Source organism: Diaporthe citri (assembly GCF_014595645.1).
Source record: "Diaporthe citri strain NFHF-8-4 chromosome Unknown scaffold_1, whole genome shotgun sequence".
NCBI classification, from domain to species: domain Eukaryota; kingdom Fungi; phylum Ascomycota; class Sordariomycetes; order Diaporthales; family Diaporthaceae; genus Diaporthe; species Diaporthe citri.
In genome coordinates, this window is record NW_025064846.1 from 6763060 (window position 1) to 7234010 (window position 470951).

At 50.9% G+C, this 470951-nt stretch overlaps 134 protein-coding genes and 2 non-coding genes across 136 annotated transcripts; 67 read left to right on the forward strand and 69 right to left on the reverse strand.

Moving 5' to 3' along the window:
• Positions 1–447: 447 nt before the first annotated feature.
• INS49_001786 (uncharacterized protein) lies at positions 448–5286 on the reverse strand (the record flags this gene model as incomplete). The annotated part of the gene is made up of 1 exon (XM_043162607.1): positions 448–5286. One exon carries the CDS (start codon positions 5284–5286, stop codon positions 448–450), a length of 4839 nt encoding a protein of 1612 aa, XP_043031113.1.
• Positions 5287–7678: 2392 nt separating this feature from the next.
• Positions 7679–9778, reverse strand: INS49_001787 (uncharacterized protein; the record flags this gene model as incomplete). Its single annotated transcript, XM_043162608.1, has 3 exons — positions 7679–8640; positions 8767–8784; positions 8857–9778. The coding sequence occupies 3 exons, from the start codon at positions 9776–9778 to the stop codon at positions 7679–7681; spliced, it is 1902 nt and encodes a 633-aa protein (XP_043031114.1).
• A 2486-nt stretch (positions 9779–12264) lies between these two features.
• INS49_001788 (uncharacterized protein) lies at positions 12265–14423 on the forward strand (the record flags this gene model as incomplete). Its single annotated transcript, XM_043162609.1, has 3 exons — positions 12265–12884; positions 13035–13331; positions 13385–14423. 3 exons carry the CDS (start codon positions 12265–12267, stop codon positions 14421–14423), a joined length of 1956 nt encoding a protein of 651 aa, XP_043031115.1.
• A 988-nt stretch (positions 14424–15411) lies between these two features.
• INS49_001789 (uncharacterized protein) lies at positions 15412–17160 on the reverse strand (the record flags this gene model as incomplete). Its single annotated transcript, XM_043162610.1, has 3 exons — positions 15412–15558; positions 15654–16147; positions 16209–17160. The coding sequence occupies 3 exons, from the start codon at positions 17158–17160 to the stop codon at positions 15412–15414; spliced, it is 1593 nt and encodes a 530-aa protein (XP_043031116.1).
• Positions 17161–17722: 562 nt separating this feature from the next.
• On the reverse strand, positions 17723–18922 carry INS49_001790 (uncharacterized protein; the record flags this gene model as incomplete). Its single annotated transcript, XM_043162611.1, has 1 exon — positions 17723–18922. The coding sequence occupies one exon, from the start codon at positions 18920–18922 to the stop codon at positions 17723–17725; it is 1200 nt and encodes a 399-aa protein (XP_043031117.1).
• A 661-nt stretch (positions 18923–19583) lies between these two features.
• On the forward strand, positions 19584–20921 carry INS49_001791 (uncharacterized protein; the record flags this gene model as incomplete). Its single annotated transcript, XM_043162612.1, has 2 exons — positions 19584–19771; positions 19844–20921. The coding sequence occupies 2 exons, from the start codon at positions 19584–19586 to the stop codon at positions 20919–20921; spliced, it is 1266 nt and encodes a 421-aa protein (XP_043031118.1).
• Positions 20922–21161: 240 nt separating this feature from the next.
• Positions 21162–23982, reverse strand: INS49_001792 (uncharacterized protein; the record flags this gene model as incomplete). Its single annotated transcript, XM_043162613.1, has 2 exons — positions 21162–23847; positions 23924–23982. The coding sequence occupies 2 exons, from the start codon at positions 23980–23982 to the stop codon at positions 21162–21164; spliced, it is 2745 nt and encodes a 914-aa protein (XP_043031119.1).
• A 512-nt stretch (positions 23983–24494) lies between these two features.
• On the forward strand, positions 24495–29536 carry INS49_001793 (uncharacterized protein; the record flags this gene model as incomplete). Its single annotated transcript, XM_043162614.1, has 4 exons — positions 24495–25452; positions 26466–28523; positions 28775–29439; positions 29516–29536. The coding sequence occupies 4 exons, from the start codon at positions 24495–24497 to the stop codon at positions 29534–29536; spliced, it is 3702 nt and encodes a 1233-aa protein (XP_043031120.1).
• Positions 29537–32315: 2779 nt separating this feature from the next.
• Positions 32316–34117, forward strand: INS49_001794 (uncharacterized protein; the record flags this gene model as incomplete). The annotated part of the gene is made up of 2 exons (XM_043162615.1): positions 32316–32696; positions 32876–34117. The coding sequence occupies 2 exons, from the start codon at positions 32316–32318 to the stop codon at positions 34115–34117; spliced, it is 1623 nt and encodes a 540-aa protein (XP_043031121.1).
• A 3410-nt stretch (positions 34118–37527) lies between these two features.
• On the reverse strand, positions 37528–38746 carry INS49_001795 (uncharacterized protein; the record flags this gene model as incomplete). Its single annotated transcript, XM_043162616.1, has 4 exons — positions 37528–37966; positions 38106–38210; positions 38303–38385; positions 38456–38746. The coding sequence occupies 4 exons, from the start codon at positions 38744–38746 to the stop codon at positions 37528–37530; spliced, it is 918 nt and encodes a 305-aa protein (XP_043031122.1).
• Positions 38747–39338: 592 nt separating this feature from the next.
• INS49_001796 (uncharacterized protein) lies at positions 39339–41654 on the reverse strand (the record flags this gene model as incomplete). Its single annotated transcript, XM_043162617.1, has 2 exons — positions 39339–39489; positions 39598–41654. 2 exons carry the CDS (start codon positions 41652–41654, stop codon positions 39339–39341), a joined length of 2208 nt encoding a protein of 735 aa, XP_043031123.1.
• A 764-nt stretch (positions 41655–42418) lies between these two features.
• Positions 42419–43268, forward strand: INS49_001797 (uncharacterized protein; the record flags this gene model as incomplete). Its single annotated transcript, XM_043162618.1, has 2 exons — positions 42419–42526; positions 42621–43268. 2 exons carry the CDS (start codon positions 42419–42421, stop codon positions 43266–43268), a joined length of 756 nt encoding a protein of 251 aa, XP_043031124.1.
• Positions 43269–44279: 1011 nt separating this feature from the next.
• Positions 44280–46211, reverse strand: INS49_001798 (uncharacterized protein; the record flags this gene model as incomplete). Its single annotated transcript, XM_043162619.1, has 4 exons — positions 44280–44343; positions 44411–45648; positions 45717–45883; positions 45953–46211. 4 exons carry the CDS (start codon positions 46209–46211, stop codon positions 44280–44282), a joined length of 1728 nt encoding a protein of 575 aa, XP_043031125.1.
• A 4874-nt stretch (positions 46212–51085) lies between these two features.
• INS49_001799 (uncharacterized protein) lies at positions 51086–53133 on the forward strand (the record flags this gene model as incomplete). The annotated part of the gene is made up of 2 exons (XM_043162620.1): positions 51086–52678; positions 52741–53133. 2 exons carry the CDS (start codon positions 51086–51088, stop codon positions 53131–53133), a joined length of 1986 nt encoding a protein of 661 aa, XP_043031126.1.
• A 1973-nt stretch (positions 53134–55106) lies between these two features.
• Positions 55107–55718, forward strand: INS49_001800 (uncharacterized protein; the record flags this gene model as incomplete). Its single annotated transcript, XM_043162621.1, has 1 exon — positions 55107–55718. One exon carries the CDS (start codon positions 55107–55109, stop codon positions 55716–55718), a length of 612 nt encoding a protein of 203 aa, XP_043031127.1.
• Positions 55719–55882: 164 nt separating this feature from the next.
• INS49_001801 (uncharacterized protein) lies at positions 55883–57418 on the forward strand (the record flags this gene model as incomplete). Its single annotated transcript, XM_043162622.1, has 1 exon — positions 55883–57418. One exon carries the CDS (start codon positions 55883–55885, stop codon positions 57416–57418), a length of 1536 nt encoding a protein of 511 aa, XP_043031128.1.
• A 399-nt stretch (positions 57419–57817) lies between these two features.
• On the reverse strand, positions 57818–58796 carry INS49_001802 (uncharacterized protein; the record flags this gene model as incomplete). Its single annotated transcript, XM_043162623.1, has 5 exons — positions 57818–57917; positions 57997–58385; positions 58413–58469; positions 58546–58636; positions 58708–58796. The coding sequence occupies 5 exons, from the start codon at positions 58794–58796 to the stop codon at positions 57818–57820; spliced, it is 726 nt and encodes a 241-aa protein (XP_043031129.1).
• Positions 58797–62218: 3422 nt separating this feature from the next.
• On the forward strand, positions 62219–66474 carry INS49_001803 (uncharacterized protein; the record flags this gene model as incomplete). Its single annotated transcript, XM_043162624.1, has 8 exons — positions 62219–63349; positions 63426–63896; positions 65334–65441; positions 65487–65502; positions 65610–65735; positions 65797–65867; positions 65930–66071; positions 66464–66474. 8 exons carry the CDS (start codon positions 62219–62221, stop codon positions 66472–66474), a joined length of 2076 nt encoding a protein of 691 aa, XP_043031130.1.
• Positions 66475–66871: 397 nt separating this feature from the next.
• INS49_001804 (uncharacterized protein) lies at positions 66872–68276 on the reverse strand (the record flags this gene model as incomplete). The annotated part of the gene is made up of 2 exons (XM_043162625.1): positions 66872–66968; positions 67054–68276. 2 exons carry the CDS (start codon positions 68274–68276, stop codon positions 66872–66874), a joined length of 1320 nt encoding a protein of 439 aa, XP_043031131.1.
• A 358-nt stretch (positions 68277–68634) lies between these two features.
• INS49_001805 (uncharacterized protein) lies at positions 68635–70586 on the forward strand (the record flags this gene model as incomplete). Its single annotated transcript, XM_043162626.1, has 3 exons — positions 68635–69248; positions 69346–70387; positions 70464–70586. 3 exons carry the CDS (start codon positions 68635–68637, stop codon positions 70584–70586), a joined length of 1779 nt encoding a protein of 592 aa, XP_043031132.1.
• A 1609-nt stretch (positions 70587–72195) lies between these two features.
• Positions 72196–72730, reverse strand: INS49_001806 (uncharacterized protein; the record flags this gene model as incomplete). Its single annotated transcript, XM_043162627.1, has 2 exons — positions 72196–72511; positions 72636–72730. The coding sequence occupies 2 exons, from the start codon at positions 72728–72730 to the stop codon at positions 72196–72198; spliced, it is 411 nt and encodes a 136-aa protein (XP_043031133.1).
• Positions 72731–73800: 1070 nt separating this feature from the next.
• On the reverse strand, positions 73801–75869 carry INS49_001807 (uncharacterized protein; the record flags this gene model as incomplete). Its single annotated transcript, XM_043162628.1, has 5 exons — positions 73801–74796; positions 74857–74921; positions 75085–75315; positions 75382–75460; positions 75579–75869. The coding sequence occupies 5 exons, from the start codon at positions 75867–75869 to the stop codon at positions 73801–73803; spliced, it is 1662 nt and encodes a 553-aa protein (XP_043031134.1).
• A 1438-nt stretch (positions 75870–77307) lies between these two features.
• On the reverse strand, positions 77308–78855 carry INS49_001808 (uncharacterized protein; the record flags this gene model as incomplete). The annotated part of the gene is made up of 1 exon (XM_043162629.1): positions 77308–78855. The coding sequence occupies one exon, from the start codon at positions 78853–78855 to the stop codon at positions 77308–77310; it is 1548 nt and encodes a 515-aa protein (XP_043031135.1).
• A 1361-nt stretch (positions 78856–80216) lies between these two features.
• Positions 80217–80744, reverse strand: INS49_001809 (uncharacterized protein; the record flags this gene model as incomplete). Its single annotated transcript, XM_043162630.1, has 1 exon — positions 80217–80744. The coding sequence occupies one exon, from the start codon at positions 80742–80744 to the stop codon at positions 80217–80219; it is 528 nt and encodes a 175-aa protein (XP_043031136.1).
• A 1214-nt stretch (positions 80745–81958) lies between these two features.
• On the reverse strand, positions 81959–82854 carry INS49_001810 (uncharacterized protein; the record flags this gene model as incomplete). Its single annotated transcript, XM_043162631.1, has 4 exons — positions 81959–82297; positions 82369–82473; positions 82546–82658; positions 82839–82854. 4 exons carry the CDS (start codon positions 82852–82854, stop codon positions 81959–81961), a joined length of 573 nt encoding a protein of 190 aa, XP_043031137.1.
• A 2695-nt stretch (positions 82855–85549) lies between these two features.
• INS49_001811 (uncharacterized protein) lies at positions 85550–86755 on the forward strand (the record flags this gene model as incomplete). Its single annotated transcript, XM_043162632.1, has 1 exon — positions 85550–86755. One exon carries the CDS (start codon positions 85550–85552, stop codon positions 86753–86755), a length of 1206 nt encoding a protein of 401 aa, XP_043031138.1.
• Positions 86756–87994: 1239 nt separating this feature from the next.
• Positions 87995–89278, forward strand: INS49_001812 (uncharacterized protein; the record flags this gene model as incomplete). The annotated part of the gene is made up of 1 exon (XM_043162633.1): positions 87995–89278. One exon carries the CDS (start codon positions 87995–87997, stop codon positions 89276–89278), a length of 1284 nt encoding a protein of 427 aa, XP_043031139.1.
• Positions 89279–90386: 1108 nt separating this feature from the next.
• INS49_001813 (uncharacterized protein) lies at positions 90387–91240 on the reverse strand (the record flags this gene model as incomplete). The annotated part of the gene is made up of 3 exons (XM_043162634.1): positions 90387–90834; positions 90895–91174; positions 91231–91240. The coding sequence occupies 3 exons, from the start codon at positions 91238–91240 to the stop codon at positions 90387–90389; spliced, it is 738 nt and encodes a 245-aa protein (XP_043031140.1).
• A 3365-nt stretch (positions 91241–94605) lies between these two features.
• Positions 94606–95213, forward strand: INS49_001814 (uncharacterized protein; the record flags this gene model as incomplete). The annotated part of the gene is made up of 2 exons (XM_043162635.1): positions 94606–94666; positions 94747–95213. The coding sequence occupies 2 exons, from the start codon at positions 94606–94608 to the stop codon at positions 95211–95213; spliced, it is 528 nt and encodes a 175-aa protein (XP_043031141.1).
• Positions 95214–95681: 468 nt separating this feature from the next.
• INS49_001815 (uncharacterized protein) lies at positions 95682–96034 on the reverse strand (the record flags this gene model as incomplete). Its single annotated transcript, XM_043162636.1, has 2 exons — positions 95682–95686; positions 95764–96034. The coding sequence occupies 2 exons, from the start codon at positions 96032–96034 to the stop codon at positions 95682–95684; spliced, it is 276 nt and encodes a 91-aa protein (XP_043031142.1).
• Positions 96035–98281: 2247 nt separating this feature from the next.
• Positions 98282–99553, reverse strand: INS49_001816 (uncharacterized protein; the record flags this gene model as incomplete). The annotated part of the gene is made up of 1 exon (XM_043162637.1): positions 98282–99553. The coding sequence occupies one exon, from the start codon at positions 99551–99553 to the stop codon at positions 98282–98284; it is 1272 nt and encodes a 423-aa protein (XP_043031143.1).
• A 2038-nt stretch (positions 99554–101591) lies between these two features.
• Positions 101592–104498, reverse strand: INS49_001817 (uncharacterized protein; the record flags this gene model as incomplete). Its single annotated transcript, XM_043162638.1, has 3 exons — positions 101592–102999; positions 103073–103552; positions 103627–104498. The coding sequence occupies 3 exons, from the start codon at positions 104496–104498 to the stop codon at positions 101592–101594; spliced, it is 2760 nt and encodes a 919-aa protein (XP_043031144.1).
• Positions 104499–107085: 2587 nt separating this feature from the next.
• Positions 107086–108946, forward strand: INS49_001818 (uncharacterized protein; the record flags this gene model as incomplete). Its single annotated transcript, XM_043162639.1, has 4 exons — positions 107086–107368; positions 107436–107595; positions 107665–108621; positions 108730–108946. The coding sequence occupies 4 exons, from the start codon at positions 107086–107088 to the stop codon at positions 108944–108946; spliced, it is 1617 nt and encodes a 538-aa protein (XP_043031145.1).
• Positions 108947–109926: 980 nt separating this feature from the next.
• INS49_001819 (uncharacterized protein) lies at positions 109927–110763 on the reverse strand (the record flags this gene model as incomplete). The annotated part of the gene is made up of 3 exons (XM_043162640.1): positions 109927–110214; positions 110271–110331; positions 110684–110763. The coding sequence occupies 3 exons, from the start codon at positions 110761–110763 to the stop codon at positions 109927–109929; spliced, it is 429 nt and encodes a 142-aa protein (XP_043031146.1).
• Positions 110764–120663: 9900 nt separating this feature from the next.
• On the reverse strand, positions 120664–124582 carry INS49_001820 (uncharacterized protein; the record flags this gene model as incomplete). The annotated part of the gene is made up of 3 exons (XM_043162641.1): positions 120664–122353; positions 122431–122953; positions 124387–124582. 3 exons carry the CDS (start codon positions 124580–124582, stop codon positions 120664–120666), a joined length of 2409 nt encoding a protein of 802 aa, XP_043031147.1.
• A 9887-nt stretch (positions 124583–134469) lies between these two features.
• INS49_001821 (uncharacterized protein) lies at positions 134470–135489 on the forward strand (the record flags this gene model as incomplete). The annotated part of the gene is made up of 1 exon (XM_043162642.1): positions 134470–135489. The coding sequence occupies one exon, from the start codon at positions 134470–134472 to the stop codon at positions 135487–135489; it is 1020 nt and encodes a 339-aa protein (XP_043031148.1).
• A 774-nt stretch (positions 135490–136263) lies between these two features.
• Positions 136264–138450, reverse strand: INS49_001822 (uncharacterized protein; the record flags this gene model as incomplete). The annotated part of the gene is made up of 2 exons (XM_043162643.1): positions 136264–137397; positions 137935–138450. 2 exons carry the CDS (start codon positions 138448–138450, stop codon positions 136264–136266), a joined length of 1650 nt encoding a protein of 549 aa, XP_043031149.1.
• Positions 138451–141841: 3391 nt separating this feature from the next.
• INS49_001823 (uncharacterized protein) lies at positions 141842–143849 on the reverse strand (the record flags this gene model as incomplete). Its single annotated transcript, XM_043162644.1, has 4 exons — positions 141842–142617; positions 142696–143248; positions 143332–143403; positions 143472–143849. 4 exons carry the CDS (start codon positions 143847–143849, stop codon positions 141842–141844), a joined length of 1779 nt encoding a protein of 592 aa, XP_043031150.1.
• A 46-nt stretch (positions 143850–143895) lies between these two features.
• INS49_001824 (uncharacterized protein) lies at positions 143896–144942 on the reverse strand (the record flags this gene model as incomplete). The annotated part of the gene is made up of 1 exon (XM_043162645.1): positions 143896–144942. One exon carries the CDS (start codon positions 144940–144942, stop codon positions 143896–143898), a length of 1047 nt encoding a protein of 348 aa, XP_043031151.1.
• Positions 144943–146157: 1215 nt separating this feature from the next.
• On the reverse strand, positions 146158–147603 carry INS49_001825 (uncharacterized protein; the record flags this gene model as incomplete). Its single annotated transcript, XM_043162646.1, has 1 exon — positions 146158–147603. The coding sequence occupies one exon, from the start codon at positions 147601–147603 to the stop codon at positions 146158–146160; it is 1446 nt and encodes a 481-aa protein (XP_043031152.1).
• Positions 147604–149093: 1490 nt separating this feature from the next.
• Positions 149094–149823, reverse strand: INS49_001826 (uncharacterized protein; the record flags this gene model as incomplete). Its single annotated transcript, XM_043162647.1, has 4 exons — positions 149094–149247; positions 149302–149525; positions 149630–149695; positions 149752–149823. The coding sequence occupies 4 exons, from the start codon at positions 149821–149823 to the stop codon at positions 149094–149096; spliced, it is 516 nt and encodes a 171-aa protein (XP_043031153.1).
• Positions 149824–150524: 701 nt separating this feature from the next.
• INS49_001827 (uncharacterized protein) lies at positions 150525–151839 on the reverse strand (the record flags this gene model as incomplete). The annotated part of the gene is made up of 4 exons (XM_043162648.1): positions 150525–151041; positions 151092–151445; positions 151506–151633; positions 151810–151839. The coding sequence occupies 4 exons, from the start codon at positions 151837–151839 to the stop codon at positions 150525–150527; spliced, it is 1029 nt and encodes a 342-aa protein (XP_043031154.1).
• Positions 151840–152183: 344 nt separating this feature from the next.
• INS49_001828 (uncharacterized protein) lies at positions 152184–152958 on the forward strand (the record flags this gene model as incomplete). The annotated part of the gene is made up of 3 exons (XM_043162649.1): positions 152184–152253; positions 152318–152736; positions 152803–152958. The coding sequence occupies 3 exons, from the start codon at positions 152184–152186 to the stop codon at positions 152956–152958; spliced, it is 645 nt and encodes a 214-aa protein (XP_043031155.1).
• A 605-nt stretch (positions 152959–153563) lies between these two features.
• INS49_001829 (uncharacterized protein) lies at positions 153564–155959 on the forward strand (the record flags this gene model as incomplete). The annotated part of the gene is made up of 2 exons (XM_043162650.1): positions 153564–154367; positions 154427–155959. The coding sequence occupies 2 exons, from the start codon at positions 153564–153566 to the stop codon at positions 155957–155959; spliced, it is 2337 nt and encodes a 778-aa protein (XP_043031156.1).
• Positions 155960–158614: 2655 nt separating this feature from the next.
• Positions 158615–160886, reverse strand: INS49_001830 (uncharacterized protein; the record flags this gene model as incomplete). Its single annotated transcript, XM_043162651.1, has 3 exons — positions 158615–159310; positions 159361–159824; positions 159881–160886. 3 exons carry the CDS (start codon positions 160884–160886, stop codon positions 158615–158617), a joined length of 2166 nt encoding a protein of 721 aa, XP_043031157.1.
• Positions 160887–162137: 1251 nt separating this feature from the next.
• Positions 162138–164048, reverse strand: INS49_001831 (uncharacterized protein; the record flags this gene model as incomplete). The annotated part of the gene is made up of 1 exon (XM_043162652.1): positions 162138–164048. The coding sequence occupies one exon, from the start codon at positions 164046–164048 to the stop codon at positions 162138–162140; it is 1911 nt and encodes a 636-aa protein (XP_043031158.1).
• Positions 164049–167291: 3243 nt separating this feature from the next.
• INS49_001832 (uncharacterized protein) lies at positions 167292–168123 on the forward strand (the record flags this gene model as incomplete). Its single annotated transcript, XM_043162653.1, has 3 exons — positions 167292–167347; positions 167431–167673; positions 167754–168123. The coding sequence occupies 3 exons, from the start codon at positions 167292–167294 to the stop codon at positions 168121–168123; spliced, it is 669 nt and encodes a 222-aa protein (XP_043031159.1).
• Positions 168124–170336: 2213 nt separating this feature from the next.
• INS49_001833 (uncharacterized protein) lies at positions 170337–171309 on the forward strand (the record flags this gene model as incomplete). The annotated part of the gene is made up of 3 exons (XM_043162654.1): positions 170337–170571; positions 170677–171060; positions 171128–171309. 3 exons carry the CDS (start codon positions 170337–170339, stop codon positions 171307–171309), a joined length of 801 nt encoding a protein of 266 aa, XP_043031160.1.
• A 260-nt stretch (positions 171310–171569) lies between these two features.
• INS49_001834 (uncharacterized protein) lies at positions 171570–173628 on the reverse strand (the record flags this gene model as incomplete). Its single annotated transcript, XM_043162655.1, has 5 exons — positions 171570–171735; positions 171812–171988; positions 172070–172954; positions 173048–173321; positions 173508–173628. 5 exons carry the CDS (start codon positions 173626–173628, stop codon positions 171570–171572), a joined length of 1623 nt encoding a protein of 540 aa, XP_043031161.1.
• A 2348-nt stretch (positions 173629–175976) lies between these two features.
• Positions 175977–176565, reverse strand: INS49_001835 (uncharacterized protein; the record flags this gene model as incomplete). Its single annotated transcript, XM_043162656.1, has 5 exons — positions 175977–176112; positions 176180–176270; positions 176330–176359; positions 176431–176457; positions 176514–176565. 5 exons carry the CDS (start codon positions 176563–176565, stop codon positions 175977–175979), a joined length of 336 nt encoding a protein of 111 aa, XP_043031162.1.
• Positions 176566–178190: 1625 nt separating this feature from the next.
• On the forward strand, positions 178191–180131 carry INS49_001836 (uncharacterized protein; the record flags this gene model as incomplete). The annotated part of the gene is made up of 2 exons (XM_043162657.1): positions 178191–178907; positions 178965–180131. 2 exons carry the CDS (start codon positions 178191–178193, stop codon positions 180129–180131), a joined length of 1884 nt encoding a protein of 627 aa, XP_043031163.1.
• A 1423-nt stretch (positions 180132–181554) lies between these two features.
• On the forward strand, positions 181555–182703 carry INS49_001837 (uncharacterized protein; the record flags this gene model as incomplete). Its single annotated transcript, XM_043162658.1, has 2 exons — positions 181555–181756; positions 181865–182703. The coding sequence occupies 2 exons, from the start codon at positions 181555–181557 to the stop codon at positions 182701–182703; spliced, it is 1041 nt and encodes a 346-aa protein (XP_043031164.1).
• Positions 182704–187131: 4428 nt separating this feature from the next.
• Positions 187132–187795, forward strand: INS49_001838 (uncharacterized protein; the record flags this gene model as incomplete). Its single annotated transcript, XM_043162659.1, has 2 exons — positions 187132–187466; positions 187675–187795. The coding sequence occupies 2 exons, from the start codon at positions 187132–187134 to the stop codon at positions 187793–187795; spliced, it is 456 nt and encodes a 151-aa protein (XP_043031165.1).
• A 7422-nt stretch (positions 187796–195217) lies between these two features.
• On the reverse strand, positions 195218–197776 carry INS49_001839 (uncharacterized protein; the record flags this gene model as incomplete). Its single annotated transcript, XM_043162660.1, has 4 exons — positions 195218–195839; positions 195912–196627; positions 196765–197437; positions 197499–197776. The coding sequence occupies 4 exons, from the start codon at positions 197774–197776 to the stop codon at positions 195218–195220; spliced, it is 2289 nt and encodes a 762-aa protein (XP_043031166.1).
• A 2319-nt stretch (positions 197777–200095) lies between these two features.
• INS49_001840 (uncharacterized protein) lies at positions 200096–201307 on the forward strand (the record flags this gene model as incomplete). Its single annotated transcript, XM_043162661.1, has 5 exons — positions 200096–200179; positions 200232–200374; positions 200430–200514; positions 200568–200673; positions 200745–201307. The coding sequence occupies 5 exons, from the start codon at positions 200096–200098 to the stop codon at positions 201305–201307; spliced, it is 981 nt and encodes a 326-aa protein (XP_043031167.1).
• A 3486-nt stretch (positions 201308–204793) lies between these two features.
• INS49_001841 (uncharacterized protein) lies at positions 204794–205255 on the forward strand (the record flags this gene model as incomplete). Its single annotated transcript, XM_043162662.1, has 1 exon — positions 204794–205255. The coding sequence occupies one exon, from the start codon at positions 204794–204796 to the stop codon at positions 205253–205255; it is 462 nt and encodes a 153-aa protein (XP_043031168.1).
• Positions 205256–206007: 752 nt separating this feature from the next.
• On the reverse strand, positions 206008–207239 carry INS49_001842 (uncharacterized protein; the record flags this gene model as incomplete). The annotated part of the gene is made up of 2 exons (XM_043162663.1): positions 206008–207033; positions 207096–207239. The coding sequence occupies 2 exons, from the start codon at positions 207237–207239 to the stop codon at positions 206008–206010; spliced, it is 1170 nt and encodes a 389-aa protein (XP_043031169.1).
• Positions 207240–208340: 1101 nt separating this feature from the next.
• Positions 208341–213776, forward strand: INS49_001843 (uncharacterized protein; the record flags this gene model as incomplete). Its single annotated transcript, XM_043162664.1, has 9 exons — positions 208341–208389; positions 208807–209388; positions 209449–209526; positions 209684–210076; positions 210241–210396; positions 210460–210811; positions 210875–211408; positions 212292–212789; positions 212855–213776. The coding sequence occupies 9 exons, from the start codon at positions 208341–208343 to the stop codon at positions 213774–213776; spliced, it is 3564 nt and encodes a 1187-aa protein (XP_043031170.1).
• A 781-nt stretch (positions 213777–214557) lies between these two features.
• On the forward strand, positions 214558–217546 carry INS49_001844 (uncharacterized protein; the record flags this gene model as incomplete). The annotated part of the gene is made up of 3 exons (XM_043162665.1): positions 214558–215106; positions 215164–217224; positions 217358–217546. 3 exons carry the CDS (start codon positions 214558–214560, stop codon positions 217544–217546), a joined length of 2799 nt encoding a protein of 932 aa, XP_043031171.1.
• Positions 217547–218158: 612 nt separating this feature from the next.
• Positions 218159–219161, reverse strand: INS49_001845 (uncharacterized protein; the record flags this gene model as incomplete). Its single annotated transcript, XM_043162666.1, has 4 exons — positions 218159–218425; positions 218508–218635; positions 218698–218787; positions 218876–219161. The coding sequence occupies 4 exons, from the start codon at positions 219159–219161 to the stop codon at positions 218159–218161; spliced, it is 771 nt and encodes a 256-aa protein (XP_043031172.1).
• A 618-nt stretch (positions 219162–219779) lies between these two features.
• INS49_001846 (uncharacterized protein) lies at positions 219780–223226 on the reverse strand (the record flags this gene model as incomplete). Its single annotated transcript, XM_043162667.1, has 3 exons — positions 219780–220081; positions 220140–220534; positions 220600–223226. The coding sequence occupies 3 exons, from the start codon at positions 223224–223226 to the stop codon at positions 219780–219782; spliced, it is 3324 nt and encodes a 1107-aa protein (XP_043031173.1).
• A 1206-nt stretch (positions 223227–224432) lies between these two features.
• Positions 224433–224795, forward strand: INS49_001847 (uncharacterized protein; the record flags this gene model as incomplete). Its single annotated transcript, XM_043162668.1, has 2 exons — positions 224433–224507; positions 224598–224795. The coding sequence occupies 2 exons, from the start codon at positions 224433–224435 to the stop codon at positions 224793–224795; spliced, it is 273 nt and encodes a 90-aa protein (XP_043031174.1).
• Positions 224796–224837: 42 nt separating this feature from the next.
• INS49_001848 (uncharacterized protein) lies at positions 224838–226644 on the forward strand (the record flags this gene model as incomplete). The annotated part of the gene is made up of 2 exons (XM_043162669.1): positions 224838–225374; positions 225442–226644. The coding sequence occupies 2 exons, from the start codon at positions 224838–224840 to the stop codon at positions 226642–226644; spliced, it is 1740 nt and encodes a 579-aa protein (XP_043031175.1).
• A 484-nt stretch (positions 226645–227128) lies between these two features.
• Positions 227129–228105, forward strand: INS49_001849 (uncharacterized protein; the record flags this gene model as incomplete). Its single annotated transcript, XM_043162670.1, has 4 exons — positions 227129–227155; positions 227213–227593; positions 227715–227853; positions 227918–228105. 4 exons carry the CDS (start codon positions 227129–227131, stop codon positions 228103–228105), a joined length of 735 nt encoding a protein of 244 aa, XP_043031176.1.
• A 172-nt stretch (positions 228106–228277) lies between these two features.
• Positions 228278–229084, reverse strand: INS49_001850 (uncharacterized protein; the record flags this gene model as incomplete). The annotated part of the gene is made up of 1 exon (XM_043162671.1): positions 228278–229084. The coding sequence occupies one exon, from the start codon at positions 229082–229084 to the stop codon at positions 228278–228280; it is 807 nt and encodes a 268-aa protein (XP_043031177.1).
• Positions 229085–229728: 644 nt separating this feature from the next.
• INS49_001851 (uncharacterized protein) lies at positions 229729–231424 on the reverse strand (the record flags this gene model as incomplete). Its single annotated transcript, XM_043162672.1, has 2 exons — positions 229729–230267; positions 231220–231424. The coding sequence occupies 2 exons, from the start codon at positions 231422–231424 to the stop codon at positions 229729–229731; spliced, it is 744 nt and encodes a 247-aa protein (XP_043031178.1).
• Positions 231425–233047: 1623 nt separating this feature from the next.
• Positions 233048–234145, reverse strand: INS49_001852 (uncharacterized protein; the record flags this gene model as incomplete). The annotated part of the gene is made up of 1 exon (XM_043162673.1): positions 233048–234145. One exon carries the CDS (start codon positions 234143–234145, stop codon positions 233048–233050), a length of 1098 nt encoding a protein of 365 aa, XP_043031179.1.
• A 1302-nt stretch (positions 234146–235447) lies between these two features.
• Positions 235448–236493, reverse strand: INS49_001853 (uncharacterized protein; the record flags this gene model as incomplete). Its single annotated transcript, XM_043162674.1, has 3 exons — positions 235448–235527; positions 235632–235984; positions 236039–236493. 3 exons carry the CDS (start codon positions 236491–236493, stop codon positions 235448–235450), a joined length of 888 nt encoding a protein of 295 aa, XP_043031180.1.
• A 3205-nt stretch (positions 236494–239698) lies between these two features.
• INS49_001854 (uncharacterized protein) lies at positions 239699–240273 on the forward strand (the record flags this gene model as incomplete). The annotated part of the gene is made up of 2 exons (XM_043162675.1): positions 239699–240197; positions 240257–240273. 2 exons carry the CDS (start codon positions 239699–239701, stop codon positions 240271–240273), a joined length of 516 nt encoding a protein of 171 aa, XP_043031181.1.
• A 3619-nt stretch (positions 240274–243892) lies between these two features.
• INS49_001855 (uncharacterized protein) lies at positions 243893–247291 on the reverse strand (the record flags this gene model as incomplete). Its single annotated transcript, XM_043162676.1, has 3 exons — positions 243893–245697; positions 245754–246715; positions 246804–247291. The coding sequence occupies 3 exons, from the start codon at positions 247289–247291 to the stop codon at positions 243893–243895; spliced, it is 3255 nt and encodes a 1084-aa protein (XP_043031182.1).
• A 1003-nt stretch (positions 247292–248294) lies between these two features.
• Positions 248295–250271, reverse strand: INS49_001856 (uncharacterized protein; the record flags this gene model as incomplete). The annotated part of the gene is made up of 6 exons (XM_043162677.1): positions 248295–249232; positions 249397–249579; positions 249638–249722; positions 249786–249890; positions 249969–249980; positions 250080–250271. 6 exons carry the CDS (start codon positions 250269–250271, stop codon positions 248295–248297), a joined length of 1515 nt encoding a protein of 504 aa, XP_043031183.1.
• A 1939-nt stretch (positions 250272–252210) lies between these two features.
• INS49_001857 (uncharacterized protein) lies at positions 252211–253780 on the forward strand (the record flags this gene model as incomplete). The annotated part of the gene is made up of 4 exons (XM_043162678.1): positions 252211–252294; positions 252358–252414; positions 252484–253116; positions 253178–253780. 4 exons carry the CDS (start codon positions 252211–252213, stop codon positions 253778–253780), a joined length of 1377 nt encoding a protein of 458 aa, XP_043031184.1.
• A 271-nt stretch (positions 253781–254051) lies between these two features.
• INS49_001858 (uncharacterized protein) lies at positions 254052–254558 on the forward strand (the record flags this gene model as incomplete). The annotated part of the gene is made up of 1 exon (XM_043162679.1): positions 254052–254558. The coding sequence occupies one exon, from the start codon at positions 254052–254054 to the stop codon at positions 254556–254558; it is 507 nt and encodes a 168-aa protein (XP_043031185.1).
• Positions 254559–255703: 1145 nt separating this feature from the next.
• INS49_001859 (uncharacterized protein) lies at positions 255704–256667 on the forward strand (the record flags this gene model as incomplete). The annotated part of the gene is made up of 2 exons (XM_043162680.1): positions 255704–255734; positions 255931–256667. 2 exons carry the CDS (start codon positions 255704–255706, stop codon positions 256665–256667), a joined length of 768 nt encoding a protein of 255 aa, XP_043031186.1.
• Positions 256668–257276: 609 nt separating this feature from the next.
• On the reverse strand, positions 257277–257714 carry INS49_001860 (uncharacterized protein; the record flags this gene model as incomplete). The annotated part of the gene is made up of 4 exons (XM_043162681.1): positions 257277–257335; positions 257401–257451; positions 257574–257603; positions 257666–257714. The coding sequence occupies 4 exons, from the start codon at positions 257712–257714 to the stop codon at positions 257277–257279; spliced, it is 189 nt and encodes a 62-aa protein (XP_043031187.1).
• Positions 257715–258655: 941 nt separating this feature from the next.
• Positions 258656–259734, forward strand: INS49_001861 (uncharacterized protein; the record flags this gene model as incomplete). The annotated part of the gene is made up of 2 exons (XM_043162682.1): positions 258656–259184; positions 259250–259734. The coding sequence occupies 2 exons, from the start codon at positions 258656–258658 to the stop codon at positions 259732–259734; spliced, it is 1014 nt and encodes a 337-aa protein (XP_043031188.1).
• Positions 259735–260329: 595 nt separating this feature from the next.
• Positions 260330–261596, reverse strand: INS49_001862 (uncharacterized protein; the record flags this gene model as incomplete). Its single annotated transcript, XM_043162683.1, has 3 exons — positions 260330–261124; positions 261193–261378; positions 261531–261596. The coding sequence occupies 3 exons, from the start codon at positions 261594–261596 to the stop codon at positions 260330–260332; spliced, it is 1047 nt and encodes a 348-aa protein (XP_043031189.1).
• An 870-nt stretch (positions 261597–262466) lies between these two features.
• On the forward strand, positions 262467–263086 carry INS49_001863 (uncharacterized protein; the record flags this gene model as incomplete). The annotated part of the gene is made up of 2 exons (XM_043162684.1): positions 262467–262530; positions 262614–263086. 2 exons carry the CDS (start codon positions 262467–262469, stop codon positions 263084–263086), a joined length of 537 nt encoding a protein of 178 aa, XP_043031190.1.
• Positions 263087–264224: 1138 nt separating this feature from the next.
• On the forward strand, positions 264225–264328 carry INS49_001864. Its single transcript has one exon. It is a non-coding gene; the product is annotated as a tRNA-Ala (tRNA).
• A 1152-nt stretch (positions 264329–265480) lies between these two features.
• On the reverse strand, positions 265481–266169 carry INS49_001865 (uncharacterized protein; the record flags this gene model as incomplete). The annotated part of the gene is made up of 2 exons (XM_043162685.1): positions 265481–265803; positions 265872–266169. 2 exons carry the CDS (start codon positions 266167–266169, stop codon positions 265481–265483), a joined length of 621 nt encoding a protein of 206 aa, XP_043031191.1.
• A 346-nt stretch (positions 266170–266515) lies between these two features.
• On the reverse strand, positions 266516–267943 carry INS49_001866 (uncharacterized protein; the record flags this gene model as incomplete). Its single annotated transcript, XM_043162686.1, has 1 exon — positions 266516–267943. The coding sequence occupies one exon, from the start codon at positions 267941–267943 to the stop codon at positions 266516–266518; it is 1428 nt and encodes a 475-aa protein (XP_043031192.1).
• A 638-nt stretch (positions 267944–268581) lies between these two features.
• INS49_001867 (uncharacterized protein) lies at positions 268582–268826 on the reverse strand (the record flags this gene model as incomplete). The annotated part of the gene is made up of 2 exons (XM_043162687.1): positions 268582–268588; positions 268639–268826. 2 exons carry the CDS (start codon positions 268824–268826, stop codon positions 268582–268584), a joined length of 195 nt encoding a protein of 64 aa, XP_043031193.1.
• A 2408-nt stretch (positions 268827–271234) lies between these two features.
• On the forward strand, positions 271235–271870 carry INS49_001868 (uncharacterized protein; the record flags this gene model as incomplete). The annotated part of the gene is made up of 2 exons (XM_043162688.1): positions 271235–271381; positions 271475–271870. The coding sequence occupies 2 exons, from the start codon at positions 271235–271237 to the stop codon at positions 271868–271870; spliced, it is 543 nt and encodes a 180-aa protein (XP_043031194.1).
• Positions 271871–273339: 1469 nt separating this feature from the next.
• INS49_001869 (uncharacterized protein) lies at positions 273340–274427 on the reverse strand (the record flags this gene model as incomplete). The annotated part of the gene is made up of 3 exons (XM_043162689.1): positions 273340–273849; positions 273907–274191; positions 274335–274427. The coding sequence occupies 3 exons, from the start codon at positions 274425–274427 to the stop codon at positions 273340–273342; spliced, it is 888 nt and encodes a 295-aa protein (XP_043031195.1).
• Positions 274428–279356: 4929 nt separating this feature from the next.
• Positions 279357–280054, reverse strand: INS49_001870 (uncharacterized protein; the record flags this gene model as incomplete). Its single annotated transcript, XM_043162690.1, has 2 exons — positions 279357–279769; positions 279841–280054. The coding sequence occupies 2 exons, from the start codon at positions 280052–280054 to the stop codon at positions 279357–279359; spliced, it is 627 nt and encodes a 208-aa protein (XP_043031196.1).
• Positions 280055–280959: 905 nt separating this feature from the next.
• INS49_001871 (uncharacterized protein) lies at positions 280960–283084 on the forward strand (the record flags this gene model as incomplete). Its single annotated transcript, XM_043162691.1, has 3 exons — positions 280960–281297; positions 281712–282150; positions 282230–283084. The coding sequence occupies 3 exons, from the start codon at positions 280960–280962 to the stop codon at positions 283082–283084; spliced, it is 1632 nt and encodes a 543-aa protein (XP_043031197.1).
• A 1095-nt stretch (positions 283085–284179) lies between these two features.
• INS49_001872 (uncharacterized protein) lies at positions 284180–284682 on the reverse strand (the record flags this gene model as incomplete). The annotated part of the gene is made up of 2 exons (XM_043162692.1): positions 284180–284269; positions 284341–284682. 2 exons carry the CDS (start codon positions 284680–284682, stop codon positions 284180–284182), a joined length of 432 nt encoding a protein of 143 aa, XP_043031198.1.
• A 364-nt stretch (positions 284683–285046) lies between these two features.
• INS49_001873 (uncharacterized protein) lies at positions 285047–286289 on the forward strand (the record flags this gene model as incomplete). The annotated part of the gene is made up of 7 exons (XM_043162693.1): positions 285047–285058; positions 285132–285240; positions 285309–285374; positions 285437–285531; positions 285760–285856; positions 285909–286137; positions 286187–286289. 7 exons carry the CDS (start codon positions 285047–285049, stop codon positions 286287–286289), a joined length of 711 nt encoding a protein of 236 aa, XP_043031199.1.
• A 5489-nt stretch (positions 286290–291778) lies between these two features.
• On the reverse strand, positions 291779–292207 carry INS49_001874 (uncharacterized protein; the record flags this gene model as incomplete). The annotated part of the gene is made up of 1 exon (XM_043162694.1): positions 291779–292207. The coding sequence occupies one exon, from the start codon at positions 292205–292207 to the stop codon at positions 291779–291781; it is 429 nt and encodes a 142-aa protein (XP_043031200.1).
• An 889-nt stretch (positions 292208–293096) lies between these two features.
• On the forward strand, positions 293097–294444 carry INS49_001875 (uncharacterized protein; the record flags this gene model as incomplete). The annotated part of the gene is made up of 2 exons (XM_043162695.1): positions 293097–293462; positions 293521–294444. The coding sequence occupies 2 exons, from the start codon at positions 293097–293099 to the stop codon at positions 294442–294444; spliced, it is 1290 nt and encodes a 429-aa protein (XP_043031201.1).
• A 772-nt stretch (positions 294445–295216) lies between these two features.
• On the forward strand, positions 295217–295825 carry INS49_001876 (uncharacterized protein; the record flags this gene model as incomplete). The annotated part of the gene is made up of 1 exon (XM_043162696.1): positions 295217–295825. One exon carries the CDS (start codon positions 295217–295219, stop codon positions 295823–295825), a length of 609 nt encoding a protein of 202 aa, XP_043031202.1.
• Positions 295826–297302: 1477 nt separating this feature from the next.
• Positions 297303–298046, forward strand: INS49_001877 (uncharacterized protein; the record flags this gene model as incomplete). The annotated part of the gene is made up of 4 exons (XM_043162697.1): positions 297303–297329; positions 297403–297526; positions 297586–297962; positions 298017–298046. The coding sequence occupies 4 exons, from the start codon at positions 297303–297305 to the stop codon at positions 298044–298046; spliced, it is 558 nt and encodes a 185-aa protein (XP_043031203.1).
• A 2564-nt stretch (positions 298047–300610) lies between these two features.
• Positions 300611–300683, reverse strand: INS49_001878. Its single transcript has one exon. It is a non-coding gene; the product is annotated as a tRNA-Arg (tRNA).
• Positions 300684–327902: 27219 nt separating this feature from the next.
• Positions 327903–328992, forward strand: INS49_001879 (uncharacterized protein; the record flags this gene model as incomplete). Its single annotated transcript, XM_043162698.1, has 3 exons — positions 327903–328050; positions 328104–328276; positions 328465–328992. 3 exons carry the CDS (start codon positions 327903–327905, stop codon positions 328990–328992), a joined length of 849 nt encoding a protein of 282 aa, XP_043031204.1.
• A 933-nt stretch (positions 328993–329925) lies between these two features.
• On the reverse strand, positions 329926–330959 carry INS49_001880 (uncharacterized protein; the record flags this gene model as incomplete). Its single annotated transcript, XM_043162699.1, has 4 exons — positions 329926–330227; positions 330323–330441; positions 330516–330742; positions 330801–330959. The coding sequence occupies 4 exons, from the start codon at positions 330957–330959 to the stop codon at positions 329926–329928; spliced, it is 807 nt and encodes a 268-aa protein (XP_043031205.1).
• Positions 330960–331369: 410 nt separating this feature from the next.
• On the forward strand, positions 331370–334330 carry INS49_001881 (uncharacterized protein; the record flags this gene model as incomplete). Its single annotated transcript, XM_043162700.1, has 8 exons — positions 331370–331382; positions 331458–331516; positions 331712–331794; positions 331877–332086; positions 332139–332274; positions 332332–332499; positions 332561–332814; positions 333880–334330. The coding sequence occupies 8 exons, from the start codon at positions 331370–331372 to the stop codon at positions 334328–334330; spliced, it is 1374 nt and encodes a 457-aa protein (XP_043031206.1).
• A 3439-nt stretch (positions 334331–337769) lies between these two features.
• On the forward strand, positions 337770–339176 carry INS49_001882 (uncharacterized protein; the record flags this gene model as incomplete). The annotated part of the gene is made up of 4 exons (XM_043162701.1): positions 337770–337778; positions 337941–338298; positions 338450–338740; positions 338800–339176. 4 exons carry the CDS (start codon positions 337770–337772, stop codon positions 339174–339176), a joined length of 1035 nt encoding a protein of 344 aa, XP_043031207.1.
• A 908-nt stretch (positions 339177–340084) lies between these two features.
• On the forward strand, positions 340085–341192 carry INS49_001883 (uncharacterized protein; the record flags this gene model as incomplete). The annotated part of the gene is made up of 2 exons (XM_043162702.1): positions 340085–340391; positions 340444–341192. The coding sequence occupies 2 exons, from the start codon at positions 340085–340087 to the stop codon at positions 341190–341192; spliced, it is 1056 nt and encodes a 351-aa protein (XP_043031208.1).
• Positions 341193–341937: 745 nt separating this feature from the next.
• On the forward strand, positions 341938–344550 carry INS49_001884 (uncharacterized protein; the record flags this gene model as incomplete). Its single annotated transcript, XM_043162703.1, has 2 exons — positions 341938–343122; positions 343654–344550. The coding sequence occupies 2 exons, from the start codon at positions 341938–341940 to the stop codon at positions 344548–344550; spliced, it is 2082 nt and encodes a 693-aa protein (XP_043031209.1).
• Positions 344551–346449: 1899 nt separating this feature from the next.
• Positions 346450–347805, reverse strand: INS49_001885 (uncharacterized protein; the record flags this gene model as incomplete). Its single annotated transcript, XM_043162704.1, has 1 exon — positions 346450–347805. One exon carries the CDS (start codon positions 347803–347805, stop codon positions 346450–346452), a length of 1356 nt encoding a protein of 451 aa, XP_043031210.1.
• A 1350-nt stretch (positions 347806–349155) lies between these two features.
• INS49_001886 (uncharacterized protein) lies at positions 349156–350104 on the forward strand (the record flags this gene model as incomplete). Its single annotated transcript, XM_043162705.1, has 2 exons — positions 349156–349639; positions 349695–350104. The coding sequence occupies 2 exons, from the start codon at positions 349156–349158 to the stop codon at positions 350102–350104; spliced, it is 894 nt and encodes a 297-aa protein (XP_043031211.1).
• Positions 350105–350669: 565 nt separating this feature from the next.
• Positions 350670–351311, reverse strand: INS49_001887 (uncharacterized protein; the record flags this gene model as incomplete). The annotated part of the gene is made up of 1 exon (XM_043162706.1): positions 350670–351311. The coding sequence occupies one exon, from the start codon at positions 351309–351311 to the stop codon at positions 350670–350672; it is 642 nt and encodes a 213-aa protein (XP_043031212.1).
• Positions 351312–351372: 61 nt separating this feature from the next.
• On the forward strand, positions 351373–352944 carry INS49_001888 (uncharacterized protein; the record flags this gene model as incomplete). The annotated part of the gene is made up of 3 exons (XM_043162707.1): positions 351373–351389; positions 351441–352350; positions 352477–352944. 3 exons carry the CDS (start codon positions 351373–351375, stop codon positions 352942–352944), a joined length of 1395 nt encoding a protein of 464 aa, XP_043031213.1.
• Positions 352945–359784: 6840 nt separating this feature from the next.
• Positions 359785–362764, reverse strand: INS49_001889 (uncharacterized protein; the record flags this gene model as incomplete). Its single annotated transcript, XM_043162708.1, has 3 exons — positions 359785–361451; positions 361517–362176; positions 362236–362764. 3 exons carry the CDS (start codon positions 362762–362764, stop codon positions 359785–359787), a joined length of 2856 nt encoding a protein of 951 aa, XP_043031214.1.
• Positions 362765–376330: 13566 nt separating this feature from the next.
• On the forward strand, positions 376331–378892 carry INS49_001890 (uncharacterized protein; the record flags this gene model as incomplete). The annotated part of the gene is made up of 3 exons (XM_043162709.1): positions 376331–376589; positions 376652–378259; positions 378315–378892. The coding sequence occupies 3 exons, from the start codon at positions 376331–376333 to the stop codon at positions 378890–378892; spliced, it is 2445 nt and encodes an 814-aa protein (XP_043031215.1).
• Positions 378893–379746: 854 nt separating this feature from the next.
• INS49_001891 (uncharacterized protein) lies at positions 379747–380750 on the forward strand (the record flags this gene model as incomplete). Its single annotated transcript, XM_043162710.1, has 3 exons — positions 379747–380215; positions 380292–380451; positions 380531–380750. 3 exons carry the CDS (start codon positions 379747–379749, stop codon positions 380748–380750), a joined length of 849 nt encoding a protein of 282 aa, XP_043031216.1.
• A 479-nt stretch (positions 380751–381229) lies between these two features.
• INS49_001892 (uncharacterized protein) lies at positions 381230–382810 on the forward strand (the record flags this gene model as incomplete). The annotated part of the gene is made up of 1 exon (XM_043162711.1): positions 381230–382810. The coding sequence occupies one exon, from the start codon at positions 381230–381232 to the stop codon at positions 382808–382810; it is 1581 nt and encodes a 526-aa protein (XP_043031217.1).
• Positions 382811–383354: 544 nt separating this feature from the next.
• On the forward strand, positions 383355–383900 carry INS49_001893 (uncharacterized protein; the record flags this gene model as incomplete). The annotated part of the gene is made up of 1 exon (XM_043162712.1): positions 383355–383900. One exon carries the CDS (start codon positions 383355–383357, stop codon positions 383898–383900), a length of 546 nt encoding a protein of 181 aa, XP_043031218.1.
• Positions 383901–385167: 1267 nt separating this feature from the next.
• Positions 385168–385794, forward strand: INS49_001894 (uncharacterized protein; the record flags this gene model as incomplete). The annotated part of the gene is made up of 1 exon (XM_043162713.1): positions 385168–385794. The coding sequence occupies one exon, from the start codon at positions 385168–385170 to the stop codon at positions 385792–385794; it is 627 nt and encodes a 208-aa protein (XP_043031219.1).
• Positions 385795–386683: 889 nt separating this feature from the next.
• Positions 386684–387304, forward strand: INS49_001895 (uncharacterized protein; the record flags this gene model as incomplete). The annotated part of the gene is made up of 2 exons (XM_043162714.1): positions 386684–386765; positions 386841–387304. The coding sequence occupies 2 exons, from the start codon at positions 386684–386686 to the stop codon at positions 387302–387304; spliced, it is 546 nt and encodes a 181-aa protein (XP_043031220.1).
• A 1306-nt stretch (positions 387305–388610) lies between these two features.
• Positions 388611–389135, forward strand: INS49_001896 (uncharacterized protein; the record flags this gene model as incomplete). Its single annotated transcript, XM_043162715.1, has 1 exon — positions 388611–389135. One exon carries the CDS (start codon positions 388611–388613, stop codon positions 389133–389135), a length of 525 nt encoding a protein of 174 aa, XP_043031221.1.
• Positions 389136–389240: 105 nt separating this feature from the next.
• INS49_001897 (uncharacterized protein) lies at positions 389241–392055 on the reverse strand (the record flags this gene model as incomplete). Its single annotated transcript, XM_043162716.1, has 2 exons — positions 389241–389889; positions 389963–392055. 2 exons carry the CDS (start codon positions 392053–392055, stop codon positions 389241–389243), a joined length of 2742 nt encoding a protein of 913 aa, XP_043031222.1.
• Positions 392056–393336: 1281 nt separating this feature from the next.
• On the reverse strand, positions 393337–393900 carry INS49_001898 (uncharacterized protein; the record flags this gene model as incomplete). The annotated part of the gene is made up of 1 exon (XM_043162717.1): positions 393337–393900. One exon carries the CDS (start codon positions 393898–393900, stop codon positions 393337–393339), a length of 564 nt encoding a protein of 187 aa, XP_043031223.1.
• A 2120-nt stretch (positions 393901–396020) lies between these two features.
• Positions 396021–397873, forward strand: INS49_001899 (uncharacterized protein; the record flags this gene model as incomplete). Its single annotated transcript, XM_043162718.1, has 3 exons — positions 396021–396323; positions 396405–397182; positions 397254–397873. The coding sequence occupies 3 exons, from the start codon at positions 396021–396023 to the stop codon at positions 397871–397873; spliced, it is 1701 nt and encodes a 566-aa protein (XP_043031224.1).
• A 318-nt stretch (positions 397874–398191) lies between these two features.
• On the reverse strand, positions 398192–399067 carry INS49_001900 (uncharacterized protein; the record flags this gene model as incomplete). The annotated part of the gene is made up of 2 exons (XM_043162719.1): positions 398192–398938; positions 399011–399067. 2 exons carry the CDS (start codon positions 399065–399067, stop codon positions 398192–398194), a joined length of 804 nt encoding a protein of 267 aa, XP_043031225.1.
• Positions 399068–400205: 1138 nt separating this feature from the next.
• INS49_001901 (uncharacterized protein) lies at positions 400206–400528 on the reverse strand (the record flags this gene model as incomplete). Its single annotated transcript, XM_043162720.1, has 3 exons — positions 400206–400243; positions 400350–400451; positions 400516–400528. The coding sequence occupies 3 exons, from the start codon at positions 400526–400528 to the stop codon at positions 400206–400208; spliced, it is 153 nt and encodes a 50-aa protein (XP_043031226.1).
• A 1388-nt stretch (positions 400529–401916) lies between these two features.
• On the forward strand, positions 401917–404986 carry INS49_001902 (uncharacterized protein; the record flags this gene model as incomplete). Its single annotated transcript, XM_043162721.1, has 2 exons — positions 401917–404803; positions 404916–404986. 2 exons carry the CDS (start codon positions 401917–401919, stop codon positions 404984–404986), a joined length of 2958 nt encoding a protein of 985 aa, XP_043031227.1.
• Positions 404987–408746: 3760 nt separating this feature from the next.
• On the forward strand, positions 408747–410940 carry INS49_001903 (uncharacterized protein; the record flags this gene model as incomplete). The annotated part of the gene is made up of 4 exons (XM_043162722.1): positions 408747–409259; positions 409329–409351; positions 409425–409861; positions 409991–410940. 4 exons carry the CDS (start codon positions 408747–408749, stop codon positions 410938–410940), a joined length of 1923 nt encoding a protein of 640 aa, XP_043031228.1.
• A 2438-nt stretch (positions 410941–413378) lies between these two features.
• On the forward strand, positions 413379–416613 carry INS49_001904 (uncharacterized protein; the record flags this gene model as incomplete). The annotated part of the gene is made up of 8 exons (XM_043162723.1): positions 413379–413836; positions 414013–414181; positions 414295–414401; positions 414465–414518; positions 414565–414595; positions 414658–414674; positions 414744–414921; positions 416248–416613. 8 exons carry the CDS (start codon positions 413379–413381, stop codon positions 416611–416613), a joined length of 1380 nt encoding a protein of 459 aa, XP_043031229.1.
• A 1352-nt stretch (positions 416614–417965) lies between these two features.
• Positions 417966–419887, forward strand: INS49_001905 (uncharacterized protein; the record flags this gene model as incomplete). Its single annotated transcript, XM_043162724.1, has 4 exons — positions 417966–418259; positions 418448–418884; positions 418947–419629; positions 419700–419887. 4 exons carry the CDS (start codon positions 417966–417968, stop codon positions 419885–419887), a joined length of 1602 nt encoding a protein of 533 aa, XP_043031230.1.
• Positions 419888–420474: 587 nt separating this feature from the next.
• Positions 420475–421865, reverse strand: INS49_001906 (uncharacterized protein; the record flags this gene model as incomplete). The annotated part of the gene is made up of 2 exons (XM_043162725.1): positions 420475–420776; positions 420857–421865. 2 exons carry the CDS (start codon positions 421863–421865, stop codon positions 420475–420477), a joined length of 1311 nt encoding a protein of 436 aa, XP_043031231.1.
• A 1042-nt stretch (positions 421866–422907) lies between these two features.
• On the forward strand, positions 422908–424230 carry INS49_001907 (uncharacterized protein; the record flags this gene model as incomplete). The annotated part of the gene is made up of 3 exons (XM_043162726.1): positions 422908–423024; positions 423089–424084; positions 424162–424230. The coding sequence occupies 3 exons, from the start codon at positions 422908–422910 to the stop codon at positions 424228–424230; spliced, it is 1182 nt and encodes a 393-aa protein (XP_043031232.1).
• Positions 424231–424436: 206 nt separating this feature from the next.
• On the reverse strand, positions 424437–426267 carry INS49_001908 (uncharacterized protein; the record flags this gene model as incomplete). The annotated part of the gene is made up of 2 exons (XM_043162727.1): positions 424437–426086; positions 426163–426267. 2 exons carry the CDS (start codon positions 426265–426267, stop codon positions 424437–424439), a joined length of 1755 nt encoding a protein of 584 aa, XP_043031233.1.
• A 1314-nt stretch (positions 426268–427581) lies between these two features.
• INS49_001909 (uncharacterized protein) lies at positions 427582–429564 on the forward strand (the record flags this gene model as incomplete). Its single annotated transcript, XM_043162728.1, has 3 exons — positions 427582–427604; positions 427681–428598; positions 428658–429564. 3 exons carry the CDS (start codon positions 427582–427584, stop codon positions 429562–429564), a joined length of 1848 nt encoding a protein of 615 aa, XP_043031234.1.
• Positions 429565–430417: 853 nt separating this feature from the next.
• Positions 430418–431592, reverse strand: INS49_001910 (uncharacterized protein; the record flags this gene model as incomplete). Its single annotated transcript, XM_043162729.1, has 2 exons — positions 430418–431390; positions 431456–431592. 2 exons carry the CDS (start codon positions 431590–431592, stop codon positions 430418–430420), a joined length of 1110 nt encoding a protein of 369 aa, XP_043031235.1.
• Positions 431593–431941: 349 nt separating this feature from the next.
• Positions 431942–433244, forward strand: INS49_001911 (uncharacterized protein; the record flags this gene model as incomplete). The annotated part of the gene is made up of 3 exons (XM_043162730.1): positions 431942–432007; positions 432074–432430; positions 432777–433244. The coding sequence occupies 3 exons, from the start codon at positions 431942–431944 to the stop codon at positions 433242–433244; spliced, it is 891 nt and encodes a 296-aa protein (XP_043031236.1).
• A 309-nt stretch (positions 433245–433553) lies between these two features.
• INS49_001912 (uncharacterized protein) lies at positions 433554–437146 on the reverse strand (the record flags this gene model as incomplete). Its single annotated transcript, XM_043162731.1, has 8 exons — positions 433554–433960; positions 434031–434343; positions 434403–434686; positions 434758–435066; positions 435119–436323; positions 436388–436784; positions 436868–437032; positions 437101–437146. 8 exons carry the CDS (start codon positions 437144–437146, stop codon positions 433554–433556), a joined length of 3126 nt encoding a protein of 1041 aa, XP_043031237.1.
• Positions 437147–438331: 1185 nt separating this feature from the next.
• INS49_001913 (uncharacterized protein) lies at positions 438332–439099 on the reverse strand (the record flags this gene model as incomplete). The annotated part of the gene is made up of 4 exons (XM_043162732.1): positions 438332–438567; positions 438621–438681; positions 438796–438890; positions 438961–439099. 4 exons carry the CDS (start codon positions 439097–439099, stop codon positions 438332–438334), a joined length of 531 nt encoding a protein of 176 aa, XP_043031238.1.
• A 735-nt stretch (positions 439100–439834) lies between these two features.
• INS49_001914 (uncharacterized protein) lies at positions 439835–443228 on the reverse strand (the record flags this gene model as incomplete). Its single annotated transcript, XM_043162733.1, has 2 exons — positions 439835–443119; positions 443196–443228. The coding sequence occupies 2 exons, from the start codon at positions 443226–443228 to the stop codon at positions 439835–439837; spliced, it is 3318 nt and encodes a 1105-aa protein (XP_043031239.1).
• Positions 443229–444263: 1035 nt separating this feature from the next.
• INS49_001915 (uncharacterized protein) lies at positions 444264–447561 on the forward strand (the record flags this gene model as incomplete). Its single annotated transcript, XM_043162734.1, has 5 exons — positions 444264–444443; positions 445730–446151; positions 446433–446839; positions 446907–447314; positions 447377–447561. The coding sequence occupies 5 exons, from the start codon at positions 444264–444266 to the stop codon at positions 447559–447561; spliced, it is 1602 nt and encodes a 533-aa protein (XP_043031240.1).
• Positions 447562–448949: 1388 nt separating this feature from the next.
• On the reverse strand, positions 448950–451411 carry INS49_001916 (uncharacterized protein; the record flags this gene model as incomplete). The annotated part of the gene is made up of 2 exons (XM_043162735.1): positions 448950–450540; positions 450624–451411. 2 exons carry the CDS (start codon positions 451409–451411, stop codon positions 448950–448952), a joined length of 2379 nt encoding a protein of 792 aa, XP_043031241.1.
• A 1796-nt stretch (positions 451412–453207) lies between these two features.
• INS49_001917 (uncharacterized protein) lies at positions 453208–456722 on the forward strand (the record flags this gene model as incomplete). Its single annotated transcript, XM_043162736.1, has 6 exons — positions 453208–453473; positions 453555–454206; positions 454353–454556; positions 454626–454992; positions 455081–455242; positions 455272–456722. 6 exons carry the CDS (start codon positions 453208–453210, stop codon positions 456720–456722), a joined length of 3102 nt encoding a protein of 1033 aa, XP_043031242.1.
• Positions 456723–457338: 616 nt separating this feature from the next.
• Positions 457339–458154, forward strand: INS49_001918 (uncharacterized protein; the record flags this gene model as incomplete). The annotated part of the gene is made up of 3 exons (XM_043162737.1): positions 457339–457482; positions 457553–458004; positions 458109–458154. The coding sequence occupies 3 exons, from the start codon at positions 457339–457341 to the stop codon at positions 458152–458154; spliced, it is 642 nt and encodes a 213-aa protein (XP_043031243.1).
• Positions 458155–458814: 660 nt separating this feature from the next.
• INS49_001919 (uncharacterized protein) lies at positions 458815–459339 on the reverse strand (the record flags this gene model as incomplete). The annotated part of the gene is made up of 2 exons (XM_043162738.1): positions 458815–459174; positions 459232–459339. The coding sequence occupies 2 exons, from the start codon at positions 459337–459339 to the stop codon at positions 458815–458817; spliced, it is 468 nt and encodes a 155-aa protein (XP_043031244.1).
• Positions 459340–460955: 1616 nt separating this feature from the next.
• Positions 460956–462721, reverse strand: INS49_001920 (uncharacterized protein; the record flags this gene model as incomplete). The annotated part of the gene is made up of 2 exons (XM_043162739.1): positions 460956–461633; positions 461696–462721. 2 exons carry the CDS (start codon positions 462719–462721, stop codon positions 460956–460958), a joined length of 1704 nt encoding a protein of 567 aa, XP_043031245.1.
• A 1409-nt stretch (positions 462722–464130) lies between these two features.
• Positions 464131–468822, reverse strand: INS49_001921 (uncharacterized protein; the record flags this gene model as incomplete). Its single annotated transcript, XM_043162740.1, has 4 exons — positions 464131–464350; positions 464459–465885; positions 465951–468098; positions 468418–468822. The coding sequence occupies 4 exons, from the start codon at positions 468820–468822 to the stop codon at positions 464131–464133; spliced, it is 4200 nt and encodes a 1399-aa protein (XP_043031246.1).
• Between the last annotated feature and the right edge of the window lie 2129 nt (positions 468823–470951).

Below are 470951 nucleotides of genomic sequence, written 5' to 3' on the forward strand. Positions count from 1 at the left end.
GGCTTGACAAAAGGTAAGGCGTAATTAACTTATTATCTTGGACTTGTGTATCCTGAGCTCGTAATTTACGAAAAGCAAGAAAAGAACAACAGCACCATGCTCCCTCTCGTGACGGAGAATCTTCCTTCCGTTGTTTTCTTGGGGTATCCTGTGCCTGCCGTGTATACCTGCCCGCCAGCCCATCCTATGAACAACCATGGCCTTTCCAAAAGCGTCCAAACAAAAGAAATCTGTGCTGCTGTTGTTGCCGCCCCGACGCTCCCTTCCTTTATGCCTCCAAGTTGAATCGCCAACGAGTGTGATGATGTGAGATTCTGTGTATCTGTCGATGCGATTGCCGTTTCGTCTGCTTCGTTTTCTTGGCTTCGTTGCCTCAAGTCGCTGCCGTCGTGAGTTGCTTTACTATAGCAAGCAGTGTCCCTCCCGGGACCCCTCGCTTTCCGACTGCTATTCGTCAAGCTTGAACATCCTCCTCAGGGCCCCAAACTTCTTCTTCTTCCTGCCCCCGGCGTCACTACCGATGATGTCGGTATCGATCGTTCCTTGATGCGACATCGTTCTTCGCTGTAGGAACGAGGGTCTGGACAGTGACGGCTGTGACTTCGAGTGGCCCAAGACACTGGGGCTCCTCTGACCGTTCGTAGCAGTAGCGCCACCGTCCACGACATGTGCGCCCTTGACATCATCTGGTTCGTGGGTCTCCACCTCAACCGGTTCCTGCTCCTCATTCAGTGGCCACGTAGCCCCGCTGTCCGCCCTGTCGCGCAGACTATTGGACCTCAGAGCATTCAGTTCGTCTGGCGACCTCTCCAGATTAGTGTCCGCCCTTGCCGCGCTTTCCCTCCGCTCAGGCCGCGAGATCGCACCATTGCCCTGCTTCTTGTTCCGTCTCAGGACCGACGACATGAAGCTACGGCGCGCGGGGCGTCCCGCTCCGTCGTCAGCTCTGGGTAGGGAACCACGACCAGAACGGCTGCGTTTAATGCCAGGCTCGGTCTGCGCATGTGGTAGCGAAGCCGGGCCAGAGGTGACGCGATGGGATTTGTCGTCTTCATCGGCCCCGACAGGCTCTTGTTCATCGGAAAGCTCTTCCTCTTCCGGAAGCGGCGGACTGGGCAGGGCGTTGCGCGATCTGGTACCACGCATCGTCTTGGGCATGCTCAACGACGGCAGTGGCTCAGGAACGATGTCCTCGTCACTCGAGTCGTCAAAGCGGCTCGAGAATCGGCGCGGCACATCAGCCTCATCTTCGTCACTCGAATCATCACCGAAGCGAGACCCCTTCTTGCTTTTGCCTTTCTGCCCAAAGGAACCAGAGAAGCGCAAATAGCCTTTCCCGGAATCCGATGAGTTTCGGCGCTTGTTGGCGGGTGGACCGCCACGAAGTGTCGTCCGCATCCTGCCATCCATTGTCACCGGAGGATGACCACGGAGGGAGGAGCCGCCGCCACCAGGAGACATAGACCGTAAAGATAAGCGGCTTGGCTGCCTGTCACGAGTATTCTCCTCTACTTCTTGTGATCCATTGCCTGTTCTCATGGTTTTGCGGAAACCGAATCCTTGACTCGCGCGTCTCGACCGCTTGAAGCTGCTGGCACTGGAGTCTGAACCATGACGGCGCAGGCTGGGTTGGGTGATGCTGGGCCTTCCTTCAGGCTCCGAGACAGCTCGCGAGTGCCTCTTCGGCCCTGTGATCTGGGTGGTGATTCCCAAAGCTGGTGGAGGTGACGCAGGCTGCTGTGGAGTTGCAGCTGACCGACCTGGTGTGTCTGGACGTAGAGACTTGCGCATTCGGGCCCCGGTTTCGGTGGGCTGAGCGGGGTGGGAGGGGTTGCCGCCCGGAGAACGCATGGTTTTGCGCAGCTTAGTGCCTGCTTCCACTTTCCCAGAGGCCTGTTTACTACGCGGCTTCGAATGCTCCGCTGGGCTGTAGTCCTCGGCCTTGGATCCCGGCTTGACCATGTAAGTCCGTTCCGGGTCAACGGCCGCTCTCTGTTCCTCAATCACCATCTTCTCAGCGCTTCTCTTTTCGATCGATTTCTTTCTCCTCGGTTTCTTCACCTCCGGTCTCAAGTCCTCGAGGTCACCCTCAGCACCAGCTTCTTCAGCAGCTTCCTTTTCCAGCTGGGCTTTTTTCTCGGCGGTCAAGCTCCTCCAGTACGCCTTGGCAGCTTCCCAGTCGTCGACAGGCCCGGAGACCCCTTCTTGTTGTATCATGGCGATCGCCGCTGTTTCGTGTCCAGGTGCCTTCTGTGGCACGCTTGGTGTCGAAGATTCAGGGACATGCGCCTGCAGTTTCTCGATCCCAGGTGGTGTCTGGCGCGGGGGGCTGACGATGACAGCATCAAGTGACTGAAAACCGTCACCTTCAAGATCCAACGGATCTTCATATGCATCGCTATAAACGCTGTCCCCATCTGACTCGTCCGTGAGCTCCTGAGCGGCTGGCTTGGTGGCTAGAACCGTGCTGGGAGTGTGCACTGTAGCCGTCGCGTCCTCTCTTTGCACCACAGGTTCAAAGGCAACCCGTCGGGTTGGCGCAGACGAGTCGGTCAACGTCGCATCATGAGCCAGAGGCTTACTCTCGGCATCTGACTCGGCATCCGTCTCTGGGAACTCTCCCGGGAAGCGATAGGAGGCTCGATCTTGTTCCGTCTCAATAAGACGTGGGCTGGGTTGGGTGACAGAGATAGCAGGCACCTCCGCAGACACATCAGGTGGGTCGCCGCCAAAGTCCTTAACATCGCTGGCAACCTGCTCGTCTCCTGCTGGCTCATATGCTGAGCCGTTGGAGGGCTTCCAATCAGGCACCAGGGTCGAAGCGTCGCTGACCCGGCTTTCGTCGGCCTGCAGCCTGGGCGTATCTGCCATCAGCGCAGCCTCGCTGTCGTCGCTCGCAGTATCCGAGGCATACCCGCTGCCCTCGACGGATGTCACGACAGGCGGCAAGGGCTCTCGTAACTTGGAAATATTAGCCTCATTCTTAGGTTCCTGCTCGTGGATCATTGCACCCAGAGCATGGTCGCTAGATTGGCCCACAGTTTCAGCGTTTCCCCCAAGAGCCTCCGGGGTAGGGGGCTCCGATTCCTCGTGAACTGGCTCGTGAGGCCTAACAAGCGGGCGCTCCTCGGCCTCCTTAGGTTGCTGTTTCCTGCCTCTCACGCTGCCGAATGTAGGCAGCATTGGTCTCGGCTTCATGCCTTCGTCCTCCTCTAAAGGTATTGCGTCTTTCTTTTTGCCTATCCCGAGGCTGCTGTACCACGGTCGCCTGCTGGCCACTTGCGGACTTGGCGGCAGTGGACTGTCCGTCTCAGCCCTCCCAGCCGCCTCGCCGACGACGACTGTATTCCCATCATCGAAGCTGACACGAACCGCCTTCTTCCGAGGCATTGGTTGCTCATACGAAGGGATACCAGCTTCAGACCCGTCCGAAGCGGCATCTGCGGGAGATGCACCACGAGAAGGACTCTGGTGTTTCAAGGCAGATTTTCGCGGAGATATTGATCTCGGCGGAGGCTCATGCCGCACAGTCAGGCTATCGTGTACCGGCCCAAAGCGGGCACTGCGCACGGGGCTCTTCGAATGGGTTCTGGAGTCGCGTCCGAAATTTTGCACATCTTGAGGTTCAGCGACCACTTCGATCCCATCACGAGTGATGGCCCGTGGCTCCGTCGATGAAGAAGGTGGAGCTGCAGTAAGCTCGGACGGGATCGCAGGAGGCGGTCGGGTTGGCTCAACTGGTACATCCTCTGTAAGGTCACTCCGAGGCGGTGATGGTACGCCATGAACATAGACGTTCTGTCGAGCAGGCACAGAATCTAGAGCAGCAGAGGTTTTTGGTGGCGTTGATACTGGGGCCGGCGCTTCAAGCTCAATCTCAGACTCCAGACCCTCCGATTCCGACTCTTCTCTCACCACAGATGGTCTCCTCTGCAGACCGGTCTCGTGTGAATCGACATCCGGGGACTCTGGCGCAGGAACCACTTCTGGCGCGTTAGACGCAGGCGAATTTGGCGTTTGCGCATATCGATTCTGTGGTGGCGCAGCACCCGCGCTATTCTCTGTCACTGCTTCTCGCGGGGGACTGGGAGCTGCTTCCAGGTGAGCCTGGTCGTCCTCATCTTCTGGATCATGTGCCACGCTTGGTCTCTCCTCTGCCTGGTGTGGTCGCAACGAAGTAGCGGCAGCCACCTGTGCGGCGTTCGTAGAACTCGACGTCACTGCACTACCCTGGGGTCGACTGACAGTACCCTTAGCCAGATGCGAGCCAGTCCGAGCAGGCACCTGTTTCTTCTTCTTTGGCTTGGCTTCAGAAGCTGTCTGAATCCTTTGTTCGAGGGCCGACAGATCGGCCTGGGGCACCATTCTCCTAGAATTGGGGTCATAGACGAGCGTCTGGTCCGAGGTCACAGACGAAGACCGTGCCGACCTGACCGAGCCTCCCCGTTGGGGAGACATGGTCGAGCTCCGTCGCTTGGGTTTCACGCGAGGTTCGAGAGCAGAAGCTGGTGCTTCCTCGGGCCTCACGAATGTCGGGCTGCGGATGCGTGCAGGATAAGAAAAATTGACCGGCGACCCACGGCTGCCCGGCCTCTCCAAGCTTTCGCGTGGTTGCGCCTGTGCCTGTGCCTGTGCCTGCGCCTGTGCCTGTGCCGTCGGCGACGTCGCCATTATCGCATCCGAGGTCCTCACATTCGCCGGGTCACCCGTCTTTGCTGCGCCGAACCAAGTCCCGCCGGCTTTGTTGGCCTTCTGCGACGCCGTCCTCACAGGCGCGGTGACTATGCCAAGGCTCTTGGGCTTCTGCCTCGCCTGAGCCGCCTGCATGTTGACACTCTGTGGTATAGCTGGCACGGGGGGCGCCATATCGTCAGATTGGTACGAGTTCCTCGGTAACCCACTACTACTCAAGGATCTTTTTGCCTGCGCTCCGGGTGACGGCGACCGGAACGTGCGCTCTGTCATGGACCCAGAGCTGCCCTGCCTCCTAAGCTGCCCTCCCGGGCGGGTGTCGGGTGTGCTCCTTCCGGCAGACGAGGATCGCGAGGCACTCCTCCGCGCGTTCCTCTTCGTCTGGACCTCTGCGACGTTGGTGGGAGTCGTGGGACGGGCCTTGAGGGCGGCGGCGGCGGCGGCTGCGCTCAGCGAGGCGGTGCTGGACTCGCGGCGGGTGAAGGCCGAAATGGCAGCAGTGGCTGCGCTGGGGTTTGCGGTAGAAGCATTGAGAGGCTGCGAGGAGAGGGAGGGAGTAGAGTTAGCCCGAGATGCCTGGCTGTGGATGGCCATGGCGGCGAAAGCCTATCTAGATCAAACAGGGGTGGGAAGAGAGCATTGCCCAGCCCGGCCTATAATGGACGGGGAGCGGATGTCACAGGATTCAGGCTGGGGAGGGAGCGGCATGCAGGCAGACGTAGACATGTACTTCTACTCCCAAGGTGTGATTTCTGCTTCTGCTGTCCATGACAAGTCCACCAAACGTTGGAATGTGCGACAAAGGAGAAACGGTGGCGAGCACTCGACGTACCGGATTGGGTGGGCGACGTCGTCTAGACCCGAACATGGCTTCTCGCTGCTTCGCTACCGGGTACGACCGCGCATTGTATGGTATTGTATAGTCGCATGCGCCTATAAGTCTAGCGAGAATCGAGCGAGCGAGCCAGCACCAGACTAATGATTGGAGCTAACGTTGGGGGAGAAGAGAGTGTGTACTCTGGGTAGGGAGAAGGTGACGAGACTTGGACTGGATCAAGTAGATAGTCACTGATGCGGAGGCACACAAGCTTGGGTTGGGTTGGGTTGGGTTGGGGATGGTTGGTGTGAGCTGAGCAGAGGGATCGGGAGAAGGTGGGAGTGAGGGAGCGAAACAGAAACAGAGGCAGCACCGCAAGCCAGAGACAGCATGACGATGGATGATCCTCCAGGCTGGTTGGTCTGGACTGTCAAGCCCCGGGTTCCCGATGCTGGTCGGTGCCAGTGATCGACAAGAGCGACCGAGTTTGGGCTGGGCAGGCCTAAAAAAGCTCGGGCGCTAGGGTTGTTTCTGGGTCGAATTGGGCCCGCCAAGCACTGACACCGCCTGGGGCCAGCTGGGGCCCGGGGCAGGAGGCCTGTCGTCGATCCATTTATGCTCACCGGGGAATCCAAGCCAACTTCAATAAAATTTGAACACAGCCTTCTTCTCCTACCACGACAAAATTACCACACCACAGCAAGTGTGTGACCAGTGGCTCCATTCAGAGAGACCATCTAGCCAGAAAGGGTGTGTAGGGTACCTAGGTGGCCCGAAAAGGGCGAATGGTGACCTGTTTAGCAGAGACTCTGTCCCAGCAACGACGCCCGTCTCCGGCTCCACGAGACTGTGTATCCTACTTAGGTATTGTACTACCTGAGTAGATGCTGCGACACATCGTGGTCCAAGACAGCGAAACACATTGTTTGGGAGTCCCAGGCCCAGGGCGAAGCGGTTGTCTCAATGCCCGCAACTGCGCCCGAGCTCCCCGGTAGACTCGGCCGCTCTCAACCGCTCGATTCCAGCGGCCCGGTAGTAACTCGACCGCCCGGATGCGCCGGTCGACATCCATTTTGACATCCACGAGCGTTATCTAGTCTGGGAGACTGCATAGACCACGCGATGTATATTGTTGTACTTGTTAAGAACGCTTCACATATTCAACCCTCTAGCATGTCTGCCCATCAATACCACCCTTCCCGCCCGATCTTTTTCTGATTCGCAGTTTTAGATTGTCTGACGTCTGGTCAATGGTCAACCAAATTGCTCCCTATGGGCTACTCAGGTTGCTCCGCTGGGGAGAGGGTGACATCGTTGCTACCCCAAGCTGTTTTGGTTTGGAGTGGATGCTTTTCGGCTTACCTCGACTCTTCCGCTCTGCACTGCCTAGACAAGCTTGGAGGGGTCATACGTCATAGCTTGTCACCGATGGACGCCGCCCACATGCTCGGCCGTACTATACGTAAGTTTCGGTAGACTAACACCTGATTACTCATCTGGCCAACGACATGCATCACCCTACAGTGTACCAAGAAAGCAACACCATATCAAACTGCCACAGGGTTCAATCCCTTTTATCCAGATAGTCAGGTTCGGTAGGACGGCACGGCCACTGGCATAGTTGGTTATCTTTCTGAGGCTTCAACTCGTACATTGGTGCTATCCATCATCTGGGTATATTGTAGGTAAGGTGAGGATCGAGCCGCAGTCTCCGGGGTTCCCACCCAGCGCCTCTCGTTCGAGACCTCCCGTTTTCTCACGAGCCCGTCCAGCACTTTCATTCCTGGGGAAGATCGTGCCATGATGTGGATGTTTGAATTTTTGTTGTATCATGTGCAGAAGAGGGGGGTTGTGTAGCATCGTCAGGGCACCGACTTTCAACGCTTCCGTCCCAGGTGACCTCACGTTCGCTCCCTGTCGCCCAAGAACACCTATCCTCAAGAAGGTATACCTGAGGTGGGCGAGATCCTGTCTGATGAGATTGTCTGTCCAGTGAGACACTGTCGGTGGCGTCCGCACAGTAGCACCCAGAGTAGGCTCTGATGGATTCTCCACAGCTTCTGCCTGTTGCGTCTAGTTCTGAATCGCAAACGGAAAGGAGCGACATCGATCCTTCCACGTCCCTGGTTCCTTCGACGGAGCCGTTTGGCGAAGTGAGGACACAAGCTCTTAGATCTTGCCCCGCTCTCCCTCAATTCGTACTCCCTCTGCTCCTGTGCCCCCTCCCCCGCCTGCACCACCGCCGTGATCATGTTCGGCTGTACCGTGATCTGTCTTTTGAGAACGACCAAAGTCGGCCGGTGCTTGGCTTGGATCAAGCTCGTAATTGCCCTCTCCCTCGTACTCCTCGTCATCGAATACGTCGCTCTGCGTATCCTGACTCTGCGTGTGGTTCATCGACGGTGCTGCATGTGCGTCATTCGCGTGACTGTGCACGTTGTTGCCGTTTCCGTTGCCGTTCCCACTGTTGTTGGCGCTGTTCTTGGACGGCGCCTTGCTCTTCTTGCCCTTGCGGCTTCTCGCCTTAGCCTTCTCCCACACCCGACGTCGTTCCTCCTCTTGCTGGCGAATTTTCCTATCCTTGATCTCGTACTGTCGAATCAGAGCTACTGGCGGATAGCCAAAAATGCGCTCGTACTCGCAGAACTCGCAAATCCATTGATCCTCGAGCTTGGGCGGGTTGAGGAAGTTTTGCCTCGCAGTCCCCTCCCGACGCTTCCTGGCTTGGAGATGCAAGTCTCTGGCCGCTCGACGTCGATTCTTCCGTTCCAGAGTTGCCGCAGACTGAGGAGCTTCGCCACGCAAGCTGCTTTCTGAGGGGGCACCTTCTTGGCCGGGAGTGCCCATGGCGCCTACCACCTGGTGGCCCTGAGTAGCACGCGGGTGCGTGTAGCCTCCTGCTGCGGCTTGGTTGTAATCCATTGCAGCCGAATTGGACATCTTGGGGTCGGAGCCTGGCCAGGCTAAAGTTCCCGGGACTTGAGAGTCACATGTGAAAGTGAACTGCGTGGTCGCTGGGGTCGACTTGACCGATTGCTGTTGGTGGAGTAGGCTGGTGTTTTCCTGGCCTTCTAGAGCGGGGAGTTTTTCTGCGTTGGCAATCGCGTTAGAAATAATGCCGGTGCTTTGGACTTGAAGACAAAGACAACGTCAGTTTGACTCCAAAGTTGGCAAACAAAACCACTCGCGTTTCTTGGGGTTGACCAAGACAAGACGGGCGTTTTTCAAAAAGCAGCCCAGACCGCAACTCGACTTACCCGTGGGGGACCAGTGGCCTGGACGATTCTTAGAATTTCGGCCCAACCAATTGCCACTAGCATCTGAGAGAGTTTGCAACGGGCTCCTACCATTTCTCGCCCTCCCAAATCGGCCCCGCCCAGGACCAGAGACGTTTTGGCCGGCAGACACGAAACTTCCCGATCCGTAGTAGGGCACTGAGGTAGAATTCCCATTCTCTCCTGGTCTGTCTGGTATTGCTGCCAAGCCAGGGGACGCGGCGTGGGTGTCGTTTAACCCGTGGTCGCTAAGGCCATGGGCTCCGTTCATCTCTCCCGCCGTCGGAATCTTCCTCTTCTTTTTGTTATTTGTGTTCTCGAAAGAGTCATACCCGTCGGCCGACGAAGATGCCGAGGGTGGAGGCTGTGGCGCATGACCCTGTCGCGCCATATCGGATTTTTGCAGCAGCCGCGGCGAACGACCTAGAGACTCCGTCGGCGGTCGGGCCACCACAGCTCTCCTGGTCGAGACCTCGTCCATCTCACACGCGGCACTGACTCCATTCCTTCGAGGCGTGGGACGGCCTGGGAGATCTGGACGAGGGTCTTTGATGCCCGAGCTCGACTCTTCCTCCAACAGCGCTCCTTTGAGGTTACATGGGTATGAAAACAGAGCAGGCGCCGATTGGCGTGCCGGTGGATATTCGATCGCATCAGCGACCTCGGGCGACAGACGTTCGCGGAGGCGGCGTTTAGGGAGCGGTCGGATGGGTCGATCTGAGCGGTCGTTATGGTAGACTGGAGTAGAAGGTACAGTATCTGAAGCCATATTTTTGTTGAAGCCTACGTGATGAAAAACACAACCACAAAGCATTAGCCCAACGTACAGGCCTGAGAATAGGCATATGAAGGTGAAGGTGATAAGGCAGATGTTGTGGAGGAAGGCGAAAATCCCATATTGGTGGCCCTCCAACAGCCCCTCTGTGATGGATTCGCGCGCTGGGTCGCCCGCGAGAACGCCGATAGCCGTGCCCGGGTTCTGTGAGAGGGGCATAGTGGTGTCTTGATTATGGGTCGCGAAGGAAGGTAGAGTTTGGGGGTGGTAGGTGTTGGGAAGGGACTTGTTCCCCGCGGGACAAGCTTGAAAGGTGCCATGGGAGGGAAAGAATGAACGCGGCGAGGCGATGCAAGGCAGGGCAATGCAGGGCAAGGCAACCAGGTACTGACTGACCGTTGACGGCCTTACAAGACAGAGTCTCCGAGCTTTACTCCAAACAAGCCGCGAAGTCCAGCTCCCAATAAACCGATCTTTTCTTCCCTTCTCCGTCTTGTTCGCAACTGATCGGCAATAGCGAAGCAGCGGACCCGGGGGCAGCTCTAGGGGGTGGAGGAGGCGGTGGTGGGCGGCAGCGTCGTCGCCAGCTCGGTGCACAGTTAGTTGGGTATCGTGGCCGTCTCGCCTGCCCAAAAGACACCGTCATCAGACACAGATTCTAAAAAAGCAACAGAAATGACCGTCCCAAACCGCCCACCAGGTGCTTTCGACTGGCCAACCTTGCTGGAGGGCGAGGGCAACGGGCCAGGAAGCAAGCTCCCCCACTGTCTCCATACTGCTTTTACTCAGCGGTCGCCCCCCGCGGCGGAGTCATCACCCTGCGCAGCGAGAATCCAGACGCGGGCGAACGAAGCTGCCGGCCCTTCCCCGGTCGCAGCAGGTTCGATGGCATTGCCATTGCTGTTTTGAACGGCTGGTATATAACAGAGCAGGATCGGAGTCCACCCACCTTTGTTGGGGCCCGGAACGAGGGTTTGCGTCTCAGGAAGGTCGACTGCCCGCCTGTCGGGGGCCGGGGGCCAAGCGAGAATGACGACTGACAGAGAGTCGCGGCAAGGACAGAAGCAACGGGGACGAACAAGCATGCGGGCAAAGGGTAATGATGCAGCAGGACCAAGGAGGAGACTCGGACAAGGTCGATGCTCTCTCCAACCTCAAGCTGGGCCAGGACTTTGTGTGAAATACAGATTGCTGGATGCAGGATGCAGCACAAGGTGGTCAGTCGGGAATTGGGGGGCTCTCCCTAAAACGCATAGCACACACGGGAATTCTTGATAATGGGATGGGTCAATGATAATCGGGCCTGTGGCACTGGGTGGGAGCCAGGACCGATGAGCGAGCAGGGTTACCTAAGCTGGGGAGGTGGATGCCCCCCATGCCGAGTTGGCGGGCGGCCGCGACAGCTCAACTCGGTCTGGGCAGCAGTCTGGCAGCAGTCTGGATGTCTGAGATTATCAATGGTCAACTGTCCAGACTGCTTGTTGATGACTGCTTGATTGATCTCGAGGGGTTGTGATGAATCCATTCAGTACCATTCTGTACCAGGTGAGCGGCCCGCCCTGGCCGTTGCCGTCAGTCAGGGCCGTTCTCTCTTGAACAAACCCCTGCTCCCCCCCTCCATTCTGTCATCGGCTCACTGACCTCACTCACCTGGCCCATCCCACGGCGCTCCTCAATCCAATCAATCGACCGTTCAATCAATCATCAGCCAACTCGCACTCACCTTCTTTTCCCCCAGACGACGAGATTTCACTCCAGCCAGCTCATCCATCCTCACTCACATCCACACTCCGAGAAACCTGACGTCCATTCACCCAGGCTCATCAGGTCTCGGCCGGACTGCCTGCGCCGACTACAGCGCTTACATATCCATGGATACAGTACTTATCCGTCCCCTTCTCACATCATCATTTTGTGCTTGTTGTTCTTCGCAATGGCCTCCCGTATCGACGAGAGCTCCGGTTTCTCTGGTGAACGGAATGGAGCCTTCCATTTGCTGATGGTGAACAAGCCGTCCCAGAAAACGCCTGTTAGGCTGAGACCTTGATCCTACGCTCTGGCAGCCGGGCGCAGGGAGTCCTGCCTAGCAGACCCCGCCCACAAAACGGAACCAGGCACACACTGTACATGCAGCAAGGGTACCTCCGGCACATTGGCTTTTGGCCCGATGCGAGCTGCTCGGTGCTCTGCTGCGCTGCGCTGCGCTGCGCTGCCCTCTCGCTCAGCATTATTGGGTTTGGATTTTCCCACTCGTCCATCCTCCGCTCCGGTCCTGAACCACCTCACCTTCCAAACCTGCCTCTCTCTCCTCGTCCTGCTGCTCTGTCCAGCCCTACCTGCCGTCGACGCTCTTGGTTCCTCCCTACAGTCTTCTCCCAGTCATGGTTGTCTGCTTGCTCAAGCAGCAAACCTCCTTCGTTCCGTCCTTGCCTCCCTCGAACTAATCTCGACGCCTCTTCCACCTACCACGAAGCTCGACTTCACTCTCTCACCCCTCTCTACTCGACAATTGCCTTCGTCCTCACCGTTCCTACCAAGCTCCAGAACGGTCGCTCCCCTCCCTCGACTCTCTATCCCTCGTTCTCCCGCCACACGGCTGCCAGTCTTTCATTGGAGAGGCTAGGTCCAGCTTTCTGCGCGTCGCACCATTCCTCCTCCCGCTTCCCGCCTCCCGCCTCTCCCCCACACAGCCCTCGTGGCAAGCAATGGCAGGGAACTCTCCACCGAGACGGAGTTCACGTGCAAGAACAGTACAGTCACAATCGCAGTCGCAGCCGCAATCACAGCATTCGTCTACATCCTCGAGTCTCTCGGGTCGACCTGAGCGAAACACCAGATCCGTCAATAAGACCGGTTCCCCTCAGAAGTCCACCCCCAGCCTCTCTGACGAGCCGCCCGACGAGTCTGTCGCGAGCACCGACGATTTGCCCACCAGGCGGCGTCGCACTCGTGCCCAAGGACAAGAAGAGGAACGCGACAAACCACTCCCACATCGCGACACCATTGAGATGGCCGGCGACCCAGACGAACTGCTCGAAGAGGACGACGGCGCTGTCCGTTGCGTCTGTGGCTTCGACGACTATCCCGGCCCGCCACCGGTGGATGATGACAAGAAGCATGGCCCCAAAGATTCAATTGACGTCGAGCCGCTGCTGCCATCCGACATTAACGATGACGTGGCTGGGCTGTTCGTGCAGTGCGACGTTTGTAATGTCTGGCAGCATGGTGCTTGCGTCGGAATTATGAGTGAGGACACGACACCGGATGAGTACTACTGTGAGGAGTGTAGGAAAGACCTCCACAAAGTACACATAGCCAGCAATGGGTAAGCTCTGTTTCTTTCTTCAGCGCTCTTGTGTATCAGGGCGCTGTAGTTTCAACATCGCACCCTCTCATCTACCTCGAGGTGCTCGAGTGTCAATGGCCTGTTTGGTCACTATGATGCTTCCGACAAGACTGACTCCGTGGCTCTCAGACAACGCTACTCGCACTACTTTCCTATCCTTCCTAACCACCGAAAGTCCACCACGCGATCACGATCCCCAAAGGACAAAGACAGCAAAGAGAGGGAGACGAGAAGCGGTCGGCAATCGTCGATCACTCAGGCATCCAAGAGAAGATCTACCATGAACAGTAGAGACGCAGCTTATGATGAGGAGGAGCAGCTTCGCCTCGCCATTGAGGCCAGCAAGGAGGTTGTTGGCCAAGACAGCGCCATTGATAGTGCTAGTGGTAGCAGGAGATCCAAGCGTGGCCGCGACGACAGTGAAGAGTACGTTGCTTCTCTCTGGTAACACAGTGAGCGACTGACAGAGGCGTTTGCAGGAAACAAGACGCTGGCAAAAGGCAACGGACAAAGTCCAAGTCCCCCTCGCCGGCAGAGGACAACAATGAGCAGCCAGATGCCCTCGAAGATTCCGAAGAAGCCCTAAATAACAGAAGCGGATCGAAGAAGTCCCGCAACCTGGTGACTCGCAACCAAGGCCAGCACAAGGAAAAGGAGCGGGAGGAACGTGAGCGCCAAAGGGCTGAAGCAGCAAAAAAGCGTAGCGGTCGAGCAGAACGCCGGCGAGCTGATGGTAGCACACCCGCATCTACGATTCTTGTGAAGGGGCTGGAGGCTCAAGTGGATACAGATTCAGACCCCTCGGAGGAGTTGCCATTGGCAACCCGGACGGTAGCCAGCCGGTCGGCGGGCGAGAAGGCGACGGCGACGGCCACAGCGACGACTACGGCGACAGGAGCGAGCGAGGGCAAGGTGGAGACGACGTTCACAGTCGAGGCACCGCCCTCATCACAACCAACACCCGATACGCCCCCAACCCACGCACCCGCTCAAAGCTCATCGAAGCCCAAACGGGCCCAAGCCAAGAAAGGCAAAGGGAGAAATCAGTACACCAAGGATCGAGACGTGCGCGACGAGACTTCTCCAGCGCGGTCTCAGTCAAGAGACGTACAGGGACACGACACTGGACATGCACATCATTCCAAATCGGGCGAGGCCTCACACAAGCCACACTCACGGACTAAGGGCGGATTTAATAGCAAGGTGTCGATGACTGACATGAAGCGGAAGGCCAGCGCAATGCTAGACTACATATCCAGAACACAGGTCGAGATGGCCGGAGAGGCGACACCGCCGAACACCGACAGTCCCAAGTCTGTCGAAGTCGTCGCTCCACAGACCGGCGGGAACGGTGCCCGATCAGGACAGAAAAAGGCGTCCGAACTTGCTAATGGCGAATTGGGCTCCAGCGCTCGCCCGACAGGAGAGCAGAAAGACTTCAAGGATCTTTCGTCCATGGAGATGATGGCGCGTCTGTCGACCGACCTGGTCAAATGGCAGCAGGAGTTTGCTTCATAAGCTCCACGGTGTCTGGTTCCCAGTTGCTTTCAAAACGCTTGACGGCCCTTTTTTTTTATACCGGGAGCGAGGGCTGCATATTGGACGGCAGCTCAGTGGCGTCTGTTGGTCTCAGACCGAGATGGTCTTGATATACGAATTATTGCATAATGCCGGCGTTCACTCCCGAAGGCTTTCCGCTACGGTCTTTCACGGTTCATAGCAAGACGTGTCCATGCGTCAAAAGAAATCCTTGTACATATCACCAACGAGTGAGATGATGGAGGCCGAGATGTTATATAGCAGGACGATTGCTGATACCCAGAGGTGATAGGATGAAAGCGGGTACTGTTTGATGCAGAGCTGTGCTGGGTGGATGGATCAAGCATTCCATTTCTTGAAGGCTTGAAGTCACAGTTACTTTGGCAGTGTCTCTAAAATATCATTAGTGCCAGAAGAGGTCATTGTAGGTCCCAGGAATCATGGGTTTCAATGTGACACAGGTCAACGCAGCCTTCTAGTGAGGCGACCTCTGGTTAGACTATCTTTGGCGAAATGACCTCTTGTGGATTGAGGTACTGTGGGATGACCTTTAGTGAGAAATCAGCTTCAGGGAAATCTCATGCTTGTAAGATCACCTGAAACCGGATTTCGGGTTGAGGTGGGCTTTCTTAGCCCATACATACTCGTGAAAGATTATGATCAAGTTGTCGGTTATGGCAAGAATTCCTTCAGGAGAATTGTGTTGGGACATGGGAACATGAAAAGACACGACTGCTCTATTTTGACTGGAGCTCATGGGCTTCGACGAGCCCGCTAAGTGTTTTGGTCTATTACAAGTAATGTGAAGTACTCGATCAGCTTCCAGCACACCTACCAGGAACACAAACCGACTAGTCAGGGCAGCTTCAATACGAAGCCGTCTCTTGCGGCTTCTGACCGCTGTTGTGTGTGTGCCATCCAGGCGCACATCCCCTCAGCGTCCCTCCAGCACCGTCGGAGAATCTTGTCACTTCTCCCATTCCATCAGCACCTTCTCGAACTGATCAAACCAGACTCTGTTCAGCTTCCCGCCGCCCGAGCCGTCGCCTACAACCTTCTCATACCCCGCCTCCGAGACTGAGGTCTTCACCAAGCAATGGGATTGATCTAAGTCCTGCGTCATGTGGACCGTAAGTCTTGATCCAGGAAAGCTTCTTCGCCGATTACTCGTCAATTCTTTTGGCGTAGCTTGTCAAAAGTCTCACTGACAAGCCTGATAATCAGCTCCTTGACGGCATCGTAACGGTCGTTGGAGAGCTTGTAAAAGAGCTCCGCCGTTCCTTTCTTGCTGAGCATAAGACTCAGGCCAGGCTCCACCGCAACAGCCACAAGCGCAAGCCTTATCTTTTGGTCCAGTTCCAGGTCCAGTCCCGGATGTCCGGTTCCTCCGCCGGCGGACAACACGTCTTTTTCAAGATTGGCCATGCACTGCTCGAGGCCCCATGCGTCGATCGTTCTGACTTCCTGAATAAAGTGGACGCGATGCTTCGCGTATTCGTCCCAGGGAGCGAGGTGTTCTTGCCAACCGTTCTGGGCGCCAGTGGGATCGAAGGCGAACTTCAAACCCGAGGGCAGGGTAAACCGGATGACTGAGTGGAGACACATGGATGGGAATGTTTGATGGTTGGAGCGATAGGAAACGTGAGCGGTCTTGTGTGCGTTCTTGGACTGAACGCGGACGGCCTCTACGACCGCACAAGCAGCTGAATATTGAGTTAGCGACATTACACGAGCAGGCTTTGTATTCAATAATGGGGCTCTTACGACGCATGATCAGCTCGAACAGATTCCTGCCCTGATCAAGGACAGCCTCGCAAGTTGCCAGCGCCATGCACGCCAGCGCCTGCTCTTCCGACGCGACAAGATGTCGCGGGAATGGGCGGGCCACAGCTTGGACCAGAGACTTAAATCGTTCAATTGGCCGGAGATTTATTTCTATCAGACCGTTGTCTTCGGTAACGGACTCAATGTGGCCAGGATTGGTGACTTGTGAGTATTCAAGCCAGAGCTCAGTGAAGAGTGCCGCGGCGCGCCGCAGGACGCGCACTTCATTGCAAGCAGGCTTGTGGGCCTTCCAGTGGGCTTTCATGCAACCCCGATCGCAGTAGAAAGTGGCGAAGACAATCTTGCCAGACTTCAAGATGCGGCATCCAGAGCACCAATTTGTAGACTGCGCATGACCGCAGTTGGAGCAAGGACCGCGCGTTGTTGTCGATGATGGCAAGAAGTCATGGGAGGCTTCCTGGAAGGCTCCCATGACCTGGGTTGTTGCGGGGACTGAAACTGGAAAAGGAGATGCCTCGTCCTTTGAGCCGTGGAGGCGCCAGAGGTAGTAGGTCAGAAGCTGATCTTTCTTCGTCCCCTGGCTTGACCAACCCCCGTTGCGGCTCTTGTTCAGTGCGAGGGAAGCCATGGACTCTTCAAAAAGCGTCATGGAGTTGAGTGATTGTTGTGATGCTCCTTTGATAAACGAATCGAAGATGAAGTTGAAGTCATGGTCCTTGGAAACCTTGCCGTTGTGACAAACGATGTTGAACGCAGCCAGCATAGTTTCAATACGGCTCTTCATCTTCGTCAGAGCATCTGCATTAGTGACGTCGTGGAGCTCCTCGAGAGTCGGACACAGGTCGAAGAAGATTTCTGCTGGATCATCGTTCGGGCAGATGGTAGTCAACCGGGCGTGCACCTCCCGTTTCGCGCTCGATCCGCCATTCATGATGGCCAACTTCTGGGTCTCTTGCTACTCGAATTTGTCTTGAAAGAAGTAGGTTGCGACGTGAGCGGGAGCGAATGAGATGTGGTCAGGTTAACGGCATACCTGAACGACTGCAAAGGATATGTAGCGTCAGCGTTATCGCTTCAGTGCACAAGACCGACCGAGAGATTGGTTGTGCTGAAAGTCTTGAAAGGAAGAAGCAGCTTGGAAGGGAAGTGGGTCGCGACAAGAAGAGACGCGAGGAGTCAACAAAGGCGAGCCTGAAAGACGGTAGGTAGTATGCGAGGCGAGGGTTGCTCGAGGCAGAAGGTGGTGCAATGAGAGAAGGTAGAAGAGCTCTGCAAGGAACGCCTCGACGCGGCGAAAGTCAACACAGGTAAACAGTTGGCAGCAAAAGCTTGCAAAGCCTTGGTTGGAATGGGGGGGGGGCAGCTCAAGCGTAACATGGGATGAAAACATCTCTAAGAGCACTATCGAGCGCAAGCTTGGAGAGATGCTTCATGAGTGCTGTGGAGCAGGGTATCATTTCTTTCTCACTTCTCAGCGACCGCCTGAGAAGTTCCTATTTCTGGGCATGCTTCGCCAATGCCCTATCCTTCCTCGCCTCCTTCTCTCGCTTCCTCGCCTGGTTCATACTCAACGGCGGCTCCAAGCTCAGCTTCCTTGCCGCCTCGAGGCTGCTCCAGGTAACCTCGTCCAAGACAAATTGTCCAAGCATGCCGTTCCTCCACCTCCTGACCACCCAGTCGGCAGCGCCCTCCAAGAACTCCTCGTCACCCTTCATGAGCTTCCCCGTGCGCCTGGCTACGCCCTTCAGAAACTCATGGACATCGTTCGTGGGCTCTTCGCAGAACTCAGCGTAGACCTTCCCGGTTGGGTCAAATAGGTTGAGATGGAAGAGGAGATAGTCGGCGACGGTGACCCACGAGATAAGCCCATCCTTGACGCAGCCCGCGAGCGTGAGTTTGAGCATCGCCTCGGCGTCCGGCACGTACGGGATGAACACTCCCGGCGTGTCCAGGACAAAGACACCCTCCGAGTTGTCATCCCCGGCGATGATTCGCACCGGCGTGCCGAGCTTCCGCGTGACGCCCGGCTCGGAGCCCGTCTTGGCGACCTTGGAGGCACCACCCCGAGTTGGCTTGCCCTGTGACCGCAGGCGGTTGAGGAGTGATGACTTGCCTGCGTTGGGCATGCCGACCACCAGTGCTCGCAGGCCCGTGATGCTCTCGTCGTCTTTTGCTACGCGCTTGATTTCTTTCAGCAGATCTTTGGTGCCCTTGCTCTCGTTCCCAGCGCCATGGAATAACACGGAGGTGTTGCCTGCCCCATGTTTCTCGTGGAAGGCGGCTAGTGTCTGGGCTATCCTGTGCGCCTCAGCGCCCGGCAGGAGGTCCTTGTGCGTATAAACGATGATGCGTGCGCGGCAGGCCCCGCTGCTGCTACCAGGAACAAAGCCTTTGTCGCCTCCCCGGCCGAAGTTGAGGGAGTTGCCGTACATGAGGGTGGATTCCAAGAGGGGGTTCCAGGAGGTCAGGGGGACCCGCATGTCCCGACACTCGATGACCAGGCCGACGTTAGAAAGAGTGCGGCGCATACGCGACAGAGCGGCATGATGATGTCCGAGAAAGTATGAACGGACTATTGAAGAGGAGACGTCGAAGGTTTTCCGGGGAGTGAAAGGGGCGGCGGATGTGAGGGTGGCGGATGAGAAGGCGGCCTTGGCTGTGTTCGCAGCTGTTTCTGTTAATATTGATGCCATGTTGTATGGACGTGCACCAGTTCCTCCGACCAAGAAGAGTACCCAAGATCGTGTTCACCGAGGCATGTTCCCACGCCCAACGGAGGAACTCGCGAGATACTCCTAGTCTGAACTCAAAGCCGGACAAATCGGGGAGTTTTGACCAGGACTCCTCTGGGAATGAACCCACCAAGTGAAGTCAATGTTACAAGATGAGACTGAAAATCCAAAGTGAGAGAGATGAGATTTAAATTGGTCCAAACAAGTCGTCAGTGATATGATTGATGTAAAGGCGTTGCTTATAATGTATCAATTGAGCCGCTCACTTAGTTTGGAGTCTGTTCTAGCAATAAGTTTTAATGACAGGGTTAGGGCCGACATGAAGCCCGGGGGGCTGCAGGGGTTAGCTGAATCCCCCCGGTACTTGGGTACTTAGGGACTTCGATGCCCGCCGTCTGAGAGCTCCATTGCCCCGAGTCGACGTCATGCTGCCGACATCCCCGGGGCCTCAACGGAGCTCCGTCTGCAGCTGCTAAACAGCTAAGGAAGCTACAGTAGCTACCCGTAGTACTAGCAAGTCACTGTAGCACCCCAACACCCCAGCATCCCACCCGGGTCCCCAATTCCCAACACCAGAGGAACTGGAGCTGCTATCACGAAACAGTCCCCTGAGAGCTTCACGATGGCCACGATAAGACCGGCTCGTTGCCTGAACCTCACATTCTTGCGCCCACGAGCCGCCGCCGCATGCAAGAGCAGTTCCCGACCACTCGGCGCCGCCTCCGTCCGCCACAAATCCGGCCCGTATGGCTACACACAGGCTAAAGCGCTCGTCTTCTCTAAACCGGGCGAGCCCTCCGATGTGCTGAGGTACAGATAGATGCCCAAATCGAGGCCGTCAATCACTCAATCACTCGAAGCACCCGCTGATTTACCGGCCAGGCTACACAATCACTCCATCTCGCCGCAGATCCCCTCCAACTCGGTCCTCGTCCGCACCCTCGCCGCGCCCGTGAACCCGGCCGATGTGAACACCGTCCAGGGCACCTACGGCGCCAAGCCGTCCTACGACACATCCATCGGCACCTCCGAGCCGTCCTCCATCCCCGGCAACGAGGGCTGCCTCGAGGTGCTGTCGGTAGGCTCGGGCGTGACGGGCCTGCAGAAGGGCGACTGGTGCATCCCGGCCTCGACCGGCTTCGGCACGTGGCGCACCCACGCCCTCGTCGAGAACGCCGAAGCGTCGCTGCTCAAGGTCGACAAGAGCGGGCTCGACCCCATCCAGGTGGCCACCGTGTCGGTGAACCCCTGCAGCGCCTACCGCATGCTGCGCGACTACGTCGACCTTATCGGCCAGTCCGTCCGGACCTTCCAGCGGGACTCCTCGGCCGCCGGCGGCGCGTGGTTCATCCAGAACGGCGCCAATAGCGGTGTCGGCCGCGCTGCCATCCAGCTGGGCCGCCTGTGGGGCCTGCGCAGCATCAACGTCATCCGCGAGCGCGAGGACCAGACCGCCACCGAGCAGCTGCGCCGCGAGCTGCTCGACCTGGGCGCGACGGCAGTCGTCACAGAGGCCGAGTTCCTCGACAGGGGTTTCACGGCCCGCCTGCGGGACGAGTTCACCCGCGGCGGCAGGGACCCCGTCACCCTCGGCCTCAACTGCGTCGGCGGCAAGTCCGCCACCGCCATGGCCAAGTGCCTCAGCGAGAGCGGCACCCTCGTCACCTACGGCGCCATGTCCAAGCAGCCCGTCATGCTGCCCACCGGCCTCCTCATCTTCAGAGACCTGCGCTTCCAGGGCTTCTGGCTGAGCCGCTGGGCCAACGCCGACCGCGAAGGCAAGAAGAACACCGTCGACGAGATACTGGGCCTGATCAGGGAGGGCAAATTCAGGGACGCACCTGTGCAGGAGGTTGAGTGGAACTGGCAAACCGAGGAGGCGACGCTTAGGGAGGCTGTCCAGGGCACGCTGCAGGGCTTCAGGGCCGGCAAGGGCGTTTTTGTGTTTGGCGACGCGTGATCTAAATGCAACCCGCATTTTTTGGGAATGAATATTACAGGAAGCGGGCAGGTGCAATCACACAAGGTGCAATCACACAAGCCGAAGAGGCTGCACTGTGTTCTCGCTCGAGTGGGTATCAACGCAGATAAAATTGTACATAGCAGTGGCAAGATAACCCCATAATCCATCGCAACCAGTCCCAGATTCTCTACGCCATTGGCGGTCTGGCCCACAGGCGGACAGCTTGGGAGGTCTGCTTCAGGCTCGGAATGCCTGCGTCATCGCATGCAAACGATCTATCATCACCGGCGCGTACGCATACAAGTTATCGTCAATCACCCTCGCCAGATGCCGCAGGGCATTCTCCTCGTTGAGCTCCAGCTGCAGCCTCTCCTTGACCTTTACAACCGCCTTATCCGGCTCGAGCTTGATGTCTGGGATGTTCGCGTCTACCATCAGACTGAACAAGTTGAGAATCAAATTGCTCGACTTCCGTAGAGCGGCGTACGCCAGGTAGCAGTATTGTGTAAACTGGCGGTACTGCTCGCTGTTCGTGCCCCCCATGGCTTCGACCATCTCCTTGGAGATCTTCATGGCTGGCGCGAAGGGCTTGGGGTCGCGGCCCAGGATGAAGCCGAAATCGGCGTGGAAGAAGTGCCCATCAGGGGCGAGGAGGAGGTTGTCCAGATGTCGGTCACCGACTCCCAGAATATACGTGATGACGCAATATCCGGCGCATGATCTGACAAACGTGTCCAGTGTTTCTTTGCGCAGGCCGAGCGGCGCCTTGTCGTCGGGATTGTTCTGCTTCAGATAGGCGAGCACGGGGGCGTTCTTGTACTTGGTCACGATATTTTGAAACGGCATCGAGGGGACAAACTGGGACAGACCCGCGCTCGTACTCGTGGCGAGGATCTTGTAGGGGGTGAGCTTAAGGTCCAAATTTTCTTTTTGCAGAAGCTGGTCCATGAGCGTGATGATCTGGATCACCAGCTGATCCTGCCGCAAGTCGTCTCCCGTCTTGAAGATGATTGGGTAGTTCTGCCCTGTCGTGGTCTTGAAAGCCACTTTGATAGGGTGAAGGGATGATTTGAAAACAATCGTTTCCTGCGGCGCGACGCCGACGATCTTGACGGAGGGGTCAAGCGGCAATGGTAAGGGTGGGTCAATGGTGATCAGCTCGTTCTTGGGATCAGCCAAGAAGTGTTTCACCCGGTCCGTTCTTCGAGGTATCGACTCATTCGATTCCTTAATCTCGATGGAAATCCTCGATAGGATCGCAATCCACTCGGCTTGCCGCAAGAGCAGCTTCCTCGTCTCCTTGCCGTCCGAACGCTTTTCGAGTTCGGTCATGAAGTCGAAGGCCACCTTCTGGAACATCTTCCGGACTTCAGGTGCTTGGTCGTCGCTAACGTCGTCACATTCGACCATCAGGTACCAGTAAAAGTAATTGCCGAGTATGAAGTTGTTGACTGCTCGGGATATCAGAAATTGGGCCAACGATGAGTCCTGTGTGACTTCTTGACCAGACTCGGGAGAGATGTGCTCGAATTTGAGGGCCTGGCAGAGCTGAAGAAGGTAAAGCAGGAGCTCGTCATCATCTGCCTTGTGCAATCGTCGGACAGCGTAGGCTCGCACAGTGGCATTGTCAAAGGTCGGTCCCAAGAGTTCCAGAGCATCGTCCACATCAATGTCGGTCCACCTGCCGAGAACTTGCACGGCCTGTTTGGCTTCGCTCTGATCTTGCCAGTTGACGGATTTGACAAATTTGGTAAGTGCTCTTTTGTCACGGTTCAGGTGGTACCGGAATTTCCATATGAGATCCTTCTCCTCAGGAGACAAGGGTTGTGTCGGAGAGTACTCCATAATGTTGTTGAGCTCGTCTCGCGTCTTCGCGTTCGGCTTGAGGTCTTTGTCCAGTATCCCATGCCTATGCTGGCTTCGGACGAGCCGCCTGTGCTTACTCTCGGCCGGATTGTCTCTCTGCCCTACCTCGGGGTCATATACGCGGACGAGTCGACTCCCCACGCCATCTGATACACCAACGCCGTCGATACCGGGGCCATACATGACTTCTGGGGGCGGTTTGAGCTGAATGTTAGACTGTGAGGCCGAGAGATGTTGTAACGAGGATATTGGTGGTGGGGCGTATTCGTGATCAGCAAAAACGACTGGAAAGTCGAAACGGGGGAGCTCCACGTTGAGTGTGAACTTGGAGGGTCCAGGACTAGTGTCTCCATTTCGGTCCGTTTCTTGCGTGTTCTCTCCATTGCTGTCTCTGGCGGCGCTTTTGTGCGCACGCTGCCGCTCCAAGTCCTTGACGGATGCTTTCGCAACCTGCAGGTTGCGCTTCTCGAAGCCACGGAAGACCAGTTGGTCTAGCCAGTCCACCTTGGCTATCTCGCCCATCTCGTGTTTCTTGAATAGTATTTCCATTCGGTCCATCTCTTCAGCGTCCTTATCAACAACGACGATCTCGCCTTTCCTTCCCGGCTTCTTTTTCCCTTCAACCGCCGGTGTAGTCGTGTTGTCATTGCCGTCGGCGAGCTTGTGTCTGTGAACATGACATTTTTGGCGTCCCTTGTGGAGCTGGTTATCCTTGTCAAACAAGGGGAGTGTGGTGCCGCCAAAGGGAATCGCATGCCCCTGGGCGTTGTTGCCACCCGTGGGGGAGAGGTCCCATATTGTGACGGCGAGGCACGAGTTGATTGGCAGGTTGGAGTAGTTTATCGGCAGCGTCAGCCACTCGTTCCATTTCCGTTCTGTCCTGAAAGCTTTGTATGCTGTCTGGACAGGAACTGTCAGGGGCTTTGAGCCTGCCCAAACTTGCACCGTGACATAGAGGTCCGAGTGAGGGCTGGTGTTGGACCCGACATGGCGAAGCTCTGCTTTCTCGAGGAGCGTGGAGAACAGGTAAGGGGTTTCGTCGCCTTCCAAGTTGATTCTGAAAAGAGTCAGTACAGTCCAGGCGCATCAGAAGGCACAGACACATGATCTTCCGAGTGCGAAGATATGCTTACATGCGGACCCTGACAGGATATTGGACTGCCTCGGAACTCGCGAAAGAGAATGGCTCCATCGTTTCATATCTTGCCTTGTGTCCAGCCCGATAGCTGCAAAATGGCAGTTCTCAGAAGCCAGATGCTTCGATGTTCAACTGAGGAGCGGGATCATAGCCAAGGTGAGTTGACGAGGAGGTGGTGGAAATGGTCAACTGCGGAATCGCAAAGCATAGATCATTTGGCCTGTTTGCCTGTGAGATCATCACCGCAAGCACGGCTGCGCCCACAGCAAATGGGGCCTCAGCGGCAGGCAGCGCTAACATGAGCTTCCGATAAGCCGTTATCAGAAAGGAGAGCTGCGCTGGAGGACAGGGCAGCCCCTGTATGGCGTCAGCGCCTACCCCACGCTTCACTGTACCCGCCCGCAGCACTTTCACCTGAACGCGTCTCCCATCTAATTAGTCGCGTCAGGGTCCAACATCCTGATCGCTCACGTCTTTCATCTCAACCCGTCGTTTCTGTTCTGTGCACTTTGGTCCTGACTCTCCCAGTTCACTCGTGGCTTCTCTCACTTCCCAGTACACCAATCATGGAGCCCGACGAAGATGCAAGCAAATATGACCCAGAGCAGTCGCTCGAGGAGCGTCGCGAGATCCAGCAGAGCATCCGCAACCTCGAGAGAGACATGCATGAGAATGCAGAGGCCTACATGCAGGTCGGCTCCACAAAAGTCGCCGAGGCACTCGCACGCCTCGAGGAGATCAACAAGAATATTAAACAGACAAACGAGGCTGCCATCGATTCCAAGGCCCTCGTTACGCTGGTCGACCTCCAGAGCCGCAAGCTGCAGAAACTCACCGCCGGGAACCTGGGCAATGGCATTGACACGGACGAGTTCGTCTCCAAGTGCATCACGTACATGCGCCGCGGCGCCGGCATAGCGGACGACGAGGACGAGGAGCTGACGCACACCCAGCGCAACCGTCGGGCCGGTGCGCAACGAGGCGCCATTGGATCCGACGACGACGCTTCGGATGACGAGGAGGGTGGTGATATGATGGACTGGGCGCACCTCGGGCGGTACGCCTGCATTCCCAACGTGAGGAGACCAGCACTTTCGGGTTTCCTGCTTGGGCCGCTGTCGGTACAGAAGAAAGTCCGGAAACTGGTCACAAGGACGGCCCCGCTGCGTGTACGGGACTTACAGGAGGTTCGGCCTGAAGTCTTGAATACTGAGGACCTTGCAAAGAACGAGAACGACCTCACTGCCATTTGCACCAAGATCTTGAAGCAGCTCAAGTCGGTGCGAGACACAGCGATACATGAGCTGCAGAAGATGCAAGACGACGACAGCGTAGATGACGAGCAGATGGAACGGGCAATGGAAATATTGGGCGTCACAGAGACAGGCAACATGGATCTGGTGCGGTTTTGCATCAATCCTAGATCTTTCGGCCAGACAGTGGAGAATATGTTTTACGTGAGCTTCTTAATTCGCGAGGGAATGGTGGAAGTGCACTTCGAGGAGAATGGGCTCCCATCTCTTTGTGAGTCTGGACACTAATGGCTTCTTCGACTGTACATCTTGCTGACATCAATTAGGCCCATCCAGCGCTGGTGAAAAGGGACAGCCGTCAAACTCGGTCTCCAAACATGGGACCATGAAGCGGCAAGCAATTATGTCAATCGACATGCCAACGTGGAGGGATCTTATACAGGCCTTCAGCATCAAAGAGCCCATAATTGAACACAGACAGGAGTCACAAACACAGGGTCCAGGAGCGCGAGGCTGGTACAGCTAGACGAGCAAGAGATCCACATCACTCGTCGCATGTCAAACCTTGCAGAGCGTATAGCTAAAGGGCCACTGGGCTGGGTGCAGCAAAGGGCGTTCGGCGTTTGCGAGGGACCTGGTCATGATCATACTCAGCCAGCCAAAAAAAAGACTTGGGGATTCATTGCGAGAGTATTTCATTCTTGAGGGCCTCTTTCCATGGGGCGCACCGCTTACATACGACATTCGACCAGCGGTAGCGTTTATGAGTACAGGCTGCGCCTGATGACTTATGGGCTCGAGTTCAATGAAATTGCGACGAAGAGATGCCCACACGAGGCTCAATTCAACAGGAGGGAAAGTTTTCCGACGTGCAGTGAGTGGCGCAAGTGATTTTCCGACGAGTTGGTGGGCAGTGACGTCCGGATCCGTTGACAATGGTTTGCCCCGGCTAGGACGCCCCTTTCGCGTTCATGAGCACAACACAAAGCCGCTGGTCTTCACTTCCATCCCCTCACTCGTACGCATCGCCGTTTTCATCAAAATGTCCTCAATTTACTGCTTTTGGAGAGTTTCTTTATCACAAACGTCCGACTTCATGCGTACGGGACAATGGAATGGTGCAGCGGCATAAGAGGGTCTTTAACCAGCGAAGCACCGAGAAGGTGTCGCGCTCGATAGTACCCAGGTTGTTCTGTCTAAAGCTGTTAGAGTTGCCTACGAGCGGATTGTCGTAGAAGACTTGAAGCAACAATCCACTGGCACTTCGAATACCATTGCTGCCAGCCGCGATGTCGAACACGGGCGGTGATGATGGCGACGGAAACAAACCACCATCTCCTGAGCCAACAGCAGATGATCCTTTGGCCGCTCTCCTGGAACCAGAGGACGCAGACTGGGACCAAATTAATGTTGGCGGCGATGCTCAGCCCCCTCAGCCACCGGCCGGCGCCGACCAGAACCCAGACGGAGGAGGCACGCAAGACACAAGTGCCACCGGGCAGCCTCAACAAGGAGCCGTTCAAGGGGCTGACCCAGTGCGTCCAGAACTCCCCGGGCCCTTCAGCCCACAGTCGCAGGATGAGAACTCTGCACAAACACCCTCATCAGCTGGAGCTGTCCCTGCGACACCGTCAAAGGGCGGCTTCCTGTCTGGTTTGACGCGATTGATCGGTGGCCGACGTGCTACCTCGGCCACGCTTGGTAGCGCAGGCAACATTCCCCAGGGGTCCAACCAGTCAGTAACATCTGGGTCTCGACCTGTTTCTCTCGTGGAGGAGCCAGGATCCAAGACTCCTGAACCACAGGTTCCCGAGCTCGTTGGCCCTTCCCGCCGTAGGCTTAACAGCCAAGGCAGCGGTTCGAAGGAGGGCGCGGGATCCCCTCCAGGTAAAGACAATGCCGGCCCCCGTGCGACACGCGCCGATACGGGGCTCTCGATCGATACTGAGGTTGCCGATCTCGAAGCCAGAGGAGAGAACACCCCGACCCCCATCGGAGTACGCAATCGGCCCAGTCCTTTTGTGTCACGGAGCGCAGGTGGTAATCGAGGGGATTTTCTTGCCACGCCCGTAGACCCTGATTGGGTGTCCAACAGACGGAACCGCGCCTTCCTCGGTATATTCGATCAAATGAGGGTTTATGAAGTCACGAATGACTGGGTCAAATGGAAGCAGGAACGTGGCCGCGCCCAGGAGTGGGAATTCCAGCTGGGCGTCAACACTCTGGATGAAATTGCGGCCGAAGGGATGGCGGGCATGAGAGAAGTGCTCGCAGCGGCTGGAGCGAGGGTTCCGGCTGACGTCCAGACTCAAATTATCGAGGAGACGGAGAGAAGAACCCAAGCGGCGAGGGATAGAGTGAATAACGGCCTCGACGACGAGAGGATCTATGTTGAAAACACGGCCAAAATCATAATAGACCTTATGGAAAGAAGTTCACCCACCCTAGGCCGCCGGCGAGGCACGTCCCGCGCCTCTGGCAGATTGTCGCTCGATTCACAAGCATCGCAACCGGAGCTCCCCCCCTTGCACCCTGAAGCGCTGAGGAGAAATTCGAAGGAAGAACTCATAGGCAAGGTCCTGGCCTTAGAACAGGCTCGTCTAGACGCCGTAGAAGCTACGACTGGGCTCGAAGATGAACAGCAAAGAACACAGGAGGCACAACAGGAAGAAAGAAGACAATGGCAAGTCAATACAAACGCAGCACGGAGAGACGACCTAAGACGAATAGAGGAACTTGAATTCGAGGTGGATTATTTCAGGCGGCAGGCTGAGGAGGCAAACTCCCGAGCCGCACCACCAAGACAGGATCCCGAGGGCCAGCCACCAAGTCAGGGCAGCTCCGACGGATCCGCCCCAGCGGCGCCATCCACATCGCCGGCAGGGTCACCCCCTAGATCCCCAGCGCGTGAGCAGACCTTCACGGACCTGACGAACCTTCTGACCAACCTCTGGCGGCATGAGGAACTGGTGCGGCGGCTCCGAGCAAGGGCCGGCCTCAATTCTGAGGGTTTGGATGCCAACACGGCGCCATTCTCGGAAAACGCTCAGTTATCCAGGACCCAGCTCCTGCTCCAGCTCCGCGACGTCACAGAAAGTAGAGAACAACTCAGGCAGGAAGCTGAAGGGCTCTCCACACAGGTCGCGAGACTCGAAGCTACCAGAGTTTCTCCCCCTAGCCGCCCTGGGACTGGCCTGTTTAGCAACCTGTTCGGAGGCAACCGCGACAGAGAGTCGTCAAGTGGCGATTCACGAAGCCGGTCGGGCTCGCGCGCAGACACAGCGAGCCCTCAGAACATCCCGGATGAACTAGAGGCGCAGGGAGGACCATCAGATCCTGGCAGTAGACAATCGCCCAGGTCTCGGGGACAATCAGAGGCCGGGAGCAGGCAGTCGGATCCTCCCGGTAATCGCTCAGCTGGGTCCAGAGGCAGTCGGAGGCTGGCAGTAGGCAATCGGATGGTTCCGGTAGCAACTTAGGTGGAGTTCCGACATCGCCAGAGGCTGGCAGCAGGCAGTCAGCGGCTGGCAGTAGGCAATCCGGTGGTTCCAGCAGGCAGTCCGGCGGTTCCAGTAGGCGCTCAAATGCGTCAGTTGGAGAGCCGGATGCTGTGAATCTCGCGCCTCTCCGCGTGATTCCGGAATGGCTCGCCACGCACCCCAACGGACCATGCGACGACTGCGTGCCCGTTTTCCGCTTCCCACCGGAGCTGGGTGAGTTGCCAACCTGCGGCTGTACTTGCGACCTCGCTCTCGGCAACCCGCCGAGGTCCGCGGGAGGCTCATCAGGGGCAGGATCGTCACGATCTCGGGCTAGCAGCGGCCGTAGTGTGAGGTTTGCGGACGACGGGACGGCGGCAGACGAGGGCAACGGCAGGAGGAGGCCTGCCCCGCTTGATTTGGCCGCACTCGGCATCGTCGAGGAGGCGAATGACGCCGACCGGCCGAACACACCATATCCGGCGGGCGCGGAGGGCGGCCAGCCTGATGCCCCAGCTGATGCCCCAGCCGATGCCCCTGCCGATGCCCCTGCCGATGCCCCTGCCGATGCCCCAGCCCCGGGCGAACAACCTGAGGCCCAAGCCCCAGGCGACCAAGCAGGGACCGTGCCGATACAACCTCCAGAGGAAGAGAGATCGGCAGTGCAAGAGCCGGCAGTGGAAGCCCCCGCGATAGCACCTGGCGGCCGGCGCGGTGGGAGATGCCCCTGCTGTGGCAGGGGCACATATGGCGTTCCCCCGGCGGGTGGATTGCCACAGGTCGCCTACTACACTTGCAGAAACATGGCTGGACTGCCAGCGCCTCCGCGAGCCGCGCCCCCGTTGAGTCTCGCAGAGGGCTTCAGAAATGTGCTAGCGGCAGCAGCAGGTCTCATTCGCCCTAGGGGAGGAGGGGACGCAGACGCTCCCGCTGAGCCAGAACCTGCCGGGCCCGGGAGGAGAGATAGCGGGAGCTCAGAGCCTCCCATCGGGACCGATCCTATCGCCCCCCGGATCCCGGGGGCGGGACGCAGAGAGGGGTCGGCGCCTCCTGCCCTTCACGACCCAACGCCTCCTGCCACTCCCGTCCCAACGCCTGAGGCTGCACCCCGAGATCGAGTCATGACGTTCCTGACACTGCTTTGGGACGTTTACATTCTCGCTTTGTTCGTAAGATTCCGCGAAATCTTGATGTCCCTGTCTCTCTGGGTGGGTGAAATGTTCTGGTACTTGAACTTGCGATACCTGGCCGGGCAGAACGTGAGGCGCCCTGTACTTGCCAGGATTCCGTTTTTCCAGATCGCTCTGTTCATCTTGTTATTGTGGTTCGCTACAATGGTGATAGCTCTGATCGAGGAGAGGAGGATATGGAAGGCTGCCAACGCTCAGCTCTCGGCGGCATACTTTAGAGGGACAGCGCTGCGACGGCCGTATCCGTTTTGGCCGGTTTTCGAGGCTGACAGCGGCTTGATCCGGCCGGCCTTTGGTAGATTCTCCCAGTGGCTCCATAGATGGTACTTTGGTGAATAGATCACGACAGGTTGGTGCTCCGGGCAAACAGAAGGGGGGGAGGGGGGAATATGCCCTGGGTGTTGTGGATGCCTTTGCGCGGTTGCGCTACGATGTTCGGAAGGTTCCATGCATAGACGGCACAATGGACATTTTGGTTCTCAATATGTTTTGTACGGACTTGTGCTCGACGATTGTATACTTGGCAAAAGGCTGTGGTGTAAGAAGGTTCGGACTTGCAGTGTCAATATCTATCTGAACCGGTGACCAAACCGGTCGTCTAGTTGAATGCCAACTCAAAGCAGTCTAGTTTTAGTAAGAGGCTCGCACATCGGCCTGTGTATTCTTACCCTGTCGTCTGGACTCGGTGAGGGAACGACAATCATGATATTGACCGTCCTCCCTCAGGGTGCGGTGTAGAATATGCTTTCATGGCCCGTGTGCTCGTATGGGTTTAGGGGTCCCTTCTTCGCAGCACAGTCCTCCCCTAGAATGGGCGGGGATCGTCAAGAAGGGCGTCATAGGGGGCTTTGCTTCCCGACCGAGATCAATTCTCGAGTCATTCCACAGAGGCATGATGGGCTCCTTTTCGCCTCGCAGTTGACTCAGGGCCAGCATGGTGGTGCGTGTGGGTGGCCGGTTCGGCCTCAGGGCACGTGGTGCCATCTGCGCGTCCATCTGACCTACGTAGGTACCGCGGGATCTGCAAGCCTCCCGTTCCGCTGCTGGAGGAGCTGGAGGAACGGGCAAGGGGGAAGCGAGGATGCTGGGATGACACATAACTTCACTGTGGACTTCGACGGTCAACGTGAGCTCCAGGAGGACCCATCGCAGGGCAAGCCATCAGCTTTGTCGTGGACAGCTCCTGCCAGGTGTGGCGAACGCCGGTCCTTGGAAGTGGTTGCGGATTGAGTCGAGGCGACCATCCATCATCTCAGATAAGGTTCACCCGAGGGTGGCCGGTGGTTGCTGCTGTCCCGCAGGGTCCTCGTCCGCATGATCTCAGCCGCCGTACCTGGTACTCACTTCCTGGACATAGTGCAGTGTCTGTCTCTGGCAGGCTTAGACTGCGTGATCACGGCACTAGATGGTTGTGTGGGGAGGGAGGGTGTTTCACACTGTTCTTGCTTCTGCAATGGATAAACGAGCAGGTCTCGTGCCAACTAGATGTCTGACATCGCATCCGGCCTCAGCTCGAATCCAAACCGTATCTGCGGTGGGTAGATACAGGCGTCTCAGCACAGGAGCTCTTATCAGGGGAGCTTGCCTGCTTCGTGCCGGGGGAGCGAGGGTGTGCAGCTGCCTGCCTCGCAAGTCCGGGGAAAGCTCCTAGCCCCCCCTGGCCGGCCCGCCAGCCCAGCCCAGCCCCCCCTTCCGTTTCCGAACCAAGAGAGGGCCTGACAGGCAGGCAGCTGGCAGGCTGGAGGCAGGCGAGAACAAGAAGACCGCTGGGTGCAGCTTCCTGCTACCAGCGTCCCCCCCGTCTCCTTGTGGGGCGCAAGCTGGCAGGGGAACCGCTTGCACCTAAGGCAAGGCAGCCGTGGGCTACGCACACGGCTTACCTAAGTCTCACCTGGGCGCGCACCCTAGCAGCCTGGGCAGCTTGCCAGCTGGGCTGCTCAGTGCTGGCTCTCGGGACCCTTTGCCTGGCAGGCGCGAGCGGGCGAGACGTACCTGCGACTTGGGGGCCCCACTCGCGCCTGGGATCCCCACTTGGCACGAGGTACGTACTGTCTAGCACTGGTCCATCGTGCCCGTGGTGTCGTCAGTCGTCATCCTTAGTGGGTGATAACGCCGGTCCCGTGCCTTGCCTTCCTCTGATAACGACAGCAGCTGCCCCAACAACGCAACACGGCCGCTGCTGATCGACCTGCTCTACTCCTCGGTCCCTCGTCCATCTTAAACCCTCGTCCTTCCTCTTCCTTCACCATCACCATCAACAACAACATCAACCTGTCCGTCCATCATCGTTTTCTGTATCTTGCGTCCACACGACCTCTGCTCTTCATCTCCTATCCTTGCGCCTATTCTTCGTCATTCTTGATTCCTACTTTATCCGCAACCTTTTGTCGTCGCTGGTAGACATCCACTGACCATCCTCCATTCCTTATCGTTCCTGTCATCTCCGCCCCAGGCTCGCAGTCACCATGAGAGGCTTCGCCGCCCTCTCCTTCGCAGCCTGCGCTGCAGCTGCTGTTGTTCCATCCTTCAGCACCGGCACCATCCACGATGGGGTCGCCCCCATCCTGAGCTCGTCCAACGCCGACGCCATCCCCAACCGCTACATCATCAAGTTCAAGAAGCATGTGACTGACTCACACGCCGCCGACCACCACACCTGGCTGAGCTCGGTCCACTCCGCCAGCCAGGAGTCCCGCGAGCGTGAGCTGCGGAAGCGTGGCCAGTTCCCTCTCGTCGACACTGTCTTCGAGGGTCTTAAGCACACCTACAAGATCGGCGGTGCCTTCATGGGCTACGCCGGTCACTTTGATGATGCCACCATCGAGGAGATCCGAAGACATCCTGACGTAAGTCCAACTCCCAGCTACTCCGTTCATCGGAGAGCACCGCTCTCCTTCAGAACATCGTATGCGGCTTGGCCGGCTGCCTCTGTTGCCAGATGCTACGAGTACCACGATGTTGATTAACAGTAATCCCCTTGCCATCATTTCAATCGTACATTTGCTGATCCGGTATTTGCCGACAGGTTGAGGCCATCGAGCAAGACACCGTCGTCCACACGATGAAGTACGAAGCTCAGGAGTCTTGTGACGGCGAGACCGAGAAGATGGCCCCATGGGGTCTCGCTCGTGTCTCCCATCGCAACTCCCTTTCCTTCGGCACTTTCAACAAATACCTCTATGCCGAGGACGGTGGCGAGGGCGTCGACGCCTATGTCATTGACACCGGCACCAACACTGAGCACGTTGACTTCGAGGGCCGCGCCCACTGGGGCAAGACCATCCCCAACGGTGATGCCGACGAGGATGGCAACGGACACGGCACCCACTGCTCCGGAACCATCGCCGGAAAGAAGTACGGAGTCGCGAAAAAGGCCAACGTCTATGCTGTCAAGGTTCTCCGCTCTAACGGTAGTGGCACAATGGCGGATGTCATTGCTGGCGTCGACTTCGCTGCCACTTCCCACCAGGACGCGGTCAAGGCTGCCAAGAATGGCAAGCGCAAGGGCTTCAAGGGCTCCGTCGCCAACATGTCTCTCGGTGGTGGCAAGACCAACCTGCTCGACCAGGCTGTTAACGCTGCCGTCGACGCTGGTCTTCATTTCGCAGTCGCCGCAGGCAACGACAACGCGGATGCATGCAACTACTCGCCTGCTGCCGCTGACAAGGCCGTCACCGTCGGTGCCTCGGCAATTGACGACAGCCGTGCCTACTTCTCCAACTACGGAAAGTGCACTGACATCTTTGCCCCTGGCCTGAGCATCCAGTCTACTTGGATCGGAAGCAAGACCGCGGTTAACACCATCTCGGGAACTTCCATGGCCTCTCCCCATATCTGCGGTCTTCTGGCCTACTACCTGTCCCTGCAGCCCTCCTCCGACTCTGAGTACTCCGTCGCTGCCATCACACCTAAGGAGCTCAAGAGCCAGCTGATCAGCATTGCCACCGTTGATGCCCTCACTGATATTCCCCGGGACACCCCCAACCTGCTGGCCTGGAACGGCGGCGGTTGCAGCAACTACTCGTCCATCGTCGAGGGCGGTAGCTACGTCGTTAAGCCCGAGGAGAGGAAGTCGAGTGCTGATGAGAAGGTCCTCGAGTCGGTCTCAGAGCTTGAGAAGGCCATCGAGAACGACTTCAAGGTCATCTCTGGCAAGGTTACGTCGGCCGGCGAGTCCTTTGCCAACAAGGCCGAGAAGTTCTCCGAGAAGATCCATGAGCTCGTCGATGAGGAGCTCAAGGAGTTTCTCGGTGAGATCCACGCCTAAAGCGGGGAACATGTGCCATAACCTTCACGTCCTCAGATGATGGACGGGGCAGACCTGAAAGGGGCTCTCTAGACCCACTCCAAAGTGGTTCTCTGGGTGGGACTTGGCTTATCTAGCATAATAGCACCGTCAGTCGTGACACGGGTGCTCCAATTTCACGCATCATAAACGGGTTGGGTTTTCCTTGGGTGTCTTCACGCATGCGAAGTTTGTATCTTTAAAGGGCGGAAGAAGGGCCGAGGCTGCTGTCAGCATGAGGATTAAGTAGTGACACTCCCTGATCCTAGATCACAAATCAAACACCTTTCCTTGTCTGTCACACTGAAGTTTTCATTGTCCCTGGGCCTGGCATTACAGTCCTTGATATGATGTGCAAACAACGGCTTGGTTGCACGGTGAGCACAACGCTTCGTGAAACAGGAACAGACATCAACGTTTGGGACCAGTCACACTCCAACATCCACACGAATTCATCGATATTGGTTATTGGGAACACAATTTAGAAGGCCACTGTCAGCCAAGGCTACTTCTGGGTCTACCCCTTTTCCATTGGAGTTTGCAAGTGTCCTAGACAATGGCGAAGAATGCGACCATGTATGTGTCCTTGGGGCAAACACCTTTGTGGGAATCACCTGTGTCGATGGACTGATGCCCAGTATACCTAACTAGATAGCCTGGGCGGGTATTGGATCCATCTTCCCCTATTCTGCCAACTCATCTGCCAGACGACCGACCTGGGCTGGTTCGTCTCCAGTAGTCGATCTGTCTACCTGGTACCCATTAGGTGCGTACAGTAGGTCCACAGCTGGCGGTCCACACCTGTCAGGTGGGTCCCTCCCGTATGCTTCCCGTCCTCTCTCTCCACCTCTTGTTGCGTGTGTAAGTGCGGCCCCAAAACTCCCAACCCGTCCCTTGTCTCAACACCTAAACCAACGCCGTTGACTCAACAGTCAAAAAATACGCACAACTGTGGTTGCGCACTCATACAGCACCTCTGATGCAGTAGAGCCTCGTCCAGGGAATGAGCCCGCGGTCGTCTACCCCTGGGACCTGAGGCCTCTGCAGTGACCCTCTTAGGGTCGAGTGACGCGCTGTGACGTAGCTACCTGCTGGCTGAATTCCAGACCACCGTTGAGAGGGCACGTTGCCTGACATTTGCCTGGTGATAAGGAGGGGTTGTCATTTTTTTTCTCTCTTTCTTTTCCATGAGTGCTACACAAATCACTTCATGTCAGTCAACTTAATCACAAGAGGTTGACATCTCTTTTCTTGCAAGCCTTCAGTACACTTGAAACGCTGGCCAGCCGAAATCATGGAAAACACCAAAACCCGTACCATTGATACCGCAACGCCCTGTGACAAGGGGCACAGAACTGCAAGTGGGCAACTCGACTCGCTATTTTTCACGATGCTCCCAGCCGAACTGCGCCTCAAGATCTACGGTGAGGCTCTCGAGGGGTCCACGGCCAAGACCACCTCGTTCCCTTGGCACCGTGCCGCCACCTTTGATCAAGGTTGGATGATGCCCGTGAAGAAGTGGATGCTGCGACCCTCGCAGCATCACCAGCTCTTACTCACATGCCAGGCTGTGTATGAGGAAGCCATGCCCGTCTACTGGTCCCGGACTGTCGTTGATATGGAACCTTGCTCTGGCGCTGCGCCGATGTTTGCTGTCTTTCCAAGTCATGCGAGGCAATACGTCCACTTGAGCAGCACATCACAAATGTATCATCTCCAAATGGCGGCGGGAATCAGGGTTATGAAGCATTGTTGTTCGCCCAGACGCTTAGCCATCTGCCCAAACTGAAGACCTGCAGGTTGACTGATCACAATTTGTTGATTGCGATGATGTTCAATGGTTCAACATGGGCCAAATTTTCGACCCTGATCACCTGACACCTAAAGAGAAAGAGAAACGCATCATTTATGATAGTCTCTGTAATATTGGCTTCACGGAGAGTGAGGAGGAACTGTTTCAAGAACCTTTCTATCCGGCCATCATCTTGCAAAAGCATCAGGTGAGGTACCGTCGGCCTCGCGACGGAAAAGATATATACCAAGTAGTTTGAATACAGTTCCTTTCCCTCGGTTGCACGCTAAGCTAGAATTAGGAATGCTTAATCAACCACACCGCAGAGCACATCATGATCTACCATAGGACAGTGGATGGCCGTCTTGCCGACAGCAACGATGACTGGTATGACGAATATGGGTTTCAACGGGCAATCCGTGATGCACCGGCCGTGCCACTACGACCTAGGGTGATGCAGGGAATCTTCAGAAAAGATTTTGATGAAGGCATCAAAGTTTTGGACATGTTAATGGACCGAGTTTGAATTGACGTACCTCGGTTTACTACTGTGTATATGGGCACAGGCACATACAGCAAAACTCAGGTCACGGGACAGAGCCAAGACTATTCGCCATGGGGAGGAGACATATAAAGACGCAGTCTAGCCTTATAATAGTATGTGAAACTAATACAAACCGCAGCTGAATAAGATGCTGCCAGCAGCACACCGTTCCGAGCAATATCCCGTAAACGCTTTTCCCACTGGAGTCCCTAGAGTTGCCATAAGCCACTCTTTTAAGCTACCACCCCTTGCCCACTTCAAGACTGACCAAACGGTACCAATACATTGCAACCTGGTAACGTATACTCTCCAAATGCGTGAATGAGACATGCATAATAGTTGCCTGGACGCCCAGATCTGCGTTGATGCCACTCCACTGAACAGCTGCCTCAAGTAAGCCACCTCATACCTCACAAGGAAGCTTTCGTATATGGTAAATTCTTCAGATCATGGCTTGAAACATGAGACCTCAGCCACTGTTGGGCCAAGAAACTCGCAGAATCGTGGGGTCAGGCTGTCCATATTGTCTTAGTGCAGATTTCTGTCCCGGGCTCAGAGAAGCCCTTTTGGCTGCGGATGGAGCGAGCCCTGATCGATCAACTTGAACTCGGGCCGAAGACCTCTGAATGAGGTGTCTGCCGCAATTGGGTACGGTAAATCTTCTATGCACACATTTACATCAATTACTTCCCTCGACACCACTCTGTTTCCGTACAAAGTTTATTGACGGAACCTTTACAAGTGTCTGATGTTCTAAAGTGGAGGTGGATTTCCCATGTCTGATGTGGGAAATCACATAGCTGTGAGAAGCGCAATGATTGGCATTTTTAATTTCTTGCTTTCAAGACGCAAAGAATCACATGACTTGGTGGACAACGAAATAATGCTGAAGTCCATTTTCTTGACTTTCCTTAAGTTTGCGCGACCTGTTTAATTCCTGTTTCAACTGACAAATTATGACCATCGATGGGGAATTCCACCTGGGCATGCAAGTAGTGTAATACCCTATTCTAGCTTCTAGAAAAAAATACGTCAAATCTAGCACATTCAAGCAGATCAATTCGCCTTGACAGCAACCGGCGCAGTCTTCAGCTCCACCTTCTTGGCCACATACGCGCCCAGCCTGACCCCCCTGTCCTCCTTCGAAGCCGGCGCCGGCGCCTCGGCCGTCAGGGCGTTAGGCGCCTTGATGTGCTTGGTGTAAGGCATGCTCCTCGTCTCCGGGGGCGGCCTGTTCGACGGGTTCCTGGCGGGCGGGCTGTACGGGGCGGGCTCCAGGACGATGAAGCGCGCCTCGATGCTCTGCCGCTGTGGGCAGCCCGGGCGGGCGGCCTCGTTGCGGAACGCGCTGTGGGGCACGTGGTTGAAGTCGTTCCTGAATTGGTCTTGTGGGGGGTGCGAGTCCGACTGCGTGAAGAGGATGAATTCGTCTGGGGTCTGGTTGCTGAGCCAGTACCACTTGCGTTCCGGACTGTATCGAACGTACGACAGCTCACTATTTTGACATCAACTGTTAGCATTGGCCTGAATATAACCCACACGTGAAGGTCTTGCTATTTTCCTATGCCCAAGTCCTTGAGGGAAAATGGAACAAGGCGGAAAGAGCCCTGGGGCACTGCTTTCACAGTACTTACGCCAAGGTCTCAGGCGTGGTGTTATCCAGCATGATGATATCACGGTTTACATCGAGCGTGTTAGGGTCACAGACGGCCAGGGGGAAATCCTCCGCGTGGGTGACCCTAGGGCGCCAGATATTGAAAACTCTCGCGCCTGAGCTTTCCGCTCCGCACGAGGTCTCTCTCGTCTTCGGTCAGGGGCCTCGAGACAGTACCCCCAGACGATATCCTTGTTGGTGTCGGCGTGTGCCTCGATGCTAACCGGCGTGATCTTGTGATCGGGGTTTGTGCTTCGGGCCTAAATAAAGGGAGTTGTGAGTTTTCTTAAGACGGGCGTCAACATTTCTGTGCGGTTGGGCTCATCTTACTCTGGCATTGAAACCCATAACTGTCTCCACACCTAGGAACTTCTTCAGGAATTCTGCCATTTCTTCCACATATGGCGCTGCGTCGTTATCATTATGGACGCCTGCGACAGTCTCGGACTTAAGATCGACGAAGCAAAACCCGTGGGTATCGACCTTGGGCTTGTCCTCCTCGGCGAGGGTCCTCACGTCCGTGAGGTTCAAGGGCTTCTCCTCAAACTTGGCATTGCTGGTAGGAAGCTCTGAGAGCGGCGGCCCTCGCCAGATGTATGGCTTCGCCCTTTTTGTGGGCATCGTCTTCAACCATGTGATTGCTGATAGCCGTCATGTTTGCTATTTGAGTTGTTAAGAGGTAGAGAGTGAGGGTAATTTGTGGGTGCTGCGATGGAATAATGGATTACAGATATGTCCTCTTGTACCTTGAATAGGCAGAGCGCATTGGGTCTTTTATACTTCAATCCCATAGCCCTTACTTTTCGGAGTCTTGTTAGAATCCGCTTGTAAACCCTTGGTTCAATAAAGTCGGGCCGCAGTATTTGGCCCGTGTGGACAATTGGCGAGAGGGTGGTCTCGCCTTCGTAAAGACGAATACGAGAGCGAAATAGTAGTGCCCAGGTCTACAGCCGAATACAGGAATGTCACAGTCAGGGGTCTGGGCAAAAGCCAATTTATCCTCCGAACAACGCTATTTGTTCATAACTTTCTTCTCTCTTACCCGACTTAAGGTCACTTATCACTTCACCTCCGCTGTTTAGTGGGACTCAAATGTCTATAGTCGTATAAGCCCAAGCAGACTATACCATTGTCGGGACCATATAGTAGTCCTCTACATGTATGAATCCAGCAAATACACCTTCTGTTTATTTTCTAGAATCCTGAACCCTCCTTAAGGTGAGGCTTCATCTTTTTCTTCGGCTTCCTCAAACAGAACTAGAACAGTGCCTGCCTTGCAAATATCACCCTCCTTGTGCGCGAGCTTCTTGACTACACCGCTCTGCGGTGACCGGATAACCGTCTCCATCTTCATTGACTCGATTCTGTGGTTTTGAAAGTGTTAGTAAAAGATTCGATCGCTATTTTGTTCTTCTTCGATGTCTAGTGCGACCGTAGGACAAGCGGAAAAGACAAAGTTTATGGGGACTTACACAACCAGCGGTGCTCCCTTCTCCACGCTCTCTCCCTCACTAACCTCATTTCTGAGGATCTTGCACGGCATCGGCGCCACCACCGAGGCGGCGACCTCCTGCAGCCCGAGCGCCTTCTCGTACCATGACGGCTGCTGCAGCAGGAGCTCCGTCTTAACGCCGTGCTGGAAAACACTGAGCTTGTGCGAGTTGGTCGGGTCTGACACAACGGTGGTGTCCAGCCTCTCGCGGGGGAAGAAGGTCCGTACGCCCGTCTTTGACGGATTGGGTAGTGTGGTGGAGGAGGAGATTGGCTCGCAGACGAGATCTTCAAAGACCTGCGGCTGGCCCTGGCCCTTGCGCGATACGGTCGCGCTGAAGAGGTTGTTTCCCAGCTGTGTGATGCTTGCCTGTACGACCTCGCCCTCTTGCGAGCTGTAGCTGTCGATGCTCTTGAAGGAGTAGTTTCGCTCGCCTGATGAAGCGCTCCCTGAGCCGAACCCGAGGACCTCCCCGTGCGCGCCTGACCTTGAGGTGTCGCTCTGTAGCTGTGCTGTGAGCAGTCCGAGGGCAGCCTGCACAAAGACCTCGTTGTCTATGTGCCTGGGCTTGAATAACTCGTCGCCGTGCTTCTTTATAAACCCTGTCTCGACGTCTCCGTCGATGAAGGCTTGACTCCTGCAGAGCCTCTTCAGGAACTCGATGTTCGTGCTAAGGCCAACCACTTCATACTCGCGAAGCGCCAATTCCAGCTTCCGTATCGCCGTCTCACGGTCCTTGCCGCGAACGATGAGTTTGGCAATCATTCCATCGTAGGCTGAGGACACGGTGTCGCCCTCGATGAAGCCAGCGTCTATCCGGACATCCTCGTCCGTCTTGGGAGTGACGAGGTGAACCAGCTTGCCCGAGTCGGGCATGAACTCCTTCTCGGGGCTCTCGGCATATATCCTGGCCTCGATAGCAGCGCCCCTCTCCTCAATCCTCGCCTCAATCTCGTCTTGCGTCAGGGGCAGCGCCTCCCCGCCGGCGACGCGGAACTGCCACTCAACCAGATCGGTGCCGGTGACCATCTCGCTGACGGGGTGCTCGACCTGCAGCCTGGTGTTCATCTCCATGAAGTAGAAGCGGCCGGTGTCCCTGTCCAGGATAAACTCGACAGTGCCGGCGCCAACGTAGCCAACTGCCAGGGCGGCGGTCCTCGCCTTAGCCCAGAGGTCCTTGCGCGTGGCGTCGTCGAGCAGCGGGGCGGGGCTCTCCTCGAGGATCTTCTGGTGGCGCCTCTGCACGGAGCAGTCGCGCTCGCCGAGGGCGACGCAGTTGCCGAGCTTGTCGGCAAAGACCTGGACCTCGACGTGGCGGGGGCGCACGACGTACTTCTCGACCAGCATGACCTCGCCGCCCTCGCCGAAGCTGGCGCGGGCCTCGGCGCGGGCGGAGCGCAGCTGGGCGGGGAAGTCGGCCTCGGAGGCGACGATGCGCATGCCCTTGCCGCCGCCGCCCTTGACACTCTTGAGCAGCACGGGGAAGCCGATGTCGACGGCGTGGGCCTGCAGGGCTTCGACGGCCTGCTCGGAGCCGTGGTAGCCCGGGACGCAGGGCACGCCGGCGGCGGTCATGATCTCCTTGGAGCGGGCCTTGTCGCCCATGTCGGCCATGGCGGAGGCAGGTGGCCCGACGAAGACGATGCCGGCGTCCTGGCACTTCTGGGCAAAGGCGGCGTTCTCGGACAGGAAGCCATAGCCTGGGTGGAGGGCCTGGATGCCATTCTGCTTTGCCAGAGCAATTATGCGGTCGCCATCCAGGTAGTTGGGAAGGGAGTGAGAGTAAGGGGTGGCTGTGGTGTGCTGGGCGTTGCGGTCGACGTCAGTGTAGAGGGTTGTTGTGCGGATGCCGAGCTTGGAGGCGGTGCGCTGGACGCGGAGGGCGATCTCACCGCGGTTTGCTATTATTACGGATGTTATGGGTGTGATGCTTGAAGTAGGAGTTTGAGAGCAAGATGTAGATGTTGATGTGGAAAGTAGGGCCCTCGATGCCGGGCGGAGGGGGAGACGCCGATGGGCGCTCTTGATGGATCTCATGGTGTTTCGTGTGTGGTGGCGTTTGTGGTCTTTGGAGTACGGATTCAGTCAGTCAATTGGGAGGCGAGGCAAGGAAACCTTCACATCACTGGCAGAGAATTTGGCTCCGTCTTGTCTTTCCTGGGGAGACGCGACGTTGATGGTGTCGTCCGTCCCGAGGTGAAGGACAATTGGAGGTCAGCCGTTGATAGCCGTCTTCAAGCCTACAGTGTTGTGCCGAACCTTCCCTCGAAAGCTCCGACTCCCAAGCCACCTGCAGGGGGACAGTACGATATACAGTAGAGGCGGTGGCCGGCAATTGTCATGAAATAGTTGTTCTTTACTATGAAAAATGGCGTGGGGGATACTTGACGACATGGGCACTTACACAGTGTCAAAATACGAATGATGTGGTTCTGGTGCTCGATTGGAATCTGGGGAACTGCCAACACTTATTATCATGTATCTATGTACCTGTGTCTTTCTACCTAGGTACACTATGTACGTCCATTACAGTGTAGACCCCTGCCGACTCCGGGGAATGCCTCCACGTCACTGCGGGTCTGGCTGACAGGGGTTGTAATGGGAAAATGGAAAATCGAGCCCATCCAAGAGCCAGCCCCTCCTTAGCTAAGCGTCTGGCCGTCATCAGAGCTGGCATGTGGGAGAGAGCTCCGTCCGCGAAGTACAAGCCAGTCCCTCCATCCGCCATCAAACACTACCCACGGTAGTCCGCACTACACCAGACCACATCACAGGCTCAGCACACCAAGAGCCACGCTACCATGTCCCAAATACCTCTCAACGCAGCCGCCTCCATTGGCGACAACAACCGCCAGGCCACCTCGTCCCTCCCGCCAGAGGTGATCCAGTGCCTCGAGAATGCCCGCTTCGTACGTGCGCACCACACCATGCCACCCGCCCCAGCATACACACACTCACACACCCTTCGCTCTGCGCGCGACTAACCAATGCCACCACCGCCAGCTCCATCTCGCGACATGCACCGATAACATCCCCAACGTCTCCCTCATGAACTACACCTACCTCCCCTCCTCGCCGTACTCGCCCTCGGAGCCCGTCATCGTCATGACCACCAACCCGGCCTCCAAGAAGATGGCCAACCTCGTCACGAACCCGCACGTCTCGCTGCTCGTGCACGACTGGGTCTCGCACCGCCCGCCCACCACCACCGCCCGCCGCCTCTCCGGCGGCGCCTCCTCCGTCTCGCCCTCGCGCTCCAGCCTCGCCTCGCTGCTGCTCAACCTCAACACGAGCGCCATGTCCAGCATCAGCGCCACCATCAACGGCAGCGCCCGCGTCGCCGACGCCGGCACCGACGAGGAGAGGTTCTACCGCCAGGCACACCTCGACAACAACACCTTTGACGACGACGCCGGCGCCGGATTCAACCCCTTCGGCCAGCCCGGCGGAGCCCGGGCCGGAGGGGACGGGGCTTCCGGCACCGAGGACGGCGGGCGGGAGTGCTTCGTTGCCGGCGAGGAGGTCAGGGTCATCATTGTTGCCGTGAGGGGCGTGAGGATCAGCGACTGGAAGGGCAACGTAAAGGACTGGGAGCTTGTCAGGTCGGCGGCGGGCGACCAGCAGCCTGTTCTGGTGAACGGTGTTAGCTGAAGGGGCGGCTAAGGCTGTGCGAGGCGTTAAAATCCAGGAAGGGTTGCTCCAGTGTTGCAGGGCAGTATGTCAGGATTCCATGTGTGTGAGACGGACCCGCGAGTGTGCGGGCGGGGGACCACGAACGCCTGTGTACAAAATCCTGCAGGGCAGGCTATGGCCAGCAGTCCTGTTGAGTTGTAAATGGCTTGAAAGGCTGGGAGATTTTGCTCGCGGAAAGTCGGATTAGAACCTATTTGGAAGTGGTTGGAATGAGGTTGGATCGCTCTCGATCGATGCTGTCCATCCACCGTGGGCATAAGATTGCGAAGCATCCTGACTTGAAATCACATATCACATCACATACAAATGCTTCTAAGAGCTAGACTTGCAGTTTTGGGCCGTCATACAAAGCTGTTGAAGAATGTAATTGGAAGATGACTAGTTGAGTTCAAAGATGTCATCCAAAACTTGAGGATATAGCTACTAAGCAGTTGTAGATAGTGCCTTCATGATGATGTGGTCTGAAGAAAACACCTCATGTGCTGATATCATACGAACAAGTCTTATATCCTGCTGAAAAAAATCCGAAATACTCCAGTATATACTGCCGCACTTGTATAGAACGTCTCCGATAGCCTCTTTGAGAGTGATATAATCATTTGAGTTGTATTGTACACCAGAGCCTGGCACCAGCCTAGGTAATTCGTTTGATTCTAAGCCTATCCTACAATGCCGTACTGTCAACCGACTACCGGATTTTTTTCCACCGGTGTCATGCCTATTTGCTGTTCAACCCACTCCGCAAAAGTGTCTCGAGACAAAAAGTTCGCGCTGTAAAAGGGGGGTATTGTTTGTTTCCCCTCGGAACCCTATACCCAACCAAAAACGCCGCTGCTAAATACGACCAATCTCAGCCGTCTATGCTTATTTCGCCTGTACCCTGTTTTTTGTTTTGTGTATGGTCACTTGGAAATGATTTAAAAGGAAAAGAGAGCTGATCCAGCTCAGTAGCGAGGGTGCGCCGGTGTCTTATGCAGCCCACTCAACAACCTCAAGCGCGAGCATGACAAGAATGAGGGTTGAGGGCAGGATCCTGCAGTGAAGCGTGTCTGTTAGCAATCGCATAGTAATACAGCACACAGCCGTGGGGTTTGACTTACCAGATAACGTAGCTCTGGAAAAGGATCTTGGACATGACATTCTCGTAGACCGAGTTGATCTGGCAGATCTGCGCCAGCTGCAGCGCGCTCGGCGCGCCGGTGAGGAGGAAGCACACGATGACGAAGATAGGGTCGTCCAGAATGCTCACGGGCACGTACTTGGCGAAGACGGCCAGGATGGGCGCCATGATCAGAGTGGGCAGCAGCATGCGACAGACGAGGCTGGCAACAAGTAGCTTGCTGCCGATAACGGCCTCCTCGGGCTCGCCGTCGCGCTTCTGCGTGTTGCGCGCCAGGTTGGCGCCCAACACGACCAGGATGAGCGGAACGGCCACGCCGGCGCTCGAGCTGACGGCGCTGGTCACGCTGTTCTTGATGAACGAGCCCTCCTCGAAGAACAACCTCTGCAGGTCAGGGATCGACGCAACAATCACCGCTGCGAGCATCGCCCACAGCGGCGGGTTCATGAACTCCCAAAAGAAATTGCTCAGCTTCGCCGCGACCACCTGCTGGAAGTCCACCGTGCGCTTGAGGGGCGGCGGCAGGCGGGCATACGCCTCATGGCGCTTCCTGTTGATGGCGGCCGTCGTCCTCGTCTTCGTCTGCTTGACCCAGCGGTTGCAGCGCTCCGGGTAGCCCTTGATGCCCTCGGGGATCTCGGCCTCGTCGTCGTTGTTACGGATGCGGGGGAAGGATAGGATGCTGTCGTTATGCAGGCTGCCAATGTCCTCGCCAAGGGTGCCCGCAGTACTGGGCCGCGCCGAGTTCGTCTTGTAGTGGTGCTTGCCATTCGCGTTCTTCCTAGGGGTTGTAGTGCCGTCATCGTTGATAAGATCAGCGAGGGATGATCGTGACTGGTTCGCCACTGGAGTACGGCCAGCAGGCTCGTAGGTATCTGATGCGCTGCTCCGGTGATCGTCGGTGTCTTCGTCATCATCGTCAGGCCGGAGGAGGTTGTCCGTCTCCTCGCTACCCATCGCGTCCCTGGCAAATCGGCCCTCTTCGATTCTTTCGTCGTCGTAGTCGTCGTACTTCTCCTTGGGCGCCAGCAGGACGTGATAGCCCCAGCTCCATCGTACCAGTTGGCCCAGCTGCTGGAATATCATCAAGTACAGAATGCCACGGGCGGCGACTTCGTCGTCATTATCGCCGGGTATCTTGTCCCAGTGGAGACCCTTTAGTGTCTGCGAGAGGGATATCACCAGGGAGATTGGGAGCGAGTTCGAATTGCCGAAAACCTAAGTGTCACGAGTCTGTCAGCTAACGCGCGTCTTCGTCGAACGAGGCGCACTAGGTCCCTGCTTACACCCATGGCTGTGACAAAGTTTGACGCCCTCTTGTGAAATCCGAAAAGCCGGGAGACGCCTTGTGCAACCAAGTAAGACACGATAGTCTGTATGACGAATATAATGGGTATGACAGCGAGCTCGATAAGCTTGTCGGCGTTGAGCTGGGAGGCCAATTTCGTGAAGACTGCAGTTTCCCCGTTAGCCGGAATGATCCTTCATGTTTCCACGATGGAAAGATTGTCTGGAGTCGCACTTAGACATGGCGTGAATAGCATCACGTTGAGGTTCGCCAGGAACTTTTGCTTGTCGGCATCGAAATGGCCTAGCCTTGCGATGATGTATCCGGGCAAGCTGACGCACACCACCTCCATCACAGCCTCGAAAACCAGTAGGATAAGATGGTCAAGCGACGGGTGAGAATCGTGGGGCTTCGTGAAGACGACGAATGGTGATGATTGCGCCATCATGAGAGGCGCCGCCTCGGGGTTGGCGAGGCGAAAGGACGAAGCCATTGGTGTTGGTGTACTCTCTTCTCTCTGTCTCTGTTGTTGAGTTCAGGAGGGAGAGATTTCGAATGATGAGAGGCAAATCGAATCTTATATCCGGGACCGATGCGACCGAGGCGCGGCGGCGTGGAGACGTGCGAGGTTTTAATGGGGTTGTGGACTTGGGGGAGCACCTGGTTTCGATGGGACCTGACGTTTAAAGTTTCCGCTGGTTGGGTCCAGGCGCTCGCTCTCTCTCGCTTCGTGTGGGTTCACGCAGCTGCCAAGACGTCACAATCTGACCTGGATGAGCTGTCGTACAGGAGGCGACAATGAGCGAGAAAAGGACAGAGGCGGCGATGATATGCTGCCAAGCAGGGCCTTTGATGGGGGTCGTTGGCCCGGGTCGGGCAGTGCTGGCCTAGAGAAGTGGCCGCCGACTGGGCTGATTGATGGATTAGACAAGCGATGACGGGCCTGGCGTGCGAGCGACTTGTCACCCTCTGGGGCCGCCCAAAAGCTAAATTAAAGAACCTGCAGCAGACCTGCGTCTGGGAGGCCCCTTTGACAGCTCCCAGCAGGGTTCGCCTTCTCCCAGCCTTCCATAGCTCCCCAGCTCCAGCTTCGAAGCGGCCCACGGGCTGAGCAGCCCCACACGCGTAGTTGCAGTTACTGACCTTGCACACGGCCGGAAGACAGTTGGGGGAGCAGCACAGCAGCAGCACATCAGGATCAGCTGGAGGCAAACTCACAAAGCAAGACTTGCCGGGCCTCAGAGGTCATCTTCGGGGGCTTGCGCAATTGAACTCACTAATGCGGTGGCTGATGGGCAGAGCGGCAAAACAGAGGAGACGTGCTAGCAACCTTGAAGTTAGGGTTCCTTGGGGCCAAGAGCGCAAGACTTGAAACTAGCGAAGCATCGGTCCATTCATCGAACATTTCCCCAGATGCATGTGCATGGTTGTAGGGCACATACTGGACGTGCTGGCCTGACCGACGTCCGACCATACACGAGACGAGAGGCCCGCCAGGCCCGCTGGGTCTTTCTCGGTACGCTGCAACACGGTCAGATCACATCGCAGCAAAATCGCACACACGCGCCCGCCGGGCGGTTTGCCAAAAAGTGATTGGTCACTGCTGAGGTGGCATCGCATCGGGGCGTGCCTCTTGTCCCTGGAGCTCTCTCAGGGCAGCCAACCATGCGGCCCCTGATCAGCACGGGATGACAGGCATGATGACGGCTGAAGGTTGGAGTAACCTGGAGGCATCCGAAGTGGCTGACGACTCTCCAACGCCACATTGCCACACCTCTTGCACGCTTTTTTTGCTGCTGGCAGACCGGGACTAACCACCCTGTCGCCCAGGACGTTTACCTCCGCCCGCATTGATAGATAGATCCATGTGTGATGGACAGCAGAGTTTACACGTACCACCCCGCGAAGCACCATCCATGTGTTACCGCCGCTGTTTGGGGTGAACAGATTGACTAAATTACACCTTCGCGAAACACTCGCGAAAACTGTGCAGTGCAACCAGCCGTCGTTCTTCGACGTGGCGGTGCTATGCTGCCAAGCAAGTCATTGTGTTTATTACTCGTGTGTGCAACAAAATCCGCCCGGCGGAACCCACGTCCATCAAAAACGAGTCGTGCCCGTGCTGGGAGAACGGGTGGTCTGCTTCACCACGAACCCGGCCGAGCTGCGGTGATACGACCGGATGGTTGCCCCGGGCTGCGACACGGGTTGACACGTCGACAGCGGAGCGATTCACATCGGGACAGCGACTCGGGGCTTGAGCCGTGGGAGCGGGGAGGCTGTAGACTATGTAGTGTAGTGTCTGGCTGCACAATTCTATAAATTTCTCTCTTGAGGGAATTTAATGACGACCTCTTCGACAAAACTAGGCACTGATATTCTGGGAAAGGCGGTCCACAGAATGGATGAGCGAGTCGCTACCAAAGAAAAGAGTTGAGGAAGTAGTCATCACGAGGTTTTACCAGGAGCAATTCAAGTTCTGGGGTGGATTCTTGTCCAACCTTCTTCACGGTACTTGTCTGAGACGGCGCAAATTCCGCCAATACCTGTGTTATGTACCTCTTCCATTTTGTCGTTTTTCTTTTTCCTTATCACGCCCAAGATCTGGTTCTAAAAGAGATCAAGCAGAAAAACGTCACCTCATCTCAGGGCTGCAGCATTGGTTTCTCCAACCGGGAAGAATGACGTCACCCTGGCTTTTCTTCTCTCCTATCCTGTCAGCTGCCAACGTGAGCAACTGCAGAAAGTTTTCAACCCACGACTTCATGCGCCAAGTTGTTCGTATTGACATTGGCCGAATGCAATGGTGTTGAGGTTTCTGAGAGCCTAGGCAGTTGCTCAAACGCACGTACGTTCGACCGTGGGGTTTCTCTCGGGCCCTCCGCAAAAGTCCCCCATAACAGCCTCGTCCACGATATCCGAGGGAGCCTGCAATTCGAGGGTGGGGCGCAATACAGGAATAGCTGCAGATTTGTTAGCGCCAGCACTCGTTTCTTGGAATGCTCCCTGGCAGTCGACAGCTGCCCCTGCTGTCTGGCAAGCAAGCGATTGGACCCGTGGGTGAAGCTCCGGATTGAGCTCGAGCTAGAGCTATCACGGAGCAGGGAACGTGGGCATGTACTGTGGTATCAATAACGTGGCTGCGTTATTGCCTTGCTGTCATGGTACGTCTGGCGGCGGTGACGATGTTGTAATTTCACACAGCGACCGACATTTCCAGCTTCCAGCTTCCAGGCACGAATGGTGGGACATTGGCGCCAGCGCGTCCTACGTCCCTCGGAGCGTTAGGGGCTGGCAGTGTCAGTCTGGCGATTATGGCAGGATTCTGATGTTGAACCTGTGCACCGCGTCAGCTTCCACACGAGGTTGCAACAGGGCCAATTGGGCTCCTAGCTGCTCTGATGATCTGTTCTGGTCTGAGTGACCTGCCTGCTGTTTCATCTCGGCTGCCATACTTAAACTGCTGACCGTACGTTTCAGGACCTTCGAATAGGAAAAAGGCATGGGCGATCGGCTGGAGGCGAGAAACCTGATTTTCGGGGCCCAATGATACTGCATCCTTTCGCAGAGATGGAATTCAAGATGCCCATCTTTCCCCATGTCCCTCCACCTTTGCTATACTGCGGGCTGGGACATGTACTGTACTGTATGCAGCACTGCACATCCTCCCTCCTTCGCCAGTGCCGGCCCAACCTGGACTGCCGGGCGAAGAAGCATCTCATGTCTGCATTGATAAGTGGAGCAGGCACTGTCAGTTCCGCCTCTTCGCAAGCCACCGCTCCATTACAACGTCATCGCGGGGGTCGTCGTCCTCCCCTCGCCTAGGTGGGCGAAAGGGCACGCGCCGTAATAATGCCGCGCCCGTTGACCGTGAGCGAGCTAGGCCAGCCTGGGCTAAGCTGCTGTCCTTGCGGTCCTGGTGGGCATGGAATTCCGCAGAGCAAGATGAAGCACAGTAGAACGGTATGGCTTAATAAGAGGACCCCTGACGTTATGCCCGACATTCACGGCTCGAGTGAAGCAGCTGCCGTTTTGGAGGAGCGCCTCGCCCTTCCACAATGACGATTTATTGACTCTGCGATTGCGATTGCTGAGCTGCTGCTGCTCATTGGAATGGGATATGCAGCCAGCTACCATCTGTCCGCCAGAGTCAGATCGACGTAATCAGGTACTGCAGAGGTAAGTGGAGGGGTCCGGAGGGTGGAACCCAATTGGATGCTGGCCCGGAGGAAGCGTGCAAGTGTGGAGAGGGGAGCGGACAGTCTGAGCAGTCAAAGTCAGCGAGTCTGACACTTCGAGTTCTGTCAGATAAAGCTAGGCTGCTTTGGAGACTGCGGGGCATACGTTCCCTAGGTTGCGCCTGCTCTCGCGCTGTGTGCTGTAATGAAGTGTACTTACTGCGTGCACATCTTGAGGTACCTGCTCAGGCGGTGCGGAGTACGCCCAGTCGCAGGTACCAAGGTATCAAGGTCGCTTTGAGGGGCCGGGCGACAGGGAGGGACTCAGCGCAGCACGTCTCGAGCCACAGGCCAGACAGGTACCTCGTCGCCCAACCTTTGGCCAGTCTCCCGCCATTGCCTGTAGTGTGCGGTACATTTGTGCAGGCCAGCGGGTACAAAATCGCTGCCATGTACCGTCTCCTCCATGTCCCGCCACTTGCCAATCCAATCAAGACCCATATCTTCCAGACCGTCTGACGCAAGAGATCAGAAGCTCTCGCAGCACCTACCTGGTTGGCGTACGACCTTGACCTCAACCTGGACTTGGACCTGGGACTTGGACCTGGGACTTGGACCTCGACCTGTGCTGCTGCCACCTCGTCGAATATCTGGCTTGGATCTGGCCTCGATTTCTTTTTTATCTCATCTCGTCTTGTCTTGGTCCCGACTAGACGTCCCTTTACCTACTTTTGACTTCACTCGTCCCATGGGCACTTTTGTCAGGCTCAAATCTGCTAGTTTGCCTGTTTGCCAGCCAGACCCGACGCAACTCTACTCAACCTCATTCAACGCTCCTTTGACCTCCGTCGTCGTCTTTAAGGTTCGCGCTTGCCTCGAAGCTGCCGGACCCAAGATTTCGGCCTCACCGCGCCCTGGGCTCCCTCTCCGCCGCCATTGTCGACTCATACGATCCAGCGAGCCAAAGTTTACCCTAGCGTTTCCTATCTTAAATCGCTCGGCACCCCTTCCGGAAGCCTGTCCTAAGTCCAAAGGGCTGAGGGACAAACACATATCCGCAACCTGTAGATCTATCTCGACCCTCCACAGCAGCCGCATGCCGCAGACCACGAGGTAGCCCGTCTCTAAAAAAAAAAAAAAAAATTGTTGCAGACGCACCTGTGTGTTGTTGCCCTCCACTTCGCCCACAATGTCAGACTCTCCAGATTCGTCTGTACCGGCCACTCCGGACGAGCAGGTCGAAAGCAACCCCGCCTCCCCTGGTTCCGACGCCGATGAGTCCTCCGAAGCCAGCACGCCGCTGGATCCCCCTAGTGCGTCTTCCGATGCCGTACCTCAGTTCTCCGCCAAAGAACCACCTCGCCGCGTCCCATCTCTTCGAACCGTCTCGGACCCGCAGGGCCATAGCCCTGGCCTCGGCATCCACCCCAATTCCAGCGTAACCGGCACCCTGAACAACGCTCGCAGGCCTCCACCGGCGGCCAGCAGCTTGCCCATGGATCTCATGGCCAAGGCGCGTGCCTTACAGGCGGAGCGCGCGGGTCTGCCACGGCCTGGCATGAATCCAATGGGCTCTCCCGCACCAGGATCTGGGTCAGCCTCCCCCAGAGGGTTTCCCGGAGGTGCACCGGGCAACTTAAAACTACCAGGCGGCATGGGCGGCCCGTCTAGACCACCGGCCCAGGGTTTTCCGAGGTCCGCTCCGGTCGTGCCTGGTGCGAAGAAGCCTAGCCTGGCGGACCGAAGAGGGGCGATGAAGCTCGGCGGACTCCCGGGTGGGCCCTCGCCGGCCCCAACACCAAAGTTGTCCGATATGAACGGAGGCTCTGACGCGTCCTCGACGGAGGATGGAGGACGGGGAGATTCTAAAATGAACGAGTTCAAGAACTATCTCGACACGCAAAAGGGATGGATCACTTTTGACGGCGCAGCAACCATCACAAGGACTGGTGTGAACTTCGCCAGTGGCGCTGCGTTTTCGATCTCATTAGAAGAAGTCGATATCCTCGACGAGCTGGGAAAGGGAAACTACGGCACAGTGTACAGGGTCCGACATGCAAGGCCAAAGGTACCGAGGTTTGGTCAGGGGCTAAGCGGCTTCAAGTCTGCCTCTAGGCAAAATTCAAGCCTGTCGGAGAAAGATGAATCCTCAGGCAGCGAGGGCTCACCCATGACACTGCGCCCTGGCAGGGCAGACGGCACAACGGGGCGTGTGATGGCAATGAAAGAGATCAGGCTAGAACTCGACGAGGCGAAGTTCACCACTATCCTAAAGGAACTGGTCATCCTCCACGAGTGCTCGTCACCGTACATCATCGACTTTTATGGAGCCTTCTTCCAGGAAGGCGCGGTGTATATGTGCATCGAGTACATGGATGGAGGCTCTATTGATAAACTGTATGATGGCGGGATACCCGAGAACGTGCTCAAGAAAATCACGTACAGCACCATAATGGGTCTGAAATCATTGAAAGACGAGCACAACATCATTCACCGAGACGTAAAACCGACGAACATTCTTGTCAACTCTCGGGGCCAGGTCAAGATTTGCGATTTCGGAGTCAGCGGAAATCTCGTGGCCAGCATTGCGAAGACGAACATCGGCTGCCAGAGCTACATGGCTCCTGAGCGGATATCTGGTGGTGCAATGGCTACGGGCGCGGACGGAACCTACAGCGTCCAAAGCGACATCTGGAGTTTGGGATTGACCATCATCGAGTGTGCAATGGGCAAATACCCTTACCCACCGGAGATTTCTGCTACAATCTTCGGCCAGCTGAACGTGAGTGACGCACCTTCTCCACAATTCAAGAGAGTCTCGGCTAACCAGGCACTCGATCACAGGCGATCGTTGAAGGTGATCCGCCAGATCTCCCCGCGGAAGGCTACTCCGCACAAGCCCGCGACTTTGTCAAGTCGTGTCTCAACAAGAACCCAAAGAAGAGGCATACGTATCCCATGCTTTTGCTACACCCTTGGATCAAGTCTCTTAGCAAGCCCGAGACTATTACCGAAGAAGCAGAGGCCGAGTCGGAAGCCATGGATAACGACCTCGCCGACGCGGCGGCGAAGCAGCTCTCCATCAACGAGGGCTCAGGCGATGCCGAGGTCGCGGAATGGGTGCAGGAGGTCATGGAGCGCAAGAAGCAGGGGCTGCAACCGGCGAGTGCAGAGAAGCCGGCATTGCACGCTGCACCATTTGACAGCGTGAGCCCAGCTGCTAGTCTTGAATCATAGCCGAAGATGTTCGTGCGAATCCGGGGGTACGACTGTCTCGGCCTTACATGAAGAAAACGGTGCATTGTAGCCCGTCCACCGCAGATATCCTCCGTTCCCGTCCCCGTCCCATCTCGGACGAGCTGGTTCGGATTGCTAATGCACAGGCTGGTTCTGGGCGTTCGTCCTTCCACCAGTTGGGTTTCACCCTGCCATCCTCTTGCTCTGCCCAGCCTTCTTCTGATGACCGTGGAGCCCTGTTGGCAAGGAAACAAGCACGGGAGCGGAGCATTTTCCCTTTCTCATATTTTCACATCATCCCGTTTTGAAAGCGAAGCAAAGCAAAGCAGAGTAGGGGAAACACTTTCTGGAAATAAAGAATATTACTTGCACAGAGTGCTCTAAACCTGGATGAGTTTCACAAATGTGAGGATGACGAGGTCGGTTCCCAGAGTGGTGTCGAGAAATACCGTCCCGATCACACGCACCTAACACGCGATGTGGTTGTGCCAAACTACAACATCGCCAATGGAGCACCTCCTCTGCCTTCCCCGCGGTCCGGGCGTCAAATGCTGCGACGAGCAAACCCCCGCCGGCTGGTCATTTGTGCCACGTGAGCCGCAAGTGCCGACGGCGACCACGATAGTTTCTGGCCCGGAAGCCTACCAGCATGCTGGTACGCGGGCGAGATCGACGCGCCTCGGGCACACCGTTTCATATCTGCCAGCAGCTGGCCGTCCTGCCCCAGCCACTTAGACAGCCGGTGCCCCATTGGCAGGCGTAGAACTTGGCCTCATGAAATGTGTGCGGGAGGTAGTGACTTGTGCTGCATGAAACAGGAACCTTTTTCTCCGGTGAGCTTGTCGACAATGCTGGCTGTCATGTGCCTGGCCTCATCGGCACCGGGCGTCATTGACGGCCGAGAACAGCCGCCGTCGCCCCGAGAGGAATCGAAGCAAATTTACTCATCTTAAAAGAGACGCAGCCCAGCCGTCTTCTCGTCGACTGAGAAGCCGGGAAGGATGAGCTTGCCGGGGGGTTTGTCTTTTGGCACAATTCCTGCCTGCTTTACCTGTGCACACGTTGCGGAATCTGGCGATTTGAAGGCATGCGGCCACAAAATCATCTCAGAGCACGTGTGCTCACATTGGGCTACATCCCATTGTGTTATTATAAATTTATGTTCTGTGAGGATGGGGCGTTCGGTCTCATTACCAGGGCGCGGGCGCGACCTGCATTTCAGGGGAATGATATCTGGAGCGGCAGCGGAGCCAAATATAGGGGCATCATCTACCGATAATAAGAGTGGATTTCAAACGGCATGTAACCAAAAAGAGATGATCAGACCCCCTTGCTCTATATTGCAGGATGCTATACGGCTAAAAATGTTGCTGCAATCTTGGCCTCCCATCGCCAGACAGGTCCTGTTGGTGGCACTCAAATGGCATGCAAGCGACTTACATACCTGATAAACATCACCACGTACGAGATTACGGGGCTACCAGCCACTTTCGAATTGTCCATGACATAGAAGATGTGCTACCCTAATTGAACCGTCGTCTCAGGAATTCAATATTTGATTATACGGCCATGTGTCCAGACAGGCCATTTTTGAGGGATGCCTTTGCGCGTGCTCCTTGGGATAACCTCATTCAATAGCCTCCAGAATCACCTCACCCAGGCCAACCTCATAAACCCCCTAAGAACATCCTTATGTAGATGACCAAACTCTGAATATTCAAACAGCTTCAAGTAGGACAGCCAGCTAATCTCGCACAACAAGTGATGTATAATCTCATTTTGGATAATCTCCCCTGAGGCGGGAACCTGCACGGGGATGCCACCCAGCGGGAGGGAAGGGATGGGAGGGTGGCTGTGGGCCCGAGCTTCCAACCCCAACCCCAATTAGCCCCGAACTCGAATCCCGACGGGCGTCTTCCAGCGACCCTTCCAGCAACAACAACACCATCTTCTCCTCCATCACCACCATCACAATGTCCTGCCTGGCGACCAACAAGACCGTCCAGCGCAAACTCGTCCTCCTGGGCGACGGCGCGTGTGGCAAAACATCACTGCTTAACGTCTTCACGAGAGGGTACTTCCCTACCGTCTACGAGCCCACCGTCTTCGAGAACTACGTCCACGACATCTTCGTCGACAACATCCACATCGAGCTGTCGCTCTGGGACACTGCAGGCCAGGAGGAGTTCGACAGGTTACGAAGCCTTTCATATGACGACAGCGACCTGATCATGCTGTGCTACAGCGTCGACAGCCCCGAGAGCTTAGAGAACGTCGAGAGCAAATGGGTCGGCGAGATAACAGAACACTGCCCTAGCGTCAAGGTCGTGCTGATCGCTCTGAAATGCGACCTGCGAGAGGCTCAGGACGAGGACGCGGCGGGCGGCGACAACCCACCAGCGAGCACAAAGCCCACGATCGGGTACGAGCAGGGCCTGGAGGTCGCCAGGAGGATAAATGCGATGCGATACCTCGAGTGCTCGGCGATGCGCAACCGCGGCGTCAACGAGGCCTTCACGGAGGCCGCCCGGGTGGCGATGAGCGTCAAAAAGGATAAGGAGGACAAGAAGTGCATCGTTATGTGAAGCGATCAATGGGCTCGTCGGTCCGGCGGCCGGCTATCGGGATGGCGTCATGCGGCTCAGGACGGACTGATAACGGCATCCAATGTATCTCTAATTCCTAATAAATGGCTACAGAACAGAACAGACGCGGCAACGATACCTCTAGAACACTAGCTGTGCACAAAATGGCAGCCTCATACCACACCTCGCTCCTCACTGCTACAGACTGTCGCTCTCACGTCCACCTCATCATCGGCAGCAATTCACTCGCCGGCAAGCGGTGCGAGCAGTCCATCGCCACCGGCGCAAAACCTATTCTTATCGCGCCCGAGCCCCCACCAACTCAGCCTCTACACTACGGCCTCACCAATCTCATTGAGTCAGGCCACGTCGAGTGGGAACGCAGGCCTTTCACGGAAAATCTTGCCCTCACTCGCGGGCGGGACGAGATAGGCAACGTGGTCGACGCCGTCTTCGTCACGACCACAAACGCCGTTTCCGTGGGCGAAGGCTTATCGGCGCAACTCATCTCAGCCGTTTGCAAACGCAACCGCATCCCTGTGAATGTGGTCGACAATCCCAGCCTCTGCAGCTTCTCCATCCTGTCGACGCACAGCGACGGGCCGCTGCAGATCGGCGTTACCACCAATGGGAGGGGATGCCGCCTCGCCAGCCGCATACGTCGCGAGGTCGCGGCATCGCTCCCGCCTACCCTGGGGACCGCTTGTGCGAAATTGGGGGAAGTGAGACGGAGGATTCAAGAAGAGGACCACCTGCTTCACGAGGCTCTCAACGGCGGTTCCCTTACTGCTGGAGAAGAAGAGGAAGGGCTGGAGCAGACGGCCAATTTCAACAAACTCGTCACCGAGGAAGACCTGGACGCCGTGAAGCACAGGCGCATGCGCTGGCTCGCGCAGGTCTGCGAGTACTGGCCGCTGAAGCGCTTGGCAGCCATCAGCGACGACGACGTCGAGGCAGTTCTGAGATCATACTCTGGCAGCAGCAGCACCTGCAGCGGCGCAACTGCCATTGGAGGATCAGACGATGGCAAGAACAACGGCTCTTCTGCTAGCGCACGCGGCAGGATCATCCTCGCTGGCTCCGGTCCCGGACACCCCGACCTGCTTACCCGCGCAACCTACAAGGCAATCCAGTCTGCCGACCTAATCCTGGCCGACAAGCTTGTACCCGAGGGCGTGCTGGATCTCATTCCCCGGCGCACGCCTGTCTCTATCGCGCGCAAGTTCCCTGGCAACGCCGACAAGGCTCAGGAGGAACTGTTGGAACAGGCTATTGCGGGCGTCAGACAGGGCAAGGTGGTGTTACGACTCAAACAAGGCGACCCCTTCATCTACGGCCGCGGAGGCGAGGAGGTCGAATACTTCCGCCAAAACGGTCTAGGTGGTAGGGTCCTGGTCCTGCCTGGAATCACAAGCTCATTAAGTGCGCCGCTGTTCGCGGGCATACCGCCCACGCAGCGAGATGTTGCAGACCAAGTATTAGTTTGTACTGGGACGGGCAAAAAGGGCAAGCCACCGACGCCACCAGAGTTCATTGGAAGCAGAACGGTCGTATTCCTCATGGCTTTACACCGTATTACTGGTCTTGTGGCCGAGCTCACGCAGCATCTGCCTTCCGATGGAGAGGACAAGCACCCACCACAACAACTGAGACGATACCAGATGGGGCTGGGCCAGCAGAGGACGTGGTTCACCAAATGATAGAGACAAACGATGTTGCACAGCCTGTGAAAGCCACGAGAGTTCTGTGGCCGAGATCGACGCCCTGTGCTGTCATCGAGCGGGCTTCTTGTCCTGATCAGAGAGTCATCCGCACAACACTTGAATTCGTTGCTGAAGCCATTGAGGCAGAGGGGAGCAGGCCGCCGGGACTACTTGTTGTGGGGAGGGCGTGTGAGGCGTTGTACACGCCTGAGAAGGGGAGGTCGTGGATCGTCGAAGAGGGTTTTAAAGAGTTACATCTTGATGAGGTTCGGCTCTAGCATGAAATTAAAGTGACATTTCAACGCCCTGCGACCGATACTTTTGGATTCAACTGCGCTTGGGGGTATTTCAAACAGGTTGCCCCAATTGTACGCTTTTCCCCGAGCGTCAGAGCGTTCACAGCTCGTCGTGCTTACCTCTGCCCTTCTCCTGAACCCTCTTGATAAACGCCGCCACCTTTTCGAGTACCTCTTGGTTGATGCTATGACCGAGGCCACTTCATCGGATGGTGAAACAAGTCAGCAAGCTGCGCGCGAGGCATGATGTCCGAGCAGAGGGTATGGATCACAACGTACGGAACAATACTGGAGTCGACGTGATAACCAAGCTCCTTGACGATATCCCTCGACTTCCCCACCCAATCAAGGTTCATGATCGGGTCCTTCTCCCCGTTGAGCATCAAGACCTCCATGCCCGTCCCCTCCCTCGCGTGGGGGAACTTGCCGGCCCCTCCTCCCCGGCCGCTCTCCCGCACGGCATCCGCCAGCGGCAGGTACCCGCAGAGGCAGAAGACGCCCCCCAGCTGCACGTCCGCCGTGATCCCCGTCAGCAGCGCCATCACGGAGCCCTGCGAGAACCCGCCCATGATGACCTGCGACGCGGGGACGGCGTGGCTCTCGACCTCGTCGCGCACGAGCGAGAGGAAGAAGTCCCGGCTGCGCAGCATGCCCTCCTCGTCGTTGTTCTACTGCGTCAGGGTCTCGAAGGTGACCTGTGGGCCGCGCTCGCCGCGGATGTCGAACCACGCTGGGATGGAGCGCCCGCCGGCCTTGTTGGGGTCTCCTTTGTCAGCGGCACTGGCTGTGTTGATTCTGACGAGGCTTGGTTGGGGGGGGGGCGCTCACCGATGTCACGTTGATTGCTGGGGCGCTTGGAAGGATGAACTTTGTGTCCTGGAAGAGGCCGCTCTCCTGCCAGTTCCGTACGATGGGGACGCTGCGGTACGTGTGAGTACTGTGCACGTGAGAGAAACCTGGGGTGGGTAGGACCCTTGCGCCCTCACTTACTATCCATTTCCACTGTCACCAAATCCATGAGCAATGATCACCGTGGATCTGTGCTGGGTAATGGCTGGGAAAATCAAGGGCTTCGGCATGCTTGCGAGTAAGGCAGTGGCCAGCCTTGCTGTAGTCATCTCGCGCGTGGTGTTCCCTGCTGTGCTTTCCTGAACCTCATGAGCCGGCGAGCTATGTCGAGATTATACTGAATTCTACCCCTTTGCTGCCGTGACGTCTTAAGGTACGGCCCCACCTGATTACAAATATTTGTCATGCTTTACTGTCTTCGGTCGGGGTTACGGGGTGGTGCAAAAAGCGCGAGTGTAAGATTTCCAAACAACATACCTGAGAGAATATTAATACCATTACTCAAATCAATCTCGCAACCAATCAGACTTATCAACTTGAGTCACAGTTTCACGGCCGAGGCTGATCGTGTCAATCTGTCTCCATGACAGACAGCAATAAGTATTCATTTTAACTAGCACACTAAAAGCACGAACCCATTGAATGATCTCGTCATTTACATCCGTGTATGATAGCAAGAAACGGGGACAGAGGTGTGAGAACAACAAGGAAAGGCAAACCAATTATGTAGCGGTGATTCGACGTTCTCACTTAGATTTTAGCCTTGAGGAGGACATCATCCAATTACGTTTCTGTTAAGATGCAATATGCTACGGTGCTGCTAGAGAGCCATAATGATAACTTGTTGTTGCGCAAAGAAGGAAAGCTAGAAGTCTACGAGCCGCAGGCGAAGCTGCGGCGTTTATATAGCGGCCACTGTAGTGGGTATCGTGACACAATACTCTAAATTAGTACATATCTCTCAGAACAGTGTCTAGAGCCTCTGTTTCCTAAACGCTTCCGAAGAGTTTAAAGAACTAGATAAGCTACGGCCGAAGCACTCACGGGAATAGTCTATGGCAGCAGAAAGTATCAGATTCTCACGGTCTTGGGCTGTGCGACTCCCGCACTCTGCCTTTCTACTCATCCGATCAACCCCATTATGCAGCATTTGTTATCTCCTCTGTGACCATCGCCGCACATATGGCTTGAGTGAAGGATCTATTGATGTCCGTATTGTACGTGGCCAAGCACAAGCCCAGCCCGCTCCCGCGTCGCCGAGACGGGATGCACTCGAGACACGAGAAGATGTTTCAGTGTTTCGTAAAAAGTCCCGCAGAGCCGCTGTGAATAGATAGAGAATTTAGAGTAGACCGTGTTGTTGAGTACACATGCTCAGGTCTTTGGGTTAGTGGCTTTGTAGACGGCAAAGAGCTCTAGAGGCAAGTGGTGTGAACGCAGATGTGGATTGGTTCTCAAGCCTCGGAACCTGCCTCTGACACGCAACTCCTCAGGAAGATCCCGTGAAAAATTCTAGTGGCGACATAATTGTTTTCAAGCTCATGCATGAAGCTGGCTTCTAAAGCACAGCAGCCGCGCCGTTGTGTCGTCGGACAATTCGCTTGGAATAAATTTTGCTAGGTCACATTTTCTTTTTCAGGTTTTATTGCATTTTGGCACAGCTGTCGTTGGTAAGGCCTGGGGTGTTCCGTTGTATTCCCAGCACAGTGTTGTAGGCGAATCTCAGCAGAAGACAAAGTCTGAGGTTGGGGAGCGCAAGGCGGAATAGCCCCAACAACAAGTTGAGTTCACCAGGAGAGGAATATTATTTTTGGTCTTCAAGAACAGCAAGGGCGGGATTCTTGTGCCAAGGTTGAATTTCATGCCTAATGTGGCGGTTGCATCCATGGATGACATTGACGAGACGAAATTACTGGCTGTGGCAGTATTGGGTATTATTTTTCCTTACTTAGGTACATTCTTCAACTGCTGGTAACCTTGAGAACAAGACTCGAATTCAGTAAAATATGGTCAGCACATGGAAGTCCTTTCCTGATCTCACTATACTCTCATCTGATATCCACTCCAGCTCCTTCTTTCTTCCATGGCATGCCTACAAGGCTCTACAGGCGACATCAGGTAGCAACTCACATTTCGTGAGCCATTCAGACCTTCTCCCCGCATTATCATAGCGATGTCGCATTAAAAAGAGCGAGGTAGCAATGGATCCAGTGCTTATTGGTCACGTGAAGCAATTCAAGAAGCCTTCCTTCACTACTGGCTTGTAATCTACTTTGGGTTTATCATATAATCCCAGAATTCATCATATACAGGACACACCCCCAGGAGGGAGGCACGAGTATTTTTGCTTTCCGCATTAGGGTCCAAGCTGATTTGATTGAAGAGGCACTACATATAGGCATGCCGTGGATGCATAGGCAGAAAATGGCGCTCTCCGACACTCTGCCTTTGTACGCTTACCCCTAGACGACATCACCTCGACAAGGAAACATCCAGTGAGTGCAATGGTTGAGGTGAACGATTGCAGGGTAAATTTGGAATTACCGTAGCCAGCATAGAGTCCACGGAGGAAGGTCCGAATCTAAAGAAGGCGACGTGACGCCTACAAGTGGAACAATGTCCGAGCCGGGCTTGTGATGAAGGTATGTAAACTCGAAAAATCGAATCTCGGCGTTACATGTTCGCCCCACTGGTTGCCTGTTGCAGGAGAGTGCATCGCAGGTCCAGCGCTTTGGACAATATCATTCCCGAAAGTACGGCATACCGGGGCATTTGGTTCCCTGTACATGTCTGTGTATGTTCGGCATTCTGGAGTAACGATAGCAAGCCCAAGGAAATCGACCTACGCGAGCCCAGGGTTATGAAGACGACGACTATGCTGAAGACTATAGTATCGGAATTAATTGATCGCCGTGTGATCGATCGATTCTCAGCTGACAACCCCTCAAAACCCCCCCCAAGGGAGAAGGAAAAACACGCCTCGGGACAAGCGCGTATTGACTAGGTACGCGACATTTGTTTTTGGCTGCTGTCCCAGCTCTACGGTGATTTCTCACAACTGGTTGCCACCATCTGATGTTGTTGTAGAGATGGTTTACTGTCGTTGGCTGCATCAGGGGTCCTCGCCCAAAGTGTTTCTGCTTAGCATTCGAAACATTTGGCATTTCTTGGCGATGCAACACTCCGATGGCTGGCACTGGGGGACCAGCGAACAACAGTTCCAGAAGCTGTCCGTGCTGGCGTGGTCTGCATCTTGCAACAGTCGGCTGTTTCCTAGTGACCTGGTTCTGATACTGTTCAATCCAGGAGAAAAGCGTCCTAACCCTAATTTTAGACGTTGATCGCTTCCACATACCACCTGTGCCAAGTGAACCCTCACACACCCTTCCCTCGAATCAAGCAACGTCGAGCGCGGCCCAAGACAAGAGACGCCCACAGAGGCGTTTCACTATGATGGACTTGCGTGGAATGGCATTATTCATTGCCGACCATGTCGACTGACCTGCTGCACCGGCTCAAAAGGCCATCTTGTCGTCTCTTTCCTTAGAAACACCTGCTTTCGTCCCAATCTGCTGCATAGTCTTGACAGAGCTGTGCTCCCATACCCCAACTCCAAGACACAACTTGCTTGACCATATTTATGACAAGCACCATGGCAGCAATCTTTGAGAAGCTGCCAACGTCGCTGCCGACGGCAGACCGGCCTGACTCGATGGCAACTGTTGCTTCAATTCTCACCAACGACTCCGTCGCCACAGACGCTACAGAGACTCTGCCTCGAAAACCCTCTTCCGAAGAGTGTCACGATGAGGCAGACGAGGGCGATGATTCGCTCGTTTTTGCCATTAGGGCATTACGCCTGCTCGACAACCCGCAGTCTGCCGCCACGGAAGCAATCCAGGCTTTCGACCCCAAAGCCAACCTGCACCCCGATCTTGTTCGGCTCTTGGTTGCAGCGGCTATGAAGCACCCGGATGTTGCTCAGGGACTGATTGAGCTAGGTCAAAATATTCACGGCGGCCAGCTCGGTCGCTCAGGGGCTCTGCAGCAGCATGGTGATGTTCTCTACCAGCAACCAACCGGAGTATTGGACCAGATTAGCATCTCTTCGCTACTTTCGAGTATCAACGAATCTTCAGCCAGGAGAGCACCGTCTCCCAACAGGGACACCGCTTCTGCTCCATCTTTGAAGCGCCGCCTGAGTGTCTTATCCACCAAGAAGGCACACGACACACAACAGGGCCCACCGAAGAGAAAGGAGAAGATCTCAGTAGACACCATCAGGAAGATTTGCAAGGCGAACCTCAAAGACACCAAGGAGAGCATTGACAAGCTTGAGCAAGCTGATTACGCGGACGAGTTCCTCAGCGCGGATGAGCTGAAGAGGCAGGCAGAGGAGTATCTAGGCCACGAGACTGGGAAATTCGCGCTGTGCCTCGCACTCACTCTGCGCAACGAAGAGCAGCGATGGGAGAGTGTCACTCACCTCATGGGCACCATGGCCGAAAAGCTCAAGATTCTTCTCTCCACAAAGGGGCGATTCAGCCCATCAGGAGACGTTGGACTTCCTGGCCAGGACGGGTTCGGCATCCGTGACTGCTGGGTCGTGCTCTCCGAGGCCGAACAGGAGAGGCTGGCCTTCGACAAGCAGTGGGTGAAGCAGCTCAGGGAGGCAGCACAGGTTGCACCCCGGCACGCGGCCATGGTCTGGGAGATTTTGGATATGTGCGACAAGATCCAGGAGACTGTCGCGCCACCGCGGTCCTCAGAGGAGAAGGCCGGGGTACGACAGCATCGCGGCCCGCCTGGAGGAGAGCTTCGAGCCACCCGAAGCCCCGAAAGCATCGACAGAGAACAAGGTGATCAAGCGGCCGGCCATGACGGCGCGCTCCCCGGAGGAGATCACGGACCGGTGGTGCTTTTTCTTCGACCTCCTCGACGAGGAGGCCGCCAGGCGGTGCTTCCGCGAGCTGAGGCTCCTGCGCCAGCTCTTCAATGCTGCTAACCAGGCACCAACCGACCGCATGGCCAACCTAAAATCGAAGGCGAGGAAGGCTTTTGCCGAGAAGCAGGACGATGACCTGGAGCGCTGGTTGGACACTAAGTGGGCCATGTCGGCGATGAAGGGCTTCATGATGACCAAGGCTGAGCTATACGATGTTGACGGCAGCGCAGACAGCTTGAGCAAACTGGAGAAGCTGGATGACGCGTTCTGCAAATGCTTCTGGGGTTGTCTGGGGTCTGGTGACCACAAACGGCTCGCCCAGGAGGACGGCAAGAAGTGGGTGACAGATATCATGAAGGTTTTCCAGCACAGGAGGAGGTATGAGGTAATGTTTAGGCTGAGAGATATCCTTCATTTTATGCAGGGGAACATGTAATGGGCGAGAAATACTGTAAGATAATTTGTGGTTGGTATCAGGAAACAGGCAGAAAGAAACATGTCAGAATCGGATAAAGAAATGCTATATGGTCATCCACGCGCATCTCATCTCAAACTATATGAAACTTTCTGCAGTAAGAGCCAGTAGATGCTGGTCAACCACCAGTGGTACACCCGGGCACGCATGCAACCTCGTTCAGATGCCGCCATCCCAACTGCGGAAACCGCACATTTGACAACATCATTGCGCAAGACTGAAGAAGATACCTCATCCGGAGTGCGTAATGAACCTTTGGAAGCGGGTATACTGTGTCATGGGACGCATCTCAGCTTTCTCTGTTGGCAGGCTGTACTTAGGTAGGTAGCAGAGTTGCAATGTGGGCACGCTCAATCAGGTGTTCCGCCATACAAGAGTAGTGGAAACACTGTACAAAAAGGAGATACGGTAGAAGTAGTTTAGAAGAGCAAAAGAGGTCCTCGGTAACTCTCTGTCTTCACTTGAAAGCAGTGCGACCGACTCATTTCACCCATGAAGATGAAGGGGCCGTGAACCGTGACCAGAAACCTGCCTTGCGAGTCCTGACCGCGAAGCGAGTGGAATTGCTGAGATTCGTACGTAGTGCAAGGGATGGACTTCATCACATCCTCATGCACAACTACATGTGAATGGCTCAACGGACACCTTCAAGTGGTGGCGCGTCAAGAGTCCCCTGATTGGAGCCCGTCTGGGTCTTTCGCTGTAACACATTGACGACGTTTTGGGAGGATGCACGAGTTGGTTGGGACTCGGAAATAAATTACAAGGTGGAACATCTCTCCTTGTGCGTATTGCACGCACAAAGGCGAGACATGTTGGTGATGCGATGCTGTCGACGGTGCGGCTCAGATGACGAATTCCTGAGATCTGGGGAGTATTTGTGTTCTGGCCGGGTTGTACACGGGTTAAAGTGAGTTTGTGAGTGCACACAGTCGCGCGCACAGCACTAACGGACAACATCCCGAGACCGCTTCGGTGGGCTGGCCAGGACCAAGCGAGAACGAATGAGCGGGAGCACCCTGAAACAGGGATGCCCACTTTTGACGTACTATTTATGGGGTGGGGTGAGGGAAACCCCACTCAGCCTGCCAGCATAGTTGACAAGCTTCTTTCGACGGACTCAACGGCCAGATACCTCCCTTACATACAAGCAGCCTCCGTCTCCTGCATACCTCCCTGAAGCTCCAGCACAGCCTCCTTCTTCCACTTCCGGCAACACACATTAACTAGACTGACCATGGTTGGTGGTGACCCCCCCAGCATAGGCCTCGGCACGCCCTGCCTCTTACCCCGCCTGAGGCTCTGCGCTGGCCCAGCTGCTTGACTGACCACATCGTCCGATCACAGGCCGACCAGGGGCAGCTCTCTGAGGAGCAGATCGAAAGCTTCAAGGAAGCTTTCTTGGTTTTTGTTAGTACCACGCCCAAGTCAACCCCTCTCGCACTTACTGCCAAGGTGTGCTTTTTTACTGACGGTTTGGTTTATCTGTCCTTACTCTAGGACAAGGATGGCAATGGTCAGTCTCTGGCGGCTATCTCAGACCTGGTGGACAACACCAACATATTCTCCGTGTATGCATGCAACGAACGTATTGTACGTGAGCTGACCAGGCGTGTTTCACAGGCGAGATCACCAAGGATGAGCTCGGGACAATCATGCGCTCCCTCGGTCTGAACCCCACCGATGGCGAGCTCCAAGATATGGTCGACGAGGTCGATGTCGACAAGAACGGCACTATTGACTTCAAGGGTATGTAGCCCCATTCCAATGTGAAATACACTCCGGCTATTTACTAACAGATGGTGTGCAGAGTTCTTGGCCCTGATGTCACACAAAGTCCAGGATGTGGACCCAGAGCAGGAGCTCCGAGAGGCGTTCAAGGTGGGCTTTTCATGGCATGGCTGCAAGCCCTGACGGGCAACATGGCTGACCACGAGCTCCAGGTCTTCGATCGCGATAACACCGGCACCATTTCCAAGGATGAGCTCAGACAGGTCATGAAGTCGATCGGCGAGAGCCTTACTGAGGCTGAGATCGACGAGATGCTTCACTTTGCTGACTCGGATGGGAGCGGTACCATAGATTGTAAGTGCAGAAGAATGCTTGTGCAGGCTTGGGACTAACCTGGATATAGTCAACGAGTTTGTCCAAATCATGAACCAAAAGTAAAGAGGTTATTTAGTACTGGAGGCGAGGTTTGACCGGGGGGATTACCGAGCAATAACGGGTGCAGAGCACCACGGTCAGGGCCCATACTCCTGCATCATGCAACAGCCAGTCTCTAGTTCAGAGACGATCCACAAAAACGAGTATCTTTTACGCACAGCAGAGCCTGGGTGATATGGAAAATATGTCGGCGCCAAGCAACCATGCTGGAAGCGGGCACGAACTCGAACCTCTCAAGTGACATTAGGGATTCATTCGACCTTTGACCTCGCCACGAAATCCACGTTGACCGTCACTGAGCTCATAATCAGATGCGCACTAGATGCACTCTTCCGTCTGAATGGGCAGTCCCTCTTGTGGCTTCATGCAACCCTCCCGCATTTACCTTGGCATCAGTCCACCTTGGCCGGCAGAAATATGTTCATGCTGCAGAAGTCAACAATCGCAATAATTATGACAGTATGGATCTGCCGACATAGAGCTGGATTGGGGGAATGTAAAACACCACTGACGATGCTGAGGGGTCATGTATGTCGAGGGTGACCACCTGCTCGGGCAATATCACGTGAAGCCATATTCAGAAAATTGAATGACTGCCTGGGTTTTGATTTCTGGCCGTCACTACACAATAGCCCGAAGGAAACGCAAACCCGCCTAAACGCCGTGCATGCTGATACATGAATCAATTCTTACTTTTACCGCAACCAATACCACGTCACTCACACCGAGTAACTTGCGTACTCCTTGTTGAAAACACGGCCGATGACCATGCGCCTCACCTCAGATGTACCAGCGCCAATCTCGTATAGTTTTGCACTGCGGCATGCAGGTCAGCACGAGCGCTCACAATGGCTGGGAAGGGGGGGGGGGCGTCAGGAAGCGAGCGGTGGGCAACACTTACTCTCTCAGTATCCTGGAGGCCGGCATCTCTTCCACGTAGCCCATACCGCCAAGCACCTGTATGCAATCCAGACCACATTCCGTAGCCCTTTCAGCAGCGTACAGTATCGCACCGGCACAGTCCTGCGTCTTGATAATGCCTTCCTCGTCGACAGCCCTCGCAGTGGCGTACGTGTAAGCCTTGCTGACCTGTAGCTTGGTGTACATGTCGGCCAGCTTGCCGTGGATCGCTTGGAACGTGCCAATGGGCTGGCCGAACTGCTTCCGCGCGTGCGCAAACGGCAGTGCCACGTCGAGCGCCGCTTGCATCAGGCCCAAGGGCCCCGCGCTGAGCACGAGTCTTTCCAGGTCGAGGCCCTCCATCAACACGCGCACGCCGCCGTTGATCTTGCCGAGGACGTTGGCCTCGGGCACAAAGACGTTGTCGAAGACCAGCTCGCCCGTGTTGCTGCCCCTCATGCCCATCTTGTCGAGCTTGCGCGCGCACGCAAAGCCCTCTGCCCCACTCGTCTCGACGATGAAGGCCGTGATGCCCTTGCTCCCCGCATCAGGCTCCGTCTTGGCGTACACGACGATGTAGTCCGCGTCAGGCCCGTTCGTGATCCACATCTTGGAGCCGTTGAGGACATAGCCCCCGTCCACCTTCTTGGCCGTGGTCCGCATGGAGACCACGTCCGAGCCGGCGCTGCTCTCGCTCATGGCCAGCGCGCCGACCTTCTCGCCGGCTATCAGGCCCGGGAGGTACCTGGCCTTCTGGTCCGGCGAGCCGTTCAGCTGCAGCTGGTTGACGCACAGCTGGCTGTGCGCCGCGTAGGACAGCGCGATGGACCCGGAGGCGCGGCTCAGCTCCTCCATGACGATGCAGTGTGCCTGGTATCCCAGTGCCAGCCCGCCGACGTCCTCGTCTGCCGTGATCCCCAGGAACCCTGCCTCGCCCAGCTTCCCCCACATCTCGGGAGGGAAGGCGTTGCTCTGGTCAGTTGCGGCCGCCACCTCGGGGCTGATCTCGCGCCTGGTGAACTCCTGGACGCGCTCGCGCAGCTCCTCGAGGTCGGCTTGCGTGGGGGCGACGAAGCCCTGCGGGTGCTTGGAGGTCGATGCCCATCGTCGGTATTCGGGTACTGCTGCTGCTCTGTTGCGGATAGCTAGGGTTGCTGGCGAGGAAGCCTTGGGAAGGGTTCGCGCTGATCGGGCCAGGCGGCCAAGTACTCTCGTGCTCGACATGGTTGCTTAGGAATGGCAGGTCGACGGAAGAATGAGAAAATCAAGCTGTGTTACGCTCCATGACAAGGAAAGTGTTGCGTGTTCCAAGAGCTCACAGGCGGTTATTGTTGTTGGCCATCGCATTGCTTCGGCCCAAGATCGCAGGTAGTCCCCGGATTCCAATTGCGGTTGAGATCGCTTAAACGCGGGCCGAGGCACCAAGGTCCAGGGAAGGTCGACCTCAACGTCACACTGCAAAGTATCTAGGAATTGTCCCTCGCTTCTCCCTTGCCCATCCCCGTCCTCGATGCTGTTGTAGCGAACGTGATCCCGCCTTCTTTGCAGAGAGATCACCAGCCTGCAGCACCTCTCGAGCACGATGTCGTCAATTCGGAGCTCAGGACCAGGCCTGATCCCTCGATTGGCCCGCCCATCACCCCGGATTCAGATCCAGATCCACCCTCGTCCTCGCCCGGGACTCCCATGCCAGCGCCGACCCGCCGTCCCCATACTCCCCACGGGGAACGGGAGCAAGCGAGGCATCGCCACCTTCACGCCTCCGTATCAGGCACAGGCGATCTCCACGATCCAGTCCGCAATAGACACGAGCAGCGATGAGTTCAAGGAGAACAAGCTGGCCATGGACGAGGCCATGGCGCGCCTGACCGAGCTCACGCGCAAGGTCCAGCAGGGCGGGCCGGAAAAGGCAAGGGAGAAGCATCTGGCGAGGAAGAAGATGCTGCCCCGAGACAGGGTCACGGCGCTGGTGGACCCGGGCACCACGTTCATGGAGCTGGGCGGACTGGCTGGCCATGAGCTGTACCCGGAGGCCGAGGTACCCGCCGCAGGCATCATCACATGCGTGGGTGCCGTGGAGGGTGTCACATGCGTTATTGTTGCCAATGACAGCACTGTGAAGGGTGGTACATACTATCCTATCACCGTGAAAAAGCATCTGAGGGCGCAGGCTGTTGCCCAGGAAAACAAGTTACCGTAAGAGCCTGGCCCTCTCTTCCCATCTGTTCCTTCCGGTGCAGGAAATTCATGCGATTTGATCTCGAGCTCATTCTGACTTTGTGGCGTCACACAGATGTATTTACCTCGTGGACTCCGGTGGTGCAAACCTGCCTCACCAGTCCGATGTCTTCCCAGACCGCGATCATTTCGGCCGCATCTTCTACAACCAGGCACGCATGTCTGCGGCCGGGATCCCGCAAATATCCGTCGTCATGGGACCATGTACAGCAGGAGGCGCCTACGTCCCGGCCATGTCCGACGAGAGCATCATTGTACAGGAGCAGGGACACATCTTCCTCGCAGGCCCGCCCTTGGTCAAAGCCGCCACGGGAGAGTCGGTCAGCGCAGAAGAGTTGGGCGGAGGCAAGATGCACTCGAGCGTCTCGGGTGTGACCGACTACCTGGCAGTGGACGATGCACATGCCATCGTGCTGGCGAGGCGGTGCATAAGGAATCTGAACTGGCCTCATAAGACAGACCTGCCACGACAAAGGGAATCATTTCTCGAGCCTCTCTACTCCCCGACAGAGCTTTTGGGCATAGCATCCACCAATCTCCGGAAGCCCCTGCCAATTCACGAGGTGATAGCCAGGGTTGTCGACGGCTCCGCCTTTGCAGAGTTCAAGCGCGACTACGGGACCACGCTGGTGACAGGGTTCGCGCACATCTACGGTCAACAGGTTGGCATCGTTGCCAACAACGGTATTCTGTTTTCCTCTTCTGCCCTGAAAGGGGCTCACTTTATCGAGCTGTGTAGTCAGCGGGGCATCCCGCTCGTCTTCCTTCAGAACATCAGCGGATTCATGGTCGGCACCGACGCGGAGAGGGAAGGCATCGCGAAGAATGGCGCAAAGCTTGTTACCGCAGTGGCTTGCGCCGACGTACCCAAGTTTACAGTCGTGGTTGGCGGCAGCTATGGTGCTGGCAACTACGGCATGTGTGGGAGGGCATATTCACCGAGGTTCCTGTGGATGTGGCCCAATGCCAGGATTGGTGTCATGGGCGGTGAACAGCTGGCAGCAGTGATGGAGACAGTGGGGAAGACCGTGGATACGGGCCTGAAGGAGAGGATCGAGAAGGAGAGTGACGCTGTCTACTCGAGCGCGAGGTTATGGGTGAGTCACCTCCCAGCTACCAATTGCTGTCCCATATTGCAAATATTCTGACGCTGACCTGAACTTCTATAAACAGGACGATGGTGTCATTCCTCCACAACAGACGAGGCCATATCTAGGACTGGGCTTGCGGGCTGCCATGTCCGGCCGAAACGAAGTTAGAGCTGGCGACACGAAGTTTGGCGTCTTCCGAATGTAGTGGAAAATCAAAATCCTAATTAAGCCAATTCCATGACTTCGCCTCGCGCCTGTCAAGAACAACTTCAATATGCATTTTTCCTCATCAGCCACCAATCTACTCTTTTGCGAAAAATAGGGAATAACGGCATGGGCAGCGTGGAAGCACTTCAATGATGTCAGCATCAGGCCACAGAAGCAGCGCTGCAGACTCCAACGTCAACATGGTATTCTTTTCCACGGATATTGCTTTGCTTGCCAGTGAGCATGCACCTGTCGTTGTCTTTCCGGCGAGGGCAAGTGCGTCTCATCGTTCTGCAAAGAGGCAGGCCATTGGCGGCGAGCAGTAGCGACGCACAATAGTGAAGGAAACAAACCGAGCCAGTAGGGTCTGAGTGAGTAGCTGCCAACAACGCCAGTGGGAAGGTACAAGGAAAACACTGTGTGCCCTGACGATTGGAAGTTGACACACCCCCTGAGGCAACAAACCACAGTCTCGGACAAACAGGTCATCACTCCTTGGAGCTTCAATTCACCATAGATCATTATCATTCAGCATTGACTAGAAATTCCAGAACCACGGCACTGGGTACCTCAAACTCAATAAGAACCTCGCAGCTCGCCAGCCACAATGTGCACTTTCAAATTCGACAAGTTATTTTGCCCCGATTGCCACTTTGATAATGAGCACATGATCTCTATACCATCCGCACCAGAAGGTTCCGTCTGCGGGTGGGCAAAACGTCATCGGGCACGACCAAGTAATTGCCGGTATCGTCGTGAGGAGTGGTCTGGCACATGGGCAGTGAAAGCCGTGCCGTGCCGGCTTTGCAGGCGTGAGCGCGAGGTGTCAAGGAATAAGGTTGAGAGATGGGCCAAAAAAGAGGAAGAATGGCGAGAACAGAACCCCCTGAAGGACAGGATGGACGAGGACATCCCTGAGGCGGACCGTGGGTGGAGGTCGCCTTTGATTCTCGTAGACGACGCCAGCGCCATGACCGAGGAGGAACCTCGCCGCGATGAACCAATTGCTGGATCAGAAATGATACGGACAAAGTTGAAGTTGATAAACATGAGAAGACGGTGGAAGGACTGAGTCCAGCGCTTTTTATCTCCCAGTAAGGGAGCAACTTATTAGCTACAGGTCGACGTCGTCTATTTTGTCAAAAGGAGGCCGCGATTTAGTGGCTAGGACCTGGTTTGTTTGGCTCGAATTGGTGTCCACAAGCGATGTAATTACAAGCAGCTTTCAGATTGCAATCACAGGATATGTCTTTGCCGGAGGATGGCACAACAGTTTGCTAAGCTCATGATGAAATCACTTTGGGAAGAATGCTCAGCTTCAGATCTGCGTCCGCGGACATCTTGCCCTCGTTCTCTCTCTGTCCGCTCTTTCTGATACGCAATGCCTGACCGGGCAGCAAGCTTCACTCGTATACTTGCTGCACTGAAATGCGCTACCGTGAGGGGTTGCTCTCAAAATACGGCGATGTCGCCTCATACTTGTCGTGGTCATGTCAGGAGAAGGGGAAACAAACGGAAAGAGAGGTCTTTGGTCTTCCAGCTTCAACCTCCGTGTCGAGATATTACTCGAAAGAAAGGGGCTTTGAAATTGCTGACATTCCGTGCCGCTAACCACTCTTCGCTCCATATTCCTCCTGACTGACCTCCTCCATCCAAGTGGTCTTTCCAAGACTAATTGCGAGATGCATCATCATACTGCCGTCGTCGGCGCCATGCCAATGAACTGTCTTAGCCGGGCACTGAACGATATCGCCCGCGCTGATGCGCTGAGGCTTCCCGCCTTTATCGCACACCCACCCACTTCCAGCTTTGACCTCGAGTATCTGCCCGTTTTCGTGGTGGTGCCAGTAAGTCCTAGCACCGGGAAGGAAGGTGACATGATTGCACATTATGCCGTCCACGGGGCCCGCGAGCTTGTCCATCCTGAAAGACGCTGGTCAGTACTTGTTTTGCATGTGGCCCAAGAATGATTGTTCGGGGGCGGATAGCCAGATTTGTTTGTTGAGGGGCCTTGACATCATCATGCAACCGCGTTGATTGGACTCACCAGACATCGCCAGTGAAGGTGTTGGCAGCCTTGACTGTGCTCTGAGCCCCATCATTCCCCCCACCGGTCGAGTTACGGACGATCGTACAAGGCATCCTGATCCGTTGAGTACAAGATGATGTTGAATTGAATAGGTTATGAGATCAAAATTTTGGCAGAATCGGAACTCAAACCAGCTTTCCTGAAAACGAATGTCGGAGATATCGAAGATCCGGATTTCGGCTGCGGGGAAGATTGCGCCTCCTTCTCGGGTCGATGCTACCCGCAGTCTCAGAGAGCGACGACGATCTTTCGTAGCAAAGGAAAACAACAGACTGACGTGGTGGCCCTTATCCGCGTGTGCTCGTGTCAAATTGTCCACGGAAAAGGCGTTTCATCATATAGAGCCATAACACGTACGATGCAACGAGTATAACGTCGATAACGAGCATCGTTGCAGCTGCAAAATCCCAGTCCATGCCTGAGTTTGAATAATGCGAGCGTCCGGGGAGAGACAGTCTGGATGGACTTCGAGTATTTGAGTAAGTGAGTATCTGGAGTGTTGAATGCTTGGCTGTAATTTTGCCGTGTCTGATATCATGTCTCTCGGAGCTCGTTGATTACAAAAGCTGATTTATACTTCGGCGTCTGCACTATCCGCAGGGTGAAATTGGCATGAGATGAATAGAAAAAAGAAAACAGATCTGAAATGGGTGACTGACCATTGTGTTGGACAGTCACAATCCAGGTTTACTCACCGCTTGTGCTTCATCCCGTTGGTCATCCCGTTGGTAAAAGTCTGCCTCGTCACTGACTAGACGACGAGGTTGCTAGCGAAGGTGAACATCGTACCTACAAGTCAATACGCTCGCTCTCAATGTCTGCTGTACAAGAACGACAGACTCAGACTTCGCCACCTACGTGAACGAGTCTTCGTTGTGTCTGATAGTCTGCAACAAGAAAGCTGACCATAATTATTCATCGGAGCATATCGATCACTTCGCGAATCTGGCACGTTCAGTGTTGCAACACAAGGTTACGCGAATCAGGATTTATTGCAAGATCTCTGTTGCTGATGAAAGCTAAGTACGAATATGTTGGTTCAATCTATCTGATGTACATGGAGGCTGAGGTCATATTTTGAAGCTTCAAAATCGCTTCTGGCCCGGCATCACCAGTTTGCCGTCTAATGCGCAAAACGGAAATCAAGCCTCTGCTGCCCCTCATCCTTGGTGTTGATGAGATACTGTTCCTGCTCCTCAGTCGACATGGCGTTCCACTTTCGATCGCGGACACGGTTCCGCCAGATGTAAAACGCCTTGACGAGGTACATCAAGACAATGTTGAAACATGTTATGCCCAGAAGAATGCTGTTGCCTCGCTTGTAGAGTGGCTTGTCGTCATCTCTATAGATGTTGGATGCGATGATGTTTCCAGACTGAACGAACATGTTGTACAAAGCTGCAGAAACAGCTCGGGTACGCACAGCGTTGCTGTTCTTCGCGTTCCAACCCACCAAGATGGCGTGGCAGTAAGGATATGAGAGCAGAGCGGTGAGTATACCGTAGCGAACCCATGGCGATGCAGACGCAGGGAGGACCACCAAAGCCAGAATCCAGGGAAAGATCCAGATGTTGGCGAAGGAGGATACGATCGCCCGTTCTTTGAGCCTTTTCGAGACCCAAGTGACGAACAAGAGGTTCAGTGCGAAGACAACCTGCGACGGAATGACAAGCAGGTTGGCCTGGAATACAGAGAAGCCGAGTTGCCGCAGGATAAGAGACAGGTAGTTCTGTGGAGGACTCGGCGGGATGTAGGTCGTGAGGCCTACAAGGTAGAGCGGCCACTGCTCCCAGTCTTGGATAGCCTTCCACAGTAGCTTGGGCCCAACAGCTTGACGGTTGTTCATATCACCTTTGCTCGGGTCGTCCCGGAGCAAGCGGTTGACCATGATCTTCTCTTCTCGCTCGTCGAACCATCCCTTGGAGCCGCGGAACCAGTTGCGAGTTTGACAAGGGCCCGGGGGCATGAGACCGAAAGAGAAGAGGCCCACGATGAGCGTGAGAATACCTTCGAGGAGGAAGAGCCATTGCCAGCCCGACCAGCCGTTGATGCCTCTCATCTGAAGAACGCCTGCTGCAAGCAAAGAGCCCACAACGTTCACAGTACTGAGGGCAGTCCACTTTGGATCATTGGTGTCAGCCTGAGGTTATTAAGAGCAAGGCAAAATCGGAGTACTTACAAACCAAGCCAGACGGGTGGGCAGCTCATTAGATTTGTAGAAATAAGTGAGGTACAACACAATGTCTGTTCAGTGGGCTTCGGTTAGCATTTGCCGGCATTGAAGGAGGCGCACATGGAACACATGTTGACTTCAAATCTATGCCAGCCGAAGCAGGTCTGTCTCGAAAACGAGAGACATGGTAAAGGGACATTTTTAGGAGATGCCAGGGAAAATTTGCCAACTAACCTGGAATAAACCCTCCCATAAGCAAGCCAAGAAGAGCTTTGATGGCATAGAACCCGGCGCGATTTGTGAGGAACGCTTGTGAGCCCGCGACAATAGACCAGCCAATAATGATAGAAGGTATCCATCGGTCAGCACCGAGTTTTTTGCTTATAAGGCCGCTCGGCAGCTCCGCCGAGAGGAAAGACGCGAGGAAGATAGTCTGTCCATAGTTGAAATCATTTGTGTCCATGCCTGTGCGCAGACTATGTTAGCCAAGTGAGGCAAGAATGCAACCTGAGTTGCGCGAGAGCAACTTACCCAGCTCCTCTAACATGTTGTCTGAAATGGCCCTGTTAATGTTTCTCCGATGCATATCGAGAGCACAAAACATGATCCACTTCAATCTTGCAAGTCAGTACACATGCCAAAAGTTTACCTTGGACTGTTCATCCGTTGTCTCAAACACCAAAAAAGGCACTGTATGGTACCCAGGTGGTTGACTGAATGCCACTTACAGCCCATGTCATAATCCTCAGATCAACCTTCCTGACGAGTTTCCGCTCATCTTCGGCAGTCCACGTGAACTCCGGGTCAAAGCGGTGTCTGTTTTCATACCCGGCTTTCTCATAGATGTTGCGCCAGTGCTCCGCAGCGAGCGGATCGGAGAAAACATGGTGTCGCGAGTTGGGCCCGTCGAGGTCGTCAGCACTCTGAGCATCAGTTTCGGCGGCGGGATCAGCCGTCGCATTGATCTTTTCAGGGTCCAATGTGACAGACCGCTCTGCTGCATCTCCGCGGTCCTTCATCGTGGCGGCGGTGCTGGTGTACTGCCGAGATTTGGGTTCGGAAGAATGAATGGTACGACGGGTTGACTCCAATAAAAAGAACGTCGCACCGGCGGCCTAGATGAATGCTACCATTCGACAGAAAAAACTAAGCTCTGCAGGATTTATAGTTCTATGAGATGCATGCTTAGATCATGGTGTGGTGTTGCAAAGAGTACCAAGCCTTGCATCATCGCGCCAAGACAAGGTTATCACTTAGATCCTGTCCTATCGGTGTTGCCATCTCGGAGTGTTTGACCGGTATTGGTACTTGGCGTCGGTATGAATTTTTCGTAGGCGGTACAAAATTATGCCCCTGATAACGGATGAAAGGACAGTACCATGAATGTGTTTGATCATTGCTGCTGTCATGATGTAGTGACGCCTCTGATGACAGCTAGATTCTGCCGGCAATCTGCCAGCACATCGCCTTGGAAGGTGAGCAGTCTTACAGAATTTCGACACTTATATAACACGGCCGGTGTTAGATTTCCGACATGGGGAGGGGTGTGGAGGTCCCGAGGGAATAGACGACTCTCTACCTGGGCAACCATGTGCGGAGCATGATAATGAGCCACCACAACAGCTGAAGGAGGGACTCATTTAAAGAAGCTGTGGGCCCAAAGCAATAAGTTTCGGGCCGAGTACATGAGACGCCAAAAAACAGTCGGGTAGCCTACCCATAGTCAAGGACTGTGGTGCTCGCCGACAGCATTGGGAGTGTCTGATAGGCCGCGTGCATGGAGACCAAGGCAGAAAGTGGCTGGTTTCAGACGAATGCTACCCAGGTGCAGGATAGGCAAGGTCCCCACGTGTCGACCTTGTCCTCGAACATGTTCATCCTGCACGAGTCAGCTGTTATCTTAGAACTCCGGGGACGATCGTGTTCATGAGCTCTGGTCTTACGAGTCGTACGTAGCCTGTTCCAATGCGGGAAGATGGCTGGTTACTAGCGTATTTAACACGGGCCTAAGACTTTTATTTATTTTTCTTGCCTTTGCCTTTGCCTCCTTCCTAAATCAAGGTACTTATTTTGGGGCGGCATTATTTGGCCTTCTCAACCAGCGCCATAGTCCAAACAGCATACAAGAGTGTGGATGAGATGTCTGACGGCCGGAGCTCTCATTTTCAAGACCGGTAGACCCTCAGGTAGTAGCATATTGTTTTAGATCGGAAGCAGTGATGTTAGGTGACCATAACTAGGAGAAATGAACCTAAGCATTAGGAAAATAATAAGTAGTGGGATACAGTAAATAAATGGGTAACCAAACAAGCAATATCTAGGTGGTCCTCGGTGTAATTTGCTTGGAATGTTAACCCTACTAAGGTAAGACAAGTATTGTGTATTTCATATGTATCATCACAGCACACGAGTATCTCATTGGGATTCCAGATGTCAAACAACTAGAACAATATCCGTTCATGCAGGACATAGAGGCGAGTCTGGCCTCTCTATGAACACTTCACTGCCTACACAAGTAGCGCAGTAGAAAGTGTTGTATGGATCATACTTTTTCTTGGTAGCCAGGTGTTCCCCGTACTTATTCCCGTAAAACGTTGTCTTCCAGTCTGGATCATTCCTGTCTCCCTCGTTCATATACCCGCCTGTGTCCGGTGCTAACCTCTTCAAAGCAGCGCCTTTGACAAAGGTCACGTCGTCCATGGCAGAGTAGCGTTCAGCATGAGAAGCATTTAAGGCAACGCCCCGACCGACAGTAACAAAATAGTTGGAGGTGCGCCACGCGGAATGTAGTCCAGAAGTTTCGTCGGCGGCATCCGCGAATACCTGGCCGCCCGAGACAAGATTGATCACGTTGACGGTGAAATCTTCTGGCTTGCCGGCGATAACTTCAACGACCTCGCGAACAGCGGTGTGATTTGCGAGGGCACGGCGGTTAATAAGCCTCGAAGTCAAGATGGCAGAGGATCCTGCAGCGTCGTACAGTCCTGACTCGGCCTCGTAGAATGACCAGTAGTCAGAATAGGAAGCGAAATCGTCGCTGATAGAGAGTGTCTTGTTGAAGGCTTGGAGCCTGCCTCTGACGGGCGCGAAGGCAGCATCTGCTTCAGACTGATTCAAACCGATAGTCCAAAAACCATGCGAATACCCAGAGGTCGCGTTGCCGATGAACGGCCCAGGGTAACTGCTGGACCAAAATCCATAACCTGCGAAACCCGCATCGTTGAGGTCAGGCAGTGACTCTAGTAGAATGGTCACAGCGTCGAGAAGGTCGGAGCTGTTGGAGGTGTTCAGTATCGGCGCCAAGTATAGATGGTGAGCAGTCACAACATCGACATTCCGGTGCGCTTTGACGGTGGTACCTAGAACAATACCATACCCGGGCCCGCCACCCCTGATCGCGGTGAATAGTTCTCTGTGCTCACAGTGATTGGCAGTTACTACCTTCCCATTGGCAAGCAGAACTCGGGCCTCGAGGATCTGGTCTGCTCCCATGCCGTAATTCCGCGTTGCTGGACCGTGGCCGCCGCCGGATGGCCAACCACCGATAGCCCCTGGTGAGATCGCGCCTCCGCCGACGACAATGACATTTTTGGTCTTCGCAAATGCGTATACGTTCTTCCACTGGTACGCGCCGTCTATGACTATAGCACTTCCAGTCCAGTTGGACCTCTGGCAGCCGTTGACAGGGGAGTAGACGTCCTGGAATTCTAGCTTGTTCCTGAAGTACCGGAGCCAGACTTCGAGACTCCCAAAGCCGTCCGAGCGACCAAGCATGTCGTGCCCTGTGCTTGTTACGACCAATCGGAGGTTCTTTTGCTGAGCGAAAAACATGGTCGAATTGATCTGCTCAAGACTGGTTGCGTTGACAGCGTACTGAGGACTTATGCCAAGCGTGCACGTTGTTGGCACATCATTTTTGGCATAATTGACCGGCGCACATGTGATGTTGTAAGGATATGGCCTTCCGATGGGCTTTGTGGTCATGAAATCCTGATCTGGCCACATTTCTGTGACATATCCGCACTGCACCGGATCGAACAGGGCCCCAGGATAACATGATTGAGCAATCGGGGCGGATTTGACCAGGGCTCCCTCGACTGTCACATTGAGAAGATCCCAAGACTGAGAAGACGGCCAACAATCATCACGAGGTCCCTTCCATTCAAATTATTGTGTCAGCTGTAGGAGAATCGTGGTGATAGGCGTGGCATTGGAAACTCACACATCTGCAGGAGGAAACGGGAGAGTTGGTTGGGGCGTTTGTGCCACCCGAGCTTGGTTTCCGAGAAACGACTTTGCTCAGGGAGCACGCCAGCAAGAACAAGATGGCACGCATGTTGCTGAAGAGAGTCGATATGTGCAGTCAGGCTGTTGCCGGTCACCCTGTTCAATACATACACGAGTGGATGTTTTTGAGGGTGATGCGGGGAGCGACAAGCTGAGATGCATCAGCACTTGGTGGGACTCAGCTCAAGAACCCTACATTCCGCCACTTACGTGTCTTAGTGCAAATCTGTGCATGGCGAAGGATTTGAGAAAAAGCATCAACCCCCTCTTAGTCCGGAGTTGCAGGCATCGAACTATCATTCGGCCAATTTGCCGTGCCAGAAAAGCCGTAAAACACAATTGTCAGATGAGTTGGGATTCCAGAAAGTTACAACTGCAGGAACATGAAACTTGAGCTTTTTCATTTGAACACATAGCAGAGTCGGCTCATAATTGCGGAATCACGAAATAGCAGCCCACGGGACAGTATATAAATCCGTTTTACAGCTGAGGACATATCCACAGAAAACAGACATATATACATGGCTGCTTGATTGATTCTAAGCACATTATGAATGCACGTCTTCAATATTGTGCAAACAATATGTGCGGGTGTGCATACAGTGCAGACCTGGCCGCTATATAGAGAGTCATCCAAGGACGACCGCATGTGCGAGCGACAGTAGAACAAGGTGGGCAGGTTACGATTCAAGGTTCCTGATATCTCATTCGAATCCACATTAGCTCGAAATCCATAGTGTGTGATGCTTGAAGTGATGTGTAGAATGTATTGGGTAGTATTGATTAGGGATAGACCTTTCGGCTTTCGTCACTATCCATAATTATGTGCAGGGTGATAACACCAGCTTCCAATCTTCACACCTGTAGTGACTGAACGTGCTGGCGTAGGTATAAGAACCAGTCAACGGCCAGAAACACAAGGGCCATTCATCTGCGGACGTGCTCGCATCTCATCCATGTCGTAAAAGCTCAAAGTGTCCATCAAACTCCAACGGCCAGGTACCCATTTCCACACATGACAGGCAGATTAGACCCGCACAGGGGGGCATGATCCGCCTCGAATTTGCCCTGATCCCTTCTCACATAGCCCCAGCAACAGCAGCAACACCCAGCGCCGCGACACCGGCCACGGCCATGCCGGTGCAGCGCGGGGCGGCGGCGTTCTTGGTGCCGGTGGCCTTGGCCTCGACGCTGGTGAAGACGCTCTCCCACGTGTCGTCGTACTGGGCGACGGCGGTCTGCAGGGCCCCGGGCACGTTGTCGCGGAACCAGCCGTTTGTGGTGACGGCGCCCCAGTTCCAGTAGGAGGCGCTGAGCGACTCGACGACGCTGGAGCCGCCGTCCTGCTCGGCCGCCGACCAGATGGCCTCGACGATGTCGCGGTAGTCTGAGCGCATGGCGAACGAGGTCTGCGCGCTGTAGAGGGCCGAGGCTAGTGTTGTTGCGTACTTGCCCGTGGCCCACGTCGGTGTCGCCTCGCCCTCGTACACCTCCGAGAGGAAGGACGACGCGTCTGTTGATGCTGGGATGGAGGTGTCTGTTGGCGTCGCGTCGGCTGCGACGAGGCTGGCCAGGCCTAGGAAAATGGCGGGGATAAAGGACTTCATTTTCAATTTTACTTGTGTTTGTGGTTGAGCAAATTTCGATGCCGTCCAAGGTTGTAATGATTCACAATGTAAAAAACAAGAAAAAGAGGAGAAGAGAGTGGTGGAAAGGCTCCATTTCGCAAGGGCACGAGGAAATATTTCCATTTCATTTCATTCCTTCGCGTCTTGCCATGTTGCCGCCCAAATTCCTCAACGACCTAGTAGTACCAATTTCCACGTTATCCCATCAAAGGGAGGCGAATCAGGAAGGGTAGTTTCTCGTGTGGAGGGTCCTGCAGGAGGCGCTAGCAGCACGTCATCCCCATGCGGTTACCATCTGCACCACTTCGAGAACTTCTGCCTAGGCTTAAATGATTTCGACGCATGGCTGCGGCACAGAGCCCAGAAAACAAGCAATAGTTCGAGAAGACGTTGATCATTCTAGCCAATGATATTTTATCCTTTTGACGCTAAACAGGGGTTTTCTGTAGGTCCCGACACACCGTCCTCTGCAATGATGAAATGACTCCCGACCGACGACAACGTCGTGCTCTTTGGCATCCACATCCGTGGTGGAGTAGGGCTGCAAGGAGGCCTGTTCAGCGAAGGATCAAGCAAGCACCGACGCTACTCGAGGTCTCCTGCCTGCAATTCGACCCGAGAGAAGCTGGTGCCTAGAATGAGGAATTTAGTGCTTGCCAAGCCGCCAGCTTGCACAAGGCTGACTTAACCATCGCGGCATATAAATGAAAGCTTTGTTTTCCTCCTGACTTTACTTCTGTCGCACCGTCTGTCACACAGATGAGTAATGCTGTGATGAAACTCTATCAACTAAAGGGGGGCGAAAGTGAACAGCACGCGAGGACGTATACCTATCAAAACAAATTCCGCATGTGCGCCAAGCCGTGGCTTAATTGGATATGCATGACCGCGAAGCATTCCAAAGCACCGGCATGCCAAGTAAAACCTGGGGTATGGCAAGAGGCCTGAGAAAGAGCCGTCATACACACCAGCCCTACTTGCGGGCAACCCAGAGAAGGCACAGCTGCGCTAACTTGTGTTGGCCTTGAGAGCCAAAAGAAACTGCATTTGATGCTGCAATGCTCTGCCCGGAGAATCTATCCCCAACCCGCATTTCTCACGCTCGGGAGCTCTGCCACAGCCCGCCAGTCTAAGTCCGCATCTCACAAGTCTATGTACCATTCCGAAGCATCCCAGCCCATAATTCTCAGAGTCTACTCAGAAGATGGGCAAAGATCATAGTAGCCATCAGCGTTGTTGCCCCACCACGTAGGGAACGGCTTGGACGGCCCGCCGGCGCCGAAGACGGCAAACGACAGGATGAAGAGCACGGCGAGACTGGCGCCGTCGAAGGCGCCGGTGACCAGGTACGAGTAGTCCCTGAAGATGCGCGGGCGGTAGTTGCGCAGGTAGAACTGGGTGAAGAAGCCGGCGATGACCTGGCTGAAGATGACGCAGGTCTGGCTGGCGTTATAGGGGATGTAGCCGGCGTACTGGATAAACTGTGGCAGGTTGAGCTCCGAGGTTGAGAAGCCCTTGATCTCGGGGACGAACTGGAGGTTGTATAGAATTAGTTGGTGGATTACAATATTGTGTGATGGAGGGAGTTCCAAGGCAGACTTACAAACATAAAGATGCGATGGACGATAACAAGACCACCGCCAACCGCCAGGCCGACAGGCACCATATAGTACAAGCCACCAGATCCGTAGAGGTAGTTGGCCAGCGCCTACGACGTGGCGTTGGTATTGTATGATTGCATGATAGCATCACTCCAAGAAGAATTACGGTTGCTGTTGACGAGCAGATCGCGGTTTCCATTCACGATGCTGATCATCACTGCGTAATTAATGAAACTACTCATGATAGTGCCGTAAATATAAGTAAGGAACATGACCTGAAGCAGAATTTTAACTATTAGATTTATCAGCGCTGCGAAAGACATGAATGAACGGCATAAATATATATGGTATTTACCTATCTTTAAGTTATTGCAAAGTGTAACTACGTTGGAAATAACGTTATGTAATCCTTATGCATGTTAATAGCTTGCTATAAAGCCTAAACGAGGAACTGTAAAAGGAATAAACTTACAGGTGGCAAAATACATGTTACCAACCGGACAGCCGGGTAGCATCAGGCCCGCCAACATTTTTAACAAGTTTTTTATAGTAATACCGTTGCTATACCAAGAGTAAAAAAGAGTGCTCTATAAAACTAGAGTTAAAAAGTAACTTTATAAGAATATAATATAAGGACCATTAAGTAATAACAGCTTATTAAAAGTGCAATAAATATTTTAAGTAATAGCAAAATAATATATGCCCATGCAAGGAGGGTAATATTCTCCTTAATAATAACAATAAGGCTAATAATAAAGCTAATCACAAGGACAAGAATATACCACCACTATAATATTTCCTTATAATTCTTAGCCATATAAGCATAATGGCAATCATCATAACGGCTCGCTTTTGCACTCTTATATGCTCCAAGGATATCTCCACCCCAGAAAAGGAAGCAGTGCAGGACGAGGGCGCCGATCTACATTGGTACTAGCATACGGAGGTCGCATGCCCAGCAGGTAAAAGGATATCCACTCACAGCCGCACCGTAGCGTATTCACGGTGAATTCACCATCCATTCATAGCTTCCATTAGCGTTACATTTGCCGTAAATACCCCGCACGGAATAGATCCTCCTCCTCACACCGACGATCCTTTGCACATCATGTCTCTTCGAGTGTGGCTCGACTAGGTGTCATTTCGGCCCGTGCTTAAGCGAACATGATGGCGAGCACATTCGTGGATCTGCTCCACAAGCTTGGCGTGAAATAAGACTAGTTCTACATAGGTGGCTTTGGATTACATGGGAAGGATGGAATATAATGAAACCCTTTGGAAGCAATTAGTGGTATATTGCTAATTTATTGAAAGCCTTATGGTAATTTTTAATTTATATAGTATATATATTTATTTATAAGAGGTTATTTTATATTAAGGTAAAGATAATCTTATAAGTAGTTATTTAAGAAAAGAGTATTTTATAAAAGGTTATCTTATAATAAGTTATTATATAAAAGTTTATTATATAATATGTGGTTATGGACGTGCCATAAGGGGACAGCAGCACTATGGGCAATAGGCACTATGGGCAATTGGCACTAGAGCACCGGCAGGCAAGGGTCACGTGCGGCAGCACGTGACCACCCCAGATAGTTTATAGCCAGAGGGAGGTTCTGCAGCCTACGGCCGCAACCCTCCTTCCTTCTATATAGCCGATTCAAATACAACCAGTCTGCTATCAACCAACATACGTTAACCCAACCAACATAATAAGTTATTAGCTATATTATTTATATATTTATATATATAAATGCTTAAATAAAAAGCTTTAGCCCTTATAAGATTGCATTAAGAAAGCTTAAATATAAGTAGTAATAAATATAAGTGAAATATAATATGCTATATTAATTAATTAAGTAATACCTTATAAGTATTTAATAAGCATTTATTATAAAGAGCAATAAGATACTTAAAAAGCCATTATTGCATTTATTTCTTCTTTAATTATTATAAAGCATAAGATATGTTAATAATAAAGAATTAAGGGTGTGGCTTATTTTATAAAAATTTAGCAATAAGTATACTAGATAGCATATATAAGAATGCAAGGCACTACGTTTTATGAAATTAATAATACACTTACTCTTAATGCTATAATTCCATTGCTTTATTCCCGTGTCATTTCTAAGTAGAGGCGCTGACGGCCACGTCCAAAACATACTTAGTCCCTTTAATAAGTCTCAATACTTAAACCTTAGTTTTGAGTATTTCTTTCTGGCTCGTGTCGGAGCTCCAGCCAAGCGCGTAGATTCACTCCAGTTGTGCAGCTGAACTTCACTTACACAGTAGCCAATCTTCCCGGAGCATGCCACACAATCATAATTCCAGCTTTGTCTTGGCGGGAAACGCCGATGGTAATCTAACGAAAATAGGAAAGAGAAAATTGCTCTGCTAGGACACAGTTTCTGCACTTCCTCACCAAACCCAAGTAAAAGAGAACAATGAGATGACCTCATGCAAGCAAACGGTCACTAGGTGGGCAATTAACACGAATGTTGTCGGACCATCATCAATGATATCACTTCAGTCATCCTTTGCAGCTGATATAAGCCGCACTGCTTACTCAAGACAATGACAATATAAGTGTTGCGGCCAGTGAGCACCGCGCTTATGCTGTGCCTGGATGATCCTAGTCCAATGACTATTCGCACACAAACACGCAAATTAAGAGTATTCCAACAAGCCCGGCAATATAGAGGCGAGGATGGTGCTTTTTTTTTTTTTTTTTTTTTTTAAGTTGCAAGGGTGCGAGCTGCTAGCATGCTCTGGATGAATCCTGATGACCTTCGATGACTACAAAGTAGGGTGGACCCGCTATGAGTCGAAATGACCTTGGGCACAGCCCTTACTAGCGGCGGTTAAGGACGCTGCGCAAGCCTGGGGCATATCCATCCAAAGTAACGGGGGCTTGTAGCGTCGTATCCACCGCCCCAAACGGGCAATCGAAGCTGAACGCGCCGAGTTGACAACAATGTAGCTCACGGCCACGATCCCCAGGGTCGAGGGACACCATGAAAATAAAATGGGAGTGCTTCCCACTGCGAAAGGCTTCCTTTCATGTCCACCATCAGACTCCGACCTCAACAAGCCTCCAAAGGTCCTGGATCCTAACGGCAGTTCCCATCAATGACAAACGTCATCACTCATCTCAACCAACACTCAGAAACCACCACCACGAACATGGGGTCCCACCTCTACTCGATGCCCAAAGGGGTGCACGCCATTCCGGAGCATGAGTTGGATCTCAGGCCCGACCCTGAAGTTGACGCCGCCCTGCTGAACCCCCCACCACCCTCATCGTCCTCAGAGAAGAACATCTGGCTGTTCTGGCACTCGGGATACAGCACAATGCACCCGTACACACAGCGCACCGTCCGCACCTACCACCGCCGCTTCTCCCCAAAAGGCTGGACAATACGCGTGGTCGACCGAGCAGAAGGTTCACCATGTAACGTGGCCAACTTCCTCGACATGCAAGACCCAGATACCTTCCCCAAGGCATTCCGTGAGGGGACCATCACAGGGACATACGCCCTGCAACACACATCAGATCTCGTGCGATGGCCTCTGCTCCTCAAGTACGGCGGAGTCTATGTGGATGTAGGCCTGATGCCCATCGGCGACCTGGACCGGCTCTGGAACGTGACGGTGGGCGACCCGGGCTCACGTTGGGAGATCCTCAGCAACAACGCGGGCGGTCCCGATGAATACGACCTGACAAACTACCTGCTGTGCGCGCGAAGGGACAGCCCCGTCTTCCGGCGCTGCCACAAGCTTCTCCTGGCACTCTGGGCAGAGGACGGCGGCAAGACGAGCACGGAGGGGATGTGGGAGAGCCCCTTGCTGCGGGGCCTCCCCTTGCTAGGCCGAAGTTTGTCGGATCAGGACAGTAGGGATCTGACGGACTACATCATTCAGGGCCAGGTAATGCGCATGGTCTTGAGCTCTGTCGATGAGGAGGATAATTGGGATGGGCCGGAGTATGTGACGCGGCACATCTATGCGTTGGAGTACATGGTCGGCTCGCAGCTGATCAACGAGATGACCGCGTGGGACGGCCCCAGGGCTTTCGAACTGATGTCTCTGAAGCTGCCCGAGCCAGGCGAGCCCGAGACCGACGACCAGAAGCTGGCCAGGGAGATTGTCGAGGCGTGCCTCTCGAGGAGTTTCAGCTTCAAGCTGGCTCACGGGATGATCATCCGAGTGCTTGGTGACACGCTGGGTTCGTTGTGGAGGGCGCATCAGGGCTCCGATGATATCGCCGGTACTTACGCCCACTGGCTAAGGCATGGAATGCTGCGTTGGTCTCAGGATGAGTTGCCGGAGCCCATGGAATTTGTGAAGATTACGCCCGTGAAAACAGGGTCATTGCTTAGAGCAGAATAGAATAGAGCATTAGAAACTTAGAATAGCACCAAGCCTCGTAATTTACATTCTTCGCTGGAACGAGTTTAACCACAAGCCGATTCACACATTTCGGGGTTGTCAGCTTCTTCTGATTGTGTTCTTGATGAATTTTTGTAGCTGCAGGAATCAAGCGCTGGATGATCCTTTCCCATGATGTTACCTACGTACGATACAGTATGCGCGGTAGTATATCCAGGACGTCAACGGTCGTTTCCGTACGCGGTCCCAGAAACATACCACTGCACCACACTACCCACGCAGGTCTTTGAGGAATTCACATGTGGCCAAGTCCATTAGTAGTGTCAAATTCGAGGGCATACATTGACAGCACTCGGTACTCAACTCTCATGTTACTTCTGGCTCAGCCGCCGGGTGAGGCAGTGCTACGGGACGTTCTGTCCCTTAGAAAGACAAATGTGGCCACTGCTTTCTCAGCCAGCTGAGGAGAGAGACCCGGATCACTTCGCAGCAAGAACCATATCCCAGATAGTATGGTAGATGTGCCTGCAATACAGCCGATCACGATTCCGGCAACATCTCCGCCACCCAAACTCACCCCGCCGTTTGCTGCTACAGATGTGGATGTCGAGCTTGAGGTCGCTGCGGTCTGCGAGCCAGATAATGAAGTCACTGTACGTACGACTGCAATCTCTTCAGCCCCGCCGACACTGTGTCAGTGTTAGCGAAACAATGCATTGAACCACCGCGATCTAGGTGGTGGTAAAATGGAAGTCAAAGGGTCATCCATTCTCAAGCGTTGGCAGAATTACTCGAGGTGGAGATCCCTTGCCTTCATTTGATAATTTCCACAAATCACCTTTGCTGGCAGAAATCACGTCTCCGGTCATAGTTTACTGCACAATACAATTGTGCCACTTCGTCTCGAGGTCCAGGGCTCTTCGAGACAATCATTCCTAGGTAACTAGGCGTCCAGCTCCTCGTGCCGTCTAGATCATGACGTCACTTCTACTACACATGCTCGTCGCCTTTCTCAGACTCAACCATGCAATCCGTACCTGCAAATGAATCCTAGAAAGTCAACTTACATTGAACGCTACGATACACGTACAACTATTGCAGAGGCCACAACCATATCATGATCATGCACGGCCATGACCGAGCGTAAGCACCATTGTTGATCGTTTGCAAAAGTCATAGCCCAGGTGTCACTTGCGCCGCAGCGTTGAATTTTATGCAAACAGAAGGCGCCTTGGTGTGATGGAGAGGGAAATCAGTCCGCCGCCCACCAAGCGACGAAGACAGGATGAACGAGACAAGGGCGAGGGCTTCAGCCAGTTAGAAGTCACTTCCCCGTCAGGCATGCGTTACATCCGCATTTTCACATGGAACGTCAACGGAGTCCATTCATTTCTCCCCTCGTCGACAACTCCGATCACATCATTCTTCAAGCCAGTTCCGAGGCAGCTGAAGCGGGCTACTGATGGGGAACCACCCGACAAAACCTCGGGGCCCCGCAAAGCCCCTTTAGTTGGAAGCCCCCTCCGCGCGTTTCTGTCCAGGCACGACTGGCCGGAGGTGCTGTTCCTCCAAGAACTCAAGATCAATCGGCAGGACCAGAAGACACCAACAGCTCTGCTGTCGGCCCTCAACACACCTCTCGGCTCAAATGACCAAGGCACGGCAGGCTCGAGGTACACACTCGACGTCAACCTCCCTAGAGACAAGTTCAACGCCCGGGGTTTTGGTGGGAAGCTCTACGGCGTGGGGACCATTTTGCGCGAGGACTTTGCCAGCCAGCATGTTGCCACTGTCCGTCACGCAGAGTGGGACCTGGAAGGGCGAGTTAGCATCGTCGAACTTCAGCGTCCGTCGGATGGCTGCCTCGAAAGGGACACTGAGTCTGATGAGCACAGAGAGAGGGATCAATTACGCACATTGGCACTCATCAACGTGTATGCCGTAAACGGAACATCTGCACCCTACCGCTCGTCGGAGAATGGCCAGACTGTGGGCACACGTCACGAACTCAAGATATCATTTCACTCCAAGCTTCGAGATGAGTGCCTGCAGCTCGAGAAGCGCGGCTTTGATGTTGTGGTCGCGGGAGACCTGAACGTCGCTCGGGGCCAACTGGACGGCCATCCAAACCTACGGACCTGGCCGAAGCAGCATTGCGTAAACAGGGCAGATTTCAACACGAAACTCTTCGGCAAAGACGATAACAGACGCGCCGATGCGTACGTGGGCGGCGATGACGTGAAAAGTGGGGAGATCAGCTTCCAAGGGGTCGATGTCTTCCGAGCTCTCCGTGGCAAGGAGCGGAAGTATACGTACCACCCGAGGGGAGACGACGAATGGGGGTCAAGTTGTGACCGTGTCGATCTGATCATCGCATCAAAGAGTGTCTATGAAAATGGGGGAATTGACGACACGGGCATCCTCGACTCACCGCAAGAGCGGGGGACGAGCGACCACGTCCCGCTGTGGGTAAAAGTGAAGCTCGGTGGAAGCGACGAGCCCGGCGTCAAGAGAAGGAGTTAGCACAGAAATATCCACGATATATCACCTCCCGCTCAAGTAAGACATAATTCACGCATGCCAGATCAGTCTACAAGAAGACTACCTTGAGGGTACCCACCAGAGGGGCTGTGAACATTGGGCAACCATGTATTACACCTCATTGGCCAGTTCCGCCCAGACAAAAGTAGGAATCGCAGCACGAGTGTTAAAGATACAGCCGAGAAACCAGTGCCAGTGATGATGGAACTTTCGGAAGACCATTTTCCTCAATTTTAAGGTCGAAAGTCAGGGAGCCCGTCGAGATTGACACGGAAGGCTTGACGCTCATTCGCGTCGCACCAGAGCTTGCTCTTTGTTAATGGAAAAATGGCAAGCCGTCGAGTCAAGCAGTGGGCCCGATGAGCCAAAAAGAGATTGTGTCACCTCAAAAGGCAAAAAACATACAGCACCAGGTATTCGCTGGTCGTCACCGGCCCAACTACTAATCCAGACCTCAGCGGCTTGACTATGGGAGAGCGGACGGGATCCCGTATTTTCCGCTGGGTATGGTCGTATGTGACAGAAGTTGTTCGTCTGCTGCTTATATTTGCATGTCAAACTACGGTAGGACAAGCACTTTCCACCCAAACAATAAGCACATGGCCCAATGTGCAGAGGTTGAAGCGTGATTGAAGCGAAGTACAGACATTGGTGTCATGATCTTTCAGAAAACTAAGTGCGAGTCGGATTCTGGTGGAGCCAAAACTTTTAGATGTCAAAGGACTGGCCATATTATTTCTTGAGTGCAGGAGGCATCGAAGATGTTGGAGATCGCATGTGACGGACGAAGTGTTGCGCCGAAATCCGTTCCGAACCAGTGTGAGGAGACGATATCTGTGTCGCGTTAACATGCGACGCAATACGCAAGACCAGAGGTTTGGCAATCATTAGCGTGGAATTGAAAGGATTAACTATATGCAAAGCGCTGTCGAGTCTTGAAGCGCAAAAAGAGAACTTGTCTCTATGCCATTCTTCTGATGAGTTTCCGCTAGTCCACGAGGTCTCCTTCCAGGCTATCCTGGTCCCATCACGATTAAGTCCCTATTCGATGAGGACCCTTTTTGGACGCCAATGGGCGGTCGGTCAAACTTTAGGAGTAATCGTCCTTGACTCGCCTGCCGCCGAGGTCATGGGAGCGATGGCTTCTAGTGCTCCGGCTCCTTCCGAAGCGGCGGGAAGAGACGCCATCGCGGTGACGCGTGCCCAGGAAGAACAAGACGGTCCCGATGAACAAGGCAGCCCACGCACCCCAGCTAAACCCGAACGCGTAGCGACCGATGGTGGCGGTGCGGCCGTCAGCCAGGAAGGCGTCTCGAGCCTTGACAAAGGTGGCTGTCATGAGCGAGACGGCGATGGTGTAGAAGAAGAGGGCAACCAATGACACCAGTCCCGAGATCGCGGCACCCAGGCGGCCACAACATGCGAGGAAGCCCGAGAAGAAGGCGAGCACGTCGAAGAACAGCCCGATCAGGTAAAGGACCCAGCCAAAGCGCCACATGTAGAAGTAATACTTGGAGGTCGTGTTGCCCGCGAAGCTCCTGCGGTCCATGTTAGCTACTGCCCGGCGGTGTACTTCGTGGGACGGGAATAGCACTCACCCGCCCAGTCCGTCTGGAATATTATCGGCATCGTCCGCCCAAGCGTGGCCAAATGGCATAGCAGGGCTCGCTCGTGTGCAGTCGACGTTCCCGGGGCTGCAGATATGGAAGTAGGTCCATTGCGAGGTGTCGCGCGCACCGGTGATGCCAGCTGTGTCTGCTCGCAGGAAGTAGGTGTCTTGGAGAGGTGAAGTCGTTGTCACGCCGGAGAGGATGACGAAGAAGATCATTACTATAGAACCGGCGAGGAAGATTAGGGCGACGCCGCCCAGGGATGGATCTGCTCGACAGGTCAGCATGTCACTGGCATCATTGACAGACTGCGAGAGCACCTACGGCCGGCCATGGTTGTGTCGGGCACAGGAATCGCGAGGAGCGCAGAAGAAAGGCTGCTGTGGCCTCGGCGTCCTGAGGGAGTAGATCTTGTCAGCGCGATGGAATGCAGCACCAGTCTACCGTGGGAGGATGGGGTTGCAGAATTCCGGGAGAGCGAGCGGGGGGCAGGTCTTTGCATACCTTGGAAGTGGACCGCGAGATGAATTGTTTCTGGCGCTGAGACAAGGTTCGCGCTGGTGTTCCACCGCTTGGGCCAGGCGACGTCTTTATATTATTCACTGTTGAGGTGAAGAAGAGGTTGGCAGGATTGTGCACGAATCGCAAGACAGTTGGAGTCAAAGTTGAAAGCTCGCCGAGGGTCAATGCAGAACCTTGCAAGGGCTAGTAACTCCGGACGAAGATGGGCCCTTGAAACTTATGGGCGAGTCGCAGGTTCCGTCCGAACGGAAGAGCGGATTGGAAAATGCTTGGATGGGTTGGTTGCGCGTCCCAGGATGACGGGACAAGCAGAGGTCGGCCAGGGAGCGGCGGTGCGAGGGTCACACGGCAGTTAAACATGCGCCTGGGTCCCCGCCATCGCATCGCACGGGAGGGAGCACACAAGCTGGACGCCGTCGCTGTCGCTGTCGCGGTCGTCCCACAAGCAGCTGCTCTGCCCAGGTGGATGACGACAGGGCCCATGAAAACTGGGTTGCCGTCCAACCGTGGGGCCTTAAGACAGCCCTGTCCCAGCCGGCTAAGCTTTTTGAAGCTAGCGCGCTTGCCTAGCTGCTGCACGGATCACAGGGACGACCCTGGGCCTGCGACCGCTCTTGGGCCTTGACGTCACCTGAGGACCAATGGTCAGGAATGTGCTGTGGGCTCAAGTCAGTCACTTGCGTGCGTGCGAGCGAATGCCAGCCGACCGCATGTCTGGGGCTACGCGTACAGGACATACCAGGCCCATCGAAATTCGCAGGCCGAACTCGGTGACGCCGGAGGTATCTGCGCTCTGCAACATCATGAGACGGAAATCCTGACGACACAAGCACATTGGCTCGTCACGAATGTATGCCAGCTCAACACACCCTTCAGCTGCCCGTCCATCTGCATGCACAATCCCTAGTGCGCTGAAACACAGCAATGCGTTGCACGACGTCGCTCTTGTCCCTGGCCCTGCAGCTTCCCGTTCGGCGTCCTGGCATTCCCGATCCTGCCGGCGATGTGGAGCTTTCCCCGGCGGGTAACTGCCGAGTCTCCATCTTCTCCACCGGGTCCCATCGGCATCAACGTCCGTGCTCGTCGTTGTGGATAACTGATTTGACAGCATGCCTTCATGTAGTTTAAATACTTCAGGGGAAGTCTACTCAGAGCATAGCACATCTTCCAGCTCCGCTCAGTAGCTCTCTCAAAAGCTCCATGCGCTAGGAGGACTCTCAATGGTCATGAAATTCCACATGCACATGCTGTTGAAGTACCTATGGTATAAGGCTTGATCCGGCTAACGGATTAAGCGTTCGCTTTTTCCACAGTTATAAGCCCTTGGTTCGTTCATATAGCGCGATTAACCGCTATATTCCCCTAAGCTATACTAAATTAAGCGCCCTGGGTTAAGCCCCTTACATTTAGGTTTCGTAAAGGTTCTGAGTTTAAAGGCCAAAAAGTTCGCAGGTTTAAGAACTACTTGCCGTTTAAATAGCACTGCTTATATAAGTGCATTTAAGGTATATAATCCAGGCAAAGCGTCTTATGTATACAGGGGCTATCATAGCATATACTTTACTTAGTGGGTACCACCTTGCGAACTAGGGGGTGTGTTGAAGTACCTACGGTATAAGGCTTAATCCGGCTGATGGATTAAGCGTTCGCTTTTTCCACACATGCAGAAGGCACAATCATTCAACATCTGTCAGACTAGGCCCCCATTGTAATAAGAAGTGGCCATAGCAAATACTGCAGATCAATGTGGAGAACGAGTTTGTATGTTGCAATCTGAGTCTTAAGAATCTTCTGAATGTTGTCACGTTCACATCCCATGGTCGGTCGTACGTGCAGCTAGAAGATTGTTGTCCTCATCGCTAATCAACTGTTTTTCCTTGGATCGGAGGTCGTGTGTCTTGGACAAACGTGGTACTCGACCGAGAAAATGCCAAAGCCGATGATTTTGTGATCCCAATCGCTTTTCTCATCCTTGGGACGGCGCCGTCTTCTGATCAGCCGCGGTCACCAACATCACGAGCACATAAAAGGGACAAATGCAGCGCCTCCGACAAGAGGTTTGTCTTAGGTAATCGACTGCTTCTTGCAGAAGAGAAAGACAGAATAAATCGAAGGAAGTAGGACGGGGACTCATGCCCGTGGATCTGCCTCATTAATATCACAGCCAGCACACACGCTTGCTTCTTGATACCAGTGGAGCCGTTTTGACGGGAGTAATGTACCTAGGTATATACACTTTTCCTGGTTTTCTTTTTCCATTGACATCAGGCTGCAGCATCATTCGCAAGCAGCAGACGTGTGAGTTGATGGAACTTAAAGGAGCTTAAGGGAATTCGAAGTTGCATATGTGAACAATACATCAATATATCAACTTAGAGCACCTCAACTATAACGACACAGCTCTCAGCCAAGAAATACACGCATCAATTCTGCATTATACACAATTTATCTTAGAAAGGAAACAAAACAAGTAAATCGCTATTCTGTTGTCGTTGTCCGGCAGTTCTTAAATAGTTCTTTGTAAATCTTGTTAAACGAGTTGTCAAAACTCCGTGGTACGCAGCTGTAGAGCGTATTGAGTGTCCATGGCCTATTCTACAAAGTTTTTTGCGGCCTGAGTCATCTGCCCCGTACTAGTAGGCCTGGTTGGTCAGGACGTGTAGTCAGCCAGTGTGCCAGTCAATCCGCCAACCGGATTGGGCAATGTGAGGGGGATTGAAGGATTGTGGCCAGCGGCAGCAGGAAAAAAGTCCGATTCTTCATTCACGAGAAGACCTCGTCCCAACGCCAATTTGAATGATTTGTTCATGGAAACTTCACTCCCGCATTGTGATTCACGCTTCATCCGTGGGACCCAATTATACCTCTATCATGGACGGAGACAACTCAACATCATTGGCAGGCCACCTTGAGCCCAAGCCAGACAACCCATCTTCTTCCACACTCATCACGGAGACATATCACTCAACCATAGAGCTTGGCCAGTTCAACGGGCGGGTCGCAATCATCAAAAGATGCCGAAACCAAAATGATCCACGCACAAAGCCACGTTTTCGCAACGAAGTCGATGCACTGAAACTCGTTTCTTCCCACGTAAGTCGTCTTTCACAGCAAAGAAATCCCTTGCTCGATACTTGCTCAACACCTCGGTACAGGAGCACATTACGCAGCTTTGGGATGCAGATCTCAGTCGCTTTACTCTCACACTACGCGCCGAGCCGGGCCGGAGTCTGGACAAGTACGTGGATAGCCACCGGAAATCGACACTCCCCCAAGGCGACTCAACCACACTATGGAAGCAAATATCCAGTGCTGTAGCTCACTTACACGCAAACTCCATCACGCATGATGATGTCAAGCCCGATAACATTATGTGGGACCAGGTGACCCAGCACAGCGTCTTGATCGACTTCGGCGCCGCGCTGAACCATAAATTGCCACCGGAAAACTGGTTCAACCCATCAGGGACGCCACCCTACGCACCTCCTGAGTTTCTCCAGCGAACCAAGGGCAGTGCCGCCGATGTCTGGGCCTTGGGTGTGACGATGCTATTTGCATTCAAGTACGTCAAGCTGCCGGATGGAGGATGGATCCTGCCGCACGTGTTTGACAATGCACTGGTGCTAGAGGAGATGAGAAGCTGGCTCAGTGAAGTTGAAGGATGGAGGCAGGTGTTGACTGAAGGGGTCCATGGCCTGCTGGCTGATATGCTGGAGCAGGACCCGAATAAGAGGATCCTTGCTGCAGAACTTGAGCTACAGCTCAAAGCCCGGATGACTCAATAAGCCACAGGCCATCAGAACGAAATTTTGATCCAGACTTCTACATCTGTTACAATTCATGTTCTCTGAATTTGTTTACTCACCACGAAGATAGGGCATAAGCTGGTACATGGGATTCCAATCTCGATGGCCCAAGGGTTCGAAGTGAATCAGAGGCCATAACGCAATTTTGCGGGCGGAACCGTCAGAACGGCTGTGATACTAGATGTCTTTGTTGATCGCACTCCAGATGTTCACTCTCATGTATTGCGTATTTTTCGTATCGTAATGGGCTCTAGATTTTATGTTGACATTGGGTCCTGTTGCCACCTATGTTCTAGATTGGTCTGAACTCCTACTTTATGTGCACTGCCTTTGGCTTCATCCAATCCTCGGAAAGCATGTAATATCAAGCCGAATAATAGTACCAGACTTAGAATCAACATACAATTGTCTCTCATAGATCAACACTTTCAAATTAAAACGGGGTATTTACTCTTTCGGCTCAAAAGATGCGCAATTATATTTTCTAGCAGAGATCATGCCAAGGGGGGATAGAAACATACTTACTTACCTCCAAGGACATTGTAACGTAAAGCAATGAGATCAGCTAAAATTTTGCCCGCCTGCTCAACATCCTCCGCCGCTTGCTGTGCTTCATGATGGTTAGCATCCTTTAGCTCGGAAGCAATGGCACTGAGTACCTCCTTCTTCTTTTTAGCGTCTTCAATAGTTTTGTCAACCTCCTGAAGTTTTGCCAGAAGTTCGGGGTCTTCAGGGCTTATCGACTTTGGTTGAATAGGCACAAATGGCTTCAAAGTGGAGGGGGTCCTCGTCCTGGCCATGTTTGGTTGAGTTGTGCGGTAGTCCTTTTTTTGCTAAGTGAGCTGAGTGCCAGCTGATGTGAAAGTGCTCATGAGTATACCACTTCGTTGAGGATATTCTCAATTGTCTCCCATTAGGCTTGTGGAAGTTGGTCTGAGTTCTTATAGGCCTTGAAAGAAACAACAGCATTAAGGATGCGCTTGATTTGTTGTTCCCAAACACACATGGTCATAGTATACCTCGGTAAGCCTTTCAAAGTTACAAATTAATGACAGTATAAGACAAAGGCCTTGAAAAGGGACTAGGGTGTATTCAAAATAAACTTTCAAGTGCTAATTGAAATTTCTTTCAGAAGCACTGGCTTGTATTGTTTGTCACAACTCCGTTGAGTGAGGCACAAAGGCTGGGGAGCTCTCCTCACGTTTTTCATTGTTGTTTAGCATTATGATGGTTGTTTAACAATGGGAATTGAGTGCATGTGCCCAGCCGCTTCTTTACATTAGGGCGTAAAAACAGGAAGAACCTGATAGCAGCATAATTTTAAGGATGCCATTTGTTAATACAACGGTTTACGTGATGCCAGCTTTTATTTTGCGGTCTTCAAGCTACCTGTTCATTTCAGTTCACATTTAAATCAGATTATGGACATTCAAAACCAGCAAACGACGGTAAAATATAGCACAGCGCATATGTAGTTATGCTCTTCTAACCTCCGAATGTCGAAGAGGATGGACAGGCTCTGGGATAACCTGCTGCCTGCTCTAGGATAGCCTCCTCTGGGACTTCCCGCTCTCCCCTGGGCTAGACTTCCTGGGGAATGGCCCTCTGTGTGATGACATGCTGTGAGATGAACTATCTCATACCGATAATGATGACTTGCAGTATCTTCGCCCCCAGCCAAGCATCAGGGACGTTGCTTTAGCTCGAGGCATATTTCCAACTTCAAAACTGCAATGCAGTTCTCCGTTACCTTTGCCATTGACCGCTCTTCTGATATTCACTGAAAATGAAGTCCATAGCTATCAACACGTATCAGGCTGCCATATCACAATATGCAGGTTACCTGATATGATACTTCGCGCTTCCCTGCAGGCTGCAAGCGCCCACATGCGCCCACCCCAACCACATTTCACACTTTGAACATACAGCAGTGGGGCGGAAGAGCAGAAGCAAGTGTGTGGCAATGACCTGCAGGAGTAGAAAAGTTCAGTACATGCTAGTGTAGACGCTTCTACTCGGCATTTGCCTTGTTGCCTTATTCTCGCCTTTTTGCCTGTTTTTGGACCATTGAATACCTCTGACAAAAGCAGAACACACTAGCGAGGCGACATGCGGCAACTTTGCCTTCAAGCTTGTCCAATACTGAGATCCCGGATGCGCATGGCAGCCCGTGTCTGCACAGGAACTGCAAGTCTTGCATTTCCAATATGCATTAGGCAGTGGCATGCGCGACCTCCACATTCAGGATCGAAACCGCATGATCTGTCTCGCTGCGATCTCGGGCGAAAGACTTTCCTTGAATGCCTTGGCAAGCCACAGAGGAGATCCCAGACCTGCATGTTACGATTTGGGGATTCAATTCGTTGTCTTTGTGTGTTCGAATAGCACCTGTAGACCGCCAAACATTGCATCGGAATCTCAAGGATGGTGATTGCGTCGGTTGTTCGGATGACCGTCCGATGAAGCGGGGACTGTTACCCCAGGTAAGCATCTTTGGCTGCAGCATCATTGATGAACAACCCGGGTTTCACCTATGAACTGAGACTGGGCATCTGGATACTTGTTTCCGGCGGTTGGCATTGAGACAAGGTAACTTGATCCTGTGACGCAGCCAGCCCATGCAACTATCTACATAACTCATTGTGTCCTTGATTATTGTCTCCGACACCTCTCGGGTTGACGGTCCCACCAGGACATGATTAATCCACAACTCCTCGTGATAGGCAGACTGGATCAAATACACGAATTATCGTAGAGAAAAATGAATGACAACAAAAGCCGCGCTGCTGGTGATGCAGAAGCCAGTGGCTTCCGGATGTTTCTTCTCCCTAAACCTCACAGTCTCCGAATTCCCCCCGATCGTCGGATGCAGTTGGCGCTTTCAGCGCTGCATGACGGAGGATCCCGGAGACTCCCTACTAAAGCGCCACTCTTTTAGACTCTAGATTGAGGGGACTGCACAGACGGCGTCATCTGGGCTCCAATCCCAGGGCTTACATGGGATGTCGTACGCCAGGAGCCTTCGCCACAGCCCCGCGACTTTTGTTTCAGTCACCAAGACTCCACTTGAGTGGTTCCAAGTGGAAGATTTCGAAATGGTTTTCGAGATCCTCAGGAGACTCATACGCTCTCGGAGTATTGGTGACGCAGGACCCCCAGCCGCAACACAAAGTGTCTCTGGCTTCTTTAGCGTGCACGATGTGGATGTGCTTCTTGAGGGTCTTCAAGTCCTTTAGGCTCGCCTTGCATCCGTTCCACTCACACGAGTATTGGATGAACTTCGGCCGCGTCCTGTTGTAAATTTCTCGAGGCGTAGGCGAGGGCGTCCTAGGCGGCAGGTCCGGGCTCGACGGCGGTTCCGGGCTGCTTTCGAACAATGGTGGTATTCTATAGTCTGGCCGTTTCAAGACTCTCCTTGGTCGGGAAACCGGAACGGGGTCAGGACTTCCCCGTTGGCAAAATTGTGAGTCGGCTTCGGGAACGGGTGGTGAACATGAAGGCAGTCCTACAATTGTTGAGTCGCACGAATCGGAGTCTGGACCAGCCAGGCCCGAGTCGGGGAGATTTGACCGTGACCTCACCCTCATCCGCCGAATCTCGGCCGCAATTTCAGGCCGCATCCTTCCAATAGAAGCGGTGTAGTTGCTCTGCGCGACCAGAGCAGCTGTCTCTATCGATATCGCCCCGGGGCGAAACTGCGTGGTTGACAAAACAGCGTTGAGCTCAAGACTGATGTGGCGCCAAAACTCGTCGGTTTTGCCTTCTTCCTCTGCCATGTCCCTGGCTCGGAGGTATCCATCCCAACCACGGCCAAGGCGGTCCAGCTCTCGCGCCACGGTGATGTCTCTGAATTGCTTGTAGCTAGCTCCCTTGCCCATATTCCTCCTCAATGTGTTGAGCTCTTGATTCGTTAGGCTGAAGAATGGCTGGCTGTTGGAAGGAGCTGCCGCGAAAGGGGCATGGCTAGGACCCAGAGATGAAGAAAGCGGTCCGGATCCATCTTTCAAGGATCTTTCGGGGAGCCTGGGAGCCTTGGATGGTCGTGCTGAATCTAGTTTCTCGCTCGTGGGAGCTTCTTTGCGCTTGGTGAAGGTGGTCAGCTGAAGGTAGTCTGAACTCTGGGCACCGGTGGATGTAGGCTTGGGCAACTTTTGGGATTCGGCCGTGTTCTCGAGTTGTGAAATGTGGGCTTTTGTGGATGACCGGTGCAATCGCGAATCTCCCAAAGGTGTCGGCTTCCCTCGCGAGGTTGCAGGAGGTGGAAATTGACCTGGTCTCAAGGAGGGCAAGGAACGCGCCTCTGACGGAGACCAAGACATGTTGAGTTGTCGCTCCTCTCACAAGCTCTAGGCCCTGCCACACATTTGGCGCTTGCTCTGGACTGTTTGCAGTCCTACACCAGTGCAAACAAATCTGGTTGACAGTTGTGGGATTGTGTTTTCATTTCTGCAGGCTATGGGACGCGATTGCAAACGGAGCTGTTTGCTTGAGGGTGCACGGGCCTTCCTCAGTAAGTAGTTCCTTCCCATTAATGTTTACAGGCTGAGAGAAAAAGGACCAAGGGCGATGCATCATGTCCCCTAGCGTCTGATTTCGCTCAACCATTTTCCTAGTCAATTAATTACAATCTTCAAAGACGAGAGGCCGCTTCATCGCCCCTGCACATTGGGAAAGAAGCGGAACGAAAAACTGGGTTTGGGGGAAGGGGGATAAGAGAAGAGAGGCCTCATACTACAACAGGCACAAAGCTGTTGTTGCCTTGTGGTGATCATCCTCGATTAAGTGGTGTGAATCATCAGCCATGACTAATTGCCCGGGTACCTAGATACAAAGTGCTTGGTCATATATAACCCTTTGTGATCAGCACAAATCGACACAATTGCCCTGTTAACTACACCCCGGGCTGGAAACTCTCGGAGATGTGGTGGGGCTGTTGAAAAGGTTGTGGTACTGAAGTGGTGACTCAAGATGCCAATGAGGAACCAGGGTTTGACCCCCTCCCCTTCACTAGTTGATCTTTAGCAGAACTGTCTCACTGATATCGCCAATCACCTGAGCAATAGTACCTTACTCCGTTCCCGAGGACACCGAGGGCCAAATGTCCAAAGCTTGGCTCTCTGGCGTTGTTCTGGAGTAGACCGTTCCGTGCCCGAGTATGCAATGTCTCGGGTTTCTCGCTTGCCTGGTAATGGAGCCAGCGTCAGCTGACAGTGTACGTATGTTCTTGCTCCCACAACTAATTCTAATACAGACCCAATTATTCAAGCCATTTGAAACAAAGTGCTGGCTACCCTGTTTTCTTGTGTAAGTACAAACTGTTACTTTGCTAGCTTTCGTAAGCTTTTGGCCTTATCACCAGTTGCCCCAGCTGGGGTGAGCTTTAGACTCAAGCCGCAGCTGAGGCTCAGCCCCGGCACCGCGTAATTGAAATCCCCGAATTTAGAGGTCAGATGCACAAGCGGAGTCCGAGTAGAACCCCGAGTCCGATTCAAGGTCTCATCCGTTAAATTTCTATTGCTTTGGGCCACACTGATCGTCCTGGGGGCGTCCGAAAGTAGGAGACGCACCTGACCGGCCGGGACTTTCAACAACTTGGATCGTCAGGTCTTCAAAGGAGGCTTTGCAGATGCCTCGTTGCCTCTGCCTTGGTACAAGGGTCCACGAAAACTGGGGTTTCTAGACTTCTGCTAGGAATTGGTTGCCTTCTTTTCGTATTGCACCAATGCATGCTGAGCCTCTGACCTGAGCGTCATCTCTTTGACCCGACTTGGTATCTACCTCGGTATAGTCTGACCGGCAGTAGGACAGCAGCAAGTTTGCACTGTTGAGTGTTCCCTCAAGCGGCTTTCTCGGGTGGCCTTCAAAAGTCCGGTGGAAACCGGTCTATCTCTTTCACCTGCATCCCGAGCAGTCGGTATGGAATTGGGGCCGGAGTGGCCCGAAATCATGAGGCAACTATGTAATTAGAATTGTAGGCACGACTTGGTGTTCTGTAAGTATGAGAACTACAGTAAGAAATGATGTCTGCCGCAAAGCGAGCAGCGCCACTCAACCGTGCATCTTGTTCAATTCAGACCATTTAACTTCGTGCTGAAGCTCATCACACGTCGAGTAATTACCTGTAGTGGAACTGTGACGATCTCATGTGCACCTAGAAATAGCATGATGAGTGAAAATGTCTCTTCTGCTTGCTGGATAGCCTCGCTATTTTCGTCGCCACGTTGCCTGCCTTATTTCGAATATACTTTTATCGAGTTTGTAGTCGCTCACATCAGGCACAAAGGATATACCAGCTTGCTCTTGTACTTGGGTGATTGAGACCAATTGCAGTCAATTCAATTGTGTCCTTTGAGCTACCTACTCAGCAGCATATCTCACGTTGAATGGGACCGTCTTCACGGTATCCCAATCCTCCGCGCTGCTCGCGTTGCCAAACACCCTCAAACCAGACACGGCAAGCTGGTATGCCCCTTCAGGCAGCACCTTCCCGTCTGCCGTGCGACCTTTGAAAAACGCCGCACGGTTCTCGTTTGGTGCGTATGGGACGGGGTAGCCTGGCAGGGTTCCCACGCTTTCAAACCGGTCAAAGAAGGGGGTAGTCGGGAGGCCGGTGCTGTTAACCGCCGAAGAAAGAGCCAGAATGTCGATCCGCAGCTGTGCTGTGCCCGCAGTCGGCTGGATAGAGACATTGGGCACTGTGGCCTGGTCGCCGCGGTCAGTGTTGATGAAGCCTTCGGGATCGGGCTTCGCAATCGTGTACGTCCTGTTGGCCTCGGCGCGGGTGTTGTAATTCGCAAGGTACACGTTCCTTGATTCAAGCACCGGTGTTGACACCAGGCTGCCCACGACTCCAAGGTAAGGCAGGACGAGTGACTGTTCGTCTGACTTGAGGGTCACGTAGCCGCTGTAAACGGGCAGAAGCGTGCCGTTTAGGCCCTCGGGTGGAGTGACCGTCACCGTGACGTTTTCGGAGCCCCCGGCCGGGACAACGACCTTGTCAGTGCTGAAGGACAACTCGGCCCATGCTTCAGCTGCTGTATTTGAGGCCAGCAACGCTCCGTTGGAACCCTCCCGGAAGGTGTTCATGGTCACTGCCTTGGCGTGTCCCAAAGTGAAAGTGACGTCGCTGGAGCCGGTGTTCTGAATGCTGAACGATTGAGTGCCCACAAAGTTGTCGGTGTCGTTGAGAGCGATGCCGTCTGAGCCAAGGATTATAGTCGAGTGTGCCGCATCATGAGCTTGTACCAGACCTGCGCCCTGCTGTGCAACAGAGGCAAGGAGTCCTGTGGTGTTGTTGGCGCTCCCGATCGGAGCTTGCGGCTTGGCTGTGGACGAGAGAAGGCTACGAATCGTCTTCGGGTCACTGGATCCCCTTGCCTCCTTGATCAGAGCATAAATAGAAGCCACATGTGGAGCGGCCATGGAAGTACCAGACATGATCTTGTATGTGCCCATCACCACAGGGTACAGCCCTGGGATCTGCCCACCTGGCGCGAGATACTGAGGCGACAGGTTGAGCTCCCAAGATGGGCCCCAAGTTGTGAATTCGCTGATTCTACCGCCTTGGACGTTACTCTCCACCTCTTCGTAGTAAAAGGTCGGTGAAGTGGTCTGGTTAACGGCGCTGGTGTTTTTGAGACTTGGCAGCGAGACTGTGATTCTGCTTCCTTGAGCCAGCAGATCATTCCAAGCTGCGCCCCTGTAGGGAGGGACAGTGCCAACACCTCGTATTCCATCGACATAGAGGAACTGTTCATCAACAGTGCTGCGAAGCGATGTCAACTTCACTGTCCGACATTCCGGCTCAGCACTGCGACTGGTGCACGAAGGAGACTTACGTATTGTCCCTTGCATAGTACAAGACATAGCGGCCACCCTTGGCTTGAATGTTAGTGGCCTGGTCGATCGGATAGCATCTAGTCGCCCTAGAGTCAGGAACTTCAAGCAGGACCAATTTCGCAGCCAGGTCCGGCGTGTCGTCAGGCAGAGGGCTGCAGGCGTCGGAACCGAGGTTGTGAAGATCGAGGATCAGGTTGTCTTCGCTGAAAAGCGGTTCACCAGCCACGAAGCCGAATTCCTCAGACTCAGTCGCATTCGACGACGCGTCGCCGACGGTGAAGGATGCGGCCGTCTCGAAGATGGGCTGAACCTGATTCTGGACGGCACCGGTTCCGCCGACGCCGGCACCCACGGCGGGGGTGAGAGCATTGAAGAGGCCTGAACTCCCATCATTTCCTTCAGAGATTAGGACGGGTACGCCTGCCTCGACGATACGGGCGACAGCAACCGAGATCGCTTCCTGTGCCCAACCCGACTGACTGCATCACGTGCATATGGTCAGTAACTTTCTTCCGGGCATGGGAATGGTCGAAAGGATGTCTCAAAAACGTACTAGCCGTTGGAGCAGCTGATGATATCAGCGCCATCCTCATATGCCCTGTTGAAACCCGCAATCATCAACTCGTTGGTACTGCCGCCGCCACAGCCCCAGACTCGGTACGCGAGGAGCTTGACGCCAGGGGCGCCGCCAGAGAAACCGAGCGCGTTGTCTTTGGCCTGCGCAGCGACAATCCCAGCGACGTGGGTCCCGTGGCCCATACAGGGATCGTACGGGTCTTCATCAGGCGTCGCGGGAATGCCAGTCTCCGGGTTAAGCTCATCTCCTGAGAAGTCGTAACCACCCTCGACTAGACACCCGGGGCCGAAACACCCGCCCAGAGCTGGGTGCGTATAATCAACACCGCTGTCGACAATGGCAACGCGAACGCCATTGCCTGTGTACCCCTCTGCGCGTAGCTTGTCGATCTGTGTCTGAATGTGAGGAGCGAACGTGGTTGTGTTGCTGCTCTCATCCACATCTCGAGACTCGTGCCGCCGACCAACAGGGCTGTGCATGCGGGAGGGCTTGGGAACCTCCTGGTTGATGTAGACGGTCCGCACTGGCCAGACATTCTTCACGTTGCGTTTAGCCCTGACCTTCTCCATGAAACCCTCTGCATCGTGGCTGCCATCTGTCGCAGCATCCCGAACCTGGAACGACGCGGCGTTGAAGATGCTGGACCGAAGGTCGCGGCGGTGGTCCACAGCAATTCTGTCGTCGCTGGCTAGGGTCTGGTACAGAGAGTCGGGGCCATCACCATCGTTGTCGAGTTCCACAATATAGGCTCCGCGGACGATGTTTTTCGGAGACTGATCGGCCGAGGTGGACGACACGACGGTCCGGCTTCCGAGAAGCACTGCCCAAATAGCGCGCGACACCCTCATCTTGCAGAACGAACGAGCGGCTCAATAGGGATGAGAAGGAAAGCAAGCGAGCGTGTAATTACATTTCGGCCGGCCGACCTGAGCGCCTTTATAAAGGAAGATTGCTTCCGAGGTCTATTTATGATCTCCTGAACTGACGACCCATTTTCATGCCGATCTCCGTGACCCACAATTCGCATTATTAGAGAAAACATGCGGTTTTGCCGATCGAGGACCAGCCTATGTGGGCAAAGTGGAGGTGACATTCTCGTATTTAAAGCCTTGGCAAACTGTTGGGTATGCAACACGAGGAAATGCAATGTGCAGGAGCATCTCAGGACAAGAAAGAGCATAGGCCTGGGTTGTATTCCATGGGCTATATATACTAAAAATTACACACAATTCATGCGGCTCACCAATTCTCAAAAATGGCGCCTGCTGATAGATCTGTTTTTAGAAGTATACCTGATCCTTGCAGGCTGTTGGACCGAGCGGGTTGAAAGGCAAAAGTTGGAGCCGATCACCCCTTCTGCCCTATTGAGAACCTTAGATTTAAGCTTAATCCGAGCTCTGAGGTCAGAGCTGCAGCGCCAGTGGATAGGTATATGAGGTTCAATTACATGGGCTTCGTCAACTTCTTAGATGACTTGAATAGTTTGGCACACATCTAATTATTCAGCTTTGACATTCTGTTTTCGGCAAGAAATCCCTGTTCTTGGTTGGCCCTTGCAGGTCTGAGGAGCGTTGAGGTAGCTTCTTTGCAGACTTCAGGCACGGGCATTCCCGACGAAATCGCTGGAGAATCTCTTCCACTGTGGTCAACGTACTGATGCTTCAATCCATAGTTGAAACAGACATCCGACCCTGACGAATCTTGGGAAATTATCTTGCCTCGACGGTGAGTCGTGAGGTACGAATTTGGCTCTGCGGACACATCAAAGTTCTTGACTTTGGACGAGAAATCCTCCCTAAAGCTCTACAATTAACGAGGCAGAAAAAGATATCTCACATCATATATATTTTAGGAACACTTTAATTGGAAAAAGACAATGAGGGTGGCATTACTCCTTCTCATTATGTATTTCCTCCTCATTTAGCTGTGCTGAGTTGAAAAAGATGTTGCAGCAAAGACTAAAGCTGGAGCACTAGGGAGCCGGTTTATTATGGGACGGAATTTAAGCTCCTCGTAGATAGCATAATCTCTGGTGCTAGAGTCAACCTGTGAGTTCCCCTTTCTCCCCTACTAGAATTATGGGAACTCAGGGGTGATCATTTTTATTTGAGGATATTGCTATAATCTTAACGAAAGCTTCTGGCATCTTGAATTTTTCAAGATCAACCTTTCTCAAGCATTATATATGTACCTCCTGGCAAGTAGATCACTGTTGTGACCTTGCCCACACCCATAGCGGATGTGACATGTTCTTTGGGCGCTCGACGGATGCGTCTGTTTGCTCCACTGGAAAGAGATCCTAGATCAGCTTGCTCCGCAATGCTATTTGCCATTCGCAGAAGTGCCAGTGGCTATTGTGTCTAGATCACCACCGGTTATATTACCCTTAGATTTTCATCTAGAAAACGGCTATTATTTACCCTTGTGTTGCAATCATCTTGGCTATTTTCATGATGAGTGGTGGATCCTCGGAAAGCACAATCTTGGGTTGGAGGCTCAACAATGAGTTTGAGGCAGAGTTGACTGGTAGCATTGCCCTCAAGTCTAGTCAAACGGTATCATTGACTTCGACATACTAATTTGTGGAGATTGTGCACTAGAGCAGAAATCTGAATCCTTATCAAGGAAGGGCTTTACCGAGGTATCACATCTATACTAGTAGACGCATCTGCTTAATCAGCCCTCGCCCCTTCCCGAAGATCTCTTATAGGAGATAGTTATATCACAATGGCCAGGGACAGGCGCTCCGGCACGCAATTTTCAATTGAGTTCTGTGAAAAATTAGGTACAAAATTCATCAGAACGATGCAAAAGACTTGAATTGTATGTGATACAAGAGGGGGGTGGCAGCAAATTTTCCTAGGACTGCAATGGGCTAATACTTGCAAACAGTCTTTTTTTCACCCCTTTGGACATTACATCGGTCTCACGTACTTATAGCAATGAATGGATGCTATTGCTGGTACAAAGTTTGGACTGGACTTTCTGCTACGGCCTGGGAGAAAGTGAACCTCCAAGTCAAGGAAGACAAGGCCAGATCTGAGATGTCCACTCATACATTTCGCGTTGGCATCCACCTTGTGGAGGCGCTAAAATTTGAGATTGCTGAGCATTGTAGATTGGCCTGGTATCTCTACCCGCCCCGTCCGGAATACCACCGTGCGAACGGCGGTGTGAAGATCAGTCGCCTGTTACAGGCCGTACCAACAGGAGTTAAGGTGGAGGATATCCGCCGTAGCGCATACTACTGACCCACTGGTATGTGAGACTATTTTAAGAGATACCTGGATCCAAGGAAGTTTAGAATCGCCTGTTTGTGACTGAGGGCCTCTGCCAATCCTGCCAGGAAACTTAAAACCACTGTCTTCAGCCGTCAGAATATTCCTCCAACTTGGACACCTCGAGCCTAAAGCCTCTCAACGCCTGCTGGTAAACATGCTTTGGGACTTCATACTCGTTGGGGGCGGACTGTCAGGGTCCGTCTTGTCCAACCAACTGCTTCAGCAGGATCCAACCCGCAGGATCTTGCTTGTTGAAGCGGGCTCAAGTGCCCTCAGTGACCCCAGCGTTATGTATGCCAACTCGACAAATTCGACGAGTGGGATCGGAGGAATATACGACTGGAATATTACATCTGTTCCTCAGGTCTATGCTGATAACCGCACCATTAGTCTGCCGCAGGGTAAAGCCCTTGGTGGGGGGACCGTTATAAACGCCGGTGAGTATCTTGTTTGGGTATGCATTTCCCCGTGTAGAAAAGAAACTTGAGCTGACGATGAACCTAGCTATATGGATCAGAGGTAGTAGGCTCGACTACGATCTCTGGGGAGATGCAGTCAATGACAGTCGCTGGAGTTACGACGGCCTGCTGCCGTACCTTCGAGCTACGGAGAAAATGTGGAATAGCACCCTTGACCCGGATCAACACGGTCAAGATGGCCCTTTGTATATCCAGTCCATTAAATCAACGAACCGAACGTGCCCCTCGTAGCCATACGAGTTAGCCTCATGGAGAGAGCTAGGCTATACCGACCGGCCCGGGCTCGACGGCAACGTGGGCGATCCCAACGGTATTTCCATGCAGCAGGAAAATCACAACGATGGTAAAAGACAGATTGCGGCAGCCGTTTACCCTCTGGATGGAATTACGGTGTTGCTCGAGACAATGGTAGCCAGGCTGGTGATTGAACAACACGGCGACGCGACAGACGAACTCGTCGCCACCGGAATCGAGCTCACCAACGGTACTGTCATGTCCGCCCGGGAAATCATCCTCTCAGCCGGCGGCATCCACTCACCGCAGCTGCTGAAGGTTTCAGGGATCGGTCCGGCGGAGGAGCTTCGTACCCACGGAATCGAGGTACTGGTGGACGCGCCCGACGTCGGCGAGAACTACATCGACCACCCTTCCACCTACTTTTACTACAACTTCCGCAACTCCAGCGCGGGCTGGGCCGTCGGCTCGGACAACCCCGTACTCGACGAACCGCAGTTCGAGCTGGGCATGGACATCCAGCTGCCCGTCTCGGGCGGCGTGCCCCAAGCCGGGCTCATCGAGGCCATCACGGCCGACGAAGGCGGCGTAGCCCCAGACCCGGCGACGCATCCGCTCTTGAGAGCCAACCGTACATTCACAGAATTTGCGCTCCAGCAGGGCGGGGCTGACGACGGCTCGAAGATGATTTTTGGTGCCTTTGCCATGATGCCCACCTCGCGTGGTACGGTCAGGCTTGCTTCCGCAAATATCAGCGATCACCCGCTGGCGGACCCGAACTATCTCGCTACTGAGGTGGATCGATATGTTTTCCGCTCCATGGTGCGAACGCAACTTGAATTTGCCGGCGGAAATGCGACTGTCTTTGGCAGGAACATCCTCAGCGGCGAGGATCCCACCGCATATGGATTCACGGAGCCGATGGAAGTTGGATCTAGTGATGATTATTTGGATGAGCGGATTCGTGCTACGATTGGGTGGGTCTCTCAGTGGGAAAGCCGCTTCCACATTCGATTCCAGTCTCGTCCCTCCTATATTGCAATTTGTTATACAGGACAGCTAACTGATCTACTCAATGTAAATAGGACCACATATCATCCCCATGGAACATGTGCCATGGGCAAGGTAGTTGATACAGATTTCAGGGTCAAAGGTGTGAAGGGGCTCCGTGTTGTGGACGCTTCTGTTTACCCTGTGCCCATTACTGGTCATCTACAGGCTGTAACCTATGCCATGGCCCAGCAGGCCGCAGAAATTATCGGAGGAGAAAACACTAGTGGAACATCCACTAGGAAGGTCTAAAGGGGATGAGATGTGACTTGGGTGTTGAGATGAACCGTACGGAAATCTACGATTCAAAGGGCGAGTATTGGGTGTTACAAGAACAGTATACCCTTCAATTGTACATTATGAATTTAAATAATTCTTAATCTATATTACATGTTATGTTCTCACGTTTCGGAGATTCATCCTAGCAACGCCCTGTGCTGCATGTGGTGCTTGTGTGTAAGACGCATGTAATATTCGCATCTAGCATAGAACAGAACGAAACGCTGGACATGAAAATGCTGTATTACACTGTAGTCTTAACAATGATTCCAAACCATGGAAGATTCTACAGGGTGGCAACAAAGGTGTACAAACAAAAGTCTCCTCGAAGTTTCAAGGTGTGCGTGACTCAGCACAAACTCGTCGCCACGAAATGTAATACCTCGAAATTTTGAGATGAAACTAACGAGACACTGAAACTAATCCTGCAACTCCAATTCATGCATGAGGCCTGTATGACTGCAAGCGTTCTTACCGAGCGTGAAGAAATACTCAGAGGACGGGATGCAAAAGTCTGGGTAACTGTGCGTGAAGACGGCAAGGCAGAGGGAAAACCTCGTCCTCGAGTGAGGAACACGACAGAGTCCTTGTGGCCAACTCAGCTTTTTCTGTCAACGGCACAGAATTTTGTTCGCGGAATGAGCTGCCACAGAAGTCTGCAGTAATGTCGCCGCATCTGTGCCGTGTCTCTCCCATCCTTTCTTGGCTGACAACATTGTATGAACTTGTACATGGGAATAGGATTGTCGAGGATCAGGTTCTGGGCGGTGGGGTGGTTTAAGCCGAGCTCTCTTCTGCTATGCCCTCTCTTAATCCTTTTCCTATTTTCCTGGAACTCCATTAAAACAACACGTTCTTCCACTTTCCCCTTTTCTTTCAGGTTGTGATGCTTTCACGAAAGGAAGTCGGTCTTATGCTTGGCATGTCAAGCGATGGGCCCATCCTATTTCTTGTTATTCTGCCACGCAGGTACGGAGCCGATGATCGGAGTGTATGGGGTGATAGCACAAGCTTAGTGTGTCCTCAATGATCGTCGTTGGATAGGGCATTCGCAGTGCCAGTTCGCTTGGATTCGAGAAGTGGAAAGAGTCGGGAGCGATGTCGAGAGGACCAACAGCAACAAGTGTTCGCGAACTCAGGGTTTCGTCAACTTCGGGCGTCACGTCAACGAATTCGTGGTGATCTCTCGGGCTGTCTTCGATGGGTATTCCATCATTACCACGACTTTTCCCTGCGAACGACTAGACCCCCGGTCAGTATGCGGTCATCTAGCTTGATGTGTCTACGGCCTACGCACCTGATTATCGCCTAGAGTGGATTGGATCTGCTGGGATTGGACTGAGACAGTATTGGAATCCCTTCACTTTGTCAGTCAGCGGTTCTCAGCCTGGGAAGTAGGCTTGTACCTAGACGTCCCAGAATCAGCTGTGGCTGACATTCTGCTAGTTCTGGAACCGCTGGGGACAGCGGGATAGTCGGCTTCTTCCGCTACCCTCCATGCAACAATATAAAGGGGCTGGTGTTCGGTCACATCTGTACGAGTGAAATGGCATTCTTGCTTGAGTCGATCCACTTCAAGCAACGATGGCAGTTGTTGCAATGGAGAAATTGGAGATGATGGGGGCCTATGAAGAGTCAGAGATTGCTGCCGTACTTGAAGGAGCGCACCTGAGTCTCTAGAGGCGGGAATGAGCTGCAGGTCTGACCTACCCCCTCCTGTCAGGTGCGTCTGTGGCGTGCTCGTGGCTACCATTCGGCAGTCTAGGTGCCGTGTTCACGTCGTTCGGCATCTTGAATCTTTCTATTGTCGGACAAAAGGCCTGGAAGTCTTCAGAAGAAACCCAACAGATCGTGTCCCCTCTTGACCTTGTCAATACCCGGCGAAGACCAGAGGTTTATTGAGGTCGGTTGGGAGTTGCTAGGAGGAGGCATCTGCGGCCTTTAACAACAGAAGAAAACGTCCGAGCTCTCAGTCAAAGGTCAAGCCCAGGGGTTGTTGGACCTGGGCTGTGGACTGTGGGGAGGGCCCTCTGCAGGCGAATTCGCCTTCCTCAGCCAGTCACAACGGCATTTCGGCTTAGTGCCATAGTGCGCCTTGCTCCTTCATGAGGCAACTGGGGCTAAGTGTTCGTGTTGCTTTCTGGAAATGTTCTTCGTGGGGATGTGGCCACTCAAACAAATATACCGACCGGTTTCCCATGTCTCAACCTGGCCACGCACGTGGCAGCATTTAGAAGCTCTGTCACATTTGCTTGGTGCGGGAGATTGATCTTCACAGGGGGATCAGCACACTTCGGCGCCTGCCATAGTTTCCAAGGGAGACAGACTGTCGAGAATCTTGACCGACACCATTAGCGCGGCTCACCGCCGTTACCCAGGTGGTCAAGTTCCATAGCACTCAGGTTCCGCGCCAGCCGCCTTTTTCGTCGCAAGAGCACCCAAGGAGGTGCACCACTCAGTCCAGTTTGGTCCAGTCTGTCTATACAAATGGCAGGCATATGTGAGGCAGAGATGGCGCTTGAAATCGCCTGCCTCTTTTTATCGAAGCTGAGAGTGTCATTGCGGGCTGACTTCGCCACACAGTTAAACCACTTCCAGAGTCTGTGGATCATTTCAAGTCAGGCTGTGCAATAAAACAAGCTTTTTGAAGGAAGCAATCGGGCGAAGGCCTGGGACAAGCCCGTCATGGGAGACTGAGATTTGAGTGGAACATCAGCGCAGATGTGGGTGGCGAGACTCGAGTCTTTGACACAGAGTAGTACACCGAAGCTGTCCGCTACCAGTGATAACGCATCTGCAGTCAGTCCTGGTAGTTCTTTGAGAATGCGAGGCGCAAGAGGAGGAGCAGCAACGAGGGTGAGATGCCGAGCGGCTCGGAGGTGTCGTAACATGCTTGCTTTTCTCTTGACCAGGTTTGTGGGCCTAGATGACGAGCATCAAATGACCACATTGTGAAGCTAATATTCACGCCTGAGACTCCTCTGTCCGCCCAGGTGCCAGAGAACAGATTCGTGGCCGTGTACAGGAGACGCTTAAACTAAATATGTATTCCGCGCCTGAAGCGGCACAGGAATACTAAAAAAGCAAGTATGTCAGCTGTCACAGATGAGCGTCGAGGATGATTAGTATTATTAGCAACCGCTGAAAGCGAAAACGAGCAAAAGATGAACGATCGAGCACGATACCAGCATCCTTACCCTTGCTGGCCACTGCTCATGGAGGGAGGTCGACTGGCAGAATCGCCAGTCAAACACCCCGGGCATCATTATGTCCAAGGCAAGGCAGACCAAAGGATTAGTAACCAACATTGCTGCCCGGCACCCTTTCCCGCTCACATTCACTCGGGTGGGAAGGAGCTGGCGTTGGGCATCAGCAGCCTGCTTATCAGTCACAGACCGTCCGTCTCTCCTCCTTTGCCCCCAGAGCCTCACTAGTGAGTGCAAGGGGGTATTGACCTGCTCACCGCTTTATGAGCCGCAAATTGCTCAAGAACCCGTCAGCTTTCCCTGAATTTTACGTTCGTCACCTGTCCCATCCACTCTGTCCGACCGTCCTGTTGCTCTCGGCCACTTCCACGAGCACACCGTCAGCTCCCTAGAAATTGCCATACCAGGACTTCCAGAACCGTGGAAAAGTTGAGCAGATTTCTTTCTTTCTTCCGGAGGCTGATCAAGGAGTTTCATTAGCTGCACGTCTGTCAGATTTTCAAACTCTTCGAGTGTCGAGCATCTTTTGTCACTGCCAGCCTGATCGTGCGAGCGAAGCCTGTCTGACCCACTAAGGCGCTACCACAGTCAGAAGGCACTTTATATGCCTGATTTGAACACGGGCTTGCACCAAGTGAAGGTCTACGACAGAAGATACCGATGGCCGTCAAACTGCGGGCCTAAGCCAGCTGTTAGGAGTGGAGCGCGAAGACAACTTTTTGTGCTGAAGGTTCCTCACTCCGTGCTACAAACATTGCCTTTCAAGAGAAGAGATGATGACAGTGATCAGATACCAAGACCTACCCATCCGCATACTTTCGAAGTCAATCGACGTGTCTTTCACAGTCCGAATTCACAACCAAACACGGCACCCTCGGGCACGCTGTCTAACCTAGGGCAGGGCCGGGGGAGGTGCTTTCAAATCGAGATGTTGAGATATGGTCGCAGTGTACCGAGGAACGAGAGAGATTGCTTTGCTAACGCAACTCTGACTGTTCTCATTGTGGACCCAAGAAACGATCATGGAGTGGGCACGCAAATCAAGAGGAAAGACGAACGAAATGGGAGAAGACACATCCGAGAAAGCGAGACAATCCCTTCCTTTTAAAGAAAAGACGGCACAGGCATGGGGATCAGATCAGAAGTCTCGGCTGAAGGGGCCCGTCACTCACGCGCTTGCCGTACCTAAAACACCGAAACTTCAGCTTGCTCGAGCAGCCGAACACCACCAATATCGAGCGATCCGCATCCACCGAGAGTCTAGTGCCAGCTGCGACAGGACGCCACCCAGGATCTTCGCGCTGACATCACTTCTACACTCCCATCCCATCATTGAACGCTTTGATCTCCAGTCTATGGGCCCCTCGACTCGCTTGGAGCCAGCATCAGCTGTCTTGCCGACTTGAGACAATCGGGCATTATCATGGACAGTGAGGAGCAGGATAATCTGTTGGAATCTACTGGACGAGGGTTCGCTTAATCTTACAGAAAGAATCGCCAAAAGAGACCCCGTGGAGCCAGCAGAGAAGTGGACTCTGGCAGCCGAACCCCTTGCTCCTTGCGTCTTCTGACGCCCAGCTTCGAAGTCAAAACTGTACTCCCGACTCGGTAATGTGAGCGACATCGAAAGGGCAGTGCCGAAGACCAGCCTATCGATGGCACAACAACATCCGGTCAGGTAGCTCCGAACTCGACACATCAAGACCAGGGAAGCACGCGTCATCGTCATGTTGATACATCTCATCCGACCTACGCGCCATTGGGAACCGTCTCGCACACTGCATCCTGCACCCCTCTTCTGAGACAAAAGTGGCTCGATGCTGGCATACATAGGACGTCGAGATTGGTGAAGCAACGCCGAAGATGTGAGTGCAGTGAACGTGATCGGCCCAATAGCTCAAGATGGCGTCAATAGCGCTGCAACTTCGGCTGTTGGGCTACACCTTTCCGCCATTTCCAACCCGAGATAGGAAAACGCCTTCCAAAAACGGTCCGGCTTGCATATGCCGGGCGCCATCGCTCAGATTGCAAGAACCACACTCGGGGTCACCCCCGCGGTGATTCACAGCCGGACGGGCCACGCGTGATCGATCTACGCTCGACATTCCGGCCCAGGTATGGCCTAGACTTTCCGCCACGCTTGCCAAAGCCCCGGCATCGAACGGCCCAGATGAGGGGTTCATGCAAAGCAGATGCAAGATGCCTGCAAGGACAACAGATAACCGAGTAGAGCCAGGTGAAGTTATCAACGGCGGCACTCTACGCAGCGGGCGGGGTTTGCCGTCGATGTCGATGCGGCTCAACAGCCCCGCACGAGCGTCACTCAGCGCACGTCCTCCCGCGTCTAGCGCCCGAGAATTCTATTCATGTGGGCCTGGGGAGCCCTGCAGCTGGCAACAACACCCCTGCATCGAATCGACAACACAGCACACGAGCTCTGGTCGACTTCACGCTCAACTATCACATCGAAAGCTGCCACGAGTGAAGCCACCCAAGTGATATGATCATTCCGGCAACCAATCACATACCATGAGTACCCTGGAATGAAGACTGTTACTCAGCTCTCTGCGGACTCTGGGAAAATGACCAACCCTTGCCGGGCGAAGCCTGAACAGTGCATCACCATTAAGTGCTCGCAACCTTCTTCGGCCACCTGGAGGTCGAAACATTTAAACGTCCAACCCTTCCATGGTTCTATTGGAATTATTCAACGAAATGTCTACTCAGCAATTAAAAGGCCAAATACATCGCGGGAGCGCGAACAATTAGGCATCCTTAGGAGCCAAGATAGATCGTCTGGGACGGTGAGTCGTGGAATTAAAACGCAACAAGACCTGAGCCTGGACATCTGGATGTACTGGCACCCAAAACGTTAAGTATTAAAGACTTATATGCTCGAACATACGGGCAATAAGATATCCAGATAGTGGGCATGTCCAGATACTTAGACGTATACTTTTGATTAAAATTGGCTTTATATCTCAGGCTTTAAGGACTGGAACGTATATCGTTATATAAGGTCCCACGAGCTGAAAGTTTGCTTCCATATTTAGTCAACACGTGTCTGTAGCATGTCTCCATGAATACACAAGAGGCTATCAATATCGGCAAAGCATGCTATCTGAAAATACAATCCGTGAGCTGTGAACATTCTGCACTAGATAAATATCTTGAACATCACCTTTACACAACTAAGGATTGAGTTTCCATCTTCTTTATGGAGTAGTTGGTATATTAGCAATGAAGCGAAGGCTTTCCCTCTCAATGGAGGTATTATCTGCTGTGACTGACATTTAGAAATGACCTGGGCAGTATTGAATGGCGTTTTACAAGTAGAATAGAATGTTGAATGTGTACTTGACGGCGAAAGTTCTTTTGGCCGAGTGACGGACCATTTCTTGGAAGCAGGATTTCGACAGAGATGGTCCGGCTGAATTTGGATGCCAAGCAATCACGTTTACAGATCATTATATTCAGACTTGAAAATAAGGCATCATTTGAGAGCTGAAAGAGATAGTTACTAGCTGTGTCTTTAGGCATTCGATTAAGAAGTTTCTAATAATTATCAAGTTGGTATCGGTGTATAATGAGCATCTGCTGTCTGCAAATATCCCCAGTTTTTTACAGTCAAGAGAGAACTTACATGCGTGCTTTAAAATCACATCCAGTATTATCTCTACTCCGAGAGCTTTTTTCCTCAACACGAACATTACGAGTCCTCTCCGTCCACTGAAGCACAGTATAATCCCACCTCCTCGACGCATTTTTCGACTTCCTCGGCCCAAGGATCCCCCAATAGTTCACCCCCGCGGTGGATCAAGTTATTTGGGGCGTCATTGTAACAGGGCTTTCGAATATATCAACCTGCTGCGTCTCTTCGCAGTGAATCCCGACCTGCTCGTTGAAATGGGCCCTGTCTGCACAGTGAAAATATCGTCTGCCTTTGCGCTCAGACGCAGAAATCGTCGGGTGCTTCAATCAACACGGTTCCCGCCCGGCTTCAGAGGAAATCATAAAATATGGGGGCCGGACCATGGTGTTCCCCCAACCACTCCATGTTGCGAAAAGCTGTCGGAGTGTCCGCCTCGTCATCCTTCCCAGCCCCTCGGACGGGCATCGAATGGTCGCCTTGCCGATTATCCTGGCCCAGGCAATAACCAGCACCAACTTCTGGTCACGATGCTTGTATTTTGTCCGTTTGGCTACCTACAGTTCTATTGGTGACGTGACTAGCCATGCTGTACAATAAGTCAATTTGATCACTCGTTATCGTCTGAGATGGATTTCGGCTGGATGAGGTACTAGACTACATTGTGCCTAGGCAGGCTCACGATCATTGAGATGCTCCTAATAATAGACTCGGCCGCTTGAGGAGGATCTCGTTACCAACCACGAATAATCGGTGATCGTGACTTAAAACGTAAAGTGCGTGCCCCTGCAGGACCTCCGTCGGCGATTGAAACCCCCAAGTTTGTCATTTACTGTGCCCCTAAGCCATGGTCGGCGTTCCCTTCACCTCAGCATTGCATTGGGGCCTGTTGCCTTACACCCTTCAACCTGCATTGACCTAACACGAAACAGACATCGATTCGGATCCTATCTCAGGCATAATACATGGATGCTTATTTTGCCCAAAACTCGTGCTGATTTCAACTTGTGCTTAGCCACTCCTGCCTAGATGCCTTCCTAAAGTTCAGCCGCACATATGGCCGCCACTAAGGCATAGCTTCAGCTAGACGTCAAAAGGTCTATCAAGAAACGAATAGGCAGTTGGTTTGGCATCTTAGACCAGCAAATGAGCAGATGCTGTGCAAAGGGGCGGCATGGTTGCCTTCCAAAGGATCTATCTCCCTGTTCCTTTTCCCACAGAATGGAAGACGTCTCCCTTGTAAAAATCGGAGTCCGAATCACACATGGCTGAGACAAAAACTGAAGCCCTGCTCAGCCATATTTCAAGAGACTTGTATTTATTCTGCACACCGCTACTGTGTCCTTATGCTCGGTGAGCCTCCATGGTGAGCATGACTGGAGGCCTTCATTGAAAAACCCGTCAAGAATGCGACGTTGCCGATTTCCAACCGACAGACCCAATGGGAATCACCTAGAAGGATTCTCAAGGTGAGTGTGTACTGCAGTAGGTGAATGTCAGAATTCGAACGTCGAAGTGCGAACGTCCGAGTGAGCCGTCAGGGGCCCAATTGCCGTTCAGGACCTGCAGCGCCCGCGGAAGGGCGCGAGTCTGCCCTACTGTAGGTGTCTTACTCACCTCACCCCGCCCTACAGCTTGGTCATCCCGTGCAGCCCCGCGTCCACACCGAAAACCCGTTCATGAACATGCAACCCCCATCTTCGCACTCTTCCAAGACATCTTCCAGGACCGTTGGAAATCCTGGTTGGTTGACCGAGCGCTTGGTCAAAATCGCCATGGTAATCAGGAGTGTGGTTGTGCATACTCGGAATGATCACCGCTTCTGGCCCCTTATCTTGACGTCTACGGCGTTGCCATGCCCGTGTTGGAAGCAGGCCCTGTCGCCAATGGCGCCATGCATTTCAAATAGTCAACTGCGGACGGTACAAAATGCTGCTCTTATATCAGAGCTCATGCGTCACTGACTTGACCGGTCTACAGGATCACGATGGTTTTGGCAAGGGTGTTAGCCAGCAAGGCATCGGACGCGTTCCTTCATCTGTGCCAGTTCCCAGGTTGCAACTCCCACCGCTGCCTTCATGCTTGCGCCTGTTGGTCCTTATTGCACAAGTTCTCCCCCTTCGTCTCCAGAGATTCATCCACACCATTCTCGAAGCTGATTCTGCGCCGCAAGTCTGCCTGTGTCAGGGCAAATGGGCAGTTCTCTTCGACGGGAGGATTCCACGACGTAGGCAGCATTGATCGGCCGCCCCCCCCCAGGCTGCGATCTGCCTTCTCCAGACTTTAGCCCCGCTGTGATACTATCATTTCTCATTCTTTTTTCCAGCATTTTGCTTTTATCAGTTTTGCCATTTTTCCATCCTGCCTTCCGGTTTTGTCACGAGGGTATGATAGTACGCAACCACCAGGCCAGCCAGGCGAAATATGCCTCACCTGCACCCCTCACGATGGTGGAGAGAGTTTCTCATTGAATGTGCAATTCGAGGTTGCTGAGAACAATAGTGAAGAAAAAAGTGTGTGTGTTTTACTATTTACGTCCTCAAATGGAAGCTTCATTTGAGCTTTCATCAGTAGTCATTGTGTCGTTATCGAGGTCTGCTGTCCAAGTTGCACCCCCACCATTTTCATGGTTACCCACCATCGACAGCCCTGTTTTCAGATGATTGGCCCTGTGCCGCAGAAATGCAGGATGCGGTGCCACACAGACCGAAGCCTGCAGCTTACAGCCTGCATATTGATTCCATGCATTGGAGAACCGGTGGCAGTCTCCCGTGATGCAGGGATAGCTTCAGGTTAGACCGACTCACGGCCCGTGCAGCCACGAGGCTGAACACAGCTGTGCAAAGCTTCGACCCTTCCCGGCAATAGCTTCGGTTCCCGTGCGAAACCTGTAAGCCACCCGTCGTGGTTGTTTCGGACCACGATCTCTACTCTCCGTTGATCTCATCAACAGGTGGGGAGATGACCGTGTGACTAGGCTTCGGTGTGGTGCTTGTCTCACCTGAGGATAGTATGTTCCAAGGCAAGGCATCGTCTAGGCAGTAAGCCAACCCTTTGTAATTTGAATCAGCTGACTGCCGTGTGCATCAAAGATGCAAGAAGGGCTGGGAATATGTTCCCGAACCATCTCCGTTGTCGAATCTGCTGCTTCCAAGGTTTTGAGACCGGTCCCAGGGGTGCGAAAACTGCTGGTTCGTGGGGGGTTTTGATGAAACGATCATGGTCGACGGCGTGTAGAATCAAGGGCACCATTGGTGATGGTATGTATACAAGGGCATGTCTTGGGGGTCTGGAGATGCCGCCGTGTCAGTTTACCGAGATCCTCTCGATAATGTTCGATTCAGATAGAAGTGGGTAACGCGACAAGAACACGGGTCCCCGCGCCCTCGTACTTTGTGCAACGTGGTGTGCCGAGGGGGCTGGCGTGAAAATCGCCTATTTGCACTTTTCTGGAACCATTGAAAGCAGGTGGTCTAATTGTCTTATGTTATCCTCGGGGAAACCAGTGATATCTCGCGGCCAGCAAAATCACCTTTGTGGCTGGCTGCCTTGATTTGTCCTGATGTAGCCTCAGTTTGGGTACATCGGCGGGGCGGGGGGGACATGTCCGCGAAGAGACGGGGAAGTACTCATGACCTGGGTTCTTGGCGTATGATTGTCGTGCCGTATTCTACTATCACCGAACATGTGCAGTCGTGAATGACGAATCCACGAGCTGAAAATTCAGCAGGATCGTGAGGGGCTGACGTCAGGCAAAAGAGCAGAAACTCCAAGCTCCTGTTTGAAACTCAACAAAGCTATGACGGAATTAATTTTTAAAATTACACAAACGAGGGTAATGTTCACCAGTAGTCTATATGTGTTACCCTCCGATGTCGTCCGTAAATGATAGGATCGCGACGACCTGTAGCGTAAGGTTTGTTCAGTAAACGGCTGAATCGCTTCGTTCCTGTCAGAAGGACAGGATGGCGTATCTGGTAGTCCATTTCGAGGACCAAGATGAAGCCGAACAACGTATGTATAAAAATATTGTGGTACCAGTCTGAGTCCCGGTTGAAGTTGGCCAACGGGATGTTGATGTCCGTCCAATGCTTGAAAGGAATCAATCCGCTCAATCCTGCAACCTGGTGGGATTCCACAGCGGTTGAGTTTGACGATCCTAGGTTGCCCTTGGACTGTGGTGGGAGGATGGGGGGGGGGGGGGGGGTTGAGGGGAGCCCAGGCAGAAAGTAAAAGTAGGAAAGGGGTAAACAGTTCTTAGGAAGCTGCATTACCAACAACCAAGACTCGGGCGAGACTTGTGTCTGATCACACGGCATTGTAGCCAACCAAGTAACCAGGCCGATGGCAGATTTCCAAAGTGGAAGAACGCAGAATGGCGAGCAGTCTTCAGGGTCCGAATTGGTTTCCATTGGTCCGATAATTGGAGCACGGGCTGCTCCTCCCCCAGGTAAGCAAACATGGTCCAGCAATGTGGTCCGGAGAGAAGTCCTTGAGATCCCAGTCCCTGGGAACACGGTGTAACCTTTACGGTAAACCTCCCCAGGTGCGAAACCCGGTGAGGGTCCGGCCCAGAGTTGGGTCCGAGAATGTGTCCGTTTGGAAGGGGCAAAAGAGGCTATGCTGCGGTATTCGGTCTCCCAAAATCAATATCAGTGCCCTTCATAACAGGTCAATGAATCCAACCAATACCTGCAAATATCATCAGTAACACAAAGAGAACCATATTGGGGCCAAAGAAACCTACCAACCCTGACAGCAATAGCCAGCAAATTCATCTCTGGGCTCGCAACTGTGTCACGATGGCGGTGACGCCTATTTTCAAACGTATGAACTCAAGAGCTTGCTTTCTCCGTGATCATGGAGACATCATCGTCCACAGTTGGTGTGTCACCGTCATCTTTCTCGGTTATCGAGCTCTCGGTTCCCTGGTCAAACGTTGTTGTACTGCCGGTGGTTGATGAGTGTGACACAGAGCCTTCCTTCCCACTCAGGGTAGCACCCTCGTTTCCATCATACACCGGGTACTCTTTCTGGAACTCAGGGGTTACACTGAATTGCTTGCTTTGCTTGTCATAGGTCAACCACTTGCCAGAGACGGCAAGGCAGTAGCCCAGCCAAAGGACCCGCTCTTTCCTCTGCTCGGTCATGGAAGCAAGTTCAAAGGTCTTCTCGTCATCATCGACCTTGTCGCTGGTGAACCAGTCAGACGGGAACAGCTTGTCAGTCCAGAGGAGGCCTCGAAGTGACCAGTCCTCCGGTAGGGGTCTGTCGCTTGGCCGGGGAAATTCTTCAGACTCGATGCGTTGATGGTTCTGAAAGTTAATCGACAAGGAGTTAAGCATCAACGCCACCAGCGCCCAAGGGAACCAGTCCTGAGTGTGCTCAATAGCAGCCTCATTGCCAGCGATGAACTTCATGAAAGACAGGCGGACATTGAGATAAGGCAGAACATTGGGGTCTCCGTAACGGCGGGAGATGATCGCATCACACTCTCTGGCAAGCTCAGAGGCTTCGTTGAAGACCTTGGATGGTGTCGGCTTGTCTTCTGCTGAATTTTCCATGAAAGTGTCTCTGTCTGACTCCGGTAGAATGGCCGTCATCAAAACGTTGGCGTTGCCATGTGTATTTGCCTCGGTTTTGCCGTACTCCAGCTGGGCATTGCAATTTGAGATCGCAATCAAAGCGCCGGGCTCCATCCAGCTCCTTGTTGTTCGCGCAATGTGGTTATCCAAAGGTGAAAGAAACTGGCTCTTGGCTTTTTCGTATTCGACCATGAGTTCGTCGCGATTCTTTGGGTGTGCCTTGTCCTTCTCGTCCGTGTTGCTTATGATAAAAAGAATACCGTGTGCCTTGACAAAATTCAGGTCGATGGCTTGAAGCCGAGTCTGGGTTCCGTTGATTATTGGATCGAACAGTGTGAGGATGCTGTCTCTCGCGGACTTGAATGGTATTGCAACACAGAGACTCTTGGTATAGTAAAAAAGCTGTTTGACAGCATTGGGCCTTGCAAGAATTGCTAGGTGATGGTGAAGCCTCCCGGTAGTGGGCGCTTTGTCGCTGGCCTTGGAATACCAGTACCTTGACACCTCTGTCCAAATCTCCCGGTCGCGGATATCCTCATCCTCGATGGCCATCCGGTAGCGGCCGAGGTCGCCCAGACACTCGATCCACGTATCTTCAAAATTTGGGACTGTCTCGTACAGCAATGCCATCATCGAGTACGCGAGGTAGATGAACGTCAGCATGTGTTCCAGAGAAGCAGGAAGCCTGTGGCGTAACAACTCGAGGAACGAATGTATACCATGGCGCCACATCCTCGCCGGCATGGCATACTTTGACGCAAGTCTCCTCAAAGCTGGACTTGCGGATGGGTGCTGTGACGCTAAAAAGAAGTCGTGGTGTTCATGCAAAAGCGTGCGGTGTAGCGCGATCAACGCCTGCCATTGTTCGTTGTTGAGTTTCGGACTTGATTCATTTTGCGCGCTTTGCGAACTGTCGACCTCAATGCACTTAGACTCGACCCTGAAGCGGTTGAGAGTCGGTCAGTAGGACATCGCAAAGAAAGAGACAGTCGCAGCACGAGACAGGAGGTAACATACATGACCAAGCCCGCATAAATGCCCTTTACTTCAGCAACTAATTGCTCCTGACTGATGGGGCGAGTCTCAGGCTGTCCAATCATTTTATTTACGGAAGGATCTTCCTCCTCCACCGTCTGATTACTGGCTTGTCGGCGGCGGGATTGGCGAGGATGTTGTTGAGGAGCGGGTTGGGCTGCCGCCTGGTTGCGGGTCGGTATTGGATCACCCTCATTCCACAAACGGCCCTTTGTTCTAGCTGTTGGCCGCGCAGGGAAGTCGGTTGTAGACCCTTCGGCTGGGGTATTGTGTTTTGTTTTGGAGCGTCTATTGGGAGAGGGCGAGCGAGTGCGGTCCGCATTCACCGAGGTCGTGGGACTCTTCAGCCGTTTTCTAGCTGGCGAGGAATCCTCGGCGCCTTGGTCGCCACTCGGAGCAGGTTCAGAAGGAACTCGTAGGGCAACATCGTCACCTTTGTCGTTGCTGGGACCTTGCCGTGAGGGATCTTTGGCGGAGGGCGAGGGAGGCGGCGGCTCCCTCGTGTCTGTTGGGGCAGCTTGGTCGCTGCAAAAGTGCAAAGTCAGTTGGGCACAGCAAAGTTTGACGATGTCACAACGCACTTTCTTGCTTGTCGACGTAAATGATTTATCCAGCCTTGTGCTAGATTTGCCATTTTCAAGTGACGATTTTGAAGAAAAGATAAAAGCGCAGAGTCCTTGGCGGGACGGGAGAAGGTGCGTTGATGTGGTCGACGACAAATGGTGGGGCATCGGGCCTAGTCTAGGTAGGTACTCCGTACATGTGGTTTGTGTGGTGCAACGAGCAGGACAGCAAAATACAAGCTATGTCAATCACGGCACCACTTTGGATCCGAATCAGATCATGAACACCTCTGTCATTTCAAATAATCTCTGGACGAGATCATATTATATGTCCACACAAATTCTGGAAATTCTGGATTGATGTCCGGTTCGCGAACCATCCGAACCATGCTCAAGCGAAAGTGCATTGGGAAGTGCTGGGGACTTGCCAGGTACTTAAGTACCTGCTCCATGCGCCTACCTAGGTAAGTAACCCGGCAGATACGTACTTTGGTTGCCTGATTGCGAACCGCGGGTCGCCATTGCGGCTCTGCGGAGTTCAGGGTCCCAGGTCACCCCCTCGTTCAGCTCTTCCAGCTCTTCTGGTCGCCCAGGCTCTGTCAGACACTCCTTATGACCAGGCTGCCCCGCTCAAGCCTGATGCTTGAATGTTCGTTCTCGAAGGTTGTCCGCCAACACCACCAAGTTTAGCAGTTGCGAGCAATGACATTGCACCAAGGACAGCTCCAGCCAGGGGCAGCAGACAGACTCACAATGATCTGTTGCAATACATTGCAGCCCCCCTCATGCACTCATTGTAAGATGGGGGCGGATAGGGTAGAAAGAAAAGAGAGACTAGGCCAGGATCCGTGAGGGGCAAAATGATGACAGCCGGGGGGGGGTTTTATAGGTCTAAACAGATGCGGCTGAAATGGAATCTTCAAATGCCTCGCACGCAACGTTGATTTCGACGAAACCAAACCGTCGTCAGATAGTCATGTAGAAGCCCGTCGGTAGCTCTGTTTCAAGGACAACCTCGTGCTCTTGCACCCCCTTGAGCGTTGTCGGCATCGGTTCACCGTGTCGGGTCCGGGAGACACTTCTCTCTGCCTTCCGCTGCTGTAATTGTATCCAGAGCCAATCCGCACGAGTGGTACTGATTGCAACAAGTGGCAATCACCATTTTGGTATGTTACATCCAGCGTAGCCCAACCTCGTGCCATACATCTATCTCGTCCCAGCCACTGCCGGGCGTCTTGTCAGGTCCCCTCGTCCTCCCTTCCAAGCTCTGCCGGCATCTGCTCTGCTGCTCTTCTTTGTGTTGCACTCCTGTGCTTTGCATATCAACATTTGATAGGCTGGCTGGTGTTACAACCACCAGCCACATCCCACTTACTGTAGAGATCGACCACATGGTCGGGCTGAGCCGCCGACCCTTGACTTCTGCCGGTGATTTGCCATTTCCGCTTCTTGCCCCACATCGCCGGTTCCTCTCCAACACGCCCACCAACCTCGTGGCTGCCAGCGTTCTCCTCTCTGGTGGTGAAGATGATGCCTACAGGTTTTGTCGGTCTGGTTTCGCCCCGAGGCATGGTTCAAATCGCTAATTCAAGTCACAGCTTGAGTACAACTATTGATCCCAGTCGTATTGCTGCCAATCGGGCTCGCCGTCTTTGCGATGTGGCTGTGCCGTCTATCACCGCGACATCGGGGTGGCGGGTGGCGCAAAAGACATCGTGAAAACTGACTCCCTCGCCTACACCAACGTCCTTTTTAGAAGCAGGAGCCCTCTTTGTGCTCCAGAGACACCAGTAACGACCATTGCCACTGCACCTCGGGCAAGACCAAGACCATGGCCTGGCCGTCGTCGCACACCTCGGAGGCTTCGACGACACCCCCATCGTGTTATACGACCAGGACCAACACGGACACGGAAAGATCAGTCGACAATCCTTCCCACTTGAAGAGATTGTAGTCTGCATACTGTGGGATCACGAACTCGATTCGTTGGGTAACAGACGCGTCCTGCTCGCGGCCCACGCGATGAGGTCCAACAATCCTGGATGCAGCTGCCTGGCCAAGACACATTCCCTTCAACTCTCTTCCGGAGTTGAGCTCTGATAACGATGCACACATCGCAACGTCTCGCCACGTCTCGCCACTCTTTGTGGCGGTTCACAGATAATCGGACCGATGTGCGCGTGGACTTCGTTCTCGTCACTAGTTGGTAGCTCACTCCTCTGCTACCAGGTAGTCTACTTGATGAGTCAAGGACCACAGTCAGCTGGTAAGCAGGTTTGCTGCCTGTTCAGCCGTGATGCAGGGGGTGTTCTTGTGTGTGAAAATGGGATCCATGGCAACTGCGGTATACCTCACTGGTCGCCTCTGAAGGCCCTTCGTCGCCCAGCAGGGCCCCTCGGTATACAAGGGCGAGCAACGCGATGATTGCTTGCAGCGGTATCACAGCTAATATTCTCTCAAGGCCTTTCCAGGTCTTCATTGGGCAATCTCCTCCCCCTGCTGAGTGATCTAGTGCCTGCTGAAAGGCTGATCAGCTACTTCAGCACCTATAAGGCAGCCGCTCACCCTTTTGCCCTCGCGCTGACTACCCTCCCGTGTTGCTTTTCCTGAAAAGGCAACATAAATCATTGGTGGATGCGGTCTCGGCTTACGTTGAAGGTCTTAAGCCCTCGTGAATCGAGATGTGAGCAGCAAAGCGAGTTTTCGTCATTAGCTGGGCAAAGCGGAGCCTCGTGAGCATTTACGATGATGAGGTGAGAAAACTGCCTAGAACTGCTCGTCGCCTTACGAGAATTCACAGCCGTTGTCAGGCGAGTAGGTGACATTGCCTTGTCATCGTGACGATGGGGCAGTGCTGTACCGGGCTCTGATGCTCGGTGTACCCTAAAAATGTGACGGTCACAAGGCACTAGATATTCGTGAAGGCTAAGTTTCCTTCTACGAGACGAACCTCTTGATTGAAAAAGTCCATGTTGCCTGGAATAAGCGCCAGGGCTGGGCGTACAAAATAGGTAGCCTTTGCAAAGCGAGCCTCGTAAGTGTTTCAGCTGCAAAGCCTTACATGTGATGCTTAGCTGTCTTTCATGAATATCAATACGTTTCTGCTAAGCGTCTAGTTCATGACGTACAGCTTTTGTGGTCTGGCTCTGATTGGGAAGACTGCTGGCCAACATTATGGAAGCAATAGTATGCCTAAAATGTTACATACACAGGAACTCCATATCATTAAGACCAGTATACTAGCAATTGCCACATTCAAATATTTCCTCTGGAGCCAAAGAAAGGACTGCAAACCGATCCGTTATTGAAGTGGCTTCGAATAACATCACATCGCCAGTGGCACAAGAAACATTCAAGTGACTGCATATCTTCAACTTTATCATCATAGGCACATTCCAACCCAACGGAGTGTGGATATACTTTTCATCGCGTCAATAACAAGGCCCAACCAATTGCCTCAACTCAGGCGCCAACGCTAGCAAGATCAAATTGGTGTTGTACCCGACATCGAATTCAGATGTGTTTGGTGACTTGCTCATAGCGCCCTCTCCATCCGCAACGGGAGGACTGCTCTGGACAGCAGGCGGCTGGGAGTGGGCTCCTGCATAATGCGTTGTACACCGTAACGTACTTCATGGAAACAATTGGAAGCTTCGTCGCCTCACACATTCACCAATACCCGCCGTCAGTGCGTCCATGAAGGCAAGCTTCAGCCCAATACTTTTTCCAGAAACAGTCTAGTCGGGTTTGGTGCATTCAAATGAAGGCAGCGACTGTCCCCTTCCAGCCACCAAGATGTCTGTGCGAGTGAAGATCGATAGCCCGAGACGAATTAGGCAAGACTGATGATGCCTGCGCAGTTGGACATAGGTCAATTCTAGACCTGAGTTCTTGCGCAACATCCACAAGCGGTGAACATTTCGAAAGAACATGGGGCGGTCAGCCAGCCATAGGATTTCAGCGACATCGGCTGAACACACAAATCTTGTGCAACCAACCAGCCTCTGGATTTTTTTGGAGTACATTGACAACACAGCATTCCCGGCGGTGAGAGACATTTCGGGGAGTCCGATTGACACACTCCAAAGTCCCGCGCCAGCAACAATTGCCTTCACTAGTACACGGAGCCACTGGTCCAGAATTAATGTTTTGACGAGCGAGAATATACCGAAGGGCAAAGCAAGCGTTCCGTAAGGGTTGGTAAGTGCTTAGTCTCGTGGCAATGCCTGCAGGATTGAGGTATCCTTGCTTGAAGCCGCACGCCTAAACCAGGGTTGGGCTCCAATAGCTTTGCCAAGTATGTAGACCTCCGTTCACTCGGACTATTCATAATTTTAGCCTCAAAATGAGAGAAATGATATGAGGCAATCATTTGGTCCACATGACGAGTGATCCAGTGAGGTCAATCCGCCCGTTGGGGCTGTCTCACGGGGGGCATGGGCCATGATCAACGTCTGTGGGTCGGGCGGTGATGGTGCCTTGCAAAACAAGGGTCCCAGCAGCTAGGTAGCAATGAAAGCCTCATCAATGTTATTGGAGACAGGAATCGGAAAGCGAGAAATGTTATATCATTGTCAATATGTACATTGACGAAGTAACTTGAGTAACAGAAGTCCCGGGATGCTCGTCGAGAATAAAGAATTTCAATTGCAGATTATTACACCCATTTGCTTCTTTGTGACAATACTCGCAACTGATTGCATGAAAGCAGAAGGGGCGGGGCTTGGGCTGTATCGTACAGTTGCCGACCACGAGGAAGGAGTTCAATTGGCATTTAATGGATTGGACATCAGACTGCGTATAGTTATGCAGTAGTCACATATTCTGCGACATGGTGTGGCAAGAGTGAGTAGCATACAGGCCCCATGAGGCATATGAATGCCAGGCACGGATAGAAGAAGACGAATTGCAATGGTTCAGAACGGATGGTACACAGAAAATCTCGCACGTGGCGAGTAAAAAGTGTGTTCTTGTACGATCTCAAGAGGTGACAGTTCCAGGAAGAAAACAACCTCGAAGGATCCACGTAGCTCCCCGATATTTCTAAGGACCCGGCATGATGAGCAGCCGGGAACGCAGAAAGCCAATTGCCTTCATGCTCATACCTCTACCTCCGGTGGGGAACTCGATATTGCTGCTTGTCCAGTCAAAACGGGCAAGTGTAGGCGACGTCCCACCACAGCTCCCTGTCTCGGCATCGTACGTTGAGATGGAAATCGATGCCTTCAATTCAAAGACGAGGCAGAGTTTCTAAAATTCTAGAAAGAAATCGAATTTTTGGTTGCCACACCTGGAGTTTCGCCGCTGTCGCTAAAAGTTCTCTAGGACGGTGACATTTGGACCAGTGTTCTGGTCACACACAGTGGCAAGACGCCCCAGTGGAAGCAACACCATGCGCTAGGGGCGAAAGAAAAATCGGCAAGACACAACCACTGGGTCTTGAGGTCTTTAGAAAATACTTTTCAGGGGTCGCGAGGAACTTTTGCGTGTTGATTGGAAATGCATGAGCGGAGCTCATCCTCCCACGCTCACTGACGATGGCTGGCTGCAAATCATCGACGACGATAGGCACCGCACCACCAGCTCCGCCTGGTCGCCTCAGTTGGGACCAAATCCTCCGCCCGTCCTGGCACGTGTACCACTTGTTGTCCTTTGCATGAAAATAGCGTCTAGCAACCACCACATGGGGGCAAGATACACGAGCGGCCCAGGCATCGACAAGCCTCCACTTGGATGGCACAGGGATACTGGCAACGTTCCTCCATGGATCTTGCGCGAATCAAGAGTCGTCACACTCTCCAGCAGGGCTCGTACGACAACAGAATCCTGATGGATGGCGGTCGACAAGGCAGTGTTGTGGATGCCTTGCTGGTTCCCAGTACTCAGCGAGTACATCCGAAGAATACAATTTGCTCAGTCGGACCGAGACTCGTCGGAGCAGACTTTGCCCCTAGGGAAATTTGCTCCACTCAAAGATCTCCTCCTTCTCACACAAGTCGAGGGATCCATACGCCATGGAGGCCATCGTGCCGTGGTTCGGCAGAGAAAGGAGCTCTGTTCGCCCTGGGCTTCGTCAACTTGGTCGCCTGACGTTGTCGTCGGGCATGGACGCAGACGTCCCATCGCCCTGCATATCTCTGTGCTCAATCAAATGATGGAAAGAGAACGCCTGGATCACTGTCAGCGAATTCTGTGAGCCCACGTTTTGGTTGCCTACAAGAGGCGGTCGTCTCATGACTCGAGGGCGTTGCCCCGACGCAGAGACAGGCATCGAGACACCAGCTGGAGGACGGCCACGAGGCGAGACTGATGAGATTGGGCTCCATTCGAGTGTCAGCCGTGGCTTTTGAGGCTCTCCATGCGGTTCAACGCAGAATCAGGCTCGGATGGATGCTTCTCCCAAAGGGAATGGGCGCTGTGTCTTGTCCTTGCGTCACTTGCCGTCCAACAGAGGGGGAGACGAGGCGATTTCGATTGATGACTGGTTGTGTTGAAACCTTGCTGGTGATCGACTGTTGCCGGATCTGTACTCCACGACCAGAGCTTCTGCTCGAGGCTTACTCGAGCAGACATGAAGCTGGCTGCCCGACGGCTTCGGAATGTCTTTGGTCAAAACGTCGCTTGAGGTCTTGCCTTGCTCGGAGTGAGTCGAGGAGAGGTTTCTGCATCCGGCAGCCCCATTTCGACCAAGGAAGCGCTTATTATGTCGTAGGAACGAGGGTGATGGGTGGCTCACAGTTGCAAGCGAGTTGAACCAAGTCGGTAGCCAACACCGGATGTTGATCAGCACTGATAGGGCCATCGTTGTGGGACCAGTTCGAGCTGCTCGCATGATCGTGGCACGCTAACAATGCAACAAAGATGTAAAGGTAAGGTCGGTGCAAGGTCTCCTTGTCCATCTCTCCCTGACGCCCTATATATGGCTCTGTGGCTCTCGAAATTGTTTGGTACTTTCCTCCGTTCATCTGCAGAGCAGTCCTCCCCGGCATGTTCCGGCCCGCCCGCTATGCCAGGACCCGGATCTTAGCTGCGGTTGTCTAAAATTACTGCCTGGTATTATGGGCGTCATAATATCCCAAAGCTCCTACAAGGGTTCAGTCGATATGTTGGTATGTGTGTGGCCTGAGGTTGAAGGCCACAGCATCTCGTGTCCATCCAGTCAAACCCTCCATGTGCAGGGTATTGTGTCCTAGCCCCAGGGGAAGAACTCCTAACAGCCCTGTATCTCGCTTGAGTGGACTCAAATGCAAGACTTGGCCATTTCTCAACCTCTCATATAGAGTTGGTCTTCCAATAGTGAGGCTGACATGCCGTGCCGCCCCTGAGTGCATCAACTCTTAACCACTCTGGTTGTTCCCCGGTGCAGTAGACCCAGCTAGAGGCCCGCCACTAATAAGTCTGCCAAAACGCTTGCACAGCTGTCATCTATGCGACGGTAGACTGCTCTCTACAACGGCAGGCATGGAATTCTCCGTAACAATCCAAGCTGATGTGAGGCGGATCTGTGTAGACTGGCCCAGACTCTTCGCAACGTGAGGGACGATGTGGAGAGCTGACTGCCCAGTGGTTCCTGTTGTGGAACCGTGCTTCATGCCCAATTATGGCGGATGCATCTGACCGTACTCAGCTGCCCAGATTTGGACAGTTATGCAGCACCATTGGCAAAAACTCAATTGCTGAGTTGATATTGGATTAAAAACGGGGTTGGTGCAGAAAACGGCGCGTTCTAGTGGCAGCAGTGGACCCCTGACGTTGGGAAGCCACTGCAATGGGACCATATTAGGCCTTCATACCCCCATTCAAGGCACCCGAGCGGCTTGTTCAACCCTCTACAAAAACGTCCTTGTTTTTCAGGACCCCAACCTCGTGATGTTTTCCGAATACGGTTCTCAATGTTTCCAATGTTGTAACTCCCGAAAACGCGGTTGATTCCCACACAGGCTCAACCACGATGTCTCTCACTGCGACCGAATCGATGTTGCTAAACCATCACTGCACCTCTAGGAACGCCCTCCGGCTGTTGGCTCTTTCGCTCGACCACGATCTAAACCTTGTTCTCCACTCCTCCAGCGCCCAAGCGGAGACCTAGACAAGGCAACCAGCTTTTAGTGGAAGCAAAAAAAGCCTCGCCTCACGACGCGCAGAAACCCCTCATTGAAACGTCCGCTCGGCACTCTTCAAAGGGCTCGTCTTCAGTGCTGCGTGATTTTGACGGGAACTTTTGGCAGAGCTTTTCGCCCTGAACCCACGCCCTTTGTTCTTCTGTGTCTGCCTCGCGAGGCAACTGTCTCCACCTTTTGGTACCGGTTTCAACGCCGCCGGCGGATCAATTTCCGGTCACAGGAGTGCGACCGCTCGGGCAAGTGTTCCACTGATCGGGCATTCTCGTCGGAAACGATAGAGTGATCAATAAAAGTAAACGAGGAAGCGCCTTCGACAGTATTGCGGCTGAAGTGCCAGTCGGAGATGAATGAGCGCACGGCGAATCGCGCACGGCGAATCGCTGGTGAGCCCCCTGAGGCCGGGGGAATTCATGTAAGTTGATTGGCTGGCCACATATCTCAGGGAACCGCCCCCGGGCCGGGAGCCCCTGGATTGCTGCTGCCTAGTGGCTGGTATTGAGGATCTGTCCTTGTAATCCTATATGGCTGCTTTCCAATATTGTCCAGTGTCTAAGCCATCAAGGCGCCCCCAATCCTGACCCTGCAGCAGGCAGGTCTGCTCAACAGCGTACATGCTTGTCCTACATCTACGGTAGAATGGCCCCACGGTCAAACGATGAGGCTGGAATGTCGTTTATCAAGGCAACCAGCAGAGCACAGTTGGGCGGTAGTGTTAGAATATTGCCTGATCGCCTCACAGGCAACCTGATGCCTCGCCGACATATCAATAGAAATTGATTGCGATGTAGGTGACACTCTACGTGAAGTCCAAAACGCCTGGGGCCCATGGGCAACAGGCATGGGCTCCTTGCAAGTCACTGAATGCCTTTCCTGGACACAAACATGGCAGAAGATCTGGAGGCTATCTGGTGCACAAATTCCAGCTGATGATCATATTTGCTAGTAACCAAAAGTACGCCGTAATACGCTTGTGACTCCGCGCAACGTCTTTGAGAAACATCTCATACAGTAGTGTTAAATTCATGTACACCCGAGACCAGCACAATATTCAAGAAAACATGAGTCACTCTGTTTTACAACCTCTCAACTTCGAGGGCCGGGCCCAACTGCTGGGTTCAGCTCATCACGGGAGAACTCATCACCTATCAAACACTCGCTTTTCAGAACCAGCTGATCACTTCTGAGCCCGAGGCAACGAGGCACCGGACTGAACCCAAACAACAAACAACCAGTCGTTACCAATAGATTCAAGGGAGGGATCCGTTTGATGCCCGAAACAGCCACTGACCACAGCAATGCCAGGCCGTTGCAGCCACCAACATCCCAACATCCACCCTTGGGCGTGTCTACTATGCGGTGGCCTTCTGTCCGCCAAGAGATACTTCGTGATTTAAACGCCTGGCTACATACTCATGCAGGTACATGTACAAGCATTCAGCCCAGAGGCACCTCTCCGTCGCGCTTGCACCCAACGGCCTCCCCCACCCACAGCCTGGTGAACAAGTCAGCAAGACCCTTGACAAGGTGGCTTCACGGACGAAAACTCACGTCCCATGGAACGAGAACTCAACCAAGCAAGTGAGGCAACTATTGCCAACCTCGGGGGCAGGCAGACCGACCACCCCCTTCATTCCCACCCGTTGACGTGGAACAGTGACACGGCTCCAACAGGATCCCACCAACCATCCAGTTCGTCCATGGGGTAGTCGTGAAACTGTCAAAGAAGCGCACCCCGAGAGATTGTGGGCGTAGGGCTGGGGAGGGGACAGCCTTGATCGCATCTTCTTGCCTGCCACTTCCCGTCTTGGCCCGTTTCAAGGCGTACATTGTGGTTGTTCCCCCACGATTAGGGGAGACCCAATTCCGCCTTGCTGGCTGGCTTCCTCAAGGCCCATCTCTCAACGCTCAGTTGCGTGAGCTTGAGATGAGTTTCTGAACTCAACAGTTGTGTTGCATTTGAATGCTTGGTGAAGTCCATAATTAGCCGTCACATGCGTCCATGACCGGCCGAGACGACAGGCAGGAACTCCCGAACCGGTGACGACGGGTGTTGCCTTCGCGAGATGTTGAGCGCCCGTGGCTTTGCAACTGAAACCTCAATTTCAACGAAGAGAATGAAATCGATGGTTCATTTGTTGGATATAGACCTGTCTTGCACCGAGAGGCGGCTACCCGATTAATTAGCCTGCGCAGGTTTGTGAACCTGTAACCCGGTTCGGGTGCTGTACCCGATTTGGAGGAACATGGCCTGCGTAGCCATCCACAGAAAAAGGCGTTCGTAAATAGCACACAATATCATGTCTGCCTGCCAGCAGAAGGGAACTTGATCGTCTAAGAACGATTGCCTCTTTTTCGATCCGGACATCAGCTGGGAGACTATTGTCTAGCTGGGTGGTGTGCGTTGCACACATTATGCAATGTAATCCGGGGCCTCGGTCGTGTAAACATAGGGGATCACGGGCGCCGTAGAGTCTTTAAATGCCAGCAGCGGGGTACGAACTGCATATTCGGAGCCTGTGGCGTCTCGGTGAGAGGATTGCAACGCATCTTTCTGACTTGCGTCTCGCGATTATTACACCCGTGACCGAAGCCCTGTGGTCCTGATCTGACCGAGGTGGTATTGCGTTAACCAGTCCCGAGAAATGTTCAATAACGGAACAAGTTGTACAAAGGGCTCCCGATCAGTTGACCGAGTAAAAGAGGCGGCAGGCCATCGTACGCCGAGGCACCACCTCTCCTGACCGACGCGGATGCAATCTTAGACATCGATCAGCTAGGCATACGATTACTCACATGCCTTGTCTGCTGAATACCGAGCCGGCCCGTGCCGCAGCGCGATGTTGGAAGGATATCGCGATTCAAGAGTAGCACGGCAGGAGGGCGAGATGTTGAGTCCTCATTGAGGAGAAACAATCGTCCGGCTTCTGGTTGTGCAACACAAGAGATTGAAGTAGGTCTTGCTCTTCAATTCCACGAGTCTAGATAGTGCACATGGAGCCTCAACGCCTGGTTCGACAAGGGGTGCCGGTTGGAGAAAAGAGTTGATGATCACAGAGATAGATGTTCGCCATAGTTAAGAGTCCAGGTGTAAAGTTTGAACTCAGCAGATAGCTACTCCAGCTGGTTTGGGCCCTGATCGGCCTAGAGCCGTGCCTGCCGCAGGCGGTGCTGCGGTGACGTGCCGAGGTTCTGTAGTGGGCCCCAGGACAAGCCCAAACTCCAGATTGGAGTTGACGTCGAGACCACGACGAGCGACTCAGGCTCGCGCTGCCACAGCAAGAGCGACATCTCCCACCCCTCAATGCCACCATAACACGGTCGGTGACGATAGCGCCATGTCTTCGTTCTCAACGCAGGGCCGACTTGCCGCAAGGCTGGCTCAGCAAGCCCAATGGCGCATCGCCGCCAGCCAGCCTCAAAGCCTGTCAGCAGCGCGGGCAACATGCCAACACCGAGCAGTATCGCGACGAACACCAGCTCCGATCCGAACGCCTCTCTACTCCCACAGCTTCTCGACCTCGTCGCGGCTGCTCCTTGAGCAACAGTCCCCTCCAAGCACCGCTCCAAGCACCGCTCCAAGCACCGCTCCAAACGCCCCACAATCACAACCACAGTCCTCCCAGCCCGACCCTCCACCACGCCGACGACGACCCCGCTGGGTCTCCGCCGCGATATTCCTCCTCCTCGGCCTCGCGACAGGCACAGCCGTCCGCGCCGTCCTCTCGCCGCCGCCGCCCCTCCTCCCAGGCACCGACGTAGACGAGTCCCTCACCCGCGACATCCGCGCCGCCGCCGCCCAGCTGCCGGTCGTGAAGCGCCTCCTCTCGGACCCGGAGTGGTCCTCGTTCCACCACGAGGCCTACGAGGGTGTCCCGCGCGAGGCGCGCCCCCAGCGCATAACCACGGGGCCCCTCGCGGGATCCCGCGGCGTCGGGGCGTACCAGCACGTCTTCCACAACAACGCGACGGGCGAGGTCGCCGCGGTCGTGTACCTGGGCACCGGCACGATCGGCTGGCCGGGCGTCGTCCACGGCGGCGCCGTCGCCACCCTGCTGGACGAGCACTCGGCGCGCGCCGCGCTCAAGGACCTCGCGGCCGGCGGGGGCGGGGGGCTGCTCACCGCCAACCTCGACATCGCCTACAAGAGGCCGACGCTGTCGTCCGACTTCTACGTGCTGCGCGCCCGCGCGGTGCCCGAGGAGGGGCTGGCGCCCGAGGAGAGGGGCAAGAGGGGCAGGAAGGTCTGGGTAGATGCCACTGTCGAGACGGTTGACGGCAGGACGTGCGTCGAGTGCCGCTCGCTGTTTGTGTCGCCCAAGTCGGTGAACCTAAGGAGGGTGCCGGAGAATTTCTAGATCATGCCCATTGCGGGGTTTTGGGATCCTCGCGGTTCTTTGACTTGAAAGAGGTTGGTGTATACAGAGGGGCTTCTGCCCCACGGAGGATCTCAGCATGGGGTTTACAGCCTAAGAGAGCCCTGGGCCTTCACAAGATGTATAGAATGGCACCATGCGCCGGAGTAGTCTGGCGCTCGCAAGGTGCGGTGTTAGAAGCATAGAAGCCGGCGTAGACAAATGACAGAGCGGAGGGAAACAAGAACGTATCCGTGAAACATTTAGAGAAATGCAGGGGAATTCTCGTTGTTGTCGAGCTATGACAATGCCTTTAATGACAAGGTCGCCATCTAGTCCTGTACTGACGGCTTTCTGAGACTCACACTACATCATCGCTCTTGTGTGCCTTTGCGTCTCGCTGTCCTCTGCAGACCTGACTGAGAGCCCGTTAGAATCAAAACTTGTTCAAGACAGGTGTAATGTGGGACGCTGGTTCATTCTTTATCGCTCTGCCCGCCTCCAGCCCATACACCCTTCCCCGTTCCTGGATTCGGTTGGCACCCACGACTCCGAATCCTCAGAAGGTCTTGGTCATTGGCTTACATGGAAAGGAAGGGGGCAAGTGAGAGAAGCGTCTTGTAGTTGTGCAGATATTATATGCTCCAACTCATGCAGTACAATTACGGTAATATCAATTGCTCCGCCCCGATGTGCCAGATGTTTTTTTCCGTAGACATTTACAACGCGCGCATGACAATCCTATCCTACAATTGAATCCCCCCCCCCCCAACTCATTTACGACGGAGGGCCAGTAGGGTAAGGCGCTGGGTATCCGCCTTGGAAGCCACCCCTGGCGGCCATGTTGTGGTAAGCGCCGCGGCCGAAGTTGCCCATCTGCCCGTTGACGGGAGGCCCGCCGAAATAGCCAGCGGCGTAGTTCGGGCCGGCGTATTGGCCCCTGCCGCGTCCGCCGTAGAAGCCGCGGCGCGGTCCGCCGTTGTTGTAGCCCCCGCCACGAGGGCCGCGGTGCGGAGAGCCCCTGAGGCCGGTACTCCCATCTGAACTTCCTGGGCCGGTCGCGCCGTTGGACTGATTGAGTGGTCGCCCGTTGCTGTCGAAGCCGCCGGCGCTGGGCGGTCGGCGCGAGCCACGTGCTCGGTGGAACGGTCGCTTATTGTTCTTCGGTTTGCCGTCGACAAGGAACTCGATCCGCTTTACCGGGTCCGTGACCATGATGTTGCCCGTCAGACCTGCTTTCTCAAGCTCCTCGGCGGATGTGGTGGAAACCTGGAAGACATTTTCGAGCTTCTCGAGGGCCTTAACCTCCTGAACCCATGTCTTCACATAAGCTCCCTCCTTGTCGTAGTCGAAGGCCTGCTTAACCGGGTTGAAGATGCGAGCCTCACCCCTGGGGTCGTTCCCAACACCCGCAACGTACTGCCAATTTGCCCAGTTGGACGACACGTCGTAGTCCACCAGCATCATCTCGTACCATTCCGCGCCAAATCTCCAGTCAATTCCCAGGTGTTTTGTGAGAAACGATGCGACATTCTGCCTTGCTCTGTTGGATGTGTAGCCCGTGTGCAGCAATTCACGCTGCGATGCATCGATCAGGCCCATGCCAGTTGTGCCCGTGTTGAACCTCTGAATGATCTCCGCAACCTCGTCTGGACTCGGCTCCTGGTCTGGCAGGGCGTCCTCCTTGACAGAGGACTTCCACTTTGGCCTCTTCGCACTGGCTTCGCCCTCTCCATCGTAGTCGTGGTCTCGAAAGCCTTCGATACGGAACAGTCGGGCTCCGAACTTCATTGTGCAGAGCCGCATGTAGTCTCTCCATAGCAACTCGAAGCGTACAGCACTCGTCCCATCATTTTCGCCGTTCCCAAATCCATTCGCGTCTTTGTAATCAGGGTCTGTCCCATCCTCGTACTTCAACAGCTCATGGTGTACTTGTCGAGCTGTCACGCACCCCTGAGCCAAAAACGCAGACAATTTCGTACTGAATGCGGACCCGAGCATGCCATTGCGAGTTTCCTTGTAACTGTGCATGAGGCCGGCTTTAATCAAGTGGCGTAACCGTTCGGTCCCAGCGGTTTCTCCACCCTCGAACGGATGTGCAGACTCGGCGCCGTCAGGGTATGTAGGTACACCAGACAGGAAATTCCTGACCGGGGATAGAACGGCCTCTTCCAAGTCGCCATAGCTTGTCGGTATAACGAAAGGACCATGTTGGTCAGGTATGTGCGATATCTCGACCACAGGAGGAAGCTTTCCACTTTCTGGTTTCGGAAGTGTGGCCCTCGGTCGAGACCTCAGGGGTTCTATAGACTTCCTATAGGTGGTAAACACATCGGCAATTTCGCTGATAGGCGTCGCAACGTCTCGACTGAAGCACGCTGGTCAGTATCGCCACAGGTACGAGAAGGGAAAGTTTGGTTTGGAAGGGGGAGGGCGCCGGGGAGACACAATTACTGACTCGTCAACATAGTATTTCTCATCTGACCAGAGCTTGAAATCGGTGCCAAGCTCCTTGCAGACTGCAGAAACAGCCCTCTGGTCTCTGCGCTCTTCGACTCCTTCCTCGCCAGTCATCCACACAGCACCAACACTGTCCTCCCGATCTCTAAAGCCGTCCAACAAGCCCTTGACGACGTCGGCGACCAGGCCCACCCGAATTACCAGCCCGCTACCGACAGACTCGAGAGATTGCTTCAGGTCCCACACGGACTGGGTGATGAACTTTGCTCGGTGCGGGCCTGTCCTCCAGACTTTGCTCACTGCGCTTCTCGCCTCGGGGTAAGGGGAAGTACTGCCGGCTTTCAGGAATCCGGAGACCTCGATTTGCTGTGCCGGAAAGACGTAGACCGGTAGGAGATGCGTGAAGCCATGATCACCCTGGGTCGCAAGCCGATGGAAGATTGGATTGTCTGACAGGCGTAGGTCATGGCGGAGAATGTAGATCAAAATGTTGGATTTAGCCATGATGCCGTTACAGTTGTGACTCCGGTTCTGAATTTGGAGTCGCTGGTGGGAGAGAGCACCTTCTCTGCTCTTTTAGCGCCAGTCGAGGATACAGAAATTCCGAAAAGTTTCGGCTTCCCCCTTGAGACAAAATAGTGGAAAGTTCAAGACCACAGTCTAGGCAACGAGAAAGCAAGCCAATGCTTCGGTACACTGAAACATTCAGCAAGTTTCCTGGGTAGAAGAAGTTCAGACAACAACAGCCTGGGTTGGGAGTTGTATTTGGAATGGTTGTGTCATAGACTCCAAAATCGGTGCGCCAGCTAGGATGTAGCAGCCAAACAGAGCAACTCCAGGTGTCAAGTTGCTCCCGACAAAAGGGACGTGGGAGCAATGTTGTTTCTTCAGGGACGACCTTGTGCGGGAAGGAGCGTGAAAAAGGAGTGTCGAATCGTCCCTGCCACGACTTGTTAACCCGAACAGGAGGACAAAAAAGTGAGGGCGGGCTGGTGAGGCTCAGCACATGTGGCTCGAGGAGGCCAACTGCTCGGCATATGACGATGGATGCCAAGCCGGAGAAGGAAAGGGCTGGAAGTTGAGTTGAGGAAGAGCAGAGCTAGGGTATAGTTCGCTCGCTCGCTCGGCCGCCCAGCTTAGCGGCGGGCTGTTGATGAATATTGTCTGGGGTCCTCGCGATGAGGGGACCCTGAATTGCTGGCAGGACTTTGGGCCCAATTGGAGGGGCAGTCTGAAAATTTTAGGGACGGAGATCGTGCCGGCAGATGCAACACACTGTGCTGGATGCGGCGCCTCCTGCGATGGGCGCGGAAAGGGGCGTCGCCCGATGCCTTAGCAACACTGTCGATGGAGTGGTATGTGGTCTAGCAGCGATCGACGCTATTTAGGCTGACGGACGAGACAATTTTTGACATGGACAGCATTGTCAGGAGGTCTAATTCCTAGGGTGGCAACCGGTCCGCCTCGATGAAGGCGAGAACGAGGGCGGCGACAGTGATGCTCTTGAGCTTGGATCCCGAAAAGGCTCCCGAGGGCCCAGGGGTAGGTGTGATGGCCGGTGGGAACGCTTTGCTCCAGAGGACTGGAATCGGGACGGATGCCCTTGCTGAACGTGAGAGGGCCATTTTGAAGTTCATGGGCATTGATGGGGCACAGGGAGGCGGATGGGGAAAATGAGTGTTTCCACAGCAGGCCTGGCGATATCCAAACGCGGAGGCGGACCTGGAGATCGAGGCACAGAGAGACGTCAACACCCAGCCCAAGCCCAGACGTCCGCTCGCTCCCTGGGCGTCCCCACTTTTTGATTCTGGTCCCTGGCAGACCCCTGCCGGATGACGGTACGTACCGCCCTCACAGATAGACATATGCAGGTTTGCCAGCTGTTTGATGTCTGCGAGATGCGCCTGCACCTGCATCGCCTGGGCCTCTGTGCTACATATACGGAGTACCTGTGTCGCCACAGGCATTCACCGGGTTCTACCACGATCATCATCTCAGGTGCGAGTATGTGGGGGAAGCTGGACGGCTGTGTGGGAGTGAGGCTTCAGGTTTCATTGGTCAATTGGGATAACAAGGAGCCTCCCGGGCTCTCCGTATTCCTTCCTCGGCACCTGGGCGGACGGCGGGGCGGAACTACCCAGCTTTGGAGAGTTTTCCTGTGGAACTGACTGTTGGACCAGTATGTTATGGCACATAAATCTTGCGCTGCCGTCGAGTACACAGTTGGGATTGCGTTGAATTTTCACACTCGTGTTATATGATGTGTTGACGCCCACCTTGGGCAGGATTGCAGACTGCAAGAGTGCTGTGATCAAAAACAAGACACGGCACAGGATGAGACGAAGGACCCCGGAAAAGCAATGGCAGCTGTGCACTGCCGAACTCCGAGCCGTCCAGGGTCGAAGACGTCACAGACTCAGGGACGATCGTGGCATTGTTTCTGCCACACCTAGACATCGGCCCCGTACATGCGCATGTAGCACCGTAACTGCACGTCGAAGACCTGCTTTCCCATCTTCTCACTTTCGCATCTGAGCCACATGACAGCACCCTGCCAGCCTGCTCGATTTCATCGGAATGTTCATCGTGAAGTTCTCAATACCCATCTGATTCCTGCGCCCCTGATCCCTGGCCCTTGGATCTGCGTCTGTGTCAGCTACAAGTGCCTACGTAGTGTTCCCCAAGACGGACGCCCCACTGTGCACGGCCCACAACACGGTATCTTCCTTCACGCGTCTGTTCCCCCCCGCCCAAAGCCTGATCAGTAGGAGCATCAGACGCCACACGCATCGAGCTTCGTACCCTGTCATCCAGCCAACCATCCCAGGCAAGATCTGGTGCGAAGGAGATACCGTGCATCTCACGCTACACTGGCTTCGCCTTGGCACAACCGCGGACAGCAGATCTGTAAAACGTGGCCACTGTTGATAAACTCAATGTGCTGAACACACACTGTCCCCTCTCGTCATTCAGCGGCAGCAATCCCCGATGCGCCATGAACGGCACGTGCTAAGCAAAACCTTCCAGAAGCCCCGGCACTGTCGAGGCTTCTCGCCGGTGCAACATGTGCCGAGTGAGTACATCAAGAGGCGAGAAAAGATGGCCCGTCGTCTCGGCACACAACCATCAAACGTGGATGAACCCCCTCGTCGGGCCCCCAATCCTGCGGGCCTCGATCGGCTTGCCGACCAGCCACGACCACTCTGGCTGACGATGCCAACGCGCACCGTCTTCCAGAGGACGGTGTGTCGGGTCTTTCCGCCCGGCTATCCACGCTCAATCATCAAGGTCCGACGCACGGGGTCCTCTTTCTCTCATCATGCTTTTCGTCCGAGGCAGCAGTGATCAGTAGAAGCAATCAGGCCTGAAAAGGTGGCCCCCCGAGACACACACTTGGCAGTACAAGGATCACTCGGCCGAGTGGCCGGGTATGATGGGGAGCATCTCCGGGTCCACAACAACATTTGGGCACAAACAACCTGTGGACAGCATCCGAGTGTCAGTGATCACAGCAGTACACCGGAATCCTAGGTGGGAGTAAAGGATCAAACTCCATTGGTCAATTTAAGCTTTTTATTCTTCTTTCATCAGGCAGCGTATTCGTTTCTCCCGGAACATTACTATTGAATACCTAACCAGGCATTCTACTATCGACACATGAAAGCTGCCATACTCGTATCATCAACGATCCCGGGGGTCCACGGCTCAGGCAAGCTAAAGCACTGGTCAGCGGCTTCCGAGAATGTCGCATCATGATCTCCATGTCATGCACCTTAAATCGCCGTCAAGTCGTCGTGATTGAACCGGGTGATTTCAAGAAATTGTCGTTTGGACAAGGGGGAAATAAATCCGCGCGCAGTCTTTCCGTTGAGCTGTCAGTCAAGGCCATCTGCCATCACCACCATGACTGGCCCGCAGGGAGCGAGCTGGTCTCCTCATGATTGCGTGCTCCTCCATTTGCCGCCGCGACGGGCCTGGCCGCAGTCCGTCCAGATGTCTCAACAGAAGGGGTTGGTCGAGAAGGACGAGCGTCTCCAGGCTGACCCACAAGTGGGCCTTGGGCAGTGGCTCGAGGTGGGCGAATTCCATTGAGACCAGAAGTCGTGTCATGACCCCGCTGGACAGCCGGGGCCGACGGGAGCTGGTTTGTACCTCGTTTCTCGGGCAAGATCCAGCGAGAATTCGCGAGACCCGGTTGATTGAAATCAGATCCGCCTCCTATCGAAAAGCCGCCACCAGGAGGTCGACCAGGAAGTGCTTCATTGACAGTTGAAGCTGCACAGGGCTGTGCGCTCTCAGTTTCGACCCGATCACCATGGCTCGGAAACTGCTCCTGAGGAACATGGTTCCTCTTGTTTCCTTCCAAGATATCCTCCATGATTTTGGCCATGCTGGCAAATTCAGATGCATAAATAGACTCGGGCTCAGGTTGGTCGGTCAAGGAGGTGTCACCCATGGAGTTGCCTGGGCTGACAGTCTCGATACGGGGCTCCAATCCCAGCATCGCACGCTCGCGTTCGATCGCAGGCCGACGAGCCGCGTCCTGCTCCAGTGCTTTGGCCTCGTCCGGAGCCGCAGCTATCTGTCTGGGAGACGTCTCAGTGGTAACGACCTGTCCCAATTGGTCACAATGAGCAAATACCTGAGAAAGGAACTGGGTGCCTCTGCGCACTGAAGAATGGAGAGTCAGCTTTCGGTTATCTCGATTCAAATGGGGATTTTGGAACTTGCTAAGGACCAGTCACTTACTTCCAGGGTGCATCAGGATAACCTCAGCCTGGCGAGCTCTCGTGAGGGCAACACAGAGTCGATGGGGATCGTCAATAAAGTCCGTAGCGCTGGAACGAACGAGGTCCACGAACACGAAATCAGACTCAGTTCCTTGAGCGATGTCGATGGTCCGAGCCTCGAGTCGAGCCTCGACACCCAGGCGTGCCTGGAACGTCTGCGGAAGGTTCTTTATGGACTTTCTGTACTTCATGTACGCTTCTTTGTATGGGGCAATGATGAGGATGGTTCCACGATCAGTCCGCCCGACCTGACGGAAGCTTGGATCTTGGAGCAGCTCCATGACGCGATCCATTACAAAAACTCCATGATCCTCATTGTACCAGCTGGTGCCGACTTTGACTTCGCTGCGCCTGGGACTGAAGACAATCAAGCGAGGCTCACGGCATGTCTGACTAGGATCTAAGAAGCGCTCTAGGTATCGCTGTAGGTGCTGGACCGATGGCGGAAAGAGTTTGTCGTCCGCGTGGCCGCTAATCATCTTCATCTTGTAGAACATTCCCGAAGCGAGCCGCTGGAGTCCCCCATAGGCGCGGTGTTGATGAGGAGAGAATGCGGTACTGCCCCTGCACGATCCGCACGCTCCATCATGCTCACCAGCATCTGCGGAACCCAAGGGTTATCCCGAACATCGTCTGAGGCAACAAAGGGCCGAGTTTGACGATGATCCTAACGCACAACGTCAGAGGCTTTCAAACAAAAAGTGCCTTGTTTCTAATGGCTTCCAGTAAACTTACACCGCTGAATATCCATGCAACGGGCTCAAATTTGGCTATCGCGACTAAAGTCGAAGCCTCGCGGGCGTGAGGAGACTCGTCGAAGATCACAATATCGGGTTTGAAGTATCCATCGAACGCGGTAGCGGCAGGGACAGGAGTGGTGGCTATGAAGTCGACATGACTGAGTACATCGCGGTACAGCTGATTCACGCTGTTCTTGAACTCGTCTGACTTCGCAACGCTGCCATTCTTGGTTGCCTTGCCCATCAAGTCGTACAGTTTGCTGTACCTCTTCGTCTTCTGTGCATCATAGACGTCCCACGCAAGCTCGTCGAGGGTAGGAGCCAAGCAGTCGGGATTGAAAGATTGCTTGCGGTAGCGATTCAATCTAGCCATGAACATGAACTTCTCAGAGAAGTCCACTTTCCCCGTCCCAGCACCCCTATAGTGCCATCCATAGAGCCGCACAGCGTGGTTTTTTCAAGCCCAGACTCTTGTACAGCTTCACCATTTTGTTCGAAGTATCGTCAAGTGGCTTGTTGATGTCGAGAAGGTAAAGGACTTTGGCAGAACGCGGTTCAAATTTGTCCGGGGCAAGCCAAATCTCGTTCTTGGATTGTATGGCCGTGGTCAGCACCAGATTCCAATGTGTCTTTCCAGCACCTGGACCACCCGGGAGGATGCAAATGCCACAGGGCAGATTGCCAATAACAGTTCTGTATGCCGCGATCTGGTGCTCATTAAAACCCTTGAGCATCGTGATCACCTTGGCTGGGAGTACTCCCCTGTTCATTGGGTCCGCTAGATGAGGGAAATGGTTGAAGAGGCTGACTGTGAAGCGCGGGTTTTTGAAATCCATCAGGTACATGAAAGCATCGTGTTGCTTCTGGGTACGGTCATTCTTCGGGTTCAGTGCCAGTTTGGTGACGGCTCCAAGCTCGGCGTCTTTGGTAGCGGAGGAGATCCTCAACTTTATGTTGACCATGATTGCCTTCTTGTCGCCCAGAAGGTACTTGTTGCTCTTCTGTGGTGCGCCGCCGTGCTCCAAGTCGTCAGGATCGCCCTGAATGGGCCGCAAGGTGCCTGGAGGGACATCTTTCGGGACCTTGACTTCAAAGGCGGCAAGGCGATAAGCGTCTTCAGGAAGGCCCATGGAGGCGGCGGGGTTGTCGACGCGTTCTGCGTCGAGCCATTTCGATCTCTTCTCTTTGCCAGACTTGCTCAGCAGCATTATCTCGCAATTCTCCCCCTCCTTCGGGAAGCAGAACTGGGACTGGTCGCCAGGGCGGATCAGGAGCAACCAACCCGACTTGTCCTTTCCTTGCCACACATTCGCGACCACCCAGGTCTTGAAGGCGGTCTGCTTCTCGTTGAATGCATTGATGTCTTTGGCCTCGTTCTGGAATTCGACGACTGTTCCCTGGCTGTGGCGACGGTGGTACTCGGCTGGGTCGTCGAACACATACAGCGGTGTGATTCGCCTGGACATTTCGGCAGGTGTCAACCCTACCTGGGATTCCAGTATGCGTTGGGAGAGGCAGTTGCTGATTTCAAAATCTCCTAACAACAAAATTAGGCCATGCAACTTAACGAAAAGGTTTTTGAAGGGGCAGTGACGCGTAGTGGCTGTGAGAGAGGGGGTTGGTTTGGGTTCGATCGAAGGGATGGAAGGAGCTCGACACCAACACGTTGCGCTTGAAAGAAAAGGGGAAATAAACAGGCACCAGCCAAAACTGGGAATTGGCGGGGCAATTCAGCTGTGAACGAGACAAAAGTCTTGCAAGACTTGATAAGGGGAACCACAAAGCTGTGAAAACCAGCAGAGCAAGTCTGCAGTTCTTGGGTATGGACTGCGGTGGCAGTGTCAAAGGAAGGAACCGGCCAGGCAGGTAGGACACGGCTTGCACTGCACAGGTCGCCGCCTTGGAGCTACACAAACAGCTACCTCTTGTTCAATGGGGTCAGTGTGCTGTGCTGAATGCCAAACAATAATCTTACATTTAGAATGCATTGTAGATCTGACGTGGACCAAAAGAACATAGAGCATGTGTATTACAGCGGCACGCGAGTGATGCAGATGACCAAATGTTCAGTATCACCCTTGCACCGAGGTTGTTGGCTCATCTATGTTGACGACTGAGCCAGAAACTGACAGGGCCTTCAAATGCTTCCCTTGTATCAGTGAAGAGGCATTTGATGCTCTCAGTACTCCCGCGGGCAGCTTGAGCTTCTCCCTCACGAGAAGATGGAGCGGGTCGATTAGATGGTCCCTCGACTGCAGGGCACTCCAATGGAAGACCCTTCAGTGTCTTGCTCTCCAGTCAAAGGCCTTCCATTCGATGATATTCCAGTATCTGGCCCCGGGGTACTGGGCCCTCCAGTGCCTACCTAGGTAATGTCCTAGTTATCGTATCCTGTAGGAGTGCCGCTGCTGTCTGGCGACCGTTTGATTAGGTAATTGCATTTCACCTAGATTCTCCGCCCGAGAGAGCTGCCCAGCTTATGGGCTGATAGCTTGGTAGAGGCCGTGGGGTCAACGCTGAATCTCTGCGGCCTCTCGAGCCACCGGCTTATAGCGAGGTGTTTCCCGGTGCCACACTTATGTCCTTCATAGTCAGTGCATTGTTTCCCGACCAATGTTTCCATGAAATACTACCCCAAGAGAGGTGTTCACGACGGGTTACATCTGGTAAACTGCACCTGATCACGTACTTGGAATTTTCTTCTTCACACGTTTCTCCCGGCCTTGGAAACCCTCACTCTGTTCTGCCACCGCCTTTGGTTGCAATGGTACACTTGGTCGAGGTGGAGGCGATTCATGGCGAGGTTTCTGAGGACCCCGGAGAACAGAGGGGTCCCCTTCCTTTCCAATCGATTCGATGTTTTCATTGCAGGACTTTTGAAGTACAGCAAGTGACGCTTCTGCATGTTGTAATCTGGTAGTGAAGGTTTGAGCCTGTTTGGTCAGTTCGTCCAGATCAAAGAGTATTGAGGTACTCAGTGCATTTCTTTTCGGGTCGATGCTCAAGGCCTTCAGCCTTCTCTCCGTGTGAACTAGCTTGTCCTTCAGCGCCTGAGCTTTTGCGCCCAAACCGTCGGTGTTGGAATCAAGCTGCTTCCGTGTGGCTTGTAGCCTTCCTTGGAACGTGCTCCCATGTCGAGCCAGATCCTCAAGTAGATCGCGAGGGAGCGCTTTCTGCAGCGCGAATTCAACCACTTTGGAATCAGTTGACACTTGACTGTCGTCAGCCTTCCTCTTCTGCCCTGATGCCGGTGATACGCGTGATGTAGATGACGACTTTTTGGACATCTCGGATCTCTTCCTGTCAATTCCAAGTCCAACCGTCATGAGGATATCGACCATGGCTTTCAGCTGGGAAAAGCCATGGACGTAGGTCTTTGGATTCACCAGTGACTGCTTGGGAGATAGCTTGGAGGCAAGATCTACAGCATCTGACAGGTGCACCAAAATTGCTTTGTTGTCCTTCTGCGACCATCCTGAGCCGGGGTTGTATCCTCGATCTGTACGAAAAAGCCGGCTCAGCTCAGCCGCAAACACTGTCAAGAATAGGTCAGGGCCCATGGCATGGCTGATCGGTCGAAACATGTTGGCAATCTTGCTGGCGTGTGCCAAGTCGTTCTTTGTGACTTCTGGTGGGGCTCGTAACACTTCTGGTCTGCCGCTACGAGCCCCATCGGTGATGTGCATGCCCTGATTGCGAAGCTGCTTTACCGACACGCATGTGTACGCTTCACCCGTGACGGGGCCATACACAAGGTACTCTTCGGGGATTACGTATGCAGTGAGGCCCATTTCTCTAAGGGCGTGAACGTGGTAGATTTCGTTGTGCTTCCCACGAAGTGAGGTATCGAACACGGCCACGTACGCATCGTTTCCGGGGCCTGCAAAGTTCAACGCTGTTTGCAAATTTGCTGCCCAGGAACTGAAATGGCTTTTTCCACGTCGCCCCTCTAGATGCATCTGAACCTCGGACTTGATCTGTGCTGTGGGCATTTGGAATATAGACTTGTCGTGTGGTTCCTTGTCCGAGCCGTAGAATGCATGGGGAGTGACAGCGCTTGTCGTATTCAATCTATGATTGCCACCGCTTGCGGTATTCCAACCCCGGAACAGGAATCTCGGGATCATTTCGTTCCATTCTGTTTGAAGTGTCTCTTAGCATGGCGCTGTATAGTCATATTTTGTATTTTACCCAACCGCATCATGACTTCATTCCCATTTGATATGTTACCTAGGCACCTAGGTCTTTGTGGTTCAAATGAGTGAGACTTACTTGGATGAACGTCGATCCCAGTCTTTTGAGTCTGGCTTTTGGGGTTGGGTGCCATTGCCTGGCCAGTCCTTCACATACGCGTTTGCTTGTCTTTCTGGAGTAGAATAAATCGACTGATCGGTCATGTTGTGGTATGTCACAAAGCTCTACGACACATGCTTGACGGTGTGCGAGGCTGTCATATATGTACCAAAACATATATCACATCCATTCCGACAGGGAGGCTCCAAAGACGAATATGCTGAAATCCTTGCAAAGATTTCAGCATGCTGTGACACTTTCACTGTGCAGGCCTACTTGAAGAAAGAAACCATGTCGCCTGGAGTTAGGCAGCCTGTGACAACTTCCTATCTATGTGCTTATAAGTCTTCATTGTATATGTCTGACTTGACATGCTTGCTTGAAGGTCAGCCACAAGTTGCACACAATGAGAAATGTAAACACTCGTATTCGATGGTCAAACTCCTTTAATCTGATTGTTTTCGACGCTCCTTTGTGTTTTAAACCCCCCATGTATTTCCTTTGTGAAATGGCATTACCGGTATACCGAGACCCAAGGATCCGTCTTTCGAACATTCATCCGCAAAGCCTGCGTTGCGGTAGCTCACATAGGCTTCAATGATACCAGAAACACTGCCCTTTGGCTGTGGCGTCAGACTCCAGGAAATTGTGTCCTCAGCATGTGCCAATCATGCAGCAGAACAGCCTGGACAAAACATTTCCGCCTTCAACAGAGGATGAGGGCTGGTTCAACATTTGAAGGCCGCCCGAGGGCCATTTTGACTGGTTGTTTGGAGCAGAATGTTGCCGAAAAAAAAAAAGGAAAAAAAAAAAAATAAAAATTGAGAAAAAGGAAAAGGAACTTTCGATAACCAATTGGAAAAAGATTATTGATTTTGGCTGTTGTTAAAATCTCCTTCATAATACGTAAGTTCTAGTCTGCAAGGCTCAATTTAAGCTATCTATGAATAAAAGGAATTATATTCTTTTTGGAGAGCCACCCGTTGATGGCAGATGAGAGTTATCGTGGGGCCCAGCAGATCTATTGAGCTCGTTTTTCCCGGTATGTTAATTCATGGGCTATAGCCTGCGTCTTGGTACGAACGTAGTCATCACATGTGCTAGTTTCGATGTCGAGTTGTTCGAAGAACGCAGACTCGTCACGTACTTTTGGTTTCAATGCTGAATGAGGAGAAATGCACACAAAGATACCTGAGCTTTTGCGTGGTACTCTGATAATATTATGTACTGTCATTTCCCACGATTTCTCCCGTATTTTATATTTTCATGAGTATAGACTCTTTCTGTAGTTATGATTGTACACGTGTGCCTGGGTACGCATCCCTTAACCGCCTGTGGCACACTGGCACTGTTGGTAGTCGGATGACAGGGTACTGGGACAGGACACCTGTTCAAAGTCCACGATCGGATTGTCGCCCAGCACCTGACTCTGTGCCATGATGTCGAAATGATAAGCGTACCCGTAGTCATTGTTACCGCTGGCAGACAGTCAGCATACACTGAATCAGCAGCCGCATGGACACTTCACCTACCTCTGAGGGCACCACTTCTCATTGCCATTGTATGGACAGAGGTTCGTGACCATCACCGTGATGCTGCTGCCCGCTGCCCCTCCCGTGCCCTGGCCCGAGGGCGCTGAGCCGGTGGACGTGAGCTTGAAGCACGTCCCACAGCCGGAGCCACACCACGTCGCGCTGCCAAACAAAGAAGTGGAGGCAGCAGCGGTGTAAAGGCCGTTTCCACAGCGATTCGTACACTTTGGCCAGCCAGAAACATTTCAGGACACTCGCACGATAAATGACAATTCCAGAGACATTATGGAGGGCGGCGCCAGCGGTCACCCAAGCTGGACAGACTTACCTGCCACCCAAAGGCCGTATTACCGGTACCACAACCACAAGCTCCCTTCAGACCATCGTAATAGCGCTGCAAACCTGTCAGTGAAAAGGCAGTATGTAGTAAAGTGTTCCGACGACACTGACTGTAGTCGTCGCCTTGCCGCTGAGCGCCGTGACAGACGTGGCCGCCAGTAAAAGAGCGCCCAAGAACTTCATAGTAGCAGCTGTGAAAGTTTGTCGGAGGACTGAACCGCTTGTGGATCACAAAGAACGTCCGCCCATCGCTGGCTTATAAGCGCAGCCGGCGGTGGAAGTAATGGAAATACATGAGCGCATCATTAGCGAGCGCTTTCAGTGGCAAGGTACGAGGGGTGGCTCGGGAATTATCCAAGCCATATTTCAAGCCCTCACAAACAGGCTGAGCCAAAAAGACTCATCATAGTTGTTTCGATTGTATTGACACTTGTGGGATTCCGCTTACGCAGTCGCCCTCAATATGGGAATTCAGGAGCCTCATCATCCGAAGTGGCCAGGCATGTCCTGACTTCCCCACAATTCTTCAGGGGCTGACCCGGAAGGCTTCCCGACCAGCGCGGTGACAGGCCATACCGAAAGCTTGATTCGAGAGATCCAGATTAATCTTATTGATCAAGCCGAGCTAGGATCCATATAGGCGTCACTCGGAATAGCGGCCGATATTGTTTGCTATTTCTCGTGGGTTTGCGACATAGCTGACTGCTGACAGCCAATATCGCTGCGGCAATCCTCCTCTCCTTCAAGCCTCATCATTTTCTCCGATGAGCGTGACTGCAGTGAGTGTTGGATGTGGCAGCGTGTCTGAGGTTTGTGGGTGTTGTCGGTGTCTCACATGCCCGATTAATCCGCCCCCAGTCCAGTCGTGCCGCTATCGCATGTCTTCAACTATCGTCCCAAAGTCTTCTCAGCGCTGCCATCGAGATGAGGACCGCCTCGTCCGTCCGAATGGTCCTGCTGCCTTGATTTGGCAAGACGTTGACCCAGTGATCGAACAACTCCTTCGTGCGACCTCCACTAATACCCATTCCACCCAGCTCCGGATCGTTCATAGAGGCGTACTCTAGACCTCGCGGGCCGCCAAACACGATCAGAAGGTGATTGAATGTCTGCCTCTTGAACGGAGGAAACGCCTTGTTCGCGGGCGTGCCTCGCTCAGATGTTCCGATACTCATGTCGTACCCGCCCTCGAACTGGCTCTCGGTAAAGACTGCTGAAAGCGAGCTTGCATTACGGACAGAGTATCCCCAGTAGTAGCCCGCCTCCGTGCGTGGAGTTTGTGGGTGCACTGGCTCTGGGTTTTTCAGTGATTGGTCCGGGAACTGCAAAGTCACCCGTGTGTTCGGAGGGATCTCTTCGGAGATGGTCACAGGTCTCTGCATTCCAATGTCCACGGATGTTCTGTGTCCTGGTTAGATGAGATGTACCTGAAGGCTGAGATGCTTGCTCACCCTTTCCCGCCCTCCGGACGTCCCCTGACCGTAAATCCTTCCCGGAATGGCAACCACTCATCCTTGTGAGGATGATGCGGCATGTCAAGACTGGGCAACAGACCGGCCCTGGCCAAGTTATCGTGCAGTGGGAACAATGCTTTGCGCATGAAAGGCGGTGTCTCCAAGTAACCAAGGACATGTGCGATGAAATGACACGGATCAGTATCGCCGGTGTACCTGTCCTTGTCGACAGCCCGAGGCCGTGAGTCGCTTGGGCTGTCATCGTAGACAACGACTTCGTCCACACAGAAGACAGCCAAGGCCCTGGCAATGCGGCCGGTGGTTGTTATCCTTTGGTCTGCGGTTTTCAAACTGCATCAAGTTAATATGTATTCGACACGCCTGGTCGGCATGGCACAGATGCACAATTACTCTGTAATGATGCTGCCAGGCACGGCGATTGACACGGTGAAGTCACGGCCGCCTGTTGGCTGAAACCTAGCCGATGGCTTGAAGGTGCTGGTGTTGGCATCTTCGCCATCGTCGTCAGTTCTCCTCCTCTGCGAGCTGCCAGTCAGTACGAGATTTCACTACACCGGACGACCTATGTCAAGATTGGAATTGGTTCGGACAGATCCAGTGAGACCGCGATACTGGCTTTCACATGAGGCCGGGGTCGCTAGCGCAATTCTGTACTGCTGGGTTGCAATACTGTCAAAGCAAAAGCAAGACTTACCTTAGCTCTGTGATCTGCCGAATAAGACATGATCAAGTGATGGAACGAAATGTAATAAATCTGTCGGCATCTGCACGATTGATGAGTGATGGCAGGACTGGTTTGAATGGTCTCCCATGAAAACCTGCAACAATTCCCGATAAGAAATTCTGCCTGCTTATCGCTGTCCGCCTTCCCTTTCTATCACCCCTGCGGACCTAGTCTGACCGAGGCTGCCTGGGTGCACCAGTACAGCTACCTCCCCTGCCTGCCCAGCGACACCGGGCATCCGGACAGATTACACCCTTCGGTCAACAGTGTGCACGCTGCCAGCTCTCCCTTCCAAGATTGATCTTCTGCGTTGGACCTACGACAGACAAAACCTACAAGCAAACATGGCTGTCCACGTCGGATCATCGTCTGAATGGCGACAAATCCTCCAGTCCACCATCGTGGTGGCTGACTGTGAGTGTGCTGCCGTGCCCCAGCCGGCTCATCGGCGCTCAAACTGACAATCGCCTCCGTCCAGTCTACGCCGACTGGTGTGGTCCCTGCAAAATGATCGCACCGACATTCGAGTCCCTTGCAACCAAATTCTCCAAGCCGAAGCGCATTACATTCGCCAAGATCAACGTTGACAACCAGAAGGACATCGCATCGCAATATGGCGTGCGCGCCATGCCTACCTTCATGATCTTCAAGAACGGCTCCGCAATAGATACCATTCAGGGAGCCAATCCGCCTGCTCTGACCGCCGCGGTAGAGAAGGCCGTCAAGTTGGCGGGCCCCACGACTGGGGGAGGTTTCAACGTGCCAGGGCGCACTCTGGGGGGCAGTGGCCCTGCACAGTCTCGGGAGTCGCTTCGAAGGCCGATCAAATGGGACCTGAACAACTTCCTGAACGCGATCATCAATTTCTTCGGACTGTACCTGGTCTCGTTGTTCTCGGTGAGTACTTCCCGGTCCTGCACGGCTGCCCGTGTTGCAGCTTCATACTGACAGTCGCGACCACAGTTTGACCCTTACAAAGCCGCCGAGACCTCCAGATACAACGTACACAATCCTGTCGCGCCTGCAACTACCTCCAGCAGTTCTGCGCCCGGTGGGGCCGTCAAGAAACCAGCTCCTAAGGCTACATTCCGGACTCTGGCCGACCTGGGTAACGATTAAATCACTGGTCTCTACAGTAGCACTTGGCGGCGTGGGTAATATGAGCGGAGCACGTTCTTGGGTTCTGAGGGCACGGCGTTTTGGGAGGGCCACATGCCGACAGGCATTGCAATTTGTTCAGGCCATATTTGTCTTTGCAGATATTGAAAGTAGCGTGGAATGGATATCCGTGAACCCCAACAATAGACAGTGGGCCAGATGCATGATTAATTGCCACATGGTGGGGGAGCTCCCACCCGCGTCATGTCACGTCTCCCGCGCTGCGGCGGCAAAGGCTCCTTCGAGCACCGCAGATTTGAAATTTGGGGCTTCCGGTTGGACCACCAACCCTGCCGGAACTTTTCTCTCTACAACTTTCTCAACACCACACATTCGCCGCGATGCTTACTGCTAGGAGGCTGCAAAACGCCTGCCCGTCATGCACGGCTCAGATCCTCAAGCTTTATGTGCACTCAATTGCAGAGATTAGTCCTGCCATAGCTTCAAATCCACGGCAGACCATCTCGAGAAGCAGGTTCCGCGGCCGAAGGCAAAATGCACGATTCTTGTCGACAACATCGAATAGACTGCAGGATGGACGCACTGAAGATACATCCGGGGCTCAGATGCCACATCAGTCCCCAGAAGAACTCGCAGCACGACCGAACAAAGCACGGTTGCCACCAGACCAAGACCCCGAAACGGTAGTCCGGCAAGCGAAGCGCATGTTTGGCGACACCCTCCCGAGCGGCTACTTGTCCGATGAAGAATACATAGTCTACGAAAGGCTGTATGGGGCTCCAATGCGCCGCACAAGACCAGAAGATGTTGGGTTTGGATCCTTTGGCGAATCTGAGGAAGACGTGGCAAAGAACGCACTACTTCGAGAGACTCGGCTTGGCGGGCTGGAAGAGGTGGAATACACATCGCAGTCTGTCCCCAGACTTGACGCTGGGGAAGAAGAAGCCATGGCGGAGGAGCTGCTGACAGCGCGACCACCGAGTGATGCGCAACTTGAGTACATTGAGGCCAATGCCAGCAATCAGCGCGAGTACGATGCCCTCTTGCAACTGCAAAAGGATTTCGAAGCGGCCAGAATCGTTGCAGTGCAAGATGCGGTAGTTGCGGCGGCGCAAGACGCGGCAAAGGAGGCACAGCCGGAAGAAGAAGTCGAGGAGGAATTCGATGAGGAATTCGAGGACGAGGAGGGCGAGGAAGAAGATCTCGACGACACAGAACCAGATGCTCAACTCCTGGATTGGTACCCAGGCCAGGAGGGCCCGCGGCAACACCAGTACACGATGGAAGGCCAGTTCAGAACATCACCAAGCACGCTACAGCTGCCGAACGTCGATTTCGTTGAACCAATCACGGAACTGCTAAGGCGAACGGACACAAAACACATCGGACCACGGCTGAGAAACACTTCGGTGGCCCCGGCCTCCCACAGTCGCCAGCTACACCTCGGTCCGGCAGAAATTTGCCGCAGAAGGGTCTGGGCCTAGAAGCAGGGTACTACAGGATGTCGGAAATCGATGCTGATGCTTTCATCGCCACAGCATTGCCTGGCATCTATGCCTCAGTCACGAGCACTTTGGTAGAAGTGCGCAAGAGGCTTGGCCCTGAATGGCTGCGCGGCCTTCTGAACCGCAAAGACGCCGACGGCCAAGGGCCTCGCGTGCTTGACGCTGGTGCTGGCGGTGCTGGGCTGGCAGCCTGGCAGAACGTGCTGCAGGCAGAGTGGGATGTCCTGCGCAGCAACAATGCGGAGACCGCGGAGCCGGACCCGGCACCATCAGGGAAGAGGACAGTCATTGTTGGGTCAAATCAACTGCGACATCGCATATCACGATTTCTCGAAAACACACAGTTCCTGCCCCGACTGCCACACTACACACACTCAGTAGAGAACATGGAGAAGCAACTTGATGCTCCAGAGGTCCCACAGAAACGAAAGGTGTACGATGTCATCATTGCCACGCACCTTTTGATGCCCCTCGAGAAGGACTGGAGGAGAAAGGACATCCTTGACAACCTGTGGTCGTTGTTGTCACCCGAGGGCGGTGTCCTAATTATGCTGGAGAAGGGGCACCCAAGAGGCTTCGAGGCCATCGCTGATGTGCGCGAAAGGCTTCTAGAGGATTTCATCGTCCCGCCCACACCTGGTGGCGCACCGGAAGCCATCGAGCAGGATGTGGAGCGGACCCGTGAGCCTGGCATGATCGTCGCGCCGTGTACGAACCACTCCAAATGCCCCATGTACTTGAACCCAGGCATGAGCCCTGGTCGCAAGGACTTCTGCCACTTTAGCCAGCGATTTATTCGTCCTCCCTTTCTGCAAAGGATCTTGGAGGCGAAGCATCGCAATCACGAGGACATCAACTTCAGCTACATTGCGGTACGCCGCGGTATGCCGGCTTCAAACCCGGCACCAGCCGAGGCGTCCCCAGCAGTAGCTGAGGGCAGTGCTGAGCCTGTCGGCGTGAAGCCCGTCCGCCAGGGCGTGGAGGCCACAACAAAGGCCTTTGCAGGCTACGAGGATGTGGCCTCAGACAGCTCAGACCGTCCTCAGCCCCTCTCTCTCCCACGCAACATCCTTCCACCGCTCAAACGCAAGGGCCATGTCACGCTCGACCTCTGCACGCCGGCTGGCACCATCGAGCGGTGGACCGTGCCGCGGAGCTTCAGCAAACAGGCGTACCACGATGCACGCAAGGCAAGGTGGGGCGATCTGTGGGCTCTGGGCGCGAAGACTCGCGTGCGGCGTACCGTACGACTCGGCAGGGGCATCGCGGAAGGCGAGGTCATACCTCAGGACGGCGGCGTCCGGGCCACCAGGGCTGTCGCGAGCGGGAAGAAGGGCCGCCCCAAGGTCGTGGAGCTGGACTATGATGGCAAGGGCGTCTTGTCGGGCCGGCCTAGGGGTCTTGTTGGGCAGAGGCCCGAGAGGAGGACGAAGAGCGGGAGGAAACCGCCTAGGCCTAGGAACATTGTGAAGGATTCGGAAGAGGACGAGGACTGAGTATGGTTCGGCGTGCTAACGCATATGGCCCTGAGCTGCGCTGTACATACGGCGATGCCCATGGGCATGCGTCTCTAGATTGTGCCAATACGAACACACTGCTCTCCCTGCGCTGGGATCTCCACTTCACTGTTCTTGAGCTGAGTTGTGCTCCCCTGAGCCCCAGTATTCGCACCCTGGGCTTCCATTTCAGCTCCTTTTCTGAAGTCTTAACACGAGTCACCGGGAAAAACCGCGTGGGCGGCATGGAACAATTTGATGTTTCCTGGGCGATGAACGAGACACGCGGTGAAGTCCACTTGCAGGGAGCTTTGCCTGTGATATAGGGCTCATCCTCACGAATCTCGATGATGGCTCGGCGGACCCACCGGAGACGCTCGCCATTCTACGTGCACTCGGGCAGCGCGATTGTGTGACGTACCGAGTTAGCGTGCGAAACCAAGCTCAAGCTGCGGCTCCAAAGCTGTCGACACAGCCTAGGAAGCATGGCTAACATGAGAGTACCCGAGCAGAGCACCCGAAAGCTACGAAGCAATTAATCAGCTCCAGGCTTCAATCTGCGGTGCTTGCGCAATGAACAAAGCCATAGCATCAGTGTTCAATAAGATATACGCCCGGGCTGAGAACTCTGCAGACGTGGCGCCAAGTCTGCGCTTCCAATAGAAAAGAAGACAATAGCAAATAAGGTGAGGGTTCAGGCGCATAAGGTCCCTTGGTTCACGGGCCTCCGAGGTCTGAATTCGCGATCTGCCGGCGGCTCTCGACCCGGAACGATCCAGAATGCAGTCTCGCGGCGTGCCTAGTATCTACACGGTTCCGTGGGGTGCAAGTAACATCTTGGTTCATTATTTTTCCAGGTCTTTGAGATGCCAGCCGTAGGAGGGTGTCAATATTTTGAATTAGAATTTCCGGACCTTGAGTTCGCATCTTCCAGTGATTTGGTTTGCGGAAGGCTAAATCACGGAGCTTCATCAAATCGGCATATAGGCCGATGAGGAGGCAGAGGTCACAATAAGGTTCAGGATTCACACCAAGACGGCTTCAAGCAGCCAATTGATTCGCGGTCGCGCCGCACGGTTGTCTAGACCCTTCCAATGCCAAGTGAAGACGTTGCGATTTCTCCTGTGCGTTGGAGGAATGGGCCCCCAACGGCTGGTCCGGGAGACAAGACCTGGAGCTTAGCGAAGATCATGCGCACGTACTTGGGTGTCTATTCCGTCGCAAAGTGCGGAGGAGGCCAGCTTTACAGCACCTGGGCAGTCAAAGCCCAAGGGCCACGGCCCCATAGTCTTGCAATTTAGACGACTCGAGGCAGGGCCAGGTGTAGATAACAATGACTTGGCTGAGTACTCAGTTAGGTATACACGTGCCTGACGGAAGTGTCCAGGCCCTCGTAGTCGTCCACATATCAATCCAAGTCAGCGAACGCGGAATACCAATGGATATCTGGATCACACACCGAGACGGCTGGAAGCGCGGTACCAAGGACTAACTATGGGAAGCTCTCGCGCTTGAAGATCCTCCGTATGGAGAAGAATGTCTCAAGCCAGGGGTGGAACTCATGCACCGTACGAAAGAAGGACTTTCTCCAGAACCGGCAAAAGACCGATTTCCTGAACGGAAGTACAGAAGGGCCAAGCCTTACCCGTCAATCCTGCGGGCTTGCCTAGCCGTACCCCCGGTGCCGAAGACGCATCGCCAACCTGAGACTGGAGGGCCGGTAAAGCTTTCGAGACATGCTCCTGCCTTGGGATAATCTGCGTCTGGATATCCAGCTCCAGAATAATCTCAAATAACCTCTAATGAGATGTCTCCGACTAGGATAATCTACGTAGGATAATTTTCCCGATGATAGCCTGCATAACCAGCCTAGGTCCCTGGCGCCCTCTCAATGCATGCTCAGCAGAGGAGCGAGGGAGATTTGGCGAGTATACCGTATTTTACGAACTTGCCTCTACTGCTGACGACCTCAAGGGTCTAGAAGGGAGCGCTATGGGTTTGTTGACCAGTTGGTGACCGGGGTGCGAGGCGTGCTGCAACAGATGGCCCGCGATCCAGGACCTGACCCAGACCCTTTTCATGTTCTGTTCCTCTGCTACAGGTACTGCTGTGGAAGCTTGATTTGGCGCTGCAATCGAACCAAAAATGCGTTGCGGACAAGCATACAGATCTGTTGGTGTTGGCTATCGATACTGGGGCCAGTTTGACTTCGAAATGCATCAGAGATCTCAACCCTTCCTTGGTGTTCTCAAGAGTCGACACCCGTCCTGCTGAGCTCTCTCAGACTAGTGGAAGGAAATCTGCTAGATTGAAGCGCTTTGGTCTGACTTCTATGGCCGTATAGGCGTGAGTTTCCGGGTGTGTTAGAAAGTGGCGGGAGGCCTTTGGTGCCTACCAAAGTCAATTAAAGACCAAGGAAATCTATCTGTTTCAAAAGTCCATCCAACTCAATTTCTATTCAGCCAGTGGCAATCATATAAGCATCAGGATTTGATAAGGATCATAAATTTGTGGGCCGCTATTGAAGCACGAAACATGGGCGAATGTCCTTCTTGAACGTTCCCAGAAAGACTGCGCAGACTACCAGACCTTGTACCAAAGGAAATTGAAATGTTCTGTTCTCATGTATGCATCTGTACCAAGAAAAATGTGTACTCATCCACGCAGGACCTGCATTGCTGCCTCCAGACTTTCCATTTCCCTCCTTAGTCGCTCTCTCTCCTGCTTTGTAACCTGGTCCTCGCCTGCAACCATCTCTAGCGCGTCGGCGCTGAGGTCGAAGACCAGATCTGTGCTGAAGACATGAAGTGGGCTGTCTTTGCCGTTGAGGAGGAAGTGGTCGATTACCTGCTGGCAGATGACATCCACAAAACGCTTGACAGAGACCTTGTAGTAGCTCTCCAGTATGTCATGGAGGTGTTCGCGCACTTGTTCCGGGTTCGACCTGGTGATGTTTATGCTACCGAGTGATGCCAGCCTAATCACTGGTCCCTGCAAGTCCCCTCCATCTATGGCCAGGCTGTCGAGGGATTTCTGGAGTCGCTTCCCTTGGCCCTTCTGGAGCTCGGCGTTGAAGTAGTGGTTGTAGGTGGTGGGCTTTCCCTCGCGCTCGACGTCCAAGAGGAATTTCGCATGATGCATGCTGCGTTTATATGACTGTTGCAGCTTTTCGAGGAGGACATTGTCCCATAGCTGTTCCATCACTTGCTTGTTGTCGGCACATGTATGGATGAGCAACTCGGCAATGAAATGGTGCACCAGCGCGATGGCATCACTGACGTGGGACATGACAAGATCCTCCCAGCGCCTGGACTGCTCCTTGAAAGTAGTGGCCAGCACAGCGCCGCCAAACTACAGACCATTAGTATGTGATCATTATCAAGAATTTCTGTCATACTCACTGTGCCCAATTCAGGTCCGCGGCTCTTCCGGAAGATGTCCTCGATGTGCTCGATGAGGGAGTCATCCGACGGCTCCGGGCACTGGAAACGCTCTGGACGGATTATGTCCTCGAGATCAAGGACAGCATTCGGTATTTCGAAGTCAATCTCCGGCAGTTGGCTTTGTGACTGATTGCTATGATTGTCTTTCTCGTGGGATTGCTCAAAGTGTCGGGTGTGGCCTCTCTGAGAGAATATCTCAGAGAAGACCTCGTTCAGACTGATGATCCTCGTGATAAGTCTCATTTCTAGCCTGTCGTCGAATATCTGGTCCTCGGTGTAGTAGGCGTTGAGCGAGTAGCCCACTATCCTCTCGAAGCTGGCTGCGAGCTTTCCCAGGTAGGCTCTTTGGGATTTCTCATCGCCCCTTGAAGGGCCCATGGCCTCCATTCTCTTGCCGCACTCGGAAAGCTTCTTGGCGATTTCTATTGAGATGAGAATGAGTGGCTGGAACATAGGAATTGAGACAGAGTTAACACACCTTTCTTGACAATGGGAAATTCTTTCTTCGAGATATCCATGAGGAGATTCCGTAGGATCGTCTTGAGGTCACCGCTCCCCAGTCGCCTTGTCGACGCAACCGACGCCCAAGGCTCCTGTCGGAAGAAAGCCCTCTCCTCTTCGTCTCTCTTCTGTAGGGAGGAACTCTCGTCGTCACCCCCACGGTTCTTCACCACACAATAACCCAGCTTCAGATCCTGACGCCTTCCTTGAATAAGGTCCAAAATGTTCTGCTGCATCGCTCGCTCTGGCGCGAGATCTGGCTTGGTCAGAACTCCCATGGTCCTGGAGCCGTTGGGGTCCGCGTCTTTAGCAAGCCTGAGAATCCCCTGGGTGGCGATATCAACATTGCACGGTATCACTGCCAGAATGATCGTCCTGGAATCATTCATGTAGCGTTTGACCATGGATGTGACCAATGTGATGTCACTGTCAGTGGTCAGGCCGGGGGTTGGTGTGCGAAAGATACCCGGCACGTCGATGACTGTCAGACCCGGTTGATCCGGACCGTTGATCTCGATTTTCAAGATGTCCTCACTGAACGTGATTGAGCCATCGTTTGAACCATCGATAGGTTCAGCACTGGACCGTATGCCCATCGCACGGTTTGCATCCTCGAAGATGTCCGCAAGATCCTGTGCGTCCATCTCGTCGAGACAGCGATGGAACTGTCGCAGTCTTTGCTTGACAATGTCATTGGCGTTCGGGCGAGGGATGATAGTGATCGAGACACTACACTTTGGCTCTCGCCGACAGGTGATCTGCGTGGCATATCTTGTACATAGACCAGCAGCCCGGGGAAATGAGAAACCAGTGAGGCTCTCAAGAACCGAGCTCTTGCCAGAAGACTGGTCCCCCACGACAATGAGCTGAGGCAGGGAGACGATGGAACCGACATTGAGCTCTCTGAGTCTGTCGATCTTGTCCAAGAGCGCCTGGTTTCCGAGGCCCTCCATTGGGTTGTCCGTTTGGGTTGTACTGCCCATTTTGAAGCAGTCTTTGGGCCGGATGAGGAACCGAGGATGTGCTAGTGTGTGAAAGAAAGCGGTACAAACGTGAAGAAGGGGTGTTTGAGGAGAGACAGGAAGCACTCGAGAACTTCAGGAGTAGCAAGGTGGGTTGTCTTCCGAGTTTTATACATGTGCAACAATATTTCTGCCCAAAGAATGCGCCAGGCCCTTGACATCGGTTCGTATTGCATGAGGTTGATTCTCAATCATTTAATCCTCTTTGTCTAAAGCGCCTTGCAGGATGGCGGTGCTTGCACCGATGGCTGAGGTGTTGTTGGTTGTGAATTCGGTGGGCCTCACACAGGGGTATCATGCAATGCTATTGGCTTGCCGTTCCGTGGTAGGCCTCCTGCAGCTGCTCGTGCCCGTCCCTTGGTTGCAAACGCAGCCAAAACAAAAACCAAATGGTTGCATATGAAGACAGAGAGTTAAGAAATGCCTTGAAAATATGGAACTATCGCCATTCCAACTGATAGTATGCACACAGGGATTTGCAGGCAGATTGTAATCAAACGAAGACAAACGAAGGCATCGTACTTTTGAATGCATAGAGTCAAACGGTCGAATCTCTCGTCTCTACAGTGGCTCGAAAGCCAATAGCGTCGTGCGTGGAGCAGCTGCACAAGATGGCACATCGGCTACATGCATCTTCTGAAGGCGGCAGCCGGCCTCAGACACTGGGTTTCAGGAAACATGTCGGGGCTTGAATACATCATTGGCCAGAATGCTTCTCCGTCCCTTCCACCACTCTTTATCGCTCTTTGCAAAAGCAAATTCCACAATGATCGTCTCAATCCAGTACAAATCCGGCCAGCATGCAACACTAGCTCCTTCACGTGTCGTGGCGGCACCGCTCTTGTGCAAAGTCGTGTTCCAAACGCGTTGTGACTGCGAAGAAGTGGAAAACGAACTGGAGTGGCTCATCTAAGATTGATTGGTAGAAGACATCGCGCCCTCAGTATTCGAGCCAAGGAGTATAGGGTTGCTACGAATAGCTCGGCTCAGCAGACACATCAGAATCCTGTAGCAGCTCTCCAGGGTATCATCGAGTGGTTCATAAACTTAGACCGGGTTTGACTTGGTACCAAACCTGCTAAGCGCTGCTGGTTTGGTTTCCTGTCTTGTGCTCACTATAACCGATCGAAGGACAAGCTATTTCTGTTGTGCACAGAGACTTGGGAAGAAAGCCGATATGGCGAAAACGACAATGAGAGAGAGAGAGCACTTTCATTGGGAATGATTTAGTGTCTCCGCCCTCGATATGCCAGATGATATATAGTATGAGCTTATTGGGCTCTCATTTGCATCGTCATCATCGCACGTGGCATCCTGGCTGTCGTCTTCTTCGACCTCGACAAAATCCTCATCTTCGTGCTCGTCATCAACGCTTCTGTCGTCGAAGAGCGGTCTCGGATGTGGCGAGGCCTCAGACCCGGAGAGCAAAGCAGCCCTGAGGTCCGTCCCCACCTCGCCGGGCAGCTGTCCGCCTATCGAGACATAGAGCGATTCGTCCGAGGTATGGGCCCGTAGTTCCTCGCACTCGTCCATCCATGCCTCCAGCCGCAGATACTGATGGACTTCTTCAGCGCTGACTCCTCGGTCCCCGCGTCTTTGCCGCTCGGTGTGTTCCATCGCGTGCGTGAGGAAGTCGTGCATTTCGTCCACGAAGTGGACATTGCAGCGCCAGACTTCTTTCCCGCCCAGGGTGGAAACAACACCGAAGAATAGATACAAGTCATGGTCCTGAGGCGACTTGAAGCATATACGCAATAGCCCGGACGTCAGAAGGGCGCTTCCACCGTCGAAGGCCGGTAGTCTCAGGATGGCCGTGTTGGCGTCAAACACCCCCGAGGGGTGACTTTCTATATCGTAACCCATCGACCCCAAGGGCATGCCGTGTCTTCCAGGGTAGAGCAGCTGTCGTGCGGTGGGGTGGACAAAGAGCATAACACCATGCTTGAACCGGCGTTCGGGAAGAGCTAGATATGGCCCATCGAAATCTGTGTGAAGGATGTGCCGGGACCGGATGACTAGGTCATGGCCCTCCCTCCTATCCGTCGCTTCGGCGGACAGCATCATGACCGACTCGAAGAACCTGGACCGGTACAGTATGTTTGTCGCGGTCCTTCTCTGTGTGGCGCGCTGCATAGCAATGCAAGCCCTTGCACCGCGGCTTCCGCTTGACAGCCCCGCATCAAGGACGACAAACATCTGCGTCAAGGTATAGATAAGTGGCAGGTGAATCGAAAGTCCAAGGTTCGTCATGGGATATGGCACGGGGTTCTCCCAGGCGTCGACAGGGATGAAGTCTCCCGAGTCGGCGAAAGCCAGTGGTGAAGGGGCCAGCATGCTCGTCCAGTCTGCTGGTACATTTGCCTTCTTGTCGCGAGTCCAGCAGAATATGGTGTGGTCGTTGGACGTTTTGATGATCTCTTCCTGCAACCTGGTAAAAGCCTTGGTACCTTCTCCATAGAGAAGAGGCATGTTGACATCGAAGATGCCCAGAAGACAATAGGCCATGTCTTCGACGCGTGTAGTCACCCGTCTTGCAGCCCATGACATTTTCTTAGCAAGGCTGATCTGGTGCAGGGTCTCCCTTCCCGTCAGGATTGATGTAGGTACCCCAGTTATCCCGGACACCGTGCCGAGTAGAAACTTGTCAGACCTATAGCCGATCTTCTTCCAGGAATGGGAGAAGAATATAACCCCCCGTGGTGCAATTAGCTCTTGGAGCGTCCACCCTCTGGTGAACCACCGGCTCTCGCGAAAGTGCCGAAGTGAATCGCGCTCTGAGGGCTCAATGTCTGGCACGTCTGACAGGTAGGCATAGCAGACGCTTGCCTCTTGATACCATGCGTACATCGAGTTGATGGCTTCGGATAGCTCTGCCGAGCTGGACTTGTCGATGCAGATCGTATCAATCCATATCCACTCCACCCCGTCTGCGAGTGCTGTCCTGCATGCCCCTTGCACCTTTTGGAAGCCGGATTTGGTGGTCCATGCCGGGTTCAGGTCAAGGAAATCCCGGTAGCCGATCTCCTCGCCGTCGGTCCAAGTGTGGCTTAACACGGCGTACTTGACGGTCTTGGGTCCATGGGATTCCCTGAACTCCAGTGTTCTGGTATTGAGCAGCCGCATCGCGCCGTTCTCAACAGCAGCCCAGTGAGGCCGGCCGGGTTGCGGGAATTCGTCATGAATATGGGGAGAAATGGTGATCCGGTGAAGTTCTTGCTCAGCCGCAACGTATCATGTCTGCCGGGGGGACTCCAGCTGACGCCAGCTCCGGTTAGAGCGAAAATCCTACGGCCAAGCGGTAAGCCCGCCAGCACCACGCGTCGCTGGGATATGGACGGCAGCTCTCCCATCCTAAGCGACAACTCCGAGCTGCAGCTACCCACCAGTCTGAGAAGCTGCTAGGCCGGACTGTTTGTATACAGCGACTGATACCATTCCTGGCACCTCTTAGGTATTTTGACGGGCCAGTCCTAGTGTGAGGTCTGTCCTGGTTCGAGATCCCGCTGTCAGACGGCAAATAGCCGGCAGTTCGGCCAGCTTGCCATCTATTCCGCAGTCACAACCTGCCGAAGTCTTACTGAGTATGTGTCGTGATTCAGACGTGCCCTTCGTCACTTTTTTGTCCCCCCCCCCCAACCTCTTTTTCTTTCGTGCTTCGAGATCCTATGCGACCCTTAAAGGCCGCGTTATTGTAGAGATATGAGCTGGACTGACCCCACACACGCGCGCTTCATCGACGTCGCGCTTTCGAGACATTTGGCGTACACAATGCAGTACCTCGGATCACAGTGGCTGCGAACCAGAATCTTCCCTGCTTCTCTATCGTCTATGGCACAGACACGGACAAGGACTCACGCTTCTATGGCTTTTAGTTGAGAGAGTGCACGCTGTCGTGGGCCCTGTGAGGTGAGCGAAGAGGCACCTCGTCTCACCCAAGAAAATGGGACCATTATGATCGAGGCATGATCTTCAATTGGTCTCAGCAGCAGTTGAGGGTCGAATCCGACATGTCAATACCCGATCTGGCTCAATTTGTATACGGGATCGGCCGCAAATTGGTCCACCACCCCGCTAGTCTGTGGCAGATTACATCCTGTTGTTTACGAGAACTGGACGCATATAAATTGGTCGTCAGGCATGGGTTCCATGGGCTGAATGGCGTGGAAGGAATTGCTGTGTTTACTTCAAGCTCCGCCGTAGAACCGGCGGGGACGCGAACACTGAAGGCGCCCCTTTTACGCCGCGTGGTGCCTTGGGGCATTGCAGTGATACAGATGCTCAGTAGGCTTCTGTTCCCTCATATGCAATACAGAAAAGTACTGCATGTCAAGGAGAGAACTTTATTCGAGCACTTTCTTATTGTGTCAAGAGTCATTCCGCGCCTGCTTGTCAGTGCGGCTGGTAGTGACCGACTCGCCCGGCAATCCTTCCGGGGACCCGTACGGGGATCCGTTCAATGACAAGGCTCCGGCCACATTGATCGCTGGTATTAGGAACCAGGCCACACCTTGGCTGGAGCTTGGTTGAGGTGGATAAATGCGGCAACCATGGCGTAGATCACGAGCGAAAGGAAGGGGATCTTGGTCCAGGGTGGTCGGCAGCCACGTGGTAGTCGGTCAGGGACAAGGTTGATCGGACTATTGAAAGCTACTGGCAATCCAAGAAATGGGCAAGAACATTACAGAAATAGGCGTCTAAACGGCGGTGAGCCGCAAGCTGTTGGAACTGATTTCCCTGTTTTGTTCGGGGGGGACCCAACAGTGGGCTCTTGCCGTGGCGTGCCTTGACATCCCAACAGGTGCTGCTGGGATCTGCCTCAGCTGGGGGCCAAAATGCAGCCCAGCAGCTGCAGTGATTGCCAGCCGGACTGTCGTCGTTCAGTGAATGAGCAGGCGTATGTGAGCGTGCTCAGCAGCCCCGTAGAAATTGTCTTGCGGATGATCAAACCGCCCACAGAAACTCGAAGCGGTCACAGACTCCTGGTCTCCTCGGGATGAGATCCGTCACATTTGCGACAATGGCGTCAACAATACGCCCTCGCGTTGAACAGGCCTTTCAACAAAAGACGTAAAGCCGTCCACGACAAATGCTTCACAATCAGGCTGTGGGTGACCAGGGTCTTCCTCGCCCTGGGCAGGGAGATCGACTGAACCTGCCTTGAAAAAATCTTCCTCTCGTTTTGACCAGGAATCGTCGGCAGGATCAGCTCCCCTGAGCCCGGTCGGAAACAAAGGGCCATGCCGTTTTTCCACACGTGGTTTTCTACGGTGAATATGGATGTGATTGGAGCACGGGGCCAGCCGTTGCAGAGGTCCATTACGTGCATGTCTCCAGCAGCCGGGGCGAGACGGTAATGCATCCCGGATCTGCTCTGAGACGCCATAGACCGACCATATGCAAGCACCTGGGGAAACAGAATGCTGTCCCAAGCACCAAGAATACGCCTGCATATGGCCATGATGGGTGTGCTTGGGAACATGAAATGCTGTCCTAAGCACTGCGGAAGCCCTTGCATGTGACCATGCAATGTGTGCTTGGGAACATGAAACCCAGTTCGCGGCACCACAGAAGCGCATGTATACGAACATGATGTGAGTGACTGGGACCATTCTTTATGGTCCCAACCAGCAAGTCGATGGTGTGTGTGCTACCATGCTGTGTGTGCTTGGGACCACGTTTTCATGGTCCCAATCAGGTGCAGGGGCAGGATGCAGCCAACTCCACGCCCCTCTGGGCCCAGGTATGCATGGAAACCTCGGTGTCGGAACCGTCCACACAACAGCCGGCGCGTGAAGTTCGTCATATCCCCTTGTTCTCGAGGCTTCACGCTCACCATGTAGCTCCTCGGGAGCGGTCTGCGGTTGCGAATCCGCCTCGAAGATCTTCAGACCGTAAGGTGGAGCGGAGCCCCCAGCGGCTGCCACGTCGACCAAATATGTGACCCATGGGGAGTTATCCGCGTCAAGGGCTCACAATTCTGTGATCCCCGGGCCTACCCAAAAAAGGCATATTTTGGTTGCCTTGTTTGGTGCTTCTTCCAGGGGTAGTGTCCGCCCGCTTGGCGCGCTGTCAAGCGCAGCCGTCAGAGATCTGAACGTACTCGAGCCGCCCGGCTCTGCATTGGAGCTCCCTATCATTGTGGTCAGTCAATCTTGTGGCAGGCTGTTTCGAAATAGATGGATGCTGCATGAGGGACATAAAGGGAGCTGGAAAACTCTGCCGCGGTTGCTTCCTCCTCAACTACTCCCTCCAAAACTCTGACTGCTATGGTCAGTGATTCCCGAGCGACAGCAAGCACGAGCCAAAACCAGCAGCCATATCAGGGATCTCTAGTACGAGCTGTACACTGATCTTCGTCATACCAAAATGTCGCGTGAAGAAGGTTCTGGGGCGTCTGGCCCCCAAGCGCTTGGTCGCACAACGTTCTCACACAGGTGTTTTATGCCACCCCTCCGCGTCGCCCCTGGGAAGCCATCCCAGGCCGTGGCTGACTGATCCCTCATAGAACACGCGTACAGCCTGAATCAGCCTTTGACACTTCGGTTCCCGACCCCGATATTGTAGGGGAAAACACCCGAAGGACGCGCGCAGGTGTCACTGGGGCCGAGTTGAGAGACCGCGGAGTGGTGGAGGCAGAACAATACATGGCCTGGAAGCACATGGCCGGGAAGCGGGACGAAATGCTTTCTCCATCCGAGGATGGAGTCGGGACTGGGTCTTCGGTCGATGCCCAGGTTGGATCTTCCAAGTATTGTTGTCCCTCCACTGCAGTCCGAGAGAAGAATTCCTCCAGTTCGTACCTGCTGACTCGGGAGCTTCTCTGTTCAGAACGAAGTCTGAAAGTAATCTCGTTCACGACGGCGCCCCGGACGACGCCCCGAATCGGGTTGAAGACGCTCTGGACAAGTTCGGCGTTGCCCCCGACGGGCTAAACAATGCCGCAGACGGATCCAACGACGGATCCAGCGTCGCTGCGAAGGAATCCAACGATGTCCCGGACAGATACTACGACGTCGCAGGCAGCTCCAACAACGCTGTGGATGACTTTCACGACCACGTGCCGACCTCGTTATTGACTTTATCGGCGCACGGAGGGCCCGGCATGGACGAGAGCATTACTGCTCTGAACTGTAGCCCATATCCACCAAGTCTATCCGAAGACACCGATATAACGACGACGGGTTTGGCTGGTCCTTGAATCCCATATGCGACAAGTATTGATAAAGGAATGCGTCGAGACAGTTAGCGATGGAAGACATTGTTTACAGAGCAATTCGGCATTGCTGAGCCAGGCGCAACATATGTCTTAGCTCGTCCGATAGCGGGTGCTCAGGGTCAAAACACGGGGCTAGAATGATACCGATGTGGCTAGATGGTAAACTGGTCGGGATGGAAGCTTCTGTTGTAGTGATGAACCAGAGTATAACAAATGAGACAGTACCCACGGCTAACGCGAATCTTCCAGTGATATATCATATACCTCAAGCGTACCTCGGATCCCAGGACCAACACGTCCGTACCCAAGTGCTTCAAGGCTGTCGACGTCCATGGCTTCGGACCCCTGCCAGCACTCTGGGTCTGTGACCAGGACCTTTGGAGACCTGCAGCAAGAGAGTGGGAACTGCCTCCAATGGACCAGATGCTGTTGTGCTGGACAAGGGGAAGCACTAGCCGGCGATGTATTCGAACGCGTCGCAGGCCAGAGTCTTGTTGAACCTCGCAGACAGCGAGTTGGCCCCACAAGGCGAGGAGACGTCCCGCGCTTCGGCACACCGGCTGGTATCCTCGCTCCACCTTCGTGTCCAAGGGAGGTTGCCAGTTGAACCTCGGAATTGGATGGGTTTTCAGCACGGCACTAACTCGGCGCAAGAGTCGTGTTCGTGGCATGGAAGCCAGGGCTTGAGACTCGAGACTGGTAACGTCGACGTCTTCCCCTCGCTGTTCCCTGCCCTCGTGCATGCGGGCGAGCAACAGGACGGACCTGTCATCCCGTGACTTCTCATCTCGTCTTCAGGCGCCGGCGCTACTGCAGCAACCTCGAGGCGGGTGCCTCGGTACCGGGTCTGCGCGGATGCCGCTGCCGTGGGCAAAAAGATCGAGCTGTCGACGGGGTCAGTGTGCGCACACGTGTGCGTCTGATGGCTTCCAAGGCTCTGTCGGGGCCCCCCCAAGGTCTCGCAGTCATCGGGGGTGACTGCAGGTGCAGACGTGGAGGCCGGGCATCACCCCAGACCCACAGCAACGCTCGCTGGTGGGCACCCACCGGCTCGCTACCACTGTGATCGGGAACGTGGGGTCTCTCGTATTGTGGAACCCACGGACCCGCCAACTCAAATCCGACCTCACTCGTCCACCCGTGATACTGTACTGCTGTGTGCTGCTGTGTACTGCTGTGCAGAGCGTCTCGTGTGTCCGGATATGGGTGTGACGGCCGGGAGGAGTGAGGGGGGAGAGCTCACCGTGCCGAGGGGGACGCACGAACGACCTTCCAGAAGAATGCTACCGTGCAGCACGGAAGGAATCGGCACTTGCAGGTGCTGTGGTACCGCAACTAGGGACGAACTGCACGCGAACCAGAGACAGCGCAGATCCACTAGATCTGTGACAGCGCCAACCCTGTTCAGACCGAGCCAGTCGGGCTGCCTGAAACCACCACAGGCGTCAGTCCATTCGTGGCACAGCCTGGACCCAAGGCCAAACCAAGTTGCAGCTTTGACGACTGTGATGCCCAGATATGGACAGCGCCTGTGCCTAATCAGGTTCGACTCCGCCGTTGGTCTCGGCGTCGACTGGGCCTCGGCAGGAAGATCGGTCATGTAATCGGAGCCAGGAACAGGATCCAATGTGACCAACTCCGCAACGTCGCCCGGCCATGGCACGGCGACTATTGACAAAACCAGATCACCAGATCCAAGTGGAGCCGGCCCGCCGCCACAAAACCCCAACGTGGCCGTTACATCTTCTCTGGCACTTCCCCTTGGCAATTTTAAGCCTCACCCAATGGCAACCTGGGATGTCCTGGGCACATTGCCAAAAGGGGCAGGCGAGCTGCCCTCACACACCTTGGGGACCCCTACCGGCCTGCCTAGCTCCGCCCGAGACCCGGGAAGATGGGATTTACCGCTGTGGGGAGGTTCATGGGATTGCACTTAGCATCTCGAGAATATTCAGAAATCTCACTGTCGGTGGGGCAGCCTGCGAAGGATGTCAGAGAGCCCAGACACACATAAAGGGCTCCACTTCCTCCGGAGACTTCAGCAGCTCAGGGCCTCTGGGTGCTCATCACCGTCAAGCTCAGCAATCTCAGCAAGTCGCTGACTCCCCGGGCGCCTGAGTACCTATCGCGAGGACTCCTGCTGGCAGTTGGACTACACTCTCTTGTCCGCCCCATCCCCCAGAACCAAAGTCAACATGAGGGTCTCAGCCGTCCTCGCCGCCGTCGCCTCGGCCAGACTGGCAGTCTCGGCTGCCATCCCCGCCACAGACATCCCAGCCGAGGGCGTGCCCATCACTGAGCTAGACTCCTACCCGGGCCTGCTCACCTCAACCGAGGCCCCCTCCGACATAAGCCTCGCCGCAACTGCCTATGCGGGCACAGCCAACGAGCTCACTGACGGCACGCCCTGCCGTGCCGTCACCCTCATTTGTATGTACAAGCCTGGCCCTTTCACGGGGTCTCATTTCTTCCTTAAAAACGGTCAACAGGAGGCCAGTACTCCGGCAGTTGGAACAAGTGTCTAACACACTACAGATGCTCGAGGAACAACACAGAGCGGCAACATCGGCGCGGCCGGCGACGTCGGGCCCCTCATGATGAACAACCTGTCGTCCATCATCGGCGCGAGCAACCTGGCCGTCCAGGGCGTGACCTACCCCGCCGACATCTTCGGGTTCCTCGCGGGCGGTGACGCAGCGGGAAGCCAGCTCATGGCGAACCTGACCACCAGGGCAAGCCCCACCTGTGAGCCTCACCACCGGGGAGAAAACGTGACTGCTAACCCGTCCGGACAGGCAAGCACGCAGTGCCCCAACACCAAGATCGTGCTGTCGGGCTACAGCCAGGGCGGCCAGCTCGTCCACAACGCCGCGAACCTCCTGACGTCCAACCAGGCTGTTGTCAACAAGGTTGCAGCCGGTGAGTCTTTATGTCTTTTCCCCACCTTCTGTTCCCCAGCCGCTAACCGCACGGTGTCTGCGCGTAGTCCTGATCTACGGCGACCCGAACGACGGCGACCCAGTAGGATCCATTCCCAGCTCCAAGGTCAAGATTATCTGCCACGAGGGCGACAACATCTGCGAGGGTGGGATTCTCGTTCTCCCGCCGCACACGAACTACCAGATCGACGCGAAGGCAGGGGCGCAGTTCATAGCTTCAAAGGTCTAGCTACCTTATGGCCTGTTTTTGTGTAGTTGTAAATACAGTTATTTATTATGCAATTAATCCCAACAAGTCCATATAATACAACACTTAGCGTGCTTCCCAACGCCTCCCTATCTGTGAGTAAGTGGTACAAGAAAAGCTCTAACATCATTTTAATAGAACGGGAGAAAACAAAATTTCAATAGAACAGAAGCAGAAGTGCACTGTGTGTGCTTGAGATCTTTCGGCTTGGTCATAGCTAGCGGTAAAGAGGCTCCAGGGTTTTATACACCACTGTCAATCTGCTCAGGGATGTCCGTAGCCGTGAAGGCGCTCCAGTCCCTACAGGTCTGGGCGACCTTCTGCGGGATGGGCAGCTTCTTGACCTGGTCCGGCTGCACGAGGAACTGCAGGAAGAAGCCGGCGGACGCGTGCCATGCGATGTGGCAGCTGTTGTCATGTCAGCAGGGGCCCACTTAGGTCATAACAAGGCGAGTGATCTCTCAAGATAGGGGTGGATACTCACTGGAATGGCCAGACTCCCGCGTGATCCGGGTCGAACTGCACCACAATGTACCCGTTGGCCCGCACCTGCTGGACGTCACGGCGCTGCGGGTTGTCGGGGTTCACGACGACTCCATTCCAGGTCCCTGCGCCCTCGGAGAGGACGTACATGTTGTAGCCGTGGAGATGGATGGGGTGGCTGCGGAGTCAAGTTAGCATTGTTCAGGACAGGGAACTAGATGGAGCAGGGGCCGTGGGGAGGAGACCAGGGAGAACTTACGCGGCAGGAGTGTCATTTTGAACAATGATCCTCACGCTCGAGTTGGTGCCGATGTTCCGGATGTTCGCCTCGGTGGGGAACGTCAGGTTGCCGGCGTTGGCCATCAGCAAGGGCGGGGCGTTGTAGTCAACGCGGCTGCTGACGCCGTCAAAGCTCCAAAGAGTGTTACCGGATGCGTTCTGGAACAGCTTCACACCAAAGGTGTTCGTGGTGGAAGGCGTGGGGGGCTTCATCTTGTACATCGGCGTCGTGATGGCCAGGTCGTCGTTGGCACAGTTTCCTGGGTCAGGAATGTTCCAGGCCTGCGATGCTGGCTGCTTGGTCGTGTCTGCTTGGTCATAGTAGAGCGCAGCGACGGCGTTGGGCTGGTTCGTCAGAGAGCACGAGGTAATGTTGGAACGGATCCAGAACGCCGACTTGGAGTTGCCTGCGTTCGCGGTGACCAGGACGTCGGCACGCTGGCCGATTCCAAGCGTGACAACCTTGGTGGTATACGGGTTAACCTCAACGAAGTCGTTGGCAATGACTGTCATGTTGTGGCCATCGATAGAGAAGCGCTGCACACCTTCGGAGCCGCTGTTGATGAGACGAAGACGATGAGTCTTGCCGGTAGTGAACTTGAACTTGCTGACTCCGGCGTTGTTGGTGCACTTGGACTTGTCTCCCTGAGCAACCTTGGTGCAGTCGAAGTTCATCTTTCCGTTAATCAAGTTATTGTCAGAGAAAACCGGCGGTTGATTTGGCGTCATCGTCTGCTGTACCAACTGCAGATAAGACGGGTGGTACCAGTCAGACAGCATTACCGGGCCGATGTCAATGTCATAGTTCTTCTGGTTGGGGCCGTAAATAATCATCGGACCGGTGACACCGCCAGAGTATTGAGCACTGTAAGTTGAGATTAGTGATTGCTCGCCCGTCCATGTGTTGTCTAGCTTGAGAAAGATAAAGAGATGTTCTTGTTTCAGAGCCCAGACTCACCTGTAGTGGGAATGGTACCAAGTAGTTCCGTAGAGTTCAGCCTTGAACTGGTAGGTATAGCTCTTTCCAGGTGGAATAGGGCATTGGTCAACTCCGGGCACACCGTCCTCCCATGGAGTTGCGGTTTGCAGGAAGCCATGCCAGTGCAGAGCTGTTCCTTCGGCATCGCCTGTGGAGTCCTTGGTGATGTTGTTGTGGACGGTGACTTGAATGATATCTCCCCAGTTGGCCTCAATGGTAGGCCCCGGGAAGGCACCATTGACAAGCAGAACAGCTTTCTGATACCCGTCAGGAGCAAGCATTCCTCGACTGATAGTGAAGTCGTATGAGCGAATGATACCGGTGTTGGGAGACTGAGTGTACGGGCTAGTGTTGGTTGGTGTTCTGGTTCCCCACGGAAACCCATTAGGTAGAGGATTGTTCGTCAAGAAAAGCGGAAACAAAACCGCCTGCAAAGTACCAAAGAGTGATTTTCCGTTGGTAGCAGACTGGGCCAGGGCTGCTGTCACGCCAAAGAGCCAGCCGAGGGCCCCGTTGATGACCCCATTGATGGTGCCGAAGATGTTATCGAACAAACCCATATTGAGTTACGAAGCGGGTGTATCTCTGGGATTATAGTGAAATTTAGAGGACGAATGAGAGACGAAACGAATGAGCGAGAGAAAGAAAGAATGAAACCTGATGTCCATTCTTCCATGATGCTGAGGACATGGAAGGCAGAGGGTCTTATATACGCATTGGCATACATCGCGGCCATGCGGCTGCTGGTCCATCACATCCATCCTACTCGTGTCCAACATCGACAACGCTCATACGACGGAGTGTAGTCCCACCTGGCCAGTGCCGTGGCTTGCGGCTAAGCTGTTTCCTTTTCGGCCGGTGCTGTAGAGCTACTGCAGGACCCGATCGTATGGAAGCTAGCTAGAGGCAGAAGAGTCTAGTGAGTGGTATAGGAGGGAAGCAGAATACGTGAGGGTCAGCACTTGGGGCGAAGTCAAGTCGGCTGCGCTTTGAACGCCCCGTTGGTGATCTCAATCTTTCAATGTGGCACCGGGACAAGAACTGTCACTCGGGACAAGCAATGTGCGGAAAGCAAACCCAAGGCTGTATGATGGCGTTGTACAAGGTCCACGGTATGTCGCGAGCCGAGAATTCGGAGGCTCCTCGAGGTACGACGGCTCAGAGTTAAGCAAGCAGCCCGGACCAGTCCCTTGGGGATACGCAGGCGGTCATCGTTAGTACTGTCATTGCACCGGCTGATCGGAACTAGTCAGGGGATCTCCCCCGAGATCTAGGTTGCGAGGCCCGTGGATTTTGGCGCCAGCGGAGCCGAAGCGTGGTTGAAAAGCATGGGCTCTTTTCAGCCGCTTGAAACACACTGTCAAGGAAACAACACTGAACTAGCTCCCAGGATGGCCTACCGCCACGAGGCCGACCAAGACCACCAGGCCAAAGTTCGTCCGAGGGTTCGGATCCTGGACGGGATGTGGGCCAGCTCGTCCCAAAGTTCGGATCATGGTGCATCAAGACCTCGTAAACTTTATTCAGGTGCAGGCAGCCGATCTGGGTTCCACAGCCCACCCATCGACAGCCTGGAAAGATATGTGATGCGCCATATTGACAATGACTGCGTAGAGACGAAAACCGATGGCATCCTTCATCGGCTGCGGTCACATTGGGATGAGTGTCAATAGTGAGATGAAGGAATCCGTCAGGTGGTTGTGTAAGGCGCAAAGCTGAGCCGCTTGTATATGAAGTTTAGCTTCCAGAGTGGCGGCCGGCTGAGGCCACCGTGAGAAGATAGCTCATATTGGCTAGGAGCGTCCCTGCAGGCAGCAACCCCCTGTACGGTCATACGAGATGTTTCTATTATCGTAATTGTTATTGCCATCAGTAAGACCAAACCCAAACGTTCGGGACGACCTGCTCAGTCTTAGTGGAGTCGGGGCACCCGTAAGACGGATGAGATGGGATCAACCATCGTCTAGTAAGGCGGCAAGCGCTAGAGACTCAAGCGTGCTTAAGGGACAAGACAATTTTCATGTCGGTGCAGCGTTGCGTGAGCTTGGGCCACGAGGTCTGAGAGCGATTAGGACCTGGTATCCGGCACCTGAGAGCGGCTCACCCGGTCCAGACGGGGACCTAGCTGCAAAGCAAGAAGATGGCGCCTCTTTCAGAATGAAGGATCCATGTGTGCCAGATAGCGCGAGACTATTTGCGATTAACAGGCGTGGCCAAACACCGAGACTAACTGCGAGATAGTCCGTGCTTTCGAGGACATCCAGGCACGCGTCCCGTTATGACCAGTCGGCCTCGGGGTGGCCTGGCAAGCGCCGTACTTCCACGCCTGCTCATCGGCCGCAGCATATGCCGTTGCTAGCTCCTACATCCTGCCTGCAGCTGACGTCAAAGCAGCGTGGTCGCCCGGTCCACGATGTGTGCGAAAAGACGGGGGATGGGTCCAGTGCCGCAACAGCTACTGCAGGGGCAGGGGCCGGCGAGTACCCTTCAAGCCCACCTGCTGTGCTGTGGGCATTCCTGGACTTAGCTGCAGATATTCCGCGGTATGTCAAGGCCATCCTGTCCTAAGAAAGCTCTGGCAGAGCATGGGACTTGGTGGCTTTCAACACGCATCATCGATTCGATCAGTGTGGCGACCTTTCCGACCAGGGGCTTTGAAGGCTCACTCCTGTCTTTCTATCCTGCTGCTGTTGCGATTCATCACCAGGTAGCTGTAGGCATCACATTCAAGGCGGGCAGCCTGACGGAATTGAGTTGTCATTGTCGTCCAGAGAAGTCTGTGGATACCTCCATGTCCAAACGCCACTTTAGTTTCATTGAAAACACGATTTTCTTCGTACAATGCCCGGAAGGCACGTCCCAGTGTAGGGCCCGCCCGTCGAGGTCGGTATTGCTTCTCTTTTCAGTCTTATTGTTTTCGCGCTGGGAAAGGGGCTCGGTGGGCTGCGGCCATGATGATGGGACTCCGTCGCGAGTTCCAGTAGGCTTGCTGGACGATAGGAGAGGCGTCGGAGCGGATGACACTGCCAATGGACATGAAGAAGCTGCGAGAAGTCGTGCGATGAGCCTGTGTTCCTCGCCTCTGCAACGGTAGGCATATGCATAACTCACCCGAAGGTAGCTCCTGATGCTCCCATGTACTGACCCAAGGTCCTCATAATGCCATTGGGTCCTGCACCATATCGAAAGATGCTAACAGTTCCTGCGGCGCAGTCAGGATGCTGGTCCGAAGAGTGGAGGGGAGGAGAGTTGTCGCCGTACCATAGATGAAGCCGATGATGACGCCGACGGCTGTTGAGCTTCGTCAGATCCCATGCTTCAACGACTTGAAGGCCCTATGGCCTCCTGGGGCATGAACCTACTGCCGCCCATCATGGCACCCATCTTCACTGTTGCGCCAGGGCTGGTTAGCACAGGCAATGCGAATGATTCGGGAAGCGCATACTCTTGTCCACGTTGGACGGGCCGGCGTGGGCCGTGTTGACCGGTACAGGCATGTTGCGATGGGTGATGGAGCCGAATGTCCAAGTCGAATGGCGTTGCCGGATCGTCTGGAGGGGAGAGGTAGTCAAATCAGAACTTCGTGGTCCAAACAAAAGCTCCCGCCGTCGCACGGCAGTCGGGTGACGAAAAACACTCCACCTCTTTGGCGCCCAGCTACCGTCTGCCGTACGGTTTCCCCACCTGGAAGAGCTCCTCCTCCGACCGCCCACCGTTAGTGGTTAGCGCAGCTCCAAGCCTCGGAGCGCGGGCCAGCTCCTCCACTGAACTGCCCCCTGTGGCCTGTATCCGTAGTCCTTGACTGGACCAGGCGGGCTGCAAGGGTCACGTGCCGAGCGGACCTGGTACATTTATCTCTGCTCGTGTTGCTATTCCTATCCAGTGAGCCTGGCAGTATGGAGCCATACCCTCGCTGCTGTAGCTCAGTGGAGACATGGCATGAACGCCCTTCCTACCTCTTCAGCGGGTCAAAACTCAGAAAGATGGGATCCTGATTGTTGCATTGGTCGTTGAGTGCGAAAAGCTGTTCTGGGCGTACTCGGGTAGTGGGACACCCCTGTCCGCTCACTGCCCGTGAAGACAGCACACTCCCGTACCTAATATAAAGGAGTCTAGGTACAGCAGGGCGGCGCTAAGCGCCAAGCAAGTCTACCAAACAGGAGACTGGCCCAGAGGCTCTGGACTTTGTTCGCTCTAGTCCACTGCGTAGAGGCTGAATCCTGATCCTGACCTTTGGAAATCATCGACTTGTCTCCATCAACGCCGGCCACCTGCGCCCCCTCCCAATCGCCGAGTACGTCTGGCTCTCCTCTCCTGACTTGTCTGGCCCTGTCGTCGTCGCCGTCGACGTGTCTGCAAGCCATTCCCATCCGCCTCAGGCCCGGCTGGCCTTGCGCCTGCACCAACTCGTGCCGATGACCTCGGGGCTAACATCTCCACTTTGACGACATTAGCAATCTACCGAGCCATTTCATCCCCTCGACGCTCCTGCCCATCACCACCAGCGATCTGCACCACGCGAATGCCATCCAAGCCTGACACCAGCAGGCCCCGACCAGCATCTCGCTGAGCTTCTTGCCCCATACGTCAGCGGCCGCGACCCATACATGGTGGTGTCAGATTGGGGCCAGTCCACACACCCGCCGCGCCAGGGAACACGCATATTGCGACGCCTGCATCCGTCTATTCCCATCTCCCCACCGAGCACCCAGACCAGTCCTTCCTCATGACTGCCGTTGCTAGCCCTCCCAGTTTCTCAAACATCAACCGGCCGGCATGGGGAATTAATGGTGGCGGTGGCCAGTCCCTGAACTCGATGAATTCTGAAGACGTTAGAGGCGTCTTGATGCCTCGGAAGTCAATCCCTCGCAACAACTCATCCTCGTCCGTATCGTCCAGCGCATCCAGCTCTTCCACATCAACAGCCGTCAGCACAAATGGTCAGCCCAACGGCGTCGCGCACTCGCCAGCCGGCGATCTAGGTGGCTGGCCCAACACGGCACCACGCAAGAGACCTCAAGGGAAAGGGCAGTGGAACGGTCCCAGGCTAGAAGGGACAGAACTCGGCAGGATGCCACAGGCCCGCCCACAGATGGTCAATGGCCTGAACGGAGCCGCACCAATGTCTCCGTCCCCCTTATTACAGTCTCCTGGACAGCTGGCTCCTCAGAGACCGCTCACAGACACGATACCGGGCGGGCAGCCCGTGCTCTACCTACTGTCGCTCAACGGAACATTCGAGCGAAAGACGATCCAGGTCCCTTTCTACCCCGAAACCTTGCGCGTCGGTCGGCAAACAAATAACAAAACGGTTCCAACCCCTCTGAATGGGTTTTTCGACAGTAAGGTGCTCTCGAGACAACATGCTGAGATATGGGCGGACAGGCAGGGGAAGATCTGGATTCGCGACGTCAAGTCGTCAAATGGTACCTTTGTGAACGGAACACGGCTGTCTCCCGAAAATCGCGAATCAGAGCCCCATGAGCTCCAGTCCTCTGACCATCTGGAGCTCGGAATCGATATCGTGAGCGAAGACCAGAAATCCGTCGTGCATCATAAAGTCGCGGCCAAGGTGGAACATGCCGGGTTCCTCAATCCGTCCAACAACCTCCTGGACATGAACTTCGGGGATCTTGACCCGGCAAATGGGGGGATGATGATGCCCCAACCTGGCCTGCCATTCCGGAACAGGACTGCCAGTCAAGCTTCAGCAGGGACAAACGGACGGATGGTTGGAGGTGCACATATGATGAACGCCCAGTCGGCTGGAGTGGCATTCAACAATCGCACATTTATGAACAACAGCTTTTCAACAGAGCTTATTGTAAAGAAGTTGAGGGTGAGTCACTTTCGGCATGGCATATTTCCCGTCGCTGTAATGACTAACGTTCTATAGAACGAGATGCGAAATGCACGACAGCAGGCCCAAGACCTCTCTCGTACCAGCAAGTTTCTGGACGCGCTATTATCCAACGAGGACGTCAAAAATCAGGAGAAACCCGAATTGCCAGAACCTCCAAAGCCGCCAGTGGTTAATGGAAACGCGCACTCGTTCCGCTCTGATGGGAAGACACGGTTTTCTGACCCTCCGGCGCCCCCGCCACAACAGCCTCTCCCCGAGAAACCCGACGTGGCAAGATCCCAAGGTGATGTGCCTTCCTTGAAGCGCGCGACAACCGAGCGACCAAAATCAGGGCCATCGAATGCATCACCGATCCGCCAAGATAACCTAAGCCAGATAATACAGTTGACAGAGGCACTGAACAGTGCCAAACGAGAAATCGACACACAGACCTCAAAAATGAGAGACCTCGAGGACATGTTGCAGAGAGAGAGGCAAGCGCGCGAAGCAGCAGAAGAACTTGCCAAGCGACTAGAAGACGATGCCCACTCGCGTATGAACGGATCTGCGAAACCACAGATCGAGGACTCTACATTGGCGGAAGCGTTTGAGCCCCCTACAGAGCACACGGGTGACGACAATACACAATTCGAGGAAACTCGGACAACAACACAAGATGAGGCCAGTGAAGACAAGACGACTTCACTGCAGTCACAGATCGACAACATGTTGTCAGAGATGAAAGGGTTGCGAGACCAGGTCGACAACTACAAGAAGCAGGCAGAACAGGCTACATCGGAACGGGACGCGGACCGCAAGACATTGGCTGAAATGGTTCAGCAGATCCGTCAGCGGGACGAGGAGGCTGCAGCTCTGAAGGCTGCAGCTCGAGCCCGGACGCGGTCGAAATCCAACGGAAGGGAACGTAGCGCGACTGTCACGGCCAGAGAACCGAGCAGAGGTCGATCCGTTGCCAACCGCGCCGATGGGGAATTGGCGTCTCTCGCTAGCATTGACGAAGACGCATTGGACGACAAGCCGACGCTGTCCAGAGCAAACACCATCACGCCGACGCCGAGGTCGCCGTCGAAACGCACCGTTTCGGACCAGGCCATCTTGGAAACCATCCCGTACGCCTCAATGATGGGTGTTGTGTTGCTGGGCATGGGTCTCATGGCCTACATCAACGGGTGGCAGCCACAACCTCGCATTGATCGGTGAGGCCGGCGTGCGTGGCCTACCTTACTTCTGGACTTGGTGTTGGCACATCGAACAAGTTCTCCGTTTCTTATACCCTTCATACCATTCACGACGCACAACGACCATCAAACCTTTTCTTTGTTCACCACTTGGCTTACGAGCTTCCTCGCCGCTGCAGATAATCAACACTTGAACTGCTGCTTGCGGACTAGGACATTCCACCTATCGTTCAGCCTGTATTATTGAGTAACAGCATGGCATTGGGATCATTACATGTGGTCCCTTGAGCGGCTCAGCAGCGGCAATGATTGAGCTAGACCTTTTTGTGGTGCATTGTGGTCAATTCCTCGAGGTTGACGAGTGTGTTCGGCCATTACTTTTCTACCGTCTTTCATTCCCCGCGGCGAAGCGACTCCAGCAGATTCTCTTGATGTACAAGTTTTGGCTCTCAAGGCAGGGTCGGGTATTGCCTGGAAGGCTACGAAAAAGGGACAAATGGGGCATGCAATGAGTGAAATGAGAGACCTTGATTTCCATATGTTTATTGCCAAGCTTAATAGAAACTGCATGGGGTCCGGGTAGGGCATTGATGGTATCACTCGGTCTAAATTCTTAGGTGAAAGTAAATACAAGATATGCTTTCATCCTCAATTTCAAGGTTGAACCTTCCTCAGGCAGCATATGTCAAGGACAACCGGTAGTGTGCGGGTCTCTATCAAGCGTGAGTCGCTTTCTCCGCCGTCGTCCGTCGCCATTATCAACAGATGTTCTTGCAAGGCCGCTCCTCCAAGACTTCCCGCGCGAGTGTAAGCGGACTTGGTTACTGCCCGAATACCGCTCCGCTTTGTCAGCGCCCCGGACATGACGGACTTTTTCAACTGATGTCTAGTACTCCGCAAGATCCAACCTCCGCTTACGACTCCTCGTGGAAGTCAAGTATTGGCAAAGTATACCCAGACATGGACTGTTCTGGCCCAATACAAATGAGGACTGTAGATTGATCATCATCCCGCAAAACCCTCCTGCTCTCAAGAATGAAGGATCAATGGGGAAGTGACTTGTGATCGTTTCACATCTGTCGTCGAAGAATGGAGTAGAATTTGGACATGCCACTTCAACACATGTCTTTCATTCGGGGCAATACTGAAGAGATGCGATTATTATTCAGCTGTCAGCAGTCAGCCCGCCTCGCGCTTACTCGCGCCTAATGGACACAGTTGGCAATTATTAATGTGCACAAGAGGCTGTCGAGTGGTACACGATGCAGCCAAGGTGTGTGTACGCCATCGATCACATCATTAGGCAGTACGAAATGTATAAAGCTGCTCAATTACACCCAGGTAACACCATGACTTCTTCCATCAACACATCTCATCACCAACTCAAGAAAAACGCCTAAACACACACCAAACCAAACAATTACACGCAGATATAGACAAACAGCATGTCTCCTACTACACAGAAAGCCCTTGTCGTGACTGAGATCGGAAAGCCAGTCAAGCTCATCCACGATCAGGCCGTCCCAGAACCTGGCCCCAAGCAGATCCAGGTCAAGGTCAAGATCGCGGGCATCAACCCACACGACTACAAAGCCCGGGACTACGGTCTCTTCATCGCCGAAAACCTCCCCGCAATCCTCACCAATGGTAAGCACAAGTCTTCTCCTTTTACGGTTCTCCGTCGGATGTGTTTTGGAATGTTCCAGTATACATCACTGTAGACTTCATAGCAGGTGATTGACACATACATACTAGACGTCGTTGGCACGGTGACGAAGATCGGCGACGGCGTGAGCGGCGTCGCAGTCGGCGACAGGATCGTTAGCCAGCCGGGCTTCGCGCCAAGCTCCACGCAGAACGGGCTGCAGGAATACGCCGTCGCGGACGTCGGTGCCTTCACCAAGATCCCCGCGGGGACATCTGACGACGAGGCCGCCACACTGCCCACGAACATCATCGCGCCCCTGGTCGCCCTCTTCAAGGTGCTCCAGATCCCGGCGCCGTGGACAGCCGAGGCCAAGGGGTTCGACGCGGGCACCACGCTCCTGGTGGTCGGCGGCGGCTCCAACTGCGGGCGGTTCGGCGTCCAGCTCGCGAAGCTCGCGGGGATCGGCAGGATCGTGGTCGTGGGCGGCAGCGAGGCCGAGCTCAAGGGCCTCGGGGCGACGCACGTCCTCGACCGCCACGGCGGGCACGACGCGGTGCTGGCGCGCATCCGCGGCGTGGTAGGGGACGACCTCGTCTACGCCTACGACGCCGTCAGCCCCGTGGAGGACCAGGTGGTGGCCCTCAACGCCCTCTCCAGCACCAAGAAGGGCGCGCTCGCCAGGCTCCTGCCCCTCGGCCCCGTGGACGAGAGCAAGGTCGTGGGCAAGAAGGCCGGCTTCGAGGTGCGGGACACGTACGGCAGCTCGCAGGCGCACCCGGAGCTGGCCGTGGGGTTCTGGGAGCGCCTCCCCGGATTCCTTGAGGCGGGCAAGATCAAGCCGACTGCCTATGTCGCCAAGCAGGGCCTGACGGCGGAGAACGTGAACGCGGTGTTGGACGCTTATCGGGATGGAAAGTCTGTTACGAAGACGCACATCCACATCTAGATAGTAATATCAACGCTTCGAAGTATCTTGACGGCTACCGAGATGCTGTGCTTGCTACGTGAAGATCTCTCCTTGAAACTACACGACGGTTGTCCTTGGCTCATTAGCATATTTCCCTCTGCGTATTCCTACCTGTGCTCTTTCAGTCAGATTTGCGAGCTGGGCCACTCCAACACTAAACCTCTTTTTTCCCTCTCGGACTGTTCCCTTAATTGAGAACGACACGTAAGAGTCTCACTGGCTCTTAGAAGTAGAGATGAAGAAGCTGATGCTGCTAGGCCCAATACTCGAGCCACGATATACCCTTTCCAGTCTGTTTGAGACAAGTCGTCCTGTGGGTTCGCCGGGGTCCTCCAATTACCCGAGGACTGATATGCCACGTCAAGTGTTTCCAAATCATGTGCTCCCAGCGGTGTCGTACCAGCTTTTCGTATCATAGCCGGTAAGATCAACGAGTCCAACGATGAATTCAAACTGACAAGTGCCACTTCGTCCTTCGTGACACCTTGGGTGACTGCCAGTCCCGGCTTTGTGGAGGTCGAAAGGTACTACATAAAAAGCACTGAACCCCCCCCCCCCCTTCTAGAGTCAATACCGATAGAGTTAATATCGATTTTATCCAGTGAATCATGTCACTTTACGCCTGGAACCTTGCCTCTAGTACTATCCGGATATTGGCTTCCTAGTTCAAATTTGAATGCCTCATTCTTAGGCTTTGCTACACGAGCAATTCCGGAATGAATGGCAGATCTCCAGGCGATAACTGTGCTGTTCTCTGCTCGTCTTCCTGGTCGCTTGAATCCGAGCACATGAATTTCATCTACATCTGAAGGTGGAAGTATAGCATCCGGATGCCGCCCTCGCCAAATGCAGGTTTAACCGAACCGTACGTTTGGTTCCGTGAGCTGCCTGTCGGTCAGAACACTGCGTGACTACACTGTCCTAGCGATCGAGATCCACGCTGCCAAGGCCCCAAGAATCACAAGTCATCACGAGCGCGGCACCCAGAGGCTTGCAGAATTAGTATGAGATGTCTTGAACGAAATCACAACCTCCGGGAAGTCGTGTTTGCACACAGAGGCTGCATGACGAGCGGGGTCCGGCCATCACCGTCTTAATCTCTGCGCCCATCGGGGCGGTGAGTTCCTCTGGATGCGTCCTCGCCGCCAAAAGCATGCGGCATGAGGGGCTAATGTAGTCAGCGCGGCCAAATCATATGTACAGGTGCGATGGCTCGGGCATTTCGACCAAATGTGGTAGGCAACGGTTGTGCTGCTACTGAAGAAGGCAGAAACGGAAATTGAGCCGCAGCCGTTGGCAAACAAGCAAGCCAGCGTCGCAGACAAATGGGTCCTGCAAGAATCACCCGTTGAAAAGCGTCTGATCATGTAAGGTCCGTCTGATGATGAGAAACAAGACTTTCGTTTCACAAGCTTGGCGTTCGTCCCACTAGGGGGGGAGAAGGAAAAAAAGCAAGACGGCAAGGAGAAACAGTCAGTGCGAAGCGCAACGTGGAGATTCGCTCGGCATGCCTACATGCTACCAGGCCCTGAACATGGGAGGAGAGGTTTGGAGTGGCGGCAGATTAATTGGCATCGAATTGATTTATTTGATGTTTGGGAATTGAGGTCGGGATATTTCGCACTCCAGGCTGAACTCGGGAGGATCAGTCGGAAGTGATAGCTAGATACTGCGGCCGGACAATGATCAGTCGACAATTGATTGACGCATCATCATCTTGCGGGGTGCAGAGAAAGAAAGGGACCCCTAATAAATTTCTGGCCGGCGATGGTGTCTGTGTACGGTGTCGTGAAACTGTCCTTCCATGGCCAGCCCCTGAATGGCGGGTGGGCTTGCGGCATCTGACCCCCCAAGGCGCTGGCCACGCACATCGCGCTCCTCCTCCTCACGGCTCACTTCGGGCCAACCCTGAAACAGCAGTCAGTCGAACACAACAATCGCGCCTCAAAATCGAAAAAAGCAACCGTGTGCAGTAGTTGCACGGCATCGCACGATGTGTGCGGGTTTCTGCAGGTTACGGGCTTCAACAGGGCGCTGCGCGAGGCGGTCTGCAGCCCATGCAAATGCCGAAAGCATACATTAGCTGAATCCCACGCGGTCAGCACGGGGTCCTTGCGGCCATATTGCTTCTGTGTGAGTGGTCAACTGAGTTTGAACACAGCCGGGTAGAGCAAAGCGCAGAGGTGGATGGGAAGAAGGCTTGACTCGTTGCAAGGGACGTGGCCTGCGGGGGTGATCAGCACTTGACAGCGATGGTCGAAGTTGACATGCAAACCATGACCTGGGAGATGCTGGGGCTCCCCCAGATGAGGACATGATTGATCGAGCGATCGGGCTGAGCCGACGAGGCGAGTCTCAGGTTGCCATGCGTGTGATGGACGATTGTTGTTCGTGGCGCTTTTCATTGATTGCTCAGCCCCAACTGCCATTCACCACCACCCATCATCAATGCCAGTGTCGGCACCTTGCTCAACCGACAGCCTGAAGGTTGTTGGCACCTGGGACGATTGATCCCCCTGACGACAGGAACCCCCTGGCGGTCAGCACGTGTGGCCACGGTCTTCTTCCGAGATGCATCTTGCGGTCTGCCGTGTCTCTCCACAGGCCAGGGCTGAGAGGGCAGGAGCAGGACATTAGTTGCGCCACCCCTCCAGCCCTCGTGGTTTGGGTGCGACTTTGGGCAGGGAAAGAGAAATCGCAAATGCCCCCACTGACTCCCCATCCTGCCATCCGCCCTTTCTCCTTCCCTTTCTTCCCTCTTCTCCTTCTCCCGTTTCGGCTGACAGCCTGCCATCGCGTCACTGCGCACCTCCACAGTCCGTGCAAAGGAGTGCCGGCTAGGCCCAACCGGGACAGGGCTGTCCCCCTTTGGGCCTAGCCAGGAACAGGAAATTACAGATGCAGGAACAGAGATGCAGTTCGGCGGATCTCGTGCAGAAGTGCAATCCTATTTTCCACTCCCGCGCAGCACCAACGCCCCCATCCGGTTCAGCCCTCCCAGCCAGGCTGCCACGCTCGCCGACCATTGTTGGGCCAGCTGCGACCACAAAGAAGCAAAAGTGGAAACGGCTGACGATGATCAAAATTAGGCACGGCCAAATGAGAATGACACTCGAGCAGAGGGCAGAGGACAATGGTCGGTTGGCCTCCACCGTGCATCCAGACCACCTGAGTACCCGCAGTGCTTAGTCGCTCCCAACGACCAGCCGACTGGCCAGCAGGACATCAACATCAACGACGGCCGTCGACCGTCTGCCGTCTGCTATCCGCTGCATAGACACTCTACAGGTCATAGATCAGAGATACAGGCCACACATATCACGCGACACCTCTGTCTGCTGGCCCCCAGGGCCGACGAGCTGGGGTCTGGCCAGCACCGGAGGGCGAAACTGTCTGCGCGGCACCTTGACCATTGAACCTGGGAAATTGTACCTGTAATTTCCCGCTGTGCTGGCGCGGATGGGATCATGCACGTCCAAAATACCTTCGCTCTTGGCGTGTCCAAGAGGATTCGCCCGGTACCTAGGACTTTGTGCCGCCTGCCCTCCCAGCTGCCCGCTCTCTTTGTAACAGAGGCCAAGGACAGGGTTCCCTGGGCCCTTTCTCACTTTCTTTCTGTCTCCTCTGCCACCCCGGCCATCACCAGGCCGTTGATCCAAAGGCCCACGGTCTTGGCGGGTGCCGGTTGTGCCTCTCCTCCTGCCAATTGGTGTGTCCGGCGCTAGAGGTTTCCTCCCAGACAACGGGCACGGGTACAATGTACCGCGGTACCTTGTTTTCGTCCCAACGTCCTGGCTTGCTTCACTCTTTTTAATTTCGTCTGTGTGTCACCCAAACTCCCCTGGCATGCATTTTCCCTCCTCTCTTGACTCTCTCCAGAAAACCCTCGCACCTCACCTCCGCTCCACCGCTGCTATATTCCCTCACCCACGGACTTCGTTGGCAAAGTCTGCTTACCCCGTATTGGGATACCAGTGTTTGAGATAGAACCAGGTTCTGCGCACACTCACACCAGCCAGCTCGGCATTCGATATCACGCTCACTTGCACACTCGCCTGCATAAAACCACTTCGCAAACCTTGTTGCGCCCCTCCAAGCCAGATCTCGACTCATTCGTTTTCTGGAAAATCGAATCGTTCATCGCCAGCCGAAACCCTACAACTTCAGGCCCAAGACAAAGAGGCATACGTTCGACAGAGCACAGCAGTGTTCTACTTCCGCGCGAATACAACAACACTCTCGTTATCTGGACCCACCGCTCAGGAGCGCAGGAGGAAGGCTGAAGGCGGTCACTTGGCGCCATCCACTTGACAGGCTTACAACACGACAGCCGCCAGCGCGCGCGATATCGCTACATCTTTTCACCGTGGATTCATTCGAGACATATCATATCTTGAATTCGTCGCCATGCAGTTGACCAGCATTTTGTCGGTGGCTATTCTGCCCCTCCTCGCCTATGCGCAGGACACCACCTCGGGAACTACAACCCTCACGCAGACCTCGACCATGACTAAGACCGTCACTTTGGCCAGCAACACTGTGACAATGACCGCTACGAACAACTCGACCAACGAGCCTACCAGCGTCACTCGTTCATCATCCAGCCGGGCGACGGCGACGTCCTCCACGAAGGCGTCTTCAGAGACTCCCGGCGTCAACGGCCTTGGCAACGGCGCCGCGTCACTCGGCTCCTCCCATGTCGCTATTGCTGGGGTGGCAGGCATGCTTGTCGTCGCGTTGATGTAAGAAAGTGAGGAAGTCAGCACTCGACTAAGTCGAGTCGCTTCCTTGCTTCCTTTGGAGCAGGCTACGCGAGACCATATTCAACCTTCACATTTCTATCACTACTTTCGAACCGGACTCTTCGATGCGAGCATCACCCCGGGCCATTTTCTCTGTCGGTACGAAGCAGCAGTTCACACAAGTGCTTACTGAGCGAATCAAATGAAGGACTGGAAGGAAACGACCACGACATCACGAAGACGCTGAGCGCCTGGCTGCATCGGACCCGACATTCGAGACCACTACACCCAATGGCATGACCGACACTACGAAAAAGCATTTTGCATAATCGGAGTTGAGAGAGTTTGGTGGCTTGGCGATTTGGCGGTGGCATCTTCACCAAAAGCTTCTCACGGACTCAACTACTTCTCTTCAGCCTCCCAGCGACACACCGAAATGTACCCGCTCCCCGACTACTCAGTTGACCTGTACCTAGAGCGCATCGATTGCGCCTTCAACAGATGGGGCTACATTATTCTCCCGCAGTACTTTCGGGGACATCAAACCTCACGGGATGACCTCCACGATGAAGACATCTCGCTGCTCGCTGGCCGGACATCTAACAGGTCCATGGCGGCCTCACAACTTCTTCACCTCTACCACACCCTAGCTTGGCGGACTTGCTGTTTTTGATTTTACGGACGAGCCATGATGTCTTTGATTTTTACCTCGCTGTCCTTACAAGACGGCGGGAACGACCTTGAACCTTTCATGTTTTACCTTTACCTTTCTTATACCAAAATCACCTTGAGATTTACATACTAAAGAATCCGCGTCCTTACTACAGGGCTTGAGGCGGACTTGATTGTTGATACCCACCCACTCTTCTGTTTCACCCGTGGGAAATGGTCTGGAGGACAGGGCGGACGGCAGGGGCTGAGACCCCTATCAGGGGGTCTCACCGCGGGCCGCCGACTGAGACCTGGTTTGAGGGACATTTAATGACTTCACTGAAACATCATGTTATTATTTTGATGACTTGAATATACCATTTGCACCATTCATCAAACGTTTCCAATGACATGGCTGCCCTACCTAGAAGAATGTGATTCATGGGAGAGAAAGCTCAGTGATGTGTATTAAGGTACTATCCTCAGAGGCTGGCACGAGAGCTCAGCCCCGTCAGCACACGAATGTCTTTTCGAGCGCCGAGATTACATCTCGATTACTTCTCGGGACACCCCAACCGACCAAACAAACTTCGGTCGAATTTAACTCATTGCCTGCAGTATTTCTTTCTCATTATATTCAGGTTGAACAATTCACACAGCCCCAACTGAGTAGCACCTTTCTGACCCACCATGTACCCATAAAATGATCAACATTGATGGGCATGGAGCAACGAGCTTATATCACGAGCCTAATTTGACCTCCAAGGTCTTGCAAGTCCACTGATCGGCATAGACCACCGCTAAACGCTTCTGCAGTCTATATAAGCCGACTCTCTCCTCTCTCTCTCCCGCGGGCGGTCGACGGCGCCCAGCTGGCGCCATTGTAACTCCTTCCCTAGATGCACGTGCATCGCCTACAGTAAAGAGAACGGACTTTCGCACCCGTGAAAACGGAGGGTACACCTGTACATCACTCACGCTACAGCTGCAGCCAATTAGAGCAAATCACCAGGTCAATTTACACACCCAACACCCATATAAGTCAAGCGGCCCACATCTGGTCCACCCCCTCATATGGGCCACCCCTGCACACTATATATCCCCTTCTAACTCAACGGGTTAAATAGCTAATTTTAGACAGATTTGAATATACATAGAAACTAACAATGGTAATATATAAATAATATTTTAAAAATTATATATATAATACTTTTATATATAATTAAATAAATATATTTTTATTATTTTATATATTTATTTAATATATAAGCTTTTAGAATTAATATAGATTTAAATATAGATTTATAATATATAATATTTAAATATAATAATATTTAAAAAATTATAAAGGGATTACTTAAAGAATTATTAATATTTAAACTTTAAAATTTTAAAATGTTAAGATTTATAAGGAATTCTTTAACATTTTATAACATTTATATTTATATATATAATTCTTTTAATTCTTTTATTATTAATATTATATAAATTAATTTAATTTTTAAATATTTTAATTAATATAAAAATAAATGTATTTTAATTATATATAATTAAATAAGGTTTATATTTTAATATTTAAAGAAGTAGAGTAAAAGTGGAGAATTTCTTCTTAAAAAAAAACTTAAATCTTTTATATATTATAAAGGAAATTATATATAAAAATAAATATATTATATTTATAATAATTATATTTATAAAGATATTTCTACTTTTTATAAAATAAAATCTGTTAAGAAACACTAATATTATATATATATATTCCTTAACAGTATTTTTAAAATCTTAATTCTAATATTTAAAAGTTTATAAGTATTTTAATAGATTTTTTAAATGAGTAAAATTTAAATTTTAGCTTTATATATTTATCATAAAGCTGTATTAAAAATATCACGTTTATATATTAAGAAACAATAAAGAAATCTTTATTTATATAAAAAGAGTAATAGATAAATAATTATATATATCTTAGTATATATAATATATATAGAATTCTTTAAATATTATTTCTACATAGAGAAGTGAAAATAATATATATGTTTAAATCTATATAAATTTAAATATTTTATTCATTGAATAAATAGTGGTTTTGTTTGGTGAATTTTGTGTGCAGGGGTGGCCCATATGAGGGGGTGGACCAGATGTGGGCCGCTAGACTTACCCAACACCTATATACATAAGACCTATACACCTAACACCTACACACCTAAAACCTTATGCTTATATAAACTAGGTGTATAGGTGTTAGGTGTATGAATTAAGCGTGGGAATTGGGCGTGGGTGTTGATTTAGTGCTGGCGATGTAGCATGGGTGTACCCTCTTTTTTTGCGGGTGCAAATATCCGTTCTCATAGTAAAATGAGCACGCCTGGCGGAGTCACAAGCGCATATATTAGACTTAACACGGTCGATGTGGCCTCAATGCCAAACTACATCTGCACCCCTTCCTCACCAAGCTCCCATTCAATCTCCATGTATTGACTAGCCGTGCTGGGAGCCGTTGGGTACCTGTGCCCAGGCGTTCACAGCAAGTTCATCGGAAAAACTAATATTCTTGTTGCCAAACAAGGGTGAAATTAATGCTAAACTCCATGAATAGACAGCATCCTAACGCACTTGGTGACAGAAGCTACCTAATCAGTGTGTTCTTAGGCGCAGTTAACCCGAGTTCGACGTGCCTAGCGTGTTCGTAGTTCTGTGCCATCGCAGTCACAAAAAATATACGTTACGCTCACTCGTTTCTAAAATCCTCTGCCTAGCTATCATTCTTCTCGCAAACACTTTCCGGCTACCTGGGTGAATCATCCATTCTCCTGTCTTTACTTTTCCAAATGGAGTCAACAACCCCAACGATGTCCTGGAGTCGCTTGCCTCAACAGGTCGGGCTCCTGATACTACAGGCCTTACTCGAGGACGGCTGCAGTCTCGCTGAATTCGCTACAGTATCGCGAGAGTGGCAAAGGGTCAACGAGAAGCATAACTTCGCCAGAATCAAATTGATACCATCACGCCTTGCTGGTTTTAAGTCAATAATTCACCGCAATAGGTCTCTTGTGAACTACATATGGCTTTGTGTGAAGCTTGAGCATTATTCTTCCCTCAAAGCCTTCACGGGTGACAGCCGGTTTATATCTAAGAGTGATCTCAGCCGTATTGTCACATCAATTCGGACTTTATTCTCAACACTCAATAGATAGGAGCCTAACGGTGAATTACTGCTTAATATCAGTATCCACTAGCCCAGCGATTCAAAGTATTTACTCAAATATCTAACCTTCGGGCCCAACGTTCCTTCAAACGAGTGCTTAGGTCTAGGCAACCTGGACCAGGCGGACGAAGCAGGCCACAATTAGAACCACTAAAGTGCTGTTGGCAAAGCCGATAAACCTATTCACAAGACCTTAAGCTCAATCTACCTCAACGATTCAACATTCAACGAAGAGTCACCCAAAGACGACGTCTTAAAACGGGAGTTCAAATGGTAGGACCGATTGCCCAAGGTCCCAGCAATAACAGCTGTGCTGCTTCGCCAACAAACTCGCCAACAATGGCTTCCCAAGACGCTTAAAGAAATATTTTCCCTCTTTCCTAGGCTATAAGAGGTCTTTTATAAGCCATAAAGGTTACCAAATCATAGTTCTCAAGTGGCTACAAACAAAGGTAAGTAACCTTTTACCACTTTCCTTTAACTATTCTCCAGATTATTAAATAAACTAGCCACAATACTAATAATTTTTTCGATTTAAATTAAGAATACCTCATTAAGTCGCTTGCCCATCAAGGCATACGGAAGCTTACATTTTTCAAGAATTCAAATCCATACTACTTAAGCGTTATCCCTAAATACAAACGTGCTCAAATTCCAACTACTTTTCTAAGTCAAACAGCTGCTCAACTTAGCTATAAGCTTAAGCACTTCTTAGCCTCATTTCTAATCAATGCTAACTCTTTTTTTTCTTCTTGCAAACCCTTCTGGAAGTGGGCCAACCTCACGTCACTCACGCCCACTTCACGAATATTAGCTCCGAAAGAAAACCAAGCTAACATCACCAACATGCTTAAATCAGCAGCAGTAAAAGCTTTAAAAATGCTACAGCTGGAGATTATAGAGATATGGAACGGACAACCAGGATTGGCAACTCTCTTCAGATATCAGTTAAAGCACGCTGCCATAACCTAAAGAAGCACATGGGATTTTGCCGTGCTACCTCTCATCATCCCAGCCAAAAAAAGCATCGCACACAAATATGGCGCCAGAGAGCTCGTCGTCAGGTAGGAATTGCTAAATCTCCGTGCTAATATTAAATCCCACGGTGATGCAATCCACTATTTAAAGCTTTTAAATCCAGTGGTCCGGCCTATCTCGTTGCAGCAGATCCGTACGGAGCACAAGGTCCATAGAATTTGGAAGAAAATGCGAAGAGCGAAGGAACGACAGGAAAAAGTGCAGAGCGCATAGTTGTCTCACGGACCTGGGGAGCTGGGATACTTGCAACGCTTTCAACAATGAGGCAGCTTTGGAGCACCTTTTGAAATAGAGTGTAAGCTTGTTCTTCCGTACCACCGCCGGTCTAGCACTTTCCTCAGCAGAATAAGCTCTTGAAGAGATGGGCGCAGAGGAAGAGACTGACCGCGGCATGCGGGCGAACAAGACTTTATCTGCATCCTCTCTGAGACTAGAGTTATCATAAAATACCACCGTGGTAGTGAACCATTTTCAAGTTCTTCACCATCTACGTGGAAGCTGGCGGAAACACTTCTCAGCTCCATTGTCCAATTCAGTCAAACTAAGGACGTACAGCTTCCACATCTCTCATCAGCCCACTCATCGCGGCCAATTTCTTCTTGCCAGATCATCTGCGGTATCACATGAAACAAGCGAAGCCGGATTTCTTGAGATCTAAGTGCTAAACAGAGCTTTGACATCTTTGAAGGAGGTCTGGATGCTAAAGAAAGACATGGAGGGGGCGCAGGTGATCCGCGCCAAGATGGTGCCTATGTTCGACGTTGCCATAGTGATGGATGGCATAAGGTATGAAGGTGCTATATCAAGATATGCTAGTTACAACCATCCGCGTCATGGTGAGCAGCAGAGGCTGAGATGCTTTCCAGCCCGTGAACGCCCCCTGGCTCGCACTTGTGAATGAGACGGCACAGACACGACTTATGCCTTTGAGGTCATGGTAATGACTTCCCGACTCAAATGGGACCACTTTATTCAGGTATGGTGGATGTTCCTGCATGTTTCATCTTGGAAACTTCAGAGTGTTCCATGGACTTACCAAAGAGCAAGGCGAATGTGGTACATAAGTATCAACATGCCTCTTTCCATCACATTCAAACCTCGGAGTAACCACCAGAAACGTAAGATGCACAAAGATTCAGTTGTTTTTTCTCTATGGAAAGCCAAAAGTATTGTGATCCTTGTCAAGATTCACTTTCAGGTGTGCTATGTGGCCAGACTCCACATTTCGGGGCACATGCTGAAATGGTGAGACCCTGCCGCAATGAAGTTAGGAACGATTGGTGACGAATCAACCTTTCTTGTAAGAGTTTGCCAATTTATGAAACTCCATGACCTTTTGCCACTCGGTTGTTCTCTTTTGCTTTGGCTTCTCTGTTGTTGTCTGCTTCCGTTGAGTTACCACTCATTGCTGACCATCCCAATCATCACCATGAAACTCTCTCCAAAGGTTCTCGCACTACAGCTGCTTGGGCTCCGCATAAGACAGCTGGAAGTACTTCTTGTGGCACTGATGAGTGCCGTGCCGGTTGATCCCATTGGTGACGAAGGACTAGGCGCGGCACGGAGGCTCTTGTCAGACATCATCAGGCCTCATTTCAACCCTGGTACCTCGGAGTATGGGAAGATGTAGCTAACCTTGGATATCTCGTTGAACGTGATCGAACCGCTGGCTTTCTGTCGTTTGAGCTCCTCAATCTCACCAGGGAGCCAGCACCACTTGCCGTTTTTGTGGGTCTTATGATAGCAAGCGTGAGCAGACTATTTGGTTGCGTTGGTAACCATGGAAACCAGTAGCTACCAATACCCATGGGCCTGGTGGAATTTATGACGTACCTTCCTGCTGCATGATCCAGAGTGATCCGGTCGAGGCATGATTGATATTGTTTCTGTCGATTGATGACGAGACTTGCTAAAAGAAACTGGGAAAGCCTTCGATGCAGGTGCAAGTCTCAATTCTGAAGTTTTTGATGATGCTTTGCAGCGGGAAAAGTTAATTGGGGATGAGAAAAGGCATTGGATAGTGGGGCGCGAATACCACTGAGGCTGGATGTCCACTTTCTCCGTGTTTGTATAAAGTGCTTTGGGCTGAGAGGAATACCCTCTATTTAGTTCTTCATGATCTACCTTTTTTTCTCCCTGAACTTGCGGACGGAGCCCAAGAGAAGGCGCAGTCAAGCCTGTTCATGGCACTCATCAGTAGTCAGACTAATTGTGACTGCCCAACTACACTGGAGCTCTACGATGTGCCTGTGCCTGAACTCGGTGGTGAAAGCCTGGTCCTTACGGAAACATCAACGGTAATATACTGCCAGCTGATCGGGGTCAACCGCGTGCCTCGGCGATAAGCACAGGATGTCCCCAAGCAATGTTATTGAAGGTGACATGGGTCAAACCTCATGGGTGCCGTATCCTTGTTGTCTTACAATATTGTCACCGGCCGAGTGTAGCAAGGGATCAGTCACACGAATTGTGGGCTATAAACTAAGATCCCTAATGAGCAAGCCCGGAATTTCATTTCTTGCTCAATACTTCAAATATCACATACCACCCTGCTCTCAAGACGACAACATTTGACAGAACCTCAAATCTCTCAATAACAGCCGCCGAAATTACCAGGTAGGAATCTCATTTTGAATCTTGCTCCACGTCTATAGAAAGAAAGCTTTGTCTAGGTAAACTCGCCAACTCGTACCAAAATCGGTAAACTTCTGGCAAATTCCTCGAAGGCACGCCAACTGCGAAGAAGGCATGAAAACATCGGCTAAGAAGCTTTTGGCCCAAGGCCACGCGGCTTCGAGATGGCCCGAAATCATACCAAATTGTCGTTGATCTCGAGATGCTTGCGAAACAGTTGTAGTTATGGCTTGAACAGGGCGATCGACTCCCCATAGACGCTCCAATTATCAGACCACAGCACAGCATCAGTGCCATTGTTTGTTACCATGCTGATGGCGCCAATTGTGTAGAGGTCATAGATGACGACGTTCTCCGAGGCGCCGGTATGGTCCTCGACCCACGCAATTCTGGACTGGCATTTTGTGTGCGTGTTTTTCGGTCCAGCGCTGCACAGGGTGCTGTAGTTGTTGAAGAAGCTGTAGAGCCCAGCGCCATAGACGAGGACATCCTTGCTATCGATGATGCGCAGAGCCCAGGCCATCTCGCAAGGAGCAGTGATGTTAGAACCGGGAATGTAGCTCTCGTGCAAGATGGCACAGTCAGACGGGAAGTCTGGGTCGCTCAGCGCCCTGTCGATATCATTAAAGGGTGATGGAGCGGGCGGATTGGGTTGATAATAGGGTGTCTCTGTCTGAATCTGGCCCATCCAGATGTTCTGAGTGTTGATGAGCTGGTACTGGTACAGAGTCCAGTGCTCAACGCCTGAAGCAACCGCCCAGATGCGACCAGCCTCGGACTCGATGAGGAGGCCACGACCACCATAGACCGAGATCTGAGTGCTGTTAGAATCTTCGATATCATGGCTGCAAGCTGTCAGCAGTGAGCACACTCCATATCACGTATATCTCTCAAAAGGGGCACAAAAGGATACTTACTCAGCGACCCAGATCCAATTGTTCTCCATGTATAAATCGTTGGCTTGGGTTGTTATGTGCATGCCCAAGTATGCAGCAATGCAATTCGGGTTGATGAAGTTTGTCTGGGTCGGTGTCGTAGGGCAATCTGTGACCTGAAGCTGCGAGCCAGCAAAGCCGCCCACGCGGACGTGGACGTCCCACATCCCGGATGGCTCTGGGCACCCCGAGCAACCTGACAGATTGTACTCGATGAGTATGGCGCCAGAAGTTGAGCCCTGTGTCGAGACGATCATGTCACTCCATTCGATGTAGCCGAATTCCCCCGGCCTTCCGACTTGTACGACAGGGCGTGGGCCATCTGTGCTCGAGAATTTAGGCCCAGATCCCATGATGATAGATGCTAGAGTCTCGCCCACGAATCGAGTGTTTGGAGGGATGTAAACTGTGTCGGTGACTTTGTAGTATCCTGCATCGACGAAACCGACAATGCCCTGACTGAAATGTTGGGAGAGGTAACTGAAGAAGTTCGTGAGGGCGACCGTATCATCTGTGTTTCCATCTCCTTTGGCACCAAACGCACGGGCGGAGACAAACATGCTGGCAGGCTTGTCTTCGTACTGCGGCTTGGACCGCGTGTAGTACCTGTTGCCTTCCTTGAGTGTAGCAGGAGCAGAGAACCAGTCGTTTGGCCCCGAGAACACAAAAGCAGGGCCGCCGGGTGTGTACACATTTCCCTAATGCGCCCTCCGTCAGCAAGAAACTCGCAAACATTGAACAGGATACGCACAAGGATCATGCCGCTGATCAAAGCTCCGGTGCTGCCCTGAGCTTCCAGCAATCTGCCATTACTCCCTTGAAAGATTGACTCAACATTCTGGAAAATGACATTCTCCATGACCAACGTCCCCCGACCGGGGATTTCGCCTGCGCTATCGACGCTTCTGGAACTCAGGATGCCAATGGAGACATTGTAGAAAATGCTGTCCATGATGACAGCTGAGCCAACTGCGGGGCCGGTCACATTAATGCCGACGCCACAGTCCACGACGGTGATATCTTTGTACACCCAGAACCAGTCCCATATGTGCTGGATGGCTGTTTGGCAATTGACAAAGGTCAGGTTGCGTGTCGTGTATTGTTGGTTACCGAATCGAGCACCCCATTGACCTCCGTAAAAGACAAGGTCGCCCAGAAAGCCTCCACTGCCTTCCTCCATGTAGATACCGGTGTGGTCGCTGTCGGGTGTCTGTGGAAGATGGAAGATAACGTTCTGTATGGAGGTCGCCTGAGCCGATGGCCAATGAATAGCCCAGGTTGTTCCCGGAACAGAGGTGGTGTCAATGATCAGGTTGCGAATCTGGCGAAAGAAGACGTTGGTTGGCGTGTAGGAAGGACCATCGGAAGTCCATGGGTCTGACTCGATGACTACGGCGAGCCCATGACCAGCCATTTCGGCAGATGCCTTGATGGTGGGCATGGAGGTGGGATCGCCGACCAGTTGAGTATAGTAGGTTTGCAGAATAGAAGACGAGACCTTGTAGGTTCTGAGACATCAGTCAGCAATCAGGTCCACAGCAGCAGACATTGCGACGAGACAGTGCGCACCCAGCAGGGAAGTAAACAGTGGCGGGAGTGGTTGTCGCGCCGTCACAGACACGGCCGAATCCGCAGCGATTTCCGTCGCTGATGGCGGCGTTGATGGCCGCAGTGTCGTCTGTCACGCCATCTCCTTTTGCTCCATAGGTCTTCACGTTTCGAAAAACCTGGTACTTCGGATTTGGGTTGAAGGGAGCCAGGCCATAGTGTGCAATGTCCTCCATCCAGTATGCTGCGACAGCCTGCAGGAGGGAGGCTCCAAGAAGCACACGCGCCCAGGGTCGCATCGTTGCTGCTCACAAGTACCAAGGTAAGGATGAAGGAAACAAAACCACAGTGGAGTGCGAAACGAAATTCGAGATCTTGAGCGAGCGAGCGAGCAAACGGAGAAGATTGAAATGCAAATGCAAATGAAATGGAGGTTGGGAGAGCGAAGCTCTGAGAAAAGCAGTCGCCTTGCAGGTAGATGTTTTCTCTTGTGAACAATACCTAGGTACCCAGGCAGCTTCTTCCTGAAGGAGGCACGACTGGCTGAGATGAGGGATAACAGTGGGTAAGAACCACAAAGGCAGGGAAAGAACGAGAGAGGCACCGAGAAATGGCCACACTTGAATACCCAGGTACCTCGGTAGGGCGTATCTGTCATGCGCAATTAAACCGAGTATGAAGATGTGGCAGGAAATGGACGAGAGCAAACGCGAGATAGTGCAGAAAACAGATGATTATGTACCCGTCGCAGAAATGGGTGTCGCCCTGTTGCTGGTAGCCAACAAAATCGAACAAGTCTACAATGAAGGCTCAGGGCCCGAGGCAGGAAAACAAGCTGGGGAGCTTCCTTCTTGACAACGTGTCGCGCGACATCTATGCCAACTCGTTGAGCCCTCGAATCGGTCATTTGATGATTGATGTCCCTACGGTATCGTCACACCCTCCATGTCAATGCTGATACCGGCGCCCAGGTCAACGTGTCCACACCTTGGCCTGCGCGTCACTGGTAAAGCCGCTCAGAAATCAAGGTAGGGCGGAGCTGCCTTGTATATGCGTCACAAAAATTTCCAGTCATCTTGGACCACCGCAAGAATTGAAAGTGAGGTCACCATGATTCATGTTGGAAAGCTTGTGAGCTGCCAGAGGGCCGATGATATCAGGAGCGCGTGATATTGGACGACACATTGAGTAACAGAAAGTGGACACAAAAGCAGTAAGTAGCTAGGGCAGAGATGCCGCAAAGCACGCCTGGTTAATGTCAAATAAAAAACTCAGTCTTGACGGCGGAGTGCGTCAGTGGATGCGAGCCGACAGTGATGTGCAGACCGCGTGGTGTGATGTAGAGGAAGAAGCCCATCCTTTCCCCTCCAAGCAGTTTGGGCCCAGCCAGGCTGGAAGACACTTGTGTCACGGGTACAGGCCACAGCTCATTAGCAAATTGCAGCATGCTGTCCGACATGACGAAGCGAGGTTGGATATTGGACTCGAGAAGTCTTGTGTGACGGAGTATCAAGTGGCAGGTGTTCGTCCGAAGATAAAAAGGACGGGAGTACCACCAAGATTAGACCCGGAGACTGGGTAATGGAGCAGGCATTCATACCCTCCCATAGGCTGGACCCCTTGGGCTGGTACTGGCATACACAAACAAGCAAGCAGGACTAGGACCGTTCAAGCCATTTTCGGCCGATACATCTGGGTGCTGGTGGTGGCATGACATACCGTGGGACGAACACCTCATGACATCGTGCAACGGCAGCACCAAGTGCAAGAGGGCGGCGGTGGCCCCGTCCCAACTCATTTGCAGAATCACCGTCCGGGTTCTTGTGGACAGGATATCCGGGCCTGAGCCTCGGCTTGGAGGGGGGTAGGCCGCGGCGAGGCTGTCGATGTGTTGTCCCTGGTCTGGGGTTCATCAGGATCTGCTTTCAATCTTCTAGTCAATATTCTTTGACGACCCTCTAGCTAAGCACTGGCGGGTTGACGACGTCGGGCTTGTCGGGATTGGAACGGGGCAGAGCCTTTGTTCTTTCACGGATACAGTGGCTGGTGTGAGAAATGCGTAGTACTTGGGTAAGTTATCATCTCACCAGAACCTCGGCGTCGCACCCATCACTTCGGGCCTGATAGTCGGCAGTAGAAAGACCTGAGATGTCATTTCCAAAAGGCCTGCACGTCTTCCCCTGCTGTTGGCTGGGAGAGGCCATGTCTGCAAGCACAGGTATTTGCGAGAATCAGAAAGCAGGCCTTCCCCTCGTACCCCGGGCAGCCTGGCAGGCCGCACGCAGCCGAAAGCAGCAAGCAAGAGTTTCTCAGCTGTGGCTTGCTCAGATAGGCAAGAGTAACATTGATGGCTGTGGTGCTCATGGCATGGCACAAAATTGTGCTTCCAATGTAGAAAACGCAGCCATTTATCAGAAGCAAGTACTTTGGATAGTTCATCTCTGTAATTACAAATTAGTTACCTAGCTCTAGGCACCTGGGCATGCAGAGGAGCCCGTTTCGGAGCTCAGGACACGGCCCATGTAGGAAGTGACGTTTCTAGTGGATCTCGCCCTGCCAAGACCGGTTCAGGAAGCTCGGACCACTCAATTCGCCAAAAACGGCTGCTTCGAACCGCGATGGCGGATGCGCTCTTCGCGCACGTCGTTTCCAGCATTTGCCTTTCCTCCGCCGTCTTTCTGGCATTCCACGCCTGCATCTCTGTCTGCATCTTCTTGGCCCTGCCACATCACCGCTCGACTCATCGTAGCTCAGCATGCCTTCGCGATCAAGGTCGCCCGACTACGATCGGTCGCCCAGTCGCGGTCGGTCCTACAACTCACGATCCAGATCCAGATCCCACTCCCCCTCGCGACGTCGCTCCCCGTCCCGAGACTCTCGATCTCCCCCACCTCGTCGTAACGGCCGAACCAGAGACAGCCGGAGTCGCAGCTTCACTCGGAGTCGGAGCAGAGATGATAGGGCGCGTAGCCTCAGCCGCGGCCGCAGCCGCTCTCGCAGCCGCACCCGCAGCGAGAGTCCTCTGAAGAGCACCAAGGTTGGTGGTATTGCTTGCCCGGCGTGCGCTCGTTTCGCTAAACATGGGGGCAGATCGTCGTCGAGCGCTTGACAAAGAATGTCACTGAAGAGCATCTACGCGAGATCTTTGGGCAGTACGGCCCAATCGACGATATGGACGTGCCCCTGAGCCGGCAGTGTAGGCTTCCTTCCCCAGACTTGGCAGCTATTGATCCCATACGCATACTGACGTTCACCTCTCCCACACAGTTGGTACAAATCGCGGAGCTGCATATATCCTCTACGTCAACGAAGTCGATGCTGAGGCGGCCATCGCTCACATGCATGAGGCCCAGCTCGATGGCGCCACCATCAGCGTGTCGATAGTCCTACCGCGTCGCAAGTTTTCGCCCCCGCCTCCCACTGCAACTCATGGCGCAAACTACGACCCTCGACTCCCGCCTCCCGGACGCGGTGGTAGGGGCCCCCGAGGTCCTCCAGGAATGGGTGGCATGCGTGGGCGTGGTCCTCGAGGTGGAGGTGGAGGCCGCTTTGGAAGGGGAGGCCCACCTCCTCCATCCGATACATACCGGCCACGATCGGCCTCGAGATCTAGGTCACCTGCCGCGTCTGGCAGGGGAGGAAAATACCGTGCGAGGTCACCTTCATATTCGCGGAGTAGGTCCAGGACACCCCAACCACCCAAGGGTCGAAGGGGCCGAGGACGATACGAGGAGGATTATGACCGTCGTCGCAGCCCAAGTCGCGACAGTTATGGCGGTGGCTATCGCGGCGGCAGAAGTCGCTCGAGAGATCGCAGGAGTTACCGCTGAACAGCCTTTAATGGGCCGAGTTGCCGGGACATGTCAGCCTCGTTTGAGGTTGGGGCAGATTCAAGGCTCCCTGATGAGTCAGCGCACCGTCGCTTCTTACAGGCGACGTGCTGAGGCCTATGTGGCGGGTAGCGGAGACTGGGGCATTGACTTACTCAGGTATCGATGACAGTTTCGAGACTGACTTTTGGAATGAAAAGGGGTGGCTCATCGACAAGCTGAATTTTCAGGCAAGAAAGGTAAATATGGTGACGGGTTTGGGTGGGACTGCTTTTAGGTAAGGTGCGTCAGCCCTGCTGACCACCCGAGGTTGCTCTGCCGTCCCAGAGACATTAGCCCTCCTGCTGATAGCCCTAGGGTTGCGGTGGTCGACGTGGGAGACTGTAGCGCCGGATCGATTGCAACAGCACGAGTCAACAGGTCCATCGATACCCCCAGATAGAAAGATAATCAAAGGATGAGGGCCGGGGTTTTTTTGCGCAGCATGCCGACCTCCATTTCCAATCACAACAGAGATATTCTCAGTGCCTAGCCAAGGCTCAGCCATATTCTGCAGATCTGCTGGTTTTGCCTTCGTGTGTCTGATGGAAAGGACTCTCTACTAGGCATCAACATGCTCATTCGAGATGCGCAGTCCTCTGGCCTCCATGGCCTGCTTTTCAACGGCCACCTGCCTTGGACCTGAGGCTTGGGCCGAACCAGCTTGCCGTGTGCTACCCGGCTCCGCCGTATTTACGAAAGCTCGACAAAGACTGGCGAATACCCATAAGCCCAGCCCGTTGATCATTTGTCCAGTCTCGGATTCTGTCTGCTTTATCAGCCTGAACAGTAAAGGGTCATTCAAGGGCACAGTATTTCGACGAAGCTGAGTGTACCCAGGGTCAACGGATTGCTCGGCCCCGTCCACGACACCGGGCCTCGACCAATGGTCAAGAGCTTCGCCATTTCTATCGATGCCTTTGAATTGGCAAGCCAGGTGGACCATCAATCTGCCTCGTAACTGTTTTCTGGCTATGCTGCTCCGGATGAGGCGAAGGGCGATCGTGCAACTAAGGCAGAGCATGATGTTGTCCTTCTTGTCGCTAGTGAGCCATGCTATCGTCCTTGGGTTACAGTCCCATTGTGGCCCATGAGTCCCTATGGACTTTCTTTCTGAGCCATTCCGAAGGGACATCTAGGCAGCAGAGCCTGCTTCGCCATCGAGGCAGATCTGAAATAGTATGGCATCTTCAGAGGACTTGGCAAGACGAGAGACCCCTAGGAATTTGCACTCACTGCCTTTCCACCTCTTGACCTAACATGGGTAACAGAAATGATGTCACTGTGACCAGCGAAATCGTTGCTGCGAAGACAAATATTTCCGGACTTTTGGGTGTTGTCCCCTTGACTTGGACGTTGTCCGGGGATCCTAGGTGGGTCGACCGGTCCCACCTGGTGCTTCAGCAGTTGAGCCTTGCAAAATCGGATCATGAGGATGTTCTGCCTTGCAACCTTCAGCTCTTGATATCATATGCTACGCATCTTGCCATTTTCGAATCCTTCTAGTCCTACTGCCACTATCAGATGTCATCTCTCATCCCCGGCCCCTGTTCCTGTCCTGGTCAAGCGGCGAGCAACACCGGCACTGCGGTCACACAGAACGAGCAGAGTTCAGTCGATTGCCGCCCGCGCTTACTGTGCAACCTGTCAGAATACAAAACCAGCTCTTTTTAGACAAGGGGTAAGTTCCTCCTGCTAAACGCCACCCAACAGCCTTCCTGCTGTACTACGCCTGGGTCGATGGCCCCCACCCCGTTCCCGAAGGATTGGTTTTCCTCCTCTCGGCTGGCCTCCCGATTAGAGGCCCGGCCCACCCTTTTCAGCCCTATTGCGCTACCTGAGCCCTACCAAGAGCCTACCGGCCTGCAGGCCTACATGCCGGCACGCCGTCCCTCGCAGGGAGGGTTAAGGTAATCCAATGTCAACAGCCACCGTGGCCACAGACTCACGTTCTACGACGAGGCACACTTACCTTGCTTCAAGCTTCATGGCAGCACAGCGATTAACAATCATCGATCTCGTGATCGCTCATCTCTCGGTCAAGATATGCCTTGCTGGTTTGGTAGACTCCTCTGTCGCGGCTTAGTCCCAGCGCTACCACATCCCGACCGGCATCCGCAGCGGGAGAAGTGCCAGTGCCACCAATGAGCGTACGGTGACCTCTGCGTCTCTCGTCCAGCTTGATTCCAGCTTCAACCTCTGATTTCCTCGTGGGGGTCCGGCAGTGTTCTTTGTCAGATTTGCAGGCACAAGATGCTTCACACCAGCGGCCCCAGCATGACGTGATACGCGCCTATGCCCCCTGGCACAACTCTCCACTCCGCGGCAGACTCATGGCCCGCACAGCAATGCAGATCGTGCACTCTGCACTCTGCACAGCACTCTGCACAGCACGCTGCACAGCAGACGGCAGTTGGAAACCCCTGTTCGTGGCACGTGCCATCCGGAATGCTGGGTGGGCGAGGGTCTGACCTTAGGCAACAGAATAAACAGAACAGCGAATTCTGGGTTGAGCCCCTCTAAGCCTCACCGACGTTAGTGCTGCATCCTGAAATGGCACCTCACCGTCCTCCCACCGAGACGACCCCCTGGGTAACACAGAGCCGAGAGTCCCACGGCAGATGCAGGCCACCCTCCAGGAGCAGGCGCCGCCGTATTTGGACCACCTCAGACCTGAGCTCTCTTGGCCGCAGGCTCACACTACCAATTCTGGAAATTGGAACCCCACCCCCGGGCCCCATTCTGGACACCCATCGAGGGAATCGTCAAGCCGGTATAGCAGGCATCGAATTCAACACCGAATCCACTGCCCTATATCCAGCCCCCAATGATGGCTCCTAGCAACGGCCAGATCCTGCTAGGCGGCTCTGAAAAGAAGGTTTTCTCTGACAGTGGCGGGGAAGTGTGTGAGACTCGTCGATGTCTTCCATTGTCCCCTTCGTCATCCGTGCGCGTTCCTTCAGGATGGCCACCCCGTCGACGCGGATTGTTGATGCTCGTAACTTGGCTGATTGAGTATCTGAACTTGGGAAACGGCTGCTATGTCGGTGCCTTGAGGAGTCGAGGTACAACGTCCAGGATGGCGGAGTCAGCGACCAGAGTGTCACCATGAACAGGTCCCCTTCAGGAGTTGACAATGTTCGAGATTTCGGAGACACCAAGATGGCATTGCTAGGTAGCAGTTTAGGGGCTCTCTTCACTGGGTTGACTCGGGATATAAGATGCGCTTGGAATCTGTTCACGGTGAGCTGCAGATGGGTCAGATCATCATCGAGCAGTTCACCAGTCTCATATCTGTTAATCGTTGAGATATAAGAGCCCAGCCACCTCACCTGGGAGCAACTGAAATCAGCCAAATCACCAGTTCACAGTATAGACAAGATCGAATCACACCAACCAAAACAATCTCGCACTTGTTTCTGACCTCGAAGAGCGACACGGGTCACGATGGGGATGAACACCGACGTCTTGGGTGCGCCGAGCACCCAAACTTTCCAAGCTACCGGAAGCCTCAAAGCCAAGAACGCCATCCGGGCCGCGCAGAAACATTCTACGGGAAACCCAACCAAATCCGCAGCAGTCGGGATCCGCGTGCTCATTGGCGGCGTGCCGGCCTTCATCACGTTTCCCCGGCCCCAGCCGCCTCCCAGTCCCCGCCCGCGCCCTCGCCCCGGCCCCGTCAACCCGGGCCCGCCCCCGGGAAATCCCACCCCGCCGCCCACGCCTCGCAGGCCGGCGAGTGGGCCCTCGGTGACGGCTGGGGGGAGCAAGCTCGGCGGGGAGCCTGGGTTCGTCACGTTTCCACGGCCCCAGCCGCCGCCCAGCCCGCGTCCCCGTCCGCGTCCCGGGCCCGTCAACCCTGGACCGCCTCCTGGAAATCCCACTCCACCCCCGACGCCTCGGCGCTGATTTGACCATGTGAAGAGTGGTCTCGTCGTCCCAACGGTACAGAAATCTCCTGGGCATCGACGACTACGCGGACTATGTCGGCAAATGTTTTCTGTTCAGGACCCGTGCACGACAGACGCGTCACTTGGTCTCGCGACTGCATCACCATCCCTGCATATTTCCTTTCTCTTTCTTTCTTTTTCGGCGGTCCAGGCTTCACATCATGCATTGTTTCCACTGGTGGTCTTTGACTCGTTTCCTGCATTCTTTTCCTTATTTCCTATGTCACATTCTTGAGGAGTTTTGGGAAGACCCGAGGAGTTGCTTGACTCCCAACAAGGACGGGCATGGCAAGGAGAGCTGGCATGGACATGGCGAATTTTGGAGGCAACGGGGGTGGGCGGTTTTGACTTTTCCTTTCCTTTCACACATCCGTCGTTTTGCTTTTAAGAACACTCTGGCTCACGCCTGGCATACTGCATTTCTCTCATTCCATACCCCGACAACATCAATTCTAGGCATTAGACTCTAGAACCAAGCATTGATTGCTCTTGCAAAAATTACTGGTCCAGCCGTACTGAGTGTGACATTTTCAATTGGTATTTCGCGCCGTCGAAGGTGACACGGCGAAGGCGATTCAATTAGCTTCTATCCCGTGTTGGCAGACCCCACTTGCAACTTTCAGGGGCTACTATGTGTGCCCAAGTGCCTAATAAAATAAGAACGAACAGTGCTACTCAACAGGGTCGCTAACAATCCGGCATCCTCAAAATTTACAGCACACCCGCCGCCTCTAGCATGCCAACACCGAGCATACCAACACCCATCGCGCCCGCGAGACCCGTGCACTTGGAAGCAAGTGCTTCAGCACCACCATTTTCAGTCGGCGTGCTCTCCGGTGTTGTGACCTCACCTGTGGGCATTGGGCAGTCAGCCGTACACGGCAGGGCACTCGTGAACGGCACGGGGACCTTGCTCCCCGTCGACGTGCTGCCTGAGAGCTCAAAGGCAGGCAGCTGCGCTATCATGGTTGGGATCGGGCGGGCGTCCGGCTCGGCGGGGTTCAGCACGTCACCCAGCATGTGGATCACGCCAAACTCGATGAGGATATCCGGGTCGAGGATCTGGCTGGAGTCGATGTACCGGTTGTTGCCCGCGACGGTGACGGTGATATTCTTTCCGCCGAGGGTGGGCCAGCTGGCACCGTTGACGAGGTCTTTGCTGTAGAGCACGGTGGGCACGATGTGGAACTTCATGACCTCCAGCAGCTCTGACTGCGACAGGGTAGACATGGCGCCGGACGTGCGCTGGAAGGCTGCGTTGTTGGGGGCGAAGATAGTGACGTTCTTAGAAGCTGGGACCTGCTCGGACAGGTTCGTCTGGTACAGAGCACCTAGAAAGGCGCTGAGTGGTTTGTGGACGCGGCAGGCCGGTCCCAGGCTGGGAGGCGGGGCCATAATGGTGTCAACAATGTGAATCACACCGTCGCTGAAATCGATGTCGCCTTCGAGTAGCATTGAGCGTCTATCGGCTCCGGATGTGAACACCACCTCGTCTCCGTGCTGCCTGTCGATGATGACGCGTGCGCCGTCCAGGAGTGTCGGAGAGAAGACTGGAGTTCCTTCCTCAACGGTGCCCACAGAGACCGTGCCTGGGAAGATATGATATCGAAGGATATTTAACACCTTGGTATCATCGTTGGAGTCCCAGTCTGCGATCTTCTCAAAGGCTTCGTTGTCGGGAACAATCATGGTCACACCAATGACTGGTGGGAAGCCATCCAGGGAGTGTGGGTAAGACTAAACAATACCACAAGTTAGACATCTCGAAGTTAACCTTCGTAGGGACCATCAGCCCTTACCTTGAGGAGATTGTAATACGTCGATACGCTCTCGTAGCGAGCGAGAGCGCGGAACAAGTCATTTTGAGAAACAAGTTCGGCAAAGACGAGACCTCCGAGGCTCAAGAGCATGGCTAAGATGTAAAAGGGGCGTGACTCGTTCATTATGATAATGCTTGAGTGTCCGAAATATGGGTTTGAGCGAATTAGTTCAAAGGCGTGCAGCTATTCTCTGGAAGATGCTGAAGTCTGATGTGAGAGCAAGACGTAGTTCGAACTATCAGGGGAACAGGTTCCGGAAAACAAACAAACCCTGATGGCTACAATGTCTAGAGAAGGCACGAGCTGAGCTCAGAGACGGGAGTCACAATTCGATTTCACATAGTGAAGGTGCAAGTGCCAGCCAGGCCGATGTCTGTGTTGCGACTTCCATACTTGCGCTTTATCTGAGATTCCAAAACTGTTGCTGCACAGTGGTTTTAATCATCCAAAACTTTCATTGGCTTGCATGTGATGGCGCGGTGTCAGTATTATCCAGGTGTTACAATTGTCAGAGACCACAAAATCCGTGAAAATCCTGGTCGGTGCGGCGTTCTCTAGCTGAATAGCTAGCCATTAAAGAGAATCATGATACAATCAGCTTCTACGCCATAGATGTAGCCATGGAAGTTGAATATGACCGAGAGTAAGTTCCATCCCTGACTGGAGCCATTAGATTATGGTGACTGTATGTCCCCTCTGGCTCACACGGGAGAGGCTCCAGGTTCGGATGAAATTTCCCCCCTTGGTAACAACCACAGTCGTAACTGTAATACCACCATTCCACAAGGCACCCGGTCAGAGTAGTATCTACGTTCTGCGATGAGTTTTGATCGTCATCGTAAGGCGTCAGGATGCTTGTGTGGATGCTCCTGGTGGACGGCCCGCTTTCCTCATTGCTAAGCCACAAGCTTCCGGAGTTCCGGACGCCCCTTGATTACAGGATTCGAAGGGGGCATGTTAGTCAGGTCCAGTAATCAGCAATTAAAGGAGGCTCTTCACATCGGCGCTGGAACTGGCACCGACCCGGCGCCGAGGACACCGGGGATGTTTGCTTGGCAAACTTTTAAGATACGCGTATTTTGTTAGTGGGTATTGTAACCAAAATCTATATGTGGGATTTGTATGATGACAATAGAACATCCGCTGTGATGCAATACAGAATACTCCATACGACACGATTTTGCACCATGTATATAAAGAGTCTCTGCATTCTCAGCGGTCATCATGGAGAGAGTGAAGACTACAATCATCACTTCTCGCTCGATTGTTCGCTGTCACTCAAGCTTGGATACAGGGGCCGTTCGTCACAAACATGATGCGCAGTAACTTGCTGGTACTTAGTATACTAGGACTCGTTCACGCGAATGTAGACCCTTTACAAGACTTCGAAACGCCTCCATGATGGGTCATGCCCAAGTTCCCATACTGGTGAGCGCACTCCAAGCTGTACGAGGCTGAAAGGGCCGGCTGAGCGACTTACAAGGAGGTAACAGGCTACCAGATGCATCAGCTCCAGTCGAGACTGTTGTACAGGATGTTGAGAACATAGCAGACTCAGGTGTCGGTGGTCTATTGCTCGTACCCTTCTACGGCTACGGATTGGGGCCAGAGGTTACTGACTGGTCGATCTATGGCTTCGGCCAACAAGCATACAAAGATATCTTGTCAGCCGCAGCTGATACGAGTGCAGTACTTGGAATTCAACTCGACATCCAGCTGGGGGCCCAACAAGGCTCGGGGCTGCCGGCAGAACCGCAGACGGAGGGCCTGGCGCGACAGCTCGTCCTGGGAGAGACAAGGCTGACAATTGGGGACGATATCTCTGCCCAGGCTGCCTTCAACCTCACTGTACCACCTCCGAAGTTCGAATATGCGATGTCTCCCGATATTGGAGACGCCATGAATCTACCAGAGGTATGGGGCAAGAATTCAATACTGGCAGCCGTTGTTGGCAGAGTCGTGAAGGAAGACGGTGGGGTGATTGTGCTCGACGAGGCCAGTCTGACTGACATAATCAACCTCACAGTCGACGGCGCCTTGAGCTGGACAGCACCTTCTCCTGGCAGCTGGGTTATCTTCGGAGTCTGGGAGGGCTACACAAATCAGCGAAACTGCATCGGTTCCAGCAAAGCCACCGACTACCCACAGAACGGCTCTTGGGTTGTCGACCATTACAGCGCCCAAGGGGCGAAGAAAACCACGGAATTTTGGGACAGGGAGCTCTTGTCAGAAGAGAGGATTGCTTCTGCACTAAATCAATCCTTTCACCATGGTTTGTTCTCATTCCATACGCCTCGACTTTTAGTTAAGTCCCCTGCTCATCATCTTGCAGCATACGAGGATGGACCCGAGTTGCAGGCGGCGCTATGGTGGACGCCTGATCTGCCGAGAATCTTTGAGGAGCTCCACGGTATGTAAAAATTGACAGCTTCTAATTCCAGGACCCAGTCAACTCGAATATTATCCATATACAGGGTACTCGGTGAACAAATACTTGCCCTTGCTTTTCCAAAAGAGCAACATGTTCTTTCAATTCGCCGCCCCATATAATCACTCCTACTTTACAGGTGATGAGCCCCGTGAAAGCCTCGGAGAGAGCGGCAAGTACTCTCAGGATTACCGTGCAGCCCTTGATATTGGGTATGGCGGATTTATCAAGGACATGGGGGATTGGGCGGCAACAAGAGGCTTCGCGTTTCAACACCAGCCAGCATTCAACCAACCCAATGACCAGTCCAAGGCCGTGGCGGTGACCAGTATCCCCGAGCTTGAGGCGAACCCCGGATCCATCGCCCCATGCCGCAGATTTGTTGGGGCAGCCCACCTGGCTGGCCGCAATGTCATCACCGAGGAGTTCGGGCAGACGGCGTTGGGCGCATTCCGAGCCAGGGTCACAGACATCGTCAACCTGGCGACTGGGGCATTCGCCGGTGGCGTCAACGGCATCACACTCCACGGCTGTGCGTATAGCGGGGAATGTCTCCACACCTCGTGGCCGGGATACACGGTGCTCTGGTATCTGTAGGTCGAGATGCTGCGCAAGTTACACCAGTATGGCGGATATATGGAGCTGACGTATTTTTGCCTGCTAGTTGGACTGAGATGTGGAATCCTTCACAGCCAGCGTGGACTCGCCTCAACGACACCATCCTTTGGGCCGGACGCAACCAACAACTGCTACGGAAGGGCGTAGCGAAGCTCGATTTCGCCTTTGTGAATTACACGTCGTCCTTCGATGTCAGCAAAGTGCTCTACCCGACGGAGGGCTTCGATGCAAAAGGTATGTGAACTTTGCCCAGCATGTGCTGGGTGGTCACCAGCTGATACAGTATCGTGTGCATAGGTTACACTTACGAATACATCAGCCCCTCTGACCTGCTATCACCAGCAGCCGTTGTTGAAGATGGAGTTCTTGCCAAAGACGGCCCCTCTTACAAAGCGCTGGTCCTCTTTGAGCAACAGTACCTCACTCCACTGGCAGAGGAATCCGCAGCGCTACTGACCTTCTCTGAAGCCGGTCTGCCCATCTTTATCACTGGCTCTGCCCCGACAACATCCATGGGCTCTACTGGCCAGAAAGAGCTGACTGACAACATTGAGGTACTTTTCTCCCGGACAAACGTGTATCAATACCCATCAAAACCGGTCGACTCCATCGTCGACGACCTCGTCGACCAGGGAATCCAGCCACGCTTGTGAGTAGTTTCATCTCCGGGCTCGGATGCGACTGGACTCTACACCCTGTGGAGGTCGTGCAGCACCAACCAGTCGTCCGAAGACTTCGTTTTTATCCTCAACAATGGCACAAAGGCAACATTCACCCTCCAGTTCAACATCCCAACCACGGACGTTGTGCCATATCTCTTTGACGCCCGGACAGGCTCACAAGAACCAATCGCGGTTTATGAAACGAACGATGACGGATTCCAGATTCCTGTCACGTTGGAACAGTTCCAGTCCCGATTCGTCGCTTTCGTGCAGAGCGATGTTGCCAGGGGTCGCAACATACTGTCACACTCGGAGAACATCGCCGAGGTCCGTGTCACGCCGTCAGGAGGTCTCGAAGCGTATGTCGCAGATGCCGACGCGGCGGAGGTGGTTCTCAGCGACCGTAACGAGACAGTATTGATACCAGAGGCGTCCGGACCCCTGCCAACTGTCGGCGAGCTGGGGCCGTGGAGGCTCACGGTAGAATCTCACGGCCCAGCGTCCAACGACTCAGTCGAGTCTGCCGTGGAGACCATCGAGGTCGGGCCGGTTGTGGGCCAGGTACTACGCAGAGTTACTGTACTGTGAGCAGACAGACGTCTTGGGTTGCTAATTTGTGCAGCATCATCCCATACTAAATGATGCTTCTGGATTTCGTGCTTGTGGACCTTCCATGCTTTCGGGCACTTTGAAGACTTCACAATTCTTCTAGACTTCCACAGGTGGACAGTCGGATGTATGCACAATACCCAGGTTTACTGTAGAATGCCAAATGGTGCCATGTTCACTGTACATGCCTGTCTGTGTTGGCAGCAACGACGTTTCTTGATGCCCAGCCTCGCGACTGCCCGAAGAGGAAATCGGCAGCTGCAACCGTGAAAGCGGAGTGGTCGAGCGGTGCTGCAGGGATGGACCCACCTGCCCGGGGCCCCACCCTGCCTCCAATGCGGCCCCGGACCGGCCCCAAGGCTGGACTGATCGAGTTTGGCCAGTCCGAACATGCACCGACGTACCTATATACCCACCTAGGTAGGTAGTAGGTGCATGTATGGATACGCACCATGATTTCCGCGTGGCTGCTTTGTCGGCTGATTCTGCACTCTGCCATAAATCCCCATGTCATGCAGATGGGTCCGAGTTGGAATCCTAGACAGACACAGCTCGAGCAGGCAATCCATCCCACCAGAAGCCAGTGCTGGTCATGCCACCAACTATGCACTTCGGCATACTTAAGTACAGATGGGAACGCCCCGATATTATCACTAGACCAAGAAAATCAAGTCGAGCCGTGTTAGTTTCCTGTAGCGGCGGCACCCAGTTACCCACATCTATCGCGTTTAAATTCCCCGTGTTCTCTTCCTGGTTCGGCTTCACCCATACTTCAGTCAACCTTCAACCCAGCCCAACTGTGGTCGCAACACGAGAACTGAAAATAACACACGTAATGGACAACCCATTCTCGCACAGCTACGCCACTCAGCGGAGACGGCCTCGCCCGACCAGGGCTTCCTCCTCCAAGGCCAACGCCCCAGCCAACGCCTCGGCCAGCGCCTCCGCCGAAGATCCTTTCACCGACCACTCCGTGAAATCCTCCCAGCCAGCCACAGACCCCTTCGCGAGCTCGCAGCACCTCCCAAAATCAGCCTCAGCCCTCAGTGACTCGACTGCACCTAGTGGCAATGATTACAGGCCCGGCCGCGCAAGATACTTCCACAGCCGTCGCGTCCGCAAAGATGAAGTAATCAAGCCGTGGGTCAAGGAGCCCAGGGATCCCGCCGAGAAGTGGATCGAAATCATCCCTCTTATCGGGTTGCTGGTCGGCATTGGAATTGCGGGAGTCCTGATCTGGGATGGCCTTCGCAATGTCATTGACCACAAGTACTGCCCAGTCTTGATCGATGACTTCTCCCATGGAATAATCGATCGTAACATTTGGCAACCTGAGATACAGCTTGGCGAATACGGGTGAGTACCATTTCCTGTCTGTCAGTGGCTACATCAACGAAACTGACGTATTTCCTCTTCGACAGCAACGGCGAGTTTGAGGAGACCACGGACGAGGATACGAATCTCTATGTCAACGACGGCAGTCTGTTCCTCAAGGCTACGCTGCAAGATGAAGACAAGATCAACAAGGAATACACCAGGGACTTGCGCGGCAGGTGCACAAGCAACGAGCGTTACAAGTGCGTGAGAGCCACGAGTACAAAACCGGGGAATTCATCTATCGTGCCCCCAGTCATTTCTGCACGCATCAACACAAAGCACAGCAAGAAGATCAAATATGGCCGAGTCGAAGTTGTTGCCAAGATGCCCAAGGGTGACTGGCTCTGGCCCGCTATCTGGATGATGCCGGTCAACGACACTTACGGGCCCTGGCCCGCCTCGGGCGAAATCGACATCGCCGAGTCCCGTGGCAACAACCACACCTACTCCCAGGGAGGCGACAACGTCATATCATCTACGCTCCACTGGGGTCCTGAGCACGCCACCGACAGGTGGTGGCAGACATCCAAGAGGCGAACCGCCAGGCACAGCGTCTACTCGGAGGGCTTCAACACCTTCGGCCTCGAGTGGTCAGAGAAGTACGTCTTCACATATATCAACAACCGGCTGATGATGGTCATGTACACCCCCTTCGCAAAGCCGATGTGGAAGCGTGGCAAGTTCCCTCCGGCAAACTCCAACGGGACGGCCCTCATCGATCCCTGGTCGCAGACTCACCGGGACAACACCCCCTTCGACCAGGAATTCTATCTGATCCTCAACCTGGCGGTTGGTGGCACCAACGGCTGGTTCAAGGACGGAAAGGACGGGAAGCCCTGGCTGGACACATCCAAGAACGCGCCAAAGGAGTTTTGGGAGGCTCGGGACAAGTGGATGCCCACGTGGACTCAGCCGTATATGGAGGTCAAGAAGGTCACTATGCTGCAAGAGTGCGATGGGAAATGAGTAAGAGAGTCATTGCTTCTGGTAGCACTCCAAAGCATGGGATGCTGCCATTTGGTAGACTGACATGAGAGTCTGCACCTCTCCAAGTTGATCAGAGATCGTTGCCGTTTATTCTCACATTCATCCAAATCTTCGCCGCATCTTTTTTATTATCATTATTATTATTATGATTTGTGCACCAGTTCCAAGTTTCTTAGATAACACAGATAGAGCAGAAACTTGTCAAGGCACCCTAAGGCACCTAAAGGTGATGAGGTGATCATGCAACCCATTACCGTGCTCCGTTGCATGCACTAGTAGCACTAAGCGTCTGCCCGAGAGGTCTGGCGCATACGCGAGGAACACAAGTAAATCTTTAACATGGACATATCACCTCGATACGTTCTGGAAACTCAGCCTCGCATCTCATGATTGCTTTATGGACCACCAAACTTACTAGCCAAGGCCCAATCCTTGATCGTTTCGACTTAGCCAGCTCCCTAGGACCTTTAGCTGATCCAGTCGGCACTTGTTCGTGGTTCTCAGTTCCCTCCGCGCTTTCACAAAATTAGCTTCTGCAACATGCAAAAAGAATATCACAGAGTTGCAAGACATCTTGTTCTGCCTCTATCAAAGGATTTTTCACCTTGCATCTTGTTGGGTCTCTTGCGTTTTGTGCCCTCCTGGTACTGTCAAACCTAGCCGCCTGCACAACTGTATTCTCGGTTTCCGCGATCCATGACAGGGCTCAATACCATTGATTATCTCGAGGTCTCTTCCCGTCTGTGAGGCTTACTCCTCAATGGACGACGCCATCCTCCCTGTTTTTGAATCCCTCAACACAATCCAAACCAACAACATGCAAGCGAGTATGGAGCGCAGCTATTCACCAGTGTCCCGGCTCCCATCCACCGAGCCGGAAAGCAGCAGACCGCCATCTCAGTCGACGCACCACCAGACACGGCGACCCAAAAGCAACACCCGGAGTCAAACGCCAAGCCGCGGCGGGCGCCGCAGTAGGCTCTCGAGGCAGGGCTCGCTGTCGGCAAGGAATTCCAGTGGCCGGGACACCGACCGCCATGCCGCCCCGAGCCAGCAAAAGTCGCGGGCCAAGAGCCTCCCGGGGCGCGCGGGGCGTATCAAGGCCAGGGCGACATTCCTCGACGACATCAGGCATGAGGTCATGGTGAACCACCTGTACCAGCAACAGTGCTCTCGCCTCTGGGTCTCGGACGGCAACGGCGTCCTCGAGGGCGTCGTTGTGCGCAAGACCGCTGACAAGTACATGAGCTGTCCCCCAGAGCTTGCTGCCTCGGCGTTCGCACAGTCCATGGCCGCCCTGGGCGTTCAGGTGAGCTCGTCATCTTCCCTGTAGAAGGTGGAAAGGGACCACAGCTAACACAAGCAGTGCGCCATGACGGTAAATTCCCGCATCATCAAGTCATTTCTGGCGTGGAACCCGGGCGCTATTGACGTGCCGTTGAAGAATGGCCTCCGCATCCAGATTTTGCCCGGCGTACGGGACCTGGCCAGGGCAAGGAAGCAGCAATGCGCGGCCTTCCTCGCGGCTGAGGGTCTCCTCGTCGTGTGGGATGACGACGCAATGCACCTCATCGAACGAGCGACAAGCATCCAGGACGAGCTCATGCGCCTCGTCTGGAGGACTGAGGCGCCCGCGGATGGGGCCACGGCTGACAATGTCTTCGGGACGGAAAAGAAAGAGCAGATGGTCGATGCAGAGACTGGCGAGATCAACCCCCAGAAGAGACAGAGGCACAAGCAGAACGCCGTGCTGGTCAGCCTGACCCTCTGTCTTATCACTGCCTCTATTGGAGCTGCCCTGCGGCAACTCGTCATCGAGTCGGCTTTGGACCTGGCATGGCTTCGCATAGCACTGATCAGCCTGTTTCCGATTTCCATCTTCTTCACCCTCTTCTTCTGTCAGGTCATCTGGGGGTCCGGTGCCCAGATGGTCGGCCCCGTCCGCCAGATGAAGACCAACTCCAAGTTCTTCTCAGCAGAAACGTCCACTCGCCTGCAGAACTCCATCCTTCCCCACGTCACCATCCAGTGCCCCGTCTACAAGGAAGGCCTTGCCGGTGTCATCATGCCCACCGTCAAGTCCGTCAAGGCCGCCATGACGACTTACGAGCTCCAAGGCGGCTCGGCGAACTTGTTCATCAACGACGACGGGCTGCAGCTGCTGGACGAGGAGGAGCGCCAGGCCCGCATCCAGTTCTACTCCGAGAACGGCATCGGCTGGACGGCTCGGCCCCGTCATGGAGACAAGGGCTTCCAGCGCCGCGGCAAGTTCAAGAAGGCCTCCAACATGAACTACGCCCTCATGATCTCGTGCAGGCTCGAGGACAAGCTGGTTCGCGTCCAGCGCCACGCCAGGTGGACCCAGAAAGACGAGGCGCAGGCCTACTGCGACGCTCTGGCCGAGGTGAACAAGGAGATGGAAGGTCGTGCGTGGATGGACGGCAACATCCGCATTGGCGACTACATCTTGCTTATCGACTCTGACACTCGTGTCCCCGAGGACTGTCTGCTTGACTCCGTGTCAGAGATGGAGCAGTCTCCCGAGGTCGGGATCCTGCAGTTCTCATCCGGCGTCATGCAGGTCGTCCACACGTACTTCGAGAACGGCATCACGTTCTTCACCAACCTGATCTACTCTGCCATTCGCTACACCGTCGCCAACGGCGATGTCGCCCCCTTCGTCGGGCACAACGCCGTGCTCCGCTGGTCCGCCCTCCAGACTGTCAGCTACGAGGACGAGGACGGCTACGAGAAGTTCTGGTCCGAGTCCCACGTGTCCGAGGACTTCGACATGTCCCTCCGCCTCCAGTGCTCGAGCTACATCATCCGCCTCGCCACCTGGGCCGGCGAGGACTTCAAGGAGGGTGTGTCCCTGACGGTCTACGACGAGCTGGCGCGCTGGGAGAAGTACGCGTACGGCTGCAACGAGCTGCTGTTCCACCCGATCCGCAAGTGGCCCGTAATGGGGCCCTTCACGCCGCTGTTCCGCAAGTTCCTGTGCTCGGGCATCCCGACCACGTCCAAGATCACCGTGGTGTCGTACATCGGCACCTACTACGCCATCGCCGCGGCCTGGATCATGACGAGCACAAACTACTTCCTCTACGGCTGGTTCAGCGACTACCTCGACCGCTACTACGTCGACTCGTGGCAGGTCTGGTTCTCCATCATCATCGTCTTCAACGGCCTCGGCAACATCGGCCTCGCCGCCATGCGCTACCGCGGCCACCAGATGAGCTTCTTCGGCTGCCTGCTCGAGAACCTCAAGTGGATGGTCCTCCTGGCCATCTTCCTCGGCGGCCTCAGCCTGCACGTCTCACAGGCCATCCTGTCGCACATGTTCGAGATCGACATGACCTGGGGCGCCACCAGCAAGGAGGCCGAGTTCTCCAACTTCTGGATCGAGGTTCCCAGGGTCATCAAGAGGGTACGTAGCTCTATCATGGATCAACGCATCCCCCCCCCCCCCACGCCCACTAAGGCACCCCACCCCCATCCGATTCACTCAAGTCAAGTCTCGCCGGCATAAAGTGATAACGCTGACATGTTCCTACTCACAGTTCCGCTACTCGATGATATTCTCTGTTACTACGATCGTCGTCATGATTATCTTGGGCGTCGCACCTTTCATACCTTACGGCTGGCGCATCACCGACTTCGTGGCTATCCTGCCCATGGCGACGGTCGCTGTCTCGCACATGCTGTTGCCTATTGCCCTGAACCCCGCCCTGATGAAATTCTCTTGGTAAGATTTACACCTGAAAGTTGCTTGAAATCAGAGGTAAGCAGGGCTCCAGGGTGCTGGATTCAGGCGGGACAATCAAGCCAGAGGGAAGTGGAACGGTTCCGACAGGGACCATGAGGGCCTGAGTTATAAAGTGCAGTCGAGAGATCAAGTGGGTTTATGAATAGTGGTCAAAATTGCCGGCATTGCACAGGCGTACAAAGAGGGCAGAGTAAGAATATTTCGGTTGATTCAAGGTAGTGGCTACTCAGTAGAATTTTGAATTTCTCTTGTGGTTTTTTGATACTGTCCGCCTTCTTCTACAGTTCACCAGGAAGTTTCTCGCAGGTCCGCTTGTCCTCTGAGGACGGAGATGTGTTGTCTTTTGGAAACAACATTTGACAACCAGCATGCAATTCAAATGTGCGCGCTTATGTCCAAGACTACTCGGGTGCTGCAGAGTCGTGTTGGCATACCGTAGATATGTGGCTAGCCCAGTGGACTCGCTACCATGACTGCACCTACTACGACACGTATGCGACAATCATGGACACCCCTTCTGTCACATTCAGGCCGTTCACAACACAAGGCAATGGATGGATAAGTAATTCTCGCTAAGACACACTACACATTATCCTCACGCGATCCCCGCCTTGTCTCCAGCACGGTTCTCGACCGCCCACGCGGTCAGAGCGTCCCAGTCCACGCACTGGTGCGTCGAGTTGGCCCCGGAGAAGCCCTTCCTCCTCCCGTCCGGCTGCAGCTCTGCGAAATCGAGCGTCGTGTCCGCCGAGCACATTATGCTCTGCCGGATGTAGTCGATGCAGTGATACTCGTGGCCGGCCCCGGCGAAGCGCGACTTGTCGTGCTTCTCGTACTTCTTCACCACGTCCCTGATGACGCCCTGTTTTTGGGTAGGGTGATGAGCAAATGTCTGACTCTAAAAAAACAAGAGTTAAGTGTCAAGGTGGTGGGTTGCATCATACCAAGCAGTGCAGTTGATGCAGCGCTGAGAGGGAGTAGATCTCTGCCTCCTCAGGGTCGTCCTCAATGGTCTTGCTGGCCGGCATGTCGAACCGTCTTGGATGTGGGACGCGCACAAAGCCAGATCCGACTCGGGCCATTGTTAGCGGCCGTACGAATGACACCGCCTGGAGAGAGGCAGACGTCACTTACTGGGCATCAGCTTATCCCACAGCTTATCCCCCTCGACACTCGTGTCCTCGTAGTCGGTGGGAAAGTCAAACTTGACCTCCTTCATGGGGACTGCCATCGACCTCGTCAGCCCTCAAGGTTCCACCAAGCCAGCCAGCCACTCTTCCTCAAAAGCTCAAGTATCCGAGGCTCAACTCACAGTCCGGGACGAATGCCTGTGGTGGTAATAATGTCCCGTTCTTGCCCCTGTCGCCACCCGCCACAGCCTCCTCATGTCCACCCATCGACACCGCCGCCTTGACCGTCTTGCCATAACTGTCTCCAGCCGTAAACCCAAGCAGAAACACCACAATCGTCAGGAGGGACAGGCACGCCCATTTCACAGCCTTCTCGAGCCGCGGCGACCTCTGCCGCTTCTCAGCCGCGCCCAGCGCATAGGGGCCGTCGTCGTCCAGCGGCACCGACGTGTACGTGTCGTTCCCCATGGTTCAGGTCGAGCTCTTCACCGGCCGGCGTCGTGAGGGTGAATACTGTAGAGCACCATGGGATGCTGTGAAAAAGAACAGCAGCATGATATTCAGGTGAGAGATCATGTTCAGGAGACGGTGAGTCTTGATACAAGCCGTATTTCCGGCGCGGGCCCTCCGGCGGCTCGATTGGGAAGAGCCCAATTTACCCGCGGCGGGTCAGGGGTTTGGTGGATCTACCGACCTTAACCCTCACCGAAAGTCTCGACGGCCATAATCGGGGGGTTAATGGGGAATTTTGAAGACATCGTGGAATTCATAGACAACACTGATCAAAAAGACATGTCACGAGAACGAGGCTTAGAGGCTCGAAAAATCGATGCACATAACTTGATAAACCATTAGAAAAAGTATGAAGTGGACCATGGTCGAGTCTACTCTATCCGAAATCATGATGCCCCAACCCATCTATATCGAAACGCCGACCGTCTATAAGCATCAGCTCTATCCACCTCTTTCTTTTTAAGGTTCCCCTAAATGCCAAGCGTGGCGTTCGCTGCCATGTTCTCGCAGAACTGAAAAAAGCACGAAACTTCATGTCCAATCGTCAAGCAGAAAGGCTCCATAGCCTACTATTTACGCGTCCTCGTCGTCCGTGTCAGGAGGGTGCGGTGTGCCCTTGGGGCTGTTCAGCCATTCGATGTGCCTCAACCGACGCCTGGCCTGCTGCTCCTTCAGGTCCTTCTTGGTCATCTTCCTCTTCTTCTTGGCCTTGAAGTTGAGCGGCGTGTCGATGTTGTCCTCCACTCCGCTGTTGACAGCGCTGTTCATGGCTGCTGACCGCCGTGCTCGCTCCGTTGACGGGAGTGCTGACACCAGACGACGGGGCGGTAGAGCCAGGGCGAGAGTCTTCAAAGCGATCCAGGGAGATTGCGTTGCTGCCCTTGTGTGTCATGCGTCCGTCCCGCACGTGCCACTGTTCCGAGGCCAGCGCACCTACAAACTCCTCGTTGTGACTGATCATCACCACACCGCCCTTGAAGTCGCGAATAGCAACAGCCAGGCCACCTAGCGAGTCACGGTCCAAGAAGTTGGTCGGCTCATCCAACACCAGCAAGTGAGGGTTGTTCCACATGGCGCCAGCGATGACAACCTTGACCTTTTGACCGCCGGACAGCGATCCAATCTCATTGTGGTTGGCAATCTCCGGGTCAAGTCCAAGATCCTCAAAGTGCTGAGAGATGACCTTGGGCTCAAGGACACGGTAACCGAGACCCTCCCGTGAGGCCTCGTGATCATCAAACTCCTGCACCAACTTGTCGAAACCGAGCTCAATGAGGGTCTCGCGGCTGATTTGGGAGTTATGCTTGGGCAACCATCCCTTCCATTGACTGCAATCATGTTAGTCACCTGCTTACTCATTAAGTTAGAGAATGGGGAGTTGCGGTCAACTTACATCTCGTATTGGAAGGACTTCTTGTACTTCTGTCGACCAACGAGGGTCTCGATCTGTCGGAGACCCTTTCCATCTCCCATGTCGATTGGCTTCTCCATTTGAGCACGGTCTGCGTCAGACAGAGCTCTTGTCTCCTTGAAGTGAACCTCTCGGTCATCGCCGTTTTGGTAACGCCACTGGAGATACTGGTTGGGCGTCTTCTCAAGATGCATCTCCACGTGCTCAAGAGCGTGTTGTTTGATGTAACCGATACGCAGATTTGGGTGCTTCTCCACCTTTCCAGCTGTTGGGATGACTTCGCCTGTCAACAGCTTAATAAGTGTCGACTTTCCAGCACCGTTGGGCCCGATGACAGCAATGCGAGACGACAAAGAAAGCTGGCAGGTAACGTCGGCCAAGGATGGCTTTGGAGCCTTGGGATACTGGTAGCTGACATTCGTCATACGAACGATGGCACGGGTCTGTGACTTGATGCCAGATAAGATACCAGGTGGCGGGAATCTGAATTGTACCAGGCTGGCGGACAGGGTGTAGTAGCTCTTCGCTTCGGGGCGAACCTTGACAAAAGCGTTGAGGTTACCCTTGAAGTGACCAAGCTTCTTGCCCGGTTCGTAGTGGTAGATGTCCGTTGTGACGTTATCCAGGAAGCCGGAGTCGTGAGAGACAATCAGACTAGTAATCTCTGTGTGCGATTTGAGGTACTCTTCCAACCATGCAATGTTCTCGACATCCAAGTGGTTGGTAGGTTCGTCCAGCAGCAGGACGTCGGCCTTCTGCAGCATGGCCCTGGCCAGTGCGAGCTTCATCTTCCAACCTCCCGACAGGGAGCCGACCCTTTGAGCTTGTCGGCCATCGGGGCCAGAGGTGAAACCGAACTCTGCGAGCACTTCCGAAATACGTTCAATGCCTGTGCCGAGCTTTGTAATCTCAGGGTCCTTGGCAACAAAGTCGAGGATGCTGAGATCGGCATCCTCGCCCTGGTTGTGTTCGACATAGCAGGTTCGGAGGACATCCTGAGGGGGAAACCCTTCCAGCTTGCCGCCAGCAATAGCCTTCATCAAGGTCGACTTTCCGGCACCATTGCGACCGCACAGTCCGTAGCGATGACCCTTCAACAGGCGCAAGTTAGTGTGCGAGAGCAGGAGCATACCGCCGTAGGCCAGGGAGAAATCGGCGTTAACAATCTCGACCTCTCCGTCATCCTCCTTCTCAGGCTCGCCGAACTTGCGATGATCCTCGTCAACGTAGTACTTTTGCACAGCGTCCGCGACAGCCTGGTGGGCATCAGAGCCCTTCACGAAACCCTGGAGATAGGGCGCAAGCTTTCCGGCGATGCGGCTGACGTAGCGGTGGTTGACGTCTTCGGCGATGAGTTCACAGACGTACGGCTTTGCGACCTTGAACAGCTCCACGTCGCCGGTGACGCCGCCGTTGTTCTTGATCTCGGCATCAACAATCTTGGCAACATCGTCGGCGTTGATGCGCTCAACCACATCCTTGTCGGTGGCCATAGCCTTGTCCATGACATCCAACGCTCTCTGGGCGAGCTCACGGACCTCGGGAAGGGATGCACGGTCGAAGACGCCCTTGACACCGGGCTTCAGCTTTGGCAAGAAGGTACGTGCCTCGATCGGGTCGTGCACTAGCTTGGTGAGGTTTTCGGTGATGACGACCGTCCTTCGCAGGGTTTCTTGGGGTGTGGACGGGTTGTGGAGAGACCGCTCGAGGAAGGGCGTCAGGAGGGCGAGAACTGGGGATGTGACAATCGCAACGAAAGTTGTCTGCGAAAGAGCATGGATGGCCTTGTATACTGCGTCCGGAGAAGGCTTGCGCATAGCCTCGAGCAACAGAGGCAACTTGGGGGCCACGTCGTCGTTTTGCAGGAGGGCGGTGAGCGAGTCCATTGTCTTGACTGCTTGCTTCTCGACCTCGGGCTTCAAGTCGTGCATGCCATTCTCGACGAGTGGGATCAGGCCGGCCAGCTTGGCACCCATTATTTCGCGCAAAACGTCCTTTTCGTGGGCTTCCTCCTTTGTGCCACCGAACTCGAGCTTAGCCTTGTCGGCCATCTTCTGCATGAGTTTTAAAGCGCCGACAGTGCCTTGCCACTTGCCAGTTGTCTTGGACAGGTATCTTTGGAGGGCAGGGAGGAGGCCGACGACGAGAGCCTCGGGGCTCAGGTGGTTGAAGAGGGCATCGATGCCGTACTGTGCTGCGTCGCGGACAACGGAGCCCTTGTCGGCAAGGGCGTCGAGGGCGCAAGCGATGACGCCGCCATCCTTGACGAGGAAGATGACTTCGGAAACGGGCTGTCGTGGGGGGAAGCGCTCGAGGAGTGCACCAAGAAGGTTCTGCGCGCTCTCTCTCCGGAGACCGGACTTCTTGTCAGACGCAGCCTTCTTGATCTCGGCGAGGATGCCGTAAGATTCCAAACCGCGGCACCCGACGCTGGGCGAGTTCAGAAGGAGTTCGCAGAGACCGTAGGCGGCATCGACCGAGGCGTTGGAGGTCTTTGCGTTGAAGATAGCCTCCATGAAAGCCGACACATCGGCTTGCGATGGTGGCGGGGCGTCGCCATTTGCGACGACGGTCGGCGGGTTCATTTCAGGTGAAACCGAATGCGGCATTCCCAGATTACAGAATGTCGGAAAATCTGCAGCAAGGTGATCTTGCTTTGCCGCAGAGAAAGAAGAAAAAAAGAAGGAGTGGAGAGGTTGGCGTGCAAGAAGCAGCCGGGAAAAGGGGGATGGAGCGTGAGTTGGCGACCGTGGTTGAACGAGAGAAGGAAAATCGAAAGGGTCGGCTGCAGAAATCCCACGGGGGGTAAAGCGAAATCTGCATTCGTCGGTCAGACTTGGGTTCGGCTCTTGGGCAGCTGAAAAATTGCGGTCTATTCTTATCGATAGGCCAGATACAGGCCCGATAAGCCGGGTCAGAAGGCGAGGTGAGGCGGCTGATTAATGGCGAGCCTGCTAATAGGTCGGGTAGATGTTCCACCATGAACAGAGACCTATTCAGGGACCCTGGATCTACTGTATATGGATTCGAATCAACGAATTCGCCAATTAACCACAATTTTCCTCGGCGATCCTCCCATCAGTTTTGGATTGCTTTCGGCACGGCCAATCCCATGTGGTTACACATAGCGCACTTTTCGGTCATGGGCTTGTGACACTAGGCAGGCCATCATTTTTGGGTCCCTGTTCCGTCGACGGTCAGACCCGCTGGATTTGTTGCACGGTGATGGTTGCCAGTGCCGCAACGTTTTGTGTCGGAGGGCAGTTGTCTTCCTCGTTGGAATCAAGGCCTACACCTGCTTCTCCGTTGGTCGCTGGTATTTGGTAAGTTTTTTCATGTAGAGAAACCTGTGGCTTGAAATGCAATCAGCAGTGGCTTGACAAGCACGGCCATCTGTCTGCATCGAGCCTTACTAGCAGCGGTCGAAATTCTTGACTGCTGTGAGGTTTTTATATCTCCGTTGAACTAAATTGATTGATTTGTTATAACCAGACTTGATCGTCCTCTATCAAAGAATTGCTGGATCTTGCCATTGTGGAAGAGATGCATTGCACGGTGTTGCCGGCCAATCTTATCTAGGCTGCACTTGGGGATCACTGGGCCGCGATAACTTTCCTCTTTCGTTCCCTCTCAGTGAAGTGCAGCCTTGGCGGGGCCGGCGTTGGGCCCAAACTCCAGGGTTGTTCTCGTCCCAAGTCATGCGCCGTGACCTTCCCATGGGTTAAGTTTCCTCTCCGTCCGACGAGAAGTTGTTTCCAGCCCCTGCAGTGAGAGATGATGCAATTTTTGGGAATGCAGACGGGTCCACCTCCAAGATGTTGACTGCGAGCCACGCGCCGCAGCCCGACGACGTCACGGTCCCGGCTCGCTCTTTTGGCGGATGCTCCGCGGTATGATGCTCCGAACCCCGGTGCCCCCGGTGCCCCCGGTGCCCCCGCCGGCCCCCAAGTGCCACATTTGTTGATGCCGGCGTTCCTCAGTGCCGAAAGCGCCATATGAAATGCGACGAAGGCCGGCCGTCATGTTCTGCTTGCCGAGATTCCGGTCTGGCTTGTGGTGGTTATGAGAAGAGCATCTTCTTCAGCTCCGACGACCGCAATGGCGCCTCTGCAGGCGGCCGCCTCCGCTTCCGGCAGTTCATGCTCAGCGAGCGAGAGCGCCAGGCAATGAGCGAGTAGTTGACTGTTAGCGTCCTGCCAAAGTCAGCCTTTAGGTATATCATGCAGATCGACGATGAGTGCGAGGAGGCGTCTCCTGATGACGACCTTTACATTTACCGCAGGCCTTTTAGTGTCTTCAGTTTGGGCAAAGGCCATGGTGGATCCACCAAGGCTAAACCGAGCCCGGCTGCAATAGACTGGACCGAAGGCGACGACGGTGACCGTATCGTGGCTCAGCATGTTCTCATGGCCGACACGAACACGACTCAAAGTTTAGACACCTCTAGTCTGGACATGCCGATGTCGCCATCAGCGCAACAGTCACTCGAGTTGATGTTGGAGCATGTACAGTGTGAATGGGGGCCGGCCTCACTTGCTTTTGCTGATGATCTCTGGGACTCGTCCGGAGATCTAGGAGGCGCTCATGAGGCCCTGGACGATGCCGTCATGCCGGCACTTCAAATGACAACATTCATGCCAGTCGCACCAGGTGATATCTTCGAGATGACGGCCCTCGAGCAACCCACAGCCGATCTCCTTCCGCCTCCATCATCTCCAGCGCCCCAAGGTATCAATAACAACATCCCTGAACATGCCGTATTCCTCCTCAAACACTATTCGACGACAGTTCTGAACTTGCTCACCCCCCTTTCGACAAACTAAGACACCATGGCACGTACTGTTCATACCCCACGTCAAAAACTGCCTCGCTGGTCTGACTCTTGGAGAGCAGCTTGATCACGCCAGCCTCAGCGCCTTCTATGGTACCCTAGCCATCAGCGCATTGAGCATCGGCGGTGTTTCCGAGAGCCAAATGTGGCTTCAGCAAGGCAGGGCATTCCAGCAGCTGGCCCGTGAGCACACTCGGGAAATGCTGAAGATGGCATACCAGCCCCCCAAAAGTGCCAAGTATAAATCCATTCTCATGGCGCTCATCACGATGGTGCAGGTGTCCATGTTCTCAGGAAATCGGGACCGGACGGAGTGCTATTTCCTAGAAGCAGAAAAGTTCATCCGTCTTAGGGGACTGAGCCGCAACAAGTCCCGGAAGGTCCGACTGCTTCATCACTGCTACGCTTTTGAGCGGATTTTGTATGAGAGCACGATCACGTCCGAGGTCAATTCCCGCCACCGTCTTCATGTCCGCGAGGCTGTCGAGTCAAGTGGGCTGGTCGTTGTCGGCCAAGACAGCATGCACTTCAGGCTCTCATCCTGGAAAGACATTCAAAAGGAGATGGCAAAGGTCAAGGGCCAATATGACGGGGAAAATGATCTTCATCTCGAGCGTCCTGGCGTCTGGTCTGCCACTCTGTACCCCGAGATATTCGGGATCCCGGAGCAGTGGATCTCAATCCTTTCGCTCGTAATACGACTGGGAAAGGAGAAGGATGCAGCCCAGATTGACCGGACAGAAAGTTCTCCTAGGTTGGGCGAATTTTTGAGCATGGCAAAAGGCCTGGAGGAGGTTATCAACCACCTTCCCTGGCCAGAACAGGTCGAAGACGGGCTGGACAGTCTCCTCGGCGCATGGCAGCAATCCCTAGCGATCTATTTTTATAGGAGGATTTACGATGTCGATGCGTCTCTTTTGCAGCAAAAGGTGGTCAAGGCGCGAGACTATATAATGTGTTACGAACCGATGGACCTGAGGCAGGTCTGCGCTTCTGCGAGGCTCATGTGGCCCGCATTTATCGCAGCTTGTGAAGCCGAGGGGTTCGAGCTACAGCAGTCGTTCGCCGACTGGCTCAGGTCCTCGTCGCGAGAAAGCGGGCTCCAGGTCTTTGAGGATACTCTGCGCGCTATAGAAAGATCTTGGCAGGACAGGACAAGCCTGGACGGCTCGTCGCACACGAATCATCCTGTGTAAGAAGTACTTGTACGATTGAGCTTGAGTTTGACTACATGCTATGCAAATTCTCCAATGGTGCCGCACAATGAATCAAATGCTCGTGCTGGCTGATAATTGTGAAAGCAGTTGCCCACCGGGTCTGCCCCTCAGATGCCAAGTTTGCTTCGACTCCGAGTCCATTGACCACGAGTCCTCATTCCATGATAGTGAGTTCTACTAGTCCAGTCCGGATTCGAGTTTCCCAGGCAAGATATGTGGTTGCATTAGTTGGCAGACAGACGCGGAGACTGCCGGGTCCGGGAACAGTTGCTACTTTCGGATCAAGCCCACTTCCTCCAACTCTGTTCCATGATCTGCTCGGCAATATCAACATGAGGTCGATATGAGCACCTGAGCATGATACATCTTCAAATATTTCCCGTCACTAATGTCCATGCACTTTGCAGCCGCTTTACCTTACTGTTTACTGCTCCAAATCCAGAAGAGCATTCTAAAATACACAATGGCATCGTCTTTCGATGGCAAGGTGGTAAGAACTGGGGATCCATATACATTTCACGCTTGATGACAACTAAGTTTCCGCCAGATTGCTATCACCGGAGCAGCATCCGGAATGGGGCTCGCCACGGCGCAACTTCTCTCGTCACGCGGTGCCATCATCTCTCTCGCCGACATCAACGAACATGGGTTGAAGACAGCGGTCCAGTCCTTGAAGTGTAGCGAGAAGCACATTTTCACTGTTGTCGACGTGCGCAGCAGCCAGTCAGTGGACGCGTGGGTCACTTCGACGGTGCAGAAACTCGGAAGACTGGATGGAGCCGTCAACATGGCAGGTGTAATTCCCCCTGCCACTCCAATCACCGAGGTGACGGACGACAATTGGAACTTTTCATTCGACGTCAATGCTCGGGGTGTCTTCTTCTGTGTGAGGGCCCAGCTGAGAGCGATGGGTGATGGAGCAAGCATTGTAGGTTGGCCCCAGAGCCAATCTGTCCTTCTTTACTATCAGACCCTCTGAGACTCTCGGATGTTGGCGAATCGGTTCTGAAATTATGAAACTCATGATGTAAGCTGACAATGACTTGAAGGTCTCCGCCGCGAGCACATTTGGCCAATTCGGTGCCGTAGGAAATGTAGCATACTGTGCCAGCAAAGCAGCCGTCATCGGCCTCACTAGGACAGCGGCCAAAGAGAATCAGAAGATCAGAGTCAATTGCGTATCACCAGGTAAATGAGCCCGTCTCACTTTTCACTTGGAGCGTACCCGGCCGGCTGACACGGTTTCCCACAGGTTCTGTCAACACGCCGATGTCACAGGGTGAAAACCCGGAAGATGTCAAGCGTGGCCTGCAGGTCACTGCACAGAAACGGAGAGCGGAGCCGATTGAGATTGCAAACGTCGTTGCGTTCTTGCTGAGTGATGAGGCTTCGTTCGTGACTGGGGCTGTCTATAATGTGGACGGCGGTTGGGTCTGCTAATTTGCCGAAGCGTCTTACAAAACTTACAATGGAAGCGCTAGATAGCTCTAGAATCTACAGTCATTTTCTGTGCTTACTATGAAAATGAGAAAGAGACTTGATAGCACCATACATGGCAGGGCAAGAACATTGTTCAATATCTAATGACCTTTATATTTGATAACCCGGCAATCTATCGCGAAGTATAGCCACCATCAACCGCAAGAGCAGAGCCAGTAACAAATGAGCTTCTCCCGCCGGCCAAGTACAGAACGCCATCCGCGATTTCAGAAGGGTTTCCCATACGCTGCATTGGAACAGCAGTCTCGATGCGCTCCTTCATTGCCTTGAGCACAGCCGGTGATTTGGTAGTCATCGGAGTCTCAGTGTACCCAGGACAAATTGCATTCACCCGAAGACCCTTGTTGGCGTAGTCCTCCGATGCCGTCCGCGTAAGACCGATGATAGCATGCTTGGACGTCGTGTAAGCCGTAGACAGAGTTATGCCGACCACGCCCTGGATCGAACTGAAGTTGACGATAGATCCTCGCTGGAGGGGCCTGCCGTCGACAGTTGAGATAATGGGTTCCTGCTTCAACATGATCTCCGCGGCTGCTCGGAGCACGAAGAAGGTGCCGTTGATGTTGATGTCCAGGACGCGCTGCCAGTCCTCCGTCTTGCAAAAAGCAGCCCCGCCCTCGTGCTTGAGCGCGATGCCCGCTGCGTTGACGACATAGTCGAGCCTGCCGAACTTCTGGGCCGCGTCTTTGACGGCGTGGTTGACTTGGTCCTCCTTCGAGACGTCGAGGGCGTATGTCTCGATCCGGAATGACTTGTTCTGGCTTTTCTCTCGGGCTTCACCCTCCACGGCGGCCAGGGCATCTGCGTTGAGGTCGAGTAGCGCCACTCCAGCTGAACCCTCTTTGGCGAACCCCAACGCGCATGCTCTTCCGATGCCTGATGCCGCGCCAGTTATCAATGCGAAGCCAGGGACCTCCATGTTGTTGAGCTTTTGGTGATATTTGATGATTCACTAATATTTAGAAGGTGCTGGGCAGATCTTGAAGGTGGCAATGCTGGTTAAGTGATACAGAATAATACCCAGGACCTCTCAAGGAGTAATATCCCATTGTCACACATATGTATTGCATCCCTACTATTGTATACTGCTGAATCGTTGTCTTCCTTCACCCGGAAACAATTGCTTGCCGCGTCAGGTGTACCTAGTGCAAAGGTGCTGCCGGATATCGGGCCCGCTCCCGTGGTACCAGGGGGGAGACCTTCCTAAAACGCCGGATTGTTCACGAGGATACACGTGAGCTCTTCACATGGCTTGCCCGTTTGCCTATCTCGGCGCAGACATGTCTATCCGCACAATGACGTACTAGGATGCAACCAGCTTGTTCGTTGATGCCCAAGTCAGTTCCGAGTAGCGGTGCTGGCCGAGGACAAGCCTGAGGTGCCGAAAGTCACACAGCAGCGCCTCCCGGCATCTCAACCAGCTGTATGTATCTGAGGGTTGTTGAAGGTTGGAAAATTCTTGTGATTCAGTACGTTCTGTCCCGGTAAGATGACAGCCAGCGTTACATTTGCCATCAATCTTGTGACGTCCGCATACCTCAACTAGATAACATGAGAACAAGTTCAAGGCTTCATGACCAAATCGAAAGACTCCCCAATCTGGGAAAAGATCAGACCCTTGTAGCCAGACTTCTTACACGCCTCAGTGCGCCTGCGGTACTCGATAACGCTGCCCGAGTACCTTGCGACGCTCCTGACCTGCTTTCCCTTCACATTCGTGTTCACCCCAGTCATCCAGCTGTCCACCTCGTTGATGAGAATTCCCGCCTTGCTGCACTCCACAACATGGTCCGTCCACTCGTCCGCGGCCTCCGTTGTGGCCTCGACGTACGAGTAGCCGTTGTCTTTGCAGTACTGCAAGGCGTCTGTGACAAAGCCAACAACATGCTCTATGCTCCGCGTGGCGTTGCCGAAAGGCTGGTGGGGGCCCAGAACAAGGAACGTGTTGGGCAACGCGGGCACCGTCACTCCAAGGAACGTGTTGGGCCTGTGATCCGGCCAGATGGCCCGCTGACCATCCTTGGTCTCGCTGGTAGCAATAAGCGGACGGCCGTCTTTGGCGTGCCAATCGATAGCGTTGAAAGCACCGGTGCCGGCGGCGGCTACGCTCCGCCCAGCGACAAGAAGAACGAAACAGAGCACAGCATTCTAGACACTCGAGAGCTCTAGAGTATTGGCAAACAAGCGATCTGTGGTTGTGCAAATCGAGCGATTCGGGCACTCGAATGATTCGAGCATTTCGAGCACCTGAGCGTTGTCAGATTCCGACAGACTCATCCTACAATCCAAGGACGACGCTAACCATGTTACCTTTTGTGGTTGTATTTCGCCAGCGGGATGTTAAGATTACTTTCGTGGCTATTCTTCGGAAGTTTATTAATCGCTTAAAAGAGCCATCCCTAAGCCCAGCTGCTATAAATATAGGCCCTTCCCTCGTCGATACTTTGGCTATGCCCATTAAGCCTTCGCGTAATACCTCGGCCCCGATTATTAAGAGCCCCGTTATGCTAAATAAAACTACATCTAACCTTACCATGGCCGGCAAATCCCTCGCGGAGATAACTTCGCGGAACGCAATAGCTCGGCACCTAAACACCATAAGGACGATTTCTATGGCGATCCTTAAGGACATTATGTCATAGGCTATATATATTGTTGCTTTCGTTCAAAACCCTGGCCCTGCTAAGTTAGAAAATGCCAACGCATTACCTGGCATCATTTAAGACTCTGGTCCTGTTAAGCTGGCAAAGGTCGACGCACTAGCTGGCGTCATTCAACACTCAAGACTCTGGCCCTGCGAATGCCAACGCACTGCCTGGCATTATTCAAGGAGCGGCAGCTGCAGTTTTGATGGAAAAGCATGATGGCTTCTCCGACCTGGATTCCAAACAACGGATTGCCTTTTTCGACGATATCTGCGCCCCGCAAGTATCTGAGCGATTCAAGCGCCGAATGCTTGAAGATTCATCAGAAGGGGCCATCGGCGGTTATGACAACAATTTTGCCTAGGACTCAGAGGTCTTCAGATGTGCAAGAGACCATGCCCTCCCCGACCTGGGAGTCTGGCCGGCTCCTCTGACCTCGATTTCAAGCAGCGGGCTGTATTTGTCGACAGGTTCTCCAGCTTGAACGTATCCGAGAGGTTGCAGTACAGGTCAAAGGAGAGGTACGCCAAGAGAGCACCATACGCAGCGCCGTCGGCCCAGGTAAACCGTTGAGAAGCTACTTTGCTTGGGTGTCCGCTACGCGGCCATGGCATCTTGATCACATGAGTTCTCACTGCCCACCCTCCTGGGGAATGAGCCTCCTGTACGGCAGCCTCCCACGTCTTCAAACATAAGGCTTCCTAGCCAGATTCAGTCGTTGGCCAAGGATAGACAGGCCAGGTCTTCCTCTCGGACAACACTTGCGGCACGGCATGCCTGCCTTTCCTTCCCCGTCCTACCACGGATCCTTGTGGCTGCTAAGCCACATATTACCAGCTCGAGCGTTCTCCAGGTGATGGTTTCATCCATGAAGCGATCACTAACATGCTCACCAGCACGGCGACGCTGTTATCCTTCTGATTCACTGAGGCCATCGAGGCCGAGCTCCTCGAGGAGGTCAAGCTTGTCGATCGTGTCTGCTGCTGCTGTTCCTCCTGACGAGGACGGGGTGGCTGACCCTTAGCTCACAGCGGTTCCCACTATCAGCAGCGCTCCACAAGAGGAATTCCAAGTACGGTCGACCACTGTGAGCCTTGGACTGCCTGACGGATACTGTGTTGTTCCAGGCAACAGTATCATTCCCGTCACCTGCCTTCCTCGTCAGCAGCACTCCACAGGAGGAAGTCCGAATGCGGTCGACCACTGTGAGCCTTGAACTGCCAGATGGACTCTCGGTATTGTTCCAGGCAACGGTATCATTCGCGTCACCCGTCTTCCTCGACCGAATGGCTGAGTATCCCGGCACTATTTACCTAGTTGCTAGACCTGCCACGAATGAGGATCAGATCATCCTCTGTCAACAAGGATCGCGTAGGGGATGTGAAGCGTCGTACAAAAGAATACGACGACTACCTTTCTGATCAAATCATCCTCTGTCAACAAGGATCGCGTAGGGGATGTGAAGCGTCGTACAAAAGAATACGACAACTACCTCTCCGAGGCCGATGGACTGATCCTGCAATTCAAGGACCACCTCTCCGAGGCCGATCAACTAATCCTGTAATCCAAGGACGACGCTGGCTGCATCACCTGGTTTGTGGTTATATTTCGCCAACGGGATGTTGTGGTTGCTTTTGTGGATGCTCTTTGAAGATTTGTTAATAATTTAAGGATGACGCTGGCTGTATCACCTGGTTTGTGGTTATATTTCGCCAGCGGGATGTCATGGTTGCTTTCGTGGATGCTCTTTGAAAATTCGTCAACTGCCAAAATAGCCATCCCCAAGCCCAGAGACCAGAAACACCAGCCCTCCCAATGTTAATACTTTATCTATGACTATTGAGTCTTTTCAACCTGCATTTCATCGCGTGAAATGAACAGCCAAGACATTGCCACAGCAGCCAGGTGTTCCTGCCTCCTCGCGCCACCAGCGTCTGTGGGCGGCTGTCGGGCGTGTCTGCGCAAGCAATGCGTGTGCTGACCCGCAGTAGCGATGATTAGTAAGTCGGAATGGTAAAATGAGGTCGTGATGCTGATGACTAGGTTAGTTATTGCCTTGTAAATAAATCCGTTACCTAGTGAATGCTTAAGTTGGTAACAAACCGCGGCAGATATAAAGGTTGTTATTAGGAGATGCCTCTTTATATTCATCATTAATCTGCATGATATACCTAAATACTAACTTTAACGGGATGCTAATAGTTAACCACTTATTCATGGCCTGGCGCTCTTGCTCGCTAAGCATAAACTGCCGGAAGCGGAGGCGGCCACCTGCAGAGGCGCCATTTATTAAATGCTTTGAAGTAGCCACTGTTGAGCGGCACTCGTCGAGTCCCAAACCCATGGGTGGGAATGAGGTTGTCGGCCGTCTCCGGGTCCTTGACTATTCCCCTGATCTTCCCGGCTATGAATTCTGAGTACAGCCTGTTGGCTTCGCGATCGTTGTATGTGTCACTGAAGACGCCCAGCCACTTGCCAAACCCTGGCTCAGCGTAGAGTTTTTCGTAGTGGGCCAGACGCTCATCCTGGCTGATCTCCACGGATTTGCGAGGGTCGGCTTGGTGCAGGAATCCTGAAGACGTCTGGGCACATCTGTCGAATGTTTCATCGTACTGACTCCTGTATTGCTCCATTTGCCCAGGAGTAATTTCGGCGTTGCGCAAGGGAGCAGACCAATTGGCGGTTCGTTGGAAGACGGTAAGGGAGCGGATGCCTGGCTCCTGAGATATGGCTGTAATAGTCTGAATTCCAGTTGCGCCAGTGCCGATCACGCCGACGCGCTTGCCCTCAAGATCGCGGCTCATGTCAAAATCTTTCGGCCAACGCGACGTGTGGTAGGCCTGCCCCTTGAAGTCTTCGAGGCCGGGTATCGCAGGCCAGGTTGGCGCCGAGAGAAACCCTAGGCAGCTCACGAAGAAGCGAGTCTTGTAGCAAGCTCCCGCTTCATCCACAAAGGACCACGTATGGTCTTGGTCTTGCCAGTGAGCTGAAGTGATGCGCGTATCGAACTGTATGTCCTTGTACAGGTCGTGTTTCTTGGCAATGCTTTTGATGTATTCTTGCATCTCTGCCTGTGAAGAAAACGTGTCCTTCCACTCCCATTGCTGCAGAAACTCCTTGTCGAAAGAGTATCCGTAGGAAATAGACTCCGTGTCGAGTCTGCAGCCAGGGTACCGGTTCCAATGCCAGACGCCACCCACGTCGCTGGCAGCCTCTATGACTTTGACATTCCATGTAGGGAAGCGTTCGCGGACATGGTGGAGGCTGCAAATACCAGAAAGCCCAGCTCCGATGATGAGAACATCGTACGTGGGCTCGACACTTAGAGATTCCATGGTTTCCGAAGTCCAGTGTATTGCAGTGAAGTGAAAAAGAGTAATGATTTAAGCTTTGTTGTATGAACGGTGCTAGTTATTAAACAGTGACAGACGTGCGCGGAACAGTTGGCGCAACTGCTGGATGCCTAATTCTCCGGATTTATCAAGTATGGCAACCAAGTATACTTGTGGTATGGCCGCCAGTCACTGCAAGGTCTCTGCTGACGTTGCCGGTGACCGGGACGGAAAGTTAGGAAACCAATGCCATGGACGTCTCCGGTCACGCAAGACTTTGCATGCGCTCACAGTACGTATCTGGATGCGACAATCTCTACAAGTTCAACTGGGTTGCTTGAAAGTTGCAGTATCCGTAGTACGGAAACGCTGCAACCCCGTTTGAATGCACGCCCACCTTAGTCTGTGCCAGGGGAAACTTTCCAAATCCGCTTTTAAGGCTTCCAGACGAAGCCCAAGCCCACGTCACACACCCGCCACCTCAGATACAACCAAGCAACACGTTTATCGTTATCTGGTAACACACCAGATGATGCCGTGAATTTTGCCTCTGCATTAGCCAGCCTCTTCAAGCAACGTTCCCCGCCCTACCCAAAGTCCCCACAGGGGGGGGGGGGCAAGAAAACAACAAAACAAAAAAAGAACACAGAGTTCTGAATTATTATTGTCAATCTAGAAGTCTCCACCCTTTCTGAAAAACATGTGGATGAAATTAGATCGCAAATAGCGTGAACTTCATGGAGCGTGTGGAATGATCTCTAACTATTCCCCCTGTACATGTGCTCATGCCTGACATCACCTGACAACCTCAGGGAACGGATGGAGGAGGATGCTAATCTAAGTATCAAGCTTTCAAATCCGTCTACATACTGCACGAACCTTAAGTTGGGTGTCGTACAAAGCGCCATGAATGCAACACAGTCCACGTGCACATTTTACTCTTCCAGCCTAATTCAGCGCATACATACTTTGGATTTGTTCAATTCGGAATTCAAGTTCGTCTCTGTGGCGGTCATACATTCACTCTTGCTCCCCTATTATGTCTTCAAATGCAGAACTGACAACTTATGTCCTAGAACCCCATTGCAGGGAAAAGTCATTTTCAATCGATCGATTCGCTACACAGGCGCAATCTCGAGCAATTTATTGCCTGGATTCGATGCGTCTCAGCACGGATGGAAAGAAAGAAACCCGCCCCTCGCCATATTCACACGGGTGAATATTGATAGATATATACAAAGAATTCAAGAAGATCCGTAATATCGGGGAAATCGAAACTTCTCCCGTTACCCTTCCTTGACGAGCCTAGGCGTTGTAGACGGCGATGTACTCTGCCTGCAACGTGCCCCCACTGACAGTATTGGCCAGCGGAGTGGCGCTGCCGTCTAGTATCTGTTAGTCACCTGCTGCGGATCCCAAAGTGATACATTCTGGAACATTCTAAAGCACAAAGATCGGGGATGTGTAGCAGGAGAAGAATGGCACTCACAGTTGTTATTCGGGAATGCACCGCCGATGGCGAGGTTGAGCAAAACGAAGTGAGGGTTGTGGACAGCCTGGGCCCAGGTGTCGGCGGGCAGGTCGGTCTCCACAATCTGCCAGAAAAGAGTGCCGTCGACGAACCACCGCACGGCCTCGAGCTCCTGGGTGCGGTCGACCTCGAGGGTGTAGGTGTGGAAGTTGCCCTGGCACGGGCTGCCCGGGCACTCGCGCGAGCCCACAAGGCCGTCAGTCTCTCGACATGGGCCATTCGGGTTTACTCCGCAGTGCATTACTCCCCAGACGCGGTTGATGGCGTTGACGTTCTCCATGATGTCAAACTCTCCGACAGAGGGCCAATTCCTACAGGAGTGTGAGTTTTCGTGCTCGCTGGCGATATATCTGTGTAGGACTTACTGGTAGTTGCCCCGGTACGCACTTCCCAGGGTCCAAAATGCCGGCCAGTATCCGATGCCGTTGCTGCCAACATTGGGCAGGTTGAGGCTCGCCTGGATCCTCATCTTACCCCCGGCACGCGCAACGAAGTCGTTGCGCTGTGTCTCGATACGGGCAGAGGTCCAAGCACCGGACGAGCTCTTGATTGCGGTAATTTGGAGCGCCCCATTCCCGTTGAGCTTCAGATTGTTCGTGCTGCTGGTATAAGTCTGGATTTCTCCTGTACCCCAGTTGGATGGGCCACCCGGGTAAGAGGTACCGGTGTCGATGATCCAGTTTGATGTGCTGGGAAGACTGTTGGCGGAACCAATGAAGTCGTCACCCCAGGTCAGCGTAAATCCTGAGATGCTGGGAATAGCAGCCTGGATGACTGGCAGGCCGGCGATGGCCGTGGCGAGGACGTTGCGAATACCCATCTTGATTTAGGGACAGTGGTGGCAAGGTCGTCACAGTGATGTATACAGTTGACGACGGGGGATGCAAGTATATACAAAGACAAAGAATGTAAAAGGAGGGAGTGTGATCAGTGGTTGAGAATCAGGCCGCCTTGGATCCCCATGAAGCCAGAGCTGGCCTGGTTATATATTCTTTTCAAGTCCTTCCTGCATCTCCATTGTTGATGCCGTCGACTCATGAGACCCACAACAAGTCGGCCTACTGACAGAATATTATCAGGCGCCTCCTGACAAGACCTTACCCACTCCGGTGTTCACACCATGCGCTTTGTCTCCCGGACATGGCACGCTGCACGGGCATCAAAACGGCCCGTTTATGATAGGCTCCAAGGCGGATAGATTGGGTCCAAGAGCGTGTGGTCTCAGCCTATTGCCAAGACTTCATCAATCTTGTGAGTACGGTTGCGAGACAGGTCAAATCTTGGTAGACTAGTGGAATGGGCAAAACTATCGTGGCCTGGGCCGCCCAGGAATCTGGAGAAGAATGTGCTGAGCCTTGTGATATTTGCCCTCAGGGGTGGTCACCCGCGGATGGTCGCGTGGGGTAAGCTTATCCTGCCGATTGGAGACTTTGTGGGCCCACCAGCATGGCGGCGGCTGCGAACGGGACGAACTGTCCAGGGATGTCATGAATGCAGCAGCTCTGTTGGCTAATGATCATTTTCTGGGGTTGCATCCACCAGGCATGTCAGCCGGGTGGCATGGTCTGGGGCATCAGGAACGGCGACTTGGCCTACCGAAGCGTCCACGGGGATATAGTGCGTTGGCTTCAAGTTGATGATCAAGGGTGTCTCTGGAAGAGAGCCTAGAATGCAACGGTCCGTTGGATACTGTGTATGCCCCAAGCATAAGCAAAAGATTGGGAAGGATTGCCTGGCAAAGTGTGCCTCCGTCACAGGCACGGTTGGACTTTTGTGTGTTCCCGAAACAGCTTAAAATATGTATGTACATAGATCAAAGTCTTTAGGACCGCGTCTTTGTCGCATCGTGTGTTCAGGCACCGGGCATATTCGAGGTCTAGCATTCCGCGGTGTGACTCGGGACTCATGTTCTGGCCAAGTCGTTTTATCCGCTTCCTCTAGTGCGGCCCCCAGTCATCGTCAAAGCTTTGCGCTATCCATCTCCCCACGGGGTAGAGCCGAGCGACACACTGAGCATTCTGTGATTTGACGATGCCGGGAGCAGATGCAACCTTCCTCTCTTGACATCTTCCCGTGGCGCTTCGATATTCGGCCCTCATTCCGGATTTTCGGGAAAAGTTCTTCAAACGGTCTAGTACCACTTAGCAGCCGACATGGCGAACACCTCGATGAGATTGGCGACCGGCACCAAGCACCGAGAGGACAGAATAGGAAAGCAGGAATCGGCCCGTTCAGGTCGGTGCCATCATAGACATTTTGAAAACATAGTTATTGACATGAAACAAATAACCGTAGGGTCTTCAAAGTCAGGCCTTCCTTGGCGGCCGAGGGAGGTAGCAACGAGTAGGTGCTAGGCGCCCTTCGCGAGCCCGCTGAACAGGGTCATATACTCGTTTGTCACGATGTGCATGGTCCATTGGTGGTCCAAGCAACATGGTGGAAGCGTAACACAATTCCGTTACAACGCTGCTCATCAACCCCGCTGTAGAATCTGAAGATATAGGCGATTTAGGTGTGATACGGAGTGGGCCAGCTCCGTGAGGGCATGGCTTCTCACCAGCTCACTCGGCAGCGGGCACATGAGTCGCGACTTGCTGTGCTCTCGGGCCTTGTCGCTGAAGCAAAAGCCAGGAAAATAGAACTGAGCAAGGACTACATTTCTGCCGCTTGTCACTGGCACCAGCAACAAATGATGAGCAGTAGAGCCTAATAAGCATTCAGAGGTGCCAGAACTACCGACATCAAGTTAAAGTTTCCGGTCTGGATGCGACGAGACGTGCTTAGGCGCGCGTTAGTAAGGTTGATAATCAGGAACAGGGTAGGAATGAGCTGAACCCCACGCTTTACGGCTCCGGTCGGTCCGTGGCTCTTCAATCGAGCTCACTTCCCTGCCTCGCTCGGATTTCCAGTCTCCGGAATTCTTGCCCCACCACCGGGGTCGAGACTGTGCCGCCGGCAAGCAACATGTGTGGTCATGTGTACCCAAAACGCTTGCACTGGTCAAAGTCGCGAACAAGCGGCCCAAGATTCATCATTTCCTCCGAAATACCCCAGGTATCTATTGGCATATCGTAGATACTACAGAAAAGGCTAGACCACTGCTGAGTAATCCAGGAAAGCAGGTGTCGAGTGAAGTGGCAAGTTCCGGGCTCACGCCCAAGCAGGACAAGCACCATCGAGTACCGAGACAAGATCCCAAGGTTTCCAGGGCATGAGAGCCGCGAAATCGCACCCGGTACACGTGACTTCCATTTCCATTCCTTCTTATAAATATTCACGCAGAGTGTCTTGTTTAGGCATGCTAGTGAATTCAACATTTTTCTCGCTTCGACACCACGCCCGCAATGGATGCTATCAGGCGTTTGATTATACTTTTGTCCAAATATGTGACCTACCATGGCCTGAGTTAGATCGGCGCGGCACCATCACGGCCATTGAAAGATACGAGACTTCATTGAGGTTTTTCTTGCTGAGCTCGTCCGAATTCAGGACAGATTCTTGCTCGGTTGCCCTGGTGCCTTGCTGCCTCAAAGTCTCAGCGTCGTAGCTGACGATCGTTGGCGTCGCTGGCGGCACCCCTCGCACGGTAAGCCACATGAAGTGGTTTCAGCCATGCTATCATCGCACAGCAAAGGGCGGTCGGAGGCCAGCAGCGATGATGTACCCCCTGGCAGGTTTGGACCCTGCATATTGGCTGGCTTATTTTAGGGGTCACTAATTGACCTGATCGGGTATGACCCACTGGGCATCGTGTTGTTCTATTGGCTGGAATGCTCTGACGTCACTGTCGATCACCAACGACCCTGAATTCCAAAAGCAGGTTTGATGATGCAGCGCAACAATGGTTGGGGGTGACAGACCTTGTGATAGTGGCAGTTTGAGAATGCATGAAAAGGGACTGATCGCCCGGTCAAGAACAAAGTCGTTCCTCCAATTCTTCCCTCGTCTTCTACGTTGAACATCGACGCCACGCCGCATACATTCCTGTGGGCCCAACATAACACAATACAAATCATATCATCAAGATGCCTTTCTTCACCCGCCGCGAGCCTGAAGAGGAGCTCCCACCACAGGAGCCCTACCATGAGGAGGAGCCACGAAAGCGCGGCCTCCTAAGCTCGCTCCGACGGGACCCATCACCAACACCAACCACCTCGACCCAGGCGACCGACTCAACCCGCCGCACGTCCAGCACATACCGCACCAGCCCGACGCACAACGACGGCTCCAGCAGCATCTTCAGCCGTTCAACGTCAACGAGGGGCGGTGGTGGTGGCCTCCTGCACAAGTTTAAGGCAAACGAGGAGCTCGACCCTTCCATCATACAGGCGCGGGAGAGGATGATGAGCGCCGAGACCGCGGAGAAGGAAGCCGACCGCGCACTGGAGCTGGCGAGGCGGGAGGTCAAGGACGCCCGGGAGGAGGTGAAGAGGCTCGAGTTCGAGGCCAAGGAGGAGGCGAGGCGCGCCAAGATCAAGGCCTACCACGCCAAGGAGGTCTCGAAGCGTGGCAAGGCTCTTGGACGTAAGTCTGACACTGTTGTTGACACGGTTGATGGGATAATACTGATCACTGCACCACAGGTCACGATCTTCGATAGTGAGCAACATCACGCTGTATATAATCACGTTCTGGCAGGCCGTTGCCAGGACCCTTTGCGACTGTGCTATGTTTTCTTCAATTGTACTATGTTCACAGCACTACAACGAGAGCGGGAGTTAGGAGATGGCTTTAATTTAATTATCTCTACATTGATGATCCCTGTGACGAAGCTATGTTATCGTAGGACACTCTCTCCTCTATGTCTGGCCTACACTTCAGTGTCGCCAACGAAGCGTTTACTTGTATCTCCACCCACGAACGTCACCTAGGGTAATTTCCTTACCCTCCATCTTGTATTCCGGCTGTCCAAGGTATGTAACAATGGAGTAGTGTATGCATGGACCTTGTGCACAAGTGAGGTGCTCAAGCCTACAAATTGTAGAGATGTGGCTGTGTGCAACACTATGTGCAGAACGAGGACTCCTTGAAATGCTCTCACACAGCTCTATTCCTTGCGCTGAGCCTCATCTGGCTTGTCAGTATTAGGCCGCGGGGGCCCAGAAAACCTCCAGGAACTTCAGGTCTTCTGCTCGCAGAGCTGTTGTAAGTAACCGGAATGATGGTTATCGGCACGGTCTCCGAGCCTGGCATTTGGGTCTCCACGGGCTCTGGGCCACCTGCGGGCAGCGTGACGGTCACCCAGTCGGTAATGGTGACAGTCCCTATGTGCTGTCCCGTAGCGGATATTGTGATCGAAGGCGAGGCCGGGAGGGGCTGTGCTGGGCTTTCGCCGTCAGTGGTAGAAGTAGATGATGCCGAGCTTATTGTAAAAACGGTCTGCGGTGAAGACGTGGGTACAGGTACTGGAGTTATTTCTGTCAACTCAGAAGAGGTCGAAGATGTTGGTTTGGGTACTGGTGTAATTTCTGTCAATTCATAAGGGGTCGATGATGTTGGTTCAGTTACCGGTGTAATTTCTGTTAATTCATAAGGGGTTGACGATGTATGAAGGGTAACGGGAGTCACCAAATTGGCGAGGTCTGCGGTCGAGGAGGGTGGTAAGGCCACAAGACGAACATGACCTGCCGCGTCGTTGTTGGCCCCTGGATCTTCAACATCGGGTCCCGATGTGTCGTGCATTGGGCTCAATGAAACCGGATGAGGGACAGCTCTCGCAGCCCCAATAAGTAGAACGAAAATTCGTGGTCGAGAGGACATATTTGCTATTTTTGGATGCTGAAGTGTTGGATTAATGATTGAGGAGAAGGTCCAACAACATCGACCAAGAAGTTTATGTATGTGCATAAATGGGAGAGTGCTTTACTCACATGCCTCACGGGACAAGTCCAACACCAAGTCACACACTAATTATTTTCTGATTGGGCTACTGACTTGTCATCCAGTTCCAATCACAGTATCGATTGAAGAGGCAGTTTCTTGCATATTTTGGTTCCGTGGCCATGATTAGAGCGGACGAGTGACGATCAGGTTGCGAACAAAGTCGAACAGTCTCGCTTGTTCACGTCTATTGCGGTCCATTACGCATTTCATGTCACACATATGCATCCAGGCATAGCCTGTCGAGTTCATTTTCATCAAGACATAGAAAAGCCGTCTCCTACTCAAGTACAGAACTTACATATCACAGAGCAACCAACGCCTAGAAAAGACCTTACGGGTAGGGATCATCAATCATGAGAGCAGTTTGCTAGATGGGGCTATTGGGTATTCCCATTAGATGTATGTGTGTCGTCTAGACATTCTGCAAGAAATACAATTTTATGATTATGGTCTATATGAAGATCATCTTGGCTTTTGAACATGTGCATGGTTAGGAATTATCACCTGCTGAACAAAGTGCAAACTGATGTGCCAGGAAATCGAATTGTTTTCTATCGATCAACATAAATCTTCTCCGCGTGTGATCTACCCTCAGGCCAAAACTAGAACCACAGAGATCTGGAACAGGATGGCGATGCCCACCCCAGTCCAAAAAACCAAGTTTGGGCCCTCAAGAGTATGGATTCCCAGACTGTTGCTGGCATTATCTGCCACAGCTGCTTTGCGTTTACAGCAAGAGATTTCAATTCGCCCTTTGCGCCTTTGCACCCTCTTCGGAGCTGTTTGGTAGGCTTCATGGCGGATTCTGCTTGTGCATTGTTCTGAGGCATTGCTTGTTCCCGCTGTATGCAACACATTCTCACTCATAGTACTTGAAGGTTTGAATCTTGTAGAAGCATGAGCGTTCCTGTTGATAGCCTCGAGTAGTCTCTTTTGAGTCTCTGAATCGTCCTTGAAGATGGCGGAGTCAGCAACACTCGTTCAATCAAATCTCAACCAAGGAGTGCCCTGAAAAGGTCCCTGTACGGCTGATTTTGGGATCAAGATCACTGAGTGCGGGCAGATTGCTGTGTTTGGTCAAAGTCTGTCCATGATGCTGTGATGATGTTCCCCTATTGGCGACTTTGGTCCTAATTGACACCACTTGGTGTAGCTAGGAAATTGAAGGGCTCTGCGGGAGTTTGCATGATGAAAACAGTAGTAGCCACGGTATGCTCCATTATGATAGCAGGCACATTCAAGGTAAGCGTATGTACATTAATTCCGGCCCCCGTAGTAGGCCCACTGGATGTTCTTGAAGTGGGAGTCAGGGTGGGGTCAGAGGTTATTGGAGATGGTTTCATAATGATAGACGACGAGGCTGTGGGCTGAGAGCCGCTGGAGATGACACTTGACGCTAGCAATGTTGGACTTACGCTGGCCAAGGTCGCCGATTTGGTTGTGCCTCTCTGTTGGCTTTCCATGTCCAAGGTGCCGGTCGGAGTGTTTGCAGTTCCAGTGGACGGGTTGGCGTGTGAAGTCGTCAGGGTGACTGGGGTTACGATATGTGCAAGATCGATGCTCGATGTAGATATCGAGGTTGTCTCGCGCCGCTGGTTCTGGAGGAAGGGAAATGCGTGGGCCTGTCCTGGCCCATGGGCTAACAGCCAGAGAAAATGGATAGGTTTGAATGGCATTGTCTGTTCGTGAGCTTATGGGGTCAAACTTGAAGTGATTCGGGGATCTGATGTTGAATAAAATCCTGGAGCTGGGGATTTGGTGGTAAGTTTATATACAAATCTTCTGACTCACTGTCAAGACTTGTGACAACGCAGTGGCTGCGTTGAACAGTAACTGACTATTAGTCAGGTCTCCAGTACCATCCGAATATCCCCAGTATTTGAAATGAATCACAGTGTACACCTCCGTGGTTCTGAAACCCACTGGGCGTGTGATTCAGTGCCGCAACTTTACAGGCACACACATACACTTCTGCAGCGGCAAGGAAGCCGTAGTGAAGAGACCATGGGCTCACCAGGGGGCTCAAACATAATAATGGTTGCCGAAGAGCTCGTGAATTAGGAGTAGCTAACAGACTAATTATGAAACCTAAGTCCACCCGTGATTCTTCTCCAACATTCCACCGGGACACGTAGGATAATGCTCTTACTAATAGCCATCAATGACCCAATGCGCCATCCTTTGGCAGCGAATTAACCCACCTACTGATACCACCTACGTAGCTAGATATGGTGGTATGCGGCTGTTCTAACATTACACGTAAACCCCAGGACACTGAGCAGACGAATATTAGGATTTAGGCCCCGTGGTATCCCCATAGGAGATGTCACCACCCATCATACCATCCACTCCGGCTTGTCGCTTCCAAGAGGCTTAGGCATGACCTCCCAGTCAGTTGAGCAACCCTGCACGGTCACGCTGTGCCTGACAGCCCTCAGCTCTCCGAAACCACTCATGTGCGTGTCCAGGTACTCGTCCACATCCGCAGCCGTCTCGAAATCCGGCACCTCGAAGCCCGACCTGCCTGGATACTGGCCCAGGCTGCGGAGGTATTTCATCGCTCCCGCCAGAGACACTTCCACAGCATGGGAGCCACCCGCCGTGGCCCGGCGGTATAGTGCTGCCATGATCCCCGAAGCCAGGAGATAGCCACCGGCGTGGTCCAGAGCCTGGCACGGGGTGTGCCGGGCCGCCTCGCCGGTCCCGTAATGCTCCGCCTCGGACACATTCATGCCCGAGCATGTCTGTACGAGAGAATCGAAACCCCTGCGGCCAGACCACGGCCCCCGAGGTCCGAAGGCCGACAGGCTTGCATACACCACACCTGGGTTCAGGGCGGCTACTTCCTCCTGGGAGAGACCACGCGCGGCGAGGCTGCCCGGCCGGAAGCTCTGGATGAAGACATCGCAGCTCTTGACGAGTTCAAGCAGCTTCTGTCTTTCGTTATCATGATGCAAATCGAGCTGCACAGTACGTTTTCCGCGGCCAAATTCAACATCTGTTTCCGGTAAGGATGGCAAGTTTGGCGAAGTGACCCAGATAACGTCGGCGCCGTGGGCTGCCAATGTTTTGCCCGCAAGGGGCGCGGCGATCACGCGGCTCATCTCAACCACGCGGAGTCCTCGCAGGCATTTGTCTTTTCCTGGAAGTAGACGAGCTGGGAGCCCGGCCGGTCCTGTGGCGATCTGGGAGATGGATATTGGGAAGTCGGCGGTTGCTTTGGCTTGGGGCAGCACGTCCCACTGGCGATAGGAACGCAGTGCGTAGATCGCCAGCTCGTTATCCAAACCCACAGACTCGAGATCCACACTTGCCCAGTCCGCGGTCTTCTCCGAGACATCGGCCCGGCTCGCAGTCAGTGGCAACCCAAGCAGCCTGGCAGCCCCATTGCGGTGGTTGGGGAAGGCGCCGTGAATTCGGACGTAGCCATCCGAGGTCTTGTGAAGACCGCCTATTGGGCCCCAAACGTGGGAAGGTGGCTTCCCGTCGAGGGTGTAAAGCCTTTCAGACTTGTATTCAATCGTGGCGTGCTTCACCGGAACTGTGACTTTAGGCATGGACATGTTGTTGCGCAGCGAGTGAATCAGCGAGGCTGTGAGTCCGGACAGTGCGATTGTGCCTTGGGCCAGAGATCCGATTTTGTATGACGACGGCAATGCAGGCCTCCCATCATCACCAGGGAGCTCCAGTGACTCGAGTGCGCTTTCTGGGAGCTGGAGCCCTGTCCATATTTCACGCACGATATCCCGGGCGAGAAAGCCGGTGCGATCCTCGGTGTCGATGGCACTGGGTGTAGCTGTCTCGGTGCCGGGCACTTCTATGTTGAGTAACGGCGCGTGCTGCTGCGTTCCTAGGGTATCTCTCTCCCCAACGCTTCCTTGTGCCCATGGTCGTCTGATGGTACACTTCCAAGCAAGAGCAGGCGTGTAAAACATGTTAGTGATAATGTCCTCGTCTTCGACGCGATAGAGACGCCGGATTACGTCGTTTCCGAGGACGTCCGCGTCCCGCACACGATGGTATATTTCACTCGAATCAAACATGATGTCGAAAGTTAGCTCAAAGGGGCCCGCATTCTTGGACCGGATTACGCGAGCAAGCGAGCTCATCTTTGCGCGCCCCTTTGGAACTTGCTTCTTCGCTAGACACCGCAGCTGTTAGCCCCTGGATACGAGATTTCAGAACTGTGGAACATACCAATAGGAGCTAGCGAACCATTCCGGAGTGCGATTTTTCGATCCTCTGCTATCGCCTTGAAAGGCGATGGCTCTTGTGTCGACTTTATGCGGTGGAAGCTGACTGGGAACAGTGAAACCTGCTCGTCCTCTTCAAGGTCGACCAGGTGATACAGACTGAATTTAAAAACGGGTCCAGCCTCTTGTTCAGATGGTGACAGGGGGCTGGCAAAGTTTCCTGCCGTGGCCATCTGGCCTGGGTACGGAGCATGAAGAAGGCATACCCGAGTGCTATTCGCGATAGTGGAAGCCAGGTCCTGATTTGGAGCAACAACTTCGCCGAGGATCGCAATTTCATGAGCAAACCCTGCTGCTTGTGTCTCGAGTGGACCCATGACGCCGTTGTTTCCATATACGTGGAATATGAGGCGGCAGGCTTCCGACTTATCAAGGAGTGGACAACGTTCACGCACGTGCGTGCGGACACGCTTGAGAAAGTCTTCGATTTGTCCGATCAGGATAGGGTCTCGAATACCCCCGACAAAGACGGCACGATAGCCGAGACGGGTCACACCCTCCAGCTTGATTTGGTATGGAGTCGGTATGAACGTGGCTCCAGAAACCCGAGTAGTATTCTCCGTCAACTGCTCGTATTTGGCAGTATCCAAATTGAGAATGCCTCCCGGGCCAGGAAGACGATCTGGCCGTGTCTTCTCGTAGAGTGTGTGCGAGGCTACCGAGAGAGGTGTGCATCTGTGGCTTGGAGCCAGTGGCGTCAGGTCGAAAGAGTCACGGCGTACCGTGGCGATGATAGAAGTTCCCTTTGGAGTTGCGCAGGCAGCGCCACACTCCATGATCTTACCCATATGCCATGCCACACCTTCCGACACACCGCGTGAGAGACAGAACGCTGCGAAGGGTGCAGGGTCATAAGAGCGACCGGCGAGGATGATGTCTGGATTGCCCTTGAGAGCCTCCATGAAACTGATCGCATAATCCTGTTAGCCGTCTGTTGCAGAATCGCTTGCGAAAGGGCCTGCCTCGTCTCGAGACAAAGGTGAGTAACACCTACGGTTCTGCGCCCATCTGACTGACGACATCAACAGCACCATCAACAACATCTGGTAAGAGATCCTCGACGGGTCCGCAAGGGTGGACTTTTGAGGAGGCTATCTTCCTCTTCACGAGGTTTCGGTCAATGCCTGCATTGATAGTGGCCACCTCGAAGCTGAATCCAAGCCTGGAGGATATCTCGGTCACGATTTCCAACATCTCCTTCAGGTGCTTGTCACTGCCGTCCCCTCCCACTGAGCTTATAAGTACTTTGATCTTGAAATGAAAGCATGCGGCCAGAATGGGCTCCAAATCGCGGATATAAGAGTTTCGACCGCAGGTCATCTTGCCCACGCCAAGCTTAAATGGGCCGCCATCCGTGGAGCCGCTGTCGACGATGATGGCTTCAGGACGATATTCCTCGATTCCGTACCAAAAGTGCTCGATGGTGTAGCCATAGCCGAGCATGCCGACCGGCGTCAAAATGCTGAACTCGGAATCGGCCATGGTGGTATTGCCAATGAGTATGCTTGTGATTTGCAAAATTGAGGATTGAAGTAGATGGGGAAGATTCCCTGTCTCGGCCGACGGGAACTCAAGGTTGTGCAAGGAAATGAAACCATCTGGTTGTGTTTACAGGTGCCGGCCCAGCCAGGCACGCCTTGTTATGGAGGCAAGTACAATCCTGGACACTAGGCCAGCTAGCCCAGTGACGGTATCACCTTTGCTGCGGAGTAAAAACGCAGGAGCTGCTCTGCCGGCGTCCTAACCGTAGTACGAAAACGTCAGTTCCACGACCTTTGCGGCCCCCGAGCGGAGGTCGTGCGTTCCAAAGCTTCGAAACCGCTTAATGAACGAAACAATTGTCGTGAAATGAAGCTCCATCCATTTGAAGTCACAAGAGACTTGAGAATGCCACCACGGCACTGATCTGCCGGCGCACCGAGACAGGAGAACGTCACACTAACACGAGAAAGGAAGAGCTCTGAAGCCGCCGTGAACCATTCCAATTATTTTAAAAGCTCATGAACACGATGCCCTGTCATCAAGTCTTCTTCAGCGGACTAACTTGGCCGTCGGGTGCAACAATGTAGAGTACTTCGCCCATAACCCAAAGGTTTAGTCCTGTGGGAGATCGCACCATGACAAGGTTTCAATATCATCATGACAGCTGTGGATTATCTGGTCTCCGAGGTAATGGCTCACGTGGCCGGCAAATTCGAGTGGATCAATATTGCTCATATGACCACGGACATTACGGGAAGGTCATCGAGATGAGGTTCTAAAGTTGTGAACAAAAGGCCGATCATATTTGAGACTGTGGTATGGAAGATGTAAAGGTCTCGAACGTCACTGGCAGTCGACAGTTCAAACAAATCAAATCTTAACAGCGAAATAATATTGCAAATGTTTAAATCGCCCTCGAACACGAAGAGGAGATAAAGACAGAAAGCAGCCAACACCAACCACGCCATTCCGCCAAATGAAAGAAATCAAGGACCAAGAAATTCTAGACACCGACTCTCTTGAACAGGAGCTCCTTAGATGGGTCCGGGACGCTTTGGCCGCCGAAAGAGAGGTTCGGATACCTCTCCCTGGAGCCGTCAGCCATCTTCATATCGTAGTCTAGTACCGCTCTCGACACAATCATCTTGATCTCGTTCGCAGCAAAGAACCGTCCCGGGCAGGCGTGTCTGCCGTATCCAAACAGCAGGTTCGAAGGGCTCACGGTGACGAACTGGTTGCTCGCACCGGCGCTGGCCTTCTCTGCGCCCTCCAGCCCTTCCAACTCCCGTGCGCGGTACGAACGGAAGGCGTCGAACTTCTCCGGGTTCTCGATCACCTCGTCGTCAAAGTTGATGCCGACGACGGGAACCTCGATGAGGCAGCCGGCGGGGATGACCTGCCCGGTGGAGAGGGTGAACGTCTTGAGGACCTTGCGCTGGAAGGAAGAGAACCCGAGCGGGTGCAAGCGCATCACCTCCCTGAGGAAGCTGTCGAGCTTCTTCATCTTTTGCAGGGCCTGGGTGGTGAACGTGCCGTACTCCTTCAATACAGTGCTGATTTCCTCGCGTAGTTCGGGGATAATCTCGGGCATCGCTGCGAGGGAATAGAAGGCATTCGTGGCGGTCAAAGAGGTCGTATGGATAGCAGCAAATGTCAGGCCCAGCTGGATCGAAGCAAGCTCCTTGCTGCCCTTCTCGCCAAACTTGTCTTGGCCGTCATCCAGTAGCCACTGCAAGAGATCATCGGGCTTCTGAAAGTCGGGATCCATCTCCTGAGCCTTCTTCCTTCCCTCGACGATGGGCCTCAGGAAAGCATCCGCAGCTTGTTCCCTGTCGCGGACGGCTTTGACACTGGGATGGGCAGCAGCCTTCAGGGTGCGCTGCCAGAAGTTCATTCTGGTGATGGCGTTCACCGCGCCTGTAACTTCAATCGTGTAGCTAACTAAATCATTGTTAGAAAATGATCTCCCCATGCGGACACAAAAGATTACGGGTTGGGATCTTAGAAATCATGCCAAAATCATGGCAAGTCCATCTCGTCGGATCTCCTACCCGCAGCGCCAAGGGCTCCAAGAACAGAAAGGGCTCTTCCCAGAAGCAACTTACTAGCCGTATCAATATATTTCTCAGAGCGACAGAGCTCAGGACCGATGAAAATACGCCCGGAAACCTTGGCAACAATTCGAAGTAGCTTCCCGTAGATGTTGACCGGTGTAAAGTCCTTGCAAGGTGGCAGTTCCTCCCGGTATGACTGATCAACTTCCTCGGCGATGATAGGATTTAGACGATCTGCCAAGATTCAATCAGCGGATGTTCGTGTTTTGGGGAAGACTATGCCTGTCCATACTCAGTGCCGGGATCAAGTCTTTCTTAACCACATGTGGAATGATAGGTCGATCAGCCCGGATGCCGGTGTACTTGGTCTGCATGAACTGTTGCCATTGTTAATCAAGGTTCTCTCCATTTCCGAAACTATTGAAGTATAGTCCACGTACGTCGCTGACGGCCTCGCCGAAGGAGACAGTATCGTCGGGTAGGTTCTTCAGCTCGGTCAGGAAGAGAGGGTCGAGCACAACAACATCATGATCTGTGAGTGAAATCTATAGTAAGCAAAGGATGATCAGATCTCTCCTAAGGAATCGGGTTGTATTGCAGCTTGCTGTGGTGATCCTGAACACGCCCTTCTTGAACTGTTCACCGTAATTGTCAGTCCGAGCCCGTCAAATCGTGGCATACTAATCGCTTGCCTTTCGGTACCCCTCGAGATAAATATTCTTGGCGCCTTGTACGAAAGCTGCCCGCCGTTTGTCCGCATTTCCAATCTCGGACCCAACCATGGGTAGGCTGGACAGGGGGTCCTGCTTGAGCACCGCTTGAAGAAGCCATGCCGCAGCAAAGGCCAAGAATGTGCTCAACACATAAGGCCACTGTGCGGCTAGCAGCTCTGTGACTTTCGAAGGAATAGGAGAGACAGACGCCATTGTGGATTGTCGGCGTTTATGGGAGCTTCTCTTGTTGTGGTATCGCTGGTGTGCCTGGTGTGCCACGAGTGGTATAGAGGATGTGGTCAGGTGTGGGAGGCGTCAATATATACTACTTCTTGCCAAGACGGCACTTGAAGAATAGCCAAACCCAATCTCATTATATCTACTATAAATTCCCGGCGGGTGTCGTTCACAAAGTAGCCCCCAGTTCCTGCATTGCATAGCACGCGTGGACTAATGCTGGGGGCATGAGTGCAACGTCATATCTGTGAACGGGACAGTCCTGCGCCGGTGCAAATTGTGCGTTCTGTGTACCCAGCAGTCTCCCTAAACCCCACAGGTTTGAAACGACCGAACTGTGACTGGTCAGGGAGAGAGCGAGACAGCAAACATCCGGGGTCCCATTCGAGCCCGAAATGATTATCGCGGAGAGAACGTATTCGTTCACGTAGGGCCGTAATCGTTAATGTATGAACGTATTCGTATCTTAGACGAAACAGGGCAGACGCGGTACAGTGCCTTCTCGGTTTCGGTTAGGCCTTCTGGGCCTTGTTTGGGCGGGGGATAGCCGATCTGCATTTCATTATAGCATCTCCACTCGGAAGGCATACCGGCCGGAGGCCAAATAGGCATGCGACCGCTTCATGGTAGGCTCGACTTCTAAATTCTCGTCGCCGCACGCCTTTCATAAGAATTTAAACCAGATTGTCAGATTCCCAGGCTGACAGGCCACACCAAGCTCGATGTTTACCGGTTGCTTATGCATACATATCGTGCCTGGGGAGATCGCTGGCTCGGAGCAGACGTTGCAATGCGCTACTCATGTGTTCTATGTGGTATAGGGTCAAGCGCTAAGAACTCGTTGTGACTCGGACGGCGCAAACAGTATGGGCTTGCGACGACGTCGTGGAGCGTGCTGCGCCCCAATCGCCACTCGCGACGTACCTACTGATTGCTCGCCCGGCTCCTCACAGAAGAAGGCCTCTCGTGGGGACGGAGACCTACCAGGCACAGCTTCGCAGAGCAGGCCGCCTCTCCCCGCATCCAGTTCGTCCCATGTCCTCGTATGTGTCGCAATCAAGCAAGACTCTGCCCATGCGTGAGTCTGGTCGCTGATGCTCGCCTGGTCTCTCTTGACTACTAGGAGGTGAGAAAGAACCAAGACGGCTAATATTCTGAAGGACGCCATTGGGGTGGGGGAATTGGGCGACCACAAATTTTGGGCTGGTCAGGCACTCGACACCAGGCAGAGTAGATAGCCGTTGGCTCTGAAACCATGTCGCCTTGGAGAGTGTCGTTTAGCGTTCATGTCGCAGCGCAACAGCAACCCTCCTTCGAAGTATCGTTCCTGTCGTTTCTAGACTAAAAGGAGGGGGAGGGGGGAAGCGCCTGGCGATGGGACATCAAGCTGGGGTCTGGTCTAGAATCTGTCAGGTACCCACTCGGACCGGGATCAAAATCTCTCCAAGGTTCAAGGTGCAGTCATAAGGTTGCGAGATTGAACCGCCATGGAGGTCGAATAAGTCCACAAGGCTGCATGAGGCTGATACTGTCTAGACGAATAAGGTGCTTACTGTGTGTCCAAGGTTGGAAGGCTCCCTGGTGTGTGAATACCTAGGTACCTCGACGTGATCTGCAGCTGCAGCCCAGCATGATTACATAAGATACGCGGGACCTGCTTGCCTGCCAAGGGACGTTGCCGCCCCGGCGAAGCTGCAGGCAGAGCTTCCATTGCGACAGCTTCCTTCCGTCAGACACCACAACACAACGTCAATCAACCAGGCCCGAACCATCCTCTCCCACACACCCTCAACACAGCTTCTTCGCAATTGCACTCCATTTCTTCCAGGGTACCCAATAATAGTCTTCATCTAGACCACCTCCACATCCGTTCATCCATTCCATAGTCATCATTCCCCATCATCAACCGCCCAAGATGGCGAACGCCGCATTCAAGCCCGACAAGGACTTTACCAAGGAGGTCGACCAGCAGATCCCCCAAGCAGAATTGCTCGCTAAGGTAACCCAAGAACACAGAGATATTCAGTGGGGCTCCTATGTTCTGACTGCTCACTCGTGACAGAACAACCTTCAAGGGGCCATCGAACAGCTCGCCCTGCTCGAGAAGCAAACACGTCAGGTGAGCAAGATGCCCCGTCAGCATCCGAGATCTCTGGTTTCCGAGTTGTTCTGACGTCGTCGCCGACAGGCTTCCGATCTTGCCTCGACATCCAGACTCCTCATCGCAATTGTCACGCTGTGCAAGTCCGCAGGTGACTGGGATCTTCTCAGCGACCAAGTAACCATCCTGTCCAAGAAGCATGGACAACTCAAGCAAGCCATCCAGAAGATGGTACAAGCCGTCATCGACTTCCTAGGCGATATATCGAACATTGACAGGAAGGTTCAAGTTATCGAGACCCTGCGAACGGTCACGGAGGGCAAGATCTTCGTCGAGGTTGAGCGTGCCCGTGTCACCAAGATTCTCTCGGACCTCAAGAAGGACCACTATGGCGATGTCAAGGCGGCCCGTGATATTCTCTGCGAGCTGCAAGTTGAGACTTTTGGATCCATGGACCGGAAGGAGAAGACAGAGTTCATCCTTGATCAGGTCGCCCTCTGTATCCAGACACAAGATTGGAGTCAGGCTGGCATCCTCAGCCGGAAGATCAGCACAAAGTATCTGCAGAGCGCCACGGACGCAACGCCCCTGAAACTCAGGTACTATGAGCAGCAGGTGATCCTGGCGAAGAGCGAGGACAGGTATTTGGATGCATGCAAGCATTACAGGGAGGTTCTCGAGATCCAGTCCGTGCAAGACGATCCAACGCTCTTCAAGGCCGTAAGTCACTACCATCGAAACATGTGTTCCATGCAACTCAGTGCTAATGCTCGCGGTTTAGACTCTCGCGCGTATCATCTACTTTGTCATCCTTGCACCTCACGACAACGAGCAGCATGACTTGATGCACCGGATCAAGGCGGACACGCGCAATGCCCAAGTGCCCCTCGAGGCCAAGCTGCTCGAGGAGTTCACAGTCCAGGAGCTCATGCGCTGGCCCAACGTGGAACAAATATACGGCCCCCATCTTTGCCAAACAGACATCTTCGACGCACAGCTGGGCACCTCTTCCGACCCCAAAGCCAACCAGCGATGGCAGGACCTGCGCAAGCGTGTCATTGAGCACAACGTCCGAGTCATTGCCAAGTACTACACCCGCATCCGAATGGACCGTCTGACACAACATCTGGATCTCACGGAGGATGAGACTGAGAAGTATATTAGCGAGCTCGTCACTTCCAAGATGGTGTATGCTCGGATCGACCGTCCCGCTCGCATTGTCAGTTTTGCGCAGCCGCGGAGCGTTGATGACATCTTGAATGAGTGGAGCTACAACATGAAGGATCTGCTCAGCCACCTCGGCAAGATCGAGCACCTAATTACCAAAGACGAGATGATGGCTAGCATCCAGCCCTCGGGCAAAAAGGCTGCGACAAAGGGCTAGAGACCTAGCGGGGGAGGATCGAAGCCTGTGTATGAGTACGGACCTGGGCTTAGAGGCGGACCTACTTCCGGGGATATTATTAGACATGAAGATCGACTTGGAGGGAAGAGGGCGGCGCTACCGGAGACGCGCCCGAAGACAGACTTCTACGACAACGATTGCCGTCAGGACTCTGCCACTAATGAACACGAAATTATGAGCAAACTTGTGAGATTTGATATCGTTCATTGGTGTGGTGGGACGAATGTAGGGGAAGCTCCAAATGCCCATGATGGAGACAACGTTGTACTGTGTCTACGAGGTAGTGGCCGTGGCAGTCGACCCACCAGAGCAAAAGGAGTTGGTCGTTCCCGCGTTGGTCGCGGTCGCGCTCGTGGCCGACAAGACGCCGAACAGTCTTCACCATCTGGAGAACAGCCCGCGCCTCAAGATGGACTTGCGGATAATACTGTTACTGACGATGATCAGCCTGCCCCGCCAGACGACGCTCAAGTTGCCAATGGACGGATTACACCGTTCAACAATCCTACGAGCTACCCTTCACCTTTGGTTCTACATGGGCCAAATTCTCACCTTGACGCCGTGCCTCGCCGAGTTCCGAATCCGAATTTTTACCCAGCACCACCCGCCAGGCCTAATGACAACCTGGACGAAGTGCCTCATCGTGTGCCGAACCCCAGTTTTGATCCAGCGCCACCCGCCAGTACGAACCCGGATGTCTCGCCAGCACCGCCGGACTGGTCGCGCCCCTATGCTCCGGCGTTTTCGGTCAATATAACCCTGGATGTACCTGCGGCGCATGCTTACCCGAATTCTTTCAACCGGCGTCTTTCACCATACCCTTCCCACTTGAATTTCATTATACCGCCTAGTCCTGCGGGTCATGGATTTTAGAACCACCACTTTCCCTGGAACTATCTGCAGTCTATGGAACTGCCAGTGAATGACCTAGTAATGTGGCGAGCGTGGCAAAACTATGCGCCTACCGGGGTTCCTCCTACTTGGCTTGTTGAGCTCAACAAAGATCTCGCGCGAGGAGGCGCAAACCCGCTATGCCTGGGTTTAACGAGCGTGTGGGCTATTCGACGATGGATCCAGAGGAGCGAAGCGAATCAAGAACGGCCGGCTTCTCCGGATGCGCAAGAGGATTGCGGTGCTACTTCGGGTTAAAGAATCAGTTGCGGCACTTCAGCTGGGGGCGACTGGAGTCTCGACGGTCTGAGTGGCTCTGATGGGCAACGCAGTCGAAGCGTGGCCTCTTCGCAAGACGGAGCGGTGAAGCTTGTTGGCTTTAGAAGAAGAGGAGACCACGATATGGACGATGCACGTGAATAGGGACTAGGATGGTGATGTAAATGAGAGCGGTGCTGCAGAATCGACTCATGATACAGACTTTCACAGGCTTAGCAGATTCGCGGTTTTGAGGAATAATTGGACTTCGGGATGATAGCATTAAAAGCAGGTTCTCGATCGTTAGGGTTGCACTAGAAATACTTTCTTTTCCGGTGTACTACAGCATGCAGATAGATTTGATGGGGCGTTTCAGACGACTTCTTTACAAACAAGCCAGAGAAGGCTCTCAAATTACCCGCCTGAAAAGTCCTATAAGTCACATTGCTGATATTCTGATGTGGGTAGCCTTGGAGTGAATATGTGAATTCACGGCCCAGGGACGGTCAGATTGGGGAAGCATGTCGACGGCTGAAGTGGAGCCCCTGCTAAGACTCAAACAAGGCCGATCCTCACCACCACTACACCAAAACAAGAATTCATGTATCGTCTTTCCAGTCTGCGGGGGCTCAATCTGCATTACAAGCCATTTGCAACCACAATTCTATCCTGCAGGTACTCCACAGTCATGGCTGGTGACCAAGGTGCGACAGCCTCGGCTGGGCCGGCGGAGGTAAAGCCGAAGGAAACGCAATGAGAGAGGTCAAGATTCTGATGCTTCATGGTAAGATACCGTCTGTGAGAAAGCCGCCACTGTCAGCTTCCGTCACTTCTGTGGCTCTTTCTTGAGGATAGTCTCCGAGTGTCTTTCACACAATCTGAAACGGGTTGTGGACCTCATCGAGGCATGTCTTCGGGCACACGTCTCGCTCATTGGCTTCGATTCAATGGCGAAGAGACCTACTAACAAAAGCCTTTAGGATACACCCAATCCGGACCTCTCTTCCGCGCCAAAACCCGCGCCCTGGAAAAGCTCCTGGCCAAATCCCTCGCGCCTGCGAAGATCCAGCCAACACTCTTCTACCCCACAGCGCCGTCCCGCCTCAGCCCCAAGGACATCCCCGGGTACCAGCCCGGTGATGGCGGCGGCGCCGACTCGGAGATGGACGCGTGGGCGTGGTTCCGCAAGGACGAGGCCAGCGGCAACTACCGCCTGCTGAGGGAGGGCTTCGAGAGCCTCGCGCGGTGCATCAGGGACGAGGCCGGCGGGCACGTGGACGGCGTGGTGGGCTTCAGCCAGGGCGGGGCGGTGGCGGCCATGCTGGCCTCGGTGCTCGAGCACGTCGGCGAGGGCGGGGCCCAGAGGCAGCCGCCGCCGAGCGACGAGACGTACGACTGGAGCTGGGTGCCGGCGCTGCGCGAGGCCAACGGCGGCAGGGCGCTCCGCTTCGCCGTGGTCTACAGCGGCTTCTTCGCGCCGCCGGCGGCCCTGGCATGGCTATACGAGCCCAAGATCACGACGCCGACGTTGCAGTTCATCGGCAGTCTGGACACGGTCGTTGAGGAGGGCCGGAGCCGCGGGCTCGAGGCACGGTCTGAGAACCCCGTCATGGTGGTCCACCCGGGCGGGCACTATGTCCCCGTGAACAAGCAATTCGTGATGCCGCTGGTAGGGTTTGTGAAGCAGTATTGTGAGGATGGTGCGGAGGAGAGCTGACTATATGATGGCAAAGAGAGGTTGGGGCGTCTCTGATATGATGGATGTATAATTGCATGGATAGAGAACAGAGGCATTGGCTGTATCAGGGCGGCAGGAGTCGGGTTTGCGCTGTGGGAGAGCGCCTGGGATAGAGCCATACGGCACCGATTTCACCTACACGCCAAAGAGGACGAATCTAGACAGTGTGACGCTTGATGCGTCTAGAGTAGACCATGCACATACACAAACGCAGCCACCGGCTCTGGATTGCGCGCGCAACTGCCATTTCGCATTTCAGAGCATGCAGTACATCTTGTGGTACACAACGTCACAGCGGGCTTGATTGAACCTTGGTGACAAACGGCGGCATGCGGTCTCGTCCGGTCTGGCCTCTCGCAGTTTCTGAAGTCTTGCCTAGCAATTCGTGACACGGTGCTTGCGGCCGTTCAATCAGAGGATGCAAAAAGGGTTGTTCAAGTCAACATCCGGCCGCCTCGACAGGGGTCGATTTCCGCTCTCTAGATGCTCTATGATACAATCCAGCCCCCTTTCAAAATGGGCAATCGATCATCGCCTCGAGACTTCTTGCCATGCACTCATCTTCGTCCCTGGTCTGGGTCGTGTTCCTTAGTGCGCACCGCCGGACTTGGCCAGGGGGTTCCTGGGGTCGTTCTTGAACTCGTCGCCTGCGTGTATAATGTAAGCTATCGCGCCAAAAATGTGTTGTCCCTCGTCTTGCTGGAAGACATACTCTTCATTGAGGCGTTTTGTGCGGCGTTGATACCGTAAGCGATGACAAGACCTGTCTCCAGTCAGCTCCAAGCTCTTTATTTCGGTCCACGTGCAACTCCAGTCCGTCCCGGAGAAGGAGACTACGTGGTATTCGAGGAGGAGACGGAGTTCGAGATCGGCGTGCTCACGTACCGGCAGCAAAGAAGGGGGCCATCGGCTTGACTGTGACTTTGTTAGCATGCGCCCTGCCTCGAGTCGATGGGTTTGTAGCGCAATTGACTTACGGACAGGGGCCGGGAACTTCTTGAGGGGGGTAACTCCGAGCCAAGACATCTTGAATGAGTGATTGCTTCGACTTAGGGGAGAGACGGAGTCGAATTGGGTGGGTAGGCGGGTTTGGTTTACTCGATGCGATGTCGTCGTTGATACGCGAGTCTTTTTCCAGCTTGCTCCGATGCCCCGGTCGCAGCCGGGACGGTTGTGGCCTGAGGCAGCAACTCGAAGTACAAACTGCATTGCTGCCGGCGTTATGTCAGCAATCCTCCGTACTGGTGGTCTGGCCTCTCAGGCGGGTGGGGCCTACCCCGAAGCCCCTGCGGAGCCCTGACATCATTACCCCGGCTTCTGAAGGGAGCTCCCCTAGGGGGCTGCCCTTCCCTGAACTCCAGGCGCCTGTCCTCCATCCAGGTCTCTGCCTCCTCCTCCTTAGACGTATCACAAAATGCGGGGAGAGCTCTGAGGACACAAGACCCTTTGACAGCTCAGCTCCCGAATTGGAACACCACCACCACCACCACCTTCCTCCAAGTTGACTTGAGCGTCACCAAGACCACTTGACCGGGATTCCCCTCTGCATTTGCTGCATGGCACACTGATGAACGCACAGCTTCCCAGCTACTGACACTCTGACTACCACCAACCAGCACCTCTGTACTTGCCTCTCTGCGTCTGCTACGATTGGACCTCCCTCTGCTCCTCCAACTCCTATCCCCATCGCACGAGCCGATCCTCCTTGACCTGTGCCTACCACTGCATCTTTCTTGGTCTCTCGGCCTTTTGGACAGCCCAAGAGCATCAGTCCACCATCCTATCAGTGCTTGTTTCAGCTTTGACTCGAGTCTTGGAAACAGTCACGTTTATTTTCATCCTCAAACCCAATTGTTTTTGCAGCTATCCAGTATTCCTGTTCTTTGTTACGGCAAGCCTTCGTCATGCTTTCTCAACGGCTTGCACGCGCCGCCCTGGCGACAGCTACCCCGCGCCAAGCAGCTCGTATGTTCAGCGGTTCGTCAACCGTGGCGTCGCAGCGCACCCCTGCGATGGGAGATATCGATCCCGAGGACGGCAGCGTCGAGGCCTTCAATCGCAAACAGAAGGCATTCAGAGAGCAGTTGGTGGCAGCTCAGAAGGAGCGGGATGCTAGTGGGTTCCTTTCTTCCTCTTCCCCAGACACCGGCGATGCTCCTAAGGGCTTGGGTTCACTAAGCACTGCTTCTACCTCAGAACGAGCAGCAGAGATTGCCGAGAAGGAGCCACCCCGGAAGGCAGGCCCCCTGACCAACCTCATCTATGGCACAAAGGAGGGCCGCGAGCTTGACGCCCAGCTCGAGGCCAGCTTCAGCCAGGTCATCGCGCGGGGCAAGTATGTGCACAGCATCGTGTTCCACGAGGTGAAGCCCGACAAGGTGAACGAGTACGCTGAGCTGGTGGGCAACTGGTACCCCCGCATGGCCTCCCTGCCGGAGAATAAGGTTCATCTGGTTGGAAGCTGGCGGACAGAGGTGGGAGATGTTGACACCTTCGGTGCGTATCCGCTATTGTCTTACGTCGCACGCCAAAGGGAGCACCACAAACTAACAGGTTCATAGTCCATATCTGGGAGTACCAACGATACACGGGCTACCACACCTCTCTCCACAACATCTCATCCCATCCCGAGTTCCCTGAGTTCGACAAGAAGCTAAGGTCACTCATCACATCCAAGAAGACCTCAGTAATGCAAGAGTTCAGCTTCTGGCCCACCACGCCACCGCGAGAGCTCGGCGGTGTCTTCGAGCTCCGGTCCTACACACTCGGTCCCGGAAACCTGCTCGAGTGGGAGACCCACTGGCGGAGGGGCCTGAAGGCTCGGCGTGAGGTGATGGAGGGCGTGGGGGCTTGGTTCGTGCAGATCGGCGACCTTAACACGGTGCATCACCTCTGGCAGTTTGCCAACCTGGAAGAGCGGAAGATCCGTCGTGAAGATTCTTGGCGCATACCCGGCTGGGCGGATACGGTCCACAAGACGGTGCCCTTGATTCAGAACATGAAGTCGAGGATCCTGATCCCAATGCCCTGGTCGCCGGTGGCCTAATGCATTGCCATCTATCTGAGGGTGTCATATCTATGACTAGTCTGTTCTCCAACCACTATGAGCGATCAGGCATTGCCCACGATCAGGTTTACGAGTACAAGCCCAGCCATCAAGCGGCATTCCGTCCATAAAGTGGTATTGCATTGCCATTGGTACCACGGCCACTTTCCTGAGGTTCAATAGTGGCCTCTACTATACCAGCCGTTGTTGGGCGGTCTAAGTTCGAGGCAGCAATATGTTTATCCCAGAGGCTTTCTGGCAGCTTGAATTGCCACCAGGAAGCATGATGATGGACGAAGCTGGGCAGGGCGATGGATATAATGTATTGCAGTTGTATCCTGCTCGAGATTGCATTGGTATTTGCAGGTATGGTAGGAAACCCGTTCGCATAAGGATCGCTCAAGCTACATGTATTGTATTGTCGGGTCCTGCAGATGGGCGTCAGGAAAGGGGGTCTATTGGCAAAGTTTACTTCAGCAATAAAATTGAGACAGCTCTGTCACAGAAACGCTGTTTGTTCATTCACGTCAGAGGCTATTTGCATGCAACAATTTACATCGGGTATCACATTTTCAACCGCTCACTCCCTTCACTCTCACTCGTCGAGCTCCTCGCCCATGACGGTCGCCAGGTTTCCCCTGGCCATTGCGAGCGTCTTGGCCAGTGCTGATAGCTTCGTCCCGAGCGACATCAAGGCCGGATCGGCACTCTCGACACGCACCTTTTCCCGCACAAAGACCTGCGCCTCGACCTCGCCACTGCCTTCCTTATCACCGTCATTCTCCTTACTGGCACCCCTCTGTCCAGGAGCACCTGCCCCGCCGCCATTGTTGCCGTGTTTCTGCGGCTCCGGGGCCGCGCCCTCCGGGTACGTGTACATGAAGACCTGCTCGGCCTCGTCGTGCTCCAGGCGGCGGGTGGTGCCGATGGCCAGGGCGAACTTCATGCCCAGGTTCACGGGGGCGTCGGCGGGCTCCAGGGTCCTCAGCCACAGGACGAGCTGGCTCTCCTGGACGCCCCACTGTATGCTCAGGTTGGGCCCCGTCGGCGGGGAGAAGTGGGCCGGGGTGCAGGACTTGGACACCCAGGTCGCGTCGGACGCGGTCAGGGGCTGGGGCCCCTTGAGGAGGGAGGTGGCCTCGTTGAGGGACTGGCTCAGCAGGCGGAGCTGGGCGGCTATGAACGTGGCTGTGGGTCGGGTTGGTGAGGGGGGTGGCTCGGCGCCGCCTGCGGAGCCGGAAGAATATGTGTAGCTAAGGGTGAGGGTGAGGAGGTCGATGGAGTGGTTGAGAAGGGCATGGAGGGTCGTCAGAGGCGCGATCTGTATTGGGTGTTCGGCAGTTATGGTGTAGGTCTGGTGTGGGAGAGTCCGGAGTTTCAATGTGAGGATCTGCAAGTCGACGATACGTGTAAGTCTTTGGACTGCCGAGCACATTAAGAGGGGTGCCAGATCCGTACGCCTTTGACTATCCGTGTCCCGACCCGCGTGATGTGGCCCTTGACGATCTCGTTCCTATGGGTGCTGACGACGAGGGTGCTACCGGGGTCGACAGGGGCAAGCAGGGCGTAGCAGTCTTCGAGGCCGCTCTTGAGGTTCTGAAGGGTCTCATGCAGCTCGTTCAGGAGCCATTCTAGCTCTCGCCTCTGGGCGGCCGAAGTTGTCAGCGGTCTGGTCCCAGGAAGCTGTGGGAGAAGCACCCAGCCGTCACCAATTGGCTCAAACATTTTAACTATTTTGTGCCTTGGCTGAGTGCAACAGATCTGAGGACCAAAGGGGCTGTGGTGCACGAGCTTACTTGGGTCTGCTCGACAGCTGTTATAAGCTGCTCCGGACGCAGAGATGGCCAGATTTCAACAGACATATCGGAATATTGACACTGAACAGTTGCCTCGGGTGGGGTCAGGCAGCCATGATGGGAAGTCGTTGCAGGACGTGGTCGGTGCGTTGTTAAAGTGGCAGCCTGCGGAAGAAGAAAGACGGCCAGTCTACGTGTTGTCGTTGCGATAGTTTGAGTGCCCCAGACGGCCGGGGGTCCTCGAGCTTGTTCCTGCCGCGGTTGCTGTCGTCATGTCATCTACCCCTGTCGCTGTTGGCAGGCCACACCGTTCACGGTAGGCGGTGAACCAAGCCAGGCCCCAAGCACCGTTGCGGCTCTACTACAATTCGCAGGGATTCTAAGGGCCTGCCAGCTTCTTTGCTTGTGAATGTGCATAGAGCTACGGCCCGAGAAAAGATGGCCCAAGTATGAGATCTGTCCCTAACAGATCTCATTAATTTCCTGAAACGTGCGAGAATCTGTCTCGTAAAGATATTGGTACAACGTACATCAGTGAACTCACTCGTCGACCGGTTTGGGCCCCTGCTCATTTAGCGCTACTTGACCCGATGAAAGCAACCGCCTGGCGCCATGCCCCACTCAGTTTCCTTGAAGGCAGGCGCTCAGGTAGGAAGTGAACTTGCTCCTCTCGACACGATCTTGGAAGACGTTTGCTTTTTGTTTCACTTTCTTTCTTGGACTCTTGGAAAGACATCGAAACCCAAGCAAGCAACGTTTACGATCCGACAGTGCTATGCATCAGCCATGAAGGGGCGGCGCAACGTCACCAGAAGTTTTCAGCCATCATCTTACACTCCACACTGAGACTTCGCGCGTATGAGGCGTTTCTGTCTCTGCCTCTCTCATCCTTTACGGGTTGCCAAATACACATATTCAACAGCTTGATCCTCCGCAATGGATAAAGTGTCATCCAGCAAGCTGCCCAATGCGCCAGCGAAGCTTTCTTCCCTCCCCAAGAGTATGTGACAACCATCCTCTGCAGACCTTGCGCGGCCGCATAACCTGGGCAGAGTGGAGCGTTGTGACTGACGCCTCTCCCAGACTCAAAGATTCACAAGCGCCCTATGAACCGCGGCCGGGTCTTCAACCGGGGAGGAGCACCTCTCAGCCCCAAGCAGCCCATCATATACATCGCCACCAAGTCGCCCTTCATGGGCATCGTGAGCAAAATCCGGCACGCCCTCGACAGGGCGCCCTCCTCCCGGTCGACCAAGGGGCTTCCCCTCGCCGCGCGGATGGCGGCCCTCAACTCGCCGGCCCCCTCCTCCGACCGGGTCGAAGATGAGGTTTTGGTACGCGGCACCGGTCGGGCCATGGCCAAGGCGCTGCACGTCGCGGCATGGTTCGGCAAGCAGAATGAGTACGTGGTCAGTGTGCGGACCATGAGCCTCGAGACGGTCGATGATGTTGTCGTCGACGAGGATTGTGCGGACGACGAGGGCGGTTTTGCGGCGGAAGGGGAGTCCAGGACGAGGATGGTGAACTGCTTGGAAGTCGGCATCAGCCTTCGGTGAGGGAACGTCCCGGCTCTAGGCGTGGTGGAAGGCTCTTGGTACTCTCGCTCATGTCCTGGCGTTTCGTCTGCAAAGTGGTTCACATTGAATGGGGCATATTGCATTGGTTCAGCTTCTTGTCAGAAGATACCTGGGATGCTTTGTGGAATAGCACAACTGGAGATGACTCCGAGAACACGATTTTGCATGTGGAGGTTTGGATCAGGGAGTTCTCAACTCTAGCAGGTCGTAATGCATTGACTTCTGCACAAGACCTGCGGGTCCTCGGAAACGGCATCTGGAATTTATCTACCATCATCGAGATGTTGGGGGCAACGAGCTCTGCATTGGTCCCTCGTCCTTACAGGCTGCCTTCATGAATATTTAGGGTCCCATCGCATGCACCACAACGCTATCACAGGTAATTGAATACCGAGGTAATTATTTGCACCCTATGTCAAGTACACTGTTCTCACAGCTTCCTAGTCTATGCACATTGCACCGCTCAGAAGGTAATATCTGCTGTCCCTGCAGAGGAACTGATTCCTGTTACTGATGATATCTCACTCCCAACGCCACATGTCAACTAACAGCATTCATGTTTTAATCATAGCCCACGGCTGGTATACATGATTGTGTTCATATCTTCAACAACTGTGTTATCCCCAGACTCGCTAGGAATACTTGAACAAAATTGATAAAGTATATTTGTGACTATGTGTGTGACTGGGCCCCATTAACTGCTGGCATTCACTAAGGCTCTGGGCCCTATACCCCTCAGGCATAAAACCCCTTACTTAAAATTTCCACCAAACCTCTTCCTTACATATAAGGTAGCGCCATCTTGCTTTAAATTAATATATTAAGGATAGCTGCCTTATCTTTATATTTACTCTTATAATTATATCTTTAAACATTATTTATATTTAAATATTAAGGAAAAAGTTAAAGAGTTTTATAAAAAGTATCCTTTTTAATAAAATGTAATAAGCAGGTGTTAACAAGAAAGAAAAGAACACTATATCAATGGAATTCTAAAAGGAAGGAGCCACTTGGTTATGAGAGGGAAATTACTATCTCATGCAGTGCAATTGCGGCTTCCCCAGAAACTTTTCTGCCCGAGTTGTTGGGTCATGTGATGAAACTCAAAATCCATCAGGGGCGTCTAGCTCAAATGGTAGAGCGCGCGCTTAGCATTAATCTTCTCTTCTGGAAGAGAGTTTATCATGCGCGAGGTACACGGTTCGATCCCGTGGTCGTCCACTCTTTTGTTTTCTTACTTCTAAAATTTACACAAAAGATTTAAACAGATCCTTTTTATATATTATACTCTTCTTATGTTTTGTTAATCTATGGCGCTGCTAAAAATAGTTCTTGCTAGCTTTATTTATATAGTTATTATAAAGTTAATATTATTTTCTTAATTATAAGTTATATTATTATTTTCAACATTATTTTTTTTAATGCTGGGTATTTAAGCGTTTATTATTATATAAAGGGATTAAATATATGTTGCTTAAAAAGTATATATATATAAATTAAGAAAAAAACTACTTATATTTTATTAACTTTTACCTTATAACCTTTAACTTATATTATTAAGATAATTTATTAACCGTTAATATAATAAACTACTTTGCTATAAGACTAGTAATTTTTAATTGCTATTGGAAATAACCCAGCAGTATATAAGTGCCGTGCTGCCACAACCACTGTTAAGATAGAGCTGATATTAGGACGCTCTAAGTGAGGAGTAGTATGCATGTTATCAGCATACTCAGTCAACTTTATATAGAAGGGTGAGACTTACAATTGCCCTGAATAAAGCCGAAAACAAATTGAGGTACCCATTACAGGCTCCATGCGGTCCTCTGCGCCACATGGTCAGATTGAACCTGACACATTATCACAGCGTTTCACTTAATTTGCAGAAGTGGGACATGATTTCAGACCTTAGTGGTATGAAAGATTTGCTCCATGATCTCTTCTTTTACGTCGTAGTTGTCCCCTTCGGGCTTGCATTAAAGTCACGATGAATGGGCCATGATGAATCTATTTAAGTTGTCCCCCTTCATTTTGCTCAGACCATGGCCAGGGATTTCTGCTGTACGACGCCTTATTAACCAAAATGTTGTGTGCTTTATGGCGATGACTTCTATGTTTGAAAATACGAAGTGGCAGGGGAACTTTGCTTGAACCATAGTTTGTTTACAGTCAAGAACTGCCAGTTGTAAGCCATTCAAGTCAGGCTAGCTAGAAGTAACCACGATCCAGCTACTCTCGATCATCTGAATATTATAAAATTAGAACTGTCAGCAAATTGCGGAATTCTCAGTTGTCATTCCGAACGATTCCGAGGCATCCAGTACATCACATTGTTGCATTTCCATGGAGTAGCGTTCAACATCAGCCAGCTTACAACTCCGAAAAGATCGAATAGCTCGAGATCATACGTCGCTGCTCCCAGGAAGCTACTGCATCCTCCCACGGAACAACATCGGCGCCCTTATCCCTCAACTGTTGCTCGATATCTCTCTCGATCTCCACCGCAGACTTGGAGTCCGTATCGTAGGTTGAATGTGCTCCCTGCAAAATGGTCACCTTGAAACCAGCCTCCAGGGCCCCCTTGGACGTCGAGACAACACAGCATTCACTCTGTATGCCGAACGTGACCATCTCCGTGATGCCCTCGGCCTTCAGTTTATCGGCCAGGTCAGGGTTCGACTCGAAGGTGTTCTCTGGTGAGGATCAGTCGATGTTCACTCCCCGGGCATGTGAGTTTTCAATGCTCCAGTGAAATACTGACGGGTGGTCTTTGCAACAAGGCGCTCCTCCTGAACGCCATCCCGTGGCTCAAACACCAGCCTCCATGGCTCGGTGTCTCTCACGAGGGTGCCTTCATCTGGCTTCTCCTCATGCTGGACAAAGACGATGACCGAGGGCGACTGTTTGTGAGCTGTGCGATACTGGTCGACGATGTCTCGGGCGGCTGAGAGGATCTTCTCGCCGGCGGAGCGGATCCGTTCGGCGTGGGGGATCTGCGTCTTGGGGTCGTGCGCGAGCTCGCGTTGGATGTCAATGACGAAGAGGGCACTGCGCGGCATGGTGAAGATTCTTAGATCTTGGCGGACTTCAGTAGCACTCGTGATGATATTTCTTCAGAGAAGAACTGCAGAGGGGTGCTTGGGTTCCTGTCAACATTGCAGCCTGCGGAATGAGCTAGGGTTGCGGGGTTCACTAGACAACTGCAGTGCCTGGGTAATTAGGCCTGCTGCGCTTGCCCGGCCGGTCTGCCCGTGTTGGGGAGCTGTATTGCAATATTGCCCCTATGACCGTCAAAAGAACTTATCGACATCAAATTATGTGCCTCAAAGGTTTCTTCACACATAGAGACCAACCGCCTACCAAAACAATCTGTCAAATGAGTCCAATCAAATCCGAGCCTCAACATTAAGAGACTGGTCCGGCCGGTTGCAAACTGAGGCTGGTCCTCTCCAGATTCTGGCTCAACTGGCTCATTGTCCAAAATGAGAACCTCGACCTCTGGGAGCTGCGTCCAAAAGACACAGATGACATTGATGGCTGATCCTTCAACTTCCTCACCCTCTCGTCCATGGACTCTTTCACCTTCCGAAAGTTGAGCAGACTCAAGTCAGATGATCGAAGACTTGATGTCATCGTCATATGTCTGGCTGTCTCGGCCACCTGCATGCTAAGCCTCCGCGTTGATCGCGTGAGGTGGGTTGTGAGCTCTCGCGTTTGCGAGAACGTGGTGTGTAAGGCACGCTCAAGCTGTCCCATTGTTCCTGCGCGCGATCTTTGACGTAGATCCTTCAGCCACTGCGATTCCTCTTCTTCGAGTGTTCTGTACTGGACGAACGCATTCAAGAACCACCGGGCCAACGCGTCGTCGCGTAGTCCCAACAGCCTCTCTGCACCTCGTCGCAAGCGCCAAATCAGCTCTAGCTCAGTGGGAAACCATTTTGAGCCCTTTGAAGAGCCCGACTCATGAACAATCTGTGCACAGGTTATCATAAGCAGTTCAGTAGCATTGACACCGAGGCGAGAGTGGGTTTGCCACATCCAGGTGTCAGCTGCACTGGTGAGACTGGAGGCTCCCGGTTCATTTATCCAGATGTTCCAGAGACACGTGAATAAAAACATCCTGTGCACCGTTGCAATTCGTTCTTTGTCCGCTTTCTTCTCTGACGACACGACTTCCATCCACGGCCCGGAGACATATCTCAGCTGTTGGAGTTTCTGGTAGCACCACTGCAAACACTGTCGTATGCAGGGATTACCCATTTCCGGATATTTTAGTTCGAAAGGCCCAGGAACTCGATGTAGTGTTGTTCGCTCCAGAGCCGGTACATCGAATTCCCAGGAAGTGAACTCTTTTGGATCCTCTCTTGGCAACAGGTTCTCTGCGTACGGGTCACATAAGCGCCGAAGACTATGATAAAGTACCAGATCCAGACTTCGATTTTTCTGAGGCAGCTGCTTGGTGACTTGGTGGAAGCCGTTGTCACGTGGGATGAGTTGACGGGCTTTCCGAAGATGTCTTTTGACGGCTGACGTGTCAAACTTTCTGCTGTATGTCTCGGCGAGCGCCATCTCAATCAAGAGCTGGTAGAGCAGACATGAGCTGACTTCCTCCGAGAGCTGCTGTGCTTGATCTCTGAGATGATGCTGAATGATTTCGCAATGTCCCGGCGTAGACACGCATCGAGAGTAGTTGATAATTGCGTTGAGGAATGTCGCTTTGTCCTGAGGGCCATCTTCGTGAAGCTTCTTCAGTAGAAGCGCGTAAAGAGAAAAAGCATCCTCCTCATAACCCATTGCCTCAAGGTACTCAGCTGCAAGTTGAATATGATCCATGTCTTTGGCCGTATATGTGCTTACTGGCCGCTGGGAAGTGATTGCCCGGAATGACTTGCATAGCTCTTCAACTGAATCCCATCGTGACGGAAAGTCTGGTCTTTGATTTTCTTCCTTGAAATTCTCGAGCGAAGTCGAAGGCGCCTCTAGGTCTGGCTCACAAAAGAAACTTGAACGCCCGTTCAAGTCCCCTCGATCGGGTCGAAGCGGTAGCGCCGAGTTGGAAAGTTTCATTAGATTGCATTGTACTGAGTGGTTTCCCATGTACTTGGAGGCATGACAAGACGAAGAGCAGGTCTCGTCCGCCTCAGTGTCTTGAGTCGACTCGGCATGTGAAGACGTCCCGATGGTTGACCTAAAGTGAGGATCATGTCGGCCTCTTTTCGCTGGGGGTCGCGAGAGACTTGACGAGCCACTTGCGGAGCTCTGGAAACTTAGCATACTTCGGTGCCGTTTGCCATGTTCACAAGTCTCAAAAATGGCCGGAGACTCGTGTACAACGCTGCAAAACGGTTCCAATGCAGCGTCTGGAAGCTGTGTCGCAGGCCCTGCCGGATGGTTTGTCTCCTTCCGATATTTGGCGAAGCTCCATTTTTCGAACTGGTATGTGTATTGACGGCGACTAAGAATTTGTTAACTTACGTACTTGCAGTCCATTAAACCAATATTCATGTGGATAGATACAATATACTCACGTAGGTGCAAAGCCGTGTTTCTCTTTCATGAAAGTCATGAGATCATCAAGTGACATAGCATAGTACAGATCGCCAAGTTCTGCCTTGTGGGTGTCCCAATAAGCCTTCGGGATGCGTTGCGAACGACTAGGTGCATCGGTCACCCAGCGGTACTGCATGTGCTTGCCATCGGAGTACTCCGCGGCCATTTTCAGCAGGTAATGGAGGGAAATGGTATCAGGAGTCTATGATCTGCTTTTCGCAAGCACACAAGCCCTGAGGAAGGAAGACCAAGCTTCACCAGGAGTAGGCGTCCATCGAATTTGAAAGGTTGGCCGGAGCCTTATGCCAGGCAATGCATCCATATATGTCAGCGTTTTTGCACTTTGAAAATACAAGTCCCTATCTGGGAATAGCTCATCAGATACTGCAGTAACTCAGCCTCCATTGGTGGGCCAGGGCTGGGCGAGATGTGTGGCTAAGTGACACGCCATTGGAGATGAATGTGTAGAAAAGGGGACGCTAAGCCCCATACAGTGATTGTAATTCTGAGACCCATGCAGCTGTATTATGGGAGGGCGAGGCTGCATGATGCAAGCCTGCATGCTTTAGATCCTGCTGCAGCCTGGGTGAAACATCGCTTCATCACCAGGACAAGACCCTTGGAATCCCAATATGGCAATTGGTAATTTCTGTCCACGGTACGGCTGCTGTGAGTGGATGCGATCAACTTTGTTCCACCAGAATTAGCTTTGGAACTGGTATTGAGTTGACAGAGAGGCAACGTACCTGGATAATTGTATCTTTTCTGAATCGTGGCAATTACCAAATTTCCTTTTTAGGACCTCAGTCATCTGCTAGTACTGCCTGGCCTGGGTATTATGTTGTAGATATATATTAGCAGAGATTTGGATCTAAAGAGTATAAAGAAAGCGTTGAATACCTATGGATCAAGCCATGGCGCAGAATTCCTCAATGATTCCACTCGACATTGAGAGATAATCGCTTCAACCTCGTGGCCAAGACTACAGATTTTGGAGGGCAGCATATCAATCTCCTATAGACTTCATTCAACACATGTCTTCCTGAACTACTCTGCTTGCAGGTTCTCGCTTAACAAAATGGCTTCTTGCAACACTTCTTCCACCAGAGACTGAGCTCCTCATAGCCCACACAGGAGGCTGGTGCAGTGACAATTCCCAATTTTCCAAGGTATAGTTGCTCGTTTTGCTGTCTTTTACTGAGTTATTGCCGTATGGCTAAACCATGACACAGCTCTCAAGCTCTGGTACCAGAGCCAAGCATCAGACTCGACCATCTTGCCATGGAAAATTGGGCCAGAAGACCACATGTTCCAAGCCCTCCATACCAATGGCTCGATGGTTGGCAGAAACCCCGAGGGAAAGTCCATGGCAGATGGCTCAACGTTCCTCTTCATAATTAACTACTATGCAGATAGAGGATAGAGGATCGCGAGGAGGGGTTCGTGCACAGCCGTAGCAGGTAGACGGGGTACCTGGTGGATGCAGGAGGGGGGGCATCAACTCAATAGTTTCATCATCCAACCGTTAGGTAAACCTAAGCTCCTTTGAAATATAACAAACCTTACAAGATATTAATATGACCCTATGAAAGACGTCGCGGTCCAAGAACATCTACTTTAGCAGTTGTCTTACGGTTTTTGTCACTATACTGCCACGTGTGGTGCTCTGCGACAGGCTGATTCTCGTAGTTTGAGCTGAACAAGTTGATGCGAATCCACTTCTCCTCTGGGTTGCCAAAGGCTACCTTGAGACTGTCTTTCAAGTTGCTTTGCTTGCGTGATGTTGTTTGATCACGTCGTCTGGTTTTCCGTTTGGGAGTATTGGCAAGGTTGGATAAGACGGTCTCCTTTTGGTTCGGCTAGTTGCAAGCGGGGGATTTGAATGTGTTCAAATCTTGGAGACACTCAGGCTGAGGGTAGAGGTTGAGATCGTGCTTTGCGGACGGTAAGGTGGTTGGGATCGGACAATATCTCGACCTCGTCCGAAATAGCCGACGTTTTGAGGGCCCAAAGCCAATGCCTTACTTGCGGTTCTTTACACATCAGAAGCCATTGACGGATTTTGGGGACGAGAAGGGAACTTTGAGGACGAAAGTGGCATCTTAATGGACCACATGCGTCTGCTGCGCGTGAGAGATCAGCAAATCGACGGAGAGAATACACCCATTAGACTTCAAATTGTCCTGAAACTATAGCAAAGGATAGATTGCAAGTGCTTCACGGTCACAATCTGTGGAGATCACCTGTTGCCTTGAAGCTTGTAGGTCATACAATCGATGCCCAATGTTCTGGCCCGTGGCGGGTCTATCAAGCCAAGGGCGGCAGACCCCTGAGCTTCCCCAGACCCGCCCTGCGTTGGCGCCGAAGATCCCTGCCAACAACCTGACCTCATCCCACCTTCCGACTGTTTACTTTGGCGGGACACTAGCAGTCAACCAGCACAACGCGCCTGCAACCGACTGCAAATGACACAGAGAACCCCAGCGAAGCTTCAGTATATGGTTTCACAGCTGCGATCAACATTCCCAATCGGAACCACAGCATAATATCCGACACATAGACGCGAGAGAAATCATGTCCCACTCCCCCGCGCCGTCAAATTACGGCGACTGCGTGGCCTCCCTCCGCACATCCCTCAACCTCCTCGAGTCCTCAGTTGAGACGCTGGGGAACGGCGTCTCGGACTTTCCCAGGCTCGGATCGGTGCTCAAGACCGTTCGCGTACGTCGAAATTCCCACGTCACCCCCCACCCCGCCCCCTTCCCTGGAACCTCGAGACAACCTCAGCGAACCGACTGACACCCGTGCAAACAGCACTACGAACTGATCCCCCAGCCGACCCTCGCCGCCGCCGAGTCGTCCCTGCGCGACGAGATCGGCCCCTTCGTGACACACCTTCTCGACCGCGCCGACAGGCAGATCGACCGGCAGGCGCGCCGCATCGAGACGCTCAAGGCCCGCAGCGACCTCAACGCGGGGCGGCTCGGCAGGGGCGCCCCGTCGCCCCCGCTGCCGTCATCATCGAAGCCGAGAGCAACTTCGAAGGGCAGGGCAGCCGCCGGCGGGCGGAAGACCCTGGACGGCGGGGCCGGGCTCCGGGCGCGCGCCGTCCGGCAGCGCAAGGAGGCGCTCAAGTACAGCGTCGAGAGGCTGGAGCTCGAGGTCGCGCAGAAGGAGAGGGAGCTCAGGGTGCGGCTGCAGGAGGCGTGATGGGAGGGCCGCGCTGGGGTCTGATCTTTGCGACGAGGTACAAAGGTGGTGCTTGGGATTCTTCTCTATCCTGCGCTGTCTGGAGGTCTACGACAAGACTGGTGTGCCCACGGCTGCAGGAAAAGTCATACCATGGCCTCCGTTGCCGTCAGAAGCTGGTACGATTCTGAAAAGAGGGTTGGCGAGACGGAACGCCCTGTTCATTCACTGCGTACGATTACTGAGGAGACTGCGACGCATGTCCTCGTGGCATACGCGAGAAAACCTGTACAGGATATCTATCTATAAGCAGTGCGGGCACACGCCAGGGAACTAGGCACCTCGCAAACCTGGAGTCCAAGGTTGGACGTGGCCGGTTCATGTTGTCCGACGACCACGTTCCGGATTGTCTAGAAGGCACCCGACGGCAAGTCGTGGGTACATGTCGGGGGGAGCAGATCGGAACGGATCGTGTTTCTCAGGCAGGCATTAAGTTCTCAACACTGGATGCGATATTGTTTGCGGAAACGTCCGCAAACGCAAATCGGATCGCGAGGGATCTAGGCACTTCGTTAGGGAGAGGGACAACCCCATCATTACATGCCGCCCATACATTCGGGGAGTCAAAGGGCAGCCAAGGTGCAAATCACAGAGACACATGTTCACAATCGAGTTAGACGCACCCTCTTTCGTTCAGTATTCTCTCATTGCCACTAGCTCCGGCTGGTTGCGCCTCGATTTTAACATCTTCAGCCTGTAATCCCGAGCGTATTCAACAACCCCGTCCTGTTTTGCAAATGCAAGCTGCTCCATAGCCATGAAAATCATAAACCCATGTCTTTATGAGGGGGTGTGTACAGCGTTCGGAGAATGGTATAGGAAGAAAACCCAGAAGAGTTCAATAGAAAAGAAAATAGTAGTTGGGATAAATGGATGGGCGCATCCACATACAACACAGTGTACACAAAATGCGATATAAAGAAAAAAGGTTTGGTAGAAAGAGAATCTGTGCGGTGGTCGCATTTCGTGGTGTTGCCCAACGAGAGACTGTAAGAGGATGAGATAAACAAGAAGGGTAAAACAAATTCATAATGTCCTCGCCCGGCCCGGAAACGAGGTCTGCCTGATGGTTTCTCAAATTTCCGCCCACACAATGCGGCGGGATGATCAAGGTTTGTCGTGCCTTCTGCACGGCCCCTGGACGGTGCTTCTGTTGCATCTCGTCTCCATCAATCATCGCCCCTCAGCAAGTCTCGACGGCGCATGGTCCGTGAGAAGCATGCACTGTCCACCCCTCCGCACAGGCGACCCACGAATCCGCCAGTCTCTTGGGTATACGCTTAAGTTGATAATACAAGTCATAATGAGGCGACCAGCAGGTGGCCCGGCCTCCAATCTTCGGAGGCGGCCATTTCCTCGGTGGCTTTAGTCGTGCCTCTCACATCCCCACAAGCTATGCTTGAATTGCTCTTCCGTGGTTGCTCTGGTGTCTAAAGCAGGATCAGGTAATTGCTGGGTGCAATACCGGTGTCACCATTATCCTTTCGTGCTTGCCACCACCGACCGCTGACGTCGCTAACTTCCAGGATCTCGTGCTTGGAGAAAGAAATCTCGTTGGCATCGTCTGGGTTCGCCTCGTAGCTGTAGATGGCCTTGGCTCGGTACGGGTACTCGGTTGGAGGGACTATCTCCCCCTCATTGTTCGTAGCACCGGGCGCCTTCATTTGCGAGTTACCGAAACCATTCGCTGCAGCGCTATTACGAGCGCCGGGCACGGTGGAGATGCCGGCGACAGGCGAAGGGTTCTCGAAGCCGTTGAGCTGGGCAGAGGTGTACATCTGCGGCGGCTGCACAGAAGTCGACGTCTCGGGGCGGCCACCGCCATACCCGTTCATTGTCTGTCGGTTCATCATGTGAGACTCCTTGGTCAACGCAAAGGAATCTAGGTAGGCCCGCGGAACAGCCGAAGGTGCGGAGCCGAAATAGAAGATCCACACAATCTGTCGTGGCTTGGTCAGCACGATTCCTGGAGCAGAGAGGAAGTGTAAGCGACGTACGGTCACCATGGACAGCAGGATGAATCCCGCAGAGGCAGCTTCTTTGGCTCCATTGGCTGAATAGACGAGACTGTTCACAGAGGACGTGGTAAGGACCAGCCCGCATGCTAGGTAGCCGACCACGGCGACATGGTAGGTCTGGGTGGTGTCGGATGCGACCACAACGAAGACCCCGCCTACTGTGAAAAAGTAGTAGACGACGGTCCACCACGTGTAGGTGGGGAAGCTATCTCTGGTCTGGATTTGGGCGATGATAGATGCGATGAAAGCAATGACCCATGCGAGCTAAGTAACTGTCAGCAAAACGGTCCATCTAAAATTGACCGTTGGGGGCGAAGGATGGCTTGCAGGATGCTCAAGCGGGACGGGCTGGGCTGGGCTGGGCTGGGCTGTGAGGGGGGCCGAACGGGGACCCGTTGGGTGCTTACCGCTGAGATGGAGATGGTAGCAAGAGCGAATGGATCGCCAATGATGTTGCCGACGTCGATGCCTCGTCGTCTATTTTGTCTGTTGTATTCCATTTTGCGCAGCGATGGTGAATGGAGTGAGCCGTAATTCGGCATGTGGAACGATTGCTCGGATGGCTAGGTAGGTCGACGGTGCAACAAACTACCTTGGGACAGATAGTTCGGCTTGCAGATATTTGCAACGGCTCGATTGTTGCCTCAAAGAAACATTGGCGCAGGGTTCAATTAATTGATGGCGATGCACGGTCCGTGTGGTCTGGGTATTGGTGTTGGCAGGTCCCAAACACGGCTCGTGTTGGCAAATGCGGCGAGTAGAGCCGCGGGCTGTTGGTGGAAACCGCGACGAGATTTGACCAGATCGGGATGAGGCAATCTCGTTGCTGTGAGGGCGATGACACCGTAGAAGGAAAGCGACAGATTGTGCCGGAGGCCGTGTCGGAGAAGAAGACGTATTAGGAGGTTCCTGATGAGCCGTGCGATGTGATTTCCTTTGTCAGGTTGGAATGGGCGGCAAGTCCCGAAACAGATATCGCCGTCCACGAGTGAATCGCGTAGTCCAGAAAGCGGAGCGTCTCAGCGTCTCCCGCCCGAACGTAAATGCCACCTCTTTCGAGTTGTGTCGGATGATGGAATTGATTCCTGATGTATCCTCGTTTCGGCAATCGGATGTAAGTCGGCCAAGTCTCTCGCAGTGCCGGACAGCGCAGATACCTCGTAACCGGTGGATGGACGCACGCAGACGAGAGTCGGGGAAGATGTCGTAAGATGGGATCGATTGATCGACAGGAGTCGGATAGGCGAGGGTCCTGGGTGCGAGGAGGAGACGAGGAGTCGAAGAGAAGAATCGAATTGGATCGTGAGTCAGGGCAAGGGATAAAAGAGAGGAGGGAATTGAAAGACCGGGTAGTCAGTCTATGTGCGTGTGTATGTGTAAAAGCACAGCAGGTCAGGTTGCCTTGTGCAGGGCCTGGGCGGATAGATGAAGTCGGGGAAGGGGAAAGGGAGAGGAGGATGCTGTGGTCTAGCCAAGCAAAGAAGGGGAAATGGTGGTGGGCGTGAGATTGGATTGGATTGCAGAGAGTGCGACAGGGAAAGGCAGGCGAGAAGGAGCGGCTTGACCTCGTTGCAGGGGTAGGCAGAGAAAGAGAGTCAATGGGGTGGCCCCACTGCAGGCACTGCAGGCACTGTGCTTGTTGTGTGCGTGTGTGCGCGTGTGCGTCTTCCTGGCATCGCCTCAAAGGTTCCTGGCAGGGAGATCCAGACGTTTTGCAGGGGAAGGACTCGAAGGAGGGTCCTAGCTCAACCAGATTTGGTCGTGCTGACTACGGACACCGGCCCAGGTACTCATTACTGAGTGCTGGATTTGTAGGCAGTTGCGGCAGCGGCAACGGCAGAAGAGAGAGCACAGCGGCACATGTCGACGGCCCAACCCCTCCTTCTTCCTCCCCCGGCTGCAGCTGATGGCACCAGATTCGTCCTGGTGCTGAAAATCGAGCTACCCATCATGCATTGTGGGTAGCATAGCCACCTCAGACTGCGCCTGTTTGAATGCGCTCGTGGTGGTGTGCGGCTGTCACCTCCCCATCTGGATTCTATCCTACCCTGTTCCTACCTTTCAGCTGCCTATTGTTACCACCCGGGCTCACGCCACCGTTCGAGTCGTCCGCCCGTCCTGAATGGATCTAATGGGACCTAAAAGCAGGCTCAATTTTAGACCCCATAGCACCCTTGGAATGTCGATGCATCGTCCACATGCAGTCACATTCTGTCCCACAGACACCTCAAGCGAGCATCCAACGAGAAAGACTAACTTGTCAGGCAGAGTCCACGAGGCTCGGTAGGTTGCTGCCGAAGAAGCAAGGTCGAGTCAAGTCTCAGAAGTGAACGGCCTCGGAAGGGCGTTTGAGAACAGACCAGGATCAAGTCGTTTCCGGAAGAGGACAATTGATCAGAGTCTAGACGTGGTGATAGGCTGGTAACGACTCCAGATCGTCGCGGGTTAGAGGTGCTAGCAAGGCTAGCAAGGCCGTGGACAGCTAGTCCTGGGCTTCCCAGCAAGATCTCTACATAATTCTCCGACAGTGTGGGCTCTCGCCGGTGACACCTGGCGCGCAACTTGTCAAATCCATTTGACTGCTGCAATTTTAAAGCCCAATCCCTTGTCGTTCCTCGTGGTTCGGCTGCGACCATGCAGGGGTTGAAGCAACTGTCGTCGAGTTTCAGACGGCCTCTGCAAGCAGGGCAAGCTACTGTGCCCTGCCCTGCCCTGCCCTGTGTCAAGGCTCTCAACTTTGAAGAATATTCTGGCCAACCGAGCGCTGAGCTCTTCGGGGGTTACAACGCCCCAGACCGTTGGCTTTTCCATTTGGGTGTCCGGCTAGAAGTCGGGAGCCAGTGCTGCATGCTCCTGCATACGTGCTCCGTTACGGTGCATAAGGGTATCGGATGACCAAACTCGACCTCGACGATCACCTCGCCGCACCCTGCCAACGGAACGGTCTGCGGCGGTGTGACAGGAGGACCTGTGTTCGCCAACCGACCGACAGGAAACGCAGGACGGAGCTGCATTCTCACGTATTCAACCGACTCCGGATGCGCGGCTCTGGGCTCTCATCACCAAAAGCGTCGCAGGGGTCCGAGGCGGGGACAGAGCGGACACACGAGCCAGCTAATTGATCCAGTTCAGAGCCAAGCCTGAAACTTACCGTTATCGCAGCTTGCCGGTCGATCACACACCAAACCCGTATTCAGCGTCCATCGCATGCGGTGCGAATCACCTTGGAAAAAGTCCGGGCTAGGAGAAGTCAGACACAGTGACACAATCACCGGCCAGCCGGTCTAAACTACAGACGAACCTGTCAGGGCAGTGTGCTTTAGGTGTCCCGTGGTGGAGGAGCCCACAGACCAGCGAAAGCGGTTATTGCGGCCTCAGCGCTTCTCTAGCGCATTTGGCGTCCCACTCCAATCCGTCCAACTCGACTCTGCTGCCCAGTGAATTTTGACGCGTTGGTCCTGATGGGTCCTGGAATCACTCTTATCCACGAAACGTCCCCCACCGCAGCGCTCTCGCCCGTTTGATCGTCATGGCCGCCAACTCTAAAATTCTGGCAGCTGTGCGTCCATCGCGTCGATGCCGCCGTAAGAGGAAGAAGTCTTGCTCACGAGCTGCGAACATCAAAAGGGATCGGCGCCTGAAACCCAGCAAGCCCCAACTTGGCGGTTCATGATCTCCGAGGTCCCGGATCTCCCATCTACCAAGTAACTCTTGTCACGCAGATACCTACCGACCACGCGAATGTAGCGCCTAGGTGGCAAAACCTGGGGCAATCGGACCCAACGGTACTGAGACATGTGCACACGAACCACCTTGTACGACCTCTGAGATCAGGTTAGGCGTCCTCGACCTCTATGGTGCTACATCTGTCCAGAAGTAAGCGCGCACTGTATCCGCGCGCGCAGATTGAGCTCGACCGGGCCACCCACTCTGGGTTCCTGAATTTAGGGCTGCCCACACGCTGCATCTGCTCCGCCAACAAGCGGGTCGCCGGCGTCGATCAGGGCCCGTAGCGCGCCAGCGTCGTGGGTACGGGGCCCTTGAGAGGGACACCTTTGGCTACCAGTAGTGGCCTCATAATACCGGCAACCTTATTGATGGCCTCGGCCGTTCGCTGGTGGCGTGTCATCTTCATATTCGCTGGCTTGGTGGCACCGTACTTCATTTGACGACATGTCTGTTTCGGGAGGCATTTAGGTCCCCAGAATCCGATGTCGTTAGCTCCATCTCTATTGAAATAACCGGCAAATCGTGACATTTGCCCGTTCTTGGTAAAGACCGCCCACTACTGCACGCATGAACTTGGTCTGCTCCTAATAATAATATTACAATTTACGCCGTTCGACTGTTTACAGCCCAGCACTTTGACATGCCGCTCTTGGCCCATATCGATTGGGGACCTAGCACGTCCATGTGCTTCGACCCGCGGCCATCGTCCAATCTATCCCGACTAGCTGGCCCTCCCGATCAGCCGGCTCAAGACGATCTTGCGCCGTCTACATCGCAGTAAAACAAGTGGCTTGCCGCAAAGCACGTCTGTTCGCGGTGTGCATCCGAACGCTCCGTAGCCACGATAGCAACACTTCCAGCCGCCCCCGTGATTTTCTGGTGGAACGCCTGCCTTGGCCCACACGTGCCCACCTGCGCGAGGGGACTGCCGAGGCTTGTCGATGACATTGACGACGAACGGTCAAGCGGGGAAATAATCGTCTGATGTTGCGATGACGACGTGCCCAAGATACTGCCCGGCTGGCAACCACCGGGGAGAGGGTGCTGTTCGCATTGAGTGATATCACAGGCCCTGAAACGCGGAGCTGCCACTTCCCGGGTGTGATTCTGCACAGCTGCACGTCTGTCAAGTCGAGCCCTATGCGATGCCTCTGTAGTTGTTGCACAGTGCAAAGACAACTGTGCATTGTTCCCAGATTGAGGCTGAGTTGGAACCGTCGTTGCTGCAGGGTACGTACTATGGTTGGCAGTTACGAGCCGGCTGCTTGCGTGTAAACATTCGGCCTCGCCCGGCCGGCGTGATGGGTTGGTTGCCCCCACGCACCATCGGCTTTCCTGCAGCAGCCTTCATGTCTCATGGCGTGCCATAACAATATGAACACGGCCATACTTCTGAACCTCGACCCAAACCATGGATATTGTAACCAGCCTGCCCTCTCCGGTCGTCCATTCTTGACCCCTTAGCACTGGGCCGAAGACACAAGAGTAACATCTTGGAGACATCTTGACCGACCTTTGGATTGTATTCCTGCCCCGACGACAACAGTGCAGGTGACTGTCCGCGTCACAACCAACAAGGCTTGGCGATGAGAATCGTGACGCCACGCCAAGTCGCAATGGCTGGGAGCATCATGGTGCGTCCCTTTGGACCATAGTGTGCTGTGCAGAATTGTAGTGGATTCTTCTCCATCCGAGAGAGCTCAAACAGCCTCGGCCTCCTTGTCCCTCAGGGCCTCCGCCCTCCTCACCTGACGTTCCACGCTCTCGACCCGGCCCTCCGCGTCGGCAATGAAGCTGCCGTACCCTACTACCCTCTCCTCATACCACTTCCTGACAACTCTCTCGCTGCGGTCCCGCAGCTCTCCGATCTCCGCCTCCTGGGCCAGCTGTGTTGCCTCGACGCCCTTCATGCGCGGCAGCAGGGCGACCAGGTCGGCGCTGAGCTTGGGGTCTGGGACAGGCGTGTCGGATGTGACAGCTGTGAGGGCGGAGACGGTGCTGGGGAACGAGGATGCGAAGGAGAGCACGGTGGCGCGGAGGGCAGCGGTGTCGAGCTGGGAAGGGGCTGGGTCGTCGGGTGTTGGGGACTGGAAGAAGGAAGGGTGTGTGCGGTCTGGAATACGGTCAGAAGCCACACGAGTCAACAGGGCATGGGAGCTAGCGCCTTGATAGGCGGCAACGTACAGAGCTTGAGGATGTCGGCGTAGACGCGGAAGCGCGATATAAGGGTCGCGAAGCGGCGCTCGAGGTTGGCGAGTGACTCGACGGCTGAGTCGCCGGCCGGCTTTGGGACTGGGCCGGACTTTGAGCCGTGCAGAATCTGCTCGATACGCAGGAGACGGGCCTCTAGTAGCGAGATGGTGGCGAGGGTGGTCCTGTCAAGGGATTGTTCCTCCATCGTCGTTGGGCGCGCGGGGCGGTGTGTTCCAGGCCCAACGTGGAAAGCCGTGCAAGCCTCGCGCGATGTAAACAAACCCACTTGTCTGGCCGTCCAATGAGTCGTCCTCTCTCCTCAGGCGATGCAGCGCCACCACCTTGCAAGAAGTGTCAAAAGCTGGCGTCGAACGTAGTCGTCGTTGTCGTCGCACATACGGCCTGCAGTGTAAAAGCCTAATCCAGCCGGCAAGCTCGATCCGGAAGGCCAAGAACGATACCTCGGGTGAGAGCTCAAGAAGATGCGCACCCCTGAGCCCTGGCCCGCTGGGAGCCTTGGAGAGAGGTGGTTGATTGGCGGGCCTGGCAGCCGGTGGGCATTTTACGTCAGAGGGAAGGAAACGCTAGGCCGAGACGATTCCAAGTGTCAGGGGCCCTGTGCCGCGGTGCGCGGGTAAGGTTTCTGGGGCAAATGGACATTGGCATGGACACATGGACACATGGACATAGCCGGGACCGCCAACCCTGCCAGCAAGCCAGGTGCCTGCCTTGTTGGCCTTTCAAGACAGCCAGCCCTACAGTACTGCTCACTGCTCTACTGGAGGGAGTAGGGAACATCAACCGGTATTTCACCCTCTTCAACGTCGTGTGACGGCGAGGTGTCACTTGAGCTTGTCCCTGCGGCTTGTGACTGTCGAGTCAGCTCCGCGGCGGCATTTTCCCGTGCGCTGACCGCATGGGCCTGTGTCGTGTGTGCATCCGTCCAGTCATCCTTTGCTCATCCTTTTCCACCATCACGTCAACGCTGGGGGGTGGCGTCAAGGTGTCAAGCTCTGCGTATCGGTATCGGGAGCCTCCTCCTGCTAGCCGCTGCCGGTTTAGACTGCCTTCTCCCGCCCGCCCCGGTTGCAAGCCGATCTGCGGCAGTCGATGACCCGCACTCTGTCCCCAAGACCCGGCCGAGACCTCGTCCTCTGTTCTGTGACCTCAGACATCTCGTGCACACCTGCGCATACCCTCACTGAGACACACTCGGAACTGTCGCGCCGCCCTCTCCATCTCTCCACCACGAAGCCCTCTTACGCCAACGTCGACGACTGTGTCAGCCTCACCCAGACGAACCCCACGACTGCGAAGCGACCTCCTTCCTCCCACAAGTGCGTCCTAAAAGAGCTAGGTGGCTTGCGGTCTTGCGCTCGTGATATGACGAATTACTCGACCTTCTCTGATGGAAACGAAACTGGCTCTGAAGCCGGAGCCATGGCACGGTATGTCTCTGCCTTGATCGCCGCCATGCCCAAAGACCACGACGCTGTTCTCGTCAGCACCGGCCTCGTTGGCCTCGGCTGACGCCCGGGAGAGCTGCTCAAGTCTGAGGCGCACCCCGTCCCCTGCCATCCCAAGCAAACACCACTCTCTTCCTGAAGACTTTCTTCAATGCTAACGTCGCATGTCAATGACAGACCAAAAAGAGGGCGCAGCCCCAAAGGGGGAGGCCAGGCCTCTATGATGAGCAGCAACATCAACTTGCTAAACACGATCGTTGGCGCCGGAACCCTAGCGATGCCCCATGCCATGTCACAGATGGGAATGCTGCTGGGAACCTTTATAATAGTGTGGTCGGGGATAACCTCTGCATTCGGACTCTACCTTCAAGCTCGGTGCGCCCGATATCTCGATAGGGGCAGCTCGTCCTTCTTTGCGCTCTCACAGCTCACATACCCCAATGCCGCCGTCATATTTGATGCCGCGATCGCCGTAAAATGCTTTGGAGTCGCTGTCTCCTATTTGATCATCATCGGCGACCTGATGCCAGGCGTCGTGAGGGGCTTTAATGAATCCGCAGACCGGGTTCCCTTCCTGGTCGACCGGAACTTTTGGATCACAGCATTTATGCTCATCATCATCCCTCTTAGTTTCTTGAGAAGACTGGATTCACTCAAGTACACGAGCGTTATTGCGCTCATCTCCATCGGATACCTGATCGTCCTTGTTGTCTACCACTTTGCCTCAGACTCAGTGGAGAACCGCGGCGAAGTCAGCTACATCGCTTGGAACGGTGCCATATCCTTCCTTAGCAGCCTGCCCGTGGTAGTCTTTGCGTACACATGCCATCAGAATGTAGGTTCTTTTGCACTGCACGACCCCACGGTCATCACCGTCACTCCTTATCAGCGGCGCCTCTGCTAACAAATCCTAGATGTTCTCCGTCATCAACGAAATCAAGGATAACACACCAGCTAGCATCGTTGGTGTTATCTCGTCCAGCATCGGATCCGCAGCAAGCATCTACGTCTTGGTTGCAATTACAGGCTACTTGACCTTTGGCAACACTGTTCTGGGCAACATCATCATGATGTACCCTTCGTCCGCAGCCTCGACCATCGGCAAGGCTGCCATCGTCGTGCTGGTCATGTTCAGCGTTCCACTTCAGGTCCATCCTTGCCGAGCCTCTCTTGATGCAGTGCTCAGGTGGCGACCCAACCGTGCCCACCGCGGTCCAGACTCCCCTAGCAACCGCTCCCTACTCCCCAACAGCTCTGGGCCAACCGATAGCCATGGTGCGCCGGCTGTGTCCATGTCCGATATGCGTTTCGCCCTTCTCACAACAGTCATAATCGTCCTGGCATACATCACCTCTCTCACTGTCAGCCAGCTGGACCGTGTGCTGGCGTACGTCGGCGCCACGGGATCAACGTCCATCAGCTTCATCCTCCCCGGGCTGTTCTACTACAAGATCAGCGATCCGGATAGTATCCATCACCAGAGGCTCACCAAGGAAGATGACGACGTAGACGCAAACGACAGCGACGATACAGATATTGGGTTTGAGCCAAGCGGCTCGGGCATCCTTGAGGCTGGCGGGAGCATCCGCTCTGGCGGTGTCAGTGCCGGTTACGGCGGTTGGTGGAGGATGCGCAGGAGGTGGAGGTGGGACATGGAGCACATCGAGCACGGCCTGCTGAGGAGGCTGGCGCTGTGTCTGGCCATATACGGCATGTGTGTGATGGTCGTGTGCCTGGTGTTGAATACCTTCTTTACTGTGGCACACTAAATCACGTCGGCAAAGCGATGTGTACCCGTCCGCACATGGATGCTTGATGACCCCCAGAGAGACTTACATGGGGTATTGGGTGCATCCCGTACGTTTCGTTTGTATCCTTACCTTCGTTCTGTATCCTGCCTATGGGGTCATGTTTTCTATTTTTGCTTTGCATATATACGGTGTTCAGGGGCTGGGAAATTCTCTCTGATCTTTACATAGAGCCGGCCCTGCTTTTGCTGGCCTTGGACTAGACACTGTTCGGCGTTAGGCTCGAATGGGTTGTTTCTGTTGGATACTTCTGCTCCAGAGGGAAAGAACCTTAGCGATACACTTGAATGCCAAGAGTTTACATAGCAAGAATTGTATCTATTTTGTATATAGGGTTTGTTTATGTTTGTTTGCATGGACCGTGCTGTCTTTATCTAGAAACGCCCAATACGAGGTGAATCCGAGGAAAAGAACAAGAGCCGAGGGATCTCGGGTGGGCCCAACAAATTGCCATTTGAGTTGTATGGTGTAAGGTTCTTTTCTGGCCAATGTGGCGATGCTTAGTATGATGCTGCTGCGTCTGTGCCTCTCTGGAATGGCGCAACCTCGGCCATCAACCCACAGCTCATCTGCCCAAGGATTTCCTCACGTTTCTTGACTGCGGCTCATTGACCAGCCGACAAGTCTTTTGGACATAGGGTGAAGTTCACCGGGTGTCAAGGTGCCGCAGCGACCAGATTGAAACCTGGTCTCCCCACAGATCGCAGCTTTCGAAGCCCCGTTCCAGAAAGAAGACCTGTGGTATTTCCTGAAGTCTTCGATGCCACGGGCCTGTTCAGAGGGCATTCTCAAGACAGTGTGTCCTCTTCATAAAGGGGATTGAGGAATGTTTCGAGCCAATTCAAATACATGAGAGGTCGCCTGACAGCAAAATCAAGATGAACATGACGGAAAGGTAGTGGTATCTTGTTCATTTGGTAGTTCGTCCCGTTTCTAAGTGTCTTGATCAGACTGTCATGCGACTCGGCAGCACGAGCCCATTATCCCATATAAATACACAAGTACACCGATATGACGCCTCAAGAATGCCGGTAAGGAAAACAGACTCTTCGTCCATCAGATGCTAGTCGTGGTGGTGCTGTCCGTCTGCAGCGGTGGTGGAGCGTTCTTCGCCTTCGGCCGGTACTTGGGCTCGAGTATTCCGAGCTGTGAGTTCGGATCGTCAGTAAATGGTCCATAACATAACAAATATCTATTTTGTCTGGCATCGCGCATACCATGGAGAGAAAACGCCACACTGTGTCCGTCGGCTGTGCACCAACGCCCACCCAGTACTTTGCCCTGTCGACGTCGAGCCTGATGTCCTTGTGAAGCTTGCCCGACTCGTCATACGAGTCCTTCTTGGGTATGGGGTCGTATGTGCCTATGACCTCGAGTGGTTTCGAGTTCCGCGCCGTCCTGGAGAAGGGTAGTAGTAAGTCAGCATCTGGGCTCTCTCGTGGTTGCGACGGGTGGATGGGGTGTGGATCCGGGCTGTCTTGCCTTGCATGTGCGACCACAATGTTGTAGAATGGAGAGTTTGTCCGCCCAAACCGGGCGAGCCTTATTTTGACGACCATTGCTGCGTCGAGACCTCGATTTGAGCAGGTGCAGCGGCGCGATGATCCAGCCAGGTGAGGGTGTCGGGCCTGAACTTTTGGGTGGAGCCCAAGCTCTTTCCCTCGACGTTGGGGAGCGCCAATCAGAAGTGCCGGGCCTTAGTCATCTGGATCAGCGCCTACACCCCTGCGCTTGCAGCAGGGTACGTCCGTGGTGATGTCAGTCTAGAAACATCCCGACATCTGGGGAGCCTCACAATGACCGCACCGTCTGCCAGTCAAACAATTCAGTTATATTTGTCCTAATTCCTGTCTATTCCGGGTGTACCACTCCCATGCTCTAAACACTTACAAATCGACAGACGAAATCCGGCCAACTTCCATCATGGCTTCTAAAGTACGATTCTCTTCATCGGCGCACCGCCAACACCGACGCTCAGTCAGGCTGCTCTGTTAACAAATTTCTATAGTTTCTTGGAGCCAAGGCTGCCGCAGCATTGGACAAAGAACTGATGAGCACTGGGGCATTCTCGATTGACCAACTCATGGAATTGGCTGGATTGTCCGTCTCACAAGCCGGTACAGTTCTTCTCCTCGGCCATTCTTTGGGTTAGAAAATGAGGAGTTGGCTGACCAAGCCTGTCCAGTCTACCGGGTTCAGCCTCCCAGCAGTGGCCGCCGAATCTTGGTTGCATGTGGTCCCGGAAATAACGGTGCGTTGCTGCCGTCGACTAGGTTAAAAGTCTGTAGGCCTCAGAGCTGACCTCGTGATCAGGAGGTGATGGACTGGTTGCTGCTCGACACCTTCGCCACTACGGCTACCAACCAACCATCTATTATCCCAAGCGGAGCAAGAATGACCTTTACCAGGTGGGTACTACGCTACTCCTTAATCTACACGAGCCCTGCGAGTATTGTGCTGGGGCCGGCCTCTGGCACACAGGAGCTCTACCCCTGCCCTATGATGAAGGCTACAACCGCACGCAAGTTAAGGGCTTCCGGCTGAGCAGAGAGGATATGAATTTTGTGTGACTGTTGCTCCTTTTATTTCTCGTGTGTGGTTTACTTGCTCGACCACGAAGCTGATGGATCGGTCAGCGTCTGGCTAAACAGTTGGAGGACCTAGAGATTCCTTTCACCGAGGACTTCCCAACGGCAATCAAGTCCACGGACCATATAGTTGATGCAATCTTCGGTTCGTCGTCGAGACCACCCCGCTGTTCGATCATTGGTTCACACTGTCCTAGGTTTCAGCTTCTCGGGCGAGGTTCGCGAGCCATTTCCCGCGGTCATCGAGGCAATGGAGCAGACACAACTTCCGGTGACTTCGGTTGATGCTCCATCGTCTTGGAACATTGAGGATGGACCCCCTAAATCCGGCCTGGGCAGCACGTTCCATCCTACAGCCCTGATCAGCTTGACAGCGCCCAAACCACTCGTGAAATATTTCAAGGGCCGGCATTTTATTGGCGGGAGGTGCGTACCGCTAGACAACTTGCTCTGAGCAGCTGCTGAAAGAAAACAGATTCGTTGCGCCGGATATTGCGAAAAAGTACGATTTCGAAGTGCCAGAATACGACGGCATCGATCAAGTCGTTGAAGTCGGCGCTCAGGGGCAGAAGTTGTAAATGATTACCCGGCTGATTCTTGGCGGTTGTGGTTCGGACAGGGTTTGATCCGGGTTGACATCGGTGTCAACTGACCACGCAGCTGCTGGATCTGCTATTGGGGCAGACGGGACTCGGGCACTGTCCTTCGGTCATGATCTCCTTTACTTCGGTTATCTCCTGCGGGCAAGATGACTCTGGTGGACGGACGTGCTGACAAAACTTGACGAAGATGATATATTCCTTCCCGCAAACTGGGCAATCGTAGGAGCGTCTCTCGCACATGAAGTCCAAATACGCAAGGTTCCCACAGCAGATTTTGAAGATGTCGTCGTTTCTCGGGAGCAGAAGCCCGGCTCATCATCAACGAATCGGTCCCAGTGCCTCTTTTATAATGTTTGAAGAGAGATGAGCTCGACGTGCCTGTGGCATAGTCAGTACAGGCCTCAGGTGGCGATTCCGCCTGTGGAACTGAAAAGACACGCGCAAGGCACTGACAAGGAGGCCGGAAAGAAATGGTCGAATCATGGGGATGTTGCCAAATGTTCGAAATTTTGCCACACGTGCTCTTCCTTGTCAGCCTGCATCTGTGAGGTCTCGATTCACCAGAGTGTGGGGTGTGTCACTGGGCGTCGGTGACGGTATCTGGCCGCCTTTACGCGGTCAAGGAGTGGAAAGAGTCTCTTCTAAGTTTCGCGAGCTTCTTGTGTGTTGGTTTTCTACCACTTTCTGAAATTGACAAATCCATCTAATTCCCCCGAATTCCAGGGTGTAAAGCTGGGGTGTAAAGGAGCTGCTGCTGTTCCTCCCCCGCGAAATATCTGTTGGACGGCTACCTCCTCCTCGTCCACCCAGCATTAAAGTCCCTGACGGGGGGCTGTAGAAGGACAGCCCCGGAGCTTTTGCTCCCTGGCCCCGTTGATAGGTCCGTGCTATGTGCGCTTACCCTCTGGGAGGCCAAGCAAAAAGCTGGTAATACTCCAGACAGCCGGTCTAGCCCCCAGATGGACCGCCGATCGAGCAGGCAAACCATGAATGGGTTGCCGTTTTATCATTTCACTCACGCCTGGAAGCTGGAAGAGCTCCGCGGGGGCGACTTCGGTGGCGGCCGCACATGTGCCCGCTACGTTTATATATTTGAGGTCCCCCTGCCGTCATGGATTCATCATGGCGCGGCGGCGTGCCTGATTGGCTGTCTTGACTCGAAGCTTCGCGATGCTTCGAGGACCCGCCAGACCCAAGACTGTTTCACCGGTGGTCCCGGCCTCGAGGTGCCGAATTGAGCAGCACGATGAAGCTTTTTTACGTGGGTGGGCTTTGAGTCACCAGATCTCGAACCCGGACATCCAGGACCCCTCGACCCCTTATACGCGCAGGCACATCTTGCGGTAGCATCCCGCTCAGGCAAGATCCACTACAAGCAAGTCGACACGACTTTCTTTGATTCCAAACAGTCACATTACAGCACCTGTCCCGGGGAGTGGACGGGCCCGAAATTTCAAGAAGACCCTGGAAACATCTCTAGTGCCACCCCACAAGCACAGGCGTCGAGTCTCGCATCAGGAACTGTACGAGCACTACCCGGCTTGGCGACGTTCAACGGCTTTCTTGTTGAGAGCACTGAGCGTGACGAGCCCCACTACCGACGTCGATAGTACCTGTGCCATCCATGCTCTATGTGGACAAGCTCGTGGCCATGATGGACCTAGACAAGCTCGCGCGCTCAAGATCGAGGAGCACGCTCGGCCGTACCCGGCATCTTGGAACGGCTAGGGACTCGTTCCCGGGGTTCTTCCGAGCTAGTCAACTATAATTCGAGACGACTAACGACCGTCGTCAACGTAGAACTACCATCTGCAGAAGACCCACCGTGGACCGTGATTCTTCTGGTCTCCTCATTACAATGCCAATGTCAGCGAATCCGGACGGCCAAGTGGCGACTCCAAGCGAGCCCAGAGTATATTCGACACGCATAACTCAGCCCCAGTGTCTCGTTCAATCTTCAAAGTAACTGGCCTTGCTTGCCTGGATCGTCCTGCAGACCCTTATGCTCTCTAGCGAGGGCGAAAACCGACCATCCAGCATTCTCAAAGGCCCGCGGAATACCTCCGGAGCTTTAGTGTACAGGAAGGTGTAGTAGCACAATGCACACCACAACATCATCATTATTTCTGGGACGCTCAGCTCGCTTGGCCCAGATGCCGGATCATACGACAATTCACTGCGTCGGCAACACTGCATAGCACATCTTGAAGAACTGATCGCTGTTGCAGGGCATCAAAACAGCAATACCGTCCTTGGCTGTTCCACAACACCAGAGCAGTCCACCGTATCTAACCCTACCTCATGCACCTCCTCGGCCTGGTGTCGTCTACAGCTCGGATGCGCATGCATCTGCGTCCCTTGAGGTGGCCTAGGTGGTCCGGGGCACCGGATCTGCTGTCTTGGGCACCAATCGCTTTGTGACGGCGCGGGGATCTGGATCCTTCTTTTTCCTCTTCTCTGAACTTATCTGGCTTCATGATGCTTGTCTGGAAGCAAGGCCCCTGCGGCCGTGCAGATGTGCTTTACATATTGTGGTCAGATGGGTGATTGGCCATCACTTGCATCACAACGCGTCCAAGCTGACGATCAGTACCTTGGATGACACCGAGATGAGTAGTGTACAGCCCCAGCACTAACCCGCCGGCACTTCTGGAGAGCACCTCGTGTAGCATGTGTCAATGGCGAGGAGATCTGAGGAGCGTAACGCGCTCGATAGTCACCGAGCGCCACAGGCGTTGAGACCCATCATATCACCGCCTCAAAAAGTCATCATCACAAAGTCATTGTTCTACCTGGGTCCACGGATCAGCCAGCAAACCTACTCGTTCGCGCACGATGGAGCCGTGGGTCCGTTACCGCCGAAGGACACTCGCAGCTGTGTGGGAAACCGGACGCGTCCTTGCAGCCTGCTGTTCGGCATCGCCTTCTGAAGCCCTGTGGTTCGTCCCTTCCTTGAGCTCTATGAAGTTCCAGGCACGCAGAAGCATGTCATGAGCCCTCGCTATAGCCTTGGCAGCTCGCCTGGACCAGACGGTGCCGGCACCTAGAAGCCCAGGGGTCAAGGGGCGACGAGGCTGTCGGTGATCCTCAAGCAATCCGGATGAACCCCCGGGGGAGGATTATGATTTTCCGCATCTTGACCTATCACAAAATCATTCTCGAGGAATCAGACAGGCAGAGACCGTCGGCATCGCGCGCATCATGGTGCTCGCAGGGATCTGGGTTGTAGTGGACTCGCCTGGCGTGCGCATTGTCCTCGGGACATCGCGGAGCCCCCGATCGTCCAGATGCGAGAATGACAGCGTACCCCAAAGGGCTGGCCTGTGGCCCGCAATTCACTGAAGGGTCAATTGCATGATTCATAACGGCTACGATCGAAGAGGAGCTTTTACGGGTCACCAGAGGAGGAACTTCTCCGCAATTTCTCATTGAGAAAACGTCTACGCAACCTGCAGACTCCTTCAGTATGGTTGGAACATGGCTTGGTCTCCTACGGGGAGCGCCGGGACTGCTTTGACCTAACCATCGCGGCTCGGAGGTGCTGAGCAATATTCGCACGGCAGCCTATCAAAATCCCCGGAGTTCCGGTAGCCAAATTCAGATTGAAGGCAAGGAGCGTCTGCCAGACGTGCTTCACACTTCGTGGTCCACTTTAAAGCGACAAAGTGGCATAACGAGCACTGTACTATCAACCTCTCACACATATGCTGCGTGTTTCGGGACCGGGAATAAAGTCCGGCGGGACAACAAGCAGCCTGAACAGGCCTCATTTATTTGTATGATGATGTACCGTGACCAACGAACAAATCAGCGAGTTCTTCAGTAGTGGAGTCTCGAGATGATTCAGAAAATGTCCGCTGACTGACGGTCATGTTCGTGCAGTGACAGTCGATGACTGACGTGTGACAAAGCTCAGAGTGGGACTTCCACTCACTTGCAAGATTGAGTGATTTTCCAATCTTGAGTCTTGAAGCTGACGAAAAGAAAAGCTGGGCGATTTCCCCGTCTCGAAGAAAATTCGGGCATTGAAGATCCTCCGAGCCGATTTCAATCCTAACACCTCAGTCCAGTTCTTTTCTCGACATGTGGCCCGCTAAGCCCTGTGAACAAATCGCGAATTTCTACCTGACCTCCAGCTTGCTAGATTGTCAAAACCTGCAGTCATCGACTCGAGCCCGGTGACTCGAGCCCGGTGACTCGAGCATCGATCGAGATCTTCCGAACCCCCCTCCACCTCTCCGCTGCCGCGATCTGGGCTATCAACGCTCCCGGGGAGCAAGTCAAGTGGTACAAATCCCTCCCCGAACCTGCGCGACGTGAAGATTTCCCTTGCCGTCCCCGGTCGATCGATGCGAATATCTGCATATTTATCCCAGTCCGATGCTGCCACGAGTTGAAGGCCTTGCAACATTGCCCTTAAGAATGCCTCATGTCGTTGACATCGACGGGTCGTGTGGATTCTTGCACGTCTTGGGCCAGAGCTTTTCCCATGTTCACCCCAGATTGGATGAATTTCACGCCAAGTTGATGGAAGCTGGGTTGACAGTGCCCATCTGAAGAGACAGATGTTTCGAATTAACTGGGAATACACGCAAAACAAGTGTTGAATTCACAAGATGGATGTGCGGCACTGCTGCCAACCGAATCTCCGGAAGCGGCGATCGCAGTGAGGCTGAGGAGGTGCTTCACTGTCAATTGACAGCATCCAAATGACCCCAAGAGGACGCGTTGCGGCGGAGGTTTCTCCTGCAGCATTGTCAAAGGTGCTGTTCCTCTGGAACAAGATTCACACCCATTTCCAGGGAATCGCTGTCCGGTACGCGCACAAAGGTCGATACCACGACTGTGCAGCTCGAACATCACAAAGTTATGCCTGCGAAGACGCACAAGATCTTTCGGACGGTCCGAAAATAACCTACGACGCACGAGGTATTCGAGCTCCGAAGCGTGCAGCTCGAAACGGTGCACCTGGGGCGTTTGGGCTGGAAGGACCTCCAGACTACCTATCGACATAGGCGGTCGTGTTATATTGGTGTCTTGCATGGCTCGTTACATTGGGAACAAAGACCAGTGATGCGGAGAAGGGATACACTCAAATGGATTGGAAACGCTATGCAGGCAGTGCAATGGATCATTGGTGCCCATCGGTCTGGCTGCTTCACCTGGCAAGCATGGACGACATACTGGAAGTCTAAGTCACACAGCAGGGTCTCTCTTGTTGTCTCTCGAAACTTTAATCTCTGTCTTGGTTCTTACTCGCACAGTCACACTACAATGGCCACAGCGATTCAAAAAAGCACTACCGTCAATTGGCCTGTTGCTACGTCGATGGCCACTATCGGGCTGTTATCATTTGCCACCTCATCACTCCTCTCCTCCGTCCCCACACAGCCAGTGTCCACAGCGTTCCTCTCTCACCAGCACCCATGACCCAAAATGACAATGGAGAAGTCTCGCTCGTTCCATCAGAAGGCATTGTCCGTGCTCCGTCCGATCCAGTAGTCCCTGCAATAATCACAGTCCTTCACAATCCTCCGGGCGCTGTACCAGATGTCTCCGCAGAGAGGCAGCCGGCCATCGTGCCGAGGATCAGTGCTGTCCTCGAAGCATCTTGAAGGTCGGATGGTAGCAGCCTTGTCTTGCTGTTGAGAGGTAAATCTACTGCGCTCATTGTTGCTGGTGGCGGTGCTGTTGTTGTTCTTGGAAATGGCATCCTGGAGCTCTTGTTTTACTGCGTCTAGCCACTCGATGAAGTCAGGGCAGTATCGCCAGGCCTTGTGGTCGATCTGGAAGAGCTTGTCTTGAACGTGGTGACGTGGGTGTGAGGGTCGTTTGTGAGGGCAGTCTGGCTTGTCACATTCGCAGCAGTACTCGACCCAGAGACAGGTGCACATGGTTGCTTGGTTGGAGTGTCAGGTCTCATGGGCTGGACTGGCTCTCTTCTTCTGAATACCTCAATAGGTTGGGTTGATTTACTGAGGAAGTCTGAAATTTGGAAGGATCTTGGAACCAGGAGACGCTGTTGCCTTGAAAGGGTACAGTGATGGCTCACAAGATCAGCCAAGGTAGAGAGGTCAACCTGTCTGTGACTCGAGCACTCAGTCACTGCGCTCGCATTATCACCGGTACCGATCATCCGAAGTAAATCAGTGTGAAGCTGTGCCAGGAGCCAGTATTGCAGTGGCTCCAAGTGTGGTCTTATTCGATACCACACCATTTTTCCCCCCAAAGGGTCTCTCGGAAAGACCAGCAGCGGTTGAGAAGGGTTCGTAAAACATATCAACGACTCAAACAAAAAGCCTAACAAACCAGTGTTTTAGAAGCTTTTTGATTCCATACAAGGGATGTGGAACAACCCTCACTGCCCCTGCCTGTTCAGAAGAACAGGAGACAAGAACTGATGCTTACCCGATCAATGGTAACAGAGGCGAACTCAGGCATTGAACCCGCCTCAAAAGGCAGGGTTGATGTTGGGATGAGTCTTGTTCAAAGTGCAGAATGGCAGAAGGCTTCCACTTAAGGCAGGCTGCCCGTTCATTCTGATTTGGCAAGAACGTCTTTCTGGAACACTGGTCAAGCTCCCCCACCTAGGTCTTCCGTAGGTTTCCAAAGCATGCGTCTCTGAGCTCTTTGAGCCGACCTCAAGGCTTCTATCTCCCTGCGCCTTTTGTCCCTTCCTGCTGTGGCCTCACCCCCAACGTGTGGGAACCACGCTCGCAAACTCGCGCCTCGATTTGTCGCAACAACCGCGTCAGATGTACGTTTACCCTTCTGACCGCAACCATGTCACCGCATACTGTTGGAATCGAAAACCAGAGGCCCCAGCCGGCTGGCGAGAGCCATGGAGGAGTTGCGCGTCGGGAACAATCTCCGTCGGGCCACACGTCTACCTACGCGTCTAGCCAGGCTTCTGACGGCGGTGAACCAACCCTCCACGACGTTCTGATTCCTGGATTGGAGGAGCTAGATGTCAACAGCCCCAACAAGGCGACGCCCCTCGAGAAGCGGGACAATGAACTGCACGATCCTGAAAAGGGGCCGCCGCCTGCTGATGAGGATCGGCTCTTTGAACGGGAGCGCGCCGCCTCAATGCAGTACCTGCTCGACAACGTCGCCGAGTTTCGGGAGCTGACCGAGATCCGCAAGAAGGTGAATAATCAATCCTCTATTGTAGCTTATGCAAACAGTACTGACCCTGTTATCGCAGGGCTGGGATAATCCTGAGGGTGATCGGTACTTTGAGCGCCAGCGAAAGCTCGGCGACGATGCCAACCCTGAAACGACCAAGATCTTCTTCGGAATGATGAACCGTGTTGGAAACAAGATGCAGCAGGCCACCGGCGTCTTCAGTCTCCCTGGCAAGCGACCGAGCATGCTCGCTCTCGGCTTTGCGCCCGGCGGCTTCGTGGGCGAGGCACTGAAGGTCAACCCCAATGTCCAAGTGGTCGGCATTACCCTTCCCATCAAGGAAAAGGGCGTGGAGAGTCTTGTGAAGAGCCCGCGACTGGATCTGGTTCAGGCAGACGTCACGATGCTGGCAGTTGACCTCGGCGTCTCCCTGGACGAGATCCCTCCTGACCACCCTGACGCCAAGCGCTTCCTCAAGCGAGCCATCCGACCTCGACAGCAGTTCGACCTTATCACCTGCGAGGGCGGTGTCCTTCGTACCCACCAGATCGCGTCCTATCGCGAGCACCGCGAGGCTCACCGCCTGAAGGCCTCCCAGCTGGCGATATCCCTCGCCCGCCTCAAGCCTGGTGGCAGCATGGTCGTCTTGATGCACAAGGCGGAGACCTGGAACAGTCTCTCTCTGTTCTACAAGTTCTCCAAGTTCTCCGAGGTACGCCTGTTCAAGCCTGAGGTGGAGCACCAGCACCGGTCAAGCTTCTACATGATTGCCACCAACATCCAGAGCCAGTCCGAGGCGGCGCAGAACGCTGTCAAGCAGTGGACGGCTGAGTGGAAGACTGCCACGTTTGGAACTGATGAGGAGTACACCAAAGAGTGCCAAGACAACGCCCTGGACGCCAACGAAGTCCTGAAAGAGTTCGGACAGAGCTGGGTTGACATGTGTCGAGAGGTGTGGGCCCGTCAGATTAAGGGCCTGGAAAGAAAGTCGTTCACTCAATGAAGAAATGGAGAGGGCTGGTTCAATTATGAACTCGTCTGCCTTGAACGTTTATGAGCACGGCCTGGCAATTTTGGTCTGATCTCAAACACTCTCCCACAAACGGGCTTATGAACCTTTCAGCGGCTTGTAGTCGACTTGTTTGTATCAAGGAGGTAGTTTGGCCTCTCGCCTCTTACGGTTGTTTGCCAGTCAGACAAGCCTCGATATGCGACGCCACTGTCTTGTTTTTGAGAGTTTGGTAGTGGAAGTTGCGATACGTTGTGGTTTGCTCACAGTCTAGCCCAAGGTTGGGGGTTGTTTTAGGGGGAGGGGTTAGAATAGAGTTCGTTCCATCACAACCAAGTTTGAAAGGGCGGAAAGGGCTCGTGTTTGGTTAGAGGAAGACAAGAGAGAAGCCCAAGACAACGTGTACCAGATGAAAATAAATCCAACTAGCAGGAATGCTACTCAAGGAAAACCAGCCAACAGACTGCAGTGGTCTCGGAGTCTGTCAGGTGACAATTTGCACTTAGCTCTCACTTAGTAGCTCGGGCCAGAGCTGGTAGCAGAGTATGCATGTGAGAAACGCATGCAGTCAGAAATTAGAACTATCACCAAGCAGCACCACGCTAATGGGATGATGATGACTCAGGCCTCGTTGGGCTTGGAAATGATGGCGCATCAGTACTAGCAGTATTTGAGATGGCAACAAAAGAAAGCTGTTCCCAACTGGAAGATACCAAGCAGCATTGACTCAGACACTATCTTCCTTGACGTAACTGCAGATACGAAAATGGGAGCATCGGATCAACCCGTCATCACAGCTCACCTGAAGCAGCTTTACGCGGAATATCGCCACACGGCGGACGTCGAAGCGAAGTCCCAATTCTTTTCCCCAGACTGTCGCCAGATCTGCCGATCAATGCCGGCCTTTGCCGCCAGAAACAGAGATACAATAATGAGATACCTCCGGGAGACTTCTGGTAAAGGGACGGAGAAGATACAAAGTTACGCGGAAGACCCAGACAAGACGGCTGCTATCCGTGGCCCAGGCAATGACACCGTGGCTGGTGTCAGCACCACGAAGAAGAGCTTCTATACGATCCGACCGCTCACGGACGGTGAGTTGGAGTTTGGAAGCGATGAGACTGCCGTACCTGCGGGGTTCGACTCGGCCAACGCCATCAAGCTCCGAGCAGAAAGGGAAGGATGGGTCGGCATGAGGGTTGACTTGTGGGATGATGAGGGAACTGCCCATGGAGGTGAAAGGCTGGGGATCTTGGTGAAGGTGCAGTACTGGTGGAAAGAAGAACGGGGCGTGTGGTCGCAGATATTGCATGATATCATGTATCTTGGCTCGCGGGACGGAACTGAGGGAACCCAGGGGGAGATTTTGGAGTGAGATGAATCATCAGATCGAGAGTGTGACTGGCACACAGTAGACTACATGGGATATGGTTGGTCTAGCGCTGAATCTAACAAATATCGAGGCAACATTTGTTCAGTACAAAGCTCAGATTACCGTTCTACCTCGTCCGCAACTCGGACTGGGCTGCTCTCGGCAGAAGGCAGCTCGATCTATTTATGATGTATATAGAACCATGTGCAATCATCCTACCAAACAGACAGTCGTATTTCCCAGACTTGCGGGCCATCTATAACTCCAGCCTCTTCAATCAAGACATCTCTCCGGGCAAGTCGACTCCCCATGAAAGTATCTCGCAGCCGAGGATGCCATCATGGGCGGTTTCCCTTGCCACAGCATTGAAGACATCCGAATGAAGTATGTCCACTGTAAATTCGGGGAGGAAAGAGATCAAAAAGAAACTTTGCTACTCAGCAGATATTATTTGTGGTCTTATTAGTGGTGAGTCTTAGCTCGGCACCAATATCGTGTCTAATTCCTTGATTCCGCCCATGGACCAGCCCACTGACTCTGCAGAAAATGTTGCCGTGTCTTGGAGCTGCACTGAATTTTCTGCTGAGACAGAATCAGGGGATCAATAGTCTATACTTGTGAGCCGGGCAGGGCCTCGTAACAGCACGTTATAGCCTTGGATGATCAACTTGGCCTTGGTTTTGGGAATGTGACCCATGATTCTTGTAAAGTCAGTCGCCTTCTCGTTCGAGATTAGGACATGTTGCAATCTACTAGCCCCTCGTACCCCCCTTCCCTCCAAAAAGAAAAAAAAGAAGAGAAAACAAAAAAGGCACCAACGGAGCTGCCTGTGAAGAGTACATCCCGGTATATGTGCCGAATAGTAGGGACTCGGACTGCCAAAACGCACGGTTATCGTCCGCGGAATCGGTGTGGATGCAACCCACCTAATGATGTTCCAAAGCTTCAGCGCTCAATGTAGCTCGACTATGTGTTTCGGTCACGTCGAGAGTAAACCCCACCTTCCGTGCCGCGGAGGAACATGATGAATTTCTGCAAGGTGCCATGGCCCCCAGCTCTCCGTTCCCGTGTTATTTCTCCCCAGGTTTGGCTTGTCCAACACGGTAGTCCACGGCATAAACATGTCCGGGGAGAAGGTTTGGAGTACTGACCCCGCTCCGAAAAGACAAAAGGCGACATGCATCATCAGTCTTCGAATATACTTCTTTGACTGCAACAGGCACCTCATGGACCTTTTGCAATAATTCGCTCCTGCCATACTGAAAACATCTGTACCAATCAATTATGGATGCTTGGCAGTACCTTGCCTCGAAGGGGATCGGTCCCGGTATGGACAAAGCCAATTGGCCGGAATGCGATACCAACTTCGACAGTGCTGGTCCCCAGTTTGCTGGGACCCACGCGCTATCAAGGAGAGATGCGGAATCTTGAGGTGTTCGGAAAGATTCCTTAATCCATTTCGGGAACGTTCTATCGCATCATGCCTGAACCATATCATGTTCCCTTGGTGAAGAATGACATTGCAAGTCTTAAACCCTGTGTGACCTTAACGTAAATGTATTTGGCTAAGACCCATTCAGTGGCTGAACGGTGACGGCGCAATTTCATCTTTCAGGATCAAGGAAGGTAACGTCGACTTCAAGCAACGCTTTGTTCAGACAGAAAAGTTCCGGGTTGAAGCTACCGAAAACAGGGCTCTCCTGGGTAAGTCACTGCCCAGGTGTGTGTTTTCAATCGGACTTCATCAAGTAACATCTTCCAAGGCAAATACCGGAATCCATGGACAGACTTGGTTGAGTTCGCGGATCGAACCACAGCCAATGCTACAGCACTCCCTTATAAGGGCCTCATCCTCGCCTTGAAGGAGGACAGCTGGCCGTATGCGTTAGACCCGCGGACGCTTGAGACGATCGGAAGGTTCGACTTCGATGGTCAGTTGGAGAGTGAGACATTCACAGCGCACCCCAAGTATGATGTGAAGACAAGGGAACTCCTTGCATTCGGATACGAGGGCAAGGGGATTGGAAGCAAGGACGTCTTCTACATGTCGATCAACGAACACGGCAAGTTCACCGAGAAAGTCTGGTTCGGGGCTCCGTTTTGCGGCTTCCAACACGACATGGCGTTTACCGACAACTGGGTATGCTCATGTGAGCCATCCAATTTTCCCGGAGACTGTGCTGACATTCTTCAGGTTCTGTTCCCGATTGTGCCCATGGTATGACTATTTCAGAGTTTCTTTTAGACCCCATAGATGTGGGAACTTATTGCATCCAGCCTTATGGCTTCAGAAAAGGCATGGATATTGTTGGTCCAGTTTCATCATAGTCACAAGTCACTGCAACCTGCAGACTCATAATACATATCCGATGACCATATAACCACATGAAGTTATGCTGTCCGTATACAGGATACCAGAAGTCATCTCCAGCATTAACTGACTTATTAAGGGTGATGGAATGCCGTGGTTCAAAAAGCTTTTCTTACAACTGCTACCGCTTCAGATTGGAATTTCTTTACGGGAGGGGCTCGCCGTGATGCTTTGATCTGGATCGAAGCAATTAAAAACCAACGCGTGTAGGAACTTGCCAATGTACTTCATATGAAGATTGTGCTGTTGTGTTTGATCCTTCTTAAAGGATCCCCTTCTAGTAGAAATGCCCCGCGTTGGCCTGGGACCTGTCAACAAAACTCTTCCCTCAACACTGTCCCTTGATGCCGGCAACGCCGGATAGTTGCTTCAAGCCAGGTTTAGACTTAGCTCACTTGATCCTCGTCGTCAACATCCGGTCGTTATCTCCAGTACAGCGACGACTTAAATCCGAAGATTCCGCGGAGGTGGAAAGAAATAAGGTTCCGGGGACAATAAACCCACAATTCTCCGTGCCTACCAGGGGGGAGGGGGGTTCCTGACTGGGTCACGCAATGCACTCATGTTTTAACATTCAATCGAAAATTTATAATTCTAACGAAATGCTAGTAAAAGGCTATAAAAATACTATTATAAGCAAATTATATTAAAGCTTTAAATGATATTAATATTAACTTTATATTAATATTAGCGCTATGTTAACCATTAACTTTATATTATTAAAAAATTTATGTTAAAAGCTTTAGTTTAAATCTTATTAACTTTAAACCTGCTTTTATTTTTAATATATCTATAATTCCATAAATCCTCCTATAATAAATAGTTAAGCTAATAAAAAAGAAATAAGTAGTTGGGTTGGGAATGAAAACAAAAAGGGTTTTTTTTACCCTTATACAGAGTTGTGAAATACAAACTAGATACAAGATACAGATACAGATACAGATACAAATACAAAAGAAATACAAAATACAGATACAGATACAGATACAAAATACAAATACAGATACAGATACAAATACAAATACAAATACAAATACAAATACAAATACAAATATAAATACAGATACAGATACAGTATTTTATATCTGTATTTATATTTATATTTATATTTATATTTATATAATTAAAAAGATAAAAGAAATTTAAAAAATTAAAAAAATGTAAATAAATAACTAAATAATTAAATAACTAAATAATTAAATAATTAAATAATTAAATATAAAGAGGGCTATAATTGCTATGGCAATCCTTATTAATATGTTGCCGATGCATATGAATTTGCTGCTGAAAAATATAAACCTTCTCACAATCTAGGCATAAAAAATAAGTTGGAAATCCCTTAAAATTACTAAAATACTATTAAATAAATTAATTATATTAATATATAAATATTTAGGGTTAGGGAAAAAAACTTATATTATATTAAATAGCATAACCATAGGTATAATTTACTAAATTAATAAATTCTTAATAAGGGTAACTTAAAAAAAATTATTTTTAGGCTAAGTTAAAAAAAATTTCCTTTTAAATTTCCTTTTCTTAGTTTTCTTAAAATTAAGTAATAATTTAAAATATTATTAATATTTAAATATATTTTTATAAAGTTAGGGTATTAATTACTTTCTCCTATTAAATAAAGGTAAGTTTATTAAAATATATTTAATATAATTATCTTTTAAGATTATTAATTAAGTTTTATTTTAATAAATTTAATATAAAAATATATATTAAAAAAAGCGTATTTTAAAGATATACTTACTTTAATAATAATAATATTTTATTTACATAAAGCTATAATATATATATATATATATATATATATAAAGCTTGCCAATTTAGCATATAGTCCCTTTGCAAATTCACCTATATTAAAAAAACTATGCCTTAAAGCTAAATAAAAACCAATATGCCTTTTAATTTCTTTAATTAAAAGCTCCTCTCTTAATCTTTCTTAAGATTTATAAAGCCCTTTTTTACTTTTCTCTCTTAATAATTCTCTTTTTTAATTTTAATCTTAATAAAAGCTGCTTTTTATAAGCAAATCCCTTATAATTACTTAATAAGAAATTATTACTTTTTTATTAAGAGTTATAGCTATTTTAATATAAGGTTATAAAGCTATTTTTATTAATATAAAGCTTTTAATAAAGATAATTAAGGCTTATAATAAAGCTTATTTATTAATTAATTTAAAGGCTCCTTATAAGAAAGCTATATTATAAAGTATATTTTAAGGTATTATTAACTTAAGATTTTAAGGGCTTAAGGCTTTCTTTAAGTATTTATTTTTATTAGCTTTAATAAAGTTTTTAAGGCTTTAAATATAAGCCCCTTTTTTTAGCTAAGGGGGTTATAAATAAGCAGGCCGCGATTCGCTATAATATAGTTAAGAGGAAAATTCCTAAAAAAGGTCTTAATAGCCACGATAGGATTCAAACTTATGCCCTCCATAGAGAGAAGCCAAACGCATAACCAATGCGCCACGCGGCTATATACTTACTTTAAGGATAAGGTTAATATTTATAAAATCAAACCTTAAGAAAGCTAAGCCTTAAAAAGCAAAGAGCTTAAGGTTTAGGATTTTATTAAAATTAAGAAGAATATTATAAATCTTTAAAAAAATATTAATAAATAAAGTAAAAAAAGGGCTTTTAAATAATATATAGTTTATTTAAAAATATAAATGCTTAGGGTTATATGCAAGGCTTAAAAGCTTAAGGCTTAAAAGAAAAAAAAAGGAAGAAGAGGGGGTAAGTTAAGAAGCTAAGAAATATTAATATATATTTTATTAAAATTTTTTAATAAATCTTATATTAATATTTAGCAATATAAAAGTATTTTTATTATCTTTAAAAATAGAATTAATTAAAGGGAAAGGTTAAATATATATTAATAAAAAAAAGTTAAAAATAAAATACGGAATACTTATAAGGTTATTTAGTTAAAATAAAGGGTTATAAGGATTATATAATATATTCTTATGCCCTTTAACCTTAAAATACCCTTAAAAATAATTAAAAAAAATCTTATTATAAATAAAAAAAATAAATAAATAAAATAAAAAGGGAAAAAAAGAAAAAAAGAAAATATATAAAATATAGTGGGTTACTTAAGTTATATAATATATTAGTTATATTAAGGGTAATATTTAGGTTTTAAAAAAGATATTAATAAAAAAAAAGAATTAACTATAAGTAAGTTATTAATTAAAGAATTAATAAAAAAGGAAAAAGTAAGCTTAAGAAGCTTAGCTTAAGCCTTAAGGGTAATATAAGAAAATATAATAATAATAAAGTAAAAGAAAAGTATTTTTAAAATATTAAAAGTAAATATTTAGCTAATAAATAATAAATAAAAATAGATATAAGTAAATTAAAAAGAAAGAAAAATAAAAAATATAAGTAGGAAAGATAAATATATTTATGTTTATTTATATTTAAATAGCTTATTATTAAAATTAAATAATATTATATTTAAAATATTTTAAATTTAAAATATTTTAGCTTTAAGGTTAGTTTTAAATTTAAAATATTTTAAAATAAAGTTAATTTTAAATATAAAATGTTTTAAGATTAAGGTTAGTTTTAAATTTAAAACGTTTTAAGATTAAAATTAGTTTTAAATTTAAAATGTTTTAAAATAAAGTTAATTTAAATAAGGAATTAAATAAGGAATTAAATAAGGAATTAAGTAAGGAATTAAATAAAGAATTAAGTAAGGAATTAAGTAAAGAATTAAATAAGGGATTAAATAAAGGATTAAATAAGGGATTAAGTAAGGAATTAAATAAGGGATTAAATAAAGGATTAAATAAAGGATTAAATAAGAGATTAGATAAGGGATTGAATAAGGAATTAAATAAGCAAATAAATAAAGAAATAAATAAGGAAATATATATATATATATAATTATTTCCTTATTATTAAATTTCTTTTATTACTTTAATTAAGAAATTATTAATATTAATATAAGTATTAATATAATTTAATTATTATATTATATTTAAACTTATATAAAAATACTTATTATTTATTATTATTTAAATTTACATATTTTATTTTAAAAATACTTTTAATTTATTATTATTTATTAAATATTAATAATTATTTTTATATTAAATAATAAGCTAAACTTATTTTTTTTAATTAATTAATATTACTATTTTCCTCTTTACTTAAATTAATTTTTAATATTTTTAAATTTAATTTTGCTTTTATGGGAATAGTATGTATGGGCATTACGTGCAGCGTGCCTATGCAGTGAGTGCGTTGCAGGCAATGCATAGATTTAAAGGTGCAAGGTTTAAACTAATCTTATTAATAGCAGCTGCCAATTAATGCTAGCTGGCTATTAGCTAGTAGTTATATGCTCCATATATAAATTACTATAGCTAGCCTATAATTAAACAAGGGAAGGCTGCAGCTTTACTATAACTTACTCTTTATACCATAGCTAAATTAATTACATACTTTATTTATTTATTATTAATTATATAAAAGCTAAATTAATATTAATTAATGCTTACTTAGCAAGCATAAATAGTTAGGTATTAAAGAGATAAATTTCATCCCTTAAAAGCCTATTTATTTATAATAATTTTATTAAGGAACTTTATATTAATAATAATGCTATAAGCCGTTAAAAAGCCTAACTAAGCATTAAAAATTAATTTATAACAATGATATTTAATCTTTAATTATATTTATTAATATAAATTATTAATAATAATAATTATAAAAAGCCTTAGTTAAAAAGCCTTTTTTAATATACCCTTAAATAATTACAACCTTTCTTAATTATTAAAAGCCCTTTTGCAATACCCTTAATTATTAAATAAATTAATAATAAGCTTTACTTAATTCCATTTAATTTATAATAAATGCTTAATTTTTAAGTAAGATTAATTAATTTATAGCAAATGCCTAACTTTTAATTATATTACCTTTATATCCTTAGCCTTTTTTATAACACCCTTAATTATTAATGCCTTTGCCCGTGATTAGCACGTTAAAAAGCTTTCCTTGCAATACCCTTAAGAAGCCCTTGTTTAGCACCCTTAAGAAGCCCTTACTTAATACTTTTAAAAAGCCTTTGTTTGCAATTAACGCTCCTTAGGGTACTTGCATAACATCCTTAGGGCTTATAACTCTTTAAAAACCCTTTAAGCACTTAATAAAGCATAAAGCGCTTAAATACTTTAGAGTATTGGTAAATAATGTTTCTTTTAAGCGATTTGCATACTTAATTAATACGCTTAATTTAACACTTTAAAGTATTAATAAAAGAAGCAACTTTCTTAATTAATTTAAAACCGTTAAGGGGGATAGTTAAGATTTATTATAAGTTTAATTATATAAATAATTTAATTAAACCTTTAAAATATTTACCTTTTAATAATAATTAATATTTAATTAATAAGCATAACCTTCCCTTTTCTTAATGCCCTTTTTATTAACGCCCTTTAATAAGATCTTAAGTATAAATTGCCTTAAAGCTAATAAAGATTAATTTATTAAGTAATAATAACATTTAAGCGCTATTACTTATGGGTAAATGGTTTAAAAGCTGGTTATTAATCTATAAGCGTAGCATAAAAACATTCTTCCCTTTCCTTTTCCTTTATAATTAATCATTATAAGATTTGCTTAATAGCAATAATCTTTACATTAATAATAGCCCTTTTTTTTAATAAAGAAAAGGTTATTAATATAATTAAAAGCCTTAAGGGTTATTTAAGTTATAATAAAGATCTTTTTAATAAATTTTAATATAAGTTTTATAAATAAATAAAGGAATGCTTTTAAAAGATTAATTAAAGGCTTCTTTATAAGCTTAAATAAATATTTTACCATTATAAAGTATATATAAAACGTAATTATATGCTAATGGCAAAGGCATTAATTATTTTAACTTAATTAAATAATTAAAAATTATTTTAATAGCTTTAAAAGGAGTTTATAGCGATAACCTTCCATTTATAATTAAAGATATATTAATATTTAAAAGAAGCCTAAGCTAATTAAAATAAAGCTAATTATCATAAAGTAACCACCTTTTCCTCTTTATTAATTACAACCTCCTTTTTAGCCAGCAATGCCCTTAACGTAAGCCCCATAGCAACAGCCTCTTTCGCAATAACAACAACAACCTCCTCCTTATTAAAAGACATAATAGCAGCAGCCATTACCAGCTTAAGCTTAATTTATCCCTTAAGCACCTCAACTAACTTAATAATAAAAAGAAAGAAGCTGCTAAAGTAATAACTAATTAAAGCACGGCATTTAAATATTTTAAAGCTTTAAAGTATTGGTAATTAAATGATTTAATTAAGCAATTTAAGCATTTAAAACATTCAAGTATATTCATACTTAAATACTTATACTTAATTTATTAAAGCAATGATTATAAGGTACTTAACTTACTATAGCCCCTTAAAGAATAAAATATTTACATTAATTAAGCAATTTAATTAGCTAAGTAATAATTTAAAAAAAAGTATAATTTTAAAGCATTTATATATATATATATTAAAAAACTGCTAATATAGGAATAATATATATAAGCATTATATATAGCGTGCTTATATAATAAGTGCATTACAGGCAATATATAGATTTAAAGGTACAAGGTTTAAATTAATCTTATTAATAATAGCTGCTAGCCGATGCTAGGTAGCTGCCAGCTAGTGATTATATGCCCCGTGCATAAACTATTATAGCTAGCCTATAGCCAAACGAGGAAAGGCTGCAGCTTCACTGCAACCTACCCTCTACACCATAGCTAAATTAATTACACACTCTATTTATCTATCACCAACCATACGGAAGCCAAACTAACAGCTTTTAAATTTAAATATTTTTTAATCTTTAATGGCTTTTTCTTTTTTTTAATATTATATTTTAAAATTAATAACTCTTTTTATGTAATATATTATAAGTTAATACGCTTATTAATAATAATATTTATTTTACTATTAAAATTCCCTTTAATTATAATAAATATAATTAAAATATTTAAATATTTTAAAGCTAATATAAATAAATAAGGATATAAGTTTTTATTTATATTTTATTACTTTAAAATATTAATTTATTTAAATATTAATATTTATTATTTTTTTAACTTATTAAATAAAAAAGTATTATACTTACTTTAAAAGGTTAAATATTTTCTTTAAAATATTTATTTATTTCTTATTTTAAATTATCTTCTTTTTTTATATTTTTAAATATATTGATAAGAAAAAAAAAGCTTAAAATATTCTTTTTTTTATCTTTTTTTCTTTTCTTTTCTTAGGTAAAGAATTTAATGTATTTAAATTAATATATATATTAGTTTATTGCTTTTCCTATATAAATATTTCTAGTAATTTAACTTATTTTTCTTTTTCTTTATTATTTTTTTTCTTATTATATAAATTATTAATAATATTAATAAATTATTAAACTTTTAAAAGAATTTAAAATATATATTTTTATAATTCTTTTAATAATAAGTTTTTTATATAATATATTAATTATTGATTTAAGTTTAAAGTTCTTTATATATTTAAACTATTATTTTTAAAGTTTAATAATATTAAAAAAATATATATTTTATATTTTTTAATTTCATTATAAATTTATATAAAATTTATTAAAAAATAAGTATTTAATTTTATTAAACTAGCTATAATAGCTAAATTAAAGGATGGTATATAAGGGTGTAATAAAACTTATAAATAAGTATTAATATAATTAAAAATAAAAAAATAATTAATAAAACTTACTTTACCTTCCTTTCCTTTATTTTCCTTATTAATATATAATTATTTTAAATTTAATAATACTTTATATATTTGTTTAATTAAGGGTAAAATTAAACTTAAGGTAAAGTATTTTCTTTTTTGTAAAATAATTGTTGGTATATAAAAAGATAATAAAATATCCCTTAAATCTTTTATTTGTTTTCATTCTTTTTCTTATATAATTAATTTTTTTAAAATTTTATGATTAAAGTCTTTAATAAAGTTAATTAATAGGCTTTTTAAAATTTAAAGCTATATTTATTATTTTATATAAAGAATTTTAATGAGTATTAATATTTATTTTTAAATTAGTTAATTAAAATTAAAATTAAAATATAATATATATTTAAATTTTAAATACTTAATGAAATTAATACTTTATTTTTATTAATAGGTAATTTATTTGCTAGTTCATATTTTTTTAAAATTTTTAGCTATTATTTCTTTATTTATTAATTTCTTTTAATAATAATAGCTATATGCCTTACTTTATTTAGTAGCCTTAAATATAATTAGCTAAATAAGTTAAAAATATATTAATAATAATAATTATAAAATACTTAATAATTTATTAAATATTCTATCTTTTTCTTATTTAAAAAGGTGTTCTTACTTATTTAAAGTCTTTATAAAAATGCTTAATAATTTAATTTATTGTAATTTAATATTATTTATTATAGTTTTATTAAAAGAATTAATAATAGCTTTAGTATATAAATTTAATATATATGTTAAATATTATATATTATTTTTAAAATTTAATTTAAATTTAATAAAGTAATTAATATTAAATTCTTTAAGAAATGTTGTTGGCTGGGTTACGTATTGCAATATAATGTTTGGTAGTGTAGTGGTTGATTATTGTTAACTATGGAAGGAAGGAAGGCAAAAGGCTTAACTATGCTAGCTATTTTATATACAGCGCTAAGGCTATTACTTGCTAGGCATCTTAATAAGCTAAAGCTACCTAGTTTTAAATAATCCTTTATATAAATAATATTTATTATTCTTATATTAGCAATCTTTATTTTATAAGTATATATTACTTTTAAAAAGTATAAAAGAAAGAAAGGTATTAAATTAAATTAAACTTAAGGTTAAAAATTAATTAATTAATTATATATATAAATTAAATTATAAGTATATTATTATTTTGCTACATTATATTACTATAAAAAGTAGGTATATAAAAAAGCTTAAGTTATTATTAAGGGGTTAAAGATTAATTAATTTATTAAAATATATAATTAATAAGAAAAGGTTAATTAAGTATATATATACATTAAAATATTTTAATTATATAAAGTTAAAAAGCTTAAAAAGTTATAATTATTATATAAATATTTTATTTATAACATATTTTATAAATTTATATTTTTATTACTTACAGCGCTTAAGTTAAATAAAAATTAAATTAAACCCCTAAATTACTAATATAATTATTTAATCTTTAAATAATTAAAATTTCTTAATTTAGCTTAGCTTAAGCTTTATTATGCTTAATATTATTTATTAAATAAAAAAATTAAGAAGTATAATTAAAAAATGGGTTATTAAAATAAAAATTAATAAGTTATAAGAATTAATAAATAAAGTATTTAAATAAAGGGAAAAATAAGGTATAAAATAAAGAATATTAATTAAGTTAATAAATAACAATACTCTTAATTTTAATATATAAATATTAAATTATAAAATTTAATTAAGAATGTTTATTAAATATAAGCTAGCAACTTAAATACTTATAAAATAATAATAACCCTTATTACTTAAATTCTTAATATATAAGCATTATTATAAAAATCTTAAATATAAGGTTTGCTTTTAAAAGGGATATAATTTAAAATTAGCTAATTACATTATATTATAAGGTAATTTATAAATAATTAATAAATATAAATTAAACTTTTATATTTTTACTATATATTGCCTTTAATTAAAGAAGTTATTTTATTATTCCTTATTAAAAACCTTTAATAATTTTTTATCTTTATAATTATATAATATATATATTTAAGTTAATTATATTAATATTAATATAATAATTTTATAATATATAATATAATAATAATATTTAAGGTTATATTAGCATAATTTATTAATAAGTTATTAAATTATGCTTTAATAATTTAAGTTTAAGCCTTAATGCATTATAATTTTTTAACTTTTTACTGCATTTAAATAATTACCTTATCTTTTTAACTATAATTTATATAGCTCTATATTTTAATTATAATATTATTTATATTTATAAAGCGTTAAAAAGTATTATTAAAGGTATTCTTTATAAAGGCATTAACTAAGTTGCAATTTTTAGCGATTTAATAAATCTTAAAGATTTTATGCTTTTTATATAATTATTAAAGAGCTATAATATTAATTATAAGGTACTTTTCTTTTATTATATTAAGCTTAATTAAATACTTATATAAGGAATATAAATTAATATATATTATAAGAGGAATTATTATAATATATAAATATATAGTAATTTAGCGTAAAGTAATTATTAGCATTATAGCTATATTAAAGCTATTAATTATACTATAAATTTTTAAAGCTAAAATGCTTTAAGTTACTTTTTAATACTTTATTAAAGATTAATAAATAATATTACCTTTAATATTCTACTTAAAAGCTTATTAAATTTATATTTTATTTATAAGTATAATAATAAAGTTAATTTATAAGCTAAGGTTTTTATTATTAATAAATAAGCTATTAATAAAAATTATTAATTTAACTTAAAATAAATTTAGGAATATATATTAAAGTTTATACTTTAAGTTATTAGCTTATTATTATAATTAATAATTTAACCTATTGCAATTCTTATAAAAAAGCTTTTAAATTTAAGCTGCTATTAATAAGTTAAATGCTACCTTAAGTTAATAAATAAAAGCAAAATATACTTTTTATATATATTACTTTATATATTATTAAGCATAATTATTAGCCTTGCCATTAATAAGCATAATCTTCTTACCTTAGCCTTTTTAATAAAAATATAAAGTACCTTTATTAAAAATGCTTATAATTATATCGTTAAAGATAAGTAATTTATTAAGAGTAAGTATTTCTTTTAGCTTATATTAAATATTTACCTCCTTAATCTTTTATTCTTTTAGCTTTAAAAATGCTAAAATATTAAGAAATAACCTATTATTAATTTATATAATAATAATAATAAAAATATTCTTTCCTTAATTTATAATTAAAAGGCATAGGTTATATATTAAGATAACTATACTTAAATTATTATAATAAAACTTATAATAAATTACTTATTAATATATACTTAATTTAGCAATACTATATAATAATTTAATAATTTATATAATAATCTTAAAAGAGTATTTATTTTAAATCTTAGGAAATAAGTAATATAAAATAAGTTACTTAAGTTTAAACTTTAATTAAGGATATACTTAAGTAATATCTTAAAGCTTTAATTAAAAGCCTTATATTAAAAGAAATAAGGCTAAAATAATTAAAAGCCTTTAGCTAGCTCTTTAAATAATTAAAAATTATATAAAAATATTATACTTATCCTTATTATTATATTTAGTGATAATAAGCTATAATTTCTTATATAGCTTTTTAATCTTGCCCTTAATCTTATAAATAATACATAACTTAAAAAGCTAAATATCTTTATATACCTTAAGATTAAAGTATTTAAAGTAAAAAATATTATTATTAATTAACTTTATAATCTCCTTATAATTAAACTCTTTAAATAAATTACTTAAGGTATTAATTATATTATTATATTAAAGCTTTAAAAAGAAATTATAATTCTTAACTTTTTTTTAAATAAGATATATTTCTTTTAGCTTATTTTTTAATTTCTTAAGCTATTTATATTATTAAGGTTATAGTAATTTTAATATTGCTAAAATTGAATTTAATTTAAATTAAATAGGCTTATTAAGAATATTATTTAGGTTAAAAATTAATTAAATATTATCTTTATTGTTTTTATCTTAATAATATAGCTAAATTAATATTAATTAAAAGATTATTAAGTTATTTAAAAGGTTTAATATAAAGTTATGTTTATTAATGCTAAGCAACTTATATAATTCTTGTTAACTATGCTTTTCTTATTATATTTATACATTACTTTATAATAAAAGATTTAATATTTTTATAATATTTAGGCTATTATAAGTATTTAAAGCTATATTAACTTATTATTTAATATAAACCTTATATAGCTCCCTTATAACTTTTTAAATAGTTATAATTTTTTTAAAAGTTAAGGGAATTAATATAAAGTCTTTTATAAGTTTTAAATATATATTAAAGATAAGAAGTATTGAAATAATGCTATTAAGGCTATTATTTATTATTTTAATAGCTATTTATAAGATAGCTTTCTTAATATAAGTCCTTAAGAGTTTAGTATAAAGAATATTAAAAACTTATTAAAGCAAAGCATAATACTTTTTAACTTTATTAATAAATTAATATACCTTTATTAGCATTTACTTATAAATAATGCTTATAATTTATATAATGCTTTAAAATTTTACTAAGGCAAAGTTAATTTTAGCATTATAAATAATATAGTTAAAAAGTTTTAAATAAGTATTTATTTAGCATTGCTAAATAACCTTTTATATATTCTTTATAAAAAGAAAGATTAAAAAATATTTAGCTTAAAAAGAAGTTATTAAATTAATAATTTATAAAATAGGTAAAATAAGTAAATATATAATATTTATAATAATCTTATAGTTAAAGTTAATATTATTTTAAAAATTAAACTTAAAATATTATAATATTGCGAAATAAAGTTAATAATAATAATAAAACTTAAAAATTACTTTTAAAATAAAAGAATTAATATTATTATAATTAGCATTAATAAAAAGGTGTAAAAGATAGTTAACTAAAGGGTATTTAAACTTATAATAAAGTTACTAAAGCTTTGTTTTTATTAAGAATATTGCTAATATATTATTGCTTTTTATATTAAGGAAAATTTATAAGTATTTTTACTTTTAAGTAACTAAAAAGGTTTTTTTTAAGTATTTATCTTTTTATTAAACTATTTTATTAATAATATTTTAAAGAAAGAAAAAGTTTTTATTTATATTTTAAATATAAAAAAGAAAGGAAATAAGTTTATTTATAATATAAAATATTAATAGCCTTGCTAAAGTATTAACTTATATTATATTAAGTAATTTAATAAATAAGCTTAAGTTAAATTATACTTATGCTTTGCTAGCTTATATAATATTTAAATATATAAAAGATACTTAATATTGCAAAGCTTAAAATTGCTTATATTTAATTATTAAAAATATTGCTATATTTATATTTAGCATAATGCCTTAATATTATTAATAAAAGTATTAATCTTAAATAATAAATATTTTTATTATTAAATAATTTTTAAAGTTAATATAAATATTAAAATTATTTATGCCATTAAAGAAGTTATAAAGAAAGGCTTAGTTTATTAAAAAGGTATAATAAATATGCTTTTTTTTGCCATTATTAATAGCTAAAGTTATTATAATGCCAGCAGCTTTAAAATTAAGACCTTTAAAGTTAATAAGGAATATATTAAATTTATTATTATTAACTTATTATTTAATATCTTTATATATATAAATATATATAGCTTTAGCATATTATTAATCTTTAAGTAAGTAATTTATTAATTAATATTTTTCTTTATAATATATAAAATACTTCTTCTTTTTATATTGTATATTATTATTATTACTTTTGCTAGGTTAATATTTGCTATTATAGCTATTTTTATAAGGTTCTTTATTATAGCTGCTGCTTTTAAATTAATAGGGCTAGCTTAAGCGGAAGTTAAATTAAAAGTTGTTATTTTTAAAAAGAGGTTAAAAGTACCTTAAGTATTAATTATTATTATTATATTACTTATTAAAATAGTATTGCTTTTTAATATTTATAATAGCTAAGTTATTATTATTTTAATTATTATATTTATTAATATAGCCTTATTTATAAGCTTATTAATTATTTTTTATAATTATATATTATAATATAAAGTTTTAAGCCTTTAATGTCTTAATATATTATTATAAAATAAAGTAAAGTTGCTTAATATTTATTAATATTATTAAGATAGCATAATAAAATTTAGAAATGCCTTATATTGCTTATAGAATTATATTTTATAAAGAGTTATCTTTATAAGTAATATATTTAAGTACTTTATAGCAAAGCTATATTTTATTAATAAGCATTTAAAGAATATTTATATAATTTTTATTTAAGTTTCTTTATTAAAAAGTAAAGAAAGTTAAAGTATTTTAATTTATAAAATAGTTATAATAATTATTATTTATATTAAAATAATTCTTAAGTTTCTTATATATTTAAATAAATAAATCCTTTTAATTAATAACTTAAGTATAATATATTTTTATTAATTCCTTAAGCATATATAAAAGAGCTACCTTAAATTATTAAGGCTAAATTTATAAGTTATTATAAGCCTTATAAAAAAAAAGGATCTTATTATTAAGAATATTATATAATTCTTTAATAAATATTTTATTTTTATAATAATATTTACTTAAATTAATTGCTATATTTAGGTTAAATAAAAAGTTTTTTATCTTTATTAAAGGTAAAAGGGTATAATAATTATATATTATATAAAAGTTATTAGCTAAAGGAAGGTTATTACTTCTTTTTAATAAATTAAAAGGTTTTAAAGGGCTATTACTATCTTTATTACTATTATTAAGTGGGCTAAGCAATTTATATAATTTAAAATTAAGAGAATTATTATTATTAAGTAATTCCTTATCTTTTATTAAGGTATAATTAAAATTAAAAATAATATAAATACTTAAATTATAATTTTAAATTTAATTAATTTTAAATATAATATAATATTCTTGCTTTTAATTTGCTAGCTATTTAGGATAATTTAGTACTTTAAGGATATATATTAATTTCTTTACGGTATTTGCTTTTTAAATATAAATGCTCTTAACTTAAAAAGTTTTCTTAATAATATATAATAAGTTTTTATTAACTTATATAAACATTAGCTTAGTTTAGCCATAAAAGTTTTTAATAAACGCTTTATATGCCTTATTACGTAATATATATACTATAGCTTAAATTTAGCCTTAAATATAAGTATTTAAGTATTATTTACTGCTAAGAAATCCCAGGGAATTTATTTATATTAAAGGATTAAGTATCTTAATAATGCTTTTAAATATAAAAGTATAGTTTATTATAATTAATATTAATAAACCATTTTAGCTAATAGCATTACTTATTATATTTACTATCTTATTATTTTAATAAAATAATAATAAAAATATATTTAATTTAGGAAAAAAAATAATAGGAAGGGGAAATAGGTAGTATTAAGGGAAAATAAAAAAGTTAAGAGTTACTTTTATAACTTAGCTATTAAGAGGTAAATTAATTCCTTTCTTTATATTTATTTATATAATAAAATATAAATAAATATATTATTAATGAAAATAAATATTAATTTAATTCTTTTAATTATAGCTATTAAATTTAAAAATTATTATTAAGATTATTTAAAACATAATAAATGCATATATATTAAGGGTAGGGGAATTTGCCATAGTTTCTTATTATAATAACTACCTTTTTATACATTAAGTATTATTATCATTATAAACTGCGTTATATAAATTTGCAATATTAATAATGCTAATTAGCATAATTAAAAGGTTATTTCTTTAAGCTTTATTAATTTATAATTACCTTTATAATTATTAATTAATATTAGCTAAGTTATATATTATAATATAATATTTAATAGTATAATGGTTAATTATTATTGATTATAAAAGGAAGGAAGGCAAAAAGCCTAATTATACTAGCTATTTTATATACAGCGCTAGGGCTGCTGCCTATTGGGCATCTTAATAGGCCAAAGCTGCCTAATTTCAAACAGTCCTTTATATAAACGACACCCATTATTCCCACAAATGTATTATTATTTAAGTTATTATCTCTTGTAATATTATAAATTAAATAATTAATATTGTAAAAATAATTATTAACTATAAATTATTTAAATATATGTATTTATTAATAAAGTTTAAAGGAATTTTAAAAGGAATTAAAATATTTTATTTAAATATTTTTATATATATATATTATTATATGCTTTTTTTAAAAATTTAAATTTTATAATTTTATTAATATTTATATATAATTATATTAAGATAATTTTAAAATTACTTATTAATTAATTAATAATTATATTTAAAATCTTTATTTATAAAATTTATAATAATACTTAAATATCCATTAAAGTTAATAAAGGTTTAAATATTTAATTATATGGAAATTCCTTTATTATTTTTAATTTATTTTTTAATTATTCCTTTAATATTTTAAATAGCATTATTATATAAAACCCATAAATAAGCTTATAATTTTTTATAATAAAGTTTAAAAATATTGTTAAAGGAAAATTAATAAATATATTATTAAAATAAATTAATATAATAAAAACTTACTTATTTAAATATTAAGTTAATTTATTAAATAAATTAAAAGATAAAATATTAAATAATAAGTTATTTATTAATAAAAAATTTATAACTTTTTTAAGGTAAACTTTATTATTAATAAATATAGAATTAATAAAATATTATTTTTTTCTTTTATTTTTAATAAATAATTTTAAAATAAATAATTATATACTTTTTTAAAAAGTTATATTAAATAAATATATTATTTTATTATATTTATTTTTTAAATAATAATAATAATATTTTATTTACGTAAAGCTATAATATATATATATATATATATATATATATATATATATAAAGCTTGCTAATTTAGCATATAATTTCTTTATAAATTTACTTATATTAAAAAAACTATACCTTAAAGCTAAATAAAAATTAATATGCTTTTTAATTTCTTTAATTAAAAGCTTCTTCCTTAACCTTTTCTAAGATTTATAAAGCCCTTTTTTATTTTTCTTTCTTAATAATTCTTTTTTTTAATTTTAATTTTAATAAAGGCTGCTTTTTATAAGCAAATCCCTTATAATTATTTAATAAAGAATTATTACTTTCTTATTAAAAGTTATAATTATTTTAATATAAAGTTATAAAGTTATTTTTATTAATATAAGGCTTTTAATAAAGCTAATTAAAATTTATAATAAAGTTTATTTATTAATTAATTTAAAGGCTTTTTATAAAAAAGCTTTATTATAAGGTATATTTTAAAATATTATTAATTTAAGGTTTTTAAGGACTTAAGGCTTTTTTTAAGTGCTTATTTTTATTAATTTTAATAAGGTTTTTAAGGCTTTAAGCATAGGCTTTTTTTTTTAGCTAAGGGAATTATAAGTAGGCAAGTTGCAATTCGCTATAATATAGTTAAGAGGAAAATTCCTAAAAAAGGTTTTAGTAACTGCGATAAGGTTTAAACTTATGCTTTCCGTAAAAAGAAGCTAAATGCATAATTAATGCGCCACGCGGCTATTTATTCTTTAAAGAAATATTTAAATTAATATAAATAAATTTAATTTATTAATTAAAATACTTACTTTTTATTAAGGTTTTATTTATTTCTTTATTATAAGCTATTCTTATGTAGTATTTCTTATAATATTAAGAGTTAAAAGAGCTAATTTATAGCTTAATTGCTTTAAATATATGTATTTACTTATAATTAAGCATAATATATTTAAATAAAACTTTTCTTAATTTTAAATAATTAATAAGTAGTAATTTATAAGTAAATAACCCTTTTTTTATTAAATAAGATTTAAGGGGTTTAAATTTAAATATTACTTTATTTCCCCTTTTATTAATATATACTTTATCTTTCTTTTTAGGTTTTTTAAATATATTTTTATTATTTTAAGAATTAATGCTATTATTAGCACTATTTTCATAATTTTCATCATTTAAATTAAATTCCTTAGCATGGCGTATATTAAAAGATATAAAAGGTTTAATAATAAAAGATGAAAAAGAATTTATTTTTTTAATATTTTAAAGTATTTTATATATTTTTTAAGTATTTTATAAACTTATTAAAGTTTTAATTCTTATTTTAAATAAGAATTAATAATAAGAATTAATAATAAGAATATATTATATAATAATTGGTAGTATTATAATAAGTAAGTTGCTTTTTTAATATAAAGAAAAAAAATAAAAGAAAGGGAAAATAAAAGAAAGGAATATATTTATATTAAATTATTACTTATTTTATTAGCTATTTTATTAGCTATTTTATTAGCTATTTTATTAATTATTGTATTAATTATTTTATTACTTATTTTATTACTTATTTTATTAGTTATTTTATTACTTATTTTATTACTTATTTTATTAATTATTTTATTAATTATTTTATTACTTATTTTATTACTTATTTTATTAGTTATTTTATTAGTTATTTTATTAGTTATTCTATTAGTTATTTTATTAATTATTTTATTAGTTATTTTATTAATTATTTTATTACTTACTTTATTACTTATTTTATTACTTATTTTATTACTTACTTTATTACTTATTTTTTTACTTATTTTATTACTTATTTTATTACTTATTTTATTACTTATTTTATTAATTATTTTATTCGTTATTTTATTAATTATTTTATTAATTATTTTATTAGTTATTTTATTAGTTATTTTATTAATTATTTTATTAGTTATTTTATTAGTTATTTTATTAGTTATTTTATTAATTATTTTATTAATTATTTTATTACTTATTTTTATTATATATATTCTTTACTTTTATAAAATTTTATAAATAAGGAGATAAGGTACATAAAGGTATTATAATTTAATAGTTAAAATTTTAATGATTTAAGATTAAAGACCTAGGTTTAATTCCTAGTAATACCCTTATAATTTATTTCCCTATTTGCTTTTTTTTTTTTTTTTTAAAAAAATTAAATAAATAATTAAATAAGTAATTAAATAAAGAATTTAAATAAATTATATTTATATAAATTAAAAGAATTAAAAGAATTAAAAGAATTAAAAGAATTAAAAGAATTAAAAGAATTAAAAGAATTAAAAGAATTAAAAGAATTAAAAGAATTAAAAGAATTAAAAGAATTAAAAGAATTAAAAGAATTAAAAGAATTAAAAGAATTAAAAGAATTAAAAGAATTAAAAGAATTAAAAGAATTAAAAGAATTAAAAGAATTAAAAGAATTAAAAGAATTAAAAAAGAATTAAAAGAATTAAAAGAATTAAAAGAATTAAAAGAATTAAAAGAATTAAAAGAATTAAAAGAATTAAAAGAATTAAAAGAATTAAAAGAATTAAAAGAATTAAAAGAATTAAAAGAATTAAAAGATTAAAAGAATTAAAAGAATTAAAAGAATTAAAAGAATTAAAAGAATTAAAAGAATTAAAAGAATTAAAAGAATTAAAAGAATTAAAAGAATTAAAAGAATTAAAAGAATTAAAAGAATTAAAAGAATTAAAAGAATTAAAAGAATTAAAAGAATTAAAAGAATTAAAAGAATTAAAAGAATTAAAAGAATTAAAAGAATTAAAAGAATTAAAAGAATTAAAAGAATTAAAAGAATTAAAAGAATTAAAAGAATTAAAAGAATTAAAAGAATTAATTTTTCTTTTTATATATATGTTTTTTTATATTTATATTTATATTTTATATTTAAATATAAATATAAATATAAAAAAATATAAAATATAAATATAGATATAATAATAATAATAATAATAATCTATTTACGCTATTTTAAGTTATTACTAGCTAAAAACTATTTAATATGCAATCCCTTTATTAATTCACCTATAGGGAAAAACCATACTAAATGATTGGAAAAAACCCTTATATTACAATCTTTCCGCGATAACGCGGCTACCTATCCGTATTGCATTAAGTAATATAAGCTTTATACCCATATTTAAAAATCCTTAAAAAGGGAAATATTTCCTTTTACCTCGCGATCCTTTTACAAGGTTCTTAATTTACTTATTTATTATTTTTTAAATAAAAAGGTAATAAAAAACCATTTGCATAAATAGCAGAATTTAAGCTAAAAAGTATAAATAGCTATAACTTTTTATTTATTTCTCTTCCTTCTTTTTTTAATAATACATTATTCCCTAGGTAAATCCTTAGCTATTAATAACCTTGCAAAATATTTAGGTATTTTATAATAGCATTGCAACCTCTTTATAGCTTCTTTTTAATAATTCTTAGCTTTATGCTTTTATTATAATTTTTATAATTTATTCGCAATCTTTGCTATATTAAATAATATTAAGAATATAATTAAAGCCTTAAATTAATATTTTTACCCTTACTTTATAACCTTTAGCAACCTTATTAAGTCCTTTAATGGAATTAGCAATAATAATAATAATTTTTAAAAAGTTTTAGCATTTTTTTAAAAGCATTACTGCATTAATATTACAACTTTTAAGAAATTTAGCTTTAAGGGTATTATTTTAATTATTATAAAAAGCATTATTAATAACTTTATTATAACTTTTATTAAGGCCTTTAAAGTAATATTTATAAATATAATTAAGCTTAATTATATCTTAATTTATATTTAAATCTTTAAAATACTAAAATAAGTTTTTAATAAGTTTATTGCAACTTTTAGCTATTTCCTTATTATTATTATTACTTAAGGTTGCATTTTAAATAATATTTATTTTTACTATATTTACATTAAGTGCTATATTAATTATAATTACTTTATTGCAACTTTTTATATTTAAGCTATAAGTATATCCTTATAATCTTACTATATTTCTTTTATAATTTTATTATTAATTATTTAAATAAAAGGAAAAGTAAAGGGTTATTATTAATATTATAAAGAAAATTATTAAGGAAATTACATTATTATAAGATTTCTTTAATATTTCTTTATAATTTATCTTTAACTTTTTTATAGATTTATGCTAAAGCCCTTACCCTTAAGATTAATGCAACTTTTTTTAATATTATTCACGCTTTATGCTTAATCTTTAAGATTAAAAGCTTTAATAATGCTATTAATATTATAATTTTTATAAGTATTCCTTACTTTATTTCCATAATTTTAATTAATATTTATAATTAAATAATTATTATTATTTTTTCCTTAATAAGTATTTATACATAATTAATGAGTTTAAATTTAATAAGGCAAAGCTTATAATTATTAAAATGTTTTAAATTGCTATTTACAAGCTTTTTATAGCCTTTAAAAGTATTAATAAATTAAACCTTTAAGAAGTTTTTAACGTTATTAAAAAGGTTTATAATAAGATTATAAAGAATTATATTTTTCTTAACTATATTTATTATAAATTATATCTTTTTAATAACTTATATTAAGTTTATAATAAGTTTATTTATATTAAAGATAATAATAATATTTTTAAAACCTTTAATATAAAGTTTTTAGCTTTTATTATTGCTTATTTAAATAAGGTTATTATAATTAAGAATAAATAGCTAAGTATTTATTACATTTTCTTTATAATTCTTTTAAATATATTTTTATAAACTTTTATAATAATATTAGCTTAGTATGCTAAGCTAATTAAATAATTTTCTTTATAGGCTTTACCTTAAGTTTAATATAATTTTAAATTAATATCTTTGCAATTTTTAATTTAAGGTTATTGCATCTTCCTTTCCCTTTTATCTTTTAGTATTTCCTTATACGCTTAATAGTTTTGCTATAATTTTGCTTTTAAGCGATAACCTATTAATAAGGGCTTATAATAAGCATTAAATACTTTTTATTAAGTTATATACCTTAATTATGCTTTTTTAAAAAAGATTGCTATAAGGCCTTAAAATTTAAGAACCTTTTTTATTAGCTAGTAATTAATTTACTATTACTTTAAAGCTAATTTCTTTTTAAGGTTTCTTTTCTTTTTCTACTTTGCTTTAAGGGGGTTAATTAAGATTTTAATATTTATATTTTTATTTCTTTAAGCAATTTACTTATATAAGCAATATTTTTATAACTTGCCAAAACTAAGAAGTTAATATATTACTCTTAAGGCCCTTTTAAAATTATTAATAACATTATATAAATCTTAACTACTTTTAATTTCTAAATATATAATATAAAGCTAAAATAAGAATCTTAAGTAATTAATTGCTAAATAATATATTATCTTATATTTCCTATATTTATACTTAAGTATATTAATTTTATTAACCTTAGCTTAAAAAAAAACGCTTTTAATTTAATTATTTTTATATATATTTAAATTAATAAGAATGCCTTTATTTTAATTAGCGGTTATTTTAACGATCTTATAATAAAGTTAAATATTAAAAAGTTTATTACGTATAATGCCTTTTTAAAGTAGCCGCCTTAAGCTTAAAATTACTCCTTTTATTAAATCCACTAATTCCTAATTATAGCATTTTATAAGCTTAATTAATTTCCTTACTATTTTTAAATCTTTTAGCCTTAATTATAATTAATTATTTTTATATATTCTTAAAGATATTTTTAATAACCTTTCCTTATTTATTATAATTACTTTTAAATCTTTATTTAAGTTCTTTAAATAATAATTAATGCTAAAAATTATAAAAGCTTTTATTTAAATATAACTATTTACTTATTTAAGTAAAGGTTAAGTAAGGAAATTTATATCTTAATTTTAAGGTTACAAATAATTATTTACTTATAAGCGCTTATAATTATTTTAATATATTTATTTTAAGTTTCTTAAAGATATTATATTAACCCTTTAAGTTTCCTTCTTTATAACATTATTTTATACTATATTAATATATTATAAGCTAGCATATTATAAATATAAGTAATATAAACTTATTATGCATAATTAAAGCTATATCCTTATATTTTTATAATAATTTTAATAAAGACATATATTTAAATTATTATCTTTATCTTAATATTAATAATATATATAAATTATTAAAGCTTTTAATTTAGCTATACTTTTAGGAATTGCACTAATTTTACTAAGAATAAAAAGTTACTTAAGAGCATAATAAGTTTACAAAGAGATTATTATTAATAGGTAAAATATATTAGCTTGCTTTTCATTATATTAAATATTATCCCCCTTTTCTATACCTATATATTATATATTATTTAAGCCTTTTTAAGTATTTTATAAGTTTATTATAATATTTTATTAAAGGTAAGGAGGTTTATATTATTAATAAATTTAATTATTATTAATTTTTAAATATTGCAAAGTCTTTAATAAAGTAATATAATATAAATAATAAAAAGTATAAGGAATAAGGGGGATTCTTAAAATACTTTGGCTTAAACTTTAAAGGGGTTTAATATATTATTATTAAAGCTTATTTATAATAATCTTTTAAATAAGTAAAATTAAATTATTTATTGCATTTATTTTATAATTTAGCAATTTTTTAATATATTTATTAATACTTAATGGTATATTTTATTAAAAGCTCTTAATATATTAAGCTATAAGAGTAAAGCTATATTATAATATTGCTAAGTATTTAAGATAAAGTTAATAATTACTCTTATAGCAAGCTTTATATTATAGTTTTCTTAATTTCCTATTTATCTCTTAAAGAGTATTTTAATATTTTTAATAAAGGCTATAAGTTGCCTTATAAAAATTGCCTTTATTATTTTTCTTAAGCTACTTAAAAGGGTAATAAGTTTTTAACTTTTAGCTTATAAGCTTTTAATAATTATTTTCCTTAACTTTTATAATATAATTATTATTTTCTTTTTAAAAGCTTTTAAAAAGTATTTAATTTTAAAGCTATTTTAAATAAGGGTTGCTATAAATTTATAAATAAGCTTTTTATAAGCTTTAAGAAATTAAATGCTTAAAAGGTTTTTATTAAGTACCTTATTATTACTTATTTTATAAAGAACTTTATATATATTTTAAAGGCTTATATTAGTTTCCCTTATATTTATAGCTTAGGTTGCCTTAAGATTTATTAAGGGGTTATTAAGAAGCATTATAATTATAATTTATAGGAAAAATCTTTAAGCTAAAATATTTACCTTTTCCTTATAATTTTTAATATAATAACCATTATTATTAATTAATAAAGGGATCTTTATTAGCTTAGGTAAGTAATAACTATATATTTATACCTATCTTTTTAATAATTATAAAAAACTTTGCTTTATAATTACTTTAGCTATAGCATTTCTTTATATTTATACCTTAGCGATTTAAATTACTTTCTTCTTTTTTATTATTATTTACTTAAGTTTATTATAATAAAGCTAAGACTTATAAAATTACTATTATCTTTTTACCTTTTATATTATTTACATTACCTTTTAAACCTTATTAATTTATTATACTGCTTTTTTGCTTATATTTTAAGCTATTTTTAAGGTTATCTTAATTATAATTTAATATAAAAAGGTAATAAGCTTATTTTATTTAGCTTTATATTAAGCTATAAAGTTAATATTTACTAGGCATTAAAATTCTTTTATTGCTTTAATAAGCATTGCATAGTTAATCTTCTTTTAATTATATCTTTAAGGGCCTTTGCTCTTTTCTTATTAATATTAATAAGAGATTTTTATTATTTAAAGGAAATGATTTAATTTTATAAGGTTTAGAAAGCTTATAAATTATGCTGCAATATTATGGTTTAGGCTTATGCCCATAGTGATTAGTTAGCAGGCTCTGGCCCTATAAGAATAGGCTTTAGCGCGGATATAAATGGGGAGTAAACCTTCTCCTTTGCACTTTAAATATTAACTTTATTTAAGCATCTTTATTTTGCAAGTTTAAGGCCAGCCTATAATATATATTTAAAGTCCTCTTGCATTATAAACCTATAATGCAATTATATAAAACTTAATATAATAAGACTTAAAAGGAATAATAGCAGCCTGCTAAGCCCTTCCCCATCCTAAGAAGCTCTTATCTTAAGAAAGTTTAGCAACTTAGCTAATAAAAATAAAAGCTAAGTTTGCAATAAATAAAGAGGCAATTAGCATTAAAGGGGCTTAATTCTTTTATATATTTTAATTAATTGGGAACTTTCTGCAATTAATTTCTACTCTATATTAATTTTATAAAGATATTTAAGGGGCAGCTAAAAAGCTTTCTAGAAAGGGTTTGCTTTGCGCTTAGGAATCCTTTTAAGCAAAGACATGCTAAGCTTAGCTTAGTTATGCTATAGCAATGCTATAGGGAGGGGATAATAAATTTTCTTGCTTACTTTAATTAGCTTTCTTATATAGCTAGGGCCTAAGCTTAGCTAAATAATTGCAAAATATTATTTATGGCTAATAAACTTACCGCCTTAGCAAAGTTAAGACTTAATTACAAAGAGTAATTAAAAATATTTAAGGCATTTTGCTTTACCTTGCAATAATATAAGGGCGTTTTTAGCGCTATAATAGCGAAGGATAACACTTAACCTTAAAATAGCGAAGTAATAAATATTAATATTACGGCGGTTTTAGCAAGGGGAGTTAAGTATTATGCTTATAGCTAGCTTAGTTATTATAAGCATAATTGCTTAAACCACTGCAGAAGAACCCATATATAGCTATTATTAATTGGGCCTAATAAAAGGAAGGCGCTTAATTAAAGTTATTTTTAGCGCGCAAATTTTTTTCTATAAAATAGGGCCTAAAGCAATGCCGGCTTAATGCCGGCCTAGGCCTAAAGCGAGCTAGCTAGTGCTAACTAGTTTGGCGCTATGGAATTTTTAAGGCCTAAGAACTTTCCGCTAATAAAGCAGATTATTTGCAATTAAATGCTAATTAATTATAAGTTATATAATAAATCCACGGCCTTAAGGCTTTGGGTAAGGGAGCTTATATAAAAGGCATGGATTGGAAAATCTTAAAAATGCTGCTAGCTTAGCCATTAGCTTGCGCTTAAATGATTATTTCTTATTAGCTTGCTTTAATTAACATATTAAATTATAAGGTATGGAAAGGATGAAAATATATATATAATATAAGCCGGCCTAGTAGCGCAATTAAAGCGCCGCGGATTAATTAAATAGCTAGGCAAAAGGCAATATTTAATTTGCAATTAAAGTAGTGCCTCCTTTATTTTTTATTACATAGTTAACCCCTTGGGAAGGCCCCTTTATGGCTTTAATTTAAGGAAAGGGGATATGTTATAATTTAGGCTTATGCCTATAATAATTAGTTAGCGGGCTTTAGCCCTATAAGAATAGGCTTTAACGTGGGTGCAGATAAGAAGTAAACCTTCTCCTTTGCACTTTAAATATTAACTCCATTTAAGCACCTTTATTCTGCGAGTTTAAGGCCAGCCCATAATATGCAACCCCCTTTAAGATTTATATATAGTTTATAATAAAGTTCCTCTTAGCCTATATTCTTCTTTATACTTATATAAATTTCATAGCTAATATTAAAAGACTTAAATTTCACTTTATTATAAGTTTAAGAAATAATTCTACTCCCTTTAAACTTTTATTATACTTATCTTATAAGAAGGAATATAAATTTATATTACTTATAAAAACTTTCTTTTCCTAGCTTAAGGGTATTTATAAAAAGACATAAATTAAAGTATTTTACTTTTTATTATAATATTGCTATAAGATATAAATAAAGTAAAATAATATATTATAATTATCTCCCTAAAGAGTAATGTTAGCTTAATCCATCCTTATATTAGCCTTTTAAGTTCCTTTTAATATTTATTTTAAAATATATAATATAGCTTTACTTTCTTTTTATTATATTATATAATATTATCCCCCTTTAAAGTAATATAGGGTCTTTATATCTTTTTTAAAACTTATTTCTTAGGTTGCAATAATATTAAAGCGCTTTATATAATAATGTATTTTTATTATATTTTTATATTTTATTTATTAATTTTATATAATAACTTTTAATATTAAATAAGGGGTATAATAATAATTTTTAAATTTTATTATATTACTTAGGTAGTTTTACTGCTAGGGCGTTAAGTGGTTACTTAAAGTATATTATAAATATTTTGGTTTTTTAAGTTAAATGCTTAGGGTTTATAGCTTTGCTTATTAAAGATAATTAAAGGGAAAGTAGGCTTAGCTTAGTTAAATGCATTAAAAAATGCACTTCTTTATATTAACTTCTTAATATTTATAAAAGTTATAGGTTTGCTTTAATATGCAAGCTTTGCATAATATATTTACTTATTTACTTTTAAATATTATTTTTATTTATAAGATATATATTATCTTTTATAATTAATATATTTTTATGCTATATTATTAATATAAATAGGGTATATTACTTTCTTACTAAAGTGCTTTTTTTTAATATAATAATTATATTTTAATAATGCCTTATAAAACTTTGCCTTATATCTTTATTTATATTAATTAAAGCATTGCTATAGCTTAATGCTATCTTTAAAGGGCTTATAATTAAATATATATTCTTTTTATAATACCTTAAGATTATATAACCTTTTAGCATTATTTAGCTACTTAATTTTAGCAATTATATAATAAGTTTATGCCATAGCGATATTATATTAAAAGAAAATGCAAATTTTTATTATTGCTACTTTATTTACTTACTTTAAATATTTCTTAAAAATCTTAACTAAGTTTTTCTTTGCAAAGGTTATAAGGATTTCCTTAAGAATAATTATATAAGTTTTTTAAAATATTTTAACTTTTTCTTTAATAGCTTATAGCTATTTTATATTTTATAAATGCTAATTTCTTTTTTTATTTATCTTAAATATTAATAAATAAGCATTATTCTTATATACCCTTATTGTAATTACTTTATAAGTTTGCTTTATATATATATTAATTATTTAAATTATCTTTAATAAACTTTATTTTTAAAGTTTAATAAGTTAATATTTAACCTTAATTATAATTTACCTTTAATATTTAATTAAGATAACTTTTGCTAAAGGAATAACTAATAGGCTATTAAGGCTTTTCTTTAAAGCTGTTATATATTTAAAGCTGCTATTTTAATTATTAATAAGAATTATTTAAATGGCCTTAATAACCTTTTTTTATAAGTTAGCTTATATAATTAATTTATTAAAGTATTTTATTTTATAATTCTTTGCTTAATTATTATAATATATTATTATAATTGCTAAGATTTAATAAAGAGTTTTTATTTAATTCTTATTAAAATTATCTTAAGTTCCTTTTTTAAAGATTTTAAGTATAAGCTTATTAAAAACTTTATTATATTTTATCTTTCTTATTTAATACTTTATATTAACCTTATTTTTATTTTATTAATTATTTACTTTAATATTATAAGCTTTTTTTTTATAATATTTATAATAATAGCTTTATGTTAAGCTAGCATTGCCTTTATTTATTATTATTAAGATTGCCTTTGCATTATTATTATAAGAGTTTATAGCTATTGCAATAGGGTTAAATTAATTACGCTAAGATAGATTTTGTTATTAAAATATAGTTTTAAGGTATTATGTGGGTAGCAAGGCGGATTTTAGGTAAAACCGGCTTTTTAAAAATTGGTTGGAACTTAAATAACTTTATAGTAAATACTTATAAATATAAATATAAGTTATATATATATATATAAATATAAATATAAATATAAATATTAAAAAAATGTAAATATAAATATAGATATAAATATAGTATTTTGTATTTTTAGAGATATAAATATAAGATACAAAAATATAATTACAACTCTGCCCCTATATTAAGAGTTAATATAATGTCAATTCTTAACATTATGTCACAGCATATCAAGAATGACTACATATCAGTAATATGTAAATAATGCAATGTATATAAAAAAAAAGCATATCAGAACCTTGATTGCGTGTCACTATTATGTCGCTATTACATTGACATAGTAGTGCGATGTTGACGGAAACCCCCCCTCCGTAGGTGTATTTCAAATTGAACTCAGTGAATAATATATCAACCCTACGATCGACATTGGGGATTCTGATGTCACAAAGGTCAAATGCCACTACCCTGGAAACGTTTGACCTTAAGTATTTTTATCTCTATCAGAGGAAGTCGGGCGTCACATCTAGGAACACCACACTTGAAAAATCTCAGAATACCTATCAAAACATACACATAAGTCTAGGGGTCCACATTCGGGCCACCCCCCCATTTGGGCCACTTTTTACACCAAAACCACTATTATCTAACTCCATTAATTAAATAGAGAGAAATTTTAAATTCGGCCTATATATAGAGATTATATATTAAAGTAATTAAAATAAATTTAAATTTTATAAGTAATTTCTTTAATACTTTAAAAAATATATAAAGTTATTAAAGTTAAATAATTTTAAGATTTATATTTAAATAAATTTATAATTTTAATATATAAAAGTAAGTATATATTTATATCTTCTTATATTATATTAAAATTAAAATAAATCTATAATTAATATAATTATTATAATATTTTAATTTAAGTTTAAAATAAGAATTAATTTATATATAATTTATAATATTATATAAAATAAATTTATAAAATTTAAAATAATATTATTTTTATAAGTCTTTTATATATATTAAAGTTGCATTAAAAGCTTTTAAGTTAAAAGATTTTATTTAACATTAAAAATAAAATTAAGTATTTCTTTATATAAATTTTTATTAAGAAAATTATACTTTATAATATAATATTATATATATATTTAATATAATTATTGCATATTTATTTTTAATATATAATATATAAATATAATATAAATAAAAATATATTTTAAATTAAAGTAATTTATTTAAATATTTATAAAGATTTATAAAATGTTAAAAAATATTATATAATAAGGTATATTCCTTAATAGCTTACTTTATATAAATGTATATAATTATTAGAATTATATATATATTATTTAAATTTTTTTTATATAGAAAATATAGATATATAGTTATATTAAAATAATTATTATAATAAATATTTAATTAGTGGAGATATAAGTCCTTAAAATGTGGGTTTTTTGGTGTAAAAGGTGGCCCAAATGGGGGGGTGGCCCGAATGTGGACCCCTTGACTTACAACAAGGTCGCCGGTAGCCAGCCATTGGAGCTGGACGTTCATTACCAGGCAGGCGGCTCAAGCACACCCAAGCCAATTGGTTCGTAGCCACCACGAAAGTCGTAGATATTTGGATTCTAATGCGCACTGCAGCTTTCTACTATCATGGTGGCAGTTTCGTCGTTGGCAACAGGAGTATGATCCAGCCCCATTACGTGCAGAAGCTTCTTGAGCTCGGGTTTGGAGCGGTGGTTTCTCCGGACTACAGACTGTCGCCTACAGTCTCCGCCTTCGACGGCGCGGTCACGGACTCGAGGGATGCATATGTCTGATCCCAGAACGAGCTCCCTAAAAAGTTGGCCGAGGAGACTGGCGTGAACTTGGACGGTAGTCGCGTCGTCACATGGGGACATTCTGCAGGAGGCGCGCTCGCTGTACTGATTGTGAGTCCATGATAAAGCCCGAGCATCCGGCGATTGGTTCAATCTTTACTTTCAGGCTGACAATTTTGCAGGCCTCAGTGGCAAAGCCGCCTCGAGCCATCCTAGATCTGTGTGGGCTCAAGTACGTACAGGACGAATCCTTCAAGGCCCATGCTAAGCTTCCTCCACTGGAGCTCCCGAGCGTTGAGTTTAGGAAGAAGATTTATGAGGATGTTCCTCCACCGACCGGAGCGCCGCCTCCGTTCGGTCCTAAGGGTTTTGATGTCACCAGCTATCGTAATGCTTGGCTTTTCGGCACTATGAAAGACGGCCGGCTGTTTGATGAACTTGCTCCTGACGGGAACTACGACAAGATAGACCCAGCAGTACTGCTCACATCCTCTTGTCCCCCAACTTTCTTCGTCCACGGATCGGCCGACACGTCAGTCAGCGTCGAATTATCCAAGCGGGCTCACAAGCAGCTGAAGGAAATCGGAGTGGAAACTGAGCTGGTTGTGGTGGATGGTGCAGGTCATGCCTTTGATATGGGTTCGAAGGCTGGGGATCCAGGATATGAGGCTGTTATCAAAGGCTTGGAGTTCTTGCGAGCACACACTTAGGATTGCGGCACTGTTTCGAGCACAAAATTCCCACTGAAGTCGTCAAGTGGCTAAAGAATTGCTACACCTGCCATTCATCATTCTCAAGCATTCATCCAAAGTTACAGGACGCATTTTTCCGCGGGACAAGACTCATAAGTTGGTCAACAGTAACACCACATGCCATCGTTGGATCTAGGCTCATAATCACGGGCATGCTTTGCGCCTTGCTGGAGGGATGATGAGTACATCCCGGTGACAAGTCCGCACTGTAGATTCGTTGGCGGTTTGCATCTCTTGAACCCGTTGCTTCAAATATCATCTCACAACATGGAAAAGCGAATCAGGCCATAATTAAATGCATATTGTGTATTTATACAATGCTCGGCTTGGCTTCAACGTCGGTCCATGCCTTACCAGGAGATTCGAAAGCAATAAAAGGCTGCTAATGAGAGAAGAAAAATTGCCTTTCGATGGCCCTGGATGGGTCAAACCTTTGTGCTTTATTGTTATCTAAGTTTCGCGCAAAGGATGAAAATGAGTGGCCTATGTAAAAACGATACTGCCGGGGATTTCGGGATTGGCTACACCTGCATCTCCGGGATCGCGAGGAGTGCCTTCCCCCCGGGAAGCAGATTCAGTGTACAGGGTGACCTGAAAAAGATTATCCATGTCGCTACAACTCCCCGGAAAGAATGTAACCAAATCCAACCAATCACAATTTCTAATTTATCCTTTTTATAATTAAACTTAGATTATTATAATAAATTTAAGATATAATGCTATAAAAAAGCTACCTTTTTTATACTTAATTTTGCCTTATGAAGCTAATATTATTATTATGATATGCATAGATAAGATAGGAGAGTTAAGGGATCCCTCGCTGACGCTATTAAAGTCATGAATTAGGCTTCTTTTTTCGGGTCGCCCTGTACACGTCCCTGGCCAGAAGATCTACACGCCGTCCAGCTTCTTCAGATTAGCTTTAACCTCTTCCGCCAAAGCCGCCACATCGATGGCCCCGGGAAGTTTGCCGCCGTTCCATGCCGCGGTGGATTCCGCGGCCCGCAGTACAGCCTCCACCGCCGTTACGGAAATGCCCAATCCCATGGAACCTTTGAGGTGACTTCTGGCCTGTCTCGTGGCCCCCAACGCAGCGATGGCTCCTGCAACTGTGATCTCACAGAGGGGAAGATTCTGCGTGATCTCGGAACCTCCGATAAGGAAACCAAACACGGCTACGTTTGCGACGTATGCTATTTACATTGTTTATGTTAGCTGCTGTAGTTGCCAAGCCCCGCACAAGCGGCATAGCGGAGTCAAGGCACGGAGGAGTCTGCAATGAACTCACATATCTCGGGGAAAAACTCATGTACCATTTGCCCGACCTCAGCATTTCCTACAGCACGGTAAATCGCTCTGTTGGTCTCCTGGCCCTTCTCGAGCCAGCTTGGGTCGGTAAGAGGGGCCCTGGTAAAATGATGTCAAACTCGGACTCCCGCCCGATCGACCTGTGCGCCACGCCGAGAATTCTCTGAACATACCTGTCTAGCTGGCTCGGACCACTTATGCCGAGCTCGCGAAGTTCACCAACCAAGCCCAAGCATGCTGGAATGCACTGGGGCAACCCAGAAAATGCCCAGGTCAGGTTGAGAGCTAGTTTGAAAGACGCGAATAAAGCCTTGGTGTCTTCCACCGTCTTTCCCTTGGCAAGATCCCGGAACAACTTAGGCACAGCGTCACCGCGGCGCTGGGCACAGAGCATCGAAGCCTATGCTCAAAAGTTAGCATGCCTTCGTTTTCATCAGTCGCAAGCTTTTTCGGCGCACAATGATACCAGGTGCAGCTGCGCTGATGCTGCCGCCATCCACATCCTCGAGATGCCGGACAAGGCCACACAATATAGTAGAATTGTAAGCGGCTGCATCCGGTGCTAAGTTGGCATTTGTGTACTTGGAGCTGAAGTCTTCCGTTGCGTGGGAGGCCATGGTGGGATAAGAAGTATGTGGGTAAATTAACTGCGCTTCGTACTACATGGGACGAGAACCACGATGATAAAAGACGCACATTCAATACCCTTGTTGAGGTCGACAATCTCCAATTAGTAATGTCGATTCACATTGAGTTCCCGGTGCCCCGGGACGAAACGCTGACCAGACGCTGCAAGAGCGATCTTTTACCCTGGAAGATGAACGTCTTCGTTCCACGGATGTTAGCTCAGTGAAATTTGCTCGACAAGTCCTTTCTTACAGATATGGAATTGCGCGATCCTATACTCATCCACATTTTGTATACTTCCCATCGGTCAACACGGAAAGTCCACAAAAGAAATGGGAGAAAGCTCAGAAGCACCTGCAAATGACTACCACCGCTATGTACCTCGCAAAGGCAAGTCAAAATGGCAGTATTGGGTCCCTCAATTCTTTTTCTACTCAATAATTGAAGCACGAGTGTGGAATCGTCAGGCTAATAGTGAAGTGTCGCAGAGTGGTCGCGATTCGAAGGCATCGACATCAGCGACCCCTACAAGTACTCAGAAACCATAGTAAACTCTCCACTATTTCAACCACTTTGGGAAAAAGTGGAGAGCGAACCTCGATGCCCCATTTTATGGGATCACAAACGATGGGCGCAAGAGGGAAGGGCTCTATCACCTCCAGGACGAAGGAGCGCCCACAAGCCAGATGGTAACTGAGAACCTAGCTTGCCGTGTTGGAAACCGCGTGCTAACACCTCGAAGACGGAAGCAGCCCACAAGGTGATAGCTTCTCTCAGCAAGAGCGAAAAAGAGGTTGCGTTATGCGACCTGGACACAGAAGGCTGGTGAGTTAGGGAAATCACTAAAGAGACCCTCCGCATTCTATCATGCAAATCGATCGAGCCGACTCCATACTGAATTATGCAGGCGGAAATGGTGCAACCCAGAATTTGTCTTGTTCAATTGTGGTCTCCGCCTGGAGCATATCGATGAGACAAAGGTCGGTTACATCTTGGATCTGGTTAAGCGCTCACTCAGTGGACGCGGCTGGGCCAAATTCAGAGGGGCGATGAAAACAAACAAGTTCCTGGGAGAGATTTGCGCGAGGCAAGCGATACTCAACGAGAAGAGCTACTTGTAAGAAATTGCAACAATTCTCTGCCGTTCGAAGTCACTAACGCTTCGCCAGCTTCACAATATTTGGCCAGCCTTCGGAATCGGAACCGTGGGCTTACATGCTGTTCGGTCACCACCTCTGCCTGAACGTTTTCATTGCCAGGCAACAGATGGTTATCGGCCCCGTGTTTCTTGGCGCCGAACCAAATGTTTGTAATCCATATAACCTGTGTTCCAGAACCCCTTTAGTACTGACGAGCTTCAAGATTATCGACCACGGGCCAGATCAAGGGACTGAACTGTGCGCGGACGAAAGCGGGCTTGGCCTGGAACTGATGCAGTCGCTCCCTCCAGACTTGCAGCGCAAAGCTCAAATATACCCGGCCATGATGGATCCATCCATGCCTGAGGACCGGTGGAACCCAGCCGATCAGGTATGTATTTATGCGCACAGTTGACATATCGGCACGGAGATTGGCTAAGCTTGGTTCCTAGCGACATCTAGCTGGAGCTTTCCAAGACAACCGGGTGATCCCATACGAAGGCGTGTTAGCTACAGACATGACAGCAGAGCAGCAGACATTGCTCATGTCAACCATCGCTGCCTTTTTGGTACTTCTGCCACCAAAGCCACTGAAGTTCCGACTTCAGCAAATCCAAGAGAATTTGTCCGAGACTTACTTCTCCTGGATTGGGGGGTTTGGTCCAGCGGACCCCTTCTACTATCGCATTCACAGCCCAGTGGCTTTGTTCGAGTTTGACCACCACTCGGGAGTGTTTCTTACTAACGAAGAGCCTGCTAAATATCACATTCACACAATTCAGAGGCTTCCGAACGGTAACGATTATGGGCGAGAGTTGAGGGAGCTGCTTAGAGTCCAAGGAAAACGGGATTGAATGTACGCGGTCCAAGCCACCTGATCGGAATCAGCATCTTTGTAGCCTCTGGGTTTTAGCTTGAAGTTTACCAGTGAAGAGGGTCATGCCATCGATCTCCGTCTAAATGATCGGAGATGTTGATATATAATTGTTGTATTTCCGAAATGTTGGAGATTGCCAAGGCGCGTCAGTGTCGCAGAGTGCCGACGTCAAGATCCGCGCGAGGGCCTGGGGACAAGGCAGCCAAGCACAAGCATTGCGTTCCACGTACACAGGGTTCCTCCTTTTTTAGAATGGGATTGCATGTAGTCTACAAAATAAACTGCTGGAGCATTACCCCGCAAAGCTACCTCCGCGATTTACTGGTTAAGGCAAGATAGCTTCGGTCCCTTCGAGCATCCCGGCCGGTTCATACCTTCGGTCGAAGTCCTCGAGTGTCTCAGCTCCACAAATAACCGTATTCCGGTCCATCACTGTTTCCACGAATTCCGACGAGGCAGAAACAACGCAGACGCAACAAGCTACGAACAATGGCCAACACAGCAAATCCCGAAGCCAATAGTATCCAACGAGTAAAGCGAGTCGTTCGGGCATGCGATTACTGCCGTAAGATCCGAGTATGTGCTGATACTCCTTTATTGAATGAACAGAGTCTAACACATCCAGCTCAAATGTACACCGGACCAACGCCCTTGTCTGAACTGTCAGCTTTATCACGTTGAATGTCTCTCAGAGGACAGAGAACGGCGCCCTGCCGCCCGACGTGTTCAGAAGTTCGCTGGGAAACGTGGCCCAGCAATGGTTGGACCGGAGCCTGAGCGCTGCGAAGATGCCATTCAAGCAGTAATTTCTGTGCAAAACCCAGATGCTGACTCCGACACTGGCATGGGCACATCACTTGATTCCGCGATCGACACGAGCTGAATTTTTGACAGCAATCCGCCGGTGTCATCGTGGTCTCCGGATGATTGTTTCGAGAATGGAACCGGACCTGAGCCACATGACTTTGGTAACGTCCTGAGCCAGCTCGGCATAGGGGTGCCTTCCAGCTTCTGGGAGATGGATAGAACGGCATTCACCGATTTGCCTGACATTGATCCCTCCTTCGTAAACATCGCAGGAGACCCAACAAGCATACCACAGCTTTTGGGGAGTGGTGCTCTGAGTGGCCAGACTCCGTTTTCGGATTATATGTCGCCATCCTCCAGGTCAACGGGGAGTCTGACCAACGGCAAGATCTCAAGTATTGAGACGTTGACGAGACGAGTGGATAACTCAGGCTCCCTCCACGGCTCCGAGCCTCCGGCAATATACATTCGCAAGAATGAAACCGCGGGGCACTACGTTGGTCAGTCGGCGATGGCTATCCCACAGAACTCAAGTTGATTACTTACGTTGTGTTGGGGACAGGCTTGAGCTAGATAGGAGCTACGCTGGCCATGTGCCTCACAGACGGCCTCAAGAGCCAGCGCCTTCCACTCAAGCCCAATGGTCTTGACTTTCTCATTGAGGCAGGCCAGCGTGTTGATGAAACAGACCTAGCTTCCTTGCTTGATCTCTCATAACGTGAGTTGCCTGCAAAGGACGCAGCTATCCGTAGCATACAAGGTACTCAAGGTGTCAAAGATGTGACGAGAGTTTTGTAATCAACAGCTGACGATGTCCCAAGCTTATTTCGGCAATGTTAACACGTTCTTTCCGATCATTGACGAGAATTTATTCTTGCCGCGAACCGAGATGTTCTACACTATCGATCGGCCTCAGCTTACTGTCATCGACTACTGTCTTCTCTATCTGACAGTGTCGATAGGTGCACTGACTGAAAAGCGCAACTCGAGAAAACCGGATGTCATGGACCGGCTAGCAGCCACCTCATATTAGCAGGCGTGGGACTTGGTGCAAGGCTCCTTTGCGTCTCCTCGAGAGGCGTCAGTACAGATTCTTTTGCTTCATGTACGTTTTGCGGCAGACGGCCTCCGAATCACACAAATGCTGACCTCTTCCACAGGTTTTATACCATATTCATTCTGGGACGCGTGGGATGGCATGGGTGTTCTGCGGTCTGGCTATTCGTGTCGCTCAATCGCTAGGCCTACACCAGAAAAGCCCACGAGACATGGACTGCCCGGAGCGCCGGGTCTCGCTCCGCTCACGGCTTTGGGTCATTGCATTCCGCTTTGATGCGTACGTTGGCTGGCACATACCCACACAGTCTGGCTCATTATTGACAATAGAATAGCACCCTGTCACTGTCTTTAGGCAGACCTCCCGGAGTCGCGCACGGCTCATTCGACAAAGACATGCTCAACACAGACGCTTTTCTTGAGGCGTCCATGGACGGCGATTCATACTACGGCCCGACCTCTGCGCAGCTCTCTTCTTGGTCCTACAGCTTAAATCAGATTAGCAACCACTTTTGCAACGTGCTGCAGTCCAAGCAATCTGTTGTTTCCAGGCTAGAAGGGATCGCTCAGGTGGACATGCGTCTCGTGGCTTGGAGAGACAGTATTCCGGCGAAAGGTACACGCATGTGCTTCTACTCCATTTGGATTACTCAAACCTACTCCGCGAAGTCCACTTGGCGGCCATAACGATGAGGCCTGCACTCGGTAATAATATCGAGAGGCTTCCTCGGCGCCTTCAGGCAAGCGAGGTACTCTGCCTCGAGGCCGCAAGATCTTTCGTGGAGAGCCTGAACAGGTAAGTCCCTGCCATTGGCCATGCAAATCTACGATTTTATACTAAAGAGACTCTTGCAGCATGGATGATGTCAAAGCAAATAAGGGCCATATTATGAGGTTAGCAGGTCGATCCCCCCAGCTTTGTGTCCCCGTCTGACATACCAAGTGTCCACTCTGAAAATTGCGTTGCGGCAATTGCGGTGCAGTACAGAAGCATTTTGAAAGATCCATCTAACATGTCAACCCGAGGCGATCTGGAATACTTGCGTTCAGGAAAAATACAACTCGATTGGCTTCTGCCTTCAAGTGTACTTGGTCCGTTATCAAAGGCCTTATTCAACTTGAACGACATGGTCTCTTCTGCTGACGACCTGGTATGGAAACAAAACATCCATAACGGACGACGAATGCCGAAAACCAAGGCCTCTTGAGTATCTGAGCCTCTTATTCAAACGGAACGGCTTTAGTGGCTTGCGAAATCTCTGCCTGTGAAAATGAGGGCACTGGAGTTTGATCTTGGCATTGACTATGCTGCGCCAACAGCGGCTCAAGTCGAGGGGATAAGCACAGCGGAAGGGACTGAAACGGAGTTTCCAGTGCTCGTCAATAGTTTTAAAATATCATTACTTCTTTTTATACAAGGAAGTGACTGTCAAGCTCATCCGAAATACCAGCGTTCATCTGCAGGTAACAACAATTTGCTGAGAGGTCACAGCGAGCCGGAGGATGACTGGTGAAACCTCCGGTAGCCTAGCCACAGATGTTGAAGGATTCTCGAGATTTGAACTGTGTCTCACGAGTCGTTGATTTTAAGAAAAGTTCGCCCCAGGTACGAGAAGAACTTTCGCGCCATACAGATGTATACACTGAGCCTCGGTAGTCTAGTACACCGTTGTTTGTCCCCTGTTTACAGCCAGTCAATCTCAATATCTGCCTAGAACAAGCTTGGAGGGTGCCCAATATGCAGAATTGAACTTGATCTCGTCTCTACTGGTGCTGTCCAGATTGTGGAGAGAAGTCCACTAAGCCTATTTCCGTATTGGATAAGTCATTAGGACCGACGTATGATGCCTAGATCCCTTTTCGAATGTTCTACGTTATTTCCAAATAAAATAATGAAATATTTGGTTTCCTGGCCTGAAGAGACGCTATTGCCTCGCCGCACTGTGTCCTCTCGCAATTCCTGAGTCCCATCTCTCGCATGGGTGCGGACTTGTTTCATCCGCCCGGACTCCAACCGTTTGCCCCAAGATACTTCTTGTCTGGTTCTTCGCGCTTCACCAAACTCGTCATACTATCGCCCATAATCAGCAGACAGTGGTGTTCTGGGCCTGTTGTGGCGCTGAAGTGACGCCAAGAAGCGTGCAGAATCGATTCGAGGAATCAGGGACCCTTTCAAGCTTCTTTCCATTGACCTATCCAGATTCGGAATGCAGCCCTCCAATCAACAAGTGGCTTAGCAAACCTTGATCCAACAATTAGTGTCATCGTGTATTTAAACGGACTAGCCTGAGCCTGCGCGGAGAACCTCCCCCCGAGGTCCTCACTATAATGGGCGGCCTTACGGCTTCCGAACTTTGGGGGCTGGATTGCGGTGCTCCCGAACAATAGTATGAACGAACTTCTAATAGAATGTATTTTGTGGGTATAAGTTCAGTCTTCCGCTCTTGCTGTGATGTGTGAGACGACCAAGCCATTCAAAACATCCAACCCTCCTGGAAAGACGGGCACATATTGCCACCATCAAAGATGAGACTGTCGATTTCTTTACTATTGGCTGCTGCTTCGGTAGCGACAGCCCAACAATCTGCGTGGAGTCAATGTACGTCCTGCATACTACTCTAAGTTGTCGAGACTCGAATATTGACATGGTTTAGGTGGCGGGAATGGCTGGACAGGACAGACCTCGTGCGTGTCGGGGTATTACTGCTCAGTTTTGAACCCGTACTACTCTCAATGTGTAAGCAGCTTTCGGAAACAATCAACCCTTTTAAAAAGTAATCTTTCGGATCTGTAGCCTGTATTTACCAGGCTTCAGCTTTTGAGATAGGCTATGGCCACATCTGGCCTATTCCTCCTCACTTCTATGAAACTACTTTCTCATTGCTGTGATAGCTGACTCTAATTGCTGCAGATCCCAGGAAATGAAGGTGGTATGTACTCCCGATTCTTTTCCTTCAGGAACACAACCTCACATTCCTATAGCCACGACAAGTTCTTCGACCACAAGGACTACTTTGTCCACCAGCACCACGCAAAGCACAACAACACCTGGAGCAACCACGACAACTGTCCCTTCTGGGTCCTTCGCAAAGGCCTCGGGCACTTTGTTCAACGTGGACGGAAAGACAGGGTACTTCGCTGGAACGAACTCCTACTGGATCGGCTTCCTGACAAATAACGCTGATGTGGACTTGGTTATGGCCCACCTACAGACTAGCGGCCTCAAGATCCTGCGAGTTTGGGGTTTCAACGATGTGAATAACACCCCGGGCTCTGGAACCGTCTGGTATCAGAGCCTCAGCGGCTCGACTCCTACGATCAATACGGGAGCCAATGGCTTGCAGCGCTTAGACTACGTCGTCAAATCTGCAGAAGCCCACGGCATCAAGTTAATCATCAACTTTGTCAACAACTGGGATGACTATGGAGGAATCAAGGCATACACAAACTGTGAGTCAAGCCTATGGCAGGATTTGCCCACCTTCCGCTTCCTGAATTTCAAAATCATCATAAGGCCCATATTGTCAGAAAATAACTTGCCGGACCCACACCTGATCCTGCTTCGATAATGCAGAGCATGCTAATTAGGGTTGTTGATCAGATTATGGCGGCTCGCACACGACTTGGTACATCAACACTGCCGCACAGGCCCAGTATCGAACATATATCAAGGCCGTCGTCAGCCGCTACATCACAAGCACTGCAATTTTTGCCTGGGAACTAGCCAATGAGCCTCGTTGCTCGGGATGTAGCACTGATGTGATCTACAAGTGGGCTGCAGATACCTCGGCTTACATCAAATCACTTGATTCCAACCATATGGTGACTCTTGGAGATGAGGGTTTCAACCCGTCGGCCGGAGACGGTAGCTATCCTTACCAGACTGGTGAAGGTACGACTCCTATAACGCTCCTCTTGCATTTAACATGCTAACCATGACGCTTACTCAAGGCGTCTCGTTCGTCAAGAATCTCGGTATCTCTACTCTTGATTTCGCAACCTACCACATGTACGCTTCATCCTGGGGTGTTTCCGAGTCGACATTCCCGACGGGTTGGATTCAATCACATGCGGCAGCCTGTGTTACTGCCAAGAAACCATGTCTCTTCGAAGAGTATGGAACAACGAATTCACACTCGATCGAAGCAAACTGGCAGAGCACTAGCTTGAACACCGCAGGCAATGGCGCAGATTTGTTCTGGCAAGATGGTGACAGTCTGAGTACTGGTCAGTCGCCGAATGACGGTTATACGATTTACTACGGGACGAGTGAGTGGAACACGTTGGTTACACAGCACGTGCAAGCTATTCGTGCAAAGTATCCGTAAGGGTGCTCTGCGCGAGGAAGACACCCTTGACGCGCGAAGCTGAACCATTGTGGCGGGATGAACTCATTCAATTTGAATCGCTCTGAGCCGCACTTCACTTATAGCCTCGATAGGCACAGTTCTCCTGAGCTCTCTGGCTCGATACAAACGAGACGAGTTTGATGCAGAGATTCTCATTATCCAAATTGAACTTTTACAATTACATTCATCCATGAAATCATTCGGCCAATCAGTACCCTTGTGTGCCTCGCAGTCGCCAGTGCATCAGCAGACATTCATTCAGGAAGCCCATAGAATGCCGTGACGACTCGACAGAGAACTGGTCTGTAGTGTGAGGCATGAAAACAAAAAGGCACATTCAAGAGTAGTGGGGATGGCGGGTGCCAATGAATGCGTTGCCGTTTCTCCTTACCGAGGTGGAATGCACAATTTGAATGACGTTGATAGGGTTAGGGCCCACAAGCCGGGGGGTGCCTTGCTCGGGCCATGCCGTTTCGCTAGCTCCGTTCTGATCAGCGTTTGTGATCTGATCCATGGGAAAACGGCTGAGACAATGCTGAGTGATGATTACAACACTGGTTACAACACTGGTTACAACGCTGGCACTCATAGCAGAGAAGAACCAGTTTCAACGGTGTTGCACCGTTTCCAGCCGGCAGTTCATCCAAGAGCGCTCCCCCCTGTGGAGAATTCCCACCTCTGTCAGCATCGCCTAATCATGACTACTGAGTGCTTGTTCTAGTGCCTGGTCTAGAAGTCGTCGTAGAAAAGACGAACCGTAGGCGGCGTGAAGGCAAATGTCCACCTTGGCCAAACATCACCAAGGAATTTGACAGCATCTCAAATCAAGACTTTCACCGACACAAGCAAATTCTCGAACCCACTCGCGAGTTACCCTGACCGTGTATATGAAGCGCCTTTTTCTCACCCTCTCGATTTTGGTGGCCTCAATTTCACTCATCATCTACAACTCAACCGCCATCAAGTCGTTGCTCGACAAATACTCACCAATCGAAACCTGCATTTCACTTTCAAAGATTCCCCCCACCGAGCAGGAAATACCCACAGAAGACCTTTCAAAACACATGAACAGCATCAAGTCCGCCATGTCCAAGACTCTGCACCATGCCAAGATTACACCACACAAATCCAGCACTAGGGGTCATAGCGACCACGGCTGGCTGAATACTTATCACAGCTTCAGCTTCGCAGATTGTATGACAGACCCCCTACTCACTGTTCCAAGCAACCATGCTAACATATTTAGGGTACGACCCGCGTTTCTCCCACTTCGGCTCGCTCAGGGTCCTGAACGAAGACCGTGTCAAGGCCCAGAGCGGGTTCCCAACCCACCCTCACCGGGACTTTGAGATCTTCAGCTATATCCTGTCCGGGGAGCTCACGCACCGCGACTCGATGCTCCAGAAGGGCGCCGAGGGTGGGCAATCGGACAAGTTTTATCGTATGCACCGTGGCGATGTGCAATTCACTACAGGAGGCACAGGCATCGCGCACTCTGAGCAGAACGAGCACAGGTCAGAGACGGTGCACTTCCTGCAGATCTGGGCCATCCCTTGGAAGCGTGGCCTCATCCCGCGCTACCATACGAAGCACTTCCCCGAGGAGGAGAAGAGGAAGGGTTTCGTCAATATCCTGAGTCCGTTGAAGGCGGGCGAGGATGCGAGCAAAGCTGAGGAGCAGGAGGCCAAGCCTGCCATCGAGGGGACCATCCCGATCCATGCAGACTTTGTGATGAGCGCTGGTATCATTGCCCCTGAGCAGAGGTTCGAGTGGAAGGTTGGTGCAAACGTCACACAGGCGACCAAGCGCAAGGTCTATATCCATCTACCGATGACAAAGGGTGGTAAAGCCAAGATCAGACTGGATGGCCGGGATGATGCAGTTTTGGAGGAGGGCGATGGCGCTTTTGTTGATTCCGTGAATGCGGGTGATAAGCTCGTAGTTGAGAGCCTGGGGAGTGCTGAAGCGGAGGTCGTGCTGCTGGACACTGCTTAAGATTGAATTCATGTAGCCAGCGGGGCAAAGATATATCATATTCCATGTCAAGGGTTTAAGTCACCAGGAAGAATAGCGGAGACCGAGGGGTTTGCTGAGTGAGTAAGAGGCAACAGTCCAAACGAGAACAAGATAGCGGATATTATCTTTGACTCCATATTCACTTGTTAGTCAATTCGTGACTGGTCTTCACATCGATTCGGATTCTGCTGAAGCTGACGTAAGCTCTCATGAGGTGAAGTGTCTTCCAATGCATCGTGCTTGGGCAATATTCTTTAGTGAACTTGACTCTGGGTCTAATTTCGTTTGGTTGATGGACATGGGTAGTAAAATATTTACTTTTGTTGTGAAGTACTCACACAGAGCCAGTCCGCAACCCACATTGAGGAGCTGTGTACCACATATAAAACAGCATCTCTCATCTGTCCCAAGGACCCAACTCTTCCCTCAGGTCACACATCTTTTGATTTTATCAAACATTTGCTGAACACAACATCCCAGCGATTCTCTCTACACCTAATCTGTACACCATTCCGATCGAGCAACGTGCCCAGGTCTCGACCAATTTTCTTTACTGCAACCCGAAGCTTAGAAGGCCTGAAATATTTGGAAGGGTAGGCATCTGCAGACTCGATGCATGTTCAATAAATGGATGCTGACAATTCGTAGAGTTCCACGTTGTCATCAACACGGCACCTCACCTGCATTATCCACGGAGCTACTCAAAACAACTCCACCCCTCGCAATGGCTGATACACGGCCTTCCCGAGTGGACCAGTGCTTTACAGAGGGCAAACCCAAAGTCACAGTGACATACGAAGTACTCCAAAAGACCGTTTACACGCATCGACGTTGTGATGAAGGCAAAGACTGCCCGGCTTGCAATGATACATACCACCCCGAAGAGCTGCAGCTCCGACCGGACTACTCCTATCGCCGTCATCTGACCGACGGGGAAGCTGAGGATATCTCCACCCAATATGTCTCCCAAATACAAGGAGACAGGAGATACATCTCCGGAAGACTCAAACGCCATGCCGACATCGTCATTTCCCGCTGGACCAAGAATGGAACATATGGGAGCCAACAGAAGCGCGAGGACCTGCTGAGCAAAGTTGCAGCAGAGCTTGCGAAGACGCCAGAGGACATCATTGGCTTCAACTACAGCCAAAAGGAAGTGACCGTCCCAAATCGATCCCTACAGTGCAGACGAATGCTTATGCTGCCTTGGCTGAATGTCGAGGTGCTCAAGACGACACCTGATGCCCTGCTGGCGCTGTTCCACTGCCGGAGCGCTTATGGTCCAAGCGAGTGGGCAGCCTTCGACGGCGAACAGTTCAAGGGGCACTGGTGTTGGGGCTTTTTCGACTGCGACCACTCCTGCAAGACAATTGTCTTGTATGGCGAGGAGGAGTACGGAAGCCTGGTTGACTGGGACGCCGGACAGATCCACAGAGGCGATACCGTGGGCTTCCCATTCGGAATCCTAGTCTTGGAAGCACAGGCGTACCTCATGGGAGTTCTTCGAAAGGCTTTGGACACTATCCTCCAAGGCATCGATGACTCCCATCCAATTCGAACGGTCAAGTGGCAACAAGCCACGGCGACAGGGACCTTCAGGCGAACGAACGACATTGAGCCTTGGTCATCATTCACATGGGGGGCTTTCTGTGCTCCACCCAAGTTCGACATGGCATACTGGGCGTCTCTGGCCCAGTCAAGACGTGAGAAGGCCGAGGACCATCTGCGAGCACTCCAATGCGACCCGGCGTACATGCGAAGATCGATTCGCGTGGTAGCCGACTCAGCCCAATGGAGTCAGATCTCAGCTAAGACCAAGGGCATGTGGTTTACGGGGAAAATTTGTGAGGCCATGGAATCCTATTATCTATGGCGCTTCATGGAGGGCGAGTGTCAACATGTCGATGAAGTATGTCGTCGCCACGGAGTCTCTGTTTGCACCCCAGGAAGACCTTTGCCACAAGAAGTCGATCAGGCTCTAGGTGAGTTTGACAATTGGGTAGCGAGGGAAGTTATCTGTCGAGCTCGAGCGCTGTTTGAAAACCTCTCAATGTCTCCGGCTTTCTCGCAGCACTACAGTGCGGAGCCTGTAGGCAGCAGCACCTTCTCTTTTTCACGCCTTACCGACAGCGACTGCATGGCCGCTTTGCGCGAGGACCCACTCGACTGGTATCTAGGCCGGATTGTTGAAACTTCAGGCACGAGCAGACTATTTGACGAGTCGAGGCTCTTTTTCTTCCTGGAAGAGTACTTGTCTGCCTGTAAAGTGGGTGAGAGACGCAGGGTGGACGAGCTGATGGTTGGTGCTATTGATGATCTTGCAGCGGTTCAGGAGATTGCAAACGGCACCCGTCTTCGGCGGCCTGTGACACTGACCACCTCGGAGAAGGCAATGCATCGCGGCTTAGGCACACGAGCACACAGACGGACTCGAATACAGCCGAAGACGGACCATATGTTCAACCGCGTCTGCACAGAAACTGGGCCACACCTCCTCAAAGTCTTCCAGCAGTCCAAACCGCCACAGGGGCTAAAGGGCCAGGCATGGATTAAACAACAGAAAGAGCTCCGCTCTTCACTGAGCACCTTCTGGGACTCCGTCAGAGAGCTCAACAAGGATGACTACAGTAGAACCGACTTGTCGGCCGAGGAAGCCGAGGAATTGCTCAAGGCCATCTCTGCCGACCTGTGCCCTGAGCACCAAAAGGCCGTAAAGGACGAGGAAGATGCGGTATATGCAAGCATGAAGAAGCCCAGAGAAATGTTGACAGCAGCAACAACGGTCTTCATTGGCGAGGGACACAACCGGCAGACGCGCAAATACGACCTTGGTCACGTCAAGAACAAAAAGAACAAAAAGAAGACGCGACCAGATGAGCCCGCAGACGTCCGAGCTGAGGAGCCACCATGCGATCTGGGCAAGCTCTCGTTGGAAGGGGAAGCCCCAGGCGCGCCCATCGTGGTGCCCAGAAAGGTCTTTGAAGACTTCGTCTGCAAGGTCTTCCCGGCTGAGAAGAATGAAGGCAAGCAAGGGGTTGACTGGCAGACATTTGTGCGCGGCATGGCCGCCGTCGGCTGCTCGGTGACCAACAGCGGTGGTGGCGGCTCCGAGGTTCTCTTCTCCCATGAGTTGTTCGGCAAGATCACGTTTCACAAGCCGCACCCCGAGCCCAGGGTGGACACCATCAAGCTGCATGCCTGGGCTCAGAGGCTTCAGAGAAGATTTGGGTGGAGCCGGGAGCAGTTTGTTGTTGCGAGTGTGCAGCCCAGTCAGGCTACGGAAGGCTCCAAGGACAAGAGTGAACTTGAGAAGATGAATGAGTCCAAAGCCTCGTGAAGGGTGCCACGAGGGAGGGCGGAGAATGCGCGAGACTTGAAGTTTCGAAGAGTAGGAAGGAGGCCATTCTCTTAGGGACAGAGTAGGCAAGAAGCCAAGTGTGTAGTCAAGATTGCATATATTTATGTTCGTCAAGAATCCGCAACCGCCGTGTGCATCAGGCAGTGACCAGCCCCAACCACTGATAGGTGACCTTCAATATCGTAGGGGAAGTGAGACTGATTGATCAATTTTCCGCAGCAGTGTCAGTAGACCGTAGAAGCTGCGGTGTATTTATATGCACGGCTTTGCACAGCTCTGTGCTGCTGGCATGCTGCTTGCCGGTGGAGGCAAACAACAGTCCACATGAGTCAATCCTTCTTCGCCTGGCACGCAAGCGCACCAAAAGACAATGAAAGACAATCATCAGTCAAGAATCAAACGGGTCCAAAAATTCCCTAGCCGGCCTAGGCCAACTAGGAGTGGTCATGTTATAGTTTTCAACTAGCAAAAACGTGTTCTCAGGCGTACCTTCACTGAATCACGTAAAGCCCGTGCACCAGGATGAAGAGAAAGGGAAGAGGAGGGTGCAGCACAGCTGCGACACAGGGTGGCAGGTTTATATAATTTGCTGGCGGGGAGTTCTGCCGAAGAGTCTGCCAGACCCCCACCGCCTTCTGCTTTTGGAGCAGACAACTGGTGAGTCAGCGTACGCCCACCCAGCTTCTACAGTACGCCCACCCAGCTTCCAGCGTTGGCCCACCCAGTACAAGGAAATTGGCTGCATATGCTATAAAATATTAATACTGCGGGGTTATTAATAAAGCATAGCTATAGCTATCTCAAAGGGGTCCCATAGCTATCCCAAAGGGGTCCCATAGCTACCCCTTTATTTGCAACTTAAAAGTTACTTCTACCCTCTGCCGCCCTTTGCACCCTCTAAGCGCTCTACGGCCCTCTGGGCGCTCTGCAGCCCTCTAGGCGCTCTGCAGCCCTCTAGGCGCTCTGCGCCCTCTAAGCGCTCTATGGCCCTCTAAGCGCTCTGCAGCCCTCTAGGCGCTCTGGGGGCTCTGGGCGCTCTGGTGCCCTCTGGGCGCTCTGGTGCCCTCTGGGGGCTCTGGGGGCTCTGGGGGCTCTGGGGGCTCTGGGGGCTCTGGGGCGCTCTGGGGGCTCTGGGGGCTCTAGGGGCTCTAGGGCCCTCTAGGCTTTTTAGGCTTATATTTTTAAAGTATTGCTTAAATTGGAAAATAGCTACCCTGGCTTATTGGAAACCCCGCAGTACTTGCATTTTAATGCGGATGCAGCTAATTCTCCTTGTACTGGGTGGGCCAACGCTGAAAGCTGGGTGGGCGTACTGTAGAAGCTGGGTGGGCGTACGCTGACTCACAACTGGTGGGTCCGCCGGCTGCCTGCTAATTTTGGGAACGCGTCTTCTCAACCGCGACCCCATTTGAGTGATTTCGGTCAACCGTGAGTCGCCTGTAGACTTCGACTCGGTGCATTATGGTGTATCAATAGCTAATATAGTCTCTTGTTTCAGACGCAAGTCTGTCTCAGCCAGATCCTCCTGTTCAAATACCACCTCCCATTCCGAAGCATACAACCACGGTGGCACGACGCTTACCAAATCAGCTGTGCTGCCTAACAAAAAATGACCTACTCACCCGCGCTCATCGCTCCGGCTTCAATGTGTTGCCACTTCTACTTTTCTTCAAGTATTTCATCCCTTCCACAGACGTTGACATCGATATGGGGCCGCACAGAGATTCCGCCCTCTCTGACAAGTCCACTCACCAACTACCTAGATATCTAGGCTCAGTACCAGCGGGGCTTTGACGTCCGTCGAGAGGCTCCATGCCGGGCTGATAGAACTCAGTCCCTAGGGTCTTGCACTGATTGACTACAGTACCCCTTCTGGCCCTAGTTCAGCCAGCCCTTCGGACCTCCCCAAGTCCCCTTCACCATTGACTTGTAATAGACCCAAGGGAAAAAGTCCTTCTTGAGATGATAGAAAGCCCGACGAGGGGTTGCTTGGTCAATTCCAAGCCATGCAAAAGTCTCCTTGGGCTGTCCGCCATACTTGAATTCGGCGAGGAGCACCTTGCCATATTCCGTCAACAACGGGCACGAGGTGTACCCATCGTACACAGCATCGGGCTGCTTGCTCTCCAGGGCCTGCAACAGGTTGCGGACCAGCACTGGCGACTGCGAAGTGATCGCTGCCGCCGTCTTGGAGGTCGGCAGGCTGGAAGCGTCGCCGGCTGCCCACACGTTGGCGTATTTCTTGTGTCGTGTGGTGCCATCATCGACGTCCACATATCCCGCTTCGTTCGCAAGCCGGCTCTCCGCAACGAACGCGTGGGGGCCCATCTTGGGCACAACATGCAGCAGATCGAAATGCCTCCTCACCTGCTCCTTGGTGTCGACGCGGCTGAACGTCGCCGTATTGCCGTCAATGGAGGCGAGATCGTGCTGGAAAAGGCCTTCGACGCCCCTCTCTTTTCGGAGTTCTTCCAACTTCGCGGCGTATTTCGGGACTCCGAACATCGTAGGGAGCCCGTTGGCAAAAGTGACCTGGATTGCTGAGTCGGGAGTGTTCCCTGGCTTGTACAAACCCGCACGCGTCCACTTGTCTAATGCCAGCCACATGACCTTCTGTGGAGCTCCAGCACACTTGATGACGCCTGCTGGCTGGGTAAAGATGGCATTTCCCTTCTGAAGTTTGCTGATAGTCTCATGCGCTTTGTCACAAGTCTCATAGCTGTAAATGGTTGACACAGGTGCATCTCGGTCAGCAAGGGCCTCAGGTAATCCCTTGATACTGTTCAAGTTGACGGTGATGCCCGGTGCAACAACCAGGTGGTCGTAGTTGATGATGTCAGTGTTGCTGAGTCGTATTGAGTTGTCCTCAGGGCTGAACGCGCCCACTCCTTGGTTGTAGAGCTTGATCTTAGGGTCGATCAAGCTGCTCAAGGGCCGCTGCAGCTCTTGTTTCGTCTTCAGCCCTCCGCCGACGAGAGTCCAGCCAGGCTGGTAGTGATGCAATTCTGCTGGGTCGACAATGGCAATATCATCAGCAGCGAATTTTCCCGACCGTAATAGCTGGTGGCTGATGTTTAGACCAGCAGAGCCGCCACCAACTACCACAACCTTGTGGTTTCGAGCAACAGGGTTGACTGGCGACACTGATGCTAGATTTCGTTGAGTCGAAGCAATTGGCCTGGCGGCCATAAAACCCCGGGATGCGCGAGGCACAGAGGAACGAATGGAAAGCATCGTGGCGTGGAAATTGTGCCTAAATGAATTGTAGTGGGAAATACAGAGAGAGAAGGAGAGATCAAAAAGGTAAAAAAGATCAGGACCGCCGAAAGTCAGTGATATGCAAAGACGCTGGGGAGCACGTAGTCAATGGTACATGTCAGAAATGGAGCATCAAATATGAGCCGAGACTCATGTAAGTCCCCACTGTGACATTGCCTAGCTGCCACCGTGGGCCGACAGCCGCGCTTCGCTCGGTATCCGGCTGGCCGACCTCAGCGAAATCGCCCCATTGATGCTCGCCATCTGAGCCAAAATATCGACAGGGGCGATGATGTGATCGAGGCCATGATGGTCTAAGTTCTTGGGTGCCGTATTAGAATATTTAAATATCTAGCAAACGCCTTCTCCTGACTCTAGACATGCTCGCGCCTCCCTCCCCAAACTTTACTCTTTCCCTCAAGCTCACCAACAACGTCGAAGCCCAGTGAAATCTGTGGTTTCCCGGTTCCATGTGTGAACCTGCAGAGGGATGAGGTCGTCTACCCGTTCGTGCCTCTCCTCTTCTAGTCTGTCATAGGCTCGGGACGGTCGGACGGATAAGACGTCGGTTCGACTGCCTTCGCCACAAGTCGCCGTCCTCACCGGCCTGGAACCTGTGGCAGTGTGATCGCGGAAAGAATCGGGCCAGCAGTGACGAGATCTGCCTCGACAACGTCATGGCCTGTAGAACAAGGAGGGTTGGTTGCTCAAGAAAGAGCAGCGATACTTGCGACGCTTGAGTCAGACGGCTGAGACGGCTGTCGGGATTCTGACAGCCTTGGGTTATGCCGTTGAGCAAGTTTGGACTTTCAAAGGTCGCCGAGTGGGCCAGGAGATCGCCGACTGGACCGGCGACACTAAAGGCCAGTCGGAGTGAGATCCTGACGACGTCTGAGCATATCTGAAGTCTGGATATATCATCCAGTCGAGAAAGACAGCGTGAAGTTGCAGTCGGGATTCGAGTAATTTCATGCGTCTTCGATCTAACTCAGCGCAAAAACTATTTATACCCAAAGAAAATCCGCGATGCCGTCTCTTCGTTGTCCCAGCTGCAGCAGCGGCAGCAGCATATTCTCTATGTATTCGTCTCGTGCAAGACCAGCAATACTCTCTAGCTGTGCTTCCGCCTCCTTTACTAGTCAAAATCGGCTTGCGCATCTACCTACAGTAAGCACAGCGTCAAGAATAATCTCTTGCCAGCCAACTGGATCGTCAAATCAACATCGGCTGTTCCAAACAGGAAAGGCATTGAGCGCGATCTGTGTTCAACCTCCAGGGAATTTGCAAACTCAGCCAGTCCGAGCATGTTTCGCTACTGCAACGACCATGACCAACCAGCCAATTATTCATGACGTTTTCGAGAGCAAGACGGGCACTTGGCAGTACGTGGTTGCGGATCCAGCGACCTCGAGTGCGGCCATCATCGATCCAGTTCTTGACTTCGAGCCGTCCAACCAGGCCTTGACCACTGGGAGTGCAGACACCCTGCTCTCATTAGTCAGGGAGAAAGGCTACAAGGTGGACCTCATCCTCGAGACACACGCGCACGCCGACCATCTGACCGCAGGCTCCTATCTTCAAAGCCGCCTGTCCCAGATGCAAGGCTACAAGCCGCCCATCGGCATCGGCAAGCGTATTGGCAGGATCCAAGATCTGTTCAGCAAAAAGTATGGTGTTCCAGCGGATGAGCTTGAGGGTGTGTTCGAGCGTCTCTTTGACGACGACGAGACGTTCGAGATCGGGACCTTGAAAGCCAAGGCCATTCACCTGCCCGGTCACACTCCGGACCACCTAGGCTATATGATTGGAGGTCAGTGCGCCATGGTAACCTTTTAATCAGAGAAAAGTGCTGACGTGTTTACCAGATAATGTCTTCTGTGGTGACTCTCTCTTCCATGCAGACATAGGCACCGCTCGGTGTGACTTCCCCGGTGGTGACGCAAGTGCCCTATACAAGTCAGGGCGGAAGCTCCTCAGCCTGCCAGACCATGTAAAAGTTTGGACTGGGCACGACTATCCCCCAAAGGGCAGGGAGCCTATGCCCTTTATGACCGTCGTGGAGCATAAGAAGCAGAACAAGCATCTGAGAGAGGGCATAACCGAGCAGGAATTTGTTGCCATGCGGAACCAGCGCGACGGTGCCTTGGGTGCTCCCAGGCTTATTCATCCGTCTTTGCAGATGAATATTCGGTCAGGGCGCCTGCCCAAGCCAACATCGTCAGGTCAGCAAATGTTGCACCTGCCGTTGAATATACAGGAGCACGCCCAGTGGTGAGCGAGCGTATTTTGTGCGTTGTTTGTACAGTCGCTATTGGAAGAGCCGTATCCCGAATGTAATCTATCAAATTTCAGCAAGCACGTGTTTGACCTTTTGCTTCCCTAAGACATGTAAGCCGCCTCTACGGAAACGGTAGCAGGAAACTTGCGAATAGCTCCCGGGTGCTCTGAGTATTTTCCCACAAATAGTACAAGGAACTCACGAATATATATGTATCTGTATGTATTTACTGACGTCATCACACTGTGTTTCCAGTCGGAAAAGAAGTTTATCAAGAAAGGGGATGTCATGTGCACAGCCATCCGTTTAGAAAGTTGTGAGCTAGGTCTTAATTAAACTAGCATTGTGGATCTCCTGCAAATTCTGTGGTACCACTATCCAAACTAAAATTCAAGGAATCGATTACTCTGGGAAAGCTGGCCAAGCAGATACGCAAATACTTCAGAGCTCCCAACACTGAAGCTTCAACCGATGTCAGGCGTGAAACACCCTGTTCTTCGGACACTGGACCTGGGAGACAAATATCCTCTTTCCCAGCTGTCGTCCGTCGATCACGTAAGTCCTAGATGTTGGAAGCTTTAATGCACCTCGCACCGTCGTTTCCTCCGGGTGATGATGGTCCAGTCGAGATTTTGATTGGTGATCCACTAGGGACACCAACCCCATTATCGGGCACCGGAAACCTCCAGATCTCACCACTGTTGTTCTCGGAGCCATACAAGTACCCATCGTCGGACGCATAAACAGCACCCCAGGTGTTTCTGTTCGTGCCGGTCTTGCCAGCTATGTCCCCGAACTTGACAACCGTGGTCCAGGTCTTGGCGGTCCGATCGAATCTCATCAGATATGTTGACGCTCTAGTATCGTCTTCACACCCCACGCCCCACAGATAATTGCCCTTTTTGGGAACGTAAGCCCAGTCAATCACGTATAGCCCCGGTGATGCAGTCCCCTTGGTTACCGTCCGGCCGTAGGTTGCCGAGCCTGGTTTCAAGTCAACCTGAATCCAGTCTACTCCGCCTGCTGCGCCCCAGTATTGTGAGTTCTCATCTACGTCGCCGCAGGTGGAGGTAAAACTGATATTGAGACTTCCCATATTCACGCAATCGCCTGTACCTGAGATTCGAATCAGGTCGAAAGGCGCGGCGTCGAATGTAGCAGCATATAGAAAGTTGTCCCCGACATTGTAGCCCATGGCGTTCATTTTGAGGGTTCGTGTGCCGATTTGCATACCGCTTTTGATGGTGGTGACGATTCCGGTCGTAATGTTGACTCTATATAGGTTCGAGACCTGGACGAGGTAGCCGCTGGGATCACAGTTCAAAGTTTGCAGAGGGGTCGACGAGGATGATCGCGATGAGGAACTACTAGATGAGGAGCTACTCGATGAGGAGCTACTCGATGAAGAGCTACTCGATGAGGAGCTGCTCGATGAGGAGCTGCTGGAACGGGAGGAGCTCGAGCTAGACGAGGTCGAGCTGGACGAGGTCGAGCTGGACGAGGTCGAGCTTGTCGTTGTTCGCCGGATGGTAGTGGAGCTGGAGGAGCTAGATGAGCTCGAACTTGTCGTAATGATTGCGGGAGCGGTACTGGGACTAGAACTTGTAAGGTTGGACGATGTCTGTTGCGCTGTGGAGGATAGAATCAGGCTGGTTCTCGATTGGGCTGATGAAGACAAGCTGGAGGGACTCGATATTGTGGGTCCTTCGGAAGACGTTGACTCGGTGGACGTACTTGTCGGCTGTTCGGACGTGGATTCGGAGCTTGTACTCGTGGGTCTTTCAGTCGATGTGAATACGAAGCTGCTTCCGGTAGGTTCTTCGGAAGACGTTGACTCGGAGCCAGTACTTGTAGCCGCCTCTGAAGAAGATGACTCCGTGGTACTGCTAATACTAGTCGTTAGCGGTTCTGGAGATGTAGGCTCTGAATTCGTGCTTGTTGGCTCTGAAGTCGACGAGGACTCGGAACCGGCGCTTGTAGACTCTTCGGAGGACGTTGACTCGGAGATTGTACTCGTGGGACCTTCGGAGCTAGTATTTGTTGGCTCCTCGAACGAACTGGACTCCAGGCTCGTACTTGTAGGCTCCCCGGACGACGAAGATTCAGAGCTACTTGTTGTCTGTTCAGTACTACTCGCTGAGGAATCACTCCAAAAAGAGTCGATCGAAACAAGACTTCTTGACGAGGACGGACTCGTTGTGGTTATCTCGGCTGTAGACGAAGAGATTGTAGAGCTGGGCAATGTCTGCTCTGCTGTGGAGGATAAAGCTAGGGTGGCGATCGGTTGAGCTGTCGGAGACAAGGTAGGAGGAATCAAGGTTCCTGTCTGGTCAGTACTACTCGATGTGGATGCCGACTCGCTACTATAGACATCACTGCTTGTCGCCATAATTGACTCAGGTGCCGTAATGATGGACGGTGAACTCTGGGCCAACAAGCTCTCATCACTACTTGTTTCCATGGTTGACTCGGACTCTATGCTGGGAGGCAGCGAACTGAGAATGGACGAGGTTAAGCCACCACTCGTCTCGATACTTGACAGAGATTCGGTTTCAGAAAACGATAAATTCAGAGACGAGGTTAAGCCACTACTCATCTCAGTGCTTGACAGAGATTCGGTTTCGGGGGACAAGGAAGTGAGGGATGGGGTTAAACCACCATTCGTCTCACTACTTGACGGAGATTCTGTTTCGGGAGACGTTGAAGTGAGCACGGACGAGCTCACGTCATTGGTACTTGGAAAGAGATCATCGCTTGTGGAGGTGCTCAAGACATCTGGACCCGATGAAGATACAACGCTGCTAGATGAGTCGATGACATCGATTGGCGTGATATAGATTGGCGTGGTCACAGGAGCTGGGATACTTTCGATACCCGGGATCGAAGCTGAGGTTTCCAAGTAGCTGCTCTCAGATGGCACGGAACTAGATTCTTGTGTCGAGCTCAAGGCATGAGGACTTGATGTTGAGTCAGACTCAGCACTACTCTCGGTGGATGACACTAGACCAGAAATTGACGAGTCTTCGGGTGGGCTCAAGTTTGAGGAGGGCGAAGCCGATGATTGGGATCCAAAGCTGCTGGACTCCGTGATTTCTACGTCGTAGGAAGAATATGACGACGAGAGCAGTTCTGAGGGCAGCCCCGAAAGTAGTCCTGAACTAGTTGACTCCACCGGACTCTGAGATGATATTTTCAAAGGGTCGGGCTGTGATACAGAGCTGCTTGCCTCTGTAATTTCTGCACCGGGGGTAAAGTAGAAAGAAGAAGGCAATTTTGAAGTAATTAAGTGCACTGGACTCTGGGATTGCGTTTCCAAGGAATCAGGCTGTGATATGGAGCTGCTCGCCTCTATCCTTTCTGAACTTTTTGTAAAGTATAATGAAGAGGGCAATTTTGAGCGTAGTTCTGAAGTAGTTGACTGCACCGGACTCTGAGATGATGCTTCCAAGGAATCAGGCTGTGAAGTAGAGCTGCTCTTCTCTGCACCTTGGGTAAAGTATGATGATGAGGGCAATTCTGAGGGGAGTTCTAAAATAGTTGACTGCACTGGACTCTGAGATGTTGATGTCAAGGTATCAGGCTGTGAAACAGAGCTGCTCGCCTCTACAACCTGGGAAGAATACAACGACGAGGGCATTTCTGAGTGCAGTTCCAAAGTAGCTGGCTGCACTGGACTCTGGGATGTTGATGCCAAGGGCTCAGGCGCTGATGTGGAGCTACTCGTGGGGTCATCAACTTGTGACTTCTGGGAAGTGCTCGTAGACTGCGAGCTCGTTTCTCCTGTAGCTGAAGTAGCCGGACTCTGTTGCTCTTCGGGCCCAGGGCTCGCTGAGACTGACGAAGTCGGCTCGTCGTCGTGGCTGGTCTTGCTCTGAGCCGTATTTGAAAGGCTATTGGAACTATGAGAGCCAACTGACTCTAGAGAGGACTGTGCGCTATTACCCTCAAGGCTAATTTCGCTCTGAGCCGTGCTGGAAAGGTTGTAGAATAGCTGAGAGCTACTTGATTCTTGAAGACTGGAGGACTGTGCACTGTTACTTTCGAAGGTGGTGCGGCTGTGGGCCGTGCTGGAAAAACTGTAAAAAGGCAGAGAATCAATCGAGTCTAGAGCACTGGAGGGCTGTGCAGTATTATTTTCAAAGAGGGTCTGGCTGTGTGGCTCGCTGGTTGAGGTGGCAGGCAAATCTGAGCTAGTTGAGGCAGGAGTTTCAGAAGTTTGTGCGACCTCTGAGCTCATGGGATTGCTTTCTGACAGAATCGAGGTCTCATCTCCGGATAATGAAGGACCATCAGCAGTGGAAAAGGGCTGGCCCTCAGAATGTGGCTCCGAAGCACCTAGGGTAGACAAAGTTGAGGACTCGTCGTCTATAGTAACCGATGTTGTTGATCTACCGGCAACTAAACTCGTTCCTGCGTCTGAGGGTCCGAAATTACTTAAACTGCTGCCTACATATGTGGGCTGAGACGTTTGATCGCTGCTCGATACCTGGATCGTAGACGAGCCTAATGGGTCTGTGATATCTGTGCTCGGAAGTCGTACAGCGGATGATGGGCTTGTCGGGGAACTAGGAGCCACATTGCTTGTAAGTCCGGGAGGAAAGGTTGCAGTGCTCGTTGAGTCAGTGCCTGGAGTTTGTAGTGGTGTTGCAGTCGCAGCTTCAGTGCCCTGCGATGTTTGTGGTGAACTAGGTAGTTGGGTTAGGCTCTCCGTGGGAACGAACGTCCAGGTCGATATTCTACTCGACGTCTCACTAGCCAGGAATGTCCCACTCGCTGTGAATGGCGAGACCGTCCCCTGAACTGGAGTTGACATCGAGGGTGAAGGGACCAAAACAGGTGTGCTCTCCAGAGACGCTGTGGAAGACGAGGAGGGAATCGCATCATCCGTCACGGTCACGGTCACCGGCTCAAGACTGGACGTGGATTGAGTAAAAGTGTCGTTGACGATCACGCCGAATTGGCATTGGACCTCTGCGAAATATTAGTTGATGTTCTTCCAGTTAGTTCAATAAGGTGCCAAAAGCGTACCCCTGTACACGACCAGATTAACGTCGGTACAATCCTTGGGACCGCCCGCCGCTGTGAACGTTGCGTACACACTTGAGCCGTTGATCTGACAGAATCCAGCCTGGCCCCCGTGGAACAAGGAGTTGACCCATACAAGCGTGCCGTTCACCACATCAAATCGTGTAGTAATTGAGCCCCTCGTGTAATTCGCAACATCGATGTATGGTACTCCTGGGTCAACCGAGAGCGGTTCACCCTCAGTCCGAAGTGCCCCACTGCTTCGGACGAATAGCCTGGCGTTTGAGCAGCTATTGGGATGGGGGAGCTCATCATTGCCTATGAATCCCGCTGTTGAATTGCCGGCCTCAGCAGTTTGCCGTCGAACAAGCCTGGCTGGTCCTTGTGACGATGTCGCCTCCTCCGTTATTGTGATCGTTGGTGCCAACGCAGGGGGAAGCTCCGATCTGACACTCAAAATGACCCGAGACTCAACTGATGGCGAAAGTGTCTCAGTGAAAGTAGAGCTCGTCTCAGCCAGACTTGCTGCGTCCGTTACTAACTCTGAGGGAGTAGCAACGACCGGAAGGCTTGAGTTGAGGAAGCTCCCCTGTGAGCTTATACTTGGCCCAGGAGGTATATCGATCGAACTCGTTTGTGAAGTTGACAACATTGCAATTGTAGGTGAGGGTGAATCCAAGGCGCTCCTGCTCACGCCAACAGCCAGCGAAGTTGTGCCCGCCGTAGGATCTGCACCAGGTACACCGATTGGAAGACCTCCTGTCGCGGTTTGACTAGTTTCCGACCGGACTGAACCTTCAACACTTTTCTGCGAAGTGACATCTTCTGGCTGACTCGTATCGGTCGGCGTTGATATGAGGCTTGTCCCAGTAACCGAATGGAAAGATGGAAGATTAACAATACTAGATCCGTCATTCCGTGCAGTGGAAGATCCAGCCGTCGAAGTTGGGATCGCAGAAGGTGTGCCCGTTGCTGTTCCTCCACCTGAAATTCGCGTGGCTGAAGGCAATTCTGCGACCTCTGATGCACCACTTTCAGTGGACAAAGATGAGTTGGAACCTGTTGGGCCGAATGCTGTATTGCTGAGGGAGGCTGGGGGTGGAAATGGCAGGGAAACAGGTGGTGGGAGCGACAGGGAAACAGATTCTGGTGGTAGAAGTGAGCTCGAAACCACTATCGCTGAGGGGAATCTTGCTGAAGCGGATACATCGCTACTAGGGGTGACGGCTAATCCCAAGCTCGAAGTTGGAGTGTCTGAAAGGAAGCCGGTGGGGGTGAATACATCACTGCCAGTGTTGATGGCTGATCCTGAGCTGGAATCTGGAATTTCTGAAAGGAAGTCTGTCGAAGCGGATGAGCGACCGCGAGTAGAGGTCAATGCTGGGTTGGTAAGTCTTGATGTATCCAATCCAGATGCTGACCCATTAGCATCAGAAGGGCCAGTTGAATCGGGGAGAGTGCCCTGTAGGGTGTTGGACCGTGTAGGGAAGTCGGTAGTACTGGTCAACAGGCCGGATGTGTTCCCAGCCTCCGCTGTTTGAGTAGAGGAAAAAGAAAGACTACTGGCGCCACCAACAGACGATAAACCTGGCGAGCCGTCGAAGCTGCTTGGTGGAAGTGGGATGGCGACTGGATATGTGATGCCTTCCCAGAGTCCCTGGGGTGGAAGACTCGATATTGACTCAACCGGCACAGTTATCGTCGTAACTTGAATGTATGTGTAGCATATTGATTGGCTTTCGAAATTGGCTTCATATCTTTCGTAGAGCTCCTTTAGGCCGGGGTTATGATCGGTTTTAACAGCGTGACAGACGCAGTATGATGCTATAAATGTGACAAAGGTGCAGCTGCTGAGGATTGGGCGCATTGTATTGCCTGACAGCAAAGAGGAGTGTCCAGAGAATGGAGGTGAGCGAGAGAAAGTTGCGGATGGACAAACCAAGGCCCTCCTGTTGGGCGAGTATAGAATATTCAGCTCCGTACCAGGCCTATGGAGCAAAATGTTACAGCCCAAGTCTAATATCTAGAAGCCACCATTGCTCTGCCAGGTAGAAGTATTTGATATTATTGCCAGCTTGCTCCAAAATCACAGACATTTGCACCACCATATGATGATGCACATTGCAACGCCACTTCGGTCAATATGATCATTTCAACCCCCACATCTGCAATTAATCCCTTGCTTGTTGGAAACGCAGGTCGACACTGACAGCCAAGCGGTGGTTGGAATGAGCACGAATGAATACTTCCGGAACGGAATGGCTTCCGACATCGAAAGTGTAGGCACGGAAGTCGGCATACTCGTACAGGTCGAGTTATCCTATGTCTGTTCCGTCTGGCGCTATAAAATAAGAACCGTAAAGATAGTCGCGCGGCGCATAGGACCTTGGCAATTTGGTTGCTAGCGTCGAACAATCCAAAAGTTCCACCCGCATGGTGGTTCACATTGCCATATCATCCCATTCCAGCACGGCAGCCACAACATGTGAGACATTCTTCTCGAACCGTTCGGAATTTGCCAGGGCTTGGCAAGTTCAATATTACTTCGCGAGAAACCCCATAAGAATTTCACGAGAACGGCCAGAACGCTGAGACAGCATGAGTTCGTCTGGATGCTCTCGGGCAACGCATTCTGCCTTTAGAAATAGATCACCAAGTTCCGCTGTCAAAACATGAATCTCGCGTGTATTGTAGACAGTCGGGCCGCTTTCATAGAATACCCTGTTCGGGCAATACAAGCATACAATTGGATGTCAGATAATTTATATGAGAGCTATTTGCGTATCCATCAGTCAGGAAGAAACTTCCTGGAGCTTGCTTTTAGCACTTTGTCATTGCTGTTTCGTACTCGTCCAGTGAACGTTGGTGGGTCCATGATGTGCTTCAATCTGATGCTTCACTTTTCTTTCGTCATTACGTTGGCGCTGAAAGTTCGAGCTCAAGAGGTTTATTATATCACGTCAGCGTTTACTGAATGTTTTCGGGTTGTCTCAGCCTCTGATACATTGTTTCCTGACTCAGCAAAACAATCAGCGAATCCAACTATAATGTTGGTGTCTGAACCTAACGAAATTGGCCCATCGAACCTAGCATATCCTCCTTTATCGCCAGCGGATCCTGAAAATCCGGAGGGACCGCAGTCACCTGGCGTTGTGGCATATAGTATGCCGCCATGCGCAGTTTGCGATTGTCCAACCTGCACCACTACCAGCGTGTTCACGACAACGTTCCCGGACTTCGGCCCCAATGGCCCATCGGAAAGGCCCTACACTATCACAGAGACCTACGTCGGGATGTCGTCTCTACCGTACTTCCCTACACCTACACCGATACCCTACGGTTTCACAACAGCAATTGAGACTTGTACAGAAGGTGGAGCACAGCCTATCACCGGGACTGTAGTAACACCTAAGACTGGTAAATCATGGGGGCAAGACATGGCAGTAGCCACTGGAGGTCTCAAGACCCGGCCCTCCGATGCGCCTTCATCTCCAGAATCGGGTGCAGATTTGCCACCAGACATGTCAGAAGCCACTGATGGTCTCGGGACTCAGTCACCTGGTGCACATCATCCAAAATCAGATTCAGATTTGTTACCAGATGCATTGAAAGCCACTGATAGTCTCAGTTTCCCGCCATCTGGTGCACCTCCTCCAAAATCGGGCCCGGACTTGCCCACGGGGGTAATTACCACATTTAATAACGTCGGAGCTGTTGAAACTACTTTTTCCACAAGAACGGAGCATATCACGGGGAAAACCCAGGCTGGAGGCCAGTATTCGGAGGGTTGGGATGGCGAGGTCAGAACATCGGAGCCTTCTGCGAGGCCCACGTCGTACATTCAAGTCAGCGCTGCCGAATCATCGTGGCAGGATTGCTTATCATCATATTGTGTGGTCATATTGGCATTCTGGGTGGTAGTCCTAGTTTGATAAGAATCCAGCGACTTGACCAAGTTTCGCAAAAAGAAAGAGAACGGATATCGCACTGGAAAAAACGGAGGGTACACCCGTATACCCTCCACCCATACACCCAGCACCTATACACCTAGCACCAATACACCCAAAACCTATACACCCAATATCCATACACCTAATACCCACATACCCAACACCCATACACCCACACACCCACACACTTAATATCTATATAAATTAGGTGTATTGGTGTTAGTTCTGTGAATTGGTTGTGTGAATTGGGGGTGGGTGTTGGTGCTGGGAATGTACGGGTGTACCCTCTGTTTTCGTGTGTGTAAATATCCAGTCTTAATGGAAAAGGATCAAACACGCGCCTGTTAAGATATGATTGATTAAATTAGAGTGTCAGGCTCCTCCAGGAGGACTTGACGGAGGAGTTAGTCAAACATATCTACACGGCGACGACAAGGATGACGGTTCACATACGTCAGACCCTAATACGCAGAGATGTTGTCGCAGATGCCGGAGAATCTACGCTTATAAGGAAAGGAAGGATGTCACCTGAAAGCAATACAAGCTATAGGCCCCTAAATGGACTTTTGCCCCTGAAATGGACATAATTCTCGTATTATTGCACACCCAAGTGGACCGGGGTGAAAGCGAAACCCAAGGCCAGGTATATTATGCGTACAAAAGTCCCCAAGTTCCATGAAATATATTCATTACTCATCACAATTACAGCATGAAAGCCATGACACCGACGACAACCGTCAGGCCGGCGCCAACAACACCCCGTGCAGCGCCAGCAGTCACCACCGTGTTTTGAGGCGCAGGGACGCCGGCGCCGGTTGGCTTGACCGTCGCCAGGCTGAAGGTCTTCGTCGCGGTGCTGTTGCCGAAGCCGTGGCTGGGTCCGGGGCCGGCGTTGTTGACAGGCGGCGGCGCGTAGCCCTCGTTGCCAGCGGTCGGGACCGACACGACAGGGCGGGTGATGGTGCTGTGCAGTTTTGTCGTGACAGTGGAGGTAGTAGTCCCCTCCTCGGTCTCCTCGGGCGGGCTGGGGTAGGATCCCTCACCACCGGCCGGCGTAGAAGGGCTGGGGTGGGAGGCCTCTCCGCCGGCTGGGGTTGGCGGGTTGGGGCTGCTTCCTTCGTTCTGGGCAGGGCTGGAAGGGCTGGGGCCGGAGCCGGCAGGCTTTGTCTCGGAGGGAGTCGAGCCGCCGCCGCCACCGTTCTCAGCGGGCGGGGTGGGAACAATGTGGCCACCTTCGGTGACGGGGCAGACGGTCGTCGAGATGGCGATGATTTGCGTGGTCACCGAGCCAATCTTGCCGGGGCAGTCGGTCACGGCCGGGGCACACGACGTGACTGTGTAGACCGTGGTGCTGTAGATGGTGCTCGTGGTCAGATGCTCGCCGCCAGGAATGGGCCCAGCAGATGTGGAAGTGATTGGCACGACAGTGGCGGTGACAGTCTCATCATCACCTGGAGTCGGCACAAGGACATCAGTTGAGGTGACTGGAATGATGGACGTGGTGACGTGTGGAGTACCCGGGCAGTCTGTCACGGTTGGAGCGCAGGAGGTGACGGTCAGGACAGTCGTTGAGTAGAACGTCTCGGTTGTGTGCCCGCCGTTACCTGGGCCGGTCGGCTCAGTTGCCACCGTGGTCGATGTAATTGGGGTGGTAGGTGATTCAATTGTCTCTGACGTGGAGCTCGGCCCGTGGGATGTCCAGGTGGTGTTAGACCATGATGTGTGAGGAGGTCTGGTCGACAGATGAACGCTGCTGCTGGTTATAGTGGTAGGGGCAGTCTGCGCCTCTGAGGTGCTTGTCGCAGTGGTCCATGTGATGTTGCTCCAGCTCGCAGTAGAGCTGAGGCTGACGCTTTCTGTATCAGATGTCACGGGAGGCGCCTCTGTGCTTGTAACCTCTGAGGTGGAGGCGCTCTCGGAGCTTGACGTCGTCAGAGTTGTGGCAGAGTACGTGCTGTTCTGAGAGGTATAGGAGCTGCTAGCATCCGAGGTAGAGGCGCTCTCAGCGCTTGACGTTGTCAGAGTTGTCGCAGAGTATGTGCTGGTCTCTGAGGTATAGGAGCTGCTAGCGTCCGAGGTCGTGGAAAGTGCTGTAGACGACTCAATAGAGGCGCTCGAGCTTGAGAGGGCAGTCGTCTCAGAGGCAGACGTCACCACTGAGCTGCTGCTTGAAGGCTGCGGGCAGACGCCACCCTTGTTGTAGAAAGTGTTGCCAGAGCTCGCGCCCGCAACGACGTTGCCCTCCACAGCATAGTTGTAGAGAGCACAAGCAGGGGTGGAGAGAACACCGAAGCTGAGACAGGCTTCGTTAGCATCACAGAGAGCGAGGCAGCCGCTGTAGGTTGCTGAAACCGCGTCGGCGTAGAAACCTGTACCGAGAAAGGCAGTCAGTGTCGAGCTTTCCTCTCAGTCGTTCCACTTCCGGAGTACTTACCGATGTTGGTGCCATCCTTGTCCCAGCCAGAAAGCCCAGTGCACGTTGGTGTGGAGGCGGGCGCTGTCGACGATGTGATAGTGACTGGTGGGACCGTAGACAGGCTTGTGGTCGCGGCGGTCGAAGAAGCAATCGTTGATGTTGAGACCGTGCTTGTCGGGACTGGGCACGCCTTGCATCCGCATTTCATGGACTCGTACAGGGCTTGGTTATAAGAAGCGCCGTCGATGGTGTTCTGAGACGCGAACCATTGATCCCAAACCATGACACCGCCGAACATTGGATAGTCGCCGTACTTGCAGAGATAAGTACTAGCGACAGAAGCATCCACATAACCGCTGCCGGCAGCAGCTGGACTGCCCGGAAGACCGATATGGAGCTTGGCATCCTTGCTTGGGGTATTGGCGAGGTACTTCTCCCAATCGGCATAGTTGAAGCCTGGGTTTGGGGTGCCATCTGCGTTCAAGAGACTGCAAAGCTCGTTGTTGTAGAACTGAATCCACAGGCGGTCAAACTGCACATTCTGAAGCAGGTATGTCATGGTTTGCCACTTAGCCTCGAGCGGGCACTGGGGAGCGGCGGTGATGATATCGTTTCGTCCAGACACAACAATCAGTGCTCTCAAGGTGTCGATCATGGCCGCGTAGCCTTCATCACCAGCTGCAAGTGGGTTAGCATATGGTCCAAGTCCGTCAGTTTTCAATCCAGAAATCACATACAAGAGGAGGACTCGAGGTCAAAGTCGAAGCCATCAACGGCATTGTGCTTGTCTCCGTCGTCGAAAGGCCTGGGCTTGCCTGCCCAAGCTTCAGTGTACGGGCCGAAGGCGCCCCAGACGAATTCGGCAAAGGCGACTCCGTTCTCAGGGCTGGACACCGTATAGTTGCTGGAGACGCCATATTCACCGCCGATGGAGAGGAGGACCTTCTTTCCAAGGCCTTGACAGACTGCAATGCCCGGGGTGAGAGAGGGGCATGTGGATAGCAGCTCGGATGTGTGTCCGTCGGCACTGTACTTTTCTGCCCAACAGTGCGCACCAAAGTTTGTGCCGGGGTATTCAGTAGGGCCTCCGTTCTCTGGTGAGATGTTGACGAAGCCCAGAGTAATGTAGTCAACGGAAGGATCCTGACAAGCCGTGGCCAGGTCTCCGTTGCCCTGTTGTCCCCAATACACATTGACACTGCTGGAAGTTGCCAGCACGGGGACTGCCGCAAGAGCAGCCACAGCAATGGATTCGCGGAGATACATTATTTGTATTAGGGGTGGTATTATGGTAAATATCGAATGAATGTAGTGGCGCAAGCCGGAAAAGAGTGTGTAGTCGCTGTGGTCAACGAAAGGACGCAAAGAAACCTTTGCTGGCTGAGAGAGCTCGCCGTCGTTTGGGACCTTGACAAGACGATGAGGCGGAGAGGCAAGAGAAAGAGCAAAGGGGAGGGACGCAGGCAACGCAAAGCGTTGGTGTGCCTACCTACATATTGGTTTCCTCATTTTGCCCAAAGCAGACGGGGTGCCCATCCTCCAAGAGCGTGAGCACGGCACGATGGTTGCTGCGGCACAGCAACATGACCCAACCCTAGGCTGTCGCCAACATGGGCCCCATCTTCTTGCAGCAGCTCGAGCATCAGCCAATTTCCCTGGTCAGTGCTCCGACGCGGTTGGATCAAGATGGCATGGGCCAGGGATGCAGGAAATCAATCGGTAGCCCGGATCAGTGGTTCAGGAGATGAGCCTGACTGGTAGCCTGGCAGGACTCGCTAGAGAACGAGCGAACTGGTCGTGATGCCAGGAACAGGTATAGCGGCATCGCTAGGAACGAGATAGTGTCCAGGCTGAAGGGGGTGGAGATATTCGACGATTGGTTGTACCAAGCACTAGGGGTGTAGTCAGAGGCTAGGCTGTGGCGGCTCGAGTGAGAACCCGCAGGTGGGACCAATGATGGGACCAATCATCCGGGACTGAAGGATTCAGCATAGCATGACGGATGATATTGCATCGGGCCAAGCTGCCGCGGAGCCGTCTCGTTGCCAATGCATGCGCTGAGGCCTGAGGGACTTTTGACGGGCAGTGGCACGAGAGGCTCAAATAAGGCTGGCCGGGTCCCTGTCATGTCAACAAGTGTCAGTGATCATCGCTGACTTGGTTGACGTGCAAAGCATACCTTTTCTGCAGCCTCATCAGACTCCTGGGCAGGTCAGTCTGATATTCTCCTTGCATGGCCTGATGAGTCAGAGAAATGCAGAAGAGGTGCGTTTTTTGGACCCGCAGAATCCCTGGTGGCGTTCCGTTGAGGGGATTCTTATTAGGCCGTTAGTTGATTCCTGTTTGCCGCCTACGGGTTCCGTGCCACGATTGTGCGTGGAGCTTGTCCCAATTCAGCAGCCCGGTCGTGGTCTGCATTGAAGGAGTGCACCGGCGATTGGGGCTCGGCCCTTTGTTGCAAAAGCCACCCGACTGCCGGGGAAGTGATACGAAACAGCGGTGCTTGCCGTGTATTTCCAAAGCGCTCCCATGCTTGACGTCATGGCACCCTCTTATCGATGAAGGAAATCAAAAGCCATGATGTCTTGTTCTGACAAACGGCGAGAGGGTCAGCAGGCCGTAGGAGACGTGGACGGAATTCGCGAGTAGAGTACCAGAGAATGACGGTCGTGGGCTGCAGACAAGCTTTGGAAGGGATGAGCGATGGTTCCAGACCATCAGGTACCCAGGCACAACCAAAATTGAGTTCGAGCTGCTGATCCTTCCCCGGGTTCCTGAATCCTGTCACAAGAGATCGAGGGCAGGGGATCGAAGTCAGGGGCAGCTTTTCTCGGGGTTTAAGTCCAGATCAGGACGGGATCTGCTGCGGCTGATTGGTCCCCTTATGTCAGCAGCCCAACGACATGTTGGCTCTGAGAGTGTTTGACTTTGTATCCGGACAATTAATGATTAGGACCAGATGGCAGTCATCCAGGTTGCCCCAAAGTCAGCGGGTCGACCGTCACGATCCCTTCGCTGACGAATTCGACTGCCCGCGTGGCTGGCTTCGCTGGCTTTCATTCTCTTGTTGCCTTGAGTTGCCATCTCTAAGGGCCACTCAGCCAAGAGGGACCTCGGAACTCTCAGTCAGAACAAAAGCCCAATTACTAATATTCATCCCCCAAAAAACAAACCCAGTAGTCCTATGCCCGTCGTCAGCGCTGTCCTAATTCTGGATAAATAGCCTGGCTCAAAGCTCAAAGGGCAGCACAATGTCTCCTTGTCCTCCTGTACAGGTGGAGTGTCCTTGGACGACAATGCCTATTGTCCCATCTCGCACGTTGCTGTCCGAGACTGGCCTTCAGTTACCTTATATCCAGCCCGTCACCTGTGTAATTACGCTCCCAGCGCCTCGGAGGCGATGACTAGCCGCTGGTGGAAGATCGACGATCCTGTGCCGTCTAACAATGTGCCCCTCTCTGTGTCTTTTTTTTTGTCAGTCGCCCAGCTTTGTCGTCGAACAACAGACAACAATAGATTGTGACAATAGCCACCTTTGTCCATTATTCCAATGCCCGATTTTACATTGCAGCCGTAAGTCTTTTTTTAATTCTCTCCGCAGTTGCGCGGTGGAAGAGGCGCAATTGAAAATCCAGCATCACCCACCCAGCACTCGCTCTTCTAACCTGCATCACCAGACACTTGAGAAGCTCCAATAACAGATTGCTTAGCACACATACACAAACACCACATCTACTCCGAACTCTCTGTGACACGATATCTCAACAAAGAGAGAGTACGGTATGAGTAGCTCCGCTTATAAGCGTACGGTGGTGTGTCGTGTTTGTGGGCACGGCAAATTGGAGATTATGGATGCCCAGGGGCAGAAGGTGAGTCGGAACATTTTCCCTTTCAACTCGAATCAAATTGAGCTTCTTGAAGGGACTGAGTGCAGGGCGGGAAAGTGTGACGAATGCACGGAATCTAGGCGCAGCAGGAGGAGCAGACCTTCACCTCTGCTCAGTCCGAGCCTGGCTTCTCCTCGGCCACGAAAGGTCACTAGAGACCGCGGCTTGAGCGTGTGGGTCCCAGGAGCCCACAGGAGCCCGACAGGTAGGTACCTTAGTCCACCTCCGCGTACACCGACGCCGCTCTCACGCTGTGAGCATCATGGAAGGGTAGATACAAGGCATGTTGACATGACATGCGACAGATGCACGGTCATCTTCCTTGAGGAAAGCACGGTCCCGCCCAGATCCGACCTGGTGAAGGGCCATTCTGTTCCGGCGTATTGCTCGACGTCCTATGCCTTCGCTGCCGAAGGCAAGTGCTCCTGCCGGCCCCTGCACAACGTCTTCTGTTCCCCTTGTAAGGCAAGGGCTCAGATCTCGTCGGAGACAGCGGGCCACACCGGGAGCACTTGGGATTGGGTTTGAGCCTGCAGGTCCTAATCTGGTGGCCCAGGTGAGTGGTAGGTAAGTTTCCATGCCTGCTGGTTTTGCATGGAATTCGGTGCAGGTCATAGACTCGTGGTTGCGTTCACTAGCAATCATTCATTTAAATATATGTGCTTGCACAACTAGTACTGACGTATTGTCATTTTCACAAAGTAAGCTCCAATCAAAAGGTCCTAAGAAACGACAACTATCGTGATCAACAAAGCTCGTGTCCTGCTGCACCAGTGCCTTTGACTAGACCCTGAAGGTTGGGATGTCTCCGCTCTTGAGCCCGACTACGAACCGGCGCTCATGAAATCGCTCGTGTGGGTTTCGTAGTTACAGTTTACCTAACACCAGGCCTGGTGCATGACAAGGAGAATATGGTACCACATCCCCAGTATGCTCTTACACGGGGCATCTGAGAAATATTCTCATGGACGAAGGCATCTTTGATGCATCGACAGTTGGTTGCCCGTGGGTCCCGAACAAGATCGTGAAATTTAGGGGACCAATGCAAACGAGTGGATTGGTACGACAGCACGCTATTGACTGCAGGCTTGTGTGGCTGGGTACCCCACTCCAGGAAGCTTAGAGAATCAGGTAGCCGGTACTTGATCGGGACGCTGAATTCCGCCCCCCCTGGTAAAGAAGATATAATAATTTTTCCAGGAACGGTTAGCGGTCCTACAATCAAGCCATCGGCGCCTTAGCAGGAACAATAAATATATTATAGAATTTTATTACGCGCTTGCTTAATGCTATCTATGCATTATGTACATCTTAAAGCATAGCAGCGCTATATGCGCTTCCTTGCTTAATTAATAAATTAAATATATAATTTTATATATTTAATTTACTAATTAAATAAGGAAGCATATATAACGCTGCTATAACTTTAAATATTAATAAATAAAGTATATATATTATTTTAATATTTAAACTATATATAATAAAATACTAATTAATTACTTATATTTACTGCCCTTATTATATTTAACTTAATTATATTTAAATTTTATAATAATAGCCTTTTTATAAAAAGTTAATATAACTTATAAGCTCTTTTTATAATTATAAATTTTATTAATATTATTATATTTAATAATTAAAATAATCTTTAAAAGTTTATTACTTATTATATTTATAAAAATAGCTTTAATATATATTATTAATATAAGCAATAATTAAAAAATTATAATAAAAGATTTATTATTTATTATATATATAGCTTTATTAATTATAATTAAAAAAATAATAATATTATAAGAAAGTATAATTATATATAATTAGTAATAATATTAAAGGGTAATAATAAAATATAGCATTTTAAGTTAATTTATAATAATTATAAGGGCTATATCTTTAATAAGCAAGATATACTTAACTTATTATATAATTATTAGCTAATTTATATACTTAATATTATAAAATAAATTTACTTTCTTACTTATTTTTAAAAGCTATCTTATAATAATATTGCTATAATAATTTAAAATAAAATTAAAAGATTATATAACCTTAATAATATTATATATATATATTAAAAAAAGTTAAAGAAATATAATATATTAAGTTTATTATTATATAATTCTTTATTATTAAACTTAAGCAAAAATAAAACGTTAATAATATAATTATTAAGATTAATTATAAAATACTTAATAATAAAATATTATAATTAAAAAGGATACTTTAAATATATAAGTAATGCTTAAAGCAATAAAAAGCCAACCTAAAAGTTTTATTTATTAATAATACTTATAAGGTTAATTAATTTAATATACTTCTTTATTAAATTACTAATATAATATCCATTAATACTAATTATAGTATAGCATTTTATTTACTTAATAGGGAGTGAAAAGACTTATTTTAATGGGTTTTTAAGCAATTCTTTATTATAATTAAAGCTAATAAAATTAAACGCTTATTTATTATATTAAATAACTTTAATAAAGCATTTAAGAATGCGCTTTTAAGTATATATATTAAAAAGAAATAAATAATTATATAATAGCTTTACTAATAATATATTATAAAGAATATTATCTATAATATAAAGAAAAAATAGCAAGCTTCCCTAAACGGTATATTCTTTAATAATATTAATAGCAGCTAAAGTAATTATCTTTTATATAAAAATAACTTATTAACTAAAATAAAGATAGCTTTAATAAGCAGCTTTATTATATTAAAAGAAGCTAAGCTTACTATTATTATAAAGAATATATAATTAAAAAGTATAGCATTTTAACTCTTAAGCAATAATAATAAGGAAACTTAATATAAAGAATTAAAAAATGCAAAGCTATAAAAGATTACCTAGTTAAAGCCACCCCTTAACTAAACATAAATATAAAATGCTAATAATATCTTATATATATAGCAAGATTTTTATTATGCTAAGTTTAAAAAAAAGTTATATTTAATATAGCATGCTATATACATTAAGTTTAAGAATAAAAAGCCTATATTAAAGTACCTTTATAATATATATTTCTTATATATATATAAGTTTTGCAAGTAAGCAATTAATTAAAATTATAATTATAATTTATAAGCTATATTTTATATAAAAAGTTTATATATAACTTTTAAAAAGTATCTTTATAATTATTTTACCAACCTTATATAGCTTTATAATATAATAAGCAAAATACTTAAATAATAAAGAAATACCTTTAAAACAAAGCTTATAATAAAGAAGATTAAATTTTATAAAGCATTGCAAAATATTAGCCTTTTTATAAAAATTTAATATTTAATAATATATAAGGCGCTTAACCTCCTTAAAAGATAATATAAGCTAATAAAAAAAATGCATAATAAAAAAATACCTTAATTAAAATATATTAATAAGTTTAGCAAACAATATAAATTATTATATTATTATATTATTATTAAAATAAAGAATAAAGTAAGTTATTATATAGCTAAGCGCCTAGCTAATAAATTAAATATATATTTTAATATATTTAGTTTACTAGCTAAGTATTAAACCATATAACATATTATTAATACATCTTACCCTCCCAAGAACTTATACTTAACCTTTCCTATTTTCATAATTACTAATATATTTGCCTTAACAACCCTTTATTTAATAAAAAAATTAAAAATTACTTTATACTTAACCTATAAACTATACTTAACAAGCATACTTAAAAGTATAACGCTTAGCTATTAAGGCCTTAAGCTAAGATTTTGCAAATATAAATAATAATACCTAATAAATCTATAAGTATAAAATAAAACTCCTTGCATAATAAATTATTAAAGAAAAAGCAAAGGGTTAATAAATAATTAGTAGCCTTATAATAAATACTGCTTATAAAATAAAATAAAAAATAAAAAATGCAAGAAATAAAAAATTAATAATTAAAGAATTATATATATATATTTAAGCTATTATTAAGCAAGGTATAATTATTATAATTATCCTTTAATATTTATTAATAGCCTATTTATTAAATAAATATTTACTTTATTATATTAATAATAATACCACCGCCCTTAAATTAAAGTATGCTATAGGCACAGTTTTAATTTTAACTTTATCCTTCCTTATTACTATAGCTATAAGGCTACTTTAATATATAATTGCTATTATCATTATTATCGCTATTAAGCTAAATAATAAATTAAGCATTAAGAATAATTTATAGCTTAATGCCATTTTAATTAAGGTAGCAAATAATATAAAATATAATAATAAAGCAAAGATTTAAGTTTTTATAATATAGCAAAAAGTATAATAATAATAAGAGTAAAGCTTATATATAAATTAAGATAATAAATAATTAACTTTACTTATATATTATACTTTCCTATATAATTAATTTATATTATAACCTTTATATTAATAAATAGCTAAATAGTATAATAATAATACTTTTAAGTAATTTAACCTTTAATTTAAAGCGCTTTAGTGCTTTTTTTCTCCTATAAACCTAAAAGTCTTAGGTTTAACCCCTAGTTTAGCTAAATTTTTTTAATACTTTTAAGCACTCCTTCTTTTTATTATATAAAAGGGAGGAAGCAAGTTAATAAAAAAATATAAATATTTAAATAATATTATTATAAAATATTAATTTTAATATATTATATCTTTATTAAAAAAAATTATATATATAATATAATTTGTATTTTTAAATAAATAAGGCTTAATAATTTTAATAATATAGTTAATATTTTAATTAAATATTAACTTATAATAAGAGCAGCTAATTTATTACTTAATTAATTAGGCACAAGCCTATTAATGCCCATTTAATTATAATCATAATGCATTAACTTTAGCACGTTATAACTTTACTATAAAAAATGCTAAATGTAATATAATTTTTACTCTTAAATGCTTTAAAGTTAGAGAATTAAGTTATATAATTTATTTTTTAATTAACTTTTATTTTATTATTATAATAAATAGTTTATAATGCAGTTATTATTAATATACAATTTATATAACCTTGCCTTAAGGCAAGGTTGGCTTAGTATATTTAATTAATAAATTAAATACCTTAAAATATATATTTAATTTATTAATTAAATACATAAGGTAAATTAGCAATTAACTCCCGCTATATTATTATAATATGCTATAAAAACATATATATATAATAATAAATTAAACCCCTTAACTTTTTAAGTTAATTTATTATTATAAAAGTAATACTTTAATAATTTAAGTTATTTTTATAATATAAAAGTAACTTATTACATTATTTTGCTAAGAAATCTAGCTATTTAATCTCCTTAATTTTAAATTAAAGGTTGCAGCCTTATATATTGCATTTTATATATTTAAGGGCAATATTATTTATTTCCTATATAAATAACCTTAATATATAAATTAAATATTATATTTATTTTATAATGAAACTTTTATAACTTTATTTTATAAGCTTATGCTTTTATTATTTATTAGCTATAAATAAACCTAAGATTATTAAATTATAAATTATAAATTCTCATTATAAATTATATAACTTATATAATTTAAAATATATAACTTTTAATTCTTATATTTATTTATTAATAATAAAACTTAATAACTTTAATAAAGTATTATTAATAATATTAATAATTAAGAAAAAGGGCTTTATAGCAAACTTAGGGTAAATTATAAGTAAAAAGGCCTTAGCTAATAGTAAAATTAAATATTAAAATTATTAAAATTACATATTATTTTAAAAATTCCTTTATATATTTAGCTTTAAATAGTAATAAAGATGCCTTTTAAAGGTAAATAGCTTTAAATCTTTAAAAAGAATAAACATTACCTTATAAGATAATATTAATTATAAAGTATAATATAAGCTTAATTAAGTTATAATTAATAGGTAAACCTAGGAAATATACTCTTTAGGGAAATAAAAACAATAATATTAATAGGTTCCTTAGCTTATAAGCTAGCTAACCTTAACCTAAAGAAATATTTTATTACTTAATTTAACTTTATTTATAACTAGCTAGTTTTTATCTTAATAATCTTCTTTCTTATAATCTTTCTTTTCATTTCTTATTTATATTTAAGAGCTTTAAAGGTTTTAAAATAGCAATAAAAAGCATTAATATTTTAAGTATATATACTTAGGTCTTTTCTTTTATAATCCTTTCTTTTATACTTTATACTTATTAATTTATAATTTTAATATAATACTTTTAATAATTTCCTTTCTTATAATCCTCCTTATAATCTTCCTTTTTTATAATCTTACTTCTTTTACTTTTCTTAATCCTTTTCCTTATCCTTATTCTTTATAATTTTTATTCTTTTCCTTATAAGCTTTATAATATAATTAAGTACATTTTAATAATTATATAAGGTAATGCATAATCCCTTTTATATAATTCTCTTTCTCTTAATTCTTTTCTTAATTCTTTACCTTTAAACCTTATTATAAAGCATATTTAAAAGGAGGAACGTTAAGAGGAAGGAAAGATAAAAATGCTAAATGCTTAGCTTAATAGTAATTAAAACCTAAATTACTACCATAAAAAAAGGTAATTTTAAACTTTATTATATAAGTATTAATTATCCTTATAATTCTTATTATTCTTTTTATAATTATAATTTATATACTCTTATTAAGCCCTTTTATTTAAATATAAATCTAAATGTATGCTTAATTCTCCTTTTATATTTTTATATTAAATAGCGCTTTTACTTTTTAAATATTTTAAAAACTTTTCTAAGCTTTTCTTTCTTTTTAATAAGGTTTAAACTTATTATATAAAAATCCATAATACCTTTTTTATTATAATATATTCCTTAAAGTAAATTAGCATATTATTATTATTATAATTTTATTTTTAAAGTATTAAATAGCTAATAATTCTCCTTATTAGCGCTTATATCCTTAAGCTTTATATTAACTTATATAGCTAAACTTTTAATAATTATATTACTTATTATATTAATAAAGTATTAAAACTATTTTTAAGTAATATATACATTATAAGAATTAAGATATTTAATTTATTAAGTATTATATAATTAATTAATTTTTTTATTATAATATTAATTATTATATAAGGCATTATTATAAAACTTTATTTCTTTTTTAATTATTTAATATAAAAACTTTATATTAAGTGGTTTTTTAATGCTTAAAGCAAGATTATTAAAATATTAAATTATGCTTAGAATTAATATGCATTATTTTAATAAGGTAGGTTATTATTATGCCTTAGCTAAGTTTATTTAAGCTCTTGCTAATAATCTTATATATTTTATTAAAATAAGGTAGTAATTATTATTAATATTATTATAGCATAATATAAAGCTAAGCTTATTATTTTTATTATAAGTAAAAAAATTAAAGTTATCTTATAAGTAATATATAATATTAATTATAAGATATTATGTTAATTAATTATAATTATATTTATTTATAAGTTATTAAGTTGCCTTATTAACTTTATTGCTATTATATTTAACTGCTTTATATAATAAGAATTAGCTTATAAAATGATTTATTTAAAATCGCTTTAATAAGGAGCATAATTTATAAATAAGCAAGTTTTTAAACTTAAGTAAAGAATTATACTTTTTTATAATGATAATAAAGCAAAATAATTAATAAAATAATAATAATATTATTAATAATATTATTTATTATAATATGGCTATTAAGGTATAATGTGGAAAAGGATAGGTTATAATAAAATTTTTACTTAATTAATTATACTTAAAATATAATAAAGGTATTTACTTAGTAAACTAAATACTTTAAAATATATATTTAGCTTATTAATTAAATATAGCATTACATTAATTAATATAACTAAGTTTATAATATATTATTTATATATAAAATTAATTAATTATAATATAATTAAATTTTTACATGCCTTATAAGCAAGATAATGCAATAATTGCTACTTAACAACCCTTAAAACAAAACCCCTTAAGATAGGTAATGTAAAAGTTTATATAATATAAAAACGCTAAACGTCTTAACTCTTAAACTCCTCTTCTTTAATTATTACCCTTTGCTAAAACTATTAAATATATAATTATAATATTGCAACTTTTATAGTTATTATAAAAGCATATAATATATTATGTTTTTATATTTTAAAGTTTTAAAAGTTATTTTATTATAAATTATTATAAAGCATTAATAAGCTAGTATAACTTTTTAATAATATTAAAATAACTTTTATTAAGCTAGCCTTATAAAAAGGCTGCTATAAAAATATTAACTTAGCTATATTAGCTTAAAGCAATGGCCTTATTTATTAATATAATTTTTAATAATACTGCCATTAAAATATTAATTACTTAGTTATATAATCTTAATAATATTAGCTAAATAAATTAAGTACTTATAAATCCTTATTATCTTTATTATTATTATTAAAGTATTAAGAATATATACCTTACTTTAACTTCTTTAAAGTTAGCAGCAATTCCTTAGTTAAGGGCCCTTTTTTTTATAAATTTACTAAACTTTAATATTACGGCAAATAATAAACCTTAATATAAGGTAATAAAGATAAGACCTTAACGCTAAGGCTATTAAGCTAAGCCTCCTTCTTTATATTATAAATAAAGCAATATTTATTTATGTTAATATTAAAGCACCTTATTAAAAAAGCATTATTACCTTATTTAAAAAACGCAACCCGCTTAATATCCTTCTTTATATTTATAAAGCTAAACCCTTAAGGCATAAAGCTTAAACTTAAATATAAATTATATAATTAATTTTAAGTTTATTAGTAAATCTCTTTATATATTAAGATTTTAAGGTTTTAATTTAGCTTAAAGTTATAATTTAACTTAAGGTTATAATTTAACTTAAAGTTTTAATTCATTTCCTTAAAGCTTATATTTTTAGCCCTTACTTTATTTAATATAAAGTAGTTAACATTTAACTTAACTATATTTATAAAGAGTTTTGCATTAAGTTAAAGTTAAATTATATTATTAAAATAACTTTATATAAGCAGCGCGCTATTAATAAAAGAAATAAAGGTAAAAAAGCCTTGCTATAAGCTAATAACTTAAAATTATAATTATTATAATGTACTTTATATAAAACTTAGCATATTATACTTATAAGAATTATTATTATATATATAGTTTATATAAGTATTGCTAAGTAAAGATATAATCTTTAAATTATTTACTTAATATTAATTAATATAATATTTAACTTAATTATTATATCTTATTATGCATTTCCTATAATTTATAAGTTAAAAATAACAATTAACTATTTATATAAGCAAAGTAATAAAATTATTATTTTAATAAAAAGCGTTATTACTTAATTACTACCCTTAAAAATATATATTTTATTAAGGATTTATTATAAGCTAATAAATAACTAGTAAATTAAGCTATAAGTTATATTAATACTTAATTAAGATAATAATAAAGGGAAAAAAAAGAAAAATAATCTTACTAACTATATAACTTTATAATTTATTAAGTATTAATTACTTAAGAAGTTAATAATTAAAGCTAAATAATATTATTATATAGCTTTTTAAGCAAACTTAGCAATAATTAATGCCTTTATAACTATATAAGCTATGTTTACTTAATATATATTTAGCTTAAAAATTATATACTTAATTAAAATAACAGCTTTTTATAATATATAAAGAAAGTTATTTATATAAAGAAAAAGCAATTACCTTAGCATTTAAGTTAAAAAAGGGGTAAAAAAAGCTATAATAACTTAAATAAAGAATTTATAGTTTATTAATAATGCTTTATATATATATATAAGTATATATATATTATAAAAAGAGGATAAAATAAATAAATAAGTATATTATAATTACTATTTAACATTTATAATATATATATTAAAATTTAAAATCTTATTAAGTAGTAATTATATTAAGTAAGTATTAATATAAATAATGGTTAATAAGCTAAATATTATAATTAACTAATGCAAGCTATTAGCTATATTACTTAAGCAATATAACTTTATATATTTATATTATAATTTATATTATATAATAAAATATTATAATGTAATACTTTATAATAAGAATTATATTATAAGAATAATATTAATTAAAAAAGTATAATTATAATTATAATAATATATATAACTTATTTATTATTAATATAATGCAAAATAGTTATATATATCTTAATAAAAAGAGGTTGGTAAGGAGCTAAGCGTTATAACATTATTATATATGCATTACTAGCTATTACTATAATATATGCTTATAATAATAATAAAAACTTTATAAAGCAAGGAAAAGTTTTATAATATATTAATTAATGCCAAGGCGCTATAAAGGCTTAGCTATAAAACCACTATGCCGTTCCTAGAAAAATCATTATATCTTCTTTACCAGGGGGGGCGGAATTCAGCGTCCCGATACTTAATGGTGCAGAAAATTGAACAGAGCAATTCTCGTAGCAACGTGTGAAGTCGGAGTGCTTTGTGGACCAAGTTATTATGGAAGCATGAAGACCTAGTAGAATTACCACCTTGCAGGTCCTTTAGAGACAAGAGGCTTGTGTGGCTGCAGTAGCATGTAGATGGCGCCCAAGGCCCACTACGAGGAGGGCAAGCCATGACGTTGGGCCCGCGCCTTGGCGGCCTGGAGAGGTTGCAGGCGCAGGTGTGGTGGGGGCGGGGCGGGCGCCTGAACTGGTCCTCCTTGACCATGACTACAACATTTTGCAGGCATCGTGACCTTTTTGAAACTTGCTAGTCCTCTATCTCCCACTGAAGGAACCCTCTCTCCTGCGATCATCCTTTGGTCGCCACGACGTTGTCCCGTACTGTTCTTCCGTGAAGAGGTTCGCTCGATCACGGCCTCACCTACCCCTCTCTCCCACCTGCGCACGACCGTTTACAGCGCCCGATCCCGCCCAGCGCCCAGCAACCTATTTCGAACCCGAGAGCACTCGCGATAAGACGACACCATGAAGCCGCAGAAGCCGCAGCTGAAGCAGCAGCACTCGGTTACGGCTAGGGACGCTGAGCTGTCGGCACAGTTCTCCAAGGCTTCCGTGTCCGACCTTCCTGCCCTCCAGAACCGCGCCGGCGACAGCACCAGCCCCTATGTGCAATCACATGCCTCCACGCCCGTCGCGTGGCAGCTGCTGGACGACGAGGCCGTACAGCGGGCCAAGAAGGAAAATAAACTCATCTTCATGAACATCGGCTTCAAGTCATGCCATTGTAAGTCCCGCCCCAGAAACATGCGGCTTGGACAACGTGACTGACCTCAAGGGCCCACCCAGATTGCCGCCTGACCACCCGGGAGTCTTTCTCTCACCCCGAGATCGCCAAGCTGCTCAACAACTCCTTCGTGCCCATTATTGTTGACCGCGAGGAGCGCCCGGACATCGACAACATCTACATGAACTACATACAGGCAATCAACGGCGCCGGCGGATGGCCCCTGAACGTCTTCCTGACTCCCGAGCTGGAGCCTGTCTTTGGCGGCACATACTGGCCCTCCCCCGGCACCGAGCTCATCGGCCCCGATGGTGAGGAGGTGGCCGAGGACGAGCGCATCGACTTCCTGGTGATCCTGCAGAAGATGAAAGAGGTCTGGCCGCAACACGAGGCCCGGTGTCGGCAGGAGGCCAAGGAGATAGTGTCCAAGTTGCGTGAGTTCGCTGCCGAGGGAACTCTCGGAACGCGCGGAATAGCGACGTCCGGAACGGTGGGGGCCTCGAGTGCCGCCGTTCCGACCGATACCTCCGGCACGCCGATGGCAGGGGACTCAGATCTGGACTTGGACCAGCTGGAGGAGGCATACATGCACATCGCTGGCACTTTCGACCCGGTGAACGGCGGCTTTGGAATCGCGCCCAAGTTCCCCACCCCGGCTAAGCTCTCATTTTTGTTAAAACTATCCAACTTCCCAAGTGTGGTGGCAGATGTCGTCGGGGACAAAGAGGTCGCGCAGGCGAAGCACATAGCGCTGCACACCCTGCGGAAGCTCCGGGACGGTGGTTTGCGCGATCACGTTGGTGGAGGATTCCATCGGTATGCTGTAACGGCGGACTGGTCGATGCCGCATTTTGAGAAGATGGTCTCTGACAACGCGCTGCTGCTGGGCTTGTATCTGGATGCTTGGCTATCAACGGCCAAGGGACTCAAGAAAGAGGACGAATTCGCCAATGTGGTTTTTGAGCTTGCAGAGTACCTGACCTCGACGCCCATCTTGCGGCCCGATGGTGGATTTGCCAGCAGTGAGGCAGCAGATTCGTACTACAGGAAAGGCGACACCCAGATGCGCGAGGGCGCTTACTACCTATGGACCCGGAGGGAATTCGACGAGGTGTTCAAGGACTCTCCCACCGTGGGTGCCCTGGCCGCGGCACACTGGAATGTGCTAGGGCACGGCAATGTGGAGCGGGAGCAAGACCCAAATGACGAGTTCCTTAATCAAAATGTGTTGCACACGGTGAAAGGTGCCGAAGAGCTCTGGAAACAATTCGGCACCTCATCTTCAGAGGCTAAGGAGTGGATCGAGACTGCGCGGTCGCGGTTGAGGACCCGTCGTGAGGCAGACCGAGCAAGGCCGGAGACCGACACGAAGGCAGTCACGAGTACAAATGCCATGGTCATCTCGGCGTTGGCAAGGACGAGCTCGGCCATCAAGTCCGTTGACCCTGAGAAAGCCACCAAGTACTTGAACGCAGCCAGGTCGGCGGCAAAGTTCATCGAGACAAAATCGTGGGACGCGCAGGCAAAGCTGCTGTACCGGTCTTATTTTGATAAGCGAAGTTCAGCTCAAGGATATGCGGAGGACTACGCTTTCCTGATCGAGGCCTTACTTGACCTATATGAGGCGACTGGCGAGGAAAACTGGCTTGAATGGGCCGATGGCCTGCAGAGTAAGTCCGTCCACCTTCAACTACCAACCCCAGAAACTGACATGTTCTCGTCCAGAGCGACAAATTGAGCTCTTCTACGACCCGACAGTGCCCAGCACATCGCGCCCAGTGACACCCATGGCGCACCACTCCGCTTGCGGAGGGTTCTACTCCACGGCAGATGAGGCATCACTCGTCATCCTTCGCCTCAAGGACGGCATGGACACCGCACAACCATCCACAAACGCCGTGTCCACCTCGAACCTCTTCCGGCTGGGCTTCGTCCTCGGGGACGCGAGCTACGTGAAGGTTGCCCACGAGACCATCAGTGCCTTCGAGGTCGAGGCCCTGCAGTACCCGTGGCTGTTTATCGGGCTGCTCAGTGGTGTCGTCACCGCGAGGCTGGGCGGCATAGTGTGGCTCTCTGCCGCCGGAGACGACCCAAAGAAGGAGGAGCGCCGGCGCAAGTTCTCTGAGCTCCCCAGGGCAGGCCTGAGGAGCTGGGTCTTCCCGAAGAAGGGCGGCGAGAAGGACAAATCATGGCTGTTCGGCAAGAGGAACCAGGCTCTGGCGGGTCTGGAGGAGGGATCTTACCAGTTCGACGGGAAGTACAAGTTGTACAACGAAGCAGAATCGGACCTGTTCGGTTCTTGATGATGTCAATCCTGCCTGCGCTGAGGAAGGGAATAGACGGGCGTTGTGTCTCGGGGTTTGAAGGCGGCCTACGAGAATACCGGAAGGAGACTGGCCTGCCAACTGCATGCATTTACTAGGAGTTTCATCCATTCTGAGATGTTGGATTGTTTGTATACTTACTTGTCCGAGCACGCGGGATATCGGAAATGGACGGGCGGTCCCTAGTATGTTGAAGGGGGTGGATGAAGACATTGTTGACTGTACTTTCAGGAACTTCCATCCTCAATATGATTCCATCAGAAAGTCAACTGGTTCGATCAGTTCCAAGGTAAAGTTGCTGAATTTAAGCTACGGATGAAGCGGGGTGTGCGGTAGGTATATCCTTCCTGGGTCCGAATCTACGAAAACAGTCCGAGTACTTCTCATGCCAACCTTAACGTGGGTGCGGTCTCTTTAGGAGAGAAGGCATATTTGAAGACCTCAGCGACGGCAAGACACATCTCCACGACACCTGAGAAACGATGCCGGCTCGGTAGTGTAACTTGGTCCAAGTCATACCGAACATGGCAGTTGGAGTTGGAGATCCAAGTGGGGTTGAGTTTACAGCAACTATGGGTTCCAATCTGAGCACATGCTTGTACGTTCCAGTACGGTATCTGAGATCAATGATGCGATGGTCCTCTGATTCCGGACGCCGCAGATTCGTGGCGCGAGTCCCTGACAGGGATGGCTGAGCTACAAGGACCTATAGGGGCCTCCTCTTGCTCCCATATAAGTTCCGCGCGCCATCCCATAGTACTGTAATATCATGTTTACCAAGGGTAAAACGATCAGATTGACTTTCACTCGCCCTTACACAGCCTCGCCTCACAATGACGAACCTGCTCGTGGTCTTTGGAGCTACAGGCCAGCAAGGCAGCTCTGTCATCACCAAGGTCCTCGAAGACGCCGAGCTATCGAAGACGTACAAAGTCCGCGGGCTGACCCGCGACCCCCTCAAACCTGATGCCCAGGCACTTTCAAAGAGAGGTGTCGAGGTGGTCAGATGCAACACTGAGGAACGGTCATCTGTCAAGGCTGCCTTGCACGGCGCGCACACCGTCTTCGCCATGACGGTGTCGCTGTACAAGCCCGGAGGTATGGAGGAGGAGCTCGCACAGGGCAAGGCCATCGCGGAGGAGGCGGTGGCAGCGGGTGCACAGTTACTTGTGTACAGCTCTGTGCCGAGCCCCAAGAAGATCTCGGGCGGTAAGTATGCCGTAGACTCGTTCGACGTCAAGGACGAGGTCAGAGACTATATATCCGGTCTCCCGATCAAGTCGGCGTTCTTCCTGCCTGGGTGTGAGTCGATCTCACCCTCAATTTTCCTCGTGATGCCTAGAGAACAAGTACGGTGGTGCTGATGACTTGTGGACAGCCTTCATGCAGAATTTCCACACAAACATGGCCCCTCGGCCTGGGCCCGACGGCAATCCCACCTTCTGGGGATTCGTCTCGCCAGAGACCAAGTATCCTCTGATCGACATTGCTGGCGACACAGGCAAATTTGTAGGAGCCATCCTCGCCGAGCCGGACAAGTACGCAGGCAAGGCGCTCGCCTGTGCCACGCGCTGCTACCACCATGACGGAGATGGCAGAGATCATGGCCCGCTCGAGCGGCAAGAAGATCACGTACGCTCAGGTCCCAAAAGATGTCTTTGCCGGATTCCTGCCTGAGCCCAGCCGGCCAACTTTGCTTAGCATGCTGTCGTACTTTGAGGAGTTTGGGTACTATGGGCCGGAATCTGAGCAGCTGGTCAAGGAGGCGGCACAAGCTGCGAAGGGGGCGCCGGCTGAATTTGAGGAGTACCTGAAGCGGGAGCCGCTGCAGCTATGAGCAACTCGACAATTATTTCTATTTTTTTCATGAGCCGAATCCATTTGGAATCATATCTGCGAAGCAGCTGTAAGAGTCCAACTTCAAGAAATGGATGAGTTGAGTGCTGAAAATAATTCCTGTCCAGGTGGGACGACCCCGGTGGGAAGCTGCACGCCCCTGGAGCTCAGCCCTGCAAGCGGACCGGACCCCTGGAGTTGCCATCATCACAAGCTTACAGGGCTTACCGATAGCTCGATAGCAGGGGGGCAGGTCGATCCAAGATCTAGAATATCTTCCTTGCCCCGCCATTCCGGTTGCTTATCAAGCAAAAATTTAGAAATCAAACTACCATCCAAGGCGACAATCCCGTCTAATCCTTCTGGCCTGTCGCCATAAATTTTGAGGCCGACTTCTCTGCGACTTGGTCAATTTGACCTTCATGATCTACTTTTTTAAGAGCCAAAATTTAAAGATTCCCAGCCAGAAACGCCGTCACAATGTCTTCGAAGCCCCACAACGACCCCGCCTCTGATGAGGAGCCCGATGTCGTCGACATGGAGGAAGTCGCCGAGGAGATCCCAACAGAGAACGCGGATGGGGACATTGACATGTCCGAGCCCGACGATGACGAGGGGGAAGAGCTCCAACTCGTGAACGACTCGGTCGCATACTTCGACTCCCACAAGGACTCCGTCTTTGCCATCGCCCAACACCCCACGAACCCGAACATCGTAGCTACCGGCGGCAGCGAGGGAGATTCCGACGACGCCCCGGGCAAGGGATACGTGTTTGTGGTCCCCGAGATTGCGCAGAACGACGGACCAGTGCTGCCACCAAGTTTCGCCGCCGACCCGCAGGCCGCCGCGAGGGAGATGGCCAGCCAGAAGGAGAACGTCCAGATCCAGCCCGTCTTTGCGATCGATGGACACACAGACTCGATCAACTCGTTGGCCTTCACATTACCAAACGGAGAGTTCCTGGTTTCGGGCGGAATGGATGGGCGGCTGAAGGCGTACAAGGTCGACGCGTCAAAACCAAGCTTCACATTCGTCGGCGAAAGCCAGGAAGTCCCCGAGATAAACTGGTTGGCGCCGTGCCCCAGCACCGACTACCCCAACTCCATCGCCCTCGGCGCCTCAGATGGTTCCGTCTGGGTGTACACGATCGACCCCTCGGATGCCACAACTCCCCTCCAGATCGTCCAGACCTTTTTCCTGCACACCTCGAGCTGCACGGCCGGCGCGTGGACACCCGACGGAAGCTTGCTTGCCACCGTGGACGAAGAGAGCAGTCTGTATGTGTGGGACGTGTGGGGACTCGCGGCTGCCAAGGGCCACGTGAGTGACAACGGTCAGACCGTGGTGTCGCTCACGCCTACGGACCAGAGGTTCGCCGTGGAAGGCGGTCTCTTCTCTGTCGCCATTGAGCCGAGAGGAGGGTACCTGGCCGTCGGCGGAGCTGGAGGAGCCATCAGGATCGTCGGCCTGCCAAGGCTCACGGACCAGACGGCTGGTGCCACAGCACAGGCAGGCTCGAAATCAGCAAAGGCCAAGGGCGCCAAGGCAGGAGCAACCCGGGGTGCTGGTGCCGAGGCGCAGGCAGGTCAGATCCTGGCAGCGTTACAAGTGCAGGCTGACGGTATCGAAACTCTGGCGTTCGCTCCGGCTTCCGCAACGGTGCCGCTACTGGCTGCTGGCTCCGTGGATGGCAGTATCACAGTGTACGACCCAAGCCGGACATTCTCTGTGCGGCGACACATCCAGGGTGCGCACGACGAATTCAGTGTCGTCAAGGTCGAATGGGTGAAGCAGGCACACACGACAGGGCCGGCAGCAGCACAACAGCAGTGGTTGCTGACGAGTTGCGGTATGGACGGCGTGGTGAGGAGATGGAATCTCCAGGGTGCGAACCCGACTCAACACGCTCCCAATGCAACGGTCGCAGGTCTGGAAAAGGAGTGGAAGGGTCACCGGGGAGACGGTGAGGGTGGCGGCGTGTTGGGTTTTGTGCAGGGGCTTGATGGCAAGAGGGTCGTCACGGCGGGTGATGATGGTATTGTGCTGGTGTTCCAGGCATAGATGGCAGAGAGTGAGCCTGGGTCGGTTCAGAAAGCCGCATTATGTTTTTATGGACCCATGCTTTCGTCCAGCATTCTCCATTGTATCTAAAGAGCAGGGGCTGAGCATCGAAGAGACGCATGCACCCAAATAATCAACAGAATCCGGAACTACTTAATCTGGGTCTCGCCTGCGACATTCTTATGGATTGTCAAGAGCTTCATGCACCTTTCTCGACTATCCTTGCGATCTCCGAGGGATGACCTTCCATTCGTCATCCAATATTTCTGTCATATACCTGGCAGGAGCCGACTGGGAGATGCTGTTGGAGAGCCAATGTGGTTTTCTCATCAGGCACGATCCGCTGAAGACCACTCCTTCCATTGACTCTGCCCAACACAAACATATCTGGCGTGGCCCGGAGGCTGGCGGATCTGTCCTTTCTTCCAATTCTTTTCCACAGCAACACCACAGAATCACCAACGTCTTGCACTCACCAACATCTTGCACTTATCAACATCTTGCACTCATCGAAACTGAACAGACCACTGCATTCATCAACAACATGAACAACCTTCGTGAAATTGTGGAGAAGGGTGCCATCGACCTCAACAAAGTTCTCCAGCCGCTGCAAGAACAAGACGACAGGATCAGGCAGCAAATGGACCAGAACAGCAACGTGGTAGAAAACCTGGCCCATCTGGGAGCTCGAGATGCTCTCATCCAACCTCGAAAGGAGGAGATTTCCAGACAAAAGGAACTGGTCGAGGCAGCGACTTCCAAGTGTGAACCAGAGGGCAAGACTAAGGAACTGGTGATAGCCTTCTTCTATCTCGTCCACACCCTACAATCGGACTGCCGCAAACTTGGAGAAGACATACTAAAATGGGACGGGATTTTCAATGCGATCGACTCCCTGGAGAAGCAGAAGAAACAGCTGATTAAAGAAGAGTGCGACAGGGCCGAGGAAATCTTGGAGATGAAGGTCAAGGACGACAGGCGGAAGGACCTTCTCAAGCTTGCGTGGAATGTCATGGCCGACGAGATCAAATCCGGCCGCAAAGATCACAGCCTGAGTGCTTCTGAGGGAGATTCGACAGGCATTCACTGATGGGCTGATCAGAGGATACTCGACACAATGGCTACAACTGGAGCAGGACATCGACCAGGCAGGCACTGGAACGCAGCGAGTGATTGATCAGCATTGTACTCAGAGCTGTGAGACGGAGCGAATATTCTTTTAGGGAGCCTGGCCACGGTAAGCAGACAACAAATAATCTCAGAAGGTCCCCAGAGAATGTGGTCTATGTTGTTTGCTAGGCCAGATTCTGAAAGATTTTATCAGAAAGACACCCATGAATCAGAACACACAAATCACCTTCCAACATATTGTCTTCTCTCAAAATTGGCACTAAAATCTATATACTTAGGCATCTTCAACTCCAGGAGAGAAAAATCAGAAACCAGTCTCTGCACAGTTGCCAAACTATGGAGAACTCGGAACAGTGCCTTGCGGCCTTGCCAAGGCTAATTCCGGGAGCCCCTGTCAACATCCATTGGCCGAAAGCAACCTAAAACAGTGTTTCCTCCTGAACCCAGACTCTGTTCCATGCTGCAGTCATTCACTATCTCTGGTGCCCCCGGGAGCAGCTTTGTAACAAGGCTTGGTCGTCCTTCCCAGAGCAGGAGGGGCCGCTAGTTGTCTTCCCGCAGAATTCCCGGCCGTTGGGCGTCTGAATCCAAGACATCCAAACACCCGCCCTCAATGGGGCCTCTCCCCTTGATACACACTGAGACAAAGACCTAGTCTGCATGTGTATGAAATGTGGACTTGAGGCTCTCAGGCTATGCCACAGCTTTTCAGTTAACTGAGACTTTGCAGTTGCACATCACACTTTCTGGTGAGTTCCTTTGTCGTCTGGGCTAGAGAGACACTGAACCATTGCTGATATTCGCATATTGATTCAGCGTCTCGAAAGAGAGATTCTAAGGGCCTGTTTCAAGTTATTATCGCAGGGAGCTTTCCGGTATGGAGAGCTTCGGGCACATGTGCCTTCCCAGAGCTAGATGTAAGCCTAGCTATGGTAGGGCGGCAATCCTTTGGGGTTTTAATCTGTTGGGCTCTCCCACCAGAAGCTCACGTTGTCCATTTTTCAACTGGGCACACAGCAGAACCTTGTCTCGGACTCCAGCTTGACAATTTGAGGTCCATATCCTAGCCCCCCAAAATCACAACACCTGTGCACAAGCCAACCCGCCTAGCTGGACAGACTATTACGAGGACAGGTAAGACATCAGCTATTCTTCTTGGTACCAGAATAGGTATACTAATTTGTGCTTCAAGCATTTGGCAAACGAGTATTCCGGCAAAGACAAAAATGTCTTCATCAATCCACGGAGACCCGGATCATGACCATCACTTCGATGCCTTGGTCTCGTCGTTGATTCCTATGGTGGACAACGTTCTCAACGAGACGTGGGCTTTTGTAATGGGCAACAATACGGCAGGCAGAGATGCTGAATTCTCAGCTAAGGCCGCAGAGTTCTCACCCCAGCTCACGGAAATCAGCCTTCGTTTGAGCGACATCAAGGCCAAAATGGACACAGAACGCAACCTTGAATCCCACATTCGCCTGGTTTGCAAGGACATCACAGATCATCGTGATAGTCTCATGACTTTGCTCCAAAGTCGTGAATGTGCCGACGCACTCGAGGACGCTTGCCTTGCTGGTGACTTGGACTACGCCATCCAAGTAGACTTGCAGGCCAAGGCGGTCCGTAGGTGCTGTCGGCTGTCGGCATTTGATGAGTTGATGTACAGGGTGCACCTCGTGGACAGTCTTGGGAGGATGAAAACCTACATCAGACAATACACCCAAGCCATACTCGAGCTGATTCTCTTGAACGACAAGCTTCATAATGGAAAACTGGTATCACTAAAACGCCAGCAGCAAGATCTGAACATGCTCTTGCACGGAGCTGCGGATACCTTGAGGAGAGCTTGAGGGGAGACCTCGAGCTGGACCGGATGAAGCGAAATGTGCGGTCAACTTCATGAGAGCTTAATGGCCCGGTTCACCTTCGACACGGGTTCATGCTAACGGCTTGCATCAGAGAGCCATTCAAGGATTTTCCTGTGCCTACCCAGTGGAATGGAGATACCACGACATGGCCAGCCAGGATCTGCATCAACGCCTTATACGATGGTAACCCCAAAATGTTTGGCTCTGGAGATAGCTTGTCTCACAGGAGCAGCAACATTTTCTGTGCTCACAGAAGCAGCTGCAAGTCGGACAGGAGACACTGACGGGACCGATCTTGATCTGGAGGCTGCGCAACTTCTTCGTGGCTATTCATTCGAGAGGATATGGTCCTCCATATGAGGCCTCTGTGACCAAGAATACAGTCCTTCTGGCCTGGTCGCTCCCAGATTCGTTCCACTTGGTTCTGCAGCTGAATTAGCCTGCCAGTTGAGAATTGGCAGTCTTTCTTTCATACACAAGGTCTTCAAAGCAGGTTCTACCCCGCGGTGAGCTTTCGTACAGACTGCTCGTTATCGAAAAAGATTAGACGTCTGTCCAGGTCGCAACAACTGACCCTGAAGCTACACCTCCTACACGTCGCCTTTTTCTTCGACAGACTTGAGGGACTCAGCAAGCGCCCACATCCAGAAAATAAAGCATTCTCTCAATCAGCTCTCCTCCAATACATCGTGCTTCAGATACAGCTTGCAGGGAAAGACCTGAGCATCCCGACCTGGTATGTTTGTAGCTCGATACCCCTTCAAACGCGTCTAGTACTGATTGATGTTTTAACAGACCGCGTCCACTCACTCTACTCGCCTTTCTCTGCGCCCGATCTCTTTCAAGAAGTCATAAAAGAAATACAATCAAGATGCCTCCTCGTTCTTCTATCACCGCGTTCGACTTGGGCTATCGATCTGGCAACCCTCGTCCATTCCTTGACCAGGTTGATAGTAAGCAGTTCCTGTATTCAGTGGTATTCTCAATCATCTCCAATGAGTTCTAGTATCTAACAAGTCTGGAAATAGTGGGGATCAATATGGGAGGCCTTGTGCGCGTCAACCGTCAAGCCCTCATTGCAGAGCAGACCCAGCAGCAGAGCCTCCTTGCCACCTTGCGACTCAACCACGAGACCACGGAGCTCGATCTCAAGAATTTTATGGGCGAGCAAGAGGAACTGAGGATCCGCCTCAACAAGCTCCAGCGAAACCTCGCCGACCACATCAAGCTCATGGAAGACGCCTGGGCGCGTCGTCACATCAGCATCGCGATCGGATATCAACTGACCATCAAGACCCTGCGAATCGAGCTGGCCGTGCGTTTCCGGGACCTCAACCAGAAGGCAATTGCTATGATGGACGCTATCAAGGCAACCCATAAGAAGTTGTCCGTCATTGAGTTTGACATCGTCCGAACGGAGGTCCGCCTCCGTGTGATCGACTCGCAGCTCCGTCCGGTGAGCAGCCTCGGTGACGCGCTGAACGCTGCTTGAGGAAGATGCCATGGCATACAGGAGATGGAGCATGGCAGAAGAGTCTCTAGTGGCCGCAACTAGAGGCGTGTACATACATACAAAGCGCCCAATTTTCCGATAGAAAAGGCCTTCGCGCTGAGACATGGCGCAAGGGATTGACTAATAGTTAGCCAGGGGATACCCGGCTACAATAATTGAAGAGTCCACAGTCCCTATGATGCTTACTATTCATCTCTGCTCTGACAGTGTCTGCCCGAAAGCTTTCCAGTTCACCAGCGGACTCATCATCTGTCCACACAAACACAGCACTATTTTAGCTCCCTTGGTGTGTTTCGCCGGAGTCCCAAGGCTCATGAGTTAGTTTCAGTAGTGTTGAGGTCTCTCACGTTACTCGAAAACTGGGAAGATTGGTATTCCGGCCAGGGCATGTCCCACCAGGGCATGTCCCACCAGGGCATGTCCCACCAGGGCATTCTGGCTCAAAGGTCGCTCAGTGACTGCTCCGGACAACTCTTGCATTCTACCATCACAGCACAACTGCTCAGAGAAGGATCCGTAGTCCAATCAACAAGCATAGTGCTGACAAACAAGTCAGAATATATCAAGGGCCTTTTAAGTGTGTCATGATATTGGCTCCAAACTTCAGTTAAATTACCAGTGCGCCACCAAGCATTGGTTAGAGCTTTCCATTGATAAGGGAGGAGTGTCCAAGTAAGGTAATAGTGCTTCCAAAGTCGTCAGACAGAGTCTAGATGTTGTATTTCAACATTTCCTAGAGTGGTCCTGTAGGTGCCCGGATCACAGCCGATGGACCAGATGTTCGCAACATCTATTGATTGTTACATTTGAGATGTCATTATCCTGAATCTAAATCAGCTGAAATATTTATCGCAAGTTTCCTTTGTCATTTGTGAACAATTTGAGAGGGTAGCGACCACGATGACAGTCTTGTGGAGACGGAAGAAAGTAGTCTACCTTCCACTTCAGCAAGACAATGCATGCTAAGAACGTGTCGTTGTTAGATTGGCAATGTTTTGGCCCAAAGATTGTCTTCTCAAGGATCAGATGAGCGACCAGAGTGACCCCTCCTACTTAACATGCAAACGGAGCTGTCACCCGTTTGCCTGTGACTGTTTTTCACCTTCACTCATGTAGCCCGCTTTGGCTCAACTCCAACCACGTGCGGGCCTTCCTTTCTTCCCCTTGCTAGTTTCCTCTCCATTATGGGAGCTGGTAACTTTCGATAAACTTCATCCCAACAGAAATAAGCCAGGGTCTCTTCCCAAAGTGACAAACGGCTACGACTTTCCCAGCAGCTGCAAACATGGCTTCTCCCGATCCCGACGACCATCTCCAAGCCCTCGAGAAGGAGCTCAGCCTGCTTCGGACAGTGCTCACCGCCCACAAGCACGCCGTGGCTGACCTCACCCAAAGCTGCCGCGACATACGCGCCGAGTTCGACGACACGAACAAGAAACACGCACAGCTCACGCGGGCCTTCGAAGGCTGCAGGGCGGACCTGTGGCACGCCTCCTCCGGCATGGACCGGAAGGCGGCGGCGCGGGCCGAGGAGAGGATGGCATCCGTGATCGAGGAGCAGGTCAAGATCCAGAGGCGGCTGCCCCAGATGTACAAGCGGCTGGGGGAGATGGTTGGGGCCCGGGACGCGATGAGGGAGAGCACCGGCGAGTACAAGGACAAGATCGCCAGGAAGGTGGAGGAGATCCACACTCTCCAGCCGTGCCAGAGCCTCATTTGCGCCCACTGTGGAAGGGGCGGCGCTGCGACGCTGCGGAAGGCCAAGGTCAACTTCAAGGATCGCGTGGCGAGGATGTGGAGGGCTGAGTGAGGGAGGGCCACGGGGCTTGGGATTCATCACGTTGCATCACACCGACTTGAACAAATAAACAGCAGTGGATTTGGCTTGCCCTTCGTACTCAGCTACACAAAGAGATCACGAAGGTACAACTTTGACCGTGACAGATGCCGAATTCAGAGGAACCTGCCACCCCAACCTCGCCGCCGTGACACCCGTGCCAGTGACCGTGTAGCCCGCCTGTCCGGACTCCTTGCTCACCCAGATGTTGGTCGAGTTTGCCGTCGGAGTTCCGTCCAGCTGGCCCAGCGTCACTGACACAGACCGGTCGCCCGCCGTGTACGAAAACTCCTTTATGACGCCCGCATCGATCTCCAACAGGATCCCAAGCGGTCCGACAAAGGCCCTACGCCGCGCCGCGTCCTTGGGCGTCACCTTGACCGCGCCGCCCGTGCCGCTGCTGACGGTGCCTCCGTATGCCACCAGACCCAGGTCCTCGTCTTCGACCAGGTACGACCCCGTGCCGAGCGTCAGGCCCAGGAAGTTGGGGCCGTAGTCGCCGCTGTACCCGTCCCAGGCCAGCGTGTCCGGGAAGGAGTGGAACGAGGCGGCTGCGAAGCCGTCGCTGTTGATGTTGGACAGCGGGCCGTTCATGCCGCCGTAGCCGATGCGGAGGAGGTACGTGTCGTTGGGGTTGCTGCGGAACGCCGACAGCGCGACGAGCGCGTTCAGGCCGGAACCGTAGTGGTGGATCTGCCGCTCGATGCGCTGGAGCTTGCCACCGTAGCTGTTTTGGAGGTCAGTTCGGTTCGAGATCAAACCACCGAGAAAAGAGGTCTGCGTCGAAATTTCCAACTTACATGTTGTCCCAGTACCGCCTCGCGTTTCCGTTCCAGCCCCAGTGGGCAACCGTCGGCTGGAAGCCCAGGACAGTCCCCAGCGTCTTCTGCGCCGTGGCCGTGTTCCCGAAATACTTGGACCAGTAGTACACACCCTCCTGGCCGGTCGAATCCCAGGCCATCTCAGACCCAAAGGGGTCCTCCTGCGAGTTCCACAGTGTGGCGCGCGAGCGCATCTTGCCCTCAATGTCGGTGGCCTTGGCAGTGAAGCCCTCGCGCTTCAGGTCCCGGAGGAGCTCTCCAAACACCGTCTCTCCCATGAGCCCGACCTGGGAGTATCCTACCAGCCAGTTGCCCCTCGAGTCCTGAGCCATGGCAGCCATGACGGTGCTGTAGCTCTGGTTGAGGTACCAGTCCCACGGGTGCTTGGTCAGGGTCCCAGGGTACGCCCTCCCGGCGCGGTACAGGGCCCAGTACGCGGCAGCTACGTGGACGTAGTTGTATGCTCGGTCGGTGGCGTAGGCGCTCTGCTTGTTCCATGACGTCCAGCTGCCCCAGTTGAAGTCCGTGGAGTACTGGTAGCCAGAAAGGCCGTAGTAGAAGGCGCTCTTGCGGACGGTGAACTTGCCGTCGTTTGGCTGGATCGTCTTGAACAGCACGCCATCCACAAAGGCCTCGAGCTTTGCCATCTCCTGTGCGTTAGGCTGGGCCGCCTGCTTCATCGCGGCGGCTAGGTATGACCCGGCGCCGGCCTCGTCTGACAGCCCTGCGATCCATACTCGGGAGTCCTGGAGGACCTTGGCCTTCTTGCTGTAGTCGTAGCTGATGACAGATGGCGCTCTGCCGAAGGGGTCGCTCGTGTCGGTGTAGTACTGCTCCGTGGTCAGGAAGTTGCCCAGGCTCGAAAGAGTGGCCGGCCCGGACTTGGTGACGAAATAGTGCACGGTCTGGAGCTGCCCGCTGGTGTAAGTGATCGTGACCTTCACACGGCCGAAGGCGCTGGACGAGGGGGCCACGTTGTAGACGCCCGGCGATGCCTGTGTCAGGGTAAGTGCCCCAGCTGGTTCAACGGCCGTTTTAGAGACGCTGCCACCTGATCCTGGGTTCACAATGAGTTGGGCCGTCAGGTCCTGGGGCACAATGAAGCCAGGCACGCCACGCACGTACGGGGTTTTCGTGGCCTGGACCGCATCGTCGATCTCCCTGACACCGCCTTTGGCAAGCGAAAACCTCAAGCCAAATGTCAAGGACTGTCCCGCCGCGATGGTGCGCGAGGTGGGCGTGTTCCAAGGCACACTGCCTTTCCACTCGTTCTCCGCGTAGGCCTTGGTCACGGTCTGCCACTCATAGAATCCCTCGAAGACCTGGCTGCCATAGGCTGTGGCGGGATAGTTTCTCTCGGCCAGGTTGCGGTAGGCCTCCAGGGGTGTGTCTCCAAGCGGGGTGACAACCAAGGCCGCTCCATTGCCGTTGATGGGCGCGACGCGGATATGCCCTCCGTGCAGGCCAACGTAGGGGTCAGACAGCGAGCAGAGCCGTTGGGTGTCTGACGCGGAGCGGTTTGTGAAGATGCTGTTGAACTCGGCCGGGAAACCAAGGCTGCCAACTTCGATGGAACTGCTGCCGGTGTTGGTCAGGGTAAAGGACAGGCCGAGATCACCGTCGACATCAAGCCACTCCCGGGTGAGGTTCAGAGCTGCGGTGTTGGTTGGCAGCGTCGGCGCCAAGTTTGACGCAGCCAGTCTTTTCCCGTTCGTGCCGTTCCCAGCGCCCGAGACGACCTTGACCGGCTGTCGAGCGGCCGCAGAATCGCCATTGATCCAAGCCGTGCTGCCGACAGTTCTGTATCGGAAGGTCACATCCCCCCAGTGGTACTGACCATTGCCAGCACGGAAGGGCAGATAGTCGAAAGGGAGGAAGTCGAACGACCCCCCGGCCGCCTTGAGAGAGGCCAGGACTTGTGCATCACGAGCAAGCTGGAGGTCGAAGTTCTGGGTCTTGAGGGTGGTGTAGCCATTGCCAAGACCCAGATTGTCACCTTGAGCGCTGACAGACGGGGCCAGGCTCAGGAGAGAGGCCAGTGACGCCAGAACCAGATATCCCAAGCGCGCCATTGTGGTGGTGCCTTTGGTGCAGGAGTGGTCGTGGTGGTCGTGTCCGCATCGTGAGGACTAATCGAACACCAGCACTGATATCAAGACGATATAAATGGTGACGGTGAGTGGTGTATCATGGATCGGCACCATTTCCACCGAGCGGCAATACACGACGGGACTCCAATTTCCATGGTGGCACATGGCGATAGTGACGGGCAGTAACGTCGCGTCGGTTCCATTTGGGGTTGATCGGCGCTTTGTCTCCATTATAAAAACAGCCCTGTCATATCACCTGCCCCTTTGAGCCATAAATATTCCGCCGGACCTTGACTCAACGTCGTGATCCTAATTTACCGTCAGCAGGTTGGTCGAACGACTGACTCGGCATTAGCTAATAAAGGTGGTGGCCATCTTCCAAGTCCATTGTTGCGGTTGTGGTCGTGGAAATAGACTAGAGCGCAGAAGATAGTGGGAGAGGGTAGTATTCGAGTTGGGGCCCTGCGAAAGAAGCAATCGGCTGATCAGAGTGACGGTCCCGGGCCGGCCTGGTTCGGCCTGCGATTCGGATACAAATACATATGGAGAAGTAAGCAGTCGATGGATTCTGATTGTGAGATATTACACAAAGCTCGAAAATATGAATGATGGGGAACGAATTGAGTCATTCAGAAATTTCAGGGTCAACATATTTCTCCGTAAGGAAAATGGCGCAGGAACGATGCAACACCTCCCCCAACCCACATTGGGGCAACTAAACGGAAACACGGCCCTCAACGCGAAGACGGGAGAAGGTAGAGGTTGGCAGAAGGAGAGGAAAATGACACCTCCGCGTGTACTATTTGTTTTGCTTCCACCATACAGCAAGAAGCGCTTATGCCCTCGCCTATGAGAATATGCGAGGGTTTACTAGACCCTCGCTGCAGATGGCTCATGACTACGCATGGTATTCACCCACAGGTGGTACTGCATAGACTTGCAGGCCTTATAGCCTCTGATCAATAAAATTGTGAATCCTTGCCAAGTTTCTGTGAGCTCCCGAGTCTCCCAAAGTTGGATTTGAGTTGAGCTCACAAGTCCTAGCGGCGAGTAAAGCCATGTAGACAGTCGAAGACACAGCTGTTTGAGACCCACACACTTTCTTTTGAGCCACACCGTGGTTTGAAAATTGAGGTACGGCCAATGATCGATGCGGCCAAGCCAGCGTCGATTTGCTCTTGGGGTGTGAGTCGCATCATGGTCCAAAATGCTGGGTGAAAGGCGGTAGGGGCGAGCATTGAATGTTGCCAACTGAAGCGTGACTCAACTCGGCCTCTCCGCTTCGACACTCTCAGTCAAATGCTCCCCGAGGCTTTTGGGCTCATGTGCTGACGTTTGCGAAGTTGGTTCTACCGGGAGCTCAGCCATGATGCCCTCTTCCGACAACTCTGCCTCGAGAATCTGGGCCGGTAGCTCTGGGGTGCCGGTGTCGAGCTCAGCAGGAATGACAACCGGGATCGCAGCTAGTTCCGGTTTCTCATAATCTGCCTTCTGATGGTCCTCAGAACTCACAGCCCGCTGCTTCCTCGCTCTCCGAATACGCCAAGCGACGACGAGAACAGCAATGACGATGATTCCAACAGGGATTCCAACTCCAAGGCCGACTTTTAGTGCAACATCATCAGACCCATTTGACGCTTCCGCCGCCGTCGCTGTAGGCAACATGATAATGCTGACGGTTGTCGGTAAAGCTGACGGGGCCCTGGCAGAGCTCGCGCAGTAATATCCTGAGGGGGACGCAGACGTGCAGACAGCGCCCGAAGGGCAGCACCTACTCTCCTGGGTGCTTTGGCCACAACTGAACAAGCCATTGGTGCACACAGCCATGGTCGGGGCTGTTTCTGAAAACAAGCAGGACCCTCCACTGACGCAGTCGCTACCGAACGGACAGCAGCCACCGCCGACGGACCGAGGGCATACGTACCAGGTGCTCGTACATAGTCGACCGACGCAGGCAGCTGCTGTTTCCGTGGTCACGGTGCTGGCAGCCGTGTCCGTGACCGTGGTCGTGAGGAGAGAATAGTACGAGTCCTGGGGGCATGTGAGCCCACAATTTGAGCCCAGATCACAGCATTGGGTCTCAAATGTCGTTTCGTCCACGACGCAGTATGCCGAGTTCGGACAGCACACTGTTGAGTTGACATCGGAGCCTGTCTCTCAGGTACTGGTAAGCGTTCTGGGCTGACCTGGGGCAATGGGGCAAGAGTCTCAAACGCCATTGAAGGACACACATACATGGATGGGACCCCTCCTGACACTCGCCGTCTCGCCTCATCAGGCCCTCAGCGTAAGGTAAGAATGGAGAGAAGAGAGGTTGGATATGCTCAGCCCCAAAGAAATCCACATCCCTCCCCCGGAGGACGCCCAAGCCTGTGGAGGACCCGAGCAGGGCAGCGACTGCCATGACACAATTCTGATGCATCTCTGCTTCTGCCAAATCTGTGTGGAGTGTCAGGCCTGAATAAAATATGGCAAGTAAGCTGGATGGATTATTCTGACCATGGCACCTGAGGCATTTTAACCCTTTGTACGGCTGGCTCATGGCAGCTCATCCAACACAATGCAGTTCGCTTGATGGAAGGAATATGTTGGGTTCCACAGCGTCCTGCAATTGAGCTGTCGCCCAGTCAGGAAGTAATCTGGTATATCAAAGGGTGACATGGTTTCCTGCAAGGAATAAGATCAATATCCGCGTTGGTCTTTCTACTGGGAGATGTACGAGCTGCACGATAACCCGCTGGGGGCTGAAAGGCAAACGTGCATGAGATCCGACCGTGGCTGGCACACATCTGTGGAATAGTAGCTGGGAGTATTCTCGTAACAGAAGCCCTGACTGGAGTCTCTGGGAAGATGGGTCTGGGGGCCGTTCGGATATTCTGAATATCAACAAGCTTCCGCATGCTCGTCAGCTCGCATCATACACTCCGCGTTAGGTTTCAAGAGCTCTGTCCAGATGTCACACAAAGTGATGAGCGAGTCTGCAGGTGCTTCCTTGTTTCCATGTAACACCCGTCAAGGAGTAATCGCTTGCCGTGAGGGCAATGAGCATACTGGATATGGCCTACGACGGAGGTGGTCGAGTCGGGTTGCCGGCACCACATGGAGACTGTGGGTGGCAGAGATGTGTTTAAAAGCGCAATGTGCGTGAATTGTGATCGTAGAAATGTCCATAATGGAGATTGGACCGGCCGTCGTGACTGCACAATTACTTATTTGGTGAGGACAATTTGTGGATGTTGTCGCTGGCACATGTGAAGAGCAGACGGTGGTGAGCAAAAGCACGAAATAATACCCCAGCTGTGGAGTCCGGGGCCCCGTGTCGCGGCGGGAGCGGCGGAGTCAGAGGATGGGAGAGGCAGGCCCACCCCCAGATCCGACCGCGGCCCGGATGAGAAGCATCTGGCAGATGAGCCGAGGCGGACAGCAAGTCTCGGAGGACTTGGGAGAGATCTAAGATGCCATGTCATTGAATATTGCAGCTGTCAGGGAACGGTTCGTCCAGGTGCTGTCCAGGCGGATCGAGCAAGTTCTGCATCGCGAATGAGATGCCGGTTGTCGGTGCCCACTTGGCTATCAAGACCACCTGCAGGCAGGGTCCATTAAATGCTATCGGCTCAGAGGCCTGGAGGCTCATAGCCAGCCGGAGAAGCGGCACGCAGGCTGACTGGCAGGGGGGACTGGTGCCCCGCCAAGCTGGATCACAATGACATCTGCTTGCTCCTTGTTCTGGTCTGGTTGCTCGTGGTAGGCGGTAGAGCTCGGGACAGGCAGGACGGTGGCAGGGATCGGCTAGGAGCTGGTCACCGTTAAGCCGACGAAGCTCTGTGTTGTTTTCTTTCCCCGACCCCAATTGCTCCTCCTCCAAATTCCTTCACGATTCCGACCGCTGTCCCCACCAATTGGTCTGTAGCAAGGCCTAGGACTTTTCTCTGAGAGGTGAAAACACCATGTCCGCCGTCAATCGCGCCCTTTCCAAGTCGTTGCGGCTCCAGAAGACCTTCACATCGTCGCCGGCTGCCCGGTCAGCGTCGGCCAAGTCAGTCCTCGGTGGAGCATCGCGAACCTCGGCCCTGACCACCGCCCCTCGATTCCTCTCCAAAGCCTCAACCGCCTCAAGCTTCCACACAATGGCCTCGCTCAAGTCTGCCGCCGCCGCACCCCCCAAGCCCTCTGAGGGCGTGGGCTACGACCCAGAGATCAAGGACATTGCCAACTACATCCACAGCTACAAGGTCGACTCGGAGCTTGCTGTAAATCCATCCCCAACTCTCTCCGCCCTTGTTCGTTACCCCGCAACCCGAGACTAACCGCGACCGTTTTCTTCACCACAGTTCGACACAGCTAGGTATGTCTTCCTCGACACTATCGGCTGCGGCCTGGAGGGCCTGCGCTTCAGGGAGTGCAACAAGCTTCTCGGTCCCATTGTGCCAGGCACCGTCGTGCCCAACGGCACCAAGGTTTTCGGCACGCCCTTCCAGCTCGACCCTGTCAATGGCGCCTTCAACATCGGCGCCATGATCCGCTGGCTCGACTACAATGACTGCTGGCTCGCTGCCGAGTGGGGCCACCCCTCCGACAACCTGGGCGCCATCCTGGCCGTCGCCGACTGGGTCAATCGTACCAACAAGGCCGGCGGGAACCTGGCCGGCGGCAAGATCTTCACCATCAAGGACGTCCTCGAGGGCATGATCAAGGCCCACGAGATCCAGGGCTGCCTGGCCCTGGAGAACTCCTTCAACAAGGTCGGCCTGGACCACGTCGTCCTCGTCAAGGTCGCCAGCACCGCCGTCGTGTCCGGCATGCTGGGACTCAGCGAGAAGCAGACCGCCGACGCCATCACCCAGGCCTGGGTCGACGGCCAGAGCCTGCGCACCTACCGCCACACCCCCAACACCATGTCCCGCAAGTCCTGGGCCGCTGGTGACGCCTGCCAGAGGGCCGTCAACCTCGTGCTCAAGGTCCAGAAGGGCGAGTCCGGCGTCCCCACCGTGCTGTCGGCCCCGGTCTGGGGCTTCTACGACGTGCTGTTCAAGGGCAAGAAGTTTGAGTTCCAGCGCCCCTATGGCAGCTATGTCATGGAGAACGTGCTGTTCAAGGTGTCGTACCCGGGTAAGCTATACCGCACCTCCAGACACAAACCTACCACATGAGTCTCGACACTAACACCCACCGCCTCTCAGCCGAGTTCCACTCCCAGACCGCCATCGAGGCCTCGCAAAAGATCCACAACCAGCTCAAGGCCGCCGGAAAGTCGGCGGCGGACATCAAGGCGGTGACGAACCGCACGCACGAGGCGTGCGTGCGCATCATCGACAAGCAGTTCAAGCCGATGGACAACTTCGCGGACCGCGACCACTGCGTGCAGTACATGTGCGCGGTGATGCTGACGTTCGGGCGGCTCGAGGCGACCGACTACACGGACGGGTCCGAGGCGGCCACGTCCCCGCTGGTCGAGTCGCTGCGGCAGAAGATCAAGTGCGTCGAGGACCCGCAGTACACGCGCGACTACCACAACCCGGACCTGCGCACCATCTCCAACGCGCTGACCGTCGAGCTCAACGACGGCACCGTGCTCGAGGAGGTCGCCGTCGAGGCGCCCCTCGGCCACCGCCTGCGCCGCGACGAGGCCAAGCCCGAGATCCTGGCCAAGTACAAGCGCCACCTCGAGCCGCACTACGGCGCCGACAGGGTCAAGCAGCTGCTCGACCTCGGCCTGGACGGCAAGAAGCTGGAGAGCACCCCCGTCGACGAGTATGTTGACCTATACGTCGTTGACAAGAGCAAGTTCGTCGTGTCTTAAAAGGTTGGACAGGATGTATTGGTTTATATAGGTGTTGTAAAGCACATCCCCAAGAGTGGTAGTGCGGATGTAGACTGTTCGTAGGACCCAAACAAAAGAATAATTGTCATTATGATTTCTATGCTGCCCGTCTCACCGGGTGCGAAATCCCCTTTGCACTACCTAGGTAGGATGTGGACCATGATCTCTGGCCTCCTTCCGTCGATGAACTCCATAGCGCCGACTTGAGCATGATGAATATCCGGCTCAATGCAAAACTCAATATGGAAACCCCTGTAGCAACGGTGGTCTTCTTCCCTAACCACGAGCTCATCCGGCTTAGAAAATCGAGTTCACAATGTTGCTACCGATGGTAGCACCCGCACCAAAGATGGCCGCGTTACCCAGCTTCTTGCCGAACTTCTTGCCCATCTCCTTGCCCTTGCCATCACCCTCCTGGGCGGGCTGCCCGCTGCTCTCAGCCACAGCCATGGGGGGCACGTTGTTGTTGTAAGGGTTCTGCTGCGCGGGCGCCGGAGGCGGGTATCCGCCGTAGGTGGGCTGTGCGGGTGCCGCGTAGCCGTTGAAGCCGGCCTTCTCGTTGGGGTAGGGCGAGTGCGAAGGAGGCGGGCCGGCGGGACCGGTGGGCTCGACGTAGGTCTTGGGGAAGATGCCCTCCTGGCCGGTGCGCTCGTTGCGGCCCATCCACCAGTCGGCGTTCATGTACTCGTACACGGCGATGCGGTCGTCCTTCTCGAAGGAGCAGTCGCGGGCGTCCGAGGCCTGGTACCTGTACAGGGCCCGGGCGTGCGCGATCACCGGCTTGGAGGGCGCCGGGGTCGGCTGGTTGCGGGTGGGCAGGGCCGGGGGCGCGGCGGCTGTGGTCTGGTTGTAGGACGGGGGCTGCTGCTGGTGGATGTTCATGGCGGCCATGCCGTTGGTGGGTGGGGAGACGACACGGGGCACGGGCGCCGGCGCCGCTGGGGCGGGTGCGCTGGAGAGAGGCGACTCGGAAGGGAGGGCGGCGTGGATAGACTCGTAGGCTTCGTCGCTAATGGCGCCCTTCTCGAGGAGAGCCTCCAGTTCCTGCGATGGACGTTAGCATGGGCCGATTGCAGACGCTGCAGGCAGGGGGAAATCGAGCGACGGCTTGCTTACATTCTTGATGGTGCGGAGCGACCGGTTGGTCTCGATGATCTTTTGGCGTGCAGCCATGGTGGCGGGTTTATCGATGTGGAATTAAGATAGGTTCGCACTTAGGTGGGTTGCTGATTGAAGATTGAATCTTTGAGCAGTGGTCGAGAGGAGGAAGTGGAAGTGGAAGATGGAGGTCAGGCGAAGCGAGACGGGAAGGAGCGCCGGACTGATGGGATGTCGTCCAGCTTGGCTGTTTTAGTGGCGCAGCAGGCGGCCTGCGCACCTCTCGGTCGCCAGTGCGCTTTGAAACAATTCCAGTTGGAGAGGCCCGATTTTACACCAGACCAATTTGCATTAATACGGGCCGCTGCCCAAAGCCCGCACAACGCCAAGATGACGACTGGGTCACATTTCACAAGATGCCATTTCTTTGTGAGACCTGTCGTCGGTTTCTACATGTGCGTGGGACTTTCACGGATCTCTTCGATATCAGCTGAAGCATCATCTCATCTTCCTCTCTACCTTGCGAGCTGAATCCCACACCGTGGCCCGGGTGTCGGATGCCAAACATGGGCCGATTGACTGATTGATCCGAATGATAGCTTGGCCAACACCCACAACCGGCTCAATACTTGCTGATCGGCTAACCATGCATCTTGGTACGTCTGGACGAATGTGCAACGCGATCCGAGTAGATCCAATGAGACATGGCCCTGCGGGATTGTCTCTCGTATCGGGACTCCTGCGCCACATTCTTAGCAGTCTCTCGATACGCTGCTGAGGTGCTCTGTACCACGGAGGTCCGGGATCTGTTGTATCAAGATTCCTGACTGAGGGCATATTCTAGAGACATTTCAGCCTCAGACACCATAGCCTCCGGCAGTGCAAGCGATTGAGTCGCCGACATGTCCGACGTCAACGTCCACCCGAAGCCAACACGGTCAAGTTGGTCATCAGCGGATGAAATGCGAGTGCTGTTGTTCTAATTCTTTCGTTTCGTAAGGAGCTTGTCCGTATGATACACCGGATGCCACGCATCGCCCAAGCCGAATGTCTTAGGCCACCGTCCACGTGCTGATACCGAATGCATGCCTGTGAGGAGAGTACGCCGCCATGCCCGCCAAAGATCCATGATATCGCCAATCCAATATTGTACACGTATGCCCAAGTTGATGCAGGAGAGAGTCGTATGAAGAGTTGTCCCGGTCGCCTGTGCTCAGAAGATCTTCCAGATGGCGTCGACGGCGAAGGGGGCTGGGCGGACAAGAGGTCAGCAACTGTCCGACAACCACAGGCGACGGGCGCTGATGGATGTGCGTGCTTCGCAGCGCCACAGTTGTGGGAGAGACCAAAAACGTACAGAGATACAGAGCAACAGCCGTTGCGACGACCTGCTGGACGGTGTAAGAAGCCTCAGCCTCGGCAGCCCTGAGCTCCTCGGCCGACAGCTGCGGCATTCCCACTGAGACGCGAGATGATTAGCATGCTGGGCTGTTGGGAGAGAGGGCAATTGGAGGCGCACATACTTCCTCCGAACATCTTGACTGTGTCTTGCTTTCTACTGCAGGTGACCGCGGGGAGGGCTGGCGGAAGTTGTCTTGGTCTGGATCTCGCAGAAGGTGCTGCTGGAGTGGGTGCAGAAGCAATGACGCATGTGATGAACGGTTTTGTTGGATGGCCGACAAAGTTTTAGGAGAGAGCTTTGATAAGGCGGGAGAGAAGCCGATAAGACTCGACCAACGGACCGGGGCAACTGGGGCAGGGTTCCTGGGTACAGGATCGAGGTACCAGTTGGTAGGTGTCTGATGACCAGGTGTGGCTCCCAGTGCTCCACGCTCGGGCATGTCTCCCGACCGTAGCCGGAGCGGGAGGACGTCAAGCATGCAATGAGCACGAACCTGGGGCAGAGGCGAGGCACGGGCAGCAAGCCGATCACGGTCACGCAGCACGGCCATGTCTGCCCGCAAAGTACCACATTGGACAATTGTGTAACACGGCAACAGGATGGGACTGCGAGAACGGATTGGCGACTCATGCCCTGGCCGTCCCGACTGACAATCAGCGCCGGCTCATTATTCCTATTACCCCAGAAGCAAGCACAATCTCGAGCCGTTATCAGGGCAGCAGCACTGATCCCGGAGCCGTGGCACAGGCACAGGTGCAGCCTTTCTCTCTGCAGCCCCTGGCACGGCCATGGAGACGGGATGGTAGACGATGGATGACAGGGCCCGGTGTTGATGGATGGCAAGGGAGAATGTAGACCAGACTAGATAGATAAAATCCCCCCGGTTCCTCCCTTGCCCTCCCATCCTCACCGTACCTTCTCTTGCGTGGTGGCCGGCTACATATTAAACATAGCAAACATAACTCGCGTTCGTCCTGTCCTTATTTGTCACCCCCAGCCAGTCCTATTCCGCTCCCCTCCCCCTTGCCCTATTTATTACGTTTCCTGACGCTTAGACACGGCTTCCTAGTCTCTCACACCCGAGCATCTCTCTAGTTGCTGGCCGGTCCTACTTAGTGGCGAATCCATGGCATACTAGGGTCACCACCGTCAATCACAACCGCCGGTATTATCTGTCTCGCTTACCAGGGGACCACCGTCGGCCGCCGAAAGCAATTTGCATGGGATTCAATCCCCAGGTCAATTCCTGATCTCAATTCCACGCTCAACCCGAGGAAGGCTTTCTCCACGGTCGGATCTACTTCTCCCAGGAATCATGGCCGCCAATGGCTTTGCTGTCTCTCGGCAACTCGGCCGTTTGAGTCGGGCCACCGGGCCAAGGGCAGCAGCATCCTCTCTCAGCCTCCGCATTGCCGCCAATGCTCAACGGCCATGGGTCTGTCGATCCTGCTCCGTCGGTGGCCTAGCTGGGAGCAAGACGTTCATCAGGGACAAGTCGACCTTCAGTAGATCCGAGTATGCTATGCTTGACACCTTTCCTCGCCGGCACATCGGCCCCGATGACGCCTCGGCCCAGGAGATGCTCAAGGTCCTGGATCCTCCCGTGAAGAATATCGATGACTTCGTCGCCCAGGTCATTCCGCCTGACATCCTGTCGACTCGGCAGCTTTTCCCCAAGTCGAGGTATGAGCAGGATGTCAAGCCCACCGAGGCGGCTGTCACGGAGGCGCTGCCCGAATCCGAGGTCCTGAGCATGGTTGATGCCCTCCAGAGGGACGAGATCAAGGTTGGCAAGAGCTTCATCGGCGCCGGCTACTATGGCACCCTTGTTCCCGAGGTCATCAAGCGCAACGTTTTGGAGAACCCGGCCTGGTACACGAGCTACACCCCCTACCAGCCTGAGATCAGCCAGGGGCGACTGGAGTCTCTGCTGAACTACCAGACCTTGGTGTCCGATCTCACGGCTTTGCCAATCTCCAATGCCAGTCTGTTGGACGAGGGAACTGCGGCTGCAGAGGCTCTGACCCTTTCCATAAACAGCCTGTCGTCGTCGAGGGCGAAACGGTCAGGCAAGACCTACATCGTCTCTGATCAGCTGCACCCTCAGACTTTGGCCGTCATGGAGGGCCGTGCTGGAGGCTTCGGGGTCAAGATCGAACAGGCCGATGTCTTGTCTGAGAAATTCGCCGGGCGACTGGAGGAGCTCGGCGACGACCTTGTGGGTGTGATGGTCCAATACCCTGACACACTGGGCCAGGCCAAGGATTTCCGACAATTGGCCGACTCTGTCCACAAGAAGGGAGCCCTCCTTGCTGCGGCTACTGATCTGCTCGCACTGACCTTGCTCACGCCACCGGGAGAATGGGGCGCTGACATCGCCTTTGGCAGCGCCCAGAGGCTGGGCGTTCCCATGGGCTTCGGTGGTCCACATGCGGCATTCTTTGCGGTGACTGAGAAGCACAAGAGGAAGATGCCAGGTCGTCTCATTGGAGTATCCAAGGACCGGCTGGGCGGAAAGGCACTCAGGCTGGCGCTGCAGACTCGTGAGCAGCACATCCGAAGAGACAAGGCGACCAGCAACGTCTGCACTGCTCAGGCACTGCTCGCCAACATGAGCGCGTTATACGCGATCTACCATGGGCCCGAGGGTCTGAGGGCCATTGCCGAGAAGATAACTAGGGATGCTCAGCTGGCCAGGGACGTCGCCTCCACCTCCGGCTGGGAGGTGCTCACTGAGGGCCCCATTTTCGACACATTTGTGATTCACAAGCCTGGCCAGAGCGCAGAGTCCGCGGCTGCAGACCTGCTGCGTGAGGCTGAGGAGCGCGGCCTTCATCTTCGCCGTCTTGATTCAACCAAGATCGGCATCAGCATCGATGAGTCCACCACGTATGACGAGCTTGCTACCTTACTCTCCCTTCTCAGCGGGACAAAGGATGTATCGTCTCTCGCCGAGCAGCACTACAACACAGTCGAGATTCCAGGGGCTTTCAAGCGCCAGTCCGAGTACCTGACTCACCCCATCTTCAACACGCATCACTCTGAGACCGAGATTCTGCGATACATCTACCAATTGCAATCCAAGGACCTTTCCCTCGTCCACTCCATGATCCCCCTGGGATCTTGTACCATGAAGCTGAACGGCTCCACAGAGATGGCCCTCATCACGAAGCCCGGATTTTCCAACGTCCACCCCTTCGCCCCCAGGGACACGGTCAAGGGCTACCTGAAGATGATCGCATCCCTCGAGGATCAGCTCACCAGCATCACCGCCATGGACGGCGTCTCGCTGCAGCCCAACTCTGGCGCACAGGGCGAGTTTGCCGGGCTCCGCGCCATCCGCAAGTACCACGAGTCCAACGGCGACAAGAAGCGCGACATCTGCTTGATCCCCGTGTCGGCGCACGGAACCAACCCGGCGTCGGCGGCGATGGCCGGCATGCGCGTGGTGCCGATCAAGTGCGACACCAAGACGGGCAACCTGGACGTGGCGGACCTGCAGGCCAAGTGCGAGCAGCACAAGGACCAGCTGGGCGCCATAATGGTCACGTACCCGTCGACGTTCGGCGTGTTCGAGCCGGCGATCCGCAAGGTGTGCGAGACGGTGCACTCGTACGGCGGACAGGTGTACATGGACGGCGCCAACATGAACGCGCAGATCGGGCTGTGCTCGCCGGGCGAGATCGGCGCCGACGTGTGCCACCTCAACCTGCACAAGACGTTCTGCATCCCGCACGGCGGCGGCGGGCCCGGCGTGGGCCCCATCTGCGTCAAGGAGCACCTGATCCCGCACCTTGCGCCGACGGGCGTGATCACGACGCAGTCCAAGGGCCTGATCAGCAGCGCCCCGTACGGCAGCGCCTCGATCCTGCCCATCAGCTGGGCGTACAACATGCTGATGGGGTCCGAGGGCCTCAAGAAGGCGACGCAGGTGACGCTGCTCAACGCCAACTACCTGCTCAGCCGGCTGCGGCCGCACTACGAGATCCTGTACACCAACGAGCACGGGCGGTGCGCGCACGAGTTCATCCTGGACACGCGGCCGTTCGCTGCGTCGTCGGGCGTCGAGGCCATCGACATCGCCAAGCGCCTGCAGGACTACGGCTTCCACGCGCCCACCATGAGCTGGCCCGTCGCCAACACGCTCATGATCGAGCCGACCGAGAGCGAGAGCAAGGAGGAGCTCGACCGCTTCGTCGACGCCCTCGTCAGCATCAGGGAGGAGATCCGCGCCGTCGAGGAGGGCCGCATGCCCCGCGAGGGCAACGTGCTCAAGATGGCGCCCCACCCGGTCCAGGACATTGTCGGCGGCGAGTGGGACAGGCCGTACACCCGGGAGCAGGCCGTGTACCCGCTGCCCTGGCTGCGGGAGAAGAAGTTCTGGCCTAGCGTCGGAAGGGTTGATGATAGTAAGTTCTGCCCCCCCCCCTTTTTTTTTTTCTCTTTTCCTTTCCCCCTGTCTTCAGCAATTAGCATTACATTGAGTCCTTTGGATTTTTTGCTGACGCGACTTAATAACAGCCTACGGAGACCTGAACCTGTTCTGCACGTGCCCTCCGGTTGAGGACACCACTGGTGGGTCGGTGCAGTAAAGCAGGTACGGGACAGAAGCAGGTGGGGACAAGAACGGATGCTTCAACGCCTAGAGGAGAGAATGTATACGTTCAGGACAGATGGAGCAAAGGGATGAAAGGAAAAGGAAGGGGTTAGAGCATTGGACTCGGCGTTCCATTCGACTTCAACTCGAAGGTCGTGTCACGGTCTGAACATTTCAACACAATCATATCGATACCCCCAAAGATCTGGGCATGGCGGCTGTTACTACAGCATAGATACACGATGAGGGCGTTCCTTGTTTTAACAACATTGCCAGGGCGGTATACAAATTAGCGTGCTGGGGGCGAAGAATCGATGGGTGTAATGTGTATTCAACATCTGGGCGCTGGTTTGTTCCTCATTGTCCGCAAGAACGCATGGCTAGGGGAAACTTGGACGGTTCAACGTTCGGGCTTTAACAACCTCATTAGAACCGATAAACAACGCAAATGCGAACTGAAGACGTGTCTCGTTAGTCGTTGGCACAACAGCAAGTAGCCTAGTTCGAGACGTTTCGCGTGGTACAGCAGAAGAGCGGCAAAGCAACCCACGCTTCCCACCCCCGATCCCCTGCTCAAAAATCAGCAAGTCCCGATTCGCCAAGGCACATGTATTGGGCGTCAGGCAGCGGACGGTCTTCGCGTCCCCTTCTGGAACTTTTCTAGAACGGCCAGATTCAGGTCGACCTGGAATGAGCAATCCTTGTCTCAAAAGATGGGACGGCTGGGTGCAGCTTTGAAATGTGCTCGGCGCCCTGAGACCTTATCGTACTTGACGTGACGATGGATAGTTTCTTGAGACACACCCGGATGCCACCTTAGATGTCGGCTTGGCTTCTGGGGTTAAAGGTTTTCGGCGAGGCCGCGGTCTGTCTCGAGAGGCGTCTGGATGAAATCGATGTTTTGGATTTTTTCTGGCCCTTGTAGCCCTGTCGGAAGGGAAGAAAGTGCCAGTCATTTTGATTCACTAATCGCCGACAGAATATTGCCCTTGGACAAAAAAAAGACTGCCCGCAGTGGACACCCTGATCATGTATGGGTCATGGCGGATTTCGTTTTCGGCTAGAGCGGCTGGGGCCCCTTAGCAGAGAGACGCATGAACAGCATCCCGGAGGGCTCAATTCACCGCAGCTTTCGTCCCCACCGGCGGGAGGGCAGATAGGGCTGGAAGACAGGGAGACTGGGGCCTTGGTTCGGGGTCTTTCCCGTTTTCTGGGCGGATGGCGGCAAGTTGTTCATGCCTTTGACAGAAGGATGGGATGCAGATGAAATGTCGCTGAGGGCCACAAGGGATGGTACACACAGTACAGTAAGCAGACATCAGTCATCAGTCATCAGTGCAGGGCGGTGTGTGCAGGGTGAAACGACAAACAGCCCACTGCACATTCTAGGAGGTCGCGAGACGGGATGTCCTTGTCCAGGTGAGATGATGAAATTCGATGGACTGGCATGACAGACCAAGACGGTGGCCTTGGCTGTGCTAATAATGCAGGTATGCCGGACAGGCGAGGCGTGGCCAGTGGGCATGCACGCGCGCGTGGGCTGGCAGCTGGAGGGTATCATGGTCGGCGATGGCCCACGGAGACTTTGTTGGCCGTCATGTCCGAAGCCCACAGCAGAAAGTCAAGGGACTAGCGAGTCGGTGATAGTCTTGGGTCGAGAAATTAACGACAGAGGCGCAGTCTGTGCTGAGAGGTCAAGTCATGATTATACACGCGGCACTTGGATGACTACCACATGGACGTTCAATATGAATGTGCAGGCTGGGGACCAATACGACAGGTCAAGCAGGTGTGCGGTGGCACTGCATCGGCAGCCTGCAAGTGAGGGCCTCGCCTGCTGGAATTGCCGGGCACGGGCGATGCTGCTGTGTTCATCGCATCCATCATCAGACGACAAGCCACAGCCTCATGGCCTCAATGGCCCGGTGGAGGGTCGACCGTTGAGATCGAGCGCAGTAGATCTGCGAGGCAGGTATCTAATAAATTGTGTGACGAGGGAGGCAGGGAGGGAAGGCAGTCGACCTGCAGAGAGCACAGGCACGCAAGACGTATGATTCTGTATGTGTGTATCCTGTAGATAGTAGGGTGCGCACGCAGATACCCAGTTGACTGACTGCAGGGTTGGAAAGGGAAATACCCACCTGGCACGCACCCACCCAGTTGCCGCCCTGCACCACCCGCACCTGCCCTGCCCTGCACCTGCCACACACACCACAATACCACCCGCAAGCCAGCACGGCTCAAGCTTAAGCTCCCGCCGGCTCACACTGGCCGGTTCCGCTCAAGTGCAGGCTGAAGTTGCAGCCCGTCATCAGGCGCTTGCAGTGGCAGTTGCCGTGCCAGTCGCCGTCGCAGTCGCACTTCCTATTGCACCTGCACCCCAGAGCAGTTGCACTCCCTCCACCCCAAACTGCAGTCACGACGAGACAGGACGAGACGATGCAGGGACAAGAAGAAGGGACAAGAGATGGAATTCGCAGGGCGGCAGCGTCCGAGCAAACGGTCTGTCTACACGGTACCTAGATACGGTATCATGCATCTACCTAGGTCTCCTTGCTTGTAGATGCTGGAACACCCAAATACATGCCCCTACCTGTCCACTCACCGGCGCCGACTCGACCACTGACTGTTCCCTACGCAAGTCGAAATGAGGCGCTTCGCCAGCCCACATTTACCCCATAGTCTGCCACCACATCTCTTTCCCTCCCCATCCGATCCGATCACCCATCAACCATCCGTTGGCACTGGCCCACCGCAGGAGCAGAGGAGCCTGCCTCGCTCGTCAACCTTGATCGACCTGACGATTTCCTTCTCCACCAGCAAGCCGCCCGCCCACTCCGGTCCACCTCAGTCTTCTTTTCCTCCGACCAGGTCCCCCGCCGTGTAGTCCCGCCTCCCTGGCAGTGGTGTGCATGATTCTTGATTTCCACTTGCCAGACTGCTATCTATCGAAATACGGGGCCGGCTCGGAGACTGGCTCTGCAGTCTACATTCCGCCTCTTCCTGCTTGGTACTCAATTCCTTTTTTTTGTCCCCCTTCTCCTCCTCTTTTGCTTGCACAACCACCCGCTCTATCCTCCCAACATCCTCCCATGTCATATCATATGCATGACTGGCCTCGAACCTATCAGTCAGCGTTGCACAGCGACCCCAACCCTGCACCAGTTCGTGAGACATAGACACGAGCAGACGCACTAGCAGGAGCACACACACAAGCACAGAGGCAGAAACAACCACTCACACAGGGACAGCTCCGACCCCGCCGGCCACTCATCTGTCTACTAGTGTGTGGTGTGTGTGCGTGTGAGTACGTGTGTGTGTTTGCGTCTAGTCCGCCTAACTTTCTGCTCTTGCTATATGTGACAAGAGTCGCGTCATTCAACTTGGACCTGAATTCCTAACTCTCCATAGCCTCGCCCGTTGCCCGCCCGATCTTCAACCGCACCGACCCCCTTCCCCCACCCCCCGAACTTGAACCCGCACTTGCACTGGCCGCATCCTCCTACCGCAAAGGGGCAACGGCCGACGCCATCCTGAACTGTCACTGGATCATGGACCGTCGATGAAGGGGGCGCGTCTGACCGCCACGCTTTCCTTCATCCCGTCTTGAGCATCTCGGCACCTTATACTAGAGGCTCGACTTCCTGTCGGCCACCCACCGAGGTCACTGCTCATCCTCTTGCCTTTGCCCTCCTGCAACAAGGTCGTCCAGCAGAGACAACCGCAGGCGAACCCGTCACCGGCACCTCAAGACAATGGGTTCGCTTGCAACATTGCTGCCTACTGCCCACAATGCAAGTCCGGCCGACCCTATCATAGATAACGCCCCAGACGAGCTTAACGATCTCTCGTACCTCGTCGAGGTCCTGCGCTCCGTCGAGACCGAGCAAAACATCGAGCAAGACTTAACCACCAGGGCAGCCGCCCTGGGTATATCCATTCAGGCCCCGCCCTCGCCAACGGGAGACACCAGCAGCCCTGGCCCCGAGTCCGACGCCACCCTGTCTTCCACTCATGCTCGCAACACCTCCTCCGGCTCAGACAAGACCACAGGCACCGCCATGACGTCAAATCCACCATCGCGGCCGGATACCGGTGCAGCACAACGCGATAGTGCACCTCCTCTCCCAAGTTCGAGGGCAAGGTCGCGAAGCCTTAACTTCTCGACGTACGACAAATACCTGGCGCAGTTGGAACCCAACTTATGCCAGCCAAAAATCCTCAAACGACCACCTACGCCTACCGACAACGCCCCAAGCCTATTCAGCGTGAGCACGAGGAAAAGTTATATTAGTATAAAAAACGGTTTGAAGGCGAAAGTGCGGTGGAAGAGACAGTCTACTGCGCCAAGTACCACTCTGTAGGTGCAGAATCGACCTTTGCAGCGAAGTCGAGATCCAATTTGGATGGCAATACTGACATTTCCCTACCAGATCCTGCATATGCTGTCGTGACGACTTCAACAAGCAAAATGATCTCCAGACCCTGCCGTGCGGCCACACCTACTGCGGAAACTGCCTGCGGATAATGATCGAGCAGTCCACGACCGACGAGTCCAAGATGCCGCCCCGATGCTGCACACAACCCATCCCAGCCATAACGATACGAAGTCTTCTGACCCGCGACGAACAGCAACTATTCCTCAAGGCTGTGCAGCAGTACAGCACGCCCTGGGAGGCCCGAATCTTCTGTCCCAATCCATGTTGCAACGAGTTCATTCCACCACGGAGCCGCATCGACCCCAAGCACCCCTTCGACGTGGTCTGCCGGGAATGCCGGACCAGAGTGTGTATCTGGTGCAAGAGGGATGCACATCCCGTGGGGCAGGACTGCCCCAACGATCATGAGCTGGACCAAGTGCTGCGAATGGGTGAGAAGTCTGGCTGGAGAAGGTGTTATAAGTGCCGCACGCTGGTAGAACTCACGCAGGGTTGCACGCACATGACATGCCGGTGCAAGGCTCAGTTTTGCTACATATGCGGTGCTGTGTGGGATCCAGCCGTAGGGTGCCCGAACTTTTGCAACGGCGAGGAGGAGCTTGAGCGGCGAAGGATGGAAGAGGCCGCACGAGAAGCAGAGCTCGAGGCTGAGAAGGCGGCCCAGGAAGCTGCGGCTGCTGCGGCAGAGGTGGAGCGCCAGCAGGCAGAGACGAGGACACAGGCCTGTGAGGAGTTCAAGAAGTTGAAAGAGGAGCAGGAGGAGGAGAAATGGCGGTTTCGAACGTTTGAAAGGAAGACTAAGTGGATCATGTGGACGCGGCATGAAGAGCGAAAACACAAGCTCAATGAGAAGTACTCGGATCAAATCGACAAGATGAAGGAGCGTCACGCAAAGACCGAGCAACACCTCGAGGAGCGCCAAATTGCCGCTGAGATCGAACTCCGTGCGTCGCTGGAACAGGCAGAGAAGAGCGTGCGCATCCGCGTCAAACACATGGAGGCATACTGCAAGGCCTTAGGCCGGTCGTCGATAGGCGGATCCGGCAGCGACATGCCCCCGCGTGTCATCACCGAGAGGCACCTGCGGGAGTTAGGACAGCAACATAACGCACTCGAGGGCATGGCTAGGTTGCATCAGGCAAAGATCAATGTGCTCCGGGATCGTCAGGCCAAGCGCATGGAGGAACTGCTCGAGCGTCAGGAAGCCGAACTTCAGAAGCAGCGGGAGAAGCGTGATCAGGAGATGGAGGACCTCGTCGCGGAGCTCGCCAATGAGGAGGACGCTCTGACGAAGGTGTTCAAGGATCGCAGGGAGCGGTTGGTCAGGCGGTGGGAACTCGCCATCGAAATACTACGGGTCACGAAAGAGAAGGAGAAAGGTACCAAATTTGCCCCGATACCCGTCCCAGCTTGGCCGGCCGAGGCACCGCCCTGCATCGACGGCCCAGGTCCTGAGGACGATGGCTTAGCTGTGGTCAAAGAGGAGGACGAGAAGCGAGGGGGGGACTGAAGAAACGACTATCGCATTATAACCTTCGACGATGAAGTCGACGCATGACCCGATGCCACGAGACTAACGAGCGGGGACTGACGACCGAAATCAATTACACCCACAGCTTACGCCACCGATTTGACTGGGAACCGGCACTTTCCAGGCATGGTTCGTCAAACATTTCACGACGTGATCAATATCCGTTTGCCACCAAATATCGATTTCGCTGATAGAGAAAGAAAGGACACAGGCCGCGTTCAAGTGCTGACCGGACTGTTCGGGAGATGTCCTGCACGCATCGAGTCGTTATTTATTTTTCCTTGGATCTGTTACAATTTACTTGTTCATCTACTCGGTCATCTCTGGGGACAATTGGAAGTGGCATCTTAGCATTTGCTTGTCTCATCTTTACTTTGTCTAGCGATTTGCGATATACCTGTCTCGCTTCCACCTGTTTTCTTGGATGGGAAGGATCTTTCGCGGAGGGTGGCGGACGGTTGCATCGGGAATTGGGCGGTCTTCTTTTCACGGCGTCCATCTCCTGGCATGGTTTCGAGTGGGTGGCGAGGGCAGTCTAATAACACGAGATTGGAATCACCAGGGCCTGTCTGTGCGCGGGAGGCTGGCTACTAAATCCGTCAGCATCACCAAATAATAACAACGGCCGAGGTCTCGCTCGAGATCCGAGGGTGCTCGATAAGCGAACAACTCAGGAGACCGAGATACGTCACTTGAATTCGTCCGTGCCACCAATTTAGTGAAAGGTCCGAGGGTCGCTGCTTGTGTCCCGTTTGGCCGGTCCCGAATGGCGCGTTCCTGATCTTCAGGAGGCGGGGGCAACACTGCCAATTGTTCGGACGGCTGATACAAGTTCTGAACAAGTCTTGCACGACTGGTTTGTGATGCGATTCAAAGACTCGGGCTTGAGTTCAACACGAGACGTTTATTGCCATGGTGCGCGTCTCCGGAACTCGGTAAAGCTAACTACACGTGCCAGGATGTCAGTCATCCCCCTCTCTAGCCACCTCGTTCATGTGGGAAAACAGGAATTGCTCATTTCCAGTGAGAACCTTTAAAAGGGCAATCAAAAGTTGAATGCAGACGGGAGACCGGATAGAAGATGATGGGCTGGCGTCTTCCGTGGCCTTCTTCCCCGGCTTCTAGAAGGGTCAAGCACCGACCCCAACCTTGGCGCATCTCATCCCTTTGAGCTGGGTCTGGGATGGCCCTGGGGTTTGGCAGTGGTTACTCCGAACGCTTCCTGTCTTTTGTTCTGTTCGTCCTGGATGGGCTCGACGGAAATTGTCACAAGATCGTCTAGAGTTGGGACTTTGGATGATCCACCCAGACTTCCGAGTCTTAAATCAAATGCCGCGATACAACGATTGGCTCATTGACATGTATCAAAAGTACTTTGTCGACACTCACACAAGCTACCCTATACTTCATTAGTCCTCCGCACAAGATCAGATGTTAACGGCCGACCTTCTCCTTTCCCCATCCTTCAACCTCAATTCATCCTTCGGGAATTTTTGGGAGTCTCTTCCAGTGTCAATCGAGTCCTCAGTTCAGCCGTCTTTTTCCAAGTGGCTTTTTTCAACCGGAATAAGAGATTCTCCTTCTTGCATGGGGGCAAATAAGGCTGCAAGTTACGCATATGTGATTGGATATTCCTCCGTTATGACTGTACGAAGACGCAGAGTGGCGAGCTTTGGCCGACGAAAGGGCCTATCGTGGTCTTACTGGCTGGTCTCCCTCTGAGTTGTTACATAGCGGTGCCTGCTGAGCTTTTCGAGACTGATCCCGGTCCATGACAGGGTTGTAGTGGAATTGCTATGACTTATTATTGTGTAGCCATATACTCCGTAACCTATCGTCCGTCCGCTACCTGGGTATGCGGTTAAATACCCACACTTCACGCTTCATCTCCCTGAATACCGAGGAGACTAGCCACTCTTGGCTTGAGCGTGGCTTGAGCATTGCTGGAACACAGCTTGGACGCGATCAATAAAATACTATGCCCGTCGGTGCAGGACTGAGTTCCGATCATGGCACGCACTGTCAACGCCATCTAGCGTTATGAGTGCCTCACGCAATCCACATATTATGCAGCCCCTGATAGTTTGTCGGATGTATCTCTCACTGCTATCTATCAGGAAGAGTTACCTTCAACAGGTGGCCCCCTTATCCAGACATAACCTTCTCCCGGACTTGTCACCACCCCGTCATCCCATATACTCCGTGCCCGATCCCCTCAAGTGTAGGGGTCGATTTGCCAAGATGGTGTGGCGTGCTTTCTCGTGGTATCTCACACTCTCTTATATTATGGTTGAGCTGCTGTCTCTCAAAGTCCCAGAAATGGGACGGATCACTCGAGGCGTAGCAGCAACATACAAACAACATCAGAGGAGCCATAACACCTCGGCAATACAGGTGACAGAGAGAAAAGACACACGATGGCCTCCGACACGGTAGAAGAAGAATCACCGCGGGTGGTGTCGCCCGCGTCGACGGCATCGTTTTACGACGCGCCCATGTCGCCCCTGCAAGTGCAGAAGGAGGTCTCGCCCGAGGCCCTCGTCGTCGGCACGACCCAGCTGTTCGAAAATGACAGCATCCGCTTCGTGCCCATGCCGACGCCGAGCCCAAAAGACCCGCTTAACCTGCCCCCATGGCGCAAGTGGGCGGCCGTCGCCGCGCTGTCACTCTTCGGCGCCCTTGCTCTGGCCGCGGAGAACGTCATCGGCGCCATGGTGCCCGTGTTCGTCCTCGAGTACGCCGGCGTCGACCCCAAGGTCCTCGGTCAGAAACAGGAACCGGGTGGAAGCCCGCTGATGTCGGGGATGGGTGGCCCGCCTCTGTGGAAGGTGTCGCTGCTGGCGTCTTTGCCGCTGATGGTCAACGGTATTGCGTCGTAAGTTATGTCCTCGGATTGTGCCTCCCATACTTGGGACTGGCGCGTCTTTGGGAAAATTATTGTCCTATTGAGGCTGTATAGAAGTCACACAGATGCGTGCCACACAAAGCTTTTGGAGATCTTTTCGGCCACCTTACGGACTGCAAAGACAGACTGACCTCAGATTATTCAAGGTACTTCCTCGTTCCACTTACCATCGCCATTGGGAGGCGGCTTGTGCTTCTGGCCACCGGCGCGATGGCCTGGAGTGGAGGGCTGTGGGCAGGCTACTCGACTTCTCTGAATAGCCATCTTGCAGCCGGGGCGTTTCAGGGCCTCGGTGCCGGTGCAGTCGAAGCTCTGGTGAGTACTTGCAGATGAACATGTTCCCCATCTTCAGGCTAAATGCGATCATGTTTCTTGCCACCTTCTCATATGTCAACAGAAGCGGGGGCAGTCTTCTGACCAGGTCATAGGTGCCACTGGTAATCCAGGACTTCATGTTCATCCATGAGAGGAACAGAGCAATCTCTCTGGTGGGTACAACGCAGGGACTTTTTGTATTGAGCTTGGGTATTTCCGCGTAAGCTGTTGTGTATCCTACCGTGGGTGTTCAGAGTTGTGACTGACAGGCTGTTCTCATTAGTCCCTACGTTGTTCTCCGCATTTCCTGGAGATATCTTTACTACATCACCGCTGGGTGTGGTATTCTCGTTTGGCTCCTTCTAATCGCGTTTGGGCCTGAGACCCGCTGGATTCGGTCTGACGACGAGCTCGGTATGTCTTTCCACCCTGAAATTGAAGTCGAAACATGATACTTGCATACCTTACTGAGGCAGTCGACTTTCAATAGCTGGTAAGCAAGTTTATGCCCTCGGACCGGGCGAGACTCGCTCCGGACTTGATGAGCTCCATTACGGAACAGGACGAGCAACTTCGGAATGTTCAACGTCCGCACAGAGTGGGGGCTGGCAGCCCGTTCTGTCTGGGAGATGATCAAGACGACCTTCTTCCCGAACGTGCTGTGGGTAATCCTCATCAACTCCATGTTCACGGCCATACAGAACGTCAACGCCCAGGTCGTCTCCTCGCTGCGTCTCGTGGTAGGTTTTGCACCATCTTTCGATATGACAACCTGGGTTGAGCAGCTTGGCTTCATGGCCAATTTTGTCATCTACGGTGGGATAATGGCGGCCTTCGCTTTGGGCGGGCCTATCATGTACATTTACGGGAAAAGGATCCGTGCTTGGACTGCTGGGCGTCTGGAGAGTCCATACGATCAGATGCAAGTTGATGCGGAAAAGGCAAGAGGGCAAAGTGAAGAGAAGAAGGTTGCTACTGATGGCCCAGTTGCCGCGGTATCTGCGGATTCTTGCTTGGGACATGATTCATTCTACTTGAGGTTGCTTCTCCTCAAGATCAGATTCGAGTGATTGCAGCAGGTACCGGGACTTGATCTCACCTGTTGTCAAAGTATTGGTTGGCTTTTGTTCGCCAAACGAAAGTCCTAGGAAATATGAGTTTGGAGGAGTTTCAAGAATATTATGAGAAAATGGCTTTTAGGCTAGATTTTGTACAAGACAAGCGAAGCAATAAATCTCACATGTTTTCAAGCATGCCTTGCATGATGCATATCTTCTATCCATGAAATCTGTTCTCCTAAAACATGTGTCTTTGTCTAGAAGGTATTCATGCATTGCCTTGTTTCCTTGCCTGGTAGCCTGCTCTGTTATGCCACTCAAGTCCTCTCTATTCTAGATACTTAGTGGGTCTCTTTTTTCAGGATTTGCTCTGTCCTACAGACAGGGGTTCAAGCTGAGGGCACACTGACACTTACTTGTTTGTCTCTTGTCAACACACTTGTTTACTTTGTTGTGTCTCCTAGTATGGTTTCACGTTGCTGCAGCACAGCAAACCAAAACCGATTCACCGTAACAAGTGTCTTCATAATCAGCCCATGATATCACCCCTCCGTTTGCTTTACTTTCACTCAAGGCAGCACTTGAGTTTTATCAACGAGATTTGGCTGCCGCCATCCGGTCGTCTCAAAAATCATCACTGCCACCACGGAGCCGAAATTGAGTCCGTTCTCTGCCCACATAGAGTGTCGCGGTGGATTATTCAAGGTCAGTAGCAACCGAAATTGGTCTTTATCTTGACTTGAGTCTCACCAGACGGCTTAATCGCAGGTATCACATACCAAGTGTCCATTCCTTCGCAACGCGGGCCAGCTCTTGTCCCTCATTCACCAGACCCATCGCGAAGTAATCACTTTCAACTTGCACACCATGGTCTACCGAATGATCTTCAATGTTGACGGCGGCTGCCGACGCAACGGTACACTGAGTGCAATCGGAGCAGCCGCTTGCTGCTTCGAGCGCCCTTACGGAAGGCCACCACACGTCCGAACCCGCAGCCTATCTCGCCAGCATGACAAGCCGCGTCCCACCAATCAACGAGCTGAGATCACAGGCATCATCATGGCGCTGGAGTGGGCCCTCGAGAAATACAAGACACTGCGTGGATTCCCAGAGCTTCAAGTCACCATCTACTCAGACTCCCAGTATGCGGTCAGATGCATGAACGACTGGATCTACAAGTGGTGCCATAACGGATGGTTGAACTCTCGGGGTTTTGAAGTTATCAATCGAGATCTCATCGAGAGGGCCTCGCATCTGGACGATCTCGTCGCAGAACTCGGCTCTGTTGACTACGTCTGGATCAGAAGGGAGGACAACGAGGCTGCTGATGATCTGTGCCGCCAGAGACTGGACCAGCAGGATGGTCTCCTCTGATCACACGGGGTTCAGCTCTGACAGTGGCCTGAAAACAGCCAAATGGATGGGAAAGGACATTTTTCAGTTGCATGGTCGTGTCTGAGGCGGTCCTAATTAGACTACGAAGTTGAGATGCCAACAGCTCCGACTTGATAATCACACCTAGATCTTGGAATTGTGCTGGACCTGGGGAGTGTACTCAAATGCTCAAGTCACTAGCACACGGTGATTGCATATGTACCTGTACACTTCGGTTCCCGCCGCAGAAAGTCCATTGTCACAAGATTAGCGTAATGATCACGGCCTTCATGAGACTTTTTCATGCTGAATTATAGAGTGGTCACAAGAGACAACTTCTTCAGTAGGCGTTGAGCACAATGAAGAGTTTTACTGAGGTAGGTTGAAAGTACTGAGTTCTATGGAGCAATTGTTGGTTCTGCATTTTCTGCATGAAGAAGATATCCATTTGACTCTATAATGCCATTTGCTCTCGAGTCTAAAAACCTCCACATCATTGAGCAAGTCGTCGCTCAGCTGATTCCTCCCAATGAACCACTGCACCAAGTCAGGTGGCAGTGTTCAGCATTCAAAAAGCCAAAAAGAGGTGTTTCACAGCACTACCGCTCATCTGTATCAAGTCCTCGACTTGCTCTTCCCAACCCCCTACCTAAGCATGAGTAGCCCATGGATGATGTGGAACTGGTTCTGTGTACAATACCTAGGTGTTTTCCCAAAAAGAAATGAGAGAGTGGTTGAACCCTCTAGCACATTGATTAGACAACGGAATACGTAAGCACACAAAGATACAGCATCGTGGTTGATTTATTTTGTCTTCAGTGTATGAAAATTAGCTGGGGAATTGATGGCGCAGGCTTGTGAGTCTCCCTCACAAAAATGTTAGCAGTTGAGGTGGCGTCCCAAGTTTATAGCTGACATGGACTTCTCAAGCAATAGAGGCAGTGTACCCACTGGGTGCCTAGATAGGTAGCTTGAACACTTTGATTCCTTCCAAAGCCTTGTCTTCTGAGTCTTGTCCCTCAATGATCCCACTGATCGAAGTTCCTGCAGAGCTCAACTGCAACAGTGTTCCCCTGCAACACTGTTTCCTATCTCAGCAGGCAGCACACTTTCCTGTGCCCGTACCTTGCAACTGACTCTCTAACCATCTCTCAACCTTGGAAGTACCTGAAGCGTCAGATTTCATCACCTTTTCTCAATCCCTCACCTGCCTGGCACCAATCTGCCTAGCAATCGTTCTGCCTCACTCGCAGAAACAATAACCGCTGGTCAACATCGCCTTCAGGAACCACAAACTCGACTTCTCTCGACACCGTCACCCAGAGTCAGTCGTCTCTGCCCAAACTCCCAAGATGAAGTCTCTGGCGTTCATCATGGCCCTTGTCGCCCTGCTAAGCCTGATGATGCTGGCTTCCACCACCCCTCTTCACGCTAACCCCCGTGATGCCCCTGCCACTCTCGTCTCTGATACTCTCGTTCCTGTCGAAAGCAACCATCTTCCCCTACCCGTCAACAAGAAGCAGCCTTCCGCACCCAACGCCCGACGCGATGACCCTGATCCTCCCGCTCCTTCCGACACTCCCGGACCAGGTCAGAATGTAGTTGACTACAACTTACGAAACCCCAATTTCCGCATCCCTCCCTTTGTTCTCTGTCCTCGCGATGGAAACGTCTTGCAAGACCCGGCAGCTGGTTGGCCTGGCGGAAGACAAAACCCATCACATGGAGGCCGAGCTTTGGAACCCATATTTGCCGCAAACGAAGTCTGGGCTGCTTTCAACGTAAGCACACTTCCATCCCACAAGTCTAAACATAACAGCTAACCCACCCCTAGCAAGGTTGGCAACATCTCATGAACGCCGGCCGCGCCGGTGGTTACCGTCCTAATCAAATCCCCGATTTCAGCAGGGCCAACTCGGAATTCTTCGATTACGTCACACAACATTGGCCAAGGTGGCAGGCCGGGCAACGGTTCCCCTGTGAGGTCCAAACTGAGATTTGGGGCAACGTGTTTGACTGGGCTGGGTGGCCAGATGAGCCACTCTGGGACAGCACTCGCATCTTCATGTACCCTCTTACCATTCAAGGCCATTTTGACGGCGGTAACTCTGCGCCCGCAGGCAGCGCCGAGCCAGCCATTGCGCCAGGCGATTATCGCGTCATCTTCACCGATGCTGGAGTCTACCTTGGCGTTGTGAGGTACCGGCCTGGCATGCCAAACTCATACAGCGTTATGCTTCGGACAACGCCCAGGAATGCTCTTCGCGCGAGGTAAGAACAAACCCATCTGTCATCGTGTTTTCCTTTGCATCCCAACGCTAATTCATTTTCAGCTGGTTGGCACCTGTGGACCTCCATCATCAGCCTATTGCCGCACAGGATGAAGAGGGCCGGTGGAACTATCCCGGTGTTCCTATCTGGGTTTCCCAGAGACCCGAGAACTTCCTGCCACCCCTCAATATGGCACTTGCATCTGTGCTCTTGGCTCGATGGGACTGGGTGGCACACCACGGCAGCAGGCCACCTCCCAGGCCCCGACAAGACATGGCTGATCCAACTCTGGCATTACCGCAACCGCAACTGGATAATGACACCTTGCACATGCCTGACTTGAATGAGAACGACCTCGAAGTTGACGATCAAGGGTTTTCCCACTTTGATTGGGACCCGGCCAGTGATGACGCCCCGGACGCCCCGGCTGAAGAGCTAGCACTGATGAACTGCCGCAATGCTTTCGTCGTCGTTAACCGGACATATCAGGTGTCATGCGAGTCAAACCAGAACCCTGACACTGGTTACCTCGACTATCACATTGCAGTCACAGGCACCGGCGGCGCAGGCTATCATGCAAACGGCTGGTGTAAACAAATCATCAGCGGCATCTACCGTTACTGCGGATGGTGGTTCAACCTCAAAGGGAAGGTCGCTTGCAGTACCGGCAATGCCACACTTGCGACCTTCTTCATGGATTCGTCAATCCGAGGAGATTTTATAAACCATGTCTCAGGCACTGAGAGTAAGTTCAATTACCACATGCTATATTCTGAGAAGTGGCAACGCACTAACCCCTGATTCTGTGCCCAAAGTGTACTTCAGTCTCCGCAAGCCTTGGGATCAAGGGGACAATCTTCATGAATGTGTCGCCAAGGGGATCCAGAGAGGCAGTTGTGCTAGCCAAGGTATCATGCCAACCTACCCAGTTGTCTGCAGGCGCCAGGACTGGGTTGACCTGGAGTTGTCGGAGTGGGACTGGGCTGCTTTGGGAAGCGCCTAGCCAGGCATGATCGACACATTGCAGTGTTGCACCAGCGAGGCTTGCATCACGAGCATAAATAGGCTGGCTCTAGCTTGAGTTGTGGATTGATCTCATCGATCAAAGTGCCTGTTTATGAGAGGCTCGTCTAAATGGAGGATTTGCTTCACATATGTGTGGGACGCCTCGCATAGAACATACTACAAGACTGGGTCATCAAGACCTGACGAGAAATAGCAGAACAACAAATCAATGACTGTTTCTTCTGCTTACCAAGCCTCCATTTGTCTGTTGAATGTCATCCTTGTGGTACGGTCTCATGTCCCCAACCCATCATGTCTAATAAAAAGCAGCTTGTTGAGATGCTGCCCTCTTGATACAGCTTGAATTGTAGGCACATGTCAATTGCGGCCTTGGCAACCATGCTACAGCACAACTGCTGCTGTGAGTGCCGAGTACCACCGAATGCCGAGAACTGCCATATATCTCTAGTGCGCCAGTCCGATGCATCATTTCCGAACCGTGTTTCTAACATCCAACACCGGAAGCAAACAAGAAGAGAGAAAAAGACACAATGTACGCAAATGAATGAGGCTCAGATATGCTGGCTACAGCGAGCTGTTCTTGTTGTGCTCAAGCGCAACGGCGGCATCGATGCCGCTGGTGGTTGTTGCGGCGGCCTTCTCGCCCGCCCTCTTGCGGATGACGTTCTCGATGAAGGCCTCGCCGGCCTTGTATGACGACCGCACGAGGGGCCCGCTCGCGCAGTAGAGGAAGCCCATGTCCAGGGCGCGCTTGCCCCACAGCTCGAACTCCTCCGGGGTGACGTACTTCTCGACCTTGAGGTGCCGCTTGGTGGGCCTCATGTACTGGCCAAAGGTGACGACGTCCACGTTGGCTTTCCTTAGTTCTGCCCGCGCCATAGTTGTCAGCGTGCTTGTGTTTCAATATCAAAAGATGACAGGGTTTGTCTCGATAGAAGTCACTTACCCCTCAGCGTATCCCAGAGCTCCGACTCCGTCTCTCCCAGGCCGAGCATGATGCTCGTCTTGGTGATGATGTCGTCGCCCTTCAGCCTCTTCACCTCGGACAGCACCCTGAGGCTCTGCCGGAAGGTGGCCCTCCTGTCCCGCACGTAGGGCGTCAGGCCCTCGACCGTCTCGACGTTGTGCGCATACACGTCCAGCCCGCTCTCGGCCACGACCTTGACCATGTCCAGGTCGCCGCGGAAGTCACCCGTCAGGGCCTCGACCAGCAGCGTGGGCTTCTTGGCCTTGATGCGGCGGATGGTCTCGGCAAAGTGGTGGGCGCCGCCGTCGGCGAGGTCGTCGCGGTCGACGCTGGTGAGGACGACGTAGCCCAGCCCCCAGCGGGCCAGGGCCTCGGCGGTGTTCTCGGGCTCGTGGGGGTCGAGGGCGGCGGGCCGGCGGTTCGTCTTGACGCTGCAGAAGCGGCAGCCGCGGGTGCAGGTGTCGCCCATGAGCATGATGGTGGCGGTGGCGGCGTTCTTGTTGTCGCCGCCCCAGCACTCGCCGATGTTGGGGCAGCGGGCCTCCTCGCAGACCGTGTGCAGGCCCAGGCCGCGCAGGTCGGCCTTGATCTTGCCGAAGTTGGTGTTGGCGCCCGGCGAGGGGATCGGGGTCTTGAGCCACTCGGGCAGGCGGGTGATGGTCTTCTTGCGCCCGGCCGGGCCGACCTCGACGGTGCGGAGCTCGTAGGCCTCGCCCTCGGGGAGCGTGCTGTCGTCGGCTTTGCTGGCGATGAAGGAGTCGAGGGAGGAGAGGGTCGTGTTCTTGAAGTATGTTGGGCGGACACGGGTCCCCGAGGGTGTTGTGGAAGGAGTGGCTGGTGTGGGCGTGGTAGGCTGCGGTGCTGCTGCTGTCGCTGTCGGGTGATCGGACTGGGTGGCGTAGGGGCGGCTGCTCGCTGCGACTGCTCGTGCAAGGGAGCGTCGCAGGGGCACCTGGGCCCTCTGCAGTGATGGTAGTGTGGATGCCATACTGCGTGCGTGTGTACGTACGGGACCGCCCTTTGACCACGCTCGCAGCCTCGACAGTGGTGGGTGTCGAGAGGTGTTGAGGAAGGAGGGAGGTCGACGCTCCGAAAATCGCCTCCGGACCGGCCTGCGAAATTGGAAATGGAAATCTGAAAGAGCCGGGCCGCCAGCACGTCACGTCAGCTCCGTCGGTACCCGCTTTTGAGCCGGTGCGTCCCGAGGCAGCGGTACCGAATCATAACGGTGCTGTTCCCAATCCGCTGCATTTTGCTGGCCGCTCACCTATGTGACAGCATCCAGGTCGTGAGTGCATTTGAGAATCAGATTATAATATAGTTGCATGAGTTTCGTTGTGGACAATGGTGGCCCGAAGTGATCATCAAGCAGCACCTTCGATCCGGAGTTGAGGGTTTAACCCTGTGCCATCAGGAACAGTCCCCACAGGATGTAACGGTCCCTGTGAATAGAATTGGCTTCCCATGTGTGATTTGGCTTACGCCCAGGTTAAACGATGTCTATAATATCCATCACCTTGTACAGTAGTCGTGATAGTATGGCAATGTGCGCAAAACGACCGCAATCAACCCCTGATCGGACATCGGTCGTGCCGACGGAACCTCGACATCTGATTCAGAAGCAGTCTTGGGCCACTCTCAAGTGCCACAGCAAAATCCACCCCTGAAAGCCGAACCTCGGCAAATCGTCACTAAAAGGCTCGGTCCCGTCACAGCCATGGACATATCGCAATCTGTATGTAATTCAGCACTCTCTTGGCTGCATCGACTAGCTCAAGGCTGGCTTTGACCCTTCTTTTTTCGAATCCTCATTTCTGTTCGAACATTATAGTATCGTGTCCCGCCAGCCAGCGAAGTCAATCCTCACATAGTCCGCAGTCATTAGGTTTTGACACGCCTAGACGGCTCTGCTACAACACCCCAGCCCGGGACTAGCACACACACAACCAGGGGCTCCATCCTCGAGCCCGGCGGCTGAACGTCTATCTGTGCACTGCGTTCACGGTTGCATATCCAACGGCCTTCTCAGTATGTCGCAGGAAGGAGGCACAAACCGTCCCACCCTCGTCCGGCCAGCACCTGAGGACCCGGACAAGGCGCCTATTGAGAATGTCCTTGACGTCTTAGAGCTTGGCGTCTTTGGCCCAGTCAGTGCTCTCAGATGTCTGTCTGCTTTCTTCCAGCTACATCGATACTGACCCCCGTTTCCAGGACATATTCACCAACAAGCGGCCACTATGGCATCCCCCAGGAGCCAGGGGCGTCTTCGGAGGAGCAATGATTGCGATGTGTCTGGCAGCAGGCCAGAAGACGGTCCCAGATGACTTTACTGTCCACTCATGTCACTGCTACTTTATCCTCGCCGGGTCATCAGAGATCCCCGTCCTATTCCACGTCGAGCGGGTCCGCGACGGCCGGAGCTTCGCCACACGAACCGTACAGGCCAGGCAGAAGGGCAAGTGCATCTTCACGACGACCATGTCCTTCACCAAGGAGACCCAGCCCAACACCAGCGCCCCGCCGAACCACGAGTTCAAGGACAACGTCGTGCGCCACGCCGTGCCCATGCCCACCGACCCCGCGACGGGGAGGCCGGTGCAGGCGCCGCCCGAGGACTTCGACGACGAGCCCGAGCTGACCCGGTCGGGCGGCGGGCCGTTCCAGAGCTACCGCGCCGAGGTGGTCAACACGAGCGACGAGGACCCGGCGCCGCCGCACACCAAGAAGATGCGGCAGTGGTACCGCGCGCGGGGCAAGATCTCCGAGGCGGGCGGCCACCAGGCGCACATCAACGCGCTGGCCTACGTGTCCGACTCGTACTTCATCGGCACCGTGTCGCGCATCCACAGGCTGTGGCGCTTCCCCTTCGCGGCCAGGGACTTCAAGGACCTCCCCGCCGACCTGAAGGACCACATCCGCAAGCTCAACGACTTCGAGGGCTACAGCAGCAGCAGCAGCAGCAGCCGGGCGCCCGACGGCCGGCAGAGGACCCTCGAGGAGTTTGCCGAGTTCTGGAAGGACAGGCCCGAGATCGGCATGATGGTCTCCCTCGACCACTCCATCTACTTCCACGAGCCCAGGCGGGTCAAGGCGGACGAGTGGATGATGAGCGAGATGGAGAGCCCGTGGGCCGGCGACGGGAGGGGCGTGGTCACGCAGCGGATATTCGCCGCCGACGGCACGCTGCTGGCGACCTGTTTCCAGGAGGTGAGTCGCTGTGCTTGGCTTCGTCCTCGTCTGATCCGCCGCACCATATCTTCCCTGATGCTGACATTTGAACGCAGGGCGTCGTCAGACTCAAGGAGCCAGAGGCTTCGACCGGCGCCGCAGGAGCCCCGAAGCCAAAGCTGTAAAGTGATGTGGGCGTTCTTGGGAAGGGTAGAGGTGACGATACCACGGTGACACCGCAGTTTTCAATATGGGTTGGATAGATATAGAGTGGCCTGGTGTTTTGTTGACTGATGTTTCTTGGCAGGTTTCGGCAAGCCAGCCGCACAGTTTGAATATTGTAGACATAAACTTGATTGGATTGGGACATATCTGACAGCTGAATTACTAGTTACGAAATCTTATACATCTCACTTTGCTGATTCCTGAACAGCCAGACCAGCAGGCTGGATAATACCAGCCCTACAGAGGTGATCACCTCCCAGAATTTCTCTTCCATGACTCCCCTCCACCTCACCCGATCCAACACCGCGGTATTTCCATTCTGCGGCGCACCGTGATCCTGCACCACGGGCGCCTTTTGTGCCCATGGAGGGCTTATCCCAGCATCCTTCAGTATCTCTTCTGTCGTGATCTTGGCGCCGGCCAGCACAATAGGCACGCCCGTGCCAGGGTACGTGCTCGCGCCGACAAAGTAGGCGTTCCTCAGCCCCTTGGCCCTGATGGCGGGCCTGAAGCACAGGACGTTGAAGAAGTTGTGGCTGAGGCCGAGGATGGCACCCTTGTCCAGGTTGAACTTGTCCTCCCACGTGTACGGCGTGTTGCACATCTCGTCAATGATGTACCTCTCGAGCGACTCGCACCCTGCCCGCGCCGAGATGGTGCGCAGCACGGCCTCGCGCGCCCGGGCGACCACAGCCGGCCAGTCGTGCTCCTCCGCCGCCGTCTCGCCCTCGTTGCCCCGCGAGCGCAGCAGGTGGCCCACAGGGACCAGCACAATCACCGCGTCGCAGCCCTCGGGCGCTGCACTCGGGTCGATGCGGCTTGGCACGTTGACATAGAAGCTTGGGTCGTCCGGGAGGGTCTGCCGCTTGAAGATGGCGTCGAACGAGTCCTTGTACTCGTCCGCGAGGAAGATGTTGTGGACGCCCAGCTCGGGGATCTTGCGGGACAGACTCCAATAAAAGGATATCGAGGAGCAGGACGCGTCTCGCTTCCGGAGGGACCGGGCGTAGTTCTCGATGATCTTGCTGGTAGCGCTCCTGACGGCACTGTTCTCTGTGTTGCTAGGGGACGGTAACAAGTTGCTGTAAGCATACACCAGGTCCGCGTTGATGACCACCGTGTCGGCCCGCAACGTCTCGCCACTCTCGAGCACCACACCTGCCGCGGCGCTGCCGTCTTGCCTCGTCAGAATCCTCTTCACTGGCGTGGACAGCCGATACGTCACTCCCAGCCGCAAACCCACGTCGACAAGCCTGGCCAGCACGGTCTGGAACCCGCCACGAGGGTACCATATCCCCTCCGCGGCCTCGGTATACTGCAGCAGGGAGTACGTGCTCGGCGCGTCAAACGGGCTCATGCCCATGTACATGGTCGCAAAGGTAAAGACCCGCCTGAGCCTGTCGGTCTGGAAGTACCTGCTCGCCCTGCTGTATATGCTCTCGAAGGGGTGCAGCTTGAGGGCCATTCTGGCGAAGAAGGGTGTCAGGACCGTCGTAATGCTGTCGTAGTTCTTGTGCAGGACGTGCTCCACGCTCAGCTCGTAGTGCTGGTGTGACTCTGCCATCCATCCTAGGTATCGCTCGAACCCGTCCTTGCCCTCGTAGTGCTCGATCTGGCGCTTCATCTGCGCCAGGTCCGTGGTGGGCCTGAAAACGTGTCCATCGTGGAAGAAGATCTGGTAGTTCACCGGGCACCGCAGTAGATCCACACCTTCATTTTCCAGGCTGGTGTCCAAGTCATGGAAGGTCTCGCGGAAGAGGTGGGAGGAGGAGCAATGATGGCCCTTGGTCGAAGCGATATTGGCTTGATTTGCCTCCTTCATCGGATCCGTGTGAGGGTGAAGAGTAGAGGAAACTGCACCGACCGCCAGTGAAGTCGTTCTTCTCCAATACCGTCACCTGGTAGCCGGCTTTGGCAAGGCGGGCAGCCGTGGCAATGCCTCCAGCACCAGCACCGATAACAATGGCGGTCCTGGGAGCCCCTTCTTTAGCTGACATGGCGAACCTGCGATGTTGAGCCTGATGAGGCCGGTGGGACAACCGCAGAAGATGCCAATGACTTTAGGGAAAGCACCACTGTATGTGAGACGGAATATTAAGCGGTCTTTCCAGATGTCAACTGCCGTGTGCGGATGTCAGGACCGGGGCAGCCTAGAGGCAGACCTATCCACCACCTCTCTGGCTTTGGTGATCTAGATGAGACCCGAGCCTCCCGGGGCCTCGAGATCTGGTGACAATAGTACGTTGCCGGCCGAGATTCGAATCTCTCAGCGATACAGGCGCACTGCCCTATGGCAATGACAGGTACATTTGGATAGTGTGGGTCTATAAGCTGAGCTCAGTTTCCGCGTTGGGATGATCGAGGCTGGGTGGCTTTGGTGGCTTCGGGCTTGGTCCGGCTAGCAAGGGCCGTGTGAGCTGCCTCGCTTCCCGAGATCTGCTGGAGACTGGAGCAAATCCGTTGAGAGCGCAGGAATGAGGCGGCGTGGTGTGATGGCTCGTTGTCTCGGCACCGGAATGCAACAAGAGGACGAATCCTCCCACAGTCATGACATCACCACTACGAGCGCGAAAAACACACGAGGGAGAGGCGGAATCCACCCGCAAGCCGGAAGTTTGTTTTTGCTCAGTTGTCATTATTGTGCTCGAACCATACGGCAGATTTAGTCCAATTTCCAGATCAGCAGCTCTATCGCGTCGTCAATCTGCTGTTCTTGGCTGCGATCGAGCTTCTGTTACGGACGTTGGGACGGTGGTCACCGACTGAAACGTTGAAGCTCAGGAGCTGTCCCGAAGAGGAAACGTGAGAGAGAGGAAACCCCCGTCCCGCTCCTCCAAACGCGCATTGATCTTGACAGGACGCCCCAGGGCGATACCACTCAACCTAACCAGCCTCTCTTAGGCCTCCTCTGTTTTGTTTTGTTCCAATTTGTTGGCTTCCCTCACCCTCTTTCGGTGTCTTCTGGGCTTGGCTCTCGCTTGACCTCGGGACAAAGCAGCCACTCGCTTACCGGACGAAGACGTCCTGCCTCCAATTCAGCAAGGACGGCTTGCTCTGCTGACCAACAATCACCTCACTGTCCCAACCCACCACGGCCAAGACGTGGATGAGCTCACAACCCTTGCGTTGGCCCCCTGTCTGCCGGCGAGCAAAGAACCAACGGAAGCTAGCTGAGTGAGCCTTGAGCCGGTTGGATCTGTCCGCTCCGCCGCAGCAAACATCTGGCCGAAGTCCGAACCGCTGTGTATAATATCCCACAAGGTCGGATAAATATGCTCCCTTGATTATCTGACGATACATCACCATCCACGATGGCCTACGACTATGCCCTGGTGTACGTCTCAGTCACACCCCTCCCCCCCCCTCCCCCAACTCCCTAACCATAAATCCCTGGTGCTGACCATGAACAGCCATCTCAAATTCACAGTTCCCCTGGCCACGGCGCTCAGTGTTATATCGTACCCTATACTCACCCGGCGCCACTGGTACCAGACTTCCATCCTCGTACTCATAGCCGTCTTAGCCACCATCCCTTGGGACAGTTATCTCATCCGGCACAATGTCTGGACCTACCCGCCAAATGTTGTTGTCGGGCCGACGTTGCTCTCGATCCCGGCCGAGGAGCTCTTCTTCTTCGTCATCCAGACTTACATCACGTCGCTGCTGTACCACGTGTTGAACAAGCCCTTACTTCACGCTGAGTACCTTGACTCCAAGTCGCAGGTCGCGAGGGTGGTGCACAGGGCGGTCCAGGCTGCAATCTCCAGCCTCACGCTGCTGGGGCTCTGGCTGATATCAAATGGTGGGCCTGGCACATATCTGGGCCTCATATTGATATGGGCAGGTCCCTTCGCCCTTCTGACATGGACTCTGGGCGGGCTGTTCATGGCCCGTCTCCCCTGGACCAGCGTCGCCCTACCAATCGCTCTCCCGACCTTGTACCTCTGGATCGTGGATGAGCTCGCGCTCCGTCGAGGCACGTGGGCAATTGAATCTGGAACCAAGCTTGGCGTGACGGTCTGGGGCAGTCTGGAGGTGGAGGAGGCAATCTTCTTCGCCGCAACCAATTTCCTCATTGTCTTTGGGCTGGGTGCCTTTGACAATGCCCTGGCAGTCATCGACGCTTTCCCAGACGTGTTCGAATCCGCACCCGAATGCCCCACACCTACCATGCTCATCAAAGCCTTGTTTATTTCCTGGCCTGTGGAGCGCAAGGACCGCATACGCGGGATCCAGGAGGCGGTGGAGAGGCTTTGTCGGAAGAGCAGGAGTTTCTACCTGGCGAGCTCGACCTTTGCTGGCCGCTTGAGAATCGACTTGGTCTTGCTGTGAGTTATTAACGAGGTGGCATGAAAGAGTGTATCGGGTCTCTGACATTCTGTATTAGATACTCATATTGCCGCATGGCAGACGACCTGGTTGATGAGCCCCCTGAGGGTTTGGATACCTCGACCTGGATTAGCAAGCTAACCAAACACTTGGACCTAGTATATAAACCGAGAAAGGACACCACTCCAGCAAAACACGCAGTTATGGTGACGGAATACATCGCCAACGAGTTTCCACCCTCAGCGAGATCTGCTCTCGCGCTGCTCCCAGCGTCACTAATGCCTTTTGAGCCATTGTATCTACTGCTTGAGGGTTTCAGAACCGATTCGAATTTTCAGTCCACCGGAAAGCGTAACTCTTTCCCAATCGCGACAGAGCACGACCTTCACGGATACGGGCGTCAGGTAGCTGGCACGGTAGGAGAGCTGTGTCTCGCCCTCATTTCGCACCACAGCCGTGAACCCATCGATCCAGCCCACCGGGAGGCTGTAGCCACCGCCGCCCGACGGATGGGCATCGCTCTCCAGTTTGTTAATATCGCTAGAGACATCGCGGTCGACGCTGCCCTAGGAAGGGTTTATTTACCAACTTCCTGGCTAGCAGAAGAAGGTCTGAGCCCGGAGAAGGTCATAGAGACCATCACAAAGTCTCCTACAGCGAAAGGCGAACCATGGGCCAAAGGCAATAGCAGTAGACTGCAGGGTCTAGGGCGTCTGCGGGGAATGTTGCTGGAGAGGGCTTTCGCGATATATGCCGAGTCGAAGCCAGCTATGGACTGGCTGCCCGACGAATCGAGACGGCCGATGATGGTCGCGGTCGAGAGTTACATGGAGATCGGGAGGGTCCTGCTCGAGAAGGGGGATGGCCCGGAATCGTTTGGGGTTGTGAGAGGCAGGCCCACGCGTGCGACCGTGCCGAAATTGAGGAGGATGAGGGTAGCATTGAGAGCGTTGTTGGATGCATAATCAGTGTGCTTTTTGTCCTCTTTCCACTGGACAACTTCGTTGATACCCTGGAGTGATAGATGCTGTACATAGACGAGGTAGCAGTTAATAAGTGCAGTCAACATGTTGTTTATGGATTTGGACCTGTCGTGTCTTCTGCGGTACAGCAATTTTGAGACTAAGAGGGAAAATGAAAGAAAGCCACATCAGCCCCAAGAATCAAATCCAGTTTTTCATACCCTCATACTGAGCATGTATTAAGTTCAGTCGTTTCTTTGCTTCAAGGCACCTGGGCACCGATGCTACCACTATGCCAGACTACCTTCACCTTTGACGCAAGATCCAGTGATATAGTACACCATTTTGGACATTCATTGGTGTGGAAGTCACTGAGATACCTGCAATCACTTTCTGAACGCTGGGGAATATTTGGCCCATTCGTGAGATTTCCCTCGGCTTTGGTCAACTATTTCTTGCACCATCTCATCAAGCTCTACCTTGTGTGAGCAGTGCTTCTGGTGTGGAAGGTGAGCCAAATTAGAGCAATCTCATGAGACTCTCCTATAACTCGTTGACAGCTTATTGCCTTGCCCAGTGCTAGGCATTCCCAACTGAAGAACACTCTTTTTATGTACTATCGTACCGACCAGGCTTTCCTTCCTTGACCCTGTGTCTTGATTATTTATTTCTTTTTCGTTCTCAATATTCATCTAATTCTTTGGCAGCCTCTTCGTTGGATTCTGACAGATGTGATTCAGCTTGAACCATTGAGGTTGGGCTTCAGTCGTGAAGTCAGTCGGCAACGGAACCATGTCATGGGAAACCCACAATCACCATCAGCACCAGATATCAATTCACCACGACCCTCGACGCGTCAGTAGATGTATGGAATGATTCTGTAGGGCACCTGTCGGCAGTATTCGTCCCACAAGGCTCCATACTTCTCGCGACACCTTTTGTCGTCATCCCTCTCGCGGGTGATGAACAAGAGCACATAGTACAGCGGGTAGAGCCACGGCAGCATAGCATCCCCCGGGTGGCCGAGAGCGAGCACGATGCCGACCGCCTCGAGCGTCTCGCCCAGGTAGTTGATATGGCGAGACACGCCCCAGAAGCCCCCGCAGAGCAGCTCGTGCTTCCCGTCAGCAGACCGGACAGTCTTCACCGGCGACAAGCCCAGCGGGGCCAGGGCGGCTGGGGGCGCGGCGCGGCGCTTGAACCAGTACTTTTGGAGGTTTGGCCCGCGGCTTAGGGCCCAGCCGCCGAAGTAGACGGCGGCGGCGAGGAAGTGGTAGGCGGGGCCGCGGTGCGGGTTCGGTAGGCGGGCGGCGACCAGGAGCGCAATGGGGTAGAAGAAGGGGTAGAAGCAGAGGCAGCCGAAGCCGAGCTTGACGCCCACGCGCTCGGCGAAGAAGTCGTAGGTGTAGAGGTGCACGTTCTCCCACCACAGGTACTCGGCGACGAACCAGGTGAGCAATGCCGCCGACAGGGCGACGCCCGGGTTCGGGTCGCGAGATGACGACGCGTAGTGCGCGGCAGCGTAGCTGAGAAGGTTCAGCTCCAGGTGCACGGCGCCGACGAGGTAAAGGTACATCTTGGCGTCGAGGACGCGCCCCGCGGCGACTGTACGCGGGTTGTCAATCCTGCCGAGGAAGAAGTCGGCGAGGATGCTGGGGGACCGTCTGGGGCCCTTGGCAACGATCCAGGCGCTGAATGCTAGGCCGATGACGAGGGAACACAGGCAAGTGGTGACGCTGTGCTCATACAAGTAGTCCCATTGAAGCACCCCGGCCCAGCAGAGGGCAGACCAGGCCAGGACGGACGTCATGATGACCGGTATACCATTCCTTGAGGCGAGCCAGTCAGTCTTGCGATCGCTATGGCTCGATCTCAATGTAAGCGGTGCACTCACAGTCGGTACCGGAGAGGCTTCCCCTTGGAGTCGCGCACATATCCGTCGATCTCGTGCGCGGGCAGAATGAGGTGGAGTGCGAGCACTCCCAGCTCGATGAGCGGTGAGACGAGCAAGGGACCTACTTCAACCATCATGTCTCTTGCTCAGGGCCCGAATCCCTTCGAACCTCTACGGCGCACTTTGGTTTGGGTGAGTTCGGCGATTGTCTGAGGGGAAGATGTTAAGCGAGATGTGCTGGAAACTGTGACGGTCCCTCATCCTAGGTAGACGTCGCTCGGCACGTGACTTTCACCTCTACTCTGACCGGGCCAAGCAGGCAGCTACCACCGTATATTGAGGAGCTGTGTTGCAACATAAAATCTCTCCTTGGTCGTTACATATGTGGTTAGAGGCTAGATCAACATAGCTATGTCTGATATCTCCCTATTCTGCTAGATTTGTTTCACCGTCCTCGACCTCGCTCTTATCTTCCCTCCTTCCACTATGACGGTAGCAGCTGTGCCCGTCAAGTTCCCCGTGATCTGCGAGGAAGCTGACATTGAACCAGAAGTAAGGTAGCTTCCAGGCAAACCTCCCAACCCATTGCCATTGCTCAAGTAACTGACCGAGTAGTAGATCCTCAATGCCGTTCTGGACGTGGACCGTTTCGTTCTGGTTGCCAAGCCTGGCCCATCTCAGCTCCTGACAAAGTACGACCGGCCCATCGATGGCGTCCACACCGCGTTCACAACACCCTTTACTGCAACGCTCCCCGACGGCATCGAGACTTTGAGAACATTCATGGCTGGTGCCAAGATCAAGGGAGGTATCAGTTCTAAGGTCTTCATTGTTCTGGATCAACAAACGGCCCAGGTTGGGAACACTTGTCAAGTAACGACCCACGACGACGATTCGGACGAGGACAACTACGAGTTCCGAGTGCCCCTTCGTTGCGAGCTTACTTCGGCCCTAGCCGCTGCACAGGCCTTGGAGGTGAGCCCGGACCAGTACGGCCACGAGACTGCACGTGCTCTACGAAATGAGGCTGCAATCGCTGGGGGCGTCTGGACACAGGAGAGCGTGGAAAGACAACACGCACACGCTGGTGAGAGAGCCGCACGCATTTCTGTAGCTCAATATCCGCAGAGCAAAGACTGGGACGAGTTCAGTGGTACAGTACATTCCGAGGATCTCAGGCCATATGTTCCTGTCTTTTGCACTGCCGACATAAATCTTGAGGTATCCCCCCCCCCCGCCTTTGTCCATTTTCCTCGTGTCTACACACTTTTGGTGGTGATCTTAGGCGTAGCTCGCTAATGCCTTGATGGAAAATACAAAGACCCTCAACACCTTCACACAAGAGGCTTATAGCACGCTCCCGGAAACTGATCCGACTATTGCTCCTTATACTATGGCCTTCGTTACTTCGCTCCAGCATCCCTTCCACAGCGGCCCGGCCACCAAAGAACCACTTAAATCGGTCCCAACACTCCCATCGATCCTCCTTGGCGCCTCTCCACAGGAATGCGACGTTCTCACCCGTCATCACTTCCCACCCCAGGATATGTCTGAGCTTAATTATAATCGGTTCATCGTCATGGACAAGCTGACGGAGGAAACCCAGACCGTGCTCCTTGCCTGCAACAACGAGCTCAATCAGCTACAGCTGCTGAGGTCTGATTTCAAAAATGCGCTTCTCGCCATTCTGGCACCGGAAAACACGATTCTCACCATGAACGAACAAGCATCAGAAGCAGCCTCGAGGGGGGATGGTGTTGCTCGGTGGCATTGGGAAATCTTTACTTAGGTACTTGTGACGCCGCTTGGGAAAATGCAGACGAGGGCAGTTAGCGTGGCCTTTCAGCTCCTATGGATCTATTTCAGTAAAATAAAAAAAGAAACAAAAAAAGATCTGTCAACCAAAGGGATAAAAGAAAACATTCGGCTCCCGTCTGCATTGAGCTCTCCGACACCATTACCAACCGAGCGCGTAAGTCTCGAAACATCCGGTGGCATCGCACTCATTTCATTCTTGAAGTACACAGTCTATGGCCCAAATTCTTCCGATGCTTCAATTCTTTTCCGTGTGACCGGTGTGCGTATCTGTGAGACAGGTCTAGCACAACTCAAGCCGGCGGAATTGCTCGATGCTCGCGGCCAAACTTCTCATTTGAGCATCGGCTTGAGATAGCTTCTCCTCCTCGGCATTTTTCACCGCTGTGCTCACCTTTTCCGCCCACCCTTCACTCGTCATCAGTTTGCGCTGCCTGTCAGCCAAGTCAGTGAGCTTGGTCAGCTTGGCTTGTGTCTTCTCGATCAGAGCCGAGGCATCCGCCTGTTTTCCAACATCGAGGTAGACAGTAATGGCAGAAGAGACAGGGAAAACAGCGCATCCGGCAGGTAAGTTGTCGCTCTCTCCCAGAACGCTCAAGGAGCGTAGTCCCTTCCCAGAGAGGGCCTCAATATGCCTTGCTTCCGCTTTGATTAATTCTAGGTCTGCTGCGGTGTTGCAGGAGATATATGCTGGACACGGCTGATTAGCGCTGGGTTCATTCCGACTGTAGGAGAGTTTCGATAATTTTTATGCACGAACCTGTAACATCTTGCTTGATCGCATACTCCGCCATCAAGGACCGAATACCCTTTGAGCAAGAGATGAGAAGCTCGTATTGGCTTGCTGCCCGAGAATCTTTCAGACCCTCTTCATACTCTGGGTACCGTGCTATGACGATCGACGGTGTGGGATCCCCTCGCCTCCGCGGGAGTCTTTGCCACAGCTCCTCACTCAGGAATGGCATAAACGGATGTAACATCGTGAGGCCACCTTCCAAGGCTGCGTACAGAGTGTCAATGGTACTCCGTTTGGCCTCTTCTGATCCATCATGGAAGATAGACTTAGAGTTCTCCTGAGGACGAATCGTGATGAGTAAGTGAAATTCAAACGGTTGCGAGTGTGCAAGCTTACAACGAAAACATCACATAGATCATCATACCAATATTGATAGATGATCTGCGATGAACGCGAGAACTCTCTATCTTCGAGAGCTCCATGGATTGCGAGCGCACTGGAGTTCAGCCTGTGGACGATCCAACGTTCTGGTAGAGTCTCGGCGCCCGTTCTGGCGAGCTTCGCAGGAGGAGAGTAGTCGTCCGGAATTTTCCCAAGCACATATTTTGTCGCCTGGTAGATCTTGTTGCAGAACCGTCGATAGCCAGCCATAATCTTCACGTCGAAGTTAATGTCGCCACCTGAGTTCTGATGTCAGCATTGATTCGAAGGTGTATGGTTGCAAGAACTTGTGCTCGGGGGAATTCATTACCTCCTGTCGTGTAGTTGATCAGTGAGAAGCGCAAGGCATCAGCACCACACTCGGGAATACCGTTTGGGAACATGTCACTCTGATTCTTGGTGGCGAGTTCCAGCTCCTTCTCATCGAGGTTTCCCATCTGAAGACCTTGCTGTAAGGCTTCGAGTGAAGTACCCTCCATGACAGCAATCGGGTCGATGACATTACCAAGTGACTTGGACATCTTACGACCTTGGGCATCTCGGATGAGTGAGTGGCAATACACCTCTTTGAAAGGGACCTGGCCAGTCAATTTCAAGCTGAGCATAATCATTCGTGCAACTAGGACTTGGTCAGCATAGCCTTTGGTGAGACAGAAACGAGAATCACCCACTCCAGAAAAAAAGGATGTCCCAGCCGCTCTCCAAGACACTGTTAGGGAACAGTTTCTGCATGTCGTGGGTCTCTTTTGGCCACCCAAGCGTTGCGAAGGGCCAGAGACCTGAGCTGAACCATGTGTCAAGAACGTCGGGATCCCTTGTCAGGGAGATGTCTTGACCGGGGAACATATTCTGCGCCTTCTCCCTAGCCTCAGCCTCTGTTCGGGCTACAACCCAACGCTCGCTGGATTCACCAATTTCCTGAGCCTCGCCAGCGAAGTGTACGCAGTATGCCGGGATCTGATGGCCCCACCAAAGCTGACGAGACAGACACCAGTCATTAATACTTTCTAGCCATCTGAAGTATTCCTTTCTGGATGACTCTGGTCTGATGCTGATTGCTCCGCTGCGCACCGCCTCTATTGCGGGTGTTGCCAGCTCTTGCATCTTCATCCACCACTGTGGCTTCATCACGGGCTCGATGATGTCTTTGGATTTGATGCACAGGCGTATGGACATGGGGTTTGGCTCTTTCTTGACGAACAGTCCAAGCTTCGTGAGTTCCTCCTGGAGAATATACCGGACGTCGTATCGTTTCAGCCCCTCAAATCGACCAGCGTTGTGATTCATAGTGCCATCGTCATTCAAGATATTGATGAAGGGCAGTCTGTGGCGTGTACCAACAGCAAAGTCGTTGGCGTCATGTGCGGGCGTTATTTTCACCGCGCCAGATCCAAATTCCGGATCAGCCAACGGATCCGCGATAATTGGTATCAGACGATCAAGGAAAGGATGCTGGATGAGTTTGCCAACAAGGTCTTTGTATCGCGGGTCGTCCGGATAAACAGCCACTGCTGTGTCACCCAGCATCGTTTCTAATCGAGTTGTACCAATTTCCAGGGTCTTATCGGATTGGTAAACCTGATATCTGAAGTAGGTCATGACGCCAAACTCGACCTTGCGGTCGTATCCTGGTACTTCGAGAAGCGTCCGACCAGGCAGATCTTTACTCCCAACCTCTAGGTTTGAGATGGTCGTGTTAAGGTGGACACACCAATTGACCAGTCGATTAGATCGATAGATCAGTCCATCGTCATAAAGACGAACGAATGCTTCGATGACGGCCTCGCTCATGCTGGGATCCATGGTGAACGCCTCTCTCGTCCAGTCGAATGACCCTCCGAGGCGGTGAAGCACAGTGTTGATCTTTGTGTGGTATCTGGAGTAGATGTTAGACTGTGTATACAAACATGACTCCATCGGGCGAGTAGGCTGGGCTTTACTCATTCTTCCATTCGAGCGCTTTCTGGACAAATTTGTCCCTGCCTAGATCGTGTCGCGTTCGTTTTTCCTTCTTCCAAAGCATCTTTTCGACGACAGTCTGCGTGCTTATACTCGCATGATCACATCCAGGGAGATACAGAGTCGTGAATCCCCTCATTCTCTGCCAGCGGATGAGGAGATCTTGAAGGGCGGTGCCCAGAGCATGGCCACAGTGTAGAGCTCCCGTGACGTTCGGAGGAGGGAGCGTGATTACGAAGGCACCGGCGGGCATGTTGTCGCCATGCTGCGTGAAGTGCGGCTCGAAGAAGCCCTGATTCGTCCACCAGGCGTCCCAGGCCGACTCGACGACGGCGGGAATGTACGCTTTGTGGTAAGGGGAATCGAGTGACCCGAGGACTGCATGAAGAGGTGTCAAATTAGTCTTGGGCAAAGCGTTGAAAACGACAGCCACGCAATTACATAAAGAGACATTGGCACACCTTTCTTTGAACCTTCAGGGGTCGAATCGATATATTTGGGTAGAGGCGTTGTCTTGCTAGTGGTCTTCGGTCCTTTGGATGCGGCTGCCGCGGCGGCGGCTTGCTGTTTGAGTTGCTTGTCTGCCAATTTCTTCGCCTTGTCGGCTCTCTGCCTCTCCTTCTCCGCTGCGTACGGGACGTCATTAGCCAAATTCACTGGAAAGGTCTGTATCTTCTGATGAGCAAGCATGTACCTTTTCTATCAGGCTTGGCCTCAACTGCCTCGCTTTTCATGTCCATTGCGACTCCGTAGGCTTGCTGTTTGCCGGGTATTCTGCAGGGTCGATGGCGCACTTCGGCTTTGGACGTGGGGAATGATGGCGGACACGACAGGAAACAGCACCTTTAACGCAACCGGGAATCATACCTGAGCATCGAAAGGCCAGGTACTCACACCTCACGACTACATATTTGTAGGTGAAATACAAAGATGAGTCAAGAGGAGCGCTCGAGCCCTATCTGCGCCGCATAAGCAGGACAGGGGCCGGAGTGAGTCAAACATACCTGTAGTAAGTATTTGGGGTCGCACGCGGGCAAGCATATCATTTCCAACATTGAATGCTTCCCCGGCGGTCCAGCATCCAATGGCGCAAAATCAATTAGAAGCTCCCAGATTCTTCATGCCGACTGCTCATCTTCTTTCTGTGCCCCAGTGCCCCATGGCTAATGAATTTCTCACAGCAAGACTAAGGACTCACAGATGCGAATTGAACAGAGAGCACAGCCCATGAAGTAATAACGCTAATTTGAACCTCGGACTGCATATATACCTATATCTACGGAGTACGGAGATTCGCACCTGCAAAACCAGAGGGTACACCGGTACATCACTCACGCCACAGCTGCAGCAAATTAGAGCACATCAATCAGGCCTAATTCACACTCCCACACTCAACACCCAGATGCCCAATATCTCTGTATGGAAACACTTGTGGGGCTCGAGATGTCTAGGTACCACTGACAACACGGTCTACATAGGTTCAGCGAAAAGTCACAGGTCGTCAAGGAGTGAGCAACTGCTAGGCAGGTTGTTATGACAACCTTGGATCAAAGTCGAATTATGTCCGCGCGTGAGGATCACTTGAACTGTTCAAGTACCGGTCGATTGTTCCTCAAAGTTTGCCGAGGGTGGGTGCAGCTACTGCCTGCCAGTGTGTCTATTGGGATCGTCCTGCTCGCCAAACTTTTGACGCGGAGAGGACTACTCAAGCGAAGCGCAAGGGGACTGGACTGGATGCATACTGCTTAAGAAGCATATTCGAACAGATTAAAAACGAGACCACTTAAGCGAAGCGCAAGAGGTAACCGGTTATCCGGCTCGTCTGAAAAAATGAATCTGTCCCTTCATGAAACCCCCCAAAATCTCTCCTAACGTCCCCAAACCTCGGACATCGGCTGATACCAACACTGGTGCATCATGTGTCCTCAGCACTGCTTCTCAGTCCGGGGGTCGTAGAACACCTTGCAAGCCGTGAGAGCTGTCTCGCAGTATACCAGAGAGCCGCCATCCCATAATCCGAAGATGTTGATGTCCCCACGTGTGGAAAAACAGTTTGCGATTGTGTCCGACGCGTCGGTGTGACAGTGTCCGATGATGTTGTCCTTGGTGTCTCTCAGCTCGCCTCCCGAGTCCCTGTAATAGGCTTTGTCCACGAGGTTGCCTTGGTTAGTTTTGTATTCAGTCGCAGAGTGTGAGTGAGGGCGATCCACTTACTGTAGTGACCCACAGCGTTGTTGAACTCGATGAGTTCTGGGTCGCGAGGATCTTTGGGGCCCTGCGGTAGATATGTCAGTATGTATCACGGTGCCCAGAACGAAGATGCTCGGAAAGCTTCTCCGGTCAGAAGGAACACAAAGTTTGAACGCACACAATGTCCTTCACAGCGCACACCGTGCTTGTTGCCACTGACGTCGTCCTTGCCTTTCTGCTCGTGCCAGCGGTCTATCACGTCGTTGCAGTCAGGCGGTCCGGGGAAGAAAGCGTCTTGATGAAGTTAGCCAAACAACACACAGAACTTGCTAGGGATGAATTAGAGGCCAGTGGTTAGACGCACATTCTACCCTGTTGTCCCCGGTACCATGATGGTCATTCCCAGTTGTCTGCCACATCCTGTAGATGTAGAAGTCGGCTGACACGGGGAAGGCAGCCAACACGGCGCACATCAGAAGGAAGGAGAATGGGCTCAGCTTCATGGTGTCGCAGGGAGAAGGACAGGCTTCGTTAGAGTGACCGCGGTGGAGTGTGGACTGCTTGTAGTTGCACCTGCAAACGAGAAGTTGTGGTGATCTGGTCAGTCAGGCAAACAGTGGCTGGATCGGAGCTTCAAGAGAGGAAAGGAAAGGAAGAGGCTAAATGGCTTGCAACCTACGCTAGAGATACTCTTCGGAGTGGTGGTCTGTGACACGAAGGTCCAGTGAATGCAATCATTCACAGTGCCCGCATCAACTCTTTCCAGGAATGTATCCATTCTTTCGAGGAAACCTGTGGCTGCTTCCGCCATCAGCCGAGCCAGCAATTGTTGCTTCTCAGTTAGGACCTCAGACATAAAGCTTCCACTTCGATGCAGAAAGGAAAAAGCGACTAATTCAATGGTACTGCACTGAGAAGATCTGAAGCTGGAAGCGTACTCTGTGCCGCCCGGAGACGGGCGATTCGTAGACCATCCACTCAACCTACCTTGAAGCCGGCATGGGAGCCACTAACCTTGGATCAATCACTACAAAAGATGAATTGTGTTGTTGGTCTTGCGGTGCCGGTAGGTTTTGCTGGAATTAGAACCCAGGAGGACCGAAGTATCGAAACAGAATCCATCCGGCGGGCCGTTCTCTTGGTGACCAGCTCATTGCAAAATGACTAAGTGGTGGCAACAGTCCTCTCATGATACTCGAACGCCCTCTATATGCATGATAAACTGATGAACGCGATATTTACTTCTTCTTCCCACCCTTGCCGCCTTTGCTTCCCTTACTCTGATTCCCGCCTCCCTTGGCCCCCTTCCCACCTCCTCCGCCGCCAGATTTCCCAGCCGCACCACCACTCATCATCACGGTCAGCTTGCCCACCGGCACCACATTGTTCACATCTTCCGGCTTGACCGTCTTGATCAGCTCCACTTCGCGTGGCCACATCCTCTCCGAGTCCCTGGAGTGCTCGTCGACGTTCCCCTTCTTCCCCGCCTCGAACTTCCACCTCTCCAGGATGTCCTTCAGCGCCTTGCCCTTCTTGGTCGCACCGGGCTGGATCTTCACCTTGTACTTGCACCTCGCTATGGCCGCCCACGGCGCACACACGGGCACGACCTCGACAATCTCATCGCCGGGGAGTGGCGTGCCAACTAGGGAGTCGAGCGGGGTGGATGCCTGCTCCTCGCCGTCATCCAGCACCTCGACACCTTCTTCGAGCATCAGCTTGCGGATTTCCTCGTGCTCGGCGACCTTCTTCTGCTGTTTCTGCTGGGCTTGCTTGCGGCGCTCGCGCCGGGCTTCCTCCTCTGCCAGGCGCTCCGCCTTGGCTCTGGCTTCTGCCTCGGCCTTTTCGCGGCCCTTGGTGGCGCCAATGAGCTCCTCATGCATGGCACGGTCTTCCTCATCTTGGTCCTTGTACTTGGCAGCGATCTTCTTCTGCTTGTTCTTCTTGCCTCGTTTCGCCGGAGCATTCTTCTGCCTTGGGTCTTTCGCTTGTTGTGAAGTAGTGGCAGTGGAGGCCCTCGATGCCTCAGTAGGAGCCTTGGTGGCCGTCTCTGATTCTGTGTCTTCAGCATCCGAACCAGCCCCTGGCTCAGCAATTTTGTCGCCGTTTACACCATCTGCGAACGGATTCTCGTGCTCGCCACCGTCAGCAGCCAAGGCCCCCGACATCATCAGCTCGGCAGGCTCTTCGAGGCTGAGCTCATTGACATTGTCCTTCACATGGTCTACCTGGTGGTCGACGTGATCATCGTCGTCGGTTCGCACGTCGATGTCATCGCCACTGTTCGACTCGTCGTCGCCATTCATCTGCAGCGGATTCTGTCTCCGAGAGCCTTCGTCGTCGTCAAGGCCGCCATCTGAGTCGTTCTTGTCCTGCTCATGCTGTGCTACCTCACGCTCAAGGTCGGCTACTTCTTCTGCGAGCTCAGCTTCGTGGTTTTGAGCTTCTTGAACGTGTTTGGTTGGCAAAGTCTCCGCGTCCATAAGCCTGTGCTTAACGTGGTTACCCTTGCTCTCCTCGCTAATCCTGAACAAGAAGCCGAATCCCAGTATCAGTGGCTGTGGAGGAAGGTAATTCTTGTTGCCTCGCACCATAAAGCTTCCGGAGGGCAAGAACTCTCCTGCAGGGGCGGACTTAGAGACCTGCTCTGCATTGACCCACCAGGCTCCCATACCAGCTTTCGAGTCCCAAGCATTTGATGAGCAGACTGACAGGCTGCCAGCCTGCGACAATGTGGAAGGGGGAACGGGGGCATCCGGCGTCTTAGGGTTATTCTTGACGATGACGGATGCAGCACCGTGCATGTCAGCATGAACGTATACGTCTCCCTTGCGAAGGTGCTTCTTGTACAGCATCTCGTTCTGCATGGCATCTCGGCCACCCAGGACAAGGTAGCCATCCGAAGAAATGAACCATATGAACTTCTCGAACCAGCTCTGGCGGCGCAGCTGGTGTAGAATTGGCTTCTCCTGCTTGAGTCCCTTCTTGAGGTCTTCGGCAATCTTCTTTTCAGCACTCTTCAGAGCCAACACCGAATGACCAACGGTCTTCTGTTCTTTTTCTGCAGCCGTCTTCTTCTGGTCGTAGTATTCGCGGGCATTGGCATATGGGGACAGTCCGAGATTGATCTCGATGGAAAGCTTAGAATCCAACTTCTTGCGCTTGTCTCCCTCGTCATCGCTCTCGTCTTCTGAGGTATGTTCCGAGTCTTCGTCGACATCTTCTTCGTCCTCCTCCTCCTCCTCGGCAAGAAGCAGTGTCATTGAGTTCTGTTCCAGATTCAAGGGCAATTTGATGACCTGAGCCACAGGATTCCGTCGCTTCTGCTCTCTCTCAATCAACTTGCCGACGGTGACCCAGTCCATGCCCTGCGCTATGAGACCGTTCACAGCGTCCAGGGCCTCTTGTACTCGGTCGACGTTGGCCTCAAGAGCGCCGGCCTTGCGCATGTTCAGTATCTGCGCTTGCTTGAGGCCTTCCACCTTTTGCTCTTGTATTTCTCGGACAGCTTCCAGCTTGCGTTTGGCAGCGGCTTCCTTGTCATTGAGTCTTGACTCGAGCTTCTGTCCCTCAATGGACGAGAAAAATTCGTCTACCGTCTTGTTGTAGTTGTCGAAAGTCAAAATGGTATACGTGTCGTCCTTTTCGAACTTGCGGGGCACGAAGGGTTGGAAATCTTCATAGAGGAGACTAGGTGGCATGTCTCCTTGTGGCTGCGCCGGCCCGGCTGCTTTAGGTTCACGGCTCTTTGCAATGATGTATCCTTTGCAGTTCGTCGAACCCGTGATATCATCCACTATTCTCCTGGCCTCTTCCAACGACTTGAAGAGCGCGTCGAATAAGGTCTCATTCTCGAGCACATCAGCTGGCTTGGTGGTCGGTTCGAATCCGGTGGCTAGGAAGGCGTGATCGACCACTATGGGTGGCAATTCCTCTATAGTTGTTGCCAGGCCCCTCCGGAGCTCATCTCCTGCCTTTCTCTTGGGCTTCTTCTTAGAGGCGTCCACGGCTTCCACCTTCGCCACTGACTTTTTCAGCGCTTCTCGTACTCGCTCTTTGGTCAGAGGCGGGACACCTCCGTAATTTTGGCGGTTCTCGAGGCTGTACGTCAGGCCTACCCTCTGCGGTTCTTGCCCCTCTCCCTCGTGAACGGTCCGCAATATTGCCAGGATCTTGAGGTCGGCATCAGTGAGGATGACGTTTCCGGATGCAAAGAATTCGAGGAAGAGTCGGTAGCCGCCGTCGCTGAACTGCAACTCTATTATCCTGTCTGTGCCTATCTGCGACAGAGAGGTGCATCGCCGGGTCTTGAGGAATTTCCTGAGGCGAGAGGTAAAGGCCGAGGGGGCGGCGGCCGTGGGGCGAGTGAACTCAGTGGTGTGGAGTCGGAAACCAGAGTCCACGATCAGCTGTTCCTTCTTTCCGGATATCGCGAACTTGAGGAGAAACTTCTTGGAGGAGATGTCGTATATATTGGCGAGTCGAAGGCCGACAAGAGCTTGAGAGAGCTCATTGGTAATGGCCTAGGATCAAGGCGAATGCGCGTCAGCGACCTCGTTCACCCTCACATCAGTACTGCGCGACAGGACTGGAGCATACCTTGACGTCCAAGGAAGAAAAGCGCTGCTTCATTTTGGGCGATCCGATACAGTGTCTCTGAATTAAAGCGAGCAACGACTGCTCCGGAGGGTGGCGAGCGTGGTGATATGGCTCGAAATTTGCGGCCGGCGAGCTGGATGCGGCAGTGTATGGGCGGAATGGTGGGGCGCCCGTCGCCGTCTTACATCACATAATTCGGTACGTCATCCCGACCCGGACCCTCATCATTAGACCACCCCTCCCCTCCCCCATACCTCGCCATAGTGACATGGCCGATTGTTCACTTAAATGCCCAAGCACCATGTGGTTTTAAAGCAACACTAGCACAAGCCTATCTGATGTCTCAATTCCGAGTATTAGACTGGTTTGAAGACCAAGAAGTTAAGTGTTCTAACGTGTCTTGGTGTATTCAGCCTAGGCACTTCCGCGGCTGTATGAACCATCACAACCCACCTGAGCCTACAGTTTATTTGTAGCATACGCCATAATGCCTCGTACCGACAGTCTCTGTTGCGTAAGTGCAATGGTAGTGACACTGACTCTGCTGCAACGTAATTGTGCTCAACCTCTAAAAATGTGTCACATACTTGACAACAGAGCCTTGCTTCTACAGCTCAAAGTGCTATCTTCCTTGGAATCAAGGCCAAGGTGGACAGAGCCGTGGCACTTCTCCCATTCTGATCAATTGGCCGACCATAGCTCTTATTAATCTGCTCATCATGGGATAGATTCAACCGCATAGCATTCATTCTTCAAGGACATGATAGGTCTCGACACGTGAAAGACCCCTTGATATTTGCCAACCGCTGGGGGCTACCGTCCAGCCGTCCTGCCCGTCTGGGACGGTGGGGTCGCATTGAGCTTCCGTTAGCGCCCAGCGTTTCTATGGCAACGATGGCCCCCTGCATGATCGGAGCTGTCAAGGTCTTCATGGCCGGCCGCAGATCTGTAGCTGTGGAGAGCTTCTGGGGGTGAAGAGGAGCAGCATGAGTGCTCGCGATGATTGAAGTTGTGTAGATGTTCGCGATTTCCAGCAGAAGCTTGTAGGGCAGAAGAAGAAACAGTCACATGCAATCCGGGCTCTGTGACGCGTTGCTCCATTCTCTGCTCACGTTCCGACGAATTGGGCGCAAGCACATGCACAAGTCGTGGATGGTCAGCTCGCCCGTGCTTGTGGAGGCCCAATGGGTTCGGTCCACGCTTGCCCTGATCTCTCAGACATGCATGCAGAAGAGGAGAGACCGGCTGGTGAGAGCCGTTGGAGACAGTGATTCTCCTCCCCCATCCCAGCCTGCTGAATTAAGTGCGTGGCGCATCGTATTCCCGGGCGCGGATGCCCACATGTGGTACACGGCCCACTTCCCCAGCCATCAGCATTTGTACCTCACTGATGTGCTCTGCAGTGCAGCAGGCTGCAGCGTCCCACTCCCACAGGCCGGTCCAGAGATCACACACAGATCGAGGCTCATCAGTGCGGTCCAGCCCAGTCCGACCCAGGGAGCCCGGGCATTGGACGGAAGGTTAATAAGAAAGGTGGTGGTTGGGCTTGCTCGACCTGACACGAGGCGCGGTCTACCATGCCACAGCCCGAGATGGCGTCAGGGCCGGGCCCTTTCTGGGGTGCCTGACAGCTTCTAGGGGCTTTTCCCTGCTGGCCAGTGCCTTGATGACGGATTTCCCCTGCCGGCGTGCAACATGGCCCGGGTCGTAATGGGACGGGTCGTAATGGGACGGGAGACGATGGCAGCTCATCTCGCCTGGGTGTGATTTATCTAGGTAGGTACAGCGGCAAGCTGAGGTTGCAGGCTGGACGTGATGGGATGGATGGGCATTGAGCGCACGCGCCGAGCCGGGCTGGGAGAAAACTGGGACTTGCCCCAATGGACAGGGGTGCAAAGGTTATCCGGAGCTATGATCCCTGCTCGCTGAGCTCGACCCTCAGCAGCTGTAAAGGAAAAGATCGGGGGGAGGGCACCGGGGGGTAAACAAGAGCTGCAGCTGGCTCCACCGCGAGTAAACACAGGCACAGCAACGGGCACAAGAGGGGGAAGAGATCAATCATCTCACCATTCAGACACCCTTGAGGCCCTGCTGCAGCCAGTAGCAACGGTTGATGGGCCAGGAGACGGACCGTCTCCCCCTCCGCAGAACCCCAGCACTAGAGTATTTCAATGCCCGCCGTCTCTTGCTCCTCTGCCTCTCGCCCGCGTCTTCCCTCCTCCTCTTTTCCTCACTGCTGTCCTCCACTCACACATCCAGACACAACATCCTCTTCTCCATCTTCGCCATACCACACACATCGTAGTGTCAGCCACTTGACCTGTTGTGCTCGGCCCCCTCCACGCACCCTCTTCCCCAGCCAAAAAGGAGCTCGATCGAATCCCCAGAGTACAGAAGGAGTCCGTATCAATTGGTAGGGTCCTTCTCTTCTTCTCCTTTCTTTCGACTTCTTTCCCCAGGAAGAAGCCAGAGGACTCTTCTTTTCTTCCTTGTCAAGAGGTTGAGAGGAGGACGACTCTGCGCGCCCATACAAGGCAGTCAACCTGGATTTTGAAGCGAGAGTCCCCGTCCCCTTCAGCATCTTCCCCTCGTCGTACCGCGACGACGACAAGAAGGAGTCGGGCAAGACCAGCACCAGCACCACTACCCACGAGGAGCTCAACCTCCACCTCCCCCACCACAAGCCCGGGCGGGAAGGTAGTCAGGTCTCTTCTTCTTACTCCGCCGCCGCGGCCGACCTTCCTCCCCGCAGGGAGCAGCACCGCTACAGCGAGGAAGAGGTCTTCGTCACCCGTGAAGAGGACCGGTACCGCCGTCCCGGTGTCCACCGTGAAGAGTACTACCGCGAAGAGCTCAAGGAGCAGCAGCCCAGGTATTCCCAATACCCATCTGTTTCCTCTGCCCTGTCCCTGCCCTTCTCCACCCCGCCTCCGCCGCCCCCGACGCCCTCTGCCTCGTGTGTGTGTCCTGACCTACGCCCAATTTCACTCGGCCGAGCGCGCCTTGTCGTCACTGCACATGAACTCGGCCCGGTCTGTTCAGGCTGCGTGTGGATCCGCGGCAGCATGGAGCTGAGATCTGGACCCACGTGGCCAGGGGCCCTTGGGCACCAATCGCCTCGAGCTTCATGGCATCGGGTGTGGAGCTGCTTCGCATGTATTGGCCTCGGAACAACACCAACAATACCAGTAAACACAACTTGGGCTTGACAGCTAACACTGAGTGTTTTCACTCCAGACCTCCCCGTTCTTCCTACTCTGAGAGACCTCCGCGTTCCTCATACTCTGATACCCGCATTGAGATCGACACTCACCGACACCACGACCACCACCACCATCACCACCGGCCCGAGTCTCGCCCGGCCATCCCCTTGTCTCCCATCGACAACATCGAGCGTGGGTACCGTGCTCGATCCCAGCCTGGTTACCGTGAGGACGTCCGCGTAACCGAGACCACCGTCGACACGCCTCTGCGCCGTCCCGTCGTCAAGGAGACTGTTCACCACGACGAGCACATCATCGAGGCCCCCAGGATCCGCCCTGCTGTCAACCAGACTGTCCGTGTAGACGAGACAGTCGAGATCGATCGCTCCCCGCGTCACAAGCATCACCACAAAGCCAAGATGGGTTACTTCGACGAAGATGGTGAGTTGCCTGTTTTTGTTTTCAACATGGTTTCCTTTGTTGTATTCTGAGAATGCCCCCCATGTAGGCCACTATCACTCTTTCCGGCACGGCCTCCATAAGGCCGCTGATCGTATCATTCACCCTCGAGGTCATCATGAGACCATTGAGGTGACTGAGGTCCGGGAAAGCCGTCCGTCTCGCCGTGTAAGCCAGGCCGCTTACGGAGATGAAGCCCCAAATTCAGTTACCATTCCCTGCCACCACATCCGGATCGGCGACATCCTGATCCTCCAGGGCCGCATCTCCCAGGTCATCCGGATCTCCACCTCCTCCGCCACCGGCCAGCACCGCTACCTCGGAGTCGACCTCTTCACCAAGCAGCTCCATGAGGAGTCCTCGTCCATTCACAACCCCGCCCCGAGCGTTGTTGTCCAGACCATGCGCGGACCCATCCTGAAGCAATACCGCGTCCTTGACCTCCAGGACGGCAGTGGTGAGTTCTCCATATCCCAAGCCAGTACTTGTCTGATCTGGAGGCTGACTGTGTACCTGAAGTTGTTGCCATGACCGAGACTGGTGATGTGAAGCAGTCCTTGCCAGTCCTTGACCAGTCCAACCTCTATGACCGCCTCCAGCAGGCCTTCGATTCCGGCCGCGGATCCGTCCGAGTGCTGGTTGTCAACGACCAAGGCCGCGAGATGGTTGTTGACACCAAGACACTGCACGGTTCCTCTCTGTAAGGGCAGACCAAGTCAGGGCGTGGAGGTCGCTTGACTTGGTGATCCGCCAGAGCTCGCTTCATTTTCCATGGTGATTCTTGAGCATTGGTGTCTGGTCTCTCGCCGGGTGGCTTTCCAGCTCTGGGCTGGTCATGAGGTAATGACGGTTTACGAAGGATGGTTTTGGAATGAATCAGTGATGTCCAGAGTCAAAATGAAAAGCACATCTGGTCGAAGGGTTGGGTCTTTGGGAATAATGCTGGTACTGGATTGGAACACCAATGAGTTTCTCATACTCCTCTGATGTCAATCTGGATAGGTAAGTAGTTTTATGTACATGATCTGGGAATGTAATGAGGGACAGGATTTGGATTCATGATACGTATTTCCCAGCTCGTGGTCATAATAACGTGGCGGCGTGAGTGTGTCACTCGTACTTTCCATCGAGAAACTCGTTCGAGTATGACATGTGGCCTTTGCGCATTGAGGTCAGTGTAGAGGGTAGTCGAAGAATGATGGTTGCCAAGCGAGCCTCACTCAATACTGTCAGTCATGTAGTATGCAAAGATTAGGTTGAGCGGTCATAAGCCCACGCATTACTGATACCAGCTTGGAATTGAATGTTGAATAGCCTAGAATATGGATTCCAAATATCTGGTTCGTCATTGTATATTGCGGGCAAGCACCGTCCAGGCTGCTGCTTGTGAGAACTTTTGGCCTTAGTCTGCCACAAACATACAAATGAAGCAACGAGAGACACTCTTGCTGCGCCTGAGCGCACATTATCTTTTTCATAGATCAATAAATAGTTATAGGGCGTTGGGTCCCGTGTGTGCTATTCTTCTGGAAGTGCAAAATCAAATGTTGAATGCCCACATTTCTAACGGCCTTGGACGACTTCGATCTTGCAGCATTCCTAGCTTGGCCCTAGCTGGGCGTCTCTGCTTGCAAAGTCTAAGTATGAGGAACTAGGAGAAAGATATAAATAAACCGGTGCTGATCAATATGTGCCTATGCATATACTATGTACATCTGCCGATGGTGATTTGTGCTTCATTTTGAAAGCGAAATGCTCAGATCCTGCCCATGCGACTGGGACATTTGATACACGTTGTTGAACAGACACAGCAAACACCTTGAATGCGATGGAATTATGAGAAATACCTGTAGGCCAGGACGACACATCCCGAGACATCAGTGTCTCCCTAGGGAATACAATGACTGAAAGGACATTTTAAAGCCCACTATATTTGTGAGCCTAGGGTTTAGAGCTGCTAGTTATGCGAGATATCTGTGGCTTCCCACAATCTCTGAAACTACTACCTAGAGGACTCATCTGCCAGCCTTAAGATCAGTAGTAGCCTCGAGGAACGCATGGAATCAAAGCCGGAAGTGAATTTGTGGCTCTGTCATGCTGTTTCAAGAACAGTTTCTAAAGCCTCACGTATCATGGCCATCACGAATGGAGGCGTCGATGTAGTATACATATATCCTCGGCTTGTGTACCTCAGTTCCCGAATGAGTGCTTCAGAACCTACTAAATATCCTCCCGGAAGACCGTTCAATATCTTGTAGAATGAGCCGTATAATAACACCTGCACGTTTGCCGCGTTACTGCGGGAGGCTGAAATATCAGTGCGCACTTGTTGAACATTGAGACGTCCTGATGGGCTGTGCAGAAGGATGGTTATTGGACGTTTCCCTGCCATCTCTGCCAGCCCTTTGAGCACATGAGCTTCTTGGGCATGAACAATGACGGTGAAGCAAGCATTATGCCGAGCAAGCTGGTCGACTGTCTCAAGAAGGTGCTGCCCGTCTCGATATTGCAAGGTTTTCTGGTTGGCGCCCTCCTTGCGACTGGGAGGAATAAGTGACAATCCATCTCGAACGGCTCCGGTCGCTGCTTGTGGGCACAGCATGTAATGCTTTTTGCGGCCGAGGACAGGACGGGCCAACGCGGCAATGGTTGATGCGAGGCCGATAGTCGCATCAGCGTATGTCATGGCGGCCTCAACGTCATGGGTACGGGCAAGGGCCTGCTCAACAGCCAGATGTACCGGATAGGTCCCTGAGATCCACCGCGCAGATCCGGCACCGATTCCGTACTTTGACCTAGCTGAGTGGCCACTGTCGACAGAGCCTGCGCCTAGATACTGGCGGAGATGTGGAGATGCCGCTTTCGACTGGCGGGCTTCCTGCAAGTGAACTGAAGCCTGGTCGATGAGACTTTTGACTTTTGCAAAAGATATTCTCGCCTCGTCAGACACTCCATGCTCGGGTGATGGAAGGCTTTTGAAGTCATTGACCCAGAATGGACCATGTCTTCGTCTGGACAGACCGATAGAATCCACAGCAGAGACAATCGAGTTGATTAGCTTCTCAACGTCGGCATGGCTGTAGTCAGCCGAGAGGTTCACTCGTACCCGGCTTTCCCAGAAGGGGACGGCTGGTGTAGTGACAGGACTTGCGAGAAGACCCGCTTGTCGCAAGGCAAAGGAAAGCCTCGCCGATGCACTAGGCCTCCCAGCCCAGACGGGAAGTATAGGAGTGCCAGTTTCGTCTCCGTACACACAGACGCCTAAGCGATCCAGCTCGGCACGACAAAACTTGGATATCTCGGAAAGTCGATGCAGATTGCGCGAGATTCTTCGTGGCTGTTCCATGACCAAGAGTGTCTGTACCATCGTGGAAGTTGGTATAGAAATGTGGTCTTTGTCTTGTACCTGGTCGACGTGTCTCCGAATGTGCTCTTTGAAGACAGACTTCCCGGCGATGAATCCACCGATACCGCCAATTGCTTTTGACAAAGTGCCTGTTCTTATGTCGATTAAATCCCAGGGCACAGGCCACGCGGAATGGTTTTCGTTCCAATGTTGTAAGCAACCGAGACCCGTGCTACCTATGGAGAGGAATGAGTGCGCCTCGTCACAGTAGAGAGTGAATCCGTACTCGCTCTTCAAACGCCACAGGTCGCCCAGAGGAGGAATGTCTCCATCCATACTGTTTTCAGTTCGTTAGATTTTCCCGACATTTCTCAAACAAAATGAAGGAAAGGAAGATGAGATAGGGAGGGTGTCACGAACCTGTACAACCCTTCCACAACCACGATGACATCCCGATCTAGGTTGCGCGGCAATGTTTGCAACATCGACTCCAGGTCGATCATGTCGTTGTGTCTGAATTTGTGTATGTCTGAGCAGCGCCCGAGAAAGACTCCTGTGAATATAGAGTTATGACATGCCCTGTCCATGAAAACCACTGTCCGAGTCGACTCAATCAACGCTGGTAGAGCCACGTAGTTGGCGCCGTATCCAGTACTTGTCGTGAAGCAAAAGTCACAGTTGAAGAAGTCTGCGATGGCAGCGTGGACAGAATCCCGCAACAGAGGAACCGCGTCACTGTCGGAAACGGGCAGGTTGTCCAAGCACAGCCGCTGTAGCTCCTCAGACTCGGCTGTGATTGCATATAATCCAGCGTAATTGTGCGAGGCTCCGTTGACGACTGACCGCCGCTCACCAGCTGCGTTGACCACGTCGACTGTTCCGAGACAGGGCGTTATCAGAAGGCGAAAGTTTGCTCCCCACCAATGGAACATGGGTTCCACGTAAAGCTTGACGAAGCGGCCTGTCTCGGAGAGCGGCTCAAAGGATGCTGACATGGAGCTGTGATGCTGTGACTTGCAGCTGAGGACGCGGAGACGAGTGGTGAACATGCATACCATCTCAAGAAACTTGCCAGCCGCACTAACACGCGGCGGCCGAGCGCATGATGGCTTGTAGCGGATGTTGAGGATAACATCTAACAGGGGTGACTGCTCGTCTGGAGATTCGACTGTTGTGACGGACACGACAGTTCCCTTCTGAAGTGACATGTCTGAGAAGTAATCGTAGGATTGAAAGACACGGGAGAAACGCCGGATCTGGGATTGATTTCAAAACATACATGTATGAAACTGATGACTGGTCTCGATGGTCTTCTGGTTCTTGGGGTTGCACGAATTAAATAGACGTCTGTGTTATTTCAGCATTTGACATCCATACTTGCTTCGAGGATCCTTAGGAAAAGTGTTCTCGAGGTCGTATGGACCCCATCCCTCCGTCTGCAGCTGTGTCTCTACTCCTGATGGGTTCCAGCTGCCGCAGAAATTACCGCAGCTAATAGTCAAATCAAGAAAGCATCCCCGTGTCGTCTTCTAAGCTCTTCCATGTTACGGCATGTCTGATTTGATGAGCGGAGGCCGCATTTGAGATTATCGGAAGAACAACTCGGCCGTGACCTAGCCGTATCCGTTTACATCGAGCTGCCAACGACGGCAACTGCCATTGGCTGGGTCGTTTTGCAAAACGGCTGTAGAAACAACTCCGCAGGCCGATGAACACTCTTCCAAACCTACGACGAGGCGCAGTCATTGTCAAGCGCTACGTCAAATTCGGCAGCTCAGAAATAACGACTAGTGCGGGAATTAGACTCTCCGTGGAAGGAGGCTTTGAAGCGGTGAGTGAATTCGGAGCCATCGTAGAGGAGCTCAACGCGAGATAGCCGTCGTCTTTCGGCTTATTCCAGGCCTGGAGACTCTGAGTCTTTTCCAGTCATCATCGTGTCAGAGGCGCTTCAAGAGGGCATGACTCCATCATTTCGGAGCTGATTGTATGGCTTGACTGACTCGGCATTCGAGCATTCACAAAAATGCCGCATCAGATGCACAGGACTCTACCAAAGTGTCTCCCGACGGAGGAACTAATCGAATACAGAAAGGAGGGACCGAAGGAGGCAGTGCTGAATCTAGAGGATCGGGAATTCATTTGATGGCCTTCCTCCTGCAACACGACTCACTGGAGACGGTCGTCACAAGCCAGTGAGCAGATCCAAAAGTATGATGACCAGACACGTGACACCCCTGTCTAGCACCTATGCGCAAGATAAAACATATGTCGAACTCAAATTTACCCTAGCACTGGACTGTGACATGTGGGAGGCAATCAGTCCCATTTTTTAGGATTGCGGAAATCACCACGGGGCTGGCTGCCTTTGCGCCTCGTAGCGACGAAGCGGTCAAGGCACCCTGTCATGAGGCCTCCGGACCTGCTATTGTCCAAAATACCGCAGAGTGAGGCATTTCTTTTTGGTTTTCTCAAAGTCCGTTGGAATGAGGGCCTGATAGCTCAATGGAGCTCGAGACAGATGTCGCGGTTCACGCGACTGGAGGACAGCCGCAGTGCCAAAGAATGACAGTGATGTATTAGTGGCCAGGCATAAGAGGCTGGGCGGTCCCTCCTACATTCAGCCTCCCCACCCAATTTCAACAGAGAGAGTACTTCTCCAGAATATCAGCCTCAGAAACTTGTTGAGTAGATCCAGGATGCCGAGTTCCACAGGGAGCGGCGCAATATGCCCTCTTGACAAAGCGCCTGGCCCAAAGCGTGAGTATTGTCACAACGCCACAGATCCAGATGGTAGAATTTTCAACTGACCGAGATGGACAACCGGAATAGCGCTGCCAGTGGTGGGCAACATTTTCGATCTTGACCTCAAAGCACCTTATGCATCAGCTCTAGAGATTGCAAAGAAGTACAGTAAGAATTTGGGACATGGAGCACGCTGTCCAATACATTAAAATCTTGCAACCTGCTTCTAACAGCCTTGCTACCCCTAGGCCCGATCTTTCAAATGATCTATGCTGGCCAAAGAGAGATCAACGTGTGTACTCGAGAACTGGCCGATGAGGTCTGTGACGAGACTCGTTTCCACAAGCTTGTCGCCAGCGGAGTTTTGACGTTGCGGCAAGTCGTCGAAGACGCCCTCTTCACCGCACACCATGGAAGCAGGCAGTGGGGTATCACACACCGTATCCTCAAACCAATCTTCGGGCCTTTGAAGATCCGGGGTATGTTTGATGACATGAAGGACGTCGCAGAGCAACTTTGTCTCAAGTGGTAAGTCATCAACGTTCTATCTTGTTCAAACAACACCACGCCATGGAGTCAACGACTGACCAAGTCGACAATTGTGACCAGGGCTCGGGACGGACCAAACGCCTCCATTGACATAGCCTTCGACTACACTCGACTTACATTAGACACCATTGCGATATGCCTAATGGACTATCGATTCAATAGCTTCTACCTCGGTGGAAAGCACCATCCTTTTGTGAAGCACATGGTAGACATTTTGGCTGAGGCTGACATTCAGTCCATGTTACCTGACTGGGCAGGCATTTTCCGGCTTCGAGCCATGCTGAAATTCAAGAAGGACATCAAGCTCATGCACGCACTTTGCCGCAGTATGGTGGAGTTTCGACGACAGAACCCTGTGGACAGGGATGATTTCCTTAACGCAATGCTGAAGACTCCAGACCCAGAGACAGGCGAGAAACTCAACGATGAGGAGGTCGTGCGAAACCTCATAACCTTTCTTGTGGCAGGCCATGAAACGACTTCCGGAATGTTGTCTTTCGCCACATTCTACCTCCTCGAGCATCCCGGGACGCTTCACAAGTTACAGGACGAAGTTGACAGGGTTGTTGGCGAAGACTCGATAACGTTGCAGCACATCCAGAACATGCCGTACATGGACGCAGTCTTCCGGGAGGCTCTGCGACTTATGCCTACCGCCGTTGCTTTTTATGTAACTCCATATAAGGACGAAATCATTGGGGGAAAGTACCTTGTAAGTAGCTCGGGAAGATTCGCCCTTGATTCTTGACACTCCCGAGGCCACTTCCCATGGATGACACAGATTCAAGAACTCACTGCGAAGAATCAGTCACCACTTCCCTTGTCAAAAATGAAGGAAGGCATACTGAAAGGGTACAGGTCCATCCGGGAGAAGCGATCTGCCTCCTTCTCGATCCCATACATCGCGACAAGGCAGTCTGGGGTGATGATGCTGATGAGTGGAAGCCCGAGAGGATGATGCAAGATAAATTCGATGCTTTGCCGCCAAATTCATGGAAACCCTTCGGAAATGGCTCGCGCATCTGCTTGGGCATGGCTTTCAGCTGGCAGGAAGCAAAACTTGTAAGTGGTACCTCGTCTTATGATCTCCGGGATGTGCCGATATCGAATCCCACAAGCTGACACAACTAGGCTCTGGCTATCATACTTCAAAACTTCAACCTCAGCAAAGATGACCCCAATTACACGTTGAAAATCAAGCATCTCTTGACTATTAAGCCCGACGGCTTCAAGATCCGAGCAGAACTGAGGCATGGGAGGAATGCCACTTCATTCCATCGCAGTCTTAGAAGCGAGAGTTTGAAAAGTACCAAAGAAGCAGCAGCGCCGGGCACGGCAGTGTTGCAGCACCAGGGTCGCCCGATGACAATTCTTTACGGTTCCGATACAGGCACTTGTGAGGCTCTCGCCAAACACTTCAAGGCCGAGGCTTCAACCAGAGGATTCAGTCCAAGTATCTCCACCATGAATATGGCTTTGAAGGAGTTACCGCCAGGCCGTAAGTATGATTCTTTTACACACTCTCTGCTAGTAGACAACTTTTGCAGCATCTTTGGTGTCTTCAACAGAATATTGACATACAGTAGAGCCTGTAATATTCATTCTTGGCACATACCATGGAAAGGCAGCCAGCAATGCAGCGCAGTTCTTGGAGTGGATTCAGAGTGAGGAACCCGGTCAGCTGAAAGACGTCGAGTATGCCGTCTATGGTGTCGGTGAGTCAGACATCAACCAGACCCTGATCAAGGGTGAGTGCCATGTCTGACGGTGAACACAGGCCACAGTGACTGGACACAGACATTTTACAAGGTCCCGGAATTTCTCGACACCCAATTAGAGAAGCTTGGCGCTAAGAGGTTATCGCCAATGGGAAGGGCCAACACCGCCAAAGACGATGTCTTCGACTCTCTCGAGACATGGCTGGCCGGACAGCTGTGGCCAACCCTCAGTGCAGGAGAAGAGCCGCAATCCGACGGTATTCAAACCGATACCAGGCTGAAAGTCACCGTTGGCGAACAACCACCACGCAACCACACCCCCCGAAAGGGCTTTCATGCCGCAGTCGTCACCGAGACGAGGCTTCTTTCCAGCCCTGGTGTTGCTCAGAAAAGACACATCGAGCTCCAACTGCCAGCTGAAATTTCTTATGAGGCTGGTGATCACCTCCACGTCCTTCCAACGAATGACTTGTCCATTGTCAAGCGTGCTCTGTCTTGCTTTGCCTTGAAGGGGAACACCGTGGTCACTATCCACCCGGGCTCGGCAAGTTGTCCTCCACCAGGCCACATACCCACCAACACTCCCTTGACAGCGTTAGAGCTGTTTTCGAGCTACTTCGACCTCCGGCGTGCGGCCAGCACACGTCAGATCGATTTACTCATCGATACTGCGGTAGGCGAGGAGACCAAGCAGTCCCTGCGAGAAGTTTTAACAGACAACAAGAACACTGCCAGCATATTGGATCTTCTGGACCGATTCGAGCCGGGCGAGGTCCCTCTGCCCCTTTCTTCCTTTCTGCTCATGCTGTCACCGATGCTACCTCGGGTCTATTCCTTCTCGTCGTCGCCACGTTGGAAGCCTGGCCACGGTACCTTGACCTACAGTGTGGTAGATCGGGCCGCCGCAGGCCCAAACAAGGGAGTTGCATCGAATCACTTGGCATCTCGGGAGCCTGGATCGATTGTCTACGTCTCGTTGCCGGCTAATCAAGCGCTTTCATTGTTTCGCCTGCCTGCACCAGAGCTCAAGACACCAGTCATTATGATCGGAGCCGGTACAGGCCTTGCTCCATTTCGAGGCTTTATCCAGGAGCGTGCTTGGTTCATCAAGAACAACGAGGGAGGGAGCGGCCACCTTTCGCCTGCTCTGCTGTTCTTTGGTTGTCGGGGCTCGAGTCTCGATGATCTTTACCGCGGCGAGCTAGATTCAATGGAAAAGGACTCTGTTGTGGGTGTACGGAGGGCATACAGCCGGGAACAGGAGGAGGGTGGTTGTCGCTATGTTGCGGACACGGTGAAGAGTCATGTCGAGGAAATCGTTCAGCTGTGGGACAGAGGCGCCAGGCTATACATATGTGGAGCAAAGAGTATGTCAGACGGAGTCTTTTCAGTGCTCTCTCCGGTACTATTCGAGGCGGATAGAACCGTCGGGAGAACGGATGAGGCGTCTGTTGATGGTTGGTTCAGAGCTCTGCCGCGAGATCGGTATTTGGTTGAAATATTCAATTAGGAGAAACCAATACTGACAGGGAACTTTCACAAATACCATAGAAGACATGTTTTATGCTGAAATGGATTTTGGTCTGCATACGCATTTTGCGTGAGGTTCTCAGGCTTGCAGAAATGAAGAAAAAGCTAACCAGTCACGACTTTGACAGCACTCATATCTCACAGGGTAGACCTGTACCGTACGTGCTTAGTTGACAAGTCACTCTCTAGATAGAATTCAATTTCGCAAACCATGATGATATTGAGAAAAGGGATACAATCAAGTCAAAGTGACTGAAGACCTCCTTTTACTCATTCATCAACATGCCACAGGTGATCAGGGCAGGCCGAGAAGTGCCGTTGCAAGGCAGCCATTGTCTGTCTGAAGCTTTCTGAACACTCGGGGTAAAAATGCAAGTCTCGTGGCTTTTAGGCTGAAATTGAAACCCCTTTCAAATGTCTTTTGGACCTGTCCCTTCCTTTCATGGGAATATCCGTTGAATGGCATTTTAATGCAATACCTGGCAAGGCCAGACGCTCAGCACCCAGTTGATTCTTCACAGTAACGCAGAGAAGGACTTGACATCGGGAATATCACAACACCACATTGCATCGAAAGTACTCGCATAGAGCCTCTCATGGCCAAGCAGCGGGCCAGTAACATGTCGGATGATGAGAATGACGGCCTCCGTATCCTCGGTTTCACTGAGCACGAGGTCGAGCTTGTCCTCATGTCCATCCAGTGCATTAAAAGCAGCAAGCGGTACGCGGTCGGATGGGAAGTAAGTTATGACTCCAAGTCCCAGATGGGGGGAGAGCGCAACTGAGTTTCATAACTTTCGCAACCCGCAGGTCGGAATGAAGGACTTCGCCGATCTCACGAACAACAGCGTCCCCGACGCCCGAGCCCAGTGGAAGGGCCTCAGCAGCAGGCTGATGAGGCTGCCGCGCCTGCCCAGCAGGAGCCCCTCTCCGGAGCAGCGTGACGTGTCCGAGGAGATCATCGAGGATTGCATCATTGTCAAGGACGAGCTGGACGACGAGTCTGCTTCCGACGATGCGGACGAGCACGGTGAGGAGGACGGACGCAAAGCCAAGCGCAAGGTCAAGACCAAGGGAAAGGGGAAGCAGAAGCAAGTCGCCAAACCCTCCGTCATTGACAACATTGGAATCACTTCTGAGGTCGAGGACAACGTTGGACCCACGAACGATATTCCGATGAGGAGCAGCGAGGACGAAACTGCTGAGCCATCCATCAGCGAGGACCGCACCAACAAGGCATGGGACAACATTGGAGACGGCATGTAAGTATAACTCTTCTCTGAATACGGTTCCCCAATCTTTGTGCTTTGAAATGTTCCAGAATGTTCCAATAAAGGACCCGTAGCATTTGATTAACACACATCAGGACGGAGGAGAAGTGGAACGAGATGGGAGACAAGCATGCGCTGTGAAAGAACCTGTACTACCAGCGTTTACCTGCGCAACACCATCTCGTCATCGAGGGTAGCCTAAGTCACTAAGTCAGCCTGGAGGTGTGCTTAGGCAGTCTATGTTCTGCATCATATTCCCAGCGATTTGAGGCATTGGGGTCACGATGCGCTCGTCAGGAGCCGGACTCTATCCAGCAGTGCAAGGCAGGTTCGCCACCGGCACGGCATAATTATGTTCTCTGATATCGGCCTTCCAGCGTTGAACCTGCTGCTATCTTCAACATGGTCCAAGGGCAAAGGCCACACACGTGGTGAGTGTGGCATGGAGGGAACTCACAGAGAGCAGCTCCTTCCGTCACTGAGGCACCTCTGTGTGCCCGTACCGTACTTGGGACTCGCCCAAAACATGAATCACAGGACCCATTTGGCAATTTTTAGTACACTTCGCTGGCAACTTTTCTGGTATTCTTGAGAGTGAATGTTTGAGAAAAGAGATCACAGTCAACCTGGGCTTTGGGCGATCTTTAGACGTGCTGTACAAGTCCGATAAGGGCCCAGAGTGATCTTCGATATTTAGGGACCCATTGAGTGTCTCTCGAAACAATTACGAGAGTGTCGATCTGCTATTCCTCTGCTCCAAGAGTGACCTAGGCATGAACTCTCGCTGGTGTCGGTCTCTCTCTAGCAGTCCCAGGCATAAGCATTGCCCAGAGCCTTCAGCTCCTTCTCATCCTCCGGGTCGCCGCCAGCACCGTCCATGCCGTCATCGATGCCCTTGTAGTCGCTCGCCTTTTCCATCTCCTTCTTATCCTCCCGGCCGTCGCAAGGGCCAGCCTTGCCGTCCTGGTCAGAAGCAGGTGTAGGGACCTGCGAGGCAGTTGCAGCAGCCGTGGCGGTGTCATCGTGCTTCTGGTCGTCGCCGCCGCGGGTCAAATCGACGGGAGGCAGCGCGATGACCTTTTGGAGCAGTTGGTCCATGTAGTACTTGTAGGCGTCGGCGCTGGAGTATCCTGTAAGCCGGGCAAGGCGGGCACAGTTCAGCTGGCGATGCCAATGTCAGCTTCGAACTGTTGCGGTGGACAGTATGGGCAAACTTACGAATCGGCGGTTTCCGTGAGTCTCAATACACTTGAGGCTCATGATAAGGAACTTGACCTCCTTCTCGGTGAAGCCGAAGATGATCTCATCCCTCTCACCTGAAGACATTTTGACAAACTTGTTGTTGTTGGAAGTTTGCAGGAAGGGCAGTTCTTTGTCGGTGGGGGATTCAGGAGCCTAGGCTCTGGTCAAAGATATTTACCCTTGGTTCACCGAAATCTGGCATGGCTCAGGAAAGCTTTGGTTAGGCCGAGAAAGACGACCTAAGCTGCAGAGTCCCCGAGGACGCGCAGGGCTCGAGAGATTGTGTGAACTCGGGACTGACTGGTGACAAAAAAGGGACTCACTGAGAAATGCTCTATTAATGAGTACTGTTAACTACCTAAGGACTTATGAATGGGTTCAAGATGATATATCTACCCATGAGAACTCTTCAAGTTATAGCAACTGAACTACAACTATGAAAACCAATCTAAGCTCTGACGCCTGCTGCACGATACTGATAAATGAACATCATGAGCATGAAAAGTTGGCTTGTATTCAATTGGGCTCTCACTCGAGTAGGATTCTGTGTGGTGTAGAGATGTACCATCAAATCCCATAACCGAAAGTACAACAGAGACACTGGGTCAGGGCAAACCTTCTTGTGCAGTCACTAGTAAGGCAATTAAACTCAGAGAGGAAAGCCGACTGATTATCATTCACCTACAAATACGGAGTTTGCTGTCTATCAGCAGTACATGGTCCCAATACTGTGGACGCTGTCAGTTCTCCAGTGACAAAACGGAAAATAACCGAAGTGATACTGTCCGAGCCTGAGCATTTGCCTCAGGGAGAGAGAGAGTCACGTAAAGGACCAAGTGAAAGCCATGAGGGTATCAGCAGTCTTGAGATTCCTCAACACCCCTGCGTGTTCTCATGCTGAGCAATCTATAAAAATAGAGGAAAACAGAGGTCTCCGACAAGTCGATGAGAAGTTGCAGACGAAAAAGTTGTACTTGCCGTGGTCAAGAAGCACATATGCCAACAAAGCAACTCACTTAGTTGGGTGGCCAGAGACATGTACACCCACGTGGATGTAATTAAGGATGACACTGCTTAGTCGGCCTCGAGCCCATGCTGCGGATTCCGAAAGGCTGGGGATGCTGAGATGATTAATATTGAATGAACTATCAAGGTCTCCCAGGCGCTTCTGGTCCGATTTACTCTTGAATGAGGTCCATTATTTCACAGGACATATTTTAATCACACGTAACGACAATTCTTACGAGAGTTTTAGGAAGCACTGTCAACGGAGGGAATTCATAGCTTAGTGCCATAACTCAGGCTTCAGACGTCAGCATCCACTGGCGATCAGAGGTGCTATTTGCATACGGGAGGACATGAAAAGATGGCGAAACTGTAGTCAGCTGATAACTTGAGCCAGAAAGCACTTTTGGACGCATCAGATATCAGGCTTTTGATGCTACGGGCCTCTTCCTATCATTGGGATTGAGCACAAGTGGGCCACCTGGGCATAGCACCAAGACATGAGACGCATATCTGATTCAGATACCAAGGTCGGGCGATACATAGCATTTTTCCAGTCAACGTGCGTGATCACAGGATAAGAATCAGCCAAGCTTTGAGCGGAGGTAGTCTAGACTGGGCTGTACCAGTCTCGTTCTCATTCGATCTATACCACTGAATAAATCCATCTCTTGCACCCCATCTACCACGACACCTTACGGGGTCAGTCGGCTCGGCGTACGTGGGTAGTAGGCGGCGAGCTGCACGTTGGGCAGGTTCAGGAAGAAGGCCACAACGCGGTCCAGCCCGATGCCGCCACCACCGTGGGGCGGGCACCCTGCCTGCCTGAAGAAGTCAACGTACTCCTTGAGGCCCTGGCTGTTAGGGTCGACGCCCTTGGTGCGCATGCGCTTCTCCAGCTCGGCGGGGGTGTTGATACGCTGGCCGCCCGACATGATCTCCTGGCCGCGCATGAAAAAGTCGTATGCGTTGGTCACCTTGTTGTTCTCCGGGTCCTCCTTGGCGTAGAATGGCCGGGCCGACTCGGGGAACTTGTCCAGCACGTAGAAGTCGGTGCCGTACTTCTTGCGGATAATGGCACCGAGCGCCTTCTCCTGCGCTGTGGACATGTCCTCGTCGTCAGTGACGTTGCGGTAGATCTCGGGACCCTCCTCCCGCAGAAGCTGCTGGCCCTCGGCGAAGGTGAGGCGGACTTCTTTGCCGTCTTCAGGCAGGGCGAAGGGCTCAGACGGGTAGATGGAGCGCACGACCGCGATCTGCTCCTTGCAGCGCTCCTCGAGGTTGCGGAAGATGTAGAGGAAGAGACCCTCGAGCATGAAGATGACCTCACGGTAGTCCTCTTCGATCTCCATTTCCATATCGAGGCCGGTGAACTTGCCAATTCGTCAGCATCTCGGCAAACAAGCAAGGCAAAATGGTGGTGTGGTCATCTCACCTCGGTCATGTGTCTTGGGGTGTTAGAGTTCTCGGCACGGAAGACAGGGCCAACGCAGTACACCCTCTTCCTTCCGCCAGCAATCTCAAGCTGCTTGTAGAACTGTGGTGACTGTGCCAAGAAGGCCTTCTTGTCAAAGTACGGCAGGCCGAAGACGTTGGCACCACCTTCAGAGGCGGCACCGATCAGGCATGGTGGCTCGAATGAGTGGAAGCCGTTCTGCTTGAGGTACTCGACGAACAGGTCGCGCACGTTCTCGCGGACGGTCTGGATGGCCTGCTGCAATGGGGAACGCTTGTGCATGACGATGTTGTTGAGATGTGTGTCCAGGGTGGCGGACAGGCCGGGCGCAGCGTCGCCAATGTTCAGCTCCTGCATCTTGCCGTCGACATCGAAGCTGCTGATGGCAGCATTGGACGCAGCGAGGGTCAGGCCAAGCACCTCGGGGCCGCGGGCAATGCAGTAGATCTTGGTGATGTGGAGCTCGTAGTTGGAGACCTTGCAGCTCTTGACGGGCTCGAGGGGCTTCGCGACGGTGGCCTCGACGGCGACGTAGCTCTCGAGGCTGACAGAGCCGACCCACTTGGCCATCTGCTTGGAAACTGGAGTCCCCTCGGCCGACGCAGTGACAATGCCCTGGATGCTCCAGTCCTCGACCTCACGCAGCTCGACGAAGCACATCTTGGCGCCCTGCATGCGGCTCTGCTGGATCCACGCGCGCAGCTTGACCGTCTTGCCGAGGTGCTCGTCGCCATAAGCCCTCAGTGCCACCTTCTCGCCGCCCAGCTTCACCACATCACGGTCGCCGTAGTTGTCCTTGGCCTTGTCGTCGGCGGCCTCCTTGGCAGCGTCGGCAGCGCGCTTGGCCTCCAGCTCAGCTGCTTTCTTCGCCTTTTCTGCCTCCTTCTTTGCCTTTGCCTCGGCCTTCTTCAGGGCCTTCTTGGAGGGGCCAGCCTCGCCTTCGGCACCGCCTTCAGCAGCAGGGTCGGTGGCGGGAGCGGGGTTCTGTTCGGGGTTGTCGGCCATGTTGGGTGGTGGTATGATGTTGTCTTGTGTTGTGGACCGTGTGACTCAGGCGGGGGTTAGAGTAACAACAGATGAGAGGGTCTGTAATTGTGACAAGTCAGTAATTTGGAGTTTTCCACACCCTTGCTGTCCCTTTGCCGGCACAATTGATACAGCTTGGTTTGGTCTGGCCTGTTTGCGATCTTGTGTGATACCTCTGCCTCAGGGCCACTTGGTGCCGGGTGTATAGGTGCTCTGGCAGTGAAAGTGTGACGGGACCAGGACGGGAGAGATGTGGCCAAAAGCGGGTGAAGGGCAAACAGGGCATATAATACCTTTCGACAACTTCGAGAAAGTCACGGAACCCAAGATGGTCTGACTCAATCGGCCAAGAAGGATCCTTCCAAGTGCTCGTGGCGATGAGGTGGTGACAGAACCGCGTGCCTTTTTTAGAGGGGTAAATTTTGAGGCCAGGGGTGAAAGTCAAGGTCGAGGTGGGGTCCGGCGGGAGCTGGAGAGGACGGTTGGTGTGAGCCCACCTGAGCCCCTTGCCTTACAGCCTTTAGGCCAAGATACTTACGTCACTCCCCCGGCTCGAGGAGAATATTATCTACGAGAAAAGACTGCTTGGTTACCGAGTAACTAATTCCTTCAAGTTTGCATCTGTGTGAAAGGCATGCCGTAAACGATTTCAAACGCCCTCCAAAGCTGTAAATGGACCGTATGTCAAATTCATATGGAATTGCGTTTCAAGAGGGAAGGAACCCTTGTTGGTGCTCGCCATCTTGGCCCAGCTCCAGCTTCCAAATCATGAGATTCGTAAAAGAGTCATCCGGAGCGATGTCTCTTGTCGCTAACCTTTCGACCCTTCGTGGAGTGACTGACCTTTAAATTGCATCGGTCTGATCCAATTCGCGAGAGTCAGACTTCAGCAAACTTAAACACACCCCCTTTCGAGACGCACCCGCACTCCGGGACCTCCCTCCGGCGCGAGACGCGCCAAGACTGACGACGAGATGAAACATTCGATAGACCTGTGTTGAGACAACACAAATTCATTAACCCTCCCTAATCAATGATGCTGTCGCTCGTCGTCTCAATGCCTTTGGAAAATAGCATTTTACCAACCAACACCTAAATGAAGCTGGGGGGAAAGCCAGCGATTGAGAGCATTTCCAGCGTCTCGAACAAGCCAGAGCCAAAATCAGCTCTTTGCAGTCATAATGCTCATGATGAATCCTTCCTTCGCTATGCCAAAGAGAAAATCCGCCTCTCAAAGATCCGAGCTCTTCGTAAGCAGCACAGCAGCACAGCAGCCCAATGACCAGCAAGCCACACTCCCTGGTGGACCTCCGCCTCGCTCTGCGAATCCATCGTGTAAAAGCAAGAGCCATCGTTACACCTTCGAGTTCCTTCGAGTCATTTAGGAATTAGATATTCGTGCCGAATGCCGGCTCGTTTGTACAACTGAAAACGTTGATGTGGTGGTCACCCCTCGCTGCGGCCCCCATAACCATGCGGTGTGGGTGGAAGGCAGTTGCAGAGATGGGTGAGCCGCGGTTCTGTCCCAGGAAGCTCGAGTACGGTTCTGAGCGTGAGAGCTCCTTGCCGTGGAAGTTGAACACCTTGACAATGTGGGCCGAGGTACCGCTGCAAGTAGATGTATCAGTATTGCATGGACACAAGCGCGTGGGCAAAGTTCAGGGGCGGAGGGGGGAGGGGAGTAGCACGGCGACCGAGGTTTGGTTAGCAACTTACACAGAGAAGACTGGCAAATGCTCATGGACACTCGCCGTCCTCAGAACATCCTTTGTCGTTTGGAACACCTTCAGCGGCTGGTCCTTGCGGATGTCCCACAGCCGGACCTTTCCGTTTCTAGACGCTGAGACGAGCTCTCTCTGTCCGCCTCGCTGCATGTGTACGCTACGTATCCATTGCCTGTCTGGCTCGTCCTTCCACTTCCGCACCATTGCGTCTTGCGGCTTCAACCGTGGGTCAAACACGCGTACTGCGCCGTCGCCAAAACCGGCAACAAATATGTTTCCTGTCATCTGGTCCGAGGTCAATGACGTAACGCAGCTGCCAGACCGCGCGGGTATGTCCATGATGCACGTCTCCGAGCTGGCGTTCCACACGCGGATCACCCGTACGTCGCCCGCGACTAGGACTGTGCCATTGACTTGAAGCCAGTCAAAGACCATGCCCGAGTTGACGTTGCTCGCGACCATGTGCGTCAACGCTCGCCACGAAGACGCGAGCTCCGGTTTCTTGCTCTTGAGGTGGGCTTCATCGTCGGATGGAGCGTAGTTGCGGTACATCCGGATGACGCCATCTGAGGAGCCCGTCATGAGGAATGCTTGGTCGTCCTCGTTGATGAACTTGATGTCGCTGATCTTGGAGCCCTCTGGGTTTCCGTTTGAGAACCTACTCTTTCGCTTTTGCAGCTTCCAGTCCCAGACATAGACGGTGTTCGCGTCGTCTGCGACGGCCAGGTGATCCTCAAACTGATGGAACGTCATCCTTGAGGGCTGAGCGCCATTGTTGATCAGCGCCAGTTGTTGATTCCATTTGTGCGATCCGGCATGAGACTTCTGGGGCTGTGTCTCTCGAAGGATGCTCTCATTCCTTGACCGTCTCCACAGCCGCGCGTTGTACTCTACGCTGCCAGGTTCCTCGGCCTCATTGGGCTTCATTTGCGGCTCCCTGAAATACTCGATTGACCAGTCCAGGAAACCACTCGGCAATGGGAGCGCCGGGACTTCCTTCACGTCGCGCTCCTCAAACCCAGCGGATACAGGTTCTTCTGCAACGTGGTAATTGGCAGGCGCCTGGAACTGCTCGTTCTGCTCCGGAGGAGCATCAGGTAGGCCCGTCCTGTTCCTCAGCGAGCCTGTTCTGGAAGCCGACTGTGAGGGTGCTGGTGTTGCCAATGTATTAAGATTGTCCGCAACGGATCCTAACCCAAAGATCGTGCTGAAGGTTCTCTTCAGCAGGCCCGGAGATGCGGGCACTGACGTATCAGAGGCCACTGACAAGCTCGTATTGGTCCGCTGGTGAGAAGGCTGGTTCTTCATGAAGGTGCGCTTCGTCCGGCGTTGTATCTCCTCCATGAGGTTCTGAGCTTGCGCACCGACAGCTGAGTGGAGCAGTGTGTTGTGCACGTAGTCCGTGACCACGGTCGCATCCTTTTGGACCTCAGGATGGGGATCCACGCTCATTATCATGATGTGTTCCATGCGGCTGCGATGACGGTGTTGTTCGAAAAGCCCTCCGCCTGGGGCTTGATGGAGCCATCCTTGTCGCGATTCGCTGGCCGCGCATAATGCAGCAGCATGTTCTGCCGATCAAAAACATCATCTCTGGGCGGGTAGAGCAGGTACTCCCTTTCCTCCAGTAGATGCTCGTAGGCCGTGACAACGAACTTACTCTCGTACCGGAGGACAAAGTGAGACAAAAACACCAGCAGCTCTCGTCGGACCATCGGACTCCCGTCGTTGGTCATGTCCAGCAGCGTCCATGTAATCGCTTCCTCTATCCTTTGCACTTCAGCAGTCAAGTCCGGGATGCCGATGAAGGTCGTCATCGCAACAAGCATAGCCGCCCGAACTTCGCAGCACTGATCCTTGGTCAAGGCAGAAAGCTTCGTGGGCGCGCCCTCCCTGATCCCCCTCCACTTCGCCTCCGGCATTTTCAGCCAAAGCTGGCTGAGGCACAAACATGACCATTGTCGCAACAGCGGGTTGTCCTCGTTCTGTAGATAGTGCAGGCAGTACGACATGATGTCGGTTTGATTGCAGACAACCTGCCCAGGCTTGTAGTCCTTGCAGAGCATAGCGAGAATGAATGCGCACATGGCCTTGTGCTCATCGCTGTTGGTTACTACAAGCACTTCTGAAGGCTTCAGGATCTGTGCGAAGTAGTTATAGCCACTGTCCTTGATCAGGTCTTGTTGGCATGTGATGTCAACAGCGAGCACGCGAGTCCAGATGTAAACCATGACCGGTTTCAACTCCGCGTGGGTCGACTGGAGCAACTTGAGCACATAGGGGAAGATTCCGATGCTGAGTGAAAGTTGAACTGCCCAAGGACCGAGGTCCAAGAACCTACCGAGCAAAATCAGCGCTCTGACCCTGTGTTGCTGGCTCAACAATACTTGAAGGACAACAGGTAGCTGCTCCGGAGGCTTCTGCAGCATCGCATCTCCTCTTGTGAGGTAGACATCGAAAGCTGACAGTTGATCGGTGAAAAATGTCGAGCTCTGGTATTCGTATTCGATGCCCTCCGTCTCTTTCCTCTCCAAGGCCGGTAGTTGAGAGAGTGCCATGTCCACTGCCAAGTCCCAGCTATCCCACAGGGGATGGTTGTGGGTGTCCGGCAGCTTCGGGTATGATTCAGGATGGCATCCATATACTGACATAATCCTCTGGGCCAGGAGGAAGTTGCGGAACAGGGCAGCGACCATGAGGTCCTGTCTGAAGAATTTCCTGAAGAGATGCCGTGGGAGAACCGTCCAGGCGATCGTGTCCGTGATGGCAGTGAAGATCCAATTAAGCTCGCCTAGCGGAGTGCGTCTCTCTTGAAGACGGCCCGGGAGCTTCTTGGCTCGTTCAGGTGTGAGGTCCTTGTTGAGCGGATTCTGAAGGGCAAAGAACCACAGCGCCATCTCTATTGGCGTTGTCAAACATGAAGTGAACAGGTCCGCTGGAAGCTGTGGGTTTGTCGGCAGGTTCTCCTTGACTGCGCATGCCGCCAGGTGAATGTAGGGCTTGAAATTTGCCTTCTCGTAATTTGAGTCGCGGGCGGCCAGCTCCTCCTGTTCCTGCTCATGTTTCTCGACGAACCGGTGGTAGTTGCTCAAGATGTTCCCAGCCTCAGAGCAGTCCCAGACGAATATCGTAGGCGCTGACAGCCACTGCTGGAGGTCGTATAACGACACAGGGATATATTGGGTGTAATTCTTGTTGAAGACCCATATCTCCCCCGATGCCGTCGGCTTTGGCACCCCGTGACCGTTGTAGTGCAGCAAGACTCGCTCGTCCTTCGCATTTCGACGGAGGGAGATGCAGAACTTCTTGGTCTCCTCGACCGACGGATCCAAGTATTGCTTATATCTTGTCCTGATGGCCAGTGTCTCGTACTGCCCCTGTAGCGTCTTGCCGATGTTTTCCAGTGCTTTTTGGACTGGTGGCACCGTCGGGTCCTGCCACGCCTCCAACTTAGCGCCTGGATTTGTCTTCAACTGGTCCGGAGGCTCGACGCCAATGTTGAGGCACACGGCAAGGGCCGCGGAGACTGTTTTCAGACGATCTCTCATCCGCCAATCCTGGATATTGAACGGCTCTGCCTTTGGTTTCCCCGTCGTCTCGTGCCTCTTGTCTGTGAAATACATGTACCAACCCTGAAAATGATTGAATGAATTAGCGTATGTTCGTAGCAACTGCGAAGGCAACTTGGCCACGGGTTCCATCTTCGACGCGACGACTGGAGATTCACGGCCGGTGCGGAATGACACATAGGTGCTCCTCCTCCCAAGGCACATGGAAGCTGGCTATCGGCCGCGTCAAGCAAGGACTCGCACCGCTTGGATCCAGCACTTCTGCTGGTCTGCAAGCCAGAGTTCGTGCCTGCCGTGCGAGGGCTGACACTGGGCAGAAGGAAGCTACGAGACGACCTGCACTAAGGCTGGGTCGTCAAGCGGTACAGGAAGAGACACCCACATTAGCAAGCTGGGATATTATGTCCTCGCTCTGGTAGTGTCCGTCGAAGCCGTGCCGGGTGCCGAAGTCTTCGGCAGCCGCTATCGTCTGCTCATCGTTGGAAGAGTCGGTGCTGGTATCTACGTGTAAGGCTCGGGACGGGTGGTCGCTCTTGGACCTCATGAGCGGCGGCTTCCTCGGCCTGTTCGGGGCTTGCGGAGGGTCGGAGGCGTGCGCGCCATTGGGCTTGTTGTTGTCGTCGCCGGGGGCGCTCGAGGGTCGCTTGTGGTTGCTCGTCGAGTTGCGGCGGGGGTGGCCGTTTTCCGTTTGCGGGCGCGGCGCGGTGGACTTTGGCTGAGGGTCGGGGCGGGTGGCGGCCAGGTTGATGACGCCCGCGCCCGACGAGGTCCGTACGGCGGTAGGCATGGTGCCCGGGCTTAGATGGTCGATGACGGAAGCTCGGTAGGGGCGTGCCAGGGCGCTTGACGGGGAGGACTGGTGGAGAACAGAGAGCTGTTGGGGGGTCGGTTTCGCGAGAGCGAGAGGGGGGCAGGCGGGTGGGCGGTGTGGTGTCGTTGACCGAATTGAGTCGTGACCGCGGTCATAAGAGAAGCGCACTGTATCGCAAGTCGACCATCCTCGGGAGAGGTATCAAAGACCTCTCCTCTCGCCCACAGCGGCAGCGAGCGGCAAGGTGCAGTGCGGTGCGGTGCAGTGCGGTGCGGTGCGGTGCGGTGAGAATTAATTTTCAGACGCTCGAGTCCTGTGGAGATGCGGTGCGGTGCGGCTCGGCTTTGGATGACCGCACGCGACGATGGGGGGCCAGTCTAGTTGGGGTGTCGGCCTGGTTGGAAATCACACGGGAGTTTTGGCTAGAGTGGGTGAGCAGCCTGTCCCGCGCCGCACCGGATGCCCGATGGTGAGGGACTAGGACTTACTGGGACCTGCGAGTCTGAGGCTGCGAGGCACGGCACGGCAGACTAACCGCAGACGGGCCCACTCCGCAGCGACAGCTCAACAGGGCACACCAGCAGCCTAGGCACTACGACCTAGTCAGCTGTTCCTAGCATTCGCGACAGCGGCGGGGCTCAGACAACCTCTGGAATAATGTACACTTGGTACTCCAGGAGAAGAGACCTGAGTGCTGGGAAGGTTGTATCGCCCACCAGCTGATCATCGGTAATGATTTTGAGCAATCCTAAAGCAACAAAAAATGAGGTCAAAATGGACACGCGCGAAGCATGTGAAGCGCCCAAAGTCAATGGGCGGGCACACTCGACCTCGCGCAAACCAGAGTTGGCGCACCAAGCACCAGCTGCATCTCCAATGATGGGGAAACCAGGCCCTGGTCCCGTTCCTCGGCAGCCAGCCAGCCATGCCCGCAAACCTTGGAAGCAAGTGCACAGTAGTGCTGAGTCAGAGTCGCGAGCCCACTCCCGGATCTTGTCCTAAAATGGACCCAGTCTCTCGAGCCAGCCTATCGTATCGATAACGATAACAATTGCTGCTGCCGTCAACTCATGCTAGCTCGTGCCCTTCTTGTTACTTCGGGAAGCATTCCGCCAAGCTGTGATGGAGGATTTGGGTTGTCCGCCCACGGAACCCTTACCCTCCAGGACCTCTGTCAAGAGCCGGGCCCCGTCTAGTGCAAGCAATAGAATCCAGTTGTCTGCTCAGAAGACCACCAGGCTGTTGATATACTGTGCACAAAATGCTTGTGAGACGCCGCAACTGACACCGCAGTCTACATGTCCAGGCTGGTGATGCTCCTAGCTGGTACTTGGGTGCGAATCGAGAGTTTCAGCAATCCGTCGACCTCATTATGGTTTCGCCGAGCGCAGACACGTCTGGTGACATCATCCTGCTCACAGTCCATGCGAAATAAGCTCAAGATTATGAAAGCCTCTCCTAGAAATTGGACGCGTTGTGGTGTCATTTCACCAGCCCTCGTTGCCGGTCAGGTAGTCCCAAGTCCCTCAAGGCAGTCAACATGTTACCGGTAACACACTCACAGGTCTAGGACCCACAAGGCCCATCACAACGGATGACGTGTTGGGCAATTTCTATACCATCCTCCCTTCTGGCATAAACCCTTCACCACGGCAGCAGTATTGATCCCGTAACATGGGCGTCCGTATGGAGGGGGGTTCCTGTGTTGCACGTGAAGCTAAATCACGGGGGTCTTTTGTACACAGTAGTAACGCCTACATCTGAAGGATACGGGGCATCTGTCGCAGACTATTGCACATGCCCGAGTCTGCTCGTCTGAAAGGGGCGCTACGCTGTAGTGGACTTCGATTAGTAGTCATGTGGAGTTGAACCAAGAATCCAGACGAACCACGCCAATAAATCAAAACTCCAAGCGACGGTTCTGGCTACGCTGCACGAGGGCCGGCCTGGCTCCCTGGTATCACAGCGAATAGGCAGTTGACGATCCACCGTCCACGTGGACAGATGTTGGCGAACCAGATCGCCACTGTTTCGGCGGGTTAGGCGATCTTTGAAGGTTTTTCGGATGCTCGTCCGACTATACTCAGTGAGGGCCGGGGACACCT